Source organism: Crotalus tigris, unplaced genomic scaffold (genome assembly GCF_016545835.1).
Source record: "Crotalus tigris isolate CLP2741 ecotype Arizona unplaced genomic scaffold, ASM1654583v1 scf7180000023774.461318, whole genome shotgun sequence".
NCBI classification, from domain to species: Eukaryota; Metazoa; Chordata; class Lepidosauria; order Squamata; family Viperidae; genus Crotalus; species Crotalus tigris.
The window spans coordinates 1-461318 of record NW_024100176.1 but is presented as its reverse complement, the minus strand read 5'-3'; the positions used below and the strand labels follow the sequence as shown (position 1 = coordinate 461318).

General features: G+C 41.6%; 2 protein-coding genes across 20 annotated transcripts; one reads left to right on the top strand and one right to left on the bottom strand.

The window, feature by feature from the left end:
- Positions 1-9296: 9296 nt before the first annotated feature.
- On the top strand, positions 9297-44899 carry LOC120298198 (testis-expressed protein 10 homolog). Of its 2 annotated transcripts, XM_039321661.1 has the most exons (7): positions 9299-9319; positions 17930-18018; positions 20598-20731; positions 36005-36085; positions 37313-37494; positions 38976-39186; positions 43674-44899. In XM_039321661.1, the coding sequence occupies exons 2-7, from the start codon at positions 17982-17984 to the stop codon at positions 43785-43787; spliced, it is 759 nt and encodes a 252-aa protein (XP_039177595.1). In that variant the 5' UTR covers positions 9299-9319; positions 17930-17981; the 3' UTR covers positions 43788-44899. The 2 variants fall into 2 exon arrangements, with proteins under 2 accessions (XP_039177596.1, XP_039177595.1); XM_039321662.1 differs by lacking the exon at positions 38976-39186 and having other exon boundaries at positions 9297-9319.
- On the bottom strand, positions 44307-414360 carry INVS (inversin). 18 transcript variants are annotated; one of them, XR_005553995.1, is made up of 19 exons: positions 409465-409519; positions 406797-406906; positions 349105-349271; positions 237782-237955; positions 236350-236517; positions 215623-215803; positions 211809-211918; positions 200137-200308; positions 197488-197643; positions 196066-196295; positions 189388-189494; positions 187410-187622; positions 123138-123433; positions 86389-87121; positions 85149-85375; positions 83522-83605; positions 57684-57786; positions 47749-47811; positions 44340-44468 (listed from the first exon to the last, which is right to left on the bottom strand). XR_005553995.1 is itself a non-coding variant. In XM_039321649.1 (18 exons), the coding sequence occupies exons 1-17, from the start codon at positions 409485-409487 to the stop codon at positions 82073-82075; spliced, it is 3171 nt and encodes a 1056-aa protein (XP_039177583.1). In that variant the 5' UTR covers positions 409488-409519; the 3' UTR covers positions 44345-44468; positions 82067-82072. The 18 variants fall into 18 exon arrangements, 14 of the variants coding, with proteins under 14 accessions (XP_039177581.1, XP_039177580.1, XP_039177584.1 ...); XR_005553994.1 differs by lacking the exon at positions 47749-47811 and having other exon boundaries at positions 44335-44468; XM_039321649.1 differs by lacking the exons at positions 47749-47811; positions 57684-57786 and adding an exon at positions 82067-82092 and having other exon boundaries at positions 44345-44468.
- Positions 414361-461318: the final 46958 nt, after the last annotated feature.

Genomic DNA, 461318 nt, shown 5'->3' with positions numbered 1-461318 from the left:
CTTCCTGGTAAATGTCTGAGCTTAAATTGGAATTGGTGAAAATGCTGGGACCAGCGGGCTTGTTTGGGATTGAGTTTCCTGGAAGTTTTCAGGGCTTCTAAATTTTTGTGATCAGTCCACACCTGGAAGGGGATTTTGTTGCCTTCCAGGAACTTTCGCCACGTGAGTAATGCCCAACGTATCCCATAAGCCTCCTTCTCCCATACGGGCCAGCGCTGTTCTGTTTCCGTGAGTTTCTGGGATGTATATGCACAGGGTTGCAATACTGCATCATCATTTTCTTGTAATAGCACAGCCCCCACTGCCACATCACTTGCATCTGCCTGTATTATGAAGGGCTTGTCCATGTCTGGGTGCCTTAGTACTGGTTCGGCAGAAAAAAGTCTCTTTGTCTCTGCAAACGCTGCTTGGCACTCCATTGTCCATGTTAGTGGCTGGCTAGGTTTTACTGAGGATGCTCCCTTCGTTTTTAGTAAGTTAGTGAGGGGCAAGTCTATCTGGGCAAATGAGGGGATGAATTGGCGGTAAAAGTTTGCAAAGCCCAGGAAACTTTGTAGTTGCTTTCTTGTGCAGGGTGGTGCCCAATCTAATACTGCTCTGACCTTCTCTGGGTCCATTTCAATGCCATGGGGGGATATGCGATAGCCTAGGTAGTCTATCCTTTTCTGGTGGAATTCACATTTTGAGAGTTTGGCATATAGGTGAGGCGGCTCGCAGCTTCTTAGAACCCGCCTTTTCTGACAAGTTTGAAACCGTGTTTCTTCTTTTGTTTCAGTAAGATAAGAATGTCGTCCAAGTAGAACAAGGACCCCTTAAATAGGTGCTCCCCTTAAACGTCATGATTAATTGCATAAAGACTGCCGTGCCCCCTTGTAAGCCAAATGTGCAAGAACTTTGAATTGATAGCACCCCATTGGGCGTTAAAATCAGTCTCCATTAGTCCCCTTTTCCTTCTTGATTCTCACGCGATAGTAAGCTTCCTTAGGGTCTAGTTTAGAAAAAAAAAAGTCCCTTTTGAGAGGTGTGACAGCATGTCTTTCATGAGGGACAGAGGGTATAGGTTGCTTTCACTGATTGTATTCAGGCCCCTATAATCCACGCATAAGCGTAAAGAGCTGTCCTTCTTCTCTCTAAAGAGAACCGGGGCAGCCACTTTAGGCATGGCTGGCTCAATGAACCTCCTTTCTAGGTTTTTCTTTATGAATCTTTCCATTTCTTCCTTCTCCTTTGGGCTCATGGAGTATAATCTGGCCTTTGGGAGTTTTGCCCCAGGCTTGAATTCAATGGCACAGTCTGTGGGTCGGTGGGGGGGGAAGCTCATTCGCCCTCTCCTCACTGAAGACTTCAGCAAGGTCCCTATATTCCTCTGGTTTTTCTGTTAATCTTTTTTCCTCTCCTATGGATGCTTTTTCTATTCTTGATTCTGGTAGCCTCTCTTGGGGTTTTAAGTCCATAGGGTCCCCCTTCGGGAATTTGATTTCTGTCGTCCTCCAATTTACCCAGGGGTTCCATTTTTTCAACCATTCCCTCCCTAGAATCATTGGGCATTCCATACCTGGGGTCACCACAAACGTTAAGTCCTCTTCATGGTTGCCCAGGGAGAGATGTATTGGCAAAGTGGCTAGGGTAGCTGGCACCCCCCCTGCTATGGATCCATCTAGTTGGCCAAATGAGATTGGTTGTTCCAGTTTCCTGGATGGGATGCCCAGATTCCCCACTAGTGTTGGGCTAATGAGGCAGCGGGTACAGCCAGAGTCTATTAAGGCTTTCACCTTCACAGCTTCGGGCATGGGGGGGATTAATATCGTCACTGTTTTGAAGATGGGTGTGATGCATCCACTTACCAGGGGTTCGCCCTCCGAGCTGTCATCTGAGGCATCCACCGGCCCTGTGGTGTAGGCTGGAGTTCTGTCCCCTTGGTGAGCAGAAGTGGTGGGTTCCGCAATTTCCATCATTCTCATGGCCGTTTCTTTTGCCTTAGCTGAAGACTTTCCGGATTTGGTGATTGGGGATCTGTCTGGGTTGTGCTGGGGGGCCTTTGAGCGGCATTCTACAGCTCGATGCCCTTCTCTTCCGCACTTGAAACACCCCATTTGCTTCTTGGCTGTATCCGATGATTTCACCGGTTGGTGTGTCAGATCAGGCGGGGGGCGGCTCCATTGTTTTCTTCGGCGGTGCCTCTTCAATATGTCGATCTCTGCTTCTCTGCCAAGAACGTACCCTTCTCAAGGTCGATGTGGGTCCCCTCGGCGCAGGCAAAGATAATATAGACTCATAGTAGTCGTTTGAAACGGGCCAAGGAGGATGTTCTTCTGGCCAATCAGTTTGCTGGCAATGGCCCGGAATTTCTTGTTATACTAAGCCACTGGGCCGTATGACCCTGCCTCATCGTTGTTATTCTTTTTTTTTACACGGGGGCTTTGCGCATCAGCCAGGGGGTCTTCAAATCGTCTTCTCAAAGAGGACATGAAACGGTTGAAGTTACTGAGTTCTGGGGCATTGGAGTCATGCAAGTTCACTACCCAATCCGCAGCTGGTCCATCCAGGGCAGATTGCACGATCCGGATGAGGGCTTTGTCGCTGGGAATATCCTGCCCATATTCCTCCATGTAGCTGAGGACTTGGGTTAGGAAAAACCCCAAGCGTGTTGGCTCCCCTTTGAATTTCACTTCCAACGGTGGACGTCTTGGAATGGATCGGTGTCTCTGTTGTGGGTGGTCGTGTCTTCTGTCCAGATTGCCATCTGTGGTCGGTAGGGGGCGGGGGCCTCGGATCAGTAGATTCCTGGGGTTGCAGGTTCCATGTCCCCCTCGGTGTCTCTCCCTTTGCGGCTCCAGGAACTGGGGGCGGCCGTAGGGCTCAGTATTCTCCTCTCCTAGGAAGCTGAGAGTTCTCTTCATCAGGTCAATAGCTTTCTTCTAGGATCCAGTCTGAGTACGGTGCCCAGCTTCCTCCCTCTTCACTTGCGTGCAGGGATTTCTCCATCTCCTGCTTCCATTCTGGTTGCTTGGTCCCCGTCTCAGGGTCACCTTTCTTGATTCCTTTCCCCACTCACTTTTCTTTCCAACGCCCATCGACCAGCGAGGCTTGTGGTCCTGTGTCTCCACCACTTCTTCTCCTGAGGAATCTGACCTCTCGGATCCCAACATCTGGCAAGGTTCCACTGGGTCAGCGGCTCTCTTTCCAGGGAGTTTTCCCCCTCTCTTGCTCCATTGTCTGACATGGTAAATTTTTGCAAAATCCCCCGGCAAGGGTCTCCCTTCCAGGTGGATTAATTTTGCAAGTCCTGTCTAATGTAAGGACCCACCCCACTTTGCATCTTAAGAAGACAGAACTCTTGGAATAATTCTTCCAACAGGAATCCTTTATTAAGAGAAAATGGTTGCAGGCATGCTAGACAGGACTTGGGGTCCAAGCTCTCCCATTCAAGGTTTTAAGGGGTTCCCCAGTAGTCCCACCCAATCAACCCCCCTTCCAGTGATAGTTTCAAGTATCACAATTCCACTCCCTTTCTTCTTTCTTCCGTCTGGATGGAGACTTCAGATAACTACATGAAAGGCAACTTCCCTCCTTTGGTATGTTAACGCTTCGAGGTTACAATAAACACACATTCAGCATTCAGCTCTTTGAAGTGTAAAGAAGGAAGTGAGGGCCATAAAGCCCCTTTGTTCTCCCCCTTCTCTCCCTCTTATGGCAGAATCCAGAGAAGGCAGAATTGGGAGTTTCTATATTTGATAATTTAAAGATGAAATATAATTGGATTCTGACAGCAGTCATTAAATATGATGGCTGGACCAGGTGGCAACATACAAATCTTTGAGGCAGGCTTTATACCTTAGCACTATGCTTACCCCTTTGACATTCTGGTGCCACCCAATAGCCATCCCGTTTCCCTTTTCTTATTAAACTCATCATTGTATGATTTTCTGAAATGCTTTCTTTGCTACTTCCCTTTCTTGGGACTGACCTCTGGGTCAGCTTTCTATTTCTGGAACTGACCACTGCGTTAGTTCCTTATTCTTATTCCATTGCCCTGGCTACTGAGCCAGTTTCCTTCCTTGTCCTTGCTCTGACCACTACTTTCCTCACTACCATTTCTACTCATATCATTGTACTTGTGAACAAGGTTCAGTTCCTCAATCCTCTTACTTTCTTGTTCCCTGTTCTGCCTATATTAAGAAAAGTGTGCCAACTGCAATCTTTCACCATCTACTGCAAAGGTCATAGTTCTTTCTTTTATTAAGTATGTCTCAGCAGACGCCGGCTTGTATTTTAATTGACTATCAAAGAAATATGTTTGATTTATACAGAAAGAATTATTATGATATTTTTTTCTTTCACACACCTCCCAAAAATCTATAATTACATGCTTTAATGATTACCGTCCTGTTACGCTCACTTCCATTATGATAAAGTGTTTTGAGAGATTGGTAAAGGACTATACTGTTTCATGCCTTCCCTCTATATTTGACTCATTACAGTTTGCTTATCAGAAGAACCTGTCAAGCTACAAAACCTACTATCTTTAGGATCTCTGCATGCTTCTAGCTTGCCAACAGTGCAGGAGGGAAAGAGGGGAGAGTTTTGAATCCACAGGTGTTCCTTATCAACATGAGAGCCAAAACAGTTAAAGAGTTGTTTTGGCAAACTAAAGTTTCTTCTCATAATAATTACTGGGAGATATATTAGACAATATGACCTGAGCTGTTAGAGAGGAGTGGGAAAGTTTCAGTCTTTTATTTTTTTATAAAGATTTTATTAATTTTCTGTTACATACATATATTAATTTTTCAACCAACATGCTATCTGGGTTTAAAAACGTTAATACATACTCAGTTCCTAATCCTTCATTCTCTTCTCTAGCCATTGATAAAATAAATCCCAAGTTTGGTAATATTCTGTTTCTTCTTTATCTTTCAGTCTCATAGTTAAGCGAACAAGTTAAAGAAATAATCATAAGATGGGCGAAAAACTTTGGTTATAATATAGAACTGAAAAGTGGCAAGAGTTATGGGAAAGCAATTATAAATTGACAATGTCAACCTCGTATAAAGAAAATTTATATAAAATGTTTTATAGATGGCACTTGCCACCAGCAAGATTAGCAAAAATGTTTAAAAATATGTCAGATAGATGCTGGAAATGTAAGTACAACCCAGGTACTTATTATCATGTTTGATGGACATGGTAAGCTAAAGTTTACTGGAAAAAGATACATGCTTGGTTAGAAAAAATGTTGGGAGAACATGTTGATTTTAAACCTGAACTTTTCCTACTAGGTATAATGCCAGAAAAGATTAACAAACAAAGCCTGTATTTGATTTTATGCATCACAACAGCAGCAAAAATAATTTTTGCGCAATATTGGAAAAATGAGGGACTACCACCAGAGGAAGAATTAATCAGAAAAATATTGGAATGTGCAGATAAGTTTCATTCTTTTAATTAACTGCTTCCCATCATCTCCTCAGAGCTACCTTCATTTTTATCGTACTGGTTTGCTAATGGCTAATAAAGTTAATATTAGAGAACACAAAGCTTCTGGTATTTTGCTTCATTGGGCTTCTCAGCTGGAGCTTGACACTAAGCTAGCTCTCTAAATAATTCCAACTCCCTTAAAGAGATCCTGGGCCCCTACACCCTCTGGTAGCTTCTAGAGAGGTGGTGAAGACTGAGGAGAAGGTGCCTGAAATGGAGAAGCCGGCTGGAGCTGGGTCGGGAAAGACCAGTGGGACTCCAGCTGGGGCCAGAAGCAATTTCATAAAGCCACAGGCCTCGACATGACCCAAGGAGGGAGTTGAATGCAGGGACCTGTCCCGGAGTGGATGGGTGGAGCAGTGATGTTCAACCCACCCAAATTGGAGAAGTGGCAAGAGGAGTTACAGAAAGCTGCTGAAGCCGAATTCTCATTGTACTGCCCTCAGCCCAAACAGGGCAGAGAGCTGAAATGGTGGGAGCGAGGAGCCTCAGAGTGGACAGCATCCAGGAAGCACTGCTTGCCAAAGATGGAGCAACTGAGGTAAAGTTCAGCAGCCTGGGGGTCCATGGAGAAGAGTTGGTCCCATGGCTGGATCCTAGAAGGGGATAGGCTCGGATCCCCTCCTGGCATCAGCATCAGTCCCTTCGCCCCAGCACACAATAGGAGTAGCAGCCGTGGGGGCTGGGAGAGTTGTTAGCCCACATCCGGGGCTACTGTTGTGATTCCTCGCCAGCCAGTGGACCCGACAGCTGAATCAGAGGAGGAAGAGGGGCCTGGAGTGACATCAGAGTCAGAAGAAGGCTCTGAGGCACTCCAAGACTTACAGTCTGACGAGGAGCCTGGCCTCTCTACTCGTGCTCAGGCTAAGACACAGCTGTGCTGGGCGTCTGAGTTGGACAGTGATGACTCACACCTGGAAGATATCCAGGATGCATATAAATGCTGGCAAGAAAAGAGAGTCGGACAGAGGAATGCAATGGGGCAGCTCCAAAGGCAAAGGAGAAGGCATTAGGAAGCCATGCCTTGACTGCATAATAAAAGGGAAGGTGTGGGACTTCCGGTGTTTAGCGCTGCTGCGATGGTGGCTTTTCTTTGAGCCGCCCGTCTTAGTTTGCGAAAGAGCTCACAGAACAGTGACAATCAGCTGTTCTGCAGCTTGGAACTTTCCTCCCGGGCGAAGGGAGGAAAGGGAGCTTTCGCCAAATAGAAGTTGAGCTCCTCTGGTCTCCTAGATTTCTTTCTGGGAGACAAAGAGTGAGAGATCCTTCAGAGTCTGGGATTTCTCTGCATCCTGGGACGCCTTTTTTCTCCAGAATGGGAGAACGGAGCAAGAAGCTGCCTACACCGCTGCTAAATCAAGAGGAATTGTTAGTAAACACAGAAGCAGACGGAGCAATACAGGAGAAAGAGTACTTGATTTTGAATCTCAACCTTAATTCAAGAATTAATATCTTCCCTAATTTGTATTTTAACAAGAAGGGCATAGAAGGGGAAGAAGGGGAAGAAAAAAAGGGGGGGGAAATGGCAGAGGAACTCTCTGTCTCTGTGTGAAGACTTTCACTTTCTCCGACATTTGCAACAAAGTTTTTTTTAGAGTAATAGACCTAGCCTATTGAAATTGTTACAGTTTGTATATAGAGGCAGAAATCCTAAGATTGTAAACTGATAAGGATGGCTTCAAAACATTTGACTTCTGCAGTTCCTAAAGTTTCTATTTCCTCTACATTAATTCAGACTCAGACTGTCTCTCAGCCCAAGCCAAAAACACCTCTTCTTTCTCCCCTACCTGCAATTACACTCAAAGATTTACAAGAAGCTTTAAAAAAGAATGCTTTGGACATTAAAGAGGAGGTGGCTGATCTTTTGGATTGTAAAATGGCATCAGAGAGGGCTGTTATGGCAGAATTATTGGAGGCAAAAATAAAGAAATGAGGGAAGATGTAATTTTAGCATTTCAAGGTTTAGCTATGCATATTGAGAGAATTGATGACAAATTGGAAGAGGTGACTGAAAATGCAGCAAGACTGGAAAGCAGGGTTGAAGAGGTTGAGGACAAGATAGATATGACACAAGATGAATTAATTATTTCACAGTATAGAGACATGGAATTTGCACTGCGTATTAGAGGGATGAAAGAAAATCAGCAAGAAGACCTGAAGGAGGTAATTTCTAAAGATATTGCCCTTAATCTGGGATGGAAATCGGAAGAAATTCGGAATGAGATAGAAAAAATTTTCAGAGTTAATTCATGGGTTGCCAGACAAATTTACCTAGAGGTGTGGTTATCTACTTTTCAAGAAGATCTATAAGTAATGAAATTTTACAGGCTTTTTATAAACAGAGGTTCCAAATTGCAGCCCAAGATGTTATAATTTTAAAAGCGATACCCCCAAAAATTTTAAGAAGAAGAAAAGATTTTGCTTTTTTGTCTGAGGAGTTAAAACGTCGTCAAATTCAGTTTAGATGGGAGATTCCAACTGGAATAGTAGTGAATTATGAAGGAAAGCGTTACAGATTAACTACAGTTTCAAAGGCAGAAGAATTTTACAACTCTGTTTTGAAGGTAAGTTCCTCCTTATCTTTACAAGCTAGTAAAATTGAAGAAGAGCAGATAGTAGGAGGAGCAACTTCAGTGATTGTTAGAGAAGTACAAGGTCAATATGATGTACAGAATTTGGAGATAAAAGAACAAAGGATGACAAGAGCTGTGCACAAACATAGAGAGAAGCAGCAGAAGAATAGTGAAACAACAGTAGGTATTACTACTACAGAGTCTGTGGGAGGAGCAAGACCAAAAAGATCCTCAACTATAGATCTTCAAGCTATGCTCCAGAGCAATGGTTCTCAACCTTTCTAATGCCGCGACCCCATAATACAGTTCCCCATGTTGTGGTGACCCCCAGCCACTTATACATCATCGGGTGCCAGGGGCGTGGCCAAAGAAAAGGGGGAAAAATGGCGGACAGCCTTGTTTGGCGACCCCTGTGAAATGGTCATTCGACCCCAAATGGGGTCCCGACCCACAGGTTGAGAACCACTGCTCCAGAGGCTTCAGGTCGGTAAGGATGGCAAAGCTCCTGACATGGAATGTTAATGGATTGAACTCACCGCAGAAAAGGAAAAAAGTTTTTCATTATCTGAAGCAACATAATAATGACATAATATGTTTGCAAGAAACTCATATAACTTTAAAAGATTCTAAATATTTGACTAATTCTCGTTTGGGATCACATTTTATGGCTCCAGCTCCAGGGGAAAAGCGGGGTGTTGTAATTTATGTGAAGAAAAATTTATTGGCTGAATTAATAGAATCTGATCCTCAAGGAAGATATGTTTTTATAGATTTACTACTACGAGGCAAGAGATTTCTTATTGTCGGATTATATGCCCCTAATCAACAACAGAAGCAATTTTACAAGTTTTTGCATGGAAAAATAACTCAGTTGGATTATAAATCTGTAATTATGATGGGAGACTGGAATGGAGTTCTGGATTCAGGAAAGGATAAAAAGGGTACTTTTAAAATTTTTACCCAATCTAAATTACTTAAAGCCTTTTTTGATATGAAAGATGAGTTGGAACTTATTGATGTTTGGCGTGAAAGGAATATAAATGACAGAGATTATACTTTTTATTCGGACAGACATCAATCATTTTCAAGGATTGACTTTATTTTAATTTCCAATGATCTTTTCTCCAGGGTCAAGAAGCTTAAGATTTTTCCTAGGACATTGTTGGATCATAGTCCTGTGTGGTTGAAGTTATTTCTTGAAGATGGGAATAGAAGATCCTGGAGATTGAATGAGAATTTGTTCACTCGGGAGGAGTTTATTCAAAAATGTAAAGAACATTTGAAGGATTTTTTTGTTTTAAACATGAATAAGGGAACATCAATGCCTATGGTGTGAGATGCTAGTAAAGCTTATATGAGGGGCATTTTGATTCATAAGAATAATGTTTTTAGGGGTAATTTGACACGAAAATGTAAAAAATTAGAAGAAGAGATTAAATTAAAAGAAGAAGCTTTTGTTTTGAATCCGACGGATAATAGGTTAAAGGTTGCTATAAATACGCTTAGGGCACAATTCAACATGATGTCAGATCAGGTGGCGACAAATTTGCGTTATATGAAATATAATACTTTTTGTAATGCAAATAAACCTGGGAGATGGTTAGCTTATCAATTACGTAAGAAACAGAAAACAAGAATTATAGAGAAAGTAAAATATAAAGGCACTGAGGTTTTTCAATATAATTTGATTAAAAAGAGTTTTTTAGATTTTTATACAAAATTATATGCTAGTGACAATATACATGTTGCAGGAGTAGAAAAGTATCTACAATCAGTGCATTTTCCTAAACTTTCTAATGATCAACAAATTATGATGAATTCTCCAATCACTTCAGAGAAAATTGGTTTAGCTATTAAGCAGTTAAAAGTGGGAAAGTCTCCAGGTACAGATGGATTGACGACAATGTATTATAAAATTTTATCTGAGGAAATGATGGAGCCATTAAAGGAGCTTTTTAATAGTATTTTGTTGGGAGCTCAAGTTCCCCCTTCATGGAGAAGCACGTTTATATCATTGATCCCGAAGGAGGATCAAGATCTTACTGAACCTAGGAATTATAGGCCTATATCTCTTTTAAATGTGGATTATAAGATTTTTTCAAAAATTTTGGCAAATAGATTAATGGAGGTAATGAAGGACTTGATTCATTATGATCAATCAGGATTTATAACAGGAACAAATATGAAATATAATGTAAGGCAGATTCTTAATTTAATAGAGTATTTGGATAAGAATAATCAGATCTCTGTGGCCTTTATATTTCTAGATGCTGAGAAAGCTTTTGATCAGTTAGATTGGAAATTTTTATTTTTATTGATAGAGAAAATGAATTTTGGAGATAAGCTTTTACATGTTATTAAGGCTATGTATCAGCAACAGTCTGCTCAAATTATTATCAATTGGGGTCTGACTGAGACTTTTAAAATTGAAAAGGGAACAAGACAAGGATGTCCATTATCTCCATTGTTATTTGTTTTAACAATGGAGATTTTGTTAATTCAGATTAGAGAGTCAACGGTAATTAAGGGAATAAAAGTAAACAGGAATGAGTATAAATTGAGAGCTTTCGCAGATGATTTGGTTTTAACTTTAGCACAACCTACTCAAGCAGCTGGTCATTTGTTGAAAATTATATCTCAGTATGGAAAAGTTTCTGGTTTTAAAATAAAGAATAATAAAACTAAAATTTTATCTAAAAATATGTCTAATAAGGAAAATGAAATTTTAGTTAAACTTACAGGTTTTCAGATGGTGAAAAAAGTTAAATATTTGGGAGTATATATAACAGCTTCTAATGGTAAATTATATAAGAATAATTATGAATTATTATGGGCAAAAGTACAAAAGGATTTAAATGATTGGAAAAAGTTGCAATTGTCGTTGTTGGGGAGAATATTAGCGGTAAAAATGAATGTTCTACCAAAGTTTCTTTTTTTGTTTCAAATGTTACCTATTCTAAAAAAGATGCAAACTTGGATGAGTGGCAAAAGAGTATTAATAAATTTATCTGGAATGGGAAAAAACCAAGGGTAAAGTTTAAGATTTTGCAGGATGCCCGAGAAAGAGGTGGGCTTAAAGCACCCAATTTGAAATTATATTATGATGCAACCACCTTAACTTTGATAAGTGATTGGCATAATTTAACAAATAAAGATGTTCTTTCTATTGAAGGGTGGGATTTACTGTATGGTTGGCATGCATATTTGATTTTTAATAAGAAAGTTGATCGGGCTTTTAAATTATATATTTTAAGGAATACTTTTCTTCGAGTTTGGAAGAAGTATTATTATAGGTTAAATTATAACATACCTATTTGGGGGATTCCTGGACATGTAATTGAGGGTGTTTCTAAGGGGATGAATTTTGATAAAATTTCATATAAGGAGTTATTAATTTGGTCAGGTAAAGATTGGCAGTTAAAATCTTTAGACGTATTAAGACAAGAAAACATTTTATACTCATGGTTTCATTACGCACAAATTGTGGATAGGTGGACAGTAGATAAGAAAGTTGGAATAACATTAGGAGATGAAAATCTGATCGTTCAGATTAAAGATCAGAATCATGTTCATATTAAAAGAATCTATGATGAGTTAATAAAATTGGATTCAGAAACAGAGTTAGTAAAAGATTGTATGATTAAATGGGCTCAGAATATCCAGGAACCGATCTTATTGGATCAATGGGAGAATATTTGGATTAGAAGTGTTAAATTTACACAGGCCCAAAATCTGAGAGAAATTTTTTATAAAATGTTTTATAGGTGGCATTTGGATCCTAAAAAATTGGCTTGTATGTATCCTAACTTACAGTCCAAATGTTGGAGGTGTGGTAGTACTGATGCAACTTACTTTCATGTTTGTGGACCTGTAAGAAGGTTAAAGCTTTCTGGATAATGATTTGATGGAACATTCAAAAGATTTTTAAAAAGAAGATAAAGTTTACTCCTCAACTATTTTTATGGGTATTTTTATGGATTTAGATGTTAATGAAACTATTTTAATGTTGAATTTAATAACTGCAGCAAGATTACTTGTAGGTTTATATTGGAAGAAGGATTTGCTTATTTCTGCTTATTTAATGGACCATACACAAGAAAAATTTATTATAGTGTGGAGAAGGTGGATAGATTATATTCAGAATAAATACGGAACTTTAAAGTTCCATTTATTTTATGATTAATTTTTTCTTGAAGTTATAATTACTGTTTATAGATTTTTATAATATTTGATTTATAGTAGATTTGTTTATGCTGTTGTTGTTATTATTATTATTACTATTTAAGTTTAGAGAGAGTTAAGGATAGTATATGAATTTGTTTATTGTACAGAATTTTTTTGTTGTTGTTTTATTGTGTTTGTTTTGTTTATAATAACCCTGTATTTTGCTCTGGGAAGTGGAGGGGTGGGAGGGAGGGGTGGGGGGGGATTAAGTATATATAGAAATATTAAAGTATGAAATAGATGGAGTAATTTAGAGGGAGGTGCCGCTCGGGTGTTTCACCTGAACTGTATCTGAAGAGGGATAAGAGGGGAGGAGGAGGGAAGGAAGGAAGTTGGATGGGAGGAAGAGGTGAGGAGAGAGAGGAGAGGAGAGAGGGAGTAGGGAAGGAAGGAAGGACGGTTGAAAGGGCAGATGCAGTCGGGGGGAGATAGACGAGCGACACCTAAGGTCTTATTTTAAAGGTATTTTTCTCTTTTTTAGTTTTATATATAATGTATGGAAAGTATTATATGTATTGAAAATTCAAATAAAATTTTTAAAAATAAAAGGGAAGGTGTGGGAGGTGCTGGTTGCCAAAGGCAACCGTTCATGTTAAGGAATCAAGTTTCTGTGAACTGTGTTTTGTTTGCCTTGGACATTGACTCAAGTCTGAATAATAAAAGGGGATTGGTTTTTTCCTGTGGTTCTAGCCTGCTTGTTGGAAGAGGGGTTTCTCCTTAACAAGGACTCACGTAGGCTGGGACAGAATAGCTACCTCCCCAACCCAGTCCCAGTCTGGGACAGAGAGCCCGCAATCCACCACCGGTGCCTGGTCCTGAACCTGGGGGCGCAGGCTGGTGACCACTGCCGGCCCCCTGGTTTGAGGCTCACCCATGGAGGTACCCATATAGTGGGGCCTGGATACCTGGATTTTGGCCAGCACCAAGGCCACCTCTGCTGCCACCACTGAAGGCAACATTCGATGGGAACCCTGAGAAACTAGCGTTCTTCCTCATTCAAGTCTGAACCCATCTCAACCAACATGGAGATTACCTTAATGACCAAGCCCAGGTGGATGTTGAAGGTGCCCCTATGATGAAGGTGCCCCTGAGCTGGCAGATCCAGATGTTTTTTTTTAGGCCTCAGGGCCCGATTAAGGGACCCTGCACAGACCCAATGAGTGGAAGTGGAGGTCCGGAAGGTCAAACGGGAATAGATCCATGACTAACTATATTAGAGACTTCAGGAGGCTGAGGCACTGCCTAGAGCAGCTCTTGACCCAGTACTTCTGAGAGGGGCTGAACCACAACCTGTTTCACATGTGTCTGACCTGAAGAATCCCAAACCGACTTAGTGACTGGTACCAGCTAATCACTGCTGTGGAGTTAGACCTGGCAATGTACAAAGACAGTGGGGGCTCCAGACTGCAACTGAAGAAAAGCCAACAGAGGTGCACTTTAGGGGAAAAAAACTGCTAGAAGCAGCGTCCCTGGTTCCTGCAGGACCAGCCCACTGCGCCCCCATCATGTGCTTTCACTGTGGCCAGAAGGGTGACAGGGCCATGATGTGCCCACCACAGGCTCCTCGGATGGCTCCCATAGCAGTGACTCCCTTTAAGCCAAAGAAGCCACCAAAGAAGGGGAAGGAGAAATCACAACCTAGGTCTCCCTCCCCCTGAGAACAAAGTGGATGGAATTTCAACTGAAGAGGGACCGCTGATGGTCCTTTGTGGCAGTGAGAGTGAGGGAGAGGACGACCTAATTGTGAGTGGACCTGTCAACCACCTTGAAGTTAGGGACGACCTCAAGGCATCTCTCTCAGGGGCAAGGGGGATGTTAAAGGCCCTCATAGACTCTGGCTGTTCCTGTTGCCTAATTAGTCAAGCCACAGTGCAGAGGCTAGAACTACATGTGAGAAAACTCAAGAAATCTGTGAAATTCAAACAGGTTGATAACATGCTGATAGGAGGCAAGGCCACTTCCCATCTGATGGAGCAGGTGCAGCTAGACAGCAGAGGATATGATCCTGGGCCTGGCTTGGTTAGCCAAGCAGGTGCCCTGGATCTATTGGGAGAAAGCCTCAAAGCAAATGATTATGAGAAAGCAAGCCCTGAGCTACCATGACAAGCGAAAGAAACACCCCGAGAAGGTGGGGGGGGGGGTGTGAGGAAAACTGAGCGTAGCAAGGGAGCATCAGAGGGGAAGAGCAGAAATCCATCCTGAGGGAGTACTGAGACCTCATGGAGGCATTCAGTGAGAAAGAACGCAACATCCTCCCCCTTACCACCCCACAGACTGTACTATCGAGATCCTGCCCAGGGTGAAATTCCCCAAACCCAAGATGTATTCCATGACTATGAAGGAGATGAAGGAGCTGAGGGACTACATTGATAAGAACTTAGAGAGAGGATTAATTCAGGTGGTGAAATCTTGAATATGGCACTGGTACTCTTTAAAGAAAAGAAAGATGGGTCTCTGAGTTTGTACGTGGATTTCCATGGGATTAACAGAGTGTGCATGGAGGATATGTACCCGCTCCCTCTTCATGAAGTTAGACATGATGGAGGCATACTAATGAGTGAGGATTAAGGAAGGTGATGAGTGGAAGACAGCCTTCAACTGCCCCCTTAGTAGCTACCAAATCAAAATGATGCATTTTGGGCTACAAGGGGCCCTGCTGTGTTCATGCAACTCATAAACAAGGTGTTGCATGAGCATCTTTATAAGGGGGTTCTAGTGTACCTTGATATCCTCATTTACACTGAAACCATGGACAAGCATGTGACGCTTCTGTGACAGGTGCTAAAAAAGCTATTGAACGCTAAGCTTTATGCCAAACTGTCTAAATGTGAGTTTCACAAACCTAGACTGGACAACTTGAGTTACCATGTGTTGTACAAGGGAATAGAGATGGACCCAGGGAAAGTGAAGTCCATCTTGGAGTGGCAAGCTGCACCTGCAAGCAACTGCAAAGTTTCCTGGGATTTGCAAATTTTTACAAGCAATTCATCCCCTCTTTCACCAAAAGTGCCTTGCCAATCACTGAGTTGTTAAAGACTGGAAAAAGGGGTAGGGAGAAGCCTCAGCCAAATCAGCCCTTGAACTGGATGATGGAATGCCAAGCAACATTCAAAAGATTGAAGGGGCTATTTGCCATGAAACCAGTGCTAAAGCACCTAAGCCCCAAAAAGCCTTTCGTGATCCAGGCTGATGCCAGTGACATGGCTGTGGGAGCCACCCTCCTCCAACGCAATGGAGAGGGGAACTTACAGCGAGCACGTATGCATCTCGCAAACTAAATGAAATGGAACGACAATGGGCTGTATGGGAGAAAGAGGCTTTTGCGGTACAGTGGGCACTGCTAACTTGGAGACAATTCTTGGAAGGAAGCAAAGCCCCTTTGAAGTGTGTGGATTGATCATTAGTTTAAGCCCTGAACACACACCCCCGCACACTTTCTTCTAAACAAGTCAGATGGGTGCAGTATTTCAAAAGATTTGATTTTGAACTAAAATACATCCCAAGAGGGAAAAACTTCCTGGCTGATGCTCTATCCCGCATGCCACAATACAAAAGCACCCAGCAGGAGATAATAAGTGCTGTTGTTCCTGATAGCCAATAAGTGGTGCAAGCAACAACCAGATGGCAGGAAAAAAAGAGAAGGTCACCCCCCACCAATGCATTTGCACAACAGTTGAAGCAAGAGCTGTAAACCAATGCATGGTTTGTGGCTCACCAGAAAGAGTTGACCATGAGGGAGGGATAGACCTATTTTCCAAACAGGCCCATTTCATTGCCTGTATTGGCCTCCCCTTAGCCCAGAAACTAGTGAAGATGTTTTTGCAACACATCTACTGACTGCATTTCAGATCGTGGGGTGCTGTTGACTGCTACTGGAGGGAGTGTGTGAAAATGATTGGGTCCTTCCAGGGGCTCATTTCTGCTTTTCATCCAAGTACGAATGGATCAGCAGAATGAGCTAATGCCATAGTGGAGCAGTACCTGTGCTGCTATGTTAACAACCAACAAACAAACTGGACAGAGTTGTTGCCATTTGTAGAGGTGGCATATAACAATGCAGTGCAACGCAGTATTGGTTTCACTCCATTTAAGTTAGCCACAGGGGTGGAATTTGTGCCAATACCAGACTGCACTTAGGAGCCTTCCTTCTTGAGCACCCTTAAGCGGTTGGGTGGGTTCGTTCGAGTGGATCTGGGGCAATGCAAAGAAGGCTTAAACTAAGGCAGCTGAAAGTCAGAAAAAACAGGCAGATAAGAAACGAGCTCTCCAGGAGACGTTCCATGTAGGGGATAAAGTGTATCTGTCTACAAAATATCTTAAGCTGATATAAAGTTGGAAGAAGTTAGGACTGAAGTACATAGGTCCTTTCCCCATAGTAAAAGTCATTAACCCAATGACAGTAGAACTGAGACTACCAAGGTTGTTGGGTAAAGTGCACCCAGTATTCCTCTGCAGCTTACTGAAGCCATACAAAAATCCACACTGAGACCAATAGGGACGGTGGCCCCTTCCCCAATAGTGTTAGAAGGTGAAACACATTATGAAGTTAAGCAAATTGTCGATTCCAGAAACCATAAGGGGAAGTTGCAGTATTTAATCCAATGGGAGGGTTACCTGATGTCAGAATCTAGATGGGTAAAACAATTGCTAAAACAATTCCATACGAAATACCTCCAGAAATTGGTACAAGGGAAGGATTAGCAGGCATTGTTTTGTTTTTTTTGTTTTCCAGGTTTCCTTTCCTTCTTGGGGGGGGGGGGCGATCTGTCAAGCTATGAAACCTACTGTCTTTAGGAGCTCTGTATACTTCTAGCTTGCCAACAATGCAAGAGGGAATAAGGGGAGAGTTTTGAATCCCCACAGGTGTTCCTTATCAACATAAGAGCCAAAGCTGTTGAAGAGTGGTTTTGGTGAACTAAAGTTTCTTCTAATAATAATTACTGGAAGATATATAAACAATGTGACCTGAACTGTCAGAGAGGGGAGGGAAAATACAAAGTGCTAAAATATATTGTATGTAGGTCCTAATAAGGCAGGACCTCCCATCCATTATTATTATTATACACAAAAGTGTGAAATCACAACTACTAGTTCTTCATCTAGTGTTGACCTTCATACAGGTAGTTCTTCAGCTGATGTTGGCCTTATTTCTTTCTAAGAATCTAGGATGTCTTAATGTATCAGCATAATATGTTTGTGGATCTTTTATAATTGAGGTGGAAATTTTGTCAATGTACAAATTTTCTAAGTGCTATCCAAGATATTTTGATATGGCACCTGGTGTGCTGATAACCACTGGGACCAGCACAGCCAATTTATACTATAATCACTCCACTTTGATTTTTTTTTAAACACAGTTGTATAGTAGTCACATGTAAAGGTTTTTATTCTTCCCCCTTATTTGAATCTTTTAATGCATCCCCTTCAAATAAACATATTCTTGGTTTTGAACCTAATTTTAGAACACAATTATTGAGAAATAATGGATAGTCTTGCTTTTTTTAAAAATTGGACCATTTTTCCTACTTTAAATAAGTTTGGGGATGGATCTATGTTATATATGTAATTTGCCATCACATCTGAATTACAATGCATCTTAAATAATTTTCTCAAATTCTACCCCCCCCCCCTCTTATTATTTTGTTTGGTAATAGATCCTCTTTTGTGGCATGGAAATATCCAGCACAGAACCATTCAGTGACTGACATGGGTTACTTCAGCTTTTTGTTTTCAATTCTTACAGGTAATTGCTACAGATTTACTATCATAATGTTGCTGGAGTATTTGGAAGACAAATTTTGCATAAAATGTATTTATTTTCACTTGCTGACCTCGCTTGAATTTAGTTATCTGTTCTATGTTTTCTGTTGCATTCTATTTCCATTAATCCAAATGATAAACATATTCTTTATTGTTCCAAATGTGCAGCCATATTTGAAGTACTGGTCAGTTTCAGAATAAAGAGCAGTAAAATTAAAACGTTAGAAGTTGCTGAAACTCCCCAAATAATTGCTATAAACATGGCTTGCGGGAAATAGAAATAAGAAATAAGGCTAGGCAGGCCTTTAAACTGTTTTTAATAAACTTATGTTATTCAAAGAGAAATTCAGTGATTAGTAAAATATTTTTGCAGATCTGAACTTCATAATCAATCGTAGTCATTATTCTCCAGAATTTTACCAGAATTTGATTCAGTCTTGATTCTTTTTTATATGACAGCATTCCTTATAGGTGGTCCTTGCTTAATGACCACTCGCTCAACGTCTGTTCAAATTTGCAAATGGCATTGAAGAAATGGTACTTCTGCTATTTATAGTGTCCCTAGAATCATGTGATCTAGTCCTAAAATTAGATGAAAAGGATCAAGCTAATTAAATAAACACACTTATTCATTTATTTATGGAGCAAAATGATCCAAAGCTACAAATTTACATTTCAAATTTCTTTACTAGAGTCTTTGAGAAGACTTTCCAAAGCTACATATTTGTATGCATTAAAAGTATGCTATGTTTGCTTTCGGTAACCAGTATGTTCCCCTTGGGCAGCAATAATTGCTGCCATTCTAAAACATTAACTTTCTTATACTTTAATCATTATTTGGTTGTACAGTGTGTATTTTGGCTTATTATCTTGCTGTATGACCCACTTACTTTTGAGCTTTAGTTCACAAACAGCTATTTGGAAATAGTTCTGTAAATGCTTCCAGCCTGTGAGTTTCAAGATTCTAGAAATCTTTGCTTCAGCCAATAAGATCAGAATTTGATAGCAAAATTCTGTTCTTTAAATAAGGCAAGACCTCCCTTACTCACACCCAATTCCCATCTCAATGGTTGAAACACCTGGCACTAATTTTCTTTTCAAATGAACGGATAATCCTAGAGGTTTGCATACTTTTGCCACACAGAAATACTGTATGTAGCTTTGGGTCATTTTCTCAATTAAAAAAATGAACTAATTTTATTTTTCTCATTTGTTTAATTCGGTTTTCTATATGCTTGGAGGGAAGCATGCCATGAAGTCTCTCAAGGTTCTGACTTTGGCCCAATGCTCTTCAATATCTTCATAAATGATCAGGATGAGGGCATTGAGTAGGCATTTATCAAACTTGCATATAACACCAAGCTGAAGGATCTTGACAAACTGAGCATCAGACTCTATCCAACAAGATGCAGTTCAGTGATGAGAAAAATAATCTCCGCCTAGATCAGTGGTTCTCAACCTGTGGGTCGGGACCCCATTTGGGGTCAAACGACCATTTCACGGGGGTCGCCAAACAAGGCTGTCCGCCATTTTTTTCCCCTTTTCTTTGGCCACGCCCCTGGCACCCGGTGATGTATAAGTGGTTGGGGGTCACCACAACATGGGGAACTGTATTATGGGGTCGCGGCATTAGAAAGGTTGAGAACCACTGGCCTAGATGCAGGATAAATCAAATACATAATAGGCAGCACCTGGCTCAGCAGTAGTACTTGTAAGAAGGATCTAATAGATATCCTAGTAGACCACTGCTTAAGTATGAGTCAGCAATGTGCCACAACTGTCAAAAAAGCCAATGCTGCATTAACACAGGGATTGCATCAAGATAACGAGAAGTCATAGTACTGCTTTATACTGCTCTGGAATATTGCATCCACAATATAGAAAATATGCTGAGGGCCTTAGAAAGGGTGCAGAGAAGAGTAACAAAGATGGTAAGGGTTTTGGAGACTAAAGTGTATGAAGAAGGAAACTAGATATGTTTAGCCTAATGAAGAGATGTAAGTACTAGAAGGTGACATAGCTATCTTCTAATACCCGAAGGATTGTCACAAGGAAGAAAGGGTCTGATTATTCTTCATAGCACCTAAGGGCAGGACAAGAAGTAAGGGATGGAAGATTATTAAAAATAGATTCAGCCTAGAATTAAGGAGAAATTTCTTGAGAGTGAGAACAGTTAAATCGGTTGAATAGTTTGCCTTTTGAAGTTGTGGGTGCTCCATCATCTTTCAAGAAAAGATTGGACAACCATTTGATCTGAATGGTATAAGAACTCCTGCCTTGGGCAGGAGATTGGACTAGGAAACCTTAAAGGTCCCTTCCAGCCCTATGATCCTATGGTTTTTGTTTTAGGATTTGAGTAAAGAATAGATCATGTTTTAGGCTATATTTATGGAGAAAGATTGAAAGAGTTCACAAACCTTTAAATAACACTGTAATCATTTATTAAATGAAGTGAAACATTGAATGTTGAGTTTCTATTTTGTTTGTAAGAACCATAGAGAAAAGTAATAGCTATTCACTTTGAAATGTGCTCCTAATAGGATTCTTTATCATCATTTTCAGGTTTTTCCAGTGAAGAATTGAGTAACCTTCAGAACATTAGGGGAAAACCACACATAAACCAAACACTGCTCTCTCCTGTCCAACTCTATTTAACAGATTTGGAGCAATTTTCATATCATTGGACTATGGCAGAGGTAAAATTTTCTACACTGAAAAGAATCTTCCTGATTTTGCATTTATCCTAAAATGAAGTTTTTATGCACTTACTGTTAGTGAGAAATTGATCTTGTAAGGACCTGCCTCAATCCCTCTTCCCAAGAAAGCAGAACTCCTGAACAGCTTCATTCCAAAAGGAACTTTTATTAGGAGAAATTAACAGCAGGCATAAAAGGCAGGATCGGAGAGTTTCCCGCAAGAATCAATAGGTTAAAAGAGTAACTGGTAAACCCCATCCCAATAGTCAGTTTGGCCAGTTCAAACAGCCCAATCCCCAGGTGTGAATCTGCTGTGGGAACAGAATTGATAAGGCGCCGTTCCCAAGGCTTTTAGATTGTTAGGTCTTCACGCCTCTTCTTCCACAGCGAGAGATAAGGCAGATGGCCAGAGGCACATTCTATTTTCACCTCAAGCCGGCATTAAGGAAAATAGATCAAAGAGCAAGTAGAGAAAGTTAAGCAGAGAGGATACATTGTAGCACCCATAGCTCCCTTCTCCCCCCAGGGTTATGGCAGAACTCACAAGAAGAAAGAAATCAACCCCCACCCAACAACCGGGTTCTGACAGATCTGTTTGATGAAAGTGAAATGTAAGATGTAAATATAAAAATATAAAATATTAATACTTTTATCTTAATATTTTATATTTATATAACATATATTTTAAGCCACTCAGAGTGCCTTGCAGTGAGATGGGTGGCAAACAAATTTAATAATAATAATAATAAGAGGCTAATTCTGGGTGCAGAAGACCAAGTTTAAGAACAAATGCATACAAAGCCAGAACTGAGAAAACATCAAATGTCACCTCTACAAAGAAGCTGAAGAAACCGGACCATCTGGTTAGCTGTTGCAAGAAGCTCACAAAGACTGAGTACCAAAAAATGGTATGACAGAGTAGTAACAACTGTGCATTGGAAGATCTGCAAGAAATACCATTTGCCTACAAGCAAGAACTGGTGGGACCAAAAAAATAGAGAATGTCGTAGAAAATGAAGAAGCTAAAATGCTCTGGTACTTTAGAATTAATACAAACAGACATCTTCCACATAACACACCAGACTTAGCAATTATTGATAAGAAAGACAAAAAAGTCTGAATAGTGGATGTCACGTGGCACTACCTGAGACAGCAGAATAGAAGAGAAGAAACTGGAGATGATAACAAAATACAAAGACCAGCAAATAGAAGTAGAACAAAAGAAATCAAAGATAGTACCAAATGTAATAGTCACCTTGGGTGCAATCTGAAAACAACTGAAGCACCATTTGAACAGTATTGACATTGATAAATTCACGATTAGTGCAAAAGACTGCTTTGCTTGGAACAGCTTACATTCTGCAACCAACTATTAAGACTATCAAATATCTACATCTATGTATCCCAGGTTGTTGAGAAGGACTTGATTGGTAGATAAATTATTAAATCCATACTGAACATCTGGCTGACTGTGCAATGAACCAAACAACAGTAATTATATAAAATATAAAAGGAAAAAGGAATGACATAGTACTATGCTAATAGGTTTGTACCATTTTGTTAATCAGTTAGCTAAAATGTGCAGAAAGTACATTACTATGGGACTTTAATTACCCTGACATTAACCTGGAAGATAAACTCTGTGCGGAATGGAATGTCAAACAAGTTCCTAAATAACCTAGCAGACAACCTAGTCATCCAAAAGGTAGAGGAGTAGAGGAAGGAACCAGAGGGTCAGGTGTACTGGACTTAATTCTTTCTAATAGGGATAAAATGATAGAAGGGGTTGAACTGGCAGGAATTTGGGAAGAGAGTGATTATATTGGAATTCAACATAATGCAGGGACAAGTATTTGAAAAAAGTCAAGAAGGCTAACTTCAACAAACTTAGAACTTAGGAAGGATTCCATAGATAGAGCTCTTGAAGGGGAAAACAACTCAAGTCAAATACAGTAAAAGGGGAAAAATATAAAAAATTGTAATAGGGACACAACTAAAACAGAATACTGTAAATAGCCCAAATCTGCAAGGATGAAGTCAGGAAAATTAAGCCTCAGAGTAACTAAAACTAGCAACAAATGCCAATAATAATAAAGCATGTAAAAAAGAAGGAAATGATTGGTCCATTAATGGGAGAGGACAGCAAAGTAATAATGGCTAGCAGGGAGGAAGCTGAACTGCTTAATTCATTCTTTATGCAAAAATAGTCCAACCTATCAAAAGCAGTACAGCAGAAGACAGAAGAGGAATACAAGTCAAATGGGCAAGAAAATGGTAACTGAATCATATCTTTCAAAGCTCCCGGAGCAATGGAAAACTGCCAGAGGACTGGAAAAATGTGGATGTGTTTCCTATCTTCAAAAGGGCTATGCACAGGAGATGCCCTCACAATCTGAGAGATTTGGAGTGCTTTTGCAAGGAAGATTCCCAAGGAAAATGTGCCCTGCTGAGAAGTTCCTACCCCAAAGGGCTGAACACTGTCATAAAGTCAAAAGGTGCTTCAACAAAATATTAGTTTAAGGGTGTGCACACTTATTCAATCACATTATTGTACGTTTTTTACTTTTACCCCCCTCCCCCCCAAAAAATATTTCAGTTTGTTTTTCTATTGAATTGTACAGCTAATATGTTATATTAAAGGTGGAAAGAATTCTGAAGTGATTGATGTTGGTCTGATTTTTTTTTTTTACATCTCAGAAACCTGGCATTTTAATAGCAGTGTGTAGACTTTTTATATCCACTATAGTTACATGTGGTTCTTGACTTAAGCGATCTTTTGAGATTACAACAGCTTTGGAATAGTAGCCTGAAGTCCTGTAAAGCAACTCTGCCTGTTGTAAGGTCGTATGATCACATGTCAAGCAGGTCAGGTTTATGACCAGATGTTTCATGGTTACCATAATTTGATTTTTCTTTTTGCTGGTTTCCATCAATAAACATCTAATTCTGCTGACTGCCAGCAGTTTGATTCCCACCTGCTCAAGGTTGACTAAGCCTTCCATCCTTCCTAGGTCTGTAAAATGTGGACCCAGATTGTTGGAGGCAATATGCTGACTGTGTAAACCGCTTAGAGAGGGCTGTAAAGCACTGTGAAGCAGTATATAAGTCTAAGTGCTATTGCTTTAGCTAACTATTCAAATAAATGGGCTTGCTTAATAATTGCTACACTCTTTTAAAAACTGCCACATTTTACTTAATGAAAAAGGCCAGAAATTATTGGTCATGTGGGTATTTCATTTTACAATCCTAACAATTTATGATTGCATTTCCAGTCCCAATTACAATCATAAATTGTACATACAAAATGATTGGGATGCTGATTTACTAAAGGCAGTGATTTTTTATTTGTAATTTTTAAATCTTTACCCTCTACATTCCTAAGATGATTGTTCTCTTTCCATCTTATTTGAATTTAATTTCCTATTAAATTAGACTTGTCAAGTTAGTCATCTAGCAAAGAAAGACTCCTGGCCCATTGTTTTTGCCAAGAGTATACTTTACTGAAGCTTAAGTGATTATAGAAGTAGTGAAGCTGAATCTGAGGTTTTCCTGCACAAACAATACAAAAATTTTCTTCTCCAACCCCTGCCAGCCATCACCCTGTTATCAATAAATGTCCAATTAGGTGCTTGTATATTGTTTAGGAAACAGGTTTTCGGTTCCCAGCTCTGCATTCCAATGGTTCTCCTTTGCTGGCTGAAGCTTCTCACAATTCAACTGGCTCAGCTGGGCTTCTATCCCCCCCACTTCCTCCCTACATTCCAATCTTTCCTTCCCCCATTGCTAATGTCAGCCTGTCAACTCATGAAACTTGGATAGGAAAGAGGCAACCATGATACTTTTGTTTTCATTCTCAAATCTCTGTCTATACTATCTACTTCTTTCCTTGCTTCAAAACAAGATCTTCACTTCATCTTACATAGTAAACAATGACTAGTCCTTAGGTCAGTGGTGGTGAACCTATGGCACACGTGCCAGAGGCGGCACTCAGAGCCCTCTCTATGGGCACGCACACCATGCCCTGGAGATGGCAACCGTCCCTCTTCAACCAGCTGCCCACTAACTTGCTGAGCTCCCATGTGGCCAGATGCATCCCAGCCCGGCTGGTTTCCCTCCCCCCATCCCATCCCTCCTGGTCTCGCATGTTCTCCTTTTCCCGGGCAGGACCCACTGCATTGCCTCCTCAGCTGTCGGCCGGCCATCCAGCTCAGAGGCAGCTTCTCTGAACTGCTGGTGGTGGGCTGCCAAGCCCCAGAGTGTGCTGGCCGATGGGCTGGCAGGCTGTGGCTGCTGACAGACACTGTTGGCCCCCATGCACTCGCCGGCCTCTGTGTGCGGAGGCCCGATGGTGTCAGGCAACAGCCACCCTGGCCCCTGCCTCACCTTGCCCTGCGACAATGGCACTCCCGCCCTGCCTCATCTTGCCTCGCCTCATCCTGCAGGATGAACCTCCTGCCCACCGCCCCATCCGCCAGAGACCCCCTGGATCTCCCCCAACCCTGCCTGGCCCCCACAGGCGTCCCTTTCCATGAGCAACTTCGAAGTGACCATGTCCACCTTGGCCACACCCACCCAGTCTGCCATGACCACCACAGCCATGCCCACCCAATGGGCCATGCCCACCTGGCACCCGGCAATAAATAAATGGGTTTTGAGTTGCAGTTTGGGCACTCGGTCTCTAAAAGGTTCACCATCATTGCCTTAGGTCAATTCATCCTTTCTCTTCGCCTTGATTCTTTATCTCATTAATATATCTCATTATCACTTTACAGCTCAATTTTTATACTTTTATTACCTTTACTAATTCTCTCTCTTGGTTAGTGCTGGTTAGTGCTATCTGAGCTTTCCTAATATTATATTTATAAATCTCAGCTATCTGTATCTGTTATTCGTGTATATACAGTTAACAGACGCTGTGAGCAATTTGTAAACTTACTAGATTTTGGATCAGGGATTATTTTTTTCTTTAGCAGCAAGCTTCCAACAGAAATGCTCCCCTAATTGTAATGAGGTTAGTTGAAGGCTTTATTAAGTTTTTACTGATTGTTGCTACTTTAAAAGCTTCTTCTGGGGTAGTCAAAGAGAAGGACCAGGGTTGGAAAAGTCCTTAAGAGTCCTTAAGTCCATAAGATCAGCTAATGAGCTTACATTTCATGACATAGCTTCATAATCCAGATGATTCTCCAGCATGATGAGTGGAGAATCCACCAATGGATTTTGCTTGTCTTCTGCCCATAGACTAAGTCAGCCAATTTTGCTCCGCCTCTCCTCTTGAGACCTCCCCTTCCTAGTCTTGACTTAGTCTTAGCCCTATCAGATAGATTTTCCTTGGCTCCTGAATCAAATATTGGATTAGGTTGTATGTTCCTTTACTTTAATTCAGGGGGGGGAGTTGCAAGAAAATGAACAGCTGTTCGTTTTTTGTTTCTTTGCTGGCCGATCGCAACACAGCCACAAGGCTTGCTAGAGTCCAACTGATCACCGGATAGAACAAAGACTGGGTGCCATTTTCTGGTCACCAAATGTGCCCCAGGGCAAAGAGAAAGGTTTCCTTCCTCCCTTCCCAAATCACCCCCCCACACAGAGATTGTCTAGCTACCTTTTGGAGGAGCAGCAGAAAAAAAAATTCCTTTGGGATTTCCCAAGCCAGCTGATCCGTGGGTGATATTAAACCTCCTGCAGCTTCTACGAAAGCCTATGAACCGCAGAGGGATAATAGGGCTTCCGCGGTCTTCCCCCTGAAGCCAGCTGAGTCGCAGAGAGCTATTGGACCCCCGTGGCTCCCTTCTGAAGATCAGCTGATCTGCAGAGAGTTACGGTCTCCCGCGGCTTCCCTGCAGCTCCGCCGATTGGCAGAGAGCTAAATTCTCCAAGTATGCCTTATTTTGGAACCCAGTAGGTGAAGGCAAATGGAGGCAAATGGAGTTCGATAGCCTCCAGGGAGCCCAGCTGAGCTGCAGAGATCGGACAGAGTTTTTTTCCAGTCACTATCTTACCTCCATGTGCTCCTAAAACAGGGAGGGGAGGATTCCATTCAAACCTCACTCTTTTCAGGGCAATCGGAATCAAGCTTTCTTCTACTTTCCTAGCCACGCATATTTAAGAAAAAAAATAAAAAAATTAAACTAATACCTGATACCTAATACCTAAAGGGGAGACAGTCTTGAGGAGCCTGTCACAATTTACACAATTGTCCCCTGAGCCAGAACTACACCGGGTCTCTGAATTGAGATTCTCTCAGTCTTGAACTGAGATATATTCCCTTGGACAAATGACAGACACAAACGCAGTCCAGACAGCGCAGGAAATGTCCATCAGCCCTCCTGTTCGTAAGAGACAGAGATCATCGAAACAGGAGGTGGCTGGCAGGATCAAAGCCAAAGCAATATCTGGCAAAAGGTCTTCTAAAACAGCAGATAGGGAAGCCAAACGTCGGCACCAGGCTCTGGAGAAACAATTTTTCAGAGCTGAAAGGAGGCAAAACTCCACAGAGGACGTTTTAGAAACACCTATTTAAAAGGAGGAGGAAATATTTGGCCCAAGGAAGCCTAGTCAGGAACCTCTGGAAACAGAGGCCAACATGGAGCAGGGGAATGGATCTCCCCTAAGTGAGGGGCCTGGAGATCTGGGTTCAGAATCAGGCACCCGTCCTTCAGACAATCATGGAGCATTGTCATCAGAACATCTACAATCCCTGATATCTCAGGCTGTCAGTCAGGCCGTGGCTTCCTCAAGACACCATTGCTCTAGAACAGAGTCTGTGGTTTCAAGGGGTGGCTCTCGCCTTTCCCAAGAGGAAGCCTCTGTGTATTAGGACTCAATTTCCCCCTGCGGAGGACCATGAGCTGACGGATCAGGAGCTGTCAGAGGAAGAAAATATATCCCCAGATCCTCCTCCATTCGTGGGCCTCTTTAATCCATCTCTATTCAAACCCCTGCTTCACAAGGCCAGCAGCACCTTAAAGATCAAGAGACCTTTGTTTCCTCAAAAGGGACCTTCAACCAGTGAGGTCACAAACAACGAGGTGTTTTCACAGCCCACCTTCACACAAGAATTTATCCCCTGCCCCCCTCTCTTCTTTGATTCTGTTCAGAATAACATGGGGGCACCGGGGTCGTTCCTCCCAATTGGGGGGGACAGACAAAATGTTCAACATAGATCCGGCACTATCGGAGGTAATAGAGGTTCCGACAGTAGATGAACCCATAGCTGCTCTTTTTTCTCCATCCTCGATAGTCGGGGATGCAGCAGAGGCCCTGAAATCAGAAGATAAGAAGATGGATCTCACCTTCTACAGGCACACCAGGCCTCGGCGTGGGCAATCAAGGCAGGACTTCGCTAGGACTTCACTACTCTGGCTGCGCCAACTCCAGGCAAGTATCTCCCCAGAGGAAGAGAGAACCCACCAGAACTTAAGGTTAGTGGCGGCAGCGAAGTTCATGTCAGATTCATCCTTGCACGCATCTAACTATTCCGCTAGGGCAATAGCGTACAACACCGGAGCACGCAGATTGCTGTGACTCAAACAGTGGAGAGCCAACATGAAGGCAAGGTGGCCATTAGTGGCAGCACCCTATAAGGGCAGCCGACTTTTTGGTGAGGCTCTTGATCCTTATCTGATTGAAAACAAGGACAACCGCAAGATTATGGCTCACCTGACAAGGAGAATGGAGAGGAGAGCCGCCTCCTACCCCCGCAGACCGTCCTTTCGATCTGACACAGGCACAGAGCAAGGTTCTTTTTCTTGCCCCTATCAGCCCAGGTCAGACCGACAGGATGAGAGAGCCGGCAACAGGGACAGATTCAGACAACAGTTCCAATCAAAGTGGCCCTTTCAAGGATTGGGGGGCACCCCTACCGAAAATCCAAGTGACAGCGGGGAGGACTCCCCCATTGGTGGCAGGCTAGTTCTCTTCGCTCACAAATGGCAAGCCACCACCACGGATCTTTGGGTCCTAACACTGTCAGATTTGGCCTATCACTGGAATTCGTCTCAACACCCCCAAACCATTTCATCCCTTGCCCATCTCCAAGGGATCTGACCAAAAGGAGCCTTATCAAGGAGGCCATCCAGCACCTCCTGGACATTCAGGCCATAGAACCAATAGAAAAAGGTCAGTGAGGACAGGGATTCTATTCCATTTTATTCATAGTCCCAAAGAGTTCGGGGGGGTGGAGAGCAATTCTATATCTAAAAAGCCTAAACAACCACCTGGCATACAGAAAGTTCAAAATGCAAACCCTCCAATCAATATTAGCAAGCATCAGAAAGGGAGACCTCCTGACGTCCATAGAACTGACGTAGGCTTACCTTCACATTCCCATACTTCCGGAACACCGGAGGTTCCTCAGGTTCTACCACACGGGACATCATTTTCAATACAGGGCCCTGCCTTTTGGACTTTCTTCAGCTCCCAGGGTAGTCACAAAGGTATTGGCAACACTCGCTGCACATCTGAGAACAATTCCTGTGCGCATCCAATGTTATCTGGACGACATTCTCATCCAATCCTTGTCAGCACAGTCAGATCTGGCACTGACTCTAATAACCCTTCAAGAACATGGTTTCTCAGTAAATTTTCAAAAGAGTCAGACCGTACCTTCGACCCGCCTTCTTCATCTGGGAGTGGACATAGATACACTAAAATGCAAGGTCTATCTCTCTCGAGATCGCCAACACAGCATTCGAACCCTGGTCAGATTGGTTCGAAGGAAATGAACCACAACACTATCCACACTCTCACAATTGCTAGAAAAGATGGTTTCATGCCTTGCAATCATGCCTTGGGCACAGCTACACTCCAGAGATCTGCAGTGGTTCTTATTCCCGTTCCAGAGAAGGGGAATAGGCTCCTTCAACCAAAGAGGGTTCCACCAAAGGTCATAAGGTCGCTCCAATGGTGGTCTTCCCCAGCGGTAAGGAAAGAACACATATTCAAGGAAGCCGACCGAGTCATTCTGACCACGAATGCCAGCCTATTCAGTTGGGGAGCATACCTACAATCACAACTGGCACAGGGCCAATGGTCAAAGGAGGGCCTAAGACACAACGTAAACTGGTTAGAACTCAGGGCCATACACCTAGCCCTTCGCCACTTTCACAATGCAGTGGCAGATTAGTACGTCCTGATTCTCATGAACAACATGGCGGCCAAGGCATACGTCAACCGTCAGAGAGGCACACGATCCAGCTCCCTCATGGCCGAAATCCAAGCACTGGGAGCCTGGGCAAAGAGCAACCTAGCCTCCCTCAAGGCCAAGCACATCTCAGGAGAAGCAAATCAACAGGCAAACTTCCTGAGCAGGGCGACAGTAGACCACTCGGAGTGGAGCCTGCACCCTGCTCTCTTCAGGGAAGCATCAGAGAGATTCAGCCACCCAGTGCTGGACCTATTTGCCAGTCCCAAGAATACTCAGCTCCCGAGGTTCTTCTCTCACTTTCCATCACCAGGGGTGGAGAGAGCAGATGTGCTTCGGGGTCACTGGCCAGAAGGACTGCTATACGCCTTCCCACCGGTTCCTCTGATACAAGCAACCATCAGAAAGATATTGCAGGAACAAGCAGAGATGATACTCATTGCACCACACTGGCCAAGACGGCCGTGGTTTGCTGACCTCGTAAGTCTCTCTGCATCCCCATCGTGGAGGACTCCACACAACCAAATCTCCCTCAGCCAGGGGGCCCTACTACATCCAGAGCCACAGTGGCTCCAATTAGCCACCTGGCACTTGAGCGGAGCCTCCTAGAAAGAGACAACTTTTCACAGAGTCATTGGGACACTCCAGGCCTCTAGAAGGCCCACAACTAAAAAGATCTATGATTTCACTTGGAAAAATTATTGAAGCTGGTGCACTAGACAGCAGCTAGACCCTTTTAGTATTTTAATCCCAGAAATCTTAAACTACTTAGCAGAGGGTCTGGATAGCGGGTTAGCGCCTAACACAATTCGTAGACAGGTGGCTGCCCTATCCACCATCCTTACCTATGGCAACTCTGAACCACTAGACAGACACCCAGTGGTGCGATCCTTCATTAAGGGTGCAACAAACAACAGTCCACCTGTGGTCCACAGATATCTCTCCTGGGATCTGCCTAAGGTCCTACAGGCCATTACCTTACCTCCATTTGAGCCTGTCCAGACCTGCGATTTACAATACCTGACCCTTAAAGTCGCTTTTTTAGTTGCTGTTAGTTCTGCAAGGCGCATTTCAGAGTTAGCAGCCCTATCAGTTAGGGAGGATCTTTGTACCTTCCACACGGACAGGGTGGTACAGTGTTTGGACCCCTCTTTCATTCCAAAGGTCAATTCCCTATTTCACAGAGCACAGGAGGTGGTACTACAAAACTTTTGCCCTGAGCCCTCCCATGAATTGGAGCGCAAGTGGCACACCTTAGACGTTCGCAGGGTTTTAAAACACTACATCAAGCGAACGGCACCCTTCCGCAAATCGAAAGCCCTGTTCGTTTCCTTCCACTCTCACACAAGAGATCGAAGGGTCACAGCTTCCACAATCAGAAGATGGATTAGAACAGTGGTTCTCAACCTGTGGGTCGGGACCCCATTTGGGGTCGAATGACCATTTCACGGGGGTCACCAAACCATGCTGTCCGCCATTTTTTTCCCTTTTCCCTAGCTGTCCTACTCCCTCTTATTGGTGGCCACACCCACTTGGGGGTCACCACAACATGGGGAACTGTATTATGGGGTCACGGCATTAGAAAGGTTGAGAATCACTGGATTAGAAGATGCATAGTAGAGACATATAGGGGGCAGTCGTTAGCGGTCCCCAGGCAAATCATGCACACTCCACTCGCAGCGCTGCCACCTCAGCAGCATGGGCGACTCAGGCACCGATTGAGGAAATATGTATGGCGGCAATGTGGTCGTCACCTTCCCCCTTTATAAGACACTACAAGTTAGATAGGTTCGTATCTGTGGAGGCCTCCTTTGGCAGGAGGGTATTCCAATGTGTAGTATCAGAGATTGGGACACAAGCCCAGACTGCTCCCCACCCACAGGGACAGTGAGGCTTTGGTATGTCCCATTGGTGGATTCTCCACTCGTCACGCTGGAGAAGGGGTGTTGGTCTTACCTGAATGCCTTTTCTCAGCATGACGATGGAGAATCCATGCCCACCCTTAAGGCCAGTCAGGTCCTATGAGGGGAGAGGATTAAGCCAACACAAGGAAACGTAGCCAACAGCTTTTGCCTCAGTCGAGACTGGGAAGGGGAGGTCTCAAGAGGAGAGGCAGAGCAAAATTGGCTGACTTGGTCTACGGGCAGAAGACAAGCAAAACCCATTGGTGGATTCTCCATCGTCATGCTGAGAAATGGCATTCAGATAAGACCAACGCCCCTTTTCCATTTATGTTTTATTTTCTTTGTAATTTCTTTGCATGTTAATGTCTTTGCGTATTCCTCTTGAATCATGAAAAGATGCAGTGATTCTGCTCAACCAAGTTTATCAGAAGTTTTACTGTTCAGATTTACTGATGCATGGAAAAAATACTCTCATATATTTTTAATTTTTATAAAAAAGAATTGTTTAAATTCTAGCTAAACTTGTACAATTGCCATTGTTGCTACTTTTGCATTTATTGTAAGTAATAAAGGATGTTTGCTTATTAGTTAATTACTAATATACTGCTGCTGCTGATGTTATCTTTAAAAGTTATGCTTAAATTTTCAATACTTAGTCCAAGAGGATAGGACTGGCATTCCAGTGTTTCAATTGATTATCCCTTATTTTGGTGATATGAGATACAGATAATCCTTAAATTACGAATGTAATAGAGTCTGCCAATTATATTCGTAACCTGAGAATTCGTTCAATTGGATCACGTTAAATGAACATGATCCACCCTGTTTTACCCAATGCATTTGCTAATTGAATGTGCAGGTCATTAAATGCACATGAGGTTTCTTGGGGGGGAAAGACCATGCGGGTAGTGCTGCAACAGGCCACCCAAGGCCTCCCCAACCCATTGAGATACCTCATACTCACAATCCCTTGGGGTTCCCATAGTTGCTTCTCTCCTCCCCCCCCCCATACAGCCCTGCCAGTTCTCCAAAGGCACTTGGCTAGCCTCACCGATTCCACTTGCTCCTCCCCACCCCATTTCCCATAGCTGGCTTACTTTTCGAAGATCTCCAGAGTTCCAGAAGAAGCTGACCCACACGGCAGAAAAGCCAAAGTCTTTTATTCAGATGCTGGTGAAACTGTAAGAATGTGAGATTTAAGGAAAATAGCTTTGCCAGCATCTGAATAAAAGACTTCGGCTTTTCTGCCAGGAGGCCAGCATCCCTGCAGGCTTTGTTTGGATCCAGACTGGGCGGCACCAGCAGCTTCCTGCTTGCTGTTGTCTGGCTGTTTTGAATGAGCAGCTTCAGGGATCGGAGTGTGATGGTAGCGGTGGAAGCCAATCAACATGGAGCTTGCAGTTCAGTCCGATGAGACAAAGGAAACAACCTCTACGTTGATTGATTGACATAGCCCAATCCCTGAAGGCTTCTGGTGCTGCCCAGTCTTGACCCAAATGAAACCTGCAGGATGCTAGCCTCATGGCAGAAAAGCCTATATCTTTTATTCAGATATTGGCGAAGCTGTTTTCCTTAGATCTCACATTCTTAGAGCCCCGTGGTGACGAACCTATGGCACGTGTGCCACAGGTAACACACAGAGCCCTCTCTGTGGGCACGTGCATTGTTGCCCCAGTCCTAGGCCTTTAGTCCCGTCAATGGACAACGTGCATCAATACCCATGCAGAGTAAGGTTGCTGCGCCCGCCCCTGCCTCCCCAAATGTTTTTTTACTAACCTGCCTTTCAGTTGCATTCCATTTCTCCATTCGCTTCTCAGCCTTCGCTGCATGTTTGTGGGACTATCAATAAAAAAAAAAGTTCCATCAGACTTTCTAACTTCTTGCAAGATCTCAAGAAATTAGAAAGTCTGATGGAACTTCTCTTTTTTTTTCCGATAGGCCCACAAACACACGGCAAAGGCTGAGAAGCGAATGGAGAAACGGAATGCAGCTGAAAGGCAGGTTAGTAAAAAAACGCTTGGGGAAGGTGAGGACATCTGGGTGGGGGTGGGTGCGGCAACCTTACCCTGCATGGTGGTGGGAGGGTGGGGCATGTGCCCTTCCCATGCCAAGCCAACTCCTGAAGCCCCAGGGCGGCCATGCTGGGTGGCGGTGGGCAGGGTGTTGATGTGGGGGCCAGCAAGCCGACCAAAGCAGCAGATGGAGCACTGGAGGCTCGGGGAGGGGAGATGCTGAAGTGGGCAGTCGGGCCATTGGCAAGAGCAACGCATCTGAGCAGAAAGCGGCCTTGGGAACAAGTGGGGCAGGTAAAGAAAGAAATCCTCGCTCCCCCCAGAAATTGCCTTTCTTTCCTTATCTGACTCCCAGCCCCATGCCGTTTCTCCTTTGCAATCGGCCGCCAATGCGTGCAAGGAAACAAAGTTTTTTTTGGGGGGGGGAAAGATCAGTCAATCAATTCCATCTTCTCGTAAAAGATTGCGAAGTTGGAATTGATTGATTTACCTTTTTTCCCCAAAAAAACCTTCCTTTGTTTCCTTGTATGCGGCGGTGGTGTCAGATTGTGAAGGAGAAATGGCACGGGGCTGGAAGTCAGGTAAGGAAAGAAAGGCAATTTCTGGGGACAGCAAGGATTTCTTTCTTTACCTACCCCACTTGTTCCCAAGGCTGCTTTCCGCTCAGATGCGTTGTTTTTGCCAATGGCCCAACCGCCCACTTCACATCCTCCCTCCTTGAGTCTCCAGTGCTCCTCCTGCTGCTTTGGTGGCTCTGTAGGCAGATGTGCCTACAGAGCCACCAAAGCTGTAGCTGAATGTGCAGGTGAGGGGGAAACCTGTCCCACTTGTTCCACGGCCGCTTTCAGCTGAGCCACATTGCAGCAGAATTGGGCACAATACACGAGGTGGCAAACAGCTGCGTCACGCTGAAACCGGCTGTTTACCGCCTCCTGCCCAGTGCCGCTATCGTGAGACCACGGAACAAGCCGGGCGATGGCAGGAAACTGGTATACTAGTTCCTTACCTCCACCCGGCTTGTGCCGCGGCCTCATGGCAGCGGCATTGGTTGCGACATGCAAGGCAGAAATGACCGTGGCTGGAAGCAAACAGCCATGTTGCGCCAAAACCGAGGGACCAGCAGGCTGTGGCTGCTGATGGACACAGTTGACCCCCATGCGCTCAATGCGTGCAGGAGCCGATGGTGTTAGGCAGCAGCCACCCCGGCCCCTGTCTCGCCTTGCCTGGCCCTGTGGCAATGGCACCCCTGCCCTGCCCTCTGCCTCGCTTTGCCTCACCCCACAGGATGAGCCTCCTGCCCACCGTCCCACATGCCAGAGACCCCCTGGATCTCCCCAACCCTGCTTGGCCCCCACAGGCATCCCTCCCCAAAAGCAACATTGAGGTGGCCATGCCCACCACGGCCATGCCCACCCAATCTGCTGTGACTACCGCAGCCATGCCCACCCGGCACCCAATGATCCATAAGTGGATTTTGGGTTGTAGTTTGGGCACTCGGTCTCTAAAAGATTCGCTATCACTGTTAGGGCCTCACCAGCGTCTGAATAAAAGACTTTGGATTTTCTGCCATGTGGGGTCAGCCTCTTCTGGAACTCTGGAGATCTTCAAAAAGTAAGGAAGTGGTGGGAAATGGGGTAGGGAGGAGCAAGTGGAATCCGGGAGGCTAGCAAAGCAGGCCCAGTGCCTGTGGAGACTTTGCAGGGCAAGATTGCTGGGGTGAAATAAATAGGGAGCATGTTACAACTTCTCTGCAGTCAGTCGTAAAGGCTGCAACATATACAACTTTGGGACAGGTTGTAATTTTGAATGGTCATTAATTGAACTGTCGTACCTCAAGGAATATCTGTATAGATTTTACCTGAAATCAATAAAATGAACTCAAAAGGCTCTTGTGAATAGATTTGGAGTTCGTGATCAGAATGGAAGTGCAAAAAGTTTTATTGCATGAGTAGGTTGTTTGCATATTATTGGAAAACACTGTTTTCTGTTGACAACAGCAGATATAGAAAATTGGTACTTTTGCAAAACGATACGAGCAGATGTGAAACTGAAAAATTAAAGCAAAATCTGGCTAAACAACACTTTTTCCAATTCATAATAACCATATTTTGTTTAAGTGTTTTTAGGTAGTCATGCAACTTACAGTTTTTAAATGACATTCAGTATATGATATAATCAAATATGGTAAATATTTTGAACAATTTTGCTGTTAAAATAGGTGGTGAGTCAAAGCCTGTCCACTGTTCCTTCACGAAGCCAATGCGTTGATATTGTACAAAATGGAATATGTAAATATCTGGTAGGTACCAATTTGGAATCAATTTATTGTTTCTTATATCATTTATTATGATTAAATATCTCTAGCTGAAGGTTGATTTACAGCCATTTTATTTAAAATATAGTATGTGAATTTTTAAAAATAGTATATGAATGTGTGTGTGTGTGTGTGTGTGTGTGTGTGTGTGTGTGTGTGTGTGTACACCGATTCATTTGCACCCTGATGATGTTGGCAGGAGCCAACGAAAGCTAGGTCTGCTTTTTAAAAAACTTTTAAATGTTTTATATTTAAACTTTTAATGTTTTATAAAACTTTTAATGTTTTAACTTTTCCTGGTGCTCACGTTTTATTTCTTAGTGTATACACACACACACACACACACACATACACACACACACACACACACACACACATATATATATATATTTGAAATGTTACATTTTTATAGCTTCTTTTGACCCAGTAAACTATAATTGCTTATCTATAATAGTAAGTTTTATATGAAATCATTTATTTACTCCTGAGTGTTATATAAATGTATAATCACTATACTGAAATTCTTGTTTTTAAAATGTAAACCTGCCTTTATTTCTAAACATAGTGAAATCAAACAAAATAAAGCAGATTTAAATATAACCATGTAAAATTCTAAACAAATTTTTTATTAATAGCACCAAGATGTCATTCAATTAGTCAGCTAATATAAAAACTTTCCCATAAAGCCAGATTAATAATAAATAATAAGACCTGCAATATGAGTCTCCCTTCGTAGAGCATTCTGCCACAAAAATGGGAGGAAGAGTCTCTGTCCAGTATTTTATTCACCTATAAAAAAATCTGCTTAGAAACTTTGGAGCAAGTTGGAATGACAGCTTGTAAGCTACAATATAATTTGTTAATAATCTGTCTTGATTGTGAATTCAATAGAAAGATGAAACTGTACTCACTGGATTCTGAAATGTGCTAAGTACCTTTTGTACTATTTGATGTTTTGTATAGCTGTCACACCTCAAAAATATTATTCTGCATCTAAACTGCAGTTCAAATTATATGTTGGAAATATTGCTAAATAATGAGTTTTTAATAATGCGTCTAAATCTTCAACAGGTAAAATATAACAACCTTAACAGACATTTGAAATTATTATCATAGCAGAATTCTTCTCTTATGTTTATAAGACACACAAAAAATATTTGTGCTCAAAGATTGTGTGATAATTGTTTATTCTGAAATTATTTTGTTTCTTAGGTAGGACTGACTGTAGTACCTGATAGCACTGCTGGTGTTATTTTGTGTGCTCTTAGTAAACTACTGGATCAAGTATATATCCTTAATGAAAATATTTCCAGGTTCCTAGCTTCATTGTGTTATAGTCTTCTCTACCTTTTCTTAACAATAGAGAGGGAGGATACAGAACATATGCAGAAGAGGTAAGCTTTTTAATTTTATATTTTATTAAAATATTGGTACTTTCCAAGCATCGTATGTTTGTGTGAATATATGTTTTTGTTTATTGTGGCTGAACACTTGTTCAGTTGTACAGGTAGTCCTCCAGCTATGATCACAATTGGGTCCAGAAAACTGGCCATTGAGTGGTGTGGTCATTAAATGAGATGCCACTAGACTGCTTTGCTCAATGATTGCAATCCCAGCTGTCCCAGTTATGGTCATTAGTGGAGTGCCAGGAAGAGGTTCCAGGTCTCCCATCAGACCCTGGGAGAATGATAATGAGAACAATGGTGTTCATTAGATTTGAGGTCCCTTGGCATGCTGGAAGAAATGTCCTCAAATCTGGTAAAAACGCTAGGGAACATCAGCATTCTGGAAAATTTAGAATGCTGGTGTCTGCTATCTTTTTCTTTTCCCCTTGGGCTCAGAACACTGGACTTCACTAGCATTTTCCCCTCTGAATGCTGGCATTTAGAGAAAATACTAACAAACACCAGTATTCTGAAAGGCTCACTAGCATTTTTACCAGAGAGGAAATATGTTCCTCTCCTACAGACGAGGATTTCCTGTTTATGCACAGATGGAGAAAAAAGAACACTTTGGCACGTGGGAGAATGGACTTAAGATCCAATGTTCCAAGAAAGACTTGCAACCTTCCCTGCTGGCGTCTTCATTAATTTTCTGGGGAAGCCAGTAAAGATGGCAAATAGCAATCATTTGATTGCTGGGCACTTGGCAACTGCTTGTAAATATGAACAGGTTGTCCAGCATTCAAAATATGATCATATAACCAAGGAGGATGGCACAATGGAAAGAAGTAATTTATAGATCGTAAAGCACCTATTCCAAGACTGTCTGACTATGCAGGGTCATTAAATGACCAGTTGTAAGTCAAGGATTATCTGTACTTTGACACTAGTGACTGTGGACTTTGAATTTCTGGTGAGGATTTGTATTCCTTTTCTACAATATTCTAAATGTAACATTACATTTTATAAAATTTACTTTAATGTAAATTTTTCTTGCAGGGAATTTAACTTATGTCCTCCAAAGGTAAACTTAAGCAAGGCTTTTGTGTGTTTTTAATTTAGTAATGATCAATACATAATATATTCCACAATTAACTGGGGCAGAAAGCCCCTTTCCCATTTTTAACTACAGCTGTAGGCAAAATGACTGAATTTTTCACAACTGTAAATTAGTAATAAATTATCAGTCCCTTGGAAGTTGTGCAAATAAATTATATCTATGAATTCTTCATACTTATTTATTTTATGTATTTATTAAATGTATATATGGCTGCCCATCTGACTTGCATATGACTGTGGGTTGTATATATAGTTATAGTATAAATAATACCTGTGGTTATTTGCCTGGTTTGAAGTTACTCTTTTCTTACTATAAATCTAGCTAAACTTGTGCACATCTAATCCCCCCCCCCCTTCCTCAACTTCGGTTTCAGGGATGTATTGTGGAGTTCCTGTATCTCAATTCTAAGCACCTCACTTCAAATCTTGAGAGTGATGTTGCAGACTCTTCAAGTGAACCAAGCCTCCCAGGATGAATTGCCTGTTCTTGCTCAGCTTCTTTGTTTGCTAATGCAACATAGACAGCTTCAGACTCATATGAAGACCAATGAATTCCTGGTGAAACAGATTGTCAAAGATATCATGGTAAGGAGCCTATTCTCAGTCACTGGCTACCAAAGCCAAGTTGTAGTCTTATAGAATTGGAAAGTAACAGTTTTTCTAGTCACAAAAAAGGCTGACAGAACTTGGCCCATTAGTCATTAAAGGATAAAGAGTCATTCTTCTCTTCTCTATCATAAGAATGATAGTGGGCTTTCTCCAAAAATCATTTCCATTCTAATCACCAATTCCAGTAAGTAAGGACTTACCATGTTTTCTGCTTCCAAGCTTAGGAAATAGCATTACAATTTCCTGTTCTTATTCCTTCCTAGTTGGGATTGAAGACAAAACTGTATGTTAGCATACACTTTTTAAAAGGTTTATTTTGAATATCTCAAGGGTCTCTTCCTTTTAAGAAGGACGTATTCTAAATTTCTTTTTTCCACTTTGGGGTTTAAAGTTACTATATTAAAAAATAAACAGGAATAGCTATTCTGCTCCCTATCTGTAAAATTATGTAGAGTCTGAATCCCCCTCTTTTTTGTTGAGAGTGTACTTCCTTTTCATCCTTTGTTCAAGCACAACCTTATTCCCAGGCAGGTGTGACAGAGTTTTCAAATAGTAGTTATCTTGAGATTTTCTCCTTCAGAGTGTTTTTTAATCTATTCCCTTCTATTTTTTATTTAACTCTTTAAACTGTACAGCTGTTTAATTGTTTCCATGTACTAATACAATTGGGTGACCTTAAGTAACCCCCTTTCATAATTTCACCACTTGGAATCAAGCTTTCACTTTTAATACCTTAATTTTTTATCTGAATGATAAAAACTTAGATTCTTGCTCCTCTGCCAAGCATCTATTAGATAGTTTGCAGATCTTTCAGAGAAGCAGGAAGATAAAGACTCCTCCCTTAAACTGAACTCAGCCCTCATTCATCTAGTTTCTAGAAAACATTACAGAAGTATTTTATTTTGTCTTCTCCCAATGTGTTTCAACTTTCTAGTGTAGCCTGTAGCCTTAGCATTTCCTAGTGGTCCCCCATCCAAACAAGATCTGACCATGCTTAACTTTTTTTGAAACTCAAGGTCCCTAACAGCTGCCTCTTGCTATAGCAAGTAATAGGGCTTGTATTGGGGGACTAATTATTCCAATGTCTGATAGTTCCAATATCATTAAGTCCCCAAACCATGCTCAGTCCAGAAATTGAACTTAAAGTATCCCTGACAAATATCTCACTCTCTTTCAGTAAAGGAAAATTCATCTACCATTTTAATAACTTTTTATTGTCCAGCTGCTTTTACCATTAGGAAAATTTTCTTCATATGCCATCAGAATTTGTCTCCATAACTTAAGGATGACAGATTGGCAACAAAAGATGGATCCAGTTGTATTGACTATCAGTGATCTCTTGTTAATTTCATTATCTATAGAAGAGAATATATAAAGTTCAGGGTTTAACTGTGGAGTACTTGGTGCTCTCTGAGCTTGGTTGTTTGCTGCAGAGTTTTCATTACCAAACTAAGTAATATCTTCCGTGCACTGAGGATGTTACTGGTTGGATAATGAAACATCTGCAAGCAAACAGCTATGCTTAAGAGATCACCAAGGACTCCACCTTTGTTATCTTTGTGTAATTCTCCATTTTGGAACTAGTGCAGTTGATAACTGTTATATGAAATCCTTCTCTGAATGGGAAACTATATTTCTGTAAAATGAGAAGCCATGAACACTTCATCTGTTATCAAGTCCCCCACATTCTGTCTTTGATCTCCCTTTGTTTCTAAGATTTGTGAAATCTTAATAAATATTACAGACCACACACTTAATATTTTAAATTTAGCTTCCTAAATTTTAGTGGATTACAACCATTTTTGATGATGAGTAAAATTCCATATTACCTGGAATTTCTTTTGACATGTAAACTCAGAAGAAGTGAATAGGATACTTTCTAGGTTATCTTCTGCTACCTGGATCAAACAGTATTCTGTCTGTCCTGGTTTTGCTGTGTGTAACACTCTCTGGAAATTAGTGGTTGTCATTTTCTCTTTACAAATGTGGAAGCTGCCAGATGTGTTAAGAACATAAGACTATAAGTAGTACCAAAAAAAAAAAAAGAATATAAGTAGTACCTTGCGCCTACTGAACCACTGATCCAGCTTTGAGTTCTCAATTGGCCAAAACTAACTGCAAAAGGAATCCTCAAAATATGATCATTATGGAGCCAGCCCATTATGCTCTCATATTACCAAAATTGTTAGGTGAAGCATTCCACCTAATAATTTCCCAATCCCAGCTCTCCCTAATGAATCTTAAAAAATCTGCGGGGGTGCCTCAGGGTGGGAGAGGTCCTTGGAAGCCTAGTATAAGCCCAAGTCCACTTGTCCTGGCCCTCCTAAGGCCTGACACATTCTCCAAGATGCCACTGTTCCACTTTCTGTGACTTGGGTCACTACAGGCCTTTTCCCACTCCCACCAGGTCCCCCTAGGTGTTAGGCCTATTTCCCACTTCATTGCCCAAAGGTCCTCCTCCTCACTTATTGTCTGAAAAGCTCTGAGGCCTTAGACCACTGGAATGGATTGCTTCTTTGCACTACTGTGTGTAATTCCTGAAGCTGCTCCAATTTGTTCTGCCCACAAAATGTTGATTGATTCAGGCACCATCATGTGGCTTGGGGATAAACTGCTTTGTTCTGCTATCATAACAAGGTCTACAGCACTGCAGAAACTTTTTGCGGCATTCAAAAGGATGCTTTCATTTGATTTCTGTGTATAATTTAAAATGCTGGTTCCCCATAAAGCCATATAAAGGCTGTAAGACAACCTTCTCTTACCCGAATAAACCTGATTGTTGTGTGACTTTGGCTGTTTGTACAGTGTATAGTTCTTTATACTCAGGAGGTAAAGAGTGAAACCAGGAGGCCATATTTTTAAGGGCAAACTATCTGGAATAGTCACTGAACAGAGATCAGGTTTATTTCTTCCTTGATGGCCTTCAAGATTTAAAAACTGAGTAGTTTGGGAGAGCAATCTAGTCAGTTAATGTCATCTTTTTTATTTTCCTGATTTATTCATTTATTGTATATATTGTATATGTTAATTATTAAACTGAGTTCTACTAGACTTTTACCCATAGTGATACTTGCACTGACTTCACAGACAGAGGAAAACATTGAAGTAGAATTCCATAGTATTTCCTTTAATTACAAGCATCTGCTTGCTTATATGTAGACAAAATTAATTTGCCTGTTTCTTGGTACGTTGTGTTACAAATACTATAAAACTGAAATGCCTATGTGCCTTCTTAATTTAAAAAAAAAATCAATAACTTTTCTTCTTTGTATTCTAGTTCAGGGGTCCCCAACCCCTGGGCCGCGGCCCACTAGTGAGCCGCCATCTCTTCAAAACCAGGCCATGCAAGCAGTAGACAACCATGTGTATGTGCAGCTCCCCTTGTGTGAGCGGTGGGCATGCACGGTCATGTGCAGCTTCATTTGTGTGCAGTGAGCACATGCACCCATCACTTGTGCAAATGGAGATTCATGAGGTTGCATACACACTACCACTCATTTAGAACCATCCCCTGTCCCCCCCACTGGGCTGCCAAGATGGAAAGGTTGGGGATCACTGTCCTAGATAATTGTATAGGTAGTCCTCGACTTACAACCACAACTGGGACTGGAAACTCAGGTGCTAAGCAATGGGGTTATTAAATGAGTTTGCCTGATTTTACAACCTTAAGTGAATCGGTGTGGTCATTAAACAAATCCAACCTCCCCCATTCCCTTTGCTTGTCTGAAGCCCTTGGAAAGGTTGCAAATGCGTGCTAAGTCTAAAATGCTGCAACTGTTGTTCATTCATGCTGGCTGCCAAGTGTCTGAATTTTGATCATGTAATTATGGGATGCTCCTATAGTTGTAAATGTGAAAACTGGTCATAAGTCACTTATTTTGTCAGATCTGTGTTTTAATGCAGCCTACCACAAAATACGGGGAGGGAGAAAGGGAAGATAGTGAGGGGGGATGACAAGAACCGGAGGTGTCATCCAGAGATAACAGTTGAAAGATCCAAGGACACAAGCCTGGGAATGGAATGCAAAACAGCCATCCAAAGAGGCACCAAAATATGGAACTATTATTACTAAGACACCTAATTTGAATCTTATTGGACACTACCAAGATGACTAAAGGGGAAGGGACCGAGATAAGGGAAATTACTAGGGTTACGCAGGAAATCCTCAGATCTGGCTTTGCTATGCTATAACTACTTGGCTTCAGTAAAAGTATACCCTTCACTACAAGTGGAGTCTAGGATCTTTCTTTCCTGAATGTCCAAGTTGGGACAGGCCTGACAGTATTGTCATAAATTCAAATAGTTGTTAAATGAATGGTAGTAAGTCATAGACTACCTGTATCTTACATTTGTATCTACATGAGTTATAGAAATGAGAAACATTTTCTCCTTTAAAAAATAATTCATTCAGATGCATCTTTGGTTAAATATTTCAAGTAATCATTATGTTTTTTGATTCACAGGTCTTGAAAAGTGATGAAGCTCAAGAGCAGTGGTTGACAGACCTCCATTACAATTTCAATATATATTTAGCCACTCATACCCCAGGATGTGGGGCAGTCAATACACTATATTAAAGAGAATACATGATTGCAAACTCTTTGTAGGAACAAAAAAAGTCATTTTTGTGCAAATTAAAAATGCATTTATACAATCTATGATTTGTGTAAAAACTGTTACTCTTTACATTTGCTATGAAGATTTAAAAGTTACATGAAATAAAATGAAGTAATACAATAGCTTAAAGCAAATAAACAGAAACATATGCAACTGAGAAACATATCAAGAGAAATTTTATATATTGTGAAGAGCTGGGGACAGTTTAGTTGTTATCATTAAATACTTGCTTAAATCTCAATATTGTGCAGCTTAATATATTAAAAAAGTACAGATCATTTTTGTTGTCCAAGCCGGTTGGTTGGTTTCAAAACATTTCATTAGATAACATCTTCAGCAGAGTTTAGGGGGTGTCATTGTCAGTGTTCTTCTGTTTATAAGGGCTTCAGGTGTGGATGTGTCAAGTGAGGGTCTTTTGAGCTTATAGATCATTTAAATAAAAGCACTGGTGAAATTACATTAAAGATACTTTAAAATGTCCACAAATAATCAATAGGCTCTCTTATGCTATAGTGCAGTCTCATTTTCATGGCTGAATCTGGTGTGTTTTGCTTTCATTATTGTGGCAGGTTTCATATTGTACGAAAAATGTTTATATTTCCCTGAATTTTCCGATAAGCAAATATCTTGCAATCCGCCTGCTGTAAAAGAAGCATAAAGTTATTAGTGCTTTTGTTCAGTAAGGACTCAAGATAGTTGATTTTCTTTCTGTATTAAACATAAAATAACGTAACTTCAAAATTCTATTTTATGTAGTTGAAGACCATTAAATGGCAAATGTACTCTTAATTTTTTTAGAGGACTCCTGTGTCTATAGCTGGCAGCTATTATCTCTACTATGTTCTGTGGCATACTTCAGCTCTACCATTTTTATATAAATCTGCTTATATAAATCTGTTGCTTTTTTTAAAAAAATCAGTATTCCTGTTTTGTCCATTGAGAGGTATTATAAAAGGGAAAACAAGGGATAACTTCAAAATTGATATAGTAATGCTTAAAAGTTTGTGATTTTTTTTTTGAATTTTCCGTATTTTAGCATAAATATGACATAAAATGTGATCTATCAAAAATACTACACTTGTTCATTTATTTAGAAAAATGATTCAAAGCTACATATTTGTTTTGGTTTAGGGTTTTGGGGAAAAGAGATGAACCTCTAGGTTATCAGTTCATTTGAAAGAGGGTGTTTCCATCAATAAAATAACAATTGGGTGTGAATGTAAGAGACCCCATCTTATTTGAAGAACAGACTTTTGGGTGTTTGCTGTCAAAGTCTGATAGTGGTTCTTATTGCTCAAAAATAATTTATGGAAAACTGAAAAAGCTAAAAAAAAGTTTAGAAAATGTTTGAACTCCACCAGTCCATTGTCAAGCAGATTGTATAGAAACAGAAACAATTCAACATCATTATTACCAGGAATGGTCTAACATCAATTTTGGGAAGAATAGCGATGGTGAAAATGAATATTTTACCAAAACTACTTTTCCTATTCCAAACAATACCTATAAAATTAAATAATTTTTTTAAATGAATTAAATTCATTGATTTTGAAATTTATCTGGCAAGGGGGAAAAGCCAGAATAAGTCTGAAATTGCTACAAAGAAGCGAAAGAATAAGTCTGAAATTGCTACAAAGAAGCGAAAGAAAATGGAGGATTTGGGCTATCAGACTGGATTCTATACTATCAAGCAGCTGTATTAACATAGTTTAAAAAGTGGATAACCCTTAGACTCAAAAGACTACTATACCTAGAAGGACACGACCTACAACTTGGATGGCACGCTTTTCTATGGTACGGGAAGAACAAAATCCATAAATACTTTCAAAATTACTATATAAGAAATGCCTTGCTTTTGACATGGGAAAAGATAAAAATGAAAATTTATATGAAAATACCAGGATGGATCTCGACAATGAAACGTTTCTGCACCCAAATTTAATCAACTATGAGAAATTTGTGACATATAGAGACATTTTGAATACTGATGGGAAATTATAAGCTAAACAAGAACTGGAAGAACAGGGCATTGAGCTATCATGGTGGCCATACTTGCAAATGCAAATGAGATATGAAAAATATGCTAAAATATATGGTTTTTATAAAGATCAAAGAGGGTTTGACCAGATATTATTGTCATCAGATGAAAAACTGATCAAGAAACTATAAATTTTTGTTAAACCTGAAGATGGAAGACGAATAAGTTAAAGAAACAATAACTTGGGCAAAAAATTTGGGCACAATGTAGAACTAGAAAAATGGCAGAATTTATGGGAAAGAAACTATAAAATAACAAGGGCAGCTATTTATAAAGAAAATCTATATAAAATGTTTTATAGATGGTATGTACCACTTGCAAGATTAGCAGGATGAAGACTCCAAAAAGTGACAAGGAAAAAAAGTTAAAAGAGTGTCTTGTGATGGTTTTCTTCCCTGAGAGAGGTGGGGGGACATGGGGGGAGCCTCCTGAGCCCCATAGCTCTTCCGAGGAAGGAGGAAGAGAGTGGGAAGGAGCTGTGCTGGGATTGGGGCTCGTGCCTTCCGCTGCCCTCCTGCGCTCTTCTGCCGCAGATGCCACAGCTGTGCTTGCCTGGCAGGGGATGCACATGGGCTACTCCCTCACTTGTCATGCCAGGGCTAGGCTGGATTGGGCTGGGCGCAGACCCTCTTTGCCGCTTCTTCTCCCACAGACATCGGGAGCATCTACCCCGCCTATCCTTTGTCCTGGGGCAGCTGCCTGTCTGGTGCTCGCCAGCCAGTGGCCAGCCAGCCAGGCATGCCAGGATGCCTCCCTTCGGGATCCCTCGGCCTCTCCACCCCCTTCAGGCTGGGGCTGGTCAGATTCCCACCATTGGCAGTGCTGCGCCTGTCCCTGACCAGCCCTCCTCCATCCTCCTCCTGCAGGCAGATCAGGGCTTACTGAGCTGAGTGGCGCTTCTCCCTGCCATGGCTCTCGCTCCCCTCTGGCCTCCATCTGCCCGAGGCTCAAGCTCAGCATGCCTGGCTGGCTGGTGACATGCTGAAGAGCGCAGGATGGCGGCAGTTGCCCTGGGATGAGGGGAAGGTGGGGTGAACGCTCCCAATGTCTGCAGGGGAAGAAGCAGCATGGAGGCTCTGCACCCAGCCCCAGCACGGTATGGAAAACAAAGCAGCAGCCCCATGTGCATCGGACCCAATCCTTGCAGGGCACCCTTCTTCCGCTGTCCCAACCCGGTTCCTTACTTCCGTCCAGCTTGTTCTGTGGCCTCACGGCAGTGGCATTGGGCAAGAAGCGGCAAAGAGGGCTTGCTGAGGATCAAGCCGTATTTGCCGCCACTGCCGTCTTCGGAAACAGCGATCAGTGAGGCCTCATCACGGGAGAACTCGGGGAAGCTGGGGTCGAGCCCTACGAAGCCCACCTTCTTGCCCGAGCTGCCCAGATACATGCCTCTGTTGCATGACTTCTGCAGCGGTGGCACAGAGGCCAATTGCAGGTGCAAGTGGGACACCCACATAGGGTAGAGGTGCTGCCCGGGGCCAGAGTGGAGCCAGGTGGGACTACGGGGTGCGTGCAGCAGCGGTGGTGCAGAGGCCGATCGCAGGCACGACAGGACAGCTGCACAGGACAGAGGCGGAGCGGAGCTGGGTGGGATTGTGGGTACCACCACCAGCGGCACAGAGGCCAATCACAGTGGCATAGCTGGGTGGGGCAGCGGCGGCAGCAACAGCTGGGTCACTTTGGCCAAAGTAGCATCGGCGGCAGTGCAAAGGAGGCGAGGAGTGGCGCCCGCAATCTGCCTGACTTCCCCTACACCTGCTTTGCGCAGCTCCTCCTGGGTCCCCTGCGCCTGCCGTTAACCCTCCCACCACCAGGCAGGGTAATGTTGCCAACCCTGCCCCTGCCCAGATGCCCTTGCCTCCCCCAAGCATTTTTTTACTAACCTGCCTTTCAACTGCATTCCGTTTCTTCATTCACTTCTTAGTCTTCGCCATATGTTTGTGAGACTATTGGTAAAAAAAAAGTTCCATCAGACTTTCTAACTTCTCACAAGATTTCACAAGAAGTTAGAAAGTCTCATGGAACTTTTTTTTGTCCCACAAAATCTTACCATGTGTGGCTTTGGCAAATGTTTGGTGGGGGAGGGAAGCAACAGGCCCTGCCCCACCCCTCGCATTAAGTGCCCTGCTCCCACCGCTCCACCCCCCAACACACACAAGCACCTTTTTTCAAGGTCTGATGCATCACTTCCTGTGCTGCTGTGTGGGACTCAAAATAGAGTTCAATCAAGCAATTCCAACTTTGTGAGATCTTTTTTTTCCCACGAGAAATTGAAATTGATTGATTGAACCTTTTTTTTGCACACGGTGGCAGAGGTCTAGGACTGGGGCGACAGTGCACATGCCCACAGAGAGGGCTGTGCGTGCCACCTGTGGCATGCATGCCATAGGTTCGCCACCCTGGCCCTAAAGCAAAAAAATATTGGTCCAAAATACACATGTGGTTACAGAAAATATGTAATTTTAAGCCAGAACTATTTTTTCTAGGTATAATTACAGAGAACTATGACAAAAATGTATATATTTAATATTACATGTATTAACATCAGCGAGAATTACATTTGCACAATATTGGAAAAATGAAAAAACACCATTGGAAAAAGTCATAATCAGGAAAATTTTGGATTGTGCGGAAATGGACAGGCTTACATTGAAAATAAAAGGGAAAGAAGATACAGAATATTTTCAAACATGGAATCTTTTATAAATGGCTAGAAAGCCAGAGTAGAGAGTAGAAATGGAAATTTTATTACTATTAATATCAAATATGTGAACCCAGACAACATGTTGTTTATTAAGCACCAAATATTTGTAACTATAAAAACTTAATAAAATATCTATTAAAAAACTCTGCATAGACAAACTGTATGCCAAGTTATCTAAATGTGAGTTTCATAAAAAAAAAGATTGATTACCTGGGATATCGAATCTCCCATGAGGAAGTCAAAATGGACATGGTGAGGGTGTGTGCGGTATTGGAATGAGCACCTCCCCAAACCAGGAAGCAGCTGCAAAGGTTCCTGGGATTTGCCAATTGTTACTGGCAGTTCATCCCCCCCATTTGCTCAAATAGTCCTCCCCATCATCAACTTGCTAAAAACAAAAGGTGTAGAGGGGGGAAAACCAAAACCCAGACAACCCTTGAAATGGACTATGGAATGCCAGGCAGCATTCAAAAAGCTTAAAATACTGTTTTCTGCTGAGCTGGTGCTGAAACACCCAGACCCAGGAAAATCTTTTGTCATCCAAGTGGATGCCAGCAATGTAGTGGTAAGGGCTTTGCTGTTGCAAGAGAATAAGGAAGGAAATCTGCCACTGTGTGTGTACACATCACAGAAGCTAACAAAAACAGCAACGTGGACAGTGTGGAAAAAGGAGGCTAACTAGATGGGCTCTCCTTACATGGAGGCACTTCCTAAAAGGTAGCAAAATCCCATTCCAGGTCTGGACTGATCACAAAAATCTGGAAGTTCTGACCCCCCTCCCTGAAAATTATTTCCAAAACAAGCACCGTGGGCTCAATACTTCCACCAGTTCAATTTCACCCTGCACTACCTACCAGGGAGAAAAAAGTTCTTGGTTGATGGCTCAAGTCAAAGTTCTGGAGAGCTTTTCTGGACCTCTTAGGAACTGACCAAGGTCTCAGTTCTAGTCACTGTCCTCAGACAAATGGCAGGACAGAATGTTACAACTCAGTACTGGAGCAGTACCTGCACTGTTTTATTAATTAACAACAAGACGACTGGAGAGGCTTCTTGCCATTTGCTGAAGTGGCTTATAACAACTCTGTGCATATTAGCACAGGTTTCTTGCCTGTGCTACCAGGAGCCCATGATACCCTCTTTGAAAGAGTGGATCAATCAATTAAAAAAATATGTGACCATGGTACGCAAAGCCTTAGCAGATGGCTGGGCAACGTATAAAGCCCAAGCTGACAAAAAGAGAGTTGAATCTAACCTTTGCATGTTGGGGAACGTGTATATTTGTCACCCAGTTCCTACAGTCTCTACAACAACCAAAGAAGTTAGGACCAAAGTACCTCATAGTCTGCCTATCCAGATATGTAACAGATAGGGCCTTTTTCTATAAAACGAATTATCAACCCAGCCAGAGTGGAATTGAAATTACCAAAATCATTAAGAAAGGTCCACATGATGTTCCATTGCAGCCTCCTTAAACCTGAAGTGGTTCCGCCCTTAGGGCCGGCAACCCTCCAGTCCGTGAGCCCATCATGGTGGAGGGAGAACAACATTTCAAGATTAAGGAAATCCTTGACTCATACACACACCAGGGAGTCACCCAGTATCTAGTAAAGATATTCCTGGGGCTCAGCCTGAGTGGATGCAAAAGAATCATGTAAAAGCCTATAGACTAATTCCATGCTTTCATGCCTGCAGTGCTATTCTGATAAGCCTTGATAATTACTTAACCTGTCAGAACCCATTCCTATTTCATTTCTATCTATCCCCTCTGACTTAAAAACAAATCTCACCTTTCCCTGGATTCTGCCATACTCCCAAAGGGGAGGGGGATGTGCTTGTGGAGTTATTGCTTTCACTTCCTCTATTTGCTACAATGTAACCTTTTGCTTCATTTATTGTCGCTGTGTCTGCTGCCTGCTACAATGTAACAAATTGCTTCCTGCACTATGTCTTTCTCTGAACTTTATCTTCCTAAACTGTCAGTTAGAACAAGGGAGGAAATAAGGAATGTAACCCAGTGCTTGGTTTATTTCTACGCTCTCAGAGGAAGGTGTGAAGAAGCCGCTGACCATTGCTGCGTGAACTGGAGACGGGCTGATGTTATTTCCCCTTTCCCATGATGGACTTAACACCTGATAATTGGTTGTTACATATCTGGACAGGCAGACTATGAGGTAGGGTCTAAGTTGGGGATACCTTAATCTATCACTCTGCATGGGAAATCTCAGATCCTGTCTATTATGCCTGCTATCAACTATTCTTAATAAAAGTTCCAGTTGGAAGAAACCGTCTCCAAGAGTTCTGCTTTCTTAAGATGTGGGATTGAAGTGGGTCCTTACATAACCACTATTTTCTTCTCCCTCTTTTTTATTTTCTCTTTTTCAGTTGGTTCTTCCCTCCTTTTGGCAGGGACAGTTTATCAAGTTCTTCCAGAATGTTGACATAAGAAAGGGAAGGGAGAGCACGTATGAGTGGGGATTGAAGATGTTCCTCTACTCTAATCTTTTTTTTAATGTACTGGTTTTTAACAATAACGATCTCGAGTGCCTGATGTACAGCATCTTGGTTTATATATTTGAGAAAAAAATCCCAGCAAGAAAAATTAATTAACAGTCAATAATGATTAAGTTTGATAATTCCATAATTAGTATATTGATTAATAATATCTTTCTTTGATCTTCCCTTTTCCCATTTGTATTCTCCTTCTTCAACCTTAAACAAATATAATTCTTAATATTTTCAATATATAAATGATTAAATATAGACATGTTTCATATTTATACAGATAGTGATAACATCTATGTATAACATTTTATCAGTTTATATTATTCTTATAAACATCATCACCATGCATCCTATTTTTGTAATTTTTCTGTAAGTTTAATTTTCCCTTTTATTCAATCCATTCTTATCAGTCATGATTTTCTCAATATTAGTCATCCAAATATCCAATTTTTTCCATTTAAGTACACCATCCCAATTTTTTCATATTTCATGTATTATAAAAATACTGTGTTTCTTATCTATCTTATAACATCTGGATATAACATCCTTTCTGATCAGCTTATATTTCACTTATATTTATAAAAGTTACATCATCCCAATATTTTTACATTTCATATATTGTAAAACATACTATATTACTTAAATCTCTTATCCCTCTTGTTATAGGGCCCCTTTATGTTCAAAGTTCTCTATTCTTTTAACCATATTCAAACAAGTATTTACTTATGTACTACTCCATCTGGTAAGGGCAAGTCAAATCTCTTGAATCTGTCTCTAGCCTTCTTTTGCTGAATAGCTTTCCAAGTTGTTATATTCCGCTTACCCAGCAGTTCCTGTGTTTTTGCAAGTATTGTTGGGAATTCAAAAGATAGAATAGGTAGAATATATACTTTCTGTCTCCCAAACTCTAATGATTCTCCTGGGAAATCTATGGTCCACTCCTTGTAGATTTTTTCCTATTTATGTTGGATTATAATTCTTTCCATTTGTAGCTTTGTTGATATGATCATGTTCTTCTAATTTCTGTTCTGTTATCTGATTTGTTTGTTCATTCACTGTCATTTTCTGAGTATTTTTTGATTGTAGATGTAGATTAGAGACATGTGTCGTCAAGGTTGTTCTGTCCTTGTGGTTTTAAATCTATTGTCATTTGTATCTGTCGTAACATTGTGTACATTTCCTCTTGGAAAGTATTTGTCTTGCCTTGAAATATTGCTTCTGAGGGTCTTTGATGTTCCAGGCTAAATTCTTCAGGAGTGAATATTGAGTGTGGTGTCCTGTCATTTTTTGATAAGTGTATGATGTCCATGTTGTCTCCCCTTTTCAAATAGTCTTTCATCGATATTTTAGTTCAGGGGTTAATTATCAACCAAAATTGCAATTGCATCTTAAGTCCTTCCTGTAGATTCTCCTCTAAAAGATTAGCCAAGAGCCAAAGTTTTTCTTTTCCTCTAAACAATTCTTAAATTTAGTCAACAGTCCAGGTATTTTTCTTTCAGACACTTTTTAATCTTATGGCTGGGCCAGCTCTTCTTTGTTCCCTGCTGTCTTCAAGGTTATTTAAAATTTAAGGGAACAGATTATTCTTTGTTTCTGGGCGTCCTGCCAATTTCTGAGTCACTATTGTTGCTGTTCTGTGCTCTGATTCTCCACTAGGTATCAGTAGTTGTTCATTTTCCAGTTTTTTCAGAAAAAAATTATTGTTATATATTTTTAATAATTTCATTAAAACCCTTTTAGGTGTAGTCTTAGCAGTTTTTTTATTTTCTAGATTTATCCAGACTGTAGTATTTTAAATTTAATTTCAGTCTATTTCTTTCCCCCTTAGTATTAATTCACCGCTTCCGTCTATGAGGGAATGGGGACATAATCCCCTCCCTTCACAGGTTTTCTTTTTTGGGGGGTCTTTCCCAAGGATTCAGTTAGTAGATACAAGAGAGAAGATGGATACTCTCACCAGTTCCAAGCATACTGTTCACCAATGTTCTTGTTTGTGCTCTTGGACTTTGGCTACAGGTAGCTGGGGCTAGACGCTGACATGCTAGCCTTTCTCCCATTGGGTTGGAGGGCTTCCCCCAGATCGAACAAAACAACTGTCATTGTTTCATGATCAACGGATAGCCCTTCCTTCACGGTCACCTCTTGTGGCAACTTCAGACCCATTTAGAGCCCCTGTAGCAGGACAAAACTGGCTGCAGGGAGCCTTCATGGTGGCGGAAGAAGGGCATTCTGCGAGGGTTGGGTCAAAGCGGTGGGAGAAGGGCACTCTGCGAGGGTTGGGTTGGAACAGCATTGGGCACAATATGCGAGGTGGCAAACAGCCGTGTCACACCAAAAACTGCTGTTTGCCGCCTCCTGCCCAATGCCACTGCCATGAGGCCACGGAACAAGCCGGGTGGAGGTAAGGAACCTGGTCGGGGCGGAGGCAGAAGGGTGCTCTGCAAGGGCAGTGGCATTGGGCAGGAGGTGGCAAATAGCTGGTTTCGGCGTGGCACAGCTGTTTGCCACCTCGCATAGTGCGCCCAATGCCGCTCCAACCCAACCCTCACAGTGCACCCTTCTCCTGCCACCCCAACCTGGTTCCTTACCTCCACCTGGCTTGTTCTACGGCCTCATTGCAGTGGCATTGGGTGCGACATGTGAGGCAGCAAATGGCATGCCAAAACCAGCCATTTGCTGCCTCCTGCCCAGTGCCATTGCCATAAGGCTGCGGAACAAGCTGGGTGGATGTAAGGAACCAGGTTGGGGCTCTATGAGGGTTGGGTCGGATGCATGTAGGGTTGCTGCCTCACTTTCCATGCCGTTCCAGGGCTGGGCTGGACTGGGCATGGAACCTCCATGCTGCTTCTTCCCCTGCGGACATTGGGGACTGCCCACCCCGCCTACCCCTCCTCATCCAGCCTGTCCCCAGCCAGCCGGGCATGCCTCCAGCCTGTCCCCAGCCAGTCGGGCATGCCAAGCTCGGGCCTCAGGCAGATGAAGGCCGGAGGGGAGTGAGAGCATTGGCTGCCTGGCTCCTCCGCCTGAGGACACATGCGGGGAGAGGTGCCACACGGCTCAGTAAAGCTGCGGTCTGCCCACAAAAGGTGGAGGAGGATGGAGGAGGAGGGCTGGCCAGAGACAGGCACAGTGCTGTCCACGGGGGGAATGTGACCAGCCCCAGCCTGGAGGATAGAGGCTGAGGGAACCCGATGGGAGACATCCCGGCATGCCCAGCGACGGGCTGGAGAGCACCGGATAGTGGCAGCTACCCTAGGTGTTGTGGTTCCGGCTAATGAAACATTCCAAAGAACTTCCAGACATTTATTTTCCTAAAAGTCTTTTATTGTTACAAAATGTTGGCACAGGCACAACGGAGGGATGCTAGGATCTAAGTTCTCTTCCTCTGAGCACTTAAATTATCAGCATGTTCCCTCCCTAAATTAGCCGTCATATCTCACATTATCCAATTAGTGTGAAGGTCAAATGTTTTCTTCCTCTTTTTTTCCCGGGCTTTACCCCCAACCCCCCCCTTCTGCTCTGTATTAACCCCATAATTACCAGACAATTCTACATATTGTCAAAAGCAAGAATATACAATATTTGCAGCATTGACATCCAGCCCCTCTTACAAGAAGGACAGATCCTGTAAAGTAAACAAAAACATATGTTAAGGGTTATCTTTCGGTTTGTTGGGGTGTTTCATATGAAATCTTTTGACCAATCTGTCAGCTTTCACTTCACTGGATTTCACCCAGGTGGCTTCAGACAACGGGTATCCCTTCCATCAGGGAGCCATCGGCTTGCTCAAATCTCACCGGTTTGGAAAGCTGTTTTGCCCTTATGCCCATTTTCATGACAAACGCCAGACTAATAATGCAGCGGGTGCATCCCGAATCAATTAGTATGTTCAAGTCTATTTGTGCCCCAGACTTAGGGATTATAGGTTTCGCGGCCAGTGAAAAAGGCAGGATTTGTTGACTCATCATTGGGTCGTTTTCTCCTTCATCGTTGCTGTCAAAGAAGGGTAGAGCAGGGGCAGGTCCATCTGGAGTCTCGGCGTCCTCCTGTGTGTGGGGTGTAAGCTGGGCGACAGGTTCCTGCGTGAGTCGGTTGGAGTTTTCTCTCGTTGGCCGCTGAGCAGGTTTCTTTTGCATTGCTGGTTCTGGCCTGCTCTGCAGTCGGGGGTAGGGGACTGGACAGGTGGCCGCTTGATGTCCTCCTTGTCCACATCGGAAACACTTGAAGGAAGGGCATGTAGGTGGCCTGGGTCTCTCAGCTCTTGCAGTAGTCAAAGGCTTTCGTGGGGATGATTGCTGTCTGGGTAGCTCTGGTTGCCGTTCGGGTTCATGTGGAGGAGGCTTCTTATAGCAAGAGAGCTTAACATCTTGCTTCACGGCCGTCTGGTACCACTCCTGCAGCCGATCAGGTACTTCTCGATAGAGAGAAGTACCTGAGAGAGGTGATTGTCTAATCCCTCGATGAAGTAATGTATGAGGGACTGCTCAGGCCACCCCTCTATTCAACCTGCTATCTTGCAGAATTCTTGCACGTACTCCAGGGCTGGCCTCCCGGCTTGTTTTATTTTATGAATTTGTCCTGCTGCTTTGAGGCCAATGGATGGGTCCTCAAATCGTTCTCTCAGATTTAAGAGAAAGCGGTGGGGATCTTCCAATTTGGGGGCTTGCTCGCTATATAAATTGTTCAGCCATTCAGATGCTTCTCCCTCTAGGTTGGGTGCAATGACATCGACCATGGCTCCTGGTTCCAGGTACAGATAGGCCCAGCATTTCAAGTGAGAACGCACTTGGTTGAGGAAAAAAATCAGCTTCTCTGGGTCCCCATCAAAGGTTGCATTGAAAGATGGTTCGAACACAGGCTGCTGTGGCCCCCACTGGGGCTGGTTCTACGGCTGCTGGGCTCTCTGCTGCTGGTCAGCGGGGTCTGATGGTGCCCCCTGCTGCTGTAGCCTCCCAATGGTGGCTGCGCAAGTTGGGGTTGTAGTGGTCTTCTCTGCTGTTGGACTGCAGGGGGTGGTGACGCCCTCTGCTGCTGCTGATCATTCATCTGCTGGGGAAACCCATCTACCCATTGCTGCAGATTCCTCAGGCTGGAATTCCCCTTCAGGATTGGGGTCCCTGGCCGGTAAAGGCAGGATCTGACAGGCTTCCTGCTGGGCTCCCCACTGCTCTTGTGGCCCCCCCAGTTGCTGTAGGCCCCAACCTGGCTGCAGATTTATGTCCAGGGGTTGCACGTTTGGGGGCTATGGCCAACATCCTTGCTGTGGCTGTTCTCCCAACAGCTGCTGATCTCCTGGCTTCTGTACCACCCCAAGGCATTGCAAGGCCTCTATTAGCTGTGGTAAGTTCAGAGGACATGGATCAGCCACCTGTTGGGAAACCCAATCTCCCCATTGCTGCAGAGGATTCAGACTGGGATTCTCTCTCTATTCAGGGCTGGAGTCCCTGGCAGGAACATCTGCATTGGAAGGTTTCACTTTGTAGGAACTGATTTCTGGTTTTCATTTCTGAGTTTTGAAATCTTTCCAATGACTCACCCATAACTGTGTTATCTGTCCATTCTGCTTTTGAAGTCTTCGCTCTCAGCTGGTAAATCTGCCAAATTCCTCGCTCCCCCGGCTTGCTGGCTGTTGTTCCCCCCCTCCCCGGGGAAACTGTTGCAGTTATGGGGCTGGCCTCAGACAATCTTTCTTTCTCCATAATGAGATCTTCCCCGAATCTTTACCAGCTTCTCTCAAGCATAGAGATAGCAGATGGGGCTCGGGACCCCAGGTCATTTGAAAAGAATGTGGGATCCTAGCATGATGTTGTGGTTCTGACTAATGAAACATTCCAAAGAACTTCCAGGCATTTATTTTCCTAAAAGTCTTTTATTGTTACAAAATGTCAGCACAGGCACAATGGAGGGATGCTAGGATCTAAGTTCTCTTCCTCTGAGCAGTTAAATTATCAGCATGTTCCCTCCCTAAATTAGCCATCATATCTGACATTATCCAATTAGTGTGAAGGTCAAATGTTTTCTTCCTCTTTCTTTCCTGGGCTTTACCCCCAACCCCCCTTCTGCTCTGTATTAACCTCATAATTACCAGACAATTCTACATATTGTCAAAAGCAAGAATATACAATATTTGTAGCGTTGACACTAGGACGAGCAATAAGTGGGATGGACACTCCTGATCTCCACGAAGCAGTGAGGAGGCTCCGCGTCTAGCCCAGTCCTGCCCAGCCCCAGCATGGCACGGAAAGTGAGGCAGCAGCCCCATGTGTGTTCCCGTGCACGAGTGTGTCCCTACCCTGCCAGGCAAGCGAAGCTGTGGCATCTGTGGCAGAAGAGCGCAGGCAGACAGCCATGCTCTCGGTCCCCTCCGGCCTCCATCTACCTGAGGCCTGAGCTCAGCATGCCTGGTTGGCTGGCGACAGGCTGGAGAGCACCGGACAGTGGCAACTGCCCCAGGACAAGCGGTAGGTGGGGTGGGTGCTCTCGATGTCTGCAGGGGAAGAAGTGGTGAGGAGGCTCCACGCCCAGCTCAGTCTAGCCCAGCCCCAGCACGTCAAGTTAGGCAGCAGCCCCACGTGTGTTCCCGAGCATGAGAGCATGAGGGGGGGGAAATACCTTTGTGGCCATCTGGTTTCACAGATGCCTGGAAAGCTGGCCAGTTATCATTTTTCGGCCAGAAGTTCTCATAACATCTTCACACTGGGCCATTGGGATGAAGCTGAAAAAAACAGGACTTTTAGCTTAATGCTTTGCACGAGAATTTCAGATTCTGTCTTTTTACTCTGGAATCACTTTCTCTCAGTAAAAGATCCTCTTTAAAACAATGCTTGTTTCCTGAGTGTGATTTTCTGGGGGAATAGATGAGGGAACTTCTTATAGAAGGCCCATAGGACTTTGGGGAGCCCAAGGGCAGGAAGTAGAGCATGAGATATCTCAGAAGGTGGGACAAGGATTTCAGAAGCCTCCCTGGAGGTGCTTGTGCTGACACTAACCTCCCATAGTTTTCCCCACTGCTAATCAACTCTTGGTATCTAACAACCTGTGCATTTGTTTAATGCATTGGGGAATGCAGGGATGGGGAGGTCATTAATTATGTGTTTCATTTAACATAGTCCTCAATTTCCAAACAAATGGGCAGGCTCCATTACTATCATAAATTGTATAGCTTACTGGTTCTTGACAGTTTAAATATTAAAAACAAAACAAAACAGAAATCCTTACTGATACACACGAAGAAAATGAATTGTCAACTTTAGATAGGTCAAAAGCTTCCAAAGTTCCAAACAGTGTCAGGTCCCCAAATTCTTATTGTCTCCTTTCCATATATATATTCTTGATTTTGCTTTGGGGCCTGCCATTATGCTGGGGGGAGGGGGAATATTTGCTTTTGCTTAGGATAACTTTCACTTTCTGCTTTCCTTCTTCCATCTCTATCCACTTGAATAAGGAATGTGTGTCCCTTATAAGGGAGACAGTTACAGAAAAATGAAAGCTGGAGAAAACATTGAGATGCACACCAACTGTACCAGTTACCCACTCATTTTGCCACCTGTGGACTGGTGGATTTGAAATGGACATTGTGATTTTGGTGGGAGGAGGAATATTGCTGGTTTAATTACACTGTTCAAGCGGGATTTTCCCGAGATCTCACCTTGACTTCCCTATTGTCACTAGCCCCTAATAAAAGTTTCCTTTTGAGACAATGCCTGTTTCAAGAGTTCTGGTTTTTTGGGTGGTTAGCTGAGGTGGGTCCTTACATACAGTAGGAATCTTAGTGAATTATGAAAAGAAGACTTCTTGAAACACTGTTCAAAAGAGAAAGTAGAGTCCATTATAAAAAAGAGGGGTCAACCTATTCTCCAGCACTGGAGATGGATAATCCACGCAGTGGGTTGAGACTGTATTCCTGGCCAATCAGATCAGTCAGCCAAAGTTGCCACGCCCCGTCTTGGACCATGATCCTTAGTCTTGACTGATCTGGCCATACAGAGACACCTACAACTTTTGGCTCCTGGGCAGGTATAGTTCCTTTCCATTAGGGGGGATTTTTTCTAGTAGTTGAAATTGCTTAGTTTAAAAGTTAATTAGAGATAATTTAATTCAATTTAATTGATCACTCAAAAATGTCCTTGCTAAATTGTAAGACTCAGGAAGTCAGATTCCTACAGGGGAAACCACCCCCACTTAAAAGGGGGAAATCCCTAACTCCCCTCCCTAACCCAAAAACCCCAGCCACCTTCCAGCAGCCGGCAGCCGCCTTAAACAAACGGGGAGACTCGGGCAACCCCTCGCGTTTAAAACAAACAAAACAAAAAAGACAGAAAGGCAAGCAGTTAGCGAGGGAAGCGGAGGACAAAGGGGACGCATGCTGGGAGGGAGATTGATTAAGGGAAACAGCTGGCATGCGAAGGAACAGTCTTTTCACTCCAGGCTGCTCAGGATTTTTTAAACGAGGCGCCATTGTCTGCACAGCTGGAAGCACGCGCAGCTCTTTGTTACAACCGCATGTGGCATAGGCAGCCTTGTTAACACATGCGCAGTAGCCTCCTGGCAGCGGCGGCCATATTTTTTGTCCAAACAGGGGAGTTAAAGCTCACTGAGAAAGCTAGGTTCAGCCGCTGGAGTGAATTAATAGGCAAGCAGTACTGGGGTACTAAAGCATCTATTATTCATTCAGAGACATTCAAATCAGACACATAGCTACTGGTTCCAGGACTTGGTGTCTTCTACCTAAAGTAAATAAGAACCTTTCATAACTAACTGTGTTTAGTTGCCTTTGGCTCCTTCCAGACTTCGGGTCCCCCATTAGTGGCCCGTACGCCTCTGGATTTAGTGGTGGGTTCCAGGCATCCCCAGTCGCGTGCCTGTCCTTACCCACCATAGTCAAGCCGGGTTCCAGGCATTCCCATTAGCGTGCCTGTTCTTATCCGTGCACAGTGACTAACTCTGACAATTTTGCAGAGTCTGCTCCTGAGTTCCAGACGCCCCCAGTAGTGCGCCTGTCCTTACTCAAAGTTGGAGCTCTCCTACTACCTGGGTCCCCCCTATCGCGGCCCAGCGTTAGTGGAGAATGGAGGAAGCAATCATTCCCTCCACTGGAGCCCCGCCTTCATCCTCTGGAGCACCTGCTTCAGAGGATTCGGAATCCTCTGCAGCCCCTAGAAAGGCTGCAAGGAAGTCATCAAAGAAGGCTGACAAACAGGCAATCAGAAGACACCAAGCCCTAGAAAAAGAGTTCGACAGAGCCCAGAAAAGGGCCAGAATTGAAAATAGGCAGAATGGGGGAATAGGTCCTGATCTACCGCTGGGTCTCCCTTCATCCCCACGGGCCATTTGGTCATTAGGGAGCTCATCACAGTCCCAAACAGAGGGTGGGATAGGCGAATTCTCATCGCTCTCCCGATCCCCCTCCCCACGGAGGTTACAGGAAACCCCGAGGACCATGCTAACCACAGCACCTGCAGGGTCGCAGGCAATGGTCACTCCTCCTGCATTGACGGGGGATCTGCTAGCTACCCTAATAGCACAGGCAGTGGACCGTGCATTTGAGGCCAGGGCTCAAACTTCAAAAGCCAAGCCTCTAGGACTTAGAACGAGGCATCGGGAGGAAACGGAGGACCATCAGGACCTCTCCTCCGTCTCAGACTCGTCGGTCTCTGAGGAAGCTTACCTGGACCAGCCAGGTACGTCACAAGGGATTCAAATGTCTGAGGAGGAGGAGGACACCTCACCTCAAGGGCCGTCCTTCAGCGGCCTGTTTAACCCTTCTCTTTTTGTTACTATTCTGCGCAAGGCTGAGGCCACAGCCCATCTGGGGCATGGGACACCAGCGGAGCCTGTCACAGTTGACACGGAGGCTGAGCCGACGTTCGCCGAAAAGGTAACCACTCAACACCGCATACCATGCCCGACCATGTTCCTAAACACAATAAGGAAACAGTGGGCAGCGCCAACCTCCCTACCACTTCCTAGCAATGCGGAGAGGAAGCTATTTAACGTAGCAAGGGAGCTAGAGGGAACATTGGAGGTGCCGGTGGTGGACGAACCCATAGGTCCCCTGATATCGGACACGGCCATATCAGGAGATTTTGCTGAGGCTCTTAAAGCCGAGGACCGAAAGAGTGAGTCCAACTACAGGAGAACGCACCAGGCAATAGCTTGGGCTACCAGGGCGTCTACCTCCGCGTCCTTTTTCACCAGAGCCACACTTTGTTGGCTCCGTGAGTTACAGGGCCGGGTTCCCATGGAAGATATACGCACTCACCAGGAACTCAGCAAAATGGTAGCGGCCACGGAATATGCGTCGGACGCAACACTTTTAGCGACCAAGTTTTCAGCCAAGGCAATGGCGGCAAACAACACGAGCAGGCGCATCCTCTGGCTAAAGAACTGGCAGGCGGATACCAAATCCAAGTGGAAATTGGCTTCGGCTCCGGACCAAGGGGCAAAGCTGTTTGGTGAGGCACTAACGCCATACCTGACAGAGAACAAGGACAAGCGCAAGGTCCTTAAACACATGCTTAAAAGGCAGGACAAGAGACCCGGCTCCTGGGGAAGGAAACAATCCTTTCGTACGGAAGCCAGGGTCAACTACTTTCAAAATTCCCAACCCTTCCAAGCTAGACAGGATAGGGAAAGACAGGGGGACAGTCAGAACACAAGACATAGGCAAACACAGGGAAGACGGCCCTTTCGGGGGAACAACCGCCCCTTCCGCCGTACCAGATGACTCCCGCCCAGACCTTCCCATAGGGGGCAGACTAGCAGGGTTTGCTCCCCAGTGGGAAGAGACCACCACGGACGTATGGGTCAGGAACACCATACGTCATGGTCTATCTCTAGAATTTCTCTCAAAGCCCCCGAACCGCTTCCGCCCGTGCCCCTGTCCCACAAACCCAACAAAGAGAAGGCTCATGAACGAGGCCGTTCAGCACCTTCTAAACATACGGGCCGTAGAGCCGGTGCCTATGAACCAGAGAGACCAGGGGTTTTATTCTATCCTCTTCGTGGTCCCAAAACCCTCGGGGGGTTGGAGAGCCGTTTTGGATTTGAAAAGGCTAAATTTCTACATAAAATACCGCAAATTCAAAATGCAGACACTACGCTCCATCCTTGGAAGCGTAAGGAAAGGGGATTTTCTGGCATCGATCGACCTCACGGAGGCATACTTGCACATCCCTATCTCTCTGGCTCACCGCCGCTTTCTACGGTTTGCCTACAGGGGGCACCATTTTCAATACAGGGCACTTCCATTCGGCCTGTCATCAGCGCCCAGGGTGTTCACCAAGATTCTGGCGGTTCTGGCAGCACACCTAAGAAACGTACCAGTCAGAGTCCAGTGCTACCTGGACGATATTCTAATCCAGTCATCGTCCGCCCAGCAGTCTCGGGCGGACCTAAAGTTAGTGATAAAAATGCTGCAGGACCACGGCTTCTCGGTGAACTTTCCAAAGAGCCATCTAACCCCAACTACGAGAATACTCCACCTGGGAGCGGTCATAGACACAAAGGAATGCAAGGTGTACCTATCACAGGAACGCCTCAGCAGCATAAAGAAAGCCGTAAAACAGGTAAGCCGCGGTCAGTCAGTGACGCTGGTCTGCCTCTCCCAGCTGCTAGGGAAGATGATATCGACCATAGCAATAGTTCCTTGGGCAAGGCTGCACTCAAGAGAACTGCAGTGGTTCATGCTCCCGTTTCAGAGACAACAAATCAGTGCATCCCGGAAGAGGGTAGGCATACCTCTGAGAGTACAACACTCCCTCAGGTGATGGCTATCTCCAGCTCTCCTCAGGGGGTCCCCCTTCAGGGAACCAGACAGAGTAGTAGTCACAACAGATGCGAGCTTATTCGGCTGGGGAGGCCACTTGGGGACCAAGTGGACACAGGGCCGCTGGTCAGCGGTGGATCTCCGACACAACATAAACTGGCTCGAGCTGCGGGCTATTCACCTAGCGTTAAGGCATTTTCACAGCAGCATAAAAGGCAGGCACGTACTGGTCCTGACGGACAACGTGACAGCCAAGGCCCACATAAACCGTCAGGGGGGCACACACTCTCGCTCGCTCTCGGCCGAGGCCCTCCTACTGGGGGCCTGGGCGGAACAAAATCTGGCCTCCATAAAGGCCGACCACATATCAGGGGAGGCAAACATCCAAGCAGATCTGTTGAGCAGATCAACAATAGATCACTCGGAGTGGCAACTACACCCGAGGATCTTCAGGGAGGTCTGTCACCGCTTCGGGCTTCCCCAGGTGGACCTTTTTGCCTCTCCTTCCAATGCCCACCTAACTCACTTCTTCTCCCGATTCCCATCCAAGGGAGCAGAGCAGACGGATGCGTTACGGAGCCCATGGCCAAGGGGGTTCCTGTACGCATTTCCACCCTTACCTCTCCTTCCGGCGGTAGTACGCAAGATTCTGCGGGAAAGGGCCGAGGTAATCCTTGTGGCCCCTTATTGGCCAAGGAGACCTTGGTTCGCAGACTTGAGGAGTCTCTCCCGCACGAATCCATGGCGGATTCCTCCGGAGAGGATCTCCCTCAAGCAGGGGGAGATCTCCCACCCAGAGCCACAATGGCTACAACTAGCCATCTGGCTCTTGAACGGTCAATTTTAGCCAAGGGGGCTTGCTCACAGGGTGTAATTAGGGTCATACAGGCATCAAGGCGCCCCTCCACGAACCGTATCTACGAGGCCACGTGGAGAAGCTTCCAATCATGGTGCTCTAAACAGGAATTGTTACTCGAAGGGATCACAATTCCCAAGATCCTAGAATTTTTACTAGATGGCCTAGAGAGGGACCTCTCGCCAAACACACTGCGCAGGCAAATCGCCGCCCTCTCAACTATACTTTCTGCCAGCCCCGGTGAATCCTTGGGCAAGCATCCCTTAATACGATCCTTCCTCAAGGGGGCTGCGAACATCAGACCGCCAACCGTGCACAGGTATCCATCGTGGGAACTACCACGAGTACTACAATGCCTGTTTCAAGAGTTCTGGTTTTTTGGGTGGTTAGCTGAGGTGGGTCCTTACATACAGTAGGAATCTTAGTGAATTATGAAAAGAAGACTTCTTGAAACACTGTTCAAAAGAGAAAGTAGAGTCCATTATAAAAAAGAGGGGTCAACCTATTTTCTAAAGTACCAGAAGGCAAGACAAAAAACAATAGATGGAAACTAATCAAGGAGAGAAGCAACTAAGGAGAAATTTTATAACTGTGAGAAATATTAACCAGTGGAGAGACTTGCCTTCAGAAGTTGTGGATGCTCCATCACTGGAGGCTTTAAGAAAAGACTGGACAGCCACTTGTCTGGAATGGTATAGAATTAATTATGAATCAGCAATGTAATGTGGTTGCAAAAAAAAAAGGCAGCTACATTCAAGTGGTTGAATGTAATTATTTCACTTTGCTCTGTAGTTGTCAATTTAAGTACTATGTCTTATTCTGGACAACATATTAAGAAGGATTCAAACAAACTGGAAAAGGTTCAGAGAAGCCAATAAGGATCTTCACTGCACAAAAACTAAGTCCTAGGAAAACAAAGTGAATGAATTGAACATGTTCAAGAGAAGATTAAGAGAAAATATGATAGTATTCAAACACTTGAAAATATGTCACACAGAAGGTTATGACTGTTTTCCATCTTTCCAGGCAAAGATTATGGAAAGGTAAAAATGTTCTAATAGTAAGAATATTGATTCCATTGTCACCAACTATACAGAGAAGTGATGCTTTAAATAGCCAAATGTCAGGAATGTTTAAATTTGAATTCCTATACTTAGCAGGATATTGGAATCAGTAGTCTACTACATCTTTGTGTTTATTTTATATTGCAATGTATTTTAAAAATGATTTGCATACTAAATCTTTTTGATAATTGAAGACCGCTGTTCTTTAAAACAGGGGTCAAGTGTGTGTGCATGTGCACACAAAACCCCACTTGTGTGAGCATCGCCTAGATTATTGTGGGCATTCGCAGCCCCAGTCATGCAGGCATTGCGGATGTTTGCAGCTCCACTCATGGGAGCATTGCCACAAGCATCTCAGGTGCTCATGGCCCCACATGCAAGTACATGTGTCACTGTGAGCACTGTGCTTGCAACTGCACACACGAGTGCTCATGGCCCCATACACTCAAGCATCAGGTGTTCAGGTGCGCACATGTGTCCATATGGTCATCCCTCCACAAAACCATCCCTAGATATCACAAAGTAAAAGTTCAACATTAATTAAAATAAATTAAATACAATAATAGAAATAGAATCCCAAGTGAATCTCAGTACACTGTATATAACGTCTGACTGATATGTATTTATGCTTTATCTATTAGAGATTCCAGTTTACATGGAATAGCATGAGCAGGATTGGGTAAAACTGATATTTGGTTGTCCCTGTAACATATTGGTTGTAATACCAAATCAAATAATTTTTTTGTAAACATAAGGTTAGAAAATAGTGATATAAAGTCTACGAAATAAGTGAATATATAGACATTATTGTAAATTTTTATTTGATAATATATATATTTGAAATGGGCCCTATCCAACAAAATGCAATTTAGAGGTGGAGAAAAGGAAAGGTCTTATATTATTCAGCTTCAAGATGGCAGCAGTGTAGAAAGCAATATCAGATCATGAGGATAGGAGTTACTAAACTAATTAGAAAGATACAAGGAGGAGGGAAAAGGGAAGAAAAAAAGGAGCAGAAAGTTAGATTGTTGTTGTTGTTAATTGCGAAGTCGTGTCCGACCCATCGCGACCCCATGGACAACGTTCCTCCAGGTCTTCCTGTCCTCTACCATCTTCTGGAGTCCATTTAAGTTCACAACTACTGCTTCAGTGACTCCATCCAGCCATCTCATTCTCTGTCGTCCCCTTCTTCTATTGCCCTCAATCTTTCCCAGCATTAGGCCCTTCTCCAGTGAGTCCTCCCTTCTCATTAGGTGGCCAAAGTATTTGAGTTTCAGAAAGTTAGATAAGAAAGATAAAAAGGATAAAGGAAAAGAAGAAACTGGGGTAAGGAGGAAAACACTAGCAAAATAGCAGTGCAGCAAATGAATGGCTGCACGTGGAGTCAGAGGCAGCCAGCAATAGAAAACAGATCCAGCTCTGGAGCCCAACTAAGCAGTCCTAGGCTGGAAAAGAGGCAACTGAGAGCAGCAAAAAGGCAGCTGAACAGTAGCTGAAGGGAGGCTGTTGGAGGCAGCAAATTTGTGGGTCATAGTATATTCAGTGATTGCCTCGATTTCATTGAGGGTCACATCAGGGTTGTGGTTGACTGGGGTGGGTATAATGGGGGTGGGGGTGGCTGGGTTGGGCATGGCCACCTCAACGTTGCTTGTGTTGGGGGCTGCCTATGGTGGCCCGGGTGGGGCTGGGGGAATCCATTGTCTCCAGCCGAGGAAGGCAAGACGAGGGCGAGCACCATACCCTTATCCACCAGAGGAGCCTTGCTGTCCCTCAGACCATGCAGAGGACCCCCAGTGATGCAGGCTGTCCAGAACCCTGGACAGTGGAGAGAAAGTGCCCAGGCCAGCCTTTCCCAAGGGGGGCACCCGGCTGTGCTCCTCCTCAAGGGTGCTGCTGATTGGCTCACTCTCTTTGGCCAAATTGCTCATCGTGTGTGCAAGAGGGCAAAATGTGTGGGTCAGAGGGAGGCCTGCTCCCTTTCCCTGTGAGAAGATCTGGCTTTGTAACCAAAGCATCCTCTGCAATAGGATGGGAGACCACCAGGAGGGATCAGGAGGGGACAAGGGGATGGTAAAAGGGCAGCAGGGCTGCTTGTGGCCAAGTGCTAAGGCAGGACTTCCCTCAGACCCTTCCTCCCTTTCATTATAATCTTCCTGCCTTCCTTTTCTTCTTTTTCCTTCCCTCTTTGTTCTCCTTTCCTTCTTCCTTCCCCTCTTTCCTTCTTTTGTTTGTCTTTTCTCTTTTTCTTTCTCCTTTCCTGTCCCTTCTTGGATGTGCAAATGCAAAAGGGGAAACATTTCTCGATACCTCCTTGCCTTGTGATCAAATGCCACTTTTGCTAGTAGTCTGTGGCCATTTAAAAGACTGAGAACAAACTATATCTCTAAGTTAAATATACAACTGAATAGCACTCAAAAATGACAACAAAGAATGAACAAATAAATCAGACAACAGAACATAAATTAAATGAAAGTGACTTAAATAGAAAAGCTACAAATGAAGAAAACTATAATTTAATACAAACAAAAAAAATCTGCAAAACCTCACTTTAATAAAGAAGACAAAAAAGATGCTTTATCCAGGATTTCAAAAGAAATTTGAGGGTAAAAAAGAAAAGCTAATAAAATGGATTAAAGAACTGCCAGAAGAATCATCACAATATGGGAGACAAAAAACTAACATTTTACTTGACTTGTGTTTTTTTTCCCACAACAACACTCACAAAAATACAACCTGGCAAGCTAAACTTACTGACTTGGAAAGCAACATGGCAAAAGAAGAAGACTAAAGTTGGAGTCAAGAAATGTGATTCAACATATCAGAGGAAATATTATGACTATGTGATCACAAAAGCCCAGACCAGCACAATACCACTGAGAAAGAAAAACAAGAAATCCAAGAAGAAACCAGCATGGCTGCACAAAGAACTCACTAACTAACTAAAAGACAAAAAGCACAAATACAAAAAATGGAAAGAGGGACACATAATTAAAGCAGTTTATCAGCAGACAGCCAGAGCATGCAAAGGCCCAGAACGAACAAAGGCTAGCGACAGAAATCAAGGACAATAAAAAAGCTTCTTTCAACATATTAATAACAAGAAAAAAATCAAGGAAACTGTAGGCCCGCCAAAGAGAGAAGATGGCAAGGAAATAACAGGCAACAGAGAGAATGCAGAGCTGCCTAACTCATACTTTGTGTCAGTCTTCACACAAAAAGAAATTACAGCCCAACAACCCCCCCCCAAAAAAAAACATTGCAAAAGACATACCAGAAACAAAAATTAAAATAAGCAAGAAAATGGTAAGGGAGCACCTATCCAACCTTAATGAATATAAATCACCGGAACCTGACAGGCTACATCCCAGAGTTCTGAAAGAGCTGGCAGAAGTTATCTGAGAACTGTTGCACCACATCGTCCATAAATCCTGGAGCACCAGGGAAGTACCAGAGGATTGGAAAAGGGCTGATGTGGTCCCTGTTACGTCCTGAGAATAATGAAGAGTGAGGAGGCTCATCTTGAACACAGCAGTCTTTTATTAGTAACAGCTTTTTACAATCTGGCAATCTACGAGGCATACAGCCTCTCTTAACTACTCAGAGACCCGAATATAATGGCAACAATTACTGAGTGCTTTCACGCCTTGCGCGTGCGCACAAGGCCGGCGTCACTCAGTCTGGTCCTGGGCAGCTTTTGCAATTGCCCAGGACCTTGCAACGTCCCGAGCCTGCTTTTGCAGGCTCAGGACACAATACCCCTTTTCCCCGGATTAAACATTTCTGCTCATATATGCAACCTCACTGACCGGACGTGTTCTGGATCCATCACACCCTGTAATAATTCCCGTATGATTTATGAGTGTGTGATTGATCCGTTGCGACCTCTTCAGACCTGGGGAACACCCTTGTCCTGCCACGTGCATGACACACATCCTAACATTTTGGGAATAAATGTATCAGAAATTAAACAGTCCCTTTACTTGTGGAGTCTTCCTTCAGTAGTTTCCTTCAAAACTGGTCTGCAGATTAACATATTCCCTGAGGTATTTTGGGGGGTATCTGGTCCTTTGCGATCTTCTCGGACCTGGCGAGGGTGCAGGGCTCATTTGCTCTCCTGCTAGGCTAGGTGAGCCCAGCAGTGGCAGCCCTACATTTCCAAGCACCTTTGGAGCTGTGGCCTTGCCTGCTGCTCGCCCACCAGACTCAGCCGGCCAGGACTTTGTTGCCCCGCGTACCTGGTCAACCTGCCCCCCGGCTGGCTGGCTGGACCTTCTCTGCCCAACCCAACATACCTTGGAGGGGTGGTAGTCCCCAGGTCCACAATGGACCTTCCCTGGGAGCACTGTCCCTTGGCCCCGAGGCCAGCCAATACTGGATTCTGGGCATCAGGGTCACCCCTAAGTTCGGAAGTTTTCCCACCTGTGCCAGAGGTGCCAGAATCAGGAGTCGCCTCCCTGGCCACCCCCCTTCCTGCTGACCTCCTTTGAGAGGTAGTTGCCGGGACGTACCCTCGCCCTTGCTGGAATTCCTGGTCACTGTTCCCTTGTGACATATGAGGATACCCCCGTCAAACTCCCTGTCTGGAGTGTTATCAGTTGAAGGTGAGTAATGTGAACACCCCCGGTATGTTTCCCTGTCTGGGGTGATTGTGGATAAGTGGGGAAACCCCCTATCTCTTGAATCTTCATACTGCATATTATCATCCCCCTCCCCCCCAGAGCAGAGCCAGGAGCGGAAGAGTGAGAGTCCAATTTCCAACGCAGCTGATCTATGTGTCTGCGAATGACATGGCCATCACCCAATGTCACTTCGTACGACAATGGTCCCGAGGCCTTGCAGACCACAGCTGTCACCCAGAGATGACCAGGTCCATAGTTGCATGCCCAGACCGGATCACCCACTTGGAGTCTCCTAGGTGCCTGTGGTTGTGACACCTGTGAAGCCACCCGGTCAGGATGCAGCCTGTCCAGCTTCGTTATGAGGCGGTGACTCCAGCGGAGTTCAGCAGGGCTCTTTCCCATGGCAGTGCATGGTGTGGTGTGGTTTGCAAGAAGAAAATCTGCTAACCTGTGATGCCAGTTACCATAAGTCAATCTCTTGAGGGCATCTTTGGTAGTGCGCACCATTCTCTCAGCCATTCCGTTGGAGGACGGGTGGAAGGGAGCCGATGTTGCGTGCTGGATCATGTTGGCTTGCAGGAAAGCCTGGAACTCAGAAGAAGTAAATTGAGGACCATTGTCTGAAACCAGCACATCTGGAAGGCTGTGTGATGCAAAAATGCTTCTTAACACCTGGATGGTCCTGGCAGTAGTAGTGGAGGAAACAGGAACAACCTCTAGCCATTTGGAATGGCTGTCAACCACAATGAGGAAGAATTGCCCCTAAAAGGGCCCAGCGTAATCTATATGCACCCTGGACCAAGGGAATTGAGTTTCCTCCCACCTGTGGGGCCTGAGGCATTTCAGGCCGGGACTGTTGGCACGCTTGGCACCCGTGAACCTGGGTCTCGATAGCTTTATCGAGATCAGGTCACCAAAGATGGCTGCGCGCAAGCGCTTTCATCCTGACAATACCTGGATGTCCCTCATGAGAGAGGACAAGATTCTAGACCTCAATGAGGTAGGGATCACAACCCTGCTACCCCATAACAAGCAACCTTTGAAAGTATAAAACTCATGCTTCTTTTTCCAGAAGCTCTGAAACTCCGTATCGGGACATTTGTCAGGCCACCCTGACAATACCCATGCCAACACACGTGTGAGCGTGTGATCAGTGGCAGTTTCTGCAGCCACATCTCTGACATTGAGGGGACACTCTAGTAATTCCTGAATTGACAGAATATAAACAGCTGGAGCCAGATCAGGCTCCAATTGCTGCAAAGGCAATCTACTCAGTCCATCAGCATGACCCATATCCTTTCCTGGTTTGTGAATTAAAGTAAAGTCGTATGCTGACAGAAAAATGGACCATCTCAGCATACGAGGAGAAATGATATGTGGGGTCTGTTCATGGTAAACAACCCCAAAAGAGGCTTATGGTCAATATAGACTGTAAATTTGCGGCCATATAAGAAATCATGAAATTTCTTAATGCCGGCCACTATGGCCAAAGCCTCTCTGTCAATCTGAGCATAATTGCGATCAGCAGAAGACAGGGTCCTGGAATAATAGGCTACAGGGACCTGAATCCCATCAGCCTTCAGATGGCTGAGTACTGCTCCTACCCCGTAAGGAGATGCATCACAGGCGATGCACACAGGCAACTGCTCGTTGAAATGAGCTAAGACAGTATTGGAAGTTAGCAAGGCCTTAACCTCATTGAAACTCTTTTCATGGTTCTTAGTCCACTGCCAAGGAGCCTATGTAATGGCTCCACCACAGCAGCCTTGTGAGGTAGGAAGGCATGATAAAAAATTAAGAGGCTCAGGAAGGCTTGCAATTCCCCCTTGGATTTAGGGCTAGGGGCCTCTTGTATAGCTCACAGCTTGCCTTCAGCAGGGTGGATACCCTGGGCATCTATTCTAAATCCCAAGAATCCAGTGGAATTGACTCCAATTTTGTATTTTTCCTTTTTAATTTTAAGGCCTGCTTTTCTGAAACGAAGCAAAACAGCCCTTAATCTCTCCGCTAGCATTTGAGATGACTCTTCAGCAATGAGGACATCATCAAAGTAGGGGCAGACCCCTGGAATTCCACGCAGCGTGCTTTCCATGACGTTTTGGAATATGCCAGGGGCTACACTAACCCCAAATTGCAGTCTCTTGACCTTAAATGCCCCTCTATGAGTGACTATAGTTTGTGCTTCTGCAGCTGCCTCATCTACAGTACAGACAACTGTTGGTAGGCCTGTGCCAGGTCAAGCTTTGCAAAGATACGGCCCCCCTTAAGGGATGCCAGAATGTGACTTACCACTGGAACTGGATAAGCATGCTGTTGTAAAGCCTTATTTAGAATACATTTGTAATCTGCACAAATACATATCTCCCCATTAGCCTTTCCCATGGACTTGAATCTACAAGTTCTAAAATACCTTGCTGTAGCAGTTTGTCCAGTTCAGCATCAATCTTGGCCTTGAGGGCAAAAGGTACCCTCCTTGGCTTAACCCTGATGGGGGTGATTGTTGGGTCTAATAGAGAGAGTGGACCCTGTGTCCAACTCAATAGCTGTAGGAACCCCTTGCAGCCTTACTTTTAAAGACAGTTTTTTCTTTAAGGGTTTATGTGTTCCTGTTTTCAAAATACTCCTGCGCGATGCGCAGAAACCCACCCTGTTTTGGCTGAGGACCTTGGTACCTTTCAGACGCAATTCTTCCTGTGGTTGTACCTTCTGTTGACTCAAGCATACGGCTACAATGTGGCCTCGCTTTCCACACCTTCTGCATATGGCGGACCGGAACCTGCACTCAGCTCTCTTGTGGCTTCCACTGCATCCGAAGCATTTGATGGCTGTAGTGGCCTTGTCCAGATGCCCCTTCTGCTTCCTCCCCGATGGCAGATAAAGTCTATTCATCTTGTCTTCAGGATCTGTATCTGACTCATCTTTGATGTCTTCCTGACGGACAGTTGCTGTTTCAGGAATGTTCCTGGTAGGCCATAGAGACCTTACAGCTTCTCCAGCTGCTTCTTCAGCTGTCACCTCCCTAAGAGCATCTTGGAAGGAAATATCTTCTCTGGCAAAAAGTTTCTGCTGCAAATCTCTGTTTCTTAAACCAGAAATGAAATGATCTCGCAGCCTCTCTTCCAGGTCCTTGAACTCACAAGGCTTGGCTACTCTCCTTAAGGCTGCAATAAAGTCTTTAGCAGATTCACCTGCCCTCTGGTCTCTTTGCTCAAATGTGTGTCTCCATGCAATCACAGACAATCTGGGATGGAAATGTTCCTTTAACAATTTCTTCAAGTCAGTGAACGTAACTGACTCTAGAGGCGCAGGGACCACTAGGTTCTCAGCTATTTCAAATGCCTCCTGACCACAAATGCACAACAGCGTTGCAGCCTTTGATCCATCTTCCCTTATTTGGTTTACTCTACAATAACTTTCCACCCTGGTAACATAAGAATCCTATCTTTCTGGATGAGCAATATCAAACTCAGAAATACACCCAATCTTCGCCATTTTCTCTCTACTCTTCTAATGTGAGGGGGGAAGGGTTATTCAGCCAAGCTCACCCTTCAGCGATGCTGTACTGATAGGCCTGAGACACTGCTTCCAACGCCGACTTCCCTCTCTTCAGGACTTCAAGGTGAGTCTTTGCAGAATCCCACCTTCATCACCAGTGTTACGTCCTGAGAGTAATGAAGAGTGAGGAGGCTCATCTTGAACACAGCAGTCTTTTATTAGTAACAGCTTTTTCCAGTCTGGCAATCTACGAGGCATGCAGCCTCCCTTAACAACTCAGAGACCCGAACATAATGGCAACAATTACTGAGTGCTTTCGCGCCTTGCGCGTGCGCACAAGGCCGGCGTCACTCAGCCTGGACCCAGGCAGCTTTTGCAATTGCCCAGGACCTTGCAACGTCCCGAGCCAACAGTCCCCATCTTCAAGAAAGGGAAAAAAACAGACCCAGGAAACTACAAACCAATTAGTTTAACATTAATACCGGAGAAAATCCTAGAAAAGATCATCAAAAAACAGATCTGCAAACAACTAGAAGCAAACAAAGTCATATCTAGTAGCCAGCAAGGGTTTGTCAAAAATAGATCATACCAAACCAATCTCATCTCATTCTTCAATTAAGTGACTAGTAGACCAGCGAAACTCAATGTATGTAATATACTTAGATTTTAGTAAGGCATTTGACAAGGTGGACCAGAACCTACTTCTTGGTAAACTAAGAAAAGGTGGGATAGACAACATCACTACCAGATGGATCTGTAACTGGCTAACAAACCGTACTCAACGAATAGTCCTCAATGGCACCACATCCACCTGGAGAGAAGTAAGCAGTGGGATACCACAAGACTCTGTCTTAGGCCCAGTGCTCTTCAATATCTTCATCAATGACTTAGATGAGAGGATAGAAGGGGAACTCATCAAATTTGCAGATGACACCAAGCTAGCAGGAGTAGCCAACACTCCAGAAGACAAACTCAGGATCCAAAAAGATCTTGACCAACTTGAACAATGAGCCCTATCCAACAAAATGAGTTTCAATGTGGAGAAAAGCAAAGTCTTACATTTAGGCAGGAAAAACCAAAGGCACAAATACAGATTGGGCGAGACGTGGCTCAAATACAGTTAACTGTGAGAGGACCTTGGAGTCCTGGTGGACTATCACATGACTATGAGCCAACAGTGTGCAGCAGGAACCAAAAAAACTAACACAATCCTGGGTTGTATAAACAGAGGCATAGAATCAAGATCATGAGAAGTACTATTACCACTTTATAAAGCCCTAGTAAGACCACACCTAGAATACTGCAGCCAATTTTGGTTGTCTTATCACAAAAAAATGTTGAGAGTTTGGAAAATATTCAAAGAAGAGCAACTAAGATGATCAGGGGCTTCGAGACTAAAACATACGAAGTACGGCTATGGGATTTGGGTCTGCCTAGTGACTAGTCTAAGGAAAAGAAGAAATAGGGGAGACATGATAGCTGTCAGAATCCAATTATATTTCATCTCTAGTTATCAACTATAGAAAACCCCATTTCTGCCTTCCCTGGATTCTGCCATACGGTGAAGGGAAGGGGGTGAACAAAGGGGCTTTATGGCCCTCACTTCCTTCAATATACTTCAAAGAGACTGAATGTGAATATCGCCAAAAGGACTAACCATAACAATGGGGCTATTACCTTTCATGTACTCCTCTCTGAAGTCTCCCTCCAGCCGGCAGTAAGGAAAAGGGGGTGTGAGCGTAATGCCTGAGACTGTCGCTGGAAGAAGGGGGTGATTGGGTGGGGCTACTGGGGAACCCCTTAAAACCTTGAATGGGAGAGCTTGGACCCCAAGTCCTATCTAGAATGCCTGCAACCATTTTCTCTTAATAAAGGATGCTTGTTGGAAGAATTATTCCAAGAGTTCTGTCTTCTTAAGATGCAAAGTGGGGTGGGTCCTTACATTAGACAGGACTTGCAAAATTAATCCACCTGGAAGGGAGACTCTTGCTGGGGGATTTTCCAAAAAATTACCATGTCAGACAAATGGAGCAAGAAAGGGGGAAAACTCCTTGGAAAGAGAGCCACTGACCCAACTGGAACCTTGCCGGATGTTGGGATCTGAGAGGTCAGATTCCTCAGGAGAAGAAGTGGTGGAGACACAGGACCACAAGCCTCGCTGGTCAATGGGCGTTGGAAAGAAAAGCGAGTGGGGAAAGGAATCAAAAAAGGTGACCCTGAGACGGGGGGGGGGGGCAAGCAACCAGAATGGAAGCAGGAGATGGAGAAATCCCTGCATACAAGTGAAGATGGAGAAAGCTGGGCATTGTACTCAGACTGGATCCTAGAGCAAGCTATTGACCTGATGAAGAGAACTCTCAGCTCCCTAGGAGAGGAGAATCCTGAGCCCTACAGCCGCCCCAGCTCCTGGAGCTGCAAAGGGAGAGACACCGAGGGGGAAGTGGAACCTGCAGCCCCGGAGACATCTGCTGATCCAGTAGTCCCCACCCCCTACCGAACCACAGATGGCGATCTGGACGGAAGACACTACCATCAATAACGGAAGCACCGAGCCATTCCAAGACATCCGCCATTGGAGGTGAAATTCAAAGGGGAGCCAACATGCTTGGGGGTTTTCCTAACCCAAGTCCTCAGCTACATGGAGCAATACAGGCGGGGCATCCCCAGCGACAAAGCCTGCATCCGGATCATGCAATCTGCCCTGGACGGACCGGCTGCAGATTGGGTGGTGAACTTGCACGACTCCAATGCCCCAGAGCTCAACGACTTCAACCGTTTCATGTCCTCTCTAAGAAGGCGATTTGAAGACCCCCTGGCTGATCACAAAGCCCGCGAAAGAATAAAAACGATGAGGCAAGGCAAACCCAGTGGCTGAATATACGCAAGAATTCCGGGCCATTGCCAGCAAACTGAACTGGCCAGAAGACATCCTCCTTAGCCATTTCAAAGACGGACTAAATTATGACCTATATGATGCTTGTCTGCCCCAAGGGGACCCACACCAACTTGAGGAATGGTACGTCTTGGCAGAGGAAGCAGAGATCGACATACTGAAGAGACACTGCCGAGGAAAACAATGGAACCGCTCCCTGTCTGAGTTGACACACGAACCAGTGAAACCATTGGCTACAGCCAAGAAGCAAATGGGGTGTTTCAAGTGCGGAAGAGAAGGGCATCGAGCTGTAGAATGCCGCTCCAAAGCCCCCCCCCCCAGCACAACCCAGACAGATCCCCGATCAGCAAGTCCGGAAAGTCTTCAGCTAAGCCAAAAGAAACTGCCATGAGAATGATGGAAAGAACTCAGGGGGAAAGAACTCCAGGGGGAAAAGAACTCCAGCCTACACCGCAGGGCCGGTGGACGCCTCAGATGACAGCTCGGAGGATGGATGCATCACACCCATCCTCAAGACAGTGACTATATTAATTCCCCCCATGCCCAAAGCCGTGAAGGTGAAAGCCTTAATAGACTCTGGCTGCAGCCGCTGCCTCATTAGCCCGACACTAGTGGGGAATCTGGGCATTCCATCGAGGAGACTGGAACAACCAATCTCATTTGGCCAGTTAGATGGGTCCATAGCAGGGGGGGTGCCAACTACCCTAGCGACTTTACCAATACACCTCTTCCTGGGCAAACATGAGGAGGACATAACGTTTGTGGTGACCCCAGGCATGGAATGCCCAATGATCTTAGGAATGGAATGATTAAAAAAATGGAACCCCTAGATGAATTGGAGGATGACAGAAATCAAATTCCCGAAGGGGGACCCCATGGACTTAAAAGCCAAAAGGGGGCTACCAGAATCAAGAATAGAAAAATCATCCATGGGAGACGAAAAGGGACCACCAGAAATACCAGAGGAATACAGAGACCTTGCTGAAGTTTTCAGTGAGGAGAGGCGGATGAGCTCACCCCCCCCCCCACCGACCCACAGACTGTGCCACTGAATTCAAGCCTGGGGCAAAACTCCCGAAGCCCAGATTATACTCCATGAACCCAAAGGAGAAGGAGGAAATGGAAAGATTCATTAAAAAAAACCTAGAGAGAGGGTTCATTGAGCCAGCCAAGCCTAAAGTGGCTGCCCCGGTCCTCTTTAGAAAGAAGAAGGATGGCTCTTTATGTTTATGCGTGGATTATAGGGCCCTGAATACAATCAGTGAAAGCAACCTATACCCTCTGCCCCTCATGAAAGGGAAAAAAAATTCTAAACTAGACCTAAGGGAAGCTTACTATCGCGTGAGAATTAAGGAAGGGGACGAATAGAAGACCGCATTTAACTGCCCCATGGGGTGCTATCAATTCAAAGTCTTGCCATTTGGATTACAAGGTGGCCCTGCAGTCTTTATGCAATTAATCAATGACTTCTAAGGGAGCACCTGTTTAAAGGTGTTTACTTGGACGACATTCTTATCTTCACCAAAAGAAAAGAGGAACATGTCAACCTAGTCAGAGCGGTTTTAAAGAAACTGTGAGCCGCCCACCTATATGCCAAACTCTCAAAATGCGAATTCCACCAGGAAAGGATAGACTACCTAGGTTATCGCATATCACCCCAGGGCATTGAAATGGACCCAGAGAAGGTCAGAGCAGTATTAGATTGGGCACCATCCTGCACAAGAAAGCAAAAACAAAGTTTCCTGGGCTTTGCAAACTTTTACCGCCAATTTATCCCCTCATTTGCCCAAATAGCCTTGCCCCTCACTAACTTACTAAAAACGAAGGGCGCATCCTCAGTAAAACCTAGCATCCTCCTAGCCAGCCACTAACATGGACAATGGAGTGCCAAGCAGTGTTTGAGAGATTAAAGAGACTTTTTTCTGCCGAACCAGCACTAAAGCACCCAGACCTGGATAAGCTCTTCGTAATACAGGCAGATGCAAGTGATGTGGCAGTGATGTGGTTCTGTTCTATTACAAGAAAACGATGATGGGGTATTGCAACCCTGTGCATATACATCCAAGAAACTCACGGAAATAGAACAGCGCTGGCCCATATGGGAGAAAGAGGCATACTGGATACATTGGGCCTTACTCATGTGGCGACAGTTCCTGGAAGGCAACAAAATCCCCTTCCAGGTGTGGACTGATCACAAAAATTTGGAAGCCCTGAAAGCGACCAGGAAGCTCAATCCCAAACAAGCCCGCTGGTCCCAGCATTTTCACCAGTTCCAATTTAAGCTCAAACATTTACCAGGGAGAAAGAACTTCCTGGCAGATGCACTCTCTCGCATGCCCCAATATAACAGCACTTGAGCCACAGACTCTAAACCAGTAGTTCTCAACATTTTTAAAACCGCGACCTCAACCGGTCGTAAGTCGAGGACTACCCAACCGGTCGTAAGTCAAGGACTACCCAACCGGTTGTAAGTCGAGGACTTTCCCTGCCCGGGAGCGCCACGCATGCGTGGTGCTGCCCCCTGCGCCAGCCAAGGCGTAGCTGGCAAGCGGCAGAGATGGTGCAGGCTGACCACCGGCTGGGCCACCAGCTGGCCAAGCCCAAGGGAGGTAAGGCACCCACTGGGCCCCACGCGCGCCAGCAACCCTCCCTGTGCCCACCGGCCTCCCACCTCCCACCCCTGGCCCTCTTTTACTTACATTTTTAGTAGTTGCTCAGCAGGGAGGGGTGGAAACTTCCAGACAGCTCGCCTTCGCTGCAGACAACTTGCAGCACCGTTTGCAGAATGGAACTTTTGGCGGGCTCAGCAGGGCAGAGACAGCCTGGACAATTCCTATTGGCTTTTGAAAGCCAATAGAATTAGACTCTATCCAAAAGAGTCTATTCTATTGGCTTTCAAAAGCCAATAGAATAAAAGGGAGTAGCACAGCTAAGGAAAAGGGGAAAAAATGGCGGACTGCATTGTTTGGTGACCCCCGTGAAATGGTCGTTCGACCCGAAATGGGGTCCCGACCCACAGGTTGAGAACCACTGCTCTAAACCAATGATGGCAGAGTCACAACTGGCAGCACCAGTAACCACAAGAACCCAAGCTAAATTAAAACCACAACTGGACAGCCAAACTGGAATTGAATTCAGAAAAAGTTTGGAAACAGATGAACGGTTCCAGAAAAACAAAAATGTGTGCACAATGAGAGACGGGTTGCCTTGGTAGGGGAAAAGTTATATATACCAACAACCCAAAGAGTCACATTCATGCAGCTTTGCCATGACACAAAATCAGCAGGGCATTTTGGATTTGTAAAAACTTTACACTTAATTAAACGGCAATTTTGGTGGCCATCCATAAAAAAAGACATAGAAAGCTACGTGGCCAGCTGCCCAAAATGTGCAACTGCAAAGAGGTTGCAAGGGAAATCGCCAGGACTATTACAAACAGATTACGTAAGCGATAAAACTAACTTTGAATAGAAGAAATATATTACCAAAAACATTTTTTAGAATGATAGATGTACTAAATTTGATAGATATACATCCAATAAATAAATAAATATACATTTTATTTCAACCCCCATGCATCCTGGTCTAGAATTGATATGCTGTGGATGAATAAGGAATTAGCTATATAAATTGAAAAGATTGAGATCTCCCCAAATACATGAGGAGACCATAATCCCCTTGAGATAAAATGGAGAGGTCAAAGGGGGAAATTCAAAAGATGGACATTAAACCCCCAAATATTAAAAGAAAAGGAATATATTGAAAGAATAATGAAGGAATTGACATTATTTTTTTAAGGAAAATAAAAAACAACACACTTCATTAACAAACTTATGGGATACTATGAAAGCTTATATAAGGGGAATAACAATAGCTTATATGGCAAAGAAAAATAAGGAAAAATGGAAGCAGCATAATATTCTAAAGGAAGAAATTGGAGAATTGGAGAATCAACTTCAGATAAAACCAGGAGATTAATTAGTTAAAGAAACTTTGACACTTGACAGACATAAATTAAACATACTAGAACAAGCAGATATTGCAAGAAATTTAAAATTTTCTAAACAATTTTTTTGAACATGCCAATAAAACTGGAAGATGGTTGACTTACAAATTGAAGAAGGAAAAAAAAAGGATGGATTATCCAACAATTATATGATGAGATGGGGACCCTACAAAATAATAAAGAAGAAAAAAAGAAAATGGTACAAAACTATTATGTGAACTTTTATGAACAAAATGAAATAGCAATGGATAAAATTGACAACTATTTGTTGGAAGAAGGGATTATACCACTAGAGGAGAGGAAAAGGGCAATGCTAAACAGAGAAATAACGCCAGAAGAATCGAGAGGGGCGATTTTAAGACTTATTGTTTTAAGAATAATAAGACACCAGGACCGGACGGCCTCCCAGGGGAAATTTATAAAAATATGAGTGAGATTATAGAACCAATATTGTTGGAATAATGAAGCTCTACATGAAGTGAAAATACCGGATTCGTGGAGGGAGGATTCGAAAGAAGGTACAGATAAAAATCAAATCAGTAATTACAGATCAATATCCCTCTTAAATGCAGACTACAAAATATTTATGAATATAATAGCAGATAGATTGAAAAGAGTACTGAATGAGATGATACACCAGGATCAAAATGGCTTCCTTTCAAATAGACAAATAAGAGATAATACAAGAATAATAGTAGACATATTGGAGTATTATGAAGCCCACCCAGAGAAACAAGCGGCCCTTATTTTTTTGGATGCTCAAAAGGCCTTTGATAATCTAAATTGGCAATTCATGATTAGGCAAATTAGATTTATGGAACTGGGAAGTAAATTTGAAAATATGATAGCGGCAATATATAAGAACCAGAAGGCTAGGGTAATAGTAAATGGGGGCACCACCAACACATTTCAAATAACCAAGGGGGTACATCAGGGATGCCCACTTTTGCCACTTCTCTTTATCCTAACATTAGAAATACTTTTAAATAGAATTAGAGCAAACCGAGAAATAAAGGGAACAAAAATTAAAAGAGAAGAGTACAAAGCACAGGCCTTCACAGACGATATGGTATTTATTATTGAAGAACCTTTGGAATCAGATCCCATTCTAATAAGAGAAATAGAAAAATATGGGGAAATATCTGGACTTAAAATTAACAAAAGGAAAACCAAAATGATAGTTAAAAACTTAACAAATCAGAAAAAAGAATTAGAAAAGGAAATGGATTTACAAATTGTCAAAAAAATTAAATATTTAGGGATATGGTTGACTGCGAGATGTTCGTCCCTAAAGGAGGATAACTATATGGTATTAGTCCAACAAATAAAGAAGGATTTGGAAAAGTGGGGGAGATTACAACTATCGCTTTTAGATAGGATCGCGACTATTAAAATGAACATCCTACCCAAATTATTATACTTATTTCAGACAATTCCCATATTATTAGATAAGAAATTCTTTGGAGAACTTAATAAAATTATTATAAATTATGTTTGGTTAGGAAAGAAGGTGAGGATAAAATTACTCTCTCTTCAAGACAACAGAAGTAGAGGTGGCTTTGGACTTCCAGTGTGGGAACTCTATTACAAGGCAGCAACTCTGGTCTGGATAAGAGTTTGGGTTAACTTAAAGAAAAGAAGAATCTTAACACTGGAAGGGCACGATTTACAAAAGGGGTGGATGTCTTCATGTGGGATAAAGGAAATAGGATACACTCATATTTCTATAGATATAAAATAAGAGATGCTCTGTTACGAACCTGGGAGGATATAAGGAAGGAACACTATAGGAAAATTCCCTGCTGGCTATGTACCATGGAGGCAATGATCCATCCTAAGACATTGGATATAAGCAAAATGCCCAGATATTCGGAAATTTTAGACAAACAGGGGAAGTTACTAAAAGAACAGGGAATAACTATTGATTGGTGGCCATACTTACAATTACAATCTAGGTATAAGAAGGATGTGGAAGATTATGGAATTGACATGGAATTAAAACAATTAGACAAATTATTGATAGGCCCTGAAGGAGAATTAATACCCAAAATATATAACTATTTATTAGAATTTGAAAGAGTAGAGGAGATAGTGAAAGAACCAATGATTGCACAGGCAAAAAACATAGGGCAAAATAGAGAATTAGAAGATTGGGAAAGAATTTGGAATAAAAATCACAAAATAACAAAATCTGCTGCATATAAGGAAAATCAATATAAAATGCTATATCGTTGGCACCTAGCCCCTGCAAGATTAGCCAAAATGTATCCGAAGCCCAAATTCTCGTCAAGGTACCTTTTTTCAGGCTTGGTGGCTGTGCCCTGAAGCGAAAAAATATTGGATTAAAATACAAGGGTGGCTACAAGACTTAACAAAATCAAATCGAATTAAATCCGGAAACATTTCTCCTGGGAATACTTAAAAAGAAATTTAATAAGAAAATAAGATATCTGATTTTACATATACTAACTGCAGCAAGAATTGCATTCGCGCAATATTGGAAGGAATGCAATATATCACCAGAGGGGTTGATTATTCAGAAAATGTATGAATGTGCCGAGATGGACAAACTCACCTTAGAATTAAAAGAAAAAGATGATTCGGAATTTTATGCAGTTAGGGAAAATTGGTATATTTGGATAAACAACAGAAACAAAAATTGGAAATATACATAAGGTTATTGTGCAAATTAGGTTATTGTGAGTTAGATTGAATGTACATAGTGTATATATTGTATAGAATGTAGATCCATAGTATCTAAAAATGACATAGTCTGCTGAATATGTACTGTATAAAGGAAAATGTTAATAAAAATAATATTTTTTTTTAAAAAAGACATTTTAAATTGGTAGGTGCCAGTACTGGGTGTCAGAATCCAATTATATTTCATCTTTAATCATCAAATATAGAAAACCCCAATTCTGCCTTCTCTGGATTCTGCCATAAGAGGGAGAGAAGGGGGAGAACAAAGGGGCTTTATGGCCCTCACTTCCTTCAGTATACTTCTAAGGATTTGAGTGTGTTTATTGCAACTTCAAAGGATGTAGTTAGCACCAAAGAACCTTACCATAACAAAGAAGGTTATTTGCCTTTCATGTAGTTTATCTGAAGTCTCCATCCAGACGGAAGAAAGGAGCAGAGGGGAGGAATTGTGATACCTGAAACTATCACTGGAAGGGGGGTTGATTGGGTGGGACTACTGGGGAACCCCTTAAAACCTTGAATGGGAGGGCTTGGACCCCAAGTCCTGTCTAGCACGCCTGCAACCACTTCTTCTTAATAAAGGATTCCTGTTGGAAGAATTATTCCAAGAGTTTTGTCTTCTTAAGATGCAAAGTGGGGTGGGTCCTTACACTGGGATTCTCTTTATTCATGCTGATAATTTTATTTATATGATCAAGAAATGCATAGGGGGAGAAGTCAACAAAAAAGTGATTATAAGTATTCTGCCTCAATGAACACTGTCAATATATAAAGGCATGACATATGATGTGGTGTTTAGTTTTAGTTCTGCCCTGAAGAAGCTAGCACTAGGATTAGTGAAATATCCTCCCATATTACAGGTCTCACATGGCCTTATCTGGAAGCCATTTCATCAATATCCATTTGCCATTTTTCCTAGCATGCTCAAGTAATCACTACAATAGGCTTTTTTTCTGATGTTGCTATAGCATGTACCTTTTGCCTCATATCTAATATTTATAAACATTGTATTTATAAAGACAATAATCACATACATTGGAATTGTACCTGATATTAACTGAAGTTCACAAAATTGCTGTTTTGAAGAAGGCAATCTCATTGGGTGATTCACCTTTCCTTCTTGTGAGTGCCCTATAAAACAAATTTCCAAAGTGTATGAATGCCAAATGCCTCAATGAATGAAAAGCATTCGACAACATAAAATAAATAAAAATAATAATAAATAACGAGTGCCTGTTTTCATCATTTTGCCAAAAGACATCATAAGTTATATCTGCCTTCAGGAGGTGGCTGTTTCAGGGGTCTCCACTGAGCATACTACTGCAAGACCATATAATGTAGACAAATGCTACCTGAAGATATCTTCCAATAAAACACCTTCAATTGGTCCTAGAAATCTATCAGCAACCAATATAAATTAATGCTAATCAGAAGGTGGGTTACTGCATTATTTGCCAACTAGAATTTCCAACTAATCATAAATGGCACCCTCCCCCATTTATTGAGGCATGACAAGAGCCTGAGTCATGCTTTAGCATCTCTTGATTCAAGAAAGAATAAGAAACTGAGAGACCCACCAAAGTTGTCCAAAGGAGCTCCTGGCTATGACTTCTATCTGCTATTCTAGCAGTTGTTAACTCAAGGAGAATATTTAGATACATAAATTATAGCTAGATAGCTAGATAGAAGATAGAGATAAACAGATAGACATCATGTTTTCCCCAAAATAAGACCTAACCAAAAAATAAGGCCTAGCTTGATTTTTGCGTCTGCGCCTAATATAAGTCCTACCATCAAAATAAGCCCTAGTTAAGGCCGTCTGGTTGCACAAGGTGGGGTGAGGCGCAGGGGTAAAAATCAAGGGGTGGGGGGATGGGAGCTGCCCCATGCCCCCTGCACCTGCTTACCTCAGGACTTCCACAGCCAGGCCTCCCATGCCCCAACACTTGCCTCACCTTGCAGCGGCGGCACTGACAGCCCCATCCAGAAGGAACCAGTGAGGCTGCCACCGACCCACTTCTTTTGCAGCCACTTGCTGCCGCTCATGTGCATCACCCCTGGCCTCCATTTCACCAGCAGAAGCCTTCAATAAAGGCCTCTGCATCTGAGAACGGAGCTCAGGGATGACATGTGCATTGTGCCCCGGCCTCTGTTTCGCCGGCAGAGGCCTTCAGGAAGAGGCCTCTGCCAGTGAAGTGGAGGATGGGGTGCAACACATGCGTTATCTCGGAGCTCAATTCTGAGCTTCAGAGGCCTTTTCTGAAGCCTCTGCCAGCAAAACAGAGGACAAGGATGAAACATGTGAGTGGCAGTGAGTGGCTACAAAAGAAGTGGGCCAGCGACAGCCATAAGGCCTCCTTCTGGATGGGGCTGTTGGTGCTGCCGCTGCAAGGCGAGCCAATGAAAAAGATGTCTCCTGAAAATAAGACCGAATGCCTCTTTTGGAGGCAAAAAAAATATAAAACCGGGTCTTATTTCTGGGGAAACACAGATAGATGATAGAGAGATGATAGATAGATAGATAGATAGATAGATAGATAGATAGATAGATAGATAGATAGATAGATAGATAGACAGACAGACAGACAGACAGACAGACAGACAGAAAAAAGAACTGTGACTGAAAAAAAGTTTCAGTCTCCCAAAATAAGTATTTAGTGATGTGTATTATTACCATATATCTGCTTCAGAGTGGTTGACTTCTGTACCAAGTTGTTTCCTGGGCTGTTTTTTTTCATGGCCTTTGGGATTTTGCCTGAAGTAAGTATTTTTAATGCAGTAAAGTTTAACTTTTTGTTCCAAATGGCCTTAATGCACAAGACAGCTGTTTTTTGTTGCCATTCATCTTTGCATTGCTGCTTCATGCTAAAATGCTGCTGGAATTGTTCTCTTAGTTGATAGCTAGAAAGAGAAAACCAGGTGGGAAATTCTATTTTAGTTTTTCACTTTTTAACTCCAGATTTTTCTATGAATCATTTCTTTTTCAATGTTTGCAATAATAACATTTTCTCTTAATTGGATTACCCCCTCCCCCATTTTCAATGTTTTTTAAAAGCAGTAAACAAATATAAAAAACTCAGGGATCTATAACAATCACTGTCTACATAGACTATAAAAGACATGAAAAGCAGAGAAATAATAAATCCATACAACATTAAACTTATAAAACACATATAATTTACAGAAACTCTATATTTTTACACTGTTATTTTTAGAATATAAAGACATTTAAAAATGAATAATAAATCTGTTCCTTAATATGCGGATAATAATTTCATCTGTAAATATATCCTCATTACTAAGCCCAAAGCTTAATAGAGACAAAATTCTTCATATAATGTCAAATTATTTATTTCAGGAGTATAAGTGAAATCTCATTCACTTTCTTGTCTTTTCTCTGAACCATTCATTGGCCCTTGTAAATTCTGCTTTTGGACAGTTCTAACAAATATTATTTTCTTCATGAAAATAATTATTCCTACAGCTAAAGACTGCTCACTGCATTATTTCTTATTTCCACATTACTATATATAATATTCTTATACTTCAAAACTGTTTAATATATCTGAAATTGTGAAAAGTTAACATGGGGAACAAAAAGATGACAAGTTAAAAAATAAAGCAATTTCCAATGTTCTATCATCTGTGCTTATCTGAATCATCACTTCCTGAATTCTGGGACTGATGGTTTAAATCAGGTTGAGAAACACTAAACAAATCAGCAAAATACAACACAATAGCTACTCCACCTGTTTACATCCCTTCCAATTCACTTCATGCATTACATATATACTTGACATCACATTGCTCAAAGTATACCAAAACACAATTTTAAATATATGCTAAGCTTCATGATGAAATCTTTAATAGTAATTAAAATGAGATAAAGTAGAGGAATTTACCCACATCCATACCTTCTCCAAGCCTTTTGAATAACATTTGCTGCATTATACTTCCTCTGAAAGAGCTCTTTTCTTACTCTTTCTTTTTCTATTACTTGCATCTGAACAAAACCAGGCTGATCTTCTGAATTCCTGAACGTTAATAGAGTTTCTCTGTTCAGGTTTGCATCACCTCTAGCCATCTTGTTGAGTGCAATTGTTGTAATACTTGCATTCTTGTCCATCAAACAGATGTCACTATTTTTCATTTTGTTGATCTGTGTAACTGTAGTATTTGAAATAGCCTTTTCAACTTTCATTGTTCTTACTGAGGCTTTGCCAGGCCTGCTCAAGTTAGCCCAGGACCATTTTTTATTGTTTAATTCTTTACTTTTTGTTTTTAATTGATGTGGGTTATTTTTAAATGCTATATTACATTGACCCAAGTTTCTGATACTTCTATTACTTCTATCATCCTGAATAGAAACTGTTATTTTTTCAGAATGGTTTATATTATTCCTTACAGACCAGTTTGGATGATCTGATTTTTCCCCAGAGTTGGGAGATTTAGTGTTTGAATTATGTCTTTTATTGCTGATGTGCACAAACATACCAGCTGTTGTTGTAGGAGGCTTGCTATCCCTGCCTAAAGTAGAAGATACCGTTTGATGCTTTCTTTCAGCTTGATGCCTACATTGGTCATTATTCTTACAAGAATATGAAAGGATATAGGCAGGCTTGCTATTATTGTTTTCCTCACATACATCTGTGGAAACGAGATAAATACAAATACGCTTGTCACTTATTAAATATGGTTAGCTTGATACAGTTAAATATAGTAAGCTTAAACAATTTTGAGACTCAATATTATTATGATACAAAAATATTTTTTTCAGTCAACTTGTAAGATCTAGTTTTAAAGCTAAAAATAGTTTAAAAGCTTAATACATAAAATATTAAATATAAACAAATAATAGAGCATATATTGCAGGATTCTAATACAGTATAAGTAATTTTTAAGCAGCCATGTGCAAATCTTTACAGTATCCTATTCAGTATCTTCCCGAACTAAGATCTTGTTTTTTTAAAATATCCCTTTATTATTTTTACAAACAACTCAAGGTGGTAAACATATCCAACAGTTCTTCTATCTCCTATTTTCCATACAACAACCTATAAGGTGAGTTGCACTGACCGGCCCAAGGTCACCCAACTGGCTTTCATGGCTAAGGCAAAACTTGAACTCATGATCTCTTGTTTTAAAGGCTGGTGCCTTGTTTTTAGATAGGAATTCCACTCCTATATATAAGTATGCATGCTTAAATGCAATTCCCACTATTCTCATATGTTCTATGATCCACTAGATGCTTTTAATGACAATTTAATAAAATAGGCATTTTAGTAATGACAAAGTTTGGACTATGTGAATTCACACATTACTACCCAAAGAACTGCTGCTATAGGTCAAAGAACAATTTTTCATTGTAATCTCTGTAATTTACACTTTATAGTTGGACTAGAAGACTTCCAAGGTCTCTTTTATTATTCTATGTTCTAATAAGGTTTTTAGCTGGTGAAAATAGAGTTGTTCACAGAGAAGTCATGCCAAAGCAGTCTTGAACAAAAGTTGAAATGTATCACAAATATAGCCAAGGATGTTGTGCTCTCTTATATTGTTGTCTTAATCTTGTCATGGACCTCAAGAATAATTGGCATTATATCAGGAGTCCTTCGATTTTCTGTCTACTATGAAAAAAAATATGAGAGTTTCTAAAAGGATGGTGGTACTTCTGAAGATAAAAACATAACTGAAAGGTGAGCATTCAAAGAAATGCAAAGAAATGCATATGCAAAAGAAAAAGAGAAGACATTAACAAACTTACTGTTAATAGGAAAAATCAAACAAAAATCAAACAAAAAAGCAATGTTTCCTGATGTGTAACCAGCACAACAAATTTCCAAGCACACAGTGAATTCACTCACTTTGTCAGTTGATATAACCGCTATTGAGAAGGGAAATTTATTGACAGCGGTTGTAACAAGCAAACTGCTAATAATTCAAAATATTTAGACATAAGCAGTAGAAAATGGGAGCACTCTCTATTGTAGCATGGGATATGGAGAAAGTTACTAAATAACTCTTTTTAGAGGCAAAAAGACATTGTTAAAGATTAACATTGCCTTTTATATATCATAGTAAACAGTTCCAAAAAATCAGATGCTTTTGGCAGGTTCAGCATATTTCTCTTGCAATTGCTGTAGATCGTGGCAAAACAGAATTGACATGACCACTACAGCAGGGCTTTTCAACTAGTGGTACGAGTACCACCTGTGGTACATTGGCACCTGGCAGGTGGTACGCGACCATCCTAGAAAAGTAGCAGGGGAGGGGAATGAGCTGAACAGGTGGCAGCACCGCACAAGCCTGAGCGAGAGATGGCTGGAGCTGCAGGGCTGTCAGGGCTCAGTGGAAGCGCCAGGATCAGCACCAGGCTCCAGCTGGAGCTCGGCGCTGATCCTGGTGCTTCTGCTGAGTCCTGAAGAAGCACCAATCAGCTGGAAAGCAGCACTGATCCTGGCACTTCTGCTGAGCCCAGAAGAAGCACCGATCAACTGGAATTTTGCAGCATCTCCAGGGTCTTGTGATTTACATTCAGATGCTTGGCAATTGATTCATATTTATTACGATCACAGTGCCACAGGGTCATGTGAAGTGACCACAACCTGCTGCAACCACCCAGCAGATAGGGGGAATAAAAACCAAACACCCCCCCCCAACCCCAGCCCCGCTGCCAATCCTCAACAGAAATGCTCACAACAATGAAAACCTCGGATAGGAGGAAGAGTGCCACCGGGCGGGCAGGCATCTTGCTTGGTTGTGGCTTGGGGGCACTTTTTTCAGTGCCATTGTAACTTCAAACAGTCACTAAGCGAACTGTTGTAAGTCGAGGACTACCTGTACTTTATCACTTTTTTCCTTTTTTTTGTCATCAAGTTTTTGACACCTTGCTAGGCGACTGGTGGTACTCGGATGTTGCCATATCCTAAAAGTGGTACAATGGGTGAAAAGGTTGAAAAGCCATGCACTACAGTATACCAAGAATGTAATTAACTTACTCTAGATCTTTGCAAGAATTCAGGTCATAAGCATGAAAAGGAGTACTATAAACCAGGGCTTTCTGACCAAAAAATCTACCTGTCTCACCACCACAGGACTGACTCAAACTCTTTTATCCTTCCTCCTCTTCGCCTCTTTAGCAATTGAAAATATTCTGCTGAATCACTGCTCTTCCTGCCGAGACGCCACCCGCTCCCCCAGCTGGAGATCTCTTTTAGCCAAACAATCAGGACTCACTTTTCTAAGCAATCCTCGACCTTGCGGTTTTCAGACTGATCTCCACTTCAAATGTCACAGTCTGCTATAAAAATATTCTCTTCCCTGTGCTCTCTGGATCATTGCAGCCTCGGGTCCACCATAGCACAACGGCAGATACTTTCACGTTAGTTTGACAGGGATGTCGTTCTTTGCAGCAAGTGATCGCCTTTCACTATGCTGCACTCTGGACTTCCCCTCTAGTCCACCGAGCCCTCCAGGCTCCTTGCGCCCCAAAAGGTCCCCAAAACGTGAAATAATCGGGTTCTGGGAACAGGAGCCATTCACCTTCCCCCGCACCACTGAGATGATGCCACCAGAAGTTCTTAAAATGTCTTTAGATGTTCTAATGGGATAAGATTTCCCCACCATCTTGTGGATTTTCCATTCTTCAGTTGCAATAAAAGTTCATGGAGATTTTGGAAAGGGACACAAGTCAGATAAACATGTAATTAGGTGTAGATGTGTAAAATAAATTAATTCAGTGGGCTCACTATGGTGCATAGCACCCTACACATTCTGAGATAAACGTTTGGAAAAGTGCCAAAATGAGGTAGTATTCTTATATTTAACTGGTTGAACTATCCAACTATCCATTTGAGCAGCCTACTTTTTTTCCCAACAGTTTCCATTTTTTTCATATGAAGTATGGCACCGCTCAGGTGATACTCATTATCTCTGAAGGCCTCTTCATGTATTCACTTCTAGCCTTTTTTTAAATGTTGTCAGCTTGAAAAATGCCCAGGTATATATAATGATCATCTTCATTCAGATCTTGATGTTATTTCCATAGGGCATCTTGATTCCATCAGTTTTCACTATTTTTCCCTGTTTGATAGTAAACTTGGCATATTTGTCCAGTCCAAACTACATTTTTTTAGATAAGATAACCTTTATTGTCATTTTTACTGTGAGCACATTGGCACATATAAAAATGAAAATCTGTTTCCCGCTCTCAAAAAATATATGTATACCCATACCGATATATAACACACATATACACATGCTATATACATACGTACACACACACACACACACATACACATACATACATATATATAGGGGGGTGTGTGTGTGTGTGTGTGTGTATACATACATACATAGTAATCACTGTCCATTTTGAATACATAGCGGAAAAAGAAACCTTGAATGTTCACAAGGTTGACACTATATGGAACAAAGCTGTGACTGAATCTAGATGTTCTGCTTTGGATACCATGAAGTCTCCTTCCAGAAGGTAATAAGAAAAACTGGTCATGGACACAATGTGTAGTATCCCTGATAATACTGCAGATCTGATTCAAGCAGCACTTATATGTTATGTCCTAGATAGAAGGAAGTGAACTACCAGTAATCTTTTCTGCCATCTCACCACTCTCTACACCAGGGCTTTTCAACCTTTTCACCCATAGTACCACTTTTAGGATATGGCAACATCCGAGTACCACCAGTCGCCTAGCAAGGTGTCAAAAACTTGATGACAAAAAAAGGGGGAAAAGTGATAAAGTACATGTAGTCCTCAACTTACAACAGTTCGCTTAGTGACTGTTTGAAGTTACAATGGCCCTGAAAAAAATGCCCCCCAAGCCACAACCGAGCAAGATGCCTGCCCGCCTGGTGGCACTCTTCCTCCTGTCCGAGGTTTTCATTGTTGTGAGCATTTCTGTTGAGGATTGGCAGCGGGGGTGGAGTGGGGGGGTGTTTGGTTTTTATTCCCCCTATCTGCTGGGTGGTTGCAGCAGGTTGTGGTCACTTTACATGACCCTGGGACACTGTGATTGTAACAAATATGAATCAATTGCCAAGCATCTAAATGTAAATCACAAGACCCTGGAGATGCTGCAAAATTCCAGCTGATCGGTGCTTCTTCTGGGCTCAGCAGAAGTGCCAGGATCAGTGCTGCTTTCCAGCTGATTGGTGCTTCTTCAGGACTCAGCAGAAGCACCAGGATCAGTGCCGAGCTCCAGCTGGAGCCTGGTGCTAATCTTGGTGCTTCCACTGAGCCCTGACAGCCCTGCAGCTCCAGCCATCTCTCGCTCAGGCTTGTGCGGTACTGCCACCTGTTCAGCTCATTCCCCCCCCCCCCAGGATGGTCGCGTACCACCTGCCAGGTGCCAATGTACCACAGGTGGTACCCATACCACTGGTTGAAAAGCCCTGCTATAAAGGAACTGAATTATTCAATAGCAATTAAATATACTGTTATGTATTGAGGTTAATTTACTTGGAAACTGTTGGAAATGGCCAAAGGGCTGCACCTGTTTAAGCTCCAGACTGACTGTCTACATGTTAATCAGCTTACCTTTAAGAGGGAAATATTGCTTTAATTCTATTGGCTGCCGCTTAGTTGTGAGCTATTTAAATAGTGTTTAAGCAGCAGTTAGGGCTGCTTCTGTTGTTAGCTGAATAAAGAGTTGTTGTTTGCACCATTCACCTCATCAATGCCTCACTGAACTGGAAGCATAACATATACATTAGGGATGTATAGACTATTCCACTTGAGCCAGAGATGCAGTGACAATTGTTTTGTGACAAAAAGTTATTCAAAGGTTCCTAGCAATCTTTGCCAAAGCAAAGGAGTCACAGGAAATATTGAACATTTTTTTGTGCATTGGCAAAATGCCTTCATGAAGGCAAGAGACAGGAATATTGGGGATGGGTGAGGAACTGAGTCCCCTGAAAATACACTGAAATTCAAAACAAAGTTAAAGTACTGTATCTGTTAGAAAAAATCCCCAATGAGTTACTGCTGTAATTGATATTGTCCAGTCTCTTCTTAAAAACTTCCAGTGTTGAAGCATTCACAACTTCTGGAGACAAGTTGTTCCACTGATTAATTGCTCTGTCAGGAATTTTCTCCTTAGTTTTAGGTTGCTTCTCTCTTTGATTAGTTTTCATCCATTGTTTCTTCTCCTGCTTTCAGGTGTTTTGTGGCAACCTGATAATGATAATGGTAATCACCCCTTTGCTCCCAAGGGATGCAACTGACATTCAGGCAAATGTCCACCTCTGGAAGATTTCGTACTGGATACCGTACAAGTGCATAACCCAAAATAGAGTTCACACTTTTTTTCTGTAGTTGCCTCCTGGTTCGTGGGGCTTCCCACTCTAATAATACATTTCACCTTTCCAGGATCCATTTCCACTCCCTTGCTAGACACGTGATACCCTAAGTAATCCAGACTAGTTTTATGGAAGTCACACTTGGATAGTTTGGTGTAAAGCTTAGCTTTCAATAGTTTTCTCAGCATTTCTCTCACTAGTTTCTCATGATCTTCCATTGTCTCAGAGTAGATAAAAATGTGATCCAGGTGCCCCAGCACCCTCTTGTACAAGTGCTCATGCAGCACTTCATTAATCATAACATATACATTCATTAATCAGTTGCATGAACATAGCAGACACTCCCTGTAATCCAAAGGGCATCACCCAGAATCCTAAGGGGCAATTAAAAGCTGTATACCATTCATCCCCCTCCCCAATCCTCACTTGGTAGTACACTTCTCTCAAATCCAGTTTAGTGAACACCTTCCCTTTGGATAGGTATCCCAGCATGTTTTTCATTAGGGGGAGGGGGTACATGTTATGTTTGGTGATTGGTGAGGCATTGACGAGGTAGCAGGTGAACAATCAATTTTTTATTGCAGGTTTAAACAGAAGCCTGGATAACTGCAGCTCCATCCCTATTTATACACTAAACAACTAGTGGCAACCAATAGGATTCAAATATTAGTTCCTGCTTTAATTAGCATGTAGACAGCAAATCTGGCTCTTAACTGACAGAGTCTTATGACTGTTTTTTCAACAATTCCAAATACTCGAAACTGCTGGAGGCCCCTAGTCTGTCAGCTCGCCTGCTAGGCTTGGAAGACCAGCACTATGGGACCCATCCATCACTAGAAGACTCAAGAATCTTGACTGGGCTGTCCTGGTAGAGTCCACCAGTCCTGGGCATTGTCCATTGGTTGTGATATCAATGGTTGGGACTGACTCACCAGATACTTGAGTCCCGTCTCTTAATCTGACAGCTCCGCCCTCGCTGGCAGAATCTGATGCACTATTGCACTTGTGCTGCTCCTGAGTTTGACTGTCACTAGAATCATGAGTTACTGATTGGTTTGCCAACCTCTGCCGTAGTTGGTCAATGTTCCTGCATAGCACACGACCATCTTCCAAGACCACTTCATATGAAAGTGGTCCAGTCACCTTACAAACCACAGCTATCACCCACAATGCCCCTTGCCCGTAGTTCCTCACCCAGACCTGGTTGCCAACTTGCAAGTGCCATCGTGCCTTTGGCTGTGTTGCTTGTGAGGCAACTCTATCTGGATATAGGCAATCCAGCTTTGTGATCAAGCACCGGCCCCATCTTAATTCTGCTGGGCTTCTGCCCATGGAAGTGCATCGGGTTGTGCATTGGCAGAGTAGGAAATCTGCCAGTCTGTATTGCCAGTTACCTGTGACTATCCGCTTTAAGGACTCCTTTTTGTTCAGACCATGCGCTCCGCTTGGCTGTTCGAAGATGGGTGGAAAGGGGCTGATGTGGCGTGTCTGATCATATTTGCCCTTAAAAAAGACTGAAATCCTGAAGCAGTAAATTTAGCCCCATTGTCTGAGACAAACACGTCAGGTAACCCATGTGTGGCAAAGATCCTGCGCAGCTCCTGGATGGTCCTGGCAGCTGTCATAGTTGGGACAGGTGCGACCTCTAACCACTTAGATTGACTGTCCACCACAATCATGAAGAGTTGTCCCTGGAAAGGCCCTGCATAATCGATGTGAATCCTGGATCAGGGGGCATGTGTGGTTTCCCATCTATGGACTGGGGCATGGGCCCTCACTGGCCTAGATTGCTGGCAAATGTGGCAGCTGTGTACCTGAGCCTCAATATCTTTGTCCAGCCCAGGCCACCAAAGGTAGCTTCGCATGGGTGCCTTCATCTGGACTATTCCCGGATGTCCCTCATGTAGAGACTCCAGGACTCTAGTCCTCCTGAGGACTAGAGTTGACTACAACCTGATTACCCCACAAGATGCACCCCCTGTGAGCTGACAACTCGTCCTTTCTCCTACTAAAACTCTGGAAGTTAGGCCCTGGACTAGTTTCTGGCCACCCTGTGAGCACCCAGTTTAACACGTGGCTTAGCGTCGTGTCAGATGCTGTCTCCGCAGCCATGTCCTCTGCGTTAAGGGGAGACTCAGGCAGATCCTGGATAGCCAGGATGTGCGTGGCTGGAGCGGAGTCAGACTCTAAATGCGACAATGGCAGTCTGCTAAGGCCGTCTGCATGGCCCTTTTCCCTATTTGGTTTATGAATCAAATTGAAATTGTATGCTCACAGAAATATTGACCACCTCAACATCCTAGGAGATATGATCTGGGGTGTTTGCTTGTTCATTGTGAACAACCTCAGGAAGGGCTTGTGGTCTGTGAAGACCATGAAAGGCCTGCCATACTGTAGTCATGAAACTTCTTGACCCTTGCCACTATGGCCAAGGCCACTTTATCTATTTGATTGTAATTACGCTCTGCAGAGGACAAGGTCCTTGAGTAATAGGCATGACAGAGGCGACAGAGCAGTGGAGGACCCGATTGGCAGCTTAAGAGAATGTGGCTGAACATTGGAGATGGAGCAACGGCTGAAGATGGAGTGGCGGAGCAGCGGATGGAGGCAGCTGGTAGGAAGGCCGAGTGGAGAAAACCCGGCTATTAAACCTGCTCAGCAGAAAAAAATCAACTAGCAAACCTGCCCAGTTCAGAAAGACCAGTTATTAGACCAGCTCAGCACAGAAAAACTAACTAACATAGAAGAGACCTCAGAGAAACAATGGCTGGAGGCAACTGGGGGCAATTAGAAAGACTGGCTGAGCACAGGAAGGCAGTCAAAAAAAGCAAGGCAGAGAAGATAGAGATAAATAAGGAATAAATTGAGAAAAGAAAGGATAGGGATGAGTTTTTAGGCAGAGAGCAGAAAGCTAAAAGCAAATCCCTTGTTGAGGAGAAAGCATTAAATTAGGATCAGGCTATTCATTAAATAGCCTGATCCTAATGTTAACTTTTAACTTCAATATAAACGGCAATTTTTCCTTTAAAAACCAAAGGGCATACTGCCACATACTTTTAGCTATACCTAAATAACAAGGCAAAAAAAAAAACCAAGCACAAACAGGCAGAAAAAAGGATTAAAAAATAGACATAATTACTCAGAACAGAGAAGCTAGAAACAAGGCTAAGAGAAAAACACATCCACCAACCAAAAAGAGAGATTTTCAAACAACAAGCTCATGGAACAGGTGACTGATACTACTGTGGTATGCAATACATGTTCCATGTATGTGATTATGCCCAAAGAACACCCAAACTATACATGCATTAGATATAAACTATATAAACTACTGGAGGAAAAAGTAAGGGACTTAGAGGCAATTCTAGCCAAATCCAAATGTACGAAAGAAAGCTCTACCCAAACTGAACCAAATAATGAACAAGTATCACCCAGAGGATTTGACCGTACTGATAAACGCTTGGAGGAAGACGAATGAAGGTATGTCACCCATAGAAGGAAACACAATACTCAAAGAAAGAAGCAGCATACAACTAACAAACCCCTTCTGCCCAACCAACCGAACCAGAAGCAGCCCCATTAAAACTGAGCAATCGATTTCTCTCCTTAGATGGAAACACACAGATCCACAATCTCTCCATCAAAGAAAACATGCAGACACCTAGCAAAGAAATCTGGATTCCCCTCCCCTTAGTACATAGTATCAAAACACAATTCCCTCCTCTAATTAACAGTCATAAATCACATTCTCCAATTAGTTTGAAATGCAGGTTTTCCCTCCTATTCTCCAACCCGCCACTTCTTATCATCTCTTATTTCAAAAGCCCTGAATTCACACACTATTAGAATATTGTTATGTCTAACTAACTCCCATCACATGTCTCCTCCTCTCTAATTCTAAGAGTAAAGCATAAGAAAGAAAAACGCTGTATCTCTATATGTTGTCAAAGCAAGAATATCCAATGTTAGCAGCATTGACAACTGGATTTAATTCTTACTAATAGAGAAGAAGTATAGAAGGCACATTGGGTGAAAGTGACCACGTCATACTAGAATTTAATATAACGCAAACACTAGCAATAGAAAATAATCCAACCAGTGTCTGAAATTTCAAAAGAGTCAATTTTAACAAACTCAGAGAAAACCTAGGAAAGATTCCAATAGATGAAAATCCTTACAGGGAAAACAACCCAAGAAGTGTGAAAACTCTGAAAAATGTGATTATAAAAGCCCATATTAGCACAATACCACTGAAAAAGAAAAACAAGAAATTCAAGAAGAAACCGCATGGCTGCACAAAGATCTCTCTGACAAACTGAAAGACAAAAAGGACAAATACAAAAAAAATGGAAAGAGGGGCACATAACTAAGGCCAATTATCAGCAGATAGCCAGAACATGCAAAGATAAAATCAGGAAAGCAAGGGCTCAGAACGAACAAAGACTTGCAACAGAAATCAAGGATAATAAAAAAAAGTTTCTTCCAACATAATAACAACAAGAAAAAAGTTAAGGAAACTGTAGGTCCACTAAAGAGAGAGGATGGCAAAGAAATAACAGGCAACAGGGAGAAAGCAGAGCTGTTTAACTCATACTTTGCATTACTCTTCATGTGAAAAGAAACTACAGCCCAACATACCAAAAGAACTCACTGCAAAAAACAAACTAGAAAAAAAATAAAAATAAGCAGGAAATGGTAAGAGAACACCTATCCGACCTTGATGAATATAAATCAGTGGAACCCGACCCCTACATTCCAGAGTTCAGAAGGAGCTGGCAAATGTGATCTCAGAAAGATCACCACGGAAGTACCACAGGATTGGAAAAGGACTGATGTGGTTCCCATTTCCAAGAAAGGAAAAAAAACAGATCTAGGAAACTACAGACCAATCAGTTTAACATCAATACCTGGGAAGATCTTAGAAAAGATAACCCAAAAACATATCTGTGAACAACTAGAAGCAAACAAAGTTATAACTAGTAGCCAGCACAGGTTTGTTAAAAACAGGTCATGCCAAACCAGTCTTATTTCAGTCTTCGATAACTTGACTAAACTAGTAGACCAGCGAAATGCTGTGGACATAGTACACTTAGATTTCATAAGGCATTTGATAAATAGACCACAACCTACTCCTTGGTAAGCTAGAAAAAGGTGGAATAGAGAACATCATCACCAGATGGATCTGTAGCTGGCTGGCAAACCGTACTCAGTGAGTAGTCCTCGATGGCACTACATCCATATGAAGAGAAGTAAGCAGTGAAGTACCACAAGGTTCCGTCTTAGGCCCAGAACTCTTCAATAACTTCATAAATAACTTAGATGAGGGATCTTCATAAATGACTTTGATGAGGGAATTGAAGGGAAACTCATCAAATTTGCAGATGACACTAAACTGGCAGGAGTATCAAACACCCCAGAAGACAAACTCACAATCCAAAAAGACCTTGACAAATTTGAACTATGGGCCCTATCCAACAAAATGAGTTTCAGTGTGGAGAAAAGCAAAGTTTTACATTTAGGCAGGAAAAATCAAAGGTTTAAGTACAAATTAGGCGAGACCTGGCTCAGAAACAGCAACTGTAAGAGGGGCCTTGGAATCCTAGTGGATGATCACTTGACTATGAACCAGCAGTGTGCAGCATCAGCCAAAAAAGCTAATACAATCCTGGATTGTATAAAAAGAGGCATAGAATCAAGACCACGCAAAGGATTATTACCGATTTATAAAACCCTAGTAAGACCACACCTGGAATACTGCAGCCAATTTTGGTCACTATATCACAAAAAAGATGTTGAGACTTTGGAAAAAGTTCATAGAAGAGCAGCTAAGATGATCAAAGGGCTGAAGACTAAAACATACAAAGAACAGCTACGGGACTTGGGTTTGGCTAGTCTAAAGAAAAGAAGAAATAGGGGAGACATGATAGCAGTGTTCCAGTATCTGAGGGGCTGCCACAAGGTAAAGGGGGGCAGGTTATTCTCCAAAGCACCTGAAGTGAGGACAAGAAACAGTGGTTGGAAACTGATCAAAGAGAGAAGCAACCTGGAATTAAAGAGAAACTTCCTGAAAGTGAGGATAGTTAACCAGCGGAACAGTTTGCCTCCAGAAATCGTGGGCACTCCATCACTGAAGATTTTAAAGAAGGGATTAGATGGTCATTTGTTTAAAATGGTACAGGTTCTCCTGCTTGAGCTGGACTAGAAGACCTCCAAGGTGCCTTCCAGATTGTTCTGTTCTGTTCTATTCTATTCTATTCTATTCTATTCTATTCTATTCTATTCTATTCTATTCTATTCTATTCTATTCTATTCTATTCTATTCTATTCTATTCTATTCCATTCCATTCCATTATATTATATTATTATTTTCTTCCAGAGGACTGAAAAAGAATTAATGTAGTTCTCATCTTCAAAAAAAAGCTGAAAAAAAGAAATTCAGGAAACTACAACCAATCAGTTTGACATAAATACCTGGAAGAAGATCCTGGAAAAGATAATCAAGCAACAGATTTGCAAACACATAGAACCAGCAAAGTTATAACCGGAAGTCAACACTGGTTTGTCAAAAACAGATCATGCCAAACAAATCTTATTTCATTCTTTGACAAAGTGACTAAATGAGTAGACCAGCAAAAAGCAGTGGACATAATATACTTGGATTTCAGTAAGCCATCTGACAAAATAGACCACAACCTATTTTTTGGTAAGCTTAAAAATGTGGGACAGATAGCATGTTCAATAGATGGGCTTGTGTTGTAGTCCTTAATGGAATTACATTTACATGGAAGGAAGGAAGCAGTGAGGTGCCCCAAGGTTCCGTTTTTGGGGCAGTATTCTTCAACATCTTTTTAAATGATTTAGATGAGGGAATAGAAGGAGAACTTATCAAATGTGTGGATGACATCAAACTGGCAGGAATAGCCATCACCCCAGAAGGTAAGTTCTAGATCCAGACTTGAATATTGGGCCCTACCTTACAAAATGAAATTCAGTGTAGAGAAAAATAAGGTTTTACATTTAGATAAGAAAAATCAAATGTACAGGTACAGATTAGGTGAGATGTAGCTAAATAGCAGTAACTGGGATAGGGATCTTGGAGTGCTAATAGACAATCACTTAAATATGAACCAGCAGTGTGTAGCAGCAGCCAAAAAAAGCCAATGCAATCTATATAGCATTGACAGAGGGATAGAATCAAAATCATGTGAAATACCACTTTATAAAACCTTAGTAAGATTATGCTTAGAATGCTGCCTCAGTTACCAATGACGTCGCTGAGATTAGACCCAGGGGAAGAACACTCCGTTCTCTGGATCCAAATTTCTTCCAATGGTGAGCCCTTTGAGGCCGAATGCCACCCCAGAGAGGTGGCCACTGAAGGGCGAACCTTTGAGGACCACAGGCTGGTGGTAGCCGGCGTGCTGGAATCAAAGCAGCCCCTGGAACCACCAGAAGAAAAGCAGACTGCGATTGCGCCATCCGCCATTAACAGCTGATCATCGGAGACGGAGAAACAGCATTGTCTGAAAGCAAACAACTGAACCGAAGGAGAACAGGCTCTTCTTTCTAGATGAAGATGGATTTTTTTCTTTTTAAATACCCTGTCTGAAGTTTGAGCGTGGAGCTTTAGGGAGCGGGAGGAGTTTTTCCCTTCCTGCATATCAGCGGCGGTTTAAGCTTCTTTGTATTTTTTTAAAAAAATAACTTTCCAATATGGTTAAACTTTTTAAGTTTTAACAGAGACTCGGGTAGCTGACTTTTTAAAAAAATATTTTTTCTTCTACCTAACTCAGAAAATCCACTCTATTTATTCTTAAACCTTTTAAATCCTTTTTCTTCTCTCTCCCCACTTTGAACTGCTTTTTTTTCTTAAATACTGTGAATGGATACATTGTTTTATTTCCCTTTGTCTGGTGTGTATTCAAACAGGAAACTTGGCTCTACGCCCAGACACTTGGCTGTTTGCTGATCTTGCTGACTGAGAGAGGCTTTTTTTTTTTGGATTCTTACTTTTTTTTTCTCCTTAGCTGGACTACAGAGCTTATCTTAAATACAGAACATCTGGTCTTACTCCTTTTTTTGTTTTGGATTATAAATATTTCTTTTTTGGTTTATAAGTACTTTACTATGAAGTATTGAATACTAAGGGGATTTTTTTCTCTCTTTTTGTTTCCCTTTTCATCTATGACTAGAAATTGCTGAATTATAAATTGGATATATATATATATATATTTCTTTCTTGCTCTTTTTTATTTATACATACATACATACATATATTTTTCCTTCCATTTTTTCTTTTTTTTGGCTAGCTTTTTCCTGGATAAATTTTTTGGTTTTTTTTTTTTTTCTCTGCTTGTTGGAATTATTTTTTCTTTTCTTAACTTTTTTTTTCTTTCCATTTTTTTAATTTTTTCCTGGATACTCCTCCTAGTAATAGGAGCCTATTGGATTACAATTGGCCATTGGGCCATCCAGTGAATTACAAAATAATATACTAATTTGATGATGTGTGTTTCTAACCTGCCCAAACATGCGAGAAAAGGATCTTCTGCCCCTGCCTCAACTTCTACTAGCCCAGTTTATCAAAAATCTATTATCATAGTGCTACAGCAAGAAAAAATAGAAGCCCCAAAAGACATGTAGGCAATAGCAGTTCAGGCCGCCTCATCGGCCAAAAACCTTGAAGATATGAAAAAGTTCTTGACAAAAATTATGAAGATTTGAAAAATGATCTTGCTAATATGAACCAAAAAATGAAAAACTTTCAGCACACATAATCAACAAAGGATCCAGAAGATAGAAGATAAATCTTTAGAATTTGACCAGAAATTAGAATCTCTACAAGAAGAGAACCAAAGACTGGTCCAAACAAACGCGGAATTGGAAGATTCTATCGCGATGATAGGGCATCATACTTTTTAAGATTTCAAAATATAATAGAAGACAAAGACGAGAATCTGTTGACATTGATAGCTGAGTTACTTGCAGACCTTTTAGGAATGAGAAAGGCTCAAATGGAAGGAGAAATAGATCAGGCTTTCAGAGTTAATTCAAGTAATGCCAGAAAAAACAGAGTCCCCAGGGAAATTCATGTTAGATTTCTTAAAAGATCTATGCGAGATGAGATTCTGAGAATAGTAAGAGATCAACCATTAAAATACAAAGAAAAGGAAATTGTAGTGCTTAAGCAAATCCCCAGAAGGATAAGAGAGGCTCGAAGAGCGTACCAATTCCTAATGAGGAAATTGATTAACAAAGGAGTGAATTTTAGATGGCTGGTTCCAGAAGGGATACTGATCTTCTGGGATTCGAAAAGATATAGATTGGATACCATGCTTAAAGCAGCAGAATTTTTTAACAACCATAGATCTTTTTTGGAAAAAGGGGACTCTGAACCTAAGAAAGAAGAGGAGATGGGTGCTGCAGGAACATCTGAACAACCAGAGGAAGAAGAAGTTACAAAGACTACCCTAGAGGAAGGAACAAGACTGAGAGACCAGAGACAGATAAGATCACCTAGAAAGTTGAGACCCAGACATATTGAAGCCATGGAGGAGATTGGAAGAGTACAAAAGTAAAAAATGGACATAATTTGTTTACAAGAGACACATATCAAGAGACAACATGCTAGAATTTTAGAACAACCAAGAATGGGTAAGCTCTACTCCATGCATGCAACCCAAAAGAAAAGAGATATAGCTCTCTATATAAAAGAAAAGATAAATTCTAAACAAGTCTATGCAGATGAAGAAGGGAGAATACTAATGATTGAGATTTTGGTAGATCAAAAACAGATATTGATGATTGCAATATATGCAGCTTATGACAAACAAGAGCAATTTTATTATCAATTACATAATAAAATATTGGACTTAAATTATCAAAATCTCTGCATATTGAGATATTTCAATGCAATAGCAGACCCAGCCCAGGATTACAAAAGTAACATACAAGGGAGAAAAGGGGGAAATACCCTACCCAAAGCCTTTTTAAAAATGAAAGAAGAACTGTCTTTTCAAGATATATGGAGAGAGACAGGTGGCAATCGCTGCACTGATGGCAGCTTTTTCTTTAGCTGCCCATCTCAGGAACGCGTAAAAGCCAGCAAAGACAGCGAACATCAGCTGTTTTGTGGCTTGGAATCTTTCTTCCCGGGTGAAGGGAAGAATATGAGTTTTTCCAGATAGAGGTCGACTTCCTCTAGTCTCCCCAAAATTTGCTTTTGGGAGACAAAGGGTGAGAACTCCCTTGGAGTCTGGATCATCTCTGCATCCCAGGATGCCTTTGTTCTTTGGAATGAAGCCAGACGCTGCTTCCTCATCTGCTGCTTAAAGAGAATTGTGAGAAAAATCAAAAGCAGACGAAGCTGTTCAGGAGGATCAGAATTGTGATGATTTGGAACTTTAATTCAAGAAAGAATTAATAACTTCTCCATTTATTATTTTAATAAAAGGAGGAAGGAAAAAATGGTGGAGGAATCCTGTTTCTTTGTCTGAAAGGACATTGTTAAGACTTTCACTTTCATTTGGCAACAAAATTTAAACAATGTAACAGATTTTGCTTATTTAAACAGTTAGTGTCTTTTTTCTTATGTATGGGGGATTTGTTCTTATTATCCCCTTATTTCATTTTACTATAAGAAGTGGATTTTTTAAAAAAAAAAAAAAGTTGGGAAATGGCTTCAAAACGCCCTGGAATTTCTTCTCTTCCTAAAGGCTCAATTTCTTCTCCAGTAATTCAGACTATACAGCAATCTAAGCCTAAGTCTCCTCCACCCTCCCCCCCCATCTCAGGCACTCACACTTAAAGATTTACAGGATGTTTTACAGGATGCTTTGGAGAAAACTGCACAAAAGATTAAACATGAGACAGCAGAGCTTTTGGAGCAGAAAAATAATGAGATGAGAGAAGACATAGTGCTGGCTCTCCAGGGACTTGCAGCTCATGTAGAACGCCTTGATGAGCGTTTGGATGAGGTGGTGGGAAGTGTTGAAAGATTAGAGGACAGAGTTGAAAAAGTTGAAAATAATGTTGATGCAGCACAGAATGAAATTATAATGTCATAATACAGAGATATGGAATATGCTTTGAGAATAAGAGGGTTGAAGGAGAATGTGCAAGAGAATTTGAAAGAAGAAATTGCAGCAGAATTAGTCTCCATTTTGGGATGTGAACCTGAAGAAATGTTGGAAGAGACAGAAATTTTTTTTTAGAGTTAACTCATGGATTGAAAGGCAGAGAAATTTACCAAGAGATGTGGTTATTTATTTTTCCAGAAGATCACTTTGTAATGAAATTATACAGGCTTTTTATAAGCAAAGATTTCAAATTGCAGCTCAAGATGTTATAATTTTAAAAGAAATACCTCCAAAAATTCTTAGAAAAAGAAAGGACTTTGCTTTTCTGGCTGAGGAGCTTAAGAAACGACAGATTCAATTCAGATGGGATGTACCTGTTGGAATAGTGGTGAATTATGTTGGCACACGTTATAGACTTAACACAATTTTAAAAGCAAGAGATTTTTATGTTTCTGTTCTGAAGACAGGTGCACCACCATCTCCACAATCTAAAAGAAATGAAGGCAAGTCTGAAGGACAGTTGGCTGTAGGAGCAATGTCATTAGTAGGAGAAGAATTGTTGGTTGAATCTATGCAGCAGTATTTGGAGATAAAAGAAGACCCAAAGGAACAGAGAATGACTCGTGCAGCCCATAAACGTAGAGAAAAAGAACAACAAAAGGTAGATGTTGGAGCTACAACACAAGTGATTACCTCTGAGCCAGTGGGAGGAACAAGATTGAAGAGGTCATCGACTGCAGATTTACACGCAGTGTTCCAAAGGCTTCAGGTCACTAAAGATGGCAACGTTCCTGACATGGAATGTTAATGGTTTGAATTCACCACAGAAAAGAAAGAAAATATTTCATTATTTGAAACAACATAAGAATGATGTTATATGTTTGCAAGAGACTCATATTGCTTTAAAGGATCAAAAGTATTTGATCAACTCCCGGCTGGGAGTACATTTTTCAGCCTCTGTTCCGCAGAAAAAAGGAGTAGTTATTTATGTGAGGAAAGATTTATCCCCGAAGTTAATTGACTCTGACCCACAAGGAAGATATGTTATTATTGATTTATTATTAAATGGTAAGAGATGTCTTATCATTGGATTATATGCTCCTAATCAACAACAAAAATACTTTTATAAGATGATACATCAGAAACTAATTCAATTGGATTATAAATCAGTTATTATGATGGGAGATTGGAATGGTGTTTTAGATTCAAGTAAAGACAAGAAGGGTTCTTTCAAATCTTCCAATCATGCAAAATTACCTAAAGTTTTTTTTTATTTGAAGGATGATTTGGAACTTAGAGATATTTGGCGAGAATGGAATATTGAAGAAAGAGACTTCACTTTTTTTTCAGACAGGCATCAATCGTATTCCAGAACTGACGTTTTTAAAATTACTAATGATCTTTTTTCTAGGGTGAAGAATGCCAAGATATTCCCTAGAATATTGTCAGATCACAGTCCTGTATGGTTGGAGTTATCTCTGAAGATGGGAATAGAAGGACTTGGAGACTGAATGAAAATTTATTTAGACATGAGGGGAGCTTAAAGAAATGTAGCAATTACTTAAAGGAATTTTTTCTTTTACATATGCATAAGGGTACTTCGATGCCATGGTATGGGATGCAAGTAAACCATACATGAGAGGGGTTTTGATTTATATGAATAATGCATATAGGCGCAAACAGATGCAGAAACGTAAAGAATTGGAAGAAGAGATTAAATGTAAGGAGAAGGCTCTTGTTTTAAATCCACTGGACAATAGTTTAAAGGTCTCTATAACTATTCTTAAGGAGCAATTCAATATGTTAATAGCTGATCAGATTGCAATTAATTTGCGGTATATGAAACATAATACATTTTGTAATGCAAATAAACCTGGCAGGTGGTTGGCTTACCAATTACGAAAGAAACAGAAATTAAGGATTATAGAGAAAATAAATTATAAAGATAAAGAAGTATATCAACAAAATTTGATTAAAAGGAGTTTTTTAGACTTTTATTCAAAGTTATATGCTAGTGAAAGTATACAAATTTCAGATATAGAAAAGTATTTACAGGAAGCACATTTTCCTAGATTTTCAAATGATCAACGAGATGAGATGAATGGTTTAATTACTTCTGAAGAGATCATTTGGGCAATTAAGCAATTAAAGGTAAGGCTCCAGGCACAGATGGATTAACAGCAATTTATTATAAAATGTTATCTAAAGAAATGATAGAACCATTGAAGGAACTTTTTAATAATATTCTGTTAGGAGTAGAGGTACCTCCATCTTGGAGAAGGGCATTTATATCATTGATCCCAAAGAAGGATCAAGATTTGACTCAGCCTAAGAATTATAGACCTATATCTCTTTTGAATACAGATTACAAGATTTTTTCAAAAATATTGGCAAACAGATTAATGCAAGTTTTGAAGCAATTGATCCATAGTGATCAATCTAGATTTATAACTGGAAGATACATGAAATATAATGTAAGACAAATTGTTAATCTAATTGAGTACCTAGACAAGAATAACCAAATCCCTGCGGTTTTGATATTTTTGGATGCTGAAAAAGCTTTTGATCAAATAGAATGGCAATTTTTATTGAAAGTAGTAGAGAAAATGAACTTTGGGGATAAATTTTTGTATCCTCTTAAGGCTATATATCAACAACAATCTGCACAAATTATAATTAATGGGGGATTAACAGAAGCATTTAACATTGAAAAGGGTACTAGACAGGGATGTCCTTTATCCCCATTGTTACTTGTTTTAACAATGGAGATTTTACTTATTAAAATTTGAGAATCATCTAGAATTAAGGGAATAAAAATAAATAAGAATGATTATAAGTTGAGAGCTTTTGCTGATGATTTGGTTGTGACATTATCTCAACCGACGGATTTGGTTAGGGATCTGGTTGAAATTTTAACTCCGTATGGGAAGGTCTCTGGCTTTAAGGTAAATAATAGTAAGACTAAAATATTATCGAAAAATATGTCTATGAAGGAAAAGGATATTTTGGCTAAATTAACAGGTTTTGAAATAGTGAGAAAGATTAAATATTTAGGAGTATATATTACAGCTTCTAATGTTAAATTGTATAAAAATAATTAAGAGACACTATGGGCAAAAGTTCAAAAAGATTTAAATGATTGGAAAAAATTACAGTTATCTTTGTTGGGGAGAATCTCAGCAGTTAAAATGAATATTCTTCCAAAGTTTCTTTTCTTGTTTCAAATGATATCTATTTTGAAAAAAGATATTAATTTGGAGGAATGGCAGAAGGCGATTAATAAGTTTATTTGGGCATGAAAAAACCAAGAGTTAAGTTTAAGATTATACAAGATGTACGGGAAAGAGGAGGACTTAAGGTGCCTAATTTAAAATGGTACTATGATGCGGTGGCTTTAACGCTGATTAGGATTGGCTCAATTTAATAAATAAAAATATCCTTTCTCTTGAGGGATGGGATTTAGTATATAAATGGCATGCTTATTTAATTTATGATAAAAAAGTGGATCAGGTTTTTAAATCCCATATCTTGAGAAGTGCTTTGTTGCATGTCTGGAAGAAATATTATTATAGGTTAAATTATAAAATTCCAATTTGGGGAATTCCTGGACATGCAATAGAGGGAATATCTAGGGGAGTGAATTTGGATAGGATTTCTTATAAGGAATTACTTAGTTTGGTAGGGAAGGATTGGCAACTAAAGTCTTTAACTGAGCTGAAGCAAGAAAATATTGTATACTCTTGGTTTCAGTACAATCAATTGTTAGTGAGGTGGAGTCTAGATCAAAAGGTTGGTATTACCTTAGAGGATGTGAATTTGGTAAAACAGATTAAAGATCAAACTTGAGCCCAAATAAAGAGAATTTATAATGTTTTAATAGAATTAGATTCCGAAACGGAGTTGTTAAAGATTGTATGGTTAAATGGGCTCAAAATATTCAAGAACCGATTTTATTGGATACATGGGAGACAATTTGGGTTAGAAATATAAAATTTACCCAAGCACAAAATTTAAGAGAAAATTTTTATAAAATGTTTTATAGATGGCATTTGGATCCCCAAACGTTGTCCCGCATGTATCCTAATTTACAGCCCAAATGTTGGAGATGTGGAAGCTTAGATGCAACCTATTTTCATATTTGGTGGACTTGTAGAGATAGAAAAGCTTTTTGGATTAAGATTTGGTGGAATATTCAAAAGATTTTTAAGAGAAAGATAAAGTTTACTCCGCAATTATTTTTGTTGGGTATTATGGTTGATTTCATTGTCCAAGAAATTAATTTGATGCTGAATCTTATAACAGCTGCAAGATTATTGGTGGGGCAATACTGGAAGAAAAACTCTTTGCCTATTATGGAAGAATGGATACTTAAGGTGTCTAATTTAGCAGAAATGGCGAAAATTTCTGCCTATTTGAAGGACCATTCACAAGAAAAATTTTGGTCTGGAGAAGATGGATTAATTATATTCAAAAGAAATATGAGACTGAAAAGTATTATCTTGCTTATGAGTAGATTTTAGGTTATTATTAATAGTTTAATATGATTGAATTTATATTATTTTTAGTGTTATGGTTTAATTATATTACTATTTTTGTTTTCAATTTGTTAATATTTGTTTTGAAAAGTACTTAAAGTATGTTATGGTTTGATTGATAGTACAGATGGATAATGTTAGTTAGATTATGATTGTTTATTTCTTACCCTGTAATCAGCTCTGGGAAGTGGAGGAGGGGGTAAGGGGTGGGAGGAGTTTGGGTTATATTGTATTAAATTTGTAAAATTTTTAATAAAATAAAAGATATATGGAGAGAGATGAACCCAGAAAAATCACAATATACATTTTATTCAAATAGGCACAAATCATGGTCTAGAATTGATATGATATGGACATCCTTTGACTTGAAAACGATAATTCAAGAGATCGAGATAGAAACTAATGTTTGGGCAAAATGATTTGGAAAGGCACTAAGAAAAAATTAAGATGGTCTTTGAATAAGTCAATATTGAAAGAGAAAGAATTTTTACAATTAGCGAGAAGGGAAATGGAATTTTTCTTCAAAATAAACAAGAAAGAAGAAACCTTCCTCCAAAATGTCTGGGACACAGCTAAAGCATACTATAGAGGCTTAGCCATAACATATATTGCTAAAAAGAATAAAGAAAAGAAACAACTACAGTTAAATCTGAGAGAAAAATTTGGAACTTGAGCTACAAAAAGATCCACAAAAGAAAGTTCTTAAGAAACAAATGGTGATAATAAAACATAAGCTAACCCTGGCTGAGATGGACATTATGGCACAGTAGATTAAACGGTCTAAGCAGAACTTTTTTGAAAATGCTAATAAGCGGGAAGATGGTTGGCATATAGGCTAAAGAAAGAAAGAGAAAAAAGACTGATAAACAAGCTATAAGACTCTAAAGGAGAGTTACACTTTCATAATGATCCAATGAAAAAGATTATTAAGACCTATTATGAGACTCTTTACAAAGATGGAATACAAACCTACATGAAAGCAATTTACCAAAAGTTCCAGAGAACATCTGAAATATATTAAATTGCAAAATATCAATGTTGGAAATTACAGAAGCTATAAAAAAGGGGGAGAGAGACAAGACTCTGGGTCCAGACAGACTTCCTGCAGAGTTTTACATAGCATTATAGGGCATATTAAGCCCGATTTTGAAGGATCTATGTAACGAAACTTTCCTGGAGACAAAAATACCAGATTCATGGATGGAAGCTAACATCATTTTGATATCTAAAGATAATACTGATTCCACACAAATAAAAAAAATATAGACCAATATCATTATTAAACATAGACTACAAAATCTTTGTCTCAATATTGGCAGAAAGAATGAAGAAATTCTTGACAGAAGTTATCCATACAGACCAAAATGGTTTCCTACTCAGAAGGCAAATAAAAAAATAATCGAAGGACTATCTTAAATGTCTTAGAATATTATGAAAACCACCCAGGGAAGCAGATGGCATTGATATTTCTTGATGCGTAAAAAGCCTTTGATAACCTAAATTGGCAATTCATGTTTCATCAGCTGATAGAAATGAATTTTGGCAACAATTTTATAAATGCAATCCAATCTATTTACAATAAAAAAAACAGCCAGGATACTTTTAAATGGTGATTATACAGAAACCTTTGATATTAAAAAAGGTACAAGACAGGGTTATCCATTATCTCCTTTGCTATTCATCTTAACTCTGGAAGTACTGGCATCAGACAGGATACAGAAATAAAAGGATTGGAGATAAAAGACCAAAAATATAAATTACAAGCCTTCACAGATGATTTGGTCTTCATCTTGGAGGAGCCATTAGAAACATCTACTAAATTGTTGCAGAAAATAGAAAAATTTGGAGAAGTGGCTGAGTTGAAAATAAATAGAGAAAAGATTAAGGTATTAACAAAGAACTTAACAGATAAACAGAAAACCTACTTTACAAAAAAGACAAATTTGTAAATAGTCAAAAAAGTTAAATATTTAAGCATATATCTTACACCAAGATGTATGACACTAAAAGAAGATAATTATGAAAGACTCCTGAAACAAATAAAATTAGACTTGGAAAAATGGAAAAACCTCCACCTTTCACTGTTAGGAAGAATAGCAACAGTGAAAATGAGTATTTTACTGAAACTATTCTTTTTATTCCAAACAATTGTTGTAAAACTGGGGAAGACTTTCTTTGATGATTTAAATACAACAATATTAAGATTCATATGGCAAGGGAAGAAAGCACGAATTAAAACTAAAATGTTACAAGAAGCTAAAGATAGTGGAGGATTTGGACTTCCAGACTGGAGACTTTACTACCAAGCAGTGATTCTACCGTGGATTAAAGAATGGATAATGTTGAGAAACAAAAGACTGCTCTACCTAGAGGGGTATGACCTGCAATTGGGCTGGCATGCCTTTCTGTGTTATAGGAAAAATAAAATACACAGATACTTTCAACGCCATGCTATAAGGAATGTACTCCTTTTAGAATGGGAGAGAATAAAACAAAAAGTTTATATGAAAACACCAGAGTGGCTTTCAACAATGGAAGCTTTTGTCTACCTAAATTTAATTAATTATGATAAACTGGTTACCTATAAAGATATCCTTGATAATGACGGAAAACTCAAAGACAGACAAGACCTACAACAACAAGGAATTGACTTATCATGGTGGTATTACTTACAAATTAAAACGAGATATGAGAAAGACTTAAAGACAGCGGGATTTTATAAAGAACAGATAAAATTTGATCAAATACTTTTGAAAACAGATGAAAACTTGATTAAGAAACTTTATAGATTTCTGCTAAAATGGAAGATGGAAGAAGAACAAGTAAAAGAGACAATGATAGTATGGGCAAAACACTTTGGATATTCTATAGACTTAGAAGCTTGGCAAAAGCTATGGGATAGAAATATTAAACTGACTAAAGCAACTTCATATAAAGAAAATTTGTATAAAATGTTTTACAGATGGCACATGACACCAGTAAGGTTAGCGAAAATGTTTAAAGATGTTTCAAATAATTGTTGGACGTGTAAACAAAAGTCAGGCACTTACTATCATATCTGGTGGGTGTGCCCAAGTGCAAAGAAATACTGGTTTAAGATTCATATATGACTGGAAAAGATGACTAAAACACATATAAAATTTAGGCCAGAACTGTTCTGCTAGGAATATTAGGATCTAACTATGGGAAAGAGAACGAGTATTTTATATTACATATACTGACAGTCATGAGAATAGCATTTGCACAATACTGGAAAAATGAAGATATACCATCTGACGAGATTATAATTAGAAAAATTTTAGAATGTGCAGAAATTGATAGATTAACGTTAGAGATTAAAGAGAAAGAAGACTCTGTCTATTATAAAACATGGGAAAACTTTTATCAATGGTTAGCAAAATGAGATAATGAAATTGAAATTTATTAAGATGTTTGATTTTTTTCTTTTGATTGATATGCGTGATAATTTTTGTTATCCTTGTTGACTACAGTTATCTCCAATCCTTTTATTTCCGTATCCTGTCTGATGTTTCTAGCCAGTACTTTCAGTGTTAAGATGAATAGCAAGGGAGATAATGGACAGCCTTGTCTTGTGCCTTTTTGAATGTCAAAGCTTTCTGTATAATCACCATTTAGAAGTATCCTGGCTGTTTGTTTATTGTAAATAGATTGGATTGCATGATCTTAATTTTATGCCCCTGTTTATACAACCCAGGATTGTATTAACTTTTTGGGCGGTTGCTACACACTGCTGGTTCATAGTCAAGTGATCGTCCACTAGGACTCCAAGGTCCCTCTCTCACTTACTGTTTTTAAGCCAGGCCTCGCCCAATTTGTATTTGTACCTTTGGTTTTTTCTGCCTAAATGTAAGACTTTGCTTTTCTCCACATTGAAACTCATTTTGCTGGATAGGGCCCATTGTTCAAGTTTGTCAAGATCTTTTTGGATCCTGAGTTTGTCTTCTGGGGTTTTGGCTACTCCTGTCAGTTTGGTGTCATCTGCACATTTGATGACAAATGTGCAGATGACACAATTCAATTCCCTCATCTAAATCATTCATGAAGATATTGAAGCGTACTGGGCCTATGATGGAACCTTGTGGTACCCCACTGCTTACTTCTCTCCATGTGGATGTAGTGCCATTGAAGGCTACTCGTTGAGTACGGTTTGTTAGCCAGCTACAGATCCATCTGATGGTGATGTTGTCTATTCCATCTTTTCCTAGTTTATCAAGGAGTAAGTTATGGTCCACTTTGTCAAATGCTTTACTGAAATCTAAGTATGCTGGTCTACTAGTTTAGTCACTTTATCGAAGAATGAGATGAGATTGGTTTGGCATGATCTGTTTTTAACAAACCCGTGCTGGCTACTAGTTATGACTTTGTTTGCTTCTAGTTGTTTGCAGATCTGTTTTTTGATTATCTTTTCTAAGATCTTCCCAGGTATTGATGTTAAACCGATTGGTCTGTAGTTTCCTGGGTCTGTTTTTTTCCCCTTTCTTAAAGATGGGGACTACGTCAGCCCTTTGCCAATCCTCAGGTACTTCCCCAGTGCTCCAGGATTTATGAAAGATGTAGTACAACATCTGCCAGCTCCTTCAGGACTCTGGGATGTAGCCTCTTGGGTCCCAGTGATTTATATTTGTTAAGGTTGGATAGGTGTTCTCTTACCATTTTCTTGTTTTATTTTAATTTTTGGTTCTACTATGTCTTTTGCAGTGGTTTTTTGGTGTGTTGGGCTATAATTTCTTTTTGTGTGAAGACTGACACAAAGTATGAGTTAAACAGCTCTGCTTTCTCCCTGTTGCCTCTAATTTCCTTGCCATCTTCTCTAGTGGGCCTACAGTTTCCTTGATTTTTTTCTTGTTGTTAATATGTTGGAAGAAACTTTTTTTTATTGTCCTTGATTTCTGTTGCAAATCTTTGTTCGTTCTGAGCCTTTCCTTTCCTGATTATATCTTTGCATGTTCTGGCTGTCTGCTGATAATCGGCCTTGGTTATGTGCCCCTCTTTCCATTTTTTGTATTTGTCTTTTTTGTTTTTTAGTTTGTTAGAGAGATCTTTGTGCAGCCATGCTGGCTTCTTGGATTTCTTGTTTTTCTTTCTCAGTGGTATTCTGCTGGTCTGGGCTTTTATGATCACATTTTTCAGGGTTTCCCACACTTCCTGGGTTGTTTTCCCCTTTAGGATTTTTATCCATGGGATTTTTCCTAGGTTCTCTCAGAGTTTGTTAAAGTCAGCTCTTTTGAAGTTAGGACATTGGTTGGATTGTTTTCTATTGCTAGAGTTTGTATTATATTAAATTCCAGTATGACATGGTCACTTTCACTAAAGGTTCCAGTAATTTTGATTCCCTCTATCACTTCTTCTCTGTTGTAAGGATTAAGTCCTGTATAGCTTTGCATCTAGTTCCTTCCTCCACCTTTTGGCTGACAAAGTTGTTGGCTAGGTTGGTTGGGAATCTGTTTGATCTCCCACTCTCTGCAGAGTTTGTCTCCCAGTTGATATCTGGATAGTTGAAGTCTCCCACTACTACTGTGTTATGTTTCCTACATGCATTTGTTAACTGGTTGGCAAAGAGTTCGTCTAATTCTTCTGATTGGTTGGGTGGCCTGTAATATACACCTTTGGCAATGTCACTTTTTTTTTATATTGATCCATATACATTCTGGAGAGATTTTATCTTTGATCATGTGCATTTCTGCAGATATGTAGTGTTCTCTTACATATATTGCAACTCCCCCTCCTCTTTTTATAGACCTGTTTCTTTTGAACAATTTGTATCCATCAGTCCATTCCATTCATGGGTTTCATCCCACCAGGTTTCTGTTATGCCAACTATGTCATACCCTCCCTCGTGTACTATTGCTTCTAGTTCATCCTGTTTGTTCCCCAAGCTTTGAGTGTTTGAATATAAGCTTTTAAGATTTTTATGCTGTCCATAGGAGTGTTTCCTGGGTCTCCTGGTTGTTGTTGGAGTTTTTCTTTTTTCTTTTCATCACTGCCTACCTCATTGTTTGCTTTGTTTTCTGGGATTTGTGATTGGGTTTTGGTTATAGAGATTCTAGAGATTGGTCACCCTCCCCCCCTGGCTTTAGTTTAAAGCCCTCCTGATGAGTTGGGCCAGTCTTTCCTAGTACATTTTTGCCTGTTTTCATGAGAAGCAGCCCATCCCTTGCCAAGAGTCCCTCATGTAGGAAACTAGTCCATGATCCAGGAAACCAAAGTTGGCGACACCAACTCTTTAGCTAGTGGTTTTATTCTAAAATTATTTTTCCCCTCAATGGGTATTGGCCTTTCGTTGGGGGCACTGACGAGAACACTACTTGTGCTCCTAGCTGCTTAACTTTGTTGCCCAATTGCCTAGCTGAGATATTTGAATCGCTAATGCAAAACCTTATTGAGCACACCATATCAGCACTGATGAATAGAAAACCAACTTTGGTTCAATTGGCGACAAATAAGTATAATAAAAACAGAGCCTCACTTCCCCCCTGACAGTACAGGTCACATTAATCAATTAAGCTACAAACAATTATTATGAGAAAGACTCTTTAGTTCTCAAAACAAAATCGTGGATAACCTTGGTTCTCAGGCTAGCAGCTTCCCACCTTCAAATGCACACTCCATTCTTCTCCCCTCCCCCCCTGTATTTGTAGACAAGCTGAGAAACAGAAATGGCAGAAGCATCATGAAGTTTCTTTGAAGCTTGACACAGTATATGAAGTCACTGGAATTAATTGTAAGAAATTCTCCCATGGGAAACTTTTGTTGATTAGAAAATGAATAGACTTGAAGGCTGGCTATAGGGCACTAGAAAGAAGGTTATTCTTAAAGGAGAACAGACACATTAATACAATGGAGCAATGCTATTTGATTATAATAAAATTAAGGCTGTTTGGGAACAACTCATTTGGAAGTTATTTACAAGATTGTTTGATACTATAGCAAAGAATGTAGAATAACAACATATTTTATTAGCTCAAACAGAGACCAAGATGAATCTGAATGTGGATTCAGAGTTTTAAAAAATGTTGGATTATAAAAGTGATATGAGAAAAGATATTGTGGACTTGAAAATGGATTTAAAAATGCCAGAATATGAGTTATATGAAAAATGATGCAGAAATCTTTTTATAAATGAAATCAGTTGTCTTAATAATTACAGGGGACATAAAAACAATAAATCAAAAGACAGATGAGGAAAGTCTTATTTTGGATTTATAAAAGGAACATGTGGAAAACTCAGAGATGAAACAAAAAGCAGTTGCTCAAAAAGACAAAGTGAAAATGATAAAAAATCAACTTGTAGACACTACTTGATAAAACTAAAGCTTATCGTTTTAAAAAATGAATGCCAAACCAATCTATTCTATTTTTAAAAAGAGACTAGACAGTTACTTGTCTGAGATGGTATAGGTTCTCCTGCTTGAGCAGGGGGCTGGACTAGTAGACCTCCAAGGTCCCTTCCAGCTCTATTCTATTCTATTCTATTCTATTCTATTCTATTCTATTCTATTCTATTCTATTCTATTCTATTCTATTCTATTCTATCATTTAAAAATTGTATGTGTCAGTCTACCATCTTCATTTCCAAGCCTCATTGGTATCCTATTATCAATAGCTAAGGGCTTTTTGCAGAGGAACAGTTAGGGCAGCTAGCTACATGACTCTGTCCCTTTCTTTAGTGATGACCACCAAAATTGGTTCTTAACCAAGTGTAAGTTTTTGACAAAACCAAAATGTCCCACAACTTTGGAGTCATGGCTTTTCTGTAAGACCACTATCTGTTGACTTTCATGGATGTACAATTTTGCTACTAGCCAAACTAAACCATGTTGCATCATGGATTTCCCCTTGTGGGCTTGTTCTTCTCCAAAGAACATAAGAGACAATCCTGGAGAGAGTGCAGGTCATCAAGTTCACCTATCCCCCAGAGATAGCGAGAGAACTCTGACTGTCCCAATCATGGCTCAATGGAGAGCGACACTGACTCAGATGATGACCCTTGGTAAGTCATCCAGTCATGTCAGTAACTATCCCCATAGAAGTGATGGTTCCATCTTGGGGCGCAAAGGAAATCTAGTGGCCCTCCTGGACTTGGGCTGCCCCAGATGTCTGGTTAATCCTGCTCTAGTTGAAAAACTAGGTTTGAGATTTAAGCAACTGAAAGTACTCATGGCTTTCTGCCATCTGGATGGCTCAGTGTGTGTGTGTGTGTGTGTGTGGGAATCCCAGCAATGTTTGTCACTGAACCATTAGAGATGAGAATGGGGGTGCATACAGAGACTTTGAGCTTTATTGTGGCTCTTGGCTTGGAGAGCCCCCTTATGCTAGATTTGGCATGACTACTAATGTAGAATCCCTATGTGAACTGGAGAAGGAGGCTGCTAAAAATTCTGTAGGCCAATCCACAAGGGGGATTAGGAAACAACCTTGCGACTCCTGCCCCTAAACTGCCATGAGCAAAGATAAGAAGAGAGGTGGAAGCTGTAGCAAAGGAATGCCTCAAAGGTGATCCTAGAATCCTTAAAGAATTATGACTTATGACTTTTTTAGTGAAAAGAGTTTGGACGTACTTCCATCCCACCAGCCAATTGACTACTCCATAGAAATCGACTGGGTGCTAAACTATGCTCAATGACCCCTAGAGTATTAGAGGAACGGTGAGCCTTCATAGATAAAAACTAAAGCATGGTTTCATACAGCCTGCCAGAACAAGGGTGGCCTCTTTGGTGCTGTTCAGGGAAAAGAAGGATAGTTTATACTAAATGCTGCGTGTATTGAAAATGTCTATCAGTTGCCTTTGATAAAGGATATGCTAGCCAATTTGGCCAAAGGGAGGATTTTTACCAAACTGAACTTGCAGGAGAAGTATTACTGGGTTAGGATCAAGGAAGGTGATGAATGGAAAACAGCATTTAATTGCCTCTTAGGGTGATTCCAATTCCAAGTTCTCCCCTTCGGACTGCAGGATGCTCCTGCTGTATTCATGTAGCTGATAAACTAAGTGCTATATGAACACCTATACAGCGGAATTTGGCTCTATTTGGATGACATTCTAATCTATACTGAGACTATGGCAGAGCACATAAAATTGGTCAGGGTTGTGCTCAAAAACTGTAGAGCAACAGTATGTGAACTGTCCAAATGCAAGTTCCACCAAATTAAAATGGACTATTTAGAGTATCACATTTTCTACAAAGGAATAAAAATGGGCTCTGAGAAAGTGTGGGCAGTGCTGGAGTGGGCTCCTCCCTGTACATGGAAAAAGTTGTGGCTTGCCAACTTTTACTACCAATTCATCCCATCATTTGCCAGATAGTCCTCTCATCACCAACCTACTAAAGAAAAAAATGGAGAAGAAGCCCAAACCTAGCCAGCCACTGAGATAGACAATGGAATGTCAAGCGGCATTTGAGAGGTCAAGCACCTATTTGCAGCAGAACCAGTACTGAAACAGACAGACCTCAATGCCCCCTTTGTGATTCAGGCAGATGTAAGTGATGTCGCGGTAGAAGCTGTGCTCTTGCAGAAAAATGAGGAGGGTATTCTGCAACTATATGCCTTTACTTCCAAAAACTTACAGAAACTGAGCATAGGTGGGCAGTATGAAAAAAGAAGGCATGTGCGGTGCGGTGGGCACTCTTAACTTGGAGGCATTTCTTGGAAGGGGGAAAACCCCTTTTGAGGTATAGGTAGAGCACAAGAACTTAAGAAGCCCTAAAAATCCCATAGAGGTTATCTCTCAAACAAGCCTACTGGGCTCAATACTTTAACGAATTCAATTTCACCCTGCGATATCTCCCAGGAGGAAGAACTTCCTAGCAGATGCCCTATCCAGACTACCACAATATTACAGTTCAAAGCCGGTGGTAGTTAGACTGGTTATTCCCTCCCAGCAACTAGCAGCTCTGGTCACCCCAGAGTGCAAGCTAAACTAAAATCCACAGTTAGCTGCCTTAACTGTGCCTCTACGAAAAGGCAGCAAGGGAAGATTCCAGGGCTCTGCAAGCCAGTGGCTGACCCCAAAGACCTTTGGAAAGAGATTTCAATAGACTTTATAGTAGAGTTACTCAAGAATTCAGGAATCACCATGATTTGGGTGTTTCATACAGCATGGAGCCCCAGAGAGAATAATTTCAGACCGCAGCATCCAGTTCACTTCATGGTTTTAGCAAGAGTTCTTAAAACTTTTGGGGACCAGTCAGGGGCTTAGCTCCTCTCATCATGTGGAACTAATGGAGGCTGTGAATGTGAAAATGGGGTCTTGGAGCAATATCTCAGGTGTTACATTAATTATCAACAGCCCAGTTAGGCGGACCTCCTTCCTTTCGCTGAGATTGCTAACAACAACTCAGTACACAGTAGCACTGGATTCATCTCCTTTTAAGTGGCCACAAGGTAGGACTTTGTGTCTATCCCTGAATTGCCCCAGGCCACCCCACTGACCGCCTCCTTAAAGGAGTAGATCACCCCACTGCAAAATACCTGGCCGATAGTAAGGAAAGCCCTGGAGAAGCAAGGGAAGCTGACAAGAGATGTGTGAAACCCAAAAAACTTTAAAGTTGGGAATCTATTTATCTACCAAGTACCTACCGTCTAGATAACTTTTCAAAAAAACTGGGCCTGAAATATATTGGGCCTTTCCCCATTAAAAGAATTATTAACCTAGACACTGTTGAGCTCAAGCTTCCAAAAACCCTTAGATGGGTCCATCTGGTATTCCACTACAGCTTATTGAAACTGGAAATCACCTTCTCACTACAGCCAGCAATGAAACTATCTCCTGACCTGATTATGATTGAGGAGCAGCACTTTGAAATCAAAGCCATTTTGGACTCTTGTACAAAGGGAAAACTCAATATCTAGTAGTGTGGAAAGACTATCCACCTTCCAAAACCAAATGGGTAGACTCAAAACATATCAAAGTTTCTAAATTGCTTAAGAGATTCTACAAACAATATCCAGAGTAACCTTGTTGAATAATGACTAAATAGGTTTATATTTCTCTCTTGCTCTCTCCCCTTCCCCTCTCTTTTTTGTTTCCTCTGCAGGACTAACATCTCTGTCAAGGGGGGCAGTATGCCATCATCAGCTCCAAGCCTCATCAGTATCCTTCCATTAATAGCTAAGGTGTGGGGGGGAGCGAGGGAACAAATCGGCAATAAACATGTATTGGAATAGCACTGGAAAATAGGAAGGAGGGGAATGACAGTTGAGGAAGATCAGGGATGCTTTGAACCAGTTTGTGCCAGTCTTCAAGGACAAAGAGATACCAGTGATGCTTGGGAATTGAATGCCAATTGCTCCAAACACTGAAGGTTACCAAAACACATGGACATCCACCTATTGGCTGGAAATGGACTGGTCAAAGGGGTAGAGACAGATTGAGGGGGAAAGCTCCTTTTTTGCATGAGAAATTTAGTTCTAGCCTGACTTTACTGCAAGCAGCACCCTTTCATAAAAGAGTCTATCACTTCAAACCCAACGGAGTTGAGGGTCTTTCTTTCTTAAGGGGCAATCAGGTTGGGGCAGGCCTGACATTTGTATGTTTGCAATGGTGGTGAATATTTGTAGCTTGGGTGTAAAATGAGGTGAAGTTTTATTCTCCAAGCTTGTGGGTTGGTTTCCAGGCTAGGTAACATCTTCAGCGGAATTTAGGGGATGTCAGTGCAACTTATTTTATGTGGAACAAACATCGTATCAGTTAAAAACCAGGATCCATGAACACTGGCTGGCAGTCAAATGCCACGATCCCAAATCCTTAATCTCTATACACACCAGCACCAAATAATACCAATTCGATTGGAGCAACACAAAAATCATCAGCCACAATATCACATGCCACTCTCGGGAGTTCATAGAAGCCTGATACTTCACAAGTTTTTCATATTTTCAACATACATTTGAATTGCCTTTATGCATTTTATATTATTTCTCTGGCATCATATACCAATGATACATAATTTTATAAAAAAAATCTTTTTAAGATCACAAAATAATGTAAATGTTAACACTTTTAACGACATATTTTTTCACTGATCCATCTGTACATTTTAAATTCTTAGCCTACTATATTATACATTCTTTAACTTGTTCTTCCGGTTTCAAATTCAAAGTTTGTATGTTTTAGTAGTTACATGTTCATTATCATGTGGAATAATTGAATCTTTAGAACATATTATACTCTATTGTCCGCTCTATGCAGGAGCATGCCAGGTGCTACCAAGCTAGGGTTTATTTTCTGCTTGGGTCTTATTTTCAGGGAAACAGGGTATTACTTCCACTTTTTATTAAATATCCTGATCATTCCGAATTATGTTATCTTAAATGCTATTATTAGATCAATCTAATTCTCTGTCCACAATTCTCTGTACTGCTCAGTAATTTGCTCCTTACACAGTAGGACTGATTCTAACCCTTTCAGATATTTTAGACTATATATAGAGAGAGAATGTCTTGAGTGTTTTTTGATGTACCTTGTCGGCCCAAATATGGGAAGAATAAATCTTTTTTTTAGAGAGAGAGAATCAAATAAAAATTTGAAGGGTAAAGAAGAATGAAAGAATGTTCATCATCAATGTCCAATTGTACTTCAAGTTCTGTCTTACTTTACTCCATTCCTTTTTATGCATTTTGAAACTTTCTGATAACTGTAAATGAGAAAAGCATTGACAACTATATCCTTATGCTATTAATTGATTTGATTTTAAACTCCCCTATGGTTTTCCAATATTTCACCGTATGTCAATTATTTGCATTTACTGGCTATTTCTCTTTCATAAATTTGTTTTCAGCCACAACTTCAGTTTATATTTATTCCATATTCTCAATATGGCATATCTAATACAATTATTTTTAAAGTGCACATCAATTTTAATTTTATCATACCATAAATATCTATGGCATCCAAACCTCAGGTCAGGATCTTCTAACTGTAAACATCTCGTTTCCCAACAACATCCATTCTTTCATCCAGATCAAATTACAAGTGGTGAAATATAGTTTCAAATCCAGTAAACCCAGTCATCCTGTTTTATATGCATCCTGTAACACTTTATATTTATCTCTTACTTTTTCCCTTGCCATGTAAGTTTAGATATTGTACATCTTTTTGCCATTAAATGATATACATAATTAGTTTAAGTGATTAACAATAAATTAGTTTTCAAGAGAGATAGTTTCTGAAAGAAAAACGTTCTTAGCAAAATATTCATTTTTATCACAGAGATTCTTCCCAATGACAACAATTTTAATTTTTCCTAACCTAACATGTCTTAACATAATTATTTTGAAATACTGTATAATTCAATTATAATTCATATAATTCATGCCATAGTAATATCCAGATATTTTACTGTTTTCTAAATCTTAAAATCAGTTTTCTCCATCACTTCTATTTATTCCGATTTCATATTTTTCTTAATATTTTTATCTTCTGATTATTAAAACCTCAATATTAAAGTTATTTAATTTAAATAAAGTCCATTAATGTTTCTATTCCCTATAGTAGATCTTCCAAAACCAAACCATCTAACTAATTCCTTTACATCATAAATTCTTTCCTAATCTTAACTTTCATAATTGGTGGTTGTGTAAAAAAAAAGCTTTAAAAATTTGAACTCAAATAATATTTTGCTACAAAGAATTTGAAAGATTAATATTCAACTTAAGCTAGAACTTTTCCTTTTAGGACTGATGTTAACTATTGATAACAGTTAGAAAAAAGCCTTGAAAGATTATTTCAGTATATGATTACTGTAACAAGAATACTACAGTATATGCATAGAGATAGAGATTCAATACTACCCACTGTGAAGAAATAGTCAATGAAATTGACATATCTTGTGAGTTAAATTCTTTAATTAGAGAAAAGACACTATCTACATTTATTGGCAACTAAAAACCTCTTGTCAGTTTTTTGCATTAAAAATGAAAAAGCTGAGCCTGTTTTTAGCTTTGATAATTGGACAGAAAATATAGAAAGAAGGGCATCATGGTATCATGTTTAAAATATAGCTATTACTACTGTGAAGAATACTGTAAGGCACTTCTTTGTATCTTTTTCTCTTTTTCTTTTCTTTAATTTTATTTTTTTGCATTTTTCTTTCTGTTTGACATCTTTCTTTTTCATTTTTCTTCCTTTATGTTAGTTTGTATTAGTTTTTGTCTTTCTTTATATACATTTTAATAAAACTTTTTCAGGACCCACCAAATTCTTTTCTCTTCCCCCCCCCCCCACTATTGTCAAACTCCTGGAGCATAATATTTATCTCAACTGACTCAATTTTGTCTCATCTGAACTACTTTTGATTCCATCTAGTTTGGCCTTCTTCCATGTCCTCTCTGTTGAAATATACCTGATGAAAATATGCAATGATATATCTTTACTCAGCTATGTTTCTTATTAGCTGTTTTTACATATATTATTCCAATCATTTGAATCCTTCCTCAAAAACTATGACTTGTTTTCCTTTTTCTCTTCACTATTTCTATACTTTTATATACTAACACATCTTTTTCTATGATCAGCATAGCTATCCTCTATTGAGCACGTCCATAAATTAAGATGCATTTGCTGCTTACTTGGCACAAATCAAGTAGCACAAAGGTGGCTATGGTATATATGGTAATATAAAGCACTGGATTATTGCCTTTCCAGTCTCCCATTTTATGGTTCAGGAAGGAGTCTAGTTTTGGACTTGACAAATGGTAAAAGAGTTTACAAACCCATTTTTCTTTTGTGATCTTCACCAAGTAGCTCTACTGAATGAGTTTTGTTCTTGATAGTCACTTTGCTTGATAATACAGTGCTTCCCTTGCTTTTTCCTAGTTGATTTTGTGATATGTTGCCAGATGGATGCCTTTTAACAGGTGGAACAGAGCACTGTGGAGTGTGAACTCCCAAAAGATTTCTTTCCGTCTCTGGAAAATTCTGTTGCTGCATATGGATCTTAGTAGCTTTGCAATTCTGCATTTCTTTCTGCTGTTCTGAGGCTTTTCTTTTATTTTCTTCTTCTCGTTTCCTACAGTCAATATTTATAATATTTAAGAATTAATGGATTATAAGAGTTATTTTGAATTTCTCACTGAAAAGTTCTTAAAATGTTAGAAATTGTTTTAAAAGATCAAAACCACATATTACTTGTACCCTTTTTTTGCTAATCACAGATTATTCACGTAAAACAACCTAAGGACCTAATCCAATCAAATTAAGAATCCTTACATATCTCATTGATGTCATTGGATATTTAACTACATATTTAATATAAAATATTTGGCATATTGATTTAGATTGAGAAAATTCTGTACATTATCATAAACTAAGAACTTAGATCTTAGTTTAAAAAATCTGCTTCTCATATAAAATCCCTAGGTTTTTAAATAAATAATTAAAACATTAAGTTTAAATATATTAAAACATAGTACACAGAAAATAAAATAAGCAATAGAATAAATAATGAAGCAGCAATAAAAAGCTTAAAAATATCATAACAGCAGATCAAGTAATCAGTTCCAGATGAAGAAAAGGTAATTCAAGTGCAAAGATCACACCTATAACAGGCATTGAATCTTGCTTTATATATATAAAGCAGTTTTTCTAATTAATGTTTTGGTTACAATCCAAAGGTTTGCCTTTGAAACTTATTCAGGAACAAAAATTAATGAAAATAGGGCACATCATTGTATATTTACTATACACTGTGCAAAGTGTAGATATGGTTCACTGCAGTAATGAAAGTATTGGTTTAAGTCATTTCTTGATTACAGACCTCACTGTACCTTACTTTACAGCAGTGGAAGCCGCACCCACCCCATTGCCGGCAATGGCAAAACCGGCTCGATAAGTTCGCGACGTCATGTGACGTCATGAGTTTGACATTTGTTCCTAGAGATTAAAATTAAGGTAAAACTCTACATAAACTATACACAGAGGAAAAAGGATATAAATACAATAAATACATTGTGCTTTCTTTCTCTTTAGTAAAATATAAATTACTATATATATATATTTCTGTTTGAGTACTAAGAATATTTGAAAGATTATCTTTTCCAATAAGGATTAGCAGCCTATGTATTGCATTCACAACAAAAGCCCAATTCTTTGTGAAAACATGAGGCAACCATAGTTCTCTTGCAGCACCTTGATTCTGAAGACCAGATTGTTTAGTTCCCTTCCATCCTTTAAAGAGACATTTTTATCTCTTTAAATTTAATTCGCCCCACAATAATATGACAGCCTTCTCCATGCAGTCAATTTGTTGCAAGCAGAAATCCAATACAAGCCCAAATACAAAATATTATTTTTTTAAAAAAATGAAAGTAAACAAATAAAACCTGCAAAGACAAAACAATATGTTACATAATGGACAGTTGGTAAATGTCAGATCAGAATATTCTCTGTCATTTTAAACTTTTAAGTGTTGCAACATGATTTGTGACTGTTGACACACAACAGACTATATAGCATGCCTTCATTGATTCCTCTGTTTCAGAAACAATCCTGAAATGTGCTGTTTCAATGAGATGTGACAGGAAAAGCCCTAATTTTAACTGTTGTTGCTATCTTGTCATGCATTCTCTTCAGAAACAGCTAATTTAATCTCAGAGCATGAAAAGCTACAAAGTGAGTTGCAAATAGCACTTTGGAAAGCTAAATCATTCAGCCTTTGGCATTGAAAAATAGCTTATTTAAAAATTTTGCAATAATATTATTACTTTATCATATATATTATGTGATATTTTTCCTGTACATGGTATAAATACTTCAGTTTGACTTTGGCATATTAAGTCAAATGTATTCTTATTAAGCCAAAAAATAAATCAGATAAGTAAAATTCATTTAAACATAAGAAAAATCTATGAAATGGGCTACAGGACTCAGGACTGTTAGCTGAGCAACCAGGCAAGCAGATAAGAACTAGTCCAAGGTATTTTACCTGTCACAAATATACAAAACTTGAAATTAAAGACATAATGATCTGTTATTATAGATCAAGTCCAATAAGAAGAGAATATTTGAAACAAATATCACATTTTTGGAAAGAATAACATCCAGAATCAGAAATAACAGAACAGTAGTTAGCAGATCAACACTAATTTATAATATAAAATAAAGTATTCACAAAAGCTGAATTGGAAGAATTGCAAAAATTTACTCTGGTCATATAAATCAAAAATTTGCCAGAAGTAACCCAGACTGTAAGGACCCACCCCCTTTGCATCTTAAGAAGACAGAACTCTTGGAATAATTCTTCCAACAGGAATCCTTTATTAAGAGAAAATGGTTGCAGGCGTTCTAGACAGGACTTGGGGTCCAAGCTCTCAACTCAAGGGGTTCCCCAGTAGTCCCACCCAATCACCCCCCTTTTCCAGTGACAGTTTCAGGCATCACAATCCCACCCCTTTTTTCTTTTCTGCCGGCTGGATGGAGACTTCAGAGAAAACTACATGAAAGGTAAATAGCCTCCTTTGTTATAATAAGGCCTTTTGGTGCTAACCACATTCAATCCCTTTGAAGTGGTACCAAAGGAAGTGAGGGCCATAAAGCCCCTTTGTTCACCCCCTTCTCTTTCTTTATGACAGAATCCAGAGAGGGCAGAAATGGGGTTTTCTATAATTGATAACTGGAGATGAAGTATAATTGGATTCTGACATCCGGCCCCCTTAAAAATAAGAGAGATCCACCTGAAAGAAAACAAAACAGGTATAAAAATTAGTCAGCCTTGTTAGGATACTCTGTGTGAAACTTCTTCAATAGCTTCGGGGCTCTGACATGACGTTTATGGACCCACTCGTTTTGTGAGGGAGGGAGGTGTTTCCAGGCAACCAGGTACTGAGTTGCTCCATGATATCTCCTAGTGCTTTTCTAACTATTGGCCAGGTGTTTTGTAGTTTTTCCATCCATTCTTTCAGTGAAGGGATCGTTGGTTCGTTTGGGGTTAACTCTGGCATGGGGTTGAAACTTTGACCGGTGGCTATTTGAAAAGGAGTGTAACCTGTGCTGGAGTGGACTGCATTATTGTAGGCAACTTCTGCAAAAGGGAGTAAGTCCACCCACTCGGTCTGCTGGAAACTAAGAAAACATCTTAAATATTGCTTAAGTACAGAGTTCATTTTTTCAGCCCCCCCATTTCCTTGTGGGTGGTGGTTAGATGTCAGTCCCTGAGTGGTTCCTAAGAGGGATAAAAATTCCTTCCAAAATGCAGACGTAAATTGCACCCCCGTCAGAGATGATGCGTTGGGGTGCCCCATGCAATCTGTAAATGTGCTGGATGAAAAGTTTTGCTAAGGCTTTTGCAGTGGGAAACTTTTGGCAAGGGATAAAGTGCACCTGTTTGGAAAACAACTCCGTGACCGTCCAGACCACAGTATTCCCATTGCTTTCTGGCAATTCCACTATAAAATCCATGGCTATTTCTCTCCAGGGGGCTTGCCACTATTTGCAATAGTCCTGGCAATTTCCCTTGCAACCTCTTTGCAGTGGCACATTTTGGACAACTGGCCACATAACTTTCTATGTCCTTTTTCATGGATGGCCACCAAAATTGCCGTTTAATTAAATGTAAAGTTTTTACAAATCCAAAATGCCCTGCTGATTTTGTGTCATGGCAAAGCTGCATGAAAGTGACTCTTTGGGTTGTTGGTATATATAACTTTTCCCCTACCCAAGGCAACCCGTCTCTCATTGTGCACACATTTTTGTTTTTCTGGAACCATTCATCTGTTTCCAAACTTTTTCTGAATTCAATTCCAGTTTGGCTGTCCAGTTGTGGTTTTAATTTGGCTTGGATTCTTGTGGTTACTGGTGCTGCCAGTTGTGACTCTGCCATTATTGGTCTAGAGTCTGTGGTTCGTGTGCTGTTATATTGGGGCATGCGAGTTCTTTCTCCCTGGTAAATGTTTGAACTTAAATTGGAACTGGTGAAAATGCTGGGACCAGCGGGCTTGTTTGGGATTGAGTTTCCTGGACTTTTTCAGGGCTTCCAAATTTTTCTGATCAGTCCACACCTGGAAGGGGATTTTGTTGCCTCCCAGGAACTGTCGCCACATGAGTAATGCCCAACGTATCCCATAAGCCTCCTTCTCCCATACAGGCCAGCGCTGTTCTGTTTCTGTGAGTTTCTTGGATGTATATGCACAGGGTTGTAATACTCCATCATCATTTTCTTGTAATAGAACAGCCCCCACTGCCACATCACTTGCATCTGCCTGTATTATGAAGGGCTTCTCCATGTCTGGGTGCCCTAGTACTGGTTCGGCAGAAAAAAGTCTCTTTAGTCTCTCAAATGCTGCTTGGCATTCCATTGTCCATGTTAGTGGCTGGCTAGGTTTTACTGAGGATGCTCCCTTCATTTTTAGTAAGTTAGTGAGGGGCAAGGCTATCTGGGCAAATGAGGGGATGAATTGGCGGTAAAAGTTTGCAATGCCCAGGAAACTTTGTAGTTGCTTTCTTGTGCGGGGTGGTGCACAATCTAATACTGCTTTGACCTTCTCTGGGTCCATTTCTTAGCCATGTGGGGATATGCGATAACCTAGGTAGTCTATCCTTTCCTGGTGGAATTCACATTTTGAGAGTTTGGCATATAGGTGGGCGGCTCGCAGCTTCTTTAAAACCGCTCTGACAAGGTTGACATGTTCCTCTTTTGTTTCGGTGAAGATAAGAATGTTGTCCAAGTAAACCAGGACCCCCTTAAACAGGTGCTCCCTTAGAACGTCATTGATTAATTGCATAAAGACTGCAGGGGCCCCTTGTAATCCAAATGGCAAGACTTTGAATTGATAGCACCCCATGGGGCAGTTAAATGCAGTCTTCCATTCGTCTCCTTCCTTAATTCTCATGCGATAGTAAGCTTCCCTTAGGTTTAGTTTAGAAATTTTTTTCCCTTTCGATAGGTGTGACAGCATGTCTTTCATGAGGGGCAGAGGGTATAGGTTGCTTTCACTGATTGTATTCAGGGCCCTATAATCCACGCATAAACGTAAAGAGCCATCCTTCTTCTCTCTAAAAAGGACCGGGGCAGCCCCTTTAGGCTTGGCTGGCTCAATGAAACCCTTCTCTAGGTTTTTTTAATGAATCTTTCCATTTCCTCATTCTCCTTTGGGCTCATGGAGTATAATCTGGGCTTCGGGAGTTTTGCCCCAGGCTTGAATTCAATGGTACAGTCTGTGGGTCGGTGGGGGGGGGGAGCTCATTTGCCCTCTCCTCACTGAAAACTTCAGCAAGGTCTCTATATTCCTCTGGTATTTCTGTTAATCTTTTTTCCTCTCCTATGGATGCTTTTTCTATTCTTGATTCTGCTAGCCTCCCTTGGGGTTTTAAGTCCATAGAGTCCCCCTTCGGGAATTTGATTTCTGTCGTCCTCATGTTTGCCCAGGGAGAGGTGTATTGGTAGAGTGGTTGGGTAGCTGGCACCCCCCCTGCTATGGATCCATCTAACTGGCCAAATGAGATTGGTTGTTCCAGTCTCCTCGATGGGATGCCCAGATTACCCACTAGTGTTGGGCTAATGAGGCAGCGGGTGCAGCCAGAGTCTATTAAGGCTTTCACCTTCACAGCTTCGGGCATGGGGGAGATTAATATAGTCACTGTCTTGAGGATGGGTGTGATGTGTCCACTTACCAGGGGTTCGCCCTCCGAGCTGTCATCTGAGGCATCCACCGGCCCTGTGGTGTAGGCTGGAGTTCTTTCTCCTTGGTGAGCAGGAGTGGGGGGTTCCACAATTTCCATCATTCTTATGGCAGCTTCTTTTGGCTTAGCTGAAGATTTTCCGGATTTGTTGATTGGGGATCTGTCTGGGTTGTGCTGGGGGGCTTTGGAGCGGCATTCTACAGCTCGATGCCCTTCTCTTCTGCACTTGAAATACCCCATTTGCTTCTTGGCTGTAGCCGATGATTTCACCGGTTCGTGTGTAAGCTCAGGCGGGGGGCGGCTCCATTGTTTTCCTCGGCTGTGTCTCTTCAATATGTCGATCTCTGCTTCCTCTGCCAAGATGTACCATTCCTCAAGTTGGTGTGGGTCCCTTCAGGGCAGGCAAGCGTCATATAGATCATAATTTAGTCCGTCTGTAAGGACCCACCCCACTTTGCATCTTAAGAAGACAGAACTCTTGGAATAGCTCTTCCAACAGGAATCCTTTATTAAGAGAAAATGGTTGCAGGCATGCTAGACAGGACTTGGGGTTCAAGCTCTCCCATTCAAGGTTTTAAGGGGTTCCCCAGTAGTCCCACCCAATCAACCCCCCTTCCAGTGATAGTTTCAAGTATCACAATTCCATCCCCTTTCTTCTTCCGTCTGGATGGAGACTTCAGATAACTACATGAAAGGCAATTACTCTTCTTTGATATGTTAACGCTTAGAGGCCACAATAAACACACATTCAGTCCTTTGAAGTGTGCTGAAGGAAGTGAGGGCCATAAAGCCCCTTTGCTCTCCCCCTTTTCTCCCTCTTATGGCAGAATCCAGAGAAGGCAGAATTGGGAGTTTCTATGTTTGATAATTAAAGATGAAATATAATTGGATTCTGACATCCGGCCCCTCTTAACAATAAGAGAGATCCACCTGAAAGAAAACACAAGTAAAGAATTTAGTTAGGCTTGTTAGGATACTCTGTGTGAAACTTCTTCAATAGCTTCGGAGCTCTGACGTGACGTTTATGGACCCACTCATTTTGTGAGGCAGGGAGGTGTTTCCAGGCAACTAGGTACTGAGTTGTTCCATGATATCTCCTAGAGTCAAGGATCTCTTTTATTTCGAAGTGTTGTTCCCCCTCCACCATGATTGGAGGTGGTGGGGGGGGATTTTTGGCCGTAGAGGTGACTGATGCTCTCTTTTCAGCAAGCTGCAATGAAAAACTGGGTGTATTTGCCTGAGGTTTTTGGGTAATTCTAATTCTACTGTTACTGGATTTATGATCCTTTTAATTGGAAAAGGTCCTATATATTTTGGTCCAAGTTTTTTACAGGGCTGTAGGGACTTTAGGTATTTTGTAGATAAGTACACCATTTCTCCTATAATGAATGGTGTAGGCTCAACCCTTTTTTTATCGGCTTGTGCTTTGTATGCCCGCCTAGCTTCATCTAGTGATTTTCTGACTATTGGCCAGGTGTTTTGTAGGTTTTCCATCCATTCTTTCAGTGAAGGGATCGTTGGTTCTTTTGGGGTTAACTCTGGCATAGGGTTGAAACTTTGGCCGTTGGCTATTTGAAAAGGAGTGTAGCCTGTGCTGGAGTGGACTGCATTATTGTAGGCAACTTCTGCAAAAGGAAGTAAGTCCGTCCAATCACTCTGTTGGAAATTTAAAAAACATCTCAAATATTGCTCAAGTACCGACTGGCACCGTTCCGCTTGTCCATCTCCTTGAGGGTGGTGGCTAGATGTCAATCCCTGAGTGGTCCCTAAGAGGGATAAAAATTCCTTCCAAAATGCAGACGTAAATTGCACTCCCCTATCAGAGATGATGCGTTGGGGTGCCCCGTGCAATCTGTAAATGTGCTGGATGAAAAGTTTTGCTAAGGCCTTTGCAGTGGGAATTTTTTGGCAAGGGATAAAGTGCACCTGTTTGGAAAATAGGTCCGTGACTGTCCAGATAACAGTATTCCCATTGCTTTCAGGCAATTCCACTATAAAATCCATGGCTATTTCCCTCCAGGGGGCTGAGGGACTTGCCACTGGTTGTAACAGCCCTGGCGATTTCCCTTGCAACCTCTTTGCTGATGCACAGGTTGGGCAGCTGGCAACATAACTTTCTATGTCCTTTTTTATTGATGGCCACCAAAATTGCCGTTTAATTAAGTGTAAAGTTTTTACAAATCCAAAATGCCCTGCTGATTTTGTGTCATGGCAAAGTTGCATGAAAGTTAGTCTTTGAGTTGTTGGTATATATAACTTTTCCCCTACCCAAGGCAATCCGTCTCTCATTGTGCACACATGTTTGTTTTTCTGGAACCAATCATCTGTTTCCAAACTTTTTCTGAATTCAATCCCAGTTTGGCTGTCCAGTTGTGGTTTTATTTTGGCTTGGGTTCTTGTGGTTACTGGCGCTGCCAGTTGTGATTCTGCCATTATTGGTCTAGAGTCTGTGGTTCGTGCGCTGTTATATTGGGGCATGCGAGATAGTGCATCTGCCAGGAAGTTCTTTCTTCCTGGTAAATGTTTGAGCTTAAATTGGAATTGGTGAAAATGCTGGGACCAGCGGGCTTGTTTGGGATTGAGTTTCCTGGAAGTTTTCAGGGCTTCTAAATTTTTGTGATCAGTCCATACCTGGAAGGGGATTTTGTTGCCTTCCAGGAACTGTCGCCACGTGAGTAATGCCCAACGTATCCCATAAGCCTCCTTCTCCCATACGGGCCAGCGCTGTTCTGTTTCCGTGAGTTTCTTAGATGTATATGCACAGGGTTGCAATACTGCATCATCATTTTCTTGTAATAGCACAGCCCCCACTGCCACATCACTTGCATCTGCCTGTATTATGAAGGGCTTGTCCATATCTGGGTGCCTTAGTACTGGTTCGGCAGAAAAAAGTCTCTTTAGTCTCTCAAACGCTGCTTGGCACTCCATTGTCCATGTTAGTGGCTGGCTAGGTTTTACTGAGGATGTTCCCTTCGTTTTTAGTAAGTTGGTGAGGGGCAAGGCTATCTGTGCAAATGAGGGGATGAATTGGCGGTAAAAATTTGCAAAGCCCAGGAAACTTTGTAGTTGCTTTCTTGTGCGGGGTGGTGCCCATTCTAATACTGCTCTGACCTTCTCTGGGTCCATTTCAATGCCCTGTGGGGATATGCGATAGCCTAGGTAGTCTATCCTTTCCTGGTGGAATTCGCATTTTGAGAGTTTGGCATATAGGTGAGCGGCTCGCAGCTTCTTTAAAACCGCTCTGACAAGTTTGACGTGTTCTTCTTTTGTTTCGGTAAAGATAAGAATGTCGTCCAAGTAAACAAGGACCCCCTTAAACAGGTGCTCCCTTAGAACGTCATTGATTAATTGCATAAAGACTGCAGGGCCCCCTTGTAATCCAAATGGCAAGACTTTGAATTGATAGCACCCCATGGGGCAGTTAAATGCAGTCTTCCATTCGTCCCCTTCCTTGATTCTCACGCGATAGTAAGCTTCCCTTAAGTCTAGTTTAGAAAAAATTTTCCCTTTCGATAGGTGTGACAGCATGTCTTTCATGAGGGGCAGCGGGTATAGGTTGCTTTCACTGATTGTGTTCAGGGCCCTATAATCCACGCATAAACGTAAAGAGCCATCCTTCTTCTCTCTAAAAAGGACCGGGGCAGCCACTTTAGGCTTAGCTGGTTCAATGAAACCTCTCTCCAGGTTTTTTTTTATAAATCTTTCCATTTCCTCCTTCTCCTTTGGGCTCATGGAGTATAATCTGGGTTTCGGGAGTTTTGCCCCAGGCTTGAATTCAATGGTACAGTCTGTGGGTCGGTGGGGGGGAAGCTCATTCGCCCTCTCCTCACTGAAGACTTCAGCAAGGTCCCTATATTCCTCTGGTATTTCTGTTAATCTTTTTTCCTCTCCTATGGATGCTTTTTCTATTCTTGATTCTGGTAGCCTCTCTTGGGGTTTTAAGTCCATAGGGTCCCCCTTCGGGAATTTGATTTCTGTCGTCCTCCAATTTACCCAGGGGTTCCATTTTTTCAACCATTCCATCCCTAGAATCATTGGGCATTCCATACCTGGGGTCACCACAAACGTTAAGTCCTCTTCATGGTTGCCCAGGGAGAGGTGTATTGGCAGAGTGGCTAGGGTAGCTGGCACCCCCCCTGCTATGGATCCATCTAGCTGGCCAAATGAGATTGGTTGTTCCAGTCTCCTGGATGGGATGCCCAGATTCCCCACTAGTGTTGGGCTAATGAGGCAGCGGGTGCAGCCAGAGTCTATTAAGGCTTTCACCTTCACAGCTTCGGGCATGGGGGGGATTAATATAGTCACTGTTTTGAAGATGGGTGTGATGCGTCCACTTACCAGGGGTTCGCCTTCCGAGCTGTCATCTGAGGCATCCACCGTCCCTGTGGTGTAGGCTGGAGTTCTTTCCCCTTGGTGAGCAGAGGTGGGGTTTTCTGCAATTTCCATCATTTTCATGGCTGTTTCTTTTGGCTTAGCTGAATACCCTCTGGGTTTGTTGATTGGGGATCTGTCTGGGTTGTGCTGGGGGGCCTTTGAGCGGCATTCTACAGCTCGATGCCCTTCTCTTCCGCACTTGAAACACCCCATCTGCTTCTTGGCTGTATCCGATGATTTCACCGGTTGGTGTGTCAGCTCAGGCGGGGGGCGGCTCCATTGTTTTCCTCGGCGATGCCTCTTCAATATGTCGATCTCTGCTTCCTCTGCCAAGACGTACCATTCCTCAAGTCGATGTGGGTCTCCTCGGGGCAGGCAAGCATCATATAGATCATAGTTTAGTCCGTCTTTGAAACGGCCAAGGAGGATGTCTTCTGGCCAATTCAGTTTGCTGGCAATGGCTCGGAATTCTTGTGTATACTCAGCCACTGGGCGTTTGCCCTGCCTCATCGTTGTTATTCTTTCACGGGCTTTGCGATCAGCCAGGGGGTCTTCAAATCGTCTTCTCAACGAGGACATGAAACGGTTGAAGTTACTGAGTTCTGGGGCATTGGAGTCATGCAGGTTCACCACCCAATCTGCAGCTGGTCCATCCAGGGCAGATTGCACGATCCGGATGCGGGCTTTGTCGCTGGGGATGTCCTGCCCATATTCCTCCATGTAGCTGAGGACTTGGGTTAGGAAAAACCCCAAGCGTGTTGGCTCCCCTTTGAATTTCACCTCCAACGGTGGACGTCTTGGAATGGATCGGTGCCTCCATTGTGGGTGGTAGTGTCTTCCGTCCAGATTTCCATCTGTGGTCCGGTAGGGGGTGGGAGCTCCTGGATCAGTAAATGTCCCTGGGGTTGCAGGTTCCACGTCCCCCTCGGTGTCTCTCCCTTTGTGGCTCCAGGAACTGGGGCGGGCGTAGGGCTCAGGAATCTCCTCTCCTAGGGAGCTGAGAGTTCTCTTCATCAGGTCAATAGCTCTCTCTAGGATCCAGTCTGAGTACGGCATACAGCTTCCTCCCTCTTCACTTGCGTGCAGGGATTTCTCCATCTCCTGCTTCCATTCTGGTTGCTTGGTCCCCCGTCTCAGGGTCACTTTTCTTGATTCCTTTCCCCACTCGCTTTTCTTTCCAACGCCCATCGACCAGCGAGGCTTGTGGTCCTGTGTCTCCACCACTTCTTCTTCTGAGAAATCTGGCCTCTCGGATCCCAACATCTGGCAAGGTTCCAACTGGGTCAGCGGCTCTCTTTCCAGGGAGTTTTCTCCCTCTCTTGCTTCGTTGTCTGACATGGTAAATTTTTGCAAAATCCCCCGGCAAGGGTCTACCTTCCAGGTGGATTAATTTTGCAAGTCCTGTCTAATGTAAGGACCCACCCCACTTTGCATCTTAAGAAGACAGAACTCTTGGAATAGCTCTTCCAACAGGAATCCTTTATTAAGAGAAAATGGTTGCAGGCATGCTAGACAGGACTTGGGGTTCAAGCTCTCCCATTCAAGGTTTTAAGGGGTTCCCCAGTAGTCCCACCCAATCAACCCCCCTTCCAGTGATAGTTTCAAGTATCACAATTCCATCCCCTTTCTTCTTCCGTCTGGATGGAGACTTCAGATAACTACATGAAAGGCAATTACTCTTCTTTGATATGTTAAAGCTTAGAGGCCACAATAAACACACATTCAGTCCTTTGAAGTGTGCTGAAGGAAGTGAGGGCCATAAAGCCCCTTTGCTCTCCCCCTTTTCTCCCTCTTATGGCAGAATCCAGAGAAGGCAGAATTGGGAGTTTCTATGTTTGATAATTAAAGATGAAATATAATTGGATTCTGACACCGTCTTTGAAATGGCTAAGGAGGATGTCTTCTGGCCAACTCAGTTTGCTGGCAATGGCCCGGAATTCTTGTGTATATTCAGCCACTGGGCGTTTGCCTTGCCTCATCGTTTTTATCCTTTCACGGGCTTTGCGATCAGCCAGGGGGTCTTCAAATCATCTTCTCAAAGAGGACATGAAATGGTTGAAGTTACTGAGTTCTGGGGCATTGGAATCATGCAAGTTCACCACCCAATCTGCAGCCGGTCCATCCAGGGCAGATTGCACGATCCGGATGCGGGCTTTGTTGCTGGGGATGTCCTGCCCACATTCCTCAATGTAGCTGAGACTTGGGTTAGGAAAAACCCCAAGTGTGTTGGCTCCCCTTTGAATTTCACCTCCAACGGCGGACGTCTTGGAATGGATCGGTGCCTCCATTGTTGGTGGTAGTGTCTTCCGTCCAGATTGCCATCTGTGGTCCGGTAGGGGGTGGGGACTACTGGATCAGTAGATGTCCCCGGGGTTGCAGGTTCCACGTCCCTCTCGGTGTCTCTCCCTTTACGACTCCAGGAGCAGGGGCGGCCGTAGGGCTCAGGATTCTCCTCTCCTAGGGAGTTGAGAGTTCTCTTCATCAGGTCAATAGCTTTCTCTAGGATCCAGTCTGAGTACGGTGCCCAGCTTTCTCCCTCTTCACTTGCGTGCAGGGATTTCTCCATCTCCTGCTTCCATTCTGGTTGCTTGGTCCCCCGTCTCAGGGTCACCTTTCTTGATTCCTTTCCCCACTCACTTTTCTTTCCAACGCCCATTGACCAGCGAGGCTTGTGGTCCCGTGTCTCCACCACTTCTTCTCCTGAGGAATCTGACCTCTCAGATCCCAACATCTGGCAAGGTTCCAATTGGGTCAGCGGCTCTCTTTCCGGGGAGTTTTCCCCCTTTCTTGCTCCATTGTCTGACATGGTAATTTTTTGCAAAATCCCCCGGCAAGGGTCTCCCTTCCAGGTGGATTAATTTTGCAAGTCCTGTCTAATGTAAGGACCCACCCCACTTTGCATCTTAAGAAGACAGAACTCTTGGAATAATTCTTCCAACAGGAATCCTTTATTAAGAGAAAATGATTGCAGGCGTTCTAGACAGGACTTGGGGTCCAAGCTCTCCCATTCAAGGTTTTAAGGGGTTCCCCAGTAGTCCCACCCAATCACCCCCCTCTTTCAGTGACAGTTTCAGGCATCAAAATCCCACCTCTTTTTTCCTTTCTGCCGGCTGGATGGAGACTTCAGAGAAAACTACATGAAAGGTAAATAGCCTCCTTTGTTATGATAAGGCCTTTTGGTGCTAACCACATTCAATCCCTTTGAAGTTGTACCAAAGGAAGTGAGGGCCATAAAGCCCCTTTGTTCACCCCCTTCTCTTTCTTTATGACAGAATCCAAAGAGGGCAGAAATGAGGTTTTCTATAATTGATAACTGGAGATGAAGTATAATTGGATTCTGACACAGACTATGAAAGTAAACCAGGGGTAATTAGCAGGAGAAAAAACAAGCATAGCTGTTGTCATTCAGAAAGCAGGCACCCTCTCCTCTTCCTCAGAAATAATAAAGCCTTCTAATTAAAGAAGTAGAAAAATTGAAACAAAAAATAACTAAGCATTTAGAACAGCAAAAAACAACATAAGTATGCATGTATTGAAGTTTGTCCCAAAGAAACAGCTACCATATCAGAATCTATTTATATTTCATTTCTATCTATCTCCTCTGATCTGAAACCAAATCTCACCTTCCCTTGGATTCTGTCATACTCCCAAGGGGGAGGGGGGATATGCCTGCGGGGTATGACTTTCACTTCCTCTATTTGCTACAATGTAACCTTTTGTTTATTGCCTGCTGAGTCTGCTGCCCATTACAATGTAACAAATTGCCTCCTGCACTATGCATCTCTCTGAACTTTCTTTTCTCTAACCTGGCAGTTAGGATTTATTTTCCTAACTGTGGGGGGAAATACAAACATCGGAAACCTGGCTTATTTCTCCGGTCTCAAAAGGAGGTGTGAAGAGCTGTGGAACATCGTATTACAAACAGAGCCGGACTGATATTATCTTCCCTTTCCCATGATGGATTTAACACCTGGGGATTGGGCGGTCTGAACCATCCGGAGGAACTGTGGGGTGGGGTTTGCTTAGGGACTCTTTAAAGTATCGATCTGTAAAGAATCCCTCAGATCCTGTCTATTATGTCTGCCATCATCTATTCTTAATAAAAGTGTCAAGTCCTCCTGGGCTCGACACACAAGCAGGGGGGGAACCAACCTACTGGCCGAGAGGGAAGGACGTACGACGGGGCAGCGTTTTCACAAGCAAACATGGTTAAGAGTTTCCAATGATAGTGCGGAGCCCAGCGGTGCTGCGGAGCAGGAGCTGACATGCGCAGAAGGACTGTCGCACATGCGCAGATCCATCTCAAATCCCGTCGAACAGCTGATTAGTGGTAGAATTGAAGTCAGCTGATGGAAGGCAAACCGCGGATCGCAATAATAACAAAGGGTGTCCGGCAGAAGATTGTCTCGAAGAATGATTTAAACGCTGATTGGAGGCCAGGAGGGTGGGAACGGGGTTGGTGCAGGTATAGGGTAATGAGCACGGGTGTGGTGAAGGTGTGGTCTGTAATAACCTAGGGTGGGGTGCAAATGTAAGTGTACTTAAATAACGCTGGGAGGCAGTTGCTCCCAGCACAAACTTTGTAGAGCACAGAGCTAGTGCTACGCTTGTCTGTGTTAACCGTCAATGCATTCTCTGAAGTAAACCGGAGCTGTTTCCACTCAAGAATCTCGTCGATGTGTTCTTCGTGCGACATTCAGTAGGGAGGCTGACAGAAAGTTTGCGCTCCCCCATCTTTTTCATATATTCATTTGTTCCCTTTTGTATTCCCTTTTCCCCTTTCGTGGGTTAGGTGAACTCTTCTTGTGTGAAAGGGATTACTTGTGAGTCCTGCAATTGTCCCAGGTTGAATTCCTTGGCAGGTTGCTGGTAATAGGTTTTCAAGAGGATGGCAGAAGGTGTGCAGGGGGCTATCCCTGGTGACTCTGATCCCGAACCAGTACAGGGAAAAGAGGAAGGACTGGAGGTTCCTACTGCTGAACAAATGGTGGTACGTCCTAAAGTGAAGGAAGTAGGCCTACCCAAACCTCCCATTGAGGCATTAGGACCCCAAGAGACAGCGTCAGGAACCCCTACCCCGGCTGGGGAGTGGTGGCAAAGTCCTGTAGTAACAGGTATGCCAGAAGGAGGTGGAGCTGGACCATCGGAAGACGCTCGGACGAGGACCAGGTGGCAGGAGCAATGGTCAACAGATGAGGAGGAGGAGGACTGGAGTTACGCCACAGCTCCTGGTCAAACTGTAATGGATCTCTTAAGGGAGCAATTTGGAGAGGGAGGATATCAGGATGCCCCTTCATGGCAGAGATGGATGCCTGGTCCGGAAGCGACGTCATGGTCGCAAAAAGGTTCCTCTTCCATACGTCAAGCCGCTTTAGATTGGCCAGTCCAAAATTAAAACCTGAGCCCACACACAGTGATTTATATCAAGCCAAAGTGGGAGCACAAAGTAGTAGTCGCACTGAAGACAGGTCACAGGGAGGGACCAGTGGAGCCTCGACTGTTCCATCTAGAGGATTGAGATCAGCCCCAGGGGCCCATCCCTCAGAAGGGCCAACTACATCTAGAGCTGGAGCGTCAACAGGTCCCTCATATACCATGGGTTGGGGTCCCGGACCATGGGGCCAAGGGGTTGGTTGGGGTCCTCCACCCATGAATGTAACGTTTGATGGAAACCCCGATCAATTGGCCTTTTTCTTGAGTCAAGCAATTGGGCATATGGATAGGTATGGCCACCTTTATCCTTCTCAATGGGCCATGGTAGGGGCAATAACAGCAGCCCTACAGGGAGAGGCTTTAGAGTGGGTGGCCGACCTACATACTGACCATGCCCGGGAATTAGCCAACATTGGAGCATTTCTAGGAGCTCTTCGAAATCGGTTTGAGGATCTGTCTAGAATCTGGAGGGCGGAAGGAGAGGTTCTCAGGATTAAGCAACGGGGCCAGCCAGTGGCAGAGTATGTTAGGGAGTTTCGCAGAGTAGCGGGTAAATTACGGAATTGGCCTGAGAGATTGTTAATACATCACTTCCAGGTAGGTCTGGACAGGGAGTTAAGACAAGCATGTGTGTTCCGGGGCATTCCTGGAAGATTGCAAGAGTGGTTTAGAGTAGTTACGGACTTAGATACGGGGTTGCAGGAATTCCGGCCTAAGAATGATAACCCATTAGGGATTCGTAGACCACTAGGGCAGGTTCGGCCAGTAGCTCCAGTATCCGGGCCACTTGATAGTTCGTCTCGTGCAACGTTTTGTTGTTTCCAGTGCAACTTACCGGGCCACCATGCTGCAGAATGCAAAGAACCACTCCCTACAAGAGGGATAGACGGGCCGGGAAAGAAATCACCTGGGAAGATCCCTGAAAGGTCGAGGGCAGAACAACAACGTGTCGATAACCTGAAACCACGAAGGGAGAGAGTAGAGGTCGATGAAGGAATTGGTGGAATGGAACCCCCATTAACCATATATCAGGAGGATGTAAAGACACCAGAAGATCCCATGGTAAGTGAACCCATTCGCCCGTTTACTCTCCCTATTATAATCATCAGTACACATTCAGGAAAAAGGGCACAATGTCAGGCATTGCTTGATACTGGGTGTACTAGGTGTCTCATTAGTGAACGGTTAGTACGCAATATGGATATTAGAGTAAGGGCATTGCAGACACCAGTACAGTTTGAACAAGTAGATGGGTCTTTATTGGGGAGTTTACCTGCTACTTTCATCACTGAACCTGTACGATTGGAGTTAGGAGAAGATTGGGAAATGTTAAGATTTATCATAGTCCCATTCATGACAGAAAAGGTAATATTAGGCTTGGCTTGGTTAGACAAGTGGGGACCGACTATTTGGTGGAAAGGAGGGTGTCGTAGGGTACGGATTGGTATTGGCCCTAACCCACCTCAACATGAACAGGTACACAGAGGGGAGGAAATGACTAGAGTCCAAGTTCCTAGTAACGAAGAAAAAATTGAAATCCCGTTGGAATATATTGACCTGGCAGACGTCTTTAGTGAACAGGAATGTGACGTACTGCCGCCACACTGTTCGACTGATTGCGCCATTGATATAGAACCAGGAGCTACCCTCCTGAAGCCTCGCATGTACGCAATGACTCAAAGTGAAATGGCAGAATTGAGAACATATATTAACAAGAATTTAGCAAGGGGTTTTATCCAGCCTGCTAGGTCGTGGGTGGAAGCCCCTGTATTATTTGAAGAAAAGAAAGATGGAGGATTACGATTGTGTGTAGACTTCAGGGGTTTAAATGCAGTCTGTGTAGAGAATTTCTACCCCCTTCCACTTATGAAAGAACTATTAGCTCATTTGACAACAGGTAATTTTTTTTCCAAATTGGATTTACGAAAAGGCTATTATAGAGTACGTATAAAGGAAGGGGATGAGTGGAAGACAGCATTCAATAGTCCGTTAGGGAGCTACCAATATAAAGTAATGCCATTTGGGCTAAAAGGAGCCCCTGCTGTCTTCATTCAGTTAATAAATGAGGTGCTTCATGAGTATCTATACCAAGGGGTCTTGGTATATCTGGATGATATTCTTATATATTCAGACAATAGGAAAGACCATGTGGAATTAGTGCGCAAAGTACTACGGAAATTCCTTGATGCACGATTATATGTCAAACTGTCGAAGTGTGCATTTCACCAGGATAAGTTAGATTATTTGGGATATAGAATATCAGGGGGAGGAATAGAAATGGATCCAGCCAAAGTCCAAAGTGTATTAGACTGACAACCGCCACAAACGCGTTGCCAATTGCAAAATTTCCTGGGCTTTGCTAATTTTTACAGGCAATTTATTCCATCGTTTGCCCAAGTGGCGTTGCCATTAACAAATCTATTGTGCACAAAAGCTATGGGGGCCAATCCTCGACCTAATCAGCCCTTAACCTGGTCACTTGAGTGCCAATGTGCCTTTGAAACATTAAAGACCTTGTTTTCTAGAGAACCACTTTTACAACACCCCAATCTAGAAGAGCCTTTTGTGGTACAAATGGACGCAAGTGATGTGGCGGTAGGAGCAGTATTGTTACAGAAAAATGAACAAGGCAAATTACAGCCTTGTGTATTCACTTCCCGTAAATTGAATGCAACTGAGAGCAGGTGGGCGGTTTGGGAGAAGGAAGCCTATGCGGTAAGGTGGGCATTAAGTACGTGGCGTCACTTTCTAGAAGGAGCAAAAGGGGGATTCGAAGTGTGGACTTACCACAAAAATCTAGAAGCATTACAATCGCCTAGACGATTAGCCCCGAAACATGTAAAGTGGGCCCTGTATTTCCAAAGATTCAAGTTTAAACTTAAATATGTTCCGGGAGGAAAAAATTTCCTTGCAGATGCATTATCAAGGAAACCTCAGTACCATAGCAAGTGGGAGGAAGTGATTCAAGCCCTCATAACCCCGATTGGCCAACCTGGGGATAAAATCTCGGTGATACGGTCTGTGGAAGACTTGGTACGAACTCTACAAGGTGAGCTTAGAAGTGACCCATGGATGATAAATCATCCACAGACTCTCACTATGAGAGATGGATTGGCTTGGAAAGGGGGAAAATTATATGTCCCGCAATCTTTACGACTAAAAGTCCTGAACCGAGGTCACGATGTGAAACCAGCTGGGCATTTTGGATTTCTGAAAACTTTACATCTAATCAAACAACAATTTTGGTGGCCAGGGATGAAAAAAGATATAGAAAAATATGTCCAAGAATGTTTCATGTATGCAGTTTCATGTGTGCAGTGGGGAAGCCGTCAGGTCTATTACAACAAGTCTCTGACCCTAACCATCCCTGGGAAGAGATCGGCATGGACTTTATAGTGGATTTACCAACCAGCCACGGAAATATGGTTATATGGACGGTGATAGACTTATTTTCAAAGCAAGCACATTTTATCCCCTGTAAAGGTTTACTGTCTGCAAAACGCCTAGCAAAGCTTTTTGTGACCCACATCTATCGGTTACATGGGGTGCCACGACAAATCACTTCAGACCGAGGGGTACAATTCACTTCCCAGTTTTGGAGGAACTTTATTAAATCGATTGGATCATCTCAAGGATTAAATACTGCATTCCATCCCAGTACGAACGGAGGGGCTGAACGGGCCAATGCCATGATTGAACGATACCTCAGATGTTACGTGAACTATCAGCAAACAAATTGGGCTGAACCTCTACCGTTTGCGGAGGTAGCGTATAATAATACCCTCCATAATAGCACAGGATTTGCTCCATTTAAGGTAGTTAATGGAATGGATTTTGTCCCTATCCCCGAACTACCTTGAGGGAATACGGGACCACAACAACCAAGTGAATGGATAGAGCAAATCAACAATGTGTGGATAACCGTGAAAAAAGCCCTACAAAAAGCAGAGTTAACAACGAAAAAACAGGCAGATAAAAAAAGAAGGCCACAGAAACCCTTCCAGGTTGGTGAAGAAGTGTATTTATCCACCAAATATTTAAAACTACGCAGACCATGCAAAAAACTAGGTCCCAAATATATCGGACCTTTTAAAATAGAACGTATAATCAACCCTGTAACAGTGAAATTGAAGTTACCGCGCAACCTTGGTAGAGTGTACCCAGTTTTCCACAGTGGATTACTGAAACCAGTAACTAAACCATCATTGAGACAAGTAACCCAACAGCCAGGACAAGTGGGAGGAGGCCATTATGAAATCGAGAAATTATTAGATTCAAGATATAGAAGGGGCCGACTACAATATCTGGTGCTGTGGAAGGGATATCCATTGTCAGAGGCATCATGGGTGAGGGAAACCAATATGGAAGCCCCTCGGTTGATATGTAGATATCATCGGAAATATCCTCAAAAACCGGGGGGGAAGGGACATGTGCCTGTAACTCCCCTACCAAACTAACTGTGTTTTACCTATTGCAGGACGACACCTGGTAGAGGGGCCGCATGTCAAGCCCTCCCGGGCTCGACACACAAGCAGGGGGGGAACCAACCTACTGGCTGAGAGGGAAGGACGTACGACGAGGCAGCGTTTTCACAAACAAACATGGTTAAGAGTTTCCAATGATAGTGCGGAGCCCAGCGGTGCTGCGGAGCGGGAGCTGACATGCGCAGAAGGACTGTCGCACATGCACAGATCCATCTCAAATCCCGTTGAACAGCTGATTAGTGGTAGAATTGAAGTCGGCTGATGGAAGGCGAACCGCGGAAGGCTGACAAAAAGTTCCTGTTGGAAGAAATTGTTTCCACGAGTTCTGCTTTCTTAAGATGTGGGATTGAAGTAGGTCTTTACATACCACAAACATTAAAAGATGCCAATACTATAATTTCAAAGATAAGCATCAGCTCATTGCAAGAAACAAACCAACTAATTGTATAGTACAGCTGCAGTTATAACTGAATATCTGGTATGCAAAATCAACAAAAACGAAAAAAAGCCTAACAGCGTATCATCAAAATAGAAGATCAGATTGGAAATTAAGATCAGTAAGATCAGATGCAAGCAAGCTAGAACAGCAGCAAATAATAGCCACATATAGCCAAGAAGATAAGCAGATACAAAGCTCAAATTGCAAATTATAGGCAGAATCTCCAATTTCAATCCAATCAGAAATGTTTCTACCAATCCATCAAAGGAGAGATTGCCGTGAATCAGTCAACAGCTGACAAGGAAGAAACAGTGCAATTCTTGATACAGATATAGAATAACTCAAAGAAATACAAAAATGCAGCTTGGTTAAAGGAGGTGGATGAGAATAAAAAAGAAGATGAAATAAAAGCACTTGTTAAAAACAACAGAAATGGTAAGGAATGGGCAAGAAAGATCAAAAATTGGTCAGCACCAGGTGAAAATAAACTGCATGGTTTTTGATTAAAACAAAGATTTGTGGTCTACACCCAATTATTGCCACGCAGTTTAGCAACATAGTGTAAGGCAGGAGTGTCCAACTCAATTTCACTGAGGGCCGCATCAGCATTGCGGTTGCCCTTGGGGGGCTGGGTGGGTGTGGCCACTGTAGGTATGGCGTACTGGGTGGGTGTGGATGGAGTGGGTGTGACCAGGGTGCCTGTGGGGGCCTGGACAGCAGTGGGACAGATCTGAGGGTCTCTGGCAGAAGGGGGTGAGACCAGGGCAAATGCCAAGGCATGGTCCACTGGAGGAGCCTCACTGTTCCTCTCAGGCCATGTGGGGGGGCCAGATGGTGGCACGGGCTGCCCGGAGCCTTGGGCAGCAGAGGTCAAATGCCCAGCCTAGCCCTCAAGAACCCGTGGCACCAAGCCCAGCCCCACTTCCCCAATTAGGTGACCAGCTGCACTTACCTCCTCCTCAAGGCTGCTGCTGCTGTGCTTGCTCTCCTTACCCAGGTTGCTCATGATGGGTACAAGGGCAAAGTCAGAGGGAGGCCCATTCCCTCTCCATGGGAGGAGACCCAGCTTTGTATCCAAAGCTTCCTTAGCAATAGGATGAGAGACCCCCAGGATAGGCCAGGAAGAGGGGGCAAGGGGATGGTGAAAAGGCAGCAGGGCAGGACTAAGGCAGGATTTCCCTCAGACCCTTCCTCTCCTTCTTTCCTTCTTTCTTTTCTTCCTTCCTAAGTACAGAGTGGTGGGAAAATATTTGAGACGAGGGAGGGAGAAAAACAGGCAAGAAATGCAGCTGGGGAAGTGTCACCCTTCGTGAGGAATGAAGAAATGCACCATCGCCTGGAAATGGCCAGCACATGGCCCTCACCTACTTCACATATCTGGCTTGGTGGGCTCTGGGGGAGGGGATGCCATGAGCAGCATGAGAGTCAACATAACCTGTGCAATGCTGCGCAGCCCCGAGCCTGCCCGGCTTCAGCAGGCAGTGGGGCGCTCTCCTCACAGTGCCGAGAGGTTGAGCCGGGCGGTGCGAAGCTCGCCTGCTTTGCACCTTGCTGCCTGCTGAAACTGGGCAGGCTGGGGGCTAGGCAACATTGCACTTCTCATTATAGACAGTTTGGGCACTCGGTCTCTAAAAGGTTCTCCACCACTGCCTTAGGCCATGGTTATCAAAAATGTGATCCACTGGAGAAGGAAATGGCAAACCACTCCAGTATCTTTGCCATGAAAACCCCATGGACAGTACTAAAAGGAAAAAAGATATGACGCTGGAAGATGAGCCCCTCAGGTCGGAAGGTGTCCAATATGCTACTGGGGAAGAGCAGAGGGCTAATACTAGTAGCGCCAGAAAGAATGAAGCGACTGGGCCAAAGCCGAAAGGACGCTCAGCTGTGGATATATCTGGTGGTGAAAGGAAAGTCCGATGCTGTAAAGATTTTTTCTCCATAGGAACCTGGAATGTAAGATCCATGAATCAAGGCAAGCTAGACGTAGTCAAAAAAGAGATGACAAGACTGAACATCGACATCTTAGGAATCAGCGAACTAAAATGGACAGGAATGGGTGAATTTAACTCAGATGACCATCAGGTATACTACTGTGGGCAAGAATCCCTCAGAAGAAATGGAGTAGCCTTCATAGTCAATAAAAGAATAGGAAAAGCAATACTGGGATACAATCCCCAAAATGACAGAATGATCTCAATTCGAATCCAAGGCAAACCATTCAATATCACAGTAGTCCAAATCTATGCCCCAACCACTGGTGCTGAAGAGGATGAAATTGACCGGTTCTATGAAGCCCTACAGCACCTTATAGAATTAACACCAAAAAATGATGTCCTTATCATCATGGGGGATTGGAATGCTAAGGTAGGAAGCCAAAAGATAACCGGAATAACAGGCAAGTTTGGCCTTGGAGTACAAAATGAAGCAGGGCACAGGCTAATAGAATTTTGTCAAGAGAATACGATGGTCATAACAAACACTCTTTTCCAACAACCCAAGAGACGGCTCTACACATGGACATCACCAGACGGTCAACATAGAAATCAGATTGACTATGTGCTCTGCAGCCAAAGATGGAGAAGCTCTATACAGTCAGTAAAAACAAGACCAGGAGCTGACTGTGGCTCAGATCATGAGCTTCTCGTTGCAAAATTTAGGCTTAAATTGAAAAAAGTAGGGAAAAAGCACTAGGCCACTCAGGTATGAACTAAATCATATCCCTGATGAATATACAGTAGAGGTGACAAATAGATTTAAGGAATTAGATCTGATAGAGTGCCTGAAGAACTATGGATGGAAGTTCGCAACATTGTACAAGAGGTAGCAACTAAAACCATCCCAAAGAAAAAGAAATGCAAAAAAGCAAAATGGCTGTCTGAGGAAGCTTTGCAAATAGCTGAGGAAAGAAGGGAAGCGAAAGGCAAAGGAGAAAGAGAAAGATACACCCAATTGAATGCAGAATTCCAGAGAGTAGCTAGAAGAGATAAGAATGCCTTCTTAAATGAACAGTGCAAAGAAATAGAAGAAAACAACAGAATAGGGAGGACCAGAGATCTCTTCAAGAAAATTGGAGATATGAAGGGAACGTTTTATGCAAAGATGGGCATGATAAAGGACCAAAATGGCAGGGATCTAACAGAGGCAGAAGAGATTAAGAAGAGATGGCAAAACTACACAGAAGAACTATACAAGAATGAGCTTAACATCCCAGATAACCACAATGAGATGGTCACTGACCTCGAACCAGACATCCTAGAATGTGAAGTGAAATGGGCCTTAGAAAATCTGAGCAACAACAAAGCTAGTGGAGGTGACAGTATTCCAGCTGAGCTATTCAAAATCTTAAAAGACGATGCAGTAAAAGTGCTACACTCAATTTGCCAGCAAATTTAGAAAACTCAACAGTGGCCACAGGATTGGAAAAGGTCAGTTTACATTCCAATTCCAAAGAAAGGCAATGCCAAAGAATGTTCAAACTATCGCACCATTGCACTCATTTCACATGCTAGTAAAGTTATGCTTAAAATCCTACAAGCTAGACTCCAGCAGTATGTGGATCGAGAACTACCAGAAGTACAGGCAGGATTTCAAAGAGGCAGAGGAACTAGAGATCAAATTGCCAACATACGCTGGATCATGGAGAAAGCTAGGGAGTTCCAGAAAAACATCTACTTCTGCTTCATTGACTATGCTAAAGCCTTTGATTGTGTGGATCACAACAAATTGTGGCAAGTTCTTAAAGAGATGGGAATACCAGACCATCTCATTTGTCTCTTGAGAAACCTATATGCGGGTCAAGAAGCAACAGTGAGAACTGGACACGGAACCACTGATTGGTTCAAAATTGGAAAAGGAGTCCGGCAAGGCTGTATACTGTCGCCCTGCCTATTTAACTTATATGCAGAGCACATCATGAGAAAGGCAGGGCTAGATGAATCAAAAGTTGGAATTAAGATTGCCGGGAGAAATATCAACAACCTAAGATATGCAGATGATACCACTCTAATGGCAGAAAGTGAAGAGGAACTAAAGAGCCTCTTGATGCGGGTGAAGAAGGAGAGTGCAAAAGTTGGCTTGAAACTCAACATTAAGAAAACCAAAATCATGGCATCCGGCCCTCTCAATTCCTGGCAAATAGATGGGGAAGAAATGGAGGTAGTGACAGATTTTATTTTTCTGGGCTCAAAGATCACCTCAGATGGGGACTGCAGCCAAGAAATTAAAAGACGCTTGCTCCTGGGGAGGAAAGCTATGGCAAATCTAGACAGCATACTAAAAAGCAGAGACATCACCCTGCCAACAAAAGTGCGTATAGTCCAGGCCATGGTTTTCCCAGTTGCAATGTATGGCTGTGAAAGTTGGACCATAAGAAAGGCTGAGCGCAAAAGAATTGAGGCCTTTGAACTATGGTGCTGGAGAAGACTCCTGCGAGTCCCTTGGACTGCAAGGCGTTCAAACCGGTCAGTCCTAGAAGAGATCAACCCCGACTGCTCTTTAGAAGGCCAGATCCTGAAGTTGAAACTCAAATACTTTGGCCACCTAATGAGAAGGAAGGACTCATTGGAGAAGGGCCTAATGCTGGGAAAGATTGAGGGCAATAGAAGAAGGGGACGACAGAGAATGAGATGGCTGGATGGAGTCACTGAAGCAGTAGGTGTGAACTTAAATGGACTCCAGAAGACGGTAGAGGACAGGAAGACCTGGAGGAATGTTGTCCATGGGGTCGCGATGGGTCGGACACGACTTCGCAATTAACAACAACAACATCAAACATCCAAAACATCTGCCTAGTTATCCCACCTCCTTTACATGGACAATTTGAAAAACATCATCTGAAATAAAATTGCTGTTCAACACTGCCTGTATATACAACCAAGATATTGCAGTGGAGTTTGGATTGGACAAATGTGCCACACTCAATATCAAACAAAGAAAAATAATGAAAACTGAAGGAATCACGATGCCAATGGAAACAACATCAAGATCTGGGTGAAGACAATCATTACAAATACTTGGCAACTTCAAGAACACTGAAGTCAAGAAAAAGGATAAAAATGAAGTGGAGAAAATGCCATCAAAGCAATTAATAACGGGGCAATTCCAGTCATTAAATACACTGTTGGAGTAATGGACTGGACTCAAGCAGAATTAAAAGCTCTAGATAGGTAAAGGTAAAGGAATCCCTGTGGATTTTACTTCACTAATTGTTGCCTACTATAGGAGGCAATGCTCATCTCTGTTTAAAGGGCCATTGAGTCAGCACTGTCCAAAGCGATGGGACTTTTCACCTTCGCCACATGCTTGTGCCTTCATCCCTGCTCTCCAGCCACAGCCAATTGACAGTGAGCATTCAGACTCAGCTGAACCTCTGCTGGTATTTCTCCAACGTTAATGGAACCCCAGCCCTTCACCTCCATCCCCATCCTGGGTGTTTCACAGAGGAATCAATGTACTCCAGCGATTTGCCCCAAGGGACAACCAGCTGTGGCTCCCAACAGCCAATCGGGGCTCTGAAGGGTGGGCCTCTGCCGAGTCATGAAGGCGCTGGCCAGTGGTGATGGGTGTCAGGCAGTGTGGCAGCAGCAGACACTCATCTTAGAATCGAGCCCTCCATGAAGGACTGGGGGGGGGGAGCTGCCTTGGCATGCAGGGGATTTTCTCTCTCTCTCTCCCTCTCTCTCTTACTCTCTCTCTCATACACACACACACACAAACAAACACACACAAACATACACACACATTCATTCTGCTGTAGGATTGGGCAGGCAATCCTTTTCTGTAGGAAGGGGAGGGTCACATGGATACACACATAAACACTTTTGTGTTAATCCCCTGGATTGTGTGTTGATTCCTGGCAATTGACAGGACAAATAGAAGTATTTTTCTTTTTCTTTTACAAAGATACAATGGAACACCCATGTTTTGTCCATCAAAAGATTCAGAATGCAACCTGGCTGCATTACAGCTTCAATATAAAAATAAAAATAAAAATCTATTTCAGCCTTGCTGCATTTTTTGCCATTCCTCAGAAAACTATTTGATTTATCCATTTGATCCCACTGCTGCTTTTCATACCTCATGTTTAAATATATATGTCTATATATGTGAATACCAGGTAAGACTGTCAACCCAAGTCAACCTTTACTTGTGGGAGGGTGAAGGTTCGTTCTCGAAGTCTGTGGATTGGTTTCTGAATGTTTTGTTACCAGGCTAGGTAACATCTTCAGCGGCATTTAGGGGATGTCTCTGTCAGTGCTCTTCTATTTATAAAGTCTTCAGGTGTGGGTGTGTCAATATTTGCTGATGTTTTAGATCTATTTCATGGATGTTTTTTTTATCAAGTGGGATCCATTCTATGACTGCCTTGGTCCACCGGCCATCAGTTCTTGTTATGTGACCCGCCCATTTCCATTGAAATATAAATCTATCTATATATCTATCTGTCTGTTTGTCTGTCTGCACCAGGGGTCGGCAATCTGAAACACTGAAAGAGCCACTTGGACCTGTTTCCCTCACAAAAGAAAAAACTGGGAGCCGCATAATGTGTGCGTGCGTGCATACACAGAACAGGGGGCTTGATTAAAGAGTGAGGCCTAAGGCGAGACATGCACCGGTCCTGCCCCCGTCCAGCTCTGGTATGGACGACTCTGCTGTCCTGGCTTCTCTTCCCCTCAGAAAAGACTGCTCTCCCCCTGCCCCGTGCTCTCCCTCTCTGGTTCTTTCTTCTTTCCGCCTTTTGGCACGAAGATTCCGAGGGAGCGGAGGACGAGGCCAACAGGGAGAAGGAGCTGCTGCGGTAAATCTTCCGAGGCGGCAGCAGATGACCACTCGGGCTCGCCTATCTCAGCCTGCTGCAGGAGGCCGAAGTTGAGGCTTCTGGTTCGTTCTGGGAGGGGTGCTCAGAAAAGAGAGGATGAGAAGCGGAAAGTGGGAGAAAGGACGTCTTCCAGCTCTCTGGAGTTCTTTCGCTGGGAGGGCGAGGAAGCAGCAGGTGGCCTCCTCTTCAAGCTTCGCCAAGTGACTCCGGGAGCAAACCGAGGTCCGAATCCCAAGAATGTCAACTTTATGAAAGAGGGAGGTGGTGGAGGGATTAAAATAAAATGGGGGGGGAGGTTAAGGAAACCCAGCAGAAGCCTATATCAGAGGGCAAGCAAGAAAGGCAAGATCGGAGAGAGGAAGAAAGCTTTCAGGGCTTGCCCAGCAGGCAGCTGCTCCCTGCTCTCAGATATCACCATGGCAGGCAAGGACCGCGAGGAGCAGCCAGGATTGGAGGAGCAGAAGTCAACACTGCCAAAGAGGAGGAAGGAAAAGAAAAGTGGGGGTCTTTAAATAGTCACACCCACTTTCCCTTTTTTTCCTATTTTTTGCAACGACCGGTTGCAGACATCCACATTTGTATGCGTGTCAGGTTTGGAAGCCTCCATTTAAGTCTTTGCATGTGCACAGACATAGGCTGACTCCTCCTCATCTCCTGCCTTTGCTGGGTCTCCTGTGGAGACACATTTGCGTCTATCTTTCTCTCTCTGCCACTCAAAACCATCCCGCAGCTCGATCCTTGAAGTGGTTTCAATCGGCCATTGCCAAGCGTCCCCATGGAAGTCAATGGACAGTCCGGTGGTGCACGGCCTGGACTGTCAGCATTGCCATGGGACCACCCCCTACAGTGCCAGCTAATGTGGCGTGCTTCTCTTTGCAAATGAATACGAAAGGTTTCAGAGTTTCTCTCGCCCATCCGGGTGGAGACCCTGCGCCACCCCTTCTCCTGCGGCTGGGGAAAGAGGGCCGGCCCCGAGCCTGTCCTGGAGGACTTTTTAGGCCCTGGATATCCCCCCCCTCCCCCATCAGCCCAACTGCGGCTCTGCAGCAGGAGGGAACCCTCTGGACCTTTGGTACTCCCGGCTTGCCGGCAAGGCTTGCAAACTCGGCTCCCTCCGGGAAAGCAGCACCTTTTGGGGCAGGGGCTCCGAGCAATTGCATGCTTCAGGGAAGGAGCACGGAGGCCTGCATGCCTGCATGCCTGCATGCAGGCAGACGCTGGGCAGCACAAACTGAGCAGCAGCAGGAGGGATGCGGGGCCTTGGTTTGTTGCTTATCAAGACCGTGCTCAATTCGTGCTGCCTAGTGTCTTTTGTTCCACTGCCGCTCAGGCCCCTTTTTCGCTGCTGGAAGCGCACATTAGCTGGCACAGCAGGGGGTGGTACCACGGCAATGCTGACAGTCCAGACTCTGCACCACCGTCATCTCTGATCCTGAGCCTCAGCCATGGGAAATATCCAGGCCCGAGTTGTCCGCTGCAAGGACGCCCCGCCTACGGCAGCACTGCCAAACCACCTTCTATGCTGCTGGCTTCCCCGGGCTGGAGCAGTGAAAGCAGGTCCAGCTGGTCATCGGGGTGCGGAACCTTTCGTGTTCGTTTGCAAAGAGAAGCACGCCACATTAGCTGGCACTGTAGGGGGCGGTCCCATGGCAATGCTGACAGTCCAGGCCGTGCACCACCGGACTGTCCATTGACTTCCATGGGGACGCTTGGCAATGGCCGATTGAAACCACTTCAAGGATCGAGCTGCGGGATGGTTTTGAGTGGCAGAGAGAGAAAGATAGACGCTGGAGCCTTCCATGCCGACCAGTAGGTCTTCCGTGCCGCTTCGCTTGGATCGCCAGCTTCTGGCTGCGGGGCTGCCTCCCTCCGGAGCTGTCTCCCCCCCCCATCTATGTCGAGCCTACAGGGCTTGACAGGCAGACAAGTGTCCCACAAACCAAAGTAGTTGAACCAATCAATTCAAACTTCACGAGTTTTTTTTGTGAGAAGGTTGAATTGATTGGTTCAACTTTCTTAATCCCACTTTTTTGGGGGGGGCACTGCACATTGGTGGGAGCTGCAGGAGGCAGCTGAAAAAGCTGCATGCAGCTCTAGAGCCGCAGGTTGCCGAACCGTGGTCTACACACACACACACACACACACACACACACACACACACACAATGTACGCAGTTTGGAATTTCATGTTTTAGGTTATTGAATTAAATATACATAGTTAGGTCAAATACAGCAGGAAAAAAAATGTTATTCACTGCAAGAGGGCTTTAAAATAAAATTGAGGGGAGAGGGTGACCAATCTCTAAATCTCTAGAACCCAAAACCAATCACAAATCCCAAGAAAACAAAACAAACAATGAGGTAGGCATTCAAACAACAACCAGGAATTACAGGAAACACTCCCTTGGACAGGAATAAAAGTCTTAAATGCTTATATACAAACACTCAAATCTTGGGGAACAAACAGGGTGAACTAGAAGCAATAATACACGAGGGAGGGTATGACATAGTTGGCATAACAGAAACCTGGTGGGATGAAACCCATGAATGGAAGGACTGATGGATGGATACAAATTGTTCAAAAGGAACAGGTCTACAAAAAGAAGACGGGGAATTGACTATATGCAAGAGAACACTACATATCTGCAAAAATGAATATGATCAAAAATAAAATCTCTCCAGAATGTATATGGATCAATATAAAAGAAAAAAAGTGACATTGCTATAGGTGTATATTACAGGCCACCCAACCAATCAGAAGAAATAGACGAACTCTTTGCCAACCAGTTAACAAATGCATGTAGGAAACATGTCACAGTAGTAATGGGAGACTTCAACTATCCAGATATCAACTGGGAGACACTCTGCAGAGAGTGGGAGATCAAACAGATTCCTAACCAACCTAGCTGGCAACTTTGTCACCCAAAAGGTGGAGGCGGGAACTAGTTGTAAAGCTATACTGGACTTAATCCTTACAGAGAAGAAGTGATAGAGAGAATCAAAATTACTGGACCTTTGGCGAAAGTGACCACATCATACTGGAATTTAATATAATGCAAACACTAGCAATAGAAAACAATCCAACCACTTCTGAAGGAGCCGGCAAATGTTATCTCAGAATCATTGCACCACATCTTTCATAAATCCTGGAGTACTGGGGAAGTAACTGAGGATTGGAAAAGGTCTGATGTGGTCCTCATCTTCAAGAAAGGAAAAAAAAAACGGACCCAAGAAACTACAGACCAATCAGTTTAACATCAATACCTGGGAAGATCCTAGAAAAGATAATCAAAAACAGATCTGCAAACAACTAGAAGCAAATAAAGTCATAACTAGTAGCCAGCACGGTTCGTTAAAAACAGATCATGCCAAATCAATCTCATCTCATTCTTTGATAAAGTGACTAAACTAGTCAACCAGTGAAACACAGTGACCCTAGTATACTTAGATTTCAGTAAGGCATTTGATAAGGTAGACCACAACCTACTCCTTGGTAAGCTAGGAAAAGGTGGAATAGACAACATCATCACCAGATGGATCTGTAACTGGCTAACAAAGTGTACTCAACGAGTAGTCTTCAATGGCACTACATCCACATGGAGAGAAGTGAATAGTAGGGTACCACAAGGTTCCATCTTAGGCCCACTACTCTTCAATATCTTCATAAATGACTTAGATGAGGGAATTGAAGGGGACCTCATCAAATTTGCACACTAAACTAGCACCCCAGAAGACAAACTCAGGATCCAAAAAGAATTTGACAAACTTGAACAATGGGCCCTATCAAACAAAATGAGTTTCAATGTGGAGAAAAGCAAAGTTTTACACTTAGGCAGGAAAAATCAAAGGTACAAGTACAGATTAGGCAAGACCTGGCTTAAAAATAGCAACTGTGAAAGAGACCTTGGAGTCCTATGGGGCGATCGCTTGACTATGAACCAGGAGTGTGCAGCAGCCGCCAAAAAAGCTAATACAATCCAGGGTTGTATAAACAGAGGAATAGACTCAAGATCACACGAAGTATTAGTACCACTTTATAAAAGCCTAGTAAGACCACACCTGGAATACTACAGCCAATTTTGGTCACCATATCACAAAAAAGATGTTGAGAGTTTGGAAAAAATTCAGAGAAGATAAGATAAGGTAAGCTTTATTGTCATTTTTTACTGTGAGCACAACGGCACACATCAAAAATGAAATTTAGTTGCCCACTCTCAAACACATACACGACACACATCTAAACATACTATATACAACATATGTATAGACCCACACCCCTATATATACATAACAAATAAATATTAAACACTGTCCATCTTGAATATATAATGGAAGGAGGAAGCCATAAGTTTAATGTTGTATGGAATGAAACTATGGCTGAATCTGGATGTTCTGCTTCGGATATCTCCTAGAAGGTAACAAGGAAAACAGATCGTGAAGAGGATGTATAGTGTCCCAGATAATCTTACGGACCCTGCTCAAGCAACGTTTCTGTGCTATGCCCTGGATGGAAGGGAGGGAACTGCCAATGATCTTTTCAGCCATCCTCACCACTCTCTGCACGCCTTCCTGTCTGAAACAGTGATGCTTCCAAACCAGACTGTGATGCTGTATGACAAGATGCTCTTGATCGTCCCCCTGTAGAAAGTGATAAGGATAGGAAAAGGAAGATGTGCTTTTTTCATGCAACACAAAAAATGCAGGCGCTGCTGTGCCCGCTTCACCAGTGTCTTGCTGTTGAGTGACCAAGCCAGCCTATTTGTTAACTGCACATCCAGGAATTTGATGCTGTAACCATCTCCACAGGTGAATCATTAATGCACAAAGAAGTATGGCTATGCCTGCCTTTTCTGAAATCGACAATGATCTCTTGGTTTTTCCGGTATTTAAAACTAGGCTGTTTTCCTTATACCAGTTCACCAGCCCCTCAATCTCCTTGCAGTAAGCACCCTCATTGTCATCTTGAATAAGGCCCACTATTGTATCATCTGCAAACTTCACAATATGGTTGGTGGCAAACCTAGCACAACAGTCATGGGTCAAGAGCTGAAGATTAAAACATACAAAGAATGGCTGTGGGACTTGGGTTTGGCTAGTCTAAAGAAAAGAAGAAAGGAGACATGATACCAGTGTTCCAGTATTTTAGGGGCTATCACAAAGAAGAGAGGGTCATATTATTCTCCAAAGCACCAGAGGGCAGGACAAGAAACAATGGATGGAAACTAATCAAGGAGAGAAGCAACCTGGAATTAAGAAGAAACTTCCTGACAGTGAGGACAATTAACCAATGGAACAGCTTGCCTCCAGAAATTGTGGGTGCTCCATTATTGGATATTTTTAAGAAGCTAGACAGTCACTTGTCTGAGATGATATAGGTTCTCCTGTTTGAGCAGGGGGCTTCAAAGTCCCTTCTATTCTATTCTATTCTGTTCTGTTCTGTTCCGTTCCATTCCGCTCCGTTCTGTTCCATTCCACTGTGCCATTTGCAGTGGCATTTTCTAATAAAATACTATTTTAAACTGAAAAGCTTCATGGGAGTTTGGATGATGGAGATTGAAATCTAGCAACAAAAATAGGTCTCTTTAGACAAGTGCAGTTTACTAGTTTTTGCACTTAAACTGTCCTTGAATTTTCAATCAAGAGGATGAAGAGATAGTGCATGAGTTGTCATTTCCTCCAATTATTGTGTGGCACCAAAATCAGGACAAAAAAGAAGATGCTTGCTTTGCTTGGGTTGCTATGGATACCAAACAGAACACAGATCCTAATTTAAATCAGCTAGCATTAAACTGGTCTTAAAGTTTTGTATCTTGCTTTGGATGCACTCTTTCAGTGCAACCTCATCGAGTACCTGTTCCCTTTCCAGGTGCTAGTAAATTTCTCTCCTCTTTTTAGCAATTCCCTCTTGATGCAGACTCATGGCCTCTCCTCTCTTCCCTTCTGAGGCTACAGTTTCTATAGAAGGCTTGTACTTTCCAGCCTTGATTAATGCTTACTGAAAGTTTTTTTTTTAAGAAACAAAACTTCACCCAGGAAACTGTGTCCCAACCTGATGTTCAGCATACTTCTGCATCAAATTATTAAACCTGATTGAGAAGGCTTTATAGGAAAGTACTTTCTTTCTCTATCTTGTAACTCTGGAGATAATAACCCATACTTTGAAACTGAAAATAATTTTGCCTTCTCAAGATAGTTCTGCACATATTTCTCAAAGAGAAGGCTCTTATGCCTCTGTCAAACTCTTAAATCAAGGTAAATTTCAAACAAATTTCACAAGAAATTTGCCCTCAAAGAATAAACTCTCACCAGGCAAGTGCATTTGTATATGCATCAACATCAGTATTCATTATTCTTAAATAACGGCTTATTCTATGCAGTGTGCAGCCAGTTTCTGACAAGAGACTCAAAAATTGGTACATTTTTTTTTTACCAAAGTAACAAAAAAGACACTTCAAATTCAAGATTTCTGGGTAGAAAACAGTCATCAGAGCTTATATCAGCAAAACAGTTTGGAGAGATAAATCTCAAATTCAAGAAGATCCAACAATAATCCATTTTCAATCAAAAGTTCTAGGTAAACAAACAATAGCTGGCTGACTGAGGTACAGGGAAAATATATATTTTTACCACAAAGAGCCACTGAAAAAGCCATCTCTTTTGCATTGCCCTATCACCCAGTCTTCCTTCCTTCAGATGGAATCAGCCATCTGAAATTCACTCTTTTTTTCAGTTAACTTTCTACTCAGGAATTGGTATTCTCTTTGTACATCTCTTATTCTCCTAGAAATCTGCTTCAGGACTACAATCTTTTTTTCTTTTTATAGTAGAGGGTCATCTCTCACTCTTCTAAAAATCTCATTCTTTATTGATCTTTTGACAAATCTAACACGTACTTCTCTGGAGACTTTATTTCTTCTCACGTAGCCTTGAGTTGACTCAAAATATTTGATCTAACTCTCCTTCCATTTCTTGTTTCCCAATTTCCCATGCTTCGGTCAATAGTTCCGTTATCAGATCCACAAGATCTTCTTCTTTATCCTCTATTATGTTTTGGAATCTTAGGAAATAAGATGCTTTTTCCATTTCCATAACTACAATTGAATCTTCCAATTCTATGTTGATCTGCATCAGCTTTTGGTTTTCATCTTTCAGTTCTGCCAACTTTTGGTTGGTCTCTTATCTTCTACTTTTTGGATTCTTTGTTCATTTTTTGTGACCATCTGTTTAAAGTTTTCTAATTGGAAATCCATGTTGTTAATTTTTTGGTTCATTTTATCCAGGTTGTCTTTTGTTTCCTCATGATTTTTCCATGTATCATCCTTTGAGAGGAAATTGTTTCTTGAATCGCTTGTAGTATTGCTTGCATCTCCTTTTGGAAATTATTGACTTTTTCTTGTTGGAGCATTGCTTCAATTGGTCTTTGATATATCGGGTTTGCTGAGACGGAGGATAGAGCTGAAGGCACTTTCTTACCAGTTTAACTTAAATTCAGAACACTCATTTTATTTCTACCCCCCAAACTTCTTTTTCAAACTCTAAGAGTTTTTCCCCACACTAGCCTTCAACCAAGCCATTAACACTATATTCAACACAATATATCTTTCAAAATTACCTTAAATGGTTCTTGTAGTCCTTATTTGTAATCTCTAGATCAATAGGCTCTCTCAGCAAGGAGATAAGAAATTTTTTTTTATAATCCACTTTTGAAGATGGGGCCCACTTTCCAAAAACAGTTAAAACAGTTCAAGTTGGTAATCCATAGTCCTTCTCCAAGAGGTTTCTCCACTATTTCAGTTTCCACTGTCTATAGGTAGTTCTCCAGTCCAACATTAATAATTTATAATCCACTGGGCTTCCCAAACCAATAGGAGAGTAAAAAGGAAAAAATGTAAAATTTATCTCAAGGTCCGACTTTGCCACTTTGCCAAAAATTAGTCCAAAATATCTTGCTAGCAGTAGTTCCTTATTGCTCACTCTGTCTTTAAGTAGCTGTAAAAATCACAATTCAAACAATATTTATAATCCAAAGGAATAGGGTTCACTTCCAAAAACAATTGTTCAGCATCCAAAGTTGCCCCTTAGTCAAAATTTATAATCCACCAAGACTTACTATTTGAGTTAATAGTCCACAGGCCTTCTCCAAGAAGTTTTTCCACTATTTCAGTTTCCACTGTCCACAGATAATTCTCCAGTCCAACATTTAGAATTTATAATCCATGCTCACTCTGTCTTTAGACAGCTCAAAGAGTACTTATAATGCAAAGAAAAAAACAGATAGTTTCAAAGTAGTTTGTATCTTTTAGCTATAATCCATCCTGCAAAAAAAGAAAACGGCCCAAAGAAAGTCTTCTCTTTTCAGCTATAATCTACAGGACTATGAAGGTCAGAAACATCAAACATCAAAGGGTTTAAACTGTAAACTATGTCTGGGCATCTAGCCAAATTCTAAGTTTCTAGATAAAATATTAGATAAGTTCAGTAAATGGTTTAGTGAAGTTCTTTGCTCTGGGGTGCATGTGGTGTTCAGGAAGGGGTAGTACCTCTGGTGTAGGGCGTGCCTTTTTAGGGCAGCTCGTACACCTTTGGTCCCCACCTGACATTCAGCTCTCACCTGTGGCTCCTAGTAGCTGTAACATGCGCAGCGGCCACACCCCGGGCAACAGCTTCGACAGGCTGGCCAAACCAGGTTGAGAGTAGCCATTGTGTCTTCGACACTCGGTGAGCAAGGGATTTGTCTATCCCGAGCATGTGAAGACAGACTCTGGCGGAGTGAGTGGATGAGATCTATTAAAATAGAACCAATGGTCATGAAGGCAGTTTCTGCAAGTGACGTGGTATGCTGAGAGCATGGCAAGACATGAAAGATGCCCTGGTCAACCACTGCACCCAGCTCATCTCCAATTGTCTCGACTTTGTCCTGCCATTGGAATAAGATGGAATCTGGGAAGAGAGAGTGAGGCTGACTATGCGCACCTCTCCCTCACTTAAATCCAATCCACGCGCAAGTCTTGACATCTTGACTTTCCCTAACTCTGATAAATCTCAAAGTCCTGTGGCGATAGGCGAGCGAAGAAGCAGCAGGTGTGTAATCACTGGGAGCTGTGGACGCAGACCTGCACACAGGCGGCTCAGGTCTAATGGTCGCTTCTTGCTGATGAAGCAACAGCTGGATTCGGCGTCTATCTGAGCGACTGAGCAGCCCTCTTTAGGATCACACTGCTCACCTCTGTAGTATGAGGAAGGGGCTAGAAAATGTGCCCTAAACATTGTTGCTTTTTTCAAACCCTGTCCACCCTACTGCGGTTGGAGGGGATCCCATTTTATGTGGTCAAAATACAAAATTTAAGACGAAACACAAGGTGTTACCACTTATTATTGGTACATGGAATGTACGTACGCTTCAAGACAATCCATTAGCAGATCGCCCAGAAAGTAGAACAGCTCTGGTAGCCAGAGAGCTTGCAAGATTTAACATTGACATTGTGGCCCTGTGTGAAACTCGTCTAGCCAATGAAGGTCAGCTCACAGAAACAGGAGGCGGCTACACATTCTTTTGGTGTGGACGTAGCAGTGACCAGCGTCGTGAGTCTGGAGTTGGCTTAGTGGTTAAGAACCATCTTGTTCGCCAACTTGCCAGTCTTCCTAAGGGTGTGAATGATCGACTCATGACACTGCATCTCCCATTACTAAGTGGAAAACAAGCCACACTGATCAGTGCCTACGCACCCACAATGACAAATCCAGATGATGTAAAGGACAAGTTTTATGAAGATCTTGATGCCCTACTTTCATCTGTGAAGCGCACCAATAGGCTGATTTTACTTGGTGATTTCAACACGAGAGTGGGGTCCGATCACTCTACCTGGGAAGGCGTTATTGGTAAAAATGGAATTGGCACATATAATAGCAATGGCCTGTTGCTATTGAAGACATGTGCTGCTCATGATCTGGTCATTACTAATACCATCTTTCGCCTACCTACTCGTAAAAAGACATCCACGCTCCAGGCACTGGCATCTCATTGATTATGTCATTGTGTGGAGGAAAGACATGCAAGATGTAAGAGTAACTAAGGCTATGCCGAGTGCTGACTGCTGGACTGACCATAGACTCATCATTTCCAAGCTAAATATTCACATCAAGCCAAAGAATCGTCCACTGGGAAACAGAGTTGTGATGAAAAAGATCAACGTCAGTACACTGGAAAACCTCGACGTAGTAGCTTCATTAGGAAAAGATCTTGACAATCAATTCCTGGAGCTGCAAATACAGGAAAATACTGAGAAGGACTGGGAATGTTTCCGGGACATCTTGTACTCTTCTGCACTTAAGGTTCTTGGACCCTCATATAGGAAGCAGCAGGACTGGTTTGATGAAAACAATGAAGAGATTAAGGCCTTGCTTGCCGAAAAATACCATCTCTACCGCGCTCATCAGAACGACCTGTCGTCAACTGCAAAGGAAAATGCTTTTATAAACACTTGCAGGATTGTACAGAGCAAGCTCCGTAAGATGCAGGACTCCTGGCTGAGAGCCAAAGCAGATGAAATCCAGAAGTTTGCTGATAGAAACGATGCCAAACGATTCTATGAAGCCCTTAGATCCCTGTATGGACCTCAGCCCTTAGGAAGCTCTCCTTTACTGGATTTGAGTGGTGCAACTCTTTTCACTGAGAAGACCCTGATTTTACAGCATTGGGCCGAGCATTTCCATTCTGTGCTGAACCACCCATCCACCATCAAAAATGAAGCGATTGACAGGATACTCCAGGTAGATATGAACTATAGCCTGGATGTCCTACCATCAGAGGCTGAAACTTCACAGGCCATCAGTCAATGTTCCAGTGGTAAGGTGCCAGGATCTGATGCAATCCCAGCGGAAGTCTATAAGGCTGGTGGTGCTGTGCTTGTTGAAAAACTTACCCAGTTGTTTCAATCTTTCTGGAAACAAGGTTCCATTCCTCAGGAACTGAAAGACGCGAGGAAAGAAAACTGGCAAGTCTGCGATAATTATAGAAGAATATCACTTCTCTCAGTTGCAGGCAAGATCTTTGCACAAGTGTTGCTAAATCGCCTGATTGACCATCTGGAACAGAGTATACTACCTGAGACACAGTGTGGTTTCCGCAAAGAGCGTGGCATAGCAGACATGATATTTGCAGCTCGACATTTCCAGGAGAAATGTCAGGAGCAGAATCGTGAACTATACACCACCTTCGTGGATCTCACCAAGGCTTTTGACACAGTTAGTCGTGAAGGACTATGGCGCATTATGTTGACGTTTGGGTGCCCTGACAAGTTTATTCTGATGGTACGACAGTTCCATGATGGCATGGCAGCTCATGTTCTGAGTAACGGTGGAGCCTCAGAGGCCTTCACTGTTACTAATGGCGTTAAGCAAGGCTGCATGCTGGCACCAACCCTGTTCAGCATGTTTTCAGCCATGCTGTCAGACGCCTTTCAGAACAGCTCAGTGGGAGTTAATCTGAGGTACAGAACCGATGGGAAACTGTTCAACCTGCGTAGACTTCAGGCTGTCACCAAGGTAAAGGAGACTGTGTTACGAGATCTCCTCTTTGCTGATGACTGTGCCCTTAATGCAGGATCGGAGCAGGAAATGCAAGCCAGCATGGACAAATTCACAGCCGTTTGTGACAACTTTGGCCTCTTCATTAACATGAAGAAAACTGAAGTGATATACCAGCCAGCTCCAAAAGCCCAATATCAGGAACCTACCATCACAATAAAGGGACAAAAGCTGCAAGCAGTGGACCAATTTATGTATCTTGGTAGTACCCTCTCTCGTACAATGACAATTGACATCGAGGTCAACTGTAGAATTGCCAAGGCAAGTTCTGCATTTGGCAGATTGCAGACTAACGTGTGGGACTGTCGTGGAATAAGTCTTGCTACAAAACTTAAAGTTTACCAGGCAGCAGTGCTAACTACCCTATTGTGTCAGAATCCAATTATACTTCATCTCCAGTTATTAATTATAGAAAATCCCATTTCTGCCCTCTCTGGATTCTGCCATAAAGAAAGAGAGCGGTGTGAACAAAGGGGCTTTATGGCCCTCACTTCCTTTGGTACAACTTCAAAGGATTTGAATGTGGTTAGCACCAAAAGGCCTTATCATAACAAAGGAGGCTATTTACCTTTCATGTAGTTTATCTGAAGTTTCCATCCAGACGGAAGAAAGGAAAAAAGGGGTGGGATTGTGATGCCTGAAACTGTCACTGGAAGAGGGGGGTGATTGGGTGGGACTACTGGGGAACCCCTTAAAACCTCGAATGGGAGAGCTTGAACCCCAAGTCCTGTCTAGAACACCTGCAACCATTTTCCCTTAATAAAGGATCCCTGTTGGAAGAATTATTCCAAGAGTTCTGTCTTCTTAAGATGCAAAGTGGGGTGGGTCCTTACATATTGTATACTAGTGAGACCTGGACAGTGTACAGGAGGCATGTTAGGCAACTGAACTACTTCTACATGACTTGCCTTCGTAGAATTCTGAGGATCCGGTGGCAGGATAAGATACCAGACACAAATGTCCTCTCCAGAGCAGGCCTATCATCAGTTTACACTCTGTTGATGAAAGCCCAGATGCGCTGGGCAGGCCATGCTGTAAGGATGCCAGATCATTGCATCCCTAAACAGCTCTTCTATGGTGAGCTGTCTCAAGGAAAGCGATCGCACGGGGGACAAAAGAAGCAATACAAAGACACGTTGAAAGTCTCTCTTAAGTCCCTGGATATTAACACCATCTCTTGGGAACTTCTGGCACATGATCGACCGACATGGTGCACCTTGGTGTACCATGGTTGCCAGACATATGAACACAGAAGGACAATCTTGGCACAAGAAAAGCGAGCACTCTGCAAAGCCAGAGCTGCAAATGCTGAAGTAACAGTGTCTACATTTCTTTGTTCAGTATGTGGCAGAACATTCCGTGCTAACATCGGTCTTATTAGCCACCTACGGACACATCGTTGATGGCCCATAACCCAAAAGATGTCAAGATCTTCATCAAAATCAATGGACGAACAACATGTGCTCTGGCCATTAGATGTCCTCAGGTGTCCATTTTGTAATTTTCCAGTTAGTTTAGACCAGTGGTTCTCAACCTGTGGGTTGCGACTCTTCTGGGGGGTCGAACGACCCTTTCACAGGGGTCGCCTAAGACCATCGGAAAACACATATTTCCGACGGTCTTAGGAACTGAGACACCACTCTGCATTCGTCTCCGCATGGCCTCCTCCACCATTTGCAGAGAGAGAGACAGAGAGGCACTTTCGCTTCCCTTATCTCTCTCTCTCAGGCAGACTTACCTCTTGTAGGGCTCCTGATTGGCCCTCCCACCCCCTGGGAGAAGCGCGGCCAGGGCCTCATGGCCTTGGAGCTGCCTGGGGAAGCCCTGGGATCCCTGCTGGGAGTGGCCCGCTGGAAGCTCCGCTGAGCAGGCCAGCTCTCCTGCAAGCCGTGGCCCAAGGGAGAGCAGCCCCTGCGATCCCTAGCTAGCCCGACCCTTGGATCCACTGGTCAGGAAGACACGCCGGAGTCCAGGCTGCCTGGAAGGAAAAAGGAGATTCAGCAAAGATAGGAGAGGAGAGCCACCTCCTGGGGCCCAGCGCTGGTGGTGGCTTCCTTGCCATCCTCTTCCTCCTCCCCTTCTTCCTACTGCCCACAAGGCGGCTCAGGCGGGCACTGGGGCAAAAGGGGTGCCTGGGGGGAGCAGCCAGGGTGGTGGAGGGGCTGGTTGGCTGCATGGCACCAGCCTCCACCGCGACTCCATAGGATGGGCGGAGGGTAAGTCTGGGCAGCATGGAGTCCCAGTTGGGGCGGCAGTAGCAGTTTTCTCACCCTTCTCCTCTCCTTCCTCCTGCTGTCCCCAAGGTGGCTCCGGAGGGCGCCGGGACAAAAGAGGTGCCTGCGGGGGGGAGGGGGAGCAGCCAGGCTGGCAGGGGCTGCCCGGCACCAGCCCCCACTGCAGCTCCATCGGATGGGCGAAGGGTGAGGCCTGGCAGCGCAGAGTCCCAGCTGGGGTGGTGGCAGGGGTTTTCTCACCCTTCTCCTCTCCTTCCCCCTGCTGCCCCAAGGTGGCTCGGGTGGGCGCTGGGAGGAAGAGGGGTGCCTGGGGGGAGCAGCCGGGCTGGTGGAGGGGCTGGTGTGCCAAGCGGCTCCAGCACCCACTGTGGCTCCATCGATGGACGGAGAACGAAGTCGGGCAGTGCGGAGTCCCAGCAGGGGTGGTGGCTGGGCTGGGGGTGGCGGGGACCCTCGACGATGCAGTAGTGGCCGCCGGAGCTGCTGTCTCCTGTCCTGCTCCCCCTCCCCACCTGTTCGGCTGAGGACATGGCAGAGGCCAGGCCGGGGGCAGCGGGGACCCCCGACAATGCTGTCATAAGAGAGAGAGAGAAAGAGAGAGAGGAAAGAGAGAGAAATAGAGGAAAAGAGAGAGGAAAGAAAGAGAAAGGGAGGAAACAGAGAAAGAGAGAGAAAGAGAGAGGAAAGAGAAAGAGAGGAAAGGGAGAAAAAGAGGAAAAAGAGAGAGAAAGAGTGAAACGGGGAGAGGAAAGAGAAAAAGAGGGAAGAGGGAAAGAGGAAAGATGGAGAGAAAGAAGAGAGGAAAGAGAAAGAGAAGAGAGAGAGGAAAGAGAAACAGAAAGAAAAGAGAGAAAGAGAGAGGAAAGAGAGAAAGAGGTAAGAGAAAGAGGGGAGGAAAAAGAGAAAGAGGGAGGAAAGAGAGAGAGAAAGAGAAAGAGCAAAGAGAAAGAGAGAGGAAAGAGAAAGAGAGGAAAGAAAGAGAGGAAAAAGAGAAAGAGAGAGAGAGGAAAGAGAGAGAGAAAGAGGGAGAGGAATGGCACTTCTCCAACCAGTCTGGGCGGAGCCAGCAGAGCAGCCTTCCTGCCCCCCCCCAGCCAGCTGGATAGGGGGTTGGGGGTCACCACAACATGAGGAACTGTATTAAAGTGTCAGGGCATTAGGAAGTTGAGAACCACTGGTTTAGACGAAGTTTGATCCAATATTCTCCAAAAATAATATAAAAAGAAGAAAAAATTTAAAACTCCCCAAACTTTTCTTTTTTCTGTTTCTCTCTGTTATATCTACAATGCTGTTGTAGACTCTGTTTCCTCCAAAACACTTAAATTGCTGTCTTTTTCTGGGGGGAGGGATAACCCCCCTCTTAAGTCTGGGAAATTGCTTTTGGATGTTTTTTTTCCCCAGAACAAGTTTTAACATTGTAGAGAAGAAAGGAAAATAGTCTCACCCAAGTCCAAAATGTTGCTCACACTTGTGTTGACTTGCTTTTCTCCCGGCTGTCAGCATCTTTCAACTGGCTATGTAGAAGGAGCCAGTCTTTCTCCTACCATTCTGGAGGGCTCCTTGGATCAAGCAGGTTGGCTACCGTCTTCCCGCAATCCTCAAGAGTCTCCTCTTGGTCTGTTACCTCTACGGGGTGACTTTTAGTCCTTTTCAGACTCACAGCAGGATGAAATCGAGCGTGGGAATCAGAGTCCTGATTCCCTATGCCCGCCTCGCCACAGCAACAAAACCAGAAGTCTATTTCTAGATGCACAGAAGGCTTTTGACAACATAAATTGGCAATTTATGTTTCAACTACTAGACAAAATGGATTTTGGAAAAAACTTCATAAATATAATTAAAACAATAAAGACAAGCCTTAAGCTTATGAAAAAGATAGAAGAATTTGGAGAAGTGGCAGGTCTGAAAATAAATAGAGAAAAGACCAAAGTAATAACTAAAAACCTTACAGAAAAAGAAAAAAAATCAATTATCGGAAAAATAAATAGTCAAAAAAATTAAATACTTGGGAATCTAATTAACAGCAAGATGTGCAACAATATAAGAAGATAACTACATAAAGTTATTAAAACAAATAAAACTGACTTGGAAAAATGGAAAAGCTTACAACTTTCAATGTTGGGGAGAATAGCAACAGTGAAAATGAATATTCTACCAAAAATACTTTTTTTTTATTTCAAACTATACCTATAAGATTGGGAAAAAACTTTTTTGAAGAACTAAACAAATTAATACTGAAATTTATTTGGCAAGTAAAAAAAGCTAGAATTAAATAAAAAATGCTTCAAGAAGCGATAGAAAATGGAGGATTTGAACTGCCAGACTGGACTTTGTATTACCAAGCAGCTATATTAACATGGCTAAAAGAGTGGATAACTCTTAGAGATAAAAGATTACTATACCTAGAGGGACATGACCTACAACTTGGATGGCATGCCTTTCTATGATATGGGAAAAATAAAATACACAGATACTTTCAATATCATTACATAAGAAATGCACTTTTGTTAGAATGGGAAAAAATAAATGTGAAAATCTGTATGAAAATACCTGCATGGCTTTCAGCAATGGAAGTGTTTGTTCGCCCAAACTTAATAAACTATGAGAAAATCGTGGCCTATAAAGACATTTTGAATATGAAGGAAAATTAAAACATAGACAAGAACTAGAAGAACAGGGTATTGAACTACCATGGTGGCCATATCTGCAAATTCAAACAACATATGAAAAAGATGTTAAAACATCTGTATTTTATAAGAAAAGACAGAATTTAATATTACTGATCTCAGACAAAAAATTGATCAAGAAACTTTATAAATATATGCTAAGTTTAAAGATGGAAGAGGAACAAGTTAAAGAAACAATGATAACATGGGCAAAGATCTTTGGACGTAACATTGAAAGAAAACTGGCAAAGCCTTTGGGAAAGAAATTCTAAAATAACAAAAGCGGTAGCGTACAAATAAAATCTATATAAAATGTTTTATAGATGGCATTTAACACTGGTGAGGTTAGAAAAAATGTTTAAAAATATATCAAGCAATTGTTGGAAATGTAAATAAAAAACAGGCACTTATTATTATCTTTGGTAGATATGCTCTAAAGCTAAAAGATTCTGGTTAAGAATATATACATGGTTAGAGAAAATGATTAAAAAACATATAGCTTTTAAGCCAGAATTATTTTTGTTAGGCATAATTGTAGGAAATTATGAGAAAGTGTATATATTTAATTTTACATATATTAACTGCAGCAAGAATTGTATTTGCTCAACATTGGAAAAATGAAGATTTATCAATGGAGGAAGTGTTAATTAAAAAAATCTTAGAGTGTGCAGAAATGGATAGATTGACACTGAAAATAAAAGAGAAAGAAGATTCAGTTTATTTTAGAACAGGGGATACCTTTTATCATTGGCTAGAAAAACGAGGAGAGAGAAAGAAACTTAATATGTATTAGTAAGTTAAATGTTGGAATCCAGACAATATGTTGCTGATAAAATACTAAGTACTTATGATTATAAAAAATAATAAAAATATGTATTACAAAAATGTTTTATTCTCAATATCTATTTCTAAAATTTGCCTAGTTTCCAATCACCAATTCCCAGTCCAACAGTTATCATTTTATTGGCCTATTGCAAGAATAAGTCTTTTGCACACAGTAATACTCTAAACTATTTGTAATGCATAGCTTCCCCAACTTTGCATTTTCCAAATGCATTGAGATCACAACTATTATAGATCCCAGCCAGCATGGATCTAGAATTCTGAGTTATTTTCCATTTTGAGGAAGTTGTTGCGTATTTGTTTTATTTCTTCTTCAGCTCTGAGAAACTGAAACTCAAAAAGCAAGTCTGAGATTTGGGTAAAGTGAACTTTTTCTACAATTTTCCATGTAGTTGCACAACAGCTGCTTTCTTTCTTCAAATATGTTTATTTTTATCACCAAACATAAAATACAAAACACAGACAAGAAAAAAAGGGGAAAAAATCCAGTCTGATAGACATCCAACAACAAAAAAATGTGTACAAAAAAGAAAAAAATCTCAAATACCAAATATATCTAACATTAAACATAAAAAAATCCACCACAGTTGAATTCTGAAAGATACATAAAAATATTACCCTCCTCTTACATAATGGGTCTATGTATAGTTATAAACTTTTCCATCTGTATTTAACAAAAATGCTACATTATATAAACAAATATCCCTGATGTCGAAATCTATATCTAATAATATATATAAAACAATAAACAAGTTACTCCAAAGTTAAAACTAATCTTCAAATCCCTCTATTAATCATCTGTCATTGTATTTAACACAGAAAATCCAACAGCTGCCCACTTCCTGTTTTGACATTGCAGCGAGTCGGGCGCAGGAAGACGGGCTCCATTTCTCATGTTCAATTTCGCCCCGCTGGGGACCCTGGAAAGGGTTGAAAGTCACCCTGTAGAGGTGATAAGCAAAGCTGGGACCCTCATTGATTGTGGGAGGATGGTGGCCATTCCCTTTGATCTGAGGAAGCCCTGAAAACCAGTGGGGGAAAGACTGGTTACAATCATGTAGCCAGTCAGCTGCTGACAATGGAAGACAATAAGTACTAACAAGCAACCTTTCAGCAATGTGGATGAAACTGGATGAGACTCTATCCTCTCTTTATGTCTCTAAGACTTCTTCCTGGAAAAAGCTGCCCAAAGCACCCTCCCCAATGAGAGAAGAAAAGGAAATTTCCACCCCATTTCCTCAGGAAAAGAAAAGTGGTGAACTAATTACTTGGGGGAAACAGAAAACTACAAGATTAATTTGGAATTAATACACATATATGACTTTGAAATTAGGCGACTAAAAATATTTTTGAGACTTTTTTAAAAAAAGAGATTTGAAAAGCTTGTAATATAAGTTTGGATTTAAACAGATGGAAAACTGTGCTAATGACATCTAGAAGCAAATTACTGCACTACAATTTGTTATGCCTAAAGGAAACTTGGCTTGAATCCCAGATTTATATAAGATTCTTGCTGTCTGTCCTTGGAAAACTTCACCTTTGAAGACTGCAGCTGGGAAAAGGGGGAGACTTTTGGGCTGCTTATCGGTGTGGCAGAGATGAACTATTTTGAAACTGGCCTGCCTGAACTACAAATATAAATATTAACTGACTTTCAGAGCAGTGTTGTGGAACTATTTCCCTGCAGGAGAAACATTTTTCATTGCTTGAGATGATGGAATATTTTGGATTACAAATCTTTGATTGATGAATAATTTTTATTATAAAAACCACCTACAAAAAAATGAAATGGATGTCCCATACTCAGCTTTAAATGGTAAAAAACCATCTCTAACACCTGTCCCCAAAGTCTTCAGTTTGATATACTACCAAGAAAATATGGATGAAGATCAGAAAAAAATTCTCTCCATGTTGAAATCAATACAAGAGACTATTGCTTTAGCTTGTGATGAGACTAGAAGTAACACAAAGGAGATAAAAGAACAATTTTCTAATCTAAATTTACAAACCCAGAACATGACTACAAAGAAGGAACTAGCAACCCAGAAAATAGAAGGAAAACCAGAGGAAGCAGATCCAAAGATGGAGGACCTAAAGAAGGAATTAATGACAGATTTAGACAACTGAAGAACTAGAAGACGGAGCGATAATATCAGAAATGGAAAAGACATCTTACCAATCAAGAATTCAAGACACATTTCAAGAAAAGATTGAATAGAAGATAGAGCTGTTAGGAGAATTGTGGGAAATTGGAGAAGGAGGGAGGCTGTTTAATGAATATCGATGGGTTTGTTCTTCCAAAAATACTTTAATCAAATGGTCTTTCTTATTCCAAACAATATACACAAAAACAGTGGAAAAATTACTTGATGATTCAAATGCACTGACTTGGAAAGTTAATTGGCAAAGGAAGAAAGCTAGAGTAAGACTCAAGAAAATAGAGGTTTTGATTCATTAGATGGATATTATATTATTAACTAGATGTTTGAATATGGTGGAGAATAGGAACTTCCGGTGGCGAAGTTGAGGCGTTGTAGAAGAAAGAGGATAGACTCCGTCCTCCAACTCTGATTCTTCCACGATCGGGGACCCTTTGGGGCGCAGAGAGCCTGGAGGGCCACGCGAGATAAAGGGCGAAGCCTTGGGGGATAGTGAGGTGAAAGGTGATCACCCATTACAATGAAAGGAAACCCCTTAAACCCGGCATGAAAGTGTCTGCTATTGTGAGATTGCAGATTCGAGGCCACGACAAGTCACAAATGATGCAGAAGCAAGGATTTATTTAACAGACTGTGTCATTTGAAATGAGTAAAAATATCCCAAAATAGTAATAGAAGAGAAGAGCCTAAAAAGATTTACATGTCCGTGAGTTTTGGTGTGAGTAGGAAGCTCAATTTGCGAGGGAATCCTCAAAGCAAGCGGCGATCCAGCGGGAAGAGCTGTGAGTCAGCAAGTTAAAATAACTAAAGGATAAACAGGAGGGAGACAAAAAACTTTGTGGCAAATGTTTTATTTTCCAGTTTCAAGTTTTTTTAATTGATTTTACAATATTACATTTACATATTTGAAAAGTAGCATGGCGGCTGAGCACAGTAATTCCGTTACATTTGAATATCATCAGTACAAATCTCAAATTATTACAACAAACTAATTCCCTCTCTTTCCTCCATGATATCTACTGTCATGTTCAAACCAATACAGTTCTTATTTTATTAATCAAACAAAAAATACCTTTCTAATATTCATCAATAATCTTCAGTCTATACATATCTTAATTAATTTGATATTCCACCTTTTAGACAATAACCTAGTAAGTTTTTTTAAATTTTAATTTGCCATTGATATTTAAGTTTAATATTTAATCTTTATCATTTCCAGGTTTTAAATGATCCCAATTTCTAAGTCTCCTATCTCACATTTAGAGCTAATAATTTTTTTCTTTTCTTCTTTCTACTTCCTCCTTTCTTCCTTTCCAGAAAGAGAAAAAAAATTAAAAATAAACCACCAACATTTATATGTGGCAAATGTTTTAAAAGGAGAGGATTAACGTATGGCAAAGGAAGTAGCTGGAAGAAAAATCGAGGAAAGAAACAAGGGAGGTGGTATAATGAAGACGAGAGATGGCAGAGTGAATAAGACAAGAGCGAAGTGAGACAACCGGCGATAGACAGTGGAAGTTGGAGAGAAAATGGTGGTCTAGGAGAGTAGCAGGAGAAGCAGGAAAAAATGAAGGAAAGAACATTGAAAACGGAGAAGGAACAGCACTTAGCAGCACGTAGCAGATGACTGGAGAAAGTGGAGATGGTGGAGAAAGGTGGAGATAGATTGGGACGCAGAGACGAGGAAGGAGCAGAAAGCAACAAAAGATCGGGGAAAGTAAAGGAGACAGTGAGAGGATAGGAGTGGCGGTGAGACTGACAGGAGTGGATAGGCGGTTGATGATATAAGATTGGAGAAAGAAACCAGAGCCTTAGAGGGACTGTGTGTCAAGCAAGAAGGAAAAAAGAAAGTGAATGGTGTTGGAGAAGGAGAAAAGAGGTTTGGGGGTGGCAGTGGATGTAGATGTAAAGGAGGAGAAAGAAAAATGAAGAAACAGAGGTTCAGAGAAAAAGTGTGAAATTAATAGGCTGCTAGCTAAATAAGGGAATATTAAAAATATTGAATATTTGAGGAATAGGACAAGTACTGCAATGACAACATTGAGAACAGGAAAGAAAACAACATCAAGTCCATCATTGACACCCTCATCCCCATCAGGTCAGAGAACAATAGAAGGAATGTTGGGGATGGAAAAACAGAGTGTAATATCAAACATGCAAACTATGCAGACAACATTATTGGCTATTCAGGAAACAATGTTGAAATAGCAGGAAACAATGTCTAAGAACCATGTAGAACTGAAAGGGGATATGAATAAATTAGACAAAAGGATAGAGATGATACAACAAACAATTGAGAAAAATGAAGAAAGAATAAAGACAGTGGAGGTGAGGTCGGAAAAGATGGGGAAAAAGTGGAATAGTAGACAAAAAAATGGATGGTAATTAACAAAAAAAATGGAAGAATCGGACTTCCGCTTCCGAATCGCGGCACCTCAGTCGTACAAAGAGACCTCTCTCTTTGTCGGCTGTTTTCCCTCCACCAGTAGACCCTTATGCAGGTCTTAAATTGCCCTGGAGAGGCGACTACCGTCGAGGAGGCTTTGCTCGGCTGCGGTGGAACAGCGGCTCCCCCTGCAGTCCGAACTAACTCCGTAAGGCTGATGGAGAAGATCAGCCAGTAAAATGGCTGATTACTTAGCTGCACCAGCCGAAATCAGAAAATCATCTAAACATAATGAACCACCATGGTGAATCCGGGTGAGACCTTTCCTCCCTCTCTCTGTCCTGACTATTTGCCTCTATAAAGTTTTTGATCACTTTCCTGTCTTAAGAGAGCAACTTCTGTCTACTTGGGAAAGAAAGTTTTAAAAGAACTAAAATAATTAAAGCTTTATTGACTACTTGGTTTTTCTTTCTGGATACCTAGGGGCCTTGAAAAAAATAAAATAAAAAAGAAACACTATATTTTTTACTCTATTATATTGGAGATATTGGCTTTTGTTTTTTTCTGCTTCCGAAAGAGATAAATTTTTACCTATTTGGAAGAAAGAGTTTACAGTCCACTGAGGACATCTTGTGGTGAAAAATCCCATTACAACTCTATTTTCTTTTGCTATTTGATGAATTTGACTTTCAAATAAAGGGAAAAGATAAAAGATTTGTAATAGCTGTGGTGAATTTGTTTATTAGAATTTTGGAGGTGGATATTTGTTGACCTTTTTGAAATATAGCCTTCATTAAAAGATTAAAGACTGTTCTTTTCTTAATTTTAAAAAGTTTTTTATTTATAATACAATTAAAACAAAAATGGACATAACGTAACATTCCAGTATATGTATTTCTAACAATTTGTTCCTCTTCATACATATAGTTCTTAATCTCTATATATACATATATATATATTTCTATACAATACATTATCTAATTTATTTCTCTATATACTAACATACAATTATATATATTTCTATCAACACTAGTTTATAACCCGAACAGTCCCCTTGATTCACACCAATAAAATTTGTCCCAGATTTCAAAATAATCTGACTCTGTCTTGTCCTTCATTTCCATTGTGAGCCTGTCCATATCGGCACATGATAAAATTTTGTATAAAATCTCTTCTTCTGTTGGAGTTTCTTTATTCCTCCAATTTTGTGCATACGCCAATCTAGCAGCTGTGAAAATGTGTAACATCAGGTAAAATATCCCTTTATTGTATTTCTGTATAGTTATGCCTAATAAGAAGAGTTCTGGTTTTAGCTCTATCTCTATCATTAATATTTCTTCCAGCCATTTTTTATCTTATTCCAAAAATCACAAGCTTTTGAGCCCTCCCACCACATATGGTAATAGGTCCCTATTTGCCAATTTACATTTCCAGCATATAGATGAAAAATTTGGACCCATTTTAGCTAACCGTGGGTGGGAGATGCCATCTGTATAAAATTTTGCAGAGATTTTCTTTGTAGGAGGTAGCCAAAGTGAGCTTCCTATTTTTTGCCTATAATTTTTGCCAGATGTGCAGATCAAAGTTGAGATCAAGATCCCTGCTCCACGTTAACATGGTTTCTTTTACCTGTTTCTCATACATTGCCTGGTCTAACAGATAGTGATATAGTTTTTTAATCATTTTGTCCAAAGTTCCTAATAATATTTTGTCCAGCCCTGTCGATTCTATTTTTATGCCTAGCTCTTTTTTTATCTTTCCAATATCTTGCCTGTAATTGAAGATATGCCCACCATTCTAATTCTATCCCTTGGTCTTGAAGATTTTTCCTGGATTTCAATTCCCCTTTCTCATTTACTATATTTTTATATGTTATAATTTTTAATAATTGTATAAACTTTGGATGTATATGCATTTCTAACGTTGAAATCCAGCTGGGGACTTGTGTATAATTTGGTTGCCAAGTTTTAACCCATATGTCTATTAAAGCTTGTCTGATGTAATGCCTTCAAAAATATTTGTGTGTCTTATATTTCTGATCCCATAACATAGCATGCCATCCTATCTGTAAATCATGACCTTCCAGACTTAATAGTCTCCTATTCTTCAATAATATCCAATCCCGCACCCATAATAATACTGTGGCCTGATAGTATTTTTCCAGGTCAGGGAGGCCAAGTCCACCCCTTTCCTTCGAATCTTGCAGTAATTTTAATTTAATCCTTGCTTTTTTCCCTTGCCAAATAAATTTGGGTATGGTTTTATTAAAGTTTTGAAAAAATTTCTTGTCTAATTTAATGGGTATACATTGGAACAAAAATAAAATTTTAGGTAGCACATTCATTTTGATTACAGCAATTCTGAGAGAGTTGCAGATTGGTCCAAATATCTAAGTCAATTTTAATCTGTTCCATTAATTTATCATAATTATCTTTTTTAAGTATAGTACATCTAGCAGTTAATTGTATCCCTAGATATCTTATTTTCTTCGTGATCTGAATGCCTATTCTGTCAACTAATTCATTTTTCTGTATTTTGTTCTTAGTGAGCATTTTGTTTTTTTCTTTATTTATCTTTAGGCCTGCTATTTCCCCATATTTACTCAGTACTTCCATCAGTCTTGTCCCTGATTGTAGTGGCTCTTCGATTATAAAGACAAGATCGCTTGCAAAGGATTGCATTTTAAACGTTTCTCTTTTAATCTCTAATCCTTTGATCTGTTCATCTTTCCGAATCACTCTGATTAGTATCTCCAGGAATAGTATAAACAATAATGGCGATAATGGACAACCTTGCCTTGTGCCTTTTTGAATTTGGAAGCTATCAATTAATTCTCTGTTAATTATTACTTTTGCTGCCTGTTTAAAATAAACTGATTTGAACATATTTATGAAATTTCCCCCAAAGTCCATATATACCAATTGATTGAGCATAAAATCCCATTTCACATTGCCAAATGCTTTTTGTGCATCAAGAAAAATTAAACCCATTTGCTTTTCATTGTGTACCTCATAATACTGCAATACATCCAAAACAATCCTAACATTGTTTCTTATGTATCTTTTAGATAGGAAGCCATTTTGATCAGAATGTATAAAATCTACTAGGAATCTTTCAAGTCTTTGAGCCATTATGGCCATAAAAATCTTATAATCCAAATTTAATAATGAGATGGGTCTATAGTTCTTAATATGCGTCAAATCTGAAATTTACTTAGGAATCAGAGTGAGGAGAACTTCTTCCCATGAGGCTGGTATTTTGGCCTTTATTAAGACCTCATTAAATAGCTCCATCAATAATGGGCTTAAAGATTCTTGTACGATTTTATACATTTCTACAGGTACTGTAAACCCTCTGGCCATGGGGCTTTGTTATTTTTTTGTTTCTTGATTGCCTCCGAGAGTTCTAGGGGTGTTATCTCTTTGTTCAACAGGTTTTTAAACTCTTCTGGCACTTTTGGTAAGTCGGCTGTTTGCAGATACTTTAGAATATCATCATTATTTCTCCATTCATCATCTTTGTATAAGTTCTTATAGAACTCATATGCCACTAATTTCTTTCCTTCATTCTGGTATACCATATCACCTTCTACATTATATAGTTTATTAATCCTCTGTTTATTATTATGTTTCTTTATTTTGAAGGCCAGCTATCTCCCCAGTTTATTAGAGTTTTCAAAAAAAAATTGTTTGGTGTGTTTTATCTGCTGTCCTAATTCTTCCTTCCCAATGATATTCATCTTATGTTTAATTAGATCTATCTGTTATTTCAAATTGTGTCTTTGTGGTTCCTTTTGTAGGTTTTCCTCGGCTCTACTTAATTCTTCTTCTAAATTTCTTTTTCACTGTATTTTAATTTTGTTTTCCCTGGCCATATAAGAAATTGTAACGCCTCTCATATGGGCTTTGGCTGTATCCCATAAATTTTGGCAATTCGTATCTTCCTTTTTATTTATCTTAAAAAACAGGTCCATTTGATCTTCCAATTTTAATTTAAATTCTTTATCTTTTAGGATTGCTCTTTTCAGGGTCCATCTCTTCATTCTTTTTTGCCCTTTCCATCTGATTCTAATTGGGAGTTCGTATCAATTACAATATCCTCTACCTCCAAGTTTAAATCTGCTGACATCCACACCATATCAGTTCTGCACCATGATTGGTGTCATCCCGAGTAGTACGTAAACTGTTTTTTTCCCCTAAGTTCCTCTCTCTCCAGATATCCTGAATATTAAGCTCTTCTGCCATTTTTAGGAATGTATCAGGTAATGTTCCTCGAGTTCTTTTTCTACTCTTTCCACAGTCTAGGTGTCTATCCACGATTACATTATAGTCTCCCATTATACATATGTTGTCATATTCCTATTTATTAATAATACTATGTAGTTTTTTAATAGAATTGTTTTTGCCCCTCATTTGGGGCATAAATTCTCACAAGGGCAATTTTTGTTTTATTCAGAATTACTTCTATTATTTTCTACCCTCTTCATCTTTATAAATTTGATTTGCCAAAATTTTCTGTTTGATATATGCTACAACTCCTCCTTTCTTATATTGTGAAAGTGCTGCAAGCATTTAGGGCAGTTTAATAAGTACTGATGTTGTTTTTTATATGAACTTCTTGAAGCATTATTATATCTAAGTTCATCCTATTAAGTTTGTTTAAGAATTTTGTTTCCTTTTTATTGGAGAGTTGAGACCATTAACATTAATGGATATAGATTCAACACCTTTTTCCCCTCTCTATCTATATTTGGATCTTGTTATTATTCTCGGTCTAGACTCTTTAGTTTGTAAATCCTTTTCTCTTTCCACTAACGATCTTGTCAGTCTAGCCCAGTGGTTCTCAACCTTTTTAATGCCGTGACCCCCAACCGGTCGTAAGTCGAGGACTACTCAACTGGTTGTAAGTTGAGGACTACTCAACTGGTGCAGCACTGTTTGCAGACTGGGGCTTTTGGCGGGCTCAGCAGGGCAGAGACAGCCTGGACAATTCCTATTGGCTTTTGAAAGCCAATAGAATTAGACTCTGTTCAAGATAGTCTATTCTATTGGCTTTCAAAAGCCAATAGAATAAAAGGGAGTAGCACAGCTAAGGAAAAGGGGGGGAAAATGGCAGACTGCGTTGTTTGGCGACCCCCGTGAAATGGTCGTTCGACCCCAAATGGGGTCCCGACCCACAGGTTGAGAACCACTGGTCTAGCCTCTTTAATTTCTTTAAGTTTATTCTCATCATGTTTTCCTTCATTTTTTCCATTATCAATATCCTCTCTATTCTCAACTTGCTTACCTTTAGGTTGTATTTCCTTTCCTTCAGTGACCTGAGTTAGTATCTCTCCTTCCTCTCTTACCTTTCTTTCAGCTAGGTCTTTCTCACTGCCAAAGTTTTTTTCTATAGAATTCCTCTGCTTTATCTATTGAGTCTAGATGGAACTTTTTCTCCTGCCACATGACCAGAATCCCTTCCGGGGTCAACCATCTAAAATTAATATTTTTTTCTTGTCAATTTAAAAGTTATTTGTTGATAAGGCTTTCTCAAGTCTCCCACTCTTCTAGGTACTTGTTTAAGTACAATCAATTGTCTACCTCGATACAAAAATGAATCATCTCTGGCCCTGAATAGTATTTTGTCTCTGATCGATTTCTTGATGAATCTAACGTGTACTTCTCTGGGGAGATTATGCCGTCTTGCGTAGTTTGTGTGGATTCTGTAAATCTCATCTATCTCGCTGGCCATCTCTTCTCTGCTGGACCCCAAAGCCCCCACTAGTGTATCTGTCATTATTACTGGTAGGTCTGCGCCTTTCATCTCACATACATTTTGGAACCATAAATAATGAGCAGCCTTCTCTAGTTCCAGGAAAAAAACTGTTAATTCTAGTTCTTTGTTAGCCTGAACAAACCTCTCATTCATTTCATCTACTCTCTGCTCTTCTTTTCCCATCCTTTCCTCCATTTCCGATAGTTTTTGTTCATTTTTCATAATCTGCTGTTGGAAGGACTCAAATTTCCTGTCCATTGACTTTATTTTATTCTTAAGTTCCCCTGTGCCATTTCTTACTTCCCCTATTTCTTTTTTTAGGTCTTCGTGGTTTTTGCACATAATCTCTTGCATTGATTGTAACATTTGTTGCAAATCTCTAAATGAGTTCTCCCTATTTCTTTGTGCCATCTCTTCTAGTGATCTTTGCCTGGCAGGACTTGGTTCCATCATTGTAGTCTGTGTTATCTGTTTCTTCCCTATTCCAACCCTTGTAAAATTAGGGATACTAGACATCTTTTTCAGTTCTTCAAACCAACCTCCCCACTTATTTACAGTTTTTGTAATATTCTCCAGAGTATCAGAATTATCACTTAAAATCAAAAATTTCTACACAGATATCTATTTAACATTTGCAAACAAGACTAAATATACTTAGAAGTCACTTTCCCTTCCCCCCCTCTTGTGACTATTCTCTGTTCAACCAGCAGGTGTCTCTTTCACTTTGTCCCTGGTATTCAACCTGCTGGCTTATTTCAAAATGTCTACCTTCTTGATTTCTTCCAGGCTTTCACTCTGTGATTTAAAGTAAACTTGCCTTTCAAAGTTAAACTTTCCTTCCTTGGAATAAAGAGGGAAAAAAGAGACTCCTCTTTAAATTTCTCCAACCAACATAATAATTCCACCATGTAGGCAAACCTTTTAAGCCCAAGCCTTTCTTTTCACCACTATTTCAGAAGCGGGGAAGGGAAACTTCCCTCCTCCCCTCTTGTAGGCATCCACAATCTTCAAATTTCTTTAGAAATCCTCCAGTGCGTTCTTTCACCCGGATCCCTTCTGCTGAACCATCAAGATCACTGCTCAGATTACTTTGACTGGAACTGTCATGTCTCCGTCCAGCTATACCACTGCTACGTTTCAGCCAGCTGACAGTTGTCATTTCTTCATGGTCGCCATTGACGACTGTTTTCTTCCTCCGCTTGACTTGTCAAGGTTTCCCCCGAATACGCCAGTCCCCGACCGCTGTCGGGAATCACTCTCTGGGACACCCTATTCTTCCCGGTCCCCCTTCAAGGAACCAGGGACCTCAAAAGGTCTATCGAACAGTCAGACATGAGGGCAGACACTCCGGAGAGTCATCCAGCACACCTGTTCTTCTTGACAGCTGGCCACATCCCTCTATTAAAGACTATTCTTGATCAAAGACAATTTCACCATTGACATGGAGGAACCTTATTTACAGCTCGACTATGAACTTATATTGGAAAAGATTTTGGAAACTGCAAACTATATGAAAGCTTATATCAAATCTTGGAGAAAAATCAAAGATGATACTAGAGAACCACAAATTGACTTTCAACCATCGGTTCAAAATATAAACCAAAGAATAATGGAGGAAGAACAGAGTAACCCTAGAGAGGTTCCTACTCAACAAGATATACAACTGAACGAGACAGAGGAACTGCACTTACAATATTATGAACTTACAGTAGAGACTACTGAGCAAATTAATTCTACACAATCCTACTTACGACCTATGGAGAACATTTGTGATCAAAGAATAACATTAACTGAGCTATTTGATCTCCCCAAAATAATAGAGCTTGACATTCAGCTACAAGTCATTCAAAATTGTGATAATGTGGGCAATCAACTAGCAACTACAATAAGGAATAAAATTGACTATACTATTCAGATGATATTGGAAGAAAGAGAACTTTGATTATTTTGATGTATTGAGAAATAGCTTTACTCAAATATTGAGGTTTGATGATGCAGAGGCTTTATTATGGAAACCAGCTTGGTATAGAAAAAAAGCTAAAGTTAGGTTTAAAAATGTGGCTTAAAATTCCACTGAATGGGTTAAAAAGATTGCGACGCTCGGATTGTTTTACTAACAAATGAAATAGGTGATTTTGTAAAAGGATTTTTTTGTAACAATATTGGATATTAAAGATGATAAGTAGTTGGAGGAGTAAATGTCACTTAATTGATTGATAGAATATATATTTAAAATAGACAGAAATGTAGTCTTTTGGACTGATATCTTTATTTAAACCAAGATAACTATTTTGTAATAGAAGGAGAAGAGGAGATATTTGTGATAAGAGAAGTAATAGTATTAATAAATGATGTATTAGTTTAAGCAATAGGCTATATCTAAAAAAATGTAAGGATGTTGCTGTTTGGAATAATATATTTATTTTAGATAGAATCATCATGATAGGGAAAAGAGAAATGAGGGGTGCCCAAAGTGTTAATATGTCTATATAAGCTTAATTGGAATATGGTAATTTTTAAAATAGTAAAGCTTAAAAACAGGATTTGGATTCTTATAATTGAAATGTGATTGATGATCAATTGGATTGATTGAGCTTTTTTTTACAAATGTAATAATTTCAATTGGTAAAATATAATGTGGGAAATAAGGAATTTCTAAGGAATTAATTTGTGTGATATATGTATGAGTTTGTTTTAGGATAATTGATAGCCCAATCACCACATTGTTTCTCAAGCACATTTATGTAAAAATGAAAAAAACAATAAAACTTCTTCATTAAAAAAATGGAAGAATCAATTATTCATTTGGAAATGGACCGAGCTGCCTATTATTTAAGATTACAGAATGTAATGGAAGAAAAGGAAGAAGATCAGGGTACTATTATGGCAGAGCTGATAGTGGGAGCCCTACAAAGGGATAGGCAAGAAATATTATTGGAGATTTCACACGAGCTACTCTAGCGTAATAGACTGCCACAAGAAGTCCATATAAGATTTGCAAGAAAGAAAGTCAGAGATATAATTTATAAGATCACGAGGGATAACCCAATGATTTATAAGGATAAAGAAATACAAACACTAAAACAAGTCCCGAAGAAAGTAAGAGAGCAGAGAAGAGATTATAGGTTTCTCACAGCACAGCTAATTAAAAGAAATATACTATTTAGATGGTTAATCCCAGGAAGGGTGTTGGTATCATGGCAGGAGAGAAAGATCAAGATAGATAATTTAGATAAGGCACGAGAACTCTATGATCAGTTGGAAGGGGTGGAAGAGAGTAGTAGTAAAGAGGAATCAGAATCTAGAAGTCAGGAAGACCAACAACAGGAGTCAAAAGAAATAGAACGAGAGATAGAAAGTAAGGAAGAAAAAGGACAAAGGAGAGAAGAAGGAGTGGATTTGAGATCACGATGAATATACAAGTAGAACAATGGAAGAAAAAAACTAGATTAGTATCACTCAATGTTAACAGATTAAATGCCCCTGCCAAAAGAAAACAAATATTAACAAAATTAGTAAAACAAGGTATAGATATAGCGTGCCTACAAGAGGTACATATAAAAGAGCAACATAGGAAATATTTGGAATTCCCGAAATTAGGAACACTATACACAGCATTAGCGGAACAAAAACAAAGGAGAATAGCAGTATATATTAGGAAGGGAATAAAGGCTAAATTAAAATATCAAGATATAGATGGAAGAGTGTTAATGATAGAATTACAAATTGAGCAGAAGTTATGGTTGTTGGTGACAATTTACACCCCAAATGAGAATCAAAAAGAATTTTACAGCAAATTACATGAAAAATTTATAGAAATAGGACAGGGAAATATTTGTATAGTAGGAGACTATAATGTGGTGGTGAACGAAAAAAAGGATTATGTTAGCAGTATGAAAAATTAAAAGAAACGAAAAATACTACCGGGACATTTTTTGAGATGGTACATTAACTTAACTTATTTGATCAGTGGAGAAAACTGAATCCAAAAATAAAGGAATATACCTTTTTCTCGAACCCACACAAATCTTGGTCCCGGTTAAATAGTGATGAAGTACAGGTAGTCCTTGACTTACAACAGTTTGCTTGGTGACTGTTTGAAGTTACAATAGCACTGAAAAAGTGCCCCCCAAGCCACAGCCAAGCAAGACACCTGCCTGCCCACCTGGGGTGCTCTTCCTTCTGTCCGAGGTTTTCATTGTTGTGAGCATTTCTGTTGAGGATTGGCAGTGGGGGTGGGGTGGGGGGTGTTTGGTTTTTATTTCCCCCTGTCTGCTGGGTGGCTGCAGCAGGTTTTGGTCACTTCACATGACCTGGGGACACTGTGACCATCATAAATATGAATCAGTTGCCAAGCATCTGAATGTAAATCACAAGACCCTGGAGAGGCTGTAACATTCCAGCTGATCAGTGCTTCTTCTGGACTCAGCAGAAGTGCCAGAATCAGTGCTGAGCTCCAGCTGGAGCCTGGCGCTGATCCTGATGCTTCCACTGAGCCAACAGTTCCGAAGAAGCACTGATCCTGGTGCTTCCACTGAGCCCTGACAGCCCTGCAGCTCCAGCCATCTCTCGCTCAGACTTGTGCGGTGCTGCCACCAGTTCAGCTCGTTCCCCTCCCCCGTTACCACTTTTGTGGGATGGCCGCGTACCACCTGCAAGGTGACAATGTACCACAGGTGGTACCCATACCACTGGTTGAAAAGCCCTGAGCTATGGCATGGATGAATGGAGAGGTAGGAAAAGATATAGAAGTAATAGAAATAATGCCAAATATGTGGGCTGACCATAATCCCTTGAAAATAACTTGGAAAGGACAGAAAAAAGTTAGGAGAAGGTAGACACTGAATTCTCAAATTTTAAAGGAAAAAGAATTTATTTCAAGGATTAGAAAAGAAATGGAATTATTTTTTAAACAAAATACAAAGCAACAAACATCATTACAATTTATATGGGATACGGCTAAAGCATATCTAAGAGGTATAGCGATAGCTTATATAGCAAAAAAGAATAAGGAGAAAAGGAAAACGCAAAATATACTTCAGGAGGAGATTTAAAAGTTAGAATTTAAATTACAAAGGGAGCCCCAGAATGAAAAAATTAAAGGGGAAATGGTTTTGGCTAAACATAAATTAAATATGGTGGAGCAAGAGGAAATGGCAAGGGAACTGAAAGCGGCAAAACAAATTTTTTTTGAACATGCAAACAAACCAGAGAGGTGGCTTGCCTATAAATTAAAAAAAGATAGAGAAAAAAGATTGATTCAGGAATTACAAGATGAGAATGGAGAGTTACAGTATAAAATGGATAAAAAGAAAAAAATAATCCAGAACTACTTTGAGGTATTATATAAAAAAGAAGAAATAGATGAAAAGAATATAAAACAATATTTAAGGGTTAATGGTTTACCGGGATTAAGAAGAGCAGTGCAAAAACAAAAAAGTAACAAAACTCCGGGGCCGGATGGACTTCTAGAGCTTCTATGAGGATTTTGAAATGATATTACTAAATGTGTATAATGATGTATTGGAGAAAGCTAAATTACCAGACTCCTGGACAGAGGCTTATATATCCCTTATTCCAAAAGAAGATACAGACCCCAAACAGATAAAAAATTACAGGCCAATCTCATTGCTAAATACAGATTATAAAATTTTTATTACTATAGTTGCGGAAAGATTTAGATTAATATTAAATGAAATAATACATTCAAGACATGTTAAATGTCTTAGAGTACTATGAGGCACATCCTGAAAAACAGGTGGCATTAATGTTTTTGGACGCCCAGAAAGCATTCGATAATCTTAATTGGCAGTTTTTGTTCCAACAGATCAAAGATATGAGATTTGGAGGGAAGTTTGAGAAAACAATAAAGGCGATATATATGACACAAAAGGTTAGAGTGATAATCAATGGGGATAATACAGAGAAATTTGAAAGAAATAAAGGAGTAAGACAGGGATGTCCAATGTCACCTCTTCTTTTTATCTTGACGTTAGAAGTGCTGCTAACCCAAATTAGAATTAATGGAGAGATAAAAGGACTAAAGGTAAAGAAAGAAAGCAGCGCTGCGGTCGTGTAGAGAGGCTTCTCTCTTTGCCGGCTGAGTTTCCCCCACCGGTAGACCCTTGATTGGGTCGAAAGTTGCCCTGGAGGGGCAATCACTGTTGAGAAGGCTGCCTGTTTGACTGCAGAGGGGTGGCTGTGCCATCTGCTGTCAAGCGAGCTCCTTTGGGCCAACGGAGTAAAGATCGGTCAGTAAAATGGCCAATCACTTAGCTGCACCAGCCGTAAGCCACAAGAATATCTAAGCCAGCAGTTCTCAACCTGTGGATCGTGACCACTTTGGGGGTCGAACGACCCTTTCACAGGGGTTGCCTAAGACTATCAGAAAACACATATTTCCGATGGTCTTAGGAACTGAGACACTGCTCCACATCCGTCTCCGCATGGCCTCCTCCGCCATTTGCAGGGAGAGAGACAGAGAGGTGCTTTCGCTTTCCTCTCTCTCTCTCTCTCTCTCTCTCTCTCTCTCTCTCTCTCTCTCTCTCTCTCTCTCTCGGACTTATCTTACCTCCTGCAGAGCTCCTGATTGGCCCTGCGCCCGGGTGCTGAACCCACTGGGAGAAGCGCAGCCAGGCCTTGTGGCCTTGGAGCCACCCAGGGAAGCCCGGGATCCCTACTGGAAGCGGCCCGCTGGAGGCTCCGCTGAGTGGACCAGCCCTACCACAAGCTGTGGCCTAAGGGAGAACAGCCCCTGCGATCCCCAGTCAGCCCGACCATTGGCCCCGCTGGCCAGGAAGGCATGCCAGAATCCAGGCTGCCGAGAAGGAAGAAGGAGATGCAGCAATGGTAGGAGAGGAGAGCCTCCTCCTGGGGCCCGGCGCTGGTGGTGGCTTCCTTGCCCTCCTCTTCCTTCTCCTGTCCCCCAGGCAGCTCGGGTGGGTGCTGGCACAAGAGGGGTGCCTGGAGAGGAGCAGCCGGGCTGGCGGAGGGGCTCGCAGGGGCTGCACAGCACCAGCCCCCACTGTGGATCCATCAATGGGTGGAGGGCAAGGCCGGGCAATGTGGAGTCCCGGCTGGGGCAGCTGCTTCCTCATTCTCCTCCTCTCCTTTTTCTGCCTGCTGCCTCCCAGGCAGCTCGGGCGGGCGTTGTTCCCACTGCAGCTCCATCGATGGGCGAAGGGCAAGGCCAGGCAAGTGTGGAGTCCCGGCAGGGGCGGGGGCCAGGCTGGGGGCGGCGGGGACCTCCCCCATGCAGCCATGCCACCGCCATCACCGCTTCCCATCCTGCTCCCCCTCCCCACCCATTCGGCTGAGGATGCAGCAGAGGCCGGACCGGGGGTGATGGGGACCCCCGACAATGCTGCCGTAAGAGAGAAAGAGAAAGAGAGAGAGGAAAGAGAGAGAAGGAGAGGAAAAGAGAGAGGAAAGAGAGAGAGAGAGAGGAAAGAGAGAAAGAGGGGGAGAGGAAAGAGAAAAAGAGAGGAAAGAGGGAAAGAGAGAGCAAAGAGGAAGAGAGAGAAGAGAGAGGAAAGAGAGAAAGAGGAGAGAGAAAGAGAAAGAGAGGAGAGAGAGAGGAAAGAGAAAGAGAGAAAGAGAGAGGAAAGAGAGAAAAAGAGAGAAAGAGGGGAAGAGGAAAGAGAAAAAGAGAGGAAAGAGAGAGAAAAGAGAGAAAGAGGAAAGAGAAAGAGAGAGAGGAAAGAGAGAGAAAAGAGAGAATGAGGAAAGAGAAAGAGAGAGAGGAAAGAGAGAAACAGGAAAAGAGAGGAGAGAAAGAGAAAGGGAGGAAAGAGAGAAAGAGAAAGAGGAAAGAGAGAAAGAGAAAGAGGAAAGAGAGAAGAGAGCGAGAGGAAAGAGAAGGAGAGAAGAAATAGAGAAAGAGAGGAAAGTGAGAGAAAGAGGGAGAATAGGTAAATGTTAGAAATAGAAATACTATAATAACTAGAAAGATAAAATTTGTAATTAGAATATTAGATTTTGATATGAGAAGAGAACCAGGAAAAGGCTAAGAAGTTTGAATAAGAGAAGCTTTTGGTTACCCAAATATAACTTACTTTGAAATTATAAACAATAGAGACATTTTGAACACTGATGGGAAATTAATTTTTTTTAAAAAAAGCGAAAACTGGATACTGATTGAACATATGGATATTAAGTGCAAATGCAATTAAGATATGTTTTGGTTAGAAAAGTTATCTAAAACTGACATTGATATTATGAGAAAAATGTAACAAAGATGTTGATATTCAATTTTATATTTATTAATAACAGTGAGAATTGTATTTGCCTAGTGTGGGAAAACAGGTACTACCGAAAGAAGAGAGGAAATATTTGATGGTGTAATATTGGATCTACATTGAAAAAGTTAATATATACTACTGAATTACTATTGGACCCAGACAACATGTTGTCTATTAAGTATTTGATTGTTAAACTAGAAAATTAATAAAATATTTATAAAAAGAAAAGAAAATCCAAAAGCTGCTTTCTTATGCATAAGAAAAATATTACAGAGATATTAACAGAAAAAGAGGAAAAAACATAGGGAAATTGTGATTATTATTTTTTATTATTATTAAAACAACAGACTTTCTTTTTTCAATTGTGATCCCATTATGTTGTTTAACCTGTTTTTAGCTATATTATGTTAACAGTGGTGTTTTTCCATTATTCCCACAATATCCAAAGGCAATGTTGTGTAAACTCTGTTAAGGTCTGTCATGTATTATCTTGGAGGAAAATCAGAGGATTGAAACAGACATAGGAGAAGAATTGGCAGCAAGGACATGACAGAATAGCTTTCTATTGACTTAAGGATGGGCAAAAAGCAATTAATATTGAAAGAATTGATTGCCCCCATGTGCCACAATGTTGCTGTGGATCACCACTTTCTTCTTCAGATTTGCCTGCCTGCCTCCCTCCCCCTCCCTCTTTCTTGCTTCCCCAAGACATAACTGCATGATTAATATTTTACTTTTTATTTTTGTCTGTAGCAGTAACTAGTTTACCAGAGAATTTAGAAGAAACCATTTAGAAGTATAAAGCTTACTCATAAGCATTTGGTGTGTAAGTGGGTATGTATGCATGTATGTGTGTGTGCACACACCTTCATACATTCAGATATGCAGGAATTTACACATTAAAACATATTAAAAGATATTTGAGGTTTTTGCTTGTATATCATACTTACTTGGCAGCAGCATCTTTCCTCAACTGATCATGCTTCATTAGAAGGTTTTTCCTATCTTGAAAAGCTTTTCTAACTCTGTATCCTTTGTAGACTGCCTGAATTTTGACAGCTGCAATATCTTGAATGGCAGCTATAGATAATGCACCGTGTTCCAACATGAACTGAATTACTTCATGATGACCTCCCAGCAGGGCAAAATCAAGTGGTGTATATCTAAAAATAATAGAATATTGTAATAGAACTGACCAAATAGCAAAGAAAGTACAATAAACAATATTTAATGAATTCAGTATCCACCATCTTACATTCATTCTAGAAATAGGATGACAAAAAGGAGTTACTGCAGTAAATGCAGTTATTTACTGCATTTAATTCATTAAATGCAGAAATATGCATTAAATATAAAAAGCCCTGATGACATAGTAGTTAGAATGAAGCATTGCAGGTTAACTTTGCCCTCAGCCTAGAGTTCTATCCTGATGGGCTAGAGTTTAACTCAGCCTTCCATTTTTAGAAGTTAATAAAATGAGGACCTAGATTGTTGGGGGAAATATGCTGATATTGTAAACTGTCCAGGGTGCTGTAAAGCACTATGGAGTGGTATATAAGTCCAAGTGCCTTTGCTATTACTTCATTATGGTTAATATTAGTTAACAGTAAATTTGAATTAAGTGTAGGTTAATTAGAGTAGTTCTATATCTTGTCAATTAAAGAATTTCATTTTACCGAGAGATGTGGTGATTTATTTTGCAAGGAGATCTCTACGTAATGAAATAGTACAAGCATTTTATAAGCAGAGGTTTCAGATTGCTGATCAAGATGTTATAATTTTAAAAGAAATTCCTCCAAAAATTTTAAGAAGAAGGAAGGATTTTGCTTTTTTGGCAGATGAGCTTAAAAAACGCCAGCTTCTGTTTAGATGGGAAATCCCAATTGGAATAGTGGTGAGCTATGCGGGGACATGCTTAAAAATGCCTCCAAGTTAGGAGGGTCCATCATACTGCATAAGCTTCCTTCTCCCAAGCAGCCCACCACTGTTCAGTCTCAGTTAATTTTTTGGATGTGTAAGCGCAGGGCTGCAATTGACTCTTCTAGTTTTTCTGAAGCAATACCGTACCTACAGCTATATCACTAGCATCAGCTTGAATCACAAATGGTTTTTCCATGCCTCAGCATCGGCTCTACGGAAAAAAGTCTCTTAAGTTTTTCGAATGCAGCTTGACATTCTACTGTCCATTTTAACAGCTGGCTAGGCTACAGCTTACTTTCTCCCTTAGTTTTCAACAAATGTGTAAATGGGGAGCGCAATCTGTGTGAATGAGAGGATAAATTGTCTGTAAAAATTGGCAAATCCCAGAAAACTTTGTATCTGTTTCCTGGTATGGGGAGGGGCCCAATCCAGGACAGCCCACACCTTCTCTGGATCCATCTCTACCCCCTCATGTGAAATGCAATAGCCCAAATAGTCAATTTTGTCCTTATAAAATTCACATTTCAAAAGATTGGCATATAGTTTGGCAGAGCGGAGTTATTTTTTAAGACCATTCTAACCAGTTTCACATGCTCTGCCTTTGTCTCAGTGTAGAGCAAGATATTGTCCAAGTACATCAAAAACGCCTTATACACGTGTTCATGGAGGACTTCATTAATCAGTTGCATGAACACTGCTGGTGCCCCCTGTAGTCCAAAGGGGAGCACCCTGAACTGGAAACACTCCAGCGGGTAGTTAAAAGCAGTTTCCCATTCATCCCCTTCTATTATTCTGATCCAATAGTAAGCCTCCCGCAGGTCCAACTTTGAAAATTTTCCCCTTTCGACAGGTGAGCCATTATGTCTCTCATGAGGGGCAAGAGGTACATATTCTCCACTGATACTGCATTCAAACATCTATAATCAATGCATAGGTGAAGAGACCCATCCTTTTTCTCCCAGAAGAAATCCGAGAAAGTCAACAAAGATATTATTTAATAAACAGTACCTTTCTTCATTATTTTCCATGTGATTGGGAAAGGCACCGAATCCTAACAACAGCTTTATAGCATCAAGGTAGCCATTGTTACACAACCAGTGCAATGCTGTCCTTCCCTATGGTCAGTAGAACAAAAACATGTAAAAAAATAATTTATATTGCCAAATTCCAGTTCAAACACAGAAATAATCAGACTATATGCATTCTTTACATTATTTTGAACACATACAGGTGTAGAAAATAATAAAGTAAAAACAACTCACAGTAATGATGAATTATGAATACTAATTTTAAAAATATTTTTATATTTTCCTCTAAATGGAGAAACTAACGGGAAATTACAGGGAAAACAGAGAAAAATATATAATATTTACCGTATATTCTGGCGTATAAGACGACAGCATATAAGACGACCCCCAACTTTTGAGAAGATTTTCAGGGTTTAGAAAGTCGTCTTATATGCTGGAAAATACGGTACAATATTGAATTTCTGTTTATAGATGAGCACAATAGGAGCTCCATTCTTTTGCTATTAGAAAGCGAGTGTTGCCCACCACTGCTTCCCTAATGCTTCCTGAACTCAGCTGGTATTTTTTTCCCCATATATTTTATTGATTTTTTAAAACATAAATCACTTAATAGTTGGTAAACAGTATGTTTGCTGGGTTTACATTTGTAAAGAAAAATTTAAAAATTTAAATGGGATTTTTGAATGCTTTGTCCTGCTGGCTGTGGAATTCTGGGAGTTGAAGTCCACATGCCTTAAAATTGTCAAGGTTGAGAAACATTGTGTTAGTGCTGATTTCTGTAAAAAAAAATAGGGCTGGCCACTAGGGGGAAGATTGGTTTTAAATTCAGAGAACAGCTACCCAGCATATAAGATGACCCCCGACTTTTGAGAATATTTTCAGGGTTTAGAAAGTCGTCTTATACGCCGGAAAATGCGGTAAATTTTGTGCATCATTATGTTCTACCCAGATTTGGGACTTCTGGGAGAGCTATGGTGAACTGAAGAAGATCCGCAAAAGTGCAGCAATGAGAAGTAGCCAGCTCCTTGGAACGTCTCTAGATAAGAAGAGGATGAGAGATTGCCTACATGTGCTTCAGACAGCTGCTCCTAACAAGGAGAATTAACAAGATAAGCAATTTTCATAGCAATTGTGGCAGAGCACACAGAATTCACAAACCTTATTTTCTAATCAATTTCAGAAATTACCTATTAATTATCTTAAAGCTATTAGAGACTTTCAGAATGATAAGTTTGAAAAGTCTTCATCGGGTAAATATGGGAAGGAAGGGCAAGAAAGAGGTTTTCACTACAAAAGGATGACGATGATGATAAGGACTGTACAATTTTAAGAAAGAAAATACTACATGTTCTACATTTTCTGAAATATGAATGATATATGCTTATCACTGAATACAGAATTCTTGCGATGGCTAAAGAATATTTTACTTAAGTTCAATTTAGCACAGTTACTGCTTAACATATTCACCTATTTCTTATGCGATAAGCTAAATCCTCTACCTCTTTTCCATGGACCTTTTCCAATCTCTGTGGTAAATATAGCTCTTTGTCAAAGCTGCTGGAGAGATTCCCAGCATATTTATATTCCATTGGCCTGCAGTTCTATCTTTTCAAAGAATAAAGCTATATCTCTATGTTCCAAGAAAACCTGCTAAAATGCATGGTTGATAAAAGGTGTGAATTCAAACTCAAACACAGGCTGGCATTTATATTGGCAGGGGGGCTGCAGTATTGTGAATACTAAGAAGCTTAATAGAATTGTGCTCCCAAAACTGTCTTCTCTGATTTTTTTCCAAACTCTCAACATCTTTTTTGTGATATGGTGACCAAAATTGGCTGCAGTATTCCAGGTGTGGTCTTACTAGGGTTTTATAAAGCGGTACTAGTATATCGCGTGATATTGATTCTATGCCTCTACTTATACAACCCAGGATTGTATTAGCTTTTTTGGTTGCTGCTGCACACTTCTGGCTCATAGTCAAGTGATTGTCACTAGGACTCCAACGTCCCTCTCACAGTTGCTATTTTTAAGCCAGGTCTCGCCCAAATACTGCAGCCAAGAAGAGGGGTCACTTTGTTCACTAGATCACCAGAGGGAAGGAAGAGAAAGAATGGTTGGAATCTGATCAAAAAGAGAAGCAACCTGGAATCAAGGAGAAACTTCCTGACAGTGAGGATAATCAACCAGTGGAACAGCTTGCCTCCAGAAATCGTGGGTGCTCCATCACTGAATATTTTTAAGAGGCTATACAGTCATTTGTCTGAAATGGTATAGGTTCTCCTGCTTGAGCAGGGGGCTGGAGTAGAAGACCTCTAAGGTCCCTTCCAGCTCTATTCTATTCTATTCTATTCTATTCTATTCTATTCTATTCTATTCTATTCTATTCTCAAACTGTACTTGTACCTTTGATTTTTCCTACTTAAATGTAAATCTTTGCTTTTCTCCACATTGAAACTCATTTTGTTGGATAGGGCCCATTGTTCAAGTTGGTCAAGATCTTTTTGGATTCTGAATTTGTCTTCTGGGGTGTTGGATACTTGTGCCAATTTAGTGTCATCTGCAAATTTGATGAGTTCCCCTTCAATTCCCTCATCTAAGTCATTTATGAAGATATTGAAGAGTACTGGGCCTAAGATGGAACCTTGTGGTACCCTGCTGCTTACTTCTCTCCATCTGGATGTAGTGCCATTGAAGACTACTCTTTGAGTACAGTTTGTTAGCCAGCTCTAGTAGTTTAGTCACTTTATTGAAGAATGAAATAAGATTGGTTTGGTATGATCTGTTTTTAACAAACCCGTGCTGGCTACTAGTTATGACTTTGTTTGCTTCTAGTGTGTTTGCAGATCTGTTTTTTGATTATCTTTTCTAATAATTTCCCAGGTATTGATCTTAAACTGATTGGTCTGTTACTACAGATCCGTTTTTTTTTCCTTTCTTGAAGATGGGAACCACATCAGCCCTTTTCCAATCCTCAGGTACTTCCCCTGTGCTCCAGGATTTATGAAATATGTGGTGCAATGGTTCTGAGATAACATCTGCCAGCTCTTTCAGAACTCTGGGATGTAATCTGTCAGGTCCCAGTGATTTATACTCCTCAAGGTCAGATAGGTGCTCTCTTACAATTTTCTTGCTTATTTCAATTTTTGTTTCTAGTACGTCTTTTGCAGTAGGTTTTTTTTTGGGTATGTTGGGCTATAGTTTCTTTTTGTGTGAAGACTGATGCAAAGTATGAGTTAAGCAGCTCTACCTTCTCCCTGTTGCCTATTATTTCCTTGCCATCTTCTCTCTTTGGTAGGCCTACAGTTTCCTTGATTTTTTTTCTTGTTGTTAATATGTTGGAAGAAACATTTTTTTATTATCATTGATTTCTGTTGCAAGTCTTTGTTCGTTCTGAGCCTTTGCTTTCCTGACTTCATCTTTGCATGTTCTGGCTGTCTGTTGATAATTAGCCTTAGTTATATGCCCTTTTTCCATTTTTTGTATTTGTCCTTTTTGGCTTTCAGTTTGTCAGAGAGATCTTTACGTAACTATGCTGGTTTCTTCTTGAATTTCTTGTTTTTCTTTCTCAATGGTATTGTGCTGGTCTGGGCTTTTATGATCCATTTTTCAGGATTCTCCACGCTTCTTGGGTTGTTTTCCCTTTTAGGATTTTCATCCATGGGATCTTTCCTAGGTTCTTTCTGAGTTTGTTAAAATCAGCTCTTTTGAAGTTTAAGACACTGGTTGGATTATTTTCTATTGCTAGCGTTTGCATTATATTAAATTCCAGTATGACATGGTCACTTTCATACAAGCTTCCGACAATTTCAATTCTATCACTTCTTCTGTTTGTAAGGATTAAGTCCTGCTTCTGTTTGTAAGGATTAAGTATAGCTTTACAACTAGTTTTCGCCTCCACCTTTTGGGTGACAAAGTTGTCGGCTAGGTTGGTTAGGAATCTGTTTGATCTCCCACTCCCTGAAGAGCTTGTCTCCCAATTGATATCTGGATAGCTGAAGTCTCCTATTACTACTGTGGTATGCTTCCTACATATGGCAATGTCACTTTTTTTCTCTTTTATATTGACCCATATACATTCTGGAGTGATTTTATCTTTGATCACGTGCATTTCTGCAGCTATGTGGTATTCTCTTACATATAATACAACTCCCCCTCCTCTTTTTGTAGACCTGTTTCTTTTGAACAATTTGTATTCATCCATCAGTCCATTCCATTCATGGGTTTCGTCTCACCAGGTTTCTATTATGCCAACTATGTCATACCTTCCCTCATGTAGTATTGCTTCTAGTTCCCCTGTTTGTTCCTGAAGCTTTGAGCATTTGTATATAAGCATTTAAGACTTTTATGCCTGTCTATGAGTATGTTTCCTGCATCTCCTGATCGTTGAATTTTTTTTTCTCATCACTACCATTGATTTGTTTTCTTGGGACTTGTGATTGGTTTTGTGTTCTAGAGATTCTAGAGATTAGTCACCCTTCCCCTCAGTTTTAATTATAAAATAAGCAGGTTTTTGTGGTAAACAGATTTAATTTGGCTATCCTGGTTATTATAAGATAAATGATGATTTTTGAAACTGGACATTAGAAGGAGCTAAAGATTCTAAGAAAAAGGAAAAAAAATACAATCTTGTTCTTGATGTCAATTAATACAGGAACTTACAAAATAACAAAAATATTGTAACACTGGAAATACTAAAGGAGATCTTTGAAGAATGGAGTCAGAAATTAGTAATTACAATATCAACACTTCAAGAGATTATGTCTACTTCAATAATAGATAGTGTCTAAAAATGTTTGTGGAATGACAGTAATAGAAATTAGACAGAGAAAATACCAAAAGTGGAAGTACAAATGACAAGCCAAAAGAACGATTCGGAAAAGCATACTTTCCTGCACATACATCAGAAACTGGCTGAAGTTTTAAAAATTAAAAGGAAAATACAAATTATGAACCAAGAGAATGACCTGGAAAATGTTTTATTACTGCATCTACAACAGAGGTTAGTCAAAGCTTTGAAGACATCTGTAGGATACCTAAAAAAGAATTGAAGAGAAAGCAAATCCTAGGACACTCTGATTGAATTAAAGATTGTTAGAAATAAAAGGAAGTGATATAAAGTTGGTTTATTTGTTCAAAATTAAAATAAACATTTTTTTGCAAAGTTTGCAAATTTATGGACTTACTTAATGGAATGACAGTAACAGAAATAAGACAGAGAAAATATCAAAAGTGAAGTACAAATGACAAGCCAAAAGAACAATTCGGAAAAGCATACTTTCCTGGACATACATCAGAAACTGGATGACATTTTAAAAATTAAAAGGAAAATACAAATTATGAACCAAGAGAATGACCTGGAAAATGTTTTATTACTGCATCTACAACAGAGGTTAGTCAAAGCTTTGAAGACATCTGTAGGATACGTAAAAAAGAATTGAAGAGAAAGCAAATCCTAGGACACTCTGATTGAATTAAAGATTGTTAGAAATAAAAGGAAGTGATATAAAGTTGGTTTATTTGTTCAAAATTAAAATAAATATTTTTTGCAAAGTTTGCAAATTTATGGACTTTTGTTGACAATGAGATTGAAAAGTTGATGTTTTATAGATTTGCTTATAGATAAAGGATGGTATATGGGATGAAGAGATATCTATTTCTTTGTTGCAATGAAGTTTGGAAGTTACTTCTTTGCGTATTTCTTTTCCTTTTCTTTATTATTTTCTTTCTTTTTCTTGTTTCTTCTTTTCTCCTGCACTTTTTATTCTTTTTTCTATTGTTTTCTGTTTTCTTTTCAGGTTTTTCAGTGGTTTCTAGAGAAGGGCAAAATTTACTGTTCACAGCATTCCTTATTATCCCTCTACAAGTCCTTTTCTTAGAATCTTCTGATGAGAATTATTCTTTACCCTCCACCCTAATAACCCACGTCATTTCCCACCAAACTTGCTCGATCTCAAAATTGCCAACATAACCACCCAAAAGTGCACTCACTACTTCAATTCTTGACAATTCATGTTATGATTATCCAAATCATGATTATCTAATTGGTTAGTCAGCGTAGGATCATCCTAAAATAATTAATGGGCCTTACTGATTGAATAATATCAAAGAATTCTTATCTAGCCCTCACAGCTTTTCTCCTCACTCATTCTCAGTTTCTTCAGGGTATTCCTCTTTTTCTCCAACTAATACAGAAAACAGCAAGGGAAGCTCATTTGGATCAGGTGCATGGTATATGCACAAGGATAGCAAGTTAGCAGAATTAGGTCTTTAACATTTTCTCTCCTTTAAGATCATCATCTAGGCAGGAGACAGAAGAATATATGTACAGTTTACATTAGGAGGCAGGCTATTGCTCAAATTAATGTTTTTTGCCCTAAATATTTGCAATGACTCCATGCCAGATTTCTTATTTGGACAAGTCCAACAACACTTACAATTTCCCTTGGAAAAAGTATTCAATTTAATGAATGGGAAATTGTTTTCTAATATAAATTCCCCAAGCATGATAGGTATATAAATGATACCCAATTTTTACACTATGAATTTCTAGTGGAATTTGGTGCTTGGATAAAGCTTGATATCCAACCAATATATTCCAACAGCAATGTGTGCATGTCTGAACTATTTATAATAAACAATATAGTAAAACAACACATACCTCTTTGTCTTGGATATTTGGATCTGCATTATTTTCCAATAATAGCACCATACAATTAATATAGCCTCCATAAGCAGCACACTGCAGTGGAGTTCTTCCTGCATAATCCTGTACATTAGGATTGATTTTATTTTCTATCAATATTTGGCAAACATCAGGGTTTCCTCCTAGAGCTGCCCAGTGTAAGGGAGAGTGGCCATCTTGATCAACTAAATCAACTCTTGCTCCTCCTGAAACAATAATGTATGTCAATCCATGGAGTCTGCCTCAGTTGTTTATTAACAAACTAAAAAAGTGTATGCTGAGGCAATGCATAACTCCTTCTAACTTCTTTACTCAAAGTGCCAAGGTCCCACTTTCAAAGGTTTGGCATGGCCGTTTTCAGGTGTGTATGTGCAGAAGATTGTCACTGAAGCTATCCCAATGGAAGTATATTTTCTCCATGCACACCAAAGGCATATACACCTCTGTAATCAAATTTCTTTCTTTCTTCCCACATAAGAAATTAACATCCTGATAATATGTATCATACCATGCCATGTTCTGGTATGATACATATTTTTATATTTATTTTTCCTTCACTGTTCCTCCCTCGAACCTAGTGAATTAACTATTTGCAGTTTGAGAAATAGGTTGATAATAAAGGTACAATGATATTACACTCAGAGTTCAGAAACTAACCAATTTGGCAAACTATAGAGCCCTTATTACACTTCCCATATAGAACTGCTGTGTTAAACCTGGGTATAAAGAATCTTTTCTAAAATGGTAAAATTAATGACTTAACTTAATTAGCCATGTCATCTAGGATGTTGCATATATTTCTGTTGGGATTTATGATCAAACTAGTCTCATTTTTATATTTAAATATGCCTTTCTCTGATTATTTTCTTAGCCTGAATAAATTCTAAGACATATCTAAAATCTTCAAAGAGGTTGCATAATGAAGAGTTTTCCCAAAATTGCTTAGGACTATGAAGATTGATAGCAAAATAGATGATATATAATTAAGTTTTAAACCAGTCAGCTGAAAATTTGGCAGTCTAAAAATTCCCTCCATGATCTAAATTATTACATTTTAATTTATAATAAAGATTCTAATCCAAATTAGATAGAATACTTATAATACTGAAAATCAGAATTTGTTCCTATGTCTGAGAATTCCTAATCAGTCTATTTTCTACTACAAAGATAAGTTACTAATTCTTATGCCATGCTTAAAGTTTCTTCAAAATTCTAAATTTTCAGGAACAGGACCCCTTAAATATATCTAAAATGTTTTAGAAAAAGATTGGTTTAAAATATTATCTTTTCCAATGTCAGTCATGAACTAATCCTTCACAATATTGACTATCATTACTCTTTGCTCAAGTCAAAAGCTAAAGACAGCCATATATTTATGAAGAAATTTATGGAGCTGACCTTTAATGAGTGTCTGTATTACCTCCTTATGTCCCATTTCACAAGCCCGGAAAAGAGGAGTGTGTTTCATTACATCAGCAGAATCTACCTGGGCATAATGTTTTAGAAGCAATTGCACAGTGCTGACATGGCCAGAAAGGGCAGCAGCATGTAATGCTGAAAGATGTCAAAAAGAATGCAGTTATTAAATAGTGTTTAATTAAAATAGTGAATATAACAAAACCTAAACCAGACAGCAAGATGACGGATTGGTATTTACATGCAGGTGTGCTGGACATCACTCTCTCCATTTATTTGTTTTGTTATTGTCTTAGGCTTGCTCCATTCAGTTGCATCTATTTACACACACACACACACACACAAACACATACAAAATTTATATATAAAATTTATATATAAAATTTATGTAAACTGGATACATGTATGTAGGATCTGTGATATAAATCTAGATTAAATAAAATCTGATACTATTTTTGAAATCAGCAACTTTGTTAAAGAATAATGAAAATAAATTCAAATAACAGCAGAATTCAAATCTGATATTCAACATACATTAAAATAAAGATATGAAAAGGTAAGGGGTAGTTTTAAAAAAACTTCAGTTCTTCCAGCAGATGGTGGCAGCACCTATAGTCAATCTTGCCAAAATAAACACTTGGAACGCAGGGCACTAGAAAATCCCAAGTCTGTAGACAGACTAGAAATTTGAAAAACAAATCAAAGAAGAAAGTAATGGGAAATTGCTTCTCTAATTTTGCCCAGAGCCATTGTGCCACAATATTAATAACTTAAGTGGGAATAAATTGCTTAAGAGGTCCATGTATGAAAAAGAGAGAAAGAGGCCAGAGCAAACGGGTGATAAATTAGATGGACTGAATATAAAATTGAGAGACCAATTGAGAGATTGGGATGGTTTGGTCAACTAGAAAGAATGAGTACAGTATTAAATTACAAAATGAAAAGTGACACCTGAGAGAGAGAAGTTGTGATTGGATGGAAATGATGAGATACTCAAAAAAAGGAAAAGGTACAAAATATAATTTTTACATTTATTACTTTAATAATTGATGGTGGATGTGTCAGTTTTAACGCAGACACTACTTGATTCAAGACTTTTCAGACTCTCTCACCCAATTCTTGCCAGTAACTAGTTAAAAGTAAAGCTTCTGAGAACTCAGCATGGTAAGATAAAAACTTTATTAGATACTTGAAGTCATATTTATGGAGAAGAACTACAGAACACAGGAATCTAATACAGAAATCTGTGTATATGGGAATGAATTGGTGGCTGGATGGATGGCTTCCATCCATCCATGAAGCTATTTTGGCTTCATGTTTTAACTTTCTATCATTTTCTGACAGCAGACTTTTCAGCTTTTTTTTTCCAGCCTGAAAATAGAAAACATGTACCCTTTGTTTGTTCAATGATTTTATATGGCCTGAGATTTTCAGCTTGCCAGCTTGTCAGCTTCAGTTCTTTTAAGAGGTAAGAATGATTTGCAAATACAGAAAGATATCATGAATGATGTTGATATAAATTAGATTTAATTAGTTTTTTTATCTTAATTCTTAATTTTAATTCTTTCATACATTTTTTTGCATTTTGTATAATATTACTTAATCCTGAAAAAAATAGCATGATGCATATGCCTAATATTATGCCCAATGCTTACCAAGCTTTTTCCTCCATTACTCAGAACAATTTATCAGAAAGAGCTTTTTACCAAATATAAATAAAATACTTTATGTTAATTTATAATGACTTAAATTATTGTGATTGCGTAATAAGTTTGTGTATCATAAAAATTTTACCCAATTTTTTTTCTACCCAGATAATTTACTTAGATTTGAGAAGCATTAATGTATGCTAATGAAACAAAAGAGATTTAGAAAAGAAAAAGTTGACAAATTAATTTGACATAAAAAAGTCAACTTTTCTTATCAGAGCTCTGATTCTAGCATCTGGTAACACTATTTTAGTGAAATACAGAGCTAGGCAGGAGTATTAAATGAGGGATAGTAAAGTCATAAATCTTTTGTGTGATCCTTAAATAAGGTGTTCTCTAGAAAGTGAGAAAAAGTAAGAATGTATAAATATTCTTTTTGTCTAAGCAAATGATTTAAAATGTTGCACATTTAAGATTGTAAAAGATAATATTTCCAGAGGAATTTGTTAGTGTACTTAAAAACCCTATTAAGCATATCTGATAAATGCTAAGCTAATGACTTAATAGAAGCAGAAGTGAACAATTGCTTATAATACAGAAACTTCAAACTCCATTTCTTGGATTCTCTACTCATAGGTCATACATGATGAGTCTTTGGAAAATTAATAAACTAAAAAATGCATATAATTAAACAAACAACTGAATAAACTAATCTAATGTGGATAATAAGAACAATAATGTCTCAGAGCTTAGATGCTCTATAGCAACTATTCTCTCCTTTTAAATTATCTCAAAATACTAGTTATGCAGTTATATTCCTTAGTAAACAACAGCACAAACTATTATCTTTCTCTCTCTGGTGAATTGAGCAATTAGTATGTGTAAGTTATGATTGTAAATCTTAAGTGTAAATCATAAATCCTAGCTACACACACACACACACACATATGCACACACACAGGCACACACAAAGAGTTTTTACCTGTGCCACCATATTTATCTGCCACATTGATATCGGTGACCAGTTTTAGTTTTAACATTATCTGGATGACATCATTACTACCTTTACCAGCTGCCCACATAAAAGAAGTTCTTCCCTCAAGATCTGAGTCATCTCTCACAGAAGGATGTTTTAAAAATGCTTCCACAGTTTCCTATAACAGAAATATTCACGGAGTATGGTTGGTTTTGAAATTACTTTGTAATATGATTCCATATTCATAATAATAATTAATAATAATAATAAATGAAAACAATTGTATATTTTTTTGTAAACAGAGGAGGCATGCTGTGGGTCCTATTGGCCTGATTATTCTAGTTGGCAGGGTCCATGAGAAGGACTTTTTTTGCTGATGCCCTCTGAATATCTTGCACCCCCCCTCCTGGAGTGAGATTGGCCCAAATCCTCCTGACCTTTTGTAAAGACCTAAAGTCTTGGCTTTCCCAGTTAACTTGGGGCAATGGGGTGGGAAGCATTTCAGTGGAGATGATTGATTGAGTAAAAACAGATCTCACCTCCCCCCCATCCTGCCCCTGCCCTCTCCATTTGTAATTGGATTTTAACAGTTGGCATTAACATGTGTTACAGAGTATTGTACAAAAGTGTTATAGTTGTGCAAAAATGCTGCAAATTAAGAATGCTTTCAAAAATAGAAGTGTTAATAATAAAATGGCAATTAAAAGAACAGAAGAGAAATCCAAAGCAAATCAATAATTGGTGTAACCACCCTTTGCCTTCAAAACAGCATCAATTCTTACACTTGTACAAGTCAGGGATTTTGTAGGATTAAAGTTAAATGTGTGATTAACCAAGTATACCAAGCAAGTGATCCTCGATTTCATATGTTGATTGAAACCAAGTCATTAACTGAAACAGAAACAGGTGTGTGATAGGTTTAAAACAGGGTGAGAAACAGTCAAACTCTGCTACTAAATATTGACTTCATTTGGATTTCTCTTCTGTTCATTTATGTTCCATTTTGTTAGTTAATAAAAATAAACTATTAACACTTCTATTTCTGAAAGCATTCTTAATTTAAACCATTTCTGCCCATTTTCCTAACACTTTTACACAATACTATATATGTGTGTATATAATTGTAAGCTGCCAATAAATTTTGTAAATAAATTAATAAAAAGGTACTTGAACATAATTTTCTTTAAGGAAAAATATTATGTACTGTACCACTCTTCAACTCTATTAAGTTGATAGTGATAAAAAGAAAATAATTGTTTAATATTCCAAGTAACATTAAAAGTGAATAAATACTATATTATAATGTATTTCAGTCAAATATAATTAGAATTCTCTTAAGTTTTTCCAATTTTTAATTTTTTTTTCATCTATACAGGTAGTTCTCGATATACCATTCCTTCAGTGACTGTTCAAAATTATGATGGTGCTGAAAGGACTATATCTATGCAAAAGAAAATTTCTCTAAAACTCAAAAAATATGTTATCAAAATAGGTGATCAGGAAAAAAGCAACACAATTAAAAAATCGCTAAATATTTAAAGTCAGTCTCAAAATGGAGAGGGTAGATAAAATGCATTTGAAAGTGGTACTTGTCAATTACATCCTGTACTATATATGGTAAATCCTTGACTTTGAAGAAGATGTGCTGTCTGTGGACGTGAAGGTGGTTCTGCAGTCCCAGTCTGGAGGCATAGAGTCTAGCTCAATGGGGCACTGAAAATCCATTGTTGTAGTAACTGTGGGTGTTATTCTGTGACTCTGCATTAAATTTTCTATTAGTTTTTTGAGGTGCCTGTCTTCAAGCCAGTGGAGATTTCATAGCATAAGGTTTGCCAATGAGTTCTATCAGCAGTCACAGCTCCTAGTTCTCTTGACTGGATTTCACAGTGGCATAGGGTTTCTTTCACAGTGTCTCTTGAAAAATTAATTGCCCACCCCTGCTATTGAGCAATAGAAGATGCATATGATGGTCATCCATTCTAATGACATGTCTCACCCACCTCATCTGGGCTCTGATAATCAGGGACTCAATGTGGGTGGACTTTGCATGATCCAAGACTCTCAGGTTGAAGACAGTCTTGCCAATAAATCCAAGAATGGAACAGAGAACACTCATATGAATTTTTTCCAGTTTTTAATGTGCCTTTGGTATGGGATCCAGGACTCATATCTATTTGTGAGTACAAGGCAGAGATGTAGAGGTGGTGAAATGCAGGGCAGCGGAGAGGCAGCTGGCAGAGTACAAAGGCCCAAAGGACAGAGATGGAGGAGAAAGATGGGTGGGAGAGTTGAAATGGAGGTGAAGGTGGCATGGCAGGAGATGTTTGAGATCCTGGCCTAATAATCACAATCACAACTACTAAAATGGCTACCACTGAGCATTGCAATCATGTGATATTTTGCTTCACAACTACATTCCTTAGTGATGGAAATTCTGGTCCCAATTAGAGTCATTAAATGAGGACTACCTGTAGTACCAATGTTTAGACATAGACATTGAAAATAACTTCTTCCAAGCCCCAGTTAAAAGGATTATATGTGTATGAACCAGGCTGCAAGATCAGACTGATGTAAAATAAGATGTTTTTTTCAGATCCAGAACTATAAAGATGTTAATCAATATCAAAATGATCATTACATGGACACTGGATTTTCCCCCCAAATAAAACAAGTAGCAGCTTTCCAGCATTTGAGAACCTTTTTTTTAAATCTTATCTAGAGAGGTTAGGGATAATTACTCAAGTTTGAGTTGCTGCCCTTCCCTTAAGTTTGTGGTAAATATTTTGTAAGAAGTAGTAATGGATTTGGGAGGGGCTATGGATGTACTTGTTCATTATCTGGCATTCTTTGATTTCATATTAATAAATACATATAAATGCATGTTATCAATTAGACATTTCAGTTTAATACTAACACTTAGCATTTCTTGAATATCATTTATTTATTCAAAACATTTCAGAATGGAAATCTTTTGGAACTGGAATTGTGCCTTATTCCTAGAACTGCATATTTTTAACATCTGATTTCATATTTAACACTAATAAAAAAAAGTTAGGATAGTTTAAGAGAACTACTTTATTTCATAGTTCTAAGTATCTTGTACATTAAATTTATGAAAACAGAGGCCTGAGCCTTAAGAAATTAATATCTCTGCCTTTTTCTTTTTCAGTAACTAAATCTTAGATCCAAACAACATCTAAATGTTTTCGATACAGAACCAATTACAAGTATATTGTTCTTACTAATGTAATTATTGAGAATGTTGTTATCTGCAAATGTTTTCTTTAAATTTCTTCTTTTAACTTTAGGATGAGGAAACAAATGCTAACTATCAAAGTCCATCCTAATAATGGCAAATCTAATGTCTATTTCATTGTGTGGCTTCCACAGAAAGCCATTTCGGATAGTCCGCAATTATGCCTTCACATTTAGATATCCCAAATTGGACATGTACTTTTATTATGCAATGAGGAATTTATTTTCCCAAAGGAGCTATAACCATGGTCATCCTGTGTAGAATTAAGAGAATAAAGACATTTCTACATCTTTATCCAAACATCTGTGAGCAACACTAACCATAAATCTGACTGAGATTCTGAATGATGTTAACATTAACAGAAAGCTGACTTGTATACAATCCTCTGACAGACTTAGGTCTAAGAATGTCCAAGGATCACAAGTTTTCTAAAGTTTCAAAAAAGGTGCTCATAGCCCTACTGTACTCTTCTTCAATGTACAAGGGAAATAATCCATTATTAAGTGTAGGTTTAATATTACCAACATAAGACTGGCTTGATAGTGATTAACCCCAGGCCTGAGCATAGACAGCCTATAAAACTGGGATTACCCCAAAATCATAGGACAGAGGTGTAAAACTGCCGGCCCATGGGCCGGACACGTTACATGGAAGCCGTGCCTACCCCATTGCTTGCAATGGCAAAATCAGCCCAATACATGATGTCGTGCATTTGCCTGGCATAGGATCTAGAAACATCAAGGAAATCTGATTAAAAAATATTCACTGATTTACTGAGGAAATAAAGCAGTAGGTCTCTTTACAAATTTGTTTTATCAACTATACTGAAGCATTACAAACTGTATCAGGAAAGATAGAACATTATATTCAACTTCTCTTTTGAGAATACATTTCAATTTCCTAGTCTATAACTGTAATTATAATCATACAGTGCCATCTGAATACATGCAATCTGAAGATTTGTGAAAGATTTCTTACAGTAAGAAAGATAATTATAATTCTTGATCATTTTATGAGGACATTGGCTTATTATGATTAGATAAGAGATTACAGCTGTCACAAATATACAGAAACTTTCTCTGTCACTTTTTTATTTTTCTTCTTGTTGACAAAAGCCATAAAAATAAGTTGTAAGGACCCAACCCACTTTGCATCTTAAGAAGACAGAACTCTTGGAATAATTCTTCCAACAGGAATCCTTTATTAAGAGAAAATAGTTGCAGGCATTCTAGACAGGACTTGGGGTCCAAGCTCTCCCATTCAAGGTTTTAAGGGGTTCCCCAGTAGCCCCACCCAATCACCCCCCTCTTCCAGTGACAGTTTCAGGTATCACAATCCCACCCCTTTTTTCCTTTCTGCTGGCTGGATGGAGACTTCAGATAAACTACATGAAAGGTAAATAGCCTCCTTTGTTATGATAAGGCCTTTTGGTGCTATCCACATTCAAACCCTTTGAAGTTGTACCGAAGGAAGTGAGGTCCATAAAGCCCCTTTGTTCACCCCCCTCTCTTTCTTTATGACAGAATCCAGAGAGGGCAGAAATGGGGTTTTCTATAATTGATAACTAGGGATGAAGTATAATTGGATTCTGACATAAGTAAGAGCAGGGATAAACAACTTTTAGGACAGAGTTTTGCAGTTAGAATTATCCTCATATTTCAGTTTCAAGATCTGTCATCTTATGCACTTGCAAAAAGGAATATAATGCAATAAATATAATTTTATGATACTTTATATATCCAAGAATCTGCACAATGAAATGAAGCTGTTCAATAATATACTACTGTTTCCCCTTTAGGAGTCAATTCAGAAGAGTTGGTTGTGAATGATAAAAGAAATATGAATTACTGCCCAGCATTATTTGGAAAGCAATAAGTTGGGAGGCTGATTTAGGAACAAGAATAGTATTGAGTGTTTCATTTTATTGGAATCAAATCGACAAAGTAGACTACTTGACAAAGTAGTCCACAACCTATTTCTTGGTAAGTTAGAAAAATATGGGATAGATGCACCATTACCAGAGGGATTCATACTGGCTGATAAATTGCACTCCTTAATGGAACTACACTTACATGGAGGAATATAAGCAATGGGGTACTCCAAGGTTTTGTCTTAGGCCCAGTTCTCTTCAACATCTTCATAAACAATTTAGATGAAGGGATAAAAGAGGAACTCATCAAATTTGCAAATGTCACCAAGCTAGGAGGAATAGCCAAAACTCCATGTCAGACCCCTCTAATTTGCTTGCATGCCTTTTATTATTTTGTACTCTTTTTCGGGGTCTGCCATTCTGGTGGGAGGGGGCTGGGGTAGTGGAATTCAAAAGAGCACTGGAGAAGGACAAGTGGTTTCAGAACCATAGAAACTTCTATTCCATAAAGGATGGGTTGGCCTAGGTTGGCAGAACTTTATATGTACCTGTAGCCCACAGGTTGAAAATTATGCAATCCTGTCATGACTCAAAGTTAGTGGGACATTTTGGGTTCATAAAAATCCTCCACCTGCTTAAAAGACAATTCTGGTGGCCCTCTCTAAAGAAGGACATTGAAAGTTATGTTGCCTGCTGCCCTATTTGCTAAGCATAGGCAAGGAAAAATGCCTGGGCTCCTACAGCCAGTAGCGAACCCTTCAGCACCTTGGAGAAAGATCTGTATGGATTTTATTGTGGAGTTGCCCGAAAGTATGGGGAACACTGTCATTTGGGTTGTTACTGATTTGTTCTCAAAACAGGGCCATTTTATTCCATGTCAGAAGGTTCCGATTGCAAAAACTTTGGCCAAATTATTTGTGCAGCATATTTATTTGCTGCATGGAGCCCCACAGGGTATTTTCTCAGATAGAGGTGTCCAATTTACTTCTAAGTTCTGGAGAACCTTTTGGGACTTTTAGGTTCTGATCAAAGACTGTCATCTGGTCATCATTCTCAAACGAATGGGGAGATAGAACAAACGAACTCTGTTCTCGAACAGTACATTCGCTGCCATTTGCTGAAGTGGCCTATAACAATGCGGTGCACTCCAGCACTGGTTTCACTCCCTTTCAAGTAGCTAATGGACAGACTTTCACCCTATGCCTGAATTGTCTGCCAACGAACCTGCAATTCCTTCTCTTAAGGCCTGGTTACAACATTTGGCCTGTGGTTAGAAAACCCTAGATGAAGCTAGAGCAGCATATAAGGCTCAGGCAGATAAAAAAAAGAATGGAACCAAAACCTTTTCATGTGGGGGATAGAGTTTTGTAGGGGTGCAGAATATGGCAGACAGACGTCATTAGCTTCTCTCAAGACATGCTTGTGACTGGTTCTTAGCGCCAACAGAGTTTACCTTTCCACCAGGTTTTTACAATCATTGCAACCCTCTAAAAAACTAGGGCCAAAATACATCGGTCCTTTCCCTATTAAGCACATAATAAATCCAGTCACAGTAGAATTAGAACTCCCTAAGAGCCTGTGTCAAATCCACCCAGTTTTCCACTGCAGTTTGCTGAAACCTGAAATTACATCTGCGTTAAGGCGTGCCACCATTCCTCCTCCACCGCCCATTATGGTGGAGGGTGAGCAGCACTTTGAGATCAAAGACACTTTAGACTCTCGCAAAAATCACAACTGTACTCAGTATTTGGTTGCCTAGAAAGATCTTCCTGCCTCGCAAAACAAGTGGATTTATAAAAAACACGTTAGAGCCCCCAGATTACTCAAGCAGTTTCATACATGTTATCCAGATAAACTTGATAAATGTGGTTGTTTCCCTCTCTTTCCCTTCCCTATTTTGTTTTACAGGTGGATTTGTTGTTCTATTAGGGGCGGCCGTATGTCAGACCCTCTAATTTGCTTGCATACCTTCTATTATTCTGAACTCTGTTTTGGGGTATGCCATTCTGGTGGGAGGGGGCTGGGGAATGTATTTGTCTTGCTCTGCCTTGTTCTGCTCTGTCCTCTGTGAAAGTGCCTCTATCCATGAGAAAGGAATGTGGCCTGAAGACATCTGCCTTATTTCCAGACAATTATTTATTTATTTATTCATTCATTCATTCATTCATTTATTTATTTCCTGAGACCATTGAGAAACGAAACTGAGAGAGACCTTGAAATGGGTGCTAAATCACCAGATTTTCAAAACAACATAGCACCTATGGATTGGCTGGATTTCAACCAGACGATTGGAAACTGGATGGAAGAGTTCTATCTGGGCATTATGATGTCACCTTTTATGTATGAATTCTTCAGACCTTGCTTTGCTCTACTGCTGTCACTAACTCTCAATAAAAATTCCTTTATGATACAATGCCTGTTCCAAGAGTTCTGCTTTCTTGGGAGATCTAGTTGAGGCAGATCCTTACACTCCAGAAGATAGGCTCAAAATACAGAGGGATCTCTATACACTAGGCTCTATCTGACAAAATGAAATTCAATTGTGCAAAAAGTAAGGTTTTTCACTTAAGCAAGAAAAACCAAGTGCACAGGTATAGAATACTGAACTTGGCTCAACACAAGTAACTGCACGAGGAATTCATAAGTCCTAGTAGACAACCACTTAATTCTGAGCCAGTAGTGTGTGCATGTTGCCAAAAAAGCCAATGCAGTCCTAGTCATAGAAGAATAAAATCAAGATCACGTAAAGTATTGCTTTATAATGCCATGGTAAGGCCACTGTAAGGACCTGCTTCCAAACCTCTTCCCAAGACAGCAGGACTCTTGGAACGATTTCATCCCCAAAAGATCTTTTATTAGGAGAAGCTGACAGCAGGCACAGAAGGCAGGATCTGAGGGGTTTCCACGTGAATCAATAGGTTAAAAGAGCAAGAAGCAAACTCCACCCCAATAGTCCATCCGGTCAGTTCAAAGGGGCCAATCCCCTGGTGTTGAATCTGCTGTGGGAACGGGGCTGATAAGGTGCTGTTCCCAAAGCTGTGAAGATGTTGTTAGGTCTTCGTACCTAGTCTTCCACAATGAGAGATAAGCCAGATGGCCGGAGGCACATTCCTTTCTCACCCCCAGGGTGGCATCAAGGGGAAACGGTTCAAAGAGCAAGCAAATAGATGAAGCAGAGAGGATACATTGTAGTGGCTGAAGTGAAGTGAAGAAAATACATTGTAATTCCCATAGTTCTCCCCTACCTCCAGGAGAATGACAGAACCTGCAGGAAAGAAAAAGAAAGGCCCCCTCCCAACATGTGGGTTCTGACAGCCACACTTAGAATATTTACCTAGTTTTGGTCACCAAAATATGATAAAATATTGAGACTCTAGAAAGAGTACAAAGAAGAGCAATAAAGATGATTAAGAGGCTGGAGACTAAAACATATGAAGAAGGTTGCAGGAATTGGATATGGCTGGTTTAGAGAAAAGAAGAGCTAGGGGTGACATGATAACAGTGTTCTAATATTTAAAGGGCTGCCACAAAGAAGGGTCAATTATTCTCCAAAGCACCTGAAGGCAGAATAGGAAGCAATGGATAGAACTAATGAAGGAGAGAAGCAATCCAGAACTAAGGAGAAACTTTCTGACAGTGAAAACCATTAACTAATGGAATGGCTTGCCTCCAGAAGTTGTGGGTGCTCCATCATTGGAGATTTCTAAGAAGAGACTGGACAGCCATTTGTCTGAAATGATATAGGATCTCCTGCTTGGATGGAAGGTTGGATGGAGGACCTCTGGCATCCCTTCCAATTCTATTGTTCTATTCTATTATTCTGTTATTCTTTCTATGATCATGGGTATCCATCCTATCAATTCAAAGAAAATCTGGAATGGTATAGGACACAGGTCAGCAATCTGCGGCTCCGGAGCCGCATGTGGCTCTTTGAGCTTTCCCCTGCAGCTCCCAGCCTCCTTTGCCATTTTCAGAGAGAGACAGAGATAGAGAGAGGTGCAAGACGCTAAGAAAAAGATGCAGGCATGTCTTGAGCAGAGGTTTGAAGCTGCAGGACACAGCTTGACAAACTCTGAGTTTATTGCTTCTTATATACTTGTTACATACATAGGCTTTATCATTAAATGCTGACAAAGGTTTCTTCATTGGAAAATGTCTTCATGTAAGCAACTATTTTCTAGTAACACATTACATGGTCAAAGATCAGGTAAAAAGCAAATAGAAGAAGGAACTAACAAAGGCAGGAAAAGATAGGAAGTAACTTAAGCATATTATATATTTAGGTAGATAAGGCATTAAGTCAAAAGGATATGAACTTCTGGCTGCTTCATTAGGACAAAGGGTATCAAAAGGTTATGAGGTTTGGGGGGGGGGAAAGCACGGCAGTTTGCTGCGCATGCATTTTTCCCCACAGAGAGGCACTTGCGCCTCTCTCTCTCTCTCTCTCTCTCTCTCTCTTTGTGTGTAAAAAAGAGAGTGGACTCACAGTGTTCTCCGAGGAGATGAAAAGCTTATTGGGCTGAGCTCCTCCCTTTGCTGCGTCTCTGCAGGAAGCAGGAAACAGGAAGGGCAGGAGAGAGCTAGCTAGCCCAGTATGCTGACTCAGGAATTCTGGGAGTTGAAGTCCATGAGTCATAAAACAGCCGAGGTTGCCTACCTCTGAGTTTGTTGGAGAACAGCTTGAAGCCAGCTTGCCAGGTAAGCAGAAGATCGGAGAGAGGGAGAGAGAGGGGGGAGAGAGAGAGAGGGAGAGAAAGAGAGAGAGAGAAGGAGAGAAAGAGAGACACACACACACAGAGAGAGAGACCCTTCTGACATCTAAAATGAAGATAATACTGCATATATCCTTTTTTTACCTTTATTATACACACACACACTTATAATAAAGGTAAAAAAGGATATATGCAGTGTTAGCTTCATTTTAGATATCAAAAGGGTTTTGCGGCTCCCAGTGTTTTGTTTTTGGTGAGAAATGGGTCCAAGTGGCTCTTTGAGTGTTTTGGGTTGCCTACCCCTGGTATAGGATCTCTGGCCACAGACGGAAGTTGGCCTAGAAGACCTCCAAAATCACTTTCAACCCTCTTATTCTATATTCTATTTTATTTGTTTTAATCTCATTACTTTCATTGTTTTACCAATGTATAAAATACAAAGAAAAATAAAAAATATAAAATTAAGTGAAGGAAAAAAGAGGGGGAAAGAAAATATGAGGTACAAGGGAAAAAAGAAAAAAAAGCATTGACTTTCAACTCTACTTAGCACAGTACAACAACATTATAGCCTCAACTTTTTACTTTTACACATTAGCATATAACTAGCCATTTCTATAACAACAAATCTTTCTAAGCAGTGAAACCAAAATTTCATTTTTTATCACAAGCACAAAATCCAGAAGTGATATCCAAATAAAAAACATAATTAAATATATTCTCCTCTTTGAATAAAACAATCAATTTAACCATTTCTGCGTTATCTTCCTTGCTGTGGAAATTATATATATTTCTAATTGCACTTAATAATCTTTATAAACCAGTACCATTTATATTAACAAATTTTACCAGGGGGAGGGGGTTTCATGATGATTCAAGTGCATTATATTTATTGTAAATTTTCTAAATAGACAAACAAAGAAATAAATAATAAACTTTATTTCTGTTATTATTACATTGTATTAGATTAGACCAGTGACTTTCTGTTTCTAATAAAGTGGGAAGGAAAAGAGACAATCCTAAACTCAGCCTTCCAGCAAAACAAACCAAAAGACCCAGCATGTTGAGGAAGTGCTGAGAAAAAGAGAGGGAGAGAGAGACCAAACCAACTCGTCACTGCACAAATCCAGCAGTCTTGGAAAAGGTGCAAATGAGAGAGGGATTCCCTTGGAGACACAGTGCTTAAGGGGAAATATAGCTTCTCCCCTCCCCCCTCTCCAATTGCAAGCTGGGTAGAAGTGCATTTGGCTGGCAAACTTGGAGAGCTGCACAAAGAAAGAAGGAACACACATACACACACACACCAAATTAAACCAGGAAAAGCAGGGAGGATGTTGCCAAAACACGAGGCACCTGGAACATCAAAACAAAAGCAAAAAACTCCAGTTGAAGTGCAACGGAGCTTAGCAGTCTTAGAAAAGGTGCAGATGAGAGAGAATTCCCTTGGAGATGCAGTGCTTAAGATAAAAATAGCGCACCTCCAACTGCATGGCCCGGTTCCTAACTGGCCGTGGACCAGTATTGGTCTGCGGACTGGGGCTTGGGGACCCCCGATTTAGATCACTCCCTTCAAGTTAGCCTCATAAAATAATTTTTTCTTTTTGTATACATCCATATTTTCTATGTTTTAAATATATCAAGAAGGAAAACATAGTTTGTCTCAGAAATTTTTCCAATCAAAAAGAACATTGGAACAAATGAAATGATAGCAAATACAACTTTCACCTTAAAAAATACTGTTTCTTCACAATCTTTAATATGAAAAAACACAGTCTTAATAACTAGACTAATTAAAAAGATTCAATGTTATGACATTTTCAAATAAACTATTTATCTCACTTACAGAAAAGTTGCTTTGTGCTGCATAATGTAAAGGTGTTGCCCCTTGACTATCAGAAAGGATTGTTCCAACTTTGTTTCTTTCTAAAAGAACATGGACAATCTGTGCATGACCTAAAAATCAAAAGAAGAAAAAGCACATATTTATGAACAATATATAGGTAGTCCTCAACTTATGACCCCAATCAAGCCCAAAATTTCCATTATTAAGCAACACAGTTGTTAAGTGAGTCTTGCCCAATTGCCCTCTCTGGCCACAGTTATTAGGTGAATCACTGCAATTGTTAGTAGTACAGTTAAATGAATCTGGCTTCCCCATTGACTTTGCTTGTCAGAAGGTTGCAAAAGGTGGCCACATGATCCCAGGACACTGCCACCATTATAAATATATGCCAGTTGCCAAGCATTTAAATTTTAATCACATGACCATGGGGGTGCTGCAAGAGTCATAAGTGTGAAAGAAGAACATAAGTTATTTTTATCAGTACTGTTATAACTAAATGAATAGTTATAAATTGAGGACTACTTACATTTTTATTCTAACAGATGAGCATTATATTTTTCTATTATGAGAGAAATTAAATTTAAAAGTCTAGTTTAAATAATACTTAGTTTAATTAAAATTAGAATTGGATCCAGACAAAATAAATATGAGATGCCTAAATCTAAGATTATTTATGAGCCCATTGGAAATTCTGGCAAACTTCATACAGCAGAGATCTGCTTAGGTCACAATGCCAAGCAACTCTTCAGATGAATCAAATGAATGCAGAGGACTCTGCTTAGAGGCACATGGAATGGAAACTGGAAAAGCATGTTTAATTTTTAACTAAAACTTCATGCTGAACAACAAGGCAGTCTCTTTAACACTCTTTAACCTTTCCATGTATTGTAGAAAATGAATGTTGAGCAAAATATGCCACAGAATAGACTTTATTCCCCATCTTTGAGGAGGTGGGGATTGACAAGCAAGGGGGAGGGATATTAAAACAGGCACTTAGTGATCCAGATACAGGTAGGCTGAGATAGAATCTTTCTAAGTGCAAAGGTCAAATTTGGTCACACAATTTCCAGGTAACATGAGTTATCAAATACAGTAGCTCAGTGGTGGCGAACCTATGGCACGCATGCCAGAGGCGGTACTCGGAGCCCTTTCTGTGGGCACATGCCACCATCACCCCAGCCCCGCCTACTCCTACGGCCTCCTCACCAGCAGCCCCCTGGAGAATCGCCCCCGGGCATGGCCCACACAAAGCAGCGCAGCCAAGGACATGGTAGCCGGGCAGCGAGGACAAGACTCCACCCTTGCGCCCCATCGCGCATGGGCGGAGGGCATGGCCGCCATGGTGCTGCTGGGCTGCCTGGGTGATCTGTAGTGGGTCGTGGAGGTGTTGGATGGCACAGCAGAGTGAGGACAGGGATGGGGGGGGCGGTTTTGGGGCACTTGGTCTCTAAAAGGTTCGCCATCACTGAAATAGCTGATTCTACCAAAGAATAACAGTGTTCACTTTTTCTCATTAGTTCTTTAGGAATTTGTAAGAGTAAATATATGAATACTCCCCTCAATGGAAAACTCTATGAATGAGGGGCAGATATACAGCAACACTGGTTATCTCTTTGTGTTTTGACTCTTCTATTGCCATATCTGTTACACCATCACAGAACCTTAAAACCAAGAATTGTAATTTTTATAGGAACAATTTATTTGCAGGTGAGGGTTGTAAATTCACATGGTAAATAGCAACATCTTGTTGATAACTTAATGGGCGTAGCATTGTTAATAAAACAAAGTGAATGAAAATGAATATTGGTGTTCTTCCCTTTTATTATTGCTGTAATGATTATATGTAAACTTATGTAACCTTTATATTTCTTATTTTATTGTTATTACTTGAACCAATATAATGCATTTTTATATTTGTCTGAGAGCATAATAATTTTATTATTAAAAATGCAGTGAGAGCATAAGCCCTTTAGTTGACTCTACATAACAAAACTTGCAATACCAAGACCAAATCTACCTCAACCAAACACTTGCACTGAAAAATGAAAGCCTCGTTCTCCAAATCAAATCCATAGGGGCAAAATTATTTTTGAATCTCATTCCTGAAAATGTAATTCAAGAACAAACTCTTCTGACTGCTTATCCCTTTTCCAAACTGCTTTCCTAACTCAAGTGTTTTCCAGCCTTTTTTAAAAAAATATTTATTCCTTCATTTCATAAGAAAATGAAGATATTTTCAAAAGTTACAGTTTGAAATGGCTAGCTTTAAAAAAGTCTGATTATAAGATTCTATATAAAACTAAGTGCTATTGCATTATGAGGTAAGTCATCATCTTTCATCTTGAAGCTTAGATATATCCCACCTTGACTCTTCAAAGAGTTGCATTCTCTTTGTGGAAAGAGGTTAAACTGATTTACAAAAATATAGACCAGAAGTCTGATCAAGTCCAGAACAATTGATTGAATAATATAGCATTCAGCTATTTATAAAACAGCAATAGCACTTATATACTGCTCCACAGTGTTTTGCAAGATTCTCTGAGCAGTTTACAAATGTCAGCATATTGCCCCCAACAATCTTGAGTTGGTTAGAATCAAACTCCTGGCTATGGGCAGAGTTAGCTTGCAATGCTGCATTCTAACCACTACAATACCATGGCTTCTTAATTCTCTAGAATTGTCAAGAATCAATGTATGGTATTAATGATCGATTTGGCAATCTGTTTTTCCAGTTTAAATCCCTTCATAAAACTCATTGTCCAAATTTTTAGCCCATATTATTAACTAAACCTTAAGTAACTACATTTGCTCATATTTATCTTCTGCTGTACAGTTTTTGCTTTACCTACTAAGTAGCAATATGGAAATTATGATTGCAAGGATCCTCAAGTCAGATGTTTAATAATGTAAAACACTGGGTAGCAAAAGATTTTATATTATTCAAAACAATAAATGGAGAAAATAGGGCCTCTGTTTTGCTATACATTTAATTATTCAAAATAACATTTTCTCATTTTCACCATGGCTCAAATTACTATGAGTGGGTATCTACAGTGATTGGTCATTCCAGCCATTAAGAATTGCGACTTCTTTTCAGGGCAAATTGCATGATTTGTTGCTGCCTAACATTAAATTTTGGAATGTTTTGAGAACTAAAATTTTGTGTGAATATTTTAGAAAGTAGTGAGTTAAAGGAGTGCAATTTCTCAAAAGGGTTGAAGGAGCTAAGTAAGACAAGGGGGGGAATGAACCATTTTTTCTTTAATTTTCTGTTTCTTTCTCCAGCTACAATAGTACTGATGCTGTTATTGGGTACTTGTCAAAACTCAAAAGTGCTTCTATCTGTGGATATAGACAACAAAATTAAGTTAACACTGGAAGAGTCATTAATTCAATAGCATTTACCCTTCCACTACTACTTTCTTAAACCCTGTGATTTATCTGAATAGTAGGTAGAAGAGAAAATGGACAGAATTTTAAATCTCTCCTTCATATTATCTCCCTTGTATTCTACTCAACCAACACAGATAAAAATGGGTAAATAGTATAAACAATCAATAAGGACAGTCTGGGGTCTTGGAAGATTCTGAAAGCTATACCCCATACAAGATCCATGTATAGATAAATTGAACTGGATGAATCAATGGATTAAGTTAATATAAGTTGATCTCATGATCATATTTGTCTGTATTTTTCAAGGCAACCTCCTTACTACCTATCTCAGGATGCAGGGTCTTAATTGAGAAAAGCAATATTCCACAAAATTGGCAAATATGCTCAAAAGGGTAAAGAATTTCTACCATTCATAATTTACCCAATAAAGCTGCCCAGTGAAGCGGAGTTCGAAATAAATTATCATAAGAAGACACGTTGCAACTTTCATAGGAAGTCAGCAGATCAACCACAGCTATATTCCCATCGGCAACTGCAAAATGGAGGGGAGTTCGTCCTTCATAATCTTGCCAGTTTAGCAGAGATTCAGTTGGCGCAGCATCCTGGTTTATAAAAAGGCCAGTTAAAAAGATACAGTGAACTTTTAGAAATGGCAATAGGTATTTAAAAAGTTCTATTGGAGTTCAACCAGTAAATCAAGTAAGACACTATTTTAATTAAAAAATTATTAACTGTTCCTATTGATGGTAATTAAAATTCTTCTTTAAAACAAAATTACATTTATTACTTAAGGCAATGGTAGGCAACCTAATATCATGAAATTGTATCACTGAAGTGTGGTAGTAAATTGCCAAATTTTGGTGTTGCCATTTTTAAAAAGCTTTTTGTGCAAAAATAAGGATAGACATGAAAATGGATTGCCTCTAGAAAGATGGGTGTTGAATACTCATTCCTATCTTTAAAAATAGGTTGAAATTGTGCTGCTGAAATTTAGGGCAAAATAGCCAAGTTTTGGTAATAGAATTTGGGAGTAAAATATGAAAATAAGATACAGAAATGGGAAAAGAAACTCATGGGGGATCAACTGGACATCTCTATCATTAATCTGTCCAAGCCCCTCCAAAATCAAAATTCCCAGTTTGTAACTTTTTAATGGCACTGCAATTGGAAAGTAAATTTGACTGACTAGAGGTTGTCCATCCATATTGGAGGTGAGCACTATTTGTGCTTTAATGTTATCACATTTTACAATCTATATTTTTTTATTTAACATTAGTAAATTTGCATTCTAACCAATGTCTCTAGAAATTAAAGTGTCTTACGCTACTGATAAAATACAATCAATATATAAAGGTATACAACCATCCTCCATAACAAGACCTGTCCTCTGATGTTTATAGAAAATAATGTTGGTAGTAAGTGGATGGATTGAAACAGTTTAGCTAAAGGTTAATTTAAAGTCTCTTCCCACCTCCCTCCAGCTTTTGGTAACTCTTCATGCATTATATTGGATCAGTTTCAGTTTATGAATCCCAGCAATGTGGAAAGTTGGATCTATATATTCCACCATGTTTCCTCTGGATCTTTGTCTAATCTTACTTGTAATTGTACAACAGTTGTACTGTTGATTTTTCCTTGGTTAGCCTAAAAGATAACCAAGATTTATTGTTTGGTTGAATTGGAAGCCACAATTGTAGCTAGAGAATAATATATTTGTACTGAAGTAAGCAATGTGTTAATAGTAGAACTGAAATCATACATACATATTCCCTTATTCCCCCTCTTCTACTCATTTTGTATGACTTTTTCCAGGCAAATTTACATATTTTCCTAGCATAACTGCACTTTTCTTAAATAATTTTCCCCATATCTGAGGATTACAGGGACATATAGCATAACATAACAATATTTCTAAAAGGATAAGGTTGGAAATATCTTTTTTTAAAATGGCCACCTGTAATGAGGAGCAGCTTGCCTTTTAAATCAAAAGCCAATCTGATGTGTCAAAGATGGTCACTAATCCCTGAAGGCCAATAAAAGAAGGGTTCCATTAGATTTTGACAGAAGAATCTGATGTGGTGGTTTTAGTGAGAAGGGTGGGTGGAGATCTAGATGAGAGGTTTTCCTTAGACAAGACTGAAAGTTAATTCAGTTAGAATTGCTTTAGGGTTGTTTTTTTAAAACCAAGCACTACTGAATGTGTTGCATGTTTAAATTTATTTTCTCTTGATAACTTTATTAAAGTTTATTTTTTCTTTCGATCCTAGCCTTTCATTACCAATCTCAGTTTGGCTGAGCTACAGACTTCTAAAATTTTGTTTTGATTTCCTTTTTTTGTATTTAGCCAGACCCAGGATAGAATGAGGATTTTCTGTTTAATTATCTGCTGGTTCTCTGGATGCTTGGATTGAAGGGAGAAGCTAGTTTATAATAAAGAGATGGCAACAGCCAGGAAACCAATCACTGATGGACATCAAAGAAGAGGCTGGTTCCATCTTGAAGGTGCTCTTTTGCCCTCATTACGTAATCAACCAAATTCTATTGATATTTTTCTGTAATTTGTCTTTGATTATCTCCAGAAATAGTTAATACTTTATGAAGTCAATTGATCTCGCTTCTATTTCTATCTACAAAGGAATTTATGCATCTAACAAAATATGGATTTTATAATTTAAACAGAGGACAGTGGAGATATGATTATCTCCTTGCATGTTTTTTCAATATGCCTATAAAGCCCTGCCTCACCTATCTCCTCAGGAAAGCATGACTCTTGAAACAGCATTATTTCAAAAGGATCTTTTACTGAGAGAAAATGATTGCAGAGAAGTCAGGCAGAATCTGAAGTTCCTGAATGAAAACATTTAGTTAATTTCCCATTGTCCACCCCAACCCCATTGCCCCAATCCATCTGGAGCCAATCCGCTGTTATGAAGTTGTGAGAACTCTGAGCCGAAAAGATGATAACAAATTGTTCTCTGGTGCCGGGACCTTGGTAACAGCCAGAAATTAGCTGGAAAGGAGTCAAAGGAATCAAATTAGATGGCCCTAAAAGGTTTGGGAACTGGAGGGGGTGCTGGCCATAGGGGAGAAACCACCTCTCATTTTAGGAGACTGAAATGGAAAATGGGATGGACTTTTCTCAACAATTTTAGTAATTCTAACTTTACTGTGACTGGGTTAATAATTTGTTTTCTGGGGAAAAGTCCTACATATTTTGGCCCTAACTTTTTTGAGAGCTGCAAGGATTGTAGGAACCTTGTGGATAAACATACTCGGTCACCAATGTGAAAAGGTTTAGGCTCTACTCTTTTTATCGGCTTGGGTTTTGTAAGTTGCCCTGGCCTTTGCAAGTGCCTTGTGCACCCCGGGCCAGGTATTATTTAACTGATCTATCCATCCTTTTAAGGAGGGGATTGTGGGGTCTTTAGGTGGCAGCTCAGGCATTGGTTTAAAATCTTGCCCCATTGCCACTCAGAAAGATGTGAAGCTTGTGCTGGTGTGTACAACGTCATTGTATGCTATTTCAGCAAATGGCAGGAGGTCGGTCCAGTCGTCCTGTTGGTAGTTAATGAAGCGCACAGGTACTGCTCTAGAACAGAGTTCATTCATTGTGTCCCCTCATTCGTTTGTGGATGGTGACTAGAACTAAGTCCTTGGTCAGTTCCTAGGACTGTGGTGGCGAACCTATGGCACGTGTGCCACAGGTGGCATTCAGAGCCCTCTCTGTGGGCATGCGCGCCATCAACCCAGTCCTAGGCATTCAGCTGGGTTCTAAAAAACCTTTTCACTTTAGGCCTCCACCGTCATGTGCAAAAAAAAAAAAGGTTCAATCAATTTCAACTTCTCACAGGAAAAAAAAGATCTTGCAAAGTTGGAATTGATTGATTGAACTTTTTAGTCCCACCCAGTCTGCCATTACCACCACAGCCATGCTCACCCAATGGGCCATGCCCACCCAGTTGGCCACACCCACCCAGTTGGCCATGCTCCCAGCACCCGACAATACATAAGTGGGTTTTGGGTTGCAGTTTGGGCACTCGGTCTCTAAAAGGTTTGCCATCACTGACCTAGGCGGTCCAAAAAAGCTCTCCAGAACTTTGACGTGAATTGGATCCTTCTATCCAAGATGATGCTTTGCAGCGCCTCATGTAGTTGGTAAACATGTTGAAGAAACATCTTTGCCAATTCTTTGGTTGGTTGGAAATTTCTGGCAGTGGATGAAATGTACCTGCTTGGAAAAAAGATCAGTCACTATCCAAATTACTGTGTTTCCTGCGCTTTCTGGAAGTTCCACAATAAAGTCCATGGAAATCTTTCTCCTGGGTGCTGATGGCTCAGCCACTAATTGAAATAGCCCTGGCATTTTCCCTTGCCTCCGTTTTGTGGTCATGCATACAGGGCAGCTGGAAACATAACTCTCAATGTCCTTTTTGAGCAAAGGGCACCAGAACTGTCTCTTGAGGAGGTGCAGGTTTTTCATGAATCCAAAATGCAACATGAACTTTGAGTCATGGCAAGTTTGCATGGTTTTTAGCTTCTGGCTGGCAGGTACATACAGTTTTCCACCCACCCAGGCCAGCCTGTTCTGCATTGAGCAGACGTTCTTGTGGTTGCTAAACCACTTGTTTTCCTTCCTCCAGGGCTTCTTTAAATGCTGCTGCAGTAGCATTGTCCATAGGGTTTTTTTCTTTCTGCAGCACTCTTGTGGTCACCTGGGCTGGCAGTTGAGATGAGGAGAGGCTTCCGCTTTGGAGCTACTGTATTGCAGCATTTCCGATAGAGAGTCTGCCGGGAAGTTTTTCTCTCACGATAAATAGCCTAAGGTGAAGTTGAAACATTGGAAGTACTGAGCTCACCATACTTGTTTGGGGGTTACCTTTCAGACCTTCCAGGTTTTTGTGATCAGTCAAGAGTTGGAATGGGATTTTAATCCCTTCTAGAAAATGTTTATAGGACAGGAGAGCCCATCTGACTGCATAGACCTCCTTTTCCCATACTGCCCAACATTGCTTGGTTTCAGTCAGATTTTTTTTTTACTTGTTACTCCTCCTGATTCTTCTGTAATAGCATGGCCCCTATTGCGACATCACTGGTGTCTGCTTGAATATCAGGTTTCAGGGTTTGGGTGCTTCTTTAAAATGGCCTGACGAGTTTCACATGCTCCACTTTTGTTTCAGTATAAATTAAAATGTCATCAAGATACACTAGGACCCCCTTGTATAGATGTTCATGGATCACATCGTTAATCAGTTGCATGAACACCGTGGGTCTCCTTGTAAGCCAAAGGGAAGTATTTTAAATTGGAAGCAGCCTAGAGGGCAGTTAAAAGTGGTCTTCCACTCATTCCCTTATGCAATAGTAAGCCTCTTGCAAGTCTTCCCCTTTTGCTGTCACTCTGATTTCTTGGCAGAGGGCCCGTTGGGCAAGGTGCACTGCCTGACATGAGAGCTTTCCTTTCAGTGGGAAATTCAACACTCCCTTCCTCCAATCCACCCGTGGGTTCCATTTTGTCAGCCAGCCCAGCCCCAGGATGAGTGGCCTCTCCATTCCAGGGGTTACTGTGAAAGTTAAAGTCTCTGAGTTAGCCCCCATTGTCATCCCTAAGGATTTGGTGGCAAATGTGGTTGGGATGCCCCTGTGACTAACCCTTCTAATTGGCAGAATGCAATTGGGGTTTTTAGCCTTCTTAAGTGATCCCCAGCTTCTCTACTAAGGCTGGGCTTACTGTACATCTGGTGCATCCCGAGACTAGCAGGGCTTTCAGGGCTGCTTTTTGCTCAGTGCTGGGGAGATGCAATTCTATAGGTATAGTTACTGGCGTGATTGGTCCACTTACCAAGGGATCGTCATCATAGTTGGTGTCCAAGAACCCTTGGTCTTCCTCTGATGGGGTCAGAATTCCCTTCCTCCATTTTGGTGAGGAGCTGAACTCCATGACCTCCATGGTCTTCAGGACCATCTCCTTTGCGCATGGTTGTGACTTGGCAGCTTTCTCACTTGGTACATACTACCCCTTCTTTGCTGGGGTCTTGGCTCTGCATTCGGCTGTTTGGTGGCCTTCTTTTTCACATTTGAAGCAGGCAGTGGAATGTACCAGCTGGGCCTGGGATTTGGCTGCTTCCCTTTTCTTTTCTGGGAGGTGATCTTTTCCAAGCTTTGCTGGAGCAGTACTTATTTCAGGCTTGGTTGATTTCAACTTCCTCGGCTAGCATGCACCAGTCATGGAGGCATTGTATAAGTCGTCATTCAGGCCATCTTTGAAACAATTCACAAGGATGTCTTCTGGCCAGCTGAGATGGCAAGCCAAGTCCCGGAACTCTTTGGTATATTGAACAACTGGTGGCACCCCTGCCGCATCATCTTTATGCAGCCTCAGGCTTTGCGATTGACCAAGGGGCTTGTCTCAGAGCTGTCATGAACCAGTTGAAATTGTGCAGCTCTGAGGTGTTCGCGTTATGGAGGGTCACCATCCATCTCACCACGGGCCCCTCTAGTGCCAGGGTAATGACCCTGACTCTGGCCCCCTCAGTGGGGATCTCATGGCTGTACTCCTGCATGTAAGTGAGGACATGGATTAAGAAAAGCCAAAGCTATTGAGGGTCTCCATTGAATTCTCTGCTTCTTCTGCTGAGCCCCACCATCACCAGCCCAGGGGGCATTTGCTCCTCAAGAGTCCCTTGAGGGGGAGCTACCGTGGTGATTGTTGCCCCTTCTAAAGCTTTAACCATGCCTGCTGCAGTGCTCAAGGATGATGTTTTCCCTCCTCCGCTCACTGATCATGTCACTTGTCCCATCATTTGGGCTAAGATTTCTCATGCCTTCAGGTTCTGGAAGGCTTCAATCATGAAGTACATTGCTTGCTTCATGATGAGATTGGCGTGGTCAGGTTCTTCCCCATTCCCCTCATCATTGTCCAGTGCCACCAGGTTGTCTCTCCACCCATGCCAGCCTCTGCCTCGGGTGAGGGTGACCCTCTTGGTCCTCCCTTTCCAGTTGTCTCTTTTTCTATGCCAATGGACCATCTTGCCTTAGATGAGTCCCCTAGGCTGGCAGCTTCCTCTGTCTGTCCATCCAGCAGAGCTTGTGCTTAGCAGAACTTAGCTGAGGCTTCTCCCCAGCACTCAACTTCTTCTTGATTGCTGCCTTTGTGAGACGGTAGGTCCCCACGGTAGGGCGGATGCCTCTCTGGGTTGACCACTTTGCAGATTCCATTTTAGCTATCTCTTCAGGAAAGCATGACTCTTGAAACAGCATTATTTCAAAAGGATCTTTTACTGAGAGAAAATGATTGCAGAGAGGTCAGGCGGAATTTGAAGTTCCCACGCAAAAATGTTTAGTTAATTTCCCATGTCCACCTCCACCCCATTGCCCCAAACCATCTGGAGCCAATCTGCTGGCATGAAGTTGTTGTGAGAAATCTGAGTTGAAAAGGTGATAACAAGTTCTTCTCTGGCGCCATGACCTTGGTAACAGGCAGGAATTATCTGGAAAGGAATCAAGTCAGAGGATTCATTCCCCCCTCCCCAATTCCAATGCAGATACATCAGAACAAAAGCAGAAACAATATAGAAACATCTTCAATCCCCAAGGAGGCCTTACTTCTCCTCTTGGAATGGCAGTATTCCAGTAGGGACCTAACAATGCCAGCATCTCAGAAATCTCTGAATCAAGATACCATCATGTTCTTGAAACATTTTTGGAAATTCAAAAACTTGCAAATGCTTAATAAATGGTCATTGACCTAATACAGGTAAATTGGATGTTTGAATAGATTTGTAAGCTGTTCCTAGAATTTATTTGGCTGCAGAACAATTAAAAAAACTTTAAGCAGAAGACTGACAAATTATTGACAAATGCACAATGAAGCAGATATTTACACTGGATTTCACATTTTTTTAAAACACATTTTATTGGTTTTTTTAGATTCTTAAGAAAAAGTACTCAAGACCCAACGTGGTGGTTGGGTGGTCCAACATTCAAAAGTAAAAATATACATAAACAAGTCAATTCAATACATTTCACTATCCCCTCTCTATTTCCCTCGATTAACATGATACATTTAAATATTCCATTTCTATTTTAAATTTCTATTACTACTAAACCTGTTTTATAACTTTATCAGTTTACTACCACAGTCTAAGTTTAAAACAACAAATTATCAATTCTAATTCTTAATCTCTCACATTCCTCATTTTATCACCAATCTCATTTATTTCTTCTTCCACTACACAATAGTTATCCTAATAACAATAAAATATTAATCAGCCCTATACATATGTGTTGGAATATTTATGAGCAGGAAGAGTCATGTGGTAACTCAGTCAGCCAATGTGAAGAAAGTGCTACTGAGTCTGTGCAAAAGAGTATTGAGTTAGGAGCTGGATTTCCAGTCTCAGGTTTGTCTCTGTATCACTCTGGAAGAAGTCTTCATTTGTGCTATGTTGCTGTAAAGAAGAATGTATGGTGTTGTAAATATTTTTATATGACTATAAAGAAGTTATTTTGAATCAGCTAAATGCAGTCAACTGTGATTGACTGATTTATTAAACTTCTGATTTATTTTTCATCAATAGAGAAATCAAAATTCTCTAAAAGGTTATGGGCCCAGAGCTTACTAAGGATTGCATTGTAATTTAAAGCTGGAAGAAATTGCCTGTGTTTAGAAAGTATAAGAACAAGGCAGAATTAGCAGAATGGCTGCATTGGAATTTAAGGAAAGCTGTGTGCCTCGTTTGGACCAGATGAATTACATTATATGGGCTGCAAAAATGGAATGTTTGCTGAAAGCTAAAGAGCTGTGGTATATTGTAGAAAATCCACCACAAGTATTTGCAACTGCTGATCAAAAGAGTCATGATTGAGCAATGGCATATCTCATCTTGAATTTAGATGATGAACAATTTCTAAATGTTGCAAATTTAAAGACTGCAAAGGAGATTTGGTTGAAGTTGAGAGCTGTGCACGTGAATGTTTCTGCATGCAATATCGTGCAATTGTCAAGAAAACTTTACAGGGCCTGTTTGCAACCAGGTGAATCTGTGGAACAGCATTTAAATAAAATGCAAAGTTTATTTTTGGACTTAGAACAATGTGGGATTAAATTCCCTGGTTTTATTGGTGTTGAACAGTTTACCAATGTGCTTTGTGTACCTGAGATGGAACATAATTTGTTAAGTGTGTCTAATTTAGACAAACAAGGTTTTGAGGTAACTTTTATAAATGGGAAGTGTCTCATCAAAAGGAATGGGAATATTTGTGCAGAAGGCATAAAGGAAGATAATCTATATGTATTGCAGGGACAAAAGGTTCAATGTTCCCATATATTTAAAAATATTGCAGAGCATGATTCGTGTGATCATTTTCTACATAGAAGACTTGGCCATGCAAGCTTTAAAGTTTTGCAGCAAATGCAAGATTTTGCAGAAGGGCTAAATTTGAAGGGATGCAAAACATATTTGGACTGTGCAGTATGCAAAGCATCGAAGTCAAAGGCATTCCCAGTTAGTAAATGTAGCACAAGACAAACAAAAAGAGTTCTAGAGCTGGTCCATGCAGATCTGGTGGGACTTATGCAAGCCAGTTTAGGAGGAGCAAAATATGCACTGGTAATTGTTGATAATTATAGCAGGTATTTGTTTTGCTACTTGCTTAGAGCAAAGACAGAGGTGCTACAACAATTCAAACAGTGGGTAAGTTTTGTAGAGAGAAGGTACAGACAACAAGTGTGTCAGTTGCAAACTGACAGAGGTACTGAATTTATGTCAACTAAATTCCAACAATGGTTGGGGCAGTTGGGGATAAGACACAGACGTACAAATCCTTACACAGCAGCAGAGAACGGTGTAGCTGAAAGAAGGAATGGTGTTTTGCAAACAATGAAAGATTCATTATTAGAGGATTCTGGTATGAGCAGGTCATATTGGGGAGAAGCCATATTGACTGCCAATTATATAGTTAACAGGCTGTGGAGTTCCTCCATTAATAATACTCCATATGCTATTCTATATGGGAGAAAGCCATCACTGGCACATTTGAGAATTTTTGGAAGTACTGCATGGGTACATATTCCAAAAGCAATCAGAAGAAAGGGACAGCAAAAGGCAAGAAAGCTCAGGTTTGTGGGCTATGAGCCAGGGTCAAAAGGATATCACTTTAGCGATGGAAGTAAAAGAATTATAATTTCAAGGTCTGCTAATTTTGCAGAACAAAATTGGGACAGAATTAATGCAAATTCTGGGTATGTCTCACTCAATGACAGTGATCTATTTAATGACAATAACTCATCTAATGATAAAAAATGATGATTGAAGATGTCAATGTTCAGGGAGGAGAAGCTGAACCAGACATGAAACCAGAAAAACTTGAGACACAGGAGCAGTTAATACCACGTATGTCAGAGTGATGTAACAAAGGAATTCTGCCTGACAGGTATTCTGCCAGCAAGGTAAAGGTTTGCAATGTGTGGTATGAGCCAAGAAGTTATAAAGAAGTGTTGGCATTACCAAAAGATGAACAAGAAAGATGGAAGGAGGCCATGGATAAAGAGATGAAATCCATGGGAGACCATGAAGTATTTAAATCAGTGACTTTGCCACAGGGAACCAAAGCTGTGGGTTGTAAGTGGGTATATAAGAAAAAGGTATTGCCAAATAATGATATACAGTATAAGGCCAGGTTAGTGGCACAAGGTTTTTCACAATTAAAGAATGTATTAAGTCAGTAGGTCTGATGTCTCTTCCTGTCATGAAGGGAGGAGTGTTGGTATATTCATGAGCAGGAAGAGTCATGTGCTAACTCAGTCAGCCAATGTGAAGAAAGTGCTACTGAAAGAGAAAGAGTATTGAGTTAGGAGCTGAATTTCCAGTCTCAGGTTTGTCTCTGTATCACACTGGAAGAAGTCTTCATTTGTGCTATGTTGCTGTAAAGAAGAATGTATGGTATTGTAAATATTTTTATATGACTATAAAGAAGTTATTTTGAATCAGCTAAATGCAGTCAACTGTGAGAGCTTCTGATTTATTTTTCACCAATAGAGAAATTAAAATTCTCTAACAATATGTAATCCCAGAATCAATCCATCTCTTTAAAATAACAAAATAATATTAAACCTTATTTCATTCAGATTCATCAAACAAAATTCAAATTTTCTCCAATTACTTATCATGCCTTATCACATCTTTGTTGTCATACAGAAAAGTCATCCTAGTAATTTAAAACACTCCATTAATTATTGGCAGCATCCAATCTAAACAGTCATCAATTTTTCAATTCAAATACATAATGATTTCCATTTTATTCCCAAACGTTATATAAATACACAAATTCAGTGCATTCTTAATCTGTTTAAAATATCTATTCTAATAATCATGCTCAACAATGACCGAGGTGAACTTGTGACTCAGGGGGATACTGGAATCAATCCAGATACCCCCCCACCCTCACCCCTTAGGTGCGACCATATACAGGGTGATGGAGGAGTTACACACGGGGGAGGGGGGAAGACCTTTATCCTGAATCCACTCAATCCCAAAGCTACCGATCGAGTGGTGTGTGAGGGAATACGAGCAGGAACAAAAGAATGTGTATTAAAGGAGGCACGCTTGGGTTTCATTTTGAACAGCTGGGGCCAATGATACGCTCTAAGAGCCAGAAGCAGACACTTGATAACAGGACGCTTGATAACGATATATAAGTCTACTTTCTATACTTGCCTTTTAGCCCTGACGATGTCAAATGTATTTTGACAAAAGCTAGGTTGGTTAATTAAATGTTATTCTCTTAAAGCATTCTCTTGGTGATCATTGTTTTAATAGTATGGATATTCCCAAGAGTCATATTTTTACTTTTATTTTTAATAAATGTATGTATGTATGTATGTATGTATGTATGTATGTATGTATATGTGTGTGTGTGTGGTGTGTGTGTGTGTGTGTATATATATATATATTTGTTTTCTGAGGTTTTCGCGGGTGTTTGTATGTAGGTCTTTGGTTGTTCGGGTTTTCTCCCGCGTAAAATTGGAAGTGTCTTGGCGACGTTTCGACGAAGTCCCATTCGTCATCTTCAGGCTGGTGTTTTCAGCTTCGTGCTTCGAGCAGCAATGTGTGGTCTTAGCTGTTTCTTCCTTTTAACTGCCAGTGGGGGTATGAACTGATTGGGTGGGAGCTTGGCTGTGTTCTGATTGGGTGGAGGTGTGTTCTGATTGGTTAGGGGCTTGGCTGTGCTCTGATTGGCTGGGGGGTTGGCTGTGCTCTGATTGGCTGGGGGGTTGGCTGTGCTCTGATTGGCTGGGGGAGTGTTCTGTTTGGTTGTGCTCAGGTTAGTCTGAGTTGCAGAGGGGTTTAAGATTTTGGGCTGCCTTGCTATTTTTTGGCTTCGCGTTTGTGGTCGTCCTCATTTTCATGGAGGGTGTCAGTTTGCTTCATGTATGGATTGGAGGGCTTTAAAGTGGCTAATGATGCAGCTCTGGTCTGGCTTCTGGTTTGTGGTCGTGCCTCATCATCGGTGTGGCTTTGGGTTTGCTTTTTGCAAATATTTTACATATATATATGTAGGTCTTTGGTTGTTTGGGTTTTCTCCCGTGTAAAATTGGAAGTGTCTTGGCGACGTTTCGACGAAGTCCCATTCGTCATCTTCAGGCTGGTGCTTTCAAACGTCGCCAAGACACTTCCAATTTTACGCGGGAGGAAAACCCGAACAACCAAAGACCTACATACAAACACCCGCGAAAACCTCAGAAAACACACACACACACACACACACACACACACACACACACACACACACATATATATATATATATATATATATATATATATATATATATATATATATATATATATATATATATATATATGTTTTCTTGCTTCTAACTCTAAATCTTGGTCCTTAAAACAGTCCATAATCCAGCATTGCCTTTTAATCCATTACTGTAAGGACCCACCCCACTTTGCATCTTAAGAAGACAGAACTCTTGGAATAATTCTTCCAACAGGAATCCTTTATTAAGAAGAAGTGGTTGCAGGCGTGCTAGACAGGACTTGGGGTCCAAGCTCTCCCATTCAAGGTTTTAAGGGGTTCCCCAGCAGTCCCACCCAATCACCCCCCCTTCCAGTGATAGTTTCAGGCATCACAATTCCACCCCTTTGATCCTTTCTTCCGTCTGGATGGAGACTTCAGATAAACTACATGAAAGGTAAATAGCCCCTTTGTCATGGTAAGGTTCTTTGGTGCTATTTACATTCAAACTCTTTGAGGTTGCAATAAACACATTCAAATCCTTAGAAGTATACTGAAGGAAGTGAGGGCCATAAAGCCCCTTTGTTCTCCCCCTTCTCTCCCTCTTATGGCAGAATCCAGAGAAGGCAGAATTGGGGTTTTCTATATTTGATGATTAAAGATGAAATATAATTGGATTCTGACATCCGGCCCCTCTTAAAAATAAGAGAGATCCACCTGAAAGAAAACAAAACAGGTATAAAACTTAGTCAGGCTTGTTAGGATACTCTGTGTGAAACTTCTTCAATAGCTTCGGGGCTCTGACATGACGTTTATGGACCCACTCGTTTTGTGAGGGAGGGAGGTGTTTCCAGGCAACTAGGTACTGAGTTGCTCCATGATATCTCCTAGAATCAAGGATTTCTTTTATTTCGAAGTGTTGTTCACCCTCTACCATGACTGGAGGTGGTGGTGGGGGGATTTTTGGCCGTAGAGGTGACTGATGCTCTCTTTTCAGCAAGCTGCAATGAAAAATTGGGTGTATTTGCCTGAGATTTTTGGGTAATTCTAATTCTACTGTTACTGGATTATGATTCTTTTAATTGGAAAAGGTCCTATATATTTTGGTCCAAGTTTTTTACAGGGCTGTAGGGACTTTAGGTATTTTGTAGATAAGTACACCATTTCTCCTATAATGAATGGTGTAGGCTCAACCCTTTTTTTATCGGCTTGTGTTTTGTATGCCTGCCTAGCTTCATCTAGTGCTTTTCTGACTATTGGCCAGGTGTTTTGTAGTTTCTCCATCCATTCTTTCAGCGAAGGGATCGTTGGTTCGTTTGGGGTTAATTCTGGCATGGGGTTGAAACTTTGACCGGTGGCTATTTGAAAAGGAGTGTAACCTGTGTGGAGTGGACTGCATTATTGTAGGCAACTTCTGCTTAGAAACTAAGTACGGAGTTCATTTTTTCAGCCCCCCCATTTCCTTGAGGGTGGTGGCTAGATGTCAGTCCCTGAGTGGTTCCTAAGAGGGATAAAAATTCCTTCCAAAATGCAGACGTAAATTGCACCCCCCTGTCAGAGATGATGCGTTGGGGTGCCCCATGCAATCTGTAAATGTGTTGGATGAAAAGTTTTGCTAAGGCTTTTGCAGTGGGAATCTTTTGGCAAGGGATAAAGTGCACCTGTTTGGAAAACAAGTCCGTGACCGTCCAGACCACAGTATTCCCATTGCTTTCTGGCAATTCCACTATAAAATCCATGGCTATTTCTCTCCAGGGGGCTGAGGGACTTGCCACTGTTTGCAATAGTCCTGGCATTTCCCTTGCAACCTCTTTGCCGTGGCACATTTTGGACAACTGGCTATATAACTTTCAATGTCCTTTTTCATGGATGGCCACCAAAATTGCCGTTTAATTAAATGTAAAGTTTTTACAAATCCAAAATGCCCTGCTGATTTTGTGTCATGGCAAAGGTGCATGAAAGTGACTCTTTGAGTTGTTGGTATATATAACTTTTCCCCTACCCAAGGCAACCCGTCTCTCATTGTGCACACATTTTTGTTTTTCTGGAACCATTCATCTGTTTCCAAACTTTTTCTGAATTCAATTCCAGTTTGGCTGTCCAGTTGTGGTTTTATTTTGGCTTGGGTTCTTGTGGTTACTGGTGCTGCCAGTTGTGACTCTGCCATTATTGGCCTAGAGTCTGTGGTTGGTGCGCTGTTATATTGGGGCATGCGAGATAGTGCATCTGCCAGGAAGTTCTTTCTTCCTGGTAAATGTTTGAGCTTAAATTGGAACTGGTGAAAATGCTGGGACCAGCGGGCTTGTTTGGGATTGAGTTTCCTGGAAGTTTTCAGGGCTTCTAAATTTTTGTGATCAGTCCACACCTGGAAGGGGATTTTGTTGCCTTCCAGGAACTGTCGCCACGTGAGTAATGCCCAACGTATCCCATAAACCTCCGTCTCCCATACGGGCCAGCGCTGTTCTGTTTCCGTGAGTTTCTTAGATGTATATGCACAGGGTTGCAATACTGCATCCTCATTTTCTTGTAATAGCATAGCCCCCACTGCCACATCACTTGCATCTGCCTGTATTACGAAGGGCTTGTCCATGTCTGGGTGCCTTAGTACTGGTTCAGCAGAAAAAAGTCTCTTTAGTCTCTCAAACGCTGCTTGGCACTCCATTGTCCATGTTAGTGTCTGGCTAGGTTTTACTGAGGATGCTCCCTTCATTTTTAGTAAGTTAGTGAGGGGCAAGGCTATCTGGGCAAATGAGGGGATGAATTGGCGGTAAAAGTTTGCAAAGCCCAGGAAACTTTGTAGTTGCTTTCTTATGCGGGGTGGCGCCCAATCTAATACTGCTTTGACCTTCTCTGGGTCCATTTCAATGCCCTGTGGGGATATGCGATAGCCTAGGTAGTCTGTCCTTTCCTGGTGGAATTCGCATTTTGAGAGTTTGGCATATAGGTGGGCGGTTCGCAGCTTCTTTAAAACCGCTCTGACAAGGTTGACGTGTTCCTCTTTTGTTTCAGTAAAGATAAGAATGTCGTCCAAGTAAACAAGGACCCCCTTAAACAGGTGCTCCCTTAGAAGGTCATTGATTAATTGCATAAAGACTGCAGGACCCCCTTCTAATCCAAATGGCAAGACTTTGAATTGATAGCACCCCATGGGGCAGTTAAATGCAGTCTTCCATTCGCCCCCTTCCTTAATTCTCACGCGATAGTAAGCTTCCCTTAGGTCTAGCTTAGAAAAAATTTTCCCTTTCGATAGGTGTGACAGCATGTCTTTCATGAGGGGTAGAGGGTATAGGTTGCTTTCACTGATTGTATTCAGGGCCCTATAATCCACGCATAAACGTAAGGAGCCATCCTTCTTCTCTCTAAAAAGGACCGGGGCAGCCACTGTAGGCTTGGCTGGCTCAATGAAACCTCTCTCTAGGTTTTTTTTAATAAATCTTTCCATTTCCTCCTTCTCCTTTGGGCTCATGGAGTACAATCTGGGCTTCGGGAGTTTTGCCCCAGGCTTGAATTCAATGGTACAGTCTGTGGGTCGGTGGGGGGGAAGCTCATTCGCCCTCTCCTCACTGAAGACTTCAGCAAAGTCTCTATATTCCTCTGGTATTTCTGTTAATCTTTTTTCCTCTCCTATGGATGCTTTTTCTATTCTTGATTCTGGTAGCCTCCCTTGAGGTTTTAAGTCCATAGGGTCCCCCTTCGGGAATTTGATTTCTGTCATCCTCCAATTTACCCAGGGGTTCCATTTTTTCAACCATTCCATCCCTAGAATCATTGGGCATTCCATGCCTGGAGTCACCACAAACGTTATGTCCTCTTCATGTTTGCCCAGGGAGAGGTGTATTGGTAGAGTGGCTAGGGTAGCTGGCACCCCCCCTGCTATGGATCCATCTACCTGGCCAAATGAGATTGGTTGTTCCAGTCTCCTGGATGGGATGCCCAGATTCCCCACTAGTGTTGGGCTAATGAGGCAGCGGGTGCAGCCAGAGTCTATTAAGGCTTTTACCTTCACAGCTTCGGGCATGGGGGGGATTAATATAGTCACTGTTTTGAAGATGGGTGTGATGCATCCACTTACCAGGGGTTCGCCCTCCGAGCTGTCATCTGAGGCATCCACCGGCCCTGTGGTGTAGGCTGGAGTCCTTTCCCCCTGGTGAGCAGAGGTGGGGGTTTCTGCAATTTCCATCATTCTCATAGCCGTTTCTTTTGGCTTAGCTGAATACTTTCCGGGTTTGTTGATTGGGGATCTGTCTGGGTTGTGCTGGGGGGGCCTTTGAGCGGCATTCTACAGCTCGATGCCCTTCTCTTCCGCACTTGAAACACCCCATTTGCTTCTGGGCTGTAGCCGATGATTTCACCGGTTCGTGTGTCAGCTCAGGCGGGGGGCGGCTCCATTGTTTTCCTCGGCGGTGTCTCTTCAATATGTCGATCTCTGCTTCCTCTGCCAAGACGTACCATTCCTCAAGTTGGTGTGGGTCCCCTCGGGGCAGGCAAGCATCATATAGATCATAGTTTAGTCCGTCTTTGAAATGGCCAAGGAGGATGTCTTCTGGCCAATTCAGTTTGCTGGCAATGGCCCGGAATTCTTGTGTATATTCAGCCACCGGGTGTTTGCCTTGCCTCATCGTTTTTATCCTTTCACGGGCGTTGCGATCAGCCAGGGGGTCTTCAAATCGTCTTCTCAAAGAGGACATGAAACGGTTGAAGTTTCTGAGTTCTGGGGCATTGGAGTCATGCAAGTTCACCACCCAATCTGCAGCCGGTCCATCCAGGGCAGATTGCATGATCCGGATGTGGGCTTTGTCGCTGGGAATGTCCTGCCCGTATTCCTCCATGTAGCTGAGGACTTGCGTTAGGAAAAACCCCAAGTGTGTTGGCTCCCCTTTGAATTTCACCTCCAGCGGTGGACGTCTTGGAATGGATCGGTGCCTCCGTTATTGGTGGTAATGTCTTCCGTCCAGGTTGCCATCTGTGGTCCGGTAGGGGGTGGGTGCTACTGGATCAGTAGCCGTCCCCGGGGTTGCAGGTTCCACGTCCCCCTCGGTGTTTCTTCCTTTGCGGCTCCAGGAGCTGGGGCGGCCGTGGGGCTCAGGATTCTCCTCTCCTAGGGAGCTGAGAGTTCTCTTCATCAGGTCAATAGCTTTCTCTAGGATCCAGTCTGAGTATGGTGCCCAGCTTTCTCCCTCTTCATTTGCGTTCAGGGATTTCTCCATCTCCTGCTTCCATTTTGGTTGCTTGGCTCCCCGTCTCAGGGTCACCTTTCTTGATTTCTTTCCCCACTCACTTTTCTTTCCAATGCCCATTGACCAGCGAGGCTTGTGGTCCCGTGTCTCCACCACTTCTTCTCCTGAGGAATCTGACCTCTCGGATCCCAACATCTGGCAAGGTTCTAACTGGGTCAGCGGCTCTCTTTCCAGGGAGTTTTCCCCCTCTCTTGCTCCAGTGTCTGACATGGTAAATTTTTTGCAAAATCCCCTGGCAAGGGTCTCCCTTCCAGGTGGATTAATTTTGCAAGTCCTGTCTATTGTAAGGACCCACCCCACTTTGCATCTTAAGAAGACAGAACTCTTGGAATAATTCTTCCAACAGGAATCCTTTATTAAGAAGAAGTGGTTGCAGGCGTGCTAGACAGGACTTGGGGTCCAAGCTTTCCCATTCAAGGTTTTAAGGGGTTCCCCAGCAGTCCCACCCAATCACCCCCCCTTCCAGTGATAGTTTCATGCATCACAATTCCACCCCTTTGCTCCTTTCTTCCGTCTGGATGGAGACTTCAGATAAACTACATGAAAGGTAAATAGCCCTTTTGTTATGGTAAGGTTCTTTGGTGCTAACTACATTCTTTGAGATTGCAATAAACACATTCAAATCCTTAGAAGTATACTGAAGGAAGTGAGGGCCATAAAGCCCCTTTGTTCTCCCCCTTCTCTCCCTCTTATGGCAGAATCCAGAGAAGGCAGAATTGGGGTTTTCTATATTTGATGATTAAAGATGAAATATAATTGGATTCTGACAATTACACAATTTTAAATTTCTCTTTTCAGTCTAATTCTGGGTTTTCTCCTGAGCCAAGCAGGTTTCTATAAACACGCTTCCCTTTCAGTCAGTAGGCCTATTTTTGTTGCTTGTCTTTGAAGGAATCCCATCCTCTGCATAAATGTCTGTTTCTCTCTTCCTTAAAGTATCATTGCTTTGTAGTTTCAAATCTCAATCTTTGCTTCTTCTGTTCCTCAAAGTTACAAATGAGTGATTTATAAGGTAGGATGAGTTCCTCTTTTATCTCTGTTAATTCCTCTTCCAGTATATCTTGGTTTGTAAAATAGTCAGAAGTAGTCTGAGCATCCGTTTGAATGTTTGAAGTGAAATTTCTGGATCTTGGTTCTGTAATAGATTCTTTCAATATAGCACAAATTTCTGCAGTGGCCTCATGTATCTTTTCCAATATAAGATTATAGTTTAATTGGGATTTTGCATTTTTAATCTACCTAACAAGTTCTTCCCAAGGACATAAAATAGATGGATTTTGATGGAGTTAAATGTACTGTTGCATTATGTTCCAAGTAAAACTGCTTTTTGCAACTGGCTGATGGGGATTTTGTCAATGCTAATATTGTTGTTGTTGTTATTATTGCAATAATTTAAGTTAAAATATTTTTGTTCATATTAGAATTCCAAATCTCTTCCACCTTCCACATTTTGATATTTAGGAACTTTGTATTTAATAATGTACTGGTGGTACTCGAGTTACAAGTGTAATGGAGCCTGCCCATTACACTTGTAATTCAAAAACTGGTGGGAGTGAATCTCGTATCTTGAACAAGATCATTCATTCCCTTGCTCGTTAATACACACGCAGCTCGTTAAGTGAACATGAGGCATCTCATGATGAGGAAGACCATGGAAGGTCGGACTTACCTTGAAAAGATCTGTTTCCTCTCTGCTGCGTTCCTTCACCTGAGGCCGGGGGATGCTTCTGCAGACCTCCGGCAACCTGATCCAAGTTCCAGAAGCCTTCTCGAGAACACTACCATCTGGATCTGAGGCTGGGGAACACTTCCGTGGCCCTCCAGAGGCCTTATCTGGGTGCTGTAGGCCTTCTCCACGATGCTGCCACCCTGATCTGAGGCCAGGGGACACTTCCGCGACCCTCCGAAGGCCCGATCCAGGCTCCGGAGGCCTTCTCCAGGCTGCTGCCATCCTGATCTAAGGCTGGGGGACACTTTTGTGGCCCTCCGTGGCCTAATCCGGGCACCGGATGCTTTCTCTAGGCTGCCGCCGCCTGGATCTGAGGGTGTGGATGCTTCTGCAGCCCTCTGGAGGCCCAATCCAAGTGCTGGACGCCTTCTCCAGGCCGCTGCTACCCAGAAACAGGCCACCGGACAGCCGTAAAAGCATCCCCTGGCCTCAGTTCCAAATGGCAGCGGCCTGGAGAAGGCACCCAGTGCCCGGATCAGGCCACTGGAGGGCCACAAAAGCATCCCTGGGCCTCAGATCCGGGTGGCACCAGCTGGGAAAAGGCCTCTGGAGCCTGAATCAGGCCACCAGAGGACCATGGAAGCATCCCCCGGCCTCAGATCCAAGTGGCAGCGGTCTGTAAAAGGCCTCCAGCACCCAGATCAGGACACCAGAGGGGCACAGAAGCATCACTCAGCTTCGGTTCCATTCTCTTTTGCAGAGAACAGAGACCTAAAGTACCATGAGATCATGCAAGATCAGTAGCACTTATCTCGCGTGATCTTGTGTTACTTTAGGCCTCCATCCTCTGTGAATGCACCGAAGGCTTGGAGCAGCCAAGAAAGCGAAGGATTTCAATCTTCGCAAAATATTGAAGGCCTGGTGCCTAGGGAGACCCAGGGTAGGGGTGGAGAGGGAGGGAATAACCACAGTTGAATGTTGTAGTGCCACTGTGGTCACTCGTAAGGGCGAACTACTGCTGTGGCGTTGCAATATTTGTAATTTCGGGACTTGCTCGTAAGCACCAAGGGCGCTTATTGTATAACTTTGAACGAGCGTTAAGTGAATACTTGTAACTCGAGGATTATCTGTATTTCTGTCTTTTACAGATATTCATTAAATTATTTGAGTGGCGCATGATTGGCAGTTACAGAATTCTGAACTTTAGTGTAATGCAATTTTGGATTTATCAAGTAGCTTTCAATAAATCTACCCTTTTCTTATATAGCTCATTTTGCCAAGTCCTAAACTATGAGACAATAAATAATTGCCATTTGCATAGTTTTTTGTCTCGCTCCATAGCCAAGTCAATTAACCATTTTGGTTAATCTTCTCTTCACTGCAAAAAGTAAAGATTCAGAAATTTATTCAATATTCTAAATGGAATATTATTGCAAAATAAAGTACAATTGTAAGTGTTATCTCTGGTGTAACATTATGACCAACATTGAAAAAAAAATCATACCAAAATGCATTTGACAGTATAAACTGCACTGGGATCCTTATGATTAGCTGCCCAATGAAGTGGAATTCTGCCTTCAATGTCTGGGATTCCAATGTTAGAATCATGTTTGATAAGAATTTTCACGTGCTCTGGATTATTGTAATAGGCACTCCAGTGAAGAGCAGTTTGCTAAAAATAACAGTAGACACAAAGAATACTTTTTTAAAATCCAAAGTGAAATAAATTGCATCTGAAATCAACAATGTATTTGTAGTTATACTATTGTGCTTAAAGTGTTTGATTAGGACCAATGAAACCCAGGTTGAAGTTTCCAGTTTACTTTGGAATTTATTGGGTGATTCTGGGCAAGCTCTTAACATCTCATAAAGTTCCTGTTGTGAGGATAAATTGTGAAAATATAGATAGCTAGATAGCTAGATCTCCTTTGCTGTTAATTAAACCAAGTAACATATTAGAGAACCAGTCTATTGTAATAGTTAAGAAATTGGACTACTAGAAACTGGGAGACTAAGTTCTAGTTTTGCCATGGATATGAAATCATCTGGAATTACCTTGATCCATCACTTTCTCTTAGCCCCAGGAAGAAAGTAATGGCAAACCACTTCCAAAGGTCATACCAAGAAAGATGCCAGCAGTCAAATAACATACCAAACCTTGCAATGTGCAATCCAACCAAAAATGTCACAAGGTTTCAGGATTCACTAATATGCCTTGAGACTTGACAAGCTCACAAAATTTCAGCCATTAGTTCTTGTTAAAAGAACAGATAAAGTGTGCTATGAATCTACAAGCATTGTTTTTCCGACACTCAGTTGTACTCAAAAACTTTTAACAATTTTGCAGTGTATATAAAGGAGAAAGGTAGGAACCTGCTTCTCAGAGGAAAGGGAAAATATAAACTGAAAAAAAGATAATAAAAATAGTAACACTGAAATAGATTTCTTCAGGAAATTTGTAATTATTAAAAATAATAAATAAACTAAAATAATAGAAATACATTATTTAAAGATAATTATTTTCATAAATTTCAGAGCCTGAAAACAATTGGAGGTAAGTACTTAGTTAACAGAAAACAGCAAATTTCTGTTTAGCATCTGGCTATAGCTAATTGCACAACTATAATCTTCAGCTGTTTTATTGATATGCAGAAATGGAATGGAAAGTATTAATTCCTTGATTGCTAATATTTTTGCATTATTTGAGAAAAGATATAATTGATTCAGAACAATTCTGACTTGATTTCTCTAGAGATTCTAGATTTAGATTTATGATTCTTGATGTTAGATATATTTTTAATGTAAAAATGATCAAATGAATTCCATCAATTGAAATAGACCAGTTATTTTAAACTGTTTGCTCTGGTTAAAGCTTCTGAGAAAGCTTTGGTAGAATATTTTCAATAGATAGCTCTGTTTACCAAACATTTTTTTACCTTGTTCTTGTCCTGTGTATCTACTTCTCCTGGTGCCATATACTTTAGCAACAAAGCTAAGCACTTTGGACTCTTATGTTGAGTAGTTAGGTGTAAAGGAATGATTTCTTCCAAATCCTTCTTCATCCAGTTTGCTCTATGAGCAAGTAAAAGTTTCATAAAGCGATAATTGCCCTAGATAATTTAATACAAGAGACAAGGGAAAAGAGATAGAAGTTAAATTCAGCTAGATCGGGATGTCAAACTCAATTTCACTGAGGGCCTCATCAGTATTATGGTTGCCCTCAAAGGCCCAGATGGGCGTGGCTGGGTTGGGCAGCTGGTCACAGTCCAGTTACCGCGACTAGTTAGATGTGGCTGGGGAGGCATGGCCAGCTCAACTGGCTGGTTCGTTGCTGTTCACTCAGTGTGGCTGACTCAGTATGGCCAGGTGGACGTGGCTGGATAGGCGTGGTCAGGTAAGTGCAGCTGGCCCAGCTCCGCTGACTTGGGACAGCTGGGTCAGTAGGGAACAAGTTACACTGACTAACTCGACATGAGGACAATTTGGTGCCACACAACCTCGCCTTCCAAAATGCCGGCAGTCAAGCATGCACATGCACAACACACACACACTCCAAGTTTGGGGACTTTTATCCACAAAGGAAAGAGAGGTCCTTCTCAATAATAATGTCAACTTTAGAATGAGCATGGCTGCAGCCATTTTTTCCTTCTCCTAGGTATTGCGCTAGTCAAAACATACTTTCTCTCTTCAACTTTCTCTCATGGGAACCAAGGTCATCAGCTGCTCCCAAGACTGCAGGCTGGGCGTTTCATGAAAAGCCTGCCAACAAGCTGAATGGGGAAATTTGGTTGCTTGCATAGCTTTAGGGGTGGGATTTCTTAACTTTGTATTGGAGAATTGTTATGCATTTCTTCAGACTTGGTTTCACTTTTGAAATGCTGATATTCTGTATCAATAAACATGTACTTTGAAGAATTTGCAAGCCTCGGAGTTCTGCTTTATTTGTCTCTGTCGATCGGAATCATAACATTAAACCAAGTCTCATAAAACTTCGTTTCTTGGGGTGCTGGGCCCTGGCTGCCTACCCACTAACTTTGGGGAGAGTGGTAAAGACTCGGTGAAAACTTGAGATGGAGGAGAAAGTTGAAACTGTTGCTAGCAGCAATGGGACTCAGCTGTCGGAGTGTAAGTTGGTGCTCCAGACACCGAAGAGGTGTCACTGGCAGTGGCTCGGCCGAAAACCAGGTTGATCCAACCTGAGAAGCTGGTACCGCAGGAAGGAGCTACAGCCTTAGTGGACCTCTTTCAAGCCAAGGATGCCCCTCAGGACAGGAGCACTCCTGTCACCGCTGGAGAGGAGCTTTTATTGCTGTCGTCTCAGGGTTCTTCGTCTGCGGATGGAAAGAAAGGGCTCGATGGGATGGGACGATTCAGGGGAATGGAGATTTCAATCAGCAATCCACAGCTCCTCACTCAAACAGCTGAAGAAGAAGTTTGACTGGTTGGAGGTAAAAGATATAATTTCTATTGCCCAGGAGGTGGGTGCCGTGGGGAGAAATGCCAAAACCTATCCATCTCTCGCTCCCCCTTGCCAGAGTTCCAGCCCAACCGCTGGAGCCCACGCTGCTTCACCCATCCCCTCACCAGCTGCGATACTGAGTCCTGTACCCCAGCCAAGCCCACTTCCATGGCCTTGGTATGCCAGTCCTGGAGCCCAGCCAAGAGAAGTCCATTCGGCCATGTCCCCAGGACCAGCAAGTCACCCAGGATCAGCAGCAGGTGCAGGTGGCCCTACCAAGATTCGAGCCCCCAACAAGATTTCAATGGGGATCCTGAAAAGCTGACCTTCTTCTTAAATCAGGTGTGCACTCATTTGGACTGCTATGCATAAGCCTACCTGGATGGGGCTATGATGGTGAATACTGTGGCGGCAAATTTAGAGGGGGAAGCTGCTGACTGGGTGATCAACCTCCATGATAAGGGGGCTGCTGAATTGAACAACATTAATCTATTCATTGAGCAACTGAAGGGTCACTTTGAAGATGAGTCCTGAGTCCTGATGGCTGAGAAAGAAATCCACCGCCTGAGGCAGAGAGGTCGCCCTGCAAAGGAATACATCTGTGAATTCAGGAAAATTGTTAATCATTTGGGGCAGTGGCCTGAATGATCACTAATCAATTACTTCAAACAAGAGTTAGATCGTGACTTATTTCAAGCCTGCATCATTCAAGGTTTCCCTAATCTATTATGTGCATGTTACCATACAGCAGTGGAGCTAGACATCAAATTGGATTGTTCCAAAAAGTCAAACATCAATGAAGTCAAGCCATCGTGCGGCCAAGGGAAACGCCTCTATGGCCGACATCCTCAAGCTTCTGCAGCCACCAGCATCTCCCAAATGCCAACCAGGGTTCCCATCAAGTGCTACCGTTGTCCGAACGGGCTTGCCAGCGAAGGAATTTTGGACCCAGGGAACGGATGGAGGGGTGACTGCTGAAGGGCAAATCTTTGGGGAACAGGAGCAGGCAGTAGCCAGCTCTCCAAACCCAAAGCAACCCTAGGAACCAGCAAAAGAAGGGTGGATCGCATTTATGTGAGTTGCCATTAGCAGCTGATCTTCGAAGACAGAAAACAGCTGATTTTGAAAGCAAGCAACCATTGAAAGATAAAAAGGACACGTATAGAAAGTGGAAAGAGGGGCACATAACTAAGTCAGAATATCAGAGTCTGCAAAGATGAAGTGAGGAAAGCCAAGGCTCAAAATGAACTAAGGCTTGTGACCAAAGTCAAAAATAACAAAAAAAGCTTCTTTCAACATGTAAAAAATAAGAAAAAAGTGGAAATGATTGGTCCATTAGTGGGTGAAAGTGGCAAGAAGGTGACAAGCAACAGGGAGAAAGCAGAACTATTTAACTCATTTTTTTGCATCTGTCTTTACACAAAGGGAAGGGGCGTTGTCTTACCTGAACGCCTTTTCTCAGTACGGAGATGGAGAATCCACCAATGGGTTTTCACAGTCTGCCTGCTCTTGAGACCAAGTAGCCAAACTTGACACGCCCCCTCTTGCTAGGGATCCAGTCTTAACGAGGGCGAAGTGAGTGAAGGTGGAGGATGTGTTGGCTCTCAAACCCTTGAATTTGGCCTATCTGACCTAAAGGGTGGGTGTGGATTCTCCATCTCTGTACTGAGAAAAGGTGTTCAGGTAAGACAATGCCCCTTCTCCAGTACAGGAGACAGAGAATCCACCAATGGGACATACCAAAGTCTCACTGTCCCGTTGGGTGGGGAACAGAAAAGGCCGGATTTGGGTCTCCGGAGACCACTTGCTGTAGGACCCTCTGACCAAAGGAGGTGTCCGCAGAAGCGAAGCGGTCGATTCTATAATGACGTACAAACGGAGAAGGTGAGGACCATGTCACAGCCCTGCAAATCTCTTCGATGGACGCTTGGGTGGCCCATGCTGCAGAGGTAGCAGCACTGCGAGTAGAATGAGCAGTGAGATGACTTAGAGCCAGCCGGGAAGAAGCCTGGTACGCCTCCGCGATACAATTTCTGATCCACCTGCCAATGGTGCCAGAGGAAACTTTCTGCCCCAGGGAAGCCGGGCGAAAGGATACAAATAGGGCTTCAGACCAGCAAAATGGTTCCGTGCATTTGATATAATGGCGCAATGCCCTGCGGACATCCAGCATATGCCACTGCTGCTCCAAGTCATGAGAAGGGGTCGGACAAAAATTTGGTAGGATGACTTCCTGTGACCTGTGGAATAGTGAGTTTACCTTCAGAATAAAAGAAGGATCCAGACGTAGGACCACTCTGTCACTGTGGAAAATGCAGAGATCTTTCCTGACCGAAAGGGTGGCTAGATCAGAGATGCGCCTGGCTGATGTGATGGCGATTAGGAATGCCACCTTGAGAGACAGGTTTCTCAATGGGATGGTTACTAAAAACTCAAAGGATGGTCTTGTTAGAGCGTGAAGGATGCGCGGTAATTCTCAAGATGGGAACCTGTGAACCACCGGGGGCCTGGTATTACATGCTCCTTTGATGAAGGCGCGAATCCTGGGATGGTGAGCTAATGGAACGGAATCTACAAAAGTGAGTAGCATGGACAGGGCCACCATCTGTCTACGAATAGTAGCAGGGGCAAGGCCTCGGTCCAGCCCGTCCAGAAGATAGTCTACTATCTGGGGAATAGACAATTTAGAGATATCAAGCTGTCACCTTCGACACCAATTGCAAAAATTCTTCCAAGTAGAATCATAGATGCGATTGGTCGCCAGGCGGCAAGCAGCCTGGATTATGGTAATGGCGCATGGCGAAAATTCCTGTGTCATTATGCTGCGCTCAAGTGCCATCTGGTCAGTTGTAACCATTGGGGATCTGGATGACACAGGGTTCCCTGATGTAGGGACACACGATGAGGGAGGATTCTCCATGGGGGAGACTGGGACAGGTTCATCAGATTGGCGAACCATGGTCTCTGTGGCCAGTATGGGGCCACGAGAATCACTTCCGCCCCTCGAGCAGGAACTTGTGGATGGTCACCGGGATAAGCAGCAGGGGAGGAAAGGCGTAAAGGAGACCCTGTGGCCACTGAATCCATAAGGCGTCCGTCCCCTCCGCTGCTGGAAGGAAATAGTGGGAATAGAACCTGGGGAGTTGGGCATTGTCCGACGAGGCAAACAGGTCTATGATCGGGTGGCCGAACCTGTGGGATATTTCAGAGAACAGGTCCGGGTGTAACCCCTATTCCGAGGGATCCACCGTGGAGCGACTCAAAAAGTCTGCTTGCTGGTTGCTTACCCCCGAGATGTTCTGCCTTGATTGAGACCAGGCTAGACTCTACCCAGTTGAACAGGATCCATGCCTCGGTCATGAGTGATCTGGATCTGGTGGTCCCCTGACGGTTGATGTGTGCCTTGGCCGCCACGTTGTCCATAAGGACTAAAACGTGCCGGCCTTTGATTTTGTTCTTGAAATGGCGAAGGGCAAGGTGGATGGCCCGTAGCTCCAGCCAATTTATGTTGTTTCTCAAATCCCTGCTGGACCAGCGTCCCTGCGTGAAGTGAGATTGCAGATGGGTTCCCCAACCATATAGACTGGCGTCTGTCGTGATGGTGATGCGGTCCGATTCCTTGAAAGGTGACCCCTTGGTCACTGCCTGAGAGAACCACCAGCGAATCGCCCTGCGAATGTGGATGGGAATCCTGACACGTTGGATGGATGCACGGCATTCTTGTGCTGGAAGGGAAGAAGGAACCATTGGAGGTCCCACAGGTAAAACCTGGCCCAGGGTACTATGGCTATGCAGGAGACCATCTTGCCTAGTAACTGAGAGAGTAAGACCAGTGGAACTGAGTGTTCCCTGTATATCTTGTGAGTCAGTTCTCTGATGCTGACTATCCGCTCTTGGGACAGGTACACCATGCAGTTGGAGGTGTCTATGATGGCCCCCAGGTGCAGCAGCCTGGACAAGGGGACTGTCTGGCTTTTTTGGAAGTTGACTGAGAATCCATGACGTTGAAGGACGCGAATGGTGATTTTCACGTCTTCCTGGACTGCCTGAAATGATGATGCCTGAATTAGAATGTCGTCCAGTTGGACACGTATTGGAATTTTTCTCAGTGTGGCGGCTATTACGGCTAGGATTTTTGTGAACACCTGGGTGCTGAGGAAAGGCCGAAAGGAAGTGCCCTGTATTGGAAGTGTCTGCCTTTGTAACAGAAGCGAAGAAACTGACGGTGAGCCGGATGAATGGGAATGTGGAGATATGCTTCCGTGAGGTCTATTGACGCCAGGAAGTCTCCTTGTCCTATGCCTCCTAGATTGGACTGTAGGGATTGTATCTTGAACTTTTTGTATATTATGTAACGATTGAGATTTTTGAGGTCCAGGATGGCTCTCAATCCTCCCGAGGCCTTGGGGACCACGAAGAGGATGGAGTAAAACTCCCGGCCCCTGTAATCTGCCGGTACTGGTTCTATGGCCTGAATATCTAGGAGATGTTGGATGGCCTCCTGCATGAGTCTGTGTTTGAGGGGATCCCTGGAGACTGAACAGGCGGTGAATCGGTCTGAGGGTGTGACTAGAAATTCCAGGGACAGACTGGACTGGATGGTCTGTAGTACCCAGTTGTCTGTGGATGTTTGTTCCCACTGGTGGAAAAAGTGGGCCAGCCTTCCCCCGATGGGAAGATTGAAATGGGAGTCACTTGGACTTCCGGTAGGCGTGGCCTACTCCACGAAAAGACCGCTTAGGCTGGCTCTGTTGCCTGGATCTGAACCCTGGTCTGTCATAGGGATGGTTGTAAGGTCTATCCTGTCTGGAAGTGTATGACCTGGACGGCTGGTTGGAAGTTGTGGGCACTGTCTGACGAAATGGCTGCCTCTGAAAATAAGGTGTGGTGCGTTTGTCAGACTTCTTAATTATGTGGGCCATGACCTTACATTTGTCCTTATTCTCAACGAGATAAGGAGCCAGGGCCTCTCCAAACAAATTAGTACCCAGGTAAGGTGTCATCGCTAGACGCCACTTGAGTTTATTATCGGCCTGCCAGTGCTTCAACCATAGCATCCTTCTAGCAATGATATTGGACGCTATGGACCTAGAGGAAAAGATGGCCGATTGGAGCATTGCGTCCGCAGCCTACTCAGCTGCCGCGACCATCTTAGCAAGGTCCTGGTGGGTCCAGATGTCCTCAGCCAGGACCCTGGCCTGAAGCTGTTGTAGCCATAATAGAGTGGTTCGAACAAAAAGGAAGCACATGTTGCTGTTTTGATGCCCCATGCCATGGCCTGATGAGTTTTATGGAACGTTTGTTCCCACCTTTTTTCATCGGCTTTGTGTGCCTCCAACAAATCCCCAGCGATGGCTGTCTGTGATACCAGGGGTGTCCAGGCTTAATCCACCTTTGGTACCTCCAGTGCCTCAGTGAGATCTGTGGAGGTGCTAAAGAGTCTTTTGTCCGTTCCGCTTACTGAAGGGAATGAAGATGGAGAGGCCCATGGCTTCTTGATTCCCTTCAGAAAGATTGAAGGGCACGGAACGTGGTGTTCGGTTGCTACCTTCTCAAAAAAGATTGGTCTGGGGCTGTTGTCAGATGTTGCCTGCAGTTGGGGAAATTGATCTGATCCTATATTGGCCGTGGAGGTGGCCTTGCATAGGATGGTCAGGAAGAGATTGGGGTTGAACAGCCCCCTCGATGGAGAGGATTCCGGGAGGGCTCATCCTCTGACAAATTAAATTCCGGTTGTTCTTCACCCTGGGGCGAAGAGTAACCACTCACGGAGGATTGTGCTGGAGACGTTGGCTCCTGGAGTGTGGGGAACTCCATAGATGGCTCATAGGGCGGCATAGCCGATGTGGAAACCTCCTGATCGGTATGGAATGAACGCTGTGCTAGCGCCCAGTCCACGACCTTGGCTAGCAGCGCCTCGAGGCGGCCATCGGAGAAGATGTCTCCGATGCCCGGTCCCATGACTCCAGCAGCTGAGGGTGTCGGAGTAGACTCTGGGGCTGGAGCCGGTATTGTTGGCTGCTGGGCTGATGTGGATGGCAAGCCCAGGACTGCCAGAGTTCCTGGGATTGACCATACTCCCTGAGTGGATGCCGATGGCCCCAAGGGAAGTTCCACCTTGGTGGCCGCCAATTGATCCATATCCACGTGGGCCTGCCTCTGTGCTCTGGAGAACTCCTTCTCCAGAGCCTGGTGCCTACGGCTGGCTTGCTTCTCCACCAACTTGGAGGGCTTCTTGAGAGTATGCTTAGTCTTGGCTTTGCACTTGCCTGCCGCCTTCTGTCCAGAAGGATTAGTGCAGCCGTAATTGGGGGATGGAGAGGGTGTGCCCATGATCTGAGGAGACTGGGAAGAAGCTCTGGCAGGCAAGTAGTTGGCAAGAGTGAAATTGGAACAAGTACCAAGACTGTTCCCCTGACCACCCGACCAATCAAAAATTCTCTCTGGGTCACTGGTCACGGTAGGTGAGGCAAAGGACCAAAGGTACGTTTGGAACCACTCTCTGGGCTCCGCCTGGAGGCCTTATGTGGCCAGGCATTGTGCACCAGTGAAATAAAACAGTCCAACAATCCCCCCCGGGGGTCTATAGGCCTGAGGAAATCAGTTTCAAATGGCGGCTATTCAAGTGAACAGAGGTTGTGTGAGGATCCCCTCCCCCTGTTCTGGGCGGCCTGTGTACTTTTGTGTTGCAATCAGCCTATAATGTCAAGTGTGGCTGCAATCAGCCTATAATGTCAATGGCCGCTCCTATTATCAATAGGCCTCTTTGGGCTTAGGGGAGACACGAGGTCCAAGATGGCAGCTATACCTAATTTGATGTGGATGATCCTGAGGCCCATGTGGGTGATGCCTTAGATAGTAATAAGTTTCCCGCGAGCTTTGCTGAGGGGGTACTTGTCTCCAATGAGACTAATAAGCCCCCAAAGGAAACGCTCTAAGGCTCTCCTGTCTATTCAGGAGCCTCAAAATGGCGGCCGCTGCTTTCCTTCTCCGAGGAACAGTCTCCGCGGCCCTGCAGTCAACATTTTAACGATCCTGTGGGTCGCGGGTGCGGCGCTAGCCTCCGCGCCGAAAAAGCTTGCTATATGTCTGCTTTCGGATGGTCAGGCAGCTTGGTAACTAACAGCTGTTTTTCGGCCAAAACGGAAGCCAAAATGGCAGCCGCGAGTGCCCTGGTCGCTCTGGTAGGCTCCGACGATCTGGATTCAAGGCTTGAATCCAAAACTTCGAGCCTGCTAGGCACCTCCAAAAACGGGGTGCAATGCAAGGATGGGGAGAAATCGCAGCAAGCAGTCTCTGCTGAAGATTTCTCCCCCCCCCCACTCAGGGCCCTGGGAAGGGGAAAAAAACGGAGCTGTTAAATTCCTCCCCCTCCCACACACACACTTCTTATAGAAAAGTAGAGATCAATATTGAACCCAGTGCTGTGGGGAATTTTAGAGGGGAAGTAATTTAGATTATGTCAAATTAAAAGGAAAAAGGGAGAATTCACCAAGGGATTTGTCTAACCTGCTATCTGCTGGGAGCCAAACCAACACACGACTTTCAAGAGCTGAGACCAAGTTAAGACTGGATCCCTAGCAAGAGGGGGCGTGTCAAGTTTGGCTACTTGGTCTCAAGAGCAGGCAGACTGTGAAAACCCATTGGTGGATTCTCCATCTCCTGTACTGGAGAAAAAACAGACCAACCTATCAAAAATAGTGCCATAAAAGACAGAATAGAAACACAAGTTAAGATAGGCAAGAAAATGGTAAGTGAGCACCTGTCCAGCCTAGATAAGTTCAAATCACCAGGACCAGATGGATTACACCCCAAGGTTCTCAAGGAACTGGCAGATGTGATCTCGGAACCACTGAACTATATTTTTCAAAGATCCTGCAGCACAGGGGAACTACCAGAGGACTGGAAAAGAGCTGATGTAGTTCCCATCCTCAAAAAAGGGAAAAAAAATGGATCCAGGAAATTATAGACCTATCAGCCTGACCTCAATACTTGGGAAGATCCTGGAAAAGATAATCAAACAATGAATCAACGAACACTTAGAGGCAAACAAAGTCATTACTAAAAGCCAACATGGGTTTGTCAAAAATAGATCATGCCAGACAAATCTTATCACATTCTTTGACCAAGTGACAAAATTAGTGGATCAGAGGAATGCTGTGGACATAATTTACTTGGACTTCAGTAAGGCATTTGATAAAGTAGATCACAACCTACTACTTGATAAGATAGAAAAATGTGGGGTAGATTGGATGGATCTGTAGCTGGCTGACCGGCCGTACTCAGCGAGTGGTCCTCAATGGAACCACATCTACATGGAGGGAAGTGTGTAGTGGGGTGCCCCAGGGCTCTGTTCTGGGCCCAGTGCTCTTCAACATCTTCATCAATGGTTTGGAGGAGGGGATAGATGGGGAACTCATCAAATTTGCAGATGACACCAAACTGGCAGGAATAGCCAACACTCCAGAAGACAGGCTTAGGATACAGGAGGATCTGGACAGACTTGAACACTGGGCGCTACCTAACAAAATGAAATTCAATGGTGAAAAAAGCAAGGTTCTACATTTAGGCAAGAAAAACCAAATGCACAAGTACAGCGTAGGTGGCACCTTGCTCAATAGTAGTAACTGTGAGAGGGACCTCGGAGTCCTAGTAGATAATCACCTAAATATGAGCCAGCAGTGTGCTGCAGCTGCCAAAAAGGTCAACACAGTGCTAGGCTGCATTAACAGAGGAATAGAATCAAGACCACATGAAGTATTAATACCACTTTACAATGCCTTGGTAAAGCCACACTTGGAATACTGCATCCAGTTTTGGTCACCACGATGTAAAAAAGATGTTGAGACTCTAGAACAAGAGCAACAAAGATGATTAGGGGACTGGAGGCTAAAACATATAAGGAACGGTTGCTGGAATAAAAGAGAAGGACGAGGGGGGACATGACAGCAAAATTCCAATATTTCAGGGGCTACCACAAATAAGAGGGAATCAAGCTATTTTCCAAAGCGCCTGAAGGCAGGACAAGAAGCAACAGGTGGAAACTAATCAAGGAGACAAGCAACCTAGAACTAAGGAGAAACTTCCTGACAATGAGAACAATTAATCAGCGGAACAACCTGCTTCCAGAAGCGGTAAATGCTCCAATACTGGAAGTTTTTAAGAAGAGACTGGACAGCCATTAGTCTGAAATGGTATAGGGTTTCCTGCCTGAGCAGGGGGTTGAACAAAATGACCTCCAAGGTCCCTTCCAACTTTACTACTACTACTACTACTACTACTACTACTACTACTACTATTATAATACTTCTGCTCTTTGTGGAAAGCGGATTTACTTTTGAGATAAATAATGTTGGAATATTCATGAGGAGGAAGAGTCATGTGGTAACTCAGTCAGCCTATGTGAAGAAAGTGCTACTGAAAATCTGTGCAAAAGAATATTGAGTTAGGAGCTGGATTTCCAGACTAAAATTTTGTCTCTGGTCTGTCTCTGTAAGAAGTCTTCATTAAGCTATGTTGCTGTAAAGAAGAATGGTATTGTAAATATTTTTATATAAATATAAAGTTATTTGAATCAGCTAAATGCAGTCAACTGTGAGAGCTTCTGATTTATTTTTCACCAATAGAGAAATTAAAATTCTCTAACAGGTTATGGGCCCAGAGCTTACTAAGGACTGCATTGAAATTTAAAGCTGGAAGAAATTGCCTGTGTTTAGAAAGTATAAAAACAAGGCAGAATTAGCAGAATGGTTGCAATGGAATTTAAGGAAAGCTGTGTGCCTCATATGGGCCAGAAGAATTACATTGTGTGGACTGCTAAAATGGAATGTTTGCTCAAAGCAAAAGAGCTGTGGTATATTGTAGAAAATCCACCACAAGTGTTTGAAGCAGTTGATCAGAAAAGTCATGATCGAGCAATGGCTTATCTCATCTTGAATTTAGATGATGAACAATTTCTAAATGTTGCAAATTTAAAGACTGCAAAGGAGATTTGGTTGAAGTTGAGAGCTGTGCACATGAATGTTTCTGCATGCAATATAGTGCAATTGTCAAGAAAACTTTACAAGGCCTGTTTGCAACCAGGTGAATCTGTGGCACAGCATTTAAATAAAATGTCCCAGAAGGTTTTATTGGTGTTGAACAGTTTAGATAAAACCTGGGACACAGTTTCTGCCATATTTGAGTGTAAAGAAAAGCAAGACTTAAAGTTTGAGGCTTTAAAGGCATGTTTGCTTAATGAAGAAGAAAAACGCCATTTTAGAAGCACGAGGAGGAGAAATTCCTGAGGAGGGGGTCCAGACTGCAAGTCTCCAGAGGAGAAAAAACAAGTAGATCAGACCTGGACCAAGTTGCAACAAAAGAGAGATTTTGCAAGCAGAGAGCTGCTTTGCAAGAAAAGAATTGCTACATTTGTGGAGAAAATACACCTCTGAAAAAGTACTGTTTGCAGAGAAACAATTTGCAGCAAAGGACATTTGTGAATGCAAAGAAGAATACTTTGCAAAAGGAACATTTTGGTGTTACAAACGTTTGCAATAGCAACAACAGAGACAAGTGGCTAATTGATAGTGGGGCAAGTCAAACAATTGCTAATGACTGAATTATTTTGCAGGTTTGTTCCAGTAGCACAAGAAGCTGTGGCTTTGGCAAATGGCTAGAAAGCAAAAGTCATTGGAAAAAGCGATGTAAAAATTCCATATTTGGAATAAAAGTTTACCAATGTGCTTTGTGTACCTGAGATGGAACATAATTTGTTAAACGTGTCTAATTTAGACAAACAAGGTTTTGAGGTAATTTTTGTAAATGGGAAATGTCTCATCAAAAGAAATGGGAATATTTGTGCAGAAGGCATAAAGGAAGATAATCTATATGTATTGCAGGGACAAAAGGTTCAATGTTCCCATATATTTAAAAATATTGCAGAGCATGATTCATGTGTTCATCTTCTACAAGCTTTAAAGTTTTGCAGCAAATGCAAGATTTTGCAGAAGGGCTAAATTTGAAGGGAAGCAAAACATAGTTGGACTGTGCAGTATGCAAAGCATCGAAGTCAAAGGCATTCCCAGTTAGTAAATGTAGCACAAGACAAACAAAAAGAGTTCTAGAGCTGGTCCATGCAGATCTGGTGGGACCTATGCAAGCCAGTTTGGGAAGAGCAAAATATGCACTGGTAATTGTTGATGATTATAGCAGGTATTCGTTTTGCTACTTGCTTAGAGCAAAGACAGAGGTGCTACAACAATTCAAACAGTGGGTAAGTTTTGTAGAGAGAAGGTACAGACAACAAGTGTGTCAGTTGCAAACTGACAGAGGTACTGAATTTATGTCAACTAAATTCCAACAATGGTTGGGGCAGTTGGGGATAAGACACAGACGTACAAATCCTTACACAGCAGCAGAGAACGGTGTAGCTGAAAGAAGGAATGGTGTTTTGCAAACAATGAAAGATTAATTGTTAGAGGATTCTGGTATGAGCAGGTCATATTGGGGAGAAGGCATATTGACTGCCAATTATATAGTTAACAGGCTGTGGAGTTCCTTCATTAATAATACTCCATATGCCATTCTATATGGGAGAAAGCCATCACTGGCACATTTGAGAATTTTTGGAAGTACTGCATGTGTACATATTCCAAAAGCAATCAGAAGAAAGGGATAGCAAAAGGCAAGAAAGCTCAGGTTTGTGGGCTATGAGCCAGGGTCAAAAGGATATCGCTTTAGCGATGGAAGTAAAAGAGTTGTAATTTCAAGGTCTGCTAATTTTGCAGAACAAAATTGGGATAGAATTAATGCAAATTCTGGGTATGTCTCACTTAATGACAGTGATCTATTTAATGACAATAACTCATCTAATGATAAAAAATGATGATTGAAGATGTCAATGTTCAGGGAGGAGAGGCTGAACAAGACATGAAACCAGAAAAACTTGAGACACAGGAGCAATTTATACCACGTATGTCAGAGCGATGTAACAAAGGAATTCTGCCTGACAGGTATTCTGCCAGCAAGGTAAAGGTTTGCAATGTGTGGTATGAGCCAAGAAGTTATAAAGAGGTGTTGAGATTACCAAAAGTTGAACAACAAAGATGGAAGGAGGCCATGGATAAAGAGATGAAATCCATGGGAGACCATGAAGTATTTAAATCAGTGACTTTACTACAGGGAACTAAAGCTGTAGTTGTAAATGGGTATATAAGAAAAAGGTATTGCCAAATAATGATATACAGTATAAGGCCAGGTTAGTGGCAAAAGGTTTTTCACAATTAAAGAATGTGCAGTACAATGAAGTATTTGCGCCAATTGTGAAAAGTGAGAGTATAAGTTTAGCACTGGCGTTGGCAGCGGCATATAAGCATAAAATCTGGCACTTTGATATCACAACTGCATTCCTCAATGCTGAGTTAGAGGAAGAAATTTATATGATCCAAGCACCAGGATATGAAATTGCAAAACCTAACATGGTATATAAATTAAACAAGGCTATTTATGGGCTGAAGCAGTCAGCCAGAAACTGGAATATCTGTTTAGATACTGCTTTAAAGGATCTTGGATTTAAAAGTTGCAAAGCTAATAATTGTATATATACTGGACAGTTACAAGGAGGAATTGTCTACTGTTATCATGTGTGGATGATCTTTGCTTCATCGCAAAGGATGCATCACAAGTCAAAGAATTTGCTGATAAATTAGGAAAGAAGTTTGAATTAAAGAATTTGGGAGAAATAAAAAATTATCTCGGTGTAGAGATACAGAACAATGAAAAAGGTGGTTATATTCTCAGTCAAAGGAGAAAAATTGAGCAGTCATTGGAGAAATATAATATGAAAGATTGCAATACTGCTCCCACACCCATGAGTGCGGATTTTTATAATAGTTTAAGTGCAGACAAAGGTGAAACCTGTGATCAAGAGATATATCACTCAGCAATAGGGAGTTTGTTATATCTATCACAGTGGTCCAGACCAGACAGAGCTTGTGCAGTAAGCATTTTGAGTCATTTTACTGCTGCACCTACAAAGTTACATTGGATGGGTGTAAAAAGGGTTCTCAGATATTTAAAGGGAACTATAAATTTGGGTCTTCAAATACAGATTACTGAGGAATTGAAATTAAAGTGTTATGTCGATAGTGACTATGCAAATGACATAAACACAAGGAAATCAAATTCTGGGATTATAATATTGTTTGGAGGGACTCTGATTGGATGGAAGTCCAGAAAACAAACAACTGTTGCTATTTCAACAGCGGAAGCAGAGTTTATTGCTTTATCTGAATTGTGTTCTGAAGTAACATGGTATGTACAGTTGTTGCAAGATTTAAATATTAATGTAAAATAATCTGTAAAGGTATTTGAAGACAATGCTGCCTGTATAAAAATGGCAACTGGTGACAGGGTAAAGAACAGAAGTAAACATGTAGACATTAAGTATTGTAATGTCAGGGAAGCTGTAAAAGGAAAATTGATTAGTTTATATCATTGTTCTTCTGAGGATAATTTGGCAGACATGATGACTAAACCATTGGGTAATGTTCACTATGGAAAATGTATTAAGTCTATAGGTCTGATGTCTCTTCCTATCATAAAGGGAGGAGTGTTGGAATATTCATGATGAGGAAGAGTCATGTGGTAACTCAGTCAGCCAATGTGAAGAAAGTGCTACTGAGTCTGTGCAAAAGAGTACTGAGTTAGGAGCTGGATTTCCAGTCTAAAGTTTTGTCTCTGGTCTGTCTCTGTAAGATGTCTTCATTAAGCTATGTTGCTGTAAAGAAGAATGGTATTGTAAATATTTTTATATAAATATAGTTATTTGAATCAGCTAAATGCAGTCAACTGTGAGAGCTTCTGATTTATTTTTCACCAATAGAGAAATTAAAATTCTCTAACAAATAACCTGTCTTTAACTAAAGCTGGAAGCCTGAAGGGAGGAAGGAGGAGGGTTTTTGTCTCTCCCCCCTCCCGCACAGGCAGCGGTATAAGCAACTCCATTACTAAGAAAGTAATGTAATCGGGACTATGTTAAAGTTTCTTTTTTATTAGAGAAATTCAAGAAACAAAGGATATTGTATTTGGGAAAGCCATCCTAATTATTTTTTCTTCTTTTTAAAACTTTAAAACTGTGTCTCCATTCTGAATAAACTGCACGAAAGAGACAGCTTCCATGGTGACTACCTTGTAGCACTTTTCCCCCTTTCCTTTGTTCTCTGCTACATTTTTGTATTCAGCTGTTAAACTTGGCTCAACGGCCAGATACTTGGCTGCATGCCCAGACATTCTTATCTCTGTTTAAAAGTTACTGAGAGAGACTGCTTAGGTTTCTATCTTTTGGTTGGCTGCATATTTCCTATAGTAAGGAAATCTATAAAAGAAGAAGGGAACTCCCTTTTTTTGGGGTTCCTTTTTTTTGGATGTGGATTAAATATAATTGGACTATAACCCGCATATTAGCTCCTTTTTCTTGCCAATTTTTTATTATTTTTTTTATTTTCCATTTATTCAACATATACAACAAAATTCACTTTACAAAATAACCATAACCATAACCATAGGTGCCGCTTGCTCCTTCCCCCCACGCTGCATCCACCCTCTCTAATACCTTCCCTACTTCCCTCCTTCTTCTCTCCTCCCCACCTACTCTGTTCCCCTCCCCCTTTCCCCACCTACTCTGTTCCCCTCCCCCTTCTCCTCTTTTCTTGGCAATTTTTATTCTGTTTTTTTTTCTTTTTTGGCTTTCCTTTCGGGGTCTCCCCTGTTTTTTTTCTTTTCCATGAGGGTCTGACTTTTCTTTTGTTTTGTCTTTTGGAGATAAATATATTACCACTCCTTTTTGTTTTTGGAGATTTTTTTCTTTTTTTTCCTGTTGTTCCTGTTGTTTCCTTTTTCTATTTTTTCTATTCTTTTTACTTTTGCTCCTGTTTTTGATGGTTATGGGAGTTCTTCTTTTACTTTCCTAAAGGAATTGTTTTACTTTTTTGTTCAAACTACGCTCAGCCTTGTCTCCTGGTAATAGGAGGGCACTGGATTACAATTGCCTATCGAGCCACCTGGTGGATTATAACTAGCCATCGGGCTGCCTGGTAGATTATAATTAAGTACAACAACTAGATGAGTGCTTCAAATTTAGCTAAAGGGGTGAGGAAGGGCTCCTCAGCCCCCGCTTTAACCTCGGTGAGTCCAGCCCCTTCAAATCTATTACTACATTTTTACAATAGGAAATTCAATAAAAGGACATTCAAGCCATACTTCAAGCAATTGCAGATTCTAAAATGGAAATGAAAAAAGATTTGGAAAAAAATTATGAAGATTTGAAAAATAATCTCCTTAAAATGGATCAAAAAATGGAAACCTTTCAACAGGCAATGGCAGATACTCAACAAAGAATGCAAAAAATAGAAGATAAGTCAGTGGTGGTTGATCAGAAAATTGAAGCTTTGCAAGAGGAAAATCAGAGATTGGCGCAAGCTAACGTGGAATTGGAAGACAGCATGGCCGTTATGGAGATGAAGAATGCATCACACCTTTTAAGATTTCAAAATATTATAGATGAGAAGGATGAGAACCTGTTAGAGCTGATGAGTGAGTTATTAGCAGAATTGCTTGGAATGGAAATGGACCAAATGAAATGAGAAATAGATCAGGTTTTTAGAATTAATTCAAGCTATGCAAGAAGAAATAGAGTTCCTAGGGAGGTTCATGTAAGATTTCTTAAAAGATTTATACATGACAAGACCTTGAGAGCAATAAGAGACCAACCACTGAAATACAAAGATAAAGAACTTGTAGTTCTTAAACAGATTCCCAGAAGAATAAGAGAAGCTCGAAGAGAATATCAACTTTTAACAAGGAAATTGTTTAACAAGGGAGTGAATTTTAGATGGCTGGTCCCAGAAGGCTTATTAATTTTTGGGGACTCAAAAAGATATAGATTGAATACTCCAATTCAAGCAGAGGAATTTTATAACAATCACAGAGATTTTTTTTTAAAAAATGTGACTTTGAATCCAAGAAACTGGAGGAAACGATGGGTGCAGGAGCACCGAAACAAATGGAGGAGGGAAAACCAAAAAAGATTCAGTCAGAGGAAGATGTAAGACCGAAAGACCAGAGGCAGATAAGCTCCCCTAGAAGATTGAGGTCTAAACACAATTGAAATTATGGAGGAGATTGGAAGTTTTTCAATGAATATAATATTATTATTATTATTATTGGAGATGGAGATAAGGGCACAACAGATTAAACGATCTAAAGAGAACTTTTTTGAAAATGCCAATAAACCAGGAAGATGGCTTGCATATAGATTGAAAAAAGAAAGAGAAAAAAAGATTGATAAGTAAATTATAGGATTCAAAAGGCGAAATACATTGCCATAATGACGCATTGAAAAAAATTGCCAAGGCTTACTATGAGACACTTTACAAGGCGGAGTTGGTTTCTAAAGAGGCAATACAGGAGTATTTTAAAAAAGCAAATCTTCCAAAAATACCAGAAAATATGCAATATATGTTAAATGAGAAGATAACAATGATGGAAATTACAGAAGCAATAAAAAGGATAAAACTCTGGGAACTGATGGTCTCCCAGCAGAATTTTATGTAGCTTTACAAGATGTAGTAAGCCCAATATGAAAGATCTTTGTAATGAAACCTTTTGGGTGACAAAAATACCAAATTCCTGGACAGAAGCCAATATTTCTGACCTCACACAAATTAAAAACTATAGACCAATATCATTATTAAATGTGGACTATAAAATATTTACAGCAATAATAGTGGAAAGAATGAAGAAATTTTTGAATGAATTTTGTCAGAAATCTCTGCTAAAGCCTTTGATTGTGTGGATCACAACAAATTGTGGCAAGTTTTTAAAGAGATGGGAGTACCATACCATCTTATTTGTATCTTGAGAAACCTATATGCGGGTCAAGAAGCAACAGTGAGAATTGGACACGGAACCACTGATTGGTTCAAAATTGGAAAAGGAGTCCGGCTAGGCTGTATACTGTCGCCCTGCCTATTTAACTTATATGCAGAGCACATCATGAGAAAGGCAGGGCTAGATGAATCAAAAGTTGGAATTAAGATTGCCGGGAGAAATATCAACAACCTAAGATATGCAGATGATACCACTCTAATGGCAGAAAGTGAAGAGGAACTAAAGAGCCTCTTGATGCGGGTGAAGAAGGAGAGTGCAAAAGTTGGCTTGAAACTCAACATTAAGAAAACCAAAATCATGGCATCCGGCCCTCTCAATTCCTGGCAAATAGATGGGGAAGAAATGGAGGTAGTGACAGATTTTATTTTTCTGGGCTCCAAGATCACCTCAGATGGGGACTGCAGCCAAGAAATTAAAAGACGCTTGCTCCTGGGGAGGAAAGCTACGGCAAATCTAGACAGCATACTAAAAAGCAGAAACATCACCCTGCCAACAAAAGTGCGTATAGTCCAGGCCATGGTTTTCCCAGTTGCAATGTATGGCTGTGAAAGTTGGACCATAAGAAAGGCTGAGCGCCAAAGAATTGAGGCCTTTGAACTATGGTGCTGGAGAAGACTCCTGCGAGTCCCTTGGACTGCAAGGCGTTCAAACCGGTCAGTCCTAGAAGAGATCAACCCCGACTGCTCTTTAGAAGGCCAGATCCTGAAGTTGAAACTCAAATACTTTGGCCACCTAATGAGAAGGAAGGATTCACTGGAGAAGGGCCTAATGCTGGGAAAGATTGAGGGCGATAGAAGAAAGGGACGACAGAGAATGAGATGGCTGGATGGAGTCACTGAAACAGTAGGTGTGAACTTAAATGGACTCCAGAAGATGGTAGAGGACAGGAAGACCTGGAGGAACGTTGTCCATGGGGTCGCGATGGGTCGGACACGACTTCGCAATTAACAACAACAAGAAGATTAGAGAAAATCTTTAAAAACGTATCAAATATTTGTTGGAAATGTAAGCAAAAACCAGGCACTTACTATCATCTTTGGTGGATATGCCCCAATGCTAAGAAATTTTGGTTTAAGATTCATATGTGGTTAGAAAAGATGATGAAAATAAAGAGAATTTAAACCGCAATTGTATTTGCTAGGAATATTAGGATCTAATTATGGAAAGGAGAATGATTATTTAATATTACATGTATTAACAGCTGCGCGAATAGTATTTGCCCAATTTTGGAAAAATGAAAATCTACCATCTGACCAGGTTATAATAATAAAAATATTTGAATGTGCTGAAATGGACAGATTAACTTTAGAAATGAAAGAGAAAGAAGACTCAATCTATTTTAAAACATGGGATAAATTTTATCAATGGGTAGCAATAACAATAGAATGAGAAAAGGTTATGAAATTCAATGGGATAACTGTTATTTTGTATTTAAATTTTATGTTTATTTCTATGAATTCTTCCTTTTTCTTTTTGTGATTTTAACAATAAGTAACTATAACTAATAAGTAATATATTAATGTGTTAAAGTTATCTGATTAATTAGTAATATAATTAGTAATATTATATCAAGTATTATTATCTTATATTATCATGACTGAATATGTATACCCGGACGGGTTTACTTGCTGAAGCATTGATTTAATGTGGGGGATAACCCCACTATTGTACTGATCTCTTCCCCTGGTCTAACCTTTTTTGTTTGTCACCCCTTGTTATACCCTTATTGACCCTACTTCCCCTTTATCCTTATAAAATCTAATAAAATACTTATATATATAAAAAATGCTACCAGTGTGATCAGATTGGTCATCGAGCTGTGGTGTGCCCTGCTTCTAATTCTCAACATAGGAGCACGCCAATTGCTGCCGCAAAACCACGAAGGGCTCCCAGAGGGGGGAGAGAAAGAATCAACTGGGCGCGCCAAGGTCCAGACATCAAAAACTCTGCTCCCGCTGAGCTTGAAGCCAAGCCCCAAGCTAAGGTGCAACAGATGCCGGAACCATATGACAGCGATGAGGAAGGTGAGGAAGACCCCATGGTGAGTCGGCCCATTCCCCTTTTGCCATTCCTGCCAGAATAGCAGTGCCAAAAACAGGAGCTCACATGAATTTGAGCATCCTGATAGACTTGGGGTGCTCTCGGTGCTTAATAAATCTACCCACTGTACTTGGGCATCCGAGCCAAGCTATTGCCTCGTCCATGGGGTTTGAACAGGCTGACGGTCTCTAATCGGAGGTGCTCCTGCCACATACCTAACTGAACCTTACAGTTAAAAACAGGTTGGCATTGGAAATCATCCGTTTTGTGGTGGTCCCGAAGGTGACTAAAGCAGTAATTTTGGGGCTAGTGTGGCTTGACAAAAGGTGCCCTCAGATCTAGTGGGAGGAGGGAATGCGCAAGTTAAGACTAGGGATGGGACCCTCCCATTTGAGACTGATGTTAAAACAAAAACACTGGCCATCTGCGAAACTCATGGGAAGTCCTGTGAAATCCTGGCGCCAAACCAAGGATGTACTCTATGACACCCAAGAAATAACCGAATAAAGAGAGTACATTGATAAAAATTTAGCTAAAGGTTTCATTGAACCAGCCAAATCATCTGTGGCTGCTCCCGTGCTTTTCAAGGAAAAGAAAGATGGCTTTCTTAGATTGAATGCTGTCAGTATGGAAAATACGTACCCCTCCCCTGATGAAAGACACGTTGGCCCACCTGGACAGTGGAAATTTTTTTTATCAAGCTGGATTTAACAGAAGCTTATTATTGGATCTGGATTAGGGAGGGGGATCAATGGAAAACAGCCTTTAATTGCCCTTTGGGGAGTTTCCAATTTAAAGTGATGCCTTGTGGACTGCAAGGGGCCCCTGCTGTATTCATGCAGTTGATAAATCAAGTGCTCCATAATCATTTATACAAAGGGTTTTTAGTTTATCTTGATGACATCCTTATCTACATTGAAACCATGGATGAGCACATCAAATTAGTCTGTAATGTATTAAAAAAAACTGTTGAAAGCCCAACTGTATGCAAAACTGACAAAATGTGAATTTCACCAGACACGCATCGACTACCTGGGATATCAGATTTTGAATGAGGGAGTAGAAATGGATCATGACAAAGTCAAAGTAGTTTTGGAATGGCAACCCCCATGTACCCATAAACAGCTTCAAAGCTTTCTAGGGTTTGCCAACTTCTATTGTCAATTTATTCCTTCTTTTGCAATGATAGCCATGCCAATCACTGACTTACTAAAGATAGGCAAAGGGGGGGGGAACTCCAACCTTGTCAGCTATTACAATGGTCTTTTATGACTCATGGACTTCAACTCCCAGAATTCCTGAGCCAGCCATGTTGAGGGGAAAGGGAGAGGTTTCCAAGCTGAGCCATGCTTGCTCAGGAGTTCTGGGAGTTGAAGTCCATGAGTCATAAAAGAGCCAAGGTTGCCTACCCCTGTGCTAGACAAAACAGACTTTCTCTCTTCAACTTTCTCTCATGGGAACCAAGGTCATCGGCTGCTCCCGAGACTTCAGACAAGCTGACTGGGGAAACATAGTTGCTTGTATAGCTTATTCTTAATGAATGAACCTTTATTATCAAAGTATAACATGTATACAGTGAAATTGGCTGGGCCTCCCTCCGTGCCCCCCCACAACTCACAGTGACTACAAACCCCCAACTTATTACACCCTGTGAGCTAATTGCACAGCACGCCTGCCTCACAAATCTGTCATGCATAAAAGACCATGGATAAAGCTGTTTTTCAGGCTGTTAGTATGTCTAGCTGGCTTAACTTTGTATTGGGAAATTGTTATGCATTTCTTCAGACTTGGTTTCACTTTTGAAGTGCCGATACTCTGTATCAATAAACATGTTCTTTGAGGAATTTGCAAGCCTCAGAGTTGTTTTATTTGTCTCTGTCGATCGGAATCATGACAAATAAACCAAAAAGAAAAAAACAAATATAAATAAAATGGCAACATAGCATATAACAAAACAACAAAAAGTGGACTCTTGTTCAATTGGACCTTAATGTTTGGGGAAACAGCCAAGTTTTAACAGATTTCCAAAAGGCAAGAGTTGGGGCTTGCCATATGTCATAAGGGATATTGGCATCCTAGAAAAATGTATACTTCCTAGATTGTACAAGGTGGCAAGATTTAAAAGAAGGAACATGGAGCATATACTCTATGGAAGTGTGTGGGATGGGCAGATATTATTAGAGATGACATCTAATAATGACATCCTCTAATAGCCTTTCCCTATGCCATGTCTAATTTATTTATATTTATCTGTTTATTTATCAAAATGTCAAATACACCGTCGGATTAGCACCTTGCTTTCATTCCGCCATCAATTGGGGAAGGGGGGGGGAACAAATGGCCAATAAACCTGAATACCTTTATGATAGGAAATTGGGAGGGGGAATTGACATCTGTGAAAGAACACAGTGATTTGGAATCTGGTTCATGCTAGTGCTGGCATCTTGAAAGCCATCTACCCTGAGAGTGGAATTTCACCAGAACACCTCAGTATTTCCCAACATATCTCGGTGGTGCCAAATTGGCTACACATGAATGGACCGTGGGGGGAGGGCTAAGGAAAACCTGAGGTTTAGTTCTCTATTGGTGCTTGGGAATTTTAGATACCGCTTGACTTTACTACAATCAGTGCCTCTTAGTAAAAATGCTTTTTCACTTCAACCAAATAGAGAGTTTTACTTTTCTATGAGATCAGATTGGGGTAGGTCTGACATTAAGTGGAATCTGCAATTACGGTCAATCTGGACAGGACATCATCTCTATTGTGGGGACTGTGAATGCAATGTCAGCTCAAGGGACTGACCAGGAGAGGAGATCGAATGCTGGAGGAAGGCTTCGTCCAGGCTCCCTCAGGGCTGGATCTCTCCAAGTGGACAAGAGAGATGAAGAGTTGTGGTGACCTACTGAAACCCAGGTGGTCCCTGGTTGTCAGGAGGAAAGAGGATTGGGAAGAGAAATCTGTGGGAGTAACTTTTACCTGTAGGAGCTGTGGCAGCTGCTGCCAAGAATAGAGAATGGAGCTGGAAAAGCTGGAGGACAAGGAGGAAGAGATAGGCAGAGAACATGGCCAGGATGACTGGATGGTGGAGAAAGCCATCAAGGCTTTCAAAAACCTTAAGATGTACAAAGTCCTCACCTGAACCTCCCAGCCAGACAATCAGGCGCATCCAGTCTCAGCGACTGATGGGGTGACTGCATCCACTGCAGCAGGCAGCAGAGGAGCTGGATCTGCAGCAGGCAGCAGAGGAGCTGGATCTGCAGCAGTAGCAACCCCCGCAGCCCTAGTACCTGAATAGACAGCCTAGTGCAGGGCCTGGCACCAGTGAGGAGAAGGAATTGCAAAACCCTGCTATTGGACATGAAATTTGATGGGGATCCTCAGCAATTAGGGTTTTTCCTGGCCTAGGTCTGGACCTATATGTAAGAGTATGGTCTTGAAATAGCTACGGAGGATGGCAAGGTGCAATGTGCCACCATGGACCTGGAAGGAGCTGCAGCGAGGTGGATGGTCATCCTCCACAGTGACAATGCCCTGGAGCTAAAAAACTTCAACTGCTTCATGGTAGCACTCTGTAAATGCCTCACCGACCACAAAGCCATGGACCACATCAAAATAATTAGCCAGGGCCAGAGGAGCATGGCTAAGTATACCCAGGAGTTCCATGACTTGATCTGCTGGCTCAATGATTGGCCACAAGACACCCTGATTGGCTGTTTCAAATACAGGCTCACTGATGAGTCTAAACTCCTGCATCTCCAAAGGTGCTCCCCTTAATGGCTGGTATGTCCTAGCTAAAGAAGCAGAGACCAACCTTGCCAAACAAGCATCATCCATGGAAGGGATGGTGAAAATCCTTTCCAGAGAAGAAAGATACCCCAAGAGTGCAGGCAGGTGCCCAGATCCCTCAGTGACACTCCACAGCCTGCTTCAAGTATGGGAAGAAGGGGCACTGGACCTCCAAGTGCAAGTCCAAATCCCAGACAACAACCACAGGACCCACCAAGAAGCCTGCCAAGCTGCTGCCACAAGCCTGCAAGATAGCTCTGGAAGGAGTGGAGGTCATAGATTTCACTCCAACCCTCAGGGACGGTGAGAGAACTCCAATTAGCAAAGCTGAAAGCCCAGGGGAGAGCAATACTGACTCCAACTACAATCCTTGGTTGTGGCCCGATCACCCCGGTGACAGTCCCATTGAACCGATAGTCCAATCCTCAGGAAGTAAAGCCAGCCTAATGGGTCTTCTGGACTCAGGGTGCACCAGGTGCTTAATCAACCTCAACCTAGGGCAGGGGTGTCAAACTCAATTTCATTGAGAGCCTCATCAGCATTACGGTTGCCCTCGGGAGGGGCAGGTGGGTGCGGCCAGGGTGGGTGCAGCCTACTGGATGGGCGTGGATGGAGTGGGTGTGGCCTACTGGGTGGGCATGGCCAGCTCTATATCGTTCGTATCAACGGTGCCTGGGCAGGCGTGGGACAGATCTGAGATCTCTGGCTGAAGGGGGTGGGACCAGGGGGCAAGTGCCAAGACATGGTCCATTTCTTCATTCCTCACAAAGGGTGACACCTCCCCAGCATGCACTCAGAGGGCAGAGCCAACACAGCAGGGGCTGGTTCCTCGCTGCTTCTAGACAGCCTTGTGTAGCTAATGTAGCATAAATGGCCACCACAAAAATGTACATTGGTTCCCAGCTGGCCTGTGCCAGGGCCAAGGCAATGTGGGCTGTTCCCTCACTGTTTCCAGGATGGCTTCGTGGACCACATGAAACCACTTTGCGGGCTGCATCCAGCCCTGAGGCCTTGTGTTTGACATGTCTGACCTAGGGTTAAGACTGCTCAAAGTATTGGTGAAATTCTGCCAGTTGGATAGCTCCATAGCAAGGGCGACATTCATCACCGAGCTGATAGAAATGCCGATGAGGATGCAACAGAGACTCTGAGTTTTATTGTGGCCCTGGGGATGGAGAGACATTTGGTATTGCAACTAGGGTAGCTATGTGAACTGGAAAAGGGGGCTGTTAAAAATCCAACGGGCTGAGGCTAAAATGAAATTGGGGGAAAATTTAGCAACCCCAAAGCTGAAGCAGAAGGTGGGGACTGCAATACAAGAGCAGAAAAATGCTGATCTCCAAATTCCATCAGAGTACCAGGACTTGCAGGAGGATGTTCATGCATCCTCCTAACAGCAACTCATAAGTGTCATAATCCAATTATATTTCATTTTTAGTTATCAAATATAGAAAACCCCAATTCTGCCTTCTCTGGATTCTGCCATAAGAGGGAGAGAAGGGGGAGAACAAAGGGGCTTTATGGCCCTCACTTCCTTCAGTATACTTATAAGGAACTGAATGTGTGTATTGCAAAAGAACTAACCATAAGAATGGGGCCGTTTTCCTTTCATGTAGTTTCTTTGAAGTCTCCATCCAGCCGGGCAGTAATGAAAAGGGGGTGGAAGTGTAATGCCTGAGACTGTCACTGAAAGAGGGGGTTGATTGGGTGGGGCTACTGGGGAAACCCTTAAAACCTTGAATTGGAGAGTTTGGACCCCAAGTCCTGTCTAGAACGCCTGCAACCATTTTCTCTTAAAAAAGGATTCCTGTTAGAAGAATTATTCCAAGAGTTCTGTCTTCTTAAGATACAAAGTGGGGTGGGTCCTTACATTAGACAGGACTTGCAAAATTAATCCACCTGGAAGGGAGACCCTTGCCGGGGGATTTTGCAAAAATTTACCATGCCAGACAATGGAGCAAGAGAGGGGAAAAACTCCCTGGAAAGAGAGCCGCTGACCAAATTGGAACCTTGCCAGATGTTGGGATCCGAGAGGTCAGATTCCTCAGGAGAAGAAGTGGTGGAGACACTGGACCACAAGCCTTGCTGGTCAATGGGCGTTGGAAAGAAAAGTGAGTGGGGAAAGGAATCAAGAAAGGTGACCCTGAGACGGGGGACCAAGCAACCAGAATGGAAGCAGGAGATGGAGAAATCCCTGCACGCAAGTGAAGAGGGAGGAAGCTGGGCACCGTACTAAGACTGGATCCTAGAGAAAGCTATTGACCTGATGAAGAGAACTCTCAGCTCCCTAGGAGAGGAGAATCCTGAGCCCTACGGCCGCCCCAGCTCTGGAGCCGCAAAGGGAGAGACACCAAGGGGGGAAGTGGAACCTGCAACCCCGGGGACATCTGCTGATCCAGTAGTCCCCACCCCCTACCGGACCACAGATGGCAATCTGGACGGAAGACACTACCACCAACAACGGAGGCACCGATCCATTCCAAGACGTCCACCGTTGGAGGTGAAATTCAAAGGGGAGCCAACACACTTGGGGTTTTTCCTAACCCAAGTCCTCAGCTATATGGAGGAAGACGGACAGGACATTCCCAGTGACAAAGCCCGCATCCGGATCGTGCAATCTGCCCTGGATGGACCGGCTGCAGATTGGGTGGTGAACTTGCATGACTCCAATGCCCCAGAACTCAGTAACTTCAACCGTTTCATGTCCTCTCTGAGAAGACGATTTGAAGACCCCCTGGCTGATTGCAAAGCCCGTGAAAGGATAAAAACGATGAGCCAAGGCAAACGCCCGGTGGCTGAATATACACAAGAATTCCGGGCCATTGCCAGCAAACTGAATTGGCCAGAAGACATCCTCCTTAGCCATTTCAAAGACAGACTAAATTATGATCTATATGACGCTTGCCTGCCCCGAGGGGACCCACACCAACTTGAGGAAAGGTACATCTTGGCAGAGGAAGCAGAGATCGACATATTGAAGAGACACCGCCGAGGAAAACAATGGAGCCGCCCCCCACCTGAGCTGACACACGAAACGGTGAAATCATCAGCTACAGCCAAGAAGCAAATGGGGTGTTTCAAGTGCGGAAGAGAAGGGCATCGAGCTGTAGAATGCTGCTCAAAGCCCCCCCAGCACAACCCAGACAGATCCCCAATCAACAAATCCGGAAAGTCTTCAGCTAAGCCAAAAGAAACTGCCATGAGAATGATGGAAATTGCGGAACCCCCCACTTCTGCTCACCAAAGGAAAAGAACTCCAGCCTACACCACAGGGCCGGTGGATGCCTCAGATGACAGCTCGGAGGGCGAACCCCTGGTAAGTGTACACATCACACCCGTCCTCAAGACAGTGACTATGTTAATTCCCCCCATGCCCGAAGCTGTGAAGGTGAAAGCCTTAATAGACTCTGGCTGCACCCGCTGCCTCATTAGCCCAACACTAGTGGGTAATCTGGGCATCCTATCGAGGAGACTGGAACAACCACTCTCATTTGGCCAGTTAGATGGATCCATAGCAGGGGGGGTGCCAGCTACCCTAGCCACTCTACCAATACACCTCTCCCTGGGCAAACATGAAGAGGACATAACGTTTGTGGTGACTCCAGGCATGGAATGCCCAATGATTCTAGGGATGGAATGGTTGAAAAAATGGAACCCCTGGGTAAATTGGAGGACGACAGAAATCAAATTCCCGAAGGGGGACCCTATGGACTTAAAACCCCAAGGGAGGCTACCAGACTCAAGAATAGAAAAAGCATCCATAGGAGAGGAAAAAAGATTAACAGAAATACCAGAGGAATATAGAGACCTTGCTGAAGTTTTCAGTGAGGAGAGGGCGAATGAGCTCCCCCCCCCACCGACCCACAGACTGTACCATTGAATTCAAACCTGGGGCAAAACTCCCGAAGCCCAGATTATACTCCATGAGCCCAAAGGAGAAGGAGGAAATGGAAAGATTCATTAAAAAAAAAAAACTAGAGAGAGGTTTCATTGAGCCAGCCAAGCCTAAAGGGGCTGCCCCGGTCCTTTTTAGAGAGAAGAAGGATGGCTCTTTACGTTTATGCGTGGATTATAGGGCCCTGAATACAATCAGTGAAAGCAACCTATACCCTCTGCCCCTCATGAAAGACATGCTGTCACACCTATCGAATGGGAAATTTTTTTCTAAACTAGACATAAGGGAACCTTACTATCGCGTGAGAATTAAGGAAGGGGACGAATGGAAGACTGCATTTAACTGGCCCATGGGGTGCTATCAATTCAAAGTCTTGCCATTTGGATTAGAAGGGGGTCCTGCAGTCTTTATGCAATTAATCAATGACATTCTAAGGGAGCACCTGTTTAAGGGGGTCCTTGTTTACTTCGACGACATTCTTATCTTCACTGAAACAAAAGAGGAACATGTCAACCTTGTCAGAGCGGTTTTAAACAAGCTGCGAGCCGCCCACCTATATGCCAAACTCTCAAAATGCGAATTCCACCAGGAAAGGACAGACTACCTAGGTTATCGCATATCCCCCCAGGGCATTGAAATGGACCCAGAGAAGGTCAGAGCAGTATTAGATTGGGCACTACCCTGCACAAGAAAGCAACTACAAAGTTTCCTGGGCTTTGCAAACTTTTACCGCCAATTCATCCCCTCATTTGCCCAGATAGCCTTGCCCCTCACTAACCTACTGAAAACGAAGGGAGCATCCTCAGTAAAACCTAGCCAGTAACCACAAGAACCCAAGCCAAAATAAAACCACAACTGGACAGCCAAACTGGAATTGAATTCAGAAAAAGTTTGGAAACAGATGAATGGTTCCAGAAAAACAAAAATGTGTGCACAATGAGAAACGGGTTGCCTTGGGTAGGGGAAAAGTTATATATACCAACAACCCAAAGAATCACGTTCATGCAGCTTTGCCATGACACAAAATCAGCAGGGCATTTTGGATTTGTAAAAACTTTACACTTAATTAAACGGCAATTTTGGTGGCCATCAATAAAAAAGGACATAGAAAGTTATGTTGCCAGCTGCCCAACATGTGCATCTGCAAAGAGGTTGCAAGGGAAATCGCCAGGGCTATTACAACCAGTGGCAAATCCCTCAGCCCCCTGGAGGAAAATAGCCATGGATTTTATAGTGGAATTGCCAGAAAGCAATGGGAATACTGTTATCTGGACAGTCACGGACTTGTTTTCCAAACAGGTGCACTTTGTCCCTTGCCAAAAGATTCCCACTGCAAAGGCCTTAGCAAAACTTTTCATCCAGCACATTTACAGATTGCACGGGGTACCCCAACGCATCATCTCTGATAGGGGAGTGCAATTTACGTCTGCATTTTGGAAGGAATTTTTATCCCTCTTAGGGACCACTCAGGGACTGACATCTAGTCATCACCCTCAGACAGATGGACAAATGGAACGTTGTCATTCAGTACTTGAGCAATATTTGAGATGTTTTTTAAATTTCCAACAGAGTGAGTGGACAGACTTACTCCCTTTTGCAGAAGTTGCCTACAATAATGCAGTCCACTCCAGCACAGGCTACACTCCTTTTCAAATAGCCAACGGTCAAAGTTTCAGCCCCATGCCAGAATTAACCCCAAACAAACCAATGATCCCATCACTGAAGGAATGGATGGAAAAACTACAAAACACCTGGCCAATAGTTAGAAAAGCACTAGATGAAGCTAGGCAGGCATACAAAGCACAAGCCGATAAAAAAAGGATTGAGCCTACACCATTCATTATAGGTGAAATGGTGTACCTATCTACAAAATACCTAAAGTCTCTACAACCCTGTAAAAAACTTGGACCAAAATATATAGGGCCTTTTTCAATTAAAAGAATCATAAATCCAGTAACAGTAGAATTAGAATTACCCAAAAATCTCAGGCAAATACACCCAATTTTTCATTGCAGCTTGCTGAAAAGAGAGCATCAGTCAGCGTTACGGCCAAAAATGCCCCCACCACCACCTCCAATCATGGTAGAAGGCGAACAACACTTCGAAATAAAGGAAATCCTTGATTCTAGGAGATATCATGGAGCAACTCAGTACCTAGTTGCCTGGAAACACCTCCCTGCCTCACAAAACGAGTGGGTCCATAAACGTCATGTTAGAGCCCCGAAGCTATTGAAGAAGTTTCACACAGAATACCCTAACAAGCCTGACTAACTTTTATACCTGTTTTGTTTCTTCCAGGTGGATCTCTCTTATTTTTGAGTGGGCCGGATGTCAGAATCCAATTATATTTCATCTTTAGTTATCAAATATAGAAAACGCCAATTCTGCCTTCTCTGGATTCTGCCATAAGAGGGAGAGAAGGAGGAGAACAAAGGGGCTTTATGGCATTCACTTCCTTCAGTATACTTCTAAGGAATTGAATGTGTGTATTGCAAAAGAACTAACCATAAGAATGGGGCCGTTTTCCTTTCATGTAGTTTCTTTGAAGTCTCCATCCAGCCGGGCAGTAATGAAAAGGGGGTGGAGAGACTGTCGCTGAAAGAGGGGGTTGATTGGGTGGGGCTACTGGGGAAACCCTTAAAACCTTGAATTGGAGAGCTTGGACCCCAAGTCCTGTCTAGAACACCTGCAACCATTTTCTCTTAAAAAAGGATTCCTGTTGGAAGAATTATTCCAAGAGTTCTGTCTGTCAAAAAAAGAGAAATAGTAACCAGCTGAATCTTTAAAAAGTCTATTTTCTTTTAGGAAAAGCACATACTCCATTTCTAAATCTTAATATTTAAGTATTAAAATACATAATAATGTCAGCAAAAGACCAGCTGTAATTATGATTCTTTGATTATCACATTTTTTATTTGATTTGATAAACCAAGTGAGATCACACAGGGAATACTGCATACTGGTCACTATAAGTTTGAGGTGCAGAAAAGAACAAGAAATATGATAAAGGATCTGGAGGATAAACCATACAATGAACAATTGAGGGAACAAGATATGCTTAGTCTAATGAAGAGGAGGACTAGGGGTGATATGATAGCAGTCTTCCAGTACTTGAGAGGCTGTCACAGATGAAGGGTTGAACAGAAGACTGGAATTAGAAGACTTCCAAGGTCCCTTTTGCTATTATTCTGTGTGTCTATGTAAGACTATCAGGCTGAAAAAACAAAATAAACCCATCAGAGAGATAGCAAAAAGGATGTTTTTGACTACTTGTTCATGTTGGCCCATAATGTTCATTTCTTCCAAATCATGTAATAGAGCAAAGTGATTTGACAGATTAATCTCAAAATCACCATTTTCCTCTAAAACAGTGGTTCTCAACCTTTTTAATGCTGCGACCCCCAACTGGTCGTAAGTCGAGGACTACTCAACCGGTCATAATTCAAGGACTATTCAACTGGTGCAGCACCGTTTGCAGAATGGGACTTTTGGCAGGCTCAGCAGGGCAGAGACAGCCTGGACAATTCCTATTGGCTTTTGAAAGCCAATAGAATTAGACTCTATTCAAGAGAGTCTATTCGATTGGCTTTCAAAAGCCAATAGAATAAAAGGGAGTAGCACAGCTAAGGAAAAGGGGGAAAAAAATGGCGGACTGCGTTGTTTGGCGACCCCCGTGAAATGGTCGTTCGATCCCAAATGGGGTCCCGACCCACAGGTTGAGAACCACTGCTCTAAAACAGCTTTTCACTCTTTATTTTTGTTTTTCATGACATCGTTATCATTGTCATATGCTATTTTCTACAGTTTATTTTAACTCATACCATTCTATGGTCACTTCCAACATTAAAATGATTGATGACAATTGCAGAATACAGTTTTATAACTTGACATGATGTAGTCAATTTTGCTTGTGTACCCAGATGGACTTTTGCATGTCCATTTTCTACTATTTTTTTTCTTATAAAATGTGTTCATGATATAAATTTTCTGTCCTTCAGCAAAATCTACTATATTGCCTCTATTATCTCATTCACCATTTCCATATAAGCCAAATACTTTTTTCCTTCCTGTTCTTGCATTTAAATCACTCATTAATATTTTGTTTTGGCATTTTTCTTTGTCTTGAGGTCAACCACATTGTCATAAAACTCTTCGACTTCATCCTCACTATAGTTTATTGTTGGTACATAAGCTTGGATGATTTAAAGCTTGTATTGTTTGTTCAACTGAATGATGCATTGTGCTACTCTGGCTGATATACTTTTAAATTTTACTACAGAGTCTTTCAGCTTATGGTTGATGAGAAAACCAACTCTGCCACATCATCTAGAGTAAATAACCAATCCTATGAAGTTCAACTAAATTTTTGCCTTTTCGTTGTGTTTCAGATAATCCAATGATATCCCAATGCATATTATTGAGTTCAATCAGCAGTTCTAGTCAAGTGTCCATATTCATTGTTCAAATGTTGACCGTTCCTATGTCTAAAGTCCAAAGGCAGCCTGATTTAACCTGGTAATTTGTAGCACCCTCTGCCTCTGGGCAAGTCTTCCTGCTGCTGTGGGTAGTTGCCCTAGGGTCTCAGGGGAATGGGGAGGGGGGCTGGAGGTTATATTGGCATGTGGAAGGAATAGACCATAGTCTGCCATGCTGGTTCAATATGGATTGGCAGAGGTGTTAGCCAGAAGAATGGCCTGTTTGCCTTGAGAGACCCCACCACTTACTTTCCTCCATATGGATGCAGTTCCATGATTTTTTAGCCAGTTATAAACCCATTGTGTGTGTGTGTGTGCTGCTGTCTATCTCACATTTTACTAGCTTGTCAAGAATTAGATTGTGGTCTACTTCATCTTACTAAAATTTAAGTATACTATATCCAAAGCATCTAACTAATTTGGTCACTTTGTTGAAGAATGAAATAAGATTTGTTTGGCCTGATCTGTTTTTGATGAAGCCATTTTAGCTTCTGGTTATGGCCTTGTTTGCTACTAGGTGTTTGCATAACTATCTTTTCTAAGATCTTTCCAGGAATGGATGTCTGTGTCAAACCTGCCCCAGTTCTAGTCAAATACCCTTCACTCCATTTGTTTGAATTGTAAAGGTACTTTTACTAAGAGATGCTGGCTGCAGTAAAGTCAGGCAGAATCTGAGTTTCCTGCACAAGACAAAAACTATTTCATTCAGTCCTGTCCCTCTCCCCATGAACAATCCAAACCCAGCCAATGAGATGCCACTTGGATGCTTTGGGAACTCTGAGATATTTCGACTAGTAACTTTCCACACTTATGGCAAATGGCCTTGAAAATGCCTTGGCACAAACTGGTCCCATGGTGACCTGTTTTTCTTTAGCTGTCATCCCCCTCACAAATCCCCCCACAAAAATACATATAGGTTTATGGCTGGTTTATGGTTTGGTTCTCCCTCATGCAAACTAGGGGCAGTTCAGGCATGGATGTAAAATGCTGCTCCATAGTTACCTTGAATGGAATAAACCCAGTGCTGCTGTGCACAGAGTTGTTAGATGCTACTTCAGCGAACAGGAGGAAGTCCATCCAATTGTCCTGCTGGTAATTAACATAGCACCTGAGGTATTGTTCTAGAACCCCATTCTTATGTTCACAGCCTTCATTCGTTTGCTGATGATGATTAGAATCAAGTTTCTAGGTTGTCTACAACAATGTTAAAAACTCTTATTAGAATTTCAAAGTGAATTGCACTCTGCGATCCAAGATTATTTGCTGAGTAGTGCCATGCAGCCTATAGACATGCTGCATGAAAAGTTTATCCAGGTGCATGCAGAAGGGATTTTCTGGCAAGGCACAAAATGTACCTGTGTAGAAAATAGGTCAGTTACCACGCAAATTATTGTGTTCCTTGAACTTTCAGCGAGTTCTACTATAAAGTCCATGGAGATTTCCTTCCATGATGCATTGGGCTCTGCTACTGATTGGAGGAGTCCAGGGGTTTTCCCTTTCATCATTTTGCTGAGGCATATATTAGGCAATTGGATACATAGCATTCAATGTCTTTTTTAAGCGATGGCCACCAAAATTGCCATTTAATCAAGTGTAAGGGTTTAAAAAGCGGAAATGTCCATTACTTTTAGTCATGACTTTTCTTTAGAACTAGCAGTCACTGACTTTTAGGGATGTACAATTTGGCTCCCACTCAGGTTAAACCATTCTGTATTGTACATGCACTTTTAGGGACTTGGAACCATTTGTCACTATTCCAATGCTGCTGTCAGACCCTCAAATAAAATAGAGTGTGGATAACCACAGTAAATACGTAATTCAGCAAACAAGCTGTCATCCGGGTCTTCATATTGAGTATTATTGTTTATATAATACTAGATATTTATAAGAATAAATCGGTATAGTTACAACTGACATTTGGTAAAACAGTAATATTCCTTTAAATAATTAACATAGTTGATAGCATAACATCTATTTCCAATCATCAAGCTTAATACATAATATAATAAAGCTCTAAAATTCTTATTCTAACATATTTCAACCCACTGATAAAATTTTCCCCAAGTTTTATAGAAGATTGAATCTTCTTTCTCCTTCATCTCTAACGTTAATCTGTCCATTTCTGCACAATCTAGGATTTTCAAAATTATAATCTGGTCTGATGGTAGGTTTTCATTTTTCCAAAATTGGGCAAATACTATTCTTGCAGCTGTTAATACATGTAATATTAAATAATCATTCTCTTTGCCATAATTAGGTCTTAATATACCTAACAGAAACAGTTCTGGTTTCAATTCTATCTGATTTTCATCATCTTTTCTAACCATCTATGAATCTTAGATCAATATTTTTTTGCAATAGAACATGTCCACCAGGCATGATAATAAGTACCCGGTTTTTGCTTACATTTCCAACATGTATCTGATAAATTTTTAAACATTTTCGCTAAGTGAACTGGTGTCATATGCCATCTATAAAACATTTTTTATAAGTTTTCTTTGTATGTCACTGCTTTAGTAAGTTTGATATTTTTATCCCAGTTTTTGCCAGTCTTCTAATTTTATAGAATATCCAAAGTTCTTCACCCATACTATCGTTGTCTCTTTTACTTGTTCTTCTTCCATCTTCCAATTTAATAAGTATTTATAAAGCTTCTTAATCAAATGTTCATCTGTTTTTAAAAGTATTTTATCAAGTGGAGTCAGCTCTTTGTAAAATCCCATTATTTTTATGTCTTTTTCATATCTTGTTTGAATTTGCAAATAGGACCATCATGTTAAGTCAATACCTTGTTGTTGAAGGGTTTGCCTGTCTTTGAGTTTTCTGTCCTTGTCCAAAATGTCTTTATAACTAACAAGTTTATCATAATTAATCAGATTCGGATAAGCAAATGCTTTCATCGTTGAAAGCCACTCAGGAATTTTCATATACATTTTGTGTCTAACTTTCTCCCATTCAGAGAGTAAAACATTTCTTATAGCATGGTTTTGAAAGTACTTATGTATTTTAGCTTTCTCATACCATAAAAATACATGCCAGCCTAGTTGAAGGTCATATCCCTCTAAATAGAGAATTTGCTTATTTCTCAGAGTAATCCATTCTTTAAGCCAAAGCAAAATAGCTGCTTAATAAAGTCTCCAATCCGGAAGTCCAAAACCCCCTCTTTCTTTTGAGTCTTGTAGAAGTTTACATTTAATTCTTGCTTTCTTTCTTTGCCATATAAATCTTAGTATCATTGCGTTTAAATCGTCAAAAAATTTCTTACCCAGCTTTAGAGGAACTGTTTGAAATTAAAAAAAATAGCTTTGGTAAAATGTTCATTTTAACAGTCGCTATTCTTCCTAACAATGATAGTTGGAGATTTTCCCATTTTTCCAGGTCGATTTTTATTTGTTTTATTAGTCTCTCATAGTTATCTTCTTTTAGTAATGAATATTTCACCATAAGATAGATACCTAAATATTTAACTTTTAACCTAATATTTGAAGATTTGTCTTTTTGGCGAGTTGAGTTTTCTGTTTATCAGTTAAAGTTTTTGTTAACACTTTAGTTTTTTCCCTGTTTATTTTCAATCCAGCCACTTCTCCAAATTTCTCAATTTTCTACAAAAGTTTAGGGGCTGTTTCCAAAGGCTCCTCTAAGGTAAATACCAGATCATCCACGAAAGCCTGTAATTTATATCTCTGGTCTTTAATCTCAAGACCTTTAATTTCTATGTCTTGCCTGATGTTTCTAGTCAATACCTCCAGAGTAAAAATAAATAGCAGAGGTGAGAGTGGACATCCCCCATCATGCCTTTTTTAATATTAAAGCTCTTTGTATAGTCTCCATTTATAAGCATCCTTGCTGATTGTTTCTTGTAGATCACTTGGATTGCTTTAATAAAGTTTTCACCAAAATCCATTTCCTGTAGTGGTTGAAACATAAATTGCCAATTTAAATTATCAAATGCTTTTTGTGCGTCAAGAAATATGAGCGCCACCTGGTTCCCTGGATGATTTCCATAATACTCCAAAACATTTAAAATAATCCTTAAGTTATTCTTTATCTGTGTTTTAGGAAGAAAGCCATTTTGGTCTGGGTGAATAAATTCTATTAAAAAGCTTTTCATTCTTTCTGCCAAAATTGCAGCAAAGATTTTATAATCCACATTTAGTAACGATATTGGCCTGTAGTTTTTAATTTGTGTAGGATCTGTATCTTCTTTAGGTATCAAGGTAATATTAGCTTCAGTCCATGAATTTGGAATTTTTGTCTATATAAAAGTTTCATTACACAAGTAATTCAGAAAAGGAGTCACAGTATCTTATAAAGCTACATAAAATTCTGCAGGTAGTCCGTCCGGCCCCAGTGTCTTATCATTCTTTTGTCTTTTAATTGCCTCTATGATCTCCATCATTGATATCTTCTCATTTAACATCTGTCGCATATTTTCTGATATTTTGGGAAGATTTGCTTTTTTTAAATAGTCCTGAATTGCCTCTTCAGAAATTGTCTCAGCCTTATAAAGTAGTTCATAAAAGGCCTTAACGATTTGTTTGATACCATCATTATGACAGTGTATTTCACCCTTTTCATCCAGTAATTTACTTATTGATCTTTTTTCTCTTTCTTTTTTCAGTCTATATGCAAGTCATCTACCAGGTTTATTAGCATTTTCAAAAATGTTCTTTTTGGCTCGTTTAATCTGTTGTGCCATAGTATCAGTCTCAAGTAGATTTAATTTATGTTTCATTAAATCCACTATATCTTCAAATTTTTCTTTTGTGGATCAGTTTGTAATTCCAGCTCCAATATACCAAGCGGTTTTTTCAATTTGGACTGTGTGATTCTCTTTTCTTTGTTCTTTTTAGCAACATAGATTATAGCTAAACCTCTAAAGTATGCTTTTGCCGTGTCCCAAACATTTTGAATAGAAGTATCTTCCTTTTTATTAATCTTAAAAAAAATTCCATTTCTTTTATTGCTAATTGTAAAATTCTTTTTCCTTCAAAATAGATTTATTCAGAAACCATCTCAATTTTTTCTTAGATCCTTTCCATGTCATTTTAATTGGGTTATGGTCTGCCCAAATATTTGGTTCTATTTCAACTTCCTGTATCATAGTCTTCAGGTCATGGGATATCCATATCATGTCTATTCTTGACCAAGATTTATGCCTGTTAGAGTAAAAGGTATATCATGTCTTTCCTGGATTCATCTCTTGCCATATATCCTGCAAACATAATTCATCTTTCATTTTTAAACAAGATTTAGATAAAATATTACGTCCTTTCTTCCCTTGTTTATGGCTTTTATAGTCTTGAACTGCATCCACAATTGCATTAAAGTCTCCCAATATACAAAGACTATGATAGTTTAAATCCACAAGTTTGTCATATAGTTGTTGAAAAAATTGCTCTTGTTTCTCATTGGGGGCATATATTGCTACCAACAATATTTGTTTTTGATTCCATGAAATCTCTACCATTACTATTCTTCCTTCCTCATCAGAATAAATTTGTTTTGGATTCAACTTTTCTTTTATATATATCACTATCCCTCTTTTCTTTTGTAATGCCGAAGAAAAATAAAGTTTGCCTAGTTTTGGCTGTTCTAAAATTCTAGAGTGTTGTCTCTTAATATGAGTCTCTTATAGACAAATTATATCCATTTTAAGTTTTTGTAGCCTATGAAATATTTTACTCCTTTTTGATGGGAAATTGAGACCATTTATATTTATTGAGTATATTCCAATTTTGTCCATAATTTCAATTATTTCAGGATCTCAATCTTCTAGATGAGCTTATCTGTTTCTGATCTTTAGGTCTGACATCTTTCTCTGATTGCGTCTTTTTTGGTATCTCCTCCTCTGTTTGCTTAGAAGTCTCTGCAGTAGGTGTTCCCTTTGATCTCTTAAATTCCATATCACCTTTCTCCAAAAAGGCTCTGTGCTTATTGAAAAATTCCTCTGCTTGGAATGGAGTGTCCAGTCTATATCTTTTTGAGTCCCAAAAAATCAGTAGCCCTTCTGGAATCAACCATCTAAAATTCACTCCTCTATCAGTTTCATCTAAAATTCACTCCTCTATCAGTTTCCTTGTTAAAAATTAATAATCTCTTCGTGCTTCCCTTATTTTTCTAGGAATCTGTTTAAGAACTACAAGCTCTTTATCTTTATACTTCATAGGTTGGTCCCTTACAATTCTCAAAATTTCACCTTGTCGATTTCTTTTAAGAAATCTGACATGGAGTTCCCTGAGCACTCTGTTCCTTCTTGCGTAGTTAGAGTTGACTCTAAAAACCTGGTCCAATTCCCTATTCATTTGGTCCTTTTCAATTCCAAGTAAATCCGTCAGTGGTCCACTCATCAAGTCTAATAAGTTCTCATCTTTCTCTTCTATCACATTTTGAAATCTTAAGAAATACGATGACTGTTCCATCTCCATATTGCCTTCCAATTCCACATTAGATTGTGCCAATCTCTGGTTTTCCTCTTGTAGAGCTACTAATTTCTCATCTACCACTGCTGACTTGTCTTCTATTTTCTGCATTCTTTGTTGTGTATCTATCATCGCCTAATGAAACGCTTCCATTCTTTGGTCCATCTTAAGGATATCATTCTTCAAATCTTCATAGTTTCTCTCTAAGTCCTTTTTCATATCCATTCTACAATCCGCAATTGCGTGGAGTATGGCCTGTGTGTCTTTTTGTTGAGCTTGTTGGGTTTCCTGCTGTAAAAATGTAGTGATAGATTTTTGGGGCGCCGGACTCACCAAAGTTGAGGGGCTGAGGAACCCTTTTTCACTTCTTTCGCCAAATTTAGTGTACTCATCTTTAAATTATTATAGTTGTAATTTGTAATCCAATAACAGGCCCGATAGCCACTTTATTTGTAATCCAACATGGAGGCCCACTGGCTGATTGTAATCCACCAAAATGCGCAAGAAAGCGAAAGAAGGATAAAAGTAGTAGTCCAGTGCCTTCCTATTATCAGGAGACAAGGCCAAAATATTTTTAAAAAATAAGAGAGAAAATTAAAAATCAAAAGAAGAAATGAAATTATATTAAAAAAAATATCGAGGAGCCCTAAAAAAAGGAAAAAAAGAAAAAAGGAAAAAAGAAGATATGGACAAAGAAGCACCCAAAGTCTCTAGAAAAAGAGTAAAAAAAAAAAAAAATAAGCCAGGAAAAAAAAAGCCTAGAACCAAATTTTAATCCAATTGCAGCTTTGCAAGATCTTCTTATGTAGTTTCCTTACTACAAAAATTACAACCAGTCACGGAGAGCAAAAAGCCAAACATTGGACAAAAACAAAAGCTCTCTCTTAAAGGTCTCTAAAAGATAAGAATGTCTGGGCACACAGCCAAGTGTCTTGGATACACAGCCAAACTTTGCAGCTGTGTATCCAAGGTCAGAGAAAGAAAATAACCACCAGGGGATGCTGTTTCTTTCCCCGTTGTTTGAATAGGGAGAGGAAAAATAGTTTAAAAAGTTGAAACAGCAAGCTAAAGTTCCGTAGCAAGGCAATTAAGCTAGTTTCTTCCCCCCCAAAAAAGAATATATATCATAGCAATCTTGCTTTTCCATCCATAATAAAATATAGTAAGATCTTCTACTTTAATTCCATTGGAAAAGAGTTCAAAAGTTTTATAATGAAGCTTAAACTGCTGTTTTAGGGGAGGGGGGAAATTAAAAACCCCTTCTCCCTCCCTTAAGCTTCCAGCTTCAGCTCACAGGCAGGCAATTTATTTTAAAAGGTCCAGTTTGCCATAAATATTGAGGTTATCTCACCTGGAGCAGTTGCTTGTTCTCAATCAGCTGTCTTCTGTCTCTGACGATCAGCTGGTGATGGCGGCGATCGTAGAAGCACTCCGCCCTTCTTTTGCTGGTTCCAGGGGCTGTTTTTAGTTCAGAGAACCAGCTACCACCGGCTCTCCTTCCTCAAAGGTTCACCCCTCGATGGCCACCCCTCCAGGGTGGCATTCAGCCCAGATGGGCCTGCCAGCGAAAGAATTCTGGACCCTGGGGACGGAGAAACCTCTACAGGGTCTATAGTCAGCTCGTCACCGGTGACTGCTCTAAGGTCTTATGATCAGTCAACACCTTGATTGGTGTTTTGCCCCCTTCTAAAAAAGGTCTCCAAGTGAGGAGTGCCCTGCACACTGCATAAACCTCCTTTTCTCAACCACTCAGTTTCTCGGAGTTTTTTGAAGGTGTATGCACAAGATTGTAGGACACCCTGTTCATTTCTTTGCAAGAACACTGCCCCCACAGCCCCATCACTAGCATCCACCTGATTGATGAAAGGGATATTTGGGTCTGGGTATTTCAACACAGGCTCAGCCAAAAAGAGGCATTTAAGTTTTTCAAACATTAGTTGACATTCCATTATCTATTTCAGTGACTGCTGGGTTTGGGTTTCCCCTCCCCTTTTGTTTTTAACAGATTGGTGATGGGGAGGGCGATCTAGGCAAATGATGGGATAAATTGGCACTAAAAATGTACAAACCCCAGGTAATTACGTGGGAGAAACCTCTAAAAGAGTAAGGACAAGAATACAGGAACACAAGCTGGCAATAAAAAGAGGGGAGCACTATTCACAAATCCTCACTCACATGGTAGAGCTTGGACACAAGTTTGATTTCAATGGGGTGCAGGTTATTGCTAGTGATGCCTCCAAGAGCGGCAGACTCCTCAAAGAGGCTTGGTTCTCATACTGTAACTCTATTAATCGATGTGTGGAGTTACATCCTGCACACCAGGTCATGAAAACTTGGGAGGCACGCATTTGTTCCAGACGGAGGAAGCACCCCAGCTTGTGTTCCTGTATTCTTGTCCTTACTCTTTTAGAGGTTTCTCCCACGTAATTACCTGGGCAATCTATACAATGGATTCTATAGATCACCCCAGATTTCTCAGTAACGGGGAGTGGATCTTTCAACCTCATGATACAGGAACGCAATGTGCAGTCTGGTCTATGTGCCACCCTTATTCCATAGGGTGACAATAGCCTAGCCGTGGCTTCAGAAACATTACTGACATAGGGGAGAGTAATACGTGTAGTCTGTGGAAGTAGCTCCCCAATAGGTGGGTTATGGGAGGTCTGGATAGAGCACTGTGGCGCCTGATAAATTTATTGGGGTATCCATTACGTCTACAGGTGTGGAACAGGTATTTCCTTTCTTCAGCCTTAGCTTTGGCCGTGCTGCAGTGTGAGTCAGCTCTTTTAAACAGGGTTCTAATACAGCTGACCGTGTGGGCCACCGGATGGTTGCTGTTAAAATGCAAAATCCTATCGGTGTGCGTGGGCTTGCGGTAGACCCTAGTAGCAAGGGTCCCATCAGGCTGGCGATGGACCAAAACGTCAAGGAACGCCAGCCTGCCTTGATGTTCCTCCTCCTCCGTAAACTGCAAGTCCACACACCGAATTAAGTATGCTCACAAAGTCAGCCTTCCGACTCTTTTTGATGACAACAAAGGTGTCATCAACGTAGCGGGCCCAGAATTTGGGACAATACTGAGCCATCGCTACTTGTTCTATCCACTGCAATACAGCCTCGGCAATAACGCTGGAAATGGGTGACCCCATGGGAGTACCCTTTATTTGTTCATAGGTGTTACCCTGAAACGTGAAGTAGGTCTTGAGGCATAAACCCAAAAGGTCCACAAGATCTTCCGGGCGAAGGGAATCCTGGTGTTGTCCTAAGCCCCTGCGACTCAAAAGATCTTTAACCGTTGCAAGGGCTAGGTCCTGTGGGATAGAGGTGAAGAGGGAGACGACATCAAAAGATACCATCACCTCGTCATCCTCTATCCTTAAGGACCTAATCCTGTCCAGGAATTCCTCTGCCGATCTTACCACCGTCTGGCTATCAGCGACCAAGTGGCCGATACGAAGACTCAGCCCCTTAGCCAAACCAGACATGGGGGTACCCCTAAAAGATACTATGGGGCGGAGGGGAACCCCTTCCTTATGCACTTTGGGTAGCCCATAGAATCTAGCTGCCGCCGTGTCGCTAGGGCGTATCCTCAAAAGGGTTACGTCGTCTAATCTTCTACCTCGTTTCAGGGCGTTGAGCGTCTTATTGACTCGATTTTTAAGGGTCACCATGGGGTCCCCACTCACAATCCTGTAGGCCGTAGTGTCCTCAAGCAACCCTGACGCCTTACTGATGTAATGTGCTCTATCCATGACAACCGTAGCTCTCCCCTTGTCAGCTGGCACTATGAGGGTTGCATCATCCTTCTTGAGCTGGGCAAGAGCCTCCAACTCATTCCTCGATAAAGCTTGGTGGGGTCGATGATTTATAAGTAATCCCACTACACGATGCCTGATGTCATCTCCAACCTCATCCATACCAACACGGTGTAACGTTGGTTCTAGCGCCACCATAAAGTCCAACGCGCGAGCGTCCGTTAAGTTGTGTCCCACATCCCGTTGTAAAAGGGAAAGTTGGGAGTGGGTAAGTGTCTTACTAGAGAGGTTATGTACAAGGTTCTCAGAGGGACTAGTGTTCTTACGTAATTCTCGTAGTCCCTCAATCTTATCCTGGAGTCTATTTGTAGCACGCAATCTTGTGTTGTTAAAAACCAGCTGAATATGGTGGTTTAATGCAGCAAAATGCTGGTCTGTGAACCTAGTACGGCACAGTTCACGATGATCCTGAGCACATCTGGTGAAGCCACCAGTACGTCTGTGTAAATCCCCAATAAGAGCCCGCATCATGCCATGCTGGAATTGGCGAACGACGCGTCGGCCTTCGAAGGAATCAACAATAGGCTTCCTCTTTAATGACCTAGGTGGAAGGTCTTCTCTAATACAAACATGCAGGAAAGCTATCTTACGGTAGTTGTCCGCAATACGATGAGCGAGTCTTTCCCACTTTCTGGCAGTGAGCAAAGCTGCTCTTCCATAAACATTAAAAATTAACATAAAAATTGAGGAACATAGTCTCTTGGGTGTATACATATTCAAAAGATAAAAACGAGCACCAGGAGGTAAAACAATTAAAAGTTTAATAAATAAATAACCTAGCTTTCGATGGCTATATTGCTGCCATCATCGTCAGGGTGTTAAAAGCCAGAGGGTGGGGGAGCTTGTTTATAGGCACAAACGCGCCTGCACACGGCTCATAGACCTCGTTATGGGGCCCGGTCGATTGATCCTTTCATCACTCATGTCAGAAGTATTTCTGAGTTCTAAGTTCTTGCAGCTGATTACGTCTCTGTTGCGTGCGGCTCCTAGGCTGGGAGGCGAGCATTCCATGTCACTACGCACTAGAGTAACATGGGTAACTGCAGACCGATCCTGCGAAGAAATCCCAGATCTGGCTATCTTCCTCCCCCGTGTCTGATGTGTCACTCTCAGGGGGCATGCCACCCCATGCGTGCTCCCATCTTCCCCTATAGCCCCCAACCCACTGCCCTTCTGTGCATGGGATGCACAGCAGTTCGTTGCGATCTCCGTTCCTGTTAGTTTGGCGTCCGATTCAACTCTCCCTTCGGAGGAAATTCCAACTGCGATCTTCGCGCGTGCGCCCTCACGTTTCCACCGTACTACTTGGGAACGCGTGATGGGACCCTTAATGGGGCGGTTGCAGTCTGTAGGTCGGCAATAAAAAGAGGGGAGCACTATTCACAAATCCTCACTCACATGGTAGAGCTTGGACACAAGTTTGATTTCAATGGGGTGCAGGTTATTGCTAGTGATGCCTCCAAGAGCGGCAGACTCCTCAAAGAGGCTTGGTTCTCAGACTGTAACTCTATTAATCTATGTGTGGAGTTACATCCTGCACACCAGGTCATGAAAACTTGGGAGGCACGCATTTGTTCCAGACGGAGGAAGCACCCCACTGTTTGCAATCTCAATTGTTCCAACGAAGAGATAGACAATGAGGTAAGGACGATCCTACCATCCGGAGTGCCCCCGGCTATTAGCAATTCCTGCGCGCACCCACTGATGAATGAAGATCTTTGAATGAAGTTGACAACAGCAACCCACCCCCTAGTGCCCTGGATGCCCCGAACACTCCTTCCCTTCCCCCTCCCTCTCCTCGATATTGCGTCCGACCTACAGACAGCAACCGCCCCATTAAGGGTCCCATCACGCGTTCCCAAGTAGTACGGTGGAAACGTGAGGGCGCACGCGCGAAGATCGCAGTTGGAATTTCCTCCGAAGGGAGAGTTGAATCGGACGCCAAACTAACAGGAACGGAGATCGCAACGAACTGCTGTGCATCCCATGCACGGAAGGGCAGTGGGTTGGGGGCTATAGGGGAAGATGGGAGCACGCATGGGGTAGCATGCCCCCTGAGAGTGACACATCAGACACGGGGGAGGAAGATAGCCAGATCTGGGATTTCTTCGCAGGATCGGTCTGCAGTTACACATGTTACTCTAGTGCGTAGTGACATGGAATGCTCGCCTCCCAGCCTAGGAGTCCCACGCAACAGAGAAGTAATCAGCTGCAAGAAGTTAGAACTCAGAAATACTTCTGACATGAGTGATGAAAGGATCAATCGACTGGGCCCCATAACGAGGTCTATGAGCCGTGTGCAGGCGCGTTTGTGCTTATAAACGAGCTCCCCCACCCTCTGGCTTTTAACACCCTGACGATGATGGCAGCAATATATCCATCGAAAGCTAGGTTATTTATTTATTAAACATTTAATTGTTTTACCTCCTGGTGCTCGTTTTTATCTTTTGAATATGTATACACCCAGGAGACTACGTTCCTCAATTTTTATGTTAATTTTTAATATATATATATATATATATATATATATATATATATATATACACACACACACACACACACACACACACACACACACACACACACACATACATACACACACACACACACACACACAAACACACATACACACACACACGTTTCATCCTAATTTGGGCTTTGACTTTTGATATGAAATCTAACAGGCTGGAAGGGTGGGCTTTTGCTGAATGTCCTAGCTTAGCATTTTTCAGGATCATGCATATATAGAGTCAAGTTTGTATATATTGGAACAACGATAAGGGCTGTTTTGGCATTTGCTCTCTCTACACCAACACATTGAATTTGCCATTGAACACTTAAGATGTGAGCAAAGTGAAGATTTTCAGCTTTAATTCAAGGGATTTGACAAAAGTGTGATGTTAACATGAGGAATTACAACCATTTTCATACATCTATCCCCATTTCTGTTGGCTCATAAATGATGGGACAAACTAACATAATTACAGATATAAGGATTATTTTTAATACTTGGATGAAAATTCTTTGTAGTCAATGACTGCCTGAAGTCTAGAACTATGGTTATCACCTAATGCTGAGTATTCTCCTTTGAAATGCTTCACTGCAGCTGCTTTAAGTTGTTGCTTGCTTGTGTGTCTTGTTGCCTTCAATCTTATTCCAGTAAGTGAACAGCATATTCCAAATCGGGTACCTGATTTGGCCAGTGAAGAATATCCCATTTCTTTACCTTGAGAAACTCTTGGGTTGTTTTGGTGTCTCTTTTGGGACATTATGCATCTGCAATATGAAGCAGCATCCCATCAGTTTTGCAGCATTTAGCTGAATCTGAGCAGAGTTTAGTCCTATACACCTCAGAATTCTTCCTACTACTTTTATTAGCAATCAGATCATTAATAACACCACAACCTGGTTCCATTGGCAGCCATATATGCTGACTGCCTCCACCATGTTTGACCGAGGGTGTGGTATGCTTTGGATCATGAGCTGTTCCTTCCCCATATTTTTCCATTATTAGAAGTGATAGAAGTTGCAGGAACTTTACAGGATACTATGTCATATTAGAATTTAATATAAAACAGAGATAAGCAGCAACAGAACATAATTAAATAAGTATTATAGACTTTAAAAGAACTGATTTTAGCAAACTCAGAGCTTGGGATTTCATGGATGAAATTCTTAAAAGGCAAATCAACTCAAGAAGCTTGAAAAACTGAAAAATACAATTATAAATGCCCAGTCAGTTCAATACCATCGAAAGAAAACCAAGAAAACCAAGAAAAAACCAGCATGGTTGCACAAAGAACTCTCAGACCAAATGGGGGGGGGGGAGTACAAAAAATAGAAAGAGGAGCATGTAATGAAGGCAGAATATAAACAAATAGCTGGAACCTGCAAAGATGAAGTTAGCAAAACTAGATCTTTGAATGAAGTAAGACTTGCAACAGATGTCAGAAACAATTAAAAAAAGTTTCTTTCAATACACAAAAAACAAGAAAAGAGTCAAAGAAACAATTGGTTCACTAAGAAGTAATGGGCAGTAGAGAGAAAGTTGAGAGAGAACTGCTTAATTCATACTTCACATCTGTCTTCACACAAAAGGAAAAGCCCACTGAATTTACCAAAAACAGGACCATAAATGACAGGTTAGGAATGCAAATTAAAATATGCAAAAATAAGGTAAGAAAATACCTATCAGCTCTAGACAGATTTAAATCACCGGGTGATTTAAAACCAAATGGGCAGCAATTAAACCTATATGCATTTTTGTGTGGGAATTCGAAAGTGACCAGCCAAAGCATCCAGGCAGCATTGTATTGGCTGGGTTTGGACTGGTCATGGGGGGAGGGACCCTTCTTGCTCAGGAAACTCAGATTCCTCCTCTTTATTGCAGCTAGCCTCTTTTAGTAAAAATACTTTTACTTCAACCAAATAGAGTCAAGGGTTTTTCTTCCCCTGGGCAGATCTGACATTAGGTGGAATCTGCAGTTGTGGTCAACCAGAGAGGACATCACCTCTACCGTGGGGACCATGCACATGATGTCAGCTCAGTGTGAAAAAGTACAAAAAATAGAAAGAGGAACACATAACTTAGGAAGAGATTGAATGCTGGAGGGAGGCTTCATCCAGGCCTCCTTTGGGACTGGATTTCTCCAAGTAGATGGGAGAGGCAGAAAGCTGCAGCTAGCTGCCAAGAACCAGGTGGTCCCTAGGTGTCAGAAGGAAAGAAGATTGGAAAGAGCATCCTATGGGATTGACTTTCACCCGTGGAAGTCATGGCAACCATTGATAGGAACAAGTGGAGTTGAAAAAACTGGAGGAAGAAGAGGAGATAAGAGAGCATGACCAAGCCGATTGGATGATGGGACAAGCCATAAAGTTCATGTGGGGGCTTTTGAGAATCTTAAGGCATGTGAAGCCCTTGCCTAAGCTGCACAACCCAATGGCCAGCCATCTCCACCCATAGTGACAAATGGAGCGACCATATCTGCTGCCTCTGGCAGTACTGGAGCTGGTTCTGCAGTGACAATCCCTGTGGCTGCAACACCTTGGGTGGCAGCCCAAGTCACCCCCATGGGGTGGGCACCAGTGAGAAGGAGAAGCTCTAAGACCTTGCCGTTGGGCATGAAATTTAACAGACATCCCCAGCAGCTATCCCAGGTTTGGACCTACGTGTAGGAGTATGGTCTGGAGATAAGTATGGAAGGCTGGAAAGTGAGATGTGATCATGGTTCTGGGAGGAGCTGCCATGCAATGGATGGTCACCCTCCACAACAATAATGCCCCAGAACTAAGAAAGTTCACCTGATTTATGGCAGCAGTCTGCAAGTGATTTGAGGACCCCCTGGCCAACCGCAAAGCCAGAGACTGCATCAAGACCATCAGCCAGGGATGGAGGGGGTTGACTGAGTAACACCAAGGAGTTTTGTGACCTCGCTCACAGGCTCATTCACTGGCTCATTCACCCTAATTGATTACTTCAAAGATGGGCTGAGTGATAAAGTCTACACCTGCATCTCCAGGGGTGCCCCTCCCCATCCTTCATGGCTTTTATGTTTTGGCAGAGGATGTGGAAATTAACCTGAAACAACTATTGCCCAGGGTACAGATGGCAAAAATCCTTCCTGGAGAAGAAGGAGGCATTGAAAGCACAGCCAAGCATCACGAGCCCTCAGCAACTCTCCATCTCCTGCTTCAAGTGTGGGAAAGAGGGCTATTGAGCCACCAAATGCAAATCCGACCATGCTGACCAAAAAGTGTCCCTGAGCCCCACAAAGAAGCCTGCCAAGTTCTCACTGTGAACCCACAAGATGACACTGGAAGGACTGGAGGTTGTAGCGTTAACCCCATCCTCCCAGGATGGCAAGAGAAATTGTGATGACCCAGACACAGAGGCAAAACAGTCAACTGGCAGGTCAAACCGCCTTTTATTCGCTCCAAGTTTCCCCAAGTGCTCCCATATTTCTGGCAAGCCCCAGAACAAAGTAAGACACACCTCTGGCGGCAAGTAGTTTCACATATAGTTATATTAGAAGAGTAATTTACTCAAGACCATGTAGATAACAAGGGATAAAATATACATCCAAAATCTAACAAGTCTGTGGAAATACAAGCTTGCCTGAGCAGTTTCAGAAGAGAAGCCAAAATATAATCTGAAGTCTTTGGACACAAATCAAGTTTGTCAGCCAGTCCAATGGTCAGAGTTTTAAGGTTTCCAAGCAGAAATCACAACACCGAACAAGAGATCAGAGAGTTGTTTCCAAGATCAGCAACAGCACACAAAACTCCAAGAAACCAACATTTGTTCCCGACAAATGCCCCTCCCCACAGTGTCCCCTTAAGTCTCAGTCTCCAGGTGTGGCTTGTGGAGAGGGACGGGGCACTCTCCTTCCAAGTAGTTGAGCCTGCCTGCGTTGTTCCCTCCTTCTCTCCACTCTCCATGCTCTAGGATCAGGAGGAGGTGGCCCTTACTCGTCGCCTGAGCCCTGTCTCTCATGTTCATCCTGTCCCAATCCTCAAAGGCCCTGGCCAACCTCGGCCTGCCCCATATTCCTCTGAAGACACAGACACCTCTCCCTCAATCTCCATAGGGTCCCATTCCAGCTAATTTTCCTCAGCAGATTCAGGCTCCGATTGAAGCATGACAGAAATCTTGACTAGCCCCACAGAGGGCCCTGGGGAGAGTGATACTGATTCTGATGATGACCCCCTGGTAAATGATCCATTCAGACTGATGACAATCCCCAATGAACTAATAGTCCAATCCACAGGATGAAAAGCCAACCTAGCAGCCCTTTTAGACTTAGAGTACACCAGGCGTTCTGGTTGAAAGGTTAGGAGTGGCTTCCAGTTTTGATGTCACAGCAAGACGGGCTTTATCTTTCGCATTCGATTTTGCCCCACTGGAGGACTCTGGAAAGGGTCAAACGTTGGCCCATAGAGACGACAAGCAAGGAGGGGACCCTTGTTGATTGGGAAGCAATAACCTCCCGTTTGATCTGAGGAAACCTTCCAAACTGGCAGGGAAAAGACTGGCTACATTTGCGTAGCCAGTCCTAAGCTGCTGACAACAGAAGACAATAAGCACCAACAAGAAATATTACAGGAATGTGGATGAAACTGGGTGAGACCTGATTCTCTCTTTATGATTTTAAGACCTCTTCCTGAAAAACTGCCCAAAGTATTCCCCCCATGAGAGAGGGAAGGGGAACTTCTGCCCCATTCCCTCAGGAAAAGAAAAGTGGTGATTTAATTACTTGGGAAAAATGGAGAAAGTGACAATTTGGGGACTAAAAGTGCTTTTAAGACCTTTTTTTTAAGAAAAAAAAGAGAAACTTGAAAAATCTGCAATATAAGTTTTGGATTTTAAAAAAACTTTGTCAGTGACATCTAGTGGTGAATTTACAACACTTCAACTTATGCCTAAAAGAAACCTGGCTCTAAGCCCAAATTTAGATAAGACTCTGACTGGCCTTGGAAGCTTTTGCTTTTGAAGATTGCAGCTGAGAAAGAAAAAGCTTGGGGGCTGCTTATCTGTGTGGCAGAGACAATAAACTATTCTAAAATTGGCCTGTCTGAACTACAAATACAAATACTGACTTTCAGAACTATATTGTGGAACTCTTTTCCTGTAGAAGAAATATACATTATTGCCTAATATGATGGAACATTTTGGATTATAAATCTTGACTGATAGACAATTTTTAATGGTGCTTTCTACTCCCTGGACAGAAAGGATACATTTCTCATTGGACAGAAAAAATTGAATTTCACTTATATTTGCTGAGGGGAGGTTTAAAAAAGGATTGATAAGTTGGTTGGATAATTTGGAGCTCTAATAATAATTAACTGAAACTCCCTAAGTTTTTAAACAGATTTCTATAAAGGCTATTTAAATAAAATGGATGCTCCATATTTAGCTCTAAATGGTAAAAAAAATCCTTAATGTCTGTCTCCAGAAGCCTCAGTTTGACATACCACTAAGAAAATACTGATGAATCACAGAAAGAAATTCTCTTCATGTTGAAATTAATACAAAAAACAATTCCCTTAGCTCATGATGAGATTAAAAATAAAGAAGATAAAAGAACAATTTTATAATTTAAATCTATAAACCCAGAAAATAACCACAGAGAAGGAACTAGCAACCCAGAAAATAAAAGGAAAACTAGAGAAAGCTGACCCAAAGATGGAGGAACCAAAGTAAAAAATTAACGGCCAGACTCAGACAAATGAAGAATTAGAGGACATAACGATAATATTGGAAATGTAAAAGACATTTTATCAACCAAGATTTCAGAGCATACTGGAAGATAAGGAAGGAAAGCCAATGGAATGGAAGATAGAGCAGTTATCAGAACTGTGGGGAATTGGAGAAGGAGGGAGGATATTTAATAAATATCAATGGGTTAGCTCTTCCAAAAATACTTTAACTAAATTGTTTCTTTTGCTCCAAATAATATGCACAAAAATAGAGGAAGAATTATTTGATGATCCAAATGCACTGATTTGGAAAGTTAGTTGGCAAAGGAAGCAAGCTAGAGTAAGACTAAAGAAAACAGAAGCTTTGACCGATTACAGGGGATATTATATTATCAATTAGATGTTTGAATATGGCTAAGAATAGATTGCTAGAAATAGAAATATTATTATAACTAGATAGATAAGATTGGTAATCAGAATATCATATTTTGGCATGAAAAGGAAAATAAGAAAATGCTAAGAAGTTTGAATAAGGGAAGCTTTTGGTTACCCAAAAATAACTTGTTTTGAAACTATAAATGATTGGAATATTTTGAATATAGATGGGAAATTAAAACTGAAAAAAGTGAAAATAGGATTCTGATTGAATAAATAGATATTGAATGCAAATGCAATTAAGATATATTTTGGTTAAAAAAGATATTTTAAACTGATATCATTGATATTATTAGAAAACTGTAATAAATGCTGAAACTCAACTGTATATCTATTAATAACAATAAGAATTGTATTTGCTTAATGTGGAAAAATGTTCATTACTGAAAGAAGACAGGAGGTATTGGATAGTGTAATATTGGATTTAGTTTGAAGAAGCTTATATGTACCACGGAATTATTAATCATCACGTTGTCTATTAAGCACTTGTTTGTAAAAATAGAAAATTAATAAAATATTTATAAACAAAAAGAAAAGAAAAGCTAGAAGTAAGACTTAGCCCACTCAAGGTGCTAGTGACATTTTGCAAGATGGACGACTCTGTAGTGGGGGGGATCCCAGCCACATTCATCATCGAACTGGTAGAGATGCAGATGAGGGTGCACAAAGAGACTCTGAATTTTATCATAGCACCAGGCATGGGTGCCAGGATTAGCTATGAAAGTAGAACCCCTATATGAACCGGAGGAGGAGGCTGTTAAGATCCGGCAAGCTGAGGCAAAAGGAAAGTCAAGAAAGGACTTAGAGTTCTCAGAGCCAAGGCAGGAGGTGGGGGCTACAGTGCAGGAACAGAAGAAGGTTGACTCCCAAGTTCCAATGGAGTACCGGAATCTGCAAGATGTGTTTAGCGAGAAGGGCTCACACAAGCTCTCACCCCATAGGCCAATTGACTACTCCATAGATATCCTGCCAGGTGCTAAACTACTTAAACCATAAGACTATATTCAAGAACTCCTCGGGAACTGAAGGAATTATGGGCTTTCATATGCAGTAATCTAAAGCGAAGATTCATCTAACTGGCCCAATCCAGGGTGGCTGCCCCGGTCCTGTTCTGGGGGAAAAAGGATGGATCCCTTTGTCTATGTGTAGACAAAACAGTCTAAACAGAGTGTGTGTCGAAAATGTTCACCCATTACTCCTAATGAAAGACAAGCTAGCTAGTCTATCTGGGGAAAGGATTTTTTTTTTTTTTTTTTTTACCAAACTGGACTTACAGGAAGCATAGTATTCTTAGAATCAAAGGGGGTGATGAGTGAAAAACAGCCTTTAACTGCCCTTTGGGATGTTTTCAATTTAGAGTTCTCCCTTTTGGACTGCAAGGATCCCCCTCAGTCTTCATGCAGCTGATAAATGAAGTGCTGCATAAGTACTTGTACAAGGGGGTGTTGGTTTACCTGGCTGACATACTAATCTATACTGAAACCAAGGTGGAACATATGAAATTAGTTAGAGCAGTACTCAAAAAACTTTGCTCTACTGTGTGCTAAGCTCTCCAAATGCAAGTTCCACCAAAGTAAGATCAACTATCTGGGCCACCGCATCTCCCATGAAGTAATATATATGGACCTGAAAAGATCCTGGCTGTACTAGACTGGGCTCCATTTCACACCAGGAAGCAACTGCAAAGCTTTTGGGGTTTGTACATTTTTAGTGCCAATTTATCCCATCATTTGCCTAGATCGCCCTCCCCATCACCAATCTGTTAAAAACAAAAGGGGAGGGGAAACCCAAACCCAGCAGTCACTGAAATAGATAATGGAATGTCAACTAATGTTTGAAAAACTTAAATGCCTCTTTTTGGCTGAGCCTGTGTTGAAATACCCAGACCCAAATATCCCTTTCATCAATCAGGTGGATGCTAGTGATGGGGCTGTGGGGGCAGTGTTCTTGCAAAGAAATGAACAGGGTGTCCTACAATCTTGTGCATACACCTTCAAAAAACTCCGAGAAACTGAGTGGTTGAGAAAAGGAGGTTTATGCAGTGTGCAGGGCACTCCTAACTTGGAGACCTTTTTTAGAAGGGGGCAAAACACCAATCAAGGTGTTGACTGATCATAAGACCTTAGAGCAGTCACCGGTGACGAGCTGACTATAGACCCTGTAGAGGTTTCTCCGTCCCCAGGGTCCAGAATTCTTTCGCTGGCAGGCCCATCTGGGCTGAATGCCACCCTGGAGGGGTGGCCATCGAGGGGTGAACCTTTGAGGAAGGAGAGCCGGTGGTAGCTGGTTCTCTGAACTAAAAACAGCCCCTGGAACCAGCAAAAGAAGGGCGGAGTGCTTCTACGATCGCCGCCATCACCAGCTGATCGTCAGAGACAGAAGACAGCTGATTGAGAACAAGCAACTGCTCCAGGTGAGATAACCTCAATATTTATGGCAAACTGGACCTTTTAAAATAAATTGCCTGCCTGTGAGCTGAAGCTGGAAGCTTAAGGGAGGGAGAAGGGGTTTTTAATTTCCCCCCTCCCCTAAAACAGCAGTTTAAGCTTCATTATAAAACTTTTGAACTCTTTTCCAATGGAATTAAAGTAGAAGATCTTACTATATTTTATTATGGATGGAAAAGCAAGATTGCTATGATATATATTCTTTTTTGGGGGGGAAGAAACTAGCTTAATTGCCTTGCTACGGAACTTTAGCTTGCTGTTTCAACTTTTTAAACTATTTTTCCTCTCCCTATTCAAACAACGGGGAAAGAAACAGCATCCCCTGGTGGTTATTTTCTTTCTCTGACCTTGGATACACAGCTGCAAAGTTTGGCTGTGTATCCAAGACACTTGGCTGTGTGCCCAGACATTCTTATCTTTTAGAGACCTTTAAGAGAGAGCTTTGGGTTTTTGCTTTTGTTTTTGTCCAATGTTTGGCTTTTTGCTCTCCGTGACTGGTTGTAATTTTTGTAGTAAGGAAACTACATAAGAAGATCTTGCAAAGCTGCAATTGGATTAAAATTTGGTTCTAGGCTTTTTTTTTCCTGGCTTATTTTTTTTTTTTTTTACTCTTTTTCTAGAGACTTTGGGTGCTTCTTTGTCCATATCTTCTTTTTTCCTTTTTTCTTTTTTTCCTTTTTTTAGGGCTCCTCGATATTTTTTTTAATATAATTTCATTTCTTCTTTTGATTTTTAATTTTCTCTCTTATTTTTTAAAAATATTTTGGCCTTGTCTCCTGATAATAGGAAGGCACTGGACTACTACTTTTATCCTTCTTTCGCTTTCTTGCGCATTTTGGTGGATTACAATCAGCCAGTGGGCCTCCATGTTGGATTACAAATAACTCATTATATATATATAATGTTTTCTGAGGTTTTCGCGGGTGTTTGTATGTAGGTCTTTCGTTATTCGGGTTTTCTCCCGCGTAAAATTGGAAGTGTCTTGGTGACGTTTCAACGAAGTCCCATTCGTCATCTTCAGGCTGGTGTTTTCAGTTCCGTGCTTTGAGGAGCAATGTGTGGTCTTAGCTGTTTCTTCCTTTTAACTGCCAGTGGAGGTATGAACTGATTGGGTGGGAGCTTGGCTGTATTCTGATTGGGTGGAGGTGTGTTCTGATTGGTTAGGGGCTTGGCTGTGCTCTGATTGGATGGGGGGTTGGCTGTGCTCTGATTGGATGGGGGGTTGGCTGTGCTCTGATTGGATGGGGGGTTGGCTGTGCTCTGATTGGATGGGGGAGTGTTCTGTTTGGGTGGGGGCTTTGTTGTGCTCAGGTTAGTCTGAGTTGCAGGGGGGTTTAAGATTGTGGGCTGCCTTGCTATTTTTTGGCTTCGCGTTTGTGCCTCATCTTCATGGTGGATGTCAGTTTGCTTCATGTATGGATTGGAGGGGTTTAAAGTGGCTAATGATGCAGCTGTGGTCTGGCTTCTGGTTTGTGGTCATGCCTCATCATTGGTGTGGCTTTGGGTTTGCTTTTTGCGTGGATGTGTGGTGGTGACATCCTGTGTGGTTTTTGTGAGTGTGGGTCTGGTATCATTTTTTGTGTTAGGGAGTCGTTTGTCAATAAGGGCGGGTTTCCAAATGGCTGGTAGGCGGAGGTATCATCTCGTTTGTTCATGCTGTGTGGGCGTTTTTCTATCTCGATGGCTTCTCTGATTATTCTGTTATTAAAATGTTCAGTTTTGGCGATAGTTCTGGTATTTTTAAAGTCAATTTCATGTCCTGTGGCTTTAAGGTGTTGGACCAGGGAAGCTGTTGGTTCCTCTTTTTTGACTGAGTTCTTATGTTCTTCAATGCGTGCACTTATTCTTCTGTTGGTTTGTCCGATGTATGTGTTGGGACAAGCGGTGCATGGGATTTCGTATACTCCTTGATTTTCTAACTCAATTTTGTCTTTGGGGATTCTTAGGATGGTGGATATTTTTCTGTTTGTGCAGAATGCTGTTTTGATGTTGTGTTTATGGAGGATCTTGCTGATTCTGTCTGTGGTGCTTTTTATGTATGGGAGGAGGGCTTTGCCATTTTCTTGTTCTCTGTCTTGGATTTTAGTGGGGGTTTCTTTTTGGATTAGGTTTGTAATCTTATTTCTTTGGAATCCATTGGATGTTAGTACATTGGTAAGAGTGTGTAGTTTGGTTTCTAGGTGTTGTTTTAGAAAAATTGGATCACAAACCCAAACTCTGGCTCAGATACGTAGACGACACCTACATAATCTGGCCACATGGGAAAGAAAAACTGGACAACTTCCTCACACACCTCAACAGCCTACACCCCAAAATACAGTTCACCATGGAAACAGAAGCTAATAACCAACTTCCCTTCCTGGATGTCTTAGTCTACAAGAAATCCAGTGGCTCCCTAGGACACACCATCTACCAGAAGAAAACACACACAAATGCTATCTGCACGCTCTCTCACACCACCACCCAGCATGTTCATTCCGAACATCTATATGCGCTGCAGGAAGGGGAAAGTAACTTTTCACCTGGAACTGTGAAAGGACAAACAATCACAGATAAAGGGTATCCCCACCAGCAGCTTAACTCCCCCCAGGACGGGTATTTTATACCCGTCTTGAGTAGAAACAATAGCCATCAGCAGCGAAAGACGGTGGATATAGGAGGAGGGAGAGGGAGTATGGAGGCTCGGGCACACAACACTTGCACACGCACTATCCGCAAGAGAAACATCGATAACAGCAATAGCAAGGAACATATGACATGGAGGGGGGGAGAAGGAGGAGAGAGAGGTGGAATAAACACTCACTCACGCAGTAAACAGATAGAACAATGGAAGACAGTGGACATAGAAAACACCAGAGTGGGGGATGGGTGTATGGATGCTCAAACATATAACGCCTGCATAAACATTACTCATAGGAATAAGGAGGAAAGAAAAGAGGACATAGAACAGAGGGAAAACATCGATTTGCAGTCAAAAGAAACACGAAGAAATAACTGGAACCCCAGTGAGATTTACAGCGGTGGCAGAGGAGAATTAAACACCCCCGAAGTAGACAACAGGAAGGGGAATGAAGTGAGAGCTAATGCCATTAGAAGAAAGGAGGATGAAAGGGTGTTAATAGATTTGGGTGTTAGTAATGGAGCTGTAGGAGGAGTGATCCGGAAGAACAATAGAAGGAAACGCAAAGAGAGTAACAAAGAAACATCTGGAACACAAATTGACCGGCCAGGGCCAGTGACGCAGTCCAAGAGCCGGGTGCAAATGTAAGCCAAACCTATTTAAGTCATCATTGTTTACTGGCTTTTTTAGCCCTGATGATGTTGGGAGTCCCCAATGAAAGCTCGGCGGTTTTTAGTAAAGTATATTTTTATACCTAAACTCTCCTGGTGATTGCATTTTATTTATATTATAAACATGCCCAGGAGTCATATATATATATATATATATATATATATATATATATATATATATATATATAACCTTGAATGTGCACCCTGTCAGCCCAAATATGGGAGAAAGAAATCTTCTTTCTTTTTCTTTTCTTTTGCCTGTATCAGCTCAATCCAGAGCCATCCACAAGCAGCAGTCACCAACTGCGACATCATTTTACATTTTTTCAGGTTGCTAACAAAGAATAAAGAGAGAACTGGTATAGCTATTTCGAGTTCCTTTAACTCTCTTCAGCCAGACTTACTCTTCTGAGATTCGAACCTGGGCTATCTGCATGTTAGGCAGTTGTTATAACCTCTAAGCCACAGGCTCTTTCTCACTTTGTCAGCTGTATCAGGAGAGAGACAGGGGGAGGAGATTTTACCTTGAATGTGCACCCTGTCAGCCCAAATATGGGAGAAAGAAATCTTTTTTTTTCTTTTCTTTTGCCTGTATCAGCTCAATCCAGAGCCATCCACAAGCAGCAGTCGCCAACTGCGACATCATTTTACATTTTTTTAGGTTGCTAACAAAGAATAAAGAGAGAACTGGTATAGCTATTTCGAGTTCCTTTAACTCTCTTCAGCCAGACTTACTCTTCTGAGATTCGAACCTGGGCTATCTGCATGTTAGGCAGTTGTTATAACCTCTAAGCCACAAGCTCTCTCTCACTTTGTCAGATGAACTGTGGGGTGGGGTTTGCTTAGGGACCCTTTAAAGTATCGATCTGTAAAGAATCCCACAGATCCTGTCTATTATGCCTTCTATCAACTACTCTTAATAGAAGAAATTGGAAGAAATTGTTTCCAAGAGTTCTGCTTTCTTAAGATGTGGGATTGAAGTGGGTCCTTACAGTTTCCTGGGTTGCTTTTTTACCCCTTTTTTGAAGATGCAAGCCACATCAGGTCTTTTCCAATTTTCAGGTACTTCCCTGGTTCTCCAGGATTTTTGAAAGATATGGTATAATGGTTCTGAGATGACATGTGCCAGCTCCTTCAGAACTCCAATATGTAATCCGTCAGGTCCTGGTGGTTCTACTTGGAAAGGGCAGCAGTTTGAGCAGCTTTTCAACTGTCTCACATAGATGTACATTGGGTTTTTTTTTCTGTGCAGCCTCAGTGGGTTTGACCCATTTCCAAACTCAATCTTTCTTTCACCAAATTTCCTATAGCAAATTTTATCTTGTCAGACATTTATTCTGCTAATGGATAGGTAGAAAATGTTCTGATTGTTTAAAAATAAAATATTTCTCTTTGTTTGCTTATTTCTTTATTTTACTTTTATTTTTATTTTACCCAAAAATACTTTTTGGGGATAGAAAGAAGAAAATTGTCATCTTTCACACAGTCCCTGGTTGAATTTCTATGTTTTATTCTCTGCCAAAACAACAGATTGAAAGAGAGGAGAAAGAGTAGGAAAAGATAAATATACAGCGGTACTTAAAAGTTTGGAATGTTCAGTATTTTTGCACAAGTATGATGCAAAACATGAACTGTTCTCTACACGTCCTAAAATTAGATAAAGAAAACCAAATTAAACATGAGTAAAAAACCACTACACTTGTTTATTTATGTATTTAGATAAATGATTCAAAGCTATATATTTGTGTGTGGCAATGCAGTTTCTGCAAAAGAAATGATACATATGCAATCTGGATTTATGCAAAATTGTATAGGCCACTACATTTTTAACCAACTGAAGCCTCAGGATATTCTTCAAGGGCAGCCCCATGTACAACACATTACAATAGTCCAAGAGAGAGGTGACAAGGGCAAGGGGGATTATGAGAAGGGTACATTGGTCCAAGAATGGGCATAACTTACACACAATTTGCAATTCTGCCAGGAGCCTCCTAGTCATGACTGTTGTCTGCTTTTTAAGCCAGAGTCATAAATCCAGCAGAACTCCTATATTATGCACCAGGTCTGTCTGGGGCAGTATAACACTCATTTATAACCAAATACAGTAATTCTCCAAGAACCCAGAACCCTATATCCAAAAATCACTCCTTCTTGCCAGAGTTCACTTGTAACTTGTTACAGTTTTAACTTGTTGCTCCCCATCAGGATCTCAATAGCTTCCAAGTATTGAAAGGGGCATTCAAAGTATCAACTCACCAGATGTAGAATAGAATAGAATTCTTTACTGGCCAAGTATGATTGAATCTGTTTCTGATGCATAAGCTCTCAATGTACAAACAACAAAGTAAAAGATCATATATCACAGATCATAGTTACAACATTCATCATAAGATATAACAAGACCAAAAAAAAGTAAATGTACCTTTTACATAGGGAAAAGAAGCCTATGAGTAATTTTGTGATAATCCCTAAAATGCTATGGAGAGAGTTTGAGGATCCTAGGATAAGTACAAGCACCAGTATGTCCAAAAAGGAAACCAGCAGCAGTCAGTCTGAGAGCTGGAGTCTCTCAAAATTCTCCCAATTAAAATAGGCCCATCTGACAGATGTTCTGAGGTATCAAACAAGAGCCTGAACTCTCAGTTCTTTCAGTACTATAATATATGATACATAAAAGAAAGATTGCCTGAGCAATACCACCTGGTTATCAGATAGTCTGACAAAGATTTGTCAGGTTCCTTGGCTGCCTTGAAGTCTCTTGCCTACATACAAATATCCTGTCAGAATGTTTCCCAGAGCTCTTAGTTTCAAGAGCTGATTTCATACATTCAGAACCTAATTAAGGACTTGCGCCTGTTCATTCCTCCCTGATTCCCTGTGTATCTAAATGATGGCTCAACTAGAATCTGAGCATCCATTCTTTCTTAATTCAATTTAATGCTACAAAAGAATGAAATGCCCTTTCCATGCTGATTTAAGCCACTGAAACCATTTTTAAAAAGAAAAAGAATAGTGCCAGAAGCATTTATGGTCGAAACGTGTTCAGGCTATCAGTTAAATGACCAGGATTGTAACTGAAAAAAAAAGAAAGGGACCTAGACTAACATCCGACAGCTGAGAGCTGCATTTTTAAGCAGATACAAGTTCTTCCATGTTTTGCAGCTGGATCTCCCAGTCTGGGAACCAGTTACAGCTCCAGAATTTTTATTAAAAATTACAGCGGCATAGTGAAAAACAGACAGAAAGGAAGAAAGAAACTACCTGTACTGATATTGATTTAATTTCCTAACAATCATTTTTATTGCCATGGATTCTTCTTTGGCAACCCCCAAATACTGGGATTTTGTCAGTCATACCTTATTCAAGATACAAAAAGATCTTGGCAGACTTGAATACTGGGCCTATCTAACAAAATGTAATTCAATTCTGAAAAAAGTAAGGTTCTAAACTTAGGCAAGAAAAACTAAATGCATAGGTATAGAATAGGTGGTCCCCTGACTCACTAGTTCTAACTGTAGAGACATATGGGAGTCCTAGTGGATAATCACAGAAATATGAGCCAGTATGTGCTGCAGCTGCCAAAAAGCTAATGCAATCCTAGGCTGCATTAACAGAGGGATAGAATGAAGATCATGTAAAGTGTTAGTACTGCTTTATAATGCGTCGGTTTAAGACCACACTTGGAATATTGCATCCAGTTTTGGTCGCTAGAAAATTAAAAAAAAAAGGTTGAGATTCTAGAAAAAGTGCAGAGAAAAGAAATAATGATAATTAGAGGACTGGAAACTAAAACATATGAAGAAAGTTGAAGGATTAGGGTATGTCTAGTTTAATGAAAAGAAAGACGGGTAATATGATACCAGTGTTTTAATACCAGTGTTCTAATATCACAAACAAGAGGAGTCAACTTATTCTCCAAAGCACCTGCAGGAAGAACAAGAAACAATGGATGAAAACTAATCAAGGAGAGAACCAACTTAGAAATAAGGAGAAATTTCCTGGTCAGTAAAAACAATTAAACATGGAAGAGGTTGCCTTCAAAAGTTGTGGATGCTCCATCACTGGAGGTTTTTAAGAACAGACTGGACAATTACTTGTCTAAAATAGTATAGAGTTTCCCACTTGACCTGGGGATTGGACTAGAAAACCTCCAGGGTCCCTCCAAATATGTTATTCTGTTCAATGTGACTGGGACTGTCAATTTCTAGTTATTAAAATGGTTCCAGGAAACTGTTGCTTGTTGAGTATAATCAATAAACTATATTTGAAAGAACTTTATCTATAACATTTGGATAATATACATCCTCACAGATGAACAGGCTGACTTTAGAACTGGCAGATCCACAATTGACCACTCCTTGTTACTTTAACTTCTGAGAAAAATATAGAGCCACATTTTTATATATTGTTCTTATGAATTATATCTATCTTTGACTAGCTTCCATAAGACAGTTTCTGGAAAAAGTTGAGCCCTCATTAGTAGACCTTGAAGTCAAAGATTGAAACAAGGCTGTATATTGGTTTTATTTTTACTCAACTAAATTCTCTAATCTGAGTATTTGAAAACCTCCTTCTCTGCATCTGATTATTCTTCTTAGCAGCACAGCTAAGAAGAAAATTGCAAAGTTTGCAATTTATTGTAAGAAATAGCTACCATAAATTATAAAAACTAAAGTTATCTTATTTAAAAAATGTATTAAACACAAATGGCTGATTAATGGACACACTATGTATCTGACAATATTATTTATTAAGGGAATATCTGAATACAGGTCTCAGGACAAAAGTACATGGGAATTCAAAACTTTTAGGCCACAGAAAATAAGCCAATTTGCATTTTTGTTTCAAATAGGTGGCTATTTTATATTTTCACCAAGTCAGGAATTTGTACAGATTGTTGCTATTGTACCAAGTTCCCTGCTGCATAGCAACTTCCTTGCCTGATCAGCTAGAGGTATCTCTGGATTGGAATGGGATGACTCACAGCAGCCAAGGGGGCATGGCTGAGTGGCTGTGGTTGGGTGGTCGCAGTCTTATTGGCACAACTATGTGGGCATGGTTAGCTCAGCCTCAATTTCACTCACTCAGCGCAGCTTACTTGGCACAGCCAAGTGGGCATGGCTGGGGATGTGTGGCCGGGCGCAGTCAGCTTGGCCCTGTTAACTCAGTGCAGCTGAGTTGGCATGGAAAAAGTTACACCGGCTAACTCGAACATGGGGACAACTCAGTGGACTCATCTCCTGCTCAAAGAGCAGGTGGTGAGCATGACTACGAAATCGTTGGCACAGTTCTAGTTTGTGCACCAGATGCAATTTTTTCTAGATCTTTATTCCCTGCACTTAGTTACTCAAGCCCTGATCATCTCTCATCTGAACTACTGCAGTACTGTCAAGGTAATAATTTAATAGCTAAACAGCTTATGTAATCAGTGCTTTTTTTTCTAAAAAAAAAAAGGTGTTGGAATTCACACACGTCATAAAACTCGCCTTGCCTACCCTACAAGTTTCCATCCAAAAAAGGTGCCGGAACTCCGTTCTGGGCGTTCTATGAGAAAAAAAGCCCTGTATGTAATGATGTAATGTAACATAAGGTGGATGATTAAATGATAGGAATGACTCAGCAGGAGTCTGTGTCTCTTTAAGAGGCTGACTATAAAAGAGAAAGCTTTTGCTGGAGTGTTTCTCGTCCGTTTCCTGCTGTAACTGCTGTGTGTTGGAGTTTACTGTATTACCACATGTATGTCTATTGTTCCTGGTGTATATTATAGATAGTGTAATATAAACCACCATTTAATATAAACCACTGTTTACTGTATTTACTCCTGGTTACCTCAGCACAATAAGACTGTACATGCTCTGACAAATGCACTCTCTATAGGGCTACCCTTGACATCCATTTGAAAGCTTCAACTGGTGCAAATATAGTAGCGAGAGCAGTCTTTGGAGTTCCTCTTATTACACCTCTGCTCAGTGTTGGGATTCAAATAATTTAACAACCGGTTCTCTGCCCTAATGACCATTTTAAGTATAAAAATACAATATACCAAAAGGTAGTTTATTATTTCATGCATTTAATACTTAAACAAGAACAATAAAAGAGGTACACAGAACTAGATTACAATAAAGAGTTTTAAAATATTAATGAAAAAATATTAAATAATACCTGACACATGTATAAAAATAAATCTAGAGTGGGGGTGGGGGTGGAGCTGCCCCAGGGGCCCCACACCCATTTACCTTAGGACTGTTGCAGCCAGACTTCCCATGTCCTGACACCTGTTGTGCTACTGAGTTCTTCTGGGGCCACTTTTGGCCACACACCACTTGGCATATTGCTCTGCTGCCGCTGCTCACAACTGCAGGCCTCAAGACTCATCGCGCTGCTCGCACTGGTGCTGCTGCTTGCTGCAGGAGGCTGCAAGGCTTGTCATGCTGTGCGACAAGCCTTGCAGCTTCCTGTCACAAAGCAGTGACACTGGTGCAAACAGCATGATGAGCCTTGCGACCTCTTGCAGCAAGCAGCAGCACCAGTGTGAGCGGCGTGAAGAGCCTTGAGGCCTGCAACTGTGAGCAGCGGCAGCAGCGCAATCGGTGTGACAAGCTTTAAGGCCTGCAGCTGTGAACAGCAGCAGTGATGCAAGCAGCATGAAAAGCCTCAAAGTTTGCAGCTGAAGGAAGAGGACGAGATGGGCGGAGGAAATGTAGAAAATTTTTCTGGACTGCAGCTGCACCTAGACCTACAAGGAACGGTGCCCAGCCCGCAGCATCTTGAGGGTCCTTCAGCAATCCTCTCCCCCCCAACTCAACAAGGAGGCGCCTTCCCCCATGCCACAACCCTGTCGATCAAAGAACTCCAACTATTGAGATCCAGAAGAAGTACCTGCTCTTTGGAATATCCTCATCTTTAGGATAAGATCTACCTCCAACCCACAATCCTTCCACAAAAGCCTAAAGATCTAACTCTGCAAGGTAGCCTAGGAACCAATGGGAAAGTTCATCTCTGGAGGTGGCTGCTAGATTGATCTCTTTGCTCTCTGTTCCCTACTCACCAATCTTTTTTTACTAATCATATTGATGTATTTTCTTTGTTTTCTTCTTCTTTGCTTATTTTGTTGTTCTATTATTTTACTTTTACTTTCTTTAAATTTCCTTTGCAATTCTTCATTTTTTTAATTGTTGGAAGCCACACAGAGTAGGCTTATGGTGAGATAGATGGCAAATAAATCTAATAATCTTTGCTAATTTGTCATGCCATAATTTGTAGCCGGTCGATGCAATCATCTTGTACCTGGGTAGCTATTGCAGGAACATTGCACAGACTGACTATAAACAACAGCATGACAAAGTAGCAACAATAGTGTATTAGAAGATTTGCAAGAAATACCAACTGCTTGCAAGTAGAACAAGTGGGGCTATAAAATAGAGAAAATATTAGGAAACGAAGAGTCTAAAGTGCTTTGAGACTTCAGACTTCAAACAGACAGGCACCTGCCATAGAATACTTGCCATAGACTATCTCAGGACTTAATTGTTAAAGGCAAAAAAGCCTGAATAGTGGACCTGGCAGTACCTGAAAACAGCAAAATAGAAGAGAAAGAACTGGAGAAGATAACTAAATACAAGGACTTGCAAATAGAAATAGAGCAACTGTGCCAAAACAACAACAACAACAACCCAAAGGCAATCCCAAAACACCTGGAGCATTACACCAGCACTGACAAATTTATCATCAGTTAATTGCAAAACGCAGTTTACAGCTTACAGTCTGCTACAATACCTCTAACACCATCAAATATCAACACCTGTATATTCAGTTTCTTGTAAAGGAAGTAACAGATGGATAAAAATGCCAAATCCAGTTAGAACATCTGGCTGATTGCGCAACAAACCATAATAATAATAATCCTCCAGTAAGACACTACCTTGATGTTATTATGGGGCTTGTGAACTCTGAGTAAGAGAAAAGTTATACCAGAGGTTCAACAATACTGTCAGGTCCCCAATTCATCGTTTTCCCTGCATATGTATTCTACTTTTGGATCCTGCCATTCTGCTGGGGGGAACTTACTCTTGCTTGGGATAACTTTCACTTTCTACCCTCTCTTCCTGTCTCTATTCCCTTGAGAAAGGAATGTGTTTCCCTTATCAGGGAGACAGAGAAATGAAACTGGAGAAGACATTGAGAGGTGCACCAACTGTGCCAGTTACCCGCTCATCTGACCACCTGTGGATTGGCTGGATTTCAAATGGACATTATGACTTTGGTGGGACTTTTAGCTTAACTATACCATTTGCACAGGATTTCCCCAGATCTTGCCTTGACTTCTCTACTGTCATTGATCCCTAATAAAAGTATTCTTTTGAGACAATGCCTGTTTCAAGAATTCTGCTTTCTTGGGTGATTAGTTGAAGTGGGTCCTTACATAAGGCAAGATCTGCATAGTACTCAACCCAGAGAAGCTGCTACCCTAACGGGGGAGTCGCAAACTATTTCTACATGGAAGAGTTCCAGGCAGAGAAAAGATCTCCTCTGCCTAAAAGTCGATGAAAGCTTATCCAGGGACCTGGAAGAGGCCGGACCTTCTGGTGAAGAAGATTGAGCCAGATGGTTACTCAGGATTGGTAAGAAGGAAGGAGGAGAGGAGAAAGCCCCCCAAGTCACTCTTACTCGAGGCAGAGGGAAGAAAAAAGCAAAGATGGAGAAAAGGAGGAATTGAAATTGGGGGCCAACGGAAGCGGTGATGGAGTATGTAAAAAAGTCCTTCGATGAATTTAAGATGCAGCTGAAGGAAAACCGTCAATTAGAAGAAGAGTCAGAGGGGGAATCGGAGGAGGAAGAGTCAGAGGTTTGAGAAATGGCAGTGGCTGGAGCCCAGGAGGCAGCTCAGCAGCAGGGCCATCTATTTCAAGGAGCCAAAGGCAGACCGTCTCAGCCAGCTGAGGTGAAGCCGATCCCAATTAGAGTGAAGATTGATGGAGACCCGAAGCAATTGGGGTATTTCCTGGCACAAGTGTTCACCTACATGCAGATCTATGGGAGAACACTGCCTATTGATGTCAAGAAAGTTCAGGTGGTCATCTTGGCTCTGGAAAGTGGAGCAGTTGACTGGATGGTGACTATGTACAACTGTAACACACTCGAATTGAGAAACTTCAATCGATTTATGGCTGCACTCCGCAGGCATTTCGAAGACCGGCTGGCCAATAAGAAAGCCCAGGAGTGGATTAAGACAGTGAACCAAGGAAGAAGACCAGTCGCTGAGTATACCAAGGAGTTAAGAGAGTGGGACCAGTTGCCTGTGCTGGCGAGAGAACATCCTGATAAGCTGTTTCCAAGATGGACTCAATGAAAATGTCAGAATTTATTTCTTTGGTGGGGGTCTTTTACATTTCCCTTCTGCGGGTTCTGCCATACTCCTGGGGGAGGGGGAGGCCTTGGCGGAATTGTTATATATATTGTTCTTTTGTTTAACTGCTACAATGTATCCTCTCCACTTCCTCTATCTGCTTGCTCTTTGAACTGTTCTCCCCTTAATGCCAACCTAGGGTGAGAAAGGAATGTGCCTCTGGCCATCTGGCTTATCTCTCGCTGTGGATGAGAAGGTGTGAAGACTCAAAAATGTTTTCACAGCCTTGGGAATGGAGTCTTATCAACCTTGTTCCCACAGCAGATTTAACACCTGGGGATTGGCCCATTTGAACTGACCGGATGGACTACTGGGGTGGGGTTTCTTTTAACCTATTGATCTGAGTGGGAAACCTCAGGTCCTGTCTTCTATGCCTGCTGTCAACTTCTCCTAATAAAGGTGTCAACGCTGCTAATATTGAATATTCTCGCTTTGACAAAATATGCAGAAATGTCTGGTACTTTTAGAGTTAATTCAGAGGAGAATGAGGGAGGAAGGAAAAGCCGCGAAAAGGAACGGAAGAGAACCTTTGCCCTTCAAACTAATTGGAGAACGTAAATCATGACAGCAAAATAAGGGAGGAGAAATGCTAGCAAAAATAACTGCTCGGTGGGTGGAAATTTCAGATCTTAGCATCCCTTTTATCATGCCGTGCCGACATTTTGTCACATGAATAAAAAGACTTTTTAGGATAAAATGCCTGGAAGTTCTTTCAAGTGTTTCATTAGTCGGTACCTTGACAACATGCTAAGATCTCAAATCCTTTTCAACTGACCTGGGGTCCTGAACTCCATCTGCTGTCTCTAGGCTTGAGAAGAGCTGGTAAAGATTCAAGGAAGAAAAATCTATCATGAAAAAAGTGAGTTTGCTTCAAGACCCAGCAGCTGCTGATAACCCAGAGGAGGAAACAACAGACAGCATGCTGTGGGAAGATGAATTCTAGCAGATCTCCCAGCTGGGAGCAAAGACTTCAAAAGCAGAATGGTTCAGAGCTATCGAATGGCCTGCTACTCAAGCTTTGGGTGAGTCACTGGAAAGATTTCAAACCCCAGAGGTGAAAAGCAGAAATTGATTCCTGCAGAGAGAAGCCTACAGCCCCTCCCTTGTAGATCAGATCCTGGTTCCCCCGGCCAGGAACTGCAGCCCTGAAAACAGAAGGAATCCCACACTGAGGTCTCTGCAGCAATGGGCAGATTGGCACCCCCCATAAGTAGATGACGAGCAGCAGCTGAGCATACCACAGCTAATAGAGGCTTGCAACAGCTTGGGGTGGTGCAGAAGCTAGGAGATCAGCAGCTGGTGGGAGACTGACCACAGCAGGGAGATTGGCCACAGCACCCAAACATGCAACCCCTGGGCATAAATCTGCAGCCAGGGTGGGGCCAGCAGCAACAGCCACAGTGGGGGCTGCACCACTTTTCAGAGCAACCTTCGATGGGGACCCAGAGAAGCTGTTTTTTTTCCTCAACCAAGTGCTCTCTCATTTGAATTGCTGATCCGGACCCGGGGGCTATGGTCGATGTGACTGCGTCCAGCCTAGACGGAGAAGTATCCGAATGGCTGAACTATTTATATAATGAGCAAGCCCCCGAATTGGAAGGCCCCCCAATTCTTCCCCCTAGGGCTGAGGGAAAGATTTGAGAACCCATCTATTAGTCTTAAAGCAAGAGAACAGATACACACACACACACACACACACACACACACACACACACACAAGACGGCAGGCCTGCCCTGGAGTATGTGCGGGAATTTCACAAGATAGCAGGCCGAATAGAGGGGTGGCCTGAACAATCCCTAATCCATCACTTCATTGAGGGATTATACGATCACCTCTCTCAGGCATGCATCTATCGAGCTGTACCTGATCAGCTGCAAGAATGGTACCAGGCAGCAGTGAAGCTAGATGTTCAGCTCGCCCGCTATAAGAAGCCTCCCCCACACGAATCCGAGCAGCAACCAGAGCTACCCGAACAGCAATCACCCCCATGAAAGCCTTCAACTACTGCAATGGCTGAGAGACCCAGGCTACCTACAGGCCCATCAATTAAATGTTTCTGGTGCAGACAGGAGGGACATTGAGCATCAAACTGTCCAGTCCCCTACCCTCAATTACAGAGCAGACCAGAACCAGTGGCGAGAAGGAAACCTGCCCAGAGGCTGATGAGAGACAAATCCAACCGGGTCACACAGGAACCTGTTGCCCAGATTACACCCCCAGGGAGGAGAACGCCGAGACTCTGGGTGGACCTGCCCCTGCTCTACCCTCCTTTGACAGTGACGATGAAGGAGAGAACGACCTGATAGTGAGTCGACAAATCCCGCCTTTTTCACTGGCCGCCAAATTTATAATCCCTAAGTCTGAGGTACAAATGGACTTAAATGTGCTAATTGATTCTGGATGCACCCGCTGCATTATTAGTCTGCCGTTTGCCATGAAAATGGGCATATGGGCAAAACAGCTTTCCAAACCTGTGAGATTTGAGCAAGCCGATGGCTCCCTGATGGGAGGGACTCTTGTCACACAATTAACCGAGCCCTTACGCCTAGAAATAGGTGCGCACTGAGAGTTTATTCACTTCCTAGTGGCTCCAAAAATGACTGAGGCGGTGATCCTAGGGCTAGCCTGGTTGGACAAATGGAAGCCGTTTATCTGGTGGGAGAAAGGAATGAGAACGGTGAGACTACCTATTGGCCCTAAACCTCCCGCTGATTCAACCGATGTTGCGGGACACCTTAGGCCACCCAATGAGTGAGCGCACATGGCTGCTTCATCGCTGCCAGGCGAACCACTCATCCCCAATGAATACCAGGACTTGGCGGAGGCATTTAATGAAAAAGAATGCGATACCCTGACCACTCACAGACCCAATGACTGCTCTATCGAACCGGTGCCAGGAGCCAAACTCCCACGCCCAAGAATGTATGCTATGTCCCCCCTCGAAATGGAGGACATGCAGCGATACATGAACAAAAACCTAGCGAGGGGGTTCATCGAATGGGCCAAATCTACCGTGGGAGCCCTTGTGTTGTTCAAAGAGAAAAAAGATGGGTCTCTTCGTCTCTGCGTAGACTATACAGGTCTCAATGCTGTGAGTGTGGAAAATAAATACCCCCTCCCCCTCCTAAAGGACTTATTAACCCATCTGGCTAAGGGAAGAATCTTCACTAAATTAGACCTGAAAGAGGCATATTACCGGGTGAGAATAAAGGAGGGAGATGAGTGGAAAACTGCCTTTAACTGCCCCATGGGGAGCTATCAATTCAAGGTCATGCCATTTGGACTACAGGGAGCCCCATCCGTATTCATGCAGTTGATTAACGAGGTCCTACATGATCACTTGTACAAAGGGGTTTTGGTGTATCTTGATGCCATCCTGATATAAAGCATGAATATGACTGATCACATAAAGTTGGTGAGAGAAATGTTAAAGAAACTATTGAATGCCAAGCTTTATGCCAAATTGTCAAAACAATTGAATTTCACCAGACCCGATTAGATTATCTTGGCTACACAATTTCCAACGAGGGCATTGAAATGGATCCAGCCAAGGTGAAAGCTATAATTGAATGGCAGCCCCCAAAGACTCGCAAACAGCTCCAGAGCTTTCTGGGTTTTGCCAATTTTTATCGCCAATTCATCCCCTCTTTTGCTGAGATTGCCCTATCCCTTACAGAACTACTCAAAACAGGCAAAGGAGGAGGGAAGCTACGACCGGGTCAACCACTAGCATGGACGATGAGCTGTAAAATAGCTTTTGAGAATTTAAAGAGACTATTTGCTGCTGAATCAGTCCTAAAACACCCCTGCCCAGGGGAGCCCTTTGTGATTCAAGCCGATGCCAGCGATGTGGCAGTTAGAGCTGTATTACTACAAAAGAACAAAAATGGGATCCTGCAACCCTGCACCTACATCTCTAAGAAATTTACTGAAAGAGAGCGGAGATGGGCAATCTGGGAGAAAGGCCTTCACGATTAGGTGGGTGCTATTAAACTTGTGACACTATCTAGAAGGGAACAAGGTGCCATTTGAAGTATGGACAGATCACAAAAATCTAGAAGCACTGAAAACTCCCCACAAATTATCCCCAAAGCAAGTGAGATGGGCACAGTACTTTAACCGCTTCAACTTCACTCTAAAGTATATACCAGGAAGAAAGAACGTCTAGCTGATGTGCTATCCTGGTTACCCTAATACAAAAGCGAACGGGAGGAGGTTAACAAGGCAATTTTCCCCAATCCACAAACTACTGCTCAACTTACGCCTCACAAGGTCCCCAATCCTGATGACCCTGGGGTAAAGAAAATAAAACGAGACCTCCTCACCGACCAATGGTTCAAAGATAATCAAACCTCCCTAAGGTGCAGGGATGGCTTGGCTTACAAAGGAGGGAAACTATATTTGCCAGAAGCCCTCCGTCTTAATGCTCCCAAACACAGCCATGATGTAAAGCAGGCTGGACACTTTGGATATTTGAAAACCCTACACCTCACCCGCCAGCAATTTTGGTGGCCGGGGCTGAAAAGGGATGTGGAAAACTATGTAAAACGTTGTACTGTATGTGCCACAATGAAAAGAATCCCAGGGAAAACCCCTGGGTTACTGCAACCCGTGGCAGACCCTTCTTAACCATGGGAACAAATAGCTACAGACTTTATAGTAGACCTACCTGAAAGTACAGGAAATACTGTCATCTGGACTGTAATAGACCTGTTCTCAAAGCAGGCTCATTTCATCACCTGCAAAGGACTCCCATCTGCCCAACTGACCAAATTGTTCCTGAAACATATCTACCGGCTGCATAGCGCCCCTAAGCGAATAATTTCGGACAGGGGGTGCAATTCACAGAGAAGTTTTGGAAAAGTTTTCTTAAATTAATTGGATCATCTCAAGGTCTATCATCTGCTTTTCATCCATCCACCAATGGGGCTACAGAATCCGCTAACAAAATGGTGCAGCAATATCTTTCTTACCATCAGATGAACTGGACTGACCTCCTCCCTTTCGCGGAGGTGGCATACAATAATTCTGTGCACAGCAGCACCAGCTACACGCCTTTCAGAGTGGCCACAGGAAAAGAGTTCAGCCCCAAACCACCCAACCAAACTGTAAGGACCCACCCCACTTTGCATCTTAAGAAGACAGAACTCTTGGAATAATTCTTCCAACAGGAATCCTTTATTAAGAGAAAATGGTTGCAGGCATGCTAGACAGGACTTGGGGTCCAAGCTCTCCCATTCAAGGTTTTAAGGGGTTCCCCAGTAGTCCCACCCAATCAACCCCCCTTCCAGTGATAGTTTCAAGTATCACAATTCCACTCCCTTTCTTCTTTCTTCCGTCTGGATGGAGACTTCAGATAACTACATGAAAGGCAACTTCCCTCCTTTGGTATGTTAACGCTTCGAGGTTACAATAAACACACATTCAGCATTCAGCTCTTTGAAGTGTAAAGAAGGAAGTGAGGGCCATAAAGCCCCTTTGTTCTCCCCCTTCTCTCCCTCTTATGGCAGAATCCAGAGAAGGCAGAATTGGGAGTTTCTATATTTGATAATTTAAAGATGAAATATAATTGGATTCTGACACAAACAGAGGAAATAGATGAACTTTTTGCTAGTCAGCTAACTAAGGTATGTAGGAAGCACATCACAATAGTAATGGGGGACTTTAACTACCCTGACATCAACTGGAAGACAAACTCCGCACCAAGTGGAAGATCAAACAGGTTCCTGGCAAACCTAGCAGACAACTTTGTCTCCCAAAAAATAGAGAAGGGAACTAGGGGATTAGCCATTTTGGATCTAATTCTCACTAACAGAGATGAAATGATAGAAGGTGTTGAAGCCATAGGAACCCTGGGAGGAAGTGATCATGCAATATTAGAATTCAACATTATAGAAGCACAAGCAATAGAACACAGTCAAACTAGAGTCTTGGACTTCAAGAGAGCTAATTTCAATAAACTTAGAGAGGCTTGGGAAGGATTCCATGGATGAGAATCCTCAAGGGGAAAACAACTCAAGAAGCTTGGGAAATTTTGAAAAATGAGATAATAAAAGCACAGTCTAGCACAATACCAACAAAGAGGAAAAACAACAGCTCTCAAAAGAAACCAGCATGGCTGCATAAAGAACTCTCTGACAAATTGAAAGATAAAAAGGACAAGTATAGAAAGTGGAAAGAGGGGAACATAACTAAGTCAGAATATCAGCAAATAGCCCGAGCCTGCAAAGATGAAGTGAAGAAATCCAAGGCTCAAAATGAACTAAGGCTTGCGACCAAAGTCAAAAATAACAAAAAAAGCTTCTTTCAACATGTAAAAAACAAGAAAAAAGTGAAGGAAACGATTGGTCCATTAGTGGGTGGAAGTGGCAAGAAGGTGACAAGCAACAGGGGGAAAGCAGAACTATTTAACTTGCTTTTTGCATCTGTCCTTACGCAAAGGGAAAAAACAGACCAAGCTATCAAAAATAGTGCCATAAAAAACAAAATAGAAACACAAGTTAAGATAGGCAAGAAAATGGTAAGTGAGCACCTGTCCAGCCTAGATGAGTTCAAATCGCCAGGACCAGATGGATTACACCGCAAGGTTCTCAAGGAACTGGCAGATGTGATATCGGAACCACTGAACTATATTTTTCAAAGATCCTGGAACATAGGGGAACTACCAGAGGACTGGAAAAGAGCTGATGTAGTTCCCATCCTCAAAAAAGGAAAAAAAATGGATCCAGGAAATTATAGACCTATCTGCCTGACCTCAATACTTGGGAAGATCCTGGAAAAGATAATCAAACAATGAATCAACGAACACTTAGAGGCAAACAAAGCCATTACTAAAAGCCAACATGGGTTTGTCAAAAATAGATCATGCCAGACAAATCTTATTGCATTCTTTGACCAAGTGACAAAATTAGTGGATCAGAGGAATGCTGTGGACATAATTTATTTGGACTTCAGTAAGGCATTTGATAAAGTAGATCACAACCTACTACTTGAAAAGATAGAAAAATGTGGGGTAGACAGAACCACCACCAGATGGATCCGTAGCTGGCTGACCGGCCGTACTCAGCGAGTGGTCCTCAATGGAACTGCATCTATATGGAGGGAAGTGTGTAGTGGGGTGCCCCAGGGCTCTGTTCTGGGCCCAGTGCTCTTCAACATCTTCATCAACGATTTGGATGAAGGGATAGATGGGGAACTCATCAAATTTGTAGATGACACCAAGCTGGCAGGAATAGCCAACACTCCAGAAGACAGGCTTAAGATACAGAAGGATCTGGACAGACTTGAACACTGGGCACTAATTAACAAAATGAAATTCAATGGTGAAAAAAGCAAGGTTCTACATTTAGGCAAGAAAAACCAAATGCACAAGTACAGCATAAGTGGCACCATGCTCAATAGTAGTAACTGTGAGAGTGACCTCGGAGTCCTAGTAGACAACCATCTAAATATGAGCCAGCAGTGTGCTGCAGCTGCCAAAAAGGCCAACACAGTGCTAGGCTGCATTAACAGAGGGATAGAATCAAGATCACGTGAAGTATTAATACCACTCTTCAATGCCTTGGTAAGGCCATACTTGGAATTTTGCATCCAGTTTTGGTCACCACGATGTAAAAAAGATGTTGAGACTCTAGAAAGAGTACAAAGAAGAGCAACAAAGATGATTAGGGGACTGGAGGCTAAAACATATAAGGAACGGTTGTTAGAATTGGGTATGTCTAGTTTAATGAAGAGAAGGACAAGGGGGGACATGATAGCAGTATTCCAATATCTCAGGGGCTGCCATAAAGAAGAGGGACTTAAGCTATTTTCCAAAGCAGCTGAAGGCAGGACAAGAAGCAACGGGTGGAAACTAATCAAGGAGAGAAGCAACCTAGAACTAAGGAGAAACTTCCTGACAGTGAGAAAAATTAATCAGTGGAACAGCCTGCCTCCAGAAGCAGTAAATGCTCCAACACTGGAAGTTTTTAAGAAGAGACTGGACAGCCATTTGTCCGAAATGGTGTAGGGTTTCCTGCCTGAGCAGGGAGTTGAATCAGATGACCTCCAAGGTCCCTTCCAACTTTACTACTATTACTATTACTATTACAATACCTGAATACCCTCAGGTGTCCTCCGCTTCCCAGACACTTGACCAATGAGTGAGAGGGTGGGAAGAAGTTTGATGAAACACAAAAACTGCTTTAAAAAAGACTTTTGAAACTTATAAAAAGCAGGCTGATAGAAAGAGGGCTCCCCAAAGAACATTCCAAGATGGGGAAAAGATTTATTTGTCAACTAAATATTTACACCCCAAATTGCCCAGCAAGAAATTGGGACCAAAATTCTTGGGGCCTTTCACCATAGTAAGGATCATCAATCTGGTCACCATAGAACTAAAACCCTAGACTTTTAGGGAGAATTCACCCAGTTTTCCATTATAGCTTATTGAAACCTTATCGGGGCTCCACTTTAAGACCTCCCCCGAAGAAGGCACCTGGGCCCCTTGTAGTTGCAGGACAGACCCACTATGAAGTGAAACATATTCTTGACTCTAAAATTTTTAAAGGGAAATTGCAGTACCTAGTACAATGAAAGGGATACCCATTGTCTGAAGCCACCTGGGTGAAATCCAGTGAGGTGAAAGCTGACAGATTCGTCAAAAGGTTTCATGTGAAACACCCCAACAAACTAAAAAATAATCCTTAACATATGCTTTTGTTTACACTGCAGATCTGTCCTTTTTGTAAGGGAGGCCGGATGTGAAGGCTGCTAACATCGGATGTTCTTGCTTGACAATATATGAAGAAACAGACATGTTTTATTTAACCTGTGTATCACTTCTAGAGTTAAAGTCAGACAATGTTAGAAGGGAGGGGGGAAAGTATGTACTCGGGGAATAGTTAGCCATAACAATATTTCAGTACAGTATTTCCAAGGTCAGTTGTAACCAGAGGAGATAAGGGAAGGAAAGTTCACACTTCAAACTAATTGGAGAACGTGACTGATGACTATTAAATGAAGGAGTGAGTTATGCTTTGTTACGGGTGATTGGGGGAAGGAGTATTCAGTTTTTGGCTTCATTATGTATGTGCTGAAGCTATGTAGCAACAAAAGGATTCTTTAAGGTAAACAAGGCCTCAAAGTTCTTTGAAAAGCTTCTTTCGGAACAATAACATCGGCATTCAACAACTTCTTTAACACTTCTTGCACTAGTTTTACATGGTCAGCCATATTCGTGCTGTATATCAGGATATCATCGAAATACACCAAAACTCTTTTGTATAAATGAGCATGTAGTATCTGGTTGATCAGCTGCATGAAGACAGCTGGAGCCCCCTGTAGTCCAAACGGCATAATTTTAAACTGATAGCTCCCCATGGGACAGTTAAAAGTAATTTTCCATTCATCTTCTTCTCTTATTCTTACTTGGTAATATGCCTATCTCAGGTTCAATTTAGTGAAGACACTCCCCTTCACCAGGTGGGTTAGTAAGTCCTTCAGGAGGGGGGAGGGAGTATTTGTTCTCTATGCTCATAGCATTTAACCTTTTATAGTCTACACAGAGACGAAGCGACCCATCTTTTTTCTCTTTAAACAACACCGGAGCTCCCACCTGAGATTTGGCCCATTCAATATATCCTCTTACTAGGTTCTTGTTCACATAGTGCTGCATACTGGGTCCCCCAGTGGAGCGAATTCAGACACGAAAGACGGAGCTCCGTCTTTCTGCATCCATGACACCGTGACATCAAGCCAGAAGTCAATTACAGAAAATCTTGAAGTATATCTAAAATGCAAATCATGCATCAACTTAAGGATAAAGCCCCTACAATCAAATTAAATCTAATTGGTTACTGGCAGATTTATAGATGAAGAAGTCTGGCCTGAAACCTGCATGCTGATTGGAGAAGGTGAAAGGGGCATGGTTTCTAAAGACACAAAGTTGACAGAACTGATGAGTGATGAACTGGACTTTTCCAAGAGATGGAGACTGGGGAATGGACTTATTATATCTGAATGGAAAACAAATATTAAAAGACCTTGCATTTCAACTTGTAGGATTTTTTTTTTGAACAACAAATGCTGTGGGGAAATCCTACAATTTGTGCTGCCCCTCTGCCCCCCCATACATATGGCAAGAGTTCCACAGATGTTTATTCAAACCCTCCCCCCAAACAGGTGCTTGGAAAGCACCCCTGTTGCGCAGGTCCAGATTCCAAGCTCAATACTGCAAGAGTCACTGGATATCCAAGTCCAACGGGCACACACAAAATCCAGGAAAGCAAACTAGGATATATAGCACAAGCACACAAGGCACAGAACTGAGCACATTTCTCCAGCAATACTCAAGTCCTCAGGGCAGTTAAATAGGCAATGCCGGTGCAGCCCTTCATGAGAAATGAGGTTGCCTCCTCATGAATAGTCTAGTTTACTGGCATTGTGCCCGTCTTCTCTCTGTTCTATGTGTCCCTAGATCAGGAGGTGTGAACTCCACCTTATCCTCATTGCTAACAGATGACAACTGCTCCCAATCTTCATGAGCTTCCTAGCCAACTTGCTGCAGCCGTGGCTTGCCTCTCTTAGCCGATCGATCTAGCTAAGGCTGCTCAATCAGGCTAGCATTCTCTCAGCCCTGATCCTGACCAATACTTGGCTCTATACTTTCCTCTACAGACTCAAACTCACCCTCCTCCGAACTCGCGGTGTCCAGGGGCAGATCCATGACACGATTTGGGGGAATGGAATCCAATTGTTGGAAAGATCCCAGTTAAAATTTTAAGGAAAAGCCATATTATTAAGAATCAATTGAGTATATTTGATCCTGGACAGAGACAATGATTGTAGTGGCTAGATTAGAAGCCATTATGGACTTTCTGTGGGTGAAATACAATAGATTGTTCACAGAAGGCTTTGAACTCTTGGTTTGGTTTTACCTGTTAACTACCATTTTTAAAATAAAATAGATAGGTCAAACAGGTTGGATAAACAGAGTTGTAGAAATTCATAAACTGTGTGTCTCTTTTGCAAGGGGGAAAACTACTATTCTTGAAATACATCAGTATCCAACTAGGAAGGACAATTTATGTTTATGTTTTTTCTTTTTATGCACATTTATTCTTTTTTTAATCTTGTCTAGTTTTGCTATATTTTTCTTTTTTCTTTTTGGAGTTTGTATTTTAACACTCTGAATAAAAATAAAAAATATTGGAAAAAAATAATAAAAAGAAGCTAAACCTACCTGAAAATGAAAGATTCAACAAAAAGGGGCAGCTCCAGGAAACTAATGTCAGGTTAATACCACAATGCTGCCATTCCGAGGGGAGGAGGTGGAGGATTGAAGATGTTCCTGCATTGTTTCTACTTTCACTTTTTCCATAGGAATTAGGGAGGAGGAATGAATTCTCAGGGCCATCTGGTTTGACTCCTTTCCAGTTAACTCATGCCTGCTACCAAGGTCATGGTGCCAGGGAACGACTTGTTATCACCTTTTCGGCTTGAAGTCCTCACAACACACCAATGGATTGGTTCCTGACAGACTGGGGGCACTGGGGTGGAGTTTGAACAATGGAAAGTTTAGCTTAACATTTCACACAGGAACTTCATATTCTACCTGATCTCTTTGCACTTTCTCTCACTAAAAGATCCTTTTGAAATAATGCTTGTCTCAAGAGTTATGCTTTCCTGAGAAGATAGCTGAGGCAGGACCTTACACTACAGGCCAATTACCTGTTTAGAAACAACTTTCAAATTGCTAACTGGTGTAATAGCTAATGCAGTCCAACAGCATCTAATTGAAAACAAGCTTTTTCCACCTGAGCAGAAAGGAAACCACCTAAACAGCAGAGAATAATAAAAGATCAGCTCTAGTTGTCAAGATGATTCTGGAAAACTGCAAGGCAAGACTAACTTGAATGTTACACTGATTGATTAGAAGAAGGTATTCAATTCCCTGCCATATGATTGGATAATCAAATGCCTAGAAATAATAGAAATCAGTAGAAATATCAAAAACTCTGTGCAAAGACTGATGGCACAATGGAAGATACATTTATTGGTCAATAGTGATAGACTGGGAGTGGTTAATACCAAGAGAGGAATCTTTCAGGGAGACTCACAATCATAGATCACTATCTGATCATTATATTGATTCCTCTGTCAGCTATATTGAACATATCAAGCTATAGCAATCAAACATCAACAACATCTGTCAGGCTATTTCACCTCCTTCGCATGGATGATCTGAAGCTATATGGAAAAATATCATCTGACATACAATGCCTCCTCAACAGTGTCTGTATATACAGCCAAGACATTGCAATGAAGTTTGGACTGGACAAATATGCCACTCTCATCATCAACAAGGGATACTGGTGAAAACTGAAGGAATCAAGTGCCATATGGAAATAACATCAAGAGTCAGGATGAAGATGATCACTACAAATACCCGGTTAGCCTTCAAGCTGACAACATCAAGCCCACTGACATCAAGCATACTGAAGTCAGAAAGAAGTCAGAAGTGAATACATCAAGAGAGTGAAGAAGACTTTAAGTCCAAACTCAGTGAAGCAAATGCCCTCTGAAACAAATGCATACAAAGCCAGTCAGCAGTAGATAGCAAGTACCACTTCTGTATAGAAGCTGATGAATACTGCATAACACCGCAGACTTAATATTGTTGATAAGGCAAAAAAAATCTGGATATTAGACATGACATTACCTGTACACAACAGAAGAGAATGAATTGGAGAAGATAACAAAATACAAAGATCTGTAAATAGAAATAGAACAACTGTGGAAGAAGAGAGCAAAGGTAGTACCAATAGTAATAGATTCCTTGAATCAATCCCAAAGCAATTGGAACACCATTTGAACATCATCAGATTGACAAAATCCCCATTAGCAAAAGACAACTTTACTTGGAATGGCTTACACAGTCCAACAATATACTGAACACTGTAGTCTCCTGCTCTCTCTTTCTCTCTCTCACACACACAAACACTTACACCAAGGGTGTTAGGAATCTTTATTAAGGCTTCCAAGCCTGAATTAGTATTCTCCATCAATTCCATTTGCCAACAGCAGCTTCCCACCAAAAAGTTCAACAGGCTATTCAAAAGAAGACAGCACTAGTCCACAGCGCAAAGACAAGGAAAGTCCCCAAGACAAGAGTTCAAGAGGCATGACCCAAGAATCAAGGCAAGATGAAAAACACACAGCAAGGAAACAGACATCTTTTACTCCACTTGCTGAGCTAAATAGCTGCTTCCTGGAGCAGCCCATCAAGGTGGCACCTGAGGCTGCCACCTTGTAACTAGCCTAGCTGATCTTCATTGTGCCTGCTTCCTCTTGGCCTACGTGCTCTCAGATTGGGAAAAGGAGGCAATTTTTCTTCATCTCCACTGACCAGCTGCAGCTGTATGCCATCTCCACCCAAAGCTGTATGCCATCTCCACCCACCCAAAGGCTTCAGCTCTCCTGTCTCTAGCTCCCCTACTGACATATCTGAGACCGGGTCATCCTCCTCCTGTCAACTGCTACTTCATGCTTGCTTGTAGCTTCACTGACATGCAGTGACAGACTGCCATGATATATGAAGAAGGGAAATGAAAGGAGGCATGCTTGGGAAATTGAAAGTAGATGCTATGCCATCACAAGAAGCTGCTTCAAAGTCGCCCAGCTGAAAGAAGGAGGGAGCAGCATATCAGGGCATGCTTGAAGTGACTGTTGGGAAAACAACTTGTAAGATTTTAATTTGTGACTTTGAAGTGTGAAATGAAAAACAATTAAGGAGGGGAAAGGAGAGGAATCTATAATATAGGGATTTTGGTGCACGATTTTTACTTCTGGCTATGCATTTTTTTTAAAGTTTTTATTTTCCATTTTTCATTATACTCATACAAAATACTTCAAATAAAGAGTAAAATAAATTTATACACACAACTTTCCGTATTGCTCACTCATTTCCCCCCAAACCGCATCCTCCCTCTGACTTCCTCCCTTACTTCTCTCTTCCTCCCTCTTCTTCCTCACCACATCTCCTCTTTCTCCTCCACCTTCCTACTTGCTTATCCCCTTCCTCCTACCTTCTCATCCCACTCTGGATGCAGTCCAGGGAAAATGCCCGAGCAATTCCTCTCTCCAAATTACAACATCAATATTATATACAATAAAACTATTTCTACTTATCTGACCTATTTAACCTTCAACCCACCCTCCCCCACCCCCTCCCCCCCGATTTCCCAGAGCCAAGTACAGGGTTATACAAATATATTAAACATAATCTACTTAACTTTTGGTTATACAATAACCAAAATCATACTAACCCTTAACTCTCTTCAAACTTTAACATCATAAGTTTATAAACAAATCCATTATTCATAAAATAAATAAAACTTTGTAGTTCCATATTTCTTCTGAACATATTCTATCCATCTTCTCCATACAATAACATATCTCTCTTGTGAATGATCCTTTAAATAAGCAGTAATTTTGGCCATTTCTGCTAAATTAGAAACCTTAAATACCCATTCTTCTAAAATAGGCAAAGAGTATATTGACCAACCAATAATCTTGCTGCTGTTATTAAATTCAACATTAAAATAGTTTCTTTAGCATCAAAATCCACAAAAATACCCAAAAGAAATAATTGGGGAATAAACTTAATCTTCCTTTTAAAAACCCCTTTTGAATGTTCCATCAAATCATAATCCAAAAAGCTTTAATATTTTTACAAGTCCACCAAACATGAAAATAAGTTGCTTCAGAACTACCACATCTCCAACATTTGGGCTGTAAGTTCAGATAAATACAAGACAACTTTTTAGGATCCAAATGCCACCTATAAAACATTTTATAAAATTTTTCCCTCAAATTTTGAGCCTGTGTAAATTTAACATTTCTAGTCCAAATCATCTCCCATAAATCCAATGAGATCGGTTCCTGGATATTCTGGGCCCACTTAACCATACAATCCTTTACCAGGTCCCTTTCCGAATCCAACTCTATTAACACATTATAAATTCTTTTTATATGGGCCTGGTTCTGATTTTTAATCTGAATTACTAAATTTTCATCTCCTAAAGTTATTCCAACTTCCTTATCTAAGGTCCACCTATCCACTATTTGTAAATACTGAAACCATGATTGTAAAATATTTTCTTGCCTTAACAAATCTAAAGACTTTAATTGCCAATCAGTACCCGACCAAATAAGTAATTCTTTATACGAATTATTATCAAAATTCACCCCCTTAGAAAGCCGCTGAATTGCTTGTCCAGGAATCCCCCAAATAGGTATTTTATAATTTAACTTATAATAATACTTCTTCCAAACTCGAAGTAAGGCATTTCTTAAAATATGCGACTTAAAAACCAAATCTACTTTCTTATTAAAAATTAAATATGCATGCCAACCATATAATAAATCCCAACCTTCAAGAGCAAGAATATATTTATTTGTTAAATTAAGCCAATCACTTATCAAAATTAAAGTGGCCGCATCATAATATAATTTCAAATTGGGTGCTTTAAGTCCACCTCTTTCTTGAGTGTCTTGTAAAATCTTAAACTTTACCCTTGGTTTCTTCCCACCCCAGATAAATTTATTGATACCCTTCTGCCACTCATCCAAATTTGCATCTTTTTTAAAAATAGGTATCATTTGAAACAAAAAAAGAAACTTTGATAGAACATTCATTTTTACTACTGAAATTCTTGCCAACAACGATAATTGTAGTTTTTTCCAATCATTTAAATCCTTTTGTACTTTTACCCATAAATATTCATAATTATTCTTATACAATTTTCCATTAGATGTTGTAATATATACTCCTAAATACTTAACCTTATTGGCTACTTCAAAACCTGTTGCTTTGGCTATAATATCCTTTGTCTTCATAGACATATTTTTCGCTATTATTTTAGTTTTATTCTTATTCACCTTAAAACCAGAGACCTATCCATACTGTGTTAAAATTTCAACCAAAAGTCCCTGACCGAATCTGTTGGATGGGATAACGTCACAACCAAATCATCAGCAAAAGCTCTCAACCTATAATCATTCTTACTTACTTTTATTCCTTTTAATTTAGATGAATCTCGAATTTTAATGAGTAAAATCTCCATTGTTAATACAAATAACAAGGGGGATAAGGGACAACCCTGTCTTGTACCCTTTTCAATCTTAAATGCATCTGTTAGTCCCCCATCGATTATAATTTGTGCAGATTGTTACTGATATATGACCTTGAGAGCACACAAAAATTTATCTCCAAAATTCATTTCCTCTACTTTCAATAAAAATTTCCAATCTAATTGATCAAAAGCTTTTTCAGCATCTACAAATATTAAAGCAGCAGGGATTTGGTTGTTCTTATCCAAATACTCTGTTAAGTTAACAATTTACATTATATTTCATATATCTTCCCATTATGAATCCAGATTGGTCAGTATGAATCAATTGTTTCAAGACCCCCATTAATCTATTTGCCAATATCTTTGCAAAGATCTTATAATCTGTATTTAAAAGAGATATAGGCCTATAATTTTTAGGTTGGGACAGATCCTGGTCTTCCTTTGGAATCAATGATATAAAAGCCCTTCTCCAAGATGGAGGTACCTCTGCTCCCAACAAAATATTATTAAAAAGTTCCTTTAATGGTTCTATCATTTCTTCAGATAGCATTTTATAATAAATTGCTGTTAATCCATCAGTACCTAGAGCCTTACCAACCTTCAACTGTTTAATTGCAAAAATAATCTCTTCAGAAGTAATTAAACCATTAATCCCATCACGTTGATCAATCGTAAGTCTAGGAAAATGTGCTTCCTGTAAATATTTTTCTATATCTGAAGTTTGTATACTTTCACTAGCATACAACTTTGAATAGAAATCTAAAAAGGTCTTTTTAATCAAATTTTGTTGATACACTTCTTTACCTTTATAAATTATTTTCTCTATAGTCCTTGATTTGTTTCTTTCATAATTGATAAGCCAACCATCTACCAGGTTTATTTGCATTGCAAAATGTATTATGTTTCATATACCTCAAATTAGTTGCCATCTGATCTGCTATTAACATATTAAATTGCTCCTTAAGCAGAGTTATAGAAACCTTTAAGTTATTATCCATTGGGTTTGATATTAAAACCTTTTCCTTACATTTAATCTCATCTTCCAACTCTTTACGTTTCTGAGTCTGTTTACATCTATGCGCATTATTCATATAAATCAAGACCCCTCTCATATATGCTTTACTAGCATCCCATACCATTGGCATCGAGGTACCTTTATGCATATTCCAAACAAAAAATTCCTTTAAATAACCTCTACATCTCTGTATATTCTCTTCATATTTAAATAAGTTCTCATTCAACCTCCAAGTCCTTCTAGTCCCTTCTTCCAGCAAAATTTCCATCCATACAGGACTGTGATCTGAAAGTATTCTAGGAAATACCTTGGTATTCTTCACCCTAGAAAAGAAATCATTAGTAACTAAAAAAAAATCAATTCTAGAATAAGATTGGTGTCTATCTGAAAAAAAGGTAAAGTCTCTTTCTTGAATATTCCGCTCTCTCCAAATGTCTCTAAGTTCCAAATCATCCTTTAAATCAAAAAAAAAACTTTTGGAAGTCTTGCATGATTAAAAAATTTAGAAGAACCCTTCTTATCTTTAGTTGAATCTAAAACACCATTCCAATCTCCCATCATAATAACTGACTTATAATCCAAAGAAATTAATTTCTGATGTATCATCTTGTAGAAAATTTTTTGCTGTTGATTGGGAGCATACAATCCAACAAGAAGAGTTCTCTTGTCATTTATTAATAAATCAATAATAACATATCTTCCTTGTGAATCAGAATCAATCAACTTCGGTGAAAGCTCCTTTCTCACATAAATAACTATACCTCCTTTTGTCTGCAAAGCAGGAGCTATAAAATGAATCCCCAGCCGGGGGTTAAACAAATATTTTTGGTCTTTAGAAACAATACGAGTCTCTTGTAGACAAATAATATCATTTCTATGTTGCTTCAAATAATGAAATACTTTCTTTCTTTTCTGTGGTGAATTAAGACCATTAACATTCCAGGTTAGAAGCTTTGCCATCCTTGGCAGGTTGAAGCCTTTGGAACACAACATCTAAATGTGCAGTTGATGACCTCTTTGGCCTTGCTCCTCCCACTGGCTCCGAAGTAGACTTTGATGAAACTCCATCGTCTACCTTTTGTTGTTGTTGTTGTTGTTTTCTTTCTCTACGTTTATAAGCAGCACGTGTAATTCTCTGTTCTCTTGGGTCTTCCCTTATTTGCAAACTCTGCTGCATAGATTCAACCAATAATTCTTCTCCCAAAGGTGGCATTGCTTCTACAGCCAACTGTGCTTCTAACTTACTTTCATCCTTTTTTGATCTTGGAGATGGTGGTGAACCTACTTTCAAAACAGTAACATAGAAATCTCTTGCTTTTAAAAATTCTATTAAGATAATATCGTATGCCATCATAGGTCACCACTATTCCCACAGGTACATCCCATCTAAATTGAATCTGTCGTTTCTTAAGTTCTTCAGCCAAAAAAGCAAAGTCTTTTCTTTTTCTAAGAATTTTTGAAGGTATTTCCTTTAAAATTATCACATCTTGAGCTGCAATCTGAAATCTTTGCTTATAAAAAGCCTGTATAATTTCGTTGCGAAGTGATCTTCTAGCAAAATAAACAACCACATCGCTTGGTAATTTTCTCTGCTTCGCAACCCATGAATTGACTCTGAAGATCTTTTCTATATCTCTCAACATTCCTTCAGGATCACATTCCAAAATAGAAGCCAGTTCTGCTGCTATTTCTTCTTTCAAATTCTCCTGAACATTCTCCTTCAGGCCTCTTATTCTCAAAGCATACTCCATTTCTCTGTATTGTGACATTATAATCTCATTCTGTGCAATATCCACATTATCTTCTATTTTTTCAACCCTATCCTGTAATATTTCCACATTACCAACCATCTCATCCACACGGTCATCAATCCTTTCTACGTCATTAGCAAGCCCCTGAAGTGCCAACACAATATTTTCCCTCATCTCGTTATTTTTAAGCTCCAAAAGCTCTGCTGTTTTTTGTACAGTCTTGTCCAAAGCATCTTGTAAATCCTTAAGTGTAATTGCCTGAAGTGGAGGAGAGGGTGGGGAAGATTTGGGCTTAGGTTGTTGTACAGTCTGAACTACTGGAGAAGAGATTGAAGTTTTAGGGAGAGTAGAAGGTCCAGGATGTTTTGAAGCCATTTTTTAGAACAAAGAGAATTTTTTTTTAAAAAAAGCCAATTCTTAATAAAATAGAAATAAGGGAAAGAAAAAGCAATTTCCCCTTTACAAAGAAAAAGTTTTCTTCAAATAAACAAAGTCCATAACGTTGTTAAAACTTTGTTGCCAAATGCCAGTAGTAGGGAAAGTAGAAAGTGAAAGTTCAAACAAAGAAAGTAACAAAGAAACAGGACTCCTCCGCAATATTTCCTCGCTCAGTCAATTTTTTTTTGTAAAAATTTTTATTTTCAACTTTACAATACATAACAATCTTACAAATACTTCAGATAAAAAATAAAACAAATTGATACATACCACATTCGATCTTGCCCGCCAATTTCCCCCTAAACCGCATCCCACCTCAACCTTCCTACTTACTTCTCACCTTCTTCTCCTCCCTCTTGATGCGGTCCAGGGGAAATGCCCGAGCAGTTCCTCTCTCAAAATTAAAATATTAATATTATATACAATAAGACTATTTCTACTTTATCTTAACTATTTAAACTTCAACCCATCCTTTAAATAAGCAGAAATTTTAGCCATTTCTGCTAAATTAGAAACCTTAAATACCCATTTTTCTAAAGAAGGCAGAGTATCCTTCTTCCAATATTGACCCACCAGTAATCTTGCTGCTGTTATTAAATTCAACATAAAGATAGTTTCTTTAACATTAAAGTCCACGAAAATTCCCAAAAGAAACAGTTGGGGAGTAAACTTAATCTTCCTTCTAAAAACCTTTTGAATGTTCCACCAAATCATAATCCAGAAGGCTTTAATAACTTTACAAGTCCACCAAACATGAAAATAGGTTGCATCCAAGCAACCACATCTCCAACATTTAGGTTGCAGGTTCGGGTACATACAGGACAACTTTTTAGGATCCAAACGCCATCTATAAAACATTTTGTAAAAATTTTCCCTCAAATTCTGGGCCTGCGTAAATTTAACATTTCTAGTCCAAATTACCTCCCATAAGTCCAACGAGATCGGTTCTTGAATATTCTGGGCCCATTTAATCATACAATCTTTAACTAACTCTGTTTCTGAATCCAATTTTATTAACTCATTATAAATTCTTTTAATATGGGCACATTTCTGATCCTTGATCTGAATTACCAAATTTTCATCTACTAAAGTAATTCCCACTTTCTTATCCAAAGTCCATCTCTGCATAATTTGCAAATATTGAAACCATGATTGTAAAATGTTTTTTTGCCTTAACACATCAGAAGATTTTAATTGCCAATCAGTACCCAACCAAGTAAATAACTCTTTATACGAAATGTTGTCAAAATTCACCCCCTTGGAAACCCCCTGGATTGCTTGTCCAGGGATCCCCCAAATAGGTATTTTATAATTTAACTTATAATAATATTTTTTCCAAACTCGAAGTAAAGCATATCTTAAAATATGTGACTTAAAGACCAAATCTACTTTCTTATCAAAAATTAAATATGCATGCCAACCATATAATAAATCCCACCCTTCAAGAACAAGAATATCTCTATTTGTTAAATTGAGCCAGTCACTTACTAAAGTTAAAGTGGCCGCATCATAATATAATTTCAAATTTGGTGTTTTAAGTCCACCTTTTTCTCGAGGATCTTGTAAAATCTTAAACTTTACCCTTGACTTCTTCCCGCCCCAAATAAATTTATTAATACCCTTCTGCCACTCATCCAAATTAGCATCCTTCTTTAAAATGGGTATCATCTGAAACAAAAAAAGAAACTTTGGTAGAACATTCATCTTCACTACTGAAATTCTCCCAATAACGATAGTTGTAGCTTTTGCCAATCATTTAAATCTTTTTGAACTTTAACCCATAAGTGCTCATAATTATTCTTATACAATTTTCCATTAGATGTTGTAATATAAACTCCTAAATACTTAATCTTATTAATTATTTCATCACCGGTTGTTTCAGCTATAAAATCTTGTATTTATTAATTATTTTATTTTTTAAATTTATAAGCCGCCCCACTCCCGAAGGACTCTGGGCGGCTAACAATAAAAAACACATAAAACATAACAAACAACAATACAAAAACAATCATCCAGGGGTAAGGTTTTATAAACCCCAGGCCTGCCGGAAAAGCCAGGTCTTAAGTAGCTTACGGAATACCAACAGGGTGGGAGCAGTCCTAATCTCCAGGGGGAGCTGATTCCAAAGCGTGGGCGCCATCACAGAGAAGGCCCTCCTCTGCGGCCCCGCCAAATGGCACTGCTTGGCCGACGGGGCCCGAAGGAGGCCCAGCCTGTGGGATCTAACCGGACATAGGGAACTATGAGGTAGTAGGCAGTCTCGCAAATAGCCTGGCCCTGAGCCATATAGGGCTTTAAAGGTAATGACCAACACCTTGAATTGGACCCGGAGACCAATAGGCAACCAGTGCAGCTCACGGAGGATAGGTGTAACGTGGGTGTATCGAGGAGCACCCACTATCACTCGCGCGGCTGCATTCTGGACCAACTGTAGTCTCCGAATACTTTTAAAGGGTAGCCCCATGTAGAGCGCGTTGCAGTAGTCCAAACGTGAGGTGACAAGGGTGTGAGTGACTGTAAGGAGAGCCTCCCGGTCCAGGTAGGGTCGCAACTGGTGCAACAGGCGAACTTGTGCAAAGGTCCTCCCAGCCACAGCCGTCAATTGATGTTCCAAATTCAGCTGTGGATCAAGGAGGACACCCAAGTTGCGAACCCGCTCTGATGTCCCTTCCTAGACATATTTTTCAATAATATTTTAGTTTTATTCTTATTTACCTTAAAACCAGAGACCTGTCCATACTGTGCTAAAATTTCAACCAAATCTTTGACCGAATCTGTTGGATGGGATAATGTCACAACCAAATCATCAGCAAAAGCTCTCAGCCTATAATCAATCTTACTTATTTTTATTCCTTTTAATCTAGATGAATCTCGAATTTTAATAAGTAAAATCTCCATTGTTAATACAAATAACAAGGGAGATAAAGGACAACCCTGTCTTGTACCTTTTCCTGTTTTAAATATGTCTGTTAATCCCCCATTAATTATAATTTGTGCTGATAGTTGTTGATAAATGGCCTTGAGAGCAGACAAGAATTTATCTCGAAAATTCATTTCCTCTACAACTTTCAAAAATCTTATAATCTGTGTTTAAAAGAGATATAGGCCTATAATTTCTAGGTTGGGACAGATCCTGGTCATCCTTTGGAATTAATGATATGAAGGCTGTTCTCCAAGATGGAGGTAATTCTGCTCCAGGTAAAATATCATTAAAAAGTACCTTCAATGGTTCTATCATTTCTTCAGATAACATCTTGTAATAAATCGCTCTTAACCCATCAGTACCTGGAGTCTTTCCAACCTTCAATTGTTTAATTGCAAAAATAATCTCTTCAGAAGTAATTAAACCATTAATCCCATCACATTGATCAATCGTAAGTCTAGGAAAATGTGCTCCCTGTAAATATTTTTCTATATCTGAAATTTGTATACTTTCACTAGCATATAATTTAGAATAAAAATTTAAAAAAGACTTTTTAATCAAATTTTGTTGGTAGACTTCCTTACCTTTATAAATTATTTTATCTATAATCCTCGATTTCTGTTTCTTACGTAATTGATAAGCCAACCATCTACCAGGTTTATTTGCATTACAAAATGTATTATGTCTCTCATACCTCAAATTAGTTGCCATTTGATCTGCTAATAACATATTAAATTGCTCCTTCAACAAAGTAATAGAAACTTTTAACTTATTGTCCATTGGATTTGATATTAAAATCTTTTCCTTACATTTAATCTCATCTTCAAGATCTTTACGTTTCTGGGTCTGTTTACATCTGTGAGCATTGTTCATAGAAATTAAAACCCCTCTCATATATGCTTTACAAGAATCCCATACCATTGGCATCGAAGTACCCTTATTCATATTCCAAGCAAAAAATTCCTTTAAATAACCTTTACATCGCTGTATATTCTCTTCATATCTAAATAAATTCTCATTCAACCTCCAAGTCCTTCTAGTTCTTTCTGCCGATGAAATTTCCAACCATACCGGACTGTGGTCTGAAATTATTCTAGGAAATATCTTGATATTCTTCACCCTAGAAAGGAAATCACTAGTAACCAAGAAAAAATCAATTCTAGAATAAGATTGGTGTCTATCTGAAAAAAAGGTAAAGTCTCTTTCTTGAATATTCTGCTCTCTCCAAATGTCTCTAAGTTCCAAATCATCCTTTAAGTCAAAAAAAACTTTAGGAAGTCTTGCATGGTTAGAAACTTTAAAGGGACCCTTCTTATCTTTACTTGAGTCTAAAACACCATTCCAATCTCCCATCATAATAACTGACTTATAATCCAAAGAAGTTAATTTCTGGTGAATCAACTTATAAAAATGTTTTTGTTGTTGATTGGGAGCATATAAACCAACTAAATGAGTTCTCTTATCATTTATTAGTAAATCAATAATAACATATCTTCCTTGTAAGTCAAAATCAATTAACTTCAGTGAAAGCTCCTTTCTCACATAGATAACTACTCCTCATTTTTTCTGCAAGGCAAGAGCTATAAAATGTATCCCCAGCTGGAGATTAAACAAATATTTTTGATCTTTAGAAATAATATGAGTCTCTTGTAAACAAATAATATCATTTCTGTGTTGTTTCAAATAATGAAAGATTTTCTTTCTCTTCTGTGGTGAGTTAAGCCCATTAACATTCCAGGTTAGAAGCTTTGCCATCCTTGGCAGGATGAAGCCTTTGGAACAAAGCCTCTAGATTTACAGTCAATGATCTCTTTGGCCTTGCTCCTCCCACCGGCTCCGAAATAGACTGTGGTAAACTTCCATCATTTGCCTTTTGTTGTTGTTGCTGTTGTTGTTGTCTTTCTCTACGTTTATAAGCAGCGCGTGTAATTCTCTGATCCCTTGGGTCTTCTGTTATTTGCAAATTCTGTTGCATAACTTCAACCAACAATTCTTCTCCCAAAGATGGCATTGAACCTACAGACAACTGTGCTTCTGCCTTGCTCTCATCTTTCTTTGATCTTGGAGATGGTGGTGGACTTGCTTTTAAAATAGTAACATAAAAATCTCTTGATTTTGAAACTGTATTAAGACGGTATCGTGTACTAGCATAAGTCACCACTATCCCCACAGGTATGTCCCATCTAAATTGAATTTGTCGCTTCTTAAGTTTTTCAGCCAAAAAAGCAAAGTCTTTTCTTTTTCTAAGAATTTTAGAAGGTATTTCCTTTAAAACTATCACATCTTGAGCTGCAATCTGAAATCTTTGTTTATAGAAGGCCTGTATAATTTCATTACGAAGTGATTTTCTCACAAAATAGACCACCACATCTCTTGGTAATTTCCTCTGTTTTGCAACCCACGAATTAACTCTAAAAATCTTTTCAATATCTTTCAACATTTCTTCGGGATCAATTTCCAAAATAGAGGCCAGTTCTGCTGCAATTTCTTCTCTCAAATTCTCCTTAATATTTTCCTTCAGGCCCCTTATTCTCAAAGCATGTTGCATTTCTCTGTATTGTGACATTATAATATCATTCTGTGTGGCATCCACATTTTCTTCTATTTTTTCTACTTTATCTTGTAATATTTCAACATTACCGACCACTTCATCCACCCTGTCGTCAATCTTTTCCACAAGGCTAGCAAGCCCTTGGAGTGCCAAAACAATATCTTTCCTGAGCTCATTACTTTCTTGAGCCAAAAGCTCTGCTGTTTTTTCTAGTGATTTTTCCAAAGTCTTATCTAAGGCATCTTGTAAATCCTGAAGTGTAAGTGCCTGAGGTGGGGGCAAAGGTGGAGAATGTTTAGGTTTGGGTTGTTGTACAGTCTGAGTGACTGGAGAGGCAGTTGAAGTTTTAGAAAGAGAAGGAAGTCCAGGACGTTTTGAAGCCATTTTAAAAAAAGGGAGGGGTTTCCCCCCTTCCCTTTTTCAAAAAATAATAATATAAGAACAAAGGAGAAGAAAAAAACAATTCCCCCTTAAAAAAGGGAATAAGAATTTTTCCCCTTTAAAATAAACCAAGTCTATTACATTGTTAAAACTTTGTTGCCAGTTTAAAAATAGAAAGTAAAAAATAGAAAGTGAAAGTTCTCAAACAAAGAAAATGACAAAGAAGGAGGATTTCTCCGCCATATTTCTTCACTCCAGTTAGAATAGTAACAGGAGTAGATGTTAATTCAAACTGAGTTAGGTTTAAAGTAAAATCATCAATTCTTCTCTTCCTGACCGCTCTATCTGCTTTTGAGTTAACTTATTGTTCCCATCAGATAGCAGCAGTGGAGGCAGCGTCTAGCTTCGTTCTCTTCGGAGAACAAAGGCATCCAAGGAAACGGAGCAACACCCAGACTCTGAGGGAGCTTTCACTTCACCTCCCAGAAAAAAAAACTGGGAAAGCTGCGAGGCTCTACCTCTATCCAGGCAAAAGCTCACCTCCCTCCCTTCACCCGGGAGGGAAGTTTCAAGCCGCAAAACAGCTGATCGTTGCTGTTTTGCCGGCTTTTACGATTTCCTGGGACAGGCAGCTGTCAAACAGCGGCCATCGGCATTGATACAATCACAGGAAGTCGCTCAGTCAATTTGTTAAAGTAGCAACAGGAGAAGAAGTTGATTCTCTCTTGAGTTAAGTTTAAATTAAAATCATCAAATTCTTGTCCTCCTGACCGCTCCGTCTGCTTTTAAATTAACTTACACTTCCCTTCTAAGCAGCATCAGTGGGGGCAGCGTCTGGCTTCGTTCTCCTGCCGGAGAACAAAGGTGTTCAAGGAAGCGGAGTGCACCCAGACTCCGAAGGAGCTCTCACTCTTCGTCTCCCAAGAAAAAATCTCTGGGAGATTAGTGAGGCTCTACTTCTATCTGGGAGAAAGCTCGCCTTCCTCCCTTCGCCAAGGAGGAAGGTTTCAAGCTGCAAAACAGCTGATCGTCGCTGTTTCGCTGGCTTACACTTTCCTGAGATGGGCAGCTGACAAAAAATCCGGCATCGGCGCGGCGCGGCCACCGGAAGCCCTGGCTATGCATTATTGCAATACACTTCACCTCCAATAAAAATATACCTTTCTCAGCAAATGAAGTCAAGGATTGTCTTCTACTTAGAGATTTAAATTTGTGGCAGGTCTGACAATTAGCCACAACTGCAACCTTCAATCCACCCGCAGAATTAACCTATTATGGGGATTTTGCAACATTCACAATCATGCCCAATTCCAGTAAATATCAAGTAACACCACTGCCCCAGTCCCCCAAGAAACAGAGGGAATACCCATTGACAAAGGATCAATGGTCTCTGGGAATCAGGACGCCAAAGGAACCATTGGTGAGGATAACTCTCACCAGAGGATCCAGGACCAAGTCACAATACCCATAAGAACAGTACAGAAAGAGACCCACAAAGCAACCACTGAAAGGGAATTTGACCTCCTCAAACGGAAGTTCTGGCCCATGTCCCCTGGAGCAATCTGACCCCGTGCCCTGACCAGCACTGTCGCCAGAAGCCCCATCTGCCACCCAAGTGCCATCAATCCCCACGGGACCAAACAACAGCCAAATTCTGGAGCTAAAAGTGAGGTTTAATGGGGAAGCCAAGCATCTGAGGTATTTTCTCCCCTAAGCGTGGAATTTCATGGTGTGCTTGTTATAGACCGAACTTCCCAGATAATGAAGCAAAGTGAGGTGCATCACCACAGTGCTAGAGGATGAGGTGGCCAACTGGCTGGTGGCACTCCATGATATTGATGCCGAAGAGCTACATGATTTTGACTGGCTCATGACCACCCTAAAGCGATGGTTCAAGGACCTTCTGACAGATCGAAGGGAGAAGGGAAGTATCAAAATCATCAAGCAAGGCAGTCAATTGGTCATGGCCTACATCCAGAATTTCGGGAGTTGATGAGTAGACTCCTAGACTGGCCCTAAGACATACTCATGGAATGCTTCCATCAAGGTCTGAATCAGGAAGTCTTGATCACTTGTCTATTCTGGGGGTGCCCCAAACCCTGTGGGAATGGTACATCCTGGCTGCGAGTAGAGATCAACCTTGCCATCTTCCATGGGACTGCAGAGGGGGGAGTGGGCAGAACATTGGAGAAGAAAGTGAGCAGGAGAGAATTCAATCCCAACCTATGCCCAGAAGCCTGTTTCTGTTGTGACAGAGAAGGCCATCAGGCAGCCAATTGTTCACACCCACAGCTGGGCCCAGTGACTAAACACACCCTACTGAAAAGAGGGAGGAATACAGCCAAGTCCAAGACCCCAGCCAGATAAGGGAATGAAGTCAAAGGACTTTCTTTATCCTCCAACAAGGAGGAAAATACTCTGTTGAAGAGCCAGAAACCAGTCAGAGAAGACGATGGCAGTGACAGTGATCCACTGATGAATGTGGACTCAAAACCAATAGCGGTGAGGGTGCAACTAAGAGTAGCCTCTTTGGGGCAGAAAGCAGAATTAGTTGTTTACTGGATTCTAGTTTTACCCGATGTCTTATAAGCCCAGCCGAATTCAAGGGCCTTGAAATGCAACTCTGCAGAGTAAAAGTGCCAATGGTTTTCCAACAGATGGCTCATTAGCTGGGTGGGGTCGGGTCCTGCTAGATTTGTAACAGAACCCATAGAGATGAAAATCAGAACTCATGTGGAACCAAATATAGATAAGGCTTTAATTTTAGAGTTGTATGTCTAGAAAAATGGAACCCAGCAGTGGACTGGGCAAGGAAATGCCTAACATTCTCTCAGCCACGCCAGGCCAGAAGTCGGCTTTAGAAATAGAAATTTGCAAGTGTGCTCCCCACAATAATAAAGGGGAGGACATGGGCGAATTATCCTGACCAATGGGGGATGGGGGACCCAGAAGAATATTGATATCTTAAAGCAGACATGTCAAACACAAGGCCCAGGGGCCGGATGCGGCCCGCAAAGTGGTTTCATGTGGCCCGCAAAGCCATCCTGGAAACAGTGAGGGAACAGCCCCCACTGCCTTGGCCCTGGCCCAGGCCAGCCGGGAGCCAATATACAATTTTGTGGTGGCCATCTTGGCACTTGCCCTGGTGGACCATGCCTTGGCACTTGCCCCGGTCCCATCCCTTTCTGCCAGAGACCCTCAGATCTGTCCCACTCCTGCCCAGGCCCCCATAGGCACCCTTGACGTGAATGATGTAGAACTGGCCACACCCACCCAGTAGGCCACACCTTCTCCATCCACACCCACCCAGTAAGCTGCACTCACTCTGGACACACCCAGCAGGTCCCCGCAGGGCAACTGCAATGCTGATGCAGCCCTCAGTGAAATTGAGTTTGACACCCCTGTCTTAAAGAAATACTCACTGAGCGGGAATCAAATCAACTCATTCCTCACTGCCCCACAGATTGCGCAATCAAGATTCTACCTGTGGCTACATTTCCCAAGCCTAAATTATATTCTATGATGCCCAGGGAACTGGATGCAGTCAGAGAATTCACTGATAACAACTTAACTAGAGGGGTCATACAGCCTGCAAAATCCTGCATGGCGGTACCTATATTGTTCTAAATAAAGAAAAAGATGGGTTCCTCAGGCTATGGGTAGACTACAGAGGCCTGAATGGCATTTGTGTGGAAAACATGTATCCATTGTCCCTGGATACATAATACCAAGTGTGGATCAAAGCTGGAAATGAGTGGTAGACTGCTTTCAACTGCCCATTAGATTGTTTTCAATTCCGGGTCCTCTCTTTTGGCCTACAAGGGACACCCACCATGTTTATGCAATTAATTAACAAGTCCTCCACATACATTTAAGGAAGTCCTGGTGTACTTGGTTGATATTTTAATTTATACCGAAACCATGGACAAAAATGTTAAATTGGTGAAGGAAGGCTGTGCTGCAAAAGGTACTAGCAGCACAGTTGCATGTAGAACTTTCCAAATGTGAATTCCACCAATCCATATTGGACTACCTGGGCTACCAGGCCTCCCATGAGGGAGAAGAGATGGACCTTGAAAAGGAACGGGCAGTCCTGGAATGGGAAACATTATGCACCTGAAAGCAGTTACAAAGTTTTCTGGGTTTTGCAAACTTTTACGCACAAGTCATTCTCGCTTTTATTCAGATTGCTTTACCATCAACCAACTTCTTAAAAACTAAAGTGGAGGGTAGGCCTAAACCCAAGACTCTCCTCAAAAGGTCCATGGAGTGCCAGGCAGCTTTTGAGGACCTCAAGACACTATTAACTACTGAGCCAATTCTGAAACAACCAGACCCTGATAAATCTTTCCTCATCCAGGCAGACAAAAGTAACATAGAGGTTCAGGCAGTCCTTCTCCAAAAGGACCCCAAAGGAGGCTTTCAACCATGCACCTACATTTCCAAAAAAACTATTTGATGTGGAGCATAGATTGATAGATTGAGGAAAAGAGGCTTATGCGATGAGATGGGAATTACTCACATGGTGGCATTTCCTAGAAAGGAACAAGGAACCTTCCAAAGTCTGGCCTGATCATAAAAACATAGAAGCACTGAAAATCCCCTGAAAGCTGTCAAATACCCCACTGCTTACTACTCTCCATGCGGATGTAGTGCCATTGAGGACTATTGTTGAGTATGGTTTGCTAGCCAGCTACAGACCCATCTGGTGATGATGTTGTCTATTCCACCTTTTTCTAGCTTACCAAAGAGTAGGCTGTAGTCTACTTTATCAAATGCCTTACTGAAATCTAAGTATACTACATCCATAGTATTTTGCTGGTCAACTAGTTTAGTCACTTTATCAAAGAATGAAATAAGATTGGTTTGGCATGATCTGTTTTTAACAAACCTGTGCTGGCTAATGGTTATGACTTTGTTTGCTTCTAGTTGCTCACAGATCTGTTTTTTGATTATCTTTTCTAGGATCTTCCCAGATATTGATATTAAACTGATTGGTCTGTAGTTTCCTGAATCCATTTTTTCCCTTTCTTTAAGATGGGAATCCCATCAACTCAGTGCTCCAGGATTTTTGAAAGATATGGTGTAGTGGTTCAGAAATAACATCTATCAGCTCCTTCAGAACTCTGGGATGTAGTCTGTCAGGTCACCGTGATTTATATTCGTCCAGGTTGGAAAAGTTTTCTTTTGCCATTTTCCTGCTTATTTTAATTTTTGTTTCTAGTTTGTCTTTTCAAAGTGGTTTTTTATGTTGGGCTGTAGTTTCTTTTTGTGTGAAGACTGATGCAAAGAATGAGTTAAGCAGCTCTGCTTTCTCCCTGTTGTCTGTTATTTCCTTGCCATCCGCTTCTTTAGTGCAGCTACAGTTTCCTTAACTTTTTTCTTGTTGTTAATATGTTGGAAGAAACTTTTTTTATTATCTCTGATTTCTTTTGTAAGTCTTTGTTCGTTCTGAGCCTTTGCTTTCCTGACTTCATCTTTGCATGTTCTGGCTGTCTGTTGATAATCAGCCTTAGTTATGTGCCCTCTTTCCATTTTTAGTATTTGTCCTTTTTGTCTTTCAATTTGTTAAAAAGATCTTTGTGCAGTCATGTTGGTTTCTTCTTGAATTTCTTGTTTTTCTTTTTCAATAGTATTGTGCTGGTCTGGGCTTTTATGATCGCATAAAAACAGTACTCTTGCGTTGTTTTCACCTTTAGGATTTTCATCCATGGAATCTTTCCTAGGTTCTCTCTGAGTTTATTAAAATCAGCTCTTTTGAAGTTTAAAAGACTGGTTGGATTGTTTACTATTGCTAGTGTTTGCATTATATTAAATTCCAGTACGACATGGTCACTTTCATCCAAGGTTTTGGCAACTTCAAATCCCTCTATCGCTTCTTCTCTATTAGTAAGAATTAAGTCCAATATAGCTTTACATCTAGTTCCCTGTTCCACCTTTGCATGACAAAGTTACTCTTTGATATCTTCATAAATGACTTAGATGGAGGACTTGAAGGGGAACTCATTAAATTTGCAGAGACACTAAATTGGCAGGAGTATCCAAAACCCCAGAAGACAACTCAGGATCCAAAAAGATCTTGACAAACTTGAATGGGCCATATCCAACAAAATGAGTTTCAATGTGGAGAAAAGCACAGTTTTATATTTAGTCAGGAAAAATCAAAGGTACAAGTACAGATTAGGCGAGACCTGGCTTAAAAACAGTAACTGTGAGAGGGACCTTGAAGTCCTAGTGGATGATCACTAGACTATGAGCCAGCAGTGTGCAGCAGCAGCCAAAAAAGATAATACAATCCTGGGTTGTATAAACAGAGGTATAGAATCAAGATCACGTGAAGTATTAGTTGTTAGTTGCGAAGTCATGTCTGACCCATCGCAACACATGGACAATGTTCCTCCAGACCTTCCCATCCTCTACCATCTTCTGGAGTCCATTTAAGCTCATGCCTACTGCTTCAGTGACTCCATCCAGCCACCTCATTCTCTGTCATCCCGTTCTTCTATTGCCCTCAATCTTTCCCAGCATTAGCTTCTTCTCCAGTGAGTCCTTCCTTCTCATTAGATGGCCAAAGTATTTGAGTTTCAACTTCATGATCTTCAACTTCAGCCTTCTAAAGACTAGTCAGGGTTGATCTCCTCTAGGATTGACCAGTTTGATCGCCTTGCAGGCCAGGGACTTACAGGAGTGTTCTGCAGCACCATAGTTCAAAGGTCTCAATTCTTTGGCGCTCAGCCTTTCTTATGGTCCAACTTTCACAGCCATACACTGCAACTGCGAAAACCATGGCCGTGACTATATGTACTTTGGTTGGCAGGGTGATGTCTCTGCTTTTTTAGTATGTTGTCTAGATTTGCCATAGTTTTCCTCCCCAGGAGCAAGCATCTTTTAATTTCTTGGCTACAGTCCCCATCTTTGGTGATCTTGGAGCCCACTAGCTTTATTTCTTCCCCATCTATTTGCCAGGAATTGAGAGGGCCGGATGCCATGATCTTGTTTTTCTTAATATTGAGTTTCAAGCCAACTTTTGCACTCTCTTTCTTCACCCGCATCAAGAGGTTCTTTAGTTGCTCTTCATTTTCTGCCATTAGAGTGGTATCATCTGCATATCTTAGGTTGTTGATAGTTCTCCTGGCAATCTTAATTCCAACTTTTGTTTCATCTAGCCCTGCCTTTCTCATGATGTGCTCTGCATATAGGTCAAATAGGCAGGGCGACAGAATACAGCCTTGCCGGACTCCTTTCCCAATTTTGAATCAATCAGTGGTTCCGTGTCCAGTTCTCACTGTTGTTTCTTGACCTGCATATAGGTTTCTCAAGAGACAAATAAGATGGTATGGTACTCCCATCTCTTTAAAAACTTGCCACAATTTGTTGTGATCCACACAATCAAAGGCTTTAGCAGAGAGTTCTGACAAAATGTGATCCACTGAAGAAGGAAATGGCAACCCACTCCAGTATCTTTGCCAGGAAAACTCAATGGACAGTACCAAAAAGGCAAAAAGATATGATGCTGGAAGATGAGCCCCTCAGGTCGGAAGGTGTCCAATATGCTACTGGAGAAAAACAGAGGGCTAGTACTAGTAGCGCCAGAATGAGTGAAGCAACTGGGCCAAAGCCGAAAGGATGCTCAGCTGGGTCATTCCATGTCAAGTGGTCTGGGGGTCCCTGCTCGACCATCATGGATTTTGATGAATTTTTGTGTGAACATGCACACATGTCCTCAATGAACATTGGTAAAGTGTTACATTTGCCGATGCAATACTTGCGGAGATATAGTCATTTGTTTGACCCCATACCGCAGCCTTCTACAGTATGATTCTGAGATTCCAGCAACTTTGAGACATAATATCTCCGGCAATATTTTGTTGAGAGAAATAAAACTTGGCCATTTTGTACAACTTTTGTGCTTTATTAAACAAAATAATAAACACATTCTCATGAGCAATTTCCATCTAGATAATTTGGAGCAAAGTTGGCCGAAAATATTGCGGCTCAAAAAAAAGTTTAAAGTTTGACTTCCGGTTCTGGTACGCGGTGACGCCGGTCACGTCTGGGGACTTCTCTCCAGTCTGGCCAGGTTTTCTGCATCGGTAGATCCCTTAGGGCAGTGGTTCTCAACCTTCCTAATGCCGCGACCCTTTAATACAGTTCCTCATTCATGGTGACCCCCAACCATAAAATTATTTTCGTTGCTACTTCATAACTGTAATTTTGCTACTGTTATGAATCGTAATGTAAATATCTGATATGCAGGATGTATTTTCATTGTTACAAATTGAACATAATTAAAGCATAGTGATTAATCACAAAAACAATATACCAATGCTCGCTGGAGAAGCTTACTCTTCCTTGCTCTAAAATGTTGGGAGGGAGGTAAGGGGAAGGAAGGAAGATTGAAGGGGAAAGGAAGGAGATGGAGAAGGAAGGAGATTGAAGAGGAAAGGAAGGAAGAAAAGAGAAAGAGATTGAAGGGGAAGGGATGGAGAAGGAAGGAAGGAAGGAAGATTGAAGGGGAAAGGAAGGAAATGAAGAAGGAAGGAAGGAAGATTGAAGGGGAAAGGAGATGGAGAAGGAGATTGAAGGGGGAAGGAAGGAAGGAAGGAAGGAAGGAAGGAAGGAAGAAAGGAAGGAAGGAAGGAAGGAAGGAAGGAGAGATTGAAGGGGAAGGGATGGAGACGGAAGGAAGGAAGATTGAAGGGGAAAGGAAGAAGATGGAGAAGGAAGGAAATTGAAGGGGGAAGGAAGGAAGGAAGGAAGGAAGGAAGGAAGGAAGGAAGGAAGGAAGGAAGGAAGGAAGGAGAGATTGAAGGGGAAGGGAAGGAGATGGAAGGAAGGAAGGAAGGAAGGAAGGAGTTATCTTTGGAGAGTCATGTTTTCCTAGATGGTAATGAACTGCAACTCCCAGCATTCCCCACTCCTCCATAGTGCTTTTTTAGGGCTGCTGGGGATGGTAGTCCAGTAAGGTCTGAAGACACACACAGATGCCCTAGCAGGGAAAATTGGCCAGGTAATTGCTGTGGCTTTACTTGGAGGCATTCTGCAGCTCCTGAAAATCACTTTAACCAATTGTCCCTTGTTCAGCAAAGGCAACAAGTAATAAAACAAGCAACAGATACCGGTAATAAAATAGCCCAAATTGTCCTTTCCAACGCAGATGAAAAGAACCAGGGAGAGGGAAATCGCATCTGCCTCTTTGACCACCGGGAGGAGAAGCGGTAAGAAAAGCGCGGCATTTCAGCTTGGGCACACAGCCTTGCCTGCAGGCACTGCCAAGGACATACAAGCAGCTTCGCACAATTGCCTGGGGAGGGGAGGCTCTTGTGGAGAGCCTGGCGGAGAGCCAAGCGGTGTCACCTCTGGGGCCTTGGAAGCTGCACGGAGTAGCCGCACCCTCGGAGCCACCGGCCATCCTCTCGCGCCCACCAACCTGGAGCCCTCATCCCGGCAACTCTTGCCCTCTCCCAGCCGTCCCCGGGACCTGCCCACCTGTCCAGCCTCCTAAGCGCCATTGCAGCGGCGGGGTCGCGGGAGCCCCTTTCCACGCCGCGCAGCCCTTCACCACCAAACCCTTCCCCGACTTGTTGCACATGAGAGGGGTGTGGCCGGAGTGTCAGCTCCTGCTTGGAAGGCACCGCTTCTTCCCACCCAGCCGGCTGGTCTCCAACGCAGAGGCGGGCATTGCCGCCGCCTCGCTCTCTTCCCCGCTGCCTGGCTGCTTCCGAGGCCCGGAGCCTGGCGAGCCGGGAAGGAGCTGCTCCTGCCTGCCAGCCCCAGGGACGCGCCTGGTGCCAGAGGGCTGAGGTGGCCTCTGACAGTGAGGGAGGCAGGCCGGGTGGCGCAGGGGAGGCTCCAGCGCGGCGCGGAGCATGGCCGGGAGTGGAGCGCGGCCGGACAATCAAGAGGCATGGGGACCGGCTCGGCGCTGCAGCTCAGTTCAGCCAGCAGCAGCAGCAGCAGCGGAGCAGCCCACCGGCAGTGCCAGCAGCGGCCCAGACATGGCTCGGCCCACGCAGCTGAGCCCGCCCGGGGTGATGTTGGGGGTGTGCATGATGGCACTGCGGTGGCAGGAGCAGGTGCTGTCAGAGAAGGGCACCCTGGAGGCAGAGGAGCCGGAGGAGGAGGAGGAGGGCGGTGGTGGCGGCCGTACAGAGGAGCAGTTTCTTGGTTCCTAACACCATCGGAAATATGTGTTTTCCGATGGTCTTAGGCGATCCCTGTGAAAGTGTCGTTCCACCCCCAAAAGGGTCGCGACCCGTAGGTTGAGAACCGCTAGGGGTCAAAAGTCACCCTGGAGGGGTGACTACCGAGAAGGAGGCTTGCTGGTGACTGCGGGAGAGCCGCAGCTTCTCCCGTGGCTCCAGCTATTTCTTTAGGGCTGACGGAGCAATGATCATCCTGCAAGATGGCCTATTATCCTACTACACCAGCTGAAGTCACAATTACAGCTAAGCATAATTAGACCCACCGCGGAGGATCCGGGTGAGACCCTTTTTGCCCCTCTCTTTTCCCTATTTTGGTTTTTTTTTTACTGCCTGTAAAAACTTGGTTGGAATTATTTCCCTGTTTGGAAAAAGCAGCTTCTGTTTGTGTGGGAAGAAAGGCGCTGAGAACAAAGAATCCTTAAAGACTACATTTTATTTTTATTTATTTTGGGATAAGAAAAAAATGCTTTTTCGAATTGTATTAATAGTTAATATTGGAAGATTATTTCTTCCTCCATTCTTTCCTTTAAAAGATAGAAAAAAAGGGGGGGAATGGTGTCTGGAAAAGTTTTTTTATTTACTGAGGAAATTAATATTGCAACTGTGGAGTAGTCTTTGGAGAGAAGGAGCTGACCTTCAAACTAATCCTGGAAAAGATAACCTGATGCAACTGTGGGAACTGAGGGGGTGGACACTGTTTAATTACAGCTTTCATGAAATAAAAAAAATAAAGAAAGGATTTTCTTTATCCACTTTTAAAATGGAGAAACTTCACTCTTACTTAAATTGCAAGTTTATATTGGAAAAGATTTACAAGGTTACTGAAGAAATATGTGCTATAAGGAAAGGGATTATTACAGAATGAAGAGTCAACTCTACCCAAAACTCTCAAATTGACTTTCAGATTACATCTGTTTATTCTACAAACCAAAATTTACCAGAAGAGGAATTAAGGGAGATTAAAGAGGAATTTGCTACAACGAAAGAGATTATTACAGAACTAAGAACCAGAAATTCCTCCTTAAATCCTAAAAGTGACTTTCTGACTATATCTGACTATTCTACAAACCAAAATACACTAAAAGATGACTTCATGGAGGATACAGAGGAACTTATTTCAAGCATCTTATCTATATTTTTGAGGATCAGAAAAAGCAAAGACTGAGATTTGAACCTTTAAAGCACCAAGGCTTCAAAAATAAGAGAAACAGAGGTCCAATGAAGAGGATAGGAGGCTTATTACTGCCTCAAATGGCATCACAAGCAACAAAGAGAGACCCATCGGTTGGAAGGGAAGCATTATTGAAACCTGCCTGGCAAAAAAGAAGCCCAGAATAAGACTGAAAATAGAAACTTAAAATTATATATAATGGATTTAAGGCGTTTTAGAATTATGGACTGATCTAAGGATTAAGCTCTTGTGTTAGAAATAAGAAAAATGGGTGATTATTAGAATATATATATTAAATAAAGTAAGAATGTATGTTTTGGAATAATAGACTTATATGTATGAAAATTATTATATAATGGAATGAAGAAAACTGAAGAGGTGTTCTAGATCAGGATTGAATTAATAATGAATTGAATATTATTTTAATAAGATGATGTGTTTATCTGAGAATATGGATGTTATTAGGTCTGATAACTAATTGGATGAAATTAGAACCTTGTCTAATGGATTTAAATGATTTAAGGTTGAGATTATTTTGTTAGCCTAAGAAACTGATTGATTGATAGATTAGATATGTATAGGATAGATTAATATTTTATTTTAACTGGGAGACAGTAGTGGAAGGAACAATAAATAAGATTTATGATGAAATTAAAGAATTAGGATAGATTTGGAAGCGATACCTGAACTGATAATGTGCTTATTTAAAGTTAAATTTGATTATGGTCTTGTAATTGCATAAAACTGTAAAACAGGTTGAGGATTAATAGAAATTTAAGTTAGAAATAGACTATTTTAATTATATAAGCTATTTGAGGGAAATAGAGAGGGAATATTTGATGTATTGATTAAGTTATCTACATATGTTTTGGTTTTGGATTTTTGATTATCCCAACACCACGGTGTGTCTTGAGCACTTTGTATTAAAATTTAAAAAATCAATAAAATTTGTTTTTTTAAAAAAAAGTTTAAAGTTTGGCTTTTTATATCTCTGGAAGGAAAGTTATGATAAATGTGAAACTTTGCATGTAATAACTTAGCAACACTTTTCAAATATAAAATTTCATTCTCCTACTGCTTTCCAATAGTTTACAAATTGAGTGTAAAGTTGACATTTTTTGTAAAAACACCAAAATAGGTATTTTCAGTCTGCTTTTACAAAAAAAGACCTTCTGGAAACTCTGTTAAATCATTCTCATTAGAAAGAGCATGTTTCAAACCCCCTAAAAAAGTGGGGTTGCTTTTTCATTGCTGATGTACAAAGCCCTAAAAATAGGGGCAAAGTTGAGGATATTGCTATGGCAATGTCATATGTATTCTATTATTTTTTTGTCTTGTTTGTTTTATAGAGACATCATTACTACTATTATATTGCGTTGGTCCATGGTGACATTGTCACTACCAGTTCAGGCACTTGAACCAGCAACCCTATTGCCATAGGGGGCACGCCCAATAGCCGTGCAACACCAGCCACGGGTGGGTTTCCCTCAAAGAAATGGAGTAGCCTTCACAGTCAATAAAAGAGTAGGAAAAGCAATATTGGGATACAATCCCCAAAATGACAGAAAGATCTCAGTATGAATCCAAGGCAAACCATTCAATATCACAGTAGTCCACGTCTATGCCCCAACCACTGATGCTGAAGAGGATGAAACTGACCGGTTCTATGAATCCCTATAGGACCTTATAGAATCAATACCAAAAAATTATGTTCTTATCATCATGGGGGATTGGAATGCTAAAGTAGGAAGCCGAAAAATAAATGGAATAACAGGCAAGTTTGGCCTTGGAGTACAAAATGAAGCAGGGCACAGGCTGATAGAATTTTGTCAAGAAAATACAAGGGTCATAGCAAACACTCTTTTCTAACAACCCAAGAGATGGCTCTACACATGGACATCACCAGATGGTCAATACAGAAATCAGATTGACTAGATTGACTCCAAAGATGGAGAAGCTCTATATAGTCAGTAAAAACAAGACCAGGAACTGACTGTGGCTCAGATCATGAGCTTCTTGTTGCAAAATGTAGGCTTAAATTGAAGAAAGTAGAGAAAAACAGTAGGCCATTCAGGTATGAACTAAATCATATCTCTGATGAATATACAATAGAGGTGACAAATAGATTTAAGGAATTAGATCTGATAGACAGAGTGCCTGAAGAACTATGGGTGGAGGTTTGCAACATTGTACAAGAGGTAGCAACTAAAACCATCCCAAAGAAAAAGAAATGCAAGAAAGCAAAATGGCTGAATGAGGAAGCTTTGCAAATAGCTGAGGAAAGAAGGCAAGGGAGAAAGATACACCCAATTGAATGCAGAATTCTAGAGAATAGCTAGAAGAGATAAGAATGCCCTCTTAAATGAACAGTGCAAAGAAATAGAAGAAAACAATAGAATAGAGAGAACCAGAGATCTCTTCAAGAAAATTAGATATATGAAGGGAACGTTTCATGCAAAGATGGGCATGATAAAGGAACAAAATGGCAGGGACCTAACAGAGGCAGAAGAGATTAAGAAGAGGTGGCATAATAACACAGAAGAACTATACAAGAACGAGCTTAATGTCCCTGATAACCACAATGGGGTGGTCACTGACCTCGAGCCAGACATCCTAGAATGTGAAGTGAAATGGGCCTTAGGACATCTGAGCAACAACAAAGCTAGTGGAGGTGACAGTATTCCAGCTGAGCTATTCAAAATCTTAAAAGACGATGCAGTAAAAATGCTACACTCAACTTGTCAGCAAATTTGGAAAACTCAACAGTGGCCACAGGATTGGAAAAAGTCAGCTTACATTTCAATTCCAAAGAAAGGCAATGCCAAAGAATGTTCAAACTATTGCACCATTGCCTCATTTCACATGCAAGTAAAGTTAAGCTTAAAATTCTACAAGCTAGACTCCAACAGTATGTGGATTGAGAACTTCCAGAAGTACTGGCAGAATTTCAAAGAGGCAGAGGAACTAGAGATCAAATTGCCAACATACGCTGAATCATGGAGAAAGCTAGGGAGTTCCAGAAAAACATCTACTTCTGCTTCATTGACTATACTAAAGCCTTTGATTGTGTGGATCACAACAAATTGTGGCAAGTTCTTAAAGAGATGGGAGTACCAGACCATCTCATTTGTCTCTTGAGAAACCTATATGCAGGTCAAGAAACAACAGTGAGAACTGGACACGGAACCACTGATTGATTCAAAATTGGGAAAGGAGTCCGGCAAGGCTGTATTCTGTCGCCCTGCCTATTTGACCTATATGCAGAGCACATCATGAGAAAGGCAGGGCTAGATGAATCAAAAGTTGGAATTAAGATTGCCGGGAGAAATATCAACAACCTAAGATATGCAGATGATACCACTCTAATGGCAGAAAGTGAAGAGGAACTAAAGAGCCTCTTGATGCGGGTGAAGAAGGAGAGTGCAAAAGTTGGCTTGAAACTCAACATTAAGAAAACAAGATCATGGCATCCAGCCTTCTCAATTCCTGGCAAATAGATGGGGAAGAAATGAAGGTAGTGACAGATTTTATCTTCCTGGGTCACCAAATATGGGGACTGCAGCCAAGAAATTAAAAGATGCTTGCTCCTGGGGAGGAAAGCTATGGCAAATCTAGACAGCATACTAAAAAGCAGAGACATCATCCTGACAACAAAAGTACATATAGTCAAGGCCATGGTTTCCCTAGTTGCAATGTATGGCTGTGAAAGTTGGACCATAAGAAAGGCTGAGCGCCAAAGAATTGAGGCCTTTGAACTATGGTGCTGGAGAAGACTCCTGCGAATCCCCTGGACTGCAAAGCGATCAAACCAGTCAGTCCTAGAGGAGATCAACCCTGACTGCTCTTTAGAAGGCCAGATCCTGAAGTTGAAACTCAAGTACTTTGGCCACCTAATGAGAAGGACTCACTGGGAAGAGCCTAATACTGGGAAAGATTGAGAGCAATAGAAGAAGGGGACGACAGAGAATGAGGTGGCTGGATGGAGTCACTGAAGCAGTAGGCATGAGCTTAAATAGACTCCAGAAGATGGTAGAGGACAGAAAGGCCTGGAGGAACGTTGTCCATGGGGTCACAATAGGTTGGACACGACTTCACAACTAACAACATTCCTTGTCTGGCCTTCATGCTTTGGAAAATAAATTGACCCCCTCCTCTCTGTGACAGCCCCTCAAAAATTGGAACACTGCTATCATGTCTCCGCTGGTCCGTCTCTTTACTAGACTAGTCATGCCCACTTCCTGTAACTGTTCTTCGTACATTTTAGCCTCCAGTCTCCTAATCATCCTTGTTCCTCTTCTCTGCACTCTCTCCAGAGTCTCAACATCTTTTTTATAGTGTGGAAACCAAAATTGATTGCAGTGTTCTAGGTGCGGCCTTATTAAGGCTTTATAGGAAACATATCAAACACAAGGCCCGTGGGTCGGATCCGGCCCGTGATTGGCCAATATTTGGCCCCAGGAATACCCCGGAGATGGGAGGGACTGCCCCCACCACCCTGGCCAGCCTGGCGGATTCCAAGGTTCACGCACAGGAGTGGTGAGCACAAGGGGGCCGACGGCATCCAGCAGCAGGGACTGCATAGTCTACTATGAATACTGGGCACTGGCAGCATGCGGAGTCGGTGGGGCACGTGATGTGGACCATGGGACACACCTATTCTGTCCCATATTTTTGAGAGCAGGTTGCCACTGGTCATCTCCTCAGCCCCATCAAGGGTCTTGCCCTTGGCCCGCTGGTGGAGTGCATTCCCTTATGCACCTTGGTACCTGCCATGGTTGCCAGCCACTTGCGCAGGTCTGTTAGGCTGCCACTCATAGCTACAGGCCCACCAAACATGAAGGAGGCGAAGTGGTTGGCTAGGAAGGCCCAAATAGAAGTGGTAGAGCATGCCCAAGGCCAACAGGCAAAAGGCCACCCCAAGTAGGGAAAGCCGGATCCCTATTGGCATCATGGCTGCTCAGGCAGCAGAGATGGGAGGAGGCACACAATCCTAGCTGAGACTGGGGGACCATGTGCCAATGGGGATCTGGTTTTCCCCGCCTGGGGTGGCCTTTTGCTTGCTGGCCCTGGACATGCTCTATCATCTCTACTCGAGCTTGCTAGCCAGCCATTTCGCCTCCTTTGTGCTGGGTGGGCCAGGTCCTTTAGGTGGTGGCAGCACTCTAATGGACTTGCAGGAGCTGCTGGTGGTGCCGGCCTGAGACGGGGCCAAGGTGCATTGGGTACACGAGGGGAACAAGCTCCATGCGCGGGCCAAGGGCAAGATCTGTGAGGGAGCTGAGGAGATGACCAGCAATGACCTGCTCTCCAACCACAAGCAAAAACAAATGGGATGGAGTAGGCGCACCAAGCGGTCTGCATCACGCACCTCCCCCTCCCCTATTCTGCCTGCTGCTGGAGGGCTGGCCCAGTATTTGCAGTGGGCTGTGGAGCCCCAAAGTGCGCTGGTCAAGAGGCTGGCAGGCTGTGGCTGCTGATGGACACCATCAACCCCCATGCACTCATTGGCTTCTGTGTGCGGGGGCCGATGGTGTCAGGCAACAGCTGTCCCGACCTCTGCCATGCCTTGCCCGTGGCAATGGCACCCCCACCCTGCTCCCTGCCTTGCTGCACCCTGCAGGATAATCCTCCTGCCACCACCCCACCCACCAGAGACCCCCTGGATCTCCCCTAACCCTGCACGGCCCCCACATGCTTCCCCCTATGAGCAACATTGAGATGGCCATGGCCACGTGGCTAAAACCACCCAGTCTGCCATGACAACTGTAGCCACGCCCACCCAATGGGCCACGCCCTCCCCCCCATGAGGGCATCACAATGCTGATGCGGCCTCAATGAAATTATAGAGCGGTATTAGTACCACACGTAACCTTCATTGAATTCCTCTTTTAATGCAACGTAGGAATGCATTGGCTTTTTTAGCTGCCTCCACATATTATTAGCTCATGTTTAATTGATTGTCCACTAAGACTCCAAGATCCCTCTCACAACTGCTGCTATTATGCCTGGTTTCACCCAATCTATATATGTACTTTCAATTTTTCTTGCCTAAATGTAAGACTTTACTTTTCTCTACGTTGAATTTCATTTTGTTAGAGAGGGCCCAGTGTTAATCTAAATAACAGAAATGATGCAGAATTCTAGATATATTTCATATTAATGCATGAGAGTAATTTTTCTGTAAGGAGTATGCATTTGCAAACAATTAATGGAATATTTTATTTATTATTTATGGGGTATTTTTCATTCTTATGATTATTGCTATCTATTCATTGAATCTTTCACATTTATAATTCTTATCAGAGTAATTAAATGGCTTTTTACTGAAGATATAAATAACCAATCTGAATGATATTCAGCTGATAAGATAATTATATAGAGAAACATACATCAACATGGATGTATATATTTTTTAAAAGGTCACAGCATATATTTGCTGATTTTATTTTCTCTGTTACGTTCTCAGAAGCTTCTGCTGGATTATACCCTCAAGCTGTGAAAGATATAATTCACTTCCTTTTTAGTATGAATAATACTGACATTTGACAGCTACCCAGATCTGATAGGGTTACACAACAGCCCATCCTTCCTATTCTCAATCCAATTAGACTTGTAATCTTCTAGATGAAAGGCCCACTCATGTTCCTCATGACTACTACGACAGCTATTGATTATTTGTCACTGCAGCTAACATCTTTCTAGAAGCCACTCTGACAGAAGCAAACCTCCCAAATTAGACAGCATGTTATCTGCCCTAGAGGCCAAATGGCACAACAAGTAAAGGCTAATAAATGGTATAAAAATGAACAAATCATAACATTATGACAGTTTGATCATTGCTAACAATTTTGCTGCCGAAACTTGACACTTTTTGGATCTGTTCCTTCTGTTATCTCTTCAAAATGTGCTCCAACTTTGATTAAATTAAAAGCCAAAAAAATTAAGGCATTTGACCACCATGGGTAAGCTAAGATGGATGTACTGTCTATACAAACATTCCAGACATGCAAAACTGATGTCTCATTTCTCCACTAGGTTGCACTCATATCCCTCAGCTCAAAAAGAAGCTGATAAAATTAACTTTCCAATTAACTGCTTATTGCAAATAGCAGAATATTTAAAAACATAAAATGTATGCTCCAATAATTACATGTGTCATGTTAAAAATTTTCTGCATTAAAAACACTTCTGTAAAGGCACAAGCAAAGGATTTATATCAAAACTGTGATAGAGAAATCTAAAGTAATCAAAGAAATAGTAACTATTTCAAGTTATATTGTTATTCCTGTATTCTTTTTTCAGTGTTTAGCAGTGTATCTGTGATGATTTTCAGGTGGGCCTGCACTAATCTTTAAAAGGTCTTCATAATTACAGATGTCAGAGTGATTGGTCTGTAGTCATTCAGCTCCCTAATATGAATGGAAAAAACTCACACAGGGCATAAAAGGATTGCAATTAATGAATAGTGTCTCTAAGTCCACATCACAAAATGTCTTTAGTGTAGTACCATTTTTACACCATCTATTGTACTAATTATCCTTTAAAATTAATGACATTTATAGTTTATGAAAGGCAATTTTGAATGTTAAAAACTTCTTTAAAAAGCATACAAGTACAAAAAAATCCACTGTGCTATTCAGCTTCCCCATTTTTTCCACTCAATTCTTAATAATACTTTCCTCCAGCAAATGTATTAACATGTGAAATATAGTAGTTACTTTCACTAATCTGGACTTTAAGGTCTTATTAATATAACCTGAGATAGATCAGCATTGTTAGTAGCTGCATCACATACTGGCTTAGATTCCACCCGCACCTCCATTCCAGTCACATATATTACTTATAGCAAGGGGGCTCTCATCTGTAATCCCTCAAATTAATTTGCTCATTACCAAAGAACTGTTGAATATTTATATTAATTTTGAACAACTCCTTGCTAAAGCCTTCTATTTTTAAATATTTTATTTAATTCCAAGAATAATTTGTCTTAGGGTAATAAAGAAGACAAAGGATGACGTTCATCTGAGAAATACAGATAAGGTTATCTTAGATACACAGAACTTCTGATTCCAATATGCACATCCAAGTTTTTAAAATTATTTAGTTACCTTTTGTGCAGCAAGATGGAGAGCTGTCCTCTGACTATGGTCGGCTTTATCAACATCTGTTCCTGTCTTCAATAAAGCCTCAGCACAATCTAGCCTATCAGCCAAGATGCAATACATGAGAGGAGTTCTTCCAAACTGGTCCTCTTTATCTTTCAGATCAGGATTGCCTAAGAATGTAAGCAATATCGTTAGGTTTTATACAGGCTTGCATGAACAGTATGCATATAACTTATGAAAAAAATATATGACTGAATGGCATATTTTAACAGGAAATGCTATCCTAGTAATTCAACATCAATAGACATGCGATGTCAGAATCCAATTATATTTCATCTTTAATTATCAAATATAGAAACTCCCAATTCTGCCTTCTCTGGATTCTGCCATAAGAGGGAGAGAAGGGGGAGAACAAAGGGGCTTTATGGCCCTCACTTCCTTCAGTATACTTCTAAGGAGTTGAATGCTGAATGTGTGTTTATTGTAACCTCAAAGCGTTAGCACCAAAGAACCTTACCATAACAAAGAAGGGTATTTGCCTTTCATGTAGTTTATCTGAAGTCTCCATCCAGACGGAAGAAAGAAAAAAGGGGGTGGAATTGTGATACCTGAAACTATCACTGGAAGGGGGGTTGATTGGGTGGGACTACTGGGGAACCCCTTAAAACCTTGAATGGGAGGGCTTGGACCCCAAGTCCTGTCTAGCACCCCTGCAACCACTTCTTCTTAATAAAGGATTCCTGTTGGAAGAATTATTCCAAGAGTTCTGTCTTCTTAAGATGCAAAGTGGGGTGGGTCCTTACATGCATATTAGTAAGATATTAGGAATGGTTTCATTAAGAAGACATTTTACAAATGTAAAGCTAGAATTCCTGGCAATGATTTACTTAATGTTATTTAAGGAGGCCAACAGAAGCAATCCTTTAAATTCCACAGGTATATATCTATCAATCAAATTTTACCAATAAGGAAATATGATAAAATCCATATTCTGAAATTGTTCTTGTGAAATAGCTGCCTAGAGTAGGAAGAAGAGCTAATAAGAAGTTAATATAAATGGTTATGAGGCCTACTCTATGCATGCGGACTTAGCCAGCAATAAAGACTTAGGCAAAACTACTATGTTTTGAATACAGGAACAATTACTGTATGTTATGTGATTTGCTCCCCTGTGCCTCTCTGAACAGAACCGGAAAATAAAGATTTTGCTTATTTGCTATGATATTGAACATTAGCTTTTGTCAGAACCCTATTATTTGGAGAGGGTGCTTTATTCTTTATTCCTGTGGGTTCTGCTATACTCCTGGGGGGAGGGGGGGAAGCCATGGGTGCTACGATGTATCTTCTTTGCTTAACTGTAGCTGCCACAATGTATCCTCTCCACTTTCCTCTATCTGCTTGCTCTTTGAACTATTTCCCTTGATACCAGCCTGGGGAAAGAATGGAATGTACCTCTGGCCATCTGGCTTATCTCTAGTTGTGGAAGAAGAGGTGCGAAGACCTAATGGCCTGACAATCTTGGGAACTGCATCATATCGTTCCCCATTCCCACAGCGGATTCACACCTGGAGATTGGCTCATTTGAACTGACCGGATGGACTATTGGGGTAGGGTTTTGCTAGTAGCTCCTTTAACCTATTGATTCGTGCAGGAAACCCTCAAATCCTGCCTTCTATGCCTGCTGTCAATTTCTCCTAATAAAAGTTCCTTTTGGAATGAAGATGTTCCAAGAGTTTTGCTTTCTTAGGAGGGGGGCTTGAGGCGAGTCCTTACAGCTCTATTTGGGAACAATAAGACTTGTACAAACTGATACTCTATTAATATTTTTATATTCTTGCTTTTATTGAGTTAAACCCAGAGTCATTTTGATAGTGAAATGAGCGGCATATAAATTTAATTAATAAATAAATACCATGACATGCTTTCTGAGGTTTCTATCAATTTGTTTTGTGATTTTAAGTCAAAGTGAAGATCTGAATATTTAACTTTGGTATATCCAGCCATGGAAATGGAATAATTAGAAGGATAAGCATACCGTTTCTCTGCTTCATTCAAAGGATGCTGGTATATATCAGTTAGGAACTTATCTCATATATATAGTTGGAATACTTGGCCTTAGAAATGTGTATGGAAGTTTGCCCTTGGGAATTTCTAAAAGATATAACTATGCATCAATGATAGGAGACATAGCATGGTCGAAGGAAGTATATTGAAACAAGCCTTGCTGAAAGAAATTCTAAATTTGTATGTGAAGATAATTTGCTCATTTGTTAGGCAAAAAAAATATCCAAACTGAAATGAGAATAGATCCTCTGAGCCTGAGATATTAGATTTTGGTGCTCAATATCATAAAACAATGGGAAAAGGCTTATTTTGCTTCTTTCTCTTTTTGATTAAGTAATTCAGATGAGAAGAGCTCTATCTCCATAACTATATTATTTGCAATTGACAGCCATGAATTATGGAAAGAATGTTGCAGTGACACTGAGAGGTAAGAGGATTCATGCTTGTAGCTTAATTTAGCCCATTTAGAAAAATGAATATTGCACTATTATTACAGGTAGTCGAGTCATGAATGTAATGGAGCCTGCCCATTCCATTTGTAACTCGAAAATTTGTGGGAGTAAATCTCGTACCTCAAACGAGATCATTCCTTGCTCATTAACACATGCGCGGCTCGTTAAGTGCACATGAGGTATCTCAGGGTTGGGAAGGCCATTGAGGGCCTAGTGATGGAACAGGCTCCCAAGGCTTCCCCAACCTACTAAGATACTTCATGCTTCTCCCTCCCTTACTCACTTACCTTGTAAGACCTGTCTCTTCTCTGCCGCAGTTTCTGCCTTTGAGGGAGAGGAGAGTTGATGGAAACTCCTGGGTGCCTGTAATATCATGCGAGTTCAGGCACCCATCCTCTTTTGCAGATAATGGGAACCTGAACTCTTGCGGTGTTTGCTCCCACCCCAACTCCTGCTGGAACAATTTTCACCAGGATGGAGATCTTGGGAACGCTGGAAGCTCCAACTGCATGCAAATGCATGCTTAGAAATGGAGCAAAACACTCTGTTTCTCAAGTGCCCCACTGGCAACCACATGGAACTTCCAGTCTCTGTCAGGTTTCCATCCAGGTAAAAAGAGTTTGAGCACCTATGGGGCGCTTGGAAATGAAGCATTCACTTAGTTCTCAAAACCCCCATAGATGCTGAAACACTTTTTAACCAAATGGAGACCTGACAGAGACTGCAAGCTCTATATGCCTGGAATGGGGCGCTTGGGAAACGGAGCCTTCTGCTCCATTTCTAAACACTCATTGGCAGTCAATGGAGTTCAGTCTCCCCAAGGTTTCCGGATAAAAAGTGTTTCAGCACCTATTTGTTGTTGTTGTTGTTAATTGCGAAGTCGTGTCCGACCCATTGCGACCCCATGGACAATGTTCCTCCAGGTCTTCCTGTCCTCTACCATCTTCTGGAGTCTATTTAAGTTCACACCTACAGCACCTATGGGCACTTCAAAACTCAAGCCATTGGCGGCAGCAACCATCTGAGTGGCCATGATCTTCTCTCCCCAGCCACACCGAGTGATCTACTCATTGTCTGTCAACTGGCACAAATCCTGACCGTTCTCCTCCTTGTCAACATCCCCACTCAAGCGACGGTAGCGGATTGAGTTTCTCGGCTCCATCTGAGTGGAAGAAAGCAGATACGCAGCAGCAGGATTTCTCTCAAGAAGACACAGGTGCACTGTTTGTTCACATGTACTGGACTTATTGAGAACAATCGTGCAGCTGCACCTCCACTTTTTTTCCACTTGGACAGAGCAGAGAAACCCAAGTTACTGGCTGTAGTGGCGGCAGCCACCTGAGCAGCCATGATCCCCTCTCCCCAGCCACCCTGCCCAACTTACTTGTTGCCTGGCTGGCCTGACCACTCTTCTCCTTGTTATCCTCCCTATTCAAGCGGTGACAGCAGCTTGAGTTTCTCGTCTCTGTCCGAGTGGAAAAAAGTGGAAGTGCAGCAGCAGGATTGCTCTCAATAAGGCCAGTGCATGTGAGCGAGCAGTGCACGTGGATCTTCTTGAGAGCAATCCTTCTGCTGCGACTCTGCTTTATTTCAGTTTGGACTGTGCCAAGAAACTCAAGCCGCTGTTGCCGCTTGAGTGGGGAGGACTACAAGGAGAAGCGTGATTAGGATTTGTGCGAGCTAGGCAAGAAAGCAACAAGTAGGTTGGGCGGGGTGGTTGGCTGGCTGGGGAGGGGGGAATGGCTACTTAGGTGGGTGCTACTGCCTCCAGCAGCAGCTTAGACGCAGGTACAAGGGGCCTGGCTCAGCGATGTTTCCCTGCTCAATTAAAGGCTTTATTTCTGCCCTCCAACTAACGCCGGCGCGCACGAGTGAGCAGCATACCCGGCAATGGATAGCAGTGGTTCCTGTGCCCTGCCAATTCCAATTACACGCTTTGCCCCATAGGCATGTAAAGGAAGCAAACAATTCCTGCCCCAGAAAGGAATCTTCTGGGGGCCATGATCTTCAATCAGGTCTTCAATCCATTGAATAAGTGGAGCAATTCATTTATTTTTCTAATGCCACAATATCTTTTAGTCATATTAACGGCACAGAGAATTCATTAATTTTACTTTGACTGTTGGTAAAATTCCATGTACTAAAATTCCTGCCCACTGTCCCACCCGCCAGAGACCCCCTGGATCTCCACCAATCCTGCCTGGCGCCCTCAGGCATCTCTCCCCAACATTGAGCTGGCCATGCCCACCCTGGCCATGTCCACCCAGTCTGCCATGACCACTGTAGCCACACCCACCCAGTGGGCCACGCCCGCCCAGCAATACATAAGTGGGTTTTGGGTTGTAGTTTGGGTACTCGGTCTCTAAAAGATTCGCCCCCACTGATTTAGGGCTTGTCTCCAAGGGATCTTCTAAAATAAATGTAAAATTCCATGTACTACACATATAGCTCAAAAGAATATTATCCCCTGAAAATTTTAGCTTTTTTATATATAAATGTTTTATTAAGTTTTTATAGTTACAAGTCTTTAGTCTTTAATAAACAATGTGTAGTCTGGGTTCACATATTTAACATTAATAATAATATAACTTCCACTTCTACTCTCTACTCCATTTTTTCCAGCCATTTATAGAAATTATTCCATGTTTGGAAATATTCTGTATCTTCTTGCCATTTCATTTTCAATGTAAGCTTATCCATTTCTACACAACCCAAAATTTTCCTAATTGTGTTTTCTTCTGATGGTGTTTCTTCGTTTTTCTAATTCTGTGCAAATGCAATTGTCGCTGCTGTTAGTAGTCTCTTTAGTCTCCCAAACGCTGCTTGGCACTCCATTGTCTATGTTAGTGGCTGGCTAGGTTTTACTGAGGATGCTCCCTTCGTTTTTAGTAAGTTAGTGAGGGGCAAGGCTATCTGGGCAAATGAGGGGATGAATTGGCGGTAAAAGTTTGCAAAGCCCAGGAAACTTTGTAGTTGCTTTCTTGTGCGGGGTGGTGCCCAATCTAATACTGCTTTGACCTTCTCTGGGTCCATTTCAATGCCCTGGGGGGATATGCGATAACCTAGGTAGTCTATCCTTTCCTGGTGGAATTTGCATTTTGAGAGTTTGGCATATAGGTGGGCGGCTCACAGCTTCTTTAAAACCGCTCTGACAAGGTTGACATGTTCCTCTTTTGTTTCAGTGAAGATAAGAATGTCGTCCAAGTAAACAAGGACCCCCTTAAACAGGTGCTCCCTTAGAACGTCATTGATTAATTGCATAAAGACTGCAGGGCCCCCTTGTAATCCAAATGGCAAGACTTTGAATTGATAGCACCCCATGGGGCAGTTAAATGCAGTCTTCCATTCGTCCCCTTCCTTAATTCTCACGCGATAGTAAGCTTCCCTTAGGTCTAGTTTAGAAAAAAATTTCCCTTTCGATAGGTGTGACAGCATGTCTTTCATGAGGGGCAGAGGGTATAGGTTGCTTTCACTGATTGTATTCAGGGCCCTATAATCCACGCATAAACATAAAGAGCCATCCTTCTCTCTAAAAAGGACCAGGGCAGCCACTTTAGGCTTGGCTGGCTCAATGAAACCTCTCTCTAGGTTTTTTTTAATGAATCTTTCCATTTCCTCCTTCTCCTTTGGGCTCATGGAGTATAATCTGGGCTTCGGGAGTTTTGCCCCAGGTTTGAATTCAATGGTACAGTCTGTGGGTCGATGGGGGGGAGCTTATTCACCCTCTCCTCACTGAAAACCTCAGCAAGGTCTCTATATTCCTCTGGTATTTCTGTTAATCTTTTTTCCTCTCCTATGAATGCTTTTTCTATTCTTGATTCTGGTAGTCTCCCTTGGGGTTTTAAGTCCATAGGGTCCCCCTTTGGGAATTTGATTTCTGTCGTCCTCCAATTTACCCAGGGGTTCCATTTTTTCAACCATTCCATCCCTAGAATCATTGGGCATTCCATGCCTGGGGTCACCACAAACGTTATGTCCTCTTCATGTTTGCCCAGGGAGAGGTGTATTGGTAGAGTGTCTAGGGTAGCTGGCACCCCCCCTGCTATGGATCCATCTAACTGGCCAAATGAGATTGGTTGTTCCAGTCTCCTCGATGGAATGCCCAGATTCCCCACTAGTGTCGGGCTAATGAGGCAGTGGGTGCAGCCAGAGTCTATTAAGGCTTTCACCTTCACGGCTTCGGGCATGGGGGGAATTAACATAGTCACTGTCTTGAGGATGGGTGTGATGTGTCCATCATTTCCATCATTCTCATGGCAGTTTCTTTTGGCTTAGCTGAAGACTTTCCGGATTTGTTGATTGGGGATCTGTCTGGGTTGTGCTGGGGGGCCTTTGAGCAGCATTCTACAGCTCGATGCCCTTCTCTTCCGCACTTGAAACACCCCATTTGCTTCTTGGCTGTAGCTGATGATTTCACCGGTTTCTGTGTCAGCTCAGGCGGGGGGGCGGCTCCATTGTTTTCCTCGGCGGTATCTCTTCAATATGTCGATCTCTGCTTCCTCTGCCAAGACGTACCATTCCTCAAGTTGGTGTGGGTCTCCTCGGGGCAGGCAAGCATCATATAGATCATAATTTAGTCTGTCTTTGAAATGGCTAAGGAGGATGTCTTCTGGCCAATTCAGTTTGCTGGCAATGGCCTGGAATTCTTGTGTATATTCAGCCACCGGACGTTTGCCTTGCCTCATCATTTTTATCCTTTCACGGGCTTTGCGATCAGCCAGGGGGTCTTCAAATCGTCTTCTCAGAGAGGATATGAAACGGTTGACATTACTGAGTTCTGGGGCATTGGAGTCATGCAAGTTCACCACGCAATCTGTAGCCGATCCATCCAGGGCAGATTGCACGATCCGGATGTGGGCTTTGTCGCTGGGAATGTCCTGCCCGTATTCCTCCATGTAGCTGAGGACTTGGGTTAGGAAAAACCCCAAGTGTGTTGGCTCCCCTTTGAATTTCACTTCCAACGGTGGACGTCTTGGAATGGATCAGTGCCTCCGTTGTTGGTGGTAGTATCTTCCGTCCAGATTGCCATCTGTGGTCCGGTAGGGGGTGGGGACTACTGGATCAGCAAATGTCCCTGGGGTTGCAGGTTCCACATCCCCCTCGGTGTCTCTCCCTTTGCGGCTCCAGGAGCTGGGGCGGCCATAGGGCTCAGGATTCTCCTCTCCTAGGGAGCTGAGAGTTCTCTTCATCAGGTCAATAGCTTTCTCTAGGATCCAGTCTGAGTACGGTGCCCAGCTTTCTCCCTCTTCATTTGCGTGCAGGGATTTCTCCATCTCCTCCGTCGATTCTGGTTGCTTGGTCCCCCATCTCAGGGTCACCTTTCTTGATTCCTTTCCCCACTCACTTTTCTTTCCAACGCCCATTGACCAGCGAGAGCTTGTGGTCCCGTGTCTCCACCACTTCTTCTCCTGAGGAATCTGACCTCTCGGATCCCAACATCTGGCAAGGTTCCAATTTGGTCAGCGGCTCTCTTTCCAGGGAGTTTTCCCCCTCTCTTGCTCCATTGTCTGACATGGTAAATTTTTGCAAAATCCCCCGGCAAGGGTCTCCCTTCCAGGTGGATTAATTTTGCAAGTCCTGTCTAATGTAAGGACCCACCCCACTTTGCATCTTAAGAAGACAGAACTCTTGGAATAATTCTTCCAACAGGAATCCTTTATTAAGAGAAAATGGTTGCAGGCGTTCTAGACAGGACTTGGGGTCCAAGCTCTCCAATTCAAGGTTTTAAGGGTTTCCCCAGTAGCCCCACCCAATCAACCCCCTCTTTCAGCGACAGTCTCAGGCATTACACTTCCACCCCCTTTTCATTACTGCCCGGCTGGATGGAGACTTCAAAGAAACTACATGAAAGGAAAACGGCCCCATTCTTATGGTTAGTTCTTTTGCAATACACACATTCAGTTCCTTAGAAGTATACTGAAGGAAGTGAGGGCCATAAAGCCCCTTTGTTCTCCCCCTTCTCTCCCTCTTATGGCAGAATCCAGAGAAGGCAGAATTGGGGTTTTCTATATTTGATAACTAAAGATGAAATATAATTGGATTCTGACATGAGAAAAGAAGGGAAGCGAAAGGCAAAGGAGAAAGAGAAAGATACACCCAATTGAATGCAGAATTCCAGAGAGTAGCTAGAAGAGATAAGAATGCCTTCTTAAATGAACAGTGCAAAGAAATAGAAGAAAACAACAGAATAGGGAGGACCAGAGATCTCTTCAAGAAAATTGGAGATATGAAGGGAACGTTTCATGCAAAGATGGGCATGATAAAGGACCAAAATGGCAGAGACCTAACAGAGGCAGAAGAGATTAAGAAGAGATGGCAAAACTACACAGAAGAACTATACAAGAATGAGCTTAACATCCCAGATAACCACAATGAGATGGTCATTGACCTCGAACCAGACATCCTAGAATGTGAAGTGAAATGGGCCTTAGAAAATCTGAGCAACAACAAAGCTAGTGGAGGTGACAGTATTCCAGCTGAGCTATTCAAAATCTTAAAAGACGATGCAATAAAAGTGCTACACTCAATTTGCCAGCAAATTTGGAAAACTCAACAGTGGCCACAGGATTGGAAAAGGTCAGTTTACATTCCAATTCCAAAGAAAGGCAATGCCAAAGAATGTTCAAACTATCGCACCATTGCACTCATTTCACATGCTAGTAAAGTTATGCTTAAAATCCTACAAGCTAGACTCCAGCAGTATGTGGATCGAGAACTACCAGAAGTACAGGCAGGATTTCGAAGAGGCAGAGGAACTAGAGATCAAATTGCCAACATACGCTGGATCATGGAGAAAGCTAGGGAGTTCCAGAAAAACATCTACTTCTGCTTCACTGACTATGCTAAAGCCTTTGATTGTGTGGATCACAACAAATTGTGGCAAGTTCTTAATGAGATGGGAATACCAGACCATCTTATTTGTCTCTTGAGAAACCTATATGAGGGTCAAGAAGCAACAGTGAGAACTGGACACGGAACCACTGATTGGTTCAAAATTGGAAAAGGAGTCCGGCAAGGCTGTATACTGTCGCCCTGCTTATTTAACTTATATGCAGAGCACATCGTGAGAAAGGCAGGGCTAGATGAAACAAAAGTTGGAATTAAGATTGCTGGGAGAAATATCAACAATCTAAGATATGCAAATGATACCACTCTAATGGCAGAAAGTGAAGAGGAACTAAAGAGCCTCTTGATGCGGGTGAAGAAGGAGAGTGCAAAAGTTGGCTTGAAACTCAACATTAAGAAAACCAAAATCATGGCATCTGGCCCTCTCAATTCCTGTCAAATAGATGGGGAAGAAATGGAGGTAGTGACAGATTTTATTTTTCTGGGCTCAAAGATCACCTCAGATGGGGACGGCAGCCAAGAAATTAAAAGACGCTTGCTCCTGGGGAGGAAAGCTATGGCAAATCTAAACAGCATTCTAAAAAGCAGAGACATCACCCTGCCAACAAAAGTGCGTATAGTCCAAGCCATGGTTTTCCCAGTTGCAATGTATGGCTGTGAAAGTTGGACCATAAGAAAGGCTGAGCGACAAAGAATTGAGGCCTTTGAACTATGGTGCTGGAGAAGACTCCTGCGAGTCCCTTGGACTTCAAGGCGTTCAAACCGGTCAGTCCTAGAAGAGATCAACCCCAACTGCTCTTTAGAAGGCCAGATCCTGAAGTTGAAACTCAAATACTTTGGCCAGCTAATGAGAAGGAAGGACTCACTGGAGAAGGGCCTAATGCTGGGAAAGATTGAGGGCAATAGAAGAAGGGGACGACAGAATGAGATGGCTGGATGGAGTCACTGAAGCTGTATGTGTGAACTTAAATGGACTCCAGAAGATGGTAGAGGACAGGAAGGCCTAGAGGAACATTGTCCATGGGGTCGCGATGGGTCGGACCCGACTTCGCAATTAACAACAACAACTTCTCCAAATTCTTCAATCTTTGTCAATTATTTAGGGCCGTGGTGGTGAACCTATTGCCTCTGCCGCTGTATGCAAAAAAAAAAAGGTTCAGTCAATCAATTTCAACTTATCACAAGGAAAAAAAAGATCTCGCAAAGTTGGAATTGCTTGATTGAATTTTATTTTCAGTCCCACACAGCGGCGGAGAAAGTGATACGTCAGAGCTGGAAAAAAGGTGCCATGAGAGGTGGGGGCAACGGCGGGAGCAGGGCACTCCATGCAAGGGGTGGGGTGGGGCCTGTTGCTTCCCTCCCCCTACCACATACCTACCGAAGCCGTGCAGGATAAGATTGCCACCCCCATCCCTGCCCAGATGCCCTTGCATCCTCCAAGCGTTTTTTTTTAGTAACCTGCCTTTCAGCTGTATTCCATTTCTCCATTCGCTTCTCAGCCTTTGCCACATGTTTGTTGGACAAAAAAAAAGTTCCATGAGACTTTCTAACTTCTTGCGAGATCTTGCGAGAAGTTAGAAAGTCTGATGGAACTTTTTTTTTTACCAATAGTCCCACAAACACATGGAGAAGGCTGAAAAGCAGAGAAACGGAATGCAGCTGAAAGGAAGGTTAGTAAAAAAATATTTGGGGGAGGTGAGGGCATCTGGGCAGGAACTTTACCGTGCATGGTGGTGGGAAGGTTAATGGTGGGCACGGGGGGGGGGGCAGGACGAGCTGTGCAAAGCAGGCGGAGGGGAGGCCGGGCAGATTGCGGGCACCACTCCTTGCCTCCTTCGCTTTCTTTGCCATGCCGGGATTGGGTTGGACTGGGCCTCTTCTTCCCCTGAGGATATCAGGAATGCCCACCCCACCTACCCCTCGACCGAGGACAACTGCCACCATCCCGCGCTCTCCAGCCTGTCGCCGACCAGCCGGGCATGCCGAGCTCAGGTCTTGGGCAGATGGAGGCCGGAGGGGAGCGAGAGCGTGGCTGCCTGACTCCTCCACCTGAGGATGCGTGCGGGGAGAGGCACCGCTCAGCTCGGTAAGCCCCAGTCTGCCCACAGAAGGAGGAGGATGGAGGAGAAGGGCTGTCCAGAGACAGGCATAGTGCTTCCCACAGGGGGAATCTGACCAACCCCAGCCTGGAGGGGGGCAGAGACCGAGGGAGCCTGAAGGGAGGCATCCCAGCCCATCTGGCTGGCCGGCGACAGGCTGGGGAGTGCCGGACAGAGGCAGCTGCCCTGGGACGAGGGATAAGGGGGATGGGCACTCCCAATGTCCGTGGGAGAAGAAGTGGCGAGGAGGCTCCATGCCCAGCTCAGTCCAGCCTAGCCCTGGCACAGCACGGTAAGCAGCCCCAAATGCATCCCCTGCCAGGGAAGCAGAGCTGCAGCATCTGCGGCAGAAGAGTGCAGGTGGGCAGCGGAAAGCATGAGGAGCCCCAATCCCAGCACAGCCCTTCCCCACTCTCCTCCCCCCCCTCGGAAGAACTGTGGGGCTCAGGAACTTCCCCCCCCCATGTCCCCCCACTTCCCTCAGGGAAGAAAACCATCACAAGACACTCTTCTGTTTTAATTTTTTTTCCTTGTCACTTTTTGGAGTTTTCATCCTGCTTTCGTGAGATAGCAGCTTTTGGGAGGTGGCGTGGCTGCTTCCTTCCCCCCCCCAAGCCATTAGCTGAGCAAGATGCTTTCCTGCCCACTGTCCCACCCGCCAGAGACCCCCTGGATCTCCACCAATCCTGCCTGGCGCCCACAGGCATCTCTCCCCAACATTGAGCTGGCCATGGCCACCCTGGCCATGCCCACCCAGTCTGCCATGACCACTGTAGCCACACCCACCCAGTGGGCCACGCCCGCCCAGCAATACATAAGTGGGTTTTGGGTTGTAGTTTGGGTACTCGGTCTCTAAAAGATTCGCCTCCACTGATTTAGGGCTTGTCTCCAAGGGATCTTCTAAAATAAATGTAAAATTCCATGTACTACGCTTATAGTTCAAGAGAATATTATTCCCCGAAAATTTTAGCTTTTGTTGCACGATCACATTTATGTAGTCTACTTTTAAAAATAGATAGGGAATTATAGAAACATATGCTTTAAAGATGCATTATCCTTATTATCCCCAACAAAATGCTGTTTTTGACAGGAAGGAGCTGAACCAGCACAGAACTATGCAACCCAGCCCATCTCTCATAGCCAGCCCAAAAGGATACCATGATCGATAGTATCAAAAGCCATCGAGAGATTAAGAACAGCAAGGATGGTTGCACTACCCCTATCTTGCTCTCACCAAAGATCATCGACAAGCGTGACCAATACAATTTCCATCCCATAACCAGGCCTGAATCCTGACTGAAAGGGGTCCAGAGAATCCATTTCATTCAGGATCCTCTGAAGTTGCCAGGCCACCACCTTTTCCACAACCTTCCCTAAGATTGGAAGGTTGGAACCTGGACAAAAATGGTCTAAACAGGTGGGATCCAGTGACAGATTTTTAAGGAGGGGGCAAACCAGAGCATCCGAAAATATCCTGTACTCCAGTGACATATTAATCACTGCCTGGATGCACCCACTTGTCACTATTTTGGAGACTTTCACCATCCAGGAAGGATAAAGATCTAACTGACAGGTGATGGCACTGAAGTGACAAGGGCCCTGTCCATTTCATCAGGATCAACAGATCAAACCATTCCCAGATTACAGGGCAAAACCTCTCCCCAGGCATCTCATATAGACCATCTTCCCACATGGGATACAACTGGGAATGGATCCAAGCAACTTTGTCCATCAGGTGCTGAACAAATTCCTCTGCCCAGCCCTGTTAAAGATCACCTGAGCTCTCCTGACCTAGGAGGAATGGGTGACCTGAAACAGGTTCACCAGGCAGCAATCTAAATATGCAATAAGAGCAGAGAACTACTGCTATTTTGCTGCTCTTACAACCACGAGATAGGACTTAATAGCAACTCTAAGTCGTATCCAATCAGCCATCCCTTATCTTCCTCCAGTGGTGCTCTAGATGTCTCTTAGCCATTTTCAGAAGCCGTAGCTCCTCTTTGAACCCTGGGGAGGGTCAGGAATGATAAGTCAAGAGAGGCCACCTGGGTGCAATCCTGTCCAAAGCCACAGCTGCCCTTAGATTCCAGGCTACTGCCACAGCTTCAGCAGGATCATACAGCAACACCTCTGGGATATTTTCATCCAGTTTCCTTTCCAGCAAAGATAAAGATGGTTGAGAAGATGATCATGCTTTAGTACGAAAGGATTCTGGATAACACTGATTATCTGGACCCTTTCCTGACCTTTTAGCAGCCTTCAATACTATCAACCATGCTGTCCTTTTGGGCTGGCTCCAGGAGCTGGAGGTGTTTGAACACTCTTCAGCTGATTCACTCCCTTTATACAGGACTGGTCCCAATTGATAGAGAGTGAGATCCAACCTGCTTTGTAGGGTACCACAGGCTCGGTGCTTTTTCCACTCTGCCCCAGGTGCAGTAAGTGATGCTAAAGATTTCCTTTTATAGAATTGGGGACTGTGGGGATTTGGATGGGGACAATAGACTTCAATTGAACCCTATGAAGCTCCTCTGTATATGGGGATTTATCATATTTGGTCTTAGATCAGAGGTTCTCAACCTATGGATCACGACCCTTTTGGGGGTTGCACGAGCGTTTCACAAGGGTCACCTAAGACCATCGGAAAACACATATTTCCAATGGTCTTAGGCAGGGCTTGTCAACCGCCTTCTCTCCCTCCCCCCACTCCGCTCCACCTCATTTGTTTGTGGAAAATATGCTGCTTGGCGGCAGTCTGCACGAACTCTACCAAATGTGCCCTGAAGGGGACACATGAAGAGCGCAGGCACAGAGCAAGGCCCCGCCCTCCCCAGAGACTCATTGTGCAGCAACCGGATTGACTTCTTCTCGTGCACACAGGTCAGCGAAGGGGAGGCCACTGCAGCACCCAACTCCTGTGCCTGTCACCTGGTGACCCCTGAACTTGCGCCAGCAGACACGAGGGAAGGAGGAAGGGACTCTTCCTCCTCTCCTAAGCTTCAAAGCACGATTGGCTTCCCAAGGGCGCCACAATCCTCACAAAAGCGGGGGAGGGGGGAGAAGCAAAGGGGGCGAGAAAGCTCGTGGTGGGCTCGAAGCAGCACCTGCCAGCATTGGTGACGAGAAATTCCCCACAAACCCAGGGAAGGGGTGGAGAAAAGGAACCCCCTTTGAGAGAAAACCGTCACCTTCTTCTCCTTGGCTTTGCACTATTCTGTTTCTTGGCAGCAAGGCTGGCAAGCCTCTCCTGGCTGGAACTTCCTTTCCTTCCCTCCCTCTTGGTCTCTTCCTCCTTCCCTCCCTCTCCCATTGTCCCTTCCTTCCTTCCTTTCCTTCGCCTCCCTCTTTGTCCCTCCTTCCCTCCCTCTCCGCTTGTCCCTCCCTCCCTCCCTCCCTTCCTTCCTTCCTTCCTTCCTTCCTTCCTTCCTTCCTTCCTTCCTTCCTTCCTTCCTTCCTTCCTTCCTTTCACCTCCCTCTTTGTCCCTCCTTCCCTCCCTCTCCCCCTTTGTCCCTTCCGTCTTTCCTTCCTTCCCTCTTGTCCAGGATCGGGGTGAGCCTCTACAGCTGATCCGCGCTTCCGCAGCTGTAGTTGCTCTCCTTGGCTCCTGCCCAGCAAACTTGCTCACTAGAAAACATGCGCTTGCTAATTTAGCAGAAGCGCGAATCAGCTGTAGCCCGGCGCTGATCCTGGAGCTTCTGCTAACTTAGCAAGTGGCATGCCTTTCGGCAAAGCTGAGCAAGTGAGCTGGGCGAGCTCTCCTCTGCCTCTGCCTGTGAACAGGCAGGTTTGCCAGCAGTAAAGCCCCCCAGCCATGCTGGCAGCCTATCCCCCTCCCCTAGTCCCTTCCTGGGCACAGAGGGGGCGGAGGAAGGAAGGGACGAAGAGGGACAGAAGTAAGGAACAAAGAGAGAGGGAAAGAAGGGAAGAACAATGGAAGGGAGGGAAGGGACAAAGAGGAAAGGAAGGAAGGAAGGAAGGAAGGAGGGGAGAGAGGGAGGGAAGGAGGAAGAGATTAAGAAGGAGGTGAAGGAAAGGAAGGAAAGAAGGAAGGAAGGGATAATGGGAGAGAGGGAGGGAAGGAGGAAGAGACTAAAGGAGGGGAAGGAAAGGAAGAAAGGAAGGGACAATGGGAGAGGGTAGGAAGGAGGAAGAGACTAAGAAGGAGGTGAAGGAAAGGAAGGAAAGAAGGAAGGAAGGGACAGTGGGAGAGAGGGAGGGAAGGAGGAAGAGTAAGAAGGTGAAGAAAAGGAAGGAAAGAAGGAAGGAAGGGACAATGGGAGAGGGAAGGAAGGAGGAAGAGACTAAGAGGGAGGTGAAGGAAAGGAAGAAAAGAAGGAAGGGAGGGACAAGGGGAGAGAAGGGAAGGAAGGAAGGCAGGAACCCACCCCAGTCCCATCCCAGAGAACCACAGATTCCCCCCCACAGGCACTCTGCAACCTGAGTGATCAGCTGGCCATGCCCCCTGGCCATTGATCACATGACCCTGGGACACTGTGAATGTCATAAGTATGAATCAGTTGTCAAGCATCCGAATGTAAATCACATGACCCTGGGGATGATGCAACAATCATAAGTGTGAAAAATGATCATAATTCACTTTTTCAGTGCTGTTGTAACTTCAAACAGTCACTAAGTGAATTGTTGTAAGTTGAGGACTGCCTATACTTTCCCATTTTTTCCTCTTTTTTTGGTCAAGTTTTTGATACCCCCCCCCAGCCAGCTGGATGGGGGACTGGGAGTCACCACAACATGAGGAACTATATTAAAGGCTTGCGGCATTAGGAAGGTTGAGAACCACTGTCTTAGATGGAGTTGCACTGCCCCAGATGGAAGGGGTGCATAATCTAGGGTTCCTTCTGGATTTTCATGACTCCTGCTCAAGTAGTAGTGGAGGTCATGACTAGAAGGGCCTTTGCTGAACTTTGAGTTGTGCACCAGATTACATCCTTTTCTGGACCATTAAGCCCTCAATTCATGTCCTAATCATCTCCCACATGGACAATTACAATGTGCTATACGTGGGACTACCTTTCAACAGTATCTGGAAACTGCAACTGGTGTAGAATGCAGCAGTGCAAGCAGTTATGAACGACCCTAGGATAGCATATGTACCTTTTCTGTTATGCAAACTGTACTGGGTGCCAGTTTGTTTCCAAGTCCAATTCAAGTAGATTTAGAAAAATGAATTGATGGATATGTTAAACTGAATATTATGCTTATTCTAAAAATTCATTTAAATTTATTTTTAAATCAGATATTTGTACAATTCTGTTTGATAAGAATGGATATTTTCAAGTTTATGATTAAATTATATAGTTTAAGACTATAGAAATATTGTATATGTTGTTAAATTTAGAGTTAGATATTGATCATGCTATGTTTAACTTAGAATAAGAGACTATTTATTTATCCTGTATCTGTACTGAAGAATGATGGAAATTTTTCTCTGTCCTTTCCCTCTTCCTCCCTCCCACTTTTTCTCTGAATTTCTTTTCTCCGTTTTCATAGATATTTTGTATTTTAATTTTTCTTGAAACCTAAAAAAATTGTATTAAAATATCTCTGGAAAAGGATAAGACAAAAGTACAGGTAATCCTTGACAATTGAGGCCAAAAATTATGTTGCAAAGTGATATATTAGTTAAGTGAGTTTTGCCCCATTTTATGACTTTTCTTGCTACAATTGTTAGGTGAATTATTGCAGTTGTTAAGTTAATAACCAGGTTGTTAAGTGAATCTGGCTTTCCCATTAACTTTGCTTGTCAGAGGGTTGCAGAAGATGTTCACATGATCCAGGGACACTCCAACCGTCATAAATATGAACCAATTGCCAAGCATCTATATTGTGTTCATGTGATCATGGGGATGCTGCAATGGTCATAAGTGTAAAAAATGGTCATACGTCACTTTTTAAAGTGGTGTTGTAACTTTGAACAATCACTAAATGAACTGTAAATTGAGGACTACTTATAAGTTAACTATTTAATATTAAAGATACAAAGAGATAATTACATTCAGAATAGATGGAACCAGCCAGCAATCCTTATTGTTAAGGATGAGATTACCGTATATTGTTTTAAATATAGTTTTACATTTAAAATTTAAAATATAAATTAAAATAAAATTAAAATATACATTTAAAATTTATATATTTTAAATGTTTTTCTATGCATTTACAAAAATGAATTAATAAATACTTCCTGAATAAATAGAAATATAGTCAAGCATTATTCTTCCTTGAGAGGCTTTAAAAATGAGGAAAAAAATTAATTCTGTATGCACTTTCAAAGAAATAAATAGGTGATGGTTTTAAAAAATTATCACCTGTGCCAAATGCTTTAGTTCTTTTATAACCTTTAAGCAGATGAACAAACGTAGACAAAACTATACAGGTTCAATTAATAATTTTTTATTACTAAGTGAAAGTAAGGTCATGATATAATTACTTCATAGAAATAATAAATTGGCTACTGATATGTAAGTATGTCAAGTACTTCTGTTCTGATACTGGCACTGAGGCATGAAAAAACAGATTGTTTCATGAGTGGGCTAGTTGTTTTGGGAAGCAAATGCTCCAACATATAAGCAATTGAAGATATCCTGACATCTTAAGCCACTTATTTATTTGTATCCTGTCTTTATTAGTTTTACAAATAACTCAATATGATGAATATATCCAACATCTTCCTCCTCCTATTTTCTCCACAATCAACAACCTGTGAGGTGGGTTGGACAGAGAAAATGATTGATCCAAAATAACCCAGTTGGCTTTCATGTTGAAGATGAGACTTGAACTCATGGTTTCCTGCCTTCTAGCTTAGTGCTTAACCATTAGACGAAACTGACTCTGTCTCATTTCTTTGGGGAAATTATTTCCAGAAGCCACTGATATGATCTTAGAATGGTATGATCTGGAGTTCAGAGACAACACATTCCAGACTTCTTGAAAAGATTCTGTTATTAAACACCAAAATGTACACTTTCCTACAAAATAATTGCACTGACCTAAAGAAAAGGACAAAAGGCATGGCCAAGCAATGGATACAAAGTTCCAATCTGAGAAGGCCCAAATTAAAACAAAATAGAGTGTCATTATGCCTTCCAGAAGCACCACCTATTCTGTACTACATCATATGTGTTGTGTATCATAACTATTGCATTAACAGAGAGACAGAATCAAGATCACCTGAAGTATTAGTACTGTCTAAGTAAAATCACTCTTAGAGGTGAGCCGAGGTGGCGCAGCAGTTAGGGTGCAGTACTGCAGGCCACTTTAGCTGACTGTGTACAGCAGGTCAGCGGTTCAAATCTCACCGGCTCAAGGTTGACTCAGCCTTCCATCCTTCCGAGGTAGGTAAAATGAAGACCCAGATTGTTGGGGGCAATGTAAAATATATATATATACATTGCTTACTGGTGTACACCGCTTAGAGAGTGCTTGCACTTAAAGCGGTATATAAGTCTCATAAATAAATAAATAAATAAATAGAATACTGCATCAAGTTTTGGTTAGCATATTATAAAAAAGAAGTTGAAACTCTGGAAAGAGTGCAGAGAAGAGCAACAAAGATGATTAGTGGGCTAGAGGCTAAAACATATGAAGAAAAGTTGCAGGAATTGGGTATGTTTAGTCCAGTGAAAAGACGGATTAGGGGTGACACAATAGCAGTGTTCCAATATTTGAAGGGCTGCCATAAAAAAGAAAGGTTCAAACTATTTTCCAAAGCATCAGAAGGCAAGACAAGAAACAATGCATGGAAACTAATCAAGAGGAGCAATCTAGAACTAAAAAGAAATTTCCTAACAGTGAGACCAATTAATCAGTGGAACAGCTTGCCTTCAGAAATTGTGAGTATTCCATCACTGGAGACTTTTAAAAAAAGACTGGACAGCTATTTATCTGGTATAGGGTCTCCTGCTTGACCAGGGGCTTGGACTAGAAGACTCCAAGATCCCTTCCAATTAATTGTTTCCAGTTTGTGAAGACTGAAATAATAGAAATAGTAGCCTTTGTTGCAACTTTTTTTCAAATATGGCTCCCCCAGTGACTGTTCCCTACAAATAATTAAAGTTGTATTGTCTTTGGAAAGCTGTGCTGTTTTCAGAAAGCTTTCTGAAGAAAACATAGATTTAACCCATTTGTAGGCAGCAAAAGCAGAAAAAAAAAACTTTCCAAAGACAATGGAAAATACATAAAGCATTACCATTTCACTTCTGGTGCCAGCAAAGTCCATTAAGGATATTAGAAATAAGAATATATCTATGTTAATCTTGATCAAATAAGCCAACTTTATATTCTTTTCCTTTACTCCCAATAATCTTTCAATATTTTACGATGACAAAACCAGCATTGTACAACCAAGGGGTGTGGCAAAAAAGGGTAAATTTGATTTTGGTGCACACCAGCTGGGGGAGGGGCTGCTTTGCCATTTTTTTTTTTCACTATGCAAAGCCAGCTCCATATGGCTGAGGAACAAGGCTGGGCACTTCTTATCAGTAATGGGAGAAAGAAGGTGGTGACAAAGGTCAGCTGGGGTGGCAGAGTATAACGTAGCAGGAAAGCAAAAGGGCATAGATGAGAGAGAAATAGGGAGGAGTTGAAGCACCACAATGTTCGTAAGTATGTGTGGGAGGCCAAGCACCTGAATTTTGATCATGTAACCCAGATATGTCAAACACAAGGCCGGCAGCCCGGATGCGGCCCGGGGAGGGCCCAGATTTGGTCCCCCGGGGCTGTCCCAGAAATGGCAAGGGACCGGCCCCCACTGCCCCAGCCCTGGCCCACTGCAACCCAGCTGGGTGTCTTGGAGCATGTGCAGGAAACAGCGAGCAGCTCAGGTAGCAGCAGCAGCTCATTTGCTTTAGCCCGCCCCTCCCCTCCCTGCTTAACCCCGTCAGGTCTGGTCAGGAGTGGAAGAGGAGGCAGAGGAAGCCGAGGTGTTACAAAAAGGGAGAGCTTCCCCCATTCTTCCACCCCTTCTCACTTTTTTTTTAACTTCCTCCCAATCCGTTCTAGGTGCAGCTGAGGGAAAGGACGAGGAGAAAAAAGGAAGTTTGTGTGTGTGTGTGTGTGTGTGTGTGTGTGTAAGAGAAACAGAGACACAGAGAGAGAGCCAGGAGGGGAGGAGGAAGACAAGGTTTTACAAGAAAGGAGTTTCCACCTTTCTCCCCCCTCCTCTTTTTTATTAACCTATGTGTGTGTGGTGTGTGTGTGTGTGTGTGTGTGTGTGTGTGTGTGTGTGTGTGTGTGTGAGAGAGAGAGAGAGAGAGAGAGAGAGAGAGAGAGAGAGAGAGAGAGCCAGCAGGGAGTTGCAGAGTAAGCAAACTTACAAAAAGGGGATCTCTCTCTCTCTGTCTCTCATACACATACATTTCTTTCTACTGCCTAATTTATTAAATCAACATCTAATTTAAAATTAAAAGTTTCTGAGAAATCCAGGGTGATTTACAAGAAAACTCTTAAAGACAGCTATTGTAAAGCATCACTAGCACTGCTTAAAACAATATTAAAAGTATGTATTTTAAGAAAGAAAAATAGTAGTAGTAATTTGCTTAGTGCTATTTGACCATAAAATGTGTTGTTGTTTTACATATGCCTGGCTGAACAGTGTGTTTGGAGTTGCCTCTAAATGGATGAGGGTTGCACTGTTCATATTTTCCTTGAGAGAAAGTTCTATAATGGGGGTGCTGTCTCTGAGAAGGCTCTGCTTGTGGTCACTGTTCTATAAACCAAACCAGGGGGACCATCTGGTCTAAATGGATGGTAAACATAGATGATTAGGGAAGTGGAGGCTAAAACATATGACAAATGTTTGTGGGAATTGGGTACGTCTAGCTTAGTGAAAAGGACTAGGGGTGGTGACATGATAGCAGTGTTCCAATATTTGATAGGCTGCTACAGAGGGGTCAACCTATTTTCCAAAGCATCAGAAGGCAAATAATAGATGGAAACTAATCAAGAAGAAAACCAGCCTAGAACTAAGGACTTGTGAAAACAACTAACCAGTGAAAAGGCTTGCCTTCACAAGTTGTGGATGCTCCACCACTGGAGGCTTTTAGTAGAGATTGGATATTCCATTGTCTGGAATGGTATATATCCCGTGCTTGAGCAGGAGCTTGGACTAAAGATCTCAAAGGTCTTTTCCAACTCTTATTCTTTGAGAGAAGTGCTGCCAACCTCTCCCCCTCTCCTTGTCCCTTCCTGGCACAGAGAGAAGGAGGGAAGGAAGGAGGGGAGGGAAACAGGAAAAAAGTAAGGGAGGGAAGGAAGGAGATGGGAATGAAAAGGAGGAAGGCAGGGAAGAAGGGGAGGGAGGAAGGAAGGAAAGAAGGAAAGAGGAGGAAGGAAGGAAGAGAAAGAGAAAGAAAGAAAGAAAGAAAGAAAGGAGAGAAGGGAGGGAGGGAGGGAGGGAGGGATGAAGGAAGAAAGGAAGGAAGGAAGGATCTGAAGGAAGTCCTGCTTTAGCACTTGGCCACCAGCAGCCCTGTTGCCCTTTTGCCATTCCCTGGTGGTCTCCCATCCTATTGCTGAGGATGCTTTGGTTACAAAGCCAGGTTTCCTCACATGGAAAAGGAGTGGACCTCCCTCTGATCCACGCACTTTGTCTTCCTGCACCCACCATGAGCAACCTGGCCAAGGAGAGTGAGCATAGCAGCAGTCGCATTGAGGAGGAGGTAAGTGCAGCTGGGCGCTCCCTCGGGGAAGTGCGGCTAGGCTAGGCAGGGCTGTGGGATCCTGATGCCGTGGGAGCTCAAGGGCCGGGCTGGGCACTTGACCTCTGCTGCCCAGGGCTCTGGGCAGTCCATGCCACAGTCCAGGGGCCCCATGCACAGCCTGAGGCTCAGTGAGGCCCCTCCAGTGGACCATGCCCTGGAGCTCGCCCCATCCCACCCACCCTTCCCCACCCTCGGATGCACCTCATTCCTGCCCAGGTCCACACAGATGCCCCTGACATGAGTGACATGGAGCTGGCCACACCCACCCAGTAGGCCACGCCCATGCCAGCCACACCCACCTGGCCCCCCAATGGCAACCACAATGCTGATGCAGCCCTCAATGAAATTGAGTTTGACACCCCTGATGCAATCATAGGAGAATTGCAATGGTCATAACTTCAAACACTAATCATTAAGTACTTTCATTCAGCGCCATTATAACTTTGAACAATCACTGAACAAATGATTGCAAGTTGAGGAGTACCTATACTTAATTCCAAAATCTTTTTTCAAGTTTACCTGGACTTTTTCATTTTCTAAAATAAACGTTTTAATTACTTTTTTGCAGTTTGTTTCCCAATTTTTTAAAAAAAATTAAACTTGTAATTAAAACTTTAAGAATTGAAGGAGGATTCACTCAGTGTGGTCAGACCTGTCAATACAAAGGTTTTTAATAGCTGAAAAGACTTAACAAATAATTTCTGAAGGTGATTAGAAAAGGAAGTATGAAATGAAGTGTCCTTTCAAAGGTGCCAACTGTGGTTTGAGCAATATGGGTATTCCCTCATCTCCTAGAACATGGGGAAGGCAACCCAAAACACTCAAAGAGCACTTGGACCCGTTTCCCACTGAAAACAAAACACTGGAAGCCGCAAAACCCTTTTGATAGCTAAAATGAAGATACCACTGCATATATCCTTTTTTACCTTTATTATAGGTATACATACATACATACATACATACATACATACATACATACATCATAAAAGTAAAAAAAGATATGAGCTTCCAGTGGTTAGCGACGATGATGGCGGCTACTTCGTAGCCATCCTCCTGGGACGGCGTTAGATCTGCGGAGCACAGCGGACATCAGCTGGCCCGCGGCTCGAAATCCCCTTCCCGGGCGAAGGGAAGGGGTAGAGACTACACGAATAGAAGTAGAACCTCTTAACCCCCCCCCGGATTTCTTTTTTTTGGGGGGGTAGAAAGAGTGTTCCCTCGGAGTTCGTGCTTTCTCCGCCTCCCAGCTGTTTTTGTTTCTTCGGAAACACAGTGAAACGCCGCTACCATCTCCGCGCTTAAAGTGTTCTGGTAAGTGACTTCTAAAGCGGACAGAGCTGTCTAAAGGATTTTACTTGGAGTGTAGTGTTTTATTTCTCTTTTAGTTCATGTTGATTTCTTTTTCTTTTGTTTTTTGCTGGTGTGGAGAGTGAAAGTAAGATGGCGATTTGAAAGTGCTTTTTTTTTTCTGGAAAGAAAGAACGGACTTAAATGAAATGTATGGACTATACAGCTCTTTCTTCTTTCAAGCTTTTCTTTTCTTTTGAAAGCGTTTTGGAGGTTTTGAAATTCTTTTCTTGCACTCTCCCTGGTCTTTTCTTTTAAACTTTAAGGACTTTAGTATTTTCTTTTTTTTTTTAAGAAGAAAGAAAGAGAGAATAAGATTTTGAAAAATGGCTTCAAAGAGGCAACCAGCTTCTATAGTTTCTAAGGTGGTTTCCTCTCCTGCAATTCTAACAGTACAACAACAACTTAAAGCTACACCACCAGTACTGCAACCTAAAGTTACACCTCCACCTTCTCCTCCTTTGCCAGGCTTATCTGTACAAGATATTAAAGATATAATGGGAAATGCTGTATCCCAAATCAGAGAGGAAATGAAGCAACTTCTTGAACAGAACAAGTCTGAAAGTAAAGAGGAAATAAAGGACCTTCTTAAACAGAATAAATCTGAAAGTAAAGAGGAAATGAAGGAGCTTTTAGTGGAGAATAATACTATTTTGAGGCAAGACATAGTAACAGCTTTATCAGGACTGGCTTCTGTGGTCGAGAAGTTGGACTCCAGAGTGGAAGAGGTCGCAGATAAAGTAGACCTCCTCGAAGATAAATTCCAAGATATGGAAAAAAAGATGGAAACCTCACAAGAGGATATTCTTATGTCTCAGTATAGGGAAATGGAATATGCTTTGAGAATTAGGGGTCTGAAAGAAGATATGAATCAAGATTTGACAGAGATGGTGCTTAATGACCTAGCTGTTGTTCTGAATAGGGATAAAGATGGATTACGTAGAGAAGTGGAAAAAATTTACAGAGTTAACTCCTGGATTGCGAAACAAAAGAATCTGCCAAGAGATGTGGTGATCTACTTTGCAAAGAGATCTCTGCGTAATGAAATCATACAATCTTTTTATAATAAGAGATTCCAGATTGCTGCCCAAGATGTCATTATTTTAAAGGAAATCCCATCCAAAATTTTAAGAAATAGAAAAGACTTTGCTTTTCTAGCTAATGAACTTAAAACAAGATTGATGCCATTCAGATGGGAGATCCCGATGGGTATTGTTTGAGCCATGCGGGGACACGTTACAGACTTAATACGGTTGTTAAAGCCAAAGAGTTTTACAATACGGTCCTGGGAGCAGGCTCATCTTCATCTATGATTCAGAAAGCTTTGGGCGGCAAAGAGGTGGAACAGCAGTCTGAAGGATTAGGTTTGATGGTTGCTGGAAAGTCACAGGTTGAATGGCTGTGCCAAACAGAGGTCAAAGAGCAGAGAATGACTCGTGCAGCACATAGATGTAAGGAAAAGGAACAACAGAAGAAAGAAGTTAAAGAATCTTCTCATGAAAGTGTCTCGTTGCCGGTGGGAGGAGCAAGACCCAAGAGTTCTGCAACACATTCTTCAATGGCAGATCTCCAGGCAGTCTTCTCCAGGCTTCTGGTCAAGGGAGATGGCAAAGTTCCTGACCTGGAATGTTAACGGCCTTAACTCCCCTCAGAAGAGAAAGAAAATTTTTTATTATCTAAAGCAACATAATAATGATATTATTTGTTTACAGGAAACTCATATTCTACTTAAAGATCAAAAATATTTAGCCAATGCTCGTTTGGGATCTCATTTTGTATCTCCTGCCCCTGGGAAAAAAGGGGGTGTGGTTATTTACGTTAAGCAAAGTCTACCAGTCTGTCTGGTAGAATCAGATCCTCAAGGAAGATATGTTATGATTGAACTTGGTTTATATGGTAAGAAAATACTTATAGTGGGACTGTACGCACCAAACCAACAACAGGAACAATTTTATAGATTGTTACATCAGAAAATAACTTCGCTGGACTATAGATCTGTGATATTAATGGGAGATTGGAATGGTGTTTTAGATACACAAAGGGACAAAAAAGGTTCTTCTATCTTTTTTAAACAGGCTAAATTACCTAAAGCTTTTTTTGATCTGAAAGAGGACTGGGAGCTGAGGGATTATTGGCGTGAACGTAACCAAGAGGAGAGAGACTTTACCTTCTTCTCAGATAGACATCCATCTTTTTCAAGAATTGACTTTTTCTTGATTACAACTGACTTATATAACAGGGTAAAGAATGTAAAAATCTTTCCTAGGTCATTGACAGATCATAGTCCAGTTTGGATGGAACTGGCTGATGAAAAAGAGGAGAGGAGATCCTGGAGGGTGAATGAGAACTTATTTAGACAAGAAAGGAATGTTCAAAAATTAAAGGAGTGCTTAAAGGATTATTTTGCTTTAAATATGCATAAGGGAACATCAATATCAATGGTATGGGATGCAGGTAAAGCTTTTATGCGTGGGATTCTGATAAAAATGAATAATGTCCATAGACAAAAGCAGATCCAGAAACGTAAGGAACTGGAAGATGAGATTAAATTAAAAGAAAAGTCTTTGATTCTAAATCCTACAGATGAAAAGCTTAAAGAATCTATAAAGTTGCTAAAAACACAATTTAACATGTTGATGGCTGATCCAACCGCAACTAACTTATTGTTTATGAAACAAAATACATTTTGTAATGCTAATAAACCAGGGAGATGGCTGGCTTATCAATTAAGAAAGAAACAGAGACAGAGAATTATAGATAAAATAAATTATAATGGTAAATTAGTGTATCAGAAGGAGTTGATCAAGAAATCTTTTTTAGATTATTATCAAAAATTATATAAGAGTACCAATGTACAAATTTTAGATATAAATAAGTATCTAAGTGAGGTTAACTTCCCTAAACTAACAGAAGATCAGAAACAAGAAATTAATGGTTTAATTACCAATGAGGAAATTGTGACAGTTATTAAGCAATTAAAATTAGGTAAAGCGCCGGGTACGGATGGTTTGACACCCATTTATTATAAAACTTTAGTAGAAGAGATGATTCAACCTTTAGGTAAACTTTTTAATACTATATTACAGAGCTCAGAGATTCCTCCGTCATGGCGCAGTGCTTTTATATCCTTGATTCCAAAAGAGGATCAAGATCTTACTTTACCAAAGACTTATAGGCCTATATCTCTCTTAAATGTAGATTATAAGATTTTTGCAAAAATTTTAGTAATAGGCTTATGAGGGTTTTGCATCAGCTTATACATAAGGATCAATCGGGTTTTATAACTGGTAGGTATAGGAAAAATAATGCTAGACAAATTATCAATTTATTAGAATATTTAGATAAGAATAACCAAATCTCTGCAGGGCTGATATTTTTAGATGCTGAAAAAGCTTTTGATCAATTGAATTGGCAGTTTATGTTAAGAGTAATTGAGCAGATGAATTTTGGAGAAAAAATATTACAAGCTTTTGGTGCTATATATCAAAAACAAACGGCACAACTTATTGTTAATGGGGGTTTGTCAGAGGTTTTTACAATAGAAAAAGGTACAAGACAGGGATGTCCATTGTCACCGTTACTGTTTGTTCTAACATTGGAAATTTTGTTGATTAAAATTCGACAGTCGCAGGAAATAAAAGGAATAGAAGTTAACAAAAAAGAATATAAGTTAAGAGCTTTTGCAGATGACTTGGTGGTTACTTTGTCTCAACCTACCTATTCTGTAGTAAAGTTACTACAACTGATTTACCAATATGGACGGGTTTCGGGTTTTAAAATTAATAATAATAAGACTAAAATATTATCTAAAAATATGACTAACCTGGACAAGCAGATTTTGGTTAATCTGACAGATTTTGAAGTTGTTGATAAGATAAAATATTTGGGGGTTACTTTATCTGTTTCTAATGTAAAATTGTATAAAAATAATTATGAAAGGCTGTGGGTCAGGGTACAGAAAGACTTGAAGAATTGGGAGAAGTTACAGTTATCTCTTATGGGAAGAATTGCAGTGATTAAAATGAATGTCCTACCAAAATTTCTTTTTTTGTTTCAAATGCTACCTATTTTAAAGAATGAGGTTAATTTAAATGAATGGCAGAAAGGCATTAATAAATTTATTTGGGCAGGGAAAAAACCAAGGGTAAAGCTTAAAATTATGCAAGACTTCCGTGAGAGAGGTGGACTCAAGGTACCGAATTTGAAATTATATTATGATGCTGTGGTTTTAACATTAATTAGTGATTGGGTAAATTTAACAAATGTAGAAATACTCCATCTGGAGGGTTGGGATTTACTTTTTGGATGGCATGCCTATTTAATTTTTAATAAAAAAGTGGATCGGGTTTTTAAATCTCATATTATAAGGATTTCTCTACTTCGGGTTTGGAGGAAATATTATAAAAGTGATTTTAAAATACCATAATGGGCTATACCTTGGCATGCGATAGAGGGGATAAGGAGAGGAGTTAAAATGGATAGGGTCTCTTATACACAACTACTTAGATGGGATGGTCAAAATTGGCAGTTAAAATCTTTGGAAGATTTACTACATGAAAATATTACCTATTCATGGTTTCAATACAGACAAATACTGGATAGATGGAAGATGGATCGTAATATGGGCTTGCTTAGAGAAGATGAAAATCTTTTTAAACAAGTAAAGGATCAAAGGCGAACTCACATTAAGAGAATTTATGGGATTCTAGTGGAACTGGATTCAGAATCAGAACTAATTAAAGACTGTATGATTAAATGGGCACAAAATTTTGGTGAACAAGTTCTACTGGATACCTGGGAAATTATCTGGGTGAGGAATGTCAAATTTACACAAGCCCAGAATTTAAGGGAGAATTTTTATAAAATGTTTTATAGATGGCACCTTGATCCACAAAAAATGTCTCTTATGTATCCTGACTTACAGCCTAAATGTTGGAGATGTGGTTGCCTGGATGCCACTTATTAACATATTTAGTGGTCGTGTAAAAATATAAAAGCTTTTTGGATTAAGATATGGTGGAATATTCAAAGAATTTTTAGAAAGAGGGTAAAATTTACTCCACAATTGTTTTTGTTAGGTACTGTTACTGATTGTGATGCCAAGGAGGTTATATTGATGTTAAATTTGATTACAATCGCAAGGCTGTTAGTAGGGCAATACTGGAAGAAGGAATCTTTGCCTACCTTGCAAGAGTGGTTTTTTAAAGTTTCTTATCTGGCGGAAATGGCAAAGATTTCGGCTTTCTTAAAGGAGCAATCGCAAGAGAAATTTTTTGCCGTATGGGAAAAATGGATAAATTTCACACAATACAAATTGGATATAAAAAAATATCATTTAGCTTTTTTATAACTTGTATATAAATTTTGATATTTTATAATTGCACTTTTTCTCTTTTTTCTTTTTTTATCTCTTTTCTTCTTTCTTCTTTTTAAGCACTTTTTTATGCTTATGCTTTTTTTGTTATATATATTTTATTGTTAATCATTTTATAAGTTGTTTAATTTTTTTTAGGATTTTTAAAATTTTAATTAAGGCTATATTCAGCTCTGGGAAGCTCGGGGGGGGATGGAGGGGGTGGTTTGGGAGGGGTTGGGTGAGGGTTGTTTTGTTTTTTATTGTTGTCTTTTTGTTCTTTGTAAAAAATTTTAAAAATTTTTCAATAAAAAAAAGTAAAAAAAGATATATGCAGTGTTATCTTCATTTTAAATGTCAAGAGTCTCTCCCTTCCTCTCTTTCCTCTCCCTCTCTTTCTCTCCCTTTCCTCTCCCCCTTCTCTTTCTTTCTCTCCCTCTCTCTCTTCTCCCTCTCTTCCCCCCCTCTCTCCCCCCTCTCTCTTCTTCTCTCCGATCTTCTGCTCACTTGGCAAGCTGGCTTCAAGCTGTTCTCCAACAAGCTGACACACATTCTTATTGGGCTAGCTCAGGGGTAGGCAACCTCGGCTCTTTTATGACTCATGGACTTCAACTCCCAGAATTCCTGAGTCAGCATAGCTGGGCTAGCTAGCTCTCTCCTGCCCTTCCTGCTTCCTGCAGAGATGCAGCAAAGGCAGGAGCCCCACCCTATAAGCTTGTCAGCTTGTCGGAACAGGGCGAGGCTACTCTTTTACACACACACACACACACACACACACACACACAGAGGGGGGGCTATGTCTCTCTCTGCAAATGGCAGAGAAGCCTGGGAGCCACAGGGGAAGGCTCAAAGAGCCGCATGCGGCTCTGGAGATACAGGTTGCCGACCTGTGTCCTAGAAGATCTTTAAACTCACTGGAGACAGCTATTTTGAAATATCCTTGTGAGAATCAGCTATCTGGAGCATTTATGGATGATCTCAAGTCCTCCTCTTGTCAGTTCCACTTTTTGTGGTGCTATCTTCAATATACTATTTCTTCTTTTGGTAATATTTTAACAGAATATTTAACAGAATATTTATTTTGACAGAAAGAATAGATTGACAGTGAAACCAGCTACCATGTTTCTCTGAAAACAAGATGGGTCTTATAATTTTTTTTGGACCAAAAGATGCCCTAGGGCTAATTTTCGGGGGATGTGGCCACCTGTCCGCTCCATCTCACCGTCTGCTTGTCCGTGGCCACAATGGTTTACAGGGCTTCCTAGGAAAGACACGTAGGAGGCAACTGCAGTACTGGCACAATGCACCTTCAGATGAGAGTGGCAGACAGGCGAGGAAGTCAAAGAACCTGGTGGCGCAAGCCTCCCGTTGTCTCCCTCCGCCTGTCACACTTTCCTTTTGTAAGCAGACAAAGCTTCCAGTCTCCATCAGTTCTCCATCTGGAGCCACTTTTCGCCCAGACGTAAAAATGATGGAAACTAGAAGCTTTGTCTGCTTGTAAATGGGACACTTGGAAATGGAACGATTTGCTCCATTTCCATTTGCAAGCAGACAAAGTTTCCAGTCTCCCTATGGGCGAAAAATGCATGGTGGAGCCAGGCAGAAGCAGATGCATGGTGTGTCTGGGGGGGGGGGAAGCAGGCAATCCGGACATGCTGTGTGGCCATCTGGCTCGCAGGAGGCTCATGCAGTGGCAGCAGGTGGGAGAGCACAGCGGGGAGGCAGGCAATCCTAATGCGCCGCCCACTCCATCTGTCTCTTGGCTTGCCCATGGCCACAATGGGGCAAGGGGATCACACCACATCGGGATTGTCTGCCCCCCATTCCTCTGCCTCCGCCTGCTGCCAATGCCATTGCGCGAGCCTATTGTGAGCCAGGTGGCCATGCAGCACATCCAGATCACTTGCTTCTCCCCTGCCTCTGCACTTGGACTTACCTGCATTGCACCAAGGGGTCGGCAGGCTGCAGCTGCTGCTGGACACAATCGGCCCCCACGCACTCGCCGCCTCTTGTCCTGGCCATGCCCACCCATCCATCCCAGGCTTATTTTTGGGATAGGGCTTATATTACGCCCACCCCAAAAAATCAGGCTGGGTCTTATTTTCTGGGAAACACTATCATGTAGATGATAGGACCCCTTTTATTCAGTGAATGCTTAACCCCATTATTTACATATTACTAAAACAGCCTTGAAATCATAATATAAGAGGGGTCTTTAGCAGTATCCTCTATAAAAAATTAAAATGAGCTTCCGGTTTGCCATCGCAGCATTGGCAGATGTGTGGGTTGATTGCTCTCTCCACCTTCCAGTTTTCTCCTGCTGGGGGACCCTGAAGAAGGTCGGAAGTCGCCCTGTAGGGGCAACGAACGAAAGAGGACCTCCGAGTGATCGCAGAAGGGTAGCAGCCCTCCCGTTTGATCTGGGGCAGCTCTTCAAACTGATGGGGAAAAGACCGACCATCAACATGGCCCATCACTAAGCTACTGACAGCCGAGGCCAAATTTACCAACAAGCACTTTCAAAGCAACACGGAGGAATTGGGTGAGATCTTACCTTATTTTTCTGTAAAAAGCTTCTTGAAATTTCTCTTGAGGAGAGAGGGAAGGGAACTTTTTCCTCCCACCCTCTAAAATGGCGGCGTCTGACTACCCAGGAGAAACAAAGCATTGAAAAGAACAACTTAATATAATTGGATTTACATCTTTTTGGATTTTGGGGATCCAAAAAGTTCCTACTCTTACTGGGACCTGTTATTTTATTCTATTTGCAAAAAAGAACTCAAATTGGATAAGAACCTAGCCCGGGATCTAAAAAAAGACATTAAATGCTATCGGGGACATCTTGTGGCGAAGCTTGGTACAGCAATTTATTATTTCTGACAAAGAGACTTGCTCACAACCCAGACCTGACCATGGTATTATCTATGAGAGATTCAACTCTGAGAGACCAGCTGGGCAGTGAAATTGGTCTCTAGGAACTGTGGAAGTAAACATTTACTGACTCTTGTGAGTCTTCACTAGAAAGACCATCTACAATTATGCCAGAAATGGAGAAGGGTCAGCAAAAAATCTTGGCTATGCTAAAATCTATACTTGAAACTATTCTTACAGTCAGCGAGACAATGAGATCTAATCTGAAAGACCAAGCTGCCAACCCAGATGTACAAAGCAAAACCTTGATTGCAACTAAAGAACCAATAATCCAAAAAACAACAGAAGTGGAAGAAGTGAACACTAAGACAGACGGCTTTTTTTAAAGACAAGTTTTATTAATTTTTCAATTTTTACATCAAAGTACTTAGGAAACAATGTGGTGATGGGGTAATCAGTTATGCAAAAAAACAAAGTCATACACATATAGGTCAGGTTAACTCCTTAAAAGTTCTCTCTCTATTTTCCTCAATTAATATAACATATTCAAATTAATACATTTCTAAATAAACTTCAATCAATCAAGAGTATTATCAATAATATTTTACCTATACAAGTCCAAATCCTGTTTTTAAGCTTTACTAACTTCCAATTACCGTATTCCAATTTAGCCTTAAATAAACATATTGTTTACACTTCAGGTATCCCTAATTTATCTTGTTTCATAACATGATGGTTATAATGTCTAAGATAAGCATATTATTCCAACAGTTATATTCTTACCTTTCCCAAATATATTCTATTTCTTATTCTAATAACTCATTTAGTAATGCCATGTCTTCCATTGTCACAATCCATTTTCTTATTCTTATTACATTACAAAATAATTATCATACCTAAAATAGCAGTATTATTCCAATATTCCATTATTCTTACTCTATTTCACAAATATATTCTTTTTCTTATCCTAATAATTCTTCATTTAAAAACTTTTTCATATTACAATTTGAAACTATAATCTAACCAGTAGTTTTCATCTTGGTTATAGGTTTAGATCCTAAACATTAAGTCACTCCATATCTCTAAAAAGTCTTTTTAACCAATTAAGTAAAATTTAAATCACATCAGAATAGTTATCATACCTAAAACAAACATGTTATTCCGCGGGTGTTTGTATGTAGGTCTTTGGTTATTCGGGTTTTCTGCCACGTAAAATTGGAAGTGTCTTGGCGACATTTCGACGAAGTCTCATTCGTCATCTTCAGGCTGGTGCTTTCCGCTTTGTGCTTCTAGGAGCAATGTGTGATTGTAGCTGTTTCTTCCTTTTAACTGCCAGTGGGGGTATGAACTGATTGGATGAGAGCTTGGCTGTGTTCTGATTGGATGGAGGTGTGTTCTGATTGGTTAGGAGCTTGGCTGTGCTCTGATTGGCTGGGGGTTGGCTGTGCTCTGATTGGCTGGGGGGTTGGCTGTGCTCTGATTGGCTGAGGGAGTGTTTTGTTTGGGTGGGGGCTTTGTTGTGCTCAGGTTAGTCTGAGTTGCAGGGGAGTTTTAGATGGTGGGCTGCCTTGCTATTTTTTGGCTTCGCGTTCGTGGTCGTGCCTCATCTTCATGGTGGGTGTCAGTTTGCTTCATGTATGGATTGGAGGGGTTTAAAGTGGCTAATGATGCAGCTGTGGTCTGGCTTCTGGTTTGTGGTCGTGCCTCATCATTGGTGTGGCTTTGGGTTTGCTTTTTGCGTGGATGTGTGGTGGTGACATCCTGTGTGGTTTTTGTGAGTGTGGGTCTGGTGTCATTCTTTGTGTTACGGGGTCGTTTGTCAATAAGGGTGGGTTTCCAAATGGCTGGTAGGCGGGAGGTATCATCTCGTTTGTTCATGATGTGTGGGCGTTTTTCTATCTCGATGGCTTCTCTGATTATTCTGTTATTAAAATGTTCAGTTTTGGCGATAGTTCTGGTCTTTTTAAAGTCAATTTCATGTCCTGTGATTTTAAGGTGTTGGACCAGGGAAGAAGTTGGTTCCTCTTTTTTGACTGAGTTCTTATGTTCTTCAATGCGTGCACTTATTCTTCTGTTGGTTTGTCCGATGTATGTGGTGGGACAAGTGGTACATGGGATTTCGTATACTCCTTGATTTTCTAATTCAATTTTATCTTTGGGGTTTCTTAGGATGGTGGATATTTTTCTGTTTGGGCAGAATGCTGTCTTAATGTTGTGTTTGTGGAGGATCTTACTGATTCTGTCTGTGGTGCCTTTTATGTAAGGAAGGAGGGCTTTGCTGTTTTCTTGTTCTCTGTCTTCGGTTTTAGTGGGGGTTTCTTTTTGGATTAGTTTGGTAATCTTATTTCGTTGGAATCCATTGGATGTAAATACATTAGTGAGAGTGTGTAGTTCGGTTTTTAGTATTGTTCATCAGCTAAGCGTTTTGTTCTAGAGATGAGTTTCTTGGCTACGGAGTTGATCTGTGCTGGGTGGTGGTATGAGAGAGCATGCAGATAGCGGTTTGTGTGTGTTTTCTTCTGGTAGATGGTGTGTCCTAGGGAGCCATTGGATTTCTTGTAGACTAAGACATCTAGGAAGGGAAGTTGGTTATTAGCTTCTGTTTCCATGGTGAACTGTATTTTGGGGTGTAGGCTGTTGAGGTGTATGAGGAAGTTGTCCAGTTTTTCTTTCCCATGTGGCCAGATTATGAAGGTGTCGTCTACGTATCTGAGCCAGAGTTTGGGTTTGTGTTCAGATTTTTCTAGAGCTTGGGTTTCAAAGTGTTCCATGCAGAGGTTTGCAATGACAGGTGAGAGGGGTGATCCCATGGGTGCTCCTTCTATTTATTTGTATTTTTGTCCGTTATAGATGAAGTATGTGTTGGGTAGACAATGGTTGGTCAGATCTAGGATGTGTTTTGGGGGGTTATATTTGTTTTGGATAGCTGTCAAGGCTTCTTTGATTGGCACTTGGGTGAACAGGGATATGACATTGAAGCTCACGATAGGTCGCTGGGCTGTAAGTTTTGTTTCTTTATGATCTCTAAGAAATGGAAAGAATTTTTTACATGTGAGGTGATGGATTCTGCATAGGGCTATAGTTGTTTGGCGAGAAATTTGGATAGGTTTTGTAGAGGTGAGCCTATGGAGCTGACTATGGGTCTAAGTGGGGTTCCTTATTTATTTATTTTCAGTGTTTATATGCCGCCCAATCCCAAAGGACTCAGGGCGGCGTACAAAGTTAAAACAATGATAAAACAATAAAATAAAGCAGTCATACCGCGAGTCCAATCATATCCCGGCTCCCCGGGGACATCAGCCCCAGGCCTGCCGGAACAGGAGGGTTTTAACGGCCTTTTTAAAGGCCGGCAGGGTGGGAATAGTTCGAACCTCGGGGGGAAGTTGATTCCACCAGGTCGGAGCCACCACAGAAAAGGCCCTTCCCCGAGGGCCCGCCAGCCGACATTGTCTGGCCGACGGGACCTGAAGGAGGCCCAATCTATGGGACCTCACCGGTCTCTGGGAGCTGTGCGGCAGAATGCGGTCCTTCTTTGTGTATCTTGGGGAGACCATAGAGCTTAGGGCATCTGGATGATTTCTCTCTGGGAATGATTCTTTGCTGGATCTCTTCGCTAATGGGGGAGGCTTTTATTTTGGATCTGGTGGTTTTTTCCAGGTAGGTGGTGGGATCTGTGTTTAGGGGTTTGTATGTAGAGTCTTGGAGTAGGTTGGTTAATTTGGTTTGGTAGTCAGATGTGTTCATAACCACTGTGGCATTGCCCTTGTCTGCTGATAAGAATATTATGCTGGTGTCTTCTTTCAGGTTACACAGTGCTGTCTGTTCCTTTTTGGGTAAGTTGCTTTTGGGTGGCTTGCTGGTGCAGAGGATGTTGGTGATTTCGAATCTGAATTCTGTTAGCGTCGTCGGGGTTGATTTTGGTCAGGCTGGTTTCAACTCCACATATAACGGTTTCAGTGGGGATGTGTTTGGGAGCGACTGCAAAGTTGAATCCTTTGGAAAGGACATTGGTTTCGGCTTTGGTGAGAATCCTATCAGAGATGTTATGCACTGTTTGTTTCATGTGTGGCTGTGAGGGAGGAGGGGTTTGTTTCTGGCATTCTTGTAGTCTTCGGAGTTTGTTGGTGTGTGTGTCTGTCTTGAGGGTGGTGCATGGGATTTCGTATATTCCTTGATTTTCTAATTCAATTTTATCTTTGGGGTTTCTTAGGATGGTGGATATTTTTCTGTTTGGGCAGAATGCTGTCTTAATGTTGTGTTTGTGGAGGATCTTACTGATTCTGTCTGTGGTGCCTTTTATGTAAGGGAGGAGGGCTTTGCCGTTTTCTTGTTCTCTGTCTTGGGTTTTAGTGGGGGTTTCTTTTTGGATTAGTTTGGTAATCACACATTGCTCCTAGAAGCACGAAGCCGAAAGCCCCAGTCTGAAGATGACGAATGAGACTTCGTCGAAACGTCACCAAGACACTTCCAATTTTACGTGGGAGAAAACCCGAATAACCAAAGACCTATGTATGTATGTATGTATGTATATATGTATGTATAATTTCTTATCCTAATAACTCCTTATTTAAAACCTTTTCCATGTTACAATTCCAAAATATAATCTAATCAATAATTTCCATCTCAGTTAGTATTAAATCAGTCAATGTCTCTAAAAAGCCTTTTTACCCTTTAAGTAAAGTTTTAAATCCCATTTTTAAATTTGACTCTGGCTTTCTTTTTGTGCCCAGCAGGTTTCCATAAAAGAGCCTCTATATCATCAAATCTCAATGTTTGATTAGAGGTGTTTATCATCAATTCAGTCTGATCATGTTTCTCTTTTCGTAGTTCCACTGCCATCTGAGTAACATAATCAATTTTGTCCAATGTTGTGATTGCTAGTTGGTTATCCAAATTATCACAGTTCTCGGTAGTTTGATCCACCTACCAATGGTGGTTGAAGAGACCTTTTGCCCCATGGAAGAGGGCTGGAAGGAAATGAAAAGTGTCTCTGATTTGCGGAAGGCAGAGGTCCGCTTGATGTATCATCTCAACGCTCTGCACACATCCAAGGTGTGCCACTGGTGCTCCAGGTCGTGAGTTGGATGGGGACAAAAACTCGGCAGTATGAGTTCTTGTGATCGATGGAACAAGGAGTTTACCTTAGGAATGAATGTTGGGTCCGTTCTAAGGACTACACAGTCATCACGAAAAACGCACGGGTCCTCCCTGACAGAGAGTGCTGCCAGCTCGGAAATGCGTCTGGCTGATCTTACAGCCACTAAAAAGGCCACTTTCATTGACAAAAAAATCAATTCACAAGACTTAAGTGGCTCGAATGGTGGCTTGGTAAGAGCCTGTAAAACACATGAAAGATCCCACGAGGGGTATCGATGGACTGTGGGTGGCTTTGTGTTGGTCGCCCCTTTAATGAAGGAGCGAATCATCAGGTGATGTACTAGAGAGGAAGAATTGTCGCATGTCAGCACTGTAGTAGAGCTGCTACTTGTCTCTTGATGGTATTCGGCGAAAGACCTTTGTCAAGCCCCTCCAGCAAATATTCTAAAATGTTTGGGACAGTGACAGATGACATGCCAATTTTATTCCTGGTACACCAGGCGGAAAAATTCCTCCAAGTAGAATCATAAATTCTGTTGGTAAACTGGCACCTGGAGGCTTGAATCATGGTGATCACCCTCGGTGGGTAAGACTGCTGAATCAGGCGTTGCCGCTCAAGTGCCAGGTGGTTAGCTGGAGCCATTGCAGATCCGGGTGTTGAAGAGCCCCTTGGCTGAGCACAATGCGATCCGGAGGGATCTTCCACGGGGGATGAGATGGAAAGGCTCTTGAGGTCGGCAAACAACGGACGCCCTGGGCAGTGTGGAGCAATGAGGATGACCTCTTCCCTCTCCTGCAATATTTTGCATATGACCCCCGCATTAGCGGAAGAGGGGGAAAGGTGTATAGTAGACCCCCGGGCCAAGGACTGTGACGTGCATCCACTCCTTCCGCCCCCGGAGATGGGAAATGGGAGAATAACTGTGGGAGTTGTGAATTCTCCGGAGACGCAAACAGGTCCAGAGCCGGGCGGCTGAACCTCTCCACTATCTCTGCAAATAGAGCTGGAAGCAGACAGCACTCCAAGTGGTCTATCGTTGCTCTGCTCAAGGCATCCGCCTCTCTGTTTGTCTCCCCCGAAATGTGAGCCACCTTGATGGAAGAGAGGTTGGTCTCTGCCCAGGAGCATAGTAGCCTGGCCTCTGTCATGAGCGACTGAGACTGGGTGCCTCCCTGCCAGTTCACATGGGCTTTTCCCGCTATGTTGTCCGTGAGGACTAGAACGTGCTGCCCCTTCACCCTGTGTCTGAAGTGCCGTAAAGCTAGATGTATGGCTCTGAGTTCCAGCCAGTTTATGTTGTGCTTCAGGTCTCGTGGGGACCACTGTCCCTGAGCCAACTGGGATTGGAGATGAGCTCCCCAGCCAAAAAGGCTGACATGGTGAGAGTGAGTCATGCCGGTTCCTTAAAATGTGCACCTCCGGCTATCGTTTGAGAAGTCCACTAGTGGAGAGACTTCAAAATTAGGGGTGGTACCCTCACTTTCCTGTTGGAAGATGTGAGTTTCCGCTTTTGAAAGGGGAGGAAGAACCACTGCAGAGCTCTGAAGTGCAGTCTGGCCCAAGGCACTATGGAGATGCACGAGATCATGTTCCTTAATAGTTGTGAGACGGTTATCAGGGAAACCACATGGTCATGTTGAACCTGACGTACCAGTGACCTGAGACTGACCTGATGGTCCGGAGACAGATAGACCATGCACTGTTCCATATCTATGACCGCTCCCAAATGAAGAAGACAAGTAGAGGGAACCAACTGGCTCTTGAGGAAGTTCACAGAGAACCTGTGGTTCTGAAGTACTTCAATGGTGAGTGCTACATCCGCCCTTGCTGTCTGAACTGACAAAGACTGTATGAGAATGTTGTCCAGATAGCACTGGATCTGTATTGGAACCAGTCTCAGGTGTGTGGCTAGAACCGTCAAGATCTTTGTGAACACCCTCGGAGCGGATGACAGGCCAAATGGTAGAGCTCTGTACTGATAATGACAGGAGTTGTAACAAACTCTGAGAAACCTGCAATGTTGGAGAAGGATTGGTACATGTAGGTATGCTTCTGTGAGGTCTATAGACGTCAGGAAGTCGTGCTTCCTGATGCTGACCAGGGTGGATTGTAGAGTCTGCATCTTGAACTTTTTGCACAGTAGGTAAGTATTTAGCTTTTTTAGATCGAGAATGGCTCTCCATCCTCCCGAGGCCTTTGGCACTACAAAGAGGATGGAGAATGGCTCTCCATCCTCCCCTATCTGTTCAGTCGGGACCGGCTCTACGGCTTTTATGTCCAAAAGATGATTTATCACCTCGTTCATGAGGTTCCTCTTGGTTGGGTTTAAGGAAATTGGACACTGGATGAACCGATCCGGTGGTCTGGATAGGAACTCCAATGACAGACCATGTTCTATGGTGGACAGAATCCAAATGTCTGTGGTGGTGGTTTCAGCTGTGAATGAAGAGGGAAAGCCTGCCACCTATGGGGGGGACCCTCCCTGGAGTCATTTATTCCTCCTAAAGGGACGGCCCCCCACGCCTCAAAAGGGCCGCTTTGATTGAACCTGCTGCCTGGGCCTGGCTCCAAAGAGGTCCGATTGATGCTCGCCTCTGGGGGGAAAAGAGTGGGGTGGTTGTGACCACTCCATCCCTGAAGTAGCACGAAAGATTTGTTTCCGATAATATGGAGTAGCTTTCCTGTCCGCCCGTCTAGCCTGGTGCACTAACACCTTCTTCTTGTCCCGATTCTCCACCAAGTAGGGATCAAGAGCTTCCCCAAATAGATGACCCCCAGTGTAAGGTGCAGTGATCAGATGCCATTTGGACTTTAAGTCCGCACGCCATTGTTTCAGCCAGAGCAACCTGCAAGTTGATACATTTGCGGCAATTGCCCTGGCTGAAAACCTGGCTGCGTGAAGAGTGGTATCCGCTGTGTACTCTGCATAGCAAGTAACTTACCCAAGGTCTGATGGGCCCGAACCTGTTCCTGGGGAATTATGGCTTGAAACTCCTGAAGCCAAATGATAGAAGACCTGGAAAAGAAGGATGCTGAAGTGGAAGCCTTCACTGCCCATCCGGATACCTGATGTGACCTGCGCAAAGAAAATTCCGATTTCCTTTCCTCTGGCTTCAATGCCTCCGCCATATCACCTGGTATGGTGGAGGAAGAGAAGATAGGGGTCAATGATGTGTCTACCACCGGTACCTCTAATAAATCTGACAATGACGGGGCCACATTGAAAATTTTTTTGTCAGCAGCCCCTGGAGCAGGGGGAGCACTAAGACTAGGCCATTGCTTCTTTGCCATATTGATGAAAAAAGGGGGACACGGTATATGTTTTTGGGTCACGGTCGGCTCAGAAAACAGTGGGTCAGGTGTATGACTGGTGGAAGGGGTGGGTTGTGGTTCTTGCTCGGGCGCAACCTTAAATGCTGCGGAGGCTTTAGCTAGAATGGACTTGAACAATGTGGGATCAAATAATCCCACCAAGGGAGAGGGTTCCTGATGCGTCTCTTCATCCTCAGACATAGGCGGATCCCATGTGTCTTCAAGATCCAAATATGACCCTCTGTCGTGAGATGAATGCTCAGAGGCAATAGGCATATTCCGGAGGTTCAGAATAAAACTGGATGGAGGATAAAGACTTAGGCCTCTGTAAGGAGGCAATACTCTGTGCCAAGACCTGAGTGAGCATTGATTGAAGCTGTTCTGGCCAGATAGTATGAGAAACTTCGGGATGGAGATCAGCTGCAGTGGTGTGAGTGTGGCAGAGGGCCGTGGTTGAGTACTGGGTGGTGGGGCCGCCCAGCTGACATTTGGATCTGGAACCATAGGACTGATGGACCTCTGCTGAGCCTCCACGTCAGGGGAAAATGGTCTGTGAACCTGAACAGTCATGATTAGTTGTCAATTAGATGTGGCTGGATAAATAATGGGAAGGTCCCAGGGTGCCAGCAGCACTAACAGAATACTGCTCAAAATGGCGGCCGTCCACATGTGAAGTCCCACACTGTAGGCTGAAGGCACACTAGATTGGATCTTGTAAAGAATTATATTTTCTCCCACAGTTACACCACCAGAATACAACTAATCATCTAGGATACAACTAATCCTGGATACAGAGAACCCGTGGAAAATCTATTCAAAATGGCGACCGCCAGCCACATGGCGAGCCAGGGAGTCTGGTAACCAGCAGGCCAGAGCCCAGCCAATCAACAGAGGCAGTCACAGCTTCCGCTGCACAATTTAGACAAAAAATTCACAGAGAGATTTTAGCAAGAGGAAAAACTGCTTGAGAAAGGAAATAAGCCCCTTGAATTACACAGCCAGTTGCCGGCCCCAAAATGGCGGCCGCCGATCGTGTGGTAGGCCGGGAAAGCCACAGATCTTCTGGCTGAATCCCAGCCGACCAGCTGCAATTTTAAGAGGCTCCGGAGGTCTACCGATCGTAAATAACGAGTGGCAGAGTCGCGGCTCGGCTGGCTGCACAAGAAGTGCCTCGTGAGTTCAGAAGGTGGGGGGGGGGGAGAAAGAAAGGACAGAATCAAAGAAATAGGTAGAATAAACTCCAACTACTCCAGAAATAGGGAGGATAATACACGGATTGAAAAGGCAAAACCTGATATGATCTGAGAGGGAACCAACACGTCCTGCTGGGTATAAGACTCAGTCGGAACTGGGGCAGCACAGCCCAGCGGGAGGCGTGGCTAACTCTCAGACTTAGTCTATTGGGTAGAAGGGACTTCAGGAAACCCAATCCGTGGATTATCCATCCTCATGCTGGAGAATTAGGTTGAAAAACTGGGGTCTTTTGATTTACTGAGAGGATCCTAAATTGTCAACCAGTCGGCTAAAGGGAGATTTTGAAACAAGAGGAAATTTGATTATTAGATTTAAAATAGTTGGAAAATAGTAAAAAATAAGGGATTAATCTGTTTAATACTGAGGACTTAGACTTACAAGGGAAATGAAAACTAACTAATAGGAAATAGGTTTGAACTATTAATTAGCCCAGATAATATAGATGATGGACTTGAGCTAACAAAAGATACTCTATTATTAAGGTGTGATGTACTAGGGTGAGAAATAGAAAACGTTTATGAAATAGAATAAGAATATATTTAAGTAAGTAATATGTGCATTTTAGACATTTTAATTTTTATGGAGTGAGACAAAGGAAATTTGGGTTACCCGAAAGTCAAATACTATGGATATTAAAGGGTAAATTGGAGTTCTGTAATTAAAAACTAAAAATTAGGTAAAACGTAATAACAGGATTGTTTGTGAACATCTATTAAGATATGTATAAGCAAAAAATGTATTGATAACTGTGATAATGAAGTTTTCACTGAGTTTGATACAATTAGAAATTTACTAGCTTAAATACGATATAGCAAATGTTAAGGGAAACAGAGAAGAAACAATTGATGAGATATGTACTAAAGATTTTGTTATTGAACTATTGATTAACCCAATCACCACGTTGCCTTCCATATACTCAAATGTAAAACTGGAAAACCAATAAAATATTATAATAATAAAAAATAAATTAAAATGCAAATATAGAAATGAAGAACAAAACATTTGTTATATGACTTGTTTTTCAGACTCTACTTTGTAAACATTAGTCTATGAATATTCTAGTTTATTGGTATCCTATTTAAATATGTTGTCCAGAACAACTACACGTTACATCACATTCTAAATGCAGCTTGAACATAATGAAATTGTTTTTTTCCATGACCAACTTATTTAATGTAACTAGCTCTAATAGGAACTATATCATATCCAACCAGATCTGTTTTGCATGTACTGTAGCCAAAGTAAGATCTCTCATCGTATCACTTTTCATAAAGCAATGACAATGATAGCAGTGATGGGACATTTCTCTCCAAGTTTGTTAAATACTTAACAATCCCACCAACCATTTTTCTAGGCAATATTTCTCACAGAGCTAAAATTTTTCTTGATCAGGTATATAAGCCACATAGAAAACAAATTCTTTTCAGTAGTCAAGTATAGCTAATCATTACAAGAAATCTTTCATAGTGATATGATAGCATATAGATATGAAATCAGATCTTGATCACATTATTTAGATACCAGTTGCTCACTTTTATATGCAAGTATATGATGTTCAAAAGAAAAAAAGTGACGGAAAACCACTTGTGATCATTTTTTCACTTTTCTATCTAGAGTTTCAAACTCTTTGGAAACTCATTCAACATTTCTTCTGATTTTAATATTTATTCCCACCTAGACCAACAGAAGACAATAGTTATTGGTTGACAGATGTACAATGATAATCTCTCTCTCCCCTCCAGTCCCAAGATCCTGCAGGTCCCCATAATTCTATCCTTCTGGAAAATCTTTAAAAAGTCTGGTTCTTCCTCAGGCATTGGATTGGGTGAAGCTGGAACCCAGTGATTATTATTATCAGGGAGGGTTGTGTGAGGTTGCTGAGCACTATTTGTTTTGTGAATTTTTCAAATGTTTTTATTGTTGCTGTAAGCCATCTAGTTACATAAAGCCTTAAATAGATAGCCATTTAAGGTTTTATGTATAAATATATTTTATAAACAAATATCTTGAATATCTGATCCAATGAGCAACAAACTTTCTGAGATAACTTTTATTGTTTCTGGATGGTGTTCTAGATCACAGCTTTTCAACTGGTGGTACATGTACCACTGGTGGCACTTTGGCACCTGGCAGGTGGTATGCAACCATCCTAGAAAAGTGATAGTGGGGGGGAGACAAATGAGCTGAAGTGTGGCAGCGCTGCACATGCCTGAGGGAGAGACAGCTGGAGCTGCAAGGCTGTTGGGGCATGGCAGTAGCCCCAGGATCAGTGCCGGGCTCCTGCTGATTGGCACTTCCGAAAGCAGCATTTAACTGGAAGTGCATGGAAAAGGAGATGGGAGAGAGAAAAGGAGGTAAAAACAGAAAGTTTTGGCGGGAAAAGGCCAGCGCCTCGCGTTCATGCTGACTGCTCAGAAAGAAAAGAGGCCAGCCCAGGCCAACCGGATGCTCATTTACAACCTCGTATCTATCATCAAAGCCAGAACATGCTCAGCCCTAGACCTATGGGACAACCCTGGAACCAACAACGGGCTGCCTCACCACTGTGGGCATGCACACAGGAGGCAATGAGCAAGCGCGGAGGCCTGGGCATCCCTGGGGGCTGTGCTCTGAGTGCTTCACAGGTTTATTTTTTTAAACTGTCCGAGGCTCCGGGCAAGAGGCTTCCCATTTTGATTCCTCCCCCCGTTGCCTCTGCTCCTAAAGGGCCTCTGCATGGCTCTCAGCTCATCTCTCCCACATCTGTGCACGTGTTTGTGTGAGTGTGTGTGGGCGTGCACGTGTGCATGGGGAGGGAGTCTCACCTCTTGCAGCCCCACGCTGTGACATTGGGGAGGAAAAGAATGGGAGAGGTAAGAGAAGCTGCGATGGGAGCTTCTTGCAGCCTTCCACAGGGTTGGGGGCGGGAGCTGAGGAGGGCAGGGCACGATGCAATCGGCGGCATGTTGAGAGAAAAAACAAGTACCCCAAAAAAACCAGCTTTCATTAGTTTGCAGCCTCCTATCACAGAAGGTCTCTGTTGAGGGCATGGTGCTACAAGGGTGAGACCCTCCACATGTGTGCGTGCACACACGCACGCACACACACACAAAAACAAACAGGTGCATGGGTCTGGGAAAGGTGAGCTGAGAGCCACTCAGAGGCAACGACAGGGGGGAGGGGTGAAAACTGGAAGCCTCTGCCCACTGCTGTCTGCCTGTTGCCACCTCCACCCAGACCTCTGGCAGCTTAAAAAAAAAGCAGGGAGGGAGGGAGGGAGGGAAGGAGGGAGAGAATGGAAGGAAGGAAGGAGTCATGAAAGGAAGGAGTCAGGGAAGGAGGGAGGGAGGGAAAGGAAGGAAGGAGATTGGAAAGAGAGGGAGGAAAACTCTGAGAGAAGTCCTGCCTTAGCACTTGTCCAGCAGCAGCCCTTCTGCCATCCTCTTGCCCCTTCCTTCTGGCCTATCCTGGTGGTCTCCCATCCTATCGTGAAGAATGCTTTGGTTATAAAGTTGGGTGTTCTCACATGGAGAGGGAGTGAGCCTCCCTCTGACCCATGCAATTTGCCCTCCTGCATCTACCATGAGCAACCTGGCCAAGGAGAGTGAGCACAGCAGCAGCAGCCTTGAGGAGGAGGTAAGCATAGCCAGATGTGTCCTCGGAGAAATGGGCTTGAACTGGGTTGAGCTGTAGGGTCCCAGTGCGAGGCTCCTTGTTGGAATATTCATGAGCAGGAAGAGTCATATGGTAACTCAGTCAGCCAATGTGAAGAAAGAACTATTGAGTCTGTGCAAGAGTATTGAGTTAGGAGCTGGATTTCCAGTCTCAGGTTTGTCTCTGGTCTGTCTCTGTAAGAAGTCTTCATTAAGCTATGTTGCTGTAAAGAAGAATGGTATTGTAAATATTTTTATATAAATATAAAGTTATTTGAATCAGCTAAATGCAGTCAACTATGAGAGCTTCTGATTTATTTTTCACCAATAGAGAAATTAAAATTCTCTAAAAGGTTATGGGCTCAGAGCTTACTAAGGACTGCATTGTAATTTAAAGCTGGAAGAAATTGCCTATGTTTAGAAAGTATAAGAACAAGGCAGAATTAGCAGAATGGCTGCAATGGAATTTAAGGAAAGCTGTGTGCCTCATATGGGCCAGAAGAATTACATTGTGTGGACTGCTAAAATGGAATGTTTGCTCAAAGCAAAAGAGCTGTGGTATATTGTTGAAAATCCACCACAAGTATTTGCAGCTGCAAATCAGAAAAGCCATGATCAAGCAATGGCTTATCTCATCTTGAATTTAGATGATGCACAATTTCTAAATGTTGCAAATTTAAAGACTGCAAAGGAAATTTGGTCGAAGTTGAGAGCTGTGCACCTGAATGTTTCTACATGCAATATAATGCAATTGTCAAGAAAACTTTACAGGGCCTGTTTCCAACCAGGTGAATCTGTGGAACAGCATTTAAATAAAATGCAAAGTTTATTTTTGGACTTAGAACAACGTGGGATTAAATTCCCTGAGTCCCAGAAGGTTTTATTGGTGTTGAACAGTTTAGATAAAACCTGGGACACCGTTTCTACGATATTTGAGTGCAAAGAAAAGCAAGACTTAGAGTTTGAGGATTTAAAGGCGTGTTTGCTTAATGAAGAAGAAAAACGCCATTTTAAAAGCAGTCATGAGGAGGAGAAATTCCTGAGGAGGGGGTCCAGACTGCAAGTCTCCGGAGGAGAAAAAACAAGCAGATAGGACCCGGACCAAGTTGCAACAAAGGAGATTTTGCAAGCAGAGAAGTGCTCAGCGGGAAAAGAATTGCTACATTTGTGGAGAAAAGACACATTTGCAAAGGAACTATTTGCAGAGGAACAATTTGCAGCAAAGGACATTTGTGCATGCAAAGAAGACTAATTCGCAAAAGGAACATTTTGATGTTGCAAAAGTTTGCTATAGCAACAACAGAGACAAGTGGCTAATAGATAATGAGGCAAGTCAAACAATTGTTAATGACTCTGAATTGTTTTGCAGGTTTGTCCCAATAGCACAAGAAGCTGTGGCTTTGGCAAATGGCCAGAAAGCAAAAGTCATTGGAAAAGGTGATGTAAAAATTCCATATTTGGAATCAAAGTTTACCAATGTGCTTTGTGTACCTGAAGTGGAATATAATTTGTTAAGTGTGTCTAATTTAGACAAACAAGGTTTTGAGGTCATTTTTGTAAATAGGAAATGTCTCATCAAAAGGAATGGGAATTTTTGTGCAGAAGGTATAAAGGAAGATAATTTATATGTATTGCAGGGACAAAAGATTCAATGTTCCCATATATTTAAGAATGTTGCAGAGCATGATTCATGTGTTCATCTTCTACATAGAAGACTTGGCCATGCACACTTTAAAGTTTTGCAGCAAATGCAAGATTTTGCAGAAGGGCTAAATTTGAAGAGATGCAAAACATATTTGGACTGTGCAGTATACAAAGCATCGAAGTCAAAGGCATTCCTAGTTAGCACAAGACAAACAAAAAGAGTTCTAGAACTGGTCCATGCAAATCTGGTGGGACCTATGCAAGCCAGTTTGGGAGGAGTAAAATATGCACCGGTAATTGTTGATGATTATAGCAGGTATTCGTTTTGCTACTTGCTTAGAGCAAAGACAGAGGTGCTACAACAATTCAAACAGTGGGTAAGTTTTGTAGAGAGAAGGTACAGACAACAAGTGTGTCAGTTGCAAACTGACAGAGGTACTGAATTTATGTCAACTAAATTCCAACAATGGTTGGGGCAGTTGGGGGATAAGACCCAGATGTACAAATCCTTACACAGCAGCAGAGAATGGTGTAGCTGAAAGAAGGAATGGTGTTTTGCAAACAATGAAGGATTCATTATTAGAAGATTCTGGTATGAGCAGGTCATATTGGAGAGAAGCCATATTGACTGCCAATTATATAGTTAACAGGCTCTGGAGTTCGTCCATTAATAATACTCCATATGCCATTCTATATGGCAGAAAGCCATCACTAGCACATTTGAGAATTTTTGGAAGTACTGCATGGGTACATATTCCAAAAGCAATCAGAAGAAAGGGACAACAAAAGGCAAGAAAGCTCAGATTTATGGGCTATGACCAAGGGTCAAAAGGATATCGCTTTAGCGATGGAAGTAAAAGAATTGTAATTTCAAGGTCTGCTAATTTTGCAGAATAAATTGGGACAGAATTAATGCAAATTCTGGGTATGTCTCACTTAATGACGGTGATCTATTTAATGACAATAACTCATCTAATGATAAAAAAGTGATTATTGAAGATGTCAATGTTCAGGGAGGAGAGGCTGAACAAGACATGAAGCCAGATAAAATTGAGACACAGGAGCAGTTAATACCACGTAGGTCAGAGCGATGTACTAAAGGAATTCCGCCTGACAGGTATTCTGCCAGCAAGGTAAAGGTTTGCAATGTGTGGTATGAGCCAAGAGGTTATAAAGAAGTGTCGGCATTACCAAAAGCTGAACAAGAAAGATGGAAGGAGGCCATGGATAAAGAGATGAAATCCATGGGAGACCATGAAGTATTTAAATCAGTGACTTTGCCACAAGGAACCAAAGCTGTGGGTTGTAAGTGGGTATATAAGAAAAAGATATTGCCAAATAATGATATACAGTATAAGGCCAGGTTAGTGGCACAAGGTTTTTCACAATTAAGGAATGTGTACCACGATGAAGTATTTGCGCCAACTATGAAAAGTGAGAGTATAAGATTAGCACTGGCGTTGGCAGCGGCATATAAGCATAAAATCTGGCACTTTGATATCACAACTGCATTCCTCAATGCTGAGTTAGAGGAAGAAATTTATATGATCCAAGCACCAGGATATGAAATTGCAAAACTTAACATGGTATATAAATTAAACAAGGCTATTTATGGACTGAAGTAGTCAGCCAGAAACTGGAATATCTGTTTAGATACTGCTTTGCTGGCTGAGGAATTCTGGGAGTTGAAGTCCACAAGTCTTAAAGTTGCCAAGGTTGAGAACCCCTGCTTTAAAGGATCTTGGATTTAAAAGTTGCAAAGCTGATAATTGTATATATACTGGACAGTTACAAGGAGGGAATTGTCTACTGTTATCATTTGTGGATGATCTTTGTTTCATCGCAAAGGATACATCACAAGTCAAAGAATTTGCTGATAAATTAGGAAAGAAATTTGAATTAAAGAATTTGGGAGAAATAAAAAATTATCTCGGTGTAGAGATACAGAAAAATGAAAATGGTGGTTATATTCTCAGTCAAAGGAGAAAAATCGAGCAGTTATTGGAGAAATATAATATGAAAGATTGCAATACTGCTCCCACACCCATGAGTGTGGATTTTTATAATAGTTTAAGTGCGGACAAAGGTGAAACCTGTGATCAAGAGATATATCACTCAGCAGTAGGGAGTTTGTTATATCTATCACAGTGGTCTAGACCAGACATAGCTTGCGCAGTAAGCATTTTGAGTCGTTTTACTGCTGCACCTACAAAGTTACATTGGATGAGTGTAAAAAGGGTTCTCAGATATTTAAAGGGAACTATAAATTTGGGTCTTCAAATACAGATTACTGAGGAATTGAAATTAAAGTGTTATGTCGATAGTGACTATGCAAATGACATAAACACAAGGAAATCAAATTCTAGGATTATAATATTGTTTGGAGGGACTCTGATTGGATGGAAGTCCAGAAAACAAACAACTGTTGCTATTTCAACAGCAGAAGCAGAGTTTATTGCTTTATCTGAATTGTGTTCTGAAGTAACATGGTATGTACAGTTGTTGCAAGATTTAAATATTAATGTAAAAGAATCTGTAAAGGTATTTGAAGATAATGCTGCCTGTATAAAAATGGCAACTGGTGACAGGGTGAAGAACAGAAGTAAACATGTAGACATTAAGTATTGTAATGTCAGGGAAGCTGTAAAAGGAAAATTGATTAGTTTACATCATTGTTCTTCTGAGGATAATTTGGCAGACATGATGACTAAACCATTGGGTAATGTTCATTATGGAAAATGTATTAAGTCTATAGGTCTGATGTCTCTTTTTGTCATGAAGGGAGGAGTGTTGGAATATTCATGAGCAGGAAGAGTCATATGGTAACTCAGTCAGCCAATGTGAAGAAAGAGCTACTGAGTCTGTGCAAGAGTATTGAGTTACGAGCTGGATTTCCAGTCTCAGGTTTGTCTCTGGTCTGTCTCTGTAAGAAGTCTTCATTAAGCTATGTTGCTATAAAGAAGAATGGTATTGTAAATATTTTTATATAAATATAAAGTTATGTGAATCAGCTAAATGCAGCCAACTGTGAGAGCTTCTGGTTTATTTTTCACCAATAGAGAAATTAAAATTCTCTAACACTCCTCTAGTGGATCATGCCCTGGTGCCCACCCCAGTCCCACTCCCCTTCACTTTTAGACACCCGGATCCCCCCCACAGGCATCTGAGCAATGTTGAGCTGGCCTCGCCCCCCAGCCATTGACTTTGCTTGTCAAAAGGTTGCAAAAGGGGATCACATGACCCTGGGACACAGTAACCATCAGAAATATGAATCGGTTGCCAAGCACCTGAATATAAATCACGTGACTCTGGGGATCTACAACAGTCATAAGTGTGAAAAATGGTCATAAGTCACATTTTTCAGTGCCGTTGTAACTTTGAACAGTCACTAAGTAAACTGTTGTAAGTCGAGGACTACCTATATTTTATCACTTTTTTCCTTTTTTTTTGGTCATCCAAGTTTTTGACATTTTGCTAGATGACTGGAGGAACTCAAATATTGCCATATCCTAAAAGTGGTATAATCAGTGAAAAGGTTGAAAAGCCCTGTTCTAGATTACTGCCTTTTTTCTCTTTTAGCCTCATACACTTACTTTTAAATTAAACTAGCAATAGTAAAGTTAGAAAATCTCTGAAACAAAGACACTGGAAGAAGCAGATGTAGCACAAAAAATAACTGTACTTTTTAATATATAATAAGGATAAAATTATACAAATGCTTAAAGTTAGCATCAAGCTTATCATTTAGGGCAATCATATTCCTATTAATAATATAAGATTTTAAGATTTTTAAAATTAAAATTATATTCTTAATATAAGAAAATACAGTTAACATAGTTAGAAAGCTTACTATAAGTTTGGAAAAATAATTTGAATCTTTTCCTATTTTCAATCATTTACTTTTTAAGCATGAGAATCTGTTCAATTAAAAATATGAAAACGTGAAAGATGGTATAATCATAAGAATAGTGAATATTTTTAATTAGCAAAATGAAACACAAATAGTTGGGAATTCTAAATAAGTTCAATTATTTCTTTGCCAAGGAAATAAGGCTATGTAAAAAAGAAACACAATAACAATACCTGGATAATGGTAAATATATACTTCATTTGGTTATATAAAAATCTTACAATGTGGACAATTAGCTCTCTTAAACTCTTAAATAATGAAAATATGATCTGGGTCTTGATAAATTTCATTAGAATACTCTTTCAAATTCTTCTCAGAATTCTTTTTAGGTCTATTTCATCATGTCAAACCCAGAACATAATTAACTATAAATGTTGTACACTTGTAAAATCATATTAAAACAGTAACTTTTTTAGATTGTGATGATGATATACAAAAAATAGTTGTAATACCCAAAAAAGTCATATTTAAGGTTGACAGTTTGTGAAGAAACTGAGAAAATTACACACAGACTATCATAACAATTCCTGCTGCAGATTTTTGGCTCATCCCGTAAAGTTTAATTGCAGTGAATATACCACTCAACATTTTCTTATCTCCTTGAATCAGCAGCCTATAAAATCTTGACTGTTTTACTGATCTGGCAAATGAACATTTCCTAAGCTTGTTCCATGTCAGTTTTTTGTTTTCCCTTCCATTTTCTCTATTAGTGCCCTATTCCTGCAAACAGATTGTGGTCATATTGAAGGATCATCCCCAGCAAAGTATTATGGATAAATTGTAGTATACAAATATTCATTTATCAAATCAAGGCAGGGAAAAATAAAAGCAAAAAAAATGTAGCAAATGACTAGACCTTCTAACTCAATGGCTCTCAAAGCCAGATAAATATTTTTACATTTCTCAGTTTTAATTACTAAACAATTGTTATAGCTGCTGCAAAATTTATATAGCATCATGAAGGGCATCCAGCCAATAAATGCTCAGCTCCATCCACTTGTTCTAACTCTACCACAAATTAAGGGATTGCATGGTCATAAAAAGGGAGGCTTTTTTATAACTCACATAAATAGACAGAATGAGCAGCAAGCTAACCACAAAATATGAGAGAAGGGAATATGTATGTTGGGTACAAGATAAATCCTATCTGTATCACTATATTATTATGATTAATACAGGAGGAACACCAATTTCCAGATCCATATATTTGGGCAGATACACATTTGAAGAGACTATTATCAGATATTAGCATCTTAAACATTACAAACAGCATCGTTATAAAAACATTACAAACTGACTATGTTGCTAATTCAGTTCCTTTAGGACCAGAATTAAATGGTATCCGAAACATGTTCTGGACAGAAGCCTGGGTATTACATTCTGTGTCAAGTTTAGATCTAGACCAGTGATGGCAAACCTTTTAGAGACTGAGTGCCCAAACTGCAACCCATAACCCACTTATGCATTGTCGGGTGCCTGGTGTGTGGCTCATTGGCTGAGTGTGGCCATGGCTGCGGTGGTAATGGCAGACTTGGTGGGACTAAAAAGTTCAATCAATCAATTCCAACTTTGCAAGATCTTTTTTTTCCCCGTGAAAAGTTGAAATTGACTGATTGAACCTTTTTTGTTTTTTTTGCACATGGCGGTGGAGGCCTAAAGTGAAAAGGTTTTATAAAACCCAGCTGAAGGCCTAGGACTGGGGCGACGGCGCGCATGCCCACAGAGAGGGCTCTCAGTGCCGCCTCTGGCACCCAAGCCATAGGTTCGCCACCACTGATCTGCACTGTAAATTATAACTGGGAGTTACAAGGACTTTATGACCAGGACATCCCAGAACAGAAAAAATAACAGCTAATAGCTAGGTGCAGTTAACCAAATTCATTTCCTCGAATTTATATGTTAACTCTAGTCCAACAAAATTTGATTGGCAATTTAATAAAAATACATTTAAAATAAGCATTGAATCTATTTAATGAATTGTTCAGAGTAGTTTCTTTACAACAATAATGACACATGGCTACACCCCATTCCAGCTTATTCTGCTGCATTTTGAACTGACTGTAGCTTTGGGGTGATCTTCAAGGCAGCCCCATGTAGAGTCATTGCAATAATCTAATCGTGAGGTGATTAGGGCATGAGTGACTGTCCAAAGAGATTTTTTTTAATTGAGGAAAAGATACAACTAGTATACCAGATGAATCTATGGATACACCTGCCATCTTGCTTTTTGAGCGGTAGCTACAAGTACAGAGGAGACCTCCTGATTACACACGAGTTTTGACTGGGAAATGCAGATCCATCCAAACACAAAATGGTGATAATTTCAAACCAGGGGATCCAAACAGTCACATCTACTCAGTCTTGTTAGGATTGAGCAGAAATCTCTTTTGCTGTATGCAGACCCAAATAACTTCCAGACACGGGATCATTACATTGACAACTTCCCATGTACCACTCAGGGAACAGATATATAGATGCAAAGTTTTTCTTGTTTTGTAGAGTTTAAAATAACGATACTTTTATTTCCACCTTAAAATCCACTTCTTCAAGGTAATAATTTTTTTCTGTCCCTCCTTTCCCATATTCCTTAGTTCATTGGCAAATCATAAGGTTGAAGTCCAGTTCTCAAAATATTCTTCTGTTATATAATAAAAATAACTGTAAAAATTGCACCTCATCTTCATATTCCTTGGTCTAATAATGGAATATTATTCTTACATTCTTTATAAAGGGTGGCAAAACTCAATTTTTCTGCTTCATTAATTTTCAGATAGAATCAAGAACCAGTGATGAACTTAACAAAGTGTTAAGTATTTTTTTCAGAGCAGGATTCAATATATACCAGAACTATGAGGTAATTTATAAATTGACTTTCTCTCACAAATGAGACATATAATAGTAATACTATTAATTATTTCTACTGTTTAGAAATAGTAGATGTCAGAATCCAATTATATTTCATCTTTAATTATCAAACATAGAAACTCCCAATTCTGCCTTCTCTGGATTCTGCCATAAGAGGGAGAAAAGGGGGAGAGCAAAGGGGCTTTATGGCCCTCACTTCCTTCAGCACACTTCAAAGGACTGAATGTGTGTTTATTGTGGCCTCTAAGCTTTAACATATCAAAGAAGAGTAATGGCCTTTCATGTAGTTATCTGAAGTCTCCATCCAGACGGAAGAAGAAAGGGGATGGAATTGTGATACTTGAAAATATCACTGGAAGGGGGGTTGATTGGGTGGGACTACTGGGGAACCCCTTAAAACCTTGAATGGGAGAGCTTGAACCCCAAGTCCTGTCTAGCATGCCTGCAACCATTTTCTCTTAATAAAGGATTCCTGTTGGAAGAACTATTCCAAGAGTTCTGTCTTCTTAAGATGCAAAGTGGGGTGGGTCCTTACATTAGTCTTGCCATTTGGATTACAAGGGGGCCCTGCAGTCTTTATGCAATTAATCAATGACGTTCTAAGGGAGCACCTGTTTAAGGGGGTCCTTGTTTACTTGGCCGACATTCTTATCTTTACCGAAACAAAAGAAGAACACGTCAAACTTGTCAGAGCGGTTTTAAAGAAGCTGCGAGCCGCTCACCTATATGCAAAACTCTCAAAATGCGAATTCCACCAGGAAAGGATAGACTACCTAGGCTATCGCATATCCCCACAGGGCATTGAAATGGACCCAGAGAAGGTCAGAGCAGTATTAGAATGGGCACCACCCCGCACAAGAAAGCAACTACAAAGTTTCCTGGGCTTTGCAAATTTTTACCGCCAATTCATCCCCTCATTTGCACAGATAGCCTTGCCCCTCACTAACTTACTAAAAACGAAGGGAACATCCTCAGTAAAACCTAGCCAGCCACTAACATGGACAATGGAGTGCAAAGCAGCGTTTGAGAGACTAAAGAGACTTTTTTCTGCCGAACCAGTACTAAGGCACCCAGACATGGACAAACCCTTCATAATACAGGCAGATGCAAGTGATGTGGCAGTGGGGGCTGTGCTATTACAAGAAAATGATGATGCAGTATTGCAACCCTGTGCATATACATCCAAGAAACTCACGGAAACAGAACAGCGCTGGCCCGTATGGGAGAAGGAGGCTTATGGGATACGTTGGGCATTACTCACGTGGCGACAGTTCCTGGAAGGCAACAAAATCCCCTTCCAGGTATGGACTGATCACAAAAATTTAGAAGCCCTGAAAACTTCCAGGAAACTCAATCCCAAACAAGCCCGCTGGTCCCAGCATTTTCACCAATTCCAATTTAAGATCAAACATTTACCAGGAAGAAAGAACTTCCTGGCAGATGCACTATCTCGCATGCCCCAATATAACAGCGCACGAACCACAGACTCTAGACCAATAATGGCAGAATCACAACTGGCAGCGCCAGTAACCACAAGAACCCAAGCAAAAATAAAACCACAACTGGACAGCCAAACTGGGATTGAATTCAGAAAAAGTTTGGAAACAGATGATTGGTTCCAGAAAAACAAACATGTGTGCACAATGAGAGACGGATTGCCTTGGGTAGGGGAAAAGTTATATATACCCACAACTCAAAGACTAACTTTCATGCAACTTTGCCATGACACAAAATCAGCAGGGCATTTTGGATTTGTAAAAACTTTACACTTAATTAAACGGCAATTTTGGTGGCCATCAATAAAAACGGACATAGAAAGTTATGTTGCCAGCTGCCCAACCTGTGCATCAGCAAAGAGGTTGCAAGGGAAATCGCCAGGGCTGTTACAACCAGTGGCAAGTCCCTCAGCCCCCTGGAGGGAAATAGCCATGGATTTTATAGTGGAATTGCCTGAAAGCAATGGGAATACTGTTATCTGGTCAGTCACGGACCTATTTTCCAAACAGGTGCACTTTATCCCTTGCCAAAAAATTCCCACTGCAAAGGCCTTAGCAAAACTTTTCATCCAGCACATTTACAGATTGCACGGGGCACCCCAACGCATCATCTCTGATAGGGGAGTGCAATTTACGTCTGCATTTTGGAAGGAATGTTTATCCCTCTTAGGGACCACTCAGGGATTGACATCTAGCCACCACCCTCAAGGAGATGGACAAGCGGAACGGTGCCAGTCGGTACTTGAGCAATATTTGAGATGTTTTTTAAATTTCCAACAGAGTGATTGGACGGACTTACTTCCTTTTGCAGAAGTTGCCTACAATAATGCAGTCGACTCCAGCACAGGCTACACTCCTTTTCAAATAGCCAACGGCCAAAGTTTCAACCCTATGCCAGAGTTAACCCCAAAAGAACCAACGATCCCTTCACTGAAAGAATGGATGGAAAACCTACAAAACACCTGGCCAATAGTCAGAAAATCACTAGATGAAGCTAGGCGGGCATACAAAGCACAAGCCGATAAAAAAAAGGGTTGAGCCTACACCATTCATTATAGGAGAAATGGTGTACTTATCTACAAAATACCTAAAGTCCCTACAGCCCTGTAAAAAACTTGGACCAAAATATATAGGACCTTTTCCAATTAAAAGGATCATAAATCCAGTAACAGTAGAATTAGAATTACCAAAAAACCTCAGGCAAATACACCCAGTTTTTCATTGCAGCTTGCTGAAAAGAGAGCATCAGTCACCTCTACGGCCAAAAATCCCCCCCCCACCACCTCCAATCATGGTGGAGGGGGAACAACACTTCGAAATAAAAGAGATCCTTGACTCTATGAGATATCATGGAACAACTCAGTACCTAGTTGCCTGGAAACACCTCCCTGCCTCACAAAATGAGTGGGTCCATAAACGTCACGTCAGAGCTCCGAAGCTATTGAAGAAGTTTCACACAGAGTATCCTAACAAGCCTAACTAAATTCTTTACTTGGGTTTTCTTTCAGGTGGATCTCTCTTATTGTTAAGAGGGGCCGGATGTCAGAATCCAATTATATTTCATCTTTAATTATCAAACATAGAAACTCCCAATTCTGCCTTCTCTCGATTCTGCCATAAGAGGGAGAAAAGGGGGAGAGCAAAGGGGCTTTATGGCCCTCACTTCCTTCAGCACACTTCAAAGGACTGAATGTGTGTTTATTGTGGCCTCTAAGCGTTAAAATATCAAAGAAGAGTAATTGCCTTTCATGTAGTTATCTGAAGTCTCCATCCAGACGGAAGAAGAAAGGGGATGGAATTGTGATACTTGAAACTATCACTGGAAGGGGGGTTGATTGGGTGGGACTACTGGGAAACCCCTTAAAACCTTGAATGGGAGAGCTTGGACCCCAAGTCCTGTCTAGCATGCCTGCAACCATTTTCTCTTAATAAAGGATTCCTGTTGGAAGAACTATTCCAAGAGTTCTGTCTTCTTAAGATGCAAAGTGGGGTGGGTCCTTACAGTATCCTTGTGGGCTTTCTAATATTCTGGATGGAAAATACATTTAGAAGTCTGAAGTAACATTATGGGCTCTATTACAGAAGATTGCCAACATAGTAAGATCAAGTATAATGTATACTTTATATCAGTGTTTCTCAAGCTTGACAATTTTAAGGCATGTGGACTTCAACTCCCAGAATGCCACAGCCAGCAATGCTGGCTGTGGAATTCTGGGAGTTGAAGTCCACATGCCTTAGAATTGTCAAGGTTGAGAAACACTGCTTTATAGGAAACAAATGGTGATAAAAAAAGATGTAAGTTGACCAAGAACTAACCCTATACAAATGCTTTTTTTGTCAAAGATAAATTAAAGCTTAAAGAGATGAAATTAGCTATTTTATAAAAAGTATTACTTGTGATGTTAAAATGTGAGTATTAATATTAGAATGGTAAAATAGGATCTGAATTTCAAAAGGTAAATGCTTCACAGATTCATGAGATAGCATTTATGGGCAATAAATGTGCCCATAAATGTTCCAAGTTTCATACTGTCTATCATAATCATATCAGTAATGAAATACAGCCTGTATAATTATAGGATTTTTAAACTGCATACTGCACCTATGGCAGTATGCAATGAATCCTCTATTCTCCTTATTAGTCTAACTGTTTTACAGATAAAGCTAAAAGAGAACTTTTAAATAATTAAACATAAACAAATTAGCTAAAGTATAATATAAGCATAGTACTTTTACCTGATATTTGTTTTAGGAGAGCTCTTTTATGTCCATTAACAGCAGCAGCATGAACATGTGATGCTAATGAGGAACCACTGAATAGCCATGTTTCAGAAACATTCATACTTCTGAAAAATTAAAAAATGCATAGTTGCAGTGAAGATTTTAGTAATTTTGCATAATTAAAACTAATTTATTTTGGTGAAAATAATCTCTGAAGTACTTTTATTTTGATAGGATGGTGCTTACAAGTTTTGGATTATGTATAAATAATGAACTAAAATGCTATCTATTTTCATGCAAGTTCTAAAACAAGATTTAAAAAATCCCATTAAACAAATGAGTCAAAAACATTGGACTCGCTATCTTAATGTTGAATTTAGTAACAGCAGCAAGATTATTGGTGGGTCAATATTGGAAGAAGGACTCTCTGCCTTCTTTAGAAGAATGGGTAGTTAAGGTTTCTAATTTAGCAGAAATGGCTAAAATTTCTGCTTATTTAAAGGACCATTCACAAGACAGAGATGTTATTGTATGGAGAAGATGGATAGAATATGTTCAGAAGAAATATGGAACTACAAATTTTCATTTATTTTATGAGTAATGGATTTGTTTATAAAATTATGATGTTAAAGTTTGAAGAGAGTTAAGGGTTAGTATGATTTTGGTTATTGTATAATTAGTAAACTTAAATAGATTATGTTTAATATGTTTGTATAACCCTGTACTTGGCTCTGGGAAGTTGGGGTGGGAGGGGGTGGGGGGAGGGGGGTGGGGGGAGGATGGGTTGAAGCTTAAGTTGCTCAGATAAGTAGAAATAGTTTTATTGTATATAATATTGATGTTTTAATTTGGAGAGAGGAATTGCTCGGGCATTTCCCCTGGACTGCATCCGGAGTGAGAAGATAGGAGGAAGGGGAGAAGTAAGTAGGAGAAAAAACAAAACAAAACATTGGACTTGCTCATTTATTGAAGAAGAAAAATAATCCAAAGCTACATATTTGTGCATATTTGGAAAAAAGCAAGTCACTCTCTAAGACAGTGGTTCTCAATCTTTTTAATGCCGCGACCCCCAACCGGTCGTAAGTCGAGGACTACTCAACCGGTCATAAGTCGAGGACTACTCAACTGGTACAGCACCGTTTGCAGAATGGGACTTTTGGCGGGCTCAGCAGGGCAGAGACAGCCTGGACAATTCCTATTGGCTTTGGAAAGCCAATAGAATTAGAATCTATTCAAGAGAGTCTATTCTATTGGCTTTCAAAAGCCAATAGAATAAAAGGGAGTAGCATAGCTAAAGAAAAGGGGGGAAAAAATGGCGGACTGCGTTGTTTGGCAACCCCTGTGAAATGGTCGTTCGACCCCAAATGGGGTCCCGACCCACAGGTTGAGAACCACTGCTCTAAGATTATCAGTTCATTTGAAGGAGAAATTTTGTAATGTGTTTCAGTCAATGGGATGAAAATCAAGTGTGAGTGGGGAAGATCCTGTCTTATTTAAAAAGCATTACTATCAAAGTCTGAACTTGTACAAATGTATATTAACTTGAACAAAGAATATTTCTTTAGTTGGAAAAGATTACAACATTATTTTTAAAGAGTTTGAACTCCATCATTGTCAGACAGATTGTGTACCTGTAAAGGTAATTTAACACCATTGCCCTCCTGAGGATCACGCCAAAAGTAAGGTAATAATTCAGTAGTCACAAATACTCAGGATAATGTCTAAGGAACTAAAAACTTCTTTTGTATTGGTGAATGATGAATGATAGTGTTCATTCACATACATATATATGTGTAATACACATTGAAGTATGTAGAGAAATATATTTATTAGTAAGCTCAATGTAGTGTGCTTTCCATTGTTAAGAAGGATAGAACGTTGAATCTAGTAAAAAAGAACATATTTCTTGCGTTACTGGACATTTATTTCTTGAACCGGACTGATTCACAGGACCAGCAACCAGGTGGAGTCTAAGACAACATGACTGACTGACTAGAAATCAAGCAATGGAAACAATCAGATGATCTGTACAAATACAGAAATTCTGAGTTCCTTTTAAGATTCAAGAAGGCAGGGAGCAAAAGGTCTATAAAATCTCTTATTTATAGGCAAACAGAAGGAGAGGCTTCAACTATTTGGGCTAGATTTCCAGAGCTCAATTTTTCCACTCACAAATATAACTACGTTTCCACATATTCCAGTAGAGTAATCTAGTGATTTACTTTCTACAGATTGCATATGATAGGAAAATATTAAGCAATCACTAATGTGATATCTAAATACATTGAATCATTTATTATTCTTCTCATTTTAAAAAATCTATATTAATTTGCAACTAAATTAGTTAAATAGTCATTTAACAAGTCTTCAAGATTCTTATTTTGTATAGAAAACAAAATTTACTAATGGCATGTCTTTTTTTTGTCTCCACATGTAGCTCCTCCTGGGGCCCTTAGCCTCCAAAAGCTTGTTTACAACAGCAATGACTTACTGAATCTTAATCAAACCTATTTCATGAATCACAAAAGGTGACAAGCAACAGGGAGAAAGCAGAATTATTTAACTCATTTTTTGCATCTGTCTTTACACAAAGGGAAAAAACAGCCCAACTACCAAAAATAGTGCCATAAAAAACAGAGTAGAAATTCAAGTTAAGATAGGCAAGAAAACGGTAAGTGAGCACCTGTACAGCCTAGATGAGTTCATATCACCAGGACCAGATGGATTACACCCCAGGGTTCTTAAGGAACTGGCAGATGTGATCTCAAAACCATTGAACTATATTTTTCAAAGATCCTGGAGCACTGGAGAACTACCGGAAGACTGGAAAAGAGCTGATGTAGTTCCCATCTTCAAAAAAGGAAAAAAAATGGACCCAGGAAATTACAGACCTATCAGCCTGACCTCAATACCTGGAAGATTCTGGAAAAGATAATCAAACAACAAATCAGCGAACACCTAGAGGCAAACAAAGTCATTACTAAAAGCCAACATGGGTTTGTCAAAAACAGATCATGCCAGAGAAATCTTATTGCATTCTTTGACCAAGTGACAAAATTAGTGGATCAGAGGAATGCTGTGGATGTAATTTACTTAGACTTCAGTAAGGCATTTGATTAAGTAGATCACAACCTACTACTAGATAAGATAGAAAAATGTGGGTTAGACAGTATCACCATCAGATGGATTCGTAGTTGGCTGATGTGTGGTCCTAATGGAACTGCATCTACATGGAGAGAAGTGTATAGTGGGCTCTGCTCTAGGCCCAGTGCTGTTCAACATCTTCATCAACGATTTGAAAAAGATAAAAGATAAAGAGACTGGACAGCCATTTGTCTGAAATGGTGTAGGGTTTCCTGCCTGAGCAGCGGGTTGGACTCGATGACCTCCAAGGTCCCTTCCAACTTTATTATTATTATTACTTATAATAATAATAAATACATGTCTGCTCACCATACAAGCCTATTTAAAACATGGTGGCTGGCACAGCAGCTATAGAAAAAATAATACGAGGAATAAGAGATAAATTCAATACTGATACAATATGCCCTTAATTTCCAGAATAAATCTAATATTAAGATACATAATTTCATCTTTGCTAACATCAATTAAAACAGGTCTTACAATGACAAAATTGAGTGCATTTGTAATAGAAATAAAAATTTTGAAGTTGATTATATACAAAGAAAGAATGATAATATAACTCATATCCCCAATGCTGAGTGTTTTCAATCAAAATAGGCCTCTGAATATAAGAAAATGGGTGTTTACATCCTCCTCCTTTATACAGTTCATTTGCCTCCTGGTTATTATTTTCTAGTGACACTAGTAAAGCGGGTACAGTATTTTCTACGTCGCATAAGAAAAGCACATCTTCCTTCCTCTGTCCTTACCACTTTCTACAGAGGGATGATCCAGAGCATCTCATCATACAGCATCACAGTCTAGTTTGGAAGCATCACTGCTTCAAACAGGAAGGCAGTGCAGAGAGTGGTGAGGATGGCTGAAAAGATCATTGGCAGTTCCCTCCTTTCCATCCAGGACATAGCACATAAGCATTGCTTGAGCAGGATCTGTAAGGTTGCCTGGGACATTACACATCCTCTTCACCGCCTGTTTTCCTTGTTATCTTCTGGGAGGAGGCTCCATGGTATCCAAAGCAGAAATCCAGATTCAGTCATAGTTTTGTTCCATACAGCATTAACCTTGTGAACTCTCAAGCTTCCTCCTTCCATTATGTATTCAAGATGGACAGTGACTAATATTTATATGTTACTTATATATAAGGGTGTAGGTCTATACTATATATATAGTATGTTTAAATATGTGTTATATATATATATGTACATTTAGAGCAACTAAATTTCATTTTTAATGTGTGCCATTGTGTCCACAGTAAAAAATGACAATAAAGATTATCTATTTATCTTAGTACTATTCTCCTCGTTTTACAAAAGATAGAGGATTTAAAGGTATTCTTTGTCAGCTGAAAGAATAATCCCACCCTCTTCGTTATCCCAAGCATCAAGAAACTTAAAAACAAACTTACCTAGCAATGTTTTCACGAGTTAAAATTGTAAACTTCCTCCCGCAAAATTACTTCCGTCGGTGGCCACAGAGGGTACTTCTCCGAATATAAACCAATCGCTTCAGAAGAAAACTACAAAACTACATTACCCAGCGTCCCTCACGGCTGCACTTCAAACTCGGAAGTTATATATGGTTCTACTTGGTGGAAGTGCAAGTGAGGTCTGTTTTCGCCTTCGTCTGTTGGTAGGACTTGCTGCTGTGCGAATTTTTTCGGAGCCCGTCGGAAGAGATTTCATAGTTTCTCTGTTTCTCTCCCTGTCTCGAAGCGTAGCCATCCTCGACCATGAGAATCGCCGCCATCTTTCCCGAGCCGGACTGTTGCCTTCTTGTTTTTCTGGTGAGCTAAGGGGGAAGAGTAGCTAAGATTGATTATCTGGTTGCCTGTTTCAATCGTGGGGGCCCATAGAAAAATGAATAACTGATATTTGCGTGGTGGGCGAAAGAGAGTACATAGGCATATTTGCTCCTTGTTCCCATAAATTTCTCCCCAGGAGAGAAACCGGTACCGCGGGAACCCAGCAGGGCGGGTTTGTGCCATGCTGGTGTGGCTCTATCTGATAGGCTGCGAACTTTTCGGACCCGGAATTTCTAGCCGGCGACTGGGCGGGGTCCGAATAGGTCGGGGCAGTGGTTGATACAATACATAGCAGGATATCTGGTTGTCGGGACTGTGTTGCATCCTACTTATTTCCTTAAAAGGCGTACAATATTTGCTTGTTCAAATGGGACTTTTCCTGTTGAATATGTGTAGGACTTTCAGAAGATCATCTTCGTGGCGACTTTGATTTAAAACATATTAATACATAAAAAAATACCAACCTGTTTCTCGCTTCCTGAGTTTTGAACCACTTTCATATCCTTTGGCTAGAAATGGCCATCCGATGTAGGACTCAATTTTTTAAAGTATGTGATCAAATAATTGTTATATATTACCTGCTGTGTTAAATTTAATAAATATCCGGATGTATAAAAATATATTGAACACATTAACTGCAGGTTGATAGTGATGTAGGATGGATTTTAAATCAATTATCAATCTAGAGTTCAAAATAAAATTTGCTTCCTACTATTTCTTTTCTGCCAGAGTGCCCTTCAACAAAAAAGTGAAAGTTCTTCTGGAAGTTTTAACATGCCCTTCACTTGTATTGAGAAAAGTCTCATTCTCACTAATACTGATGATACTAAGAAAGCACCAAAGACTCCACACAATCTCAGTGGTTGGCCGTTTAACATCCCTTTCTATTTCATATAATGAAACTATCTTATTACTTGCTTTAAATACAAAATATCTTAAACTAATGCTACTGATAAGATAATGACATACTTTTAGATGTGTTTAATGTTTCAGTCAAATAAAGGGATAGTTTTGATTTATTCATAGAATATAAGATGATCTTTAACACTGCTACTTGGAAGATTATTTCATATATATTTGAGTTGGTGTTGACTCCTGATAACTGGCTGAACAAGCCTTTGCAATTTTCTTAGCAAAATTTTGGAAATTGTTAGAGAATTCCATACTTCATCTTTTAGGGCAGAGGTCCCCAACCTTTTGGGCACCAGGGACTGGTTCCATGGAGAAAGGTTTTTCCACAGACCGGAGAGTGCATCGTTTTATGTGCTGCCTGCATCCCATGGATGGGCTTCGCTTGTTTGTGCAGACCAGTTGCTGGCACACAAATATTGAATATAACAGGCCTTCTAGCAAATTTTGTTAATCCAAATAAACTATAAATCCTTTTGTTGTTTCTTTCAATGAGTGCTGACTCCTGGTGACTGCTTGAACAAGTTCTTTCAGTTTTCTTGATAAGATTTCAAAAGTGGTCTGCCATTGCCTGTGTTCCATGACTGAGAGAGAGAGAATGACTGGCCTAAAGTCACCCAGGTGGCTTTTTGCCTATGGCAGGACTAGAGCTTGTAGTCTTCTGGTTTCTAGCCTAGAGCCTTAACTACTGCATCATACAGTAACATAATTTAAAATTTTGTTTTAAATATATAAACATACCTTAATTTCATTGAACAGAATTCACTGAATTCACACTAATTTCTGGGATTTGTAGAAATTAAGATTGAATATTATAAAGCCAATGCATCAGACACATAGCCACACAGCTATTCATTGGACAGTGAATTGACTGTTTTTGTTTGACTAGTTTAGAAAGGATGGTGTAGGTCATAGATTTTTCATGGATTTCATATGCATTTTGAGAAATGCTTGAGTGAAAGTGTCTCTCTTGATTTTTCTTCTGTTATGATCTATTGCAGAAAAGATACAATCTTTCTCTGAAATTGTGTTTATAATGAAGACAATGAAGCAGACTAAAGTAACGCTTGTATGTCTGTAAGTCATGGTAATTAATATTTAACTTCTAGTAGCTGGGCCATTTTCTCTTACCTGGTACTTCTGCATAAATCCAAGCCTAGCTGCTAAGGTCCTTTACCTTGGATAGTTTTTAGGGTTAAAGTCAAAATCTTCTCCAACAAGATGGATGGTGTAAAGAGTTTTAGAGCTAAAAACCAAATGCACATATCTCTATGATATCATCGAGTACTCAGAAAAGACCAGCTTCAGATTCCATACTAGTGGAATCTGATAACTGATAACTATCTGATTCCCTGATAGCTGCATTTAATTACCTGTAATTTCCTTACAAAGAAAACTTTAGGGAAGTTAAAACAGAACTATTCTTGCAGGCATTCCATTATCTTAAACTTAAAATCTTAAAAGTAGATATGTTCTGCTTCAACATATCCAGTGAAAGAAAGCCTGATCTCCCCCTGGGTATTTGTCTGGATATGTATAATTCTTATTGTTCAGAAGTTGTTTCAAATTCCAATAGAACCTACCATTCTAACACTGAATCCAACATGCATATCCTATGTTCAGATATTTAACAGAATAACAGAATTGGAAGGGAGCTTGGAGTTCTTCTAGTCCAGTGGTTGGCAACTTTAAACATTCAAAGAGCCACTTGGACCCATTTCTCACAGAAAATAAAACATTGGGAACCACAAAACCCTTTTGATATCTAAAATGAAGATAACACTGCATATATTCTTTTTTACCTTTATGCTATGTATAAAAAAAACTTAGTGTGTTGCATTTATGAACTGCTACAAAAAAAAACAAATTTTTATGCCAGAGAAAGAGGGGGAAAAAAACCTTTCTCCTTCATCCCAACAGGTGAAAACAATTTTAGTAGCTTATCTACCATTTTTAAACACAGCATAATTATCCCCATACCTCATCTCTTAATTAAAAAAAATCAAAATATTTCATTAAACATTCTTTACTAAAAGTCCAGTAAGGACAACATATATTCATATTCTCTCTCTCCCTCCCTCCCTCCCTCTCTCTCTCTCCCTCTTTCTCTCTCTCTCTGTCCCTCCGATCTTCTGCTCACCTGGCCAGCTGGCCTCACGCTGTTCTCCAACAAGCTGACACACATTCTTATTGGGCTGGCTCTCTCCTGCCCTTGGTCTGCCAATCCTCTTTCTCCACTAAGTAAGTAAAAGTGTGTGTGAGAGTGTGTGTGTGTGTGTGTGTGTGTGTGTGTGTGTGTATGAGAGAGAGAGAGAGAGAGAGAGAGCTGCTGCTTTCTGCTTCCTGCAGAGAAGCAGCAAGGGCAGGGAGCCTGCCCAGAGAACAGTGTGAGGCCAGCTGGCCAGGTGAGCAGAAGATCGGAGAGAGAGAGAGAGCACAAGTGCTTCTCTGTCTCTCTCTCTGCAAATGGCAGAGGAGGATTGGGAGCCACAGTAGAAGGCTGAAAGAGCCACATGTGGCTCCAGAGCCTCAGGTTGCCGACCTGTGTTCTAGTCCCATACTGTTGTGAGTCCGTGCCAGCCAGTGGATCCGGCAGCTGAGTCCGGGGAATCAGAGGAGGAGGAGGAAGAGGGGTTTGGAGAGCCATCAAAGTCAGAGGCAGGCTCTGATGAGTTTCAAGACTCACAATCTGATGAAGAGCCTGGCCCCTCCAATCGTGGTCAGGATGAGACACAGCTGTGTGGGGAAGATGAGTTAGACTCTGAGGACTCACAGCTGGAAGTCATTAGAGATGCTTGTAAAAGAAGGCAGTTAACTAGAGCAGGTCAGAGGGAGTCAATACGGCAACTCCAAGGGAAGAGAAGAAGGTATTGAGAAGCCACGCCTTGCAGCTGCTTAATAAAAAGAGAAGATATGGGTTATACTGGTTGCTGAAGGCAACCGTTGCAAAGTACTTCATGGGATCATGTTCTGTTGGTATTGCTGGTGACTAATTCCTTGTTTTGCATTGTGTTTCATGTGGACAATTTCCTCCATTTGAATTGTGTTTTGTTGCTTTTGGACCATTTGGCAGGTTTGTTACCAATATTAAAAGGGGTTTTGTTTTCTTCTGAGTCTCCAGCCTATTTCTCAAAAGGGGTTTTGTCCTTGTACATTTAACGGCGATAGGCTGGGACAGAACACATGCCCTGTTCAAGCAGGAAACCCTGATATACCATTTCAGATAGAGTTGTCCAATCACTTCTTAAACACCTCCACTATTGGAACACTCGCAGTGACCAGAGGCAAGTGTTCCACTGATTATTATTCTAAGTGCCAGGAGATTTCTTCTTGATTCTAGGTTAGTTCTCTTCGTAACTTTGAATGGTCACTAAGTGAACTATTGTAAGTCGAAGACTATCTGTACTAGTATTTCCTCCCAGTCTTGAAAGATTAACATTCCCATCAGAATGTTTAAATTTCTAGTCACCCTAATCAACTTCATTGTTCTTTTCTAAACCTTATCCAATTTGAATTGTGTAATCCACACAATTGGACACAGTACTTGAAGTGAGAGAGCCAGTTCGGTGTAGTGGTTAAGGCATAAGGCTAGAAACCAGGAAACCCAGCAATTTTATCCAAGCTGGATAATTTTGGGCTAGTTACTCTTTCTAGCCTTAGGAAGAATGCAGCAGCAAACGACTTCCAACCCCCCCCCCAAAAAAAAAACAACCTTGCAAAAAAACTGCATGGACTGTCTCCAGGAGTCAGTAATAATTCAAAGGCAAACATATGCACACATACACATATACTATGAGGTATCTGGCCAATGTAGAATAAAGTGGAATAATTTTCAAAATTTTGAAACATGTTTTTTATATTTGCCTATTTGGCTCTCATGTCATACTTTTGACTCACATTCTGTTTGCAAACCAATTACTATTCCAAATTATTTTTTACAATACTAATGCCAGACCAGGTATTCACTATTCCAATTTATTCCCCCCAAACTGGGTTCCACAGCTCTAAGTAGGGGATCAAGGTATTCAACTCCTGCCTCAGGAACTGCTCTTCCCATTTAACTTGCTAGATTACCAGTGTTTGCATGCACTCAGTAAAGGAAGTAATTGCCCTATCTTCCTTTGCCCCATGCACATGGACAACATCCAATTCTTTGCTTTCCTCCAAACAACAAAAAACATTTCTAACAAACTTAGCAGAGCAAGAGGAACATAGTGAGTCCCTCTTCAGCTTCCTTATTGCAGAAATGTATTTATATGTCCTCCCAAGAAGTCTGCTTTATAATTAGAGTGGTAACCTGTGCATTTATACTTACAAGCAAGTCCCATTGAGTTGAGTTGGAATTAATAAATTTACAGTTGCACTGCTCAACTACAGTATATGAATGTGTGTCTCAAATCCTTTCAGGATGAAAAACATTTGCAAAAGCAGGAAGGAGGAAGATGGATACCTAAATGGCTTTAGCCAGACAATTCACAATAGAAAAAGGCCCAATATGATTTCAGTATGCTAATCCGTCTATATTATACATCTGTCTATACTATTATGTTGCATAATAATATATATTACGAGAGCATCAAGATAATGAGAAGTGATAATACCATTTTATATTGCACTAGTGAGGCTACACTTGGAATATTGTATCCAGTTCTGGTCACTAGGATACAAAACAAACAAACAAACAAAAGGTTGTGATCCTGGAAAGTATCCAGAGAAGAGCAACAAAGATGATAAAGGTGATGTTAAATCATATGACAAATGGTTCAAGGAATTTTTCAATATGTCTAGCCTATTGAAGTGAAGAATTAGGAAGTACATGATAACAATCTTCCAGTAGTTTGTCTCAGAGAGGAGAGGATTGATTTATTCTCCAAAACATCAGAGGGACACAAGACTATCAACTCTTTAAGGAGGATTTTCTCTATAATTTTTCAACTTCACAATATAAACTGACATACTCATCCTAGATATACCCTCCTCAGTATAGGCATATTATTTTGATTTTTCTAATTAGGACTAATAGGCTTATAGGTAACATGAACAATTCCTTATATTTCAATATTTGTTTTTAACTAACAAGTTCTGTGACTTGAAAAAAAAATGCAAATTCCTGCTCTATACTATACTTTTCATGTACATTATAGGAATGAGGAAGTTTACATTGTCTTTACAGATAGTCCTTGATTTCTGATGACAATTGTGGCTGAAATTTCCATTGCAAAGCAAGGTGATTATAAAGTGCAACAGCATCGCTTAGCAATAGCAATGCCTACAGTCCCTATTGCTATCATTAACTGACTCCCACTATCCTTAGGCAAGGCAACTTCTTGCCGGTTTCCCACAATCAAAGTCAATGAGGAAGCTGGCAGGAAGTTGCAAGTTCCAGGCCTGCAAGTTGGTTGCTACCAGGTGGAGGAGTGAGTGAGGAGATGGACAGGGTTGAGGGTGAAGATGCATCACAAGGAGGCTCTGTGAGGATGAGAGGGTCAGGGAAGCCTGAAGGGTATGTGAGATGAACCATTCAGTTGGGGAGAGTATGAGGGAGTACACAGTAGGTGCTCATGGGATGGTAAAGGGATGAGAGGCACTGCACAGGTTGAGAGTGCACAAGAGACACCATGCAGGTAAGCTGGCACGAGTACAGAATTACAGATGGTCCTCAACTTAAAATCATTCATTTAATGACTGTTTGAAATTATAATGGCGCTGAAAAAAGTTACTTGTGACCATTCTCCAGCATGATGAGTGTAGAATCCACTGGATGGGTTATTTCAGCCTTCCTGCTCAGATAGACTAGGTCAGAACTTTGGCCACGCCTCCCTCAGGATGTGTCTTCCCAGTTTTGACTTAGTCTCGGGCTCAGTTGGGCGCAAAATTTTTGGCTCTCTTAGTCAGGATAGATTAATTGTCTTTTAATATTTTCTAATTGGGATTTATTAATTTCAAATTGTAATTGGCTTATTCAATTGGTATTTTATTTAAAATTGCAACTAAATTTCACGAATTGGCTAATTTTAAAACTGAAATTAATTTGGGGCCTTCTGGCTTCTAGCCACAGGCTCCTCTGCAGAGGGCTGCAGCAGCTTCTTGCTGGCTGAGGACTCAGCTCTCAGGCAGGGAATAGAGGGGCCGTAGATCAGCGGACCAGCTGAATTTCAGCAATCGGAGCCCCTAGGGACTCAAATGGTTCAGCGGCTTCCCTTTCGGCTTTGGAGACACGAGGCTTCCTTTTGGATCCCAAGATCGTGCCAGCAGAGACGGCGCGTTTAACTGCAAGTTTCGGATAAATATTTCATTAATTCTATCTGGCTCTGGGATCGGCTTCTGACTAGGGATTTGTTTTCCCTCAATTTCCCTTCCTTTCGAGTAATAGTCCTTCTTGGGAGGCTCTAAAAGAGGCGTGGTCGCCATCTTAACCGCGGGTGGGGCAGGCGGCCGCCATTTTGAAGCCAGCAGAAACAACGGCTGCCATTTTGGGTGTGGCCTGAGCGGTCGCCATTTTGATTGGGGCTTTTTGAACAAGGGAGCCATTTTGGATTGCCTCAGTGTGCCTCACACGGCATGGAGGCCTGATCCTTCTCTTGCGGGCCTGACTTGTCAGTCCTCATTTGGGGGAAGTGATACAGGGCTGATTTCAGACCCGTATTGTGGATCATTTGGATTCTACGTACTTATTGTGATTGCCCAATTCCGGTTGGTCCTTGGGGTGAGTTGAGTGAAGGTGCATAATTTAATCCACCTGTTGCTATTAGTGTGTGGCATTTGTCATAGGCCTAGACAGGCAGTTCTAGGAAACTGACTGTCCCTTGCCATTGCTGTTGTGCAGAGTGAGGATCAGTTTTCCATCTCTGTCAACTAGATCTGTGTAGTTGGTCTCCCCCCACCATCTGGATATTTCCTACTCGGTATATCTGGATTGCAATGGCGGACAGTTCTTCGCCTCAGGCATCACAGGGTTCCGGGATTCCCCCCTCTCAATCAAAGTGCAGATCTACTGTTCTCCAGCACTGGAGATGGAGAATCCACCAATGGGTTGAGACTGTATTCCTGCCCAATCAGATCAGTCAGCCAAAGTTGCCACGCCCATCCTGGACCACGAGATCCCAGTCTTGATTGATCTCACCCACTGGACAGATGTGCAAGTTTGGCTCTTAGGCAAGTACAGTCTATCATTGGTGGATTTCATTTCCAGTAGATTAGTTAATTGGATTATTTATTTTGAATTAGATCATTGCCAAATTCTAAAATTTCCACTCCAAAAAAGGCTAGAGATAACTAAATTCCTTCACTGGGGAGGTATCAGGCCTTGTTGGGGACGGGGTCCCATCCCCTTCCCCCCTCCCCACACCCCCTCCATTAGCCCAAGAAGGAACCTGAACTAACAGCAGCTTGGACTAACGGCTGTTAGTCCAGCAACAGTAAACGCGTTTGGGAGCGGAGCTTGCGTCTGCAGCTTTGCTGAAGAGTTCAGGCGTAGGGAAAGCCTCCAATTCACTCAGCAGTGGCTTGGATGGGCCGCTCCGGACCCACAAAGCCATTTTCGGAGAGGGGTGCCTTCGGAGGAGTGGTGACTGCCAGCAGGGAGGGGTGCGCGTGCAGAGCTCCACACGGAACAGCCGTGGACCAGCTGACAGGCGGCCGCCGGGAAACCTCTGATTCCCTTCAGACAGATAGCTTCCAAGGACTCAGAGCGAGCATCCTTCCTCATGTGGGCTGCCATTTTGGGAGCCGTGCGACGCACGCGCGGCTCCTTTGTTGTTTGCATGTGGCCTGGATAGGCCCAAAGGACGCAGGCTCGTACAGGAGAGCCACTGCGCATGCGCGGCCGTCATTTCGTGCATGCGTGGTTTACATTCCCTGTGAGGCCTACATAGCACAATAGGCCTGAAGTCAAAGCACCAGCAGGTGGCAGCAGTGGACAAACCGGGCCGCAGTTAAACTAGGCAGGCTCAGGCTTGAATCCTATCTGCTGGTTACTTTATAAGGATTACTTACTTGAAGGCAGATCAAGGTCTAGCCTCAAATAAGGATAAATAAATAAAGATAATAAATAAATAAATAATAAATAAATAAATAATTGATAAATAAGGATAAATAAGCTCATTAGCCATAGGTCCCATCTTGAACTAACTAGAATGAGAACATAGCAAAATTCTGGATACTTCATTTTCAGGCCCTGGTGTCTCCTCGCTCCTATTCTGTCAAACTTCAGATTGGCTCCACCCGGGTTCCAGGTACCCCTTGTAGAGTGTCTGTCCTTATCCAGTTGACAACTGTGTGGATTCCAGGCGCCCCCAGTCGTGTGCCTGTCCTTATCCACAGCATACCAGGCTGGATTCCAGGCACCCCCAGTAGTGTGTCTGTCCTTATACGTGCACAGCCATTGTGGGATTCAGGCAGCCCCCAGCAGTGCACCTTCCATCATCCACGTAGAGGATGTACCTGGGTTCCAGGCGTCCCCAGTAGTATCGGAGAATGGAGGATGCCATTATTCCCTCGACAGGAGCCTTGCCATCCTCATCAGGTTTACCTGGTCTGGAAGGCATTGATAAGACGACGGCCACTAAGGCCAAGTCTACTAAGAAATCATCTAGAAAGACTGACAAACTGGCCAGCAGGAGACACCAAGACCTAGAAAAGGAGTTCTCCAGGGCACAAAAGAGGGCCAGACTAGAAAAATTGCAGGCTGGAAGCTTAGCTCCCGAATTGCCTTTGGGAGCCCAAACTTCCCCCCTGGGAATCTGGTCAACGGGAATCCTCGCAGTCCCCAACACGTTGCGGGACAGGTGAGTTCTCTTCTCTTTCCCAATTCTCTTTTCCGCAGGTGTCCCATTGGGCCCCCGAGGCCACATTCACACCCATGGCAGCAAGGCTACGCTCCAGCGAGACAGCATCATGAGCCGAGGTGGTGCAGCAGTTAGAGTGCAGTACTGCAGGCCACTTTAGCTGACTGTGTTCAGGAGGTCAGCGGTTCAAATCTCACCGGCTCAAGGTTGACTCAGCCTTCCATCCTTCCGGGGTAGGTAAAATGAGAACCCAGATTGTTGGGGGCAATGTAAATATATATATACATTGCTTACTGGTGTACATCGCTTAGAGAGTGCGTGCACTTAAAGCGGTATATAAGTCTCATAAATAAATAAATAAATAAATAAACTCCAGCTGAGCCGGTTCCTGTTCTTCCTGATGCGGAGGCTGACCTGAACTTCGTCGAACTGGTAACAGCCCAACACCGCATCCCCTGCCCCTCCTTGTTCCTGAACGTGGTCTGGAAACAATGTGCTTCCCCGGCGTCCCTTCCTCTCCCAGGTAACACCGACAAGAGGCTATACAATGTAGCCAAAGAACTTGAGGAAGCATTGGAAGTGCCAATGGTGGACGAGCCCTTAGGGCCTCTAGTATCGTCCACCGCCATATCCGGGGATTTCTCGGAGGCCCTTAAGGCCGAGGACCGAAAATGCAAGTCCACATACTGCAGAACACACCAATCAACTGCATGGGCAATCAGGGCCTCAACATCCGCCTCCTTTTTCAGCAGAGCCGCACTCCGTTGGCCTCGTCAATTACAGAGCCGGGTCCCAGCGGAATACGTTCGCACACACCAGGACCTCATAAGATGGTAGCGGCCACAGAGTATGCCTCAGATGCAACACTCCAAGTGGCCAGGTTCTCGGCCAGAGCTGTAGCTTCCAACATCACCGGCCAGCCCATGCTTTGGTTAAAACACTGGCAAGCCGATGCCAAATCCAAATGGAAGCTGGCAGCCGTCCCATACCAGGGGGTCAAACTATTTGGGGATGCATTAAACCCATACCTGACGGAAAACAAGGACAAGCTCAGGGTTCTTAACCACCTACTTAAGAGACTGGACAGACGTCCCGGTCACTATTCAAGGAGGCAGTCCTTTCGCACAGGAGCTAAATTTGGCTACTCCCAGCCATCGCCACCCTTTCAGGCCAGACAAGAGAGGCAGGAGAGACAGGCAGATAGACAACTTCTAGGCCCAGACAGCAGGCACAGGCCAAGCGGTCCTTTCGTGGGAACAGCAGGCCATTCCGCCGTTCCAGATGACTCCCCACCAGCACTTCCCATAGGGGGCAGACTCTCCCTGTTTGCCCATCAGTGGGAAGTCACCACCACGGACGCATGGGTGATCAACACTGTCCATCATGGTCTATCCCTAGAATTCCTCTCCAAACCCCCAAGTCGGTTCCTCTCTTGCCCATACCCCTGGATCCGAACGAAGAAAAGACTCATGAATGAAGCCGTTCAACATCTACTAAGTATACGGGCCATAGAACCGGTACAACTGGACCAGAGAGGCCAGGGATTTTACTCTATACTCTTCGTCGTCCCCAAGGCATCAGGGGGATGGAGAGCCATTCTAGATCTCAAGGATCTAAATTTCTATTTGGCATATCGCAAATTCAAAAAGCAAACGCTCTGTTCCATCTTGGGAAGCGTAAGAAAAGGGGACTTCTTGACATCTATCGACCTCACAGAGGCGTATCTTCACATCCCTATCTCTCTGGTCCATCGCCGGTTTCTACGGTTCACATACAGGGGACGCCACTTCCAATACAGAGCGCTCCCATTCGGCCTGTCATCGGCTCCTTGAGTGTTTACCAAAATCCTAGCGGTCCTGGCAGCCCAGCTAAGGTTGATGCCAGTCAGAGTCCAATGTTACCTGGACGACATACTAATTCAATCGTCGTCCAAACAGGCCGCTCGGCAGGACACCGAGCTGGTGGTCAAACTGCTCCAGGACCACGGATTTTCAGTAAACTTCCACAAGAGTCACCTGGTCCCCACAACAAGACTATTACACCTCAGGGCCATCATAGACACATTGGAGTGCCGGGTATACTTATCCCAGGAGCTCCAGAGCAGCATAAGAGAAGCTGCTCTCCAGATATGAAGAGACCAGTCAGTAACCCTAGCCAGTCTCTCGCAATTATTAGGGAAGATGGTCTCAACAATAGCAATTGTTCCCTGGTCCAGGCTCCACTTCCGGGAACTCCAGTGGTTTATGCTCCCCTACCAGAGACAGAACCTCAGTGCATCTTGCCAAAAGGTGAGACTTCCATACCGCGTGTGACGCTCCCTCGCATGGTGGATATCTCCAACCATGCTCAGAGACCTATGCTTCAAGGAGCCGGACAGGTTAGTACTCACGACCGGCGCAAGCCTGTTCGGTTGGGGAGCACACCTTCAGTCGCAGTGGACACAGGGCCGTTGGTCCACATCGGACCTCTGGCACAACATAAACTGGCTCAAACTATGGGCCATCCACCTAGCCCTACGGCACTTCCACAACTTATTGGCACGGCGACACATACTAGTCCTAACGGACAATATGGCAGCCAAGGCCAACATAAATCGTCAAAGGGGCACTTGTTCCTGCTCCCTATGGTCCAAGTCCCTCCTGCTGGGTTCCTGGCCTCAATCAAGGCCGACCATATATCAGGGGAAGCGAATACTCAGGCCGACTTGCTGAGCAGGACAACTGTAGATTACTCGGAATGGTGCTTCCATCCAAGGGTCTTCAAGGAAATCTGTCACCGATTTGGCTGGCCACTCGTAGATCTCTTCGCGTCACCATCCAATGCCCAGTTGACCCGCTTCTTCTCCCGGTTCCCATCTACAGGAGTGGAACAGACAGATGCGCTCCGGAGCCCATGGCCACAGGGTCTGCTCTATGTCTTTCCCCCTCTGCCTCTCCTCCCGGCGGTAATACGAAAACTCCTCCAAGAACGAGCCGAGATTCTCCTGGTGGCCCCGTATTGGCCAAGGAAACCTTGGTTCGCCAACCTGAGGAGCCTCTCCATCGCAGACTCTTGGCGGATCCCCCTGGATTGGGTCTCACTCAGTCAGGGTGATCCTCCATCCAGAGCCCCAGTGGCTACAATTAGCCGTTTGGCACTTGAAAGCTCGATCTTAAGAAGGGGACTTTGTTCGCAAGGGGGTCATCAGGGTAATTCAGGCTTCTCGCCGCCCTTCCACGAACCGCAAGAGCGCAGATCTACTGATTTGGACACGGGGGGAAAAAGAAGGCCAAAACAAAACACATTTCTCCCAAGGAACCCTCTAAACCAGCCGAGCGAGACGCTTCGAAGGAGACATTTGGCACTGGAGAGGGAATTCTCCAAAGCCCAAAGGCTCAGGTCCAGTGAAGTGGAAATGGTTTCCCTCGCTCCATTGCACACTTCAATATCTGAACCTCCTGTTGTTCCTTATGATGACCCAAGGACTTGGTCTCCTCAGGGGGAAACTGAGCAGGTGGGCCTCCCTCGCTCCTCATCATCTTTGGCTCACCAAGGACCTGAGGCCATGTGCATCCCAACTGAAGCTGGTGCTAGTTACATGGAAGAGGGTGACATATGGTCAGCTCAGTTTCAGTCTTTCATGCAAAATGCATTCATGCAATTCATGTTTTCCAGGGGGCAATGACCTTTTCAACCACCTGCTTAGGCAGGGCGTAGCAGAGTCCCCGCTTCTGAGACCTCTACCCAACTGGGGAGGAGGAGTCTGTTGACCTGAAGATAGCTGACACGCCCATGTCAGAGGATGAGCAGGCAGCGCCTGAACAGGCGCCAACTTCAGGACTTTTTGACCCTTCTCCAGGTCTTTACTGTTAAAGGCCATTACTACAGTCAATCTCACTTCGGTACAGAAGGAGAAACCTTCTACCTCCACCAGTCAGGAGTCTAATCCTCTGTTCGCGGAACAGGTGGTGGAAGACAAGCAGATTCCTTGTCCGCAGGTCTTCTGTACCACAGTGGAGAAGCAGTGGTCTTCTCTGGCCACTCCTCCTTCTCCTAACAGTTCAGAGAAGAAATGTTCAATGTTTCTTCTTTGTTCGCTTCCCTTTTGGAAGTCCCTTCTGTAAACACCCCCCTGACTTCTCTGTTTTCTACAGCAGCTATTCCAGGGGATATGGCTGAGGCATTGAAAACGGAGGACAAGAAATTCGAACTCTCCATCGTGCGCACCTGGCTTTGACATGGGCAATCAAAGCCGCAACTTCGTCCTCTTTCTTTGCCAGGGCATCGATCATGTGGCTTCGTGAGCTACAGGCAATCGTTCTGCCAGACCAGGTTCGAACACACCAGACACTAGGCAACCTCGTGACCACTTCAGAGTATGTGGCAGATGCCTCTCTTCATTAAACCAGGTACTCGGCCAGATCCATTGTAGCCACGGTGACCTATCGTAGACTACTATGGCTGGAACAGTGGAGAGCGGATTTAAAGTCAAAGTGGCGTTTGTCCACGTCTAAATACAGTGGTACATAGTTGTTTGGTCCAATCCTGGAACCTCACATTATTTTTTTTAATTGAAAATTTTTACAGTTTTACAATAAAATAATCCCCCTCTCCCACCCCCCCTCCCACCCATCATCCTCCCCCCTTCTTCCCAGAGCTGAATACAGGGTTAATAAAAACTAAAAAAAAAAAAAACCTTACAACTTAAATAAACATCAAACAATTATAAATACATTCAAAAAAACAACAAAATTTTAAATACTTTAACTCCAATATATAAAAACAAAACAAAACAATAGTTTTAATCATTACCTTAAACATAAATTATTCAAAAGTTAGACAATACTTTTTAATCTCATATTTGTGCTGTATAAAATTCACCCATCTTTTTCACACCAAAAAATATTTCTCTTGTGATTGATCTTTCAAATAAGCCGAAATTTTTGCCATTTCAGATAAATAAGAAACTTTAAGAAACCATTCCTCTAAAGTAGGCAAAGATTCCTTCTTCCAGTATTGCCCTATCAACAGCCTTGCCGCTGTAATTAAATTCAACATTAAAATAATTTCTTTATCATCACAATAACAATAATGCCTAACAAAAACAATTGTGGTGTAAATTTTATCCTTCTATTAAAAATTTTTTGAATATTCCACCAAATCTTAATAGAAAAAGCTTTTATATTTTTACATGACCACCAAATATGATAATACGTTGCATCCAAACAACCACATCTCCAACATTTAGGCTGCAGATTTGGATACATACGAGACATCTTCTGTGGATCAAGGTGCCATCTATAAAACATTTTGTAAAAATTTTCTCGTAAATTTTGAGCTTGCATAAATTTAACATTCCTCACCCAAATGATCTCCCATGTATCTAATAAGATCGGCTCTTCAAAATTTTGAGCCCATTTAACCATACAATCTTTAACTAATTCTGTTTCTGAATCCAATTCCACTAAAACACCATAAATTATTTTTATATGAGTTCGACTTTGGTCTTTAATTTGTTTCAACAAAATCACATCCTCCCTAATCAAACCCACTTTTTGATCTATCCTCCACCTTTCTAATAATTGTCTATACTGAAACCAAGAATAATTAATATTTTCTTGTAATAATTCATCCATAGATTTTAAATGCCAATTTTTCCCATCCTAATTAAGTAATTGTTTATAAGAAATGCTATCCATCTTCACTCCTTTTCTTATTCCTTCTATCGCATGCCCTGGAATTGCCCACAATGGAATTCTGGAATCTATTCTATAATATTTCTTCCAAACTCACAATAAAGAAGTTCTTAAAATATGAGACTTAAAAACCCTATCCACCTTTTTATTTTATATTAAATAGGCATGCCATCCATATAATAAATCCCATCCCTCCAAAAGGAGTATATTTACATTTGTTAAATTAATCCAATCACTAATCAATGTTAAAACCACTGCATCATAATACAGTTTCAAATTCGGTACCTTGAGTCCGCCTCTCTCTCGAACATCTTGTATAATTTTAAGCTTTACTCTTGGTTTTCTCCCCGCCCAAATAAATTTGTTAATACCTTTCTGCCATTCTTCTAAATTTGCCTCTTTCTTTAAAATAGGTATCATTTGAAACAAAAAAAGAAACTTTGGTAGAACATTCATTTTAACCGCAGCAATTCTCCCCAACAAAGATAGTTGCAATTTTTTCCAATCATTCAAATCTTTCTGTATTTTAAACCACAATTTTTCATAATTAATTTTATACAATTTTGCATTAGAAGCAGATTAAATATACCCCCAAATATTTAACCTTTTTTACAACTTCAAAACCTGTCAACCTAACCAAAGTATCCTTATCCAAATTAGTCATATTTTTTGGTAGTATTTTAGTTTTATTGTTATTAACTTAAAAACTGGAGACTTGTCCGAATTGATTTATCAATTGTAACAACTCCACTACAGAATGAGTTGGTTGAACCAAAGTGACAACCAAATCATCTGCAAAAGCCCTTAATTTGTAATCATTTTTATTAATCTCTATTCCCTTTATTTTGGGTGATCCACGAATTTTTATCAACAAAATTTCTGTAAGGACCCATCCCACTTTGCATCTTAAGAAGACAGAACTCTTGGAATAATTCTTCCAACAGGGATCCTTTATTAAGAGAAAATGGTTGCTGGCGTTCTAGACAGGACTTGGGGTTCAAGCTCTCCCATTCGAGGTTTTAAGGGGTTCCCCAGTAGTCCCACCCAATCACCCCCCTCTTCCAGTGACAGTTTCAGGCATCACAATCCCACCCCTTTTTTCCTTTCTTCCGTCTGGATGGAGACTTCAGATAAACTACATGAAAGGTAAACAGTCTCCTTTGTTATGATAAGGCCTTTTGGTGCTAACCACATTCAAACCCTTTGAAGTTGTACCAAAGGAAGTGAGGGCCATAAAGCCCCTTTGTTTACCCCCCTCTCTTTCTTTATGGCAGAATTCAGAGAGGGCAGAAATGGGTTTTTCTATCATTAATAACTGGAGATTAAGTATAATTGGATTCTGACATCCGCCCCCCCTTAAAAATAAGAGAGATCCACCTGAAAGAAAACAAAATAGGTATAAAAATAGGCTTGTTAGGATACTCTGTGTGAAACTTCTTCAATAGCTTCGGGGCTCTGACATGACGTTTGTGGACCCACTCATTTTGTGAGGGAGGGAGGTGTTTCCAGGCAACTAGGTACTGAGTTGCTCCATGATATCTCCTAGAGTCAAGGATTTCCTTTATTTCGAAGTGTTGTTCGCCCTCCACCATGATTGGAGGTGGTGGGAGGGGATTTTTGGCCGTAGAGATGACTGATGCTCTCTTTTCAGCAAGCTGCAATGAAAAATTGGGTGTATTTGCCTGAGATTTTTGGATAATTCTAATTCTACTGTTACTGGATTTACGATTCTTTTAATTGGAAAAGGTCCTATATATTTTGGTCCAAGTTTTTTACAGGGCTGTAGGGACTTTAGGTATTTTGTAGATAAGTACACCATTTCTCCTATAATGAATGGTGTAGGCTCAACCCTTTTTTTACCGGCTTGTGCTTTGTATACCTGCCTAGCTTCATCTAGTGCTTTTCTAACTATTGGCCAGGTGTTTTGTAGTTTTTCCATCCATTCGTTCAGTGATGGGATTGTTGGTTCGTTTGGGGTTAACTCTGGCATGGGGTTGAAACTTTGACCGATGGCTATTTGAAAAGGAGTGTAACCTGTGCTGGAGTGGACTGCATTATTGTAAGCAACTTCTGCAAAAGGGAGTAAGTCCGCCCACTCGGTCTGCTGGAAACTAAGAAAACATCTTAAATATTGCTTAAGTACGGAGTTCATTTTTTCAGCCCCCCCATTTCATTGAGGGTGGTGGCTAGATGTCAGTCCCTGAGTGGTTCCTAAGAGGGATAAAAATTCCTTCCAAAATGCAGACGTAAATTGCACCCCCCTGTCAGAGATGATGCGTTGGGGTGCCCCATGCAATCTGTAAATGTGTTGGATGAAAAGTTTTGCTAAGGCTTTTGCAGTGGGAATCTTTGGCAAGGGATAAAGTGCACCTGTTTGGAAAACAAGTCCGTGACCGTCCAGACCACAGTATTCCCATTGCTTTCTGGCAATTCCACTATAAAATCCATGGCTATTTCTCTCCAGGGGGCTGAGGGACTTGCCACTGTTTGCAATAGTCCTGGCAATTTCCCTTGCAACCTCTTTGCAGTGGCACATTTTGGACAACTGGCTACATAACTTTCTATGTCCTTTTTCATGGATGGCCACCAAAATTGCCGTTTAATTAAATGTAAAGTTTTTACAAATCCAAAATGCCCTGCTGATTTTGTGTCATGGCAAAGGTGCATGAAAGTGACTCTTTGAGTTGTTGGTATATATAACTTTTCCCCTACCCAAGGCAACCCGTCTCTCATTGTGCACACATTTTTGTTTTTCTGGAACCATTCATCTGTTTCCAAACTTTTTCTGAAGTCAATTCCAGTTTGGCTGTCCAGTTGTGGTTTTAATTTGGCTTGGGTTCTTTTGGTTACTGGTGCTGCCAGTTGTGACTCTGCCATTATTGGTCTAGAGTCTGTGGTTCGTGCGCTGTTATATTGGGGCATGTGAGTGCATCTGCCAGGAAGTTCTTTCTTCCTGGTAAATGTTTGGGCTTAAATTGGAACTGGTGAAAATGCTGGGACCAGCGGGCTTGTTTGGGATTGAGTTTCCTGGACGTTTTCAGGGCTTCCAAATTTTTGTGATCAGTCCACACCTGGAAGGGGATTTTGTTGCCTTCCAGGAACTGTCGCCACGTGAGTAATGCCCAATGTATCCCATAAGCCACATCACTTGCATCTGCCTGTATTACGAAGGGCTTGTCCATGTCTAGTACTAGTAACCTAGTACTGGTTCGGCAGAAAAAAGTCTCTTTAGTCTCTCAAATGCTGCTTGGCACTCCATTGTCCATGTTAGTGGCTGGCTAGATTTTACTGAGGATGCTCCCTTCGTTTTTAGTAAGTTAGTGAGGGGCAAGGCTATCTGGGCAAATGAGGGGATGAATTGGCGGTAAAAGTTTGCAAAGCCCAGGAAACTTTGTAGTTGCTTTCTTGTGTGGGGTGGTGCCGAATCTAATACTGCTTTGACCTTCTCTGGGTCCATTTCAATGCCCTGGGGGGATATGCGATAACCTAGGTAGTCTATCCTTTCCTGGTGGAATTCGCATTTTGAGAATTTGGCATATAGGTGGGCGGCTCGCAGCTTCTTTAAAACCGCTCTGACAAGGTTGGCGTGTTCCTCTTTTGTTTCAGTAAAGATAAGAATGTCGCCCAAGTAAACAAGGACCCCCTTAAACAGGTGCTCCCTTAGAGCGTCATTGATTAATTGCATAAAGACTGCAGGGCCCCCTTGTAATCCAAATGGCAAGACTTTGAATTGATAGCACCCCATGGGGCAGTTAAATGCAGTCTTCCATTCGTCCCCTTCCTTAATTCTCACACGATAGTAAGCTTCCCTTAGGTCCAGTTTAGAAAAAAATTTCCTTTTCGATAGATGTGACAGCATGTCTTTCATGAGGCATAGAGGGTATAGGTTGCTTTCACTGATTGTATTCAGGGCCCTATAATCCATGCATAAGCGTAAAGAGCCGTCCTTCTCTCTAAAGAGGACCGGGGCAGCCACTTTAGGCTTGGCTGGCTCAATGAAACCTCTCTCTAGGTTTTTTTTAATGAATCTTTCCATTTCCTCCTTCTCCTTTGGGCTCATGGAGTATAATCTGGGCTTCGGGAGTTTTGCCCCAGGTTTGAATTCAATTGTACAGTCTGTGGGTCGGTGGGGGGGAACTTATTCACCCTCTCCTCACTGAAAACTTCAGCAAGGTCTCTATAGTCCTCTGGTATTTCTGTTAATCTTTTTTCCTCTCCTATGAATGCTTTTTCTATTCTTGATTCTGGTAGCCTCCCTTGGGGTTTTAAGTCCATAGGGTCCCCCTTTGAGAATTTAATTTCTGTCGTCCTCCAATTTATCCAGGGGTTCCATTTTTTCAACCATTCCATCCCTAGAATCATTGGGCATTCCATGCCTGGGGTCACCACAAACGTTATGTCCTCTTCATGTTTGCCCAGGGAGAGGTGTATTGGTAGATGGCTAGGGTAGCTGGCACCCCCCTGCTATGGATCCATCTAACTGGCCAAATGAGATTGGTTGTTCCAGTCTCCTCGATGGGATGCCCAGATTACCCACTAGTGTTGGGCTAATGAGGCAGCGGGTGCAGCCAGAGTCTATTAAGGCTTTCACCTTCACAGCTTCGGGCATGGGGGGGATTAATATAGTCACTCTTTTGAAGATGGGTGTGATGCATCCACTTACCAGGGGTTCGCCCTCTGAGCTGTTATCTGAGGCATCCACCGGCCCTGTGGTGTAGGCTGGAGTTCTTTCCCCTTGGTGAGCAGAAGTGGGGGGTTCTGCAATTTCCATCATTCTCATGGCCATTTCTTTTGGCTTAACTGAAGACGTTCCCGATTTGTTGATTGGGGATCTGTCTGGGTTGTGCTGGGGGGCTTTGGAGCGGCATTCTACAGCTCAATGCCCTTCTCTTCCGCACTTGAAAAACCCCATTTGCTTCTTGGCTGTAGCCGATGATTTCCTCGGTTCGTGTGTTAGGTCAGGCGGGGGGCGGCTCCATTGTTTTCCTCGGCGGTGTCTCTTCAATATGTCGATCTCTGCTTCCTCTGCCAAGATGTACCATTCCTCAAGTTGGTGTGGGTCCCCTCGGGGCAGGCAAGCGTCATATAGATCATAATTTAGTCCGTCTTTGAAATGGCTAAGGAGGATGTCTTCTGGCCAATTCAGTTTGCTGGCAATGGCCCGGAATTCTTGTGTATATTCAGCCACTGGGCGTTTGCCTTGCCTCATCGTTTTTATCCTTTCACGGGCTTTGCGATCAGCCAGGGGGTCTTCAAATCGTCTTCTCAAAGAGGACATGAAACGGTTGAAGTTACTGAGTTCTGGGGCATTGGAGTCATGCAAGTTCACCCCCCAATCTGTACCCGGGGCAGATTGCACGATCCGGATGCGGGCTTTGTCGCTGGGAATGTCCTGCCCGTATTCCTCCATGTAGCTGAGGACTTGGGTTAGGAAAAACCCCAAGCGTGTTGGCTCCCCTTTGAATTTTACCTCCAACGGTGGACGTCTTGGAATGGATCGGTGCCTCTGTTGTGGGTGGTAGTGTCTTCCATCCAGATTGCCATCTGTGGTCCGGTAGGGGGTGGGGGCTCCTGGATCAGTAGATGTCCCTGGGTTTGCAGGTTCCATGTCCCCCTCGGTGTCTCTCCCTTTGCGGCTCCAGGAGCTGGGGCGGCCATAGGGCTCAGGATTCTCCTCTCTTAGGAAGCTGAGAGTTCTCTTCATCAGGTCAATAGCTTTCTCTAGGATCCAGTCTGAGTACGGTGCCCAGCTTTCTCCCTCTTCACTTGCGTGCAGGGATTTCTCCATCTCCTGCTTCCATTCTGGTTGCTTGGTCCCCCGTCTCAGGGTCACCTTTCTTGATTCCTTTCCCCACTCACTTTTCTTTCCAACGCCCATTGACCAGCGAGAGCTTGTGGTCCCGTGTCTCCACCACTTCTTCTCCTGAGGAATCTGACCTCTCGGATTCCAACATCTGACAAGGTTCCAATTTGGTCAGCGGCTCTCTTTCCAGGTAGTTTTCCCCCTCTCTTGCTCCATTGTCTGACATGGTAAATTTTTGCAAAATCCCCCGGCAAGGGTCTCCTTTCCAGGTGGATTAATTTTGCAAGTCCTGTCTAATGTAAGGACCCACCCCACTTTGCATCTTAAGAAGACAGAACTCTTGGAATAATTCTTCCAACAGGAATCCTTTTTTAAGAGAAAATGGTTGCAGGCGTTCTAGGCAGGACTTGGGGTTCCAGCTCTCCCATTCGAGATTTTAAGGGGTTCCCCAGTAGTCCTACCCAATCACCCCCCTCTTCCAGTGACAGTTTCAGGCATCACAATCCCACCCCTTTTTTCCTTTCTTCCGTCTGGATGGAGACTTCAGATAAACTACATGAAAGGTAAACAGCGTCCTTTGTTATGATAAGGCTTTTTGGTGCTAACCACATTCAAACCTTTTGAAGTTGTACCAAAGGAAGTGAGGGCCATAAAGCCCCTTTGTTCACCCCCCTCTCTTTCTTTATGGCAGAATCCAGAGAGGTCAGAAATGGGGTTTTCTATAATTAATAACTGGAGAAGAAGTATAATTGGATTCTGACAATTTCCAATGTTAAAACAAACAACAAAGGAGATAAAAATACCCCCAAATATTTAACCTTTTTTACGACTTCAAAACCTGTCAACCTAACCAAAGTATCCTTATCCAAATTAGTCATATTTTTTGGTAATATTTTAGTTTTATTATTATTAACTTTAAAACCGGAGACTTGTCCGAATTGATTTATCAGTTGTAACAACTCCACTACAGAATGAGTTGGTTGAACCAAAGTAACAACCAGATCATCTGCAAAGGCCCTTAATTTATAATTATTCTTATTAATCTCTATTCCTTTTATTTTAGATGATTCACGAATTTTAATCAGTAAAATTTCCAGAGTTAAAACAAACAACAAGGGCGACAATGGAGAACCCTGTCTAGTCCCCTTTTCAATTTGAAATACCTCAGATAAACCTCTATTAACTATAAGTTGTGCTGATTGTGTTTGATAAATACCTCGAAAAGCCTGTAAAATTTTATCTCCAAAATTCATTTCTTCAACCAATCTTAACATAAATTGCCAATTTAATTGATCAAAGGCTTTCTCAGCGTCTAAAAAAATCAATCCTGCAGAGATCTGATTATTTTTGTCCAAGTATTCTATTAAGTTAATAATTTGTCTAACATTATTCTTCATATATCTTCCAGTTATAAAACCTGTTTGATCCATATGTATCACTTGATTCAATACGATCATAAGTCTGTTAGCTAAAATTTTTGTAATCTACATTCAAAAGAGATATAGGTCTATAATTTTTGGGCAAAGCAAGATCTTGATCCCCTTTTGGAATCAAGGATATAAAAGCCCTACCCCAAGACGGGGGAGTCTCTAACCCCTGTAATATATTATTAAAAAGTTCCTTTAGAGGTTCTATCATCTCATCAATCAAAACTTTATAATAAATTGATGTCAATCCATCAATGCCAGGTGCTTTGCCTGCTTTTAATTGCTTAATTACTGTAATAATTTCCTCTGAAGTAATAAATCCATTAATTTCTTGTCTCTGATCGTTTGTTAACTTAGGAAAATGAGCATCTTGTAAATATTTTTCTATATCTGAACTCTGTACCTTCTTACCCATATATAATTTTGTATAATAATCTAAAAAAGATTTTTTTAATCAATTCTTTCTGAAAAACCACTTTACCAATGTAATTTATTTTATCTATAATTCTCGACTTCTGTTTCTTCCTGGTTTATTAGCATTGCAAAATGCATTATGTTTCATATAAAGTAAATTAGTTGCAGCCTGATCAGCCATTAGCATATTAAACTGTGTTTTAAGCAAATCTATAGATGTCTTTACATTCTTATCTAAAGGATTCAAAATTAGAGCTTTTTCTTTTAATTTAATCTACTCTTCCAATTCCTTACGCTTTTGCATCCGTTTTTGCCTATAAACCTTATTCATTTGAATCAAGACCCCACGCATATAAGCCTTACTGGCATCCCAAACCATTGCCGTTGAAGTTTCCTTATACATATTTAAAATAAAATATTCCTTTAAATACTCTTTAAGTTTCTAAACATTCATCTCTTGTCTAAATAAATTTTCATTCAACCTCCAAGATCTTCTCTCCTCTTTTTCCACGGCCAGCTCCATCCATACCGGACTATGATCTGTCAATGTCCACGGGAAAATCTTTACATTTTTTACCCTAAAATATAAATCCGTTGTAATAAAAAAAAGATCAATTCTTGAAAATGATTGGTGTCTATCAGAAAAAAAGGTAAACTCTCTCTTCCATATTACGTTCCCGCCAAAAATCTCTCAATTCCCAATCCTCTTTCAGATCAAAAAAAGCTTTAGGTAATTTAGCTTGTTTAAAAGAAGTAGAAGATCCTTTCTTATCTCTTTGTGTGTCCAACACTCTATTCCAATCCCCCATCAATATAACAGAACTATAGTCCAATGAAATCAATTTTTGATGTAAAAACCTATAAAATTGTTCTTGTTGTTGGTTAGGAGCATACAAACCCACTATGAGTATTTTCTTACCATACATTACCACTTCAATCATAACATATCTCCCTTGGGGATCAGAGTCTATTAATAAAGCTGATAAATTTTGCTTAACATAAATGACCACACCCCCTTTTTTCCCAGAAGCAAAGGATACAAAATGAGAACCCAATCGAGCATTAAACAAATATTTTTGATCTTTAGAAATGATATGGGTTTCCTGCAAACAAACAATATCATTATTATGCTGCTTTAAGTAATGAAATATTTTTTTCCTTTTCTGTGGAGAATTAAGGCCATTAACATTCCAGGTCAGGAGCTTTGCCATCTCCTTCATCCATTAGCCTAGAGAAGACTGCTTGGAGATCAACCATCGAAGATTGGACCAACGAAGATCTCTTAGGTCTTGCTCCTCCCACAGGCTCTGAAACGAATTCTTGTGGAATTTCTTTACTTTCCTTCTTCTGTTGCTCCTTTTCTTTACGTTTATGTGCTGCTCGGGTCATTCTCTGTTCCTTCATCTCAGATTGCTGTAACCATTCAGCCTGAATTTTTCCAGCTTTCATTGATACAGCTTCTTCAGCCAACTGCTCTCCCTCCTTCCCTTCCAAAGCTTTAAACATTATAGGTGGTGATGAGCGCGCTCCCAGGACCGAAATATAAAACTCTCTTGCTTTAGAAACAGTATTGTGACTCACCACAATTCCAATCGGAATATCCCATCTAAATGGCATCTGCGTCTTTTTAAGTTCATCTGATAGGAAAGCAAATTCCTTTCTTCTTCTTAAAATTTTTGATGGAATCTCCTTTAAAATTATCACATCCTATGCAGCAATCTGAAATCTCTTATTGTAAAAAGCTTGTATAATTTCATTGCACAGAGATCTTTTTCCAAAATAAATCATCACATCTCTTGGCAAATTTCTCTGTTTTGCAACCCAAGAATTGACTCTGAATATTTTTTCAATTTCTCCTAATATTTCCTCTTTTTCTCTATTCAGAATCACTGCAATATCATTTGCCACCATCTCTCTCAAATCCTGTTGCATATTTTCCCTCAGTCCTCTGATTCTTAAGGCAAACTCTATCTCTTTGTACTGAGACATAACAATCTCATCTTATGAAGTTTCCACCGTTTTTTCCACCCCTTCAAATCTTTCCTCCAATAAATCCACTTTGTCTGCTACTTCTTCAACACGGGAATCCAACTTTTCAACAAGAGAAGCAAGTCCTTTTAAAGCCAATACTATATCTTGTCTCAAAATATTATTTCTCTCTACTAAAAGCTCCTTCACTTCTCCTCTAATTTGGCATACACCATTTCCCATAACATCTTGGAGATCTTTTACTGTAAGTGGTGGTATAGGCGGAGAAGGTGGTGGTGATCTAGATTTAGCTTGTTGCACTGGTAATATTGCTGGAGAAGAAGCCACCTTAGGCACTGCAGAAATCACTTGACGCTTTGAAGCCATTTTAAAAAGTTTTCCTCCTTGCTCTTGAAAAAGAAAAAATCGAAAATACCCCAAAAAAGTAACAAAATAACCAAAAAAGGGGGAAATACCTCACCCATAGTCCCCTTTAAAAAGAAAAAAATCCAAAATCGTTGTAACAAAAAAAAGAATAAAAAAGTAATAAAGTATCAGAAGCCCGTTCAACTTCCTCACATACACTCAGAAAAAAAACATCTCTCAACGCCATTTTACTTTCCCTTTCAGCAAAGAGAAAAGAAAAGAGAAAAATAGTCCTTAGAGTTAAAGTCCAAATAAAACCGCAAAAATCCACTGATCAGCTCTTTCCGCTTTTTAAACAACTCACCAGATTACTTTGATCGCGGAGGTGGGAACGGCGTCTTGCTTTGTCCCGAACGACAAGGGACAAAGGCATCTGAGAAGCGGAGAGACCCTGAACTCCGTGGGAGCACTCCTTACACACCCCCCAAAAAACCTTGGGGGTTTCAGAGGCTCTACCTCTATTCAGGGTAAAAAACTCCCCCCTTTCCTTTAGCCGAGGAAAGGGGTTTTAAACCGCGGAACAGCTGTTGACGGCTGTTCTCAGTGGTTTTAACACTGACTCAGACGGATGGCAAAAAAATCGCCACCATCGGCAACGCTGTACCACCGGAAGCTGGAACCTCACATTATTGAGGGCAAGGATAAGCGCAAGATCCTGGCTCATCCCTCCAAACAGTCTGATAGACGGCCCCAACAGGAGTTTCGTAGGCAGCGCTTCCGTCCCAGTACCTCCTGAGAGTAGAGACAGCCCTTTCGGGCAGGGCAGTCCTGCGATTGGTCAAGAGGCTCGCGATCCTCCTCCCCCAGACAGGATCGTCCACAGGACCACCAAAACATGGAAGCCCAGGGACAGTTCCAGGCCAAACGTCCTTTTGGGGTTCGGGGGGGCCACCTGTATAGGCGTTCCAAGTGACGCCAGGGAGGACTCTCCCATCGGGGATTGTCTGGCACTATTCAGCGACATTTGGGAAGTGACCACCACCGACTCTTGGGTAAGGGAGACCGTCAAGTACGGTCTTACCCTAGAGTTCTACTCCTCCCCTCCAGACCGATTCATACGGTGTCCGGTGACACGAAACCCAACCAAATCAAAATTGGTAGCCACGGCCACCTCCCATCTGTTAGAAATCCAGGCCATAGAACAAGTACCATGGGATCAGGAAGGAAAGGGATTTTACTCCATTCTGTTCGTGGTCTCAAAAGCCTCAGGAGGATGGAGGGCGATACTGGACTTAAAGGGGCTAAATTACTTCTTGACCTACAGAAGGTTGAAGATGCAGACCCTAAAGTCCATTCTCACCAGCATCAGAAAAAGGGATTTCCTCTCCTCCATAGACCTCACAGAGGCGTACCTACACATTCCCATACTCCCAGAACACTGCAGGTTCCTCCGGTTTTGTCATGCGCACCGACATTACCAATATAGAGCCCTTCCCTTCGGTCTATCTTCTGCTCCAAGGGTTTTCACGAAGATCTTGGCAGTCTTGGCGGCTCACCTCAGGCTGATGCCGATGCACGTGCAATGCTACCTAGACAACATTCTAGTTCAGTCCAGTTCCCTTCAGTCGGCTCAGTCAGATGCAGGTCACGATACAATCTCTTCAAGCTCACGAGTTCTCTGTGAACTTCCAGAAGAGCCACACGATCCCCACAAAGCGCCTTCTACATCTTGGGGCGATCCTAGATTCGGAGCTTTGCAAGGTTTATCTCTCCCAGGAATGTCGGGTCAGCATCCGGAAGCTGGTATATTTCCCAGCTCCTGGGAAAGATGGTTTCTTGCATGGGGATCATCCCGTGGGCCAGGCTTCACTCAAGACGCCTCCAATGTTTTTTTCTTCCCTTCCAGAAATAGAACCTCAGTTCCTCCAACAGAAGGGTCAGAGTTCCCCACCACACCTTGTTATCCCTCCTATGGTGGACTTCATCCGCCATGGCCAAGGGGACCATCTTCAAGGAACCCCTCAGGCTCGCCTTGACCACAGACTCCAGTCTGTTCAGTTAGGGTGCACACCTACAGGCTCATCTGGCACAGGGTCAATGGTCCCAGTTGGATCTAGTTCACAATATAAACTGGTTCGAACTCAGGGCCATATATTTAGCACTCCAACAGTTCTCATCCCTAGTGGTGGGACAACACGTCCTGATCCTGACGGACAACGTGGCAGCCAAGGCTCATATCAACAAGCAGGGAGGGACCCGATCCTGGTCGCTCATGCAGGAGGCCTTGGATCTCGGTCTGTGGGCAGAGTCCCACTTGGCGTCCATCATGGCAGAACACATTTCGGGGGAGGCGAATCGACAAGCAGACTCCCTGAGCAGAGCCACGGTGGACCACTCGGAGTGGCGACTGGTCCCGGCTCTGTTCAGGAACATCTCATTGAAGTTCGGTCGCCCTGTCGTGGATCTCTTTGCCTCCCATTGAACACCCAACTTCCCAGGTTCTCCTCCAGGTTCCCGACACAGGGAGCAGAGGGAAAGGATGTCCTCCAGTGCCAGTGGCCCGGGGGGTTTATTTTATGTCTTTTCTCCCCTTCTGTTGTTACAGGCAACCATCCGGAAGCTGACTCAGGAAAGGGCAGAGGTAATCTTGATTGCTCCACATTGGCCAAGGCGTCCGTTGTTTGCTGACCTTGTGGATCTCTCGCTTTCGCCACCATGGAAGATTCCCCCGGAGTGAGTGGCGCTCAGCCAGGGGAACCTTCAACATCCAGATCCACAGTGGTTCCAGTTGGCCGCATGGCACTTGAGCGGGAAAGTTTAGCTGGGCAATCCTATTCGTCCGGGGTGATCTCGATGATTCAAGCCTCGAGACGCCCCTCGACAAATAGGATTTATGATGCCACGTGGAGAAACTTCTGCATGTGGTGCTCCAAACACAATCTCAACCCGCTCTCGGTCACAATTCCCAACATTTTGGATTATCTGTTGGAAGGCCTGAACAAGGGCTTATCGCCTAGTACCATCCACAGGTAGCTCGCGGCCCTTTCAACAGTCCTTTCCTGCAATAACTGAGGTCCCTTGTCACAACATCCAGCGGTCAGTGCCTTTCTAAGAGGGGCGGTTAACTCCAGACCGCCCATGGTACATCACTATGCATCTTGGGACTTACCCAAGGTGTTGCAGGCTTTGACTTCTCCGTTTGAACCTCTCAGTTCTTGTTCTCTTCATTTGTCTGTCTTTGAAGGTGGCTTTCCTGGTAGCTATAACGTCGGCCAGGCAGATATCGGAATTGGCCGCACTTTCAGTTAGGGCTGATTTGTGTACCTTTTTCGAGGATAGGGTGGTCCTCAGATTGGACCCTTCCTTCATTCTGAAAGTTAATACCTCTTTCCACAGGTCCCAGGAATTACTTCTTCCCAATTTCTGCCCACATCCTTCACACAGACTGGAACAGCAGTGGCATAAATTGGATGTACGCAGGGCTCTACGTCACTATGTTAAACGAACCTCGGTCTTTCGCAAGTCAGAGTCCTTATTCGTGTCCTTTCAACCCTCTGCCATGGGTTGGAAGGTCTCCTCTTCCACCATAGGCAGGTGGATTAGGGCATGCATTTCTCGGGCTTATATTTCCCAGTCACTTCCAGTTCCTGCACACATCACAGCTCACTCGATGCACAGCGCTGCTGCATCTACGGCTTGTTCCACACAAGCTTCGGTCAAGGAGATTTATAGGGCTGTGACGTCCTCACCGTTTGCATTTGTTAGACATTACAAGATAGATAGTTTTGCAGCAGTGGATGCTGCGTTTGGCAGGCGCGTCCTGCAACAGGTAGTTTCTTCTCAGGGGTCACAAGCCTAGACTTCCCCCCCCCCATTAGGGACATGAGCAGCTTTGGTACGTCCCATCCAGTGGATTCTACACTCATCATGCTGGAGAAGGGGTGTTGTCTTACCTGAACGCCTTTTCTCAGCATGATGATGTAGAATCCACACCCTCCCATGAGGCAGTCTAGGCAGGTGTATTGATAATTGGAGCCAATGCGCCGGACTTCGTCAGAGATGCTTCGCCTCATCAAAACTGGGAAGACACACCTTGAGGGAGGCGTGGCCAAAGTTCCGACCTAGTCTATCTGAGCAGGAAGGCTGAAATAACTCATCCAGTGGATTCTACATCATCATGCTGAGAAAAGGCGTTCAGGTAAGACAATGCCCCTTTTCACATTTAAGACTGTTGCAGCATGTAGTCAAAGTTCAGATGCTTAGCAACTGAGTCATATTTATGATGGTTGCATTCTCCTGGGCTCATGACAAACAAACTCAATGGGAAAGGCAGATTCACTTAACAGCAGCCATGTTATTAACTTAACAATTGCAGTGATTTACTTAGCAACCATAGTAAGAAAGGTCATAAAATGAGGCAAAACTTAATAAACGTCAGAATGTCAGAAATTTTGGGCTCAGTTGTGGTCATATGTTGAGGACTACCTGTACAGAATGACAGAATAATAGAGTTGGAAATCACTTCGGAGATATTCTATTCCAATTTTTTGTTTAAGCAGGGGACCTTATACAGCTCTGAACAAATGTTTTCCCAATCTTTTTTTAAACCTTCACTGATGGAGCACCACATGTTTTGGAGATAAGCCAAAAGGTTCCATGATCATTCTCACAGACAGGAAATTTCGTCTTAATTCTAGGCTGGATCTCTCTTTGGTAAGTGTCAGAATCCAGTTATATTTCCTTTCTATCTATCTTCTCTGATCTAAAACCAATTCTTACCCTTTCCTGGATCCTGCCATACTCCCAAGGGAGAGGGGGGATATGCATGCGGGTTTTATTACTCTCACTTCCTCTATTCACTACAAAGTAATCTTTTGCTAATTCGCCTTCGGATCTACTAACCATTACAATGTAACCATTCGCCTCTTATCCTATGTCCCTCTGAACTTCTCCTCCTTACCGGCCAGCTATGAAAAGGGTGGTGGTGAAAAGATACATCAAAATAAGGTGTGAGGAGCTGTTGAATGATTGTGCACAATGGAACCGGATTGATGTTATCTTTCCTGGATTTAACACCTAGAAATCTGGTCTGAATCGCCCAGAAGAACTGCGGGTTGAGGGCTGCTTAGGGACACTTTTAATTTGAAACATCGATTTGTAAGGAAATCCCTCAAATCCTATCTATCATGCCTGCTATCAATTTCTCTTAATAAAAGTTCCTGTTGGAAGAGATTGTATCCAACAGTTCTGCTTTTTTTTTTTACAAATTTTATTTATAATACAGTTAAAAACAAACAAACATTGGATTTAATGTGACATTCCAGTATATACATTCTTATCAGATTATTCCACTTTTTACAATCAATTCTTCATCTCTACATACACATCTAAGTTTTATATACAATACTAAAATAACATGTATTTCTATCTTAACATTCATCTTTAATACCGACCGTCCTCTTCAAATTCCTCCAGCGGTAAAATTTATCCCAGGTTTCATAATAAACTGATCCACATTTGTCTTTTAATATCATTGTGAGCATTTCCGCACATGCTAATATTTTATGTATTAACTCTTCCTCTGAGGGAATTTCCTTGCTCTTCCATTTTTGCGCTAAAGCAAGCCTAGCTGCAGTCAGGATGTGTAGCAGCAGGTAGATTGTTTCCTTGTTGTATTTTTCTGTCGTTATTCCCAACAAGAAGAGTTCAGGTTTTAACTCTAAGTCCAGTGTTAATATATCCCTCAACCATTTTCGTGTCCTGTTCCAATACTCACGAGTCTTTGGGCATTCCCACCACATATGGTAGTATGAACCTATTGCTGTTTTACATTTCCAGCATAGGGGTGAGATGTTTGAACCCATTTTGGCTAGCCTCACGGGTGGGAAATGCCATCTATAAAACATTTTGTAAAGATTTTCCTTATATGAGGTAGCTAAAGTGAGTTTCCTATTCCTTTCCCACAGTTCTTGCCAAATATGTAGGTCGATTCTATCTTTAAATCCCACTTTTTTTTATCTTGCCTATATCTTGCTTGTAGTTGGAGGTATGCCCACCATTCTAATTCTATCCCTGCATCTTGGAGATTCTTCCTTGATTTTAATTCTCCTCTCTCGTCTAGTATGTTTTTATAGGTTATTACTTTCCCTAACTGAATAAACCTTGGATGTATGTACATTTCTAGTGTTGAAATCCAATTGGGGACTTGCCTGTAGTTCTGTCGTCGAATTTTGATCCATACATCTATTAATGCCCGTCTGATGTAGTGCCTCCAGAAGTACTGGTGAACTTTATGCTTCTCATCCCATAACATGGCATGCCATCCCGTCTGCATGTCATGACCTTTCAGTTTTAATAATCTCCAATTTTCCAATCAAATCCAATCCCGCACCCACAGTAGAATTGTAGATTGATAGTATTTTTCCAGATCGGGGAGGCTGAGACCCCCCCTTTCCTTAGCATCCTGTAATAATTTTAATTTAATCCTTGGTTTTTTCCCTTACCAAATGAATTTAAGTATGGTTTGGTTGAAATTTCGAAAAAAATCCTTTTCTAATCTAATTGGTATACATTGAAATAGGAATAATATTTTAGGTAATATGTTCATTTTAATTACGGCAATTCTACCCATGAAAGAAAGCTGGAGATTTGTCCAGATGTCCAAGTCTGTTTTAATCTGATCCATTAATATGTCATAATTGTCTCTTAATTGTTACACACCTAGCTGTTAGATGTATCCCTAAGTATCTTATTTTCTTTGTGATCTGAATACCTATTCCAATTATCTATTCCAATTGATTAAACATAAAGTCCCATTTCACATTATCGAATGCCTTTTGTGCATCAAGAAAGATTAGTCCCATTTGTTTTTCATTGTGGACTTCATAATATTCCAATATGTCCAATATAATCCTAACATTGTTTCTTATATATCTTTTGGATAGAAAACCATTTTGATCCGTATGTATGAATTTTACTAAGAATCTTTCAAGACGTTTAGCCATTATGGCCATGAAAATTTTATAGTTCGAATTTAATAATGAAATGGGCCTGTATTTTTTAATGAACGCCAAATCTGAGATGTCCTTGGGGATCAAAGTGATATTGCTTCTCCATCATGGAGAAGGGCTTTTATACTGTATCATTGATTCTGAAGGAGGATCAAGATTTGACCCAGCCCCAAAATTATAGGCCTATATCTCTTTTGAACACAATTATAAGAATTTTTCAAAAATATTGGCAAATAGATTAATGCGAGTTTTGAAGCAATTGATCCATAGTGATCAATCTGGATTTATAACTGGAAGATATATGAAATATAATGTTAGACAAATTGTTAATTTAATTGAGTACTTGGACAAGAACAATCAAATCCCTGCGGCTTTGATTCTTTTAGATGCTGAAAAAGCTTTTGATCAATTAGATTGGCAATTTTTATTTAGAGTAGTAGAGGAAATGAATTTTGGGGATAAATTTTTATCTGCACTTAAGGCTATATATCAACAACAATCTGCACAAATCATAGTTAATGGGGGATTAACAGAAGCTTTTAAAATTGAAAAGGGTACAAGACACGGATGTCCTTTATCCCCATTGTTATTTTTTTAACAATGGAGATTTTACTTATTAAAATTCGGGAGTCATCTAGAATAAAGGGAATAAAAATAAATAAGAATGATTATAGGTTGAGAGCTTTTGCTGATGATTTGGTCGTGATGTTATCTCAACCAACAGATTCGGTTAGGGATTTGGTTGAAATTCTAATTCAGTATGGGAAGGTTTCTGGTTTTAAGGTAAATAATAATAAGACCAAAATATTATTGAAAAATATGTCTACGGAAGAAAAGGACATTATGGTTAAATTAACAGGTTTTGAAATAGTGAGAAAGGTTAAATATTTAGGAGTATATATAACAGTTTCTAATGTTAAATTGTATAAAAATAATTATGAGCCATTATGGGTAACAGTGCAAAACGATTTAAATGACTGGAAAAAATTACAATTATCTTTGTTGGGGAGAATCTCGGCAGTTAAAATGAATATACTTCCAAAGTTTCTTTTTTTATTTCAGATGATACCCATTTTGAAAAAAGATGTTAATTTGGAGGAATGGCAGAAGGGGATTAATGCATTCATTTGGGCAGGGAAAAAGCCGAGAGTTAAATTTAAAATTATGCAGGATACACGGGAAAGAGGAGTACTAAAGGTGCCTAATTTAAAATTGTACTATGATGCAGTGGCTTTAACGCTGATTAGTGATTGGCTCAACTTAACAAATAAAAATATTCTTTCACTTGAGGGATGGGATTTATTATATGGATGGCACGCGTATTTAATTTATGATAAAAAAGTTGATCAGGTTTTTAAAACCCATATTTTGAGAAGTGCCTTGTTGCGTGTCTGGAAGAAATATTATTATAGGTTAAATTATAAAATCCCAATTTGGGGGATTCCTGGACACATTATAGAGGGAGTATCTAGGGGAGTAAATTTGGATAAGATTTCTTATAAGGAATTACTTAGTTTGGTTGGGCAGCATTGGCAATTAAAGCCCTTAATTGAGTTGAAGCAAGAAAATATTCTATATTCTTGGTTTTATTATAATCAATCGTTAGTAAGGTGGAGTATAGATCAAAAGGTGGTATTACTTTAGAGGATGTGAATTTGGTAAAACAGATTAAAGATCAAAGTCGAGCTCATATAAAAATAATTTATAGTGCCTTAATAGAATTGGATTCTGAAACGGAGTTAGTTAAAGATTGTATGGTTAAATGTAAGGTGACCAACTGTCCTCCTTTAGGGAGGGCAGTCCTCCTTTTGTGAGTTCTGTCCTCCCTCAAAAAGTGTCCTCCTTCATGTCCTCCTTTTCGATATTTGAAGACTAATCTGCAGGGCATTTTTTTTTCTCATAGAACGCTCAGAACAGCGTTCCAGCACCTTTTTTGATGTTTTTCTTTCAACTTTTGCATGAGCTGTGCTCCTCCCCTTATTGGTTTTCGAAAGCCAATAGGAATTGCTGCTGAGCGCGCCAAAACCTCCGGCTGGCAAACTTTGCATATGTAAGTTGTCTGCAGCGAAGGCAAATTGGCAGGAACTTTGCACCCCTCCCTGCTACCCAACTACATCATCTCCTAGTTAGTCCCGAAGATATCTGGAGGAGACTGGAGCGGCGACACCACGGTAACTTTCTCTTGATCTTCGGCCCTGCTAGGGCAATAATGGCTATGGGCGCAAGAGGCAGGGGTGGCGGGCTGCTGCAGGCGGGGGTGTGAGGGGCGGCGGTGGCCGGCTGTCCCCCGTGCTGTGTGAGCTGCGGGGCCTGCTCTACATGGGGCTGTGCAGGGTGGTCAGTGGTGCTGGCGGGGCGGCTGCAGGCAAGGTGTGTTGACGGGCTGCCGGCCAGAGCCGGCGCAGCTGGTGCTTTGGGAGCCGCAGGGCCCGCTCTACACGGCGGGGCAGCAGTGCTGGCGGGGTAGCAGTGCTGGCGGGGCAGCAGTGCTGGCGGGGCAGCTGCAGGTGGGGGCGCGGCATGTAAGCATAATTACAATATAAAATGTTATTTTTACAAATGTTTTTTATTATGCATTTATCATATTATAGTATATTCTGTATTATTGTTGCAATGAATAAAATGTTTCTTTTATTTACGATATTTTTTTCTTCAATTTATTTGTGTCCTCCTTTTCACTGTAAAAAAGTTGGTCACCTTATTAAATGGGCTCAAAATATTCAAGAGCCGATTTTACTGGATACAAGGGAGACAATTTGGATTATAAATGTAAAATTTACTCAAGCGCAAAATTTAAGAGAAAATTTTTATAAAATGTTTTATAGATGGCATTTGGATCCCCAAAAGTTGTCCCGCATGTATCTGAATTTACAGCCCAAATGTTGGAGATGTGGAAATTTAGATGCAACCTATTTTCATATTTGGTGGACTTGTAAAGATATTAAAGCTTTTTGGATTAAGATTTGGTGGAATATTCAAAAGATTTTTAAGAGAAAGATAAAGTTTACTCCGCAATTATTTTTGTTGGGTATTATTTTAGATTTAGTTGTTAAAGAAATTAATTTGATATTGAATTTAATAACAGTTGCAAGATTATTGATGGGGCAATATTGGAAGAAAAATTCACTGCCTACTTTGGAAGAATGGATACTTAAGGTGTCTAATTTAGCAGAAATGGCGAAAATCTCCGCCTACTTGAAGGACTATTCACAAGAAAGATATATTTTGGTTTGGAGAAGATGGATTGATTATATTCAAAAGAAATATGAAATTGAAAAGTATTATATTGCTTAAGAGTAGATTTTAGATAATCATTAACAGTTCTAATTATATTATTTTTTTTGTTTTAATTTGTTAATACTTGTTTTGAGAAGGAGTTAAATTGTGTTATGGTTTTGATTGATAGTATAGTTGGTTTATGTTAGTTAGATTATGTTTGGTTTTTTTTTCTTGATACTGTGTAATCAGCTCTGGGAAGTGGGGGAGGGGGGAGGGGGGAAGGGGGGGTTATATTGTAATAAATTATATTGTAAAACTTTTAATAAAAAAAGTGATAGTTGATTCTTCCCATGAGGTCGGAATCTTCATATTCTTCAGAACCTCGTTAAATAGGTCTATTAACACTGGACTTAGAGATTCTTGCATTATTTTGTATATTTCTGTTGGTAAACCATCCGGACCTGGGGCTTTATTATTTTTTTGTTTCTTGATTGCCTCAAATAGTTCCAAAGGTGTTATCTCTTTGTTTAACATATTTTTAGTTTCCTCTGGGACTTTTGGTAGATCAGCTGATTACAAATATTTTAATATGTCATCCTTGTTTTTCCGTTCTACATCTTCATATAATTTCTTATAAAACTCATAGGCCGCCATTTTCTTCCTTTCATTCTGGTAAACCATCTCTCCTTTTTCATTGTGTAATTTGTTAATCCTCTTTTATCGTTATGTTTCTTTATCCTGTAAGCCAACCATCTACCTGGTTTATTGGCATTTTCAAAGCTATTTTGTTTGGTACGTTTTATTTGTTGCCCCAGTTCTTCCTTTTCAATAATATTTATCTTATATTTAATTAAATCTATTTGTTGCTTCAGGTCATGCCTTTGTGGTTCATTTTGTAGATTTTCCTCTACTCTACTAAGTTCTTCTTCAAGATTTCTTTGTCGCTGTATTTTAGTTTTATTTTCCCTAGCCATATAAGCAATTGCGATACCTCTCATGTAGGCTTTGGCTGTGTGCCATAAGCTTTGAGAATTTGTATCTTCCTTTTTATTCATCTGGAAGAATAGGCCCATTTGCTCTTCTAATTTCAATTTAAATTCTTTGTGGTTTAAAATTGCTCTTTTTAGAGTCTACCTCTTTGTTTTCTTTTGCCCTCTCCATTTAATTCTAATTGGATTGTGGTCAGCCCATGAATTTGTATCAATTATAACATCTTCCACTTCCGAACTCAGGTCTGTTGACATCCACGCCATATCTATCCTGGACCATGAGAGGTGTCGCCCTGAAAAATACGTATACTGCTTTTTCCCTGTATTCCTCTCCCTCCAAATATCCTGAATATTGAACTCCTCCACCATTTCTAAGAAAGTATTAGATAGTGTTGGTCTAATTCCTTTTCTAATATAATCCAATTGTCTATCCTTAATCGCATTGAAGTCTCCCAGTATACAAGTTGTCATAATCAAATTCACTAATAATGCTATGTAATTTTTTATAAAATTGTTTCTGGCCTTCATTGGGAGCATAGATTCCCACCAGAGCTATTTTTATTTTGTTCAAAATTACTTCTATTATTAAAATTCTGCCATCTTCATCATTATATATATGTTTTGTTGGAATTTCCTCATTAATATATGCTACTACTCCTGCTTTTTTTTTGTTGTGAGAGCGCTGCAAACATTTTTCCCAGTTTGGAGCAATTTAGTAGATGTTGGTGCTGTTTTTTAATATGCACTTCTTGCAGGATTATTATATCTAAATTCATCTTACCCAATTTATTTAGAATTTTTTTCCTCTTCGGTGGAGAATTTAAACCATTAATGTTCAGGGATATAATCTCAATTCCTCCTTTTGTCTCTTTATCTATATTTAGATCTTGTTACTATTGTTGGTCTAGACTATTTAGCTTGTACTTCTCTTTCTACTGGTATCCTTGTTGATCTAATGTCTTTGGTCGCTTTAGGTCTATCCTCATCATATTTCCTATTGTCTTTTTCAGTCTCTATATCATCGCCACTCCCAATTCCCTTCTCTTTCATTTGTAGTTCCTTTCCTTCTGTGGACTGTGCGGGGTCTCACCTTCTTCTCTTGCCTGTCTATCAACTAATTCCTCCTCACTTCCAAAATTTTGTCTATAGAATTCGTCTACTTTGTCAATTGTGTCTAGCCGAAACCTCTTTTCCTGCCACGTGACCATAATCCCTTCCAGTACCAACAATCTAAATTAATATTTTTCCTTATCAATTTAGTAGTTATTTGTTGGTACGATCTTCTCATATCTCTCACCCTTTTTGGTACTTGCTTAAGCACAATTAGCTGTCTGCCTTGATATTCCAGTGGGTCATCTCTGGTCCTAAATAATATTTCATTTCGGACAGATTTTTTAACAAATCTAATATGGACCTCTCTGGAGAGGTTGTGCCGTCTTGCGTAGTTCATGTGAATTCTATAAGTCTCATTGATCTCACTCGCCATATCCTCTTTAGTAGTCCCCAGGGCCCTTGTCAAAATATCTGTCACCATTACCAGTAAATCTTCTCCCTTCGTTTCTCTAATATTTTGGATCCATAGGTAGTAGGCAGCCTTCTCTACTTCCAGAGAAATAACTGTCAATTCTAATTCCCTGTTAGCCTGAACTAATCTCTCATTCATTTTGTCTACTCTCAATTCTTCTTTTCCCATTCTTCCATTTCCTGTAATTTTTGTTCGTTTTTCATAATCTGTTGCTGAAAACACTCAAATTCTCCAGCACTGGAGATGGAGAATCCACCAATGGGTTTAGACTGTGTTCCTGCCCAATCAGATCAAGTCAGCCAAAGTTGCCACGCCTCTCCTGAGCCAGAAGGTCCCAGTCTTTTTTTTTTATTAAATTAAGCCAACCACCTACCAGGTTTATTTGCATTACAAAATATATTATGTTGCATATACCTCAAATTGATCGCAATCTGATCAACTATTAACATGTTAAATTGCTCCTTAAGCAAACTAATAGAAGCCTTTAATTTATTGTCCAATGGATTTAATATAAGAGCCTTTCCCTTAGATTTAATCTCTGCTTCCAACTCTTTACATTTCTGCATCTGTTTACGTCTATGCATATTGTTCATATAAATCAAGACCCCTCTCATATAAGCTTTACTAGCATCCCATACCATTGGCATCGAAACACCCTTATGCATATTCAAAAGAAAAAATTCCTTTAAATAATCTCTACATCTCTGTAAATTCCCCTCATATCTAAATAAATTTTCATTCAATCTCCAAGTCCTTCTGTTCCCATCTTCAGTAGATAACTCCATCCATACAGGACTATGGTCTGATAATATTCTTGGGAATATCTTGACATTCTTCACCCTAGAAAAGAGATCATTAGTAATTAAAAAAAAAGTCAATTCTGCAAAATCGATGCCAGTTCTGCAGCAATCTCTTTCAAATTCTCTTTCACATTCTCCTTCAACCCTCTTATTCTCAAAGCAAACTCCATGTCTCTATATTGTGACATTACAATTTTATTCTGTGCTGCATCCACATTATTTTCAACTCTTTCAACTCTTCCTTCCAATCTTTCAACATTTCCAGCCACCTCATCCACCCTATCATCCCGCCTTTCTACATGGGCTGCAAGCCCCTTAAGAGCCAATTGAATATCTTCCCTCATTTCATGATTTTTCTCCTGCAAAAGCTCTTCTGTCTCAGATCTGATCTTTTGTATAGCTTTCTCCAAAGAATCCTGAACCACATTCTGTATATCTTTAAGTGTGAATGCTGGAAGTGGGGAGGGTGGTGGAGACTTTGGCTTAGTTTGCTGTGTAGTCTGTGTTACTGGAGAGGAAATTGAAACTTTAGGCAGAGAAGAAATTCCAGGGCGTTTTGAAGCCATTTTAAGAAAAAGAGAAAAAAAAAGAGATGAAAAAAAGAAAAAACAAAAGCCAGTTCTTATAGCAAGATAAAATAAAAGAGTAATAAAAACAACCCCTATAAAAAAAGGGAAGCAAAGTCAGTTATTCTGGAAACTTTGTTGCCCAGTAAAAGTGAAAGTCCTCAAACAAAGAAGCAAAATTCCTCCGCCATTTTTCCTTTCACTCCAATCATTAAAATAGTAACTGAAGAAGACAATATTTCTTCATGAGTTAAAGTTAAAATTCAATCCAATTTTGATCCTCCTGAACAGCTCCGTCTGCTTTAAAATTTACTTACAGTCCTTCTTATGCAGCAGATGTGGAAGCAGCGTCTGGCTTCGTTCTCCTTCGGAAAACAAAGGCGTCCTGGGGATGCAGAGTTAATCCAGACTCTGAAGGAGCTTTCACCCTTTGTCTCCCCCCAAAAAAATCTCTGGGAGACAAGAGGAACTCAACTTCTATCTGGAAAAAAAACTCACTTTCCTCCCTTTGCCCGGGAGGAAAGTTCCGAGCTGCAAAACAGCTGATCGTCGCTGTCTGCCGGCTCTTACACAATCCCGAGACAGGCAGCTGAGAAAAAAGCCGCCATCGGCACTGCAGAGCACCACAGGAAGTCCAGAAGGTCCCAGTCTTGATTTGATCTTGCCCATGAACAGACGTGCAAGTTTGGCTCTTAGGCAGGTATAGTGTAAGGACCCACCCCACTTTGCATCTTAAGAAGACAGAACTCTTGGAATAATTCTTCCAACAGGAATCCTTTATTAAGAGAAAATGGTTGCAGGCATGCTAGACAGGACTTGGGGTTCAAGCTCTCCCATTCAAGGTTTTAAGGGGTTCCCCAGTAGTCCCACCCAATCAACCCCCCTTCCAGTGATAGTTTCAAGTATCACAATTCCACCCCCTTTCTTCTTTCTTCCGTCTGGATGGAGACTTCAGGTAACTACATGAAAGGCAAATACCCTTCTTTGTTATGATAAGGTCCTCTAGTGCTAACGCTTTGATGTTACAATAAACACACATTCAGCATTCAGCTCTTTGAAGTGTACTGAAGGAAGTGAGGGCCATAAAGCCCCTTTGTTCTCCCCCTTCTCTCCCTCTTATGGCAGAATCCAAAGAAGGCAGAATTGGGAGTTTCTATATTTGATAATTAAAGATGAAATATGATTGGATTCTGACATCCGGCCCCTCTTAAAAATAAGAGAGATCCACCTGAAAGAAAACACAAGTATAAAATTTAGTTAGGCTTGTTAGGATACTCTGTGTGAAACTTCTTCAATAGCTTCGGGGCTCTGACATGACGTTTATGGACCCACTCATTTTGTGAGGGAGGGAGGTGTTTCCAGGCAACTAGGTACTGAGTTGCTCCATGATATCTCCTAGAGTCAAGGACTTCCTTTATTTCGAAGTGTTGTTCACCCTCCACCATGATTGGAGGTGGTGGGGGGGGATTTTTGGCCGTAGAGGTGACTGATGCTCTCTTTTCAGCAAGCTGCAATGAAAAATTGGGTGTATTTGCCTGAGGTTTTTGGGTAATTCTAATTCTACTGTTACTGGATTTATGATTCTTTTAATTGGAAAAGGTCCTATATATTTTGGTCCAAGTTTTTTACAGGGCTGTAGGGACTTTAGGTATTTTGTAGATAAGTACACCATTTCTCCTATAATGAATGGTGTAGGCTCAACCCTTTTTTTATCGGCTTGTGTTTTATATGCCTGCCTAGCTTCATCTAGTGCTTTTCTGACTATTGGCCAGGTGTTTTGTAATTTCTCCATCCATTCTTTCAGCGAGGGGATCGTTGGTTCATTTGGGGTTAATTCTGGCATGGGGTTGAAACTTTGACCGGTGGCTATTTGAAAAGGAGTGTAACCTGTGCTGGAGTGGACTGCATTATTGTAGGCAACTTCTGCAAAAGGGAGTAAGTCCGCCCACTCGGTCTGCTGGAAACTAAGAAAACATCTTAAATATTGCTTAAGTACGGAGTTCATTTTTTCAGCCCCCCCATTTCCTTGAGGGTGGTGGCTAGATGTCAGTCCCTGAGTGGTTCCTAAGAGGGATAAAAATTCCTTCCAAAATGCAGACGTAAATTGCACCCCCCTGTCAGAGATGATGCGTTGGGGTGCCCCATGCAATCTGTAAATGTGTTGGATGAAAAGTTTTGCTAAGGCTTTTGCAGTGGGAATCTTTTGGCAAGGGATAAAGTGCACCTGTTTGGAAAACAAGTCCGTGACCGTCCAGACCACAGTATTCCCATTGCTTTCTGGCAATTCCACTATAAAATCCATGGCTATTTCTCTCCAGGGGGCTGAGGGACTTGCCACTGTTTGCAATAGTCCTGGCACTTTCCCTTGCAACCTCTTTGCCGTGGCACATTTTGGACAACTGGCTATATAACTTTCAATGTCCTTTTTCATGGATGGCCACCAAAATTGCCGTTTAATTAAATGTAAAGTTTTTACAAATCCAAAATGCCCTGCTGATTTTGTGTCATGGCAAAGGTGCATGAAAGTTACTCTTTGAGTAGTTGGTATATATAACTTTTCCCCTACCCAAGGCAACCCATCTCTCATTGTGCACACATTTTTGTTTTTCTGGAACTATTCATCTGTTTCCAATCTTTTTCTGAATTCAATCCCAGTTTGGCTGTCCAGTTGTGGTTTTATTTTGGCTTGGGTTCTTGTGGTTACTGGCGCTGCCAGTTGTGATTCTGCCATTATTGGTCTAGAGTCTGTGGTTCGTGCGCTGTTATATTGGGGCATGCGAGATAGTGCATCTGCCAGGAAGTTCTTTCTTCCTGGTAAATGTTTGAGCTTAAATTGGAATTGGTGAAAATGCTGGGACCAGCGGGCTTGTTTGGGATTGAGTTTCCTGGAAGTTTTCAGGGCTTCTAAATTTTTGTGATCAGTCCACACCTGGAAGGGGATTTTGTTGCCTTCCAGGAACTGTCGCCACATGAGTAATGCCCAACGTATCCCATAAGCCTCCTTCTCCCATACGGGCCAGCGCTGTTCTGTTTCTGTGAGTTTCTTGGATGTATATACACAGGGTTGCAATACTGCATCATCATTTTCTTGTAATAGCACAGCCCCCACTGCCACATCACTTGCATCTGCCTGTATTACGAAGGGCTTGTCCATGTCTGGGTGCTTTAGTATTGTTTCGGCAGAAAAAAGTCTCTTTAGTCTCTCAAACGCTGCTTGGCACTCCATTGTCCATGTTAGTGGCTGGCTAGGTTTTACTGAGGATGCTCCCTTCGTTTTTAGTAAGTTAGTGAGGGGCAAGGCTATCTGGGCAAATGAGGGGATGAATTGGCGGTAAAAAGTTTGCAAAGCCCAGGAAACTTTGTAGTTGCTTTCTTGTGCGGGGTGGTGCCCAATTTAGTACTGCTTTGACCTTCTCTGGGTCCATTTCAATGCCCTGTGGGGATATGCGATAGCCTAGGTAGTCTATCCTTTCCTGGTGGAATTCGCATTTTGAGAGTTTGGCATATAGGTGAGCGGCTCGCAGCTTCTTTAAAACCGCTCTGACAAGTTTGACGTGTTCTTCTTTTGTTTCAGTAAAGATAAGAATGTCGTCCAAGTAAACAAGGACCCCCTTAAACAGGTGCTCCCTTAGAACGTCATTGATTAATTGCATAAAGACTGCAGGGCCCCCTTGTAATCCAAATGGCAAGACTTTGAATTGATAGCACCCCATGGGGCAGTTAAATGCAGTCTTCCATTCGTCCCCTTCCTTGATTCTCACGCGATAGTAAGCTTCCCTTAAGTCTAGTTTAGAAAAAATTTTCCCTTTCGATAGGTGTGACAGCATGTCTTTCATGAGGGGCAGCGGGTATAGGTTGCTTTCACTGATTGTATTCAGGGCCCTATAATCCACGCATAAACGTAAAGAGCCATCCTTCTTCTCTCTAAAAAGGACCGGGGCAGCCACTTTAGGCTTGGCTGGCTCAATGAAACCTCTCTCCAGGTTTTTTTTTATAAATCTTTCCATTTCCTCCTTCTCCTTTGGGCTCATGGAGTATAATCTGGGCTTCGGGAGTTTTGCCCCAGGCTTGAATTCAATGGTACAGTCTGTGGGTCGGTGGGGGGGAAGCTCATTCGCCCTCTCCTCACTGAAGACTTCAGCAAGGTCCCTATATTCCTCTGGTATTTCTGTTAATCTTTTTTCCTCTCCTATGGATGCTTTTTCTATTCTTGATTCTGGTAGCCTCCCTTGGGGTTTTAAGTCCATAGGGTCCCCCTTCGGGAATTTGATTTCTGTCGTCCTCCAATTTACCCAGGGGTTCCATTTTTTCAACCATTCCATCCCTAGAATCATTGGGCATTCCATACCTGGGGTCACCACAAACGTTAAGTCCTCTTCATGGTTGCCCAGGGAGAGATGTATTGGCAAAGTGGCTAGGGTAGCTGGCACCCCCCCTGCTATGGATCCATCTAGCTGGCCAAATGAGATTGGTTGTTCCAGTCTCCTGGATGGGATGCCCAGATTCCCCACTAGTGTTGGGCTAATGAGGCAGCGGGTGCAGCCAGAGTCTATTAAGGCTTTCACCTTCACAGCTTCGGGCATGGGGGGGATTAATATAGTCACTGTTTTGAAGATGGGTGTGATGCATCCACTTACCAGGGGTTCGCCCTCCGAGCTGTCATCTGAGGCATCCACCGGCCCTGTGGTGTAGGCTGGAGTCCTTTCCCCTTGGTGAGCAGAGGTGGGGGTTTCTGCAATTTCCATCATTCTCATGGCCGTTTCTTTTGGCTTAGCTGAATACTTTCCGGGTTTGTTGATTGGGGATCTGTCTGGGTTGTGCTGGGGGGCCTTTGAGCGGCATTCTACAGCTCGATGCCCTTCTCTTCCGCACTTGAAACATCCCATTTGCTTCTTGGCTGTATCCGATGATTTCACCGGTTGGTGTGTCAGCTTAGGCGGGGGGCGGCTCCATTGTTTTCCTCGGCGGTGCCTCTTCAATATGTCGATCTCTGCTTCCTCTGCCAAGACGTACCATTCCTCAAGTCGATGTGGGTCCCCTTGGGGCAGGCAAGCATCATATAGATCATAGTTTAGTCCGTCTTTGAAATGGCCAAGGAGGATGTCTTCTGGCCAATTCAGTTTGCTGGCAATGGCCCGGAATTCTTGTGTATACTCAGCCACTGGGCGTTTGCCCTGCCTCATCGTTGTTATTCTTTCACGGGCTTTGCGATCAGCCAGGGGGTCTTCAAATCGTCTTCTCAAAGAGGACATGAAAACGGTTGAAGTTACTGAGTTCTGGGGCTTGGAGTCATGCAAGTTCACTACCCATCCGCAGCTGGTCCATCCAGGGCAGATTGCACGATCCGGATGCGGGCTTTGTCGCGTGCAGGGATTTCTCCATCTCCTGCTTCCATTCTGGTTGCTTGGTTCCCCGTCTCAGGGTCACTTTTCTTGATTCCTTTCCCCACTCGCTTTTCTTTCCAACGCCCATCGACCAGCGAGGCTTGTGGTCCTGTGTCTCCACCACTTCTTCTTCTGAGAAATCTGGCCTCTCGGATCCCAACATCTGGCAAGGTTCCAACTGGGTCAGCGGCTCTCTTTCCAGGGAGTTTTCCCCCTCTCTTGCTCCATTGTCTGACATGGTAAATTTTTGCAAAATCCCCCGGCAAGGGTCTCCCTTCCAGGTGGATTAATTTTGCAAGTCCTGTCTAATGTAAGGACCCACCCCACTTTGCATCTTAAGAAGACAGAACTCTTGGAATAATTCTTCCAACAGGAATCCTTTATTAAGAGAAAATGGTTGCAGGCATGCTAGACAGGACTTGGGGTTCAAGCTCTCCCATTCAAGGTTTTAAGGGGTTCCCCAGTAGTCCCACCCAATCAACCCCCCTTCCAGTGATAGTTTCAAGTATCACAATTACCCCCTTTCTTCTTTCTTCCGTCTGGATGGAGACTTCAGGTAACTACATGAAAGGCAAATACCCTGCTTTGTTATGATAAGGTCCTCTAGTGCTAACGCTTGGATGTTACAATAAACACACATTCAGCATTCAGCTCTTTGAAGTGTACTGAAGGAAGTGAGGGCCATAAAGCCCCTTTGTTCTCCCACTTCTCTCCCTCTTATGGCAGAATCCAGAGAAGGCAGAATTGGGAGTTTCTATATTTGATAATTTAAAGATGAAATATAATTGGATTCTGACATCCGGCCCCTCTTAACAATAAGAGAGATCCAACTGAAAGAAAACACAAGTATAAAATTTAGTCAGGCTTGTTAGGATACTCTGTGTGAAACTTCTTCAATAGCTTCGGGGCTCTGACATGACGTTTATGGACCCACTCATTTTGTGAGGGAGGGAGGTGTTTCCAGGCAACTAGGTACTGAGTTGCTCCATGATATCTCCTAGAATCAAGGACTTCCTTTATTTCGAAGTGTTGTTCACCCTTCACCATGATTGGAGGTGGTGGGGGGGGATTTTTGGCCGTAGAGGTGACTGATGCTCTCTTTTCAGCAAGCTGCAATGAAAAATTGGGTGTATTGGCCTGAGATTTTTGGGTAATTCTAATTCTACTGTTACTGGATTTATGATTCTTTTAATTGGAAAAGGTCCTATGTATTTTGGTCCAAGTTTTTTACAGGGCTGTAGGGACTGTAGGTATTTTGTAGATAAGTACACCATCTCTCCTATAATGAATGGTGTAGGCTCAACCCTTTTTTTATCGGCTTGTGTTTTGTAAGCCTGCCTAGCTTCATCTAGTGCTTTTCTGACTATTGGCCAGGTTTTTTGTAATTTTTCCATCCATTCTTTCAGGGAGGGGATCGTTGGTTCGTTTGGGGTTAATTCTGGCATGGGTTGAAACTTTGACCGTTGGCTATTTGGAAAGGAGTGTAACCTGTGCTGGAGTGGACTGCATTATTGTAGGCAACTTCTGCAAAAGGAAGTAAGTCCGCCCAATCGGTCTGTTGGAAATTAAGAAAACATCTCAAATATTGCTCAAGTACTGAGTGACAACGTTCTGTTTGTCCATCCCCTTGTGGGTGATGGCTAGATGTCAGTCCCTGAGTGGTTCCTAAAAGGAATAAAAATTCCTTCCAAAATGCAGACGTAAATTGCACTCCCCTATCAGAGATGATGCGTTGGGGTGCCCCATGCAATCTGTAAATGTGTTGGATGAAAAGTTTTGCTAAGGCTTTTGCAGTGGGAATCATTTGGCAAGGGATAAAGTGCACCTGTTTTGAAAACAAGTCCGTGACCGTCCAGACCACAGTATTCCCATTGCTTTCTGGCAATTCCACTATAAAATCCATGGCTATTTCTCTCCAGGGGGCTGAGGGACTTGCCACTGTTTGCAATAGTCCTGGCAATTTCTCTTGCAACCTCTTTGCCATGGCACATTTTGGACAACTGGCTATATAACTTTCTATGTCCTTTTTCATGGATGGCCACCAAAATTGTCGTTTAATTAAAAGTAAAGTTTTTACAATCCAAAATGCCCTGCTGAATTTGTGTCATGGCAAAGCTGCATGAAAGTGACTCTTTGAGTTGTTGGTATATATAATTTTTCCCCTACCCAAGGCAACCCGTCTTTCATTGTGCACACATTTTGTATTTTGGAACTATCATCTGTTTCCAATTTTTCGAATCAATCCCAGTTTGGCTGTCCAAGTTGTTGTTTTATTTTGGCTTGGGTTCTTGGGTTACTGGTGCTGCCAGTTGTGATTCTGCCATATTGTGGTCCATAGAGTCTTGGTTCGTGCGCTGTTATTTGGGGCATGCGAGATAAGAGGCATCTGCCAGGCAGGTTCTTTCTCCCTGGTAAATGTTTGAGCTTAAATTGGTGAAAATGCTGGGACCAGCGGGATTGTTTGGATTGAGTTTCCTGGGCACTTTCAGGGTTTCCAAATTTTTGTGAACAATCCACACCTGGAAGGGGACTTTGTTGCCTTCCAGGAACTGTCACCACGTGTCACCACTGTCACCCAACGTATCCCATATGCCTTCTTCTCCCATACGGGCCAGCGCTGTTCTGTGTCTGTGAGTTTCTTGGATGTATATGCACAGGGTTGCAATTACTGATCATCATTTTCTTGTAATAGCACAGCCCCCACTGCCACATCACTTGCATCTGCCTGTATTACGAAGGGCTTGTCCATGTCTGGGTGCCTTAGTATTGGTTCGGCAGAAAAAGTCTCTTTAGTCTCTCAAACGCTGCTTGGCACTCCATTGTCCATGTTAGTGGCTGGCTAGGTTTTACTGAGGATGCTCCCTTCGTTTTTAGTAAGTTAGGGAGGGGCAAGGCTATCTGGGCAAATGAGGGGATGAATTGGCGGTAAAAGTTTGCAAAGCCCAGGAAACTTTGTAGTTGCTTTCTTGTGCGGGGTGGTGCCCAATCTAATACTGCTCTGACCTTCTCTTGGTCCATTTCAATGCCCTGGGGGGATATGCGATAACCTTGGTAGTCTATCCTTTCCTGGTGGATTCGCATTTTGAGGAGGTTTTCAATATAGGTGAGCGGCTCGCAGCTTCTTTTTAAAACCGCTCTGACAAGGTTGACATGTTCCTCTTTTGTTTCGGTGAAGATAAGAATGTCGTCCAAGTAAACAAGGACCCCCTTAAACAGGTGCTCCCTTAGAACGTCATTGATTAATTGCATAACGACTGCAGGGCCCCCTTGTAATCCAAATGGCAAGACTTTGAATTGATAGCACCCCATGGGGCAGTTAAATGCAGTCTTCCATTCGTCCCCTTCCTTGATTCTCACGCGATAGTAAGCTTCCCTTAAGTCTAGTTTAGACAAAATTTTCCCTTTCGATAGGTGTGACAGCATGTCTTTCATGAGGGGCAGCGGGTATAGGTTGCTTTCACTGATTGTGTTCAGGGCCCTATAATCCACGCATAAACGTAAAGAGCCATCCTTCTTCTCTCTAAAAAGGACCGGGGCAGCCACTTTAGGCTTGGCTGGCTCAATGAAACCTCTCTCTAGGTTTTTTTTTATGAATCTTTCCATTTCCTCCTTCTCCTTTGGGCTCATGGAATATAATCTAGGCTTCGGGAGTTTTGCCCCAGGCTTGAATTCAATGGCACAGTCTGTGGGTCGGGGGAGGGGGGAGCTCATTTGCCCTCTCTCACTGAAAACTTCAGCAAATACCAATTCCTCTGGTATTTCTGTTAATCTTTTTTCCTCTCCCATGGATGCTTTTTCTATTCTTGATTCTGGTAGCCTCCCTTGGGTTTTAAGTCATAGGGTCCCCTTGGGAATGTGATTTCTGGTCGTCCTCCATGTACCCAGGGGTGCAATTTTTCAACCATTCCATCTCCTAGAATCATGGGCCATTCCATACCTGGGGTCACCACAAACGTATTATTGTCCTCTTCATTGGTTGCCCAGGGAGCGATGTATTGGCAAAGTGGTAGGGTAGCTGGCACCCCCCCTGCTATGGATCCATCTAGCTGGCCAAATGAGATTGGTTGTTCCAGTTCTGGATGGGATGCCCAGATTCCCCCTAGTGTTGGCTAATAGAGGCAGCGGGTGCAGCCAGAGTCTATTAAGGGCTTCACTTCACAGCTTAGGGCACATGGGGGGGATTAATATAGTCACTGTTTTGAAGATGGGTGTGATGCATCCACTTACCAGGGGTTCGCCCTCCGAGCTGTCATATGAGGCATCCACCGGCCCTGTGGTGTAGGCTGGAGTCCTTTCCCCTTGGTGAGCAGAGGTGGGGGTTTCTGCAATTTCCATCATTCTCATGGCCGGTTCTTTTGGCTTAGCTGAATACTTTCCGGGTTTGTTGATTGGGGATCTGTCTGGGTTGTGCTGGGGGGCCTTTGAGCGGCATTCTACAGCTCGATGCCCTTCTCTTCCGCACTTGAAACATCCCATTTGCTTCTTGGCTGTATCCGATGATTTCACCGGTTGGTGTGTCAGCTTAGGCGGGGGGCGGCTCCTTTGTTTTCCTCGGCGGTGCCTCTTCAATATGTCGATCTCTGCTTCCTCTGCCAAGACGTACCATTCCTCAAGTCGATGTGGGTCCCCTTGGGGCAGGCAAGCATCATATAGATCATAGTTTAGTCCGTCTTTGAAATGGCCAAGGAGGATGTCTTCTGGCCAATTCAGTTTGCTGGCAATGGGCCGGAATTCTTATGTATACTCAGCCA

Bases quoted from the DNA above. Each gene is read 5' to 3' on its own strand.
- INVS (XM_039321646.1), bottom strand. From the start codon at position 409,487: ATGAACTCATCTAGGCTGTACAG. The intron at 83,606-85,148 runs GTAATAATACAC...TTTGTTTTATAG, and splicing joins CACTCTGAAGCAGATATATG to GGCACTCACAAGAAGGAAAG. The intron at 44,469-83,521 runs GTACAATTCCAA...CTTCTTTTACAG, and splicing joins TGAACTTCAGTTAATATCAG to CAGGCGGATTGCAAGATATT.
- LOC120298198 (XM_039321661.1), top strand. From the start codon at position 17,982: ATGGGTTACTTCAGCTTTTTGTTTTCAATTCTTACAG. The intron at 36,086-37,312 runs GTAGGTACCAAT...TTTGTTTCTTAG, and splicing joins ATGGAATATGTAAATATCTG to GTAGGACTGACTGTAGTACC. The intron at 37,495-38,975 runs GTAAGCTTTTTA...CTTCGGTTTCAG, and splicing joins ACAGAACATATGCAGAAGAG to GGATGTATTGTGGAGTTCCT.